This window comes from Peromyscus californicus, unplaced genomic scaffold (genome assembly GCF_007827085.1).
Source record: "Peromyscus californicus insignis strain IS unplaced genomic scaffold, ASM782708v3 Scaffold_13__1_contigs__length_99412109, whole genome shotgun sequence".
Lineage (NCBI taxonomy): Eukaryota > Metazoa > Chordata > Mammalia > Rodentia > Cricetidae > Peromyscus > Peromyscus californicus.
This window is the reverse complement of record NW_026294424.1, coordinates 92,027,108-92,603,823: the sequence shown is the minus strand read 5'-3', so window position 1 is coordinate 92,603,823 and position 576,716 is coordinate 92,027,108. Positions and strand designations below refer to the sequence as shown.

At 44.0% G+C, this 576,716-nt stretch overlaps 4 protein-coding genes and 1 pseudogene across 13 annotated transcripts; 3 read left to right on the top strand and 2 right to left on the bottom strand.

Annotated features, from left to right (window-relative positions):
• The first annotated feature begins 117,321 nt into the window (after positions 1 to 117,321).
• Wdfy3 (WD repeat and FYVE domain containing 3) lies at positions 117,322 to 367,811 on the top strand. Of its 9 annotated transcripts, none has more exons than XM_052735528.1 (68): positions 117,322 to 117,443; positions 145,959 to 146,046; positions 179,200 to 179,298; positions 207,596 to 207,805; positions 219,021 to 219,144; positions 226,440 to 226,549; positions 230,571 to 230,732; positions 235,901 to 236,093; positions 237,191 to 237,377; positions 239,554 to 239,720; positions 244,295 to 244,762; positions 245,594 to 245,695; positions 248,216 to 248,409; positions 253,253 to 253,710; positions 255,077 to 255,160; positions 259,978 to 260,155; positions 261,064 to 261,278; positions 263,976 to 264,088; positions 266,043 to 266,274; positions 267,287 to 267,387; positions 267,508 to 267,726; positions 269,250 to 269,431; positions 270,697 to 270,928; positions 272,485 to 272,645; positions 274,644 to 274,755; positions 277,398 to 277,588; positions 278,875 to 279,027; positions 282,015 to 282,088; positions 282,170 to 282,331; positions 283,553 to 283,647; positions 287,944 to 288,064; positions 288,444 to 288,661; positions 290,778 to 291,013; positions 292,405 to 292,539; positions 294,397 to 294,576; positions 295,960 to 296,193; positions 300,224 to 300,323; positions 301,863 to 302,023; positions 304,056 to 304,285; positions 305,361 to 305,470; positions 307,712 to 307,894; positions 308,959 to 309,116; positions 309,886 to 309,963; positions 310,231 to 310,458; positions 318,618 to 318,671; positions 320,899 to 321,067; positions 323,742 to 323,905; positions 327,179 to 327,327; positions 329,033 to 329,153; positions 329,642 to 329,727; positions 332,004 to 332,084; positions 334,377 to 334,431; positions 334,645 to 334,764; positions 337,061 to 337,178; positions 338,044 to 338,150; positions 339,558 to 339,711; positions 343,608 to 343,699; positions 343,905 to 344,117; positions 347,361 to 347,508; positions 347,592 to 347,746; positions 348,555 to 348,713; positions 350,800 to 350,979; positions 353,136 to 353,318; positions 354,454 to 354,550; positions 356,423 to 356,752; positions 357,008 to 357,119; positions 357,452 to 357,649; positions 364,721 to 367,811. In XM_052735528.1, the coding sequence occupies exons 4-68, from the start codon at positions 207,626 to 207,628 to the stop codon at positions 364,848 to 364,850; spliced, it is 10,596 nt and encodes a 3,531-aa protein (XP_052591488.1). In that variant the 5' UTR covers positions 117,322 to 117,443; positions 145,959 to 146,046; positions 179,200 to 179,298; positions 207,596 to 207,625; the 3' UTR covers positions 364,851 to 367,811. The 9 variants fall into 9 exon arrangements, with proteins under 9 accessions (XP_052591488.1, XP_052591492.1, XP_052591487.1 ...); XM_052735527.1 differs by lacking the exon at positions 117,322 to 117,443 and adding an exon at positions 117,998 to 118,118; XM_052735532.1 differs by lacking the exon at positions 179,200 to 179,298.
• LOC128108668 (40S ribosomal protein S27) lies at positions 169,080 to 169,428 on the bottom strand. Its single transcript, XM_052735533.1, has one exon. The coding sequence runs from the start codon at positions 169,386 to 169,388 to the stop codon at positions 169,134 to 169,136; it is 255 nt and encodes an 84-aa protein (XP_052591493.1). The 5' UTR covers positions 169,389 to 169,428; the 3' UTR covers positions 169,080 to 169,133.
• An 11,844-nt stretch (positions 367,812 to 379,655) lies between the features above and the next one.
• Positions 379,656 to 447,427, bottom strand: Cds1 (CDP-diacylglycerol synthase 1). Of its 2 annotated transcripts, XM_052735522.1 has the most exons (13): positions 447,183 to 447,423; positions 430,150 to 430,277; positions 416,262 to 416,358; positions 410,585 to 410,682; positions 408,084 to 408,223; positions 397,893 to 397,951; positions 395,910 to 395,992; positions 394,609 to 394,696; positions 392,244 to 392,312; positions 389,069 to 389,221; positions 387,349 to 387,468; positions 385,794 to 385,897; positions 379,656 to 382,218 (listed from the first exon to the last, which is right to left on the bottom strand). In XM_052735522.1, exons 1-13 carry the CDS (start codon positions 447,297 to 447,299, stop codon positions 382,089 to 382,091), a joined length of 1,386 nt encoding a protein of 461 aa, XP_052591482.1. In that variant the 5' UTR covers positions 447,300 to 447,423; the 3' UTR covers positions 379,656 to 382,088. The 2 variants fall into 2 exon arrangements, with proteins under 2 accessions (XP_052591482.1, XP_052591483.1); XM_052735523.1 differs by lacking the exons at positions 394,609 to 394,696; positions 395,910 to 395,992 and having other exon boundaries at positions 447,183 to 447,427.
• Positions 447,428 to 524,467: 77,040 nt separating this feature from the next.
• On the top strand, positions 524,468 to 525,018 carry LOC128108978 (histone H3.3C-like; annotated as a pseudogene).
• Positions 525,019 to 542,003: 16,985 nt separating this feature from the next.
• Nkx6-1 (NK6 homeobox 1) lies at positions 542,004 to 548,215 on the top strand. The gene is made up of 3 exons (XM_052736002.1): positions 542,004 to 542,807; positions 544,423 to 544,595; positions 546,676 to 548,215. The coding sequence occupies exons 1-3, from the start codon at positions 542,129 to 542,131 to the stop codon at positions 546,925 to 546,927; spliced, it is 1,104 nt and encodes a 367-aa protein (XP_052591962.1). The 5' UTR covers positions 542,004 to 542,128; the 3' UTR covers positions 546,928 to 548,215.
• Positions 548,216 to 576,716: the final 28,501 nt, after the last annotated feature.

Genomic DNA, 576,716 nt, shown 5'->3' with positions numbered 1-576,716 from the left:
TCTTTTTATAGACTTTCTGTTCTGCCTTCTCATTAGTTGTAAACCCAACCACATAACTTCCTCATCACTGCCCATCTATACAGACCTCCAGGTCTTCTATGGTTGGTATTGAGATTAAAGGCGTGTGTCTCCATGCTGGCTATATCCTTGAACACACAGAGATCTCTGCCTAGCTCTGCCTCCCATGTGCTGGGATTAAAGGTGTGCACCACCACCACCCAGCTTCTGCTATGGCTTGCTGTTAGCTCTGACCCCCAGGCAACTTTATTTATTAACATACAAATAAAATCACATTTCAGTGCAAATAAAGCATCACCATACACTGGTGGCCTACGTTTTGCATTTTAACAAGCTCTCAGTCTTGCTGAGACTGTTGGCCACCAGAATACACTTTGAGAAGTAACATTATAGTCAGACATTTATATCTCTTTTCTCTCATTAAGTAAAGAACTTGTCCACACTTGCTGCCACCACTGCTTCCTAACACTGTGTTAACAGTGGATTCTCCATCATGTTCCTGGGTGGAATTTAGAGGAGCAGTACCCATGAAGAGGGAAAGAGTCTGACTGCGTACACCTGGCTCCTGGAGTAAATGCTAAATATTTTGAAATTCCTTTTACTACCTATATGATTGAAACAACCTAATACAATCTTCGTGGAGAACATTCAGAGCTTTGAGCAATACAAAAAAAAGGACACCATAGTCCCTCTCATCTGAACGTGTATAACCAATTAAGGAGACAAGACATTAGCTGTGCAATAGAGAATCTAAATATCAAATTTTAAGTGACTATAACAAGATCAATACTCAAATGATTGTTGTAGATGGTAGAGTACACTTAGATAGGAAATTGGGGCTAGAGAAATCTGGAAAAGTTTGAAAAGATAGAGAATGAGTAAGTGGAAAGATGGGTGGGTGGGTCGATAGATGATGAGATGGAAAGAGGAAGGGAGGGAAGTAAGGAGGGAAACATGGAGAGATGGAGGACAAATGGCTGTATTGATGGATGATGGAGAGAGGAAGGGAGGGAATGAAGAAGTGAGTGATGGGTAAATGGAGAAATGGACGGATGGATAGCGAGAGAGGGAGAGGAGGAAGGTAGGGATGGGTGAATAGAGGGATGAATGGATGGAGAGAGGGGGAGAAGGAGGTAGGGATGGATGGATGGATGGATGGATGGATGGATGGATGGATGGATAGATGGGTGTGTCTCACTATGCTTTGGTACTGTGCAATGGATGGACAGATAAGCAGACTGATAGGTGGGTAGAATAAGTAGATGGATCGAGCCTTCTCTCCAAGAGGTGCACACATCCTTCTGATGCATAGAAGCATATAAAGAGAACTCACTGATGTCTTTCATTAGTTTGACCCATGGTATAATAGCCCCATTTATCCCACAGCACACATCTCAGCACAGCGTATGCCTCAGTACAAATAAGATACTCTAACATTCTACTCTGACTCTTACGCTTCCATTTTATGTTCAAAATCCTCTTGGTAACAAGAAAGCAGACAGGATTATTTATCCTATGGGGCCTGTAAATTCAGTAGATAGCATCCAGTATTGCCCTTAAAATCAATCACATCCTAGAGTGCTTCAAAATGAACTTTAGCAAATAACACGACCGTGATAAAATTTGCATATCACATTTGCAGTACATTGGAGGCTTGCTTCCCCCCAGCTCAGCACTTCTCTCCTAAATGAGATCATCACACGTACCTGGTAGGAGCAGAGGTGAAAGACCCTCCAAGGAAAGTCAGCCTGACTGAAACAGAAACAAATAAGTGACTCTTCGTCCTCTGAGACCATGGGGGCAGTATTTATGCAGATAGCAAGGCTGAAATTGGATTTTGCAGTTTGGGTTTGAGGCAGGACACACAGGGTGCCTAGTAGAATCAAATATTCTCTTACTGGTGATTTCATGGCAGGACTATGGAACCATTTAAGATTATAGAGTGGGAAACTGTGACTCATATTAATTAAAGCTACTAACACCAGGGCAATCGAGAGAAAAAAAACTCAAAGGAATTCTCACGCTAACTTCTTCGTATCTGCTCCTTGGATGGATGCTTATCTCCTACCCCATAGTACATGCACCTGGCTGCTCTTCCCATTCTCAGAACCTCCTCCTTCTGAGCCTTTGTGTCTTGCTTCTCAAGACAGAATGTAGAGACCCTGGAACAGCTTCTGGGGAGCACTGCACGAGCAGACACAGAAAGTCTAAGAGAAGTTAAACTGTATTTTCACAGAGTCAACTTGACTCACAGTAGAAGGCTCAACAAAGCAAACGCACAAGGATGAAATCTACATTTAAGTTCATTTTAAAGAAAACTCATCAATTTACTCCAGTTTGGCTTTCCAAGTCATATCAGTCACCTCCACTTCAGGTGTAAATATTCATGTGCACTGTCCTCTGCCTTGAAGGGAGCATCCACTGTTCAGTCCAAGCCTGTTCTAATGATGCAGAAAGTGGGACTGTATAGGAAGCTCTGAAAGCTAGGCGTCACCTGTGGCTGTACAAGTTCGCACTCCCACCAGCAATGGAGGAGTGTTCCCGTTACTCCCCATCCTCACCAGCATGAGCTGTCACTTATGTTATTGATCTTAGCCATTCTGACAGGTGTCAGGTAGAAACTCAACATAGTTTTGATTTGCATTTCTCTGATGGCTAAGGATGTTGAACATTTCTTTAAGTGCTCTTCAGCCATTTATGTTTCCTCTTTTGAGAATCCTCTGGTTAGATCTATACTCAATTTTTTTAGTTGGGTTATTTGTTTTCTTGATATCCATTGTTTTGAGTTATTTATATATTTTGGATGTTTGCCTTCTATCAGTTGTGGAATTTGGAAAAACCTTTTCCCATTCTGTGGATGACCCCTTTGTCCAAATGACGGTGACCTGGTAACCTTTGTCATATGGAACCTTTTCCATTTCATGAGGGTGCATTTATTGCTGATCTTAGTGTCTGTGCTGTCAGTGTTCTGTTCAGAAAGTCTTCTGTGACAATGATTCAAAGCATTTCCCCACATCCTCTTCTATCAAAGTTCAGGTCTTTGGACTTGAGTTTTATGCAGGGTAATAGTATGGATCTATTTGCATCATTCTACATGCAACCATCCAGTTTGAACAGCACCATTTGTTGAAGATACTGTACTTTTTTCAGCATATATTTCTAGCTTCTTTATCAAAAAATGTCTATAGGTGTGTGGATTTATGTCTGGGTGTTCAACTCAATTGATCAACATGTCTGTTTGCATGCCAATACCTTGCTGTTTTTATTGCTATACCTCTGTAGTACAACTTGAGATAGAATATGGTAATATTTCTAGCAGTTCTTTTCCTTTTCAGGATTGTGTTAGCTATCCTGGGTTTTTATGTTTCCATATGAAGCTGAAAATTATCCTTTCAAGATCTCTGAAGAATTGTACTGCAATTTTGATGGTGATTGTATTGAATCTGTAGATCGCTTTCGGTAGGGTGGACATTTTCACTACACTAATCCTACCAACCCATTAGCATGGGAGATCTTTCCATCTGGTCTCTTCTTCAATGATTTAACTTTTTTTAATCATACAAGTCTTTCACTGTGAATTTTTCCATTGTGAATGTTGTTGTTTCCCTGGTTTCTTTCTCAGCACGCTTGTCAATTGATTAAAGGAAGACTACTGATTTTTGTGAGTGAGTTTTGTATCCCGCTACTTTGCTTCAGGCATTTACCAGCTGGAGGAGTTTCCCAATGGAATTTCTAGAATCGTTTATGTAGGCGATCATTCCATCTGCTAATAAAGATGCTTGGACTTCTCCTTTCCTTCTTTTGTTGTTTTTTTGTTTGGTTGGTTGGTTGGGTTTTTTTGTTTGGTTGGTTTTTTTTTTGTTTGTTTGTTTTGTTTTGTTTTTCAAGACAGAGTTTCTTTGTTTGTTTATGTAGTTTTGATGCCTATCCTGGATCTCACTCTGTAAACCAGACTGGCCTCGAACTCACAGAGGTCCACATGGCTCTGCCTCCCAAGTCCTAGGATTAAAGGTGTTCGCCACCACTGCCCAGCCGACTTCTCCCTTTCTTATTTGCATCCCCCCTGATCTCCTTCACTTGTCTCACTGCTCTAGCTAAGACTTTAAATACTATATTGAATATGTATGGAGAGAGTGGACAACCTTGTTTCAAGATTTTACTAGAATTGTTTGGAGTTTCTTTACATTTAGGTTGATGCTGGCTGTAGACTTGCTGTAAATTGTCTTAATTATGCTGAGGATTACCTCACTCAGAATCCATCCCTGGTGCTTGAGCAGGCTTTTTGGAGCCCACTACCTATGATGGGACACCTCATGCAGTCTTGAGGCAGGGGGAAGGGCTTGGACTTGCCTGTACTGGATGTGCCTCCCTATGGGAGGCCTTGCCTTCATGTGGGGGGTGAGTTGGAAGGGAGGACCTTTGATTGGAGTGTAAAATGAATGAAAAAAAATTCTTAATAAAAAAAAATTATGCTGAGGTATGTCCCTTATAGCTCTAATCTCTCTGGGACTTTTATCATGAAGGGGTGCTGGATTTTATCAGAGGCCTTTTCTGTGTCTGAGGAGATGATCATGTGGTTTTTGTCTTTCAGTTTGTTTATATGGTGGGTTACATGTATCTATTTACATATGTCCAACCATCCCTATATCTCTGGGATGAAGCCTACTTGATTATAGTGGATGATCTTTTTGATGTGTTTTGAATTAGGTTTGCAAGTATTTTATTAAGAATTTTATATCTATGTTCATAGGAGACACTGGTCTATAATTCGCTTTCTTTGTTGGGTCTTTATGTGGTTTAGGCATCATGGTAACTGTGGCCTCATAAAATGAATTGGGAAATGCTTCTTCTGTTTCTATTTTGTGGAATAATTTAAGAAATGTTGATGCTAATTCCGCTTTGATGGTCTGGTAGAATTAAGTGCTGCCTCTATCTGGCCCTAAGCTTTGCTTTTTTTTTGGGAGAGGGGAGGTAGATTTTTAATGACTGCTTTTGTATCACTAGGAGTTTTAACTCTTTTTAAATTGCTTATCTGATCTTGATTTAACTTTGGTGGGTAGTATGTATTGAGAAAATTATCTGTTTCTTCTAGAGTTTCCATTTGATGAAGTTCAGATTTTTAAAGTATGTCCTTGTGATTGTCTAGATTCCCTTGGTGTCTGTTGTTACAGTCCCCTTTTCATCTCTAATTTTGTTAAATTGTATCTTGCTTTTCTACCTTCTAATTGATTTGGTTAAGGGTTTGTCATTATTGACTTTTCTCAAAGAACCAACTCTTTGTTTCATTGATTCTTTGTAATTTTTGTTTGTTTCTATTTTATTTATTTTAGCCCTGAGATTGATTAGTTACTGTCCACTCCTTTTGGGTGTGATTTCTTCTTTTTGTTCTAGAGTTTTCAGGGGTACTCTTAAGTTATTAGTATGCTATCTCTCCAATTTCTTTATGTGCACACTAAGTGCTATGAACTTGCCTCTTAGGACAGCCTTCATTGTGTCCTATAAGTTTGAGTATGTTTGTGTCTTCATTTTCATTCAATTCTAGAAAGTTTTTTAATTTCTTTCTTAATTTCTGTCTTGACTTATTTTTCATTCAGTACTGAGTTGTTCACTTTCCATGAGTTTGTAAGTTTTCTGTCGTACTTGATATCCAACTTTAATCCATGGGGGTCAGATAGGATGCATGATGTTATTTCAGTTTTCTTGTATTTTTTGAAACTTCCTTTGTGTCTGAATATGTGGCCAATTTTGCAGAAAATGAGGTGCTGAGAAGAAGGTATATTCTTTTGTGTTTGGGTGAAAAGTTTTGTAAATATGTTAGGTCCATTTGGTTTATAATGTCAGTTAGTTCTAGAATTTCACTGTTTAGTTTTTGTCTAGGTGACCTATCTGTTGGCAAGATGGGGAATTGAAGTCTCCCATGATCAGTGCGTGAGGGTCAGTATGTGATTTTAGCCATAGTAGTGGTTTCTTTAATGAACTCGGGTCCCTTGTGTTTGGTGCATACATGTTAAAAATTGCAGTATCTTCTTGATGGATTTTTTCCTTTGATGTGTATTTAGTGTCCTTTCTTAGCTCTTTTTATTAGTTTTGGCTTGAAGTCTATTTTATTGGATGCTAAAATGGTTATGGCAACTTGCTTCTTAGGTCCATTTTCTTGGAATATCCTTTTGCCCTGAGGTGATGTCTATTGTTGGTATTAAGGTGTGTGTCTTGGATGCAGCAGAAGGATGGACCCTGTTTTCATACCTATTCTGTTAGTCTGCATTTTTTATTGGGGAATTGAGTCCATTGATGATGGGAGATATCAATGAGCAGTGTTTGCTCATTTGGTGTGTGTCTCTCTGTGTGTGTGTGTGTGTGTGTGAGAGAGAGAGAGAGAGAGAGAGAGAGAGAGAGAGAGAGAGAGAGAGAGAGAGAATGTGTGTAGATGTAACCAACTGTCTTATTAAATAAGAAACACAGAACCAATGCAAAGAAGAAAGCCAAGAGATCAGAGCTAAGAGCCTTACCCGCCTGCTGCAGCTAGCCTCTTCAGCCAAGAGACCTCTCCAAAAGAGACCTACTTCCTGTCTGTTTGTCTTTATATAAACTTTCTGTTCTGCCTTCTCATTGGTTGTAAAACCAACCACATGACTGCCTCGTCACTGTCTGTTGGCTGTATCCTTGAACACACAGAGATCTACCTAGCTCTGCCTACCAAGTGCTGGGATTAAAGGCGTGCACCACCACTGCCCAGCTTTTGCTATGGCTCTAATAGCTCTGACCCCGGGCAACTTTATTTATTAACATACAATTAAAATCACATTTCAGTACAAATAAAATACCACCATAAATGTGTTTCCCCTTTTTGATTTGTTTGTCTGAGATCATTTATTTTTTGTGTTTTCCTGGGTGTAGTTAACCTCTTTAGCTTGAAATTTTCCTTCTAGACCCTTCTGTAGGGCTGGATTTGTAGATGGACAGAGCCAAAAGTGAAGATTTGCTTCCGTGCCCAGGTAACTGCATCACTCTCCTACCAGATGCCTCCTCCATCGTAGTAGACTATAGCCATAAACTGGGAGCTGAATAAGACTTACTCTTCTTTAAGTTGTTTTTTCAGATATTTTATAACTGAAACTAATGCAGAAAGCATGAAGTCAGAGATAACCAATCCTTGGGCTAACCACAATGTACTTAATGTATAGATTAAAGGATTAACTGATTTATGAGTGTCAAAATGTGCACAGTCCTACTTAAAATGTGCCAAAATAACTTTTAAGGTAAGTTTATTTTTATAACCACATCTTGCTTTGAGGCCAAGTAAGTCAATATAACATATTGAGTTTGAATAGTACATGTACAATGAAAAAGACCATGAGAAAGCATGCAAATGCTAGAGAAACAGCTCAAGAGTTATAAATGCTTGCTGCTCTTCCAGGGAATCAGATTCAGTTCTCAGTACCTACATGTGGTAGATTATGATTTCCTATAACTAGAGCTCCAGAGGGTCCGATGCCTTCTTCTGGCTTCCCTGGATGTATACACACACACACACACACACACACACACACACACACACACACACACACACACAAAAATAAATAAAAAATAATAAATATTTTTAAAAGACAACCTCTGAAAAGAAATATGTAATCTCCTGTAGCAGACTGACTGACAGAGCCAACTTTCCCTCCTGAATGGACCAATTTTATAATTCTATTAGAAGTTTGGTATGTGTTCTTTGATCTAAGACTGAATAGAAAATCACCAGCAATCAGTGACTGAAACTAGATCTTCAAAGACAAAGGAGTGAGGAAGAGGACACCAGGGACACAGGGATGATGTCAACAAGTTCAAGCACTGAGCCACATGCTTGACCTCAGGGTCGACTACAGCCATGCACATGTTCCCCGTCACATCTCAAAACCCCACAGCTGCCACGGTTAGCAGAGCAAGGGGAAAAGGGATGCGGGGAGGCAGAAAGACTCAGTCCCAACAATTACATCATGACTTCACCATTTTTTATATTGAATCTCCAAAACACAAGTTTATAAACAGAAGCTGCCCAGCTAGTCATTAAGTATAATCCATGTGCAAATCTGTCAGTAAGCCACTGGGCTGACAGAACCCCGTGTGACTCATTTATCTCCAACTTTAAAATACTTCGTCCCTTTGCTGGGTGTGCATGCAGGTGAACCATGGAGGAGGCAGTGCAGCTCTGTACAGCTGGTGCTGGGGTGTCAGTGCTTTAGGAAATGTGGGCTGGAGAGCTTCACCAAGCCCTGGGGAGCTCGCCTACCAACGGAGATGCCCCCATTGAGGTACCTGTTGAACTTTGCTTTTCAAGTTCATATTTGCAAATTTCTGTTTTAGTTGAAAAATACTCTCCAAAAGTTTCTTGAGTCGCTCTGTGGATGCTCTCTTTCTATTGTGTTACCATGAATGATCCTTGAATCCATAATCCTATTTAGTCTAAGGATTCTTCCTTTATTTTTTTGGTAGAAGTATTTGTAGAGTTATGGTTTTCAAAGGTCGGATTGTGTTCTTTGACAATAACAGCCTTGAGAGTGAGGTGCTTGCTTCTCAGTTCCTCCTGCAGAGTCCTACAAGTGTTTGCTAGCCATTGTCAGAGTCTCAGCAGGAGGGGCTAAAGTCCAGAGAGGAGTCTGGGGATTTTAAAGGGATATTAAACCACAAAAGCAGGTTTGTACTGGTTTGCCTTTGAACATTGTGTTCCTCGGGCAACTGGAATCCAGGCAACTGGAATCCAGATCACACTCTTCTCAGCATTTCTCAGGCTGACTCTCACAGTGTTAACACTTTCTAGAGAATTTTCCTAAGTTTTTCCAGCACAAAAAGGTCAACAAAGTTTTCTGGTCTTTCATTCGTCTGAAAAACATCACAAACTGTTTGGTTCTAGTGAACTTGAGTATGTAAACATTTTCCTTCAGTGAGGCTGACAGAGAATAAATACAAATTAAGAAATTGACCAACAATGTCTGAGAGAGGGTTGGTTCAGTGAGCTGTGTCCTCTTCTCCTTGCAGCAGAATCAAATCCTCAAACAGAGATCCTTTTCTCTTCTAGTACCCTATGATCTTAGATAAAAAAATTCCAGGCTTTTGGGATTGTCATTTATTCATGGGGACTTTCAAGATGTACTAATAAATATGTCAACAGTCTCATCCATCTTGTTGCCACAGACCATATTGTTCTACCGGCCTCCTACATATCTGTACCCACCGAGACCACTTCAGGTTACTCTGGCGGGAGTATAATCTTGGGAGCCACTTTTTAAAATTCTCCTTCTTTATGACCTAAATTCTGAGAACATACTGATCATCCTTGTAGATGAATTTCTAAATGGCCTTATTAAATAAAAAAAAAAAAAAAACACAGAGCCAGAAATTTGGGTTAAAACCTTAGAGAGATCAGGGAAATACGGAAAGCCACCAGCTGACCTCACCTCACCAACTCCGAAGCTTCCTAGGAGCATGACTTCCTGTCTACCCAGGCTTTTCTGCCCTCTCATTGGCTCTTAGCTTAGCTACCTCACTTTCTCTTCCTACACAGCTCTGTCACTGTCTGTCTGTCTGTACAGACCTCCAGGTCTCTATGGTTGGTACTGGGATTAAAGGTGTGTGTCACCACGCTTGGCTCTGTTCCCTAGTGTGGCCTTGAACACACAGAGATCCTGCCTGTTAAAGGATTAAGGGCATGTGCTGCCTGACTTCTTTGTTTACTTAAAATGGCTGGCCTTTTCCCCCTGATCTCCAGGCAAGCTTTATTTATTAACACACAAATAAAATATCACCAAATTTCAGCACAAATAAAATATCACCACACATCCTAGCAACAAGGGGAGGAACATTCCCTGTACTCCTGCCCCTGATCATTGGATCTTCTTCCCCTTTATGAAAATGTCCTTCATGTCACATGATTGCCTGGGTCTCCTGCAGTACTAAAATATGGGTTTTTATTGTAGCCTGGGCATCTTTGACCCCCAGCTCTGTACCCTCCTTACATAAACAAAAAACTCACCTAAGCAGGAGCGGTTCATTATCATCCCAGGAAGCCTGTCAATGTTGGCTTATCAGCATCACACTAAGTGTGCTTGGATTTCAAGGTCCAGACACCTTCTCCAGCCAGGTCTTATGTCCTACCATAGAGAACAGAAAATGGACTTGCCCAGGGGAAGGAGGAACAGACTACCCTTGCTTTACACCTTGCTCTTTTTTCCTTTCTCTGGGGAATAACAGCTTTCCTACTTTCCCTGCTGAGAAGCAATGCCCTTCATCAATTCCTGCTAGAAAGAAACAGTCTACAGGAAACATGCACACTAAAAAAGAAAAAAAAAAAAGCCCACACGTGAGTGGTCTCCCTCTCTGCACTGGGAAATAAAGGAGAAATGCCACAGCATTAGTATCTAAGAAAGTGAGACTATGAAGTGATTTTTTTTTAATTAAATATCATCCTTTAACATGTGGAAAGCTTATGTGGTAAGTTATATCCAGGTCGACTACAGACCAGGCAGACAACCCCAAATAGGATGTAGTTATGTGACTTTAGTAGAGCTCGGAATGCCAAATTGGTAGTTTAAAATGCGGAGAGAGGCACTGATGCCTCCTTGCTCCTGTGAACTACTGGTGTTGAAATTCCCCTCTTGTGTATGTAAATTTATGTACTTTCCTTTTTCTTTTTTTCTCTCTTTTTTTTTCATACTTTCCTGACAGACATAATTATATGGCTGTTTTCTCTCCCACCACAGTGGACATGACCTTCAGCCATTACCAGCCCATCATTATTGTTCGTCTTTAACTGAAACCAGCTTTGCATGCCCACCTTGCCCTTTAGCTGCCTTTTCTTCTTAAGATTTTGAGGAGTATGCCGGGCGGTGGTGGCGCACGCCTTTAATCCCAGCACTTGGGAGGCAGAGCCAGGTGGATCTCTGTGAGTTCGAGGCCAGCCTGGACTACCAAGTGAGTCCCAGGAAAGGCGCAAAGCTACACAGAGAAACCCTGTCTCGAAAAACCAAAAAAAAAAAAAAAAAAAAAAAAAAAAAAAAAAAAAAAAAGATTTTGAGGAGTCAAATAGGAATTTTTCCCTGAAATACAGTTTAGACTTGTCACGGCGACTGCCAGGTCAACTTTCCACTTGACATCACACTCCAGTCTCTCTTCTCACCCAGCTTCCCCAGCTTTGATGAAACCTTTGTAAAGCGGTGGAACTATTCTTCCATTGAGAGCCAATGCTCCACTTTCCTCTTCAAGGTCTGTACAGAGAACCCTCTACCCCCAGATCATGAGGCTTGTAACACCTGCCAATGCCCTTCGCCACATGAGGTAACTCTCACCATTCCACAGAGAACAGCACAGAACTATAAACAGCCACCTGCGATTAGTAATCCACCATGAAAGGAGAAATAATACACTATAAAATACAATGTATTATGTAATCATGCTGAATATGAAGGTTACCTTGAAAATGAAGGAAAACTGCACTTGCAATATGGAAAGAACTCCTATGATAAAACAAGTATTAAAACAATCATTTTAAAGCAACAGTTTCCTAAGGACAAGTATGGGCTTTCACACTGACATACTTTGAAAACTGTGCAAGCTCTTCGTAGATCATTCCAGAACATACAAGCATGGCAGATAGATGAGAAAAAAAATACTTTTTAAATTTTCACTATTTAACAAATCTGAGCTAACTTATGAAAAGACTGATACAGGTATTCTGTGTGTATAGGGTGTAAAACCATGGAGAAATAACAGTAGGTAAATATATGCTTTCTGGGATCCTAAAGATAATAATCTTTTTCTATTGCATTTTTATTATAATTAGTATAAAACAAGGTACATGTTATCAAAGTAAAGGTTATCAAATAAAAAGGAAAAGAAGAAACTTCTTTAAAGGTCATCCAAAGATGTCTTGGAGAAAATTCTGTGAGCTTTTACATAGTCACATTTCATCTTTACATTCCATATTTATTTAAGCCAGAAACATAAAACAGGTATATACGGTGGACAAGTCTAGACATGGAGTGTACAGCATGAGGACTGTACGTAATGAAACCGGCCTGCATTTGAGATTCACAGTAAATGAGTGAGTAAAGTTAGGGGTCTTTTTTCCTAATCTTCATTGTATATATTCATATTTAGGTGGTCTTGCCACAAAAAGTAAGTAACTACATAAGGCCATTAGATATTAATTTACTGCATTATTTGTGTCTAAAAACATCATGTTATATACATGAAGTATGCATGATAAAATTAGTTTTTGAAATACATACACATCTTTTTTATTTTTGCACTTAAGCACACGTATGTAACCAGGTGCCTGTGTATGTGTGTGTGCATGTGGAGGCTGAGAACACTGGGAATCCTCTTCTATCATGAAGAGAATCTGTCTCACTAAACTGGGAACTCACGGTTTGGGTTACAAACCCTAGGGATCCTCCTCACCCCACCTCCTCAGCGCTGGGATTATGGATGTACCCCACCACTGCCAACACTTACAAGGATTCTAGGGATCACACTCAAGTCCTCATGCCTGTGTGGGAAGCACGTTCCAGGCTGAGCCAGCTCCGCAGCTCAAAAGTGAATATTTCCAACCTGTGAAAAAGATATTTAATCTCACTTAGAACAAAAAGAAATGCAAATCATAACGATTCCATTTAATTTTTAGATTATTTTGTTATGCAAGCTTAGGCAAGTCCGTTCCTGTGCATGTATGTAACAACCTTTGAGCATCTTTCCCTATACGTCCCTCTACCCGACCTTAAGGAGTTTGACTGTTGGAACAATGTACTCTCAAATCCAATGAGCAGTGCTCCCAAGGTTTCTAAAGGGCAGAAGCACAAGCACTTGCTGCTTTATGAGTGACAGTTCTGCCCCAAGAGTCACCGTGCCATTCCTGGCCAAACAGCTGTAACGATCCTTCATTCCTCTGCTTCAGTTTCTCCATCTGATAAGACGATACCCGTTTCTTAGGGTTGTGGTGCAAACAAATAACACAGAAGAAAGGGCTCAGAATAGTCTACAATAAATAACAACTCCTAGCAAGTCTTAGTTGCGGTCATTACCTCACCTTTTAGATGCACCAGTTTAGTTTTGTTTTTGTTTTTTGTTTTTGTTTTAATGGTAGTTTTTAAAAATCAAGAAAAGTCTGGAATGACCATGAACTATTTATTACCTTAAAGATGCCATAGCAGGGCCAGAAAGATGGTTCAGAGGTTGAGAGCATGTGTTGTGCTTGCACGGGATTCAAGTTCAGTTTTCAACACCTACGTCAGATAGCTCACAACCACCTGCAATGCCAGTCAGGGCCAGTGCATCTGACGCCCTCTTCTGGCCTCGTCAGGCATTGCACTCATGTGTACATGCCCCCATACACACATATATATCATTAAAAATAAAATAAATGTTTAAAAAAAGAAAGAATAAATAAAACTATGAGTCAACAGCTAGAGAAATTACAAATATATACCAATTCATGGAGATTTAACAGGATACTACTGAATGATGGGGGGATCCTCAAAAAAAATCAAGAAGGAAATAAAATTTTCAAATGAAAATGAAAACATAACACATCAAAACTTGTGGGATACAAGTAAAGCAACTTTTAAGTCTCTACATCATTGTTTTCAAAAATATTTTTAATTCAAATAGTATTTCCCCTCCTCTCCTCCCTTCAGCCCTTCCATACTCTCTTTCAAATTCATAACCCTCTCATTCATAATTATTAAATTATGGAAGAATCTTTCACTTATTATTTCTTCCAATTTGACAATCCTTATTTCCCATGTGACTAATGAAATTGCATGTATAATTTGCACAATTTGCTGAATACATATACAGCTATATGCACACATAAAAAGAATATTAACTAGCAAAGACTCACAATGTGCTCTAAATGTATACAATGGAGTATTTCTTGAAGAAGAAGGAGCAGGAGGAGGAGGAGCAGGAGGAGGAGGAGCAGGAGGAGGAGGAGGAAAGAAAGAAAGAAAGAAAGAAAGAAAGAAAGAAAGAAAGAAAGAAAGAAAGGAAATAGGCAGATGTCATGAAGGACCAAAGGACACATGAATAGTAGACAATCCCATGAAAGAGAATCCACATGGTAAGTCATCCAGGAAACACAAATAAAACCACAGTGTGATTCACTACATATCAAACAGAATGACTAAAAGTAAAAATGGCAACACCAAACTGGCAAGGACACTTGATGGCTCACGTGTTGCTAGGGGGTCTTTAAAATCACACAGAAACTCTAGAAATACAGAGTTTTCTAAGCACAGATGGTAGACATGTGAGATAAAAATTCATATTCACAGAAGCAGCTATTGATGAATATCCTCAGCTCTATTTTCTATTCATAGTAGCCCTCAAGCTAGTTTCCATCCATGTGTCCAACAGGTAAAAGATTTTTTTTTTGGGGGGGGGAGTTGGTTGTTCAGATTTTTAAATTTTAACTTATGTGTTTGGGTGTTTTGCTTGCGTGTGTCTGTATACCGTGTGTGTGCCTGGTGCCCTCAGAGGACAGACAAGGGCGTCTGATCCCCTGGAACTGAAGTTATAGGTGGCTGTGAGTCACCATGTGGGTGCTGGGGAATGAATTCTGGTCCTCTGCAAGAGCAAGAGGTGTTCTTAACATCTGAGCCATCTCTCCAGGACAACAGGTGAGAGGTTTAATGAATTGTGGTATACCTATACATGTACCTATACCATGGTACACAACACATTATCAGTGCATTCGACAACTATCACAGTGGGGGGAAAAAGAAAGCCAACTCCAGAAGGCTATATACTGTGCCACTTCAGCTATACAACATTCTGGAGATTGTAGAACTATGGAGGCAGAACTAAATGAGAGAGTTGAGAGGAAAGACATCAGTGGCTGCATAGATTGCGGAGTAACGCGTGAATGGGAGAGTGGAGAAGATGTTTAGAACGCCACAATTACTTCATGTGGTACTAGAAATGGTGGTGCTGCCCTTCCACATCTGTCAAAGCCCAAAAGAGCTTCGACACAGGAATGAACCTTAATGTGGATGTGGGCTTTGGTAGCAATGACTGTCAATGTAGGCTCATGGATGCAGAGATCACAACCATCCTTCCATTGTAACGAGGGCTGTCGACAGTGAGGAAGGATGACAGGGCAAGGGGGACAAAGAGTGTATGAGAACCCCTGTCCTGCTCAGTGCTACTGTGAACACAGACTGTTCTATACAGCAATGCCCACTTTCAAAAGTCTTGACCCTGTATGACTCACTGTGTACAGCTTTGTTAGAAAGACAAAACTCCGTCATGAAGAGCAGATTCTGCTAAGAAGGTATTGGGTAGAAGGAGGTGAGTGTGGGTGCAAAGTCTCAATGGAGCACTCCTTGGGTTGGAACTCTTCAATTTGTTGGCTACAAGATGGCAACACTATATAAAAACAGAGACCCAGACACAGCAAAAAATGAAGCCAGACTCTAGATAGGATTGGACCTCTGCATCAGCATCTCGACTCCCCTGAGAGCACAAGAGAGCTCTTATGCAGGACAAAGATGGGCAAAACAAGCGAGTCATCACCATATCAGTCATTACTGCTACAACTACATGTCTCATTTTTAAAGGACTTCCTAAAATTCTCCAGTCAGTTTTAAAGCATGTTGAGTTATTTTGTGAAGGGGTGTGGGATAATCATCCAGTTTCATTCTTCTGATTGTGAATGTCTGATTCTCCCAGCACCATTTATTGGAGAGACTGTTTTCCATGCTGGGTGTTCCTTGTACCTTTATTGAAGAGTAGTTGACTGAAAATGCATGGACCTATGCCCAGGCTGCATTCTTTCCTATCAGTCTACCTGTCTGTTTTTATGCTTGCTTTTTGAATGACTGCTGCTTTCTAATACACAGGACATTGAAATTAGCTATTTTGATATCAACACACGTTGTTCTTTCTTTTCTTTCTTTCTTTCTTTCTTTTTTTTTTTGAGACAGGGTTTCTCTGTGTAGTTTTGGTGCCTGTCCTGGATCTCGCTCTGTAGACCAGGCTGGCCTCGAACTCACAGAGATCCGCCTGGCTCTGCCTCCCAAGTGCTGGGATTAGAGGCATGCACCACCACCGACCGGCTCCTTTGTTCCTTCTTGATATTGTCTCAGCTGTTTGGAGTCATTTATTATTCCACATTAATTTTAGGGTTGCTTTTTCCTATTGAAAATTTCCTTTAGAAATTTGGTAGGACATGCATTGAATGCGTAGATGGTTCACCAATAGATTTTAAAGGTGACAAAGAGAAGCCGTAGCCTTCTTAATTGTGGTACTTACAGTCAATGTTGACATAGCCTAGGCCACCAACATTCACAAGGGAAAGTTTCTTTCTGAGAACAGAAAGCTATTCAGACCTTGAAAATTGCCTGGTGTCCTTGGCCGCTGAGGCATGCCTCACCTTGCCGCCCTGTGAGGCTATGTAGTCCTGGTTTCCAGAGAGCAAAGTAACCAAAGTTGACACAATGGAGCCCTCTGATGTTCCGTGGCTCACAACACGGAGCCACGTTGACATCACCGAAACATCTGTGGAAACAATCTGCTTAATGAGGCTAAAATGGCAAGTTATAGTCCCCGGGGGGAATTATGCCATGAAAAATTATATATTAAAGATGCAGGCAACCACCAACATAAACATTGTGACATAAAGCTGCATGGAAAGAAAACCGGAAAGGGCCAAAATTGATTTCTTTCTCTTCCTCGGTAAAAATGTTCCATTTTCATCACTGCCCCAGAAATAAAAAGAAATTTCATTAGCCATCGAAGGTGTTAAAAAATGTAAATATTTCTGGGGAATCTAACTGATCCCATTTAACAAGAAATATCAGACTGTAAGATGAAGGGAGAAGAAATGCTGAAGAATTAACTTAGAAATGTGGACGAGACTCAGTGTTGATGAGAACGCAGGTGTGAGTGACAAGGCTACTCTGAGTCCTGGAGTCATGCTGGCTTTTCTCCAATGCCTTCCACTGCGCCTTCTCCACCTACTCCTTTCTGAATGTTTTTAATTTTCAGAGTCTTCACTCAGCCAGAAATCCTCTCACTTCTACCTGGATGGCTAAAGCTTTGTGAGCTACAGATGTTTTCACAATTCTGGCAGAATTGAAGGGAGGAAGGGAAGGGGGAAAAAATCTAGAGATGTATTTGCTTCTGTGACTGAGAAGCCAGCCTGGGGAGAGACATATGCAAGGACTGGAAATGCCTTAGTCACCCAACCACCGACCTGAGTCACGGTCAGAGAGAAGAGACAGTGTGATAAGAACCATCTACTCCAACCCATTGACTCACATCTCCATCCTCATTTATATGTAAATATATGCACATCTACCTGTAGAAAGAGATACGCACATGTGATGTTTCTCCTAAATAAAGCAGTGCTATTTTTTTCTTTAGTTTGCTATCTACACAACAAAATAACACCCAAAGTAGAAGAGAGACACTCTCCCTACCTCTCTTCTGGGGAAGTCAGGTGTGGCTGAGGGCCTTGTGTTAAGACCCCATAAAACCTGTCCTTGCCTTAAAATGTTCAATGGCAACATTAGCATCTGGTGGTGATGGCTACGGCCATGCCTAGTTGTGGACACCAAAGGCAACCAGCAAGATGTCTTTGCAGAGATGAGAAAGTTTAGTAGGATCTCTTTGTGAGATCCCAAGAGCTGTTTGGGGATGCTGGAAAGATAGAAAGAAAAATGAGTTGTAGAGATCACCAAAGATCAGACAACGAAAATATCCTCCAAATAGAAATGAAATAACAGACTTCCAAAAGTATGTAACTTTCTATAATTGACGGAAATATCTTTTACTCATAAAGCTCTATAGCTCAGGCAATGCAGGTTTCATGTACATGAACCTTGCTTTTGCTTGACAAAGTCCTGCATCGAAACAAATTGACTGATGGTCTCTTCCCAGATCTACCAGACTAATGATTATTTACGTCTTTCTGATCATTATATAGTCAGCAAAATGCAGCTTTCTCCTTTGACAGGTATCTGTCTATCTTGGTGTGACAGGAGGTACTTAGGCGTGTGTTTATGAATTAGACTTTCAAAGTATAATCGCATGTTGATTGGCTGCCAGGAATGAATGAACAACCACCTAGCATATCCTCTCACCTGCCTCGTAGCTGTGAGATTGTCTGGGAGTGTAGAAAATGGAATTTCTTTATAAAAATATGATCAGTTCATACTTCCAACACCCATTGTGTTCCGTGATTCTACCAACGTACCTAATAAATTCCTCCTTCCTAAACAGCGGCTCCCAGGGCCAGCTCTAGTCATTATTTCCACCCCTGAACTGCAGTGTTTTAATAACATTCTTTAAGGCCCTGTGTGCTCTGCTCCACGCCTCTTGTTTTTGAACTGGTCCATCCTTGAAGAGCCATTTCAAGGCCATTCACATGCCATTTCTAGGCTCTGAACTTCATCTGCGCAGTCACGTTCACCTTCCACCTCCTTTTCAAGAGTAAGTACTGGCCTCATTTTTTTGTCACAGTTCCCAAGGAGCTATGACACCACCCTTTTATCTTTGCGGCTCTCTTTATTAAGGCCCCCTAACCACTTCTGTCACAGAAAGACAGGGTCATGTGGAGTTCTAAGTGGGGTGGCCTCCGAACACTTTGACATGCTTTTATGATAATGAGCATTAGAGACACATTAGAATGTGATTCTGCTCTGTTTCATCTCACCTGTTAATTTTGTTGCTAATATTCCCTTAAGGATGGTTATGCTCATAGATATTTTATCAAGCTTCGACTTATTTCTTTTCACCATTTTGCTAAACTTCTGCATGGTTTCTAATATGACATTTAACAAAGGCAATGACAAATATCCTTTCTTTCATTTAAGAAAAAGCAGTGCAAGGGGTTATGGGAACGGCCTCGTGGCTAAAGCGCTGGCTGTGAAAGCTGGACACTGGATGCAGACCCCCAGCATCCACATCGCAAGTTAGCTGTGGCAGCGTACATCTATAAAGTCAGCCTGGTGAAGCAGGGGAGAAGAGGGTCCCTGGAGCTCAACTGTCAGTCAGCCTAGGCGAATCAATGGGCTACAGGATGAGTAAGAAATCCTACCAAAAATAAGGTAGAATACTATAGAGAAAGATATCAAAGTCAAACTCTGACCTAGACACACGTGTGCATATGCAAATGTGCACACACATGAGCATGTACACACATTCACATAAACATATATGAGCACACCCACACACAAATGACAAAAAAAAATATTTAAAATAAATTATGTTCCCAAATGATTCTGTGTGGTTGATATATTGTGCATCCCAACAAACTTATCTGCGGGTCAGAGAACAGAACAGTCCCTACTAAACATAGGTTTAGGCAGTGGTAGCACATGCCTTTAATCCTAGCATTCAGGAGGCAGAGATCCATCTGGATCTCTGTGACTTCAAGGCCACACTGGGAACAGAGCCAGGCATGGTGGCACATGCCTTTAATCCCAGCACTTGAGATCTCATGTCTTTGCTTGAGAAGGACACAGGGCCTTAATCCCAGCAAGTAATATGGCAGGACACAGAAAGGTATATAAGACATGAGGAAACAGGAACTCGAGCTCCTAAGACAAGAGGACCAGGAACTAGAGGCTTTTTAGAAAAACAGCAGTTCAGGGGAGACACTTTTGGGTGAGGACTCAGAGGCTTCCAGTCTGAGGAAATAAGATCAGCTGAGGAGTTGGCAAGGTGAGGTTAGCTGTGGCTTGTTCTGTCTCTCTAATCTTCAGCTTCACCCCAATATCTGACTCTGGGGTTGGTTTGTTTTTTTATTAATAAGACCATTTAGCAATTCATCCTCCTACAATTCTGTTCTCCTAATTAAGCAAATTTGTGTAAATATTTTATCTCACCAGTGCTGTGGAAAAATCCTTCTGTACACTGTGAAAATGCATTGCTCTCATTGCTAATAAAAAGCTAATGGGCCAATAGTTAGGCAGGATTTTCAGGGCAGAGAGAATGCTAGGGAAAAGGAGGGTGGAGTTGGAGGTGTGGTGAGCCAGATGCTAAAGAAGCAACATGGGAAGTTCATAGACGAGGTAAACGAGCCTCAGGCAGCACATACATGAACAGAAATGGTTAATTTAAGTCGTCAGAGCTGGCTGGAGACAAGCCTAAGCTATCAGCCGATAATAATAATAAGTCTCTGTGTGGTTATTTGGAGAGCAGTTGGTGGGACAGAGGTGATCTGCTGTCTAGACTGAAATCCCCACCTACACACCAGAATACCATATGTACAGCTTTCAGTTCCAGAGTGATATAGCCCATTTTGGCGGGCAAAACATGGCAGCAAGCAAGAAGGCATTTACATGTTTCCAAGAGCAGAAATCTGGTGGGTCACATCCCATCAATACTCAGGAAGCAAAGAGAATGAATAGGAAATGGGGCCAGGCAATGAAGCCTCCAGGCCCATTGCCAATGACCTACCTCCTCCAGTCAGTTCTACCTCCTCAAGGGTTGCCACCTTCCCAAGCAACTCCTCCAATGAGCCCACAGGGGACACATCACCTTCAAATCACAACACATACTAAAGTGAGGCTGTGATTCTTGATTTTACCAAGACGTGGGTTGTGGCTTCTCAAGAAAGTGTTACTTCCGTCATTTTACATAAGAGACTCCAGCATCTATGAATTTGGCTAACCACTGGAGCCCTGAAATCCATCCCTGTGGACCCTGAGATGCCACTAAACTGACTGATGAAGTGAATAGAAATGAGTGGCTGGCTCAGAAGCGGAGGCAGAAGTGTAGCACAGGCAAGCAGCTTGTGGTAAGACTCTCTGGAAGGAAGATTAGGCAAGCGGACTATGAGGCACTTGTGTTTGAATCTTAGATGATTTTAACTGAGGGTCGGCTCTGTACAGTTGGTTCCCTAAGTCACCTGTGAGCTTATATAAGTTTACCTGTTGACATTTTAAAGTTAACATTTAGAATTTTAGGGACTCATTGGTTTACCCTCAAATGATCAGCAACCTGTGCCAAGCATCGGAAAAATTGAGGGTCTCCATCAGAGGGTGACAAACGTCCACAGTGTTTATAGAATGTTCTCCTCGATAAACCAATAAGCTACCTGGGGTGGTGAAGCATTTCTTAATCTTTGTCTCCAGGTTCTTTCATGACATATTAATCTTTTCTTATAGATGAATTTGGGCCAAAGAAAATGAAGCAAGAAAAACCACCACACAGCAGTTTTTATTTAAGACGCAGTGCAGCAGAACTATCTAATGTATGTGGATATTAATATTAAATTCTATTTGGTCTCGCTTCTTGATGGAACCTCCTAAACCAACCCTGGGTGAGACCCAGGCATGTTCCTCTTGTCTCCGAGTCCCTCTCATGGCTGTGTTACTCTCTCAAGTGAAAAGTACCAGAAGAACTTTATGGAAGGAGAAAGAAAAGAAAACTGGTCGAGATATAGCCCAAACTGACCTACTCTGGTGATGGGATGGCCAAACACCCTAATTGTCATGCTAGAAACTCCATCCAACTACTGAGGGATCTGGATGCAGAGATCCATGGCTAGGCCCCGGGAGGATCTCTGGGAGTCCAATTAGTGAGAATGAGGAAGGTTTATATGAGCAAGAATTGTTGAGACCAAGGTTGGATAAAGCACAGACAAATAGCCAAACAAATGGAAACACATGAACTATGAACCAATGGCTGAGGGGTCACCAACTGGATCAGGCCCTCTGAATGGGTGAGACAGTTGATTGGCTTGATCTGTTTGGGAGGCATCCAGGCAGTGGGACTGGGTCCTGTGCTCATTGCATGAGTTGGCTGTTTGAAACCTGGGGCCTATGCAGGATCGCTTGGCTCGGCCTGGGAGGAGGGGACTGGACCTACCTGGACTGAGTCTACCAGGTTGATCTCAGTCCTCGGGGGAGGCTTTGCCCTGGAGGAGGTGGGAATGGGTGGTGGACTGGGGGGAAGGTAAGGGGAGCCAGAGGGGGGAGAACAAGGGAATCCATGGCTGATATGTAGAACTGAATTGTATTGCAAAACAAAAATTTAAAAAATTTAAAAAAAAAAAGAAAACTGGTCTGGCAGGGCACTCAACTTGTATCTTTCGCCACAGGAGCAAGCTTAGCAGGAATTGCCTGTGTGGCCACTTGGTAACATATAGTGAATTTTGTCTGAGACTTCTTTTAGCAGATAATAATAATAATAATAATAATAATAGTAATAATAAAGCCTATTTTATGAAAGCTGGGGTGGTTGACTCTGAAGGGTAAATTGCCCATGCTTGCATTTACGTTCATATTCCTGAGACTTACTAAATTTTAGATAATGCCTCATGTAGCTCAGGCTGTTCTCACACCCACTACACAGATGGGGATCCCCCTGCCTCCACCTCTTGAGAGCTGGAATTACAGAAAGGACTGTTATATCTAGTTCATGTAGTCCTGGGGATTGACCACAGGGCTCAGTGTATTCTGGGCAAGTGCTGTGTCAACTGGCGTTCATCTCCAGCTCCCCAAGACCATTTTTAGATGGAACATGGGTGCCAGGATCTCTGGTGTCCTAAAGAATCTACTAATAAAGATGGAGGAGGCTAGGGCTGGAGAGATGGCTCAGCAGTTAAGAGGACTTGCTACTTTTCCAGGGGACACAAGTTCAATTCCCAGCGTCCTATGGTAGCTCACAACCCTGTGTAACTCCAGTTCAAGAAAATCCTCTACGACTACCAGGTACACATGTGGTATACAGACATATGTGCAAGCAAAACACTTACACATAAATTAATAAAACGAAAAATTAAATATCGAGGAAAGCACAAGATCTTTGCAGCCGAATGTCCTCCTATTGGTTGATATAAAAGATGATCGTGAATAGAGACTAGTCACGTGATATTTATCAAGTATACTTGAAAAGAAAATGTGTTTGTGCAATTTTTTTATTTGACCAGCTAGCTATCAATTACCAATAATTAATACTAAGTAGGTAATGTGAAAAATAGCTTTATCCAGGGTCTTCAAAATCGCAATTCTAGAAACTCAGATTCCAGCAAAACCAAGTGTTGTCTAAAGAAAGGAAATAAAAAAAAATGGACTTAAGGAAGCAAAACCCTACAATCCCTGTTACAAGCAAACATTTGGTCTGTGAGTCCACAGCTGATTGGTTAACTAGTTTTAGACCACTCAGCTTCAGGCTAAGTGTAACCTGTGAAATGGTCTCTATGTTTAGGGAGAGTTTCCCATGATTTCTCAAGGTCACTCACCAACAAGCTGGATTAATTAAAAGTCCTCACCTGAATGGGAAAGGGGAAAGAGAAATGATGGGAGTGATTAAGTGCAGCGGAAGATGTGAAGGCAATCAGAGAGACAGGAGGGAAAGGAATAATGAATAGCAATACATTTTTATTTCTGAGAGTGTGTATGCATGTGTGTGTACACTCTGTGTGTGTATGTGTGTGTGTGTGTGTGTGTGTGTGTGTGTGTGTGTGTGTGTGTGTGTGTTTTACCAGTAGGGGCCAGAAGAAGATGTCAAATCCCCTGGAGCTGGAGTTCCGGGTGGTTGTGAGCAGCTTGACCTGAGTTCTGGAAGAGCAGCAAGTGTTTTCAACTGTAGAGACATCTCCCCAGCTCTAAAATTAAGGACATTTGAAAAGGCTATATGAAAACCTACTGTGACTCAGGTGACTCATGCTGGATCTGACCTGGAAGTCTCCTTCCTGAGGTCCAGCTTCCATGGTTCTAGAAAGTACTATACAAGCTGCCCAGGGAGGGAAGCAATTACACAGTCCTTCCCAGCTGCAACGCCTCTGAGCCACAGCAATCACAGCATGGCAAGGCATGAATAACAGGGCAGTAGGTGGTGCCGCACTCACCCGTCAATGGAAACCAACAGCTGTAGAACTAGACTGAAGGCCTGTTCGCAAGAGAGAGAAATCATGGAAAATGAACATCTTCCCAGGGCCTAGAAGAGAATCTACTACCTCCACTTTGCTAGACCAGCATAATTCCTAACTACACTTTAAATCCTTTCCTTATATCCACAGGCTAGTGTAATCACCAGTCCTCATCAGAGAAACCTGTCTCTGCTTGTGAAAACCACAACCAGACACAACACAGAGACCAACAGATCATGGGGAGTCCAACCTCAGCAGATACATCTGCATCACAGCTCCTGCATCTCCGACTCAGGAAACCTTGTAGAAGGGAAAACAGAGAGATTTTAAGAGCCAGAATACCAGGAAGTCAGCTGGGATCACATGAACAGGACCAGAACACTAGCAATCCAATGGACATGTATGTTAACGGGGAAGGTGGGGGTGAAGTTTCACAGGTTCCCACGCGTACACAAAGAACTACAGACAACTACTGACTCCTGGGAGGAGGAGAGTTAGCCTCTTCCAGGCATGAGGCCCATTAGTGGTTGTCTAATGCAGACTGGCCGGCATTGAAACCACATACACACCAGCAACAAAAACAGATTCTCCAGGTTCTGAGTATGTATGTACGGTACATACATATGTGTAACAGTGATAATCAAAGAAAAGAGGCTATCAACTTGAAAGTCAGGGGGACATGGGGAAGGTTTGAGGGAGAGTAGTTGAGAGGGGCTGGAGGGGAGGAAAAGAAGGAGGTAGAGTGGTGTAATTCTATTTCAATTAAAAACACATTAAATATTCAAAAGAAAAATATTTCAATGAAAGTCAAAATATGCCTTCTTTGCCAACCTCTTTACACACACACACACCACCATCACCCGCACCACCACCTCACCACCACAAGCCATTGCCTAGAGCCACAGTTTACACCAAGTACATTCTTCTTTTACTAGCTAGTTTCTTAGAGAAGGCCACTTGGAGACATTATTAAAATCCCACTATGAATGGCCCCGGCATGGATCCCTATCATTTAAATAGCCCCTTCACTAAGTGCTCACATTACCCTATCAATACCCTCCTGTCTCCATCTATCTATAAAGACGCACTTTGTGTATCCTAGAGAAGAGGAACAAGCAAACGCAAATGTTGAGCTAGTTCTCCCATTAAATTCTAGCCCACGGTGGATAAGTGGAAATGGGTTTGTTGAGTGACTAGCCAGTAGACCGTAAGTAAGACAGCAAGAACTCAAAGCTCTGACTGTGTGAGAATGAGCCACAGGCTCGGCATGTTGGGGTGAACGCACAGGTGGGTTTGCTGAGGACACAGGGAGAGCAGAAGGCACAAAAGACTTTCCAAAAGAGGGGGGAAGGTCGTCTTGACCCCTAGAGGAGACACAGGAACTAAAACACTACCTTTAAGCTCTGCTGGGGCTAACTTTACTCTCCCACCCCCCATGCCCTCTGATGTTTTAACTCAGTATCCGTGGCCACACAGACAAAGCAGTCTTCTCTCTGCTGTGAACTCTTCCTCTCTAGGCGGCTAATCTGTAACTTAGTGCCAATTTTCTACGCTCCTTACGACACAGCGAAAGACCCAAGCAAATTCCATCCTCTTTCAGTGAGATCTTCCAAGATTAATATAGCTACATGCAAAAAGAAGGCGGTGTACAGATCCACGGCCCTTGCTAGACGTCACAGGCACACCACACGCCTTGCCTGTCAATGGGCAGCTGGTGCCACCTAGTGACATGCTAGTGGTGTTACAGCTTTACAAAACAACCTGTGGTTTCAGCTCTGAAAGGCAACTTGCAATTACTGCTTCCTGTTGTCTGAGGAAATCCCCTATGCTACATCATGTGTAGCAAGTCTTCCATAGACTGGTTTAAATGAAACACTTATTTTAATAATTAAATCCAATCAAAATACATATCAAAACATAAACATTTTATCCTAAGACTCTAGTTCTTTTCTTTCCTCAAGGTAAGGGCAGCTCCATCCAGGAACAGAAAGCAAACTGTCTTAAACATTAGCATTAGGGGTGCCTTTAATCTACTGCAATCACAGAGCTTTACCTTTTCTTTCCTATTTTTCTTTTGTCTTTGTTTTTGAAATGAGTCTCACTCACTATTAGCCCAAATTGGCCTTAAATTCACCATAATCCTCCTGCCTCTGCCTACTGAGAGCTGAGATTACAGGCATGTGTCACCATGCTCAGCATATCCCAGCTTCTGATAACACGAGGATTCCAGTCCAACTGTTAACATTCACTTTCTGTATCATATACAGAAAAAGATATACAAACTATCCGCAAATGCACACAATAGGAGTGTAAGTGTGGACATGATGACCTGGAACATGGTATAAGAGATGTTAGCACATCTTTGAGGTTGGGGAGTGTGGTCCCAACTCTCCCATTCTCAGCCCATGTAATTTGAAGACAGAAATGACCCAATCCTAATTCAATGAGTGAACGTACTATGTGCCAAGCACTAATTTAGGTAACTGATGATACAATAGAAAACAAATGTTGCATGTCCCTGATCTCATAAGGCTTACATCTCAAGGGAGGAGGCAAATAATCACAAAAGCAAATAAGTCACAGTTGTAGCTAGAGTTTTCCTACCTGGCCCACAGTCAGGACAAATCTCTGTCACCCGCCAGTCCCACAGCCGCTCAGACCCGAACAAGTAAACACAGAGGCTTATATTGCTTACAAACTGTATGGCCGTGGCAGGCTTCTTGCTAACTGTTCTTACAGCTTAAATTAATCCATTTCTATAAATCTATACCTTGCCACATGGCTCATGGCTCACCGGCATCTTCACATGCTGCTTGTCATGGCGGTGGCTGGCAGTGTCTCCTCCCACCTTCCTGTTCTCTCAGTTCTCTCTGTTAGTCCCGCCTATACTTCCTGCCTGGCCACTGCCAATCAGTGTTTTATTTATTGACCAATCAGAGCATTTGACATACAGACCATCCCACAGCACACAGTATCATGTCAGGCAGCGAGAGCTCCAGAGGTCTCCCATGAGAACTGCATCAGAGTGAGCGGACAGAAAGCAACGGGAACTATTCCCTACAATGACAAATGAGAAAATGCCTAGGTAAGGTGTGAAAATCAAGAAAAAAAAAAGTATTCTTGTGCAGAATGAATGGGAAGTGCACACATCCTAAAGTGGGGACTGGCTAGGCATGTTTGAGAAGTGACTAGAGATGGCAGGGTTAGCTGAAGAGAGAAGACCAATAATGAGATGGAAGATTGGGAAAGAGCCTTGTAAGGGAGAAGGGCGGCACGGCTTTGAATACGTCGTGAGAACTCAGAACAGGAAGGGAACCTGAGAGTAGCTAGTGGTCAAAAGGAGTCAGCTGTGCTGCAGATCGGGAAGCGGGGCCACTGAGAATTGTCCACCCAACCGTGCTGTGACCCTAAAACTGCTCCACAAGTAAATTCTGTTCAAAATGTAGCTGAGGAGCCAGAGGGATGGCTCGGTGGGTGAAAGAACTTGCCGTGCAAGCCTTACCACCTGAGTTCAATCCTCCCTGGACCCTCAGAAGCCACATCAAAGAAAGGAAAGATCTGATCCCATGAAATTTTCCTCCCTACATGTGCCATGGCACACATGCACCCTCACACACACACACTACAACGAAGTAAAAATGATTAGTGAAATTAACATCATCCTTAAAGTGTAGAGCAAGGACGCCAGTTTGGAGGACCACTAGGAATCCAGCAGAGGTCAAAGTGTAAGAAGGGAAAGTATAAGTTGTTACCAATGTTACCATGTAGGTTATATTTAAAGTCATGAGACTGATGAGAAAGTGAAAAGCAAGAACTCTGGGGATTGGGTTTTGCTGCTTCATTATCTAAAAAGAGGCTTACAGGAAAAAAAGTACTTGTCAGGCAGTGGTGGCGCATGCCCTTAATCTCGGCACTTGGGAGGCAGAGGCAGGCAGATCTCTGCGAGTTCAAGGCCAGCCTGGTCTACAGAGCGAGTTCCAGGACAGCCAGGGCTACATAGAGAAACCCTGTCTCAAAAAGAAAGAGGAGTGGTTGGGGGGGCAGAGGGAGAGAGGGAGGAAGGAAGAAAGAAACAGAGAAAAAAAGAAGGAAAGAAAGAAACAAAGAAAGAGGAAGGAAAGGTGTTGAGAGTAACACAGGATAAAGAAGGGGAAAAATAGGAGAAAACAAAAGGAATTCAAATAACCGTTAGTCTTCCTTTCTGACTAGTAAGTCTCCTAAGAAAGCTGGCTGTTGGCTGTATAAGTCTTTTAATCATTTTATCACTGACAGCCATTGGGAACCTGTCTGTGAAATATCACAAAATCTTAAATTACACACCAAGAACTGGCGTCTAATTGAGTTATGTCGATCACGCCACCCGTCACAGTTATTTGCCGTTCCTCGTCTAGCTGTATCATTATGTTCCCTTCCATATCTACTTGACAGGCATGCCTCTAACTGACAGGTGTGTGTTATACGTCATTATCACTGACAAGGCAGCTCTAAGGAATAGCAGGCTCTCCACAACCGTCTCACAGTGCCAACAGGTGATCAGCCCTCCAAATGCCGTCGCTGCTGCTGCTTAGACGAATGCAAAATTATGCATTCCCCTGCTCTCAAGCTTGGTGGATAGGGTTTAAATCTATTTCTTGCAGATTAGTCAGGTGGGGTGCCATCACAAACCATCACAGACTGGGTGAGTTAAACAACAAAAATTATTTCTCACAGATCTGAAAGCCAGGAAGTCCGGAATCTAGATGCAGCTGACTTAGTTCCTAGTGCGAGCCCTTTCTCACCTACTGACATGGTTACCATCTGGTGGAGTTCTCTTGTATCACCTGATCAGCATCCAAGTCCCCCTCAAGATTTTGATTAGCTTAAACTCCTTCTTTATTCCAAATACAGTTTCTTCCGAAGCGAATTCTGGGGAAGCACAGTTCAGTCCACAGCAGTCTCGTTAACTGACGTATACATTATAAAGTTGAGTGTACATGTGCTGAGGGTAGGCAACACAGAAGGTATGTAATCCCCCAGAGTTCCAGTTTGAAATTTGCTAAATACCGACAAGTTATATCACGCAACTGCAAATATCCTAACCCATCATAGTAACGTGGGTGTGGCAAAGAATTAACACACTTGCTTGACTCTGCAAACTGCATATGTCGTTGCTCTCATGGAGCATACCTTGTAGCAAGGCCAGTGACACAGGAAATAAGAACACAGATAATTAACATGGTAAATGTGCCAATAAAATCCATTTTTATTGTTTTTCCCTTTATCTCTCTTTGACCAAAAATACTGGTGAGATTTCACAGTAAGATGATGGACTCAAGGCCCCGTGAACACAAGTAGGTGAAAAGAAAAACAATGAAAACCACACACTATAACCTCTACTCCTGCGTGAAATGATCTCAGTGAGTTTATCAGGGCAGGTGAGCTCGCAGCAGGGAAGCAGTGGACAGGGGCTGTGAACCGGTGCCGGGCAGCAAAGGCACCAAGCAGCTCCAGTGAGGTCGTGGGGGATCTCCTGGGAAACGCTTCCTTTCACACACTGACACTGCAAGGACAGTGGATGATCTGCGGATGACCTCCAGCTGGATGCACAAAACAGGATGAGTCCCTGGAACTGGAGAGGCCAAAGCAAAACTTCAGCTGGTCCCAGCACGGAGCTCCGGTTAAGGTCCGTGGGAATCATCAGACAACAGCTTAGACCTTCTCCTCACCCAACACCAGCACAGAGCAGCCCAAGAGAGGGCTGCTGCAGAGACAGTAACTGAGCCTCTCCGTCAAGGGACCTACACAGGACCCTGGGCTTCGAAGGCTACACCATGAACCTGAGTCAGTCTCCCTGCCAAGGCTGCTGCTGAGGTGGGGGAACCCAGAAAAAGGGCTCCCACCCCTCCTGGCCCACACAGCGCTAGCCAGTCAGAGAATATATAGAAAGAAAACCAATAACATGGAAAGGGCATTCCAAGCCAATGGAACTAGAAAGCAGGCAAGGGTCATTGTTCTGATAACTGAAAAAAAAATAGACTTGGAACCAAAATGAGAAGACAGAAAGAAGGTCTATTCATACTCAGGGGAGGAGTAATTCATCTGTAAGCTATTACAAGGCTAAGCATTTACAGGCAACACTGAGGCACCCAATCTCATAAGACAAACACTATTGGATGTCAATGCACAGATTAACCCAAACACAAGAACAGTGAGTAATTTCAATACCATGCTTTCACTAACAGACAGGTCATCCCAACAAAAGTAGAGAAACATCTTAATTAAATGACAGCATAGATCAAACATCCACCGAAAATCCACCCAAACACTCTGAAGTGCACATTCTCTTCAGGAGCTCATAGACTTTTCTCTAAAATAGAGCATACAGGAGAACAAAGCAAGCCTTAACAAATACAGGAACATTTAAATCATTTCCTCTTTCTGATCACAACAGAACAAAGCTAGAAATCAACAAGAGAAACAGAACATACATGACTCATAGAGAGAATAAGACACTATTAGACGATGAATGGATCATCAAAGAAATTAAGGAGAAAACTTTTAAATTCCTATCAGTGGATAAAAATGAAATCCAAGCATACCAACAACCACGGAATATGAAGAAAGCAACAGTAGAGGGTGGCTCACAGCTGTAAGGGCCTATATTTAAAAAAAAACCTCAGAGAGCTGTCAAATATATAATCTGATAATGTACCTTAAGACCCTGGTGAAATAACAAACCAAGAAGAATCAGTATGTCCAAAGAAATGATCAAGATCAGAGAAGAAATTAAAACAAACAAAATGCAAAGAGTCAATTGAACAAATGATTGGTTCTTTAAAAAGATTGGTCCTGTGGCTGAAAGAAAGACGGAAGGGCTGAAGACATAGCATAGCAGTTAAAGCACGGGGTGCTCATCCAGAGGACCCAGGTTTGACTTCCAGCATCCACATGGTGGCTCACAACAATCTGTAACTCCAGTCCCAGAACATCCAGTGCCCATTGCTGGCTCCCAAAGGCACCAGGAACATACACGGTACACAGAAACACACGCAGTCCAGACACCTAGACACATAAAATGAAATAGTAACAAAAAATTTTCAAAGAAAGCTAGAGAAAACCCAAATGAAATTAAAAGATGTTACAATAGATAGTAATCATATTCAGAAAATTACTAGGACATAGTTTAAAAGCTTCTATTCCAAAAAATTATAAAATATAAAATAAGTAGAATAATTTCTAAACTCATCTGACTTACCGAATTAAACCAAGGTAAGACAAAGTATTTAAACAGGTCTATAATAGGTAATAAGATTAACACAGTAATTATGAAATCTCAGTGTTTTAAACAAGGAAACAAAAGAGTCCAGGCACAGATGAATTCACTGGAGAACTCTACCAGGACTTTAAAGAGCTAACCCAAATGCTTCTCATACTACTCCACAAAATAGAAAAGAGATCAGTGTGACCAAGCTCTTTCTACCTGATATTACCTGTAGAGAGCCGCACGGCCATGCCTCAAAGATGGCGCGGCGTCTGGCTTCTGCCTTCCCGATGGCAGGTGTTCTCTGGGATAAACAACTCCTTATTTGGCTAAGGCTAGGATCTGGCTTACTTCCGCACACCTGGACCTAATCTGGCTTGCTTGCGTATGTCTGACCCTATCGGCATTGTCCACGTGGCACCATGGGGTTGATTGCCCAGTGACTATAAAGGGCGTGGGCTGGCTTTCCCCAGTAGGAAGATCGGAAGAGAGAGAGAGAGAGAGAGAGAGAGAGAGAGAGAGAGAGAGAGAGAGAGAGAGAGAGTGAGAGAGAAGAAGATGGCTTTCCCCAGGGTCAGAATATTGTTCAAGGTTCCTGAATAAACTGCTTGGAGAAGAGCCTGGTGTTGCGTCTTCCTTGCTGGTCGAGGCGGACGCAACAATTACCCTGATATCAAAACCACATAAACACAACAACAGAAAAGAAAATCCCACAACAATCTCTCTAATAAACATAAATGAAAAAGTCAATTAAATACTTATAAACTGTATTCAAGAACACATCAAAAGTATCATTTACCATGATCATACTAGTTTTATTTTAGAGTTATAGGGATAGTTCAACATACATGGAACCAATATGTCTAATAAGTGAACTCAAGAACAGGAATTACATGGTCATCTCAATAGACACCAAAAGAACTTTTGAAAAATCTACATTTCTTCAAGGTAAAAGTCTTGAAGACAGTAGGAATAGAAGGAATATGTCTCAACACAGTGTTGCTAGAGTTTTTCTGCCTGGCCCATAGTCAGGGCAAATCTCTCTCACCCGCCAGTCCCAAGCCTCTCAAACCCGATCAAGTAAACACAGAGACTTATATTGGTTTCAAACTGTATGGCCGTGGCAGGCTTTTTGTTAACTGTTCTTACAGCTTAAATTAATCCATTTCTATTAATCTATACCTTGCCACGTGGCTTGTGGCTTACCGGTACTTTACATCTTCCTTGTCCTGATGGCGGCTGGCAGTGTCTCCCCACTCAGCCTTCCACTTCCCAGCTCTATTCTCCTCCTTGTCCCGCCTATACTTCCTGCCTGGCCACGGGCCAATCAGTGATTTATTCATTGACCAATCAGCAACACATTTGACATACAGACCATCCCACAGCACCTCCCCTTTTCTTTTCTTAAAAAGGAAGGTTTTAACCTTTACACATCTCCAAAGTCAGCTTGGTATATTTGGGAATTTGGGCGTAGCTTCTCTTACTACTTCCTGCTGGAGGGGGGCGCTGTATCTTCTGGGGAAACAAAGAAAATTTTAGGATCATGGAGTAGTCCGTGAGGCTGTATCATCTGAGCCAGTTGTCTTGAAACGGTTCTGGATGTTGGATCATCTGGGCCATGGTGTCATCGGAGACCTTTCAGGGGGTCTTGGCTGGTCAAACCTGATGTATCTTACTCTGGAACAAATCCATAGCCTCTTGCTTTCTGTGGAAACAAAAGAGACTCTTTTCCAAAGCAACATATCCTTACATCCAAATTTTGAAGTCAAAGTATCTTTAAAATATACGTACTGGTTTAACTCAGCTTCCTTTACAATCAAACATCTCTCTGTAGTTAAGAATCCCAAAGACAACACAATCCAGACTCTCTGTGTAATAGTCATCTCTATGTGGCTTATTTTTTATATTAATTTTACTGTCTCTTTAAAGACTTTATTTTTTTAAACCATGTATTTGTTTCTATACTGTATATATCACCTTTTTTTGTCTCTTTCAAGCCTACGTATATTTTACACACATTTTAAACTATTACATCTGAATCTGTCTTATTGTGAATCTGTTGCTTTAAGCTATAGCAGCTGTGGCTGCTGGCTCCGCCCACCGCAGCTTCCCAACATGGCGGTGGTTTACCACCAGCTCTGGGAGCTATCCTGGGTCTATGCTTTTATCCAAGCAGCATGTAGCCCAGAAACCTCTTTTTTTGTTTTGTACTAGCAAAGGCTAAATCCACAATGTAGCTTAATGTGCCACTTGCAGAGGCCTCATTCCCGCCATACTGCAGGTCGGGCGCGCACGCCAGCAACCTGCCAGTAGCTCAAACTGGCAGCTGCCGCTCATTTGAGAGAGACAATTAGGAACTGTTTTTAGCTCCGTTTTAGAATCTTTTCTCTCAGTTTTTAGGTGGAAACTCTTGCCCCACGTTGGGCGCCATTTGTTGCTAGAGTTTTTCTGCCTGGCCCATAGTCAGGGCAAATCTCTCTCACCCGCCAGTCCCAAGCCTCTCAAACCCGATCAAGTAAACACAGAGACTTATATTGGTTTCAAACTGTATGGCCGTGGCAGGCTTTTTGTTAACTGTTCTTACAGCTTAAATTAATCCATTTCTATTAATCTATACCTTGCCACGTGGCTTGTGGCTTACCGGTACTTTACATCTTCCTTGTCCTGATGGCGGCTGGCAGTGTCTCCCCACTCAGCCTTCCACTTCCCAGCTCTATTCTCCTCCTTGTCCCGCCTATACTTCCTGCCTGGCCACGGGCCAATCAGTGATTTATTCATTGACCAATCAGCAACACATTTGACATACAGACCATCCCACAGCAACACAGTAAAGGCTACGTACAACACACCTACAGCAAACATTGCACTAAATGAGAAACTGAAAGCTTTTCTATTAAAATCAAGAATGAGACAATGATGTCCACTTCCCCTTCTTATTCAGGCTAATGCTCAAAGTCTTAGAGCAAAACAAGATAGGAAAGTCCAGTGAAGGATACAAATAGGAAAAGAAATCAGATGTTAACAGATGGCACAGTTCTACACAGGAGACCCAAAAAACTACAGAAAACTGTAAAAGCTGATAAATACTTTCAGGAAAGTATCAAGACACAAAATTAACATACAATAATCGTTAACTTTCCTCTATACCAATAACATACATGCTGAGAAAGAAACCAGGGAAACAATCCCAGTCATAACTACCTGAACATGCATACATACATACATACATACATACATACATACATGCAAATAAATAAATAAATAAATAAATAAATAGGAACTTAGTATGATCCTAACCAAGGACATGAAAGACAAAGACCTCTACCACAAAAACTAAAACCTCCAGGGAGGCTAGCTAGTAAAGAGGACCCTAAGTAAGACCAGGGATCACCCAATGACAGAGGAATGGGTGAGAGCTACATGAGCAAACTGGGGGGGGGGTGGTAATGGAGGGCAAGGGTCGAAGGAAAGAGAGCTTAGGGGAGCAGGAGGTCCTAGCTGGATCAGGAACAGAGTGGGAGAACAAGGAAAGGGATACCATGATAAATGAAGACCCCATGGGAATAGGAAGAAGCAGAGTGCTAGAGAGGTCCCCGAGGAATCCACAAAGATGACTCCACCATAGACTACTGGCTATGGTCGAGAGTGCCTGAGCTGACCTACTCTGGTGATCGAATGGCCGAACACCCTAACTGTCATGATAGACCAGGCTGCATGGAAGCAGATGCAGAGATCCACAGCCAAGCCCCAGGCGGAGCTCCAGAAGTCCAATCGATGAGAGAAAGAGGAGGGATTATATGAGCAAGAGATATCGAGACCATGATTGGAAAAAGTACAGAGACAACTAGCCAAACTAGTGGAAACACATGAACTATGAACAAATAGCTGAGGAGCCCTCATGGAACTAGACTAGGCCCTCTGGATAGGTGAGACAGTTGATTAGCTTGAACTGTTTGGGAGGCCCCCAGGCAGTGGAGCCAGGACCTGTCCTTAGTGCATGGGCTGGCTTTTTGGAACCTAGCGCCTATGCTGAGACACTTTGCTCAGCCTTAGTGCAGGGAGGAGGGGATTGGACCTGCCTCAATTGAATGTACCAGGCTCTGCTGACTCCCCAGGGGAGACCTTGCCTTGGAGGAGATGGGAATGGGAGGTGGGTTGGGGAGGAAGGCTGGGAGCTGGGAGGAGGGAGGACAGGGGAATCCGTGGTTGATATGTAAAACGAATAAAAAAAATCTCTTAATAAAAAGAAAAAAATGACATCAAACAAAAGAAAAGAAGAAAAAGAAAGACAAAGACCTCTACCATGAAAACTAAAACACTACAGAAAGAAATTGAAGAATTTGCTAGAAGGTGGAAAGACCTATTGTGTTCATGGAATTCAGGAATTAATATGGTAAAGTGTGATTTTAACCAATGTTGTTCAGCTTTCTATCACCAGGACAAAATACTGAGAATAGAAAGGGGAAAGGTTTAGTTTGGGTCTTAATTTCAGATGTTTTGGGGCATGGTCTCTTGGCTAGTTTGCTTTTTGTATCTGTGATGAAGTAATGCATGCTGCTGGTGAAAACATGGCCAAGCAAAGCTTCTCACCTTAGAGCAGCCAGGGAACAAGCACAAAAAGACAGACAAAGCTAGGTTCTCCATATCCCCTCCAGGGGCACAGTACCAATGACTGCCCTTCCTTCCTCTAGACTCCATCTCCCAATAGCTTCACAGGCTGGCAACCAAGCCTTTAGCACATGGCACATGGCTTTTAAGATCCTAACAATAGTGCAACTTCTTCAACTGGACGCTGGGCATAACTGTCTACTTATGGCCTGAAATGGTCTGACTAACCCAACATGCACCATGGCCTGACTTACATCATCACAGGCAGCAATTAAGAACAAAGCAATCCTTGCTAGAATCACATACAGAAAGGAAACAGCTGCTCATGAAACCATGAGATAAGCAACTAAGAAAGGTCCATAGAAATGTGCAACATGAGGGAAAGCTCCATCCTAGTTACTGTGTATGGTGATATTTTATTTGTACTAAAATGTGATTTATTTGTATGTTAATAAATAAAGTTGCCTGGGGGTCAGGGCTAATAGCAAGCCATGGCAGAAGCCGGGTTGTGGTGGTGCACATCTTTAATCCCAGCACTTGGGAGGCATAGCTAGGCAGATCTCTGTGTGTTCAAGAATACAGCCAGCATGGAGACACACGCCTTTAATCTCAATACCAACCATAGAAGACCTGGAGGTCTTAGATGGGCAGTGACGAGGAGGTCATGTGGTTGGGTTTACAACCAATGAGAAGGCAGAACAGAAAGTCTATATAAAGACAAACACACAGGAAGTAGTGCTCTTGCTGAAGAAGACAGCAGCAGCAGTGAAGGGTAAGGTTTTTAGCTCTGACCTCTTGGGCTTTCATCTCTGCATTGGCTCTGTGTTTCTCATTTAACAAGACGGTTGCATCTACAACTGTGGACTCTGTCAGTCCTCATTTTTGTTAAGACAACGAAGTCAGCCCTTAAGTATTGTGCTAACAGTTTACACAGTTCTCTGAGAACTTAGAACTGTTTTGACATTAACAAATGTACAATGAACTGATTACTCTGGAACTAATGAGTCATATCCAAAATACTAAGAGCTGTGAGGTTAAATAACTATAGAAAGCAATATTCTAGTTCTTCATGGCACAATTATAACAAGCAAATGAAATTGAAAAAAATCTATTTGGATTTATTCATCATGTTAAAGGAAATTCTCAAACTTTTAAACATCTGAAGTGTGTGTGTGTGTGTGTGTGTGTGTGTGTGTGTGTGTGTGTGTGTGTTGTGCATGCTTGTATGGGTATGAACATGTTTGATTGTGGGGTACTATGATGAAACACCATGACCAAAGCAACTTGGGGAGGAAAAGGTTTATTTCACTCACAGTTCCATATAACAGTTCATTATCAAAAGCAGTGAGATCAGGAATTCACACAGGGCAGGAACCTGGAGGCAGGGCCTCATTCATCAGCCATGTTGCTCCCCATGGCTTACTCAACCTGCTTTCTTGTAGAACCTGGGACCACGAGCCCAAGGATGACACCACCCACAATGGGCTGGGCTCTGCCCTACCAATAACCAATTAAGAAAATGACATACAGGCTTGCCTACAGTCCTTCTTATGGAGGCATAGTCTCAATTGAGATTCCGTCTCTCAGATGACTTTAGCTTGTGTCCAGTTGACATAAAACCACCCAGCGTCTTTGATATTTACCTTATTTTTTTAAGATGGGATCTCCAACTGAACCAGGAAACAGTCATCCAGCTAGGCTTCCAGATGGATGAGCTTCAGGATCTGCTGGTTTCTACCTTCCTTCCTGACACCTCTCAGGTTATAGATTTGGCAGTCACGACACCCAGCTTTTCTCTCTCTCTCTCTCTCTCTCTCTCTCTCTCTCTCTCTCTCTCTCTCTCATGGGTACTGACAATCTGAATTCAGGTCATTGCCCTTGTGTCTCATTTACCAACTGTCTCAATATCAATATCAATATCTCAACTATCTCAATAGTCCTTAGAAACTTGAACTTTCAGAAAGAGATTTCTAGGGCTGGAGAGATGGCTCAGTGGTTAAGAGCACTGACTGTTCTTCCAGAGGACCCGGGTTCAATTCCCCGCACCCACATGGCAGCTCACAACTATCTGTAAGTTCAGATCTCCAGGATCTGACACCTTCACACAAATGCATATAAAATAAAGTTAAAATAAATTTAAAAAAAAAAGAAAGAGATTTCTAACCTGACAAAACATCAAAATCTGTTAGGCTATTTTAAGTTACCCATATTTACTTGAATAGAGATTTTGCAAGACATTGCTGTAGGTAGAGTCAGGACTGCGGTCAACTCTGTCCCACCAGCCCACTCCCAAATAACCACACAGAGACTTAATTATAAATGTTTGGCCAATAGCTTAGGCTTGTTACTAACTAGCACTTACAACCTAAATTAACCTTTTTTTTTTTATCTAATTTCTACCACATGGCTCATGGCTTGTTACCTCATTTTTTACATGTCCTGCTTCCTCTGCATCTGGCTCACAACTCCCACAATTCTGCTCTTCTTCTTCCCAGCATTCTCCTAGTCTAGCTCTCCTACCCAGCTAAAGGCCAATCAGCTCCTTATTAACCAATGAGAGTAATACATATTTACAGTGTACGAAGATTGTTCCACAGCACATTGTCATTATCATTTTTGCACAGGTCTTTTTCAGTCACTTTTACATTCTGTATTTTTCCTTCTAAGATCTACATGTGAACAACATAGGAAAGATGCTATTTTTGCTTCTAGTAATAAGTCTGAAAGGAAGAATTTTTGAAGTTTTGAGTGAGTTTACATTGATTGTTAATTGAACTGTGTCGTATTAGCTTTAATTGTCAACTTGACACAGCCTGGATCATCTGAGAAGGGAGTCTCAATGGAGAGATTGTCTAAATCAGTTTGGCCTGTGTGCCTGTCTATGGGAATTTGCTTGGGAGATCCCAACCCACTGTGGGAGATGCCACTTCTTGGGCAGGTGGTCTGGGCTACATGAGAAAGCTAGGTAAACATAGTTCTGCAAGCAAGCCAGCAAGCAGCATCCTTCCATGATTTCTGATTCAGATTCCTGCTTGAGTTCCTGTCTTGACTGTTGCGAGATATTTGATCACACTGTGTGAAGACATGTCACTGTGATTGGTTTAATAAAAAGCTAAATGGTCAATAGCCAGGCAGTAGATATAGGTGGTAATTCCTGGACGGAGAGGGCTTAGGGAAGAAGAAAGGCAAGGTTACAGCCAGATGCAGAGGAAGCATGAGGCGAGGTAAAAGCCATGAGCTATGTGGCAACACATGGATTAATAGAAATGAGTTAATCTAAGTTATAAGAGCTAGTTAGAAACAAATGTAAGCTAAGGCTGAGCTTTCATAATTAAGAGGTCTCCATATTGTTATTTGTGAGCTGGCAGTCCAAGGAAATATCTGTCTACACCTGACTTCCCTCAGTGGTGACTATGACCTGAATATGGATCAGAAACTGGTACCAGGAGTGAGATAATACTTTTGCCAGGAAGCAAAACAAGCATTCCATTAAAATGGAACCTAAGACTTCTTCTGAGCCACTTTGGGCTCCTGATACCCTTGAGTTAACATGATAAGAAGGCCAGGCGGATCTCTGTGAGTTCGAGGCCAGCATGGTCTACAGAGCAAGATCCAGGAAAGGCGCAAAGCTACACAGAGAAACCCTGTCTCAGAAAAAAAAAAAAAAGACATGATCAGAAGGGAGTGACTGTGTTAGGAAGTGTGATTGATCCAGACTACCAAGGGAAGATTGAAGTCCACAATGGAAGAAAAGAAGAGTGTGTCTGGAATGCAGGAGATCATTTAAGGCATTTGGTTTTATGTTTTCTTTTGTTTTTCCTTTTGTGAGTATGGAAGGGGGCGCTGTGTTACTGTGTCCTGTGATTAATATCAATGAAAAGTACAACAATCCAATCCAGGCAAGATTATAAATAGTCCAGGAATGAAGGAAGGTATGGGTCACCCTTCTAGGCAAAGAACCAAGACTTGCTAAGGTGCTTGCTAATGGTGGAGGAAGTGCAGAATGGAGAGTAGAAATGGTAGTTACAGAGATCAGCTAAAGCCACATGACTGGCTACACAAATGAGGATGGCAATGGCCACGTGCACAAAGCCTTTTTGTTGTTGTTGTTCCTATATACTTTTGCTCTGAATTCTTTATTTCCTATGACATCATTAGACTTTGAGCTCGCCAAAGAAAGCTGTCCAGTTTATTGTAGATCTCTTATAATTAGTACAGTTCTTGAGACAAGTTAGATTTCTCCATGTATATTTGTTGATGAACTACAGAAAGTAGAAAACCTTATACTCACCAGGTTGTCTGAATACAAACACACTTCCAAAATATGACCAAATAAACTACAGAACTCTATTTCACAACAGTGCATTCTCATTTTTCTTTAAAACATTCTGTCTATAATCTTTGAGGTTCTTTTCAACCCATTTACTCTCTCATTGATTAAATAGCTCACTCAAAAATTTTACACAGCCTAAGCTATGACAAATTGCTTATTAATCTCATTCAAATTAATGAGGTGTGTGTGTTTCTCGGGGGAAAATGACTACTAAGAATTGAAATGTCCAAAGATGTGTAAGAACTGTTTGCATTTAGTAATCAAAAAAACAGATTTCTCTAAACTATTTAATATTTTTCTTCCAGTTACCATAGAAATACATTTGAACTACCTTAAACAAAAATCCTTATGGTATGGCAATACATTTTTATAGTTTTAAAAGTAGACTTTTTTTTAAATTCAAATCACCAGTGAACATCTTTTGCACAATATAAACACAACTTCTAAGGCAAAAAAATTTCTATTAAGAGGAATAAATGAACAGGCATCATTGAGTTGCTTTATACATCCATCACAGCTAGCTTTGGGAAGTACGGTCCTTCACATAAATTACACACATTTTCAAAAACTACAAAGCAATGACAGAAGAACAGGATGAAAAACATCCCTCTCCTTGGCTGATCAAACAGTGCTTGAGTTCCTAAGCGTGGTGACTTTGTCCCGAGCTAAGAGCACGTCTAGCCAAGGGTATGAATGTAATAATTAATCTGTAACAACAACGTCAGTTACATAATGCTCTGTTGATGTACGGGAGTTCTGCTTCCTCGTGGAGGTTCTCCCACCCCCACAATCAACATGTGGTCCCCTGACCACCTAAAGTATGTGCTGTTGAGGACATGTGCGGTAGTAGAGGGATGGGGGCGGGGCTTGGCAGCCTTCACTTCCCCTCACCACACTTTTCCGGCAGTCTGACCACACAGGAAAAAAGTGTAGCCCTGCAACAAAGCCCACAAGAAAGGCGGCAAGTCAGTCTAGGAAAACCCTGGTTCCTGAGTCTGCACCCTGGAGTGCTGTAGCTACCAACCCTGGCAGAAGGGCCTCTGTGAGGAGAGGGTGGAGTGGCAATGTGCTTAGCATTGACGAAACACACTGGAGGAGAGAGCAACAAAAAGCCGGCCCGTGGGGCTCGCGGTGGTAGAATGTCGCTGGAAGAACTGTGGAATGATGAACCCACCCGTGGGGTCTCCTTCCTTCTCCTTTCACGGGCTGGGAAGGCAGCCAATCGGAAGCAAGTGTAGGTGGCTCTTGCCTTGCTGCTGATTTGTTTGTAAGGTGGCAAGGGCAAGCCAACCCGAGGCAGGCGCCACCTCTTCTGGCCTTTGCAGGATTTATACTGATGATTATTTGGTCACTGGCTAGTCCAGCTTTTAACAGTGCTCCCTCCCGTTTGAACTGTCTGCATCCAAACCCTGAGGTGGCTCTAAACATCCAAACCCTGAGGTGGCTCTAAACTTTTTTTTTTTTTTTTTTTGACTGACTTAGTTAACTCAGGGTCAGGGTTAGGGTTAGAGTTAGGGTTAGAATTTTGGATTAGGGTTAGTTAGGGATACGGTCAGGGTCAGAGTCGGGGTTAGGGTTAGGGTTTGGGTTAAGGTTAAGTTAGGGGTTAAGGTTGGGATTAGGATTAAGTTTAGGCTTAGATTTAGGGCTGCCTGCATCAAAATCCTAAATTGGTTTGAAGTGTCTTTTGGCTGACTCTGCATAATTAAGTTTCAGGAACTCTTAACCATTCAGTCTGAACCATCTCTTGTCTTCCGTGAAGGATGGATGCCTCACTGATATTCACATCTCTCACTGAAGTCCAAAGCTATGCAGACTCTTTTTTCTTCTATAAGTATAAGTGATTATAAAACATACATGTAAACACACATGTATGCCATCTGTTTATAATTTATCTCTTCTTGAGTAATTTCAGCCTGATTGCTGATCATTTGATTTTAAGGTTTTTTTTTCTCTTTTGGAAGCAGCACATTCTAATTTTGAGGAATAATGAAAATTTTAGTTTCATCTGTAGAGGAAGTTTTAAATTGCAATATATTTGAATAAGGCATCAAATCATATGCTCCCTCACAAACATTATTTGCCAAGTATGCTCATAGTATTTGAGACACCCAATTAGGCACTTCCTACAGCCAGAAAAATGGCAATACTCTCCTTCTTGGGTTTTTAGTCTACAAATATCGCCATCTGCTATTTATTCTCCTTATTGTGAACACTGTGTCACAGAAAAATGTTTCTAGATGAGTTTGTAAGACTCCATAGCTAGTATATTCCCTCAGGTGAACTGGGGAGGTTTTATGGGAGATAAATCCTTTCTATTTAGTTCTTTCACATGCACTGGTGAGTAATGACAGAGGCTCTGAAGACAGGCTTCGTGAAAACAGTACCGGGTGGATAGTTACTGAACTTAGGCACCCTACTTAACTCTTAATTTCCCTATCCACAAAATAAAAACAGGAGCCAGCTCTAAAGTGTGTTTAAAGATGAAATGAGTGGACATGTATTAAGATCAGGATCCTTGAAACTACCACGGCCCATTAATCAATACATACGAGCTGGGATACTACCAAAAACTACATGCCAATACCCCATTGTCCAATCCTACCTAGTCATCATTTCCATCTATTCATATACTTCTCAGTAGCAGTATGAGTTGGGGATGTTGCTCAGTTGGTAGAGACATGCATTATGCGCATGAAGCCTTGGGTTGGAAATTCAGCCCTGCATAAACCAGGCATCATGGTGCATGCCTATAGACCAGGAAGTAGAAGCAGGAAGATTAGAAGTTAAGGTCATCTTCCAATACAGAGAGAGACTGAGGCTAGCCTGGGATACATGAGACTCTTGTCTCAAAAATAATAAATAAATGTCCTGAAGCTGGCAGTTCTTGTTGTGACCCTTACTCCAGAGAAGAAATGAAGTTGCTAGCTACTGACACTCCGAGAAGGTCAAAGGCCTGGGAAACAAACCCCAGAGCAAAAGGCGATGTGTGTCTCCCCACAGACAGTGAAAAGGATCCTGACCACGGAAAGGCTGTTCACACACCGGGAGCACAGACCATGGGGTCTAGGTTACTCCTTCACACACGTCCTCAGCCTTGCTGCTTCTGCACTCTACCTACTGGTCAACTTCTGCATCAAGCATGGCGCTGTTCCTGTCTGCATCAACACCCCCTCACTGCTCGGCATGCTGCTCCCTACGTCACCCCAGTTTCATGGGGTGTGTCTCTTCGGCATCAGCAAATATTGAGTGGGGTTGAAGAGAGCTCATGGACCACTGAGAGGAGGTACTGGGAGACAGAACCATAGATGTTTTCCTTCCCTCTCCACACTGTCTTCTGTAACTGGGAAGCCAAAAAACATATAACTCTTCCCAAAGTCCAAGAAGAGAAGAAATTACAAAATGGAGTCTCTGGGCCCAGTCTTTATGGGATTAAGATTCTCTGGTCCAGGAGAAACAGATGGGTTTAAGGCTTATACTTTTGCCCCATATAACAAAAGCCAGGGGACTGGGGAGATGGTTTAGTGGTTAAGAGCTTTTGGTTTTGGTTTTGGTTTCGGTTTTTTCGAGAGAAGGTTTCTCTGTGTAGCTTTGGAGCCTTTCTTGGAACTCACTCTGTCGCCCAGGCTGGCCTCGAACTCACAGAGATCCGCCTGCCTCTGCCTCCCGAGTGCCGGGATTAAAGGCGTGCACCACCACCACCCGGCTTCTGAGGAAGAGCAGAGAAAATTTGTCTCAGGATTGCACAGAGGCCTGCTTTATGTGTTTGGAATACCTCTTCCAACTATCTTCACATTAACAAGCTAGTCAAGCTCTACTCTATTTAAACTATTGTTAGGGTTTTCCATACTTTCAGTATCTCAGTGCGTAACTCATGTACGTGGGTATCATTGTCCCCAGTCAGAGGTAAACATAAGAAACACCATGGAACGACACAGTCCAGCAGGAAGTATGGTATCTAAGCAAGCGTGCTTAATTGCATAGTACTTATATCTTAAAAGAATAGCAATGGAATTTGATCTGGGGGACCGTTCTTTTTCTCCTATATTCACAGTCTTTCGCTGCTGGACCATTCCTTCCTTTGGAGCCCCCCACACTGTGCTGGACCAGTGAGAAACCACACTGGGAAGCCTAGCATGATCCTTGCCTTCAGAGAAACCACCCTTCAGGGGGACAGACACATATCCACACAGAGACCATGGCCATAGAAGAAGCCCAGTTACGTGGATGTTACAGGAGGCCACGGGGACACAAAGGAGATAGCTACCGCAGACAGTTCTCTGCTTCCCCTAAAATATTTAGCTACTAATTGCCAAAATGTGCAGGACATAAAATTCAGGAAGCTGAGCTGCTATTCTTGAATCATCTACTAGCTATCTTTCTCCTCTGGGAATGGGGGGGGGGGCAGCTAGACAATGCCCCCTGGGAACTTTACCTCTCTGATGTTCAGCATGCATCCACTCTTCCTTTGTTTACCCTTGCTCATACTCTCGATGTACAGAGGTGAGAACTACTTCCCGGGTACCATTCTTACAGTTTAGTCCTTCCTGAGTCTGCCCACAAGCCCTGCTCCTGTCAGCACTCAGGAGCATGCCTGAGTCCATCCGTTCTGTGATGAGGCCATCTCACACTGTTTGCCTTTGTTCACGTCAGGCACTTCCGGAGGAGATGGTAGCTGGAGCGAGACAGTGCGGCCTGGCCTTTCACCTTGTCTGCCTCCGACCCAAGAACGGTAAGTTCCTTCTCTAGATTCTCCCAGCCTTCTCCTCTAACTGCACCTCGGGTCTCATCTTCAACTAATGAGCCTGCATTATAAAGACTCGTTTCGTTACTGCCAACCAGAAAGACAAGTCAGAGAATAGACTAGTTTCTCTTGTCTGAGAAGGCCCTTCTCTTCCTGGGGAAGAGCACATTTCCTGAGTCTGTGGGAACAGAACGAGACTGCTGGAGTGCTGCATTTGTTCTTCTTGCAGCCGGCTAATTATGCGTTCACCTTTTGCCTCTGACTATGCCTTGTGGAACCGTCTCCCTGCTCATTAGACCCTCAAGCCTTGCTTTGGTGGCTCCTACCAGTGACAAGAGTCAATGTGGAATCGCTTGACACCTGTAAAGCACAGATGGGCTTCAGAGAAATGACACGGCACACGTAACGATGACAATAGGGGCAAAGGGGCAACTCGTTCGGTTTGTCTCCAGCGCCTTCACGTCGTCGCACAGACTATAACACGTAACAACCCCCGTCTGTCTTCAGGATTTCTGCGTCAAGGACTTCTGTTCCCATCTCACTTCTCAACACGTTATCCCTAGCTATTCCATTTGTCACCATGACTATGTGACTTGAAGGGCACTAGTCTGTTGAAGCAAAGACTCTGAATTCCCAACATGACAAAGCCAATAACTTCTGATGTGACCTTGTAGGATTTAGCCAAGCTCCGCATGCTCACCTCTAGAACAGCAGTGGCAATCACCTGCCTTGTTCCCATCTAAACAAGTATATTTTTCAAATGATGAAACACCTTTAATAAACGCAGAAGTTTGAAGCTGTGTGATTGCTCCCAGACATGTTGTATTTCCAATTACAGGGTGAGTCAGTCCCTGATTAATCACTGTGAGAGCAGCGGTCCTTCCCTAGGAAATGCAGCCAGGAGGCATGAGCACTCCAAGATGAAATATGAATTGAAATCTCACACACATAACTGGGTCCAAAGATGCTATTAGATGTTTGCTTTGTCACAAAACGTGCAGGAGCTCTTGTGTCTCCACAGAACACTGAGCATTGGGAATCTTGATGGAAAGAAGGCAAGGAAGAGGACCACATTGTTACCATCAGAATTTGATGCTCTTGTGATTTAGCAAGTAAAATCCCTGGTTACCAATAATATTTCAGCCTACCAGTGTAAATAAGAGGTACTAAATGCTACTTACAAGGCAGGAACAGGTTGTATTCTTGTTTGGTTAAGGGTAATTCCATACCTCAGACGTGCCTCACCACTGCTCTACAGTCTACCTCTCACTTCGCGCTATACCAGCAGTTGAGATGTAGAAGGGCCCAAACCTTGCTTTCTATTTTCCTATCAATTAACTTCCATTTAAAAAAGTAAACATAGTCTCTTATCTCTTGTTATTTGCTTAACCCCAACATGGCTTCTAAAATATCTCAAAGGAAAAACAAATTAGAAAGTACCAAATAAAGCAAGAATATTTAACACGGACGGATGACTATTTTTGGTCAAGATCAATAATAAGTTACTCTGCTTAATGTGTCAAGAACACGTGAAATGTGCAAAGGCATTCTCTGCCTGTTTGTCACCAATAAACATGCTGGTGAATTTAGTGCCTTGTAGCTTGAGTTTTCCTGGTCCTGCCTGGCCCACGGTCAGGACGAATCTCTCTCACCCGCTAGTCCCCCAGTCGCTCAGACCCAACCTAGTAAACACATAGAGACTTATGTTGCTTACAAACTGTATGGCCACAGCAGGCTTCTTGCTAACTGTTCTTATATCTTAAATTAACCCATGTCTATTAGTCTATAAGTTGCCACATAGCTCGTGGCCTTCCGGTAACTTACATCTTGCTTGTCAGGGCGGCGGCTGGCAGCATCTCTTCTTCCTCTCCGCCTTCCTATTCTCCCAATTCTCCTCTCTGCTAGTCCTGCCTATACTTCTTGCCTGGCTACTGGCCAATCAGTGTTTTATTTATCAATCAATCATCCACAGCACTTCCCCTTTTTTTTCAAAAAGGAAGGTTTTAACTTTAACATAGTAAAACTACATATAACAAAACAATTAGCAAGAATTACAGTTACAACATTAAAGAAGATATCCTATCTATCTTATATTTGTGAGTCTAAGGTTTTATATCTAACTTATCTTTTATCATAACTGAGGAAATTATAACTCTAGTCTTCAACTACATCAAAGACCCCAGAAGGATATACTATTACCTGAGAAAGGGGAGAAGGATACAAGCAACTTTTGGGAGTCTTGCAGGGTAGACAGAGACAGCTGGCTGCCTGGACAGTCATCCAAAGTTCTCTTGTAAAGTTGGGGCATCTGTCTTTAGCCCACAGGCCTAGAGTCTCTCAGTCATTTCTCTCTGTGTCCTGTAGAATGTCTGGCAGTTTCCTCTGTGAAGCAGGAACCTGAAGGACCATTTCACCAAGCAAAGTTCAGTGGTCACCTTCCTGTGGGTCCTGTATGTCCAGTTGATCAAGCAGTCCAGGCAAGAACAGTTTCTTGCCCAAATGGCTATTTTTGCCAGGGTGAAGATAAACTCCATATGGAGTGTCTCCAATGCCCATCCTCCTCTCTGAAGTAAATCCATGCTGCCAGGAGCAGACATTTCTCATTGTCCAGAAAGTCTAAATTTTTAAAACATTTTAAATGTCATATATTCTGTAGGTCTTTGAAGTGTTTGAAGATTATCTATCTGAAATATATCTATGTATACCTAGAAAACTTAACTAACATGGCTCCAAGTATGATTATCATAGAAGACTAATTATTAATCTGTATTTCTTAATTATCCATTACAATCTAAATGAGTTACATAAACATAATACCTCAAACAAGAATAGAAATATATATATATATATATATATATATATATATATATAGTATAACAAAATTAAGTTTAAACTTGTATCAATAAACTAAAATCTATACCAATGTAAAACATTTCAAACAAGTTGTTGCTCTTTAAATGTAGGTTCATCCTATCATATCTATATCATATCCTCTTTTCTTCTTTAGAAAGAGATCACATTTATAATCAACCTGTTTTAAATAAAAATTGGTTTTTCTCTGTCCCACACCAGAGGGCTCTTCTGATATGGGACAAAAGAATCTCTTAAGTTTTTTTTGTTTTAGCAATATGTTTGTGTTTAGAGAAGGAGTGAGCCAATTCCATCTCTAAAGCCAGCTTGGTATATTTGGGAATTTGGGCATAGCTTCTCTTACTACTTCCTGCTGGAGGGCGGCACTGTATCTTATGGGGACACAAAGAAAATTTTAGGATTATGGAGTAGTCCATGAGGGTGTATCCTCTAAGTCAGTTGCCTTGAAACCATTCTGGATGTTGGATCATCTGGGCCATGGTGTCATCAGAGACTTTTCAGGGGTTCTTGGCTGGTCAAACCTGATGTATCTTAATCTGGAACAAATCCACAGCCTCTGGCTTTCTGTGGAAACAAAAGCAGAATCTCCTTTCCAAAGCAATATATCCTTACATCCAAATTTTGAAGTCAAGGTACCTTTAAAATATACATATTGGTTTAACTGAGCAGCCTTTACAATAAAATGTCTCTCTGCAGTTAAAAATCCCCAAAACAGCACAATCCAGATTCTCTGTGTGATATCCATCTTTACGTGGCTTATATTTTATACTACCTTTACTGTCTCTTTAAAAAGTTTTATTTTTAAAATCTATCTATCTCTTTATATAAGTGTTTTATTTATCAATCAATCATCCACAGCAGTGCCTACCAAATATTGTGTCAGAGAACCAAAGATCAGAACTTTAAAAGTGGGTCTTAACCACAACAGCAATAAAACCCCCTCTTTAAAAGGATGGATACTATTGTAAAATCCAGCTTGTGGTTGCATATTCAATATCCCCTCCCCCCAAATCAAAGCTGTTTACTGATAGTTTGTTCAGAAAAATATGGAAAATGCCACAGATATAATATGCCCTACAAAGGGCAGGGGAGGATGCTTTTTAAATCCTTTTGTTTCACCAGGCTAGACAAAGTAAAGAAGCTGAAAAATAAATCCAATCAATGTGGAGAGAGGAGCTGCTAATTTTAGACGCTGTGCTGCACCTTGGTGATGGATGCCAGCACAGATGCCCCAAGTACGGCCCCGTTGACATTTATATTAGATGTACTAGTGATACATCTAATGTCACTGAAGACACAGCCTCTTTCGTCCCATGAAAATACAGAACTAAATCAAAGATTGATAGGAAGCAGTACGAAATGTGTGGCAGTGGTTTTTTTCTCTGTCCATTGTCAGTGTGCCTGGTGTAGCTGCAGATGGTGTCCCAAAGATGGCAAATAAAAGAGACTTGCAAAATTAACAGAAGATAGCACAACTGCCACCCCAAACCTGCACTTAATGAAGTATTGCAGTCCATTGAGAAAATGCATACACAAGAGCAATGAAAAGAGACGTCATTGTGAATATTGTCGTCGGGGCTGAATTTCCTGAGGACTGTGGGATTAAACGGCTGGCAGCCCTGGGAATTCCTTGAAGTGTTGATGCTTAGTAGGACCACATTATTGACACATGAAGATGGCTAAGTCAAGCCCGAATGATGGAAATATGTCTTGGTTTGTGACCTGTCAAATCATTAATGGTCCCAAAACCAAAATTAGCTTGATGATGAAAATCAGCTTGCATGTCTAATATGTATAGCAAACGTAACTGCTCATTTCAATGAGCTAAATGGAGTCTTCAACACCGTGTCTCAAATCATAACAGCATTCCAGCCAAAACCAAGATTATGGCAAGATCAAAATAAGGCACAAATATGCATTATGACACAATGACTAAGATTAGTCCCATCCCATCAAAAAAAAAAAAAAAGGAAAGAGGAAAAATTAGCTTATTTTCAACTTAACATAAGAATTTACAAATGAACTTGAAGATTTCTGTGAAAATAATATTTTGAATTATTTGAGACCCCACTTTCAGTTGACATAAACAGACTACCTGCTCATTTTCAAATAGAACAGATAGAATTGCACTCTGACATTTATCCTGAAGAAAAAAGTTGGGTCATGTCGCTTTACTAGACCTGTGCCCCTAGGTTCCCAGTGACAAATGTCCCTCGCCATCTTCCAGCCTTGCTTTCTGGCGGCTCACACACTGGCGAGCAGTTGTTCTCAGGAAGAAGTCCAGTGAGAGCAAAACTACAAGCAAAACATCTGACGAGCAGATGCGAACTCTGGAGCACCGCAGCTCCTTCCGTTCACCAAATACAGACACACTGGTTGCTCAAATGCAACGCCTGCAGCCCGCTGACTTCATGTGGCTCTCTTTTCCTTTGCTTTTATAATTTTGTTTTTTAATCAATGAAGTTTTGTTCCTCAGACAGGTTCATTCTCTTCATCAGTGATCACACACTCGGGACGGGCTGCGTGGTTTTAGAAGACTGTCCGGATGGGGTGCCACATAAGGAGCATGATTATCTGCGCGGCTCTTGCATCTTCGCAGTGGCGGGTATGGTGGAAATTGTACACAGACCCTTATTCCTCCTCCGCTTTCATTAGTGTGTTTAATGTGAAGCCCAAGACAGTCCCTCTTTGTCCGATATGGCCAGAGAAGCCAAAACATTAAAGACCCTCCCAGTCTAGATCTTCTGTGCTTCATGTGCTGTGCCCCCAATCCCAAAATCTCAAGGGAACGTTCCACTTATGATATCCTTATTGCGAAATTCATATTTCCTTGAGGTTTTAAATTTTACTCCGCAGCACCCTCTCCTGAAGTTTCTGCACTAATTTTCCTGCTTTTCTTGGCCCTTCCCACTCTGGTTCACCCCCATTCTCTTCTTTCTTTCCCCAGAATCCCTTCGTGTTCTCCAGTGGAAGTTATGGGTGCAATTAAATGAATGAATGAATGGATGGATGGATGGATGGATGGATAGATAGATAGATAGATAGATAGATAGATAGATAGATAGATAGATAAGTAAGTAAGTAAATAAATAAATAAATAAATAAATAAATAAATAAATAAATAAATAAATAAGGAGCTTGCACACTCCCATGGTCCCTGCCCTCCTCACTGGATGTCCTTCTCCATGAGACCATCAGGGGGCCTTTGGAAAATGTGAGTCAGATAATTGCACTTCTTTGTGGCTCCTGGAACAAAAACTGTACGTGTTCAGACAACTAGTTACCCTCCAACCTCCTTCCAAAGCCTTCTCTCTACCCTGCCATGCTAGCAGCAACTCTACCCTTCTTCCTTCCCAAGCACGTTCACCACACCAGGTCTTTGCACTTGCTATAACCTCAGGTTGCGTGCACCAGACAGTGGCATGACTATTTTGCTGTCTTCATTGGTCTCTGCACTCAGATCTCCCCTTAACGTGGAGACCCAGCCTGCCCACTCTATCATTCGCAGCCCTTCTAAATTTCCCATACGCCACTCTGATTTATCTCCACTGCGGCTGTCGCCTGTCTTGCCACTTACTTGTTTACTTGTTTGTAAACTTACTCAAATGATCCCATGACTGATGGGAGAGTAGGTCTTGTTTTGTTCATCATGGCATGCATATTTCCAGCAACTGATCAGCGCATCACCCGAAGTAGGCATTCAATAAATACATGCGGATTAAATGGTGAAGAAAGAGAAGGTAATATAGGGGAACAAAGGTAGAGAAGCAGGAAAAGGAAGAAGGAAGGAAGGAAGGAAGGAAGGAAGGAAGGAAGGAAGGAAGGAAGGAGGAAGGCAGTGGAGGAGGAAGGAAGGGAGGGAACTGTTAGAAACAACTAGAATGCAATAATATGACATTTACAGAACCTTTCATAAGAAAATGGAGCAGATTCTGCCCACCATCCCCATTTCCTGTGCCCCTAGATGTTTGGATTCATGAAATCCTACAGTCTTTCAACCGGCAGAGATTTTCCAGGAAATGGAGTGCAGTCTTCTACTAAACTTAGTAGTTCTTTGCCACATCATTAACAGAGGAAGTGAAAGGCAACCTTGAGAGTGCCTTCTTCTTTTGTGATAATTTCTGCTTCTGTGTTAGGAGATTGTTAAAACGCACTGTTCTCAGAAGCCTCCTCTCGCCCACATCAGAAAAGATGGCGTCCTTGGTCCCCATCTCAGAAGCAAGGAACAGCCCCTCCGCAGCCCCTGCTGTGGTGACGGCACCTTACCCCAGGTACTGCAGGCACTGTTACTCTTAATACTCACAACCTTACCTGGATGTTACCCCTTGATTTTACAAGCAAAGGAACAAACATAAAACAATATATTCACTTCAGAGTAGGAGAGCTAGTGAGTCGCAGGCTTGGGGTCATGTGCTGGGCTTTCTCACTCAAAAATAGCTCAGAACAGTATGATAATTGAGCCTTCAAATTTTTCAAAGAAAATGACTCACATATTAACTGCTTAGGTTGGTGCTGTATTTCCTGCAGACTTCAGGAACCCAAAACAGGCGTTTGAACCTAAAGTTTAAGAATATTAATACTGGAGTTCAAACTTCTTGTCCAAGCTTCAGCCCCATCACCTGCCAGCCATGTGACCATTTATAAATGATTTCTCTGATTGTAAGATAACTGGACAATATAGTTAAAACACTTAAGGCATTATTCTTCTGGTTATATGTCATAAATAACATTTTACATTAATTGTGATGCAAATTAACAATTAAAAGAAATTTGAGAGGAGAGGGTAGTGGATAAAGCGAAAGATGTCAGATCGCCTGAATTAAATCCAACTTTACTATTTATTAGCTATTTTCTCAGGCAAGTTAATTAATCTCTGCCTCATGTCCATCCTGTATAAAAGAAGGTGCTTGCTGGGCGGTGGTGGTGCACGCCTTTAATCCCAGCACTTGGGAGGCAGAGGCAGGCGGATCTCTGTGAGTTCAAGGCCAGCCTGGGCTACAGAGTGAGTTCCAGGAAAGGCGCAAAGCTACACAGAGAAACCCTGTCTCAAAAAAACAAAACAAAACAAAAGGAAAGAAGGTGCTACTTCATGGCAAGTGAACACGGAGGAAAGAAGAGAATTAAGAAATAAAGAGTTCAGTCACAAAGCACTGCAGCATGACCAATTGCTCGATAGAAGGCAGGGGAGACTGAGGAGCTACCAGACAGGTGTGAGGAAACCCAGAATGTATGCAACGGCAGACCATGAAGAAACTGGATCACGGGAGTCCCTGGGACCAGCTTCGTCAAACTCCCTGACAGACACACAAGGTGAGGACTAGGGACGGACCACTGCATTTAGTGTCATGGAAATAACTACACCGCGACAGGAATCAGTTCTTTGGTGTGCTATGAGAAACGGCCTGGTGGGAACACTGATGACAGACAGAGGAAGCCAAGAATACTGGGCATCCAGCACTGTCCACAGTCCCTCTACTTCTGAGTCTACACTGTGCTTCTCATCATCTCAATTCCAGGACAAGCGTTGCTAGTCTCATCTTTTCTTGACTACCTTCCTCCACCTCTCCTTTTCCCACAGCCCTGCAGGGAAGCTAGGCTAAGCACTTTCCTCTCTGCATCTACAACTGCCCACCTGGACAGCGCTGGGGGAGGGAAAGTTTGCAAGAACATGGTGACAGCTCTTTTGACGAGTTTCACAGCAAAGAAAATTCATGACAGGGAGTTCTAACCAGTGAGAGGATGGAGCAAAGAGTTGACTTTGCATGGGAGAAATAGCCTTGTGTCTGCAGGCTGGCAGGAGTAACCCAGGAAAGTGCAAAGTGAAACACGGAAAAGACAAGTAGAACACAGCCCGTCTGTAGTTGTAAGCTGTGAAGTAGAGAGTGAGGGCTCAGAGATGGGGAGATGTAGGGGGGGATGTTCCCCAAGTTCTTTCTGTTGCTTCTGCTCTCATGCTGAAGAGGTTGAAAGGGAGAGGGTGCAAACTATGAAGTAGATGCCTGGAAGGAGGGGAGACAGGCAGGGCCCCCAAAACTGCTCTTGTGTATTTTTGCTCACAGTTACGTGAGACCAGTCAGCGTGTGCTGTCGGGTTTTCCTCCAGCAGTACTGAAATGGACAGTTGAGGGCTGAGAGAAGAAAACACTTAAGTGTAATGAAGATGTCAAAAGGAAGGTTCATGCTTAGAGGTTCTGATTCCACAGCAATAGGATGGAGGTGTCCAAAGCTGGATGTGAGTGGGAACGGGTTTTAGTTGGAGAACTCAAGAACAAAAAGTTGAGATTATGGAAGATTTACACATTCAGTGGTCATGAAAGTCTAGGATACAAAACCTTGTAAGAGGCTAGAAACAATCATTGAAAACTTCAGAGAATTAATGGGGTCCAGTTTTCTTGGACAGCTTTATGTTTGTATTAAAATTAGCAAGAATCATGAGGCTATTGATTGTTGTAACAGGAAGGAAATAAATGTAAAACTGGAAGAAAGTAAGAGGAAATGACTGGAAGGTCATGTGACCACACATAAGAGATGGTGAGAAATAAAAGATGATGTAAGATTCAGTGTTGAAAATCGGAGATGGGAGGGTTGTATGGAGACAGACAGCAGTGAGGTCCTCCAGCTGAAGGCTTGGTGGTGATGGGGAGGGGGAGAGTGACCCAGCATTTGAGACAGCTGCAAACAGGGAGGTTGAAGGACCAAGGTTCCCCTCAGACTGAGAAAGATGGTAAGAAGGAGATGCAGGAGACTTTGCATCTAATAGATGGAGCTGGAGGACCAGAGGGAAATGTAGAATTGCAGGGATTAGAGACGGAGGGGAGAGGAGAACAGAATGCGAGCAGATGGTGCTCTGTGGGGATCAGAGGGTGGAAGAGGAAGACTGACCTGGATATCTGGGGGCTTCTCTGAGAGCTGACAGAAATAGATACAAATGGAATAACAGAGTAGCCACGGTAGACTGGAGGCAGATGCTGCAGGGCTGTGGGTGTTAGCAGGGAGGGAAGGATGGATTTCTAGGGCCTCCTGACAAGGAGGCTAGAACACTCTTGGTTGGATGCATGTGGCTTAATGCAACAGTTTTCTTAGTCAGTGAAGGGACAGTTTTCTTTTAAGCATATATGAGCTGTACTGACTCCCACTGGTGGACTTAAGAGTCCTGAAGTTAGTAGATACCATACAAGCTCTCCCTTCTGCCCAATGTTATTGTTCAACCAGGGTAATGGCTATGGTAAAGAGAATTTTGAGAGTTAGAACACACAGTAACAACATGGAAGGCCAGCAAAAATAAGTTTTTTCCCCCCCAGAAGATTCTGCCTTGTCTATTTCTCTCCAATGTGGTTATCCAACTAACTCTCTTTTCTCCCAATGAATAAATACATCAATGCACAAGGAAGAAAATGGCATGGGAAACTGTATCAGCCAAGTTACTCATAGCCACCCAAAACACGTGAAGGAGAGATTAACATATAGACAGTTACAAAAGGAAACTTGAACAAGGAACCATGGTAGACCCTGAGGCTAGCAGCAGTATGAAATGAATGCATTCCTCAAGCAAGTCTAAGAACCAATAGTACTTGTTAGGCTTAGAAGCAGCTAAAATCCTCTACACAGAAAATGCAACCATTGCTCATCCATGTCTTAACAAGAAGCTTTCAAAATGAACCACACAGCACTTTATCTTCCTTCCACCTCCTAATATCCTGTTGATGTCATTTATTGTCCAAACCCAACTGAGGACCAGAGAGCAAAGAAACTCGTTATAGTCATCATTAAAATCATCTTCCTGTGCTGACAACAGGATGAAAAGGAGAGAAGAGGGGAGAATGATCTAGAGATGAATAGGGAATGTCTACCATAGGAGTCAATGCACATGAGAGACTTCAACAAAACCAAAAGAGACAGAAAATGGAGAATAACTAACTACTGATGCAGCAGCAGGAAACTAGAGGGTACTATTGGTTGACTATTAGATGTCCCCCATAGGCTCATGTCTTTGAACACTTGGTCCCCAGATTGTGACATTGTCTTGGGAGGTTGTTGAAACATTAGCTAGCTAACATAGGCCACATGAGATGGGCCTTTGAGGGCTATAACTCAGACCTACTTCTGAATTAGTCTGTCTTCTTCATATTGGCATAATGTGACCAACTACCTCACACTTCCACCATGCAGACAGAAGCAAGCCCCAATGTCATGCCTTCCCTGTCATGATGGACTGTTCCTTCTAAACTGTGAGCCATAACAAGCCGATCTCCTCTTGAGTTGCTTCCATTGGGTATTTATTCTGACACAATGACAGGAAAAGCAACCAGCACAAGGGACGTCTGAGTCCCAAGAAGAAAACCTGAACTGCGCTGATGGAGAGGCCATGCCTCTGCTCTGCTTCCTAGTACCCCTAATATTGGGAATCCTCATGAGACCAAAACCAAGGAGACCCCAAGTGGTTAGAACATTTAGTTTCATGTGAAGAATGCTGAGTATCAGAAGGTAATGATTCAATGCCTTCTAAGTTCTAAAGAAAATGTTCAACTTAGTACATTCTACTTAGTCAAATAATGAAAATGTGGATAAGGGACTGACGGTATAGCTCAGTAGAGTAATTGTGTAGCATGTATGAGCCCCTAGGCTCAATTCCCAGAATCACATAAACCAGGTGTGCTGGTACATACCTGTAATCCTAGTGCTGTGGACATGGAGGCCAGAGAATCAGAAGTTCAAAGTAACCTTCAGCTACATGGAAAGTCTGAGGCCAGTTTGGGACATGAAACCCTGTCCAAAAGGGGATGGTTATGTGAACCAGTTTGTTCCCACTGTTCTCCTTCAAAAATGTGTGTCTGCTTCCTGTCCTCCCCATCTTAACTCAACTGGTCATAATTCAAAAAGATAGAACTTAATTTAGACACGCTGAATGCATGTATACACACCACTACACACACGCACACACACACACACACACACACACACGCATGAACGCACATGCACATGCACACAGACACTTTTTGTCACTGAGTTGACTCATTCTTTGTTCTAAGCTCTGTTAACCATCCCCTCCTTTACTTTCCCAGAGCCTTCCTTTCAGCTTTCATTATCATAATGGCCTCTCTCTCCATTTCCCAACATACCAATCAATATTCACACTCTGCCAAGGGACTTTTCTAAATGTATATTGTATAGTCCCTTAATCTTATCTGAAACTCATCAATTGATCTCCCTTTCATAATAAAACTCAAATTCCTTAGCATGACACATAAAAACCTAAACATGCCCCCAGAGATAGCTTACATTCCAGTCACACCAATCTTTATGCATTTCCCCAATAGAGCAAGATTTTATATTTTATATTGGGAATTCGACATAATACAATCAATTAATTATGACCCCTGTTTGCATTGTGTAAACCATCATTGATTACGAGTCAGTCTGCACTAGGCATTAAGAGCTGACCAACAAAGAAGGAAGCAAAGTGAGCCTCCCACAGACAAAGCTTGAGAGCACATGTCTGCCTTGAGCAGATGGCCGGGGGCTCTGCCAGCCTCTTTCTTTGGAATTCTATTCTTGGGTTCTGTTTTCCCTTTGGCACCCATGATCAATTCAGGGAGCACTCGTGTGAGGTCAGGGCCCTGGGACAGAAGGGCCAGAGGCTGTGTACGCCAAAGAGTAAACACACACACACACAAATGTAGTTTGGATTTCTCCTATTTCGATTGTTTTTTTACTCGTGATACAAAAATACCCTCAGAACAATGGCTCATGTACTATTTAAATGTCTGCAGGAAGGAAAATGAATTTTATATTAAGATTTTGAAGCTCTCTGTCACATAAGCTGTTTCCATTGAAAAATTACCATCTGACTTTGATGCTGGGGGATTATTAGAAGCACTACCCAGCAGAATACTTCCTCTGCCTAGTTAACCAGCTGGTCCTCCATTAGTAAAAATATCATTACTTTTGGAAAGCTATTTCTCTGATCTTTCCAGCAGAAATTCAGCATGTTTTAAATCTGCTGCCATGACACTCTGGGTAGAGTTCTCTCTTTAAACTTAGTAGTTAGCACTCTGCATCCCAGTCTTAATTTCATATTTCATCCCCCTGTCCCAGTGCTGACCATTCAGAGAAAGAACTGAGAGAAGCCTTCCTTCATCCCCATATCACCTTAGGATCAGGTGATACTCCATACAGGACACAAAACATTTGTTAAAAAGAACTGATAGAGATGCTAGGCAGGGTGGCCCGTGCCTATAATACCAGAACATTGAAGGCTGAGGCAGGAGGATTGCCATGAGTTTGAGGCCAGCCTGTGCTAAAAGAAGAAGATAGAGGGAGAGGTGGAGGAAGAAGAGAAAGAGAGCAGAAGAAGGAAGAAGGATGAGGGAGAGGAGGAGGAGGGGAGGAGAAGGAGGAGGAGAAGAAAAGGGAGGAGAAGGAGGAGGAGGAGGAGGAGGAGGAGGAGGAGGAGGAGGAGGAGGAGGAGGAGAAGAAGAAGAAGAAGAAGAAGAAGAAGAAGAAGAAGAAGAAGAAGAAGAAGAAGAAGAAGAAGAAGAAGAAGAAGAAGACGAAGAAGAAGAAGAAGAAGAAGAAGAAGAAGAAATTGTTACAGATTACTGTAGGTAGAGTTTTCCTGCCTGGCCCACAGTCAGAACAAATCTCTATCACCCGCCAGTCCCACAGCCATCAGACCCAACCAAGTAAACACAGAGACTTATATTGGTTACAAACTGTATGGCCGTGGCAGGCTTCTTGCTAACTGTTCTTACAGCTTAAATTAATCCATTTCCATTAATCTATACCTTGCCACATGGCTCGTGGCTTACCGGCATCTTCACATGCTGTTTCTCATCATGGTGGCTGGCAGTGTCTCTCTGACTCAGCCTTCCACTTCCCAGCTTTATTCTCCTCCTTGTCCCGCCTACACTTCCTGCCTAGCCAATGGCCAATCAGTGTTTTATTTATTGACAAATCAGCAACACATTTGCCATGCAGAACATCCCACAGCAGATTACTATATGAAACATACAAACTGTACAATTGTAATTCTTACTGATTTTTTTCTAAATTGTAAATGAACCATCTTCCTAAAAACCTGCTCTAGGGGTCTACATTTCTAAGTTATAATAATTGTTTCCAGCATTCACATGGTAATCCACATGCAAACACCACAGAAGACCACCCTGTTAACTTTATATTTGGGGAGATTCTTCTGTGCCATTTCCTGGGGAGACATAAAAAATACATCTACTCACCCCAGATGAAGCATCTAGAACAGACCAAAGATACAATTCCACACCAGTCTAGCTTGGTGAACTAGTGAATTTCTTGGGGTCACTTATAGGAGTTTAAGTGAGGGGTTTCTTGTGGGAACATGAATGACTCAAAGGCAGCTGCAGTACAAAAAAAACATACCCCAGCACAGGTGATAGTTTAGGAACTCCACATCCCAGCACTTCCCTGTGTGACTTGCAGGCACCTCCACCAGTCTCCTCTCCTTAGCAACTGTTTATGGGGTATACAACTTGGGGAGTTGCCTTGACAATCTTGCAACTTCCTCAACCTTGTGAGTCTTGTAAGTTTTATGAGCTTCCTAAGCCTTGTAATCCTGTTAATTTCTTGATTCCCCAGAGCCTCACTCCCCACACCAGGAGAGAATGCTTCCATTTGGAAAGAATCACTGCACAATGGTGCTGTTCTGCAGGTCAACCGTGATCCATCTTGCCTGATTAAAAGGATTATTGGCATTGTCCTCTAAAAATCTGATTTTCCTGCCAAACTGGGAAGACATTTAGAAATCAATAGCTCACAAATTATGCTGATAGTTCCAAACGAGTTTTGTCAGGGGAGTGCCATTAGTGGGAGTTCCTGGTTGACACACAGCATCTATGCTCTCCCCATACACCACACACTAAGTCAACCATGTATGCCTATTTGTGCATTTGTTTATTGATATCTATATTCATCTTCTTTTAAAATAATCATATACATGTGACCAGCTAAGAACGTTATTAGTGCCAGTGTTTCAGGGTCCTCATGATGGGTGGTATACAGTATCAGTTAATGGTACCATTGACCTAACTCAGCAACATAGATCTTTGTTGGTTTCCCATAAGATCACAAATATTATATCTCATAGTTTGTGGTCAGAAAGCATGGAACCACTCTATCTGTGAGTCTATATGTAGAAAACAAAGAGAAGTTTCTAAAAATGCTTGTTTATATAACCAAACAATTTATAAGTTTTCTAAAGTTGAATTACTATAGCTGACGAGTCAAAAGCAGAACATTACAGAGAGCATATTGCACTATGGGGAATGTCAATGGCTATAGTAGAGCAAACTAAAAATGGACGCCTCATCCTGTATGTAAAGTATGCCTCGATAACATGAAAAATCAGGTTATTTTGTAGGACTGTAGAACAGGGGATGACACAAAGGGGCATGAAGACATTTTGGAGGTCATGAAAATGCCACATATTTTTATTATGGTTGATGATTATTTGGGTAGATATCTTTGCCAAAAATATTCAGACGTGAAAAACAATTTATTTCATTTTCTCTAACTTACACCTCAGTAGAGGAGTTTTTAAAAAGCAGTAGTGAAGCAAAGCGAAGCTCTTACTTGTTTTTTTCAAGCTCTATCAAGTTGCTCTTGTAAGTATTTATAGTCATAAAGGCTGAGAACTATATTGTTGTAGTAACTGCTCTTTGCCAGATTTCCTCACGGTTTAAAAATAATGTATGTAAATCTCATTAAGTGAGTAACATCATGAAATTTCTCTCTGTATGGAGATAAATTGTGAATGCTTAGCTTTGTAAAATGACTAGGCTTCTCGTGTATATTAATATGTATATCACATTTCATATCTGTAACAGTTTACCATCCAGTGACAAGGCCTATTCAAAAGAAATGCAAATGGCTGGTAAACTTGTATCGTCACAAATCCAGCTAAGCCCTGTGTTACAATTAGGTGGAGAAGCTGTCACGTCGAAATGGATGGACTTAGAAATACGGATGAACTTTGATAGTGACACTTATCATCCAGATGCCTGAAGACAAAATCCCTACAGGTAACAGTTGTTGCTTGACACTACAGTTGGTGAATGATCATGATACAGTACATGAAGACCCTCTAATGCATGACCACACGTCATCTTTTAAATGCCTTCTTCTTTTTACCATTTTTCTTCTTGAGCTTTGCCCTCCCAAGACAAAAATTACTTTAAATAAAAAGGGAACTATTTCCCACCATTCTCTCGACTGGATGCATCCACACAAGGCTTTGATGCACTATGTCTGGAAACAGGCTAAGCAGTGAGCATCTGTTTTTCTGGTGCAAGAGATGGTTGAGAGACAGCAGAGAGCATTGAAGAGGAACAGAATAGTCAGCATCCAGAGCAGTTGTAGAGATGGGGTCCTGCCATCAAAAGTCTGGACAGTAGCCACTATGCCGGTAGGAGCAGTTTCTACAACAGGAGAATTCCACAAGGTACTTCCAGGGCCGGGACAGCACCAGTGGTCTGTTCAGTGGGCCGCTGGACAAAGTTCACCATTTCTGTTTGATTTTGCTGTTATCTGTTCCTCTGCTCCTGTACATGCTTTCTTATAATGCAAGCGTTGCCTAACTTGTTCATCATCAATGACTGTCCCTCTACATAACTGCCCATGACTGTACACCAGTGACAATAACTGCACATAACCACATATGGCTGTACCCAGAACAGTAGACCGCAGTTACGTAGAGGTGTAAACACTGGCAAGGGCTCAGGAACATTACAGCAGAGGGGACGGAAAGGTTTTAAAAGCCAGAGGATCTGGGCGGTGGTGGAGTATGTCTTTAACGCCAGCACTTGGGAGGCAGAGTCAGGCAGACCTCTGAGTTTGAGGCCAGCCTGGTCTACATATGAAGTTCCAGGACACCCAGGGCTACACAGAGAAACACTGTCTCAAACAACAACAACAACAAAGAGCCGGAGGATCAGTAAATTTGCTGTGAGACTGTGTCTCCTAGGAATGTCAGGTGCTACACCCATCAAACCTCACTAACATGACCATCTAACCAGGAGCTGAAGAAGAACATCAACAAGAGACATATAAAGTAGACAGTGAAAATCCCAGGAGGCCTCAGTCCCACACAAAGAATTATAAGCAACTAAGGAATGCTCAGAGTGGGAGAAAGTCTTCCCTAAGGAAGAGCATACCAATTGGTTATCCAAAACCAAAAGGTCAGCCCCAAAAGACACACATACAAATAACGTTATATAGACTGACCAAATTTTATATATATATATATGTATGTATATATATGTATATATATGTATGTATATATGTATGTATGTATACATGTACATATATGCATGTAATAGTTAATGAAAAACAGTTCATGAATTTGAAAGAGAAAAAGGAGGGGTATACGGGAGGGTGCAGATGGAGGAAAGTGAAGGGGAGTGATGTGACGATATTATAATCTTAAAAATGAAAGAAATAATTAAAGACAAAGAAAAAACACTGAAACAATGAAGCTGACACTCGCGGACAATTGGCCAGTAAAGGTCGTTCATGTTTCCCACGTGCAGACAGCACAAGTGCCACAGAGACACTGAAGTGGACAACGTCTGCTTGTGGCCCAGAGTCATATGACTGAATAACAATGGAAACTGTTGTCACACTATTTGGTGTAGTTAGAAAAAGCTATACTCTTGTACAATTTCTACATTTTACCATAAAGGTCGAAAGAGATCAGTGAGAACATGCCAATGGAAAATGTCCTTAGTAAATATCATTGGCGAAGCATCAATTCTGTGCCACACATACCTGCATACAGTAATTCACGGGAAACTTACAACAACCCTGTGGATGAAGCCCAATGTCCCAAAGAGTGTTTTAGACAAGCAGTTAATGAGTGAGGATAAGTCAGGCAGTGATAACACGAGTGGAGGTATTAAGTTCTACAGCTTTAAGCCTTTGAGTTTTTAAAAGAGGGTCAAGAACAATGAAAGGACAAGCAGGAAAATGTGTGTGGAAGTTCACTATCAAGGTGCTGCAAACCAGAGACCTGAAAGTGACCGGGAGCTGACTGGGAGAGTGCAAAGTTAGTGATGGAAGTCTGAACGGTTTTAATAGAACACATCAACCACAAGGCTTAACTCTTTACAAAGTGCTACCAAGTAGGCACAAATGATTAACCTGACAATAGAGAATGTGAGGTCACACACACACACACACACACACATACACACACACACACACACACACACGGATTTGTAACTAAATCAAACTTGGAACTTATTGGAATTTAAGTGTTACCTTCTTTTTGTTGTTTTAAAACTATTCTCATAATGAATCTACAAAAAATTCTCCTCATGTCAGTCTCCTTAGGGTAAACCTCCAAAGCCAGCTGGCTTCAGAGACCCACAGAGGAAGGAGGGCACAGAGAGTGAGACCACACAGATATGGAGGGACAAGAAGAAACACGCAGAAGCTGAAATTATTATCTCATAAACCTACTCATGCTTTAGACCCGAGATGGCTTTTAAACGGCCCCAAGCCAAACAACGCGGGAGCTCTCCCACGTCCCTGAACAAGTCCCTCGGTGAGCACACGGCTCCGTGGTGCTTTGTAGACCTGCAGCCTGAAATCCGAATGTTCTGCCCCACTACTTCTCTCCTCTTCAGTGAGGTGTCCCCGCTGACTTCCACCCCGGGGACTTTGTTTCATGCTTGTGTTCACATTCAGTTAAATGCTAATTGTTCTTTAATATCACCGTTCCGATCTTCTTCCCCGAATTATGACAACATTGCACTAGGGAATAAGATTTGAGTAAGGAGGCAGAGGCTTAACGCAGAGAATGAAGACAGAGTCAGCGGTGCTGAATTCTGTATCCCATCAGGCCTCTGAAAGCAGAACTGGGGAGCTTGACGTGAATACATTAAAGTTTCATTTGGCTCTTTTTTTTTTTAACCTTTTTATCATTAGCTAGTATAACAAGTATGAGTGTGCACATATACCTGTGCACACACACACACACAACATGCTTTCTTTTATTCATTCTTGCGTTCATTCATTCACCAGCTCAACATTTATGGAAGCACTCCCTCTACATAACTGCAGTAATTCCTCAGAAACTTTATTTTTCCCTTTATGAATAGCTAAATGTAAAGTTAATCATTGTCCAATATTCCTCTATATTATCTTCCCCAAACTAGTTTCACTACTAAAAAAAAATGAGAATATTGAGACATTAATTTTGCTGTGATTCTCAGCACTGACTATTAAAATTATATTGCCTTGCCAGAGTTTGTGGCTCTTCAAGGTTTAATAAGCATCAGCTATGTGCTAGATACTGTCTCTGGGGCAGGTCAGTGTCTAAGTGTGAGATAGTCGACATGTACAGTATCACTACCCTAACAAGGCTTGTGGGGGGTCCTATTGTAAATAGTTCAACCTACCTTCCAGTCACATTTTTATGTTGTTATGCACTCGTGGGTTATATTCCAGCTATATTAAACAATTTCCCCAGTTAGGTGGGACTTAAGCTTTAGATCTTATATTCTACTGTTTCCATATCTGACTCCAATTTAATGAGGTATTGATGTCTAAGAACTCTGTGTAACCCAGGAAAAACGCAAAACAATCATCGATATGGTGATTGTGTTGTGCGTGCGTGCATGCGTGCGTGCGTGCGTGTGTGTGTGTGTGTGTGTGTGTGTGTGTGTGTGTGTGTGTGTGTGTGTTGGAGTGCCAATGAGGGTCTGTAGGGCTTCTTACAGGAGCAATGACAGAATCATGAACAACCTACCTGTGTCTACACCACTTTTCTCTCCCTCCGCCAACAATCATTAATTAATAAAAACTCACAGTGTCAGGGTCTGTTGGGCTTCTCTTTCCTCCCTGAGAGGATGTGAATGAGCCTGGTTTTGTGCAGGTAACCTCAGCTACTGAATGTTCTAGGGTGTGATGACCATGCACGCCTAGAAGACAGCATCCCACCACATTTCACCCTTTCCTCTGTTGCATACATTCTTCGTACCTCCTCTTCCATGATGCTCCCCCGGCCTTGGAGGGGTGATACGACTGTCCCATTTAAGACTGAGCATTCGACAGTCATTTATTCTCATTTATGAGTCTCTGTAGTAACCACTGCCCACTGCAAAAGGAAGTTTCTCTGACCGAAGCTGACAGCAGCCCTAATCTACAACAATAAACACAAACATGTAGGAAGAAATTTAACGCGCACAGAATTTCCATCTAGTAAAACAGCAGCAGCAACTTCTGGCCAGGTTTACAGGACCTGGTGTGAATCCCCTCCTGTGGAATGAGCCTTCCATCCAATTAGAGAGTAGTAGACTACCCCCATAACAGCCATGGCATTTTTGGACCAACAGGCACAGAACAGTGATTTTGTGTAGACTTTTAAGCAGAGAAATTGAATAGTTTTTTTTTCCTTAATGGAGAGAAAAGGAACATATTTAATGATTTTTTTCACAATTTCAGAACCTAGATATTACCACAGTTAGAGTGAGTACTAAAAAATAGAATGCGACTATAATGCAAATATTTGAAGAAAGAACTATGTCCAGCATATCCATGCTAATCTATGTATGTCTTAGAGACAGAAATGCACAGAGAACAGAATGACTAGATCTGAAGGCTACAAGGCCTGAGATAGAGTCCTGGGGCTCTCCAGTACCAAATGCCGCACCCCTCAAGTTCCCCGGTCTGTAAGGTGTGGTTAGCCTTAGTGCTGTTGTGAAAATTGAACAAGAGGTTAATCACAAACAGCACACAGATAGTACCCAATACATCCTTTCTAATGCATTTTATTTTTCTATCTTCTAAAGTGGCAACTAAGTTTAATTAAGCTAACCTGACATCTTGCATTTTCAGATTGTTCCTTATAATTGGGCAATGCCAAGAGCTTGGCTTTGGAGAAGGAAAGGAACAACAATGTCTTAATGGGAAATAGAGGCTAATTGAGTGTTTTCTTTTCTAAAATACGGCAAATTAGAAACTTGCATCTTGGGACTCCAACCTCTTCCTTGGCTGTATCTGACCGAGGGATGGAGTGCCTGTCTCCTGATGTGGTGTTCCTGTCACTGTACTGAACACACTAGGTGCTGTGACTTCCCATGCAAACCTCCCCTTTACCTTTTGGCTTCCACTCTTATCTGTTCTCCAAAAGAGCAGACTCTGTGTTGCTGACTTCTCCATCATCAGGACAAAGGCTCCACTCAGTTCAGAGAAGCTTCTTCTCACGGTAGATGAAAACTAATGCAGAGATCCACCGCTGGACAGTAACAGACATTGGAGCACCTAGTCATAAATGGGATGTCTTCATCAAACCCTCCCCTCAGGGCTCAGGGATCTATGAGGGAAAGGAATAGGAAAGAGTGTAAGAGCCAAGAAAACAGTGTCCTCCAGACACAACAGGACTGATGAACACATGACCTCACACCAACTGGGGCAGCACACACAAGAACTACACAGGTTCAGGCTAGACAGGGTCTCAGCACCAAGAAGGAGAAGTCAGCATGGGGACCCACCCCTAACCAAGAAGCTGGCTGCAAATGATGACTTCCAGCACCTGGAAAATCCGTTTTCTCCAATGGACTGTCACTGGGCATATCAACCACACTCCAGGGCAGGCCCCATGCCCAGGAGGAGTTGGCTAACATGAAATAAACTCGATGGTATTTTGTGAACTTCTTTTTCATTTTGCTTTGTTTTGGCAATTTTTTTTTGTCTTATTGGGTAGGAGTTGTGGATTTTTTTTAAGAGAGAAAGAAAACCATAAAGCTGGGTAAGTATAGAGATGAGGGAGATCTGGGAGGAATTGGGGGAGGCAATAATGTGGCCAAAATATATTGTATGAAAAAATTTTCACTAAAGAAAAATGCTCAGTAAAAGATTTGAATAAATGATCACTAGTGAACTGACTTGGGGAGGGGGGTATTATATGGATGTGTGTTTGGATGTATGGGCATACATGTGAACAGCTGTACATGTGCACACATGCGTGAAGACCAGGTTGACATTGGTATCCTCCACCTTATTTTTGGAGACAGTCTCTCAAGGAACCTGGAGCTTGGCACTTCAGCCAAAGCCAGAGAGTTCGAGAGACCCACCTATCTCCCTGACTCCCAGTGCTGGGGCTACAGGTACTATGTGTATGAGAGTGCTGAGGCTCTAGACTCAGTGTCTCATGCCTGTGCAGCACAGCCAACTCTCCAGGCCTAAATAATTAATTAGACTAGATGCTAAGTGAGTCAGGGCCATGCAGGATAAACACTGGTATTTTGAAGAACAGTTTGTGAATGCTTTCCCCAGTTCACATGAAAGGTCAGATCACGATTCCCATTCTAACTGACTATAGACCTGACTCTGCCAGCAATGTCACTTTGGTTCTCATAATATGACCCATGCAATTAAATTAAAGGAGCTAAGAAGTCATATTAGCATTTTACATTGTCCAAGGGATTCAAGTTAATTGACTCGATTATTTAAGCCAGCTTAACAATACTTCCACTCAGAGACTTTTCTCCCTCTTGAGTGTCTCAAGGCAGTTTATAAATCTTCAGTTTATAAACCTTTTCCACTTTAAATAGTAAAACACAGAGACACATTCAGTTTTAATGACATTTTCCAGTGGAAAAAGATAGATTTTCTCTCTGAGTTTAATATGTTAGAATGCAATTCCCGGAGCATTTCAAGTCAGTATGAAATGAAACATTGCAAATAGTGGGAAATCATCCTTTCTTGGGCACAGCATGGTGTCGTATACACCCTTCCCCCTCTGGGAACCTTAAAGGACAATGAAAAGAAGACTTGCAAAAAAAAAAAAAAAAAAAAAAACAAGTAATAAACCAACTATGACTGGGAAGCTTTGGAATTTAGGTCCAAAGACTATGAGTCAGAAAGAACTGGGTGCAACCTATTAGCCGTGTGACTCAGCAGGCTGCCTAACATTTATAGTTCTTACGTTCCTTGTGTGGACAATGAATAGAATGGCAGCAGTGCCCACGATCTTCCCTAGGTAAGACCAAAGACTCCATGAACCGTGTGTCCTCAGCACAGTGAGCCCTCAGTATATACTCTACCTCATCATGTATGCACCACCTATGGTGATTAGGTTTTGGGGTCAACGTGGAGAGTGTTTTCTAAGTCAGTGATCTTTGAATAAGTGGATCACCGTCTATAATGTAAAGGATCTCATCTAATCAGCAGAAGAAGTAATAGTTGCCCAATAGTCTAATAATAAACTTATAGTCTTCCTAAGAAAGGGGCAATTCTCCAGGAATCTCTCTGGTCTCTGGGCTACAACCCTCAGATTGGAACTGGGAAAGTGGGTCACCTGGAACTCACATCAACCAGCCACAATGCAGATATGGACTTCTATAAACACATGAGCTATAGATATATAGATGATAGATAGATAGATAGATAGATAGATGATTGATTGATAGATAGATAGATAGATAGATAGATAGATACATAGATGATAGATAGATAGATAGATAGATAGATAGATGATAGACAAACATAGATAAGTAGGCAGATAGATGATAGAAGACAGATATTAGGTAGGTACACAGATAATAGATAGATCATATTCTGAAATTCTTGAAAATTCTAAAACAGAACCATATACAAACATAAAAACCTAAATTATTAAAAAATAAAACAATATAAACTAGGGTATCAACATGCTTGGAATAGAAGACCCTTGGAGGCAAGCATTAACCTTGAGGTATTAGTCATCCAATAAATATCCAATAAATACTTTAAGAGTCCATCCATCAGTATATTTTAGTACGGCCAGGCAAATATTGTGACATTTTTAAAGGCACATGTGAACTGAAACGCACAAGATGCAGCCTTACAAACATAATGCTAAAAAGGTGCTAAATGAAGAAGTGTTCAAATCACCAGCTACGCCAGATGGCTGAGAGCGTATATGAGTTTACCCAAATGTCAACCTAGGGAACAGAGTGTCCCAAAGGAACCGAAAGCTAGGGAGTAGATGAATCACATCTGTGGTTGTCATGGATACTGTTCATCTTATCTGTGTGAACCTGGAAACTGAAAGCACTCTAGAATAAAGTGGCTAGCTACTTAATTGAGGCCTCGTCTGTTACCAAAGACTTAGGCCGATAGAGCATCCTTAATGTTTGATAAGCACTCAGAGTGGACTTGGCTTTATACAAAATGTGTCAAATGGACATATACAGTTTCCATTCTCCTGTTCAGTTGTATGTGCTAGATACCAATGGAGAATTTAAAACATCTTTGACAGCATCCCAGCCCCAGATATTCTGACTTAGAAGTTTGAGGTGGATATTCAAAAGATCCCCTATGTAAAGCTAATATTACAAGTAGGATTAGGAACTGTGGCTGAAGGTTCCCATTAAAAAAAAAAAAGTCTGTTGGGTGCTCAGAAACACACTTCAGTGTCCAACTCCTTCACACTTTTCACAGTCCTTCATCTATTCAACTTAAATATTCAGAGCATGTTCTGCTATAGCTGATTCTGTCTTAGTGCCTAGGTTCTTTACTGTTCCGTAATTACTCCAGGGCTCCTAAGAGTACTCACTGAGTCTATAAAGGTAGGAATATAGGCAAGCAGGGGGTTGCAAACCACACGGGTAAAAAGCTGGGCAGAGAAGGAGCTGGAGACTCACTGTTAAAAACATTTCTATTAAGTCCCAAATCTAGGACAAGTGCAGAAAAAAGGACTAATACAAGCAGAGACAAAGTTAAATTTTGTGTATTTTTAAGTGGCAAAGTGCCTAAAAATAAATGAGTTTGTGAGCATATATTGTTAAAGTCTCTGAAACATCTGTCTGTGTAGAATTAACGAATTTTCAATTCTGCTAGATGTTTTTCTCAACTACGTTTTTTTTTTTTATTTTATTTTGTTTTCGGAAAGAGAAATAAATCCTCAGGGGTTCCATTCTGCTTTTTACCAGAGCAGTGAAATGCAAGCAATGGTTTTAGCAGACAAAGGAAATGAATGATTAGAAGGAGAAATGAAAGTTTTCTAGACCAAAACTTGGGAAAAGTTGGGCAAAATAAATATTTTTTACTGGATATTACTTATTCTACTGACCAAATCTGGAATGCATGTGCTGATACGGTTGAAATCTCAAATTTTCTCCAGGGTCACGTGATAAAGACTTTGCTTCCAGCGGCTGCTATCAGAAATTAAAGATACTGAAAAGTGGGGCCTTAGGGTGAAGTGTTCCAGTCTCTGGAGTGTGTGGAGGGATGATGGAGTCCTGGTGCTTTCCTTTTCTTCCTCTCCACATCCAACCCTGAGGTGACGGAGCCTCCATGGCCATGACCTCCCTTCACCAAGCCCTAAACCCAGCAGGACTGTCTGATCCTAGACTGGACACCTCCAGAACTGTGAGCCAAAATAAGCCTTGGCTGTCTCTGGTATTTTATGGTAGTGATAGGACACTGACTAACACATGCAGTCAAGGAAGAGACAACTCTGCCCACAGTTGCTGTGATTCATAAACAAACATGTAGGAGGACCAACACACCATTGACAAATCACAAGCTAACTCAGTTCAAAGCATCCCTGATCCCAGATCCCTAAGGGGCCTTGGGTATGGCCTTATAGTTTCCCCCTCACTTGGCAAAGCTCTGAGGAAGATGGCAGACTGAACTGGCCACTTCTGGCAACAAAGGGATGAGACTCACTCTGGTTTATCTTAAAGGTACATATGGATTTTGTTTTGGTTTTTGGTGTTTCGAGACAGGGTTTCTCTGTGCAGCTTTGGAGCCTGTCCTGGAACTCACTCTGTAGCCCAGGCTGGCCTTGAATTCACAGAGATCCACCTGCCTCTGCCTCCCGAATACTGGGATTAAAGGCATGTGCCACCACCACCCGGCTACATATGGATATTTTTAAAGGCAGAAACATTCCAGATATCCATTCATTGAAACCATGGGATGAACCAACAATACTCATAAGCCTCACCTCTCTCTTCTGTCCCTTTACATGCATATTCTTAGGTGGCACCGATTGCTTTCTTGTGTTCATTCTATTCCTCCCACATTATTCATAATCTATTTCTATTTGACAAACCAAGCAAAAATTCAGATGCTTAAAGAATGCCAACAGGGGGCTGGAGAGATGGGTCAGTACTTAAAACCACTGACTGTTCTTGCAAGAGGACCCAGGTTCAGTTCCCAGCACCCACATCAGACAGCTTTTACAACCAGCTCAACAGCTCACAACTCTAGTTTCAGGGGGTGCAATACCCTCTTCTGGCTTCCATAGACCCCTGCATATATGTGATTCACATATATACAGTTAGGTATTCATACATACACATAACATAAAACAATACATCCAAAAGAAGTTTTTTAAATTTCTGACAGGATTTTGGAATCATTCTTGAATAGACACTAAAATACAAGGCAATAACAGCACGTTTTAAAAGGTGGTTTGAATGGCAACAAAGTTTAAAGTTCTATGCATCAAAGGGCTAACTCAATGTAAAAGAGTCAGCTAACGAAATGGAAGAAATATTTGTAGTTGCATCTACAAGCTTAAGAGTGGTGTAAAGAAATGGCCAGTAAGTACAGGAGAGCATCCTCAGGGTCCATTATCTAGGAAGATGACCAACAAGACCAGAATGACACACTCTTTTGCATTTGTTTGGGTGGTTACTATAAAACTGACAAGCATTGGTAGGGATGAGGAAGAACTGGAACTTGTCTATTCTGCTGGATGGAATACAAGATGATGTAGGTAATATGGAAAAGTGTGTGTGTGTGTGTGTGTGTGTGTGTGTGTGTGTGTGTGTGTGTGTGTATCTACAACGCAACCTTTAAAAGGAAGGAGATTCTGACACATACCACTGCATGAAGATGTTTTATTTAAATGAAATAAGCTAATTATTTTTTTAAAAAAGTACTATATTACTTACATACATGGGGTACATAGACTAGTCAAAGTCATATAGATAGAAAACAAGAATGGGGGCTGCTGTGGAGAAGGGATATGTTTAATGGCTACAGAACTTCAGTTTTGTGTGACGAAAAGAGTTGTAGAAATAAATTGTAGCCATGACTGCATGGTGATGTGAATGTACTTAAATGCCACTGAACTATATGTAGAAAAGTGTTTAGAGCAAGGTGTGATAGTGAACACCTGTAACTCCAGGGCTTGCCAAAAGCCCAAGAGAGGACAAACGCAGTTTGAAGCCAGTCTGTGCTGTGTATGTGAGTTCCTGACTAATCTGGGCTACATAGTGAGCTAGGCCAGTGGGGAAGGAGGAGGTATAAACCAAAATGGTGTCTTATGTATATTTGCCACAATAAAAGAATAAGAAATAGGAACAAAATTAAATCAACAACTCTTATTTATTTTCCTCATGAACCCACAGTTTGGGCAAGGTTATTAGCTTCATCTGATTCTGTGTGATGTCAATGGTGGCTGAAGATCCACCTCCAGGATGTCTCAGACATGGCTATCAAGCTGGTGCTGCTGTTGGCCAGGCACTCAGCCCAGGCTGTCTGTCAAGGGCTTTAGTTCTCCCTATGGGTGACGCCAGGAGCTTTCTGCATGGCCTAGTATATTGCCTTGTTTCTTAGAACAATATTCAAAGAACCAGGAGTTGAAAACTAATGGTCTCTTTAGATCCTGAAATATTAAGGGTCACATTCATAGTATTCTATTGGTAAAATAGTCAAAATAATATAAACGAACAAAAAAATAAAAAATCCACCCAACTTAAAGGGAAGAGCATAAAGGGAATAGACCGAAACTTTGGGTTAAGAAAAATTGTCACTGGGTGATGGTAGCGCATGCCTTTAATCCCAGCACTTGGGAGGCAGAGGCAGGCTGGTCTCTGTGAGTTTGGGGCCAGTCTGGTCCACCTACATATGAGTTCCAAGACAGTCAGAGCTATGCAGTGAGACCCTGTATCAAAAACAAAACAAAAAAAAAAGAAAGAAAAATTGTCAAAGAATTTGTAGCTATCTTTAGTCAGCCACACCAGTTAGCTTATTCTAGAACTTTCTTCCAGCTGATCACTTGTCCTCCTGGCTCATTATGGTGACATTTCCAAGAACTCAGTTCCTCATGCATGGCTGCCATTGGGTCTCTAGCACTCCTCTGAATATATTGAACTGCCTGATTCTCTCTTTTTTCAGTTCATATAAATAAGAATGAGATTGTAATTGGCTCAGATCTCTATTTCATGTGAAGCCAAGCAGGACATAGGCAACCAAAAATATATGTATTGACTGCCATTACATCCAATGCTCATCTCTAGCCCCAGAAGCCAATGGGGCTGTATCATATGATACAAACAAGGACCATTTTTCACTCCTCTTTTTCACATATACCGTGAGAGCCATGAGTAGAATGTGGAATATTTGTGAATACAGCAAGCACCATCTGTTTCCTAAATAAAGTAGAGCCCTTAGGAGTACAGGAAATATTTAGATACGAACTGCTACGTAAGTTATCACTATATTCAACATAACCCTGGTTGATTCTTGTCAAGTTGACATACCTGTTGAGAGGGAATCTCATTTGAAAAATGTCCTCCAACAGATTGGCCTGTAGGCATGGCTGTGAGGCATTTTCTTGATTGCTAACCGATGTTGGAGTACCCAGCCTACTGTAGATGGTCTGTCCCTAAGCAGGTGGACCTGGGCTATATAAGAAAGGCAGCTGAATAAGGCAGGGAACAAGCCAATAAGAAGTGTTCCTCTGAAGTGGCAGTGTCATCCTCACTTGCTTCCCTACCTTCTTTTTGAGCAGGGTCTCTCACGGAACCTGGAGCTCACCAAATTTGCTAGACCAGCTGGTCGGCAAGACCATAGGACCTTCCCATCTCTGCCCTCCCGGGACTGGTGTTACAGGTGCATGCCCCCATGCTGCTCTTTACAGGTCTTTATGCCTGTGCAGTGGACGCCTTACTCACTAAGCCAGCTTCCCAGCTCTTTATTTTATTGGTTTTTCTTTTACATGGTTTGTTAATTGACTTTCGTGTGTTTGTTTTTGTTTTTTGATACAAAGTTTCTCTGCGTAGTCCTGGCTGTCCTGAAACTCAGTCAAAAGTGTGTGCCGCCACCACCCAGCCTTGTTATTTAACTTTAAGTGCTCCATTTCATGCCTCACCTTTATCTTATTCAGAATGAGATTTAATCTGCACAACAGAACTTTGACAGCAGATTTTTAAAAAGAGAAACGAGGGGAATGTTTTTGTGTACAGATGAAACACAGGAGAGTTTGAAACTTCAAAGACAGGCAGACAAGAGATGAGAATAATGAGTGACAGCACCAAAGAGGCCTCTGCTCATAAGAACTTCAGATACAGTATGTGTACATGTGTACAGGCTTAGCACAAATCTAATACACACTCAAGAGGCAAGACATACAAGCAAACTCAACATCCCATATTTTCCCAGGAATAGTGAGGTATGCTGACCCTCATGTTTCACACACTACTGTTTTCACCTGGGTAATGCAGAAAAATGGGTTTCCTGGGCACCCATGTTGCCCCTTCGCTTTTCTCAATGAAGCCAGAAGTATCTTAGAATTCTTAGATCCTCTATCTATATTCCTACTTGAAACTCTCTAGTGGGTGCCAATAAGATTAGAGTGAAAGACAAATGTTGTTGTTTTTTTTTACTATTTAACTCTTTGGGGGGCCACCACCCAGCTCCCAAATAAATCACACAGAAGCTTATTCTTTCTTATGAATGCCTGGCCTTAGCTTGGCTTGTTTCTTGCCAGCTTTTTTAAATTTAAATTATCCCATCTACCTTTTGCTGTTGGGATTTTCCCTTTCTCTATTTTGATATATCTTTTCTTTCCTTCTTACTCCATTTCTGGCTGGGTAGCTGGGTGGCTGTGTGGCTGGGTTGCTGGGTGGCTATGTGATTACATGACTGTGTGGCTGGGTGACTGGCCCCTTTTTTTCTACTCCTTCCTTTTATACTCTTTCTATTTATTCTCTCTGCCTGCCAGCCCTTGCCTATCCTTTCTCCTACCTTGCTATTGGCCATTCAGTTCTTTATTAGTCCATCAGATGTTTTAGACAGGCAAAGTAACACAGCTTCACAGAGTTAAACAAATGCAACATAAAAGAATGCAACACATCTTTGCATCATTAAAAAAATATTCCACAGCATAAACACATGTAACACATCTTAAAATAACACTCCACAACAGACAAATGCCTTGCTATTGGCCAGCTGGCCCTCATGAGTTGGCCGTTACCCATCTTTCCAGACTGGTTGTACAGCATTGCTGCCCATAATCCAGCACAACAGTGTGCTTCCTTGGATTTCTGCAGCCTTTATTTCACCTATGAAATCTCCACTTTGATGGCATTAGCTCAAGAAACTTGCACAGTCCTTGTCACTCTCCGTGTTATTCCTGTTAGTATTTAATACCACGTGTCGCCACCAGATTTGCCGTAGATTTGTCTTCACCTACGAGCTTCACTGCAGCCAAGACTTGACTTCTTCCAAAATTGAAACCAACAAAACACATAGCAGAAATTGTGAAGTTCAGATACAGTTCCTCAACATTTTTACATTTGTAACTTATGGATTAGATCATCAAAGGTATCATAAGTCAAGGAAATGTCCCAAATATTAGCTACATGCTTTACAGGCAGAGGTTTAAAATACTAACAGGTAGGGTAGGCTGTTAATATGCTCTAAGAGAAAATGTCACAGATACAGCATCACATTCTTCCAGCTCGATCTTGCCCAAGTGTTCATCACATTGACACTGTGCTGTGCCCACAAAGATGAACTTCATGTTCCGGATTACAACCTAATCTGCAGCCCAGATGATAAGAAGAGTAAAATTAGCATACGGCATCTGCTGCCAACATTTGGAAGTCATGGCTTCTGGCCAGAGCTCAGCTTGTTACAGCTGAGATATTATACTGTACGGATGTCTATCTTTCTGTCATGACAAATTGTAGCACCTACATTTTATGGTTAGCATGAAAAATTATAAAAGTGCCATGTATGGGTATAAAGATAAATACAGTATACAACCTCAATGCTAATTCTACCTCCAAGAAGAAGCTAACAACTACAGTGATGATTGTATAGTTCAAAAGAGTATTTCTGTCCTTCTGCCCTGATGAATTTTAAAATCAAAACTTCATAGCTAAGGAAACTGGCAAGATCAACATGTGGAAGAACAGATTGAACTCCCATGTTGTCATCTTAATTAGAAAGAAAATAGCTATTGAAACAATCTTGTTTCTATGGCTATGAGGTCAAGGGAAATTATCTTTTTCAATCTTGAAATATAAATGCTTGGATCACTTAGAAAATCACAGTAAGTTGGACCCAGAAGACATGATGGTCAAAGCTGCCCAAGTTCATACTTGTTGCATGGCAACAAGAATTTCTCCAAACTACAGGAAGTGGTCAAACACAGGCATCCAGTGGAGCATCTAAGAGGGTTTTCTCTAGGAGTCAAATCTCGGGTCTCCCAAAGATTGGTCCCATCTACATTGTTACTGTTCTCTACTTTGACCCAGGCTTACACATCATCTCATTCCTCATCTTGTCAACAAATATTTGAGTGTCTACTAAATTCTGAACACACACAAGCAATGTTCCCATGGAGCTTACATTCTAGGCTGGAGATACTGGTAATAAGAAAGTAAGTGTATTTTGTGGTATATTATGAATCTCTCTGTATCTCCAGTTGAGGAGAGAAAATCAAGTAACAGAAGTGGATGTGAAAGAGTACATTTGAATAAGATGGCTCAAATCAGGCTCATTGAGAAAAGGACACTTGAAAATGTTTAAGATGATAAGGGATGCAGCTATGTATCTGGCTATCTGTAATAATTGAGTTCCAGGGCAGAGGTGGAAACATGCCTGCCTGGAGAATTCTAGGAATAGAGATCAATGAGGTCAGAGAGATGGAAGAGAGAGAGGTTCTAAGAAACGAAATCTCAGGCCTAGAGAGATAGTGGAATAACTGAGTTCTTTCTGCTCTCCCAGAGTTCCAGAGCTTGGTTCCCAGAAACCACGTCGTGCAGCTCACAGCTGCCTGTAACTCCAACTCCAAAGAATTTGACAGTCTCCTCTGCCTTCCACAGGTACCTGCACATATGTAACATACATGCACATAGACATACACCAACAAATAAAAGTAAATCCTTAAAAAAAAAAACAGAATCAGATTGTGTGGGCTCTTGGAGTCTAGTATTAAGTGTTAAGCAGTTGGAGGGGTAGCAGAAGGCTAAAGTTAACTGTTAAAGGAGCCTGTACCTCCTCAGGATGGGCCTGCATCACAAACTCTAGTGTATTCGTGGGCTGAAAGAAGCCTGTGGAGATCAGGGCATCAGTGTGAACATCAGCGCATGTCCAGAGGGCCAACATCTGCCACCATTGGTCAGCTGTATCCCCTAGGATAGCCTGAGGACTCCGTTTTCATGAGCACAAATGAAGCCCAAAAGAAGGCAAGTGTCAGAGGACAACGTGTATGACGTGCAACGCTGCAGAGCTTTGCATGTATCCCACTGGTCTTAGAGCATGGGCTTGAGAGGGAAAGAAAGAAGGTAGGGGTATGAGATAGCTGTGAGGTAGGATTAACTGAACATGCTGGAAAATTAGATTTGACAAGAAAGCAGAGCTTTGACTCCCAGATTCCTGTCTTGGGAAATATATTGTATGTGCTGCATGAAGTTAATATTTGGGGGTGGGGGGGGCAGTGGAGAGGATGAACTGACATTCGCTTCTTACTACCAGGGGAAATAATGCACTCCCTGTCAGTCACCAGGCTTAAAACATTGCCTTGTTCCTAACTCAACCCAGCATTATTAAATACTTACATAAATAATGCATCGCCTCTGCCTTCCAGGAGCTTGTTCCCTTAGCACTTCGATAATAGCACTCAAGCTTGGTACTGGAATTATGTTAATAGAAAATCTAAATTCCTCATGCAGAGAATAGATCAATTTTTAGAAGAAAGCTAGGAGAGGTAAAATATTCCTGTGCTGAGGCAACTTCAGGAAGAAAACAGCCGTTGTGGGTAGAACTCCTTCGGGAAAGGAACCCGGCAACTGAAGTGCAGCTGAGGAGAACAGATCCTCTGTGCCCTCTTCAAACAGAAAGCCCTCAGGAAGCAGCAGCAGGAGAACTGAGGTGGCATGAAAGTGAGCCCTCAGTGAAGAGAGCAGAGCAGGCCCTCAGGGAAGAAAGAGGAGAGTCGGGGCTCTGGACTCCAGCTCCACATCTTTGGATTCTACCAACCAAGGACTGAAAACATTTGCAGAAAAAAATGACATCTATACTAAGCCTATATAGACTTTTTCCTGTCATTTTTCCCCTAAATAAAAAAGTACAACAAATATTCTCATGGCCTTTATTATATTAGCTGTTTTAGGTAATCTAGAGGTGGCTTAAATTACATGGAAAGATGTGCCTAGTTCTATGCACTATTAAATCATTTTATATAAGGGACCTGAGCATTCTCAGGTTTTGACATCCTTGGTGTCCTGGAATAAGTGTCCCATGGACACCAGTAGTCAACTACACTTGCCTTCACTCACTATTTGCTCTCTCTCTAGTCATAGTGAGAACTGTCTCCAAAAATAAAAATAAATAAAAATAAAAAAATCTGAACTTAGGAACTAAGGTTCTCCTGTTTGCAAAGCAAACACTGCCCACTAAGGCCTACATCCAACCCTGATGTCAAGACTGTAAACCTGAACGGTAGAAACAAAACAAATGATGGTTTGCTTGTTTTAATAAAAGGAAGATGACTTAAGCTGGACCATTACTAAAGGTCTACAAGTAATTGTCCCCAATAGTCTATGTTCTTATTAATAGTCTATATTCAAAGAATTGAGCAACATTTTTTTATTGGTTTGAGTGATTCTCCAAATTTGTTTAGAGCAAACCAGTCATCAGAGCTGCTGAGGCGAGAGAGTGGACCGTCCTTCATTTAGATAACAATGTAATTCAATTCCATCATCTTCTCACTTCAATTTCCTGATACTTATCACACTTTGTGACTAAAATTCTATTAAAATTACTTAATTCCCATCTCTATACCAGATCAATAAACTTATACCAAGTTCAGGTTGTATCTCAGAACATCTGGAACATTGGATCAGCAAACTTAGGCATAAAGGAATGTACACTAATAATTATAAAAGGGATATATTAGAATTCTAAGTAATACAGAAATAACCAGTGCAAAACACAACAAAATACGATAAACAACAACTACTTTTTCTGTTATAAAAGAAGAGAGAATAAAGGAAGGAACTGACTCACAGAAGAAACCTAGCCTCGATCCCAGCCGTTGGCGGATTAACGCCTTTGGGGAGAGAGCGAGCACCGGCTCAGCATCACCTCACCTGTCAATTGCCAAGGATGGAAGAATCATGCAAACTGAACAGGCAGGTCCGTTGGCAGCCTTGCTGAAGTTGACAGCAAACCTGACCTTCCAGAGGACCCCAGTCCCCTCTGTGACTGTGAAACGGCCCTCAGTGCCTTTCATTGACAATGCTGAATGTCACCCCAGCTGGCAGTGGAGAAGCGCCTACAAGGTCCAGATCCAGTTTCACAAGAAGGACAACAAACAGTTGCAGCTGATGGGTATTGCCTTGACAAACGGCTCCATTCAACAAAGTCTGTTGTAAAACAGAAAGCATGGAATTTGCTTAGAGATTTGAAAAGAGAGCCTTGAAGACAGGTTTTCGTGTACAATAACTGAATCTGACATACCACCAGAGAACTCTGTTCAGGAACTGGGAAAGGCAAGCTGTGTTCACTTTAAAAGTGCCGGCTAGAAATAGTGACATGGCGGTGGGGGGGGTGGGGGGAGTTGAATGGGAGCTCTAATTAAAAGTCTAGTTAAAAGGCAGAGGTTCTAAAATGAAGATATTGGCAGACAGAACGAGCAGTACAAGGCACAGGTGCCGCCTTCAATCCTCAGGAGGACGTTAGTGATGATCAGTGACCACCACAGACCACACTGAGTGCTAGAACCCAAGGAAGCTCCACAGAAAGACAATGGCTGCTGTGGTGCCATTTTGCACTAGAGACTAGACAGAATGACAGAGAAACAGTGAAAGAATTCAGTCGTTGATAAATTCTGCTTGGTATATTAACCAGAGACTTGCAATGGTAACTTCTAAATGGTATTTTAGAAGTGAGTATACACAGCTGGGGGCATAACTCAGTGGTAGAATATTCACTAGCATGTCCAAAACCTTAAGTTCAATTCCCAGCACTGCAAGAATTAGAGTAAAAAGAATGAAGTACAACAGTATGTGACAGCATTCTGTGAACTATACACTAACACCAGGCACCCCATTATCTTACCACTGATCCTACGATAGTAGAGTCACACCTCTTCCCTCCCCTACACAGATTCTGATAAGGATGAGAAGCAAAGAGTTCGATTCATAACACAATCTCCAACCACTTGAAAGGCAGAATTAAACTTACTTCAGTAGCATCTATACACTGTTTAAAGTTATAGAATCCACAATCACCCTAAATGCATGCTGTGAAAATCCAGGGCAGCTCTGCTGACGTCATCTGCTCTAAGTGACACATTTTCTACTTAGCAAAGGACTACTCCACTCTTGTTATTACGGATCCATAACAACAACCAGGAAGGCATAGGAAGGTGCAGTATACAAGTTTATATAAGTTTATGTAACAGGAAAGATATATATATTTGTATACATATATATTTTGATAAACCACAGCAGATAACAGAAAAGTCTTTAGAGAATTATTATACCAAAAGTTATTAATCAGAGATAACACATGTATTAATTTCACAATATATAAAGCCATCTGAATAAGTTGTTAAAAATTTGTCAAGATAATAAAATATTGAGTCATCCAAAATCAAGTAAAAAGATGTTTGGGGCTGAAGAATCATAGTTTGTGAACATTTTTATGTATTCTGAATCTGTGGTGCTGATCCAAGTTCACCGAATCGGCTGAAGGTCTACCACATAGTCTGCTTGGCCCTGCTGCTGTCGCCGTAAGTGCCAAACACCATGGCTATCTTAAAAGTTTTCTTCTGTAGCTTAATTGTATCATCTAGTTAATATCTGATTCAAAGCCCACTGCACCACCACCACCACCACCACCACCACCACCACCACCACCCCCGCCTGCCTCCTCATCCCTAAGCCTCGCAGTTAAGATCGTGAACTCAAATTAGATTTAGAGATATTCAGTATATCATTGCTTTCAATAAGCCCATGAAATACGGGCCCTCTGGCTCCCGTGTGGTAATTTATCAGTTACTGTGTCCTAGGTTCTGTCTGACCTTCTCATGAGAGTGACTCCCAGGACTGGGGACAAGCTGATATGCCAGTGAATGTTCAATTGCTGGTTTTCACCAAAAAAAATCATTGTAGCCAGTTTAGAAAGAAGAGATGAATAGGATGGGAGATGAATAGGATGAAGAAAGTGAAAACCAACTATTTACCCGCCAGCCCAAGATCCCCACAGTTATCAGTTGAATAAACTTTTCTACACTTTCCTGATTTTTAAAGTTTGTTTTGTAGTGCCGTTTTATACATAGCTTTAGTTCTCAGATAACACATAACTTTTAGTTAGAATCATTGAGTCTGAAGACACAGGAAATAGTCAAAGCATCTCAGACCAACAATAGGATTTATGTGGGAACACTGGAGGATGGACGTTAAGCAGGCCTTGCATCATCTTGCCTACCCAGTGTCAATGCGATATAGCTAGACTTTCTGTGTCTTAGTTCAAACTAATGGGAGACTCTTAATTAAAATTATCCTTGACTGAAAAGCTACAATGACTCCAGCAGTATCAACTGGTGGGAGAATGGTTACCTCGGTCAACCCTTATGTAAACCCAATAATTTAAATCTAAAATAGTTATGAGAAACCAAACATTTCTACTATAGTTTTGAATCATTTTTTTTTCTTCTGAGACAGGGTCTCAAACAGCCTATGGTGGCGACCTCATGACCTTGAACTTCTGAGGGCCCTGCCTGCAAAAGTCTGTGCCATCATACGCTCAGTTTACAGTGAACCATTCACAGTATCATTTCTTTCATCTTCTGGGATTAAGTTTGGGGTCTTGTACTTGACAAGCACGTCCATCTCTGAGCTGTTCCCTCTGCCTCTGTTACATCAAGAAAAAGCTTGGGAGCCAGGCAATGGTTACGTACGCCTTTAATCCCAGCACTTGGGAGGCAGAGCCAGGTGACTCTCTGTGAGTTGGAGGCCAGCCTGGTCTACAGAGTGAGATCCAGGACAGGCACCAAAACTATACAGAGAAACCCTGTCTCGAAAAAACAAACAAACAAACAAAAATAAATAAATAAATAAATAAATCTTGGAGATATGTAATGGTTTAAGTGATATATAACTTGGGACACTTGTATAGACTCCTTTTTTTTCAGATATACAAAAAGCTGTGGTGCTTGTCAGCTTATCTCTGGAGACATCTAAAATTCATAAATGAAATTCTTAGAAGAAATATTGGACGTATGTGGATTGTAGAGACTACTAGTTATCCAATAAAATCTTTCCTTCTTCCTAAATATAGGCTGCCCAATCTGCCCTTGTAACTAAACTTTCACCTACAGCAGCGTAGGAGTGGAAGTGAGTTCCAGGCCTTATCTTTACAACATTGGCATGCCTCCTCCTGATATTGGTGGCTTATAGTGTAGATTAGCCTCCCTGATAACCTCTCCAAAGAGAGAGAACAGTAAATGTCTGTTACTCCCATCACTGGGCTGTAGAGCCAACGTGTTCCATCAGAGAAGAATATTATTTAGCGTGTGTGATGCCCAGAAAGCTTTCATCAAGTTACGCTCCCTTTAGTAGTATAGGAAAGTTCCATTTTTCTATAACTCAACAGAGAGACTCACTTTAAGATTTTAATTTTAAAAACAAACCTGCTACGTAGTTTGAGTGTCTCTCGGGTTTTTGATCATTTATGGTTCTTAGTTTATGGATTTCCAGTTTCTATTCTTTGATGTCTGTTCTGTCATGAATTTGTAAGAACTTTTCATAGAAATTGTGAGAAAAAGATAAAATAAGATGAGCAAAAACATTTCTATCTGTGAAACTGGGAGATAGCACATGAGGGATTCGTTATGTGGCTCTCTATTTTTGCGCACTGAAAATTGTCTATAATAAGAAGTGAAGCTTTATGCCAAATGTGGTGGCACATGCTTGTAACCCCCGCACTTGGGAAATCAAGAGTTCAAGACCAGTTTGGGTTATACAACAAGTATGACAGTCCTGGGGATGTAGCAAGGCCCGGGATTAGAAAAAAAAAAAAAAAAAATATATATATATATATATATATATATATATATATATATATATATATATATATATACTTTTTGCAAAGAAACTAAAATTGTAAACACATTCCTTTTCACAGTTTACTGAAAAGACCTAAAAGCAACAACCAAAAATAGTGTCATATTATAATTTGGGTTTCTTTGTTTAATATGGAGTCTTATTCTGTAGGTCTGAGCTGGCTTTGAAGCTGCTATGTGGCCCAGGGTGGCCCTTGTTACTCAACTGGCTCCTATAGGTCTCATCTCTTACCACTATTGCATTGAGGATATTTCAACATGAATTTGGGGGATGGGAGACATGAACATTCAAGCCATAGCTTAATACCAGTCATTTTAAGAAAGTTGTTAGAGGAAAACTGTATCTGATGGATGGTAAAGCCATGACAGAACAAACGTGGACTATTAAGAAAAAACTAAGTGAGAAACTTTAGTAGGAGGAGAGCCAATGTGCCACCACCAGAACAAGGTGACAAAACCTGACCAAATAGTCCTAGCATTCAGGAGGCAGAGGCTGGTGGATCTCTGTGAGTTCAAAGCCAGCCTGACCTACATAGCAAGTTCCGGGACAGCCAGGGCTACATAGAAACGAAATAAAACAAAACAAAAACATGACCGAAGATGAAAATTGTCAATCCATGCTGTGAGCCATTAGGAACATGCAGTATGGAAAACATCACACTGATATTTCATCAAGTAAAAAAGTAAAAATGGTATCTAAATAAAGCTTTCAATGTGTTCTAGCTAAGAAACAGAGAGGGGGACGGGTCAGAGGAAGATGGGTCAGTGGGGGACAGGTCAGGCAGAACAAGTTAAACAAAACTCCATGAAAACAACTGGACAACAGTACTGTTAGATATTTCTGAAGATGCATGACCCAGTTTTTCTAATAACTCAATGCTAAATTTAAAAAAGAAGAGAAATGAGACTATTTAGGCGAAATGAGAGCACATAATGTAAGTGTGAATTTCTCATGCACCCTATCAGCATGTCATGTGTGAATTTTGTTTGCCTCCTGATTCAAATAAACAGCCATGAAAAGACATTTTTTTGTACAGTTGGGGGAAATTTAAATGTAGGTTATATATTAAATGATATGAAGGAAATCATTATATTTTATATAATAATGACTATGCTTATATTAAAAGAAACACTTGCTTATTAGTGGTATAAAACTATTTGTGGAGAAAATGACCTAATGAGAAGAATGAGAAGAACCTTTAGTATTATATGGAGAAGGCAGGAGACAGCTCAGCCGGTAGGTGCAGCACTTGCTTTAGGACCTGAGTTTGAATCCTGAGTGACAGGCACCCCTGTAAAAGCCAAGCAGGATTGCACATGTGTGCTGTTGGAGGTCAGAGCAAAGCAGATCTTGGGACCTCATTGGTCAGCCAGCCAACTAAAAGATGACCTTCTGGATCAGCAAAAGACCTTGTCTCTAGAGAATAAGGCAGAGACAGACAGACAGACAGACAGACAGAGGCAGACAGATAGAGACAAAAAGAGAGAGAAAGAGACAGACAGACAGAAGGAGATGGAGGGAGAGGAAGGAAAGGTGGGGGACAGACAGAAAGAGGGAGAGAAAGAGACTGCACTTCCTCTGACCTCCACACGTGCTGGCGTGAGCATCCATACACCACATACACACATGCCCCAATTTAAAAATAAATAGAGAAAGAAGGAAGAAGTAAGAATAAAGGGTGTGAACAAGGATGGCAAACATTGATCAATCTTGTTGAACGGACAATGGAGCTTCCCTCCACAATCCCTGCCACCTCAGGGCTTTACCACTTAGCAATAAAATGTCCTGTGCAGAGGATAAGGAAGGGAGAGAGAAAGACCTGGAAATGTTACCTTTGGTGCTTACACTATGTTCTAGTCTGCCTTCCTTACTCAGATGTGGCTTGGAACAGGGGTTGGAAAACTGATAAAGTGCCAGATGCAGCCAACTGTCTGCTTCTGCCATGATGTTTTGCTGGACACAGCAAATGTGTGGCTGTTTTTATGGTGCGATGGCAGAAGTGAGTACTGTTGTCATACCTGTGGACGTTCTTTGAATAAGTACAGCACCCTAAAGTATTTGCATTTCAATTATATGCATGACAACAAAATATACTTCAAGATAAATGGTATATTTGAAAACATATGCTGAATGTCGGTTATTAAGCATACTTTTTTTTTTAACTCATAGTATGTCAGTCCACTGAGGTTGCTATAACAACAAGCAAACGAAACACTTCTGTAAATGGAGGCTTTTTTGTCCTGCCCGGTCCCGCAGCCACTTTTAAAATGATCACTCATGCCGGGCAGTGGTGGCGTACGCCTTTAATCCCAGCACTCGGGAGGCAGAGGCAGGTGGATCTCTGTGAGTTCTAGGCCAGCCTGGTCTACAGAGTGAGTTCCAGAAAATGTGCAAAGCTACACAGAGAAACCCTGTCTCAAAAAACCAACCAAACAAACAAACAAAAATAAACCCAAAAAATAAAATAGAATAATCACTCAGAGGCTTAATATTAATTACAAACCATTCGGCCTGTTGTTCAGGCTTATTACTAACTAACTCTTACAACTTAAATTAACCCATTTCTGTTCATCTATATTGTGTCACGTGGCTTTGTGGAGTTTCCTGTCCTGTAGTACATCTTGTTGCTCCAGCTGCTCCCTAGCATCTCTCTGACTCTGCCCTTCTCCTATATCTCTGACTCTGCCCTTCACCTGGTTCTATCTTGCCTTGCATTGGTCAAAGCAGTTTCTTTATTAACCAATGGTAATAAAGCATATTCACAGCATGCAGAGGGGTTATCCCACAACATTCAGATTAGGTGTTATTGGTTGTTTTTTTCTCTTTACTCTTTTGGGGGGCCTGCCACTCACCTCCCAAATAAATACACAGAGGCTTATTATTACTTATAAATGCCTGGTCTTAGCTTGGCTTGTTTCTTGCCAGCTTTTCCTAACTTAAATTATCCCATCTACCTTTTGCCTCTGAGCTTTTTCCTTTTCTTACTTCTGTATATCTTACTTTCACTCTTACTCCATGGCTGGCTGTGTAGCTGGGTTGCTGGCCCCTGGAGTCCTCCTCTTTCTCTGGCTACTTCTTTTCTTTCCTTCCAGATTTCTCCTTCTATATATTCACTTTGCTGGCCAGCCCTGCCTATCCTTTCTCCTGCCTTGCTATTGGCTGTTCAGATCTTTATTAGACCATCAGGTGTTTTAAACAGGCACAGTAACACAGCTTCACAGAGTCAAACAAATGCAACAGAAACAAAAGTAACACACCTTAAAATAATATTTCACAACGATTAGAATTTCAAACAAGAGAGATTTATATTGCACAGGCCCAGAAGCCCAGATCCAGGTACTGTCAGTGACTGTATCCTGGTTCACCAGTCTTTGGTGCTGTGTCCTCAGATGAAGGCAGGGAGTAAAGCGCTCTGGGCCCTCTTTCAGAAGCTCACCAATCCCGGTCATGGGTGTTCCATCCTCATGTCATGATCACCTCCCAAGGGCTTGCCTCAAATTCCCACACTTTGAGAATCATGTTTCCTAATCTGAAGGATACAAACCCTGGCACACGGCAGCAGTGGTTACATTTTTTTGGTGAGAGCAACATTTCTGGAAAGACCTTCATGACTATTTTATTCTAATTTTTTAATATAGTAATCTGACAATTTTTATCTAATTTCATTTTATCCAGCTACTTAGATACACTTTCTATCTGAAGAATGTACAGCACCCTCCAATGCATCTTAATGCAAAAACTACATCATTAACTACTTGCTAGAATAATTTCAGTTTAATCTACTTTTTAGGAAAGGAATTGTTGAAATTAGGAGTTCATTTTGAGCTTTGTGGTTTTAATTTTAAAATACCTTAGTAATCTCTTATTAATTTTTATAGGTTTTTTTTTTTTGAAATTAGTTCAAAGTCACTGGAACTTTTTAGATGGAACACTTTTAAGCAAGTTAAAAAATCCATTTCCAAAGGTTTAAGTGCACAGAATTGTATAACGTGATATGTTTTGCAACTTAAATTTTCAGAAGGTAGATATTGATGGGCTTATTGGAAAGATGTGTTTCGGGGACCAAAGTCTGTAAAGAAGGTGGAAATGAGTGGAAAAGGGAAAAAGAAGCAGAAGGGTGTTGGGCCAGTGATGGCAGACTACCTGCCTCCCGTCTGGAGCCAGTGTGTCTCTGGCCAAGAAGGGCTGAGGCTTATACAGCCTTGCATCACAGGAACACCTGCTTCAGTGGAGGGGTGCAAAAGCTGCGGCTCAGGTGACCCAGAAGGAGCCGACAGCAGGATGCTGACCTTGGTCCCCACAGATGAGCAGCAAATGCTCCCTGGCCTGGGTATCTTCACATGCATCACACACAGATGGGATGTTCCCACATACTTTGTTTTGTGGTATTAGTGGTTAAAACCAGGACTTTGCACATGAGGCAAACAGTTTACCTCTGAGCTACATCCTCAGCACCCAGGCATCTATGTATTTCCATGTTCTCTTCAAATTTCACTTCCTTAATATCTGGGATTGATGGAGCATACCTAGAACTCCAGCACTTGGGAGATAGAAGCAGAAGAATCGGGAGTATAAGGTCATCCTTGGCTACATATAATGAATTTGGGGCCAGCTTGGGCTACATGAGACCCTGCTTCAAAATAACAACAACACAATCATTTCCTTGAAAATGTTCATTCTTCCTTTCTGTAGTAGATTTTTTTAAAGTGTGTTCTTTTGTTTATGTTGCATTTGTTTAATTCTGTGAATCTGTGTTACTGTGCCTATCTAAAACACCTGATGGTCTCATAAAGAACTGAACGGGCCAATGGCAAGGCAGGAGAAAGGATAGGCAGGGCTGGCAGGCAAAGAGAATATATAAAAGGAGAAATCTGGGAGAAAAGGATAAAAAAGGAGCCAGAAAAGAGGACTCCAGGGGCCAGCCACCCAGCTCCACAGCCAACAAGCCACAGAGTAAGAGTAAGATTTACAGAAGAGAATGGGAAAAGCCAAGAGGCAAAAGGTAGATGGCATAATTTAAGATAAGGAGAGTTAGCTAGAAACCAAGCCAAGCTAAGGCCGGGCATTCGTAAATAATAAGACTCTGTGTGTATATTTGGGAGCTGGGTGGGGAGCCCTCCAGAAAAGAGTAAAAAACCCCAACAACACCTTTCTTATTGTTGAAAAACACATTGAATGAGTAGATTAAACACACATTTAAATTTGTATTATCTGACAGGCTGTGGGTGTGTCTGAGACCACCACACTCAGCAGAGTGTTGATCCACTTGAGACAAGATAGAAGTCCAGTTCAATACAACTCAGTAGCTAATAGTCAAACTTTGATAGTCAGATGCCAAGTAGTTTATTTTAGTCATATTTAAGCAAAAAGTTTCTTGGTGATATTAATTCAATCTCATATGCAAAATAAAGCTTAAGTCATGACTACATTGAAACTCTTTGTAAAGTACATGTGGCATCTTCCATAAAGATGGGTCCTATACATTGGTAAGCTCATGATAAGGGTCTGGGGGAGGATCCAGTGTGGTCTCATCATCAGGCAGTTATCCACATCTGCCTCCAGGCTTCTAGGCAAAAGACAGGTTACACATTCCTCCTCTTGAAGAGACAATTCTGTGTGTTTAACATTCCTGGTACCCCTAGTGCTTAGCTATGCACACAAGAATCTCCCTGCTTCCCACAACCACAACAGGTAACAATTAATGAGACATATTAATAGTCAGTTACATTGGTTATATTGTTAATTTGACAGGAAAAGTTATTTTGTGTTTCTTTTGAAGAAAAATGGGTATCAATTGCTGAGGCTGGGATCTTGAATGTCCTCTGAGGATCTTGTGTCACTGCTGTTACTGTCAGATACCCTGGAGCTTTAAGGGTTAGAGCCTAGTGGGGGGGGCATGGGTCACTGAGGAAGGATCTGTGGGACCCCAGCCCTCTTCTGTCTCCTCCTGGCCCTGAGGTGAGCAGTCTTCCTCTGCCTGATGCTCCCCAGCTGATATGCTGCCTCACCATAGGCCCCAAAGCAACGAGCCAACCTGTCATGGACTGGAACCTCCGAAGTTGTAATCCCAAATCAGCTTGAATCATTATAAGCTGATTTTCTCCGACTTTTTATGATAGTGATCAACATTACCATTCTAGTCTACAAGTTCAGTTCTCCTGAAGTCTAGTACCACCAGTCTCACTTACATTCTGAGAGATTTCACATGTATTTTAATACTTACAGCTTTACTAGAAATTTCAATTTTTGTTACGTTAACCATGCTGGTGGCATCTCTTAGCACTTTGTTTTGTAGGGCTTGCTGCTCGCTTGATTGGTTGGTTAGTGTTTTCCTGGAGTCAAAACTCAAGACCTCATGTATTTGAGGCAAGCATGCTGTCACCGAGCTACATATACTCCTGGCCCTAATCATTACGCATTTTGTACACACATGACTTCAATCTTGCTTTTGTATTGATCAAGGATAAAATAGATGAATTGGAGTTATGTTGTTGCTGAAATCCATCTTTGACCTTTTTTTTTTAACTCTAGGCAATTCAACTTGGATAATACACAAAATTTTTCTATGAAATATTGTTTTAATTAAGAAGTTATATGTTTTTGAAAGACACGTTATCTGGGCTCACATTCTTTAATTCTTTATTATCATTATCATTACTACTGTTGTTGTTATTGGTATTTTGAAATAGGTTTTCATATAGTACAAGCTGACCTCAGACTTACTGTATACCAAAGACTGGCCTCGAACTCCTGATCCTGCTGTCTCTGCCTCCTGACCACTGGGATTATAGGCATGAGCCATGCCCAGCCCTTACTTAAATTCTTTTTTTCCTGTGTGATTTATTTATTCTTATTATGAGCGTGTATATAGTCCTGGTGCCTGAAGAGGGCACCAGATCCCCTGGAACTGGAGTTACAGACAGTTATGAATCCCTGGGGGAAGGGATACAGGGAACTCCACCCAGGCCTTCTGGAAGGAGGTCCAATGCTGCTAACCACTGAGCCATCTCTACAGCCTATGTTCCATTTTTTTTAAATAGCAACTACTGTTTTTGCTTTAATCTTAAAGGCATTCTCATATGTATATATAATATACACATAAATATATATAATGATTAGTTTATATTTTCTTTTGAATTCTGTTCCTATTCTATATTCCACTTATCACAACGGAGTAACCAATTTTAGACTGTAGACTCCCTAAACTGTCTTTCTAAACCAAATACTCCACTTGCGTTTGCCACATGGAGCTTTAAATTCATGTGTATGTGATCTATTTTTAACAATGCTAACCCCTCCAAAGGTGCATGCAGGGATTCCTGTTCAGAAAAGGCCATGAACCAGAAAGACCTTGGCCAGCAAATAAGGACGTGACACATGATCCATTTCTCCTGCTGGAGTGTAAGAATCTAACCGATGATGTTATAAAAGGCATGGAAAAGTACGAGGGGCGGAGTCAGGCAAATGCGGCAAGATTCGCCCTGGGTGAAACACTGATGCTTCCCGCAGGCCCCATACAGGAGGGCCTCAGGAACATCCACATCATTTAACGCCCCTGCCGGTGGGTTCACAGCTATAGTAGGTGTTATTACAGCCGGTTGCCACAAATGAGAACCACCTGAGCACAGAGTCTCGCCTGCAGAACTGTCCTGATTACCTTGATCAGTGGGGGATGGCGCCTCCTCATGTGGGTGGCAGCCCAGATGGAAGGGCTATGGCAGAAGGAAGATCACCTCAACTTCTGATTGCTTGCGTCCCTCCTGCTGCCCTGTTCATATGCCCTGCAGCTGCTGCCGGCTCCTTGGCTAGTATCAGAACCAGCATTTCTGAGCTTTCATGGAATAGGGACCAGTGACTCCAGGAGTTTTCTGGGCTTCCAGTGCCAGATTGGGACCACCGAGGCCCCTGCCATATGGACTGGTTGTTGCGCAGCTACTGTGGAGGACCCACCTCCAGAACCCAGTCGGGGACTGTCCGCATCTTAAGTGCGACTAGGATCTCAGTATTTTGAAGATAATATATATTTCCTTAATTCTGTTCCTCTAGAAAGCCTGACTAAAACATTTCAGCCATTTTGTTGGCAAGATAAATAGTTGTTGCTTTCTATGATTAAACCAGAAATGCTAAATAAGATGCTCATTAGTTTTATTCACTTTTAGGGAAACCTTGTGAAATCCGGAGGTGAACGTGTCTTCAAACATTGCAGGAGTAATAGTAACGTGTGTCTTCATTTGTGTTCCAGACACTTAGTGTCAAAATGGCATTCTGTCTTTAGCCAGTGTCTTAAGGCAGAATGTTCAATTCCCACTCTGTTATAATGCGAATCAGTATCCTAGTTTCTCTATAGACTAAATTAGGCCACCCCACCTCCTATTTTCATGGATTTTGTAACATTATGAATTAAATTCTTACACTCCGGCGGGAGAAATGGATCATGTATCACGTCCTTATTTGCTGGCCAAGGTCTTTCTGTTCCATGGCCTTTTCTGAACATGAATCCCTGCATGCACATTTTGAGGGGGTTAGCTTTGTTAAAAATAGATCTCGTGTACAAGAGTTTAAAGCTCCATGCAGCAAACACAAAAGTGGAATATCTTTGCACATTTGGTTTAGAAAGACAATTTAGGGAGTCTGCAATCTAAAATTGGTTACTCTGTTGTGATTTTTAGGCTAGATTGCTATATGGATATGTGGAATATAAAATAGGAACAGAATTCAAAAGAAACTATAAATTCAGCATTTACACATATGAAGATTCATAATTGAAAATATCAAGCAAAAACAGTACTTGAGGTTTTACAAAACATGGAACAGAGGCTGGAGAGACAGACTGTCAGACCCAAGCATGGGAGACACACAGCTCTAATCTAAGCACTGCACAAGTAGGGGCCAGAGGATCAGGAGTTCAAGGTCATCCTTGGCTACATCATGAGCTTGAGGACAGCCTGGGTTACCTGAGGCCCTGTCTCAAAAACAATTGACAAACAAGCAGAACTTCTACACTAACTAGACCATCTAATGTATGAGTTCTGATCACTGGGCATGTGCACTGAGGGTAAGAAAGCCAGAGATGCCCCTGGGAAGTTGTCTGCCTTGTGACGCTCTCATAGGACCTTTGAACTAAACAGGGCAAGGCACTTGACACCTGACCTAGAGACTGTTCAGCGTTTGTTGACTTTCCACCTAGCAGGATCTAGGGTCATCTAGGAGACAAACCTTCAGGCAGGTTTATAAAGAAGTTTCTAGACCGGGTTAGTTGAGGTGGAAAAGTCCTCTGTGATCGTGGGTGGCACCGTTCCGTGGACTGGGGTCTCAGACCAAATCAAGAGGAGAACGGCAGCTGAGAACCAGTATTCTCACTCCCTGCCTCCCAGCTGTGGCTACAGGATGCAGCTGTGGCTACAGGATGCAGCCGCTGCACAGCTGTGGCTTGCCATGCCTTCCCCACATGATGGACTGTGTCCCTTCAAACCATGAGACACCACAAATGCTTCCACCACAGCAAGGAAAGTAATTAACATAGAGGGTTCATCTGCCGGTCCAATATCAGTGAACTTAGCATCCGTCTTACTTTTAAATTTCAAATATAAAAGTGGGAGCTGAGTAGGTAACTCGGTTGGTAGAGTGCTCACCCGGCATGCGGAGAGTCCTGGGTTCCATCCTCAGCACCACATAAAGTCAGGCTTGGCAGTGCATGCCTGTAATCCCAGCACTCAGGGGATGGCGCCTATGCAATAGAAATCATAGTCTTCTTCACCTACTCGACAAGTCCAAGGCCAGCTTGGGGTGCACACAACCTGTTCTCAAAAACAGTAACAATTTCATGAACTAGTTTCTCACAATACGTAAGTTTCTTTGTGAATTCCTGTATTCCACTAGCAAGTCCTGTAGTTCTTTAAAGATCTACTTTTATGTGTGTGTGTGTGTGTGTGTGTGTGTGTGTGTGTGTGTGTGTGGGGTGTATGTAATAGGTGTAATGTGTGTGCATACATGTGATGGATGTATGTGTAATGTATGTGGGTGTTATATGTATGTGGTATGTGTGTCATGTGTGGGGGTGATGTGCATGTGTGTGATGTGTGTATGTGTATGATGTGTGTGTGTGTTGGGGTGATGTGTATGAGTGATGTATGTGTGTGTGATATGCATGTGCATGCATGTGATGTGTGTGTGGGAGTATGTGTGATGTGTGGGAGTGTGCATGTGTCTGTATGTGCATATGATGGGTGTGTATGAGTGTATGTGTGTGTGTGTGTGTGTGTGTGTGTGTGTGTGTGTGTGTGTGTGTACTGCATGTGTGAGGGTGCCTATGGGTGCTAGAAGAGAGTATTGGATCTCCTGGACCTGGAATTATGGGCAGTTATGAGCAGCCCAACATAGGTTCTGGGAACCACACCAGGGTCCTCTGGAAGAGTACTAAGTGCTCTTCATTCCTGAGCCATTTCTCCAGCCAACCTGTCAGCTTTTTAATGTTTTAAAATTTTCTTATATGTAGCTGAATTGCTCAACCTCTCTGAGCTTCATTTTACTCACCTTTAAGATGGTAATCATAATAATGTGTGTCACACCAACAGATTTGCTATGATCATCAACTGGGTGCTATGTAAAAGAACATCATTAAACATTCTTTAACTGTTAATCAGAATAAACACTTGAGCAGGGTTTATAAACCTCAGGGTACTGAGATAGAAGGTGAGTGAAGAACTGTGTGAGATGATCTATATGATGCCATTTGTGTAGAAATCTTACTTTTTAAGACTTTAAAAAAATTGACAGTGGCCAGATGTGGTGGGGCATGCCTTTAATCCTAGTACTCAGGAGGCAGAGACAGGAGGATCTCTGTGAGTTCAAGGCCAGCCTGGTCTACAGAGGGAGTTCCAGGACAGCCAGGGCTACTAAACAGACAAAACTTGTCTCTTGATGGCAGATGCAATGCTGAGGGATGTCTTTCTGCATGCTGTGAATGTGTTGCTCTGATTGGTTAAAAAATAAAGTGCTGATTGGCCAGTAGCCAGGCAGAAAGTATAGTATAGGCAGGATAAGCAGAGAAGAGAATTCTGGGAAGTGGAGGGCTGAGTCAGGAGATGCTGCCAGCCGCCGCCACCATGAGAAATAAGATGTAAAGTATCGGTAAGCCACAAGCCATGTGGCAACTTATAGATTAATAGAAATGGGTTAATTTAAGATATAAGAACTAGATAGCAAGAAGCCTGCCATGGCCATACAGTTTATAAGTAATATAAGTCTCTTTGTGTTTACTTAGGTCTGAGTGGCTGTGGACCCTGGCAGGACTGGAGAAATCTCCAGCAACAATGCAAGGTGACCAGCCACCTCAAGCTTCTGCAGCCAACTTTTCTCCACCATGTGGGACTGTGGACTGAAATAGGCCCTTTCTCTCTGAAGTTACATTTGTCAGTAATTTGAATCACAGCAACAGGAAAAGTCACTAACATACACTACGAGAAAGGCATAAAATAGGACTAATGTTGGGGAATATTATTTTAAGGTGTGTTACTTTTGTTTATGTTGCATTTGTTTAACTCCGTGAAGCTGTATTACTCTGACTGCCTAAAATAACTGATAATAAAGAGGTGCACAGCCAATAGCAAGGCAAGAGAAAGGATATGAGGGGCTGCCAGGCAGAGAGAATATATAGAAGGAGAAATCTGGAAAGAGGAAGAAGTAGTCAGAGAAGGAGGAGGACTCAGGGACCAGCCACTCAGCTACACAGCAAGCCATGGAGTAAGAGTAAGATTTACAGAAGTAAGAGTATGTGAAAAGCCCAGGGGCAAAAGATAGATGATAGGGTTAATTTAAAGTTAAGGGAAGCTGGCAAGAAACAAGCCAATCTAAAGCCAGACATTCATAATTAAGAATAAGCCTCTTCATGTGATTTATTTGGGTGCTGAGTGGTGGGCCCCCCCAAAGAGCCAAACAGTAAAACACAAACAACAGACTAATGCACACACGAAATCAGCTAAGGATTCTTGTAGTTTGAATTCGCTCCACCCATGACCTTGGGTATCTGGCCTGACAGAAGTGGTGCTTCTTATCTGCCTACGTGACCGCTTAAAAGGAAGCGGTCCTGCCTTCTCATTGGTTGTAAACCCAACCACATGACCGCCTCCTCACAGCCTGTCTGTATAGGCCTCCAGGTTTTTCATGATTGGTATTAAGATTAAAGGCATGTGTATCCAATAATGGCTGTATCCCTGAACACACAGAGACTTACCCAGCTCTGTCTACCAAGTGCTAGAATTACAAGTGTACGCTACCACTGCCCTGCTTTCCTATGGCTTGCTAATAGCTCTGACCCCCGGGCAACTTTATTTATTAACATACAAATAACATTTTAATACAAATAAAATATCACCATATTTCCCCTTTTCTATTTTAATAAAAAGGAAAAAAAAGAAAAAGCTTATAACTAATATAAGAAAAACTATATACAAAAGGACAATAACTATATACAATATATACAAGTAATAAATACCTAAACAATGTCTAGTCCATTTGTATTTGACAAATTCAGAGAAAATAATTTCATTATCTATCCTATTTTGGTAAGTCCAAAATGTATCCTAATTAATCTTCAACTATAACTAACTAACCTTCAACTATAACTAACTAATCTTCAACTCCCTCAGAGACCCAAGAAGGAAATAATATTAGCTAACAAAAATAAAAACAGGAAGTGCACATAAGCAACTTCCAAAAAAGTTGTGAGTTGACAGAAACAGACAGCTGTCTGGACAGTCACCTGAGGTTTCTCCGAAATGCTGGGGCATCATCTTCAGCCTATAGGCTTAGCATATCTGACAGACTCATTTGTGAAGTAGGATGTACACAAGGTCAACAGTTCAACCTCACATTGAGTGAGAGTAGTCCATGTACCAGAAACACCTGAATTCCACTAGTGTCATGTCATGATTCAGAATTTTAAATTCTGGAAATTGTTGATGGTTTTTTAATTCAGCTGTCCATTCTTCTTGGCTGTGTATATATGGCTTCATCTCAGCATCCCATTCTTCTCCATATCCCTCTATCAAATGCCAGTCTACTATTGAGAGGCGTGAGCTTAGTTACTCTTCAAGAATAACTGTTTCAGCTGCTGTTCCATTGCACATCAGAGGCCATCGGCCCACTGCCTGTTCAGCTGCCTTCAAAGAAAAGGGCACTGTACCTTTTTCGAATTGCGAAGGCCACTTCAGGGATGGTGCCATACTGTCCTGGCCTCTGAAGATGCCTTTTGATAAAGCCATAACCACACTTGTTTTGGCAAGAATCAGTAATCCTTTGTTTTATGTCCTGTCTGTCCATTTTGTCCTGTTGATTCGAGGATACTTTGTTGTCCAGTGGCTAACTTTTGCCACAATGAAAGTTAACTCCATATGCAGTTTCTTCAATGCCCATATTTTCTCTGAAGTAGATTGGTATTGCCAGGAGCCGACATGTCTCATAGTCATAACAAAAAAGAAAAATTTTCTAAGTTATTAAAATATTTTAAATGCCATATTCTGTAGATCTCTGAAGGGTTTGAAGATAACCTGTCTATCTAAAATATATCTACTCAATCTTGAAAACATACCTAATATAACTACAAGTTCTATTATAATATCTAACTACTAACTTTCATTTCTTTATATCCTAATAGTTGGTAATAACATTCAAGGATCAGAAAATTGCATTACATTGTTAGATGAATGGTACAATTAGAAAAATATATATAACATTTTCTAACAATATCAATTTCAATATATATAATTTGTATACAATATAAAACAATCCAATCCAATGTAAAGTATTTACATTTTTCTTTTCTTTCTTTCTTTTTTTTTTAATAAGAACCTTAAATCTAATCTCCTTTGCTTAGCCTTTTTCCTAACCCTTGACAACAACTTGTAACCAACCCCCCTAATCAATGAAAATTATCCCAGACCCAAAACCCATTAAAAGACCAAAAAAACCAACCACCCCACACCACCTCTTTGGGAATGTGGGCGTCGTATTCTTGAAATTGCTTCCTGCTGGGTATGGGCGAAGGTATCTTTATCCTGAAAGAAAAATTTTAGGTTAATTGTCAAATTCTAGGAAAGGTAACTATATCCTTCATTATCCAGTCTGTGTATAATGCCAAAATTCAGGGTTTATCTCAAATCCTTATTCAAGTAGTCTTTGAGACTGGATCATCTCAGCTAGCTCTTCTCAAAATTGCTCTGAGCACTTTGTAGTTCAAAGCTGATCTGTAGATGATGTTTGTCAGCTTAGTGATGTTATTATTGTCCACGTGGAATTGTTGTTGTGGGGCCCCATCTTCTTCCTGGAGACTTCAGTTGATGTTAGGCCTAACCGTGATTTCCTGCAAAAAACTGATAAGAGACTCGAACACAAAGACTATATATGCGACTTTTTAGAATTAGTTAGTACTCTATATGACCATTTATATCTTAACAAAGTTTAAAATGTATATATATCTATATATATTGATCTTGTAAATTTTGATATAAAATTCATACTTTAAGAAAAGTTTAAAGAATCAGAATAGAATCAAAGAGTTGAGATTCGTAATAGAATAGTCCCTTAATTAATTTGGCTTTTCTCCTGTCCCATAGCAGAAGATGGCTCTTTTATTCTGGCATGATACAGGGAGTTTGCATTTTCCTTTTAATAACATGCTTGAGTTTAAAGAAGGAGAGAGCCATTCTCCAACTCCAAAGTCAGCTTTAAATTTTAATTGAACTGGGACTATTAGAAGTTAAATAGTGTTAAATCTTTAAAGAAAAGCAGAAACAAACATTTAGGAAGACATAAAATTTTTTTTAGATAACATACCCATACGCCATTTCACTCTGTTTCTTAGGATAGATGATTTGTTCCTTTTCTTCAGTTGTCTCATTTGTCCAGTGTTCTTCAAATTCCTTAACCTTCATTCTCCTAAAAGACAAAAACAAAAACCTTTCCCCAAGGTTTTTTGGGGATGTTCCTTTTTGACAAGTTATCTGATTAAATGAAAAGGCATGTGTTACTGGTGTAAGTTAGTTTAAATTGGATGTTTACGATAGTTGATGAACTATCACCTCCTCTAATTAAGAGGTCTCTCTTGTTCAAATCGAACCTTTATCAATTTTGATGGTACCCACAGCTTATCTTCTCCTGTAGAAATAAAAGCAAAACCTCGTCCCCAACGTAACACATACCCTGGTTTCCATTCTGAGGTCAGCACATCCTTAAAGTATATAGGTTGATTTAATTCTGTAGTTTTTTCTATTATCCAATGTCTCTCTGCAGCTGTTGTTCCTTTCTCATTGGCATTGAGAAAATTCAAAGTTAATAGAGCATTATGTAGTCTATTTCTGGGGGTTTTTGTTAGTCCTTTTTGTTTATTTAGCATATCCTTTAGAGTTCTGTTTGATCTTTCTATAACTGCTTGACCTGTAGGATTATGTGGTATACCTGTAACATGGTTTATATTATAATAAGCAAAAAACTGTTTCATTTTAACAGAGACATATGATGGAGCATTATCAGTTTTGATTTGTGCAGGTATACCCATAATAGCCATAACTTCTAGCAAATGAGTGATTACAGAATCAGCTTTTTCAGAACTCAAAGCAGTTGCCCATTGAAATCCTGAATAAGTATCGATAGTGTGGTGTACATATTTCAGTTTTCCAAATTCTGCAAAGTGAAACACGTCCATCTGCCAGATTTCATTCCTCTGAGTACCCTTTGGGTTACATCCTGCTGGTAATGGTGTTTGATTGTAGAAGGAACAAGTAGGACATTTCTTTACTATTTCTTTGGCTTGTTGCCAGGTTATGGAAAAATCCTTTTTTAAACATTTACTATTGACATGATGTTTTTTATGAAATTCTGAGGCCTCCAGCACATTTCCTATCAATAATTTATCAATCTCATCATTGCCTTGTGCTAGAGGGCCTGGCAGACCAGTATGGGATAGGATGTGAGTTATATATAAAGGATGACTCCTTTTTCTGATTGTATCTTGTAATTGAATAAATAATGAAGTTAATTCTGAAGCATCGTGGATAAATTCTGCAGTCTCAATATGTAATACTACTCTTTCAGCATACTGAGAGTCAGTTACTATATTGAGAGGTTCTGAAAAATCCATTAATACCAACAGAATAGCATACAATTCTGATTTTTGAACTGAATTATAAGGACTTTGAACCACTTTACTTAAATTTTCTGATTTGTAACCTGCCTTTCCTTGTTTGTTGGCATCTGTATAAAATGTACGAACTCCAGATATGGGTTTTTTCCTCACAATTCGAGGCAAGATCCAATCAGCTCTCTTTATAAGATCAATTCTATTGCTTTTGGGATATTTGCTGTTAATTTCTCCCAAAAAATTACTACAAGCTTTTTGCCAAGCTTCATTTTCTATCCATAATTTTTCAATGTCCTCCTTAGTTAAAGGTACGACAATTTCTGCTGAGTCTATTCCTGCTAATTGACAAAGTCTCAATTTTCCTTTCCAAATCAAGTCAGAGATTTTTTCCACATAAGTTTTTAATTTTTTATTTGGTTTATTTGGTAAAAATATCCATTCCAATATAATATCTTCCCTTTGCATTAATATTCCTGTTGGGGAATGCCTAGAAGGTAAAATAACCAAAATGCAATCCAGCTTTGGATCAATACGATCTACGTGCCCTTCATGTACTTTCTTTTCTACCAAGGCCAATTCTTTCTCAGCTTCAGGTGATAATTCTCTTGGACTATTTAAGTCCTTATCACCTTCTAAGGTTTTAAACAAATTATTCAGTTCATCATTTTTTACCCCAACAATAGTTCTTAGATGAGAAATGTCTCCAAATAATCTTTGAAAGTCATTAAGAGTCTGTAGTCAATCTCTCCTAATTTGCACTTTTTGAGGTCTAATTTTTTGAAGTTCTATTTTATATCCTAAATAATTAATAGAATCTCCTCTTTGTACCTTTTCTAAAGCAATTTGTAATCCCCAGCAAGGCAAAATTTTCTTTACTTTTTCAAACATTCTTTCTAAAGTATCTGCATTTGAATCAGCTAATAAAATGTCATCCATATAATGATAAATTATAGATTTAGGAAATTTTTTACGTACCACTTCTAATGGCTGTTTTACAAAATATTGGCACAAAGTTGGGCTATTCAACATTCCCTGTGGGAGAACCCTCCATTGAAATCTTTTAACCGGTTGAGAATTGTTGTAAGTAGGCACTGTGAAAGCAAATCTTTCTCTGTCTTTTTCTTGTAAGGGTATTGAAAAGAAACAGTCTTTTAAATCAATAACTATGAGAGGCCAGCCTTTTGGTAACAGAGTAGGTAAAGGAATTCCAGATTGTAAAGAGCCCATTGGCTGAATTACTTTGTTAATTGCTCTAAGGTCTGTTACCATTCTCCATTTACCAGATTTTTTTTTTATAACAAATACAGGAGAATTCCAAGGGCTGTTTGATTCTTCAATATGATGAGCATTTAACTGTTTTTCCACCAGCTCTTGTAAAGCCTGGAGTTTCTCTGTTGTTAAAAGCCATTGCTGAACCCATACAGGCTTGTCTGTTGACCATTTTAAAGGTAGAGCTGTTAATGTTTTTGGAAGATTATCAGTTGTTGTGCCCTGTTCTTGTATGACATGGATGGCTGGTGAGCACTCATTAGAATAATATCTTTTAATATTTCTCTCAGAAACATGTACTAATTTATGATTTGTTTCTGCGATTGGAGGGATATTAATCTGAGTATTCCATTGTTGTAACAAGTCTCGACCCCACAGGTTCATAGCTATGTTAGCCATATATGGTTTTAATTTTCCTTTCTGTCCTTCTGGACCTATACATTCAAGCCATCTTACACTTTGTTTCACTCTAGATAATGTCCCAATTCCTAAGAGTTGAATGTTTACCTCCTGAAGAGGCCAAGTTGGATGCCAAAATTCTGGTGCAATTATAGTAATGTCAGCACCTGTGTCTACCAGACCAGACAACAAAACACCATTTATTTTTATTGTTAGTTTTGGTCTTTGTTCATTAATAGAAGTTTGCCAAAAAATTTTCTTTATGTTTTTTCCTGTATTTCCTATTTTCTCTGTTTCATCATCTCGACTAACATGATTTATTCCAATAGACATTTGGTTATTTAGTTGCTTTGAGTAGGGGTTTCCTCTACAACTGCAGGAAAGGTTTGAACTGGATTTACTGTGGGGGCCTGCCTGAGGCCCCTCTGGGAGTTTCCCGAAGCTCGAGGCAGAGGGTTACCCTGTCTGTCCCTTGTTGATCTACATTCGTTGGTCCAGTGTTTTCCCTTACCACACCTTCTGCATACTCCAGAAGGAAGGGGCATTCTGTTGCCAGTGTTCCTTGAATAAACATTATTTCTAGGAATGACCTGTTTACAATCCCTTTTCAAATGTCCTTGCTTTCCACATCCAAAACATCTAACATTGCTCAAACCTTTTGAAATTGCTTTTCCTACCCACATATCATCATGGTCATAAGCCTCTACATTAACTGTATCTCTAATCCAATCTTCCAAAGGTGCAGATCTTGCCTTTAACGGCCTGATTATTCTTTTGCACGCTGCATTTGCATTCTCAAAGGCTAAAGATTCAATTATTATCTGACTAGCCTCTGAATTCGGGACCATTTTTTGTACTGCTGAAGTCAATCTTTGTAAGATATCTGTGAAAGATTCTTTGGGGCCCTGTATAACCTTTGTAAATGACTCAGTTTTTTTTCCTGGTTCTTCAACTCTGTCCCATGCATTCAAAGCTGCCGTTTTACATAGAACTAGGGTTTGGACATCATATGAACATTGTGTTTGTACTGAAGCATATTGGCCTTCGCCAATAAGCTGATCCTGGCAGACTTGTATTCCGCTATCCCTCCATTGTCTTTCTATATTTTTAGCCTCATTACTGAACCACATTTTCCACTGGAGATTTTGTCCGGGTTCAAGAACAGCCTGTGCCAATTCCCGCCAGTCCTTCGGTAGAATCCTATTACAAGTTGACCAGGTGTTTAACATTTGCTTTACATATGGGGAGTGCATGCCATAAGATGCTATTGCCTCCTTAAATCTTCGTAAGTCTAACATTTCAACTGGAACCCAAGTATTTTGTTCATTCTCTTCATCAGGTAGCTGCTGTACGGCTACTGGATAAATTAAGGGTGATTGTGTGAAAACTGGCTTTCTTTCTGTAACCTTATGATCCAATTTTGAAACAACTTCACTATTTATTTCTTCTGTCTGAATTTGAATTTCTCTATAATTCATTTTTACCGGTTTAACAAGTTTTTCTAAGACTGTTATCCTGGCACTTAAGTTGACAATCTTTTTAAATAGTAAAATGAGGATAAGAAAAGTAATAAACTGAATAATTCGATCAATATTAATCTTTTCATATAGTTGTTCCATTGTCAGAGTGCCTAAAATTTCAAACAAAGCCCAATTTTCTTCCAATGTACACATAAAGCCCATTTTTTTTTTAATGTAGAAAAAAATTCTCTTTTAAATAGATATGCTAATTGACTTACCAAGTCTGGGTAGAACAGTAGAATCCCAGGGAATTTCACAGCCACCTGGTGTTCGAGGTGTGAATCCAGCGAGAGAGAGAGAGAGAGAGAGAGAGAGAGAGAGAGAGAGAGAGAGAGAGAGAAAGTGTAGCCGCTTGAGCTGAGTCAAGCCTTGGCTTTACAGGCAGGGGCCCTGTTCAGCAGGGCAGGTCTGAGTTGTTTGTAGCAGTTGCAAGTAGCTCCAGCTGCGGGTCAGTCAGGCCTGGGCCCAAGCTAGGCAGCCGGGCCGCCCAGGCTGGAAACCGGACCTGCCACCAAGCCAAGCCAAGCGGTTTTTAATGAATTCTTGTCACGTTGGGCGCCAAATGTAGATGTATCCAACCTTCTTATTAAATAAGAAACACAGAACCAATGCAAAGAAGAAAGTCAAGAGGTCAGAGCTAAGAGCTAAAACCTTACCCTTCCTCCTGCGGTGGTCCTACCTCTCCGAACCAGAGCTACCCCTGTGTTAAAGTCTTTATATAGAGTTCCTGTCCTGCCTTCTCATTGGTTGTAAACCCAACCACATGACCGCCTCCTCACAGCCTGTCTGTATAGGCCTCCAGGTTTTCCATGATTGGTATTAAGATTAAAGGCATGTGTATCCAATAATGGCTGTATCCCTGAACACACAGAGACTTACCCAGCTCTGCCTACCAAGTGCTGGAATTACAAGCGTACGCTACCACTGCCCTGCTTTCCTATGGCTTGCTAATAGCTCTGACCCCCGGGCAACTTTATTTATTAACATACAAATAACATTTTAATACAAATAAAATATCACCATAAAAGGGAGTCAGGCTGTTGGGTTGTGAAGACAGGATCAGGTGGTGTGAAGCAGTGTGTGACCAGACCCCAGCTTTCCAAGGACTCTGCAACTGGATGTACCTTATCCTGTATCAGTGAGTCTGTTTCCCCCATAGAACCCCTTCATAAAATGATATATATAAATAGACCATTGAGGCTCTCATTACAGACTGATTTATTTTTTTCCTAAAATTTGAGAGGATTATCCCATATTTTTTTTTTGGTTTTTCGAGACAGGGTTTCTCTGTGTAGCTTTGCGCCTTTCCTGGAACTCACTTGGTAGCCCAGGCTGGCCTCGAACTCACAGCGATCCGCCTGGCTCTGCCTCCCGAGTGCTGGGATTAAAGGCGTGCGCCACCACCGCCCGGCGGATTATCCCATATTTTGAGTATGAAAATCTACTTTGTCAACCATCAAGCCAAGATGAAGGATGGGAGCTAACTGACTACAGCTAAGAAAGATAAAATACATTAAAGTGGACAGAGATTCCACATCATAATTTAAACATTGTTACAATTCATCTATCAATTCATGGACCAGCAACTGGCTCTCCCATAGATGCTACCGTTTCTTCTGGGTTTGACCCTTTATGCCCTGATGAGCCCAGCAGTATCTAGTCTTTAATGTATTTGTAACCACTATGAGGAGTTGGGATCAGGCTACAAGGTATATCATTGATCCAATGGGCACTTGTCCTGCTCTCTTTGACAAAGATATTAATTTCAAAAACAATGACAAAAAATTATCTGAAGCAGAATAATGGATGTTGCAAACCTGAGTAGTATTTATGATTTAGTTGGTGGAGATCTATCATTTGTTACATTTGTTAGCCCGTGGAAACAATCTAACAAGATAAAACTGTTTTCTCAGTTTGCCATACACACATTTATCTGCTCCTTGCTTGTGCTTGCGGGAAGACACAATTCTCATGATTTTTTAAGTAGAGTCAGTAACCCTTTTGTATTATGTAGAAGAAAACAACGATCGATATTCAGAGAGTAAGTGCAATATGTCTGTACCACTAACGAAGGAGGAAACCAGAGACTGAGAAAGGATAAGAGGAGAAGCAGATGCAGAATAAGAACAGGTGTTTCACAGTGGCCAAAAGGAAACAGGAATGGAAGCAGACACAGAGATATGTAAGCATCGTTTAGATGCGGGAGCCAGGCACAGGGATCCACACACGAAGGGAATGTTGCAGAAGGATGGTGGATTGATGAGGCACCAGAGCACAGGGAAAGGCACAGGACCACATGCAGCGGCTGGGGAAACGGGTGGTGAGGAGAATGGCCTGCAAATGCTGCTAACAGGTAAAGAGTCTTCTCCCAGTACTCCCTAAGGAGAAAGACACAGTTGCTATGCTTACTCACCTGAAGCAGCTACATAATTCTATCCCTGGAGTCTTATGAGGAGTTTCCGCCAACCATACGTTGTACACAATGAGCTATAAATATTTAGCTCTGTGCCTCAGGGAGTCCATAGCTCAGTAAGATGAACTATTCATGTTCAGGTGGAAAAAAAAATGTTCAGTGCCTCATAGTGTTCAAGTTCATTGTATAGAAGTTCCTATGTACTCCATTTACTGCTGCTTAATATTTGGCAACAATTTTATCTCTATTTTAAATTTTGTTTCTTGAGACAAAGAAACTTTGTCTTTGGTGGTGGTGGTGGTGGTGGTGGTGGTTCTGCAGAATGAACCAAGGACCTTGTACATTCTCGGCAAGCACTCCTCCACTGAGCTATAGCCCCAGCCTAGACTGATCATTTCTCCATGAGGATAACTAGAAAGGAAAAAGGAGGAGGAGAATAATCCAGGGGCTGGGTATAGACAATAGTCATTGGACTTGGTGGCTCACACTGTAATCTCTTGTCTTAGTCTGCTGTCCTCTTACTGTGCTCAAACATTGAACAAAAGCAGCTTGGGGAAGGAAAGGTGTTGCATGAATTTCTAAAGGTCTTTTAATAAAAAACCCCAGAACCAGATACTGGGGTAAATGCTGAAAAATCAGAGAGACAAAGGAACAAGCCACTGCCATGTCTCACCTCTCCAACTCCACAAATCCCCTGACTGAATATGTCTGAGTCCTCAGTTGAAAAAACTCTCTAGCCTAACCAAAAGGGCTAGCTCTCTAGCTCAACCAAAAAGCCTCTAGTTCCTGTCTCCTCACGCCTTTTATACCTTTCTCTTCCCAGCCATCACTTCCTTCCTAGTGCTGGGATTAATGGCATGTGAGCTTCCCAAATACTGGGATTAAAGATGTGTGCCACAACTGCCTGGCTCTGTTTCTCTCCTAGACTGAGTTAATCTCAAATAGTCCAGGGTGGCTTTGAACTCACAGAGATCCATACAGATTTCTGCCTCCCAAGTGCTATGATTAAAGATGTGTGCCACCACTGCCTGGCATCTATGTTTAATCTAGTGGGTTGTTCTGTTCCCTGATCTTCAGGCAAATTTTATTAGGGTACACAATCTATCACCACATTTCCCCCTTTTTGTCTAAAATAATAAAGGAAGGTTATAACTAATATAAGAAAAACTATATACAATAAGTATATACAATATATACAGTCAAGAATTGCATGAACAATGTCCAGTCCATTAACACTTGACAGCTTCAGAGAAAATACTCCATTATTTACCCAATTTTGGTGAATCCAAAGTGTTGTACCTAATTTACTTTCTATCCTAACTTGTATTACCAACTGAAAACTACCTTTTGATGTCTTTCAAACTTATACACTTTAAGCCTCTTTAATGAGTTTCTTTTCTGAATTTGTTAACAAGGAAAACTATAACTATCTAGTCTTTGACTCCCTCAGAGACCGAGAAGGAAATAGTATTAACTAAGTAAGCAGAAAGTGCAAACAAGCAAATTCCAAAAAAATTGAGAAATGACAGAAACAGCTGGCTGCCTGGACAGTCACCCAAGGTTCCTCTGCAACATTGGGGCATCCGTCTTCGGCCTACAGGCCTAGCATATCTGAGAGACTTATCTGTGAAGCAGGATTTTCTAAAGGGCCTTCCTACTTTATGTTGGCAAGGTTCGGCAGTCCTTTCTATTGTTTCCTGCTTGTCCATTTTGGACAGCATACTGTCAACAGTTGAGGCAAAGGCATTTTCTTGCCCTATAGCTAACTTTACATAAGGAAAGTAAACTCCATATGGAGTTTCTTCAATGCTCATGATTTTCTCTGAAGTAGATTGGGGTTGCCAAGAGCAGACATGTCTCATTTATATAAAAATAATCTATGTTATTAAAACATCTTAAATGCCATATTCTGTAGATCTCTGAAGTGTTTAAAGATGACCTGTTTTTCTAAAATATATCTGTTTGACCTTGAAAACATACCTAACTGGACTACATGTTTGATTGTAATGACTAACTACTTACTTGCATTTCTTTATATACTAATTAGTTGGTAATAACATTCAATGACTAGCAATTTGCATTACATTGTTAAATGAACTGTATAGGTACAATATCTTGAACAATATTAGAAATATATGTACAGTATATTCTAACAAAATTAATCTCAAATTTGTATCAATATACAACATTTGTATATAATATACAAAAATCCAATCCAATGTAAAATATTTAAAACTAGGAGTTTCTTTTTAAAAGTAGATTCAGTAATCTACCTTTTATCTTACCATATCCATATTCTCCCTTTTTTCTTTTCAGAGTAGATTCAATAATCTACCCTTTTATCCTGTCATTTCTATATAATACATTTCTATACATATCCCCCTTTCTTCTTTTAAAAAGATTGACTATGACCAGTAACAATTTTTAACCAACCCCTAAACAAAGACAAACATCAATAATCCATTTTGGGGGGGGAATGTGGGCATAGTTTTCTAGGCTACTTCCTGCTGACTGGGGGCACTGGTAATCTTATGGGGACACAAAGAAAATTTAGGATTACGGTCAAGTCCTGATTGGAGTAGTCTATGAGGCTGTATCATCTCAGCTAGCCATCTCGATGTTGTCCTGAGCAGTTTGTAATCCAAAGCCAATCTTTGGGTGGTGTTTGTCAGCTTAATGGTGTTATCATTGTCCTGATGGAACTGTCATGGTGGGGTCTCATCATCTTTTTGGAGACTTCAGAGATTTAATTAGGTCAGATTATTCCTTTTCTTGGTAATTTTTTCTCCCTTGTTCTTTTGATGCTTAACTGTCCAAAGGTCTTTAAATTCCTAAAGATGTTTTTTCTTTTCCTGGAATGGCAAAAACAAAACCCTTCCCCAACCCTAACTTTGGAGAGTTTCCAAATCTAATCTTTATCAATTTTGATTTATGGTTTCTCCTTAAATTTTTATTTTATTTTCTAAAGGTGTTTTATCTTCCAGAACAGTATGGTTTTTTATTTTGTTTTGTTTTTTGTTTTTTTTTACAATAGGCATTTGTTTATTTAATTGCTATGGGAAGGGGTTTCTTCTATGATGTCAGGAAAGGACTGAACTGAATTTGCCATGGGGGCCTACAAGAGGCCCCTCTGGGAGTTCCCCCACTGGCAAAGGCAAAGGATTACCTTGTCTGTCCCTTGTTGATCTACATTCATTAGTCCAATTTCTGCTTATCCCACACCTTCTTCATATTCCAGAAGTGAGGATTGTTCTGTTAAGATTATTCCTTGAAAAACTATTGTTTCTAGGAATGCCCTGTTTACAATCCCTTTTTAAGTGACCTTGTTTACTACAATTGAAACATTTGACATTACTACTTTTCTTCAAAACTCTGAAAATCACCTCTCCTATTCAAGCATCATCATGGTAATGAGATTCAATATTTATTGTATCTCAGATCTATTTCTCCAAGGATGCTGATCGTGCCTTTAATGGCCTAATTACCTTTTTGCATTGTGCATTAGCATTTTCAAAAGCCAGAGATTCAATTATTATATGCCTAACTTCTGAATTTAGTATCATTCTATTTACTGCTGAAGTCAATCTTTGTAAGGAATCAGTGAAGGTTTCTTTTGGGCCCTGTATAACTTTAGTAAATGACTCAGTTTTCTTTTCTGCTTCTTCAATTCTGTCCCAAGCATTCAAGGCTGCTGCATGGCATAAAGCCAGGGTGTGGTCATCATATAAAGATTGTCTTTGTATACCAGCACAATCACCTTCTCCAAGAAGTTGATCCTGGGAAATTTCCATACCTCTAGTCCTACTTCCTTGTTCAATGATCTTAGACTCATCCTTCCACCAGGTCCTCCATTGTAACTGGGAACCAGCCTCTAAGACCACTGTAACCAAGTCTCTCCAGTCTTGAGATAATAATTCTATTACAAGTTGACCATGGTTTAACATCTGCTTCACAAAAGGTGATTGCATGCCATATGAGACTATTGCTGCTTTGAATCTCCTCAAATCTAACATTTGCACAAGAGTCCATTCAACTCTTACACAGTCTTGGGGATATCTATCATTTGGCAATTCCTGTAAGATTACTGGATAGAGTAAGGTTGGCTGTTTGAAAGCCTTAGGCTGTTTCTCTGTAACCTTGTAATGCAATATTGAGATTGGTTCTCTCTTAAATTCTTCTGTCTTCATCTGAATAGCTCTATGATCTGTTTTAACAGGTTTTTCTAAAACTTTTATCTTGGCACTCATATTAACTAACTTTTTAAATGATAAAACAGAAATGATCAAACAAATAATATTTATAATTGACATTACACAAATCCCATCAACATTAATTATCCTCTCATATAATAGTTCCATTTTCAGACTGTCTATCATCATCGTATTATCAAAGGGAGACCAAGCTCTCTCCATTGTAAAAATGTTTCCCGTTTTTAATGTGGGAAAAAATTTTCTTTTAACTGGTTCCTCCCTTTAAGAAATCTTAACTGACCCACCAAATCTGCTGACAATATCAGGAAGGGATTGTTTGGCTCACAGGTTATAGCCCATCCCTGAGGGATCCATGGTGGGAACTCCAAGCAGGAACTGAAGCAGAAACCCTGGAAGAACACTATTCACCGACATGCTCTCCGGGGTTCATTGTTTTCTTTTTTATACAACCCAGACCATCTGTCAGATGGAGACACTGCCCACAGTGGGCAGGGCCCCCCCACATCAATCATTAATTTAAGAAGATGCCCCATAGACAAGCCCACCAGCTGACCTGACAGAGGCAATTCTGCAGCTGAAGTTTATTTCCCCAGATGACACTAGTTTGTGTAAAGTTAACAAAACTAACCCATGCATCCTAGTACCTGAGGAGTGAAGGCAGAGGATTGCCATTAGTTTGAGGCCCGTCTGCACTACACAGTAAGTTCCAGAGTCACCTGGGCTACAGAGTGAGGCATTGTTAAGAGTCAGGAGGGGAGGAGGAGGAGGAGGTGTGAGGAGCATCTAAGGCAGACATGGGGGCTCTTCTACAGCCACACCTAGAAAGAGGATCACAAATGGGGGCTTTTGCAACACTGTGAACACTGTGGCATAGCTGTAAGAAGGAAATGTGCACAGAACGTACAGTCAATAAATCCTGTTCACGTCAGACAAGACTGCTCCTTATGCAGGCCAAGATGCTCCATGTCGTTTTACCTCCTGATACGTGGAAGGATCTACAACATGACTGTGACCTTGACATTATTGCCTAGGGAGTACAGTTTTTATTCACAGTGTCCCTAAGCTAGAACATTCCACTCTTTCATTGCTCAGTTTGCTCACTGAAGACAGACATGCACACATATGTCCATGTTTGGGCTTTCCTTTCTTCCTAATTTCATGTGTTGTATTGTGCCTCAACCATCCTCACTTCTTATGTACCCAACTCATCTTTCAGGACTGAACTCAACTGGACATAGTGGTGCACACCTGTAATCCCACCACTCAGTGGACTCAGGCACCATGATTGTGAGTTTGAGGTTAGCCTGGGCTACATAGTAGAAACTGACTCAAAAAAAGAAAAAAAAAAAAAAAAGAAAAAGAATCTAGAAAATCTGTGAACCAAAGTGATTTGATATTTCATAAACACAGTACATATTTATATACTTCACTTGAAAAACACCTACTACCTTTAAATATTTCCTTTGTACATGTTTGTACATCATTATCCATGTGTCTGTGTGCCTATATACACATGAGTATAGATTCCTGTGGAGGCCAGAGGAAGACACTGGCTCCTTTAGAGTTGGAGTTTCAAGCAACTGTGAGCCTCCTGATGTGGGTGCCGGGAACTGAACTTGGGTCCTTTGCAAGAACAGCAAGCCATCTGAACTGCTGAGCCATCTCTCCACCCACCCCCCTCTAGTATTTTATATTGTCATCGTGAATCATTTACATTTTGAAATGTAATTATTCAATTTGTCTGTCTCCCCAAGCAGATCTGAAGATCTCAAAGTCTGTATATACAAGCTGGTGGTGAGCTGTGGTCTCTGTACTCTCCTGGCAGCTGTATTAATATTTCATTTCTACCTCTGCACACGTCTGTACTAATGGTTGTGGTTTCATGCTACGGTAGGCAAGCAAAAGTGGAAGTTTTCAATGTCTCCTTTTTATTTCTAGAGTCGTTTAAACTGTGCTGTTAACTCATCACCTGAGCAATCTGCGCATCACCACCACCCCCCCCCCCCGCCCCACTTCTCCTTCAATTTCCCATCAGAGTGGAAGGGACAAACAAAGGCACTAAGTCTTTATTTTTATTCTTTTTTTTTTTTTTTTTTGGTTTTTCGAGACAGGGTTTCTCTGTGTAGCTTTGCGCCTTTCCTGGAACTCACTTGGTAGTCCAGGCTGGCCTCGAACTCACAGAGATCCGCCTGGCTCTGCCTCCCGAGTGCTGGGATTAAAGGCGTGCGCCACCACCGCCCGGCAAGTCTTTATTTTTAGAAGACAAAGGTCTGAGTCTAGAAATCCAAACAAGAAATACGTCGACAGTGTGGCGTCTCCCTCCAACTGCATCCCTGGCACCTCACTTCTGTGTAGACAGCTTCTGTGTGTGTCCTTAGAGGTGAATGTGGTGGTATTTTACTTGTACTGAAATGTGATTTTAATTGTATGTTAATAAATAAAGTTGTCTGGGGGTCAGAGCTATTAGAGCCATAGCAAGTGCATGGCGATGGTGGCGCACGCCTTTAAGGACCTGGAGGGCAGTACATTCAGGCAGTGACGAGGCAGTCACATGTTTGGGTTTACAACCAATAAAAAGGCAGAACAGCTAGACTATATAAAGACACACACAGGAAGTAGGTCCCCTTTTTGGAGAGCTCTCTTGGCTGAAGAGGATCCCTGAATCAGGAAGGGTGAGGCTCTTAGCTCTGACCTCTTGGCTTTCTTCTCTGAATCGGCTCTGTGTTTCTTATTTAATAAGACCGTTGGTTACATCTACAGGTGAAGATTAGGAGGAGGTGGCAGCATATCTGAGGTGACAAGCCATCACCTTTCTATGGTGACCTTGTTTACTGCAGCAGCGCAGTATTGAGAATACAGGAGATGTGGGTTCAGGTTTGGCCTGAACACCCTGGCCGAAACACCATGAGGATTTTCATTCTTCTTTTGTTGTTGTTTGGTTTTGTTTGTTTGTTTTTCGAGACAGGGTTTCTCTGTGTAGCTTTGGAGCCTTTCCTGGAACTCACTCTGTAGCCCAGGCTGGCCTCGAACTCACAGAGATCCACCTGCCTCTGCCTCCCGAGTGCTGGGGTTAAAGGCGTGTGCCACCACCGACCGCCCGGTGGATTTTCATTCTTTTTTTTTTTTTTTTTTTTTTTTTTTGGTTTTTTGAGACAGGGTTTCTCTGTGTAGCTTTGCGCCTTTCCTGGGACTCACTTGGTAGCCCAGGCTGGCCTCGAACTCACAGAGATCCGCCTGGCTCTGCCTCCCAAGTGCTGGGATTAAAGGCGTGCGCCACCACCGCCCGGCCGGATTTTCATTCTTAAAGCAAACTTTATGCAGAGTGCCAGCGCAGAGACAGGCACCATGGGTGAGAACAGGTTAAGAAGAAGATGATACCAGCTTTTAAGAGCTGAGGAGGAAGTATCCAGAAGACAATTGGCTCTAAGATGAAGGTCTGGATTATCGGTCCTGGTTTGTACCATCTGTGTAGCCTGGAATTCACAGGACTTCTGAAAAGAGCAGTAGGGTGGCAGCATCACCTTAGCAAGCAGGGGCTTGGGGTCAGGGGCAGGAAACAGCCTTGGTGAAGGAGGCATGATCAGAGAGCATGCATGAGAGGAACCAGGAAGGGGCAGTGTCACCTATATGAGGGAAGAGCTTGGCAAAGGGACAGAGGACCCCTGGTGTGGTGGTGGGAGATGTTATCTTATGTTGCATTTATTAGCTCATTGATGATGTTGTTGTTGTGGAATATTAGTTAAAGATGTGCTGCATTTGTTTATGCTGTGGAACCTTTGTTTAATGATGCGAAGGTGTGTTGCATTCTTTCATGTTGCATTTGTTTAACTCTGTAAAGCTGTGTTACTTTGCCTCCCTAAAAACCTGATTGGTCTAATAAAGAGTTGAATGGCCAATAGCAAGGCAGGAGAGAGGACTATGTGGGGCTGGCAGGCAGAAAGAATATATAGGAGGAGAAATCTGGGGCAAAAAGACCGAGGGGCAAGAGGAGGAGAGAGGACACCAGGGGCCAGCCACATACAAGAGGATACCAGGGGCCAGATACACATCAAGCCACAGAGTAAGAAGTAAAGAAAGGTATATAGAAATAGAGAAAGATAAAAGACAAGAGGCAAAAGGTAGACAGGATAAGTTAAAAGCTGGCAATAAACAAACCAAGCTAAGGCCAGGCATTCGTAAGAAAGAATAAGCCTCCGTGCATTTATTTGGGAGCTGGGTGGCAGGCCCCCCCAAAGAACAAAGAGAAAAAAAAGGACACTTTGGTGAGAGTTCCAACAGGAGGGGAAAAGCCAGAAGTCAGTGACAGAATTGTAGAAGATATTGGAAAGGGGGGTGGTGTACATCTAGACTCTCAGAACTCTGCTGAGGCCGGAAGTCCCAAGTGCCAAACCACGATGGCTCACATAGCAAGTCTGTGTTAAAAAATACATTCACCCCGGAGTTATACGTAGTTATAGTCAGAGTTGAGTGTCATAGGTTTATTAGCTGGGGGACTGTGAAAATTTCAAGCCAACTAGGGCTACCTATGGAGACCCTTGTTTAAAAACAACAGACAGAATGAATTCCTCGGTTTTTGTTGTTTTCCCTTGCTTAGAGATGTCTGACTGGCCTTTTCATTCTGGCCAGCAGGTGGCAGTATTTTATCTTGTTTAAGTATGTGTAATCACAGCTTTTGTTTTGAGTCCTCCAGGAAAAAACAAGGGCTTTAAGAGTTCATCTCGCATTCTTTGATCCCCAAACTCCCTCAGTTTACCGTTTACTTGTTTGTTGCAGATATTTGTTACGAGTTTTGTAAATAGGAAACCCTACTTCATTCTTTTTTTTTTTTTTTTCCCACAAAGTGACACTGTGAGGCTCTGGTTGGCCTCCAATTCTTACTATCACATTTATCCATCCTCTTTATTCCTTAACATTTTTTTTTCTAAAAAAATCAATGATTATCAGAAATTCTGAAAAATGCAGTTTCATGTATTTCATTGCAGAGGGCAGAGTTAAAGATTTGACTGGTTTCCCCTTCCCACCAGAAAGATGAACCCCCTCAACTCTGAAGTCTCTGGATACTTACTGTCTCGCTCCCATGGTACATTGTATATCGATGGCCTTTGATACTTTCTTCCCTGTAGTTGTTTGATGAGTGAACTAAACCCAGTGCACACACTGCTATCTTGCACCTGTGAAAACATCCCAAAGATGGTGGTTCTGAAGTTCTAAGCTCTTCGGAACTTCATACAGAAATATGAAGAAATGGAAAATCAACATACAGACGGCAGAGCCAGTCTCAGCCCATCCTGGCCCACATAGTAATCATCTCAGAACCATAAACAAGGACAAAATATGGAGAGACTTCAACTGTATGCAGAACTGGGATTCCTTTCCACGACATCACGATATCCCATTTCCATTATCATCATGATCATAATGGTAAGCAAGAGCAAAAACGTGGCCGTTCAGTTCCCTCCTGTGGTCTTGTTACTCGAAAGCTTACAGAAGCTTCATTTGTATTATTTACTAAGTATAAACAACATACCAACCTACAAGTGCCCCAAACAAAAGGAATGCTCCAGTACCTCCTTTGAATGTATGCACAGGAACACCAGAAAATGCCTCTAATTGGAACTTTCCAGAAGCATTTCTCCCCAATTAGAGTCAGTAATGACTCTAAATGGCACTGTCTTGGGGACAGCTCATCAGTTAATTATAAGGAGTCCTCTAAATTGAGGAGGGAAGAATGATACTCGGTTTTGATCAGTGCAGATAAATAAGGCTTGTCATTATTATTCACTTGATACTTTAGACAGTTCGTCAGAGGAAAACAAGGAACAGAAATAATTGTCTCTTACAAAGAACAGAGATTATGAGAATAAACCTGAGCATTTCTTAACTCTGTCCTCTTGTCTGGGGTATGCTTTTCACAGACAGACCGGTCACAAGATCCCCAGAGACTCCCATTTGCTTGCCCAGTTTCTCTTCCATCTGGTTCTTCTAAACAAGGGGAAACAATATGGTAATCCCATTGTTGTCGCTAATAGTCTGGGAAAATGGAAATACACTTTAAATATAACAGTGACACAATTTATCATATAAGTAAAATTTGAATGTGTCAAAGGTTAAAATCTGTATAATTTTTGTCTTGTGGCATCTGTAGCACTCTATGTTCCAGTAACTTCTTAAAATTCTAGAATTTACTAGATTTTATATATATGTATGTGTATATATATATGTATGTATGTATATATATATATACATATATATATATATAATTACCCCATTGGCCAAAGTTTAAATTAATCCTAACATGAAAGAAGCAACCATTAAACTAGCAGTTTTTTAGTGTACTCTTTATCTGAACAGTTTTCAAAATTCTCATTTAAAACGTTCTTCCGCTCAGGTATTTTTCGTGGTTATTCTTTCTCCTTCTTCTTCCACCCCTCGGTTGCTTGTTTGTGCCCCGACAGGGCCTCTCTGTCGCTATTATCTACCATCACCTCCTTCATGAATGGAAGTTAGGAAGCAGGCTCCTGATGCAGAACTGTTTGGAAATAGCCCTTCAGCTTCCCCTATCCCCAGAGGAGTTTGCTGCACATGCCTAGAACTCCTTCCATCTGGCCTCCGCACAAAGGGCTGATCCCACTTTAACACGTCTTTGTTTTATGAGGGGTGTGAGTTCATCTGAGTGAACACATAGGACACAAGAGTCATGTTGCTGGAGAACCTGCTCTGACCAGTTTTTTTGTTTGTTTGTTTGTTTGTTTGTTTTTTAATACTTAAACTCAAGACGACAGAAACCTCATTTGGCCGGCAACAAAGACCAAGGAAGGTAAGCGCTCTGATGATGACAGCTTGAAGCAGAGCTGGGATAAAGCAACTGTAAAGTCTCTTTTCCTGGCCATTCTTACAATACCTGTATTTGTGTGGCTTCAGTCATGCAAGGGGAGGTGGCTCCATGTATGTTTGTGCACTAGAGTAAAATCCTCTGTGAGATGTTGTCTATAGGTCACCAACAAGGAAGCTGCCACATTTGCAGACTGATGCACCCCTGAACTTTTATCGCAATGTTATTTTTTTCAACAGAAAAACGTTTATAATTAATGGACTAATGACTTAAATTTCATACATTTTCTTCTTTCAGTGTAAACCCAATTTCAATGACAAGGATTCAGAAACCTCATATGTAAGTTGAAAATCAATACATGGTGGTCTCTGTCTTGACTCAACTGAATTTTCTCATCCTATGTATTCACACCGTCTAATAGTTCTTTCCACCACATTCCCGGTCTTAAGAATGGAGGATTTTGTGGTACTTTTGTCTAATAATAGACTGGAGAAACAAAAATCTAAAGAGTAACCATCGAAGGGTCACAAAGGAAAGAGCAGCAACAAGGAAATATAAGCAGGCACACCCCTCCCCCACACGGCGACTTGACTTTTAATGATTCATTTAAAACTGTGTTGTAGAACGCTACAGCAAAGACTATTTGGGTTTGAGAGTGCTAGAGATGGGTGCCCCTCAGAAGACACCAATCTTGTTATTAAAGTGGGCTAAAAAAAGGGGAGGGTTGTTCTGGCATATTCTTCTCAGAACTTAGTAACATCTAAATTTTTATTCTGTTGCCTGCTCCCTCTCTCCCCCATCTCCCCCAGCCTCATCCTGCAGCAGTGGCCCTAGCCTGGGCCATCAGGCATGGCTCTCCACCCCTGGCTAAGGAGCTGTCCCCTGCCCGCGGGTGCCCACAAGCCCCAGGAACTCTGGCCCCCACAGATAAAGCCTGGGTTTGCCAGTAGTGCTGAGTCTTGTAGCAAACAGCGAGTAAATCATTACAACTGGATCCAATTCCAAAAACAAACCGGCTTTAAAAAAAAAGGAAGCAGCAAGTCCAAATTGCTTCGTTTTTCTTAGAGGAAATCCTGAAACTGCTGTAGATTGCAGCGTTGGAAAAAAACAAGCTCATGTTTCCAGCTTCTGGAAAGTACCACTTCCCCACTCCGAGCTGCTTAAAGGACTCAGTTTGTCCCCGTTGCCAGAACAGAAGTATGACCCAAACGGTCTGCTGGGTTGACGAGGAACACAGGCAAGCTGATGCCCGCTTAGCTGTTTAGGTTTACCAATACATACTTACTAGGTCCAAACACTGTGTTGCTCACATCTATGGAGGTATAAATAATGTATCTTTCCAGAAAGGGCAAACCTAAAACCTCAGTTGATGGTCTCAAGGTCACTGACCCAGGACAACCCCGGAGACTAACTCCTGGGTCCCGAGGCCCCCCCCCCCCCCCATTTCCCCGCCCCGAGAAGGTGGGGGGTTCGAGGCTGCGTCGTGGAAGAGCTAGCGTGGGCAGTTCTTTTGTACTCCAGCTGGAGTAACATGAACGCCGGCTTGCGTGTTTGTCATCGCTGGTGACAGCATCCAGCGATGGGTGACGGGTTCAGGGGCGCGCGGCCGTCCTTTCTCAGCCGGGTCTCCCGAGAACCCCGCGGAGACGGTGAGCACGGCGGGCGCCGGGGGACCCGGGAGCCCCGCAGCGGGGGACGAGGGGGACGCGGACCCCCGCGCGTGCGGAGGCTCCGGCCGAGGGTGCGGGGAAGCGGGAGCCGCGCGGGGAGGGAAGGAAGTAGGAAAGAGGAAGGAAAGGCGAGCGGGCGGGCGGGCGAGCGGGCGGGAGGGGCCGGCCCGGGCGGCTGCAATTTCTGCGGCCGGCCTGGTGGGAGGAGCGGGAGGAGCGGGAGGAGCGGGAGGAGGATCCCGAGCAGTCCGTCAGCAGGCGCGGGAGGTGGAGAGAGAGCGGGAGGAGGAGGATTAAAGATGGCCACCAGCAGCTGCGGGAGACGGCCACCAGCCCTCACTTTCCGGGATGTTCCCCGCGGCCCGGCCCGGCTTTGATGGAGAGGAGCAGCAGCCCGTGCAGCGCCGAGGCTGAGGCGGCGGCGGCGGGGACCCGGCGAAGGGGAAGACGCGGCGGAGCAGGGACCCGGGCCGGAGGAGGAGGAGGAGGAGGAGGAGGGAGCAGCAGCGGCGGCGGCGTCGCTGCCCCGGCCGCCTAGCGCGCCCGTCGCCCGGCGGCCCCGCAGCTCGCGGACTGCAGCCGGCGCCCGGCCCCGGCCCCGGCCCCGGCCCGGGGGTGCTCCCGGGCCCCTGCCCCCAGGCTCGCCCGCCCGCGGTGAGTGCTGCTCGCCCGCTCGCCTTGCCCGCCCGCCCGCCCGCCCGCGGGGCGCTTTGTTCCTGCGGGGCGGAGGCGCTGTCCGCGCGGCCCCGCGCTCGCCGCCGCCGCCGCCGCCGCCGGGGACAGGCCGCGGCCCAGCCGCTCCCCCACCCGCGTCCTCCGCCGGGCCTGGAGAGGGCGCCGTCGGCGTCGGGTCCCGGGGAGGCTGGCGGAGGGGCGTGCGGGGGCCTCGGGGACCGGGAGGGGGAGGCGGCGGCCGCCGTGCGGTGCGGGGCAGGCGGGGGTGTAACCTGGCGGCGTCCGGGGATGCGGGGGGGGGGGGTGTCAGGCGGGTCCTCTCGGGCGGACCCTCCGGGTGACCATTCCCCGGATCCACTCCCATCCCCTCCCCTCGCCAGGGCGCCGCGGAGCACGGCCTCCATCCCTCGGGCGCCGTCTCCAGGGCCGCAGGTCTCTCCTGGCTCATCCCTCTGCGCCCTGAGCTGGAAACCCTTCCCTGTGGAAAGGACCTGGGATGCTTCTGTCCTGCATCGGGGATGTGATGGCATCACCAACACTCCCGGTTATGGCGGGGTTGGAAAGGCAGCGGTGACCTTTCCGGCCGGTTGCATCGGAGGTGCTGCGTTCCATTGATTTTTTTTTTTTTTTGGACGATTTGAGTCCGAGAGACAGACTATGAGGTCTTCCTTCGTAGACATAATAGGATAAAATCAGATCTAACATGTTTACCATATGCATGGATTTTCAGTACCTCAACCGTGGCTAAGTGTTTTCTGTGGGAAAATGGTGCTTATGCATATGAAAACCTATTTTTGTTCACTAATAGGCATGGCCGGTCAATACCAAGTGGTTATTATGTTGTCTGAAAACCAACAAAAAAGAAAAACAAAACCTTGTGCGTCGAGACAGCATATTTCCAGGCTGGTGTCTATTAGGCAGGTTTAGCTCAATTAGTTTTCACTATCAAGATGTTTAACAAGTAAAAATAACAAAATAACCAAGAAATGCTGATATACAGAAAAACTGGATGTGGTATATTAGTGTATAGGTCTAGTAAAAATAAATCTTTCAAAAAGAAAAATAAAAACTTAGCTCATGGGACCCTGCAGTGTAAGAATTAGCTCGATATGCTTTTATGTTTAAAAAATCCATTTTGCGTTAGGTTTGAGAACTCACGGTATTTGAAATCAGTATTGTGTGTAATAATACTTGGAGCAGTTCTGCCTCAAGCAACTAGAAATACGGGTTTTTAAATAGTTTCTTTTCCTTAGTTGAAATCCATTCATGTAAAAATAGGCTTCTAACAAAATTTCTGCACAAATGTAATATGAGTTAGAAAACACGAGGCTCTGAAGTTACTTGAAAAATAGGAAAGGAAGTTAAATGACAGTGTAATGTTCCAGTGTCAGGTTCTCCACTCTGAGGATCCTGAATTTGGCAGGCCTTAACTGTTTACATTCGGCATTCTTAATGTTGCTAATGTACTTCGTTCAGTGGGGTCTTGGAATTTCCAGAAATTATCCTCAGAATGTAGCATTTGTTAGTGCCCCCTCCCTATTTAAATGGGACCACAAAGATGATGAACAACTGGACATAATAGTTAAGGACTATCCTGCCTGGGTGTGGTGGTTCACACCTGTTGTCCTAGTTCTTGGGATACTGAGGCAAGAGAAGTAGCTAAGCTTAGTAGTTTCAAGCCGGTCTGAGCAACACATGTGACACCATCGCAAAAAAATAAAAATTAATTTATGTACTTCCCAGCTGATTGTGTCTAGTGTCTGTGATCGAGAGTGTGGCAGTCCAGCGCAGTTTTTCATGCATTCTCACTCAGACGTTGGGAAAATGTTGATCCCATTGTACAGATGGGGAATTAGGCAATTTTGAAGTTTGGGGACCCAAATGGTCTAACTTTAGAGCCAGTGATGACAGTTGGTAGATGTTAAGATGAGTAATTGATGTTTTAGGGCATCAATTAGAAGTGAAGATGTATTGGAAAATCGTTGTAACATGGTATTTTGAGCCATAGGCTTGCCGTAGAGAGGGCTCAGTGGTAGGGACTTGCCGGGTTGACCCAGGTATGTGCACTGCCCTGTGACTACTCCCTAAGCCTTTCCTGGAGCATCCTCCCCAGAATCACACACCCCTCTGGCTTTAGTGTTGTCTGTGATTACTAATTCACCTTTCCCCTACATTTCACGTCCATTTCTGTCGTGTATAGATCTGCTAATCTGGTGTTTGCACTGAGTCCCAACCCTCTTCTGTAGCTCTGATACATTTCTTGTCTAGAACATAATTCACAAATTAGTGACATCTTTAGTTTTTTCAGGTAGGGTTCATTTAGGCATCATCTCCGTGCAGTGAGGTTTTACCTCTACGTAGAGCTGGACGTTCTCTATTACAGATAAGCAGGGCATTCATACCACCCCAGAAAGGCCTCCCATGCCTCTTTGCTGTTAGTCCTCAGCCCTTGGCAACCATTGATGTCCCCTGTAGAGCACCATCAAGATGCAGCGTACAGAATGATGCCTTTCTTGTCTTCGGGCATTCGGCATAGCTGTGTCGCAGTGGTACATGGAGGAAACGCTACCAACCTACTCTCCCAAACAAAACAAAACAAAAAACAGACCAACCCCTGGCTTGTAACATTTGGGAATTACTGTAGTGTAATAGTCACTGTGGCCTATATTAAGCCTCATAAACCAACATGGAAAAGTCCTGAAAACTCAACCCAGGCTCTGTTTAGCTGGTACCAACCAGCTCCAGCATACACTGAGTTTCCTTTTTCCTCTGAGTGCCATGACTTTTTAGCATGGTCCCACATTTTGTCCATGATTGATAGACATTTGAGTTCTCATTTTGGTTAGTTATGAATAAAGGTATTTTGAACTTTGGTGTACAAGTCTAGTTTTCTTGACTTAATATGCAGACAGGACTCGTAGGACATATCGTAAGCACCAGTGTACTTTTATCAAACTGCCCAATTGTTTTCGACAATGGACAGACCTTTTGCATGCCTCCCAGCGATGTAGTACACTTTTGTCAACACTTCTTTTTGCTTAATAATACTTTATCCGTTTATTGTATGTATATTATATGCTTATATGTGCTTTATATTTTTGACTTCTTAGTTCTTATTTTCAGTTGTATTTGAGACAACAGGAAGTTTAGGACAGACATTTGACAAAATACATTTTTGTCTTAGTTGTCAGCCATGATCTCACTTTGATAACCATAACATAATTATAAAGGATGTTTCTTGGGTGACTTAGTCTATACTTATCTTTAATGTTGTGAAATTAGCTTTTAGTAAAGAGGTCACTAATTTTAATTTTCAACTTTTACTCAGACTTGAAAAAAATTCCAAATTGCTGTACTGCTTGGGTTCAGTTCAGCCTTGCCCTGAAGAGATTTCACTGAGGTTCTTATAAAGCTCATTGGACCAATTTCTTACAGTTCTAAAGCTGAAGCTAGGCGTGATCTCCACACTTGGGAGCTAGAGGCAGGAGGACCAGGAGTTTCAGGCTAGCCTCGGCTAAGTGGCAAGTTCAAGGGCCGTGCTGTAGTTCTAGTGGAGGTAAAGGGTTGAGTTGAATTATATGTGTTCATTATAAACATTTAAATTTTGTAAATACTTATTTAAATTTAATTTGTGTGTGTGTGTGTGTGTGTGTGTGTGTGTGTGTGTGTGTGTGTGTGTGTGCGTGTGTGTGTGTGTACACACGTGTGCAGGTACCCCTAGAGGTCAGAGGCATGGGACCCCCTTGAGTTGGCATTCTAGGCGGTTGTGAGACTCATGATGTGGGTGCTAAGAATTGAACTCAGGTCCTCTGAAAAGCAATATGAACCCTTAACTGCTGAGCCACCTCTCCAGCCCCCAAGCATTTAATTTTTAATAGTAAAATACATTTTTTTATTTTTAGAAAACTATTATCAATTAGGAATGGATTATAAGATACAGTAGTTAGAACTTTACATATAAGTAGTTTTACTAGATTACAAGGAGAATAATCATACTCATAGTTTGAGTGCCTGCCATGAAAGACATGCTGTGCAACCTCATCTGTGTGGTCATTGATTCATACCTTTGTTACACTCATAACATCTTGTGCATGTTGCTTGTGAAATACTTGTCAAGGCAGAGGTTAGAGTCGAATGAAAGAGACCATTGGACAGGACTTGGCGCCCAACATGGGGCAGGGCCTTGCCTAAATGTTGTCCTGGTGCATGTAAGGTGGGGAGTCCCAAGAACTCAGACTTCAGCTGGCTCAGGACTTCCTACAAGAGCCAGTGTCTGCCTGGAGATACCCAGGGTATAAGCAGGTGACTTTGGGATGTCAGCAGACGTGCAGACACCCACAATGGAGGACGTCTGAATAGCGATGCTATTTTCGAGTGACTTGTCCTGCACACATTGCTCAATCTCACCTATACTTAGGATGGCCAATAGAAGTACTTGAGAAGGGAGGTAAGGAGGGAGGGAGGGAAGGAAGGAGGGAGAGAGAGAGAAAAGTACTTGAGAAAACACCAAAGAGCAATTGTGTACTCTTTTATTGAGTTGTTGTTTCGATAGTTTGCTGTCATAGGGGGCATCTATAGACCAGATACATTTAATTGTGTAGAGTTTGATCTTATCCTCAGATTTTATAGAAAATATTAGTGTAGAAATAATTGTGGCATTACTTTTTACATATTCTTGGTTAAGTATACTTGGTATTTATTGTTATCATCTTTTATCATTTATCATGTTATACACTATTTATCAACATGTAAAGTTATGATTTTGTGCTGATATAAGATGGTATTTAGTTCTTCTTATGGAGCAACATATCTGATGCCGAGGCATTCACTTACGATTTTGAAAATAGTATATGTGTGTGATTTTTTTCCCCTCCTTTTGAAACATGGTCTCTCCCTGGAATTCCTGGGCTCAAGCGGTTCCTCCTGCATCACCCTCCTGTGGCTAGGATTATAGTCGGGCAGCACTGTTTTTCCTGAATGTTCCATCTCTAACTGCCATTTAAAGAAAACAAAGCAAAACCAGCCCACAGCATGCCGCTGAGTTCCAGATCTGTGTATTGATATCCAACTGCTGGTCCACGCATAGCCAGTGAGAGGGTGCTCAGGCCTGTCCTCCTCGGCGTGTCTGAAACTTCCCTGAAGCGTATCCACCGTGCCCGCCCTTCTAGCTTTAAATACTTCAGCTCCTGTGCTGTCACCAGATGGAGACCCCCAAATCCTCACCCATTCCTCAGTGTCCCTCAGGCCCACATTCACAGACGCCTCAAATCTGACCACTTTCATCATCTAAATAGTTCTCCTCATCAGCCTCTTCCTTATCCCCCGAAGCTGATTTTCAGCCCCCTGTTTGTTTGCTGAGGTGTTACAGAGATCTTGTCATGGTCTGATCTCCATCCCACCCCTTCCCATAGAGACCTTTATATCTTACACCTTTCCTTAGACCCTCTCCATGATGAATTCTGTCTCTGTAAACTTTGAAAACTGTGAAATTGCAGACTCTCAGTTTGACTCTCCAGAGTTGCTGTCATATTGCTGTGAAAGCAGTTGGGCCTGGTGAAGGCAAAGGTCCCTGTGACCCCTGGGACCTGGCCCCAGCTTCTCCAGTCCTGTCTCTGTAGGACTGTGTGGCTGCTGTCTGCTATGTGCACGGCAAGGTGGTAGAGCGCTCTGACTCAGCTCACACGGTCTACGGAGGCGCTGGTAACAAGTGCCTCCTGGTGTCAGGTACATGGATAGTGACTTAATCCTAGATTCTGTTACCGTGTTCAGTAGAGCTGTCCCCCATATCCCCGGAGTGCTGTAAGTGCCATGGAGTGTTGAACAGGCTGGGTTCAAAGGGTAAAGGCAGGACTGGGGTTCTCTGTGGGTGGAATTGCCCTTTATGGAGGGCTGTGTGGGAAAGTCTCTCTGGAAGAGAAGAAATCTGGAGTGGTCCGGGAGAGGAAAGCTGTACATCTGAGAGGAAATCTCATGCTGAGGCTTGACACAGGAGGATGTGTGCAGGGAAGGAAAGGGCTGGCTGCAGACTGCACAGGGGATCGGCAGTCCCTGTCCTTCTGTAGGGACTTTGAGTTCTAAGCTCAGGAAGGTTTGGCCTGTGTTGCATTCTCTGCACAGACAGAGATGCAGTCCTGGCCGCCACCTGGAGGTTCAAAGGCCAGTCCACCCCCACTGGCCCCTTGGGCCCCCTGAGCACCCATGTTGTACTACTATCATTCGTAGGCCAGTGACTTTGGTGCAGAGGAGGAGGGCTAGATTTCTTTTTTCGGTGTCTGAGTGCCTGTTTCAGTGGTTTAGTGTTTGTGAAATTGTGGAGTTGCTGAAGATGGGATTTGTTGTTGATCACTGGGTAGTAGATACCCAGGCACGTTGCAGTGACTCATAGCTCCTATGGATCCGGCATGTGCCGCACACTGAGGATTTGATGCTCTGGGTGGTGGGTGAGCTGTGTGCATAGGTGCTCAGTAAATACATGGTGAGCAGTCAAGTGCACGTTCACGTGCCAACTCTGTTTTCCTCTGCTCCCCTCAAACGACATTCTGCAAATCCTGTACTGCATTTTACCACTGCCTTATTCCTGCACTGATGCCACTCTCAAGAAATACCACACACTAGGGTAGGTGACCCTTATTAGTAAAGGAACACAGTGGCAAAGAAATGGAGAATTAACTACAAGCCAAATCCAGGGGTTCATTACAGAGGGCTTGGCTCATTCATTCTCTTCTTAGCCTTTCTTTAGCAGGGATTTTTTGAAGTTAATTTTTTATAGCCTCATTTGTCTTTATTTGCAAACATTGATAGGTCTAGAATATAAATTCTGTATACAACTACAAACACTGGTCTTGCAGAATTTTAAATATCTGGCAACATGTTTATGCACCCAGTGGTATTTCTTACTGCTTCATTTGGCTCAACACAGGGTTGTCTGTAGTTTATTCACTCATCCCTGCTGGGTTAGGATTTTTGAGTCTAGATGTCTCAGATTCCAGCAGAGACCTTTCAACTCTGGAGCATTTTCGTGACACCCTGGACATTGAACTGTTTGCTACCTGTAATTCTAAGCCGTCTGATCCTTAATCCTCAGATATCCAAAACCCTGAAGTGCCTGCTTGTGTTTGAACCTCCTGGGGAAGGACACTGGGAGGGAGACCTAAGGACTGGCTCTGCAGAGGCTGTAAGCCTGGAAAAACACCGAAAGTAAGGTCTGTTAGTAATCTGAGTCTTTCTTCCCATTATCGTCTAACCAAAGACATCATGGCCAGTGGGTTGAACGCAATAGCTCATAAATATTGGATTATTGATCTTCTGTAATGTGTTATATTTTGACCATCTAAGCTATAGATTTTGCTATCGGCTCCAGTACTGTTGTTGTGAGTGTGGATGGGGTCTTGACTTTATTTCCCTATCAGAGTGATCATATGTGAACGTGAGGGTTTTCAATAAAGATGTGATTTATTTGTTCTTTTTTTAGTTTAAGCTTTAGCCCCCTAGAATTTTTTCTAGCCTTGCTCCTGTTTGTGTACTAGTGTGTTGGTGGATGCTGTGCAGATTTACACAATGCTACGGCTCTAGTCATTTCTAGATCATTCTTCTGGGATGTCCCACAAAGGAGCATTGTGTCTGTCAGAAGCTGCCGTCCCCCAGCAAGCTCAGGACTTACACTGATTTCCAGCCTGGGGGGGAGCTGGCCTCGTCAGGACCGCAGTTCCACATCTGGTGAGATCGCAGGCTGAGATTAGAAACTTTAAATCAGCTAGATATTCGGGAAGCCACGTCGGTTTAAAGAGTGGTTTCTATCATTTGGATGTAAGAGGACCTCCGAAATGACTGAGCGTTTTCCAAAGGCGTTGCAGCTGCCTGACCCTCCTCTGTGGCCTGGTCCCTCAAGCATTCTTCTGTTACTGCTGTGACGCGTCAGTGCTGAAGCCCAGGAGTGAGGCCCCAGCTCTGCCCTGTCTGTCCACAGAGCTGCGTTCCCATGTCCAGGTCACCTCGCCTGTCCAGCCTCTGCCGATCCTTCCCATCCAGGCTCTCCACTTAATACTGATGGTTGAGCTCTTCCACATCGTCCCTCAGTGCACTCTCCTCGGTTTCGTAAGCCTTTGGTACGTAGACGTAAGTGGAGATCACATGACCAGGTAGTTTCTGACACATCAGTAGGTATGTGGTCAACACGTAATGATCTGTACGCGCTTGGTACCAGCCCGGCCCAGCTTCCTCTTCCTGCATGATGTTTCCTCTTGGTCTTTCCCCTCGGTTCCTTAGCCAGTTTGGACTCTGAGGAAGCCTACCATTTAAATAGGAAAGAAGAAGCCTATATGTGGCTTTTATTTGATCCCTTAGAAAGGTAGGGTCAACGGCTCTGTTGACTGTTGTTTTCCTCTGCTCTCACTAAAGTGTCCGTGTATGGAAATCCTATTTCATGAGCTGTGAATCGGGGAGTGTTACAAGAATTCCTACAACTGTATTTTCTCCAACTATGAAAATGACTTAGTATAGTTTAAACACAAGTTTGGACAAACACTTTACCTGTATTAAAACTGTTTTTACTGCCTCATTGATTGTTTTGTATTTACAATTCGGGGGGGGGGGGGAGAGAGAGAGAGAGAGAGAGAGAGAGAGAGAGAGAGAGAGAGAGAGAGAGCGAGCGAGCAGTCTGTTGGTCCTGTCACCCGCCACCAGCCACATGCAGTTGGAGTAAGCAACTTGTATTTTATTATTAAAAGCATCTGATCTCTTCTCTTGGAAAAGGCTGACAAGTGCAGGAATGCTGATGTTTCGTCCTCTGGGTCTCCCTTCTGCAGACAGCCCCCCAAAGGGGTTTCTTTCCTATGTTTTCTACAGAAAGGATGACAGTTACCCGGGCAAGCAGCTGGTTATTTTCAGCTTGGTAAATCTGTTGCAGCCATAGACACTAGTCATGTAAAACTTTAATTCCATGGCATTTTTTCATAATTCTACTTTGTTAAGACTTCCTCTTTTAATAAGTACTAAATTGGCTTACTGGGTACTTTCATTTCTAACTTGTAAAAGAGTACAGAGGAAGAAATAGCCATCAGTCAGGGATACTTAGGGTCTGCATGCGCATGCTCGGTATAGAGCTTTTGGGGGAAAGAAGAACATTAATAGTGCATTTAGATGAATCGATAAAGAACACTGTCACATAGGACGGGTCAGCACAATATTGGCTTTTAAATGCCACATAGGCACAAAGTTGGTTTTCATTAAATAGTTGAGTAAAATGTACATAATATCACCATAAAGTTATATAAGTCTTAGGAAAATACATGTTAAAGGCTTGAGATTGAGCTCACTTGGTAGAATCCTTGTGTAGCATGCACAAGGCCCAGGGGTACAGCCTCCTGCACACAGGGGCATGGTGTTACTTGCCTCTAATTCCAGCCTGCGGGAGGTTGAGATGGGAGGCTCAGAAGTTCAAGATCTTCCTTTGCTCCATTAGCTAGTTCAAGGCCAGCCTGGGCTTCCTGAGACCCTGTCTCAAAATGATGAAATGCAATCAAATAAAAATAGTTTACTGTTGCTCCCAGGGACTCTGCAGCTTCACTTTGGGACGTGTTTTACATGTTCCTTTCTTCTGTTCCTCTTAGAAATCTCTAGGCAGATTTATAATCAGACTTCTTTGACTAAAGTCTCTCTGACTCTTAATTCTAAATTTGTTCTTTATGATAATTGCTTTCAGAACACAGGATTAGATGATTTAGATGCCAGATGTCGTATTTGTTTCATGAGACGGGGTCTTGCTCTGTAGCACAAACTGTCCTTGAACTAAAAATCATCCTGCCTCAGCCCTAGGAGGGCTGGTATATGTACGCTTCACCACTATGCCTGGCTGAGATGGCAAATGTCATATTTAAGTAAACAAGTGTGAAAATAAAAATAAACTTTATTTTTTTAATAATTGTTGTGCATAGATTGCCTGATAATTTTGCATAGCTTGATTTATTTTTGTAACATGTAGTGACTAAATTAAAAGCAAAAGGGATTATCCTTGCTGCCTAGGACTCAAGTGATACCACAATCCTTAACAGTAAATTCTATGATTCTTCCTAAATGTTCCTCAGTAGTGATGTAAGGACACAGCTATGCCACCCATACTTTTAGAGCACAGTGGAGATAAGAGAGTAAATATTTGCCAGGTGTGTGCAGAAGTTCTGTGGACACTTCCTGAGCTGAGAGGGAATCAATGATGTGATTAGGAGAACCCTAGCATGATATTTGGTCTGAATGACAGAGGCATGAAAGAATTTCCTTGGTAAAAACTGTAAAGTTTACTTATACCAGGATTATAGAAATCAGAAGTTGGTTGGTTTTAGTCTCTGATTCAGGAGAGGCTTAGGGCGGGTACCCTAAAAATTAAGGAACAGAAATGAAGTAATATGCTTAGGAAAAAAGATGGTTTTTACCATGCAAACCTTACTTTTGCTTTTGAAACATTTTATAACTAGGTCATCATAAGATTATACTAAATATTACTTCCCTAGCATGGGTTCCTTTTTAAAAATAATTTTATTATGTGTAAGGCATATACATGTTGTTACAAGAAGCACACATATTAAAATAGTTACTGTATGAAACAGTGTTACCATCTCGCATAGTTAGCCATTTTGTTTTTGTTTTTAACATTTTGGTTTTATTTATTTATCTATCTATCTATCTATCTATCTATTTATTTATTTATTATGTGTATAGTGTTCTGTCTTCACATATCCCTGCAGGCCAGAAGAGGGCACCAGATCTCATTACAGATGGTTGTGAACCACCATGTGGCTGCTGGGAATTGAACTCAGGACCTCTGGAAGAGCAGCCAGTGCTCTTAACCTCTGAGCCATCTCTCCAACCCACATTTCATTTTTTAATTTAAAAATTGTATGTATCTGGTACTGTTTGTGGGTGTGTATGTGTGTGCAGGTCCATGTCCACAGAGATGGAAGCTCATGTACAGGCCTGAGGTTAACACTGTGTATCTTCCTCAATTGCTCTCCACCTTATGCTTTGAGGCAGGATCTCTCACAGAACCTGGAGCTCTCCAGTTCAGCTAGACTGCTGACTAGCAAGCCCAGACTCTCCATCTCTACCTCCCCAGCACTGAGTACAGGACCCAGTTTAACATGGGTCCTGGGGATTGAGCAGGGTCCCATGCTTGAATGGCCAGTACCTTACTGATGCAGCCATGTCCCCAGATCCCTTGTTTTTATTTTTATGACAGTGAAGAGTAACTAAAATCTATTAATTTATCAAGACTCTCGTATGCAGCATAATTTTATTCCTTGGGTTCTTTATGTACATTGGGACCCTAGCCTTCCTCATTATGGTCTGTTTCTTGAATCTTTTGACCTGCATCTTTCTGTCCACCCCTCCATCTTATAGTTGCCATTTAAATTCCACCTGTGTGTTTAATCTTTATTTTTTGAGATTCCACATGCAAATAAAATCCTGCACTATTCTCCCTCTTTCTGTGTCTGGTTGGTTTACATAGAATAATGCCCATCAGCTTTATCCAAGCTGTGACAAATGGCACGATTCCTCTTTTAGGGCTGAATAATGTATGTGTAGCTAGATAGGTAGTTGGCTTCTGTAGATAGGTGTCGTATCAGTTTTTTAATTTTCTCAGGCATCCACAGGCATCTAGAGCCTTTCTGATCTGTGGTAATGTTGCAGTGAACATACACACACCTTTGTGATGTCGTTCATGGCTTTGGTAACATTGCGGTGAATACACAGACAACCTTTGTGACGTCATTCATGTCTGTGGTAACAGTGTGAGGTCATCTCAGTTCTTTGTATTTCAGAAGAATTGTTGGCTCATAAATAATCCCGATTTTAATTTCTTTTAGAAATATTTTTTTTTTTTTTTTTTTTTTTTTTTTTTTTTTTTTTTTTTTGGTTTTTCGAGACAGGGATTCTCTGTGTAGCTTTGCACCTTTCCTGGAACTCACTTGGCTGGAGAGATGGCTCAGCCGTTAAAGGCTAGGCTCACAAGCAAAAATATAAGAAATATTTTTTATTATTTTATTTATGCATATATGTATGTGCTTCTGTGCATGTCTTTGTGAATGTATGTCATGTACATGCATGCCTATGGAAAGCCAAAAGAGGCATCTGGTTCCCTGGAGCTGGAGTTACAGGCACTCGTGAGCTGCCCAATGTTGGTGATGGGAACTGAACCTGGATACTCTGCAGGAGCGGGAAGTGCTCTTACCTGCTGAGCATCTCCCCAGCACAGCATCACATACTAGTCCAGGATGACCACCTTAGTCTCTGCATTTCCTCAGGATCTGCTGAGGGTTAGCTCCAGGACTTCATGGATATAAAAATCTAAGGGTGCTCTAATTCTTTATAAAATGATATAGTATTTGCATTTAACTTACACCAGCTATAGATAAAATACCTAAAATAAAATACCCAATACCATAGAAACACTAAGTGAATGCTCCTTGTACTATAGTGTTTAGGAGAGTATTACAAGAAAACAAAGTTTCTACATGTTCAGTGTAGACACATTGTATATTTTGTGGCACCAGATATTGAATCCACGGTCTTGTACATCTAGGGAGGCACTCTGCCATAAAAGCATGTGCTGAGCAGTCTTATTCCCACCCTTTCATGCTTTCCATCCAAGCTTGGTTGAATCCATGGATGCGGAACCTACAGAGATATGTGTTCTCAGGCTATTCCTTTTAAGATAACATAGTCTATTTGATAAATGATAGATATGTTTTGAGTATTTCATTTAATTTGTCAACCTACAGAGTGAATGAGATGACTTGTGTTTTTGGCCAAAATGAAAATTGATATATTGCTGGATTTTTTTTTTCTTTTTAATTTCTGAAGTTCCAGTGTGTAGAGTATTTTTATTTCTTTTAAGTAGAGTAGTACTGAAAGAATTTGAGGACTTTATGGAATGTAGAGTTGCTGAGGTGGCTATCAGTGGCCCGCTTGAATGTCCCAGGGGAAAAAGCAAGGACGGTGGGGGTGTGGCAGGTGACAGGAGGCGGGAGAGGGCAAATGCATTCTTTCTGTGTAATGGGTGGTCTGCCTTGGGTCACTCCAGTAGATGCCAGAGGGTACCTAGTCTAGCCTGAAGCATATCCTTCAAACCTATGAAGACTAGAAATCTTTGGAGTTATATTAGTTGTGCAACAGATGTTAATGGGAATTGTATCATAATACCCACTGTTCCCCACCTCCTTCTCCACAGAGACCTAGATTAACATCTGACTCACCAGAGTAAATAAGTCGGGTGTCGCCCAGCTTGTCTGAGGTTACATAAGCATACATGGGCTGGCATAGGTGTCCATACTCTCTTAGAAGGAGATGGGGAAGCCAGGAAGGCATGGCAGCTGCTGAAACTATGCTTCAAGGCCGTGGCAGTCCCTAGCATGCACCTGTGTGCTTGGGGCAGGATAGGGGTGAAGCTACCCATTGCAGTCCCATGAAGGTGATGCATTGCTCTGTATTCATCAGCTTGGATTGGAGATGACTGGCGTATCTTTTTAAGAAAGACGCTGACTTTATGTACGTTTTTGTATATTTTGAGTTTTTTTCATCTTGACTAATTCTCTCTTCTCTTCCCTCTGCGGGGATCAGCCCTAAGGCTTGACACATGGGAGGGAAGCCCCAAAATGAATGAATGAATGTTCTTTTACAACATTTCGATGGTTGTTTCCTGGTATTGGGAAATTGTTAGAAAGGAGCTCTGTCCTTTAGCCTCTGCTCTTAGCGGTTTTGTTGATACCCAGGTTAGCTAGAGTTGACCCCAGAGTGTAATTGTGGCTTTGTGTAGTGAGTCACCTGACTGAGAATGAAGAGTTCCTTTAAGAAGCACAATTTTAACAGAAAACACTGTTTGCACCCCACCGTCTAATTGTTACTTAGGTGTTCTTAGTGCTGATCGTGGCTTACAGTTAATAATAATCTTGAGTTTTGTTAAAGCTTAGGAATCTTCTTACATAGTCTGGTGTGTAAGTGGATGGCCCTGTTTATGCCCCCCTCCTTTTTGACTTCCTTCTTGTACTGGTTGGCTTTTTTTAAACCAATTTGACGTGCACGGGAATCTCCTGGGAGGAGGACCCTCAACGGAGGAACTGCTTCTATCCGGTCGGCCTGTGGACAAGTCTGCGGGACATTTTGATTAATGATTGATGTGAAAGGCCCAGCCCACTGAGTGTGTTGGCACCTTTGAGCAGGTGGTCCTAAGTTGCATGGGAAACTGGGCTGAGCAAGCCATGGAGAGCAAGCCAGTGAACAGCACTCCTGATCGAATGGTCTCTGCTTCAGTCCCTGTCCTGGCTTCCCTCGGTGAGGCCCTACCCAAACAACTAAGTGGTAAAGTAGACTACAGGGGAATTTTCAACAGTGTTAGATTGTGGAAAATGCAGAGGACAGTGTAACTTGGTCCTGGAAACCTGACTGGGGTGATGACGGAATAAAGAAATGAGAGACACTATAGAAAGGAGAGACGTGTGTATGGAAAAGCTGGGACTGGGTGGGTTGTGCCTGCACTCATGGAGGGCACACACTGTGCAGCTGGATACTCAGAGTATTTATCTGCACTTATCACGAGGAGGAGGGTTAGCGAGTCTCTGTTGGGGACCAGGCGCAAGCTGTGAACACCAGGGAAGAGGAAGCTGAGGTGGAGGCTTCCCGCCTACACTGCCAACATGGTCAGCATTTTATTTGCACTTGGGCCAGAGGAAGGTCCTGCCATTTCCCTGGAACCTGACCCAGGAAGGCCCTGGGGTCCTGGACATGGCTGTGCTCATGTCAGAGCTACACATTCACTCAGGACTTGATCTGCTCTCCATAGGAAAGCATTATAGGAATATAAAATTAAATGATAGATAATGGTTTGATGAGAGTGTGAACTGGGCAAGTCTGTGCTGCGAGGTGCATTTTGCAGGGAACTGCTTTGGTGGGATCCTGTCTTGGAGCTCACTCCACACAGCGCTTCTGAGCACAGGTTCCTCTCCAGTGGTTAATTGTGTTGCAGGATGAGTGACACACCATTACACTACTGCCTGAATCCTTTTTCCCCCTGAGCACGTGTTTATTAAGTGCCTACTTCGTATGCTGAAAAATATGAGGTTGGTGAGATGCTGTTTCTTTACTAGCAAGCTCGTGTCTGCTCGTTTCCGTTATGAAGAATTAGCTGTGCGGCAGTGTCCTTGGCTTCCTGCCTTGCTGGTGTGTGGCATTCCCGATTCAGCCTGCTACACTTGTTGTCCTGCGTGCTTCTTTCCTCCCTGAATCTTGGCTCTGGGGTGTTTCTTGCTTATACAGAAGAGGACCTCATTTGCTGTTTGTTCTTTGGATGGGTATCAAACTTGTAAAGAAAGCCAGAAGCTATAAACAACATCATCGGCACGATACTCATAAGAAAACAGAATTTTGATTGTAGGAATCCCATTTGAAGACTCTAATGGACTTAGAAGTCTCAGGAATTTTACTTACTTTTTTTTTTTTTTTTTTTTTTTTTTTTTTTTTTTTTTTGAGACACGGTCTCACTATGTCGCCTGACTGTCCTGGATGGAATTCTGTATGAGGACCAGGTTGGCCTCAGACTCACAGAAACCCACCTGCCTCTGCCTCCAGAGTGCTTCGATTAAAGGCGTGCTCCACTGTGCTGGATTTTCAGCACTGGTTGCAAGAGACATTGATTTATGTGGTCAAATATATACATTATTCTATTGTTCCATTTTACACTGTCTGTTCTGTATTAAGATTTCCACTAAAACTTGAGAACTAGATGGTCATCTTAATATTCTGTAGTAGAATCGTTTTACAAAATGTAATTTAGTCATTCAAATTCTCTGTCTCTCTGTCTCTCTGTCTCTCTCTCACACTCTCACACACACACACACACACACACACACACACACACATACACACACACACACACACACACACACACACACCGTTTTTCTCTATATTTACAAATTGTGGTCTGGCGATTTAAAACTAAAACTGGGCACAGAAATATCAGCAACCCTTCCTGTGTTATGTTATTGTTTTCATCACACAGTATTTCAGTTTCGTACCATTTAGGTTTTTTTCTTTTTCTTATGTTTGCATGTTTACTATTTGTCAGATTTCATTAAAGCTTCATTGTATTTGTTATTGGCCAGAGCACAGGAAGTTTCAGAGCTGGGGAGATGGCTAGTGTTAGACTGGATGGGCTATACTGAGGCAGGGAGCTGCAGCCCGTCTAATGAGTACAGGGCTGAGGGGCTCTGGAGGCCAGGCCAGGGGCAGAACAGCTGGAGCCCTGCGCCCAGCTTCTTGGTCTTGAGCATTCAGGTGAAGACACACGTGGAATCTGCAGCAGGGATGTGTGGATCCCTGAACACGAACAGAAGCATAGCTGTGTCCATGGACCTGTGTGGGTGGCCACTAGCTAGCGCTCTCTGCCGGTCCTGGGTGGTCGTCCTGGGGTCCTGGGCTCTGGATAATGGCTTGCCACCACTCTTTGGGATTGGGAGTGGTGATTAGGAAGGGTCTAGACAGGGACCAGACTAGGGACCTCCAAAAACATTAAGAACAGAAGTTTACTTATCATAACTTAGCTATGAACAGGGCTGGGGTAGTGAAAGAGGAAAGGACAGCAGCAGTATAACAGAAAGATCTAGAAAACCCTGGTCATCCACCCTGGGGAGCATGGGGGAGAAACAGGCTTAGTTTGACAGTCTGTCCTGCAAAATGCCTTTTCAGGGTAAAAATCCGTTCCAGGGTTAATGAGTAACCGTCGGCCTGCCCCGTTGGCACGGGTGCAGCATCACGAGAGCGCTGAGAACTGCTGATGCTTCCCACTACGCTCTTCAGTGGGGAACTGGTGCTCAGACCCAGGGAGCCCTGCAGGGAATGTGCTTCCTTGCAGAATCAGAGGATGTGAGAAAGCACTTTAGGCCTGAGGTCCTCATGTCACCTTTCTGGAGGTGAACCTGCAGTTTGGAGTGACAGGAAGCAAGGGGAAGGCATGGTGGTTAGGGCACTCCATGTTAAGTGTGGGCTTTCCAGCGTAAGGTTTGGAGGGACCTCGTGGGAAGGTCAGTAGCAAACTCGGGGGGCTTAAGCAGCAGGACCCAGAGCTGCTCTTGGGTCTTATTAGCAGGAGTTATTTATTTATTGTTGAGACTGTCCCACTCTGTGGTCCAGGCTGGTGTGGGAGTTACTACCCTCCTGCCTCAGCTTCCCAGGGCTGTGGTTACAGGCCTGTGCCTCTAGGCTGGGCTGGGCAGCAGGTTTTAGACATAGCTTTTGAGTCCCCTGCTGTTAAGGTTGCTTAAGACTGGATTAGATCAGCCCTGCTCAGATCAGATATTGGTCCCTCCCAGCATAGGGATACAGAGATGTGTGATATAAGTCACTAGCCTTGAGGTTCTTTCTTTGTGCATCGAGGGCCATTCCCAACGAAGCAGAAATCAAAAGCTACACACCCTTCCTAGAAATGGTTAGAACATCTCTTTGGTAAGTCTTTTTTTTTTTTTTTTTTTTTTTTTCTGGTTCTGATCCTGCTTACACTTAAAAAGAGAGAGATAACCCTGCCAGTGCATCTTTTCTGTTTGTTTGGTTCATGGTTATTTGAAACAAGGCTTTGCTGTCTAGCCCAGCCTGGCCTAGGACTCCGGGCGGTGCTCCTGCCTCAGCAGTGTGCACCGGAGCACCTGGCGGTGCTAAGTCAGGTGCAGCTTTTCCTGTGGAAGACAACCCGGATGCTAGTTGAGGTACCAAAGCCAGAGGCCGAGCTGCAGTGTAAACAGACTCTGGGCACTGAGCATTCCAGTTCTCTTATGATTGCTTGTTGGTATTTTAGAGCTTAAACTGCGCCAACTTGTTTCTGCTCGGTAGAGGAGAGGGACGTGTGTTTAGAGAGAAAGGTGAGAGGTCCTTGATCTACTCCCGCGACCAGGAAGGAAACGGTGGCTGAGGCCCTGCTGTAGCTCTCTGCACAGATCCCAGGCCAGGTCACTGCACCCTCTAGAGATTGCTTTCTGCTACTGTTTGGCTCACGAGGGCCATGTTCCTCGCAGGTCAGCTGGGTACTTCAGTTTCCTCCACCCCAGGCCTCTTTCTGGTCTTCCGGGACTCGAGGTGCAGTGGCGGCTCTCCCTGAATATCGGGAAGGCAGCCCAGCCACCTCACTCCTTTCCTAGCTTTGTTTGTGTTGGCATTTCCTTTCTCTTAAAATTGGAGATGGTGCCGGGCAGCGGGGGCGCATGCCTTTAATCCCAGCACTCGGGAGGCAGAGCCAGGTAGAGCCAGGTAGATCTCTATGAGTTCGAGGCCAGCCTGGTCTACAGAGCGAGTTCCAGGACAGGCACCAAAACTACACAGAGAAACCCTGTTTTGAAAAGAACCAAAACAAACAAACAAATAAATAAATAAAAATAAAATAAAATAAAAATTGGTGATGGCTCCCTTGGTAAAGTGCCCACTGTGTGGGGATGAGGGTCTTGTGCTGTGGGATGGTCTGTATGTCAAGTGTGTTGCTGATTGGTCAATAAATAAATCACTGCTTGGTCAATAAATAAATCACTGATTGGCCAGGCAGGAAGTATAGGCTGGACAAGGAGGAGAATAAAGCTGGGAAGTGGAAGGCTGAGAGAGACATTGCCAGCTGCCATGATGACAAACATCATGTGGAGATGCCGGTAAGCCACGAGCCATGTGGCAAGGTATAGATTTATAGAGATGGATTAATTTGAGCTGTTGGAACAGCTAGCAAGAAGCCTGCCACGGCCATACAGTTTGTAACCAATATAAGTCTCTGTGTTTACTTGGTCGGGTCTGAGCGGCTGTGGGACTGGCAGGTGAGAGAGATTTGTCCTGACTGTGGGCCAGACAGGAAAACTCTAGCTACAGTCTCTAGCACCTGTGTAAAAGACTAGGCACAGCAACATGGGCAATAATCCCAGTACTGGGTAGGCAAAGGCAGGAGGATCCCCGGGGCAGACTGGGCAGCTAGTCCACCTCCATCAGTGAGCTTCAGTGGGAGATCTGTTTCAAATGAATGAATGAATGAAGAATGAATGAATGAGTGAATTAGGTGGAGAAACAACTGGGAAGGCACTCACCTGTAGCTGACCTCTGGTCTCTGCAGGCACCCATGTGCATACCACAACAGTTCTATGCACTTACACACCAAACACAGGCTTGTCTGCTTTCTTCCTTTTAAATTGAGTTGGTATTTTGTTATAGATGTTGAATACAGCTTGTTGCATGGTTTACAAATGCTTCCTCCCAGTTTATAGCTTCTTCTCAGTTATGTAAGTGCCTTTTAAAGAGTAGAAGTTCACTTTGGTGAAGTCAGAGGCACAGTGACAGGAGTGTGCGGGAGCCGGCCACATCGCAGGTACAGTCCGGCCCAGAGAGATTCATTAGGGGGCCAGATTCTCCTTCCCCCCCTTTTTATTTGGTCTGGGACCCGGCCCCTGGCATGGTGCCACCAACGTTCAGGGTGATTTTCCCCGACTCCATCAAACCATTCTGGAAACAGTCTCAGGGGCACACCTAGAGGTGTCTTTTCATGGTGATTCCAACATGATGATTCACTGCTGTAGTGAACATTAACCTTCACAACCCGGCCACCTGTCAACCTGACACCTGAATGTGACACTTTATATCCTGTCATTACAACCTGGCCACTAAAGTTTCCTTTCTGTCTCAGGATGTAAAATGCGTTCAGCCCACCCCTAAAGTCCCCCAGTCTTTGCCAGTCCTAGTACTGTTCAAAACTCTTTTCTGAAGCTCTTAATCCTGATCTCTTAATTATGATTCCCTATTAAAAACGAACAAACAGGCAACACACTTTTAATACACACCAGCACAGAGTAAACATTCCCATTTCAAAAGCTGTGTAATGGGAGGATAGTGAGGGAACATTGGGCCAAAGCAAAGCCTAAGTACACCAGGGCAGACGCCAAACTGTCCTGCTCCATAGCGGGCTGCCGTAGCGGGCTGCCGGGGCAGGTGAGGCAGTGGTCTGAGTGCCAGTGGCTGCAGGCCGCCCTGCCTTCCAGCCAGGCCACCTGCTGCTGTCAGGAGCATCTCTGTCAAGCTTGCAGCTTTCCTGGGAGGATGTGCTATGGCCATGGAGTCTCCTTAGATCCACCCAGATTAACAATCAGATCTCTGATCCACTGGGTGTTGGTTTGGCTGGTTTTTTGGAGACAGGATCTCATTCTGTTGTCCAAGCTGCATAGCTGTGTTGTGTGTTGGACTTTTGCTATCATTGTTGAGATTGGTGATTTCATTTTCTCTTATGGTTTATACTTTCAAGTGTATATTGTGAGTTTTGGGTTGCTAACATTTTGTTGAATGTTCAGGCGGTGGTGGTGCACATCTTTAATCCCAGTACTCAGGAGGCAGAGGCAGGCAGATCTGTGAGTTTGAGGCCAGCCTGGTCTACAGATTGAGTTCCAGGACAGCGAGGACGATTGCACAGAGAAACTCTGTCTCGAAAAATGAAGCACAACACTATTTTGTTAAAAGTTCTTGGTGTGTGAGTCTGCGGGGCACTGAGTTCCCAGTCACCTCTTGCTGCTGGGCTTTGCAGTCATGCCATTGCTGCTGTGTAAGATGATTTGCAAAGACCTCCAGACTGGACGGCAACATAAACGAGCGTCTTTAGATAGAGATTGGGGCATGTTTCCTTGTAGAAGGAAAAGGGAAACAAAAGTGTGCACACATCAGCTTGAGTTTATCAAAAGACGGTACAGGGAGGTATTGGTCAGAGGCTTATGGAAGGGACTTGAAGGTTACACCTTTTTCTGTAGTTTAAACTTTTCCAAGCCTGTTACTTTTCATATTTAGATGAGAACGGGAGTTGGAAAAATCCTAAATTGCTAAGACAGGTGAACTTGATTGTGTTTTAAATTAGTACCGTGTCCGCATTAAAAAAGTAAGTTACTTTTTTAATGTTAACACAGTGCTTGAGCATTTACCCTCAGCTTGAGTGGAGGTCGGGGGACTCTTTCTATTATGTTTACTTTTTTCATTTATGTGGACAAAATATTTTAGGGACATTTTTAGGGACATTAAAGATTGAGTTTTGAAGCTGTTGGAATAAGGGTTTCCTTGAGAAAGGAGAGATATACACATATGGGATAGGAGAAGGCAAAAATAAAATCTTTTGGGGGATGGATTGGAGTTGAAAGCAACAGATTAATCCATTATTTTTTTTTTTTTTTTTTTTTTTTTTTTTTGGTTTTTCGAGACAGGGTTTCTTTGTGTAGCTTTGTGCCTCTCCTGGAACTCACTTGGTAGCCCAGGCTGGCCTCGAACTCACAGAGATCCACCTGGCTCTGCCTCCCGAGTGCTGGGATTAAAGGCGTGCGCCACCACCGCCCGGCTAATCCATTATTTTTAAAACCAGTATATATTCATGTGTGAATATATTGTAAAACATTAAAAATGGAATCTGTGGGACTGGAGAGATGATCAGTTCACAAATGCCTGTAACCCCAGCTCCAGGGGTCTGGCACCCTCTTCTGACCTCTACAGGCATCTTCACACACATACACATAAATAAAAATTAAAATAAGCATTTAAATTAACAAAATAAGAATCCACACCATAATAAACTGTTTGATAAGCAAATAAATGGGGTGGGGCTCTTGCTTACAGTAGAATTCAGATTCAAGAGTTGGAAGTCATCGCTGTGTAGCCAGTTTGCATGGCTAGTCATGATTAGGAATGTCAAGAATCAAAACAAAACTGGGGGAACACTGACCAGGGAAAGGTAATCCCATGGACTTACAGCATTTCCTCACAGACTGTATTAGCCGCAAGGAATAAAATAGCCGTTATACATTGGTAGGATCCAGGAACGATATGGAACAGATGGTCACCATGTGACTGCAGTTATGACACCCTGAAGGGACACATCCTCATCTCTTACCAAAGTGGCATGACCTCAAATTAGGAGGAACCACCAGGCAAATCCTAAATCAAGAATGTTATACTTTAAAAAAAAAAAAGGAACAGCATGGAGAGAGGACGTGCTTTATGAATAAGTTAGTTCTGTAAATGATTAAGACTGTAGAAGGAGGTTTATTCACATTAAAGGCTATGAGATAAGCATGGACTGGCAGTGCGGTGCTTCTTACATTGGGTGCCCGATTGAGAGAAAATGCCGGAAAGGACACCATTGGATCAGCTGAGCAATTTGACTGCACAGACTGAGGGACAGATAGAGAAAGGTATTACAACAACTTAGATTAGCTGGAGTTCATGGCCGTGCTTTGAAGCAAAGGGCAGTGATGCAGGTGGCACCTGAGATTTATCCTGGGGAAGGTGGGGTGGGCAAGGACAGATGAGCACAGATTAAAATAAAATGGGTAACTAGTAATAGGTGAACCTGGCTATTATTGTGGGTTTTGTGTTATTAAACAGCTCTTGTAACTTTTCTGTAAGTTTAAAATTATTTCCAAGCAAATCATTTAAAACTTTTAAAAAAGTAAGTCTGCCTTTTAATTTAGACCGTTCTTCTCTTTTTACAAAGACCTTGTTTCTTTGTCTGGAGTCAGGGTTTGGAATGAGCATTTTTACAATATTTCCCCTTCGGTCTTGTGCCCCTGCAAGCCGCCCATTGTCAGATGTGGCAGCAGTTAGTAGAAAATAAGCCATTCTGTGGCTTACAGCCTCAGTGTGGGGGAGTGTTTTTCTAGTGTGACTAAGGGCATGCCTGCTGTGTCAACTGCTGGCCTCAAGATCGTCATTATCTTATATTTTAAAGGGATTTTAGAGTGATTAGTTTACATCTTAAAAGTCCACGATCATTTAGGTGATCTTGTTTTTATAAAGTTTGGCCTTTGTATTGCCCTAATAGTTATGCATTTGCTTATTAGCTGCCTGCCCTGGCTATCCTCTCTCCTGTCCTAGGCGTTGAAGATGTAATACCAAACAAAACAAATTTCTGCTGTCACGGATTTCACTTTTTATGTCTGTGTGGGAAGCGGGAGTTAGGAAAAGCAGTAGTAGAAGTTAGCTGGTCATGTTGGAGAAAAATCAGAAGGAGGGAGGGAACCCAGGGCAGACTTGAACAGACTGCCCGGGAGACATATGAGCAATGACCAGAAGATGGGAAGGCCTGCGCAGAAATAATGTTTCATGAGGACGCCCATAGACAGCAGCCAGTGAAGGCCTTGAGGCAGGATGTGCCAGGTCCACGAAGTGTCAGAAAGTGGTGGAAAGTGATGGCAGAAGCAGGGGATGTCATATTGACTCTCTTATGACAGCGTAGGTTCCTACTGAGGGCAACGAGAACTCACCGTGAGATAGGGATGTTCTACACCGTATGATGTAGGCCAGGTGGTCTGATCATCCTCATTACTTTCATGAGAAAGGACTGGAATACAGTTGGTGCAGAGATCGGTAGGTCAGATCCCAAACTTCAGCAGCCATGGACTTTGACCAGCATAGGTACTGTGTGCGTGAAGAGATTCTGAGTGTACTTTGGGAACTGTCAGTAGTGTCTGCTGACGGAGTGTAGGGAGGGGGAGAACTAGATGTTCAGAGGTGGAGAAGTAGGGATCAGTCAAGGAGGTGGGAAGGGGGTTGCCAACAAATGGGATCAAACTAAGAGTGAGCACAGGGAAGGGAGTGGATCAGCGTGCAGGAGTCATGCAGGCGCTGCCGTAGCTCAGGGAAGGTCGGTAGATGATGCGCTACCTTTAAGTTTCAGTGGTGTGGTGCTGGGGAGAATCTAATAGGAGTGTGCTCCCTTTGAATGGGAGGGTGCTCGCAGCAGAAACCGACGGGGATGTTAGGGGAAAGGTTGCTTCTCTTCTAGTGATTGGAGCTCTGTCCGCCAGTAGTTGTTGTTTTATTGGGAGGAGACAGCAATGGGACTTACCAGCACTGCCCTTGCTTAGCAGCAGGCTGACATCTGTAGTGACGGAGGCTTAGACCCCATATGTGACTCTGACACCAACACAGTGGGAGGGGGGTACCATTTGCTTCTGCAGTCTCTTCTGATGGCTCATGGGCTCAGGTCAGCATGTAGAGGGCCACAGATTTCGTGCGGTCTTTTGTTTGTTTCCTTGGTGCTTTTCATTACATGATCTGGCAGGTGTCCCAGAAGAGCCACAGTAGGCTATAAAATTGCTTATTAAAAGTTCCTTTCAGAAAATGAGCATTCTGTTATTATTTAATGGTCCACTTTGTTTAAACTCAGAGACCCCTGAAAATTGCTAAAGACTGAGAAACAGTATTTTTTTTCATTGATCTACAAACTACAAAGAGTTAATTGATTCTAAGCCCCTTAGACTTTACTAAGATCAAGGCATAGCTAACATTTAGCTAAATCTGGAGTCCAGGCGACGGCTTCTAATTTATATAACATAGTTTTGAAATTCAGATTTTTATGTATGAACATTTGTGCATTTAAAAATACTCAACCCTTTGACACTGTACCAGACGTATTCTAAATCAGAGGTGAGCAAAGCATGAAATAAAAATATGTAAACTACAAGAGCTGCAGTGGAAATACTGTCTAAATTGTGGCCTGTTGAAAACTTGACACCTTGAAATTATGTTGTAGGCTACAAGTGGAATGCACTGACATCATTTCCTAAGCATTTCTTTTTTTCTGACTGAACTTCCATTGCAATGAAAGCTTAGAAAGCTCCATCAGCTGGATAGTATTTTATGTCTGTGCTTCACAGTATCTGTAGATTGCATGCTGCTCGGAAGCAAGGAGTCAGGAAAACACTGGCACAGAGCTTCTCTCTCCAGTTGTCTGGCTTCCTGCTTCTACTTTATCTGATACCTGTTTGGGCCTGGCCACTCAGAACTGGCAAAACCAGATAATCAGCATATGTAAAGTGGAGAGAAAATAACCCAGGAAGAAAGAGAGCAAAAGACAGAGACAAGCCTTTAACCAAAGAGAAGGCATGGGGTAGCCAATGAGAAGGGTAGACTATGCAGCACCATTAACGAACAAGAAGATGCAAATTAAGATTGCAGTTGAATGCCATTTTATATCCTAAAATTAAGGGAGTGAGAGGCTATAGCTAAACATGAACCATGATTGCTCCTGAGAGTGTCATTGCTAAGCACATTGTAGGGAAGAAATTTGGTGTCATCATGAAAATTGAACGGATGAGTCTTGGAAATGTAATATTGGATAGAAACATGAAGTCCTACAAGACCAGAGCTGTTTGATGTCATTTTTATGGATTTACAAAGAAACTAGAATATCATCTTGTTGAAAGATACATCAATATATGATGTACTTAGAGTAGTAATGATGAAGGCAAAATCGACATGTGCAGTTACAGAGGGCAGGAGTTGACAGTGTGGAATAGGAATAACTTACATTTGGTTCTGGAGTTGGGTGACAGTTACCTAGATGTTTTGTTTGTCTTTGTTTGTGTCAGAGGGTCTCATGGAGCCCATGCTAAGCCTGCAACGTCCTATGTAGCTGAGGATGGCCTTGAAGTCTTGTTCTGGCCTCCACCTCCCGAAGTGCTGTTGCCTGTGGATATGGTTCGTTGGCTTTTTCAGTTCAGAATGATACCGACCCCAAAGTACTTACTAATTCTTTTGTTAAAAACACCATGTTTTTGTTTTGTTTTGTTTTGCTGTTATACACATATATGCTAGGAAAGTTCTGGTACTTATCTCCTGTTCCATATGTTAAAATTTCTCTGAAATATATACCTATAAATTAAGGAGAATGTGTATATTCAATTTTCGTTTGATGAGATTTAGAGGCATGAGCCTGGTGAATTTCATGTTATTAATTTGCTTTGAATTTAACTGAGCACTTGCAAATAATTGTTGTAGGTATCAAATAATATATTTAAAACATAATTAAGATTAGGTATAGTTCTGTTAGTAGAACATTTGTCTAGCATTTCTGAATGTTGGAAATGTAATATGGAATGAGAGCATTAAGCTGTATAAGACAGGAGCTGTTTGGTATCATTTTTATGGATTTGTTTATAGGATCCCCAGCATTCTATAACGAGCCATGGTGACTCCCTTCTATAATCCTAGCACTTGGAAGGTGGATGCTGGAGGATCGGCTACATAGCAAGTTCAAGGCCAGCCTATGCTACATAAGATGCAGTTAAGCCATACTCTGAAGTCACATTTAGGACATGTCTTCACTGTCTTTTTTTTTTTTCTCTACTGCCATTTGAATTCCTCATAGTGCTGTTAAGTTGCTAGTTTAAAGGTTTCTTCCCCAGGGAGCTTGTGTGTGTATCTACCATCTGATACATCACACAACTAAGACTTTTTGAAGATGAAATATGAGGATTTTTAAAAGTGACATTTATTTATTATTTGTGTCTGTCTGTGGGGAGAGGGGGACCTGTGTGCATGGCATGCTCGTGGAAGTCAGAGAACTTGCAGGAATCGGCTCTCTCCTTCCACCATGTGGGTCCCAGGGGTCCAATTCAGATCATCAGGTTTAGGTGCAAGGTACCTTACCTGATGAGCTGTCGTATGGGCTCATTAAGAAATAGCTTCCAATTTTTGAAGAGTATTTTTTTGTTCCAACTTTACCTTCTAATTAATTAAGCACTAGCCAACCAAGCTTGGTTGGCATGGTGGTATGTGCCTATAATCCCAGCACTTAGGAGTTCAAGGCTAGCCTGGGCTATAAGAGACCCAGTCTCAACGAATAAATAAATAAACACAAATAAAAACAATTAACAACAATAAAAAGAAACAGCCAAGAAGTGAGATACTCATCATAACTAGATTATCTTTGAGTAACCGATTTTGTTTGAATTATTGTACTATGATTAGAGAGATTAAACCAGTAGTGAACAGGAAAGCCGAATGTTACAACATGAAAACTTTCGTACGCACAGAATGCTGGCCAAGAACGGGTGTGGCTTCAGAAGGCCTGTCGGTATTAGTGCAGGGGACTCATTTTTTAATTTCTTGAGACCAGGGAAGTAAGTGGCTAAGACCATGGGAAGTTTTTAGAGCAGAGAGGATAGAGTCCAGAGCCTGGACTCCATATCCGTATGCGAGGGTTCTCCTACTGAAATAGGGGCTCACAGATAGGAGAGACATTTAAGTCATGTGTATGTGGCGTGGCAAGTAACTTGAGGCCGGAGTGCGACCTGCAGGGGAGGATGGGGGTTTTCTTAATTTAAATTTGCACAAATCCATTTAGCGCTCCCCTCCATGTCTCTTCTGATGCTGGACAAGCACACCTTGGTAATATTGGGTTGTTTGTTTGTTTCTCTCTGAAGGGAAGACAGTATGTTCTATGTTATGCAAGTGAGTACCAGCCCCAAAGGGGTAGAGCTGGCTTTACGGTCTGGCCTGCCTCTCACCATGGTGTTGGCACTTTGTCTTTATGTAAGTTCGTTAGGTCAGTTTCCTCACCAGCTAAAGAAGCCAAAATGGGTGATCTGTAGCAAATACTTCAAGTAACCTAGCTTCCATGGATTTTAAGAAAAACTGCCAGCTCTATTTCCTTTTGGAAGGCTTGTTTTTACATTTTATTTACTCCTTTTGTGGGTGTGTCTGTGCACACACGTGCACCATGCCAACCCTGTGGAGGTCAGAGAGCAGCTTGCAGGAATCAGTTCTCTCCATCCACCACGTGGCTTGCAGGGATCACTCAGGCTGTGGTTGTCAGGTTTGGTGACAAGCACCTGTACCCACTGAGCCGTCTTGCCGGCCCCTTTCGGGGTTGTGTTAAAAGCAGGGTGTACCTGCCTTGAGTGGCGTGCTCTCAGGTGTTAAAGGAAGGTAACAGGTAGAAGTAGCCGAAGATGCTGGGGCAGCTGCTCTCCCGAACGCGAGCTCAGCCTCTTCCTTCCTTCCTCACAGGTGTGATACTCTCGACATCCGCTTCCGGAAGAAAGTGCCTGTCATTCCTGACTCTCCAGGTTCATGCCAGCCCCGCACACAGAATCAGGTCGGTTTGGGGACTTCACTGGGCTGTTGATAAGGGAGCCAGGGACGGAATCCTTGAGTCTCCTGAGCTGGGATTCCCAAGACCAAGGTTTCGATCCTGCTTCATCCCTGATAGCTGGGTCAACTAGGGAAAGCCATTTTCTCTTCATTCTCACCCAAACCGGGTAGGTTGGAATTCACTATCTTCAGCTCCAATTCTGGCTTTGAACATCAGTATTTCTGTTGTTGGTACCTGTAAGTTTGACAAAATCATGTGTTAGAAACATTTCCTTTATCTCCTTCCTGGAAAGTATCATTAAGTTTTGATGAACTAACACATCATAAAATGAAATTATATTAGATTGTTAGTGCGCTCCCCACGCACGTGGAACTTCGTGGCCTAGCAGTCCAACACACTGCAGAGCATCAGTCACCCCTTCCCTGCACTGACTGCTACTCTGCCCCTGAGTGTGTTAGACATTCAGAGACTGTTATACCATCACTGGCCCCAGGAAAGATCAAAATTCAAAACTGCCGAGATGTCAACTGTTCATGACACCGTAAAGTCCACAGCAGTGAGCTGGGACAGTCTGATGTGACTTCAGAGCGCAGGTCTCTTTAATCAGTCCTGTTGTCCCCACAGTGAGTGACCAGTTCAAGTGGGAAAACAGCATGGCAAGGAGCTTGTGAATCCGGGGACTCTGTAGTGTTCCATTTTAACTGTGGGATTATGAATTGCTGACCTTTTCATGGGCTGTCAGTCCTCCAGCGGTGTTCTTCACTTTAGAGATGGCGCCTTTGGGTCATGTTCTCACTGCTTGAAAAGCCCTCAACTGAACTTACCTTGACTCTTATGGGAACTCTGCCACGATATGACCCAGACTTCCGTCCCACTATACTTAACCAAAAAGGGAAAGGTGTCAGGCTTTGGGGAGTTTTCCAGGAGACACAGATCCAAGGGCAGAAACACAGCCAGGCTGCACAATGGCAGCCTGGGGGCCTAAGCACACCAGTTCCTAGCCAGTGCTCAGCAAAGTGCCTGTCTTTTGGACACATGCAAGGTTCTCTGTCCTCTGCACATGTGCATTTCCCTGTCCTCTACACACACACACACACACACACTTTCCCCTGTCCTCTGCACACACACACACTTTTCCCTGTCCTCTGCACACACACACACTTTTCCCTGTCCTCTGCGCACACACACACACACACACACTTTCCCCTGTCCTCTGCACACACACACACACACACACACACACACACACACACACACACACACACACACACTTTTCCCTGTCCTCTGCACACACACACACACACACACACACACACACACACACACACACACACACACTTTTCCCTGTCCTCTGCACACACACACACTTATCCCTGTCTTCTGGACACATGCACATTTTCTTGTCTTCAGCCCATCCTTTGTGATGGAAGCATGCCTAGCCGCTCCTTCCAAGCTGTTAATGGTTAGTCTGTTAGTCTAGACTCCCCTGGCAGGCTCTTCTACACCAGACTACATTTCCCAGAGTGCATTGTTCCTCACGCAGCTCCAGATAAGCTTAGAAGAGGGGCATTTAAAACCTCACATTGGCCTTCTGTTCAAAGCCTATTCTCTAAAAAACATCTGACTTCTTCCTACTGAGATGCCAGTTACGATCGCCTGCCAGTGCCCCTCCAGAGAACAGCGTGCTCAGAAAGTCGGTGGTGCGGCACAGGTTTAGATTCAACCCCAGTTCCAAATGAGGGAACCAAAACCTCCAGGGAAGGAACTCAAGAAAATACAGGGGAATTTGTGAGTACAGATTTTGACTGAAGCTGAAAATGCCCAGTGTAAAAAGTTCTCATCAGAAAAAAATAAATAAATAAAATAGCATTGCTAATGCTTTTAGGCTTTTAAATTATGATTTATTTTTCTTTAATTTTAAGAAATGGTGGTTAAAATTTCGGACCCAGGAGGACTGGATGTGTCTCACACAGTGGTGGAGCACTCGCCTGGCACGATGAAGTCTCTGAGTCTGGGCTGCATCACTGTAGATGAACTAAGAAGTCACTAAGTAGGCAAATAATTTAGGGCCCAGGAACATTGAAAATTTTCATCACAACTTTATCTCTTGCTGTGAAACTTTGTCATTTTCCCTTTTCGGTAGACTTCTGGCTTATTGAACAAAACCTGAGATTTGCATGTCCGCCTCACGGAACTGATTTTTAAATCCTTAAGTATCCTTAGTGGTGCTTATTTGATATCTTCATCAAAGGGCAATTCAAAACAAAACAACCCCTGTAGACTTTCCCAAGTGGTTTAAGAGTGAAAACCTGCCAGGCCCCAGATATACCGCTCCTGTCAACTGTCTGTCTGTGTGGATTTCCCGAGCTGGTCTCATTTTCTCAATAGAAGTGTCAACTGTGATGACCGCTCGCTCCTAGAGGCAGTGTGGTGCAGTGAGAGGCGTGTCTCTGCCTGATGCAGGGAAAGCAGCAGGAGGGATGTGCATGTCCCCATGGTCCCAAGGGGCCTCCTGAGGAGCTCATCTTTGAGAAAATGGATCTGTGTAAGTGAATAGCAGGGAGGAGCTTAGGAGGAGGTCTTCCCACACCCAAACACTTTGGCCTAATTCGATCAGGCATCAGACATGTGCCCAAGCGCATTGTTTTGTTTTTTTCTCCAGAAATGGCTGGCACACTTGTAATCTCAGCATCTGGAGGCCACAGTGAAGGGACAGAGTGTGGGTCAGCCTGGGCTACAGAGGGAGCCCTGTCAGGAAGGAAAGAAAGAACACAAATGAGTGTAATGGAAGTGCTTGGCGATGTAGGTGATAGAGAAGACAGACAGGAAGTGGAAGTCTCCGGAACACAAGCTCTCAGGCTGTTTGTTCGTTCTACCTCAAAGAAACTGGCCTAGACTCATCTTCAAAAGCCAAGGTTCAGGACTGAGACTGCATGGATGCTACCACAGGAGCAATCTGATTTCAAGAGAATTTCATACAGAGAAAGGCACAAAGTACTTTTTAAAACATTTCTTAGCTAATATTTTTGTTTTTTCATATAAAAATTAGGATATCTCATTATGTAGTTCAGTAGATGCTGCTAAGAGCCTCACAGGTATGAATACTCCCTTCTGCCCCAGTTTTGATTTAGAAGTTAAAATTTTAAAGAGCAGAGTTAAGCTTTGGTTTAGTTACAAAGCATCAGTAGATAAGCCTTGTGTTTTTCTGTATTTGAGGAACGAGGGTGGTGGTGGTGGTGGTGTTGTGTGTGTTTAGATATCTTTGAAGGAAAACTGCTCAATGTTTTTCAGAAAGCAAGCTATCCCACTTGAAAGAATGCCTCATGCCAGGCTGGGGGAGGGCTCAGGGGTGAAGTGCTTTGGCACAAGCCTGATGACCTGTGTCTCAGCGAGACAGGATAGTGAGCGACTGTAATCACAGAGCTGCCACGGCAGATTGGGAGGTGGAGATATGGAGACAGAGACTGTCTCAGAGAAGATAGAAAGCAAGGTACTATACCCAGGGCTGTCTTCTGACCTTCATATGCATGCTGTGACACACACACACACACACACACACACACACACACACACACACACACACACACACACGGGGTGGGGGGAGGTTTAAAAAATAGAACGCATCACGCCTGGTTGTGAAGGTCTTCCCACACACTCAGGTTGTCTAGAAATCTATGATTATGTTTTTATGTGGGCTTATCTTGATCTCCTGTGCTTCTTGGATTATGCTTTTCAATGTTTTTCATTTCTTGCACCTGCTGAAGAATGGCCTGTTCAAAGAATTTCGTTTGATAATGTCACATTTATATTTGAAATCCACCCACTTCATCTGAATAATAGCTAATGGTAATAAAAACAGTATTATTGGTAGGTAGCATTTACTGTTTCCTGGGTTTTCTTTTCTCTTTCATATATTCCTTCATTTATTCTTCCTAACAAATAGATTCCATTATTGTCACTCTAATTTTCTGCCGGGGTGATGACAGGCCCAGAGTTGCTGGCTGGCTCCAGTGCTCCTTCTGTAGCTGCTTGGGTATTATAGGAAAAATGTCTCACTTCTTCCTTTTTTGACCCTAAGAGGGCATGAAACATTTTGACTATGTGTGTTTGGATTTAGTATATGAACATGATACCCTATGGATGGCCATTTGTACCTGACTTTTCTTTTAGGCCACTAACCAGCTCCCATATCATGACACGGAGACTTATTATTAGTTTTGAATGCTTGACCTAGCTTGGGCACATTTCTGGCTAGCTCTTTTAACTTAACCTGTTTCTCTTTATTTACCTTTTGCCTTGGGGCTCATTACCTTTCTTACTTCTGTGTATCTTACTTTCACTGCTTCTCTGTGTCTGTCTGTCTGTCTGTCGTCTGCCTGGCTTCTTGCCCCAGGCTTATCCCTAGTTCTCTCCTCCTTCTTCTCTCATTCTTCTCTCCCCTCTAGAGCCTAGATTTCTCCTCCTATTTTTTCCTCTCTGCCCGCCAGCCCCACCTATCCTTTCTCCTGCCTAACTATTGGCCATTCGGCTCTTGATTAGACCAATCAGGTGCCTTAGGTAGGCAAAGTGAGACAAACTAGTATAAACAAAAGTAACACATCTTTGCCTAGTTAAAATAATATTTCACAACAGTCATTGTATTAAACACAAATTTCAACATCTTATTCTGTTGGTGAGAAAAATACAAATCTCCCTGGTAGGGAGGTGTTTGGGGCAGAGAATTTCTTCCTGCTCAGAGCCTGGGTGGAAGTAAAATTCTATTTGGGGAAAAACCTACTGACTTGAAACTGAATCTCAAGCACTGCTAGATCTAACCATATTGTTGGTATTTAATGTGTTCATTAGTTTACTTGGGAACTCTATATCTGTTTAGGTAGATGCCCATATTTCTCTTTCTCTGTAGACGGTGTGTGTATGAGACAGGATCTCACTTTGTAGTCCTTGCAGGTTTCAAACTTGCGATCCTCCTGAGTGCTGGGATTACAGGCACGTGCCTCCACACCTGGCTTTGAAGACTTATTTTGAAACCATCATCTTGGTGCCATAGACTGTAGAACTCAAGTACAGGAAGAGCAGCTGGGCTGCCAAAGACATGAATGTCTTTAGGCTCCTGGGCCTCTCTTTCTTTCCTAGAGTTGCCTGTGCTCTGGTTTTTCTTTCTTTGTGCTGATTGCTCAGCTTTCTTGGCATGTTCATGGTCCATCCAAGGATGAAGGCTAACTACATAAGTATCTTGATGTCTGTCCATTCAGTAGGGGGAAGAGGCCATGGGCCCTTTCTGAGGGGTATCTAGTGCCATTCTCAGAGGAGTATACTTGGTAGGAGAGAGGAACTATGGCCCCATTCTGAAGGATGTCCCACAGGCATTCTGAGAAGGGTCCAGTCTAATGTTCCTATAAGAGTTTCCCACCCAGACCCAGGGAGAGGGAGGGTTCTCCGTGATGCTGTGGCAAGAAGAATGTGACTATGTTTACTGTGGTAACTGAAAGGGAAAGTGAGAAACTTGTCCTTGAAAAACACATAAGAGATGTAAGCTTGAGTCTGTTTCAAGGTTCTTAATTTGGAGTACCTCTTACGGTTTCCTGCATCTGTGGCTACTGGGTTTTGTGCTCGACTTTATTCCTATAGCTTTTTATGAGTCTGAATGAGAGTACATTCTACATCTCCTGGTGGAAACAGGTATCCACCCGAGTGCTCCAGCCATGCCTTAGAACTCTGTGAAAAAAGCAGTGGTCCTCACACCGCTCAAACCTGTCCTGTCTGAAGTGAATGGCAAAGCTGTGTGGTAACCTTTGGCGTCTTTTTTACTTTGGCTCCAAGTTGGATATACCATTCTTTTTTTATAAGCTTTATTTATTTTATTTTATTTTCTCAGACAAAGTCTTACTCTGTAGCCTTGGCTATCCCGGAGCTCACTATGTAGGCCAGGCTAATCTTGAACTCACAGAGGCACACCTGCCCCTGCCTCATGAGTGGTAGGATTAAAGTTGACTTTTTATAACGTTTGCTCATTTGGTGTGCAGATGTCCGTCCGTGCGCTTACACAACATTGCAAGTGTGGAAGTCACAGGGTGACTTTCGGGTGTTGGTTCTCTCCTGGCACCGTGTGGAGCCTGAAGGTCGAGCTCCGGTCATCAGGTTTCATCAGGTTTCTAGCAAGTGCGTTTGCTCTCTGAGCCATCCTGCCAGGCCTGTACTCCTCCCTGCATGCTTTACCCGGGTCCTGGGTCTCAGCATGTTTGGACTTTTTTTTTTTTTTGGTTTCTCAAGACAGGGTTTCTCTGCATAGTTTTGGTGCCTGTCCTGGAACTTACCCTGTAGCCCAGGCTGGCCTCGAACTCACAGAGATCCGCCTGCCTCTGCCTCCCAAGTGCTGGGATTAAAGGTGTGCACCACCACCGCCTGGCACATGTTTGGACTTTTTAAGAACTGGAAAACTACTCAACAGGCATTATCCATAGACAGTGCATGAGGCATTATAAGTAATTCACAAGTTTATAAAGACACAATTGAGTCCTCTAATTTTTGGTTTCCCTTGATGTTACACTCCAGTGGACATTGCTTTAAGGGGAGATGTGTGCAGTTCAGCCACGGTCCTCACCACTGTGACGGACAGTTCCGTGGCCCTGTGGTTCTAGACTTGGTGCTGGCCGAGTCTTGTGCATTTGTTTACACGAGGAAAAGAGGAAGCAGTCACACTCTTGGACTTGGCACGCTCACCCTGCCTGCAGTGACCATCCATTCTCAGAGTCAGCGGTGAGCACTCTGCAGGAAACTTACTTCTGCTCTGCCATGAGCACTAGAAATTCAGTCCAGGGATGCGGCTCAGTAACAGCGTTTGCTTGGCATAGGTGAGTTTTGTTTTCAGGGCTGCCAGAATCCCTCCAGTAAACAAAAAGCCAAAACCAAACTAAAGTTACCTCATTGTGTAACTCACCTCTCACTTTTTTTTTTTTTTTTTAACTTTTTAGGACAGTCTTGCTGTGTGGCCGAAGTCTGCATTAAACTCACGATCCTTCTGTCTCAGGTCCCCTGCCCCACCCCGCCACACACATATCCAGTCCCAGGATTGTAGGCATGCCATGCAATCATGACCAGCTTGCTTTCTTCCATTTATGACTACTCAAATAGTTCCAACTGATATTCTTAAAGAAATCCATATTCTTTTTTTTTTTGGTTTTTCAAGACAGGTTTTCTCTGTGTAGCTTTGCGCCTTTCCTGGAACTCGCTTTGTAGACCAGGCTGGCCTCGAACTCACAGAGATCCGCCTGCCTCTGCCTCCCGAGTGCTGGGATTAAAGGCGTGTGCCACCACCGCCCGGCAGAAATCCATATTCTTTATCTATTTCTTCCTAGAGTCTTCCCAGTGACATAGAAAAATATCCCTGTCATAGGAGCAGGAAGCCACATGATATATATATATAATTCCCAGGAAATTGGATAGCGACAAAGTAGTTACTACTTGGCTGAGGCTAACGGATGAGAACCAGGTTTCTTCCAGGTTAAGGAAGCATATTGGGGCTGTAGTGAGCCCGGATCAGCATCGTTTTCCCTGGGAAGGCAGAAGAAGTTGTGTGCATTAGACATTTTGTCAGTTTGTCAAAAGGTTTTCTAAGCATGTGTATAGGTAAAATGAATATTTTGCACTGCTTCTTGAGATTTTTCAAATACACCTTTGGCACCGTGCTCTCACGTGAGGCTGCGTCTCTGTGCTTTGCTGCGACTCCACAGCAGTGGGATGCGACTCAGAACAAATCCTGGTTGTAATCCGGTTTCTGTCTGCGCTGGGTCAGCAGCTCTGCTTGGGGCTTGAGCCTTTTGCCACTTCCTCTTTGTGGTGAGGAAGCAGCTAGCGCGGGGAAAGGAGCGGGGAAAGGAGCAGAGACGGCAGCCAGCAGACTGTCCTAAAATCCGGTTCCTCCGGGCGCTGGGGCAGGCACCTGCCCATCGTCTCTGTCAACTTAGTAAATTAGTAAAGTGCTTCCGGTTCCTAAGACTGAAGGGGTCTTCACGGCTGGGGCTACACGTCAAAATCAGTAGAACCAGGACTGATAACATCTACATCTCTTGATAATGGTTGGGATTAAGGAGGCCGTTTGTGAAAGATGCTGAACGTGGGCCTGAAATACGGCAGCTGCGTGGGTCAAGCTAAATGGTGAAATAAATGTGGAATCCCTTTGCCGACAATACAGTCCTGTACAGAGAGACCTTGGCCTGGGAAATAAAATGTGGGTATGAGCCGGCACTCACGTCCACCGGCATTGCAGAAATCTCTGAGTAATGGCGTCCTGAGAAGGACGCGGTAAATGCTACAAAGTAACATTTCTTTCCAGAAATCCACGGAAGAAAGCAGAGTGTATACTTAAATACACAACACGGAGAGTGTGTTCGTGTGTGTAGAGTAATGATTCCTTTGATCTCTCAGGGTGGAATGCTAAAGTTGGAGAGCCTGTGTGACTGTATTTATATCTCAGTTCATTCCTTTTGATGTTGCTGAGAGGAAATTTGTTTTATTTTTAAACATTTTTGTACAAACAAAATAAGCCTGTCACAGAGCTTGCAGTTTGGTGGTACAGATGGATATAATGCCTGGCTCCCAGGGTTAAGGACCATTGTCTTATCCAATTGGAATTTTAATTTTTGATGCTTAGGCCCAGCTGTGAAGAATATCCATTCATTTCATGAATTGGGAAGAACTTTACTAAAATCTGTCTTTTCCCTTGTAAGGAGACAAAATTCCAGCTCCGTCTTCCTCTGGCAGTGGCTGCTCCCGCGGAGAACAGTTTCCGTTGCTGTGGACACAGGGAAGGGAGCAACCTGAGGGGCCGACTGACTTTGCCACTGAGGTTTTCTTCCGGGAACGGCTGCTCTGCTGCTCTGGGCTGGGCTGAGGGGACATCATGGCCGAAGGGATGGCGCAGCAGGTCTTGCTTTCTGGCAACCAGCAAGCAGAGAGCACTGGGAGGGCAGGAAGGGAGCAGGAGTCCCTCAAAGGCATGCCCACAGTGACCCGCTTCTCCCAGCCAGGCTTCACCTCCTCTCCTCTTTCACCCCTTTTCAGGAGTGTCACTAGCGGGAGACTTAGCCTGTCACACACGTGCCTGTGGGGGATGGGGGGGCGGGGCGCATTTGATATTAAAGTCATAACTTGTTGCATGGTGCAGGAAATAAGGAGAAATTTCAGAGGGAAATAAAAAAAAAACCAGCAGGAGCAGAACATTTACATGATGAATTGAACGGAGTATTAAGGTGAGAGAATTGGAGGAGACAGGGTGGCTTGCTTCTCTGGGGTAGGTAACTGGGGACAAGGGCAGGGTAGCGTCTCTTGTCTAGGCTGGTTTCCCTTGTTTGTGATCATGCCTGGTTCTTCCAGCACAGACAGAACATTGTCCACACATGGGCTTTGTTCTCTGTGTTTAGCCAGGCATGATGGCTCACACCTGTAATCATAGTATTCAAGAAGTTGAGGCAGGAGGATTGCTATAAGTTCAGGTCCAGCCTGGTCTACTGTGGTGGTTTGAATAGTCTCATATATTTGAATGGTTAGTCATCAGGGAGTGGCATTATATGAGAAGGATTAGGGGATGTGGCCTTGTTGCAGTCGGAGTGGCCTTGTTGGAGGAAGTGTGTCTGTAGGGGAGGACTTTCAGGTTTCAAAAAGCCCACATCATGCCCAGTGTTTTCTTCCTCTCAGCCTGTGGATCAGGATGTAGCTCTCAGCTACTGCTCCAGCACCAGTGTGTACCACCGTGCTGCCCCATCCCCGCCATGGTGATGATGGACTAAACCTCTGAAACTGTAAGCGAGCCCCCAGTTAAACGCTCTCTTTTATAAGAGTTGTCTTGGTCACGCTGCTTCTTCACAGCAATAGAACAGTGACTAAGACACCTACATAGTGAGTTCCAGGCCAGCCTGGGCTAGAGAAAGGAGCCTATCTCAACCCGTCAATAAACGAGTCAATAGAAAGAGAAACAGCATGAAAAAGTAATGTGCTTACTCTTTTTCAAATCCCTTTAAACTTAATTACCATGTCGGAGTGGTGCATTTTGAGCGACTTGTTTTTAACTTCCTTACCCCAAAAGACCAATGTGATTTCTCTCTCCCCCAAGAGGAGAGGCCTAACGAGGCAGGTGTTCTCAACAGCTTCCTAGCTGATTGGAAGCTGATCAAATGCGTCCACTTTGCGCTGCCTTTTAGTTCTTTAAGCGGTCTGAATGAAGAGCAAATTCAATGACTTGGCTGCATATAAAATTCTGGGTTTTTGTCGTTGTTTTAAATCAGACACATTTACATGCTCAGACCTATATTAATCCAAGCAAGAGCTGAACTAGAACTGAACAGATCTTGGATCCTTCTTTCTCTCCTTTCTTCTCCCTCCTTCCCTCCCTCCCTCCCTCCCTCCCTCCCTCCCTCCCTCCCTCCCTCCCTCCCTCCTTCCCTCCCTCCCTCCCTCCTTCCCTCCTTCCCTCCCTCCCTCCCTCCTTCCCTCCCTCCCTCCCTCCCTCCTTCCCTCCCTCGCTCGCTCGCTCTCCCTCTCCCTCCCTCCCTCTCTGTCATCATATACTATTTAAGTTAAAGGTTGAAAATCATCTGTTATCCTATGAAAATACTCACCAAAGGCAGGAGTTACTCTGGAGTGAGGTCCTGCTGCTGGTTGTGGGATCTTCGTCCTTCCACGCAGCTCTCCATCTTCTCCTTGTGTGAACGGGAGAAGATCTACCCCTGTCCCGAGGAGCTGAGACTCTGTGGATCTCAGCGTTGGTCATGTTTCACATTCTTAGTATGGAACATCAAGGAAATATCCATGCTTATGAAATATTCCAAAAGCTCCTCATAGAAGTTATTTGAACCTGTTACTGTTATCCAAAATCAGGGTCCTAGAAGTGAGATGTAGGCATATTGTCCAACTTCAGGATATAATAGGCATAGGTTTACGTGTTTGTAGTTTTACTCATGTGTAGTTGTGGTTGATTCCTTGAACTGGAAATCTACAAAACTATAAAATGAAACCAGTAGAAACAGCTCTGTGCTCATGTCCCAGCAATTTCATTTCTCACAGAACATGTCGATAGGACTGTCCTGTGTCACTTCTGAGGTTTCAGAGAGTGATAAGTAAGTGGCTGTTCGGAGTCAGCTGTAATGGTGCATGTCTCTGATTCCAGCGTTACCATGAGACTGACACAAGGAGTCTGTAAGTCTAGGCTAGCCTGTACTACATGGTGAATTCTAAGCCAGGTGTACTACCTAGTGAGACCAACAAAACAAGTATTAGTTTCCCCTGATTGTGTCCAGTTGACTCATATGTGGGATAACTGAGAGGGGTGGTCAGTTCTCAGGATGCGCCTTGGTAAGTAGACCGGCATCTGCTGCTGTGGAACCCGACAGAACAGACCTGCCTCTTGGCCTTTGTCTCCGTTACCTTTTCCTTCCCTGCGTTGGTTGTCTCTACACCCTCCACTTCCCTTCCTTTCCTTTCCCAGAGTTCTCCCCCATGTACTTTGTGAAGGAAGCCCTGACTGGATTGCTTCACAGTAGTTGCCTTTAGAGTGGTTCCCAGAGGGCCAGCAAGATGGCTCAGCAGGGAAAGCCATTGCCACCAAGCCTGACAAACTGAGTTCAATCCCTGGAGCCCACATGGTGGAGGGAGAGGACCAACTCCTGCAAGCTGTCCTTGACCTGCATGTACACAAACACACACTCGCACACACTCAGTTCTAACTGTAAAGGCTTCTGCGGTTGTCTCCTGACTGAGTTTACATACTCACTGGACAGGACTTTTGGGAAATTACAAAAGTCCCTGGGTGATAATTTTTACATATTTCTCAAGATCCAGAAGGAGGAAGAAAGACCCAAAAATATCTCTGTAATGTGTTTTGTCAGTGTTGTGACTTTTAAATTCATGAAGTAAGTTCTTTCCTGCCTAGTTCACGACCTGTTAAGCAATCTAGAGAGGACCATGGTCAGCTCTGACCATGGGATGAAATGGAACTCTGTAGCAGGCCCTGTGCAGGGACTCTGTAGCAGTGTGCCGGTAACTCAGGGCCACAACGAGGAGGTGACAGTAGTCCGTCAGATACACAGTATTCAGATCCTGGGCCACCTATCATGGAGAAAAGTGACAGCGGGCAGCATTCCCTGAGGGTGCTGTTTTGCATGTGGGACTTGAAGGACAGGGAGGGAAAGTGAAAGCATTGTGCAATTTAGGTCAAGTGGCAGCTTTCTAGCTCGATGATTGGTAGCTGCTGGCCCTGACACTGTGGCAATTAGAGGGACAGGTCTCAGTTTCTGAGGCTGTCCTTCAGAAATAATTTCAAACTTTTTATAGAAAAGTTGCAAAAAATTCTATAGAGAACACCATAAATCTTTTTATCTAGATTTGCCTATTGCTGCCCTTTTCTTGCAGGGGATTTATTGCTCATTTGCGTATATGACTGCTTCTGTGTATATGTACACACACACACGCACACATACACGGCATGTAAGAGTTCTGTCAATATATGATAGCTCTTTTGCCATGAGTCCCTCAGTATAGATTCCAAGAGTGTAGATAATCTCATGTCAAGAGCTGATACGTCTGTGTACTCAACTTTGTTACTTTAATCTACCGTTCTCCTTCCTTTGTGTAGCAGTTCGGATGCACTGCACAGCACTTTGCCGGTCTTCCAGTGCATGAGCGCATCTATGATGCTGTGTTGATCCAGATGTTAAATTACCTTTGCTTAGCTGTGATCAACACTCTAAGAAAGAACTTAAGGAGGAAGGACATATTGGCTCAGGGTTTCAGCGGTCTCATCCCATGGTTGGTTGGTCCCATTGCTTGGGCAGAGCATCATGGAGGAAGAAGTGTGGCAGAGGTTCACAGGAAGCAGAAGAGGTAAGGGAGACCAGCCATCAAAGGCACACTTTGGTGACCGCCTTCTTCAAGCTAGGGACTAAACATTTAACGCATGAACCTGTTGGGGACATTTCACACTCAGACCATAACAAGTCCCAAGCATCCCTTCCTTAGGAATAGTTGTTCACAATTTCTTTGTCTTTTGTTACATGAACGTCTTAAGGGTGTGCACGTATCCTACCTTTTCCTCTTGTTTAATTGTGGCTGTGCTGTCTACCTGCTGAGATTTCGAGTGAGCGTCCTGGGGTAGAAGATTACGTAAGGAACATATCTTTACGGTGTGTCTTGCCCGTTATTTGAGGTACAGATTTTGACCACTTGTTTCGCTGTCTGATTTCCTTACTGTTTGGTCACTGTAATTCCCTGGCAGCTAGTGCAAAATCTGTGGGGAAGGAGGCACTCTAAGATAATTAAAATGCAGTTAGTTCCTCATGTTTCATCTCCGGTGTGTACATGTGTTGGTGATGCTTGTTGGAATTATTCTATTTATAATTGGTTTGAATTCACAGTTTCCTCCCCCGCGATTAATGGTTCACTATCTCTCCACATTTTGGTTCTCAGACTGCTCCGTGTCTCACTGTACTCTTCTGTCCTTTTATGTCCGAACAATTTTTTCTAATGAGCATGTCATTACTTTTACCCTTTATAAGAAGGCTTACCATGAACCTCTAATGCTCAGTGCTTGGAGTTAGTCCTTGCCCTGAGTGGCTCTGGTTCCTCCTTACAAGAAGAAATCAAGATGCAGACCCTTGGCATGTATGTCAGTGATGGATGCTGAGTTTCTAGGCTCCATCAGGGAACACAGCTACTAAGTATATGTATCTTTATACATAAAAACACATATGCATATGTATGTGCATAGGTATCATTTGTGTGTATATATGCTCCTGTTACATAGATAAATGCATAAACAGTTATGTGTGGTGGTGGTTTGTTCTTTTGAGACAAGGTTTTCTGTAGCCTCAAACTCATTATGTAGCCAAGGATGACCTGGACCTCCTGATTACAGGGGATTGGGCTCAGCTGTGTTTTGAAATACATGTTCACGTTGATACTTCACTTGGCCCTTCCCATAGTGAGAACATGATACCCACTGATACCAACATTTTTACTTATTTATGCAAACTGAATATAAAAAGGAAGGTACATTTTCACATTTTTAATGTTACTCTATTGTCTCAAGATTTCCTTATTTCAGTTGTTCAACCCATTGTATATTAGTAGAGCCAGTCTGTAATATACGTTGTCTGTGTTTTCTTATTTGGTTTTTGACATTGCTTATAGTAGATTTTTGCCACTCAGGGATTTAAAATTTCTTTGTAATCCTATTTGTTAATGACAGTTATTGCTCTAACTTTTTACATAATAGAAAACATAATAAATTTAAATGAAAGTGACTGTATAAAACAGGAAAGGAATTAAGTAGTTATTTTCTAGAGAAATAGGAATAATTTCCAAAGCTGTCCGTATGCCATAGTCTTACATGTTAATGCTGGATCCTAAACAAAAGTTATTTCAGTTACAGAATGAACTTACTTGACTTTAAACTTCTCTACAGACATTTTCAAATAGACATCTATCCTGTAGCTTCAGTAACCATCCCTTCTTTGAAAACCACCAGTCCACGTGACCTAGACCCCAGCTCTCAGTTACTCTGAAAAGAGGAGTTTGAGCTCCCCCGATAGGCCTTGATCTGCTGGTCTCACTGAGTCCCAGCCTCTCTTCAGTATTTTCAGTACAGCCCTCCTCACCTCCTTCCCTCACCTCCTTCCTCGATGTCCATAACACTGTCATCTGAACAAGTCTGAAGTTTCTAGAAAAGAGATGACAGATATCAGTGCAGCAATTCCAATGGCTTGTTAGATTAGAGCATTAAAATGATGTGACTTTGGCTGGGCATGGTGGTGCACTCCTTTAGTCCTGGCAGTTGGGAGGTAGGGACGAGGTGATCTTTGTGAGTTTGAGGACTGCCTGGTGTACATAGTGAGTTCAGGACAGTCAAGACTACATAGAGAGATCTTGTGTCAAAAAAGCCCCAAATAAGTAAACTAAAATTGTATGTCTAATTTCCGGTCAAGGTAAGTGGGATTTACCGGGGTGTCAGGAGGGAGGGAAGTTCTGAGTGAACGTGTGCTGTTGATGTGGGCACAGCTGAGGCAAGGACTCTAATGCCTCAGCCCTGTGGCAGTGGCAAAACCTTCCCCTGGTGAAGCTCAGGGGTGGCAGGGCCTTCCTCGGGTCCAGGTGCGAATGACAGTGTGTGTCGAGGATGCCCCCCATAGCTTTCTCTCCCCAGATGTTAACGGCTAGAGAGAGACTGTGTCTGCCTAGACCAGCTAACCTGCCTCCTTGTCTGTCTGCAGGGAATAGCCCCTCCTCCTTGTCAGTTCTGTATAATAAGCACCGCTTCCAGGGTGCCGAGTTCCTCCATCAGAGAGCCTAGCCCACTGGATCCTGGCATTTCTGTCCGTGTGTCTGTCTGTTAGTTGTTCTCGATGCTCTTGCCACCACAGTTAGGCCAGGCCCTGGAGCCATGTGAGGACATCGCACTGCGCTTTGTTTTTGGTTTCGGTCAATAAATGGATCGATATTGTTAAAGTAGAACTATCAGTATCACTTATCAAGTGAGTCTTAAGAAGACAGTTTATAGACATTTGACAGCCAGAATCCAAATCCACAAGGTAGAATTCTCAAAAATTCTAATTTGCTCAAAGGAGTTTCCTTTGCCTATCATTTTTAGATTGTAGTCAAATCATTTGCTAACTTTCATAGGAATTATTTTAACTCTGTATATTAGTTTTAGTTTATTAAGAATCTGATTAATTTGTAAGATGAGAGATCACAAGAGCTCTGTTTTTTTCCCTTTTTTGTTACTGATTTTGTTTTTTGATAATCTCAAATATGTGTACAATGTACTCTGATTTCTCTTTCCTCACACCCTCTTACCTCCCTCCCATCCCTGTTCACGCCCCACGTATCCTTGCCAGTTCCTTCCCCAGGCTCATGACTAATTTGTTTTGTTTTTGTGACTGGTGTGATTTAACTGGGGCCATCTGTGGGACCATTGAGTTGAGACTATCAATTGGAGCCTGGAGGTGTCATCAGCGGGTATAGAACTGAGGGCAGTGGTTCTCCATCCCCTTGAATCTGTCAGTAGCAAATGGTCCAGCAGTGAGAGGTAAGGGGCCCCTGAGCCCTCCTCCATCCATGCCAGCCTGTCGGGGGCCCGTTTGGGGGCAGATCCAGTGCAGGCATCCACAGCAGCTGTGCGTGTGTGATGACAGTGGCTGTGTCATGCTGGGAAGTGACATTTCGGAGCCCTTCTCCCTGCCCTCTGGCTCCTAGATTCTTTGTGTGCCCTCTTAGGCAGTGTTCCCTGAGCCTTAGTGGGATGTCTTGTTGAGGGCTGAGCACACACTCATCAGTGATTCTCACCCATGAGTCTCTGTGTTTGCACTCTTTGCTGGAAAGAGGCTTCTCTGATGAAGGCCGAGAGTAGCCTACGTCAGTGGGTATAAACATAAATTTTAGAAGGCAGCTTGACATCGTGTCAATTTACTAAGATACAGTATTCAGTATCGCTGTTCCCAAGGTATACGATTCCCCCTCCCGTGGGTTTTGACCAGACTTACGTTACATGGATCCCTTCTGTGGAGTAGGTGTCAAATCGATTGATTCAGATAGCAGCTGGTTACCCACATAGCAGTAGTGCCATTATTGTATAAGTGGGCTTTTCTTGACTTACGTTGGTCTCACAGATGTAGGAGTCACATCTGGGTTAATTGATGTTTCTCTGATCCATTTACTACCCCAGTTTCTGGGACAATGGAAGCCATGTGGCAGGGAGGGGGCGTCCAGCTCAGCCCTAGCTCCATCTCTCTATATCATGTACCCACGGTGTGTGGTCTTTTCAGCCATCGGGCCTTACCTAATTCCGACGGGCAACCAGGAAGCGTGTCTGGAGCCTGTATTGTTTGGAACCTTTGGGGACCTACCTGGACAATAATTCATAAGGAGGTTTCCCACACCTGCCACTGGAGCGTTTGTTAAACAGCCACGGCTTCTGGGAGCCTTTTTTAGCCATGTAAGGTATCTTTCCTCAAACTCTTCTTTTAATTATCATCCTAAGCTATGTTTTTTTGTTTGTTGGGGTCTTGTTGCTGTTGTTGTTGAAGACAGGGTCTCACTGTGTAGCCCAGGCTGGCCTCGAACTCAGATCCATCTGCCTCTGCCTCCCGAGTGCTGGGTTTTGAGGCAGGGATCACATCCAGGTTGTATTTTTAAAGTCTGAGTGTAAGACAGTAGTTCGCATAGTTTTACTTTTTCCTTGTTTTAGTTAACTCTCCCCCCGCTCTCAGCTTCCCACTCTCTCCTGTTCTCATCAGCACCCCCGCTTTACTTCTATATTAGCTCTGTTCTCCGGGCCCCTCCCTCAATGCATCCCTCTTACAGTGAGCTTTTTCTGGTTTCTGGCTTCCATAGGTGCTCAGAATCAAACACACAGAATTTGAGATTTGAAACTGGGAGTCGCAGAAAAGAGAGAGCATGTGGGGTTTGATTTCCATGACGGAGCAACATTCAGTATAATTTTTCTAGTTCCATACGTTTACTGTTGTATTTATATACCACATTTTCAGTGTCCATTCCTCAGTGATGGACATCTAGGCTGATAACGTGTCTTAGCGCTTGTGAATAGAAGAACAACAAGGCACATGAATGGTCCCTTGGCAGCACATTCTGGATACACTGAAATGCAGGGCGAGTTCTGCATTAGAGTTGTAGCAGCTTCCCTCTCCTGCTTAAGAAGCAGATTGCTTGCTGATAATCCTTGCCGTGACGCTGGGATTCTTCAGGGTTGGGAAAGAAGCTATTAGTGATTCACCTCATGCCGATAGATAAATCATTTGTACAAGTGAGGCGCACAGCTGGTTCCTTCTCTCTGAGAAGACCATGCCGGCCATCATGACAGCACAGATGCTGGACAGGATGGACAGGATGGAGTCGTCATGAGGTGCAGCTGCAGGGGCTTGGATCTGTTTTCCTGCGGCCATCCCTTGTGACTGCCCACTGGGACTAGTGTTACCTTTCCCTTCCAGTTCTTGACTTGTTGTCTGGGTTTTCTCATTTTAGTTTATGATGTTATTTATTCCTTCTCTGAAATTTCAGACTGCCCACAAAACAGATGGTTTTCTTAGAGCTAGCCAGACTGATAATAAAACATGAACTTTTTATAATGAGCAGTTACCCTTAGATGCATGGCAGGGCTCTAGTTTTTATGGTTAAGAACATCAGCTGTAATTCAGGATTAGTGGATTATGAAACAAGCTCTTGATTAGTTTGTGAAGAACACCAGCATTCGTGAGTACAAAATAGCACAGAGGGTAGTTGACTTGGCACCAAGTGCCAGACTTGTGGGACTCAGATGTGTGTTTTTGTATAACCAAGCCTTTTTTTATTCTACCGCCCTTTAACTGAGGTTGGCACACTTACCGTTTCTACTGTAACCCACGGGTTGTACAGGTTTGGGCGGTTTTCTTCTATTGTACCCCCCCCCCCCCGCCCCATTGTTAAATATTTGAGTGTGCAGACTTTCTCTTGGGGATCCTAGTTTTAGGCTAGTATAAGGAGAGAATTTGAGATGTGGAAATAGTAACGAAGTAAAAATAGATGACTAGAGACCTCCAGCCTTCACTGACCTTTGCTCCGTTGGTGTGCAGTGTCTGAGTTTCCCTTGTGGTTTGAAGACCAAGTTCGTGCTATCAAAGCAGGCTTTTCTGGGCCCATGTGGGGGTTTCTTTTAACATGGCCTAAGAATTGGGTGCTCTATTTTATTTGTTTTTTTTTTTTTTTTTTTTGGTTTTTCGAGACAGGGTTTCTCTGTGTAGCTTTGCGCCTTTCCTGGGACTCACTTGGTAGCCCAGGCTGGCCTCGAACTCACAGAGATCCGCCTGGCTCTGCCTCCCGAGTGCTGGGATTAAAGGCGTGCGCCACCACCGCCCGGCTGGTGCTCTATTTTAATGTCAATATTTACTTTCAACTTTATCAGTTTATGTTGGTTTAGAATTTTGTTGTGACAGGTTTTAGATTTGTTCAAATTCTGTGAATAATATTGTAATAAATGTATTTTTTATTGTGATAGACTATACATAATGTAGATGTAATTCTAAACGGTCTCATTAAATAAGAAACACAGAGCCAAATACAGAGTTAAAAGCCCAGAGATCCGAGCAGTAGCCAAGAGCTAAGACCACCTTATCTTACCACTGCTGCCGTCCTTCCCCTGAGAGAGAGACCTTCTTCCTGTGTCCTGTCTTTTTATTGCCTTTCTGTTCTGCCTTCTCATTGGTTCTAAACCCAACCACATGACTTCCTCGTCACTGCCTGTCTATACAGACCTCCAGGTCTCTATGGTTGGTACTGAGATTAAAGGCATGTGTCTCCATGCTGGCTGTGTCCTTGAACATACAGAGATTCTGCCTGTCATGTGATCAGATTAAGGGCGTGTGCCACCACTACCAGACTTCTGCTTAATGGCTTGCTCTTAGCTCTGATCCCCAGGCAACTTTATTAACATACAAATAAAATCACGTTTCAGCACAAATAAAATATCACCATAGCATAATCTAAAAAGTGCCATTTAATTATACTTAGCTGTGATTTGTGATACATTATGCATTCAGAATGTTTTGAAATCATCACTTCTACTTCCAGAACTTTCCATTATTTCAGATAGACTCTGCTGATTGGGCAGTGATTCTCTACTCCTCCATCATGGTCCCTGGTAACCTCTGTTCTGCTTCTCGTCTCTCCACGTCTACCTGTCTCAGAGATTTCATGTGTGATCTGAAACTGTTTCCCCTGTGTATATGGCTTTTTCACTTAGAATGTTTTCAAGGTTCATCCATGTTGCTTCATGTATTGGACTTCGGTTTTTTAGGACAGAACAATACTTTATCATGAGTATATGCCACATTTCGTTGTACATTTCCTCCTTGATAGATAATTGAGTTACATCTACTTTTTACTATTCCGAAAGCCGCTATTGAGGACCTCAGACTCTGTCTGTGTTCAGTGCTTTTGAGAAGAACTTGCTGGATTATACAGTGACCAGCCTTTTGAGGAACCACTGAGATTACTTTCCACATGACTACATGAGTGTTCCATTCCACAGTGTGCTGGGCAGCAATAAACAAACAAACAAACAAGCAAATAATTCATGTATTCATTCCTTTGGCTATTTCAAGATTGTGTTACGTTCTTGTCAGTGGGTTGTAAGACATCTCTGTGTGCGCTGAATATTAAACCCTCATGAAATGTATCAGTTCTAAAGGTTTTCTTGTGTTCTACCTTTTTGCTTTGTTGGTGGGGTTCTTTGATACACTGAAATATTGAATTTTGCTGAAGATCTGTGCTTCCAGTATATCTTTTGTTTTCTTGTTGTTTAAAACAAAACATTCCCAAATTCAAGATCATGAAGATCTATCCCTGTTTGCTTGTTTGAGTTTCACGGTTTCATCTAAAAAATTTACCTCTGTAGTGTGTTAGAAGTTAACTTTTATGCTGTTGTTCCCATTTTTCAGAGTATGTTTTTATTTTTTAATTTCAATAGATTGTCCTTTTCCTGTTAAATTGTCATAGTTTCCCTGTTGAAAATCATTGGCTATATATTGAAGTGTTTTTTCCTGGGCTTCATGTACTGTTATACTGGTGTGTGTGCCCATCATTATGCCAATATTAACATTATTTTGTTGTAGTTCACTTGCTTTACTTCGCGTGTGTTCATTCATGTGAATGAATGTAGGCACCTCAGTTGTCCAATCCCACGTTCATTGTTTTCTGCCGTATGCACTGGGGCAGTGGCTCATGACTTCTGTGGATTCACCTGCCCATAACTCTCATCTCCCCATAGAAGAGTAGGTGGGACTAAAGACACTCCTGATATTCATCTGATCCTAATACGGGTTCTAATATTGTCCCACTGAGCCAATTCTCCAGCTACTGGAGAACTGTACTTTAAAAAGGATTTTTAGCCGGGCGGTGGTGGCGCACGCCTTTAATCCCAGCACTCGGGAGGCAGAGGCAGGCCGATCTCTGTGAGTTCGAGGCTAGCCTGGTCTCCAAAACGAGTTCCAGGAAAGGCGTAAAGCTACACAGAGAAACCCTGTCTCAAAACAAAACAAAAAAATATTTTTATTTCTAAGGTTTAGGATGTACTTCAGTGGGAGAGAGCTTGCCTAGCATGTGTGAGGACTAGATTAGATTCCCTGGGACCACACACACTGAGACACAGACACAGACACACAGATACACACACACACACACACACACACAGAGACAGAGACAGACAGACACACACACACACCCACACACACACACACACACAGAAATAGACACACACACAGAGACACACACACATACACCCTTTGTAGATTTCTTAAATCACTCTCCTTGGGATCACTGAGCTCCAGTCCTGACTACTGGGGTTGCAGGCATGTGCCACAAGTCCAGCTTAAGGTTTGCCTTCAGTACCATTTATTTTGTGGAACTTCAGAAAGAACTCCAAGTGTCACCATTATTACAAATTCTGATGGGTGTCCTTTGAGGAAAACTAGTGCCTGGCCCAGCAAATGCTTGGTTATTCAGTTGGTGCTGTGCTTCCTATGGAAGCTGATATTTAGAGCAGCATGGGGACAGTAAGCGATTGCTCTGTCCTCGGTACTGGGTTACATAAAGAGCACAGGAATGAGAGACACTAACCATTTACATGACTAGTAACTGATACTTTGAAGTTAGTGCTTTGGTTTTGCTTTATTTGAGACAGATCTGTTTGCTTTATTTTTCATGCCCTTGAACCTTTTTATTTTTTCCTGCATATGTCTGTGGTGTTTACATGTGTCTCCATATGTGTATCTGTGTGCAGGTGCATCTGTGTGCAGGTGCACATTGCATGTCGAGGCCTGAGATCGATGTTGTCTTCCTTGGTTGTCTCCCACCTTCTGTATTGAGTCAGGGTCTCTGCATGAACACAGACCTCTTACCACTTCTGATTCTCTGTCTCCGCCTCCCCGGAACCGGGGTAATTGACAGGCAGCCGTGCCCATCTGGCATTTATGTGGGGTCTGGGGATCCAAACTCTGGTTGTCATGTGCTTTAACCATGGTGGCATCTCCCCAGCCCCCAACTTGTTGTTTTTTTTTTAAAGATTTATTTATTTATTATGTATACAGTATTCTGCCTGCATGTACCCCTGCAGGCCAGAAGAGGGCACCAGATCTCATTACAGATGGTTGTGAGCCACCATGTGGTTGCTAGGAATTGAACTCAGGACCTCTGGAAGAGCAGTCAGTGCTCTTAACCACTGAGCCATCTCTCCAGCCCCCCAACTTGAACTTCTGATCTTCCTGCCTCAACCTTTTGAGTGCTGGAATCAGGCATGGGCTACCACCCCAGGTTTCTGCTGCCCTGGAGATGAGCCCACGGCCTCCTGTTTGGAAGAGAAACACAGTACCAACAGCCTGAGTTTTGTGCTTAGTGTCAGATACAGTCTGCTGGGTCCAGATACAGTCTGCCTCCTGCAACCCTGAAGGGTGTAATTGGTATTCAGTGGAGCTGTCTAGTCAGGAACTGGCAGAGGCCGACTCCTAAGATGAATCTGAGCGGTTGTGTTTAATTCTTTATCTGATCAATAATTAATTGTTTTTGTGTATTTCAGACTACAGCAAGGCTTAGGAAATTAGGAGAAGATCAGATTCCACTCTCTTATTGTACTGGTGCACACTTTTATTTTTATCACGTATTCCAGAGTAAGTTTGCACCATTTGTTATAAGGGAATATTTGGGTACTGGGACCATAAGCCCAGTGACAGAGTGCTTGTCTAGCTGTGTGAGGCCCTGAGTTCAGTACAAAGGAAGAAACGGAGGAAGGACCAATAATTTCCCCAATACTTTTACCATAGTTTAGGGCAGTGGTTCTCACCCCTCCTAATGCTGTGACCCTTTAATGTTGTGGTGACCCCCAACCATAACATTATCTTGTTGCTACTTCATTACTGTAATTTTGCTACTTCCGTACATGGTAATATGAATATGAGATATGCAACCCACAGATCTAGGGAGTTTAACATTTTTTTTTTTTTTATATATATCCAAAATGTGTTTATTGGGATGGTTCCCACTCATCTTGAATCAGGTGCTTTTCAGTGCTGCTTCCTCCTGAAGGAGCATCCTTCTGTTAGCCTTGCTTTTCCGCCTGTGGGCTGACAAAGGACAGTGGAGCAGCCAACACACAAGACTACCGTTTGTGCATGGCTAAAGACCGTGGTGATCTTATAGCATCCTGGGCATTTCACGTCCATAAAGTAGGAATTGGGGCTCTGAACCAGGCGCTTTTTCTTGTGTTTCCTCTTTTCCTCTTCTGGAGAGGGATGAAGGAGATCCTTTGCGAGAGGCATGTTCTCGTAGGGAGGTCATCACCGCCGGAAAGGCGAGTTTAACATTTTTTATTCTATATGTTCATCTCATTTTATGTATATGAGCGTTTTGTCTGCATGTATGTGTATGCACCATGTGCAGCTGTACCTGTGCAAGCCAGAGGAGGGCATCTAATCCGTGGACCTGGACTTCCAGATGCTTGCGATCCATCAGGCGGGTGCTGGGAATCCAACGCTGGGCCTCTCTCTGCAGAAGCAACAAGTACTACTGAGCTTCCTCTCCAGCCCCCAGCCAAGAGAATTTTTGGCGTTTTTAAAATTAAATATTTTGTAGCAAAAACAATGGGATAATTTACAAGTCTCTCAGAAACTATAATTACTTTTTAAGTTTTGAATTCATTTATTCCAGCCTGTGAATAAAATAGATGGCTCCCTTAATTCTCGTTTAAATTACTTTTCCCTGATACAGTTTAGAAGTCTTACAACATTGCTTCGTGCCCATTCTCGGTTTGCTTGTCTTCTTTGTGTCTGTGTTTGTGTTCATTTTCTCTGCTGCGTTGTCTGAAATGAATAATAACAGTTCGGTATTTCAGAAGGTGTGCGTGTGTGTGCGCGCGTGCGTGCACACTACTGACGTGCTACAGTGTAGCGTGAACTTGTAACTGCACTTGAATTGTTGCAGTGGAGCAGTTGTATCGAACTCAGTGATGGGATGGAAAAACTGGGCATGTGACCTCTGACCTGCAGGGCTCAGGGAAGCCCCGCAGAGCGGAGGGTGGCCGTAAGGGGACTCTCAGCTGGGATCTCACTCAGGTAGTCAAGGGGTCCTCTCACGTGTAAAGAAAGACAAACCGTACTTGATAACCAGCAGTGAGATCACTCGGTGTTAGGATGTATAAATACTGGGTCTGTGGGCAGTGAGGACGACTGAGGTTTGCAGCAGAGGGATTAAGGTGACGGGGAGCACTCTAGGACCCGGGTCGTACTGAATTCAGAGAATTTACCTTCCATATTTTGGATAATGTGATTTAAAATTTGTATATTTAGGATATGTTGTTTATTTTTTGAAATTCAAAGTTATACTGTGAATGAATACTAATTTCTTTCATTCTGAATATTTTCCTGTCAGGACGTTTCAGCGTTCTTGAGACACTGGCACGTGGAACTTAGCATTAGCGCTGTCTAGGCCTTCCACCCGGGGTTGCTTCCCCACGCTGGCGCAGGCGGCGTCCTACGTGCCCGCTACAGCGGCTCTGCTGCCCGCTCTAGCGGTGCCCCTGTGGGCCTCTCCTGGGCGTCACTGGGAGCCTTCCTGTGGACTGCAGAGCACACCCTGTGTTTGACATTCTGTGTGTTCCTGTCACCTTTGGCTGAAGCCCCGAGTATGGTGAGCAGCAGCTTTCCTTACCCACAGAGCTGCTGTCCCCCCTCGGTGAGCAGCGGCTTTCCTTACCCACAGAACTGCATCCCCCCTCGGTGAGCAGCGGCTTTCCTTACCCACAGAGCTGCATCCCCCCTCGGTGAGCAGCGGCTTTCCTTACCCGCAGAGCTGCTGTCCCCCCTCGGTGAGTAGCGACTTTCCTTACCCACAGAGCTGCGTCCCCCCTCGGTGAGCAGCGGCTTTCCTTACCCACAGAACTGCGTCCCCCTCAGTGAGCAGCGGCTTTCCTTACCCACAGAGCTGCTGTCCCCCCTCGGTCACCCGCCGCCCTGTCTCTTCCCTCTACTCTCCTTCCGGAGCAGCCTCTCTCCTCCCCCGTCCTCCGGAACTTTATATTGTGTCCTCATTATTTTAGGACAGATTTTATATTTGCTTATTTTGTTTTATTTATGTATTCATTATTATTATGGTTTATTTGGGAAAAGATCATGTTAGGTAGTCTTGGTTGGCCTGGTACTTACCATGTAGTCTAGAATGGCCTCAAACTTATGGCACGCCTCAACTAGGCCTTCCAAGTACTGAGAGTTTAGGTGTGAGCCACCATACCTGGCATTTATCTATATATTTTTAGAGCACTTACACAATAATGGTTCTTTCCCTCTTGGATAGTGTCTTATGTTCCTACTGTTTCTATAGGATATAACAGTCTAGAGCAGGACAAAGGAGGCGCAGGCCAGTAGTTATTAAATGAATACATGTGTGTTAGTCATCTAATGATGTTACTCAAACTTGCCAGCTTAGAAAGATACACATCTATTATCCCAAGTCCTTGTGGGCCGGGCTTTCAGGATGGGGCTAACTGCGTGGGTCTGGTTCAGAGGTCTCAAGAGGTTATCTAAAGCTGTGACCCAGGTGGGGACTTTTCCTGGATGGCTTACACCCATGGTATTGGCAGAGCCCTCAGTTTCTTGCCCTGTCTTCAGGAAGCCTGTTGTCTGCTTACATGGTCCCTCCAGAGTGTTGCTTATGTGTCTGCACAGCATGGAAGCTGGCTTCCTTCAGAACAAATGGTGTATGGTGGAGAGCCAGAGGAAGCCGCTCTTCATGAGCTAGCCACACATTGTCACTTCTACTGCGTTCTGTTCCCTAGACACATGGCCCTGGGTGTGAGCCACAAGTAATGAGAGGGTCATTAGACTCCGAAAGAAGTATAAAGGAGTCAGTGTGTATATTTTATAACCAACACAGAATAGACAGCCATTTATACTTTTGTTTTTGGACCTGGCCACAACAAATCATTTTGTTTGTTTGTTTGTTTGTTTGTTTGTTTGTTTGTTTTTCGAGACAGGGTTTCTCTGTGTAGCTTTATGCCTTTCCTGGAACTTACTCTGTAGACCAGGCTGGACTTGAACTCACAGAGATTCACCTGGCTCTGCCTCCCAAGTGCTGGGATTAAAGGCGTGTGCCACCACCACCCAGTTATTTTCTTGATATTAAAAACAATGGTCCAGATAGAAATCATTTAGAAATTTTAAATAATGATTTTATGAAAATATTTTGCTTGTTTTTCATGATGCACAGTAGCCAGGCTATATATAAATATAATTAATTGAGTTGTTACCTAAATTTTATAATTTTGTTTCAGTTTTTTCACTGAGATTCTGGAAATTTGAATGTCAGCTGTGTGGCCTGTAAAAGGAGAACTGTGCAAAATCTACTGTATGTTTAAGATGAACGCCTCTATCTGTGAAATGCATTTATGCATTTTAAGGAAAAAAAGTATAGTCTTTGGACTTTGTAGTGTAGAATGGTTTAAAATAAACAAAAATTAAAACCCTTTAAGCCTCAGTTTCTTGCACATTCAGAAAATTCTGCTCCCTTACTGTATGTCGGGCATTTTACTAGACAGGCATGCTCTGTCTACTTGGAGTTCCTGATCTGGTAGGTAGTTGACTAATGCACAGGTATTTACCTATATTGATGTATGTTCTGAGGAAAGACACAGGAAGATGAGGTGACCGCAGACTGGGGAGAGGTGTGGTGGTATTGTGTCCCCCAAAATATTGTATACCCTAATAAACTTATCTGGGGTCAGAGACAGAACAGCCACTAGATACAAAGGCTAGAAAATGGTGGCACTCACACCTTTAATCCTAGCACTCCAGAGGTAGAAATCCCTCTGGATCTGTGTGAGTTCAAGGCCACATTGAGAACGGCCAGGCATGGTGACACACGCCTTTAATCCCAGAAAGCGAGCCTTTAATCCCAGGAAGTGGTGGTAGAAAGCAGAAAGGTATATAAGGCATGAGGACCAGAAACTAGAAGCATTTGGCTGGTTAAGCTTTCAGGCTTTGAGCAGCACAGTTCAGCTGAGAACCATTCGGATATGAGGACACAGAGGCTTCCAGTCTGAGGAAACAAGACCAGCTGAGGAACTGGCGAGGTGAGGTAGCTGTGGCTTGTTCTGTCTCTCTGATCTTCCAGTTCACCCCAATACCTGGCTCAGGTTTGATTTTATTAATAAGAACTTTTAAGATTCCTGCTACAGAAAGGTGCACCTGCATTGTCAGAAGCCCCAGCAGTAGAGGGGACCTTAAAGCTGAGAGCTGAAAGAGTTCTGTGTGCCAGGAAGGCCCTGTGGTGTGAACAGTTGGTGTGTGAGGACTTGGAAGGATGCTGGGAGATGTCCAGCCAGAGAGTGGAATGCAGTTGGAGAGGTTGGAAGGGATCAGATTGAGTCATGATAAGGAGTGAGGAATTTATTCAGTGCTCTGCAAGCCATTGGCAGATTTAAATGTACCAGTTAGAGTTTCTGTTTAACCAGAGGAGCCTTGCTGCAAAAGCGAGAAATGATGGGCAGGAGAGGGGTTGGGAACAGGAAGGAGGCCTTCGTGGTCCAGAGAAAAGATGATGTAGCTGTAATGAGAAAAGGAAGAAGGATGGAGCTGACGTCAGCTCGTCGGTAGAGCTCATGAGACTTACCAACATGACGTGAAGGAGACAAGAAGGGTGATTCCTAGGTTTATGGCTAGAGCAGATGGATGAATGGTGCTATCTCTAAGTGAGACTGGAGGTTGGGAGAGGGAAATCGTGAGTTTATTTTTGAGCATGTTGATTCAGTGCAGTCCGCCTATCTGGAGAGAAGTCACTCAGCCCTAGAATTCAGGGGCTTGGGAAGAGATTCGGATGTTTGAAGTTCTGGGATGGGTCACACTGGCCCTAGGTATTGCAGCTTTGAGTGTGCGTGAACAAGCCATGTTCTTTCTCACTTACTTTATGAACAATGAGAAAGGGCAGCAAGGAAAGCTTGCTTGGTGTATGCATATATACAGAAGTGTGTAAGTTTATTTTCCTATTGCTCTGATACAATAACCCCACAGAAGCAACTTCAGGGAGAGGGTTTACGTGACCTAGAAGTTGAGGTGTATAGTGCATCACCACAGAGTCATTTCACATTGGTGCAATGACCAGTCGAAGCACCAGTACACATGCGTTAAAGTGCGTGTGTTGCGTGCTAGTGCATGGCTTGTTTTCTGTGCATGTGCACATTAGAATCTCCTTCCTAGGGAATGGTGCCACCCGAAGTGGGCAAGTTTCCCCACTCAATGAACACAAACCCCTACCCCCCAATACTGCTCACACGTCAACCTAGTCTAGACCCTCACTGAAACTCCCCAGGGCATTCTAGCCAGTGCCAAGTTGACAATTAAAACTATGTCACAATATGATGTGTATTTTTTTCTTTTTAAAAATGTTGTTAATTGTGTAGTACATGAGTACATGGCCTTCTGCTGAGTGATCAGGTAGCAAAACCACTTCCTAGTTGTATGACTTCAGAGTGTCATCGCTGAGCCTCACCGTGTGTCCTAAAGACAGCGAGCAGTTGTTTGTCAGGGTCAAGTGTGTGGGTCAGTCTGTTCACAGTGAACATAAGGTAGTCTTGTCTTTCCCCACTCCTTGCTCTCACTTTGTTGATGTGCCTGGATCGAATGTCATATCATTCAATACTCATTGTCTCCCTAGTCTCATGGGACTTACATTTGTTGTCTGTTTATCTCTGAAACCTTGGCTGGCCTGGAACACACTGTGTAGCCCAGGCTGCCCTCAAATTCATAAAGATCTGTCTCTCTCTGCCTTCTGAGTGCTGGGATTAAAGGTGTGTCCCACCATAGCCAGCCCTCATGTGTGTTTTTAGGTAGCAGGTATGGAGATAGGTTTCGTATATGAAATGTATGAAACTGTTCCTGAAATGTTCATTTGTAATTTTTCTCATGATTTTATCTGCCTGTAATAACTCTGATGCAGTGACTTTCAAGGTTATTACTTAAATAACAAAAGTCTTAAAGGCTTGTTTTGAAATATTTTTGAAATCTGATGAGTGGGACAAATTGAAACATTATCATCAAGTTCGTTTTACATCTCTGTGTTAAGTTTTTAATGATTATTAATGTAAGACTCAATTTCGTATTACGTGTCCTGTGACAGATAAGAAGTTGGACAGCTGTGTGTAGATGAGATGCTTGATGTGCTTCTAATTGTCTTTGCTTTTCTTCCCTCCATCCTTCACATCTTTCTTTCATCTTAAATAGAAGGAGTCAGTTCGAACTGCCCTTATTGAAGAAAGAGCCCCTAGTCTCTAGTAACTGTCCACAACCCTGAACCCTTCACTCTCGTTAACAGCTCTTGGTTCTAATAGCTGTGAACACAGTGTTAGAGGAAAACCCTCATCCCTGTCTACCCACTGTAGAATGAAGTAGGAAATCGTGCTCAGTGACTGTAGCACAGCCCTGCTTACATCACTTCAGAGTGACGTGGACTATCGTTACTTCTAGGACATACATCTTTTGACCACAACTTTAGAATTTTGGAAATAGAACACATTTTACCTTATTTATTTATTTAGTCATTTAGAGACTGTTTTTTCCTCCTGCTTCTTCTTCTTGAGTGCTGTGATTATAGGTGTGCACCACCACACCCTCTTATCATACATCTTCTAGCAAATATGATTGTTGTGTCATTTTTGAATTGACATTGCCTTTCATAGTGCATAAATAACAAAGTCTAACAATTGGTGAGGTCTTTGATGAAATATGGTAACTCTCAAACTATGCTTCTCTCTACATGAGATCTGAGTCAATTTATGTTAAAGTAAGGGTATAGTTTTAACGGCCATGCCATGCTTTTCTGCTTGTTTTCTCCTTGTCCTTGGTAAGTGTGACTGAGTTTTCTTATAAAAGACTGTGCCTAGTCTGTTTGGATCGCACTAATAAAACCACCACAGATTGGGAGGGTTATAAACATCAGAAACATCTCATGGTTCTCCAGGCTGGGCCTGTCAATCATCTGGCTAAGAGTCCACCCTCCAGGAAAGCTGACCCACCTGAAGACTTGCTAAGGAGATGGGAGGAATAATTATCCCCCTAATAAAACACTATACCTATTGTTTCTAGAAGCCCCTCCCCCATGCAGAGGCATACAGAGCCTCCATCGTGTGACCTGCTGACTTTTAGTGCAACTTTTCCTCCTTCCAGGCACTGGCTTGGGCATGTTTTCTGTGATGCTCTGTGATTTCTCACTAATTTTCTGAAGCCCCCCCCCCCCCCCCCCCCCCCCACACACACACACTTCCCCCGTGTCCATTGTCACCCATGCGGCTCCATTGCTGAACCTTCTGCTTTTGTGGACCCTTGCCCAAAAGGCACACCTTTCTCTTCTTCTTTGGCATCTTCTGTTGGCACCTACTGAGGTTTATTTCAAACTCAATAAAATTGTCTTCTAGCTTCCTTCTGAGTCTGGCTCTAAATTATTTTATTAATAAGATTAGTAACCTAAAAGAACAACCCCCAAATTCCTAGACCACAGTAGTTTATTCTATTCAGTCCTGTGCCTTAATTGTCAGGGTTGCAATCAAATTACTGTACTTGAACCTAAGAAGTGACATAATGAAGTTAGATGTGGTGATATATTGTGTACCCTAATAAAATTTGTTGAAGATCAGAGAGACAAAGGAACAAGCCACTGCCATGGCTCACCTTGCCAATTCCACAAATCCTCTGACTGAACGCCTCTGAGTCCTCAGCTGAAAGTTCTCCAGCCGAAAAGCCTCAGTTCCTGTCTCCTCACACCTTATATACCTTTCTCCACCCAGCCATCACTTCCTTCCTAGTGCTGGGATTAATGGCATGTGTGCTTCCCAAATACTGGGATTAAAGGTGTGAGATCTCAAGTGCTGGGATTAAAGGCATGTGGCTCCCAAGTACTGGGATTAAAGGTGTGTGCCACCACTGCCTGGCTCTGTTTCTCTCCTAGCCTGAGTCAATCTTGTGTAGTCCAGGGTGGCTTTGAACTCACAGAGATCCAGATGGATCTCTGCCTCCTGAGTGCTAAGATTAAAGGTGTGTGCCACCACTGCCTGGCCTCCATGTTTAATCTAGTGGCTTGCCCTGTCCTCTGATCTTCAGGCAGATTTTATTAGGGCACACAGTATATCACCACAATTAGATGTAAAGAGCACTGTTGTGGGGGCCAAGGAGCCTGACTTATGTTCTACACTTGCTGGTCACCTGACTTGGGGCTAATTGCTTTACTACTTACTGTCTCAGCAGTTTTTCCTCTGCTATACCAAGTACCTGGAACAGCATAACTTACAAACGATCTATGTTCATCTAGCTGAAAAGTCCAAGATCTTAGCATTGCCCTGGCAAGGGCTTCCATGTTGTGCCATCATGTGGCAAAGGGCATCCCGGGCGGAACAACAAAAGCCTGCCCTGTGGCTACTTTAACCTATTCACAAGGACAGAGCCCTCATGGCCACCTCCTCTCTTCATTCTGTTAGAGTGGAAACTAGATTCAATACGATGCATACAGATGTATTTGCTAGTGAAAGTGTAAAATCCAGCGTGAAGCCCTGCAGCTTCAGAATGGTGGTCTCAGTTGTGTCAAGGTTTGCTGAGGTGTATAGCCTTTGGGTCCAGTTAATTTCGATGCATGATGTTTTTTATTTTAAAATCCTCTAGAACATTCACGCTACGAACGGAGGAAAGAGGTGGATGGGGTCACAAAATCATGTTTACTTTATGATATGATAAATAATTCACATATAATGTAGATTAAATTATAAAAACAGCTTGTACTGGCATCTGTTCATGTTTTGCTGATTTAGCAAATTTTGATTCTGCCATATATGGGTAAGAAGTAGAATGTTAACCAATACTTGTTTTTTGAGTTTCCTCCCTCACCTTTTCATTCTTTCTTTCTTCCATCAATCCGTATCCAGGACTGTGAAGGCATCAGAGCAGGGGAGGAGTAGTTCTAGGAGGCCTGGTCCTGCTTGTCTTGGGGTCAGAGGCTATAGCTTGGGTATGAAGCCACTATTGATAGAATTTCATTTGCTTGTAACTTTGAAAAGCAAGCTCTTTCCTGTTTCCTGTTGGCTTGCTATAGAGGATTGGAACGTTGTCCTGACAGTTTAATATAATTAATCTTCTTTGAACACTGATTAAAAGTCATAGACCGTTTTCCTAGAATATATTGACAAATCAGAATGAAGTTATTCCCAAGCTAACACTACCCAGTGTAACTTGCTTAATCACTGAAATGCCCTGCATGGTTTTATCTAATGGGATTGTCTCTAGCTGCATTTCACTCATGGAACTGAGGAAGTGGACTTCTTACTTAAGATATTGAAATTAATGTGAGCTTAAGCCACATATGGCTGGTGGCGGCCATATTGGACAGTACAGACTTAACCCCTCCCAAGTCCTGTGAGTGACAATCTCTATGAAAGAGGTCTGTGTGTGGAACTGATTTAGAATTTCATTGTTCACCTCACTTCTGAATATTGCAGCCAATCATAGTCATACTACCTCACTGTTTAAGGAAATTGTGATATGGCGCTGTGTATGGGACCTCTTTGTCATTCAAGATTTAAAGGTGTTTTAGTGTTTGGTTCCGTCTCTTCCACACTTCTGTGTCTGGGGTGGGTCTGTCTCAGGCTGTTATGTTTGTTAAAGTAATTTAAGGAGAACAGCTATCGAATTCTGTAGTGGAATCTCATCTGTCATTGTGTCCCCTGCTAGGAACACTGATGATTTAAAGCCACAACCGTGTTTGCCCAAGTATTTTTAAAGTGCGGTTCCTAAACTTGAACATTACTTAGTAATAAGATTACAACTTCAGGAGTGATCTTCATCAAATCTGATGTTTTATCTCTGGCAATGGTTCTTAACCCTGGTGCACGTGAGAGGCAAGGAAGGAAACTCTTACGCCCACCCACTGCTTTAGCCCCAGGCTTCCTGGCTTGGGCAGAAAAGGGTATGTACAGCACAGAGTTTAGCTGCTGTTGTGACTGGAGTAATTAGTAGGCCTGAGGCAATTAGCGGATGTGGCTTTCTATATAGAGGGAAATATTCTGAATTAGAAACTAATTCATAATCTCCTTCCCCTTTCTAGTTGGAGCCCAGATTTCAAGTCCCGAGTAAAGTGCCACCTGGGGATGGGCCCCATTGTGCTCACACACTCAGAAGGAGCTGCCCAAGGAATGCGCTAAAGGTCGGTGCCTGGAAGACAAATTAGTGGGCTTATGTTTAATCTTTACTAACGTTGAATTTATAAGTAAATTGTGGTGATGAAATTATTTGTGAGTAGAAATGGCTTTTTAAATTGACTTGATTAATGGTGCTATCTTTATACATTTGATTATTGAAATATCTTAGGAACTATAAAATGTCTTAGGAATTACACTTGAGTGGGCTATTTAAAGAAAGATATAGAGTGCATGTTCACCCATATGCTTATAGATGTGTAACATGTGTGCAAAGATATTCAAGAAATTGGTGGTGGCAGCTCTGGGGAGGAGAAACGAGGCTTGCGGGGCTTCTTTTCGCTCTGTATTTTTGTATTAGTATGGTCTTTTAAAAACCTATGGTTATGGTAAATTCCAGAACAAAAACAAACAAAACCGGTGCCTGAAAACTTTCTCATTTTTAGCAGTAGTTTTACAGTTTTTCCTACTAGGAAAATATAAAACAACCCTGTTTTAATTGGAGTTGATGCCTCTGCTGATGTGGTTTAGATCTGCACTTTAGGGGCTCTTCCACTTCCTTCTCCTGAACTCGGGACCTGGGGTTTCGTTTTTCTGTGCATCTTCTTATGCTGCATTTAAGTCACCATGGCCAGATCTGTCCCTTTTGATCTTTAACACTAATTCTTAGAGTGGGCTCTTGGTCTGGTTCAGTTCCTGGTTCTAGTGCTCTTCCAGCCACACAGCTGGGTGGCTGAGTCTTCTGCATCTGTCCTCTGATCCGGAAGGGCTGCCCGTCCCCAGGTTGTTGATCCCGTGTTGACCACGTCTCTTGTCTTGTCCGTACCCCACCTTTGTCAATGAAGCAGCATCAAAGCCTTTCACTGAACACCAGGCACTATGTTCAGAAGTTATTGTTACCGCACACGTAAGCCGTTAATGATCTGTCTGTGTCTGCCTTTCCTATGCAGGTCTCATCCCATCCTCCCTTCAGGTTCACCCGTGTTCTAACTGTGCCCAGAAGTCAATACGTGGTCTCTATTTTGAGTCTGACTCCTAGGAGACAACTGTAGAAATAATGACATTTAGGAGATGATTTGGACACTGGATATTAAGGTTGTCTGAGTCAGGGTTACCATTTCTGCGACGAAACACCATGACCAAAAAGCTAGTTGGGAAGGAAAGGGTTAATTTGGCTTACACTTCAGCATTGCTGTTCATCACTGAAGGAAGTCAGGACAGGAACTCAAACAGGGCAGGATCCAGGAAGCAGGAGCTGATGCAGAGGCCATGGAGGGGAGCTGCTTACTGGCTTGCTTCTCATGGATTGCTCAGCCCTTCTTATAGAACCCAGGACCAGCAGCCCAAGGATGGCACCACCCACCATGGGCTGGGCCCTCCCCCATTGATCATTAAATGAGAAAATGCCTTACAGCTGGATTTCAAGGAAGCATTTCTTCAGCTGAGGCTCCTTCCTCTGATGACTCTAGTTTGTGTCAAGTTCACACACAAAACCACCCAATACTTTAGGGATCAAAGCTTTTCCTATTTTTATCACGATGCTCAGCCTGGGAGATCCTTGGTGCTCTGATGGCTCCTGTGCAAACCCGAGAGGATGCTGCCTAGCAGATCAGTGATCTGCAAGGGCTTCAGACTTCTATAGTTCCCCTTCCCCCTTCTCTGTATGTCTCTATTTCTCTGTCACATCTTACAATGTAGCCCAGGCTACCCTCAAACCATAATCCTCAGCCTCAGCTTTCTGAGTGCTGGAGTCATAGGAGTGTCTGTTGGCAGAATTTCTCTGTGTCCTGGCAGTCTCTCCCAAATAACCACACAGAGGCTTATCATTTATTATAAATGCTCAGCCAATAGCTCAGGCTTGTTACTAGCTAACTCTTACAACATAGATTAATCCATTTATATTAATCTACATTCTGCCATATGGTATTACCTGTCTTTCATTTTGAACCTCCTGTTTCCTCTCTGAGTCTCACTTGTGACTCCTCTGACTCTGTCCTGCTTCTTCCCAGTGTCCTCTGTCTGGCTGTCCTGCCTATACCTCCTACCTAACTGCTGACCAATCAGCTCTTTTATTAAACCAATCAGAAGGTGCCTTGGCAAAGATACATCTTCACATGGTACAAAAAGATTATTCCATAACAAATGTCTACTACTACTAACTGCCATATTTCAGTTTTAAAGGTTATAGCCATTCCCAATGAATTTATAATAGACTATTTACAGTGTATTCCTTAAGTATAATGCCAAAATAAGATTTTGTTTGAGAAGAAGTGCACATATATGTGTTGAACTTTGAACTGCAGAAATAGCACCCATTCCTGTCAGTTTAAACAGGAATTATCTTACTAGAGTGTTAGTGGAGTATAAACTCATGGAGCAGAGGGAACAGCTGTCCTATGCTATGGAAAGACCTTTAAGGACAATTTTTAAAGATTTATTTTCATTAGTGAATATGTGTATTTTGCCTGCGCATGTGTGCCCAGTGCCCAAAGATCCAGAAGAGGGTGTTGGATCCCCTTGAACTGGAGGTACAGACAGTTATGAGCTGTCATGTGGGTGCTGGGAACCAAACCTGAGTCCTCTGCAAGAGCAGCAAGTTCTCCTAACAGCTGAGTCATCTCTCCACCTCCCATTAAGGATGCTTTATGTATGGGGCAGGAAATCTGTAGGTGTGGCCAACTCAAAGTTATAGTCCAGATTTGGCCTATGACTTGCTTATGTGTTACTTGAACTGTGATTAGATTGTCATTTTTTGTTTGTTTGTTTGTTTGTTTTTCGAGGCAGGGTTTCTCTGTGTAGCTTTGCGCCTGTCCTGAAACTCACTTGGTAGCCCAGGCTGGCCTCGAACTCACAGAGATCCGCCTGGCTCTGCCTCCCGAGTGCTGGGATTAAAGGCGTGCGCCACCACCGCCCGGCTAGATTGTCATTTTTAAATATTCAAAAAATATCAAAAAAGAACAATGATTTGTGGTCCCAGTATCCATATATAAACTATACTGGACCATAGCCACACTTATTGCGTGTGACTACTCTCACCCCACAATGGCAGGGTTAAGCAGTTATAACAAAAACTGCCTGGCAAAGTAGTTATTGTCTGGCCCTAGGGGAAAAGGTTTGCCAGTCCTTGTTCTAGGATACACTCTAGGCCAACTCAGGAAACTGCAGTTGTTGCCAGCCAAAGAGATGTGACAGGCCCTGGAATTTTAGTCCCACAGCTGAAAACATTCACAATGTGGTCTCCGCTCTCTTCTGCCCCTGAAAGCTAATGCAAGTAAGTTTGATCGGCTCATTCTAAATTGCAACCAGAACCTGTGTGTAGTCGGGGACCCCTCCCTTAGCCTGTGTGGTATATGAAGGCACACTATAGAAGCAGGGTAGAAGGGATATTGGGCTTCAGTATCACCCTACCACGTGTATCATACTGTGGATATGACTTGGAAATACAGCATCCCTGTGGTCATTAAAAAGATAACTTCCGCTGGCTGTTGGCTGTAAGCCCTCCTCCTCGGTGGCTTCCCAGCAGCTGCTGCCTGGACTCTGATCTTTGAGCCATTCCCGTTACAGCTTGTATGGTTGATTTGATCGGGACCAGCAGGTCAAGGTGAAGAACCTGATGGACCAAGGAGCTGTCTGGGTTTCTACTTATGTTGGATATTTAGGGAAAATATTTCGTGAAACCTGAGTTTCATTTTTAAATCAAAGTGATTATTTAAAATAATAAGGTAAATAGTTATTGTTGCTGGGTTCACTTTTTCCCCTTGAAGTTTTAAATCTCATTTTCTTATTCATGAAGAAATTAGTAAGAACTTTTAAAATGATATCATATATCCTATTATATTATATAATATACATAAATTATGTATAAACATAATAATTATGTTTAACTGCCAATAGGGTCTTTTTATTTGTAGTTCCCCTCAATGGATTCTGCCAGGGAATTGTTTCCTTAATATTCTGAGCGTTATTCATATTTGGGTTCAGGATATGGTGTTCACAATCAGGGAAAACTGAGAGAACGGAAACTCTCCCGAGAGAAGAAAACGTAGCCAGGTGTGTAAAACACTTCCTGAATGTCAGCTGTGTCTGGAGATTAGAATTCTCTGGCAAGATTGTCCTCAGGACACTGTTCTTGTTTGTTCCCAGTCTGGTTATAGCCTTGGTGGAACTCACAGAGGGTCAGTTGGTCTCCCCTCCCTGTTCCCTCCCTCCCTCACCCTCTCCCCCGTTTGTAAAATCTTCTTTTTTATATAAAAATACTTGATGTGATGACTTTATCTTACTGTTAAAGGAGGAACAAATCATACTGTCTTTGCTAGGAATAGCTAGAAAATAAAGATCACTATCTTTGAATAAATAATTATTTCCTGGGCTGAAGAGATGACTTGGAGGGTGAAATTTGCTGTGCCAGCATGAAGGCCTGAGTTCAGACCCCCAACACCCATGTAAAAGCCAGCTGGAGCCATGTGACCTGCAACCTCAATACTTGGGGACAAGCAGATCCAAGGGCTCTCTTGTCAGCCAGCCTAGACAATCTGTGAACCCAGGGTTCAGTCAAAGACTGTCAAAAACTAAGGTGAAGAGTGTCTGAGGAAGATAACCTGTGTTAACCCCTGATGTGCACACTTACACACACACACACACACACACACACACACAACCTGTTCCTGAGTTAGCTTCCAATTAATGGTCCAAGACTGGATCTGGAGTTCTCTATCTTTAAATTGTAGCTATGGCCGGGTTTTCAGTCCTTTTGACAAGTTGCTGTAACCGTGTGTTTTTCCATCTGTCGTTTGTGGCGACACATGAGTCCTTTTCTGTGAAAGTACCTTGGACTGTTCGGTGGAGTCACTGGGTGACCGAGGATCTTAGGCTGCACTTCCGAAGTGAAAACTGACTCGGAGGCAGGAAGCAAGAGCTCCCTGGGGACCAACACCCGCCCTGGCGACTGAGTCCCTTTAGACTCCTAAAATGGTTCAAGGGCAGAATAGCTGGTGTTTTCCACTTGGGAAGACTAGTTACCAGCTGGTGAGTGGAAAAGACTGGTTTGAGTAGTTAACATAGGCAGTAGAGCTGCAGAAACCTGACAGGCTGGACTGGTCTGAGGGCAGGCCAGGGAAGACCACTGGTTTCTTCCCGAAGGCCTGGTAAACATGTACATAACCCTGTCTGATGCTCTTTCACCCCCAGCCCTGCAGCCGGGCGAGGTCCCCTGGCTCCACTTTCCCTTAGTTCTTGCCTCTCCGCTGTACAGTACTCACCACCATATCCCAGGGACCTACCTACCCAGGGGACGGTTTACATCTTGTAAATAGGATTCCAAGTCTAGTAGTATAAGCCATCACTTAGAGCCACAATTCTTACAACATGGCCACAGAACAAACAGGAGACTATGCTGAAGTGGGTGGTGACTCCCAAACACAAACTGGAAGTTGTTAAAGCCAAATTGGGGTCACTGAGTACTGCAGAGGCTGCTTGGTCTGTTGCTGGAGACCATGGGTAGGCCTGTGCTGGGAGGCCAGGATCAGATGGATTGTGTCACTAAGGTTTGCACAGTTTGTCCGGGTGCTACTTTAAAATAGAGTCCTATTCCCCTTTCATCATCGGGTAAGAATCTTCCTGGAGTGGAGGGAGCCTGCGGTCCTGCCCCTCCCCCCTCTGAGGTCCTGAGCCAAACCTGTTTCCCTGGAGACAGACACTGCCAAGTTGTCATTGCTGGCTGAATCCATCCCCCTTCCCTGGAGAGAGAGAAGCCTATCCGGAATTTATTTTTGTTTACATGATTCTAATGGCTACAAACATTTTACAAAACAAAACAAAAAACCTACTTCCAGCTAAGTATTTCTGCAGATGTAATATTTTTCTTGTTACTTTCTGAGCAGATAAATTATATTTTACTTAAGTATGTTTTGTTGTATTTTTTTCTTTTTAATTTTAGAACACTAAAAGGAATAAAATGGCTCACTGAAACCATACCTGAGAATCAGTTTAGACAAAAGTATATGAATATACCTCATTTTAGTATGGTTTAGTTGAGACTAACCTAAGAAATAAGTTGGTGTTTAAGTATTTAATTTTAGGTGTTAATCTGTTCTTTTAAAACATTATTTTATGTGGGTGTGTCTCTTCGCTGCATGTATGTCTGTGTTCCATGTGCATACCTTGGAGGCCAGAAGAGGGTATTGGATCCCCTCAAACTGGAGTGAGCTACCATGTGATTCCTGGGACTAGAACCCAGGTCCTCTGGAAAGGCAGCTAGTGTTCTTGACCAGTGAACTCTCTCTCCAGCCTCCATAATAAATTCTTCATAAAACTGTCATGTGTTGGGGGCCATGCCTAACTAAAATCAAAAGCATTACAAAGTAATTATTTCCTTTAAGAAAGCTGTACTTTTAAAAAGGATTTCAATTATGTGTGCATGTTTATGTCTGGGGCGGTGGGGTGTGTGCGTGTGCATGTCTGTGTTGAGTACTCACGGAGGCCAGAAGACGGTGTTGGGTCCCCTGAAGCTGGAGGCTTCAGGAGGTGGTTGAGAGCCATGCGTATGGCTGGGCACTGAACCTGGTTCCTCTGCAGGAGCAGCCAGGGCTTTGGACTACTGTTGCTCAGTGTCTTCCGTCTCTACTTTTAGTTCTTTTAACAGTGGACCAGCACAGCTATTCCAAAGCAAGTGGTGTCAGCTGCTATTATTACTATGTGTATTTTTGAAAATGTATTATGGGTGTGTTTTCTGTCTCTAAAAACTAAGATTATAATGTGTATTCACCATCTTCCTTAGTTCTTTTCACCTACCATGTGTTCTTTCAGGATTCACATTACAAATGATGTGAATTCTATCATTTTAAATGGCTCTGTATGGCCGTGTGTTATCTTGTTTTGTCTTTATTTGCTATTGAAAAATTTTGTTTTACCTTTTATTGTGTGTATGTATGAGTGTGTGTACATGCGTGTGTTCATGTGTGTGTGTGCAGGTGAGAAGATGAGTGGACGTGGGTTCTTTCCTTTGACTGTGGGTCCCAGATATCAAACTCGGGTCAGCTTGGCGGCAGACTCCCTTCCCCGCTGAGCAGTCCCACCGCCCTCCCTCTTCATTTTCTCAATGTGATGGCCTTTAGTAGCCTCCAAGGCCCCGCACCAGGAAGAGAGCACAGAGACCTTCTTGTGTAAGTGCCACATGTGAGCGTCTCTGGATACAGAGCTGGGTGAGAGGTCTTGAGGATGCAGGCGTGCCCTTGGAGCCCTCTGCCAGCGTGTTCTCGGTCTGTGGTGCCTGTCCACATAGACACTGATCACCTAGGCACTGTGTGCACTTCCTGTTTAATCTTCTCCTCCTGGTGGCTGCTTCATCGAGGCATCCTGGTGTGTCCCAGTTTGCCTTTCTTCATTAGGATTGCTGTATCTCGCTGATTGGGGAATTTGTAAATTCTGGTAACTAACTGTCCAGTTTAGATCATTCAGATATCTCGTTCTGTCAAGTTCCCTCTCTTTTCAGTGGGTTCACAATATTCTTTCTAACTTACTTCATTTCAAATCCCGATTTTTCTAGAAAATAAAGTTTAATGTTTAAAAATGAAAAAAACAGGGACTGGAAAGCAGGTAAATTTCATTACAGTTGTTCTTTGATTTATTATCGGGCCATGTACACAAACAAACGATCAACAACAAAACAGTAAATTGGAAACTCTGTGAATACCGAAAGCAAAACATTGGTAACCTGCCGAGAGTCACACCTTGGCATCGTGCTGTGCTGCCGCGCATCAGCATCTCCTTTGTTTGGTGGTTGACGGGGAACTGTGGCATGCTGCCTCTGCCTGGAACAGACAGCACCGCATATGGCTAGTCCTAGAAAAGATCAGAATTGACAGTCTGTCGTACAGTGTCTCCCGAATGCATCTCACTGTTGTGTCATGATACAGTTGTAGACTTGTAACTCAAACCACCCCGAGTTGCAGATCATCTGTGCAGTGATTTAAGATTCATTATGTTGTATTTACTTGTGTGCGTGTGTAGGTCAGAGGGCCGCCTCTGGGAGCCGGTGCCTTCCTTCTCCCGTGTTGGTCCCAGGGGTTGAACTCGCGTCATGAGATATGTTCACCTGCTTAGGCGTCTGTGTATTTCAAGAAACCGGTTAGAATACTAGATCACACCGTTCTTATATTTAAACCAATTAAGAAATCTAATGCAATTACATTCAAATATTACATCATTGTACTTACTGACGTGAATCAAGTATTTCCAGTATATATGTTCAGAGAGTCAGATGGCTGCTAGAGGGTTAAACCCTTGTCCGTGCACCCGAGGTAGCTCAGAAGGAACAGTGTTCAGAGGACCGGGCAGTTGATTTAGTCTCAGACTGAAAACAGCCCCTGCCAAGCCATGGTAATCAAACCAGACTGACACAGGAAGATGCCAGCCAAGGAGCAGGAGAGAGTTCACAGGACACAGGCACCAGGGTCGGTCCTTGAGGAACTAACACTGCCGAGGAGACGGCGGCATGGAGCTGCATCCTGGTGGCGGTCCGTGAGCTAGAGACCCAGATACGAGGGGAAAGGCTCAGCCCAGTGTGTCATTTCTGAAATGTAATTTTAATATGTATTTAACATGAGACTCTACAAACATACATACATTAATATTGTGACCATCGAAATAGTATGTCCCATGTGTTCCTGAGAGAAGTTACATGACGAAATGAGCAGTCCTTTCCTCCACAGCCTGTGTTTTCCGTTTCAGCCCAGACATTGAATACGCAGTAGATTATTATTTTATTTTACTTGTCAAATGTGGACTGCCAGCCATGTTCAGCCGGTGTTTCAGTTGCGCTTGTCTTTGCCCTTTTCCTCAACTCCGTGTGAGCTGTCCTGAGTGGGAGAAGAGACCAGCAAGGCTCGCCTCACCCTTTATGCCGAGAACCATTTATGTATTTTATTGCATGGCACTCACTATCCCTTCTGAGAGGAAGATGGGCCACTGGAAGAAAATACAGTGAACCGATGCATGTGCTGCTGCCCAGACTGACTTCCCCTACAAGTTAGAAGGGCGACGCATTTCAAGTGGCGTCAGTGTGTCACATGGGTTTTGAAAACACACTGTAGTGGATGGATGGAGTCAACTTAGTAAGCAGGGCATGCTTGTGCTCTTCTTTAATCCCAGCACTTGGGAGGCAGAGGCAGGAGGATCTCTGTGAGTGCCAGGCCAGCCTGGTCTACATAATTAGTTCCGGGACAACTAGGGCTGTATAGTGAGGCCCTGTCTCAAAATTTAAAAGAGGAGGAGGAAGAAGAGAACAGGGGAAGAGGGGTGTTCCCTCTCAGTCTTCCCCAAAGGTGTTTTTTAAAATAAGCCCCATGTGATCAACAGTGAAGTGACGTGGCTAGGACATGTCTGTTTATGGTGGCCAGTCTTACGTTTCCATAGTGCTGCAAGGATCAGAGACACAGCGTCTCACTCTTTCCCCCTTGGCCCTGCTCTGCTCTCCAGTCCCCATCCCTCAGTCGTGTGAATGACACTGGTCCTCCTTCCCCAAACTCGAGACTGAAAATGTATTTTCCATTCGTGGAATATTGTATAGATCCTTTTGCCGAAACAGAAGAGAATTAATAGCTCTCTGATGTGGTGATGTTCGTATTCTAAGAAATAAAGCTTGCCTGAAGATCAGAGGTCAGAGCCAGCCACAGAGTTAAACCTAGAGGCCAGGCAATGGTGGCATACATACCTTTAATCTTAGCACTTGGGAGGCAGAGATCCATCTAGATCTCTGTGAGTTCAAGGCCACACTGGGCTATGTGAGATTGATCCAGTCTAGAGAGAAACAGAGCCAGGCAGTGGTGGCACACACCATCAACTCCAGTATTTGGGAAGCACACACGCCATCAATCCCAGCACTAGGAAGGATGAGACAGGAAGTGAAATGGCTGGGCGGAGAAGGACATAGAAGACGTGAGGAGACAGGAACTAGAGAGCCTTTCGGCGGAGGACTCAGGACATTAGTCTGAGGATTTGTGGAGTTGGTGCGGTGAGACATGGTAGAGGCTTGTTCCTTTGTCTCTCTGATCTTTCAGCATTTGCCCCAATATCTGGCTCCGGGTTTTTATTATAAGACCATTTAGGATTCGTGCAACACTCTGATGCACAGTCTGATCCAGTAACGAGGGCTTTTTGTGTCTGATGTATCATTAGTAATGCCGCTTACATTTTGAAGAGTGTTTCTTTGAGGCTTTCATAGTACCCAGCCTTTCCCATTCACGTGTCCTTGCTGAATGACTAAATAGTAGATAGTATATGTCTTCAAAATAATTGTGGTGGAATATTTACAGAAAAAGTTTACTGTTAGCAAGAGTGTCCTTTGCCTCATTCTTTCATGCAGCCCTGGTCTGTCACATGCTTGTTAAGATGATGTGTTCAGTGCTAGGGAGCTGGCTTCATCAGTGGGGTGCTTATTGCTCAGCCATGAGAACCTGAGTTCAGTCCCCAGGACCTTGTACATGCTGGGCACTGCAGCATACATCCCCAGAAACCCAGTGCTGGAGAGGCAGGTCCCAGGGGCCAGAGAGCCAGCCAGCCTAGCTGAAATGGAGCTTGAGGTTCATTTAAGGACCCTGTCTCAAGTCAGATGGCTCATGGCTGAGAAAGACAACCAGTGTTAGCCTCCAGCCTCTGCCCCTGTGCTCACCTGCACACACACAAACAGCATCCTTGGCGTGTAAGATATTGTGATGTCAACAACAGCAACAACAACAGAGCCCACAGGTCACTGATCTGACATGAAGTGTATTTTAAAGCAATTGTTGTAGTCATGTGTGCGCTGGGAATCCCCTTCATAAATCCTGATGCTTTACTGTCCTGGTAGGTTGAGAAACGGCCTCATGGGTCAGACTAGGTCATTGACTGTTGGCCGCCAGCACCTCCTGATGGAAGGGCTTGGTGTGGGCCGCCCCATGCTCTTTAGCAGGTAAGGAGCAGTGTCTGTGGATTCCAGCTAAGTGGGTGTGAGGTGATGGACGGCAGGCCCGCAGGTAGGATGCAGAAATGGGTGTCTTTCGAGCAGAGCTGTCGGAAGGCTGAATTCAGCTCTCATCCATGCTACCTAGTAAGGATTCGCACTCCTGAAGCAGCGTTTCCCAGGTAGAGCTTTGCAGATTGCATGAAGCATTGTGTTCTGTGCTTGGTTCTGTAATTACAAAGTTGCTGTACACATGCACATACACACACACACACACACACACACACAGAGAGAAAGAGAGAGAGAGAGAGAGAGAGAGAGAGAGGCTGATAAACTGGTCTTAAGAGTCTTTTATGATTTCAATTTAGTAAGAGTTCAAAAAAAGTGCTTCATGGAAGCAGATGACACTTGAATTTACCCACTCAGTAAACGAGGTATGATGTGACAGGCTGAGAAAGAGGCTCGCTGTGTAGACAGATATTTGCCTTAGATGTCCTTTCTTCCTTGCAAGGTACTTCAGGAATAACTGTGTTCTTTATCTTTATGTCTGAGATAAACCAAGGATATCCTTTTTCTAATAGTTTTAAGAAAAGATAATTTGCCATCAAATAAACACCAATGAATTCTTTGATCCCCTGTGACCCGCGAGTGAGGGGAGTGTCCACACACTGAGAAAGGAGGGGGACAGTAAAGTGGCTCACACAACATGTAGCGACTGATATGTGTGATGCAAAAGTTTTCAAGATTTATAAGCAGCAAAGTCTGTTTCATGAGATGAAAACACGGACGTGAGACTAAATTGGAAAAACAGAAAACACCCCCACCGAACAGTACTAGTGCCTGTCCCTGGCGATTCAGAAGCTGTGCTGCCTGTCTCCTGGGAGCTACCCAGACTCTGCCTCTTGCTCCCCAGCTTTGTGTGTGAGAATATGAACAAGGTACGTTGTAGCGTCACACGTTCCCACAAAACAGTGTATGAATATGGATGTGTATGTAGGGGTGTCTGGTTTTGTTCTGAAGTTTTATTTCAAAAAGTGGTATGATGTAGCGTGTTATGTTTTTCAACTTACTGTTTTTATACATTTTAACTCCTGAAATGATCCCAGACTGCTCCGTGAAGTTTGTTGGTTTCCGTTAGTAAGTAAATCGCAGATTCTCTTCTCCGGATGGACACTTCTGTCAGATTACCAGTTCAGACTATGTTCGATCTCCACACATCCTGCACACATGCAGGAGTGTATCTGGGCGAGTGCCTGGGAGTGGAGCTGCTGGATGAGATGGCATGCACATGTTCAGTGCCACTAGCTAAGGCTAGACCACCTTACTGTCACGCTGAACCTGTAGTGTTGTGTTCTTTTCCCACTGTTGTGTAGTTACCACGGTCTTATTGGCAAATGGCAACACAAGTTTTTATCTTTTGGTCCTGGAGGTCAGAAGTCTGAAACTGATCTAACAGTGCAAAAATGCTGTGTTCCTCCTGAAGGCGTCAGGGGTGGGGTGATGTGAGCCTCGTGCTCCTCTGTCAGCTTCTGGACCACCACGTTCCTGGCTCACGGCTGCACCTCCTGACCTCCCACAGCCACATCTAGTCTGTCTCTCATACTCTTCCCTCTGCCTTTGTGATCGTACACAACACCCTTCTATACCAAGGGTCCTTGACTTCGTCATATTTACCAGGCCCTTTTTATTGATTTATGTTTTGAGGCAGATCTCGCTATGCAGGCCTTGCTGGGTGGGTTTAGTTGCGTATGCTGGCCTGAAACTCACAGAGATGTGCCTGCTGAGATCAAATGCATGTGCTGGAAAGATGGCTCAGCAGTTAAGAAAGAGCAGTTGATCACAGCTGTCTGTAACTTCAGTTCCAGGGATCTCCAGCACCCTCTTCTGGCCCCCAAGGGTACTGCACACACATGGTGCACTTACATGCAGGAAAACCACTCATACACATAAAGTAAAAATAATACAAAATCTTAAAAAACAAACACTTGTTGCCACATCTGTCCTTGCAAAGTCCCTTTCACCTGGGAAGCTACCAGGCATCCTAGGGATGACAATACAGGTATCTTGGCTGAGGCCTTACCTGCTTTATGTCAGTGTGAAGCTCTTTTAGTTTCGTGGGGAAAGGTTTATTTTGGCTCACTGTAAACTTGTAGGTGTCACAGGTTGTTACCCCCTCTCCAGTTTGGGATTATGTGTGTTATTAGTTTGCTTTTCTTTTGTTGATTTGGATGTATAGTGGCTTTAATTGTGACAAAGCTGATTGTTTATGTGCGTGTGTGTCTAGTTTTGTTGAACATTCGTTTTTACACTGAGCATAGGGAATATTTTTCATCTTTGTTGTTGCCCACCCCGCAACACTCAGGAGATTGTGTGAGGCAGGAGGATCATGAGTTCGAGTCCAGTCTGGCCTACATAGCGATGCTCTTTAAAAACAAGCCTGTTTCCCATTAGTGTGTAATGCTGTGGTGGCAGAAGCAGAGAGAAGTGAGTGTCTGCAGCTGCCCTTGCGGAGGGTCAGAGACAGAGAAAGGGTTGACATGGATCTTGGAATGAGTAACTGGGGTTTTTCTGTGGCCATGTGTTCAGATTGCCTTAGGATTAAGAAGAATCAGGTATCCACGATAAATTGTCAGGCAGTTAAAAATGTTGAGTTTTCATTTCAAGCAAAAGAAAGCCCCAGGTTGCAACATGCATACATGTTCAGAGAGCTGCGTGTGTTCATCCAGATGTTGAGGACTTCTCTCTTTGCTTATAGTGGTCTGGCCCATCCAGATGTTGAGGACCATTTTCCTGGTTTATGGTGGTTTGGTCCATCCAGATGTTGAGGACTTCTCTCTTTGCTTATAGTGGTCTGGCCCATCCAGATGTTGAGGACCACTCTCCTGGTTTATGGTGGTTTGGTCCATCCAGATGTTGAGGACTGCTCTCTTAGCTTATGGTGGTCTGATTCCTCACCTTTAGGACCAGTATGCACTGATAGTTTGGAACTTTGGAAAAAGGCATGTTGTCACACCGTGGATGAAAACTAGAGCTGGTGTTTCTGTGATGTTTTATACATGGCAGACACTCTAGGAATTCAATTTCAGCAAAGCCGTTATGGCTGGAATTCAACAGTACTGACTGTAGTACATTGTGTCAACATCAATGGAACTCGGTGCTTAATGGGCAGACACATTTTGAGGAAGTCTGGAAACAAAGTCCCGTGAGCAACCTGGGTAATTCCAGTTTTGCTAAAACAGACATAATGACATTGATATTTGCATGGAGTTTACATACACTGTGACAGCAATTTAGGTGAGAAGCAGGGACTCAGACAAGCAAGCTCTGTACCCAGGTGCGGCTTTAACTTCACTATGTAGTACAGGCTGGCCTTGAACTCACATTTCTTCTGTCTCCACCCACAGAGGGGTGGAGCACCATTGTTTTAGCAAGGGTCTTAGACATACTAGGCAAATGCTCAGCTACTGCCCTATATCCCCGAGCCTCCAAATTTATTCTTCTTTGTTTTGATTTTTGAAATGGGGTCTTACCTTATCTCAGTCTGGTTGGATCTTACAATCCTCCTGTCTCAGACTCTTGAGTGCTAACATTACAGATCAACCAGGGTCTTTAATGTAGCCCAAGCTGGTCTCCAGTTTGAGATCTTCCTGCCTCTGCTTCCCGAGCTCTGAGATCACAGGTGTGTATTACTGACTCATTCTAAATCACCTTCACTTGTCTTTGTCTCGAGATACCTCTAGTTTATTCATCTCAACTATACTGATCATCTTTTACTTACGCATTAAACAGTCCGTCTGTCTGTCTGACTGTCTCACCTCTCTGACAGGGTCTCACTATGTAGTCCTGTAACTAGCTCTGTAGACCAGGCTGGCCTCAAAACTCACAGAGATCCGCCTGATGCTGCCCACCCCCCTCCCTGAGTGCTAGGATTAAAGGTGTGCGTCTTTGTTTCTTATTTACCAGGAACTCATCAGGTGTTGGGCAAGAAAAGTTGAGTGGGGATATCACCTTTGCCCTCTGTACCACACACTTTTTTAGGAGGGGAGGGATCTGGTGTTGGAAACATAGCGATTGCACAGTGCACTGTGGGAACAAAAAAGAGTGACTGCCTGTGAGATGGGGGGTTGGGGATGCTTTCTCCAAAGAGGGGCAGCTGAGCTAAGATTTTGTCAGTTCCCGCCTGACCTGTTGAACAGTCCTGTGAGATTGGGGGGTTGGGAATGCTTTCTCCAAAGAGGGGCAGCTGAGCTAAGATTTTGTCAGTTCCCGCCTGACCTGTTGAACAGTCCTGAATAGGGGAGTGAGGATTGAGAAAAAACAGTTAGAAAAACAGAGTCAGGAGAGCTCTCAGTGAATACTGTAGCAGCCCGGAGTTTATTTCTCACAGCCTTTTTTTTTGTTTTGTTTTTTGAGACAGGATTTCTCTGTGTAGCTTTGCGCCTTTCCTGGAACTCGCTTTGTAGACCAGGCTGGCCTCAAACTCACAGAGATCCGCCTGCCTCTGCCTCCCGAGTGCTGGGATTAAAGGCGTGCGCCACCACCGCCCGGCTTCTCACAGCCTTTTTATACCCAAAGCAAGGGGGGCAAAAGACCTCCCCCTCTCAAGGACACCATGGTTCAAAGAACAAACAAGCTTAAACACCTCCTTAATTCTCCAGACATCTGGTAAGCACACGTTTGGCCGAACATCCTAACTCTCTTACCTTGAGTCAGGATGGAATCAAGCCACAAGCTAGAGTCACTGTGGGCTCCCACAAGATTTAAAGCTCCTTAGTGAGCGTTGAGGTGCTGGCTATGGATGGATGAGGTTGGAGTCCTGGGGTGTGACGAGTCTGGCAGTGCAGGGGCCACACACTGAGGACCCGTGAAGTGGCTACTCATCGGCGGCAGAGCAATCATTTATCCACAGGCCTCTTCCTTTTCGCCGAGCCCTGGACCCTCTGCAGGGTTAAGGATTGGAGAGAGACCTCAGTTAGATGTGCGGGGTTCATAGAGCAGTAAGGGAGACAACGGCCAGACAGCAAGAAGTTGTCTCTAAGCAAATTGGTACCTTTTCAACTTAGATGCTTAACACAGCTTTTGTTCGGCGATAATTCAGGGGGGTTGTGAAAGATTTTCATTTGGTAAGAAGTAGGGTACAAAAATTACAAGTTAAAAAAAATTACAGACTATAATATTTAGCTTTTTGTGGAATAATGAATGAATCTGGCCTGCCCAGAGAGTAGAATAACTTGAGAAATAAATCTCGTTTTTCCACTTAGTAAGCAAGTGACGTTTGTTTATTTTTTAACGTATTTGCCCATCACAGACTGAACCTGAGTAAGATTTGGTTCCCACTGCTGAAGAAATTATTAGATTGGTGAGAGTAAACCCATTCATTAGCAAATATATCTTAAATAATGATGATGATGATGATGATGATGATGATGATGATGATAATAATTGTTGCTTGCTCTCCACTCCTGCCTATGACAGTTTATCCTGGAGCCACATATGAGTGACCATAGCCTGGGAATACAGATTCCGGTTTCTCCAAATTCCATATTCCAAAGTGGTAGCATAGTAACAGACATAACAGCACAAAGAGCCCTGTATGCTGGGCACTTAGAGAGCATTGCTGTGCACTCAGGCGGGAGCTCCAGGGAGAGGAGGGATCCCAGCAGCAGCCTCAGGGGCTGTCTGAAGGCATTCTGAGCCTTTTGATTGGTGCAGTTAGTGGCCTGTACATTCCAGAGATTTACCTGATATGGCTAGTAAGGGCAGAGCTAGCCCTAGATAGTTTGTAATTAAACCTTGAAACATACCGACCTCTCCACAATCACTGAAGGTACAGTCATCCTCTGGTCAAGCGGGTGTGTCTTTTTTCCAGGAATTTTGGTCTACACTTAAGACAGAGTATTCTAAGTCCTACTATAAGCAGAATGTCCCTGTGGATAAAGCTGCTTGGACACTTGGGGACCACTTAGCCCCAAGCAGGTGACCTCATGGCCGAGTACTTTGCTGGTAGGCAAAGCTGAGGAGGGTGCATTCTTGGGAGAGATGACAGCAGAGCACTGAAAGGATCGCCAAGGCTAGGGTGGGGGCTTCCTTCCTGGAGAATTTGGACATCTCCTGAGAGGTGAGGCGGTGGGGTACATGAGGCCAGGGAGTCTGCGAACTCAGATATTAGAGTTGTTTTAATGTATTCTCAGGAGTAGAGACTCAAATGTTGTGATGTCTGCTTTGCTATTCACAAGGTAATTCCAGAGTGGTGGAGGACACTGTTAAGACAGGGTACCAGTCCTGTAGTGTGAGATACAATTTAATTTTATCAGTCAGTTCAAAGAGCTAGGTTTTGGTTTTGTTGATTTCCGTTTTTGCTTGCCCGCCTGCCCGCCCGCCCTTCTTCCCTCCCTTCTTCCCTCCCTTCCTCTCTCCCTCCCTCCTCCCCCTCTCTATCTCTTTCTTTCTTTCTTTCTTTCTTTCTTTCTTTCTTTCTTTCTTTCTTTCTTTCTTTCTTTTTCTTTCTTTCTTCCTTCCTTCCTTCCTTCCTTCCTTCCTTCCTTCCTTCCTTCCTTTCTTTCTTTCTTTCTTTCTTTCTTTCTTTCTTTCTCTCTTTCTCTCTTTCTCTCTTTCTCTCTTTCTCTCTCTCTCTCTCTCTCTCTCTCTCTCTCTCTCTCTCTCTCTTTCTCTCTCTCCCTTTCTCTCTTTATCTTTCTGTTTTTGCTGTTTAGTTGTTTTTGGGTTTTTTTGAGACAGGATCTTATCACATAGCCCAGGCTGACCTAGGACCTGTGTTCAACCTCAGGAGTGCTAGACTTTCAGGTACAAACCACTATGCCCAAACTTTCTGTTTGGTTTTGGCTTTGGAGACAGGGTCTAGCCTCAAACTATGCAGTAGAGGGTGACTTGAGCTGAATCTTCTTGCCACTCGCTTCTAAGGGCTGGGATTACAGGTGTGTGACTACAAGTGTAGTCTTTGGGTTTACTACATCTGGTCTCTGATTTTAACCTTGCATGATGGCCTGTGCTTATTGCCCAGTGTGAGGTCTGCCCTGGTGGATGTTTTGTGTGAACTGAGAAGAAGGCATGTTGTTGAAGAGACTGTTCCATAAATATCAACAATGGTTCCATTTGCTTGCTAGTACTGTTCAGGTGACCTGTGTCTTTACTGACTTCTGGTGCATGTCGTTTGAGATGTGGAGCAAATTCAGGGCCTTGTGCATGCTGGGCAAGTGCTCCACTACCCTGCAAGCCAGCTTGAAATTTCTCTCCTTAATTCTTGACTGGGCCGCCACCACTGGAATGCTGGGATTAAAGGCTTGCACCAAGAGAAAATAAAGGTAGCTCCTCGAGGGTTTGATCTACCCAGTACCGTCCAAGGATTAGAGGTTCCCAACCGTCTCTTTCATCTCATTCTCTTAGTCCCGTGGAGCCTGCCTCATGCATTGTTAACTTTCACTCCTTAATGAGTGGTGAGCTACTGCCAACATCGACGGTCCCCTTTCCTCCTGACACTTTCCCCTGGTTCTAATGAAGACAATGTAAGAAATTTACCTAGTTTTCCAGTTTTCCTTTTGATTGGAGTTAACATGGTATGCCTTTTCCATCTCTCATCTTCTTGTTGTTTGTTGGTTGGTTTTTGTTTTTTAAAGTCAGAGTCTCACTGTGTACCTCTTGCTACCTGTATCCAATGTATAGATCAGGGTGGCCTCTAGCTCTCTGGGGTTCCCCCTGCCTCTGCCCCTCAGTTCTGGGATTCTAGGCAAGTGTCTTTACAACTGTGGGACTTTTACACCATGGCTTGTTATTGATCAGGACACAGTGACTCAAGCTATTACAGCTGTGCCATTGTGGTGACATCAGTGTCTTCTGTGTTTGTAACTTTTCTCTGTTGCCTTTATCTCTGTCCTACACACACACACACACACACACACACACACACACACACACACACACACACCCTTCACTTCTCCTGTTTTAACTCAGTACTCTGAATTTACCTTTCTTCTGAAGCCCAGGGGCACGGTGACAAGTTTGGGAACGGCCCTTCCCTCAGGTCACAGAAGGCTCCGAGGAAGGCTTTCTCCTGGAGAGCTGGCCTTCCTGTGGGCAGTATTCTGGGTGGGACCTTTTCTTACTGAAAGTCTTCCCACCCTTTGCCAAAGGCAAACCCCAGGATCTCCCGTCTCCAGAGTGAGACTCCTGGTTTAAAGCCTGGCCAGTTTTTGTTCGCTGGTCCTGAGACCACACACCTGGACCTTTCCCTTCTTGCTGGCTGTTCCTCCCTGCAGCCCACTCCGTCACGGCAGCTCATCACAGTGAGGTTTTCACCAGTTCATGGCTCCACAGGCTTCTGATGTGAAGCCGATTTCACCCACCATCCGAGTCCCAGAGTCTTTCCTGTTTACTCAATGGTTTCTGCTGTAAAGGCAAGGATCTTGCTTAAGATTTTTTATTATGTTATGATATGTTATGTTTTTTTTTAATATTATGATAAACTTTAGTTTTGCTTTTTCTGTAAATTTTTTCTGTCACTAGTTCTGCACACTAATAACAACTGTAAATTACAGTATTGGGCACACCACACCTTACTGTTACAAACCACTCACTTCATGTGGTGGTGTGTGCCTATAAGCTGAGTCCTCACTAGCCTGGGCTGTAATGGTGGCCTTACTAAAAGTCATGATAACCCAAAGGCCATAAAAACATGCTACACCTTGGATGGTACCTTTGTCACTTAGTATTCCTAGGATAGCATCCTCGAAGATGTAGTACCAGCTGAGAAACTAACCATGGGACTCTCATGTGGTGGTATTGTGTTCCCCAAAATGTTGTGCACCCTAATAAACTTGTCTGGGGTCAAAGACAGAACAGCCACAATGTTAAACATGAGGATAGGCAGTGGTAGCACACGCCTTTAATCCTAGCATTCCAGAGGCAGAAATCCATCTGTTCAAGGATACAGCCAAGCATGGTGACTCACGCCTTTAATCCCAGAAAGCAAGCCTTTAATCCCAGGGAGTGACGGCAGAAAGAGAAAGATATATAAGGTGTGAAGACTAGAAACTAGAAGCATTTGGCTGGTTAAGCTTTCAGGCTTTCGAGCAGCAGTTCAGCTGAGACCCATTTTGGATGAGGACTCAGAGGCTTCCAGTGTGAGGAAACAGGATCAGCTGAGGAACTGGCGAGGTGAGGTGGCTGTGGCTTGTTCTGTCTCTCTGATCTTCCAGCATTCACCCCAATAACTGGCCTCAGGTTTGATTTTATTAATAAGACGCTCTAAGATTCCAACTACACTCTCAGATTGCTCTAACCAAGACAATTGGCTTAAATTTTAATCAGCAATGTTTGCATGTCTCCATTTTTGCTGTTCTAAGTATATAATTTATTAATTAGTTTTGTCAAATTGATGAGCAATATTTATTCTTTGTTTTTATTTGCATTTCTGATGTTCTTAATACCTGTGTAATGATGTATTCTTTTTACCTGCAGTGGTTTACTATTTTAATTAGTTGATTTGTAGTTTTCATTGAGATAGGCTCTCACTCTGAAGCCCAGGCTTGTCTTAATAATCCTCATGCCTTCTGGGTGCTGGGATTATGGATGTAAGCCACAAGGCTTGGCTGGTTTTTATTTCAGGTACATGTTGGTCTAGGGTGTTCATTTTGTTTTGTTTTTTGGTGAGTTTTTTTGTTGTTGTTATTTGTCTGAGACAGGGTTACTCTGTAACAGCCCTGGCTATCCTGGAACTCACTCTGTAGACTAGGCTGGCCTCAAATTCACAGAGATCCGCCTGTCTCTGCCTCCCTAGTGCTGGGATTAAAGGCGTGCACCACTACCTCCCTGTTTAGGTCTAGGGATTTTAATTAAAATTCCATAGATATTCTAGTTACTAAGACTTGATTAGACAATCTAAAGTATTTAAAAATACTTTAAATCTAAACTATTTATTTTTTATTGGCTCATTTCTTTCTTCTTCATTTTTTATTTACATTTCTCTTAGAACTGTTCCTGCTTGTTTTGTATGTCATAAGTCTATGGTATTTTTACTCATAAATTTGTCTTTTTTTAAAAACATAATTTACTATAGGCTATAATCATTTCTTTCAGTACTTGCTACTGATATTTTGTTTACATTTATACCTTTGTTTAGAAGTATTATTTTTATTTATAAATAGAAAGAAGAAGAAATCACAGCAGTCCCTTTTTGGTTTTTGAGACAGGTTCTCTCTATGTAACCCTGGCAAGCTTGAAACTCTCCATGTAGACCAGGCTGACTTCACAGAAATCTGCCTGCCTCTGCCTCCTGGAGTGTGGTGGCCTACCGCACCATCATAATTTGTACAGTATGAAGAACTGTAGAATTTTCTCTACCTTAGCCCACAGCAGAAATTAGAAATGGGGGAATAGTGTGGTTGATCTCATCCAGGTATGAATTCCAAAGAATTGTCTAAGATGAGAATGCAGAAGGGTTACAGCTGGACACACTGACCTGAACTTCAGCAGAAACATTTAGAATGCAAAATTTGTCAGGCAGCCAGGGTTACAGAAGCACTGAGCTGTGAAAATTCTTTGCAAGTCTTTTATACAATATAAAAACACTTGCTTTCAGAGAATGCTAGTAATTGTAGATCTGACAAGAATTTATTTAATAGTATAATCAAATTATACTAAGTAATACCAGCTAACCTTCATTAAGGTAATGTTCCTCTGTGGTGTCCATCAGTCATGGTTACCCTGATAGCAGAACATCAGTTGGAGCCCTAGCTGGAGGTGGCCGAGGATGCTAGCTTGGAGATGCCTGCGTATCTGCTCAGAGCTGTCTGTCATTGCTGAGTGTTCTCGGGTGGTTCTGAGTTTCTCTGATATGTTTTCTCCTCTGAAAAGATGTTTAAAGAATTGAACGTATGATGAGTTTAGCTTGGGGAATGTTAGGGAATAGGTCTTAAATATTTTCCTATAAAGGAGATGGATGGTTTTAGAACATCTCACATTGAGCTAAACTCTGATGACTGTCATTGAAAGACAAAAAGTTGTCTTCAGAAGGTAGGAATTTGATTTATTATTGTTGTTGTTATTACTACTACTGCTACTATTGAGCGGGTCTCACTATGTAGCCCTTGATGTCCTGGGTAGCCTTGAACTCACAGCGATCCACCTGCTTCTGCCTCCAGAATGCTAGGACTCAAGGTGTGGCCACCACACCCTCAAGCATTTAAGCTGCTCTGAACAGTGACGGTGGCCTCCGGATCTCTTCCGTGCTAGGGACCGATACAGAGCTATTTTAACTGTGCTTCTGCCATGTCTGTAGTTGTTCTCCGATTCACATGCCGAATCGCAAGCTTGCAGGACGCCTGTGGCACCCTTCTTGTAGTGTAAGAAAAACCTGCATTTTTTTTTTTTCTTTCTTAGAAAACTCAGGAGGAAATGCCCGAGGAACCGCAGTTTCTTGATGAAGCTGTTTCTTTTTCTCCTAAGATGGTCGCTTAGCAAAGCTGTTGGAAGTTTTCAGACTGGCCCCTGGGGAGCAGCTGGTGACTGCACACGTATATTAAAGGGCAGATTATTCACTTGGTCCTTGTGCTTCTGTGATGAATGATGAAAATCCTTTTAAAGGATTTTGGAAGGGAAGTGTAAAGTGGTTTTCAGGCATTAACATAAAAGGTTAGATTAAGGAGTGCTGTCTGGATTAAGGAACATTATCCCACTGATATTTAAATACCCTCCTGTTGGCAATACAAACACTTTTTCTTGTGGGGAAAAAAAATTATGATTTCTGTTGGAAAGCCTATTAAACACAATCTTCATAACAAAAAACCCTGTTAATATTCCTCCCCAAATATAATTCCATAGTTTATCCTCCCACTGTGCATCTTGCATATTTCTCTAATCTTTTGCTTTATAATTCTGTTCTTTAGTTGGGCTTGGTTGCACAAGCCTATGGCCTCAGCTCTTAGGCGGCTCAGGCCGGAGGCTTGTCATGAATTTAGTGTGAGGTAAGCCTGAGCACAGTAGGTCACACAGTAGCAAGACCCTGTATCCAAAAGCTAAACCAAGTAAACTCTTCGTGAACATCCATTGGAGAATTGGTTATATGTCTGTCTGTGTCTCCCTAATCAATAGTAGTAGTAATAAGGATAAATATGTATATATGTTTGTGTAGGTATATATGTATATGTGTTTCATCATTTTGCAAGTCTCTGTAACATTCTTAAGGGTTTATATTACTTTTTTACTTTATTAAAGAACTTTTACTTGGGGCTGGAGAGATGGCTCAAAGGTTAAGAGCGCTGCCTGTTCTTCCAGAGGTTCTTGAGTTCAATTCCCAGCCACCACATGATGGCTCACAACCATCCATAATGAGACCTGGTGCCCCCTTCTGGCATGTAGGCATTCCTGCATGGAGAATACTGTATATATGATAAATAAAATCTTAAAAAAAAAAAAGAATTTTTACTTGATAAAACAATTTTTACAGTTGCAAAAAGGAATGAAGTTTCATGCCCAAGGTAAAGGAAGAAAATGAATATTTCCTGAGTGTCAGCAATGCACTCAGCTCATCATATAAATGGTGTCGTTTGTGTTTTACCAAAAGGCCATGAGGAAAGCTGTCACGGTGAAAGAGACTGAGGCCCAGGGTCTAAGAACTTTGCCCTTTCCTGGAGCCATGCAGGTTCCCGCTCTTTACTCTATTGGTTTTCAGCATGAAGTATTGTGTTTGGTTTTTGTCAGGACCCTCTTGCCCCGGCTTCTGGGTGCTGGGGTAAGAGTTACGCCACAAATCTATAGTAACTTTAACATTTAAATCAGCGGAGCAGAAGAGCAAAATGGAGAGCAAGAAGTAAGTCCCTGGATTTACAGTAAACGCCCCTCAGCAAATGTACCAAGAACACACAATGGGCAAAGACAGTCCCTATATAATAAATGGGGGAAAACGGGGTACATGTCTTAGTTAGGGTTTCTATTGCTGTGTTGAAACACCGTGACCAAAGAGCAAGTTGGGAGGAAAGGGTTTATTTGGCTTACACTTACACATCACTGTTTGTCATTGAAGGAAGTCAGGACAGGAACTCAAACTGTCAGGATCCTGGAGGCAGGAGCTGATGCGGAGGCCATGGAGGGTGCTGATAACTGGCTTGGGTAACTGACTTGTTTCTCATGGCTTGCTCAGCCTGCTTTCTTATAGACCCCAGGACCACCAGCCCAGGGATGGCACCACTCACTAAGGGCTGGGCCCTCCCCAACTGATGACTAAATGAGAAAATGCCTTATAGCTAGATCTCACAAAGGCCTTTCCTCGGCTGAGGCTCAGTCTTCTGATGATTCTAGTCATCAGTCAAGTGACACATGGTCAGCCCGTACAGTACCCAAATGCAGAAAGCTGAAATGAAGTACTGTACAGGATCTGTAAGAACCAGGGCAAAATAGTGCAGAAAAACTGAGAGCTGCTAGAGAAAAGCAGGGGGAAGCTTCTTGCTGTTGGTTTAGGAAATAGTATGGTTGGGTATGACACCAAGTTTAGTCACCAAGAGCAGTCGGATGAGATTGCAGTAGACGCAAACCTTTCCGCACAGCAAAGGAAGTGAGTGGGCAAGAAGAGGCAGCCTAGGAGGGGACAGCTGCAGCGCATGTGTCTGTCAGAGGTTAAGATCCCAACTCTACAGAAGATCCCGACAACTTAGCAGTAAATTCCCAGATAACCCACTTAAAAACTGAGTCAATGAGCTGGACAAAATACTTCTCAAAAGAAGACATTCCAGTGAATGAGGATTATATGAAAATGTGTTCAGGCGTCGGGGATATGCAAACCCAAACCATGAGCTGCACCTGTACCTGTTAGATAACCTGGCTGTTTCCTTGAAAGACAGTAATAGATGTTGGCCAGGTGGAAAGAGGCATGCATTTATTTATTTATTTATTTATTTATTTATTTATTTATTTATTTATTTATTTATTTTCGAGACAGGGCTTCTCTGTGAAACAGTCCTGGCTATGCTGGAACTCACTCTGTAGACCAGGCTGGCCTTGAACTCACAGACATCTGCCTGCCTCTGCCTCCCGAGTGCTGGGATTAAAGGTGTGTGCTACCACCACCTGGCAAAAAATCTTTTGTAATACTATCTATAAGCATGTACACTGATACAGCCATTACAGAAAACAGTGTAGAGGCTCCTTAAAACCACCAGAATTAGAACTATGTAATGATCCAGCAATTCTCTTCTAGATATTGACATGAAATTGATCTCAGGGGGCTGGAGTGATGGCTCAGAGGTTAAGAGCACTGGCTGATCTTCCAGGGATCCTGAGTTCAATTCCCAGCAACCACATGGTGGCTCACAACTGTCTGTAATGAGAACTGGTGCCCTCTTCTGGCATGCAGGCATACATGCAGGCAGAACACTATACATAATAAATTTAAAAAATCTTAAAAAGGAAAGAAAAGAAATTGATCTCAGATACCTCCATTCCCATACTTGCCTTAGAGTTATTTACAATGGCCAAGATGTAGAAACAACCTACATGCTTCTTGATATGGTTTGAATGAGAATGGCCCCCATAGACTCATATATATGAATATTTGATTCTCAGTTGGTGGATGCTTAGGAAGTATAAAGACGTGTGACCTTGTTGGAGGCAGTATATCATTGGGAGTGGGCCTTGAAGTTTCAAAAGCCTATCCCAGGCCCAGTCATTCTCTGTCTCTCTGTCTCTGTCTCTCTCTCTCTCTCTCTCTCTCTCTCTCCCTCTCTCCCCCTTCCCTCCCCATCTTGTGGATAAGATATAAGCTCTTAGCTGCTGGTCCGGTGCTATCCCTGCCTGTTGTTGTGCTCCTCGTCATGGTGATCACGGACTAACACTTGCTTTTGTGAAACTACTAAAGCCCCCAGTTAAATGCTTTCTTTGATAAGTTGCTTCAGTCATGTTGTCCCTTCAAAGCCATAGAACAGTAACTAAGACAATATATAAATGGATTAAAAAATGATAAGAGTATATATACCCAGTGGAATAGTATTCTGCCTTAGAGAACACAAAAACCCTTTTATTTGCAAACAGTATGGATGAGCCTCGAGCACATTATGTTACGTGTGAATCAAGGTGTCTTTACAAGTACAGACACTGCATGTTGCCACTTACATGACAGATCAGCACAGTAGGGTGTGCTGATCACGCCAGAGCTGGTGGGAAATGGAAGAGCTGTTGGTCAAGAGTGCAAAGTTCTGGACATCTAATATGCAGCCGTGTGACGACGCATATTGTGTGTGTATATATATATATATATATACACACACACACACACACACACACACACACACACACACACACACACACATACACACATACATAGTGGCGACGCAGAATTGTATAATCAATGTTTGCTGAAAGGGTAGATGTACAAAAGCCTCACTTTTTGGTTTGTTTGTTTGTTTGTTTGTTTACAAGATTTTTATCTTGCTGTGTATGTGTGTGTACTCATACGTGATTTTATGTGCACCACATGTGTGCAGGTGTCTACAGAGGCCAGAAGAGGGCATCCGAACCGGAGTTACAAGCAGTTATGAGCCGCCCCGTGTGCATGCTTACTGATCACTTCCAATCTTACGTTTCATTTAGAGATTTTTCAGGACTGTAAAATACTAGCACAGTAGTAGGCCACTTAAATATATTTGCTGAAATCCTTTTATTAACATTTGGCAGACTTAAGTTGTATTTTCCAAAAATGAATATATTGGACAGCCTTGAACCGGGCTCATTTTTGTTTGTTACTGTGTGATTAAATGTTTTCGGCCCTTTGCCTATATGTCCAAGCACTCTTTGCTGCAGTGGGCTCTTCAGGATATATGATCACAGTAGCCACCCCACACACCCAGCACCGCCAGACGCAGAGTTTGAGGCAGCCTGGCTGCCCCTCATCTGGGAGGAACCCTTCATCTGGGAGGTGTACCTCATCTGGGAGATGTACCTCATCTGGGAGGCACCCCTCATCTGGGAGGTGCACCTCATCTGGGGGCACCCCTCATCTGGGAGGCACCCCTCATCTGGGAGGTGCCCCTCAGGCCTTCTTGCCTTAAGGGAAATAGAATGTGCAGGTGTAAGCTTGCACAGAATCCTCCAGGGCGACATGCTTCAGATCCTTGTTCTCAAAGTTTCAAAATGTCAGTGAGATGTAGCTTTCACGCAGCCTTTCATTTCTTGAGGTAGTACACTAGTTCATGTAACCACATAGCAAAAATAAAAGCAGGCCATGGCTACTTTTTTACAGACTGAAAACAAACTGCTTTTCATCCAGATTGTCCTTATCCATAATGTTCTCCCAGCCTTCCTGGTTCCTTTGTTAGATTTCCTGTTTTTGTGTCTGAGATTGGCTAATTCCCGGCACAGTCTGAGTAACCCAAAGGCTGTTGGTGCTGTCTGAACCTGTGATTGATTCCACGTGTACTTGAGACCCATTGCTTAGTTCACTGACTGCGCGTCCAGCAAGGGATGCTCTTTATGTAACTACACAGTATGCACTCAGACTTCCTCACCTAAAATAGGCGGCATCGGTCAGTAGCCGTCCTTAGCACACCCAGCCCACTGGTTCCTTTGCGGCTTCTTTTAAAAAGTGTCCGTCATTGCCGGGCGGTGGTGGCGCACGCCTTTAATCCCAGCACTCGGGAGGCAGAGCCAGGCGGATCTCTGTGAGTTCGAGGCCAGCCTGGACTACCAAGTGAGTTCCAGGAAAGGCGCAAAGCTACACAGAGAAACCCTGTCTCGAAAAACCAAAAAAAAAAAAAAAAAAAAAGTGTCCGTCACTGTGATGAATTAACAAGACTTGACAGATGTTTCCAACCACAGTTTAAGAAAGTGGTCTTTAGTTCTATGATCAATCTTTCTATATTTATAACACATAAGGGATATCATTCCATTTAATTTATGTATTTTCAGACTAACAAATTGTTCATTACATACTCAATCCTTCATATCAAAGCATTTTAAAATTAAAACTAGTAAAGTTTTGGACTATGCTTCTTTTTGGCTTTTTTTTAAATTTTTTTTAGATGTTTTGAGGTTAGGGCTCACTTTCTGACTTTATTCCTCTTACATATGCTTGACTGTTAAGCCTCAAGGTAGTGAGGTTTGTGACCCCTTCCTCTGATTTGAGCTTGATGTTAAGTGAATGGCAAGCCTTTCTTACTTGCCCCATTACATCCTATATAAATTGGGAACCAGTAGGAGGTGGAGGTTGAATGGTCCATAGGCTGTCCTGGGAAGTTTATCAGCTGTAGCTCTGCATTTACAGACTCAGATGTTGGACAGTCTTAGGACTGTTCAAGTTCTCCGAGGCTTGCTTGACCGAGGCAAGGCGGGGACGTGCTGACTGTTCCTGTCTTGACATTTTCCCACAGAATCTGCAGTGTGCTTCACCACCAGCCAAGATGAACATGGTGAAGAGGATCATGGGGCGGCCTCGGCAGGAGGAGTGCAGTCCGCAGGACAACGCCTTGGGCCTCATGCACCTCCGCCGGCTCTTCACTGAGCTCTGCCATCCTCCGAGGCACATGACCCAGAAAGAGCAGGAAGAGAAGCTGTACATGATGCTGCCGGTATTTAACAGGGTGAGTCCACCTGGCTGAACAGCCCTTCCGGGACTGTTGGCCACCACGGAAATCTAAGTCAGGGTGGTGGGAAGTCACAGGGAGATGACAGCATGGGTCTGGCTCTGTTTTTCAATTTGCTGTACGCCAGATGAGCACACAGCTGTAGTTACAGCCCCTGGGAGACTGAGAAGATTGCAGGTTGGAGGCTAGCCTGGGCTAGCGCGATACCCACATCTCCATTTCTACAGTGAGAGGGCTGAAAGCTGGTGGAGTACACTGTGCCGGCTTGGCCTCTTCAGCCTGATGTAGGAATGGAAAGTGCTCACCCCCTTGGTTTTAGAAGAGGGGAGACTGTCACTTGTCACTGTGTTATTCTGCTGTGCGATTGCCACGCCCTTTGTATGCTCAAGTCATCACACAAGGGCACGGTAGTGCTGCCTTTAACCCCAGCATTCAGGAGGCAGAGACAGGCGGATCTCTGTGAGTCCCAGACCATCTCAGAGAAAAAGGCATCATCACAGTTAGTGCTGGCCAGCTAGCTGGCTTTCTGACCTGTAAGCAGATATTACTGGCTACAGTGACTGTAAGGAGACTCGGTGCCCTGGTGTGTTTCTATTCTTGCGTGTAACAATGTTGTTGCAGCTTTTGAAAATGACTTTTTGGTATTGATCAGAGGTTTGCAGTGTGTAGCCCTGCGATGTTTAGAAGCCGCACAGGCTTGGAGATCCTGCTGCCGTCCACCAAACGTGACTGACTGCCACTGAAGAAGCTCTTAACTCAGCTTTCGCTACTCCTTCCCCATTGTTTCTTTCTAATCCACTTCCCACTAAGCAATGTGGGAATTTGCTTCCAGCCACCACATAGGCAATCCCCCTGCCTCACACACTCCACTCTCCCCATCTCCATGTAGTTGTTCTGTTCTCAGTGCCTGGCTGCTGACTAAGGGTCCATGTAACGCAAAGGTGCATCTTGGGGTCTGCCACCTTTGGCTCCTTCAGTCCTGTAGACCTGCTCCCTGATATCATAATCTGCTTAGCTTCTGACTTCTCCTCCGTCCTCACCCCCATCCCCCTTCTCACTCCTTTCTCCCCCTTGTCTCTCTCTCCCTGTTTCTGGATTTTTCCCTTTTCTCTCCTGCTGCTCTCCCCATTCCTTCTTCCTCCTGACTCCATCTCTCTGTGCCCCCATCCCTCTAACACATGTCCCCCATCCCTCTAACACATGTCCCCCATCCCTCTAACACATGTCCCCCATCCCTCGAACACATGTCCCCCATCCCTCGAACACATGTCCCCCATCTCTCCTCCACCCTCCCTAACTCCGGCTCTTCTTGATCTCTTTCTCTCGCATCTCCCCTCCCTCCCGGGGTTCTGACTCACTAATCTTTCCTCGTCTCTGTATCATTCTGTCTGTGGCCTATCTTCTGGAAATTGTGCAGGCTGTTCTTTTCTCCTAATTGTCTGTGCTGATATTTAAGGGTGAGATATTGAAAATAACCCTGGAAATTACGGGTGTAGAAAAGTGGGGCTTTCTGTGGTAAGATGATGTGGCTGGGTTACCTAGCTTGCGTGGTTGAGATCCTGCCCACGTGTAGTATCCACAGGGCTTATTTCTTGAACCTCCTGCTCTCTCAGGAGGATGGGGTCTTGATAAGCTTGACAGCTAGCGTTTTCTTAAAGCCACGTTGTGGAATGAGGCTGACAGTTCATATTCAGTCCGTAGACTTCCTCCTGACCTGTCAGTTTTCCCACACCACCGTCTGGTCCTCGGTCTGCGCTGGTGTCAGAACTTTAGTTGTTTACATCATCTGCATTTTCTGGGCTGTACAATAAAAATAAGATTTTTCACCTGTAGTTACTTTTCTTATTACTGTGATAACATTCCAGATCAAGGTAACTCAGGGAAAACTTAAGGTTCATTTGGGGTCACAGTTTGAAGTCACAGGCTGTCATGGCGAGGAAGGCATGATGTCAGGAAATCCATCTGCAGTCAGGAGGCAGAGGGTGATGAATACTCAGTGCTCAGGTCGCTTTCCCATGTGCCACTCAGTTAAAGTGAGTCTTCTTACCTCAGTTAATATAAACTAGATGCCCAGAGGCCAAACTAGCCAGACAGCCCTCACAGGTATGCCCAGAGGTCAACCTAAGCAGACTGCTTTCACAGATGTGCCCAGGGGCTAAACTAACCAGACAGCCCTCACAGGTGTGCCCAGAGGTCAGCCTAAACAGACTGTTTTCACAGGTGGGCCCAGGGGCTAAACTAACCAGACAACCCTCACAGGTGTGCCCGGAGGCTAAACTAACCAGACAGCCCTCACAGGTGTGCCCGGAGGTCAGCCTAAGCAGACTGCTTTCACAGGTGTGCCCAGAGGCTAAACCAACCAGACAACCCTCACAGGTATGCCCAGAGGTCAACCTAAACAGACTGCTTTCACAGGTGTGCCCAGGGGCTAAACTAACCAGACAACCCTTACAGGTGTGCCCAGGGGCTAAACTAACCAGACAACCCTTACAGGTGTGCCCAGGGGCTAAACTAACCAGACAACCCTTACAGGTGTGCCCAGGGGCTAAACTAACCAGACAACCCTTACAGGTGTGCCCAGGGGCTAAACTAACCAGACGGCCCTCACAGGTGTGCCCGGAGGTCAGCCTAAATGGACTGCTCTCTGTTACTTTTTTAGAATAATAATGTGGAGAGGGAGAAGTAATAACGATTGATCAGCGTTGAGAGCGTGGGGAAGACACAGAACTGGGTCTTGTCCAGATCGCTGTGGTGATATATTTTGTACCCTAGTAAAATTTACCTGAAGATCAGAGAGATAAGAAACAAGCCACCTCTTAACTCTAGGACTCCTCAGCCTGAAAAAGCCTCTAGCTGAAAGGGATGCTTCTGCCGAAAAGCCTTTAGTTCCTGCCTCCTCATGCCTTATATTCCTTTCTCCACCCAGCCATCACTTCCTGGGATTAAATGTGTGTGTGCTTTCCAGTGCTGGGATTAAAGGTGTGTGCCACCACTGCCTGGCATCTATGTTTAATCTAGTGGTTTGTTCTGTTCTCTGATCTTTAGATAAATTTTATTAGGGTACACAGTATATCACCACAGACCGCCCTGCTGTGGGAAGTAGGAGCTGCCTTGTGTCTGAGGATTGAGGATTTGCTGGATGGTCAAGAATAGCTGGAGTGGAAGGTGCATGGGAAGGGTTAGCTCACACGCCATCCATTGGGTTGTGCTCGATAGAATACAGAGAATGAAAATGTCAATGCATTCAGAAAATATACATTTACTTTTTTTGCTTTCTGCCAAGATAATGTGAGAGGAGATGATAGAATAAGCGCATGACGGAAGGGGAAAATGTTTAAAACGGAAGCTGAAGTTGGCTGTGAGCAGGGCACCGGGTCAAGCCCTGTTCCCACAGGTCATTGATTTTATTGGAACTGGTTGTAGAATGTTCTTGCTGTTTTTCTGCTTTTAAAAACAATTCATGATAAGCTATTGGCTACTGATTAGTTTAAGATAATTCCTCTCTCTCAGACTATGAACATTTCTAAGGAACGGTAATTGTAAACCAGTTGTAAGAACTGCTTTCAGCTTTCCCATTGCAGTTCCTTGGGTTGGAACTCAGAGCCTTCTGTGTGCTAGGCAATCGGTCTACCCTGAGCTACCTGCCCAGCTGGCTTCTCAGCTCTCAATGTGAACTCTTCAGTGACATCTGACATATGTCTGTGTTGCCTCCCCACACCCCCAAAACACATTCTCTCTCTCCCTCTCCCTGTCCCTCTCCCTGTCCCTCTCCCTGTCCCTCTCCCTGTTCCTCTCCCTCTCCCTCAACCGTTAGGCTTCTGTACTCACTGGAGTCTGGGACAATGAATCTTAGAAGTATTTGCATTTGTGTGTGTGTGTGTGTTTGTGTGTGTGTGTGTGTGTGTGTGTGTGTGTGTGTGTGTGTGCGCGCGCTTCCTTGCTTGCTTGTTTTCAAAATGGATCCAAGATAGATTATTCTCTGTTCATACTGGTTGGTTTAATTTTCTTATGCCTGTGTAATTGTAAAGAAGTATCATCAACTAGCTATTAAATTTTCTTCACATTGAAAGTTTTTAATTAGCTGATTAGAAGTGCTGGTATATGCAGTCCCCTAGCCTCTTTATAATGAATTATTTGACCATCAGAAGTTTAGTGTTCTCTCTCTCTGTCTCTGCCTGCCTCCCTCCCTCTCTCTCTCTCCCTCCCTCTCTCTCTCTCCCTCCCCTCTCTCTCTCCCTCTCTCTCTCTCTCTCTCTCTCTCTCTCTCTCTCTCTCCCTCCCTCCCTCCCTCCCTCCCTCTCCCTCCCTCCCTCCCTCCCTCCCTCCCTCCCTCCCTCCCTCCCTCTCTCTCTCTCTCTCTCTCTCTCTCTCTCTCTCTCTCTCTCTCACGTGCGCGTGCGCTCTTGTGTGTGCTGTGTGTTGGTAGAACTTAAATCCGGTGTGGGCTCTACCACTGAGCTATATCTCCACTCTTGGTTCAGTACCCAGCACCCACCCCTTGTTTCGAGTCTTTCTCTATCCCACCTACTAGCTCCCAAATAACCATGCAGAGACTTCTTATTAATTATTAATTATTAATTGTGAAAGCTCTGCCAATAGCTTAAGCTTCTTTCTAACCAGCTCTAATAACTTAAACCATTGCTATTACTTTACTTGCCACCATGTGACTCATGGCGTTTCACCTCATCTCCTACATGCCATGCTTCTTCCATGTCTGGGTGGAGACTCTTCTTCCCAGCATTCTCTCTGCCTGGAAATCTTGCCTAGCTGTCGGCCTTTCAGATCTTTATCACACCAGTCAGAGTGACATATCTTTACACAGTGTAAAGGAATATTCCACAACAACCTCGTGTATGTGTGACTGTAGTTGTAGGAGTCCTCCAGTATGGGCTCTACTGAGCTCCATACCCACCCCTGTTTAGTGAACTGATTGTGTTTGCTGTTGGCTTGTTTTTTGTGTGTGTTGTGGGCAGGCTTCTTACATGCTTCTTACCTTCCTGGGAAATTCCCAAGTAACAGAAAGAGTGGATGTTATTTCTATACTGTTGTGCCCAATTAAAATATATACAAATTATACTCACTGTGTGAACACTAACAAACAAAAATTATCATTTCCATTAAAACTACAAATTGATAATTGTTTAATAACATTTGGCCATATGCGTGAACATTCTCCACTAACAGGAAATATTTTTGGTGAATATTGGGAATTTCCCAGGAAGGTAATTTTGGCTTAATATGGCATTATGGCCAACCAGTTCCAACAATGTTTGCTGAAAATGAGTTGATTTTTGTGACTTTGCTTAATTTGTACTGCATGCTGAGTAAAGCATTATATGGTTAGACAGAGGCTTCTCTGTAGAGATAGCTGCTAAAGTTTGCTTGTAAGTGTTATTTCAGTGTGTGAGTTTTGACTTCTGGAGACATGGTTGGTATTGACCTGTGCCGAGTACATTTTTCTGGGCCTGGCTTCATGCACAGTCTTGAGATGCCGCCCATGGGCTTTATCATAGTCCTGCAGGGCAGCTGCTGTTACCCATCTCAGACCACAAGATCATGGGGAGTCTGAGAAGAGAGGAATAAACTTACTCAGCATTCTAAAAAAATCATCTTTATGTCCAAGAACAAAATCTCACAGAGGAAACACTTGGAATTAAACTTTGCAAAATGAATAGGTTTTCATTGTCTGAAATTTCATAAAATGCCATTATTAATTATCATACTATATCTTACTTTTATTTTGAAATTAATATTTATGAACTTGATCCTTAAGAAATTCTCTTACTTTTGAAATTATTTCCAATTTATATTTGAGAAATGTCCAAGTTGAAGACAGTGTCCAAATCCCTCAAGTGACCTTTGTTTTTAAAATTGTTGGCTTTAGACAGGGGCACACATGTTAAGAACCAGGTTCAAGAAAGATCGAATCAAACAGAGTCTGTTTTGTTGCATTTTATATCCATAGCAACTCATTTAAGGACTAATAGTGGACAGTATTATAACAATTTTAGATGGTGACATATTTAAGAATCAAAAGATCTTGTGTGGAAGATTTTGTAAACATCCTAACTTCTTTTATTAGTCATATCTATTTTTATTTAATATAATATTTAATAACAAATACAGACTGGGCTCCTACTTTATGCATATCATTAAATAGCACCATTAATTTATTTTCTCTGAATATGCCAAAATATTTAGTTCAAGAGCTAGGTAATTTTTCAACACTTATTAGGTAGATATTAAAAATTAGCCTTAAAGGGGCTAAGGGAGTAGCATCTCCCTCACATGTGTGAGACCCTGGGTTTGATTCACAACACTGCTAAAATTAGACAATGATTAACCCATAAAAATAACCCTTTTAATAACAAGTCAAGTTCTGTTTCTCCCCTCTAAGGTATACAGTATGCAGAGTTGCAGGAGTAGGCTCTGACAAAGTTCAATTGAGAAAATTAAACTGAGTCCCTCTCGGAATCAGACTGCCCTCATTTCAGTCTTCTGCTCTGATCTAGTGGCAAAGGTTAACTTCACTGACCCTAGTTCCCTTAACTGTAAGAAGAGGATGTAAGAGTCTAATGAGACATTAGTAATGCTAGAAACACTGCAAGTCCTTGCTGTTTCTAAGTATTGTTATTATTGACTGTGTTACAAGCACTTTTGTTCCTCAGATCTATCGTACAACCATCCTTTTCTGAGTTGAATGGGCTAAGTGTTTCCCTTGATGGGTGGGGAATTGTAGGCAGACTTTTCTATCCCACCAGCTGTTCCCCAAATAACCACACAGAGACTTATTAATTATAAATGCTTGGCCGATAGCTTAGGCTTGTCTCCAGCCAGCTCTTACAACCTAAATTAACCCATTTCTATTAATCTATGTGCTGCCCTGAGGCTCGTTTACCCCATCTATGAACTTCCCATGTTGCTTCTTCATCTGGCTTGCAACTCTTGTGACTCCCCAACTCTGCCTTTCTCCCCAGCATATCTCTCTGACCAGAAGATCTTGCCTAGTCATCAGCCAATTAGCTTTTTATTAACAATGAGAACCCAACATCCTCATAGTGTACAGAAGGATTATTCCAGAGGAGGGAGTCACATGGAGGGAGAGAGGGAGGGAGGGGGGAGGGAATAAGGGGGAGAGAGAGAAGCAGAGAGAGAGAGAGAGAAACAGACAGACAGAGACAGGGAGAGAGAGAACCCAAATCTCCTGCCTTGAAGCTCTGTGCTCTCTCCCAAAGACATTGACATGGTGGAGCTTTGGTTGAAGATGGTGAAGCATACCTCGTGTTTATGGATAAAGTTATTGCTATGAGTTACAAAGAACACACTTCCTTCTGTGGTCCCTTATCTTTTTTTTCAGGCTGAGGTTTTACTTGCGTGGTCCGGGCTGCCTGGCCTCTTCACCCTCTACCACCGTGATCACATTTGTACTTTTGAGGTTTTTGTGAAGCTCCGCCCTCTCTGCAGCATCATACAGTGCCATCGTTGGGGTCTGTGACATCCTCAGACAGGCTTGTAGAGATCCTTCCTCCACACTAGACATTCTTTTTCACTCCTCATAGCATGTAGTTATCTTCATTCTAAAGATTGTATTTGTTCATTTAAAACAGGATCTCACTAAGTAGCTCTGATTGTGTAGACCAGATAACTCACTGTGTAGACCAGATTGACCTCGAACTCAGAGAGATCCACTTACCTCTGTCTCCGAGGCATTGAGGTTAAAGGTGTATGCTACCATGCCTGGCTATATTTTTAATTATGTGTATATATGCATGAACAGAGGAGGGCACCAGATCCCCTGGTACTGGAGTTATGGTGATGGTGAGCTTCCTAACTTGGGTGCTAAGATTGGAACCTGGGTCCTCTGTAAGCGCAGCAAGTGCTCTTAATTGATAGACCCATCTCTCTAGCCCCTTAAATTAATTTTCACTTCAATATTTTTATTTTTATTTATTTTGGTGCTCGAGATAGAACTCAGGGACTCATACATTCTAAGTGCATGCCCTGTCACTGAGCTGAACCCTTAATTTTAGTAGTTAATATTTTGGATTTTGAAACAGGATCTCTCTGGAGTTCTGAGCCTCTGAGGCCATAGGATTATAGGCATAAATTATAAATTGTAAAATTATAGTCTGTGCTGTGTGTGTGTGTGTGTGTGTGTGTGTGTGTGTGTGTGTGTGTGTGGTATTAGGGAGTGAACTGGGTCATTAGAATTTTTAAGTTAATTTGCTTAACATTTGTCATCTAGATTTAAATATGAGCTTGGTCAACGCTAGAATTTAGTCTTCATTTACCCGTGAGTTCACAACTCTTCAGGAAGTCTTTGTGAATGAATAAATGGGGGAAGAATCAGCAGTGCGGTTTCATTCGGCTAAGTATCACTTATGAGAAGAAGCCATGCTTGTTCATTTCAGAGAAGCACCCAGAGCACAATTCTCTTTATCTTGAGAGGATCTCGTGATAGAAATAAAGCAGTCAAATTCAAGTTTGTATAAGTTGGATGTGTTTTATTTGCCTGGTCTGAGGACCGCCTGAGTCACCCATTCTCACACTATCAAAGAAACAGATGTTTATTTTATAAACTTTCTTCAGCTCTTACATATAAAACAATTCTTACAAGCAGAGTATAGTATACATCAATGTAATCTGTGTCTCAGGAAAATTTATAAACACCTTCATTTTAAAATTACATATTTATCCCTGAGTAGAGGTAAACAAGTGCTACTGCATCATTAGTCAGTGTCTGAATTTTTATCTTTTTTTTTTTTAATTTGTTGAAGAATATTGGGTCTTGCTGGTGATACAGCCCAGCTGCTAAGAGTTACTGCCAGGCCTCCTTGAAGCCCAGGATTCAGACCCAAATGTCACAAAAAAAAAAAAAACCCAAAACCAAAACCAAAAATACCAGAACTATGGATCTTATTTAACAGGTGAAAGATTTAACTGAAAGTTCACTTTATCAAAGAGTCATGGGGAGGGGGGACTGGAGACATGGCTCAGTGGTTAAGAGCACAGGCCGCTCTTGCAGAGGACCCGGGTTCAGTTCCCAGCACCACAGGTGGCAAACAGCAGACCATAACTCCAGCTCCAGGGCATCTGGTGCAGTCTGCTGGCCTCACAGGCCTCAGGCAAACATCCGTGGACTCAATTCATGTATAGAAATACAGGCAAAACACTCCTGAATCAATTAATGTTTTAAGGTTAAAAAACTGTGCAGGAAAGAATGGAGGGATTCTTTAAAAACAGTTTGTTCTTTGAAACGTAAAGATTCCTCCTGTGAAGTTGATGGAGCAGATTATTCCTTGACCAGAACAACCTTTGCAAAATGGTTTTTACTAGTTTTAACTTAATTTGAAACAGTATATTGTAGAGTTTTCTACATATTTTACTAGGCTCTGTGGAATAAAGTCTTTTATTATTGTGCTGAGAAGTTCAAATGCGTACAGCATACATGTATGACAGATGCTTAAAAAGTCTACATACATACAACATACATGTATGACAGATACTGAGAAGTCCACATGCGTACAGCATACATGTATGACAGATACTGAGACGTCCATATGCATACAGCATACATGTATGACATACTGAGAAGTCCACATGCGTACAGCATACATGTATGACAGATACTGAGAAGTCCACATGCGTACAGCATACATGTATGACAGATACTGAGAAGTCCACATGCGTACAGCATACGTGTATGACAGATACTGAGAAGTCCACATGCATACAACATACATGTATGACATACTGAGAAGTCCACATGCGTACAGCATACATGTATGACAGATACTGAGAAGTCCATATGCGTACAGCATACATGTATGACAGATACTGAGAAGTCCACATGCATACAACATACATGTATGACATACTGAGAAGTCCACATGCATACAGCATACATGTATGACAGATACTGAGAAGTCCACATGCGTACAGCATACATGTATGACAGATACTGAGAAGTCCACATGCATACAACATACATGTATGACATACTGAGAAGTCCACATGCGTACAGCATACATGTATGACAGATACTGAGAAGTCCACATGCGTACAGCATACATGTATGACAGATACTGAGAAGTCCACATGCGTACAGCATACGTGTATGACAGATACTGAGAAGTCCACATGCGTACAGCATACATGTATGACAGATACTGAGAAGTCCACATGCGTACAGCATACGTGTATGACAGATACTGAGAAGTCCACATGCACACAGCATATGTGTATGACGAACATGTCTTAGGAAGACTGGGTGGCCGACTGGGAGTGCGATTGACTAGGTTTTTCTCTTTCAAATAATTGGTCCAAACTTTGTGGTCAAAATACGGGAAAGCACGGAGTTCTTTGGGGGTCTGAGTTTACAGTTCTGTTGTGTTGCTCTGGTTTGTATTTGGTGGTTGATTTTTGTTTTGCTTTTGTTTTTGAGACAGTGTCTTACTGTATGGCTCCTGAGCTGTTGTACAGTTGTGTGTACCCGTTCTTCTGTTAGCCTTCCTGTTCCTTCACTAGTCTCCAGGTAGTGTGTGCTTACAGGAGCAGTGTGCACATACTGTTACTAGGGAGCGTCCCTGCAAATGCCTACTGTGATGTTAGCTTGGGAAGGAATGTAAAAGTGGGTAAACTATGTTTGCTCTATTTATAGCAGACATCTGAATAGTTATAATATGAATATTGTATTATGACAGCTCAAAAGACAGAATTCCCTTTCAGCTGTAGAGAACATTCTAAAAAAATTAAATCTGTCTATGTAGCTACTAAAATACTCTCTCTTCTCTTACGATGGTCCGTCCCGATTCATCCCTCCTCTGCTGAGCCCACACCAGTTTGCAATAATTATTTTTTACAAAGTTCATTTGTCCTAAATTTTTATGAAAGCCAGTTTATCTATGAGCCTTCTATTCACTCCTTTATCTCCATCATTTTCATGGCAGCCTTATTTTAGAAATGATTGTGGTTAGAATTTAGAAACTTCTGAAATATCACATAAAGGGAATGAATTCTCCGCTCAGCGTAGGTCAGTGTCTAAGTTTTCAGGTTAGATTCCCTCATAGAATGGTTACGTTTTCTGCTGGCTCTTTTTTTTGCTAGGGACACTTTTCAGCTTTTCCTAGTTAATTGTCTCCTCAGCGCATGCGTATGTATAAGGACACGTGGCCAGATGTGCTCTTTCAGTAAACGCTTCTCTCCTTTACAGGTTTTTGGAAACGCTCCACCAAATACAATGACAGAAAAGTTTTCTGACCTTCTGCAGTTTACAACGCAAGTCTCGCGACTAATGGTGACCGAGATCCGGAGGAGAGCGTCAAACAAATCCACAGGTATTGACAGAAGCCAGCCGGGAGCAGACCTAGGCTGGAGCCCGCAGCCCTCTGAACGTGCTGCCGGATTTCAGTAGGAGGCAGCCCCGCCGCTGGCATGTGGATCTCAGCTGCAGCCCCCTCCCCACCGCAGTCACGGCCCCACACACAGGGATCTCAGCTGCAGCCCCCTCCCACCATAGTCCTCTGCTGCCTGGAGCATGGACTGTCTGGAGCAGTTCCACCGAAGCTGCCCCTGCACGGCTGCTGACCCCTCCACCCTGGCATCACTGTCAGCCTCTACTCAAGTCCTTGAACCACAGGGCGATGCACAGGGCCGGTCTGTAATCTGGCCACGTGTGTGCTCCTCTCCATTCTTGGTTCCCGTCCTCTGTTTTGATCAGAAAGAGCTATTGCAGGCTGCAGAGCTGACTCTGCTTCTGTTTCTGCCCTTAGTATGTTCCTCCCGGAGGACAGTCCTCACCTCAGTTTGTCTAAGTCTCAGCCTGGATTAAGTCACACTACCTTGATGAAAAAATGTTCATAATTTCTGTAATCAAAACATTTTTTTATTCTTCCAAACTACTTTTTTGTTTCTCATCCTCACGAGTGGTGCGTGCGTGCCTGCGTGCATGTGCGTTTGTGCCTGCGTGCGTACGTGCCTGCGTGCGTGCGTGTACGTGCGTATGTTATATAAGCAACTAAAGGGCTGTGCTGGTTAGTTGTTTTAATTTGACAAAAGCTACTGTCATTTGAGAAGAAGAACCTCAGTTGAGAAATGCCCTCACCAAATTGACCTGTGGGGCATTTTCTTGATTAATGATTGATGTGGGAAGGCTCAACCTGTGGGTCACATTACCACCCCTGGACCCATGGTCTTGGATAGTATAAGAAAGCAGGCTGAGCAGACCAGTAAAGAGCATTCCTCCATGGCTGCTGCTTCAGTTCCCTGCCTTGAGTTCCTGCCCTGACTTCCCGCAGTGGCGGACTGTTACCTGGAGTGTAGGATAAAATAAACCCTTTCCTCTACAAGTTGCTTTTGGTCATGGTGTTTCATCCTGCAATAGAAACCCTAAGTCAGGGGTCTTTGTAATTTTGGGTAGTTGTTAGGCCAACGAGGTTGTTCTGCAGGAGCCCAGGGTGAGGAGGCAGGGTCATCTGGGACAATCTTGTAGCATGTCCCAGATTGCATCAACCCTCCTAGTTTTGGGTGGAACTTGGTACCGTGAGTTCAGAGGAAGGTTGTCTTGTTGAGTCATTTTCTTGGTGCTTTGTCTTTTAATCAAAGGAGGATTTCCCAGAGAATTATTCAGACTTTGCTTAGAAGACATGATCTCAGACTTGGCATTTTGGAAGCCAGCACCAGGGAAAGGAGGAAGGTTGGGAACCTTCATTACATACGCTTCTTCTTCATTCCTGTGTGCTGATGGGTTTTCTCATGGCTTTCTCACCGTGAACTCAAATGGGAGAGAGAAAGCTAGCCAGCCCTCAGGACTCCTCTAATGTGTGTCTTCACCCCATGGTGAGGGACTATCCTCAGGACCCGATTCAACCCTGGTTTCTTCCCAGATGCCCCATCTGTGTGTAGCATCACAGTGGGCCTGCAGCTCAGACCACAACAGTGGCATTTCAGCAAAGAGAGTTAAGAACATGATCTGAGATGTCTATCTTAACCCTAGTCCATTGTGCGGTCCTCAGAATAATTAGAATGTCTTTAATTGAGGTTTAAATCCAGGCATGTGAAGTGGTACAATAAGTAAATTGATGCGTGCATTTAAAACAGAGGTGACTTTGATTGTATTTGTACCTGGAAAATGTCTAATGAAAGGTCAGTTAACGTTTTAGCCTCATTCCCTCTCCTGTGCCCAGGGCGGGATCGCCCCCTCTTTTAGTGCACACTCCTGAGCCAGTTAATTTTGTGGAAGTGAAGATTTGTTGTGTGAGGTTTGTGTGGCTTTAGACAGATGGAAGGGACATTTCTGTCACACGTTTGCCCCGTCATTGCCTTTTCTTTCTTGAATGACACCTGAGATTAGAAAACAATCTCAAGACTGGATCTCACTGGCTTCCCTTTCATCCCTGTTGCTGTCCTTTCAATACCTGAAGTGTCTGTGGAAGGACATTCTGCTATACTTCAGATTGGTTTCCCAAACTCCCTTTAAGCTTTTATACCCATAAGACAAATCTTTTTGGTGAGATGACAGATGTCTTAAAAAGAGTACGTCTCACTCTTAATTGCAGTAGTAGTTATGCAAATATTTTACAGTTTAATTTTGAAGTATTTATAGCGTCATGGGACATTGCAAGAATAATACCGAGAATCTCAAGATCCCCTTCATGTACCTTCCCCATTGCTGGCATCTTCTTATTAAGGGATTTTAAGGTATTTAGTGATCATATTTTATAAGTCCATATAATTTTGAGATTTAACATTCTTAAGCTTATTTGGAGTTTCTAAGATTTCACATTCGTGTGTTGCTTTGCTTGTGCACAGTAATATCTTCAGTTTATTGCAGATGACTTTGCTGTATATAAGAGGCCACAGCTAGACCCCACAGTGTAGTTGTTAGTGCACCATGCCAGCGATAAAGAGGCTGGTGATGGCCACAGTCCTCCAGTGGCAGGTTAGTGACTGCAGTGAAACCCTAATTAGACAACCCAGCCTTTCTTTCCAAACAGAAAAACAGTGTGCTGTGCTGTTCCCCAAGGATTTCAGAGCCACAACACCTTCAGGTAATTCCGTCCCCAAGGTGTGCACATGTGGTAGATATGAAAAAAAAAAAAAGCAAGCACAGAGGCTGTGAGTTCTAATACTGTTTCCCAGCTAACTTTACAGATTGCTTGTTTTTGAGGGCCAGGGCTATGCAGGGCTTTGTTTCTTGTTTAATAGAATGAATGTAATACTGTGACTAACACAGTTCCTGCTGCCATCCTGAAGCAGAGTTGGGCATGGCACATGCTTTCAGTGGGCTTCACGCTTGTCATTAACACACTGCATGTTCCAGTTGCTCTAAATGTTGTCTTCTGGAACCCACTTGTAGTTTTTCCGTGTGACAGGAACTTACATCTGTCTTAAGGCTGTGTCCATCCTCTGCCTGTTTGATCTGAATCAAGCTCTACTACCTCCATGCTTCTTTTTCCTTCAAGTGTTTATCTTGATATGCAGTGGAAAAGTTGAGACTTCCATCACAACTAACATGTGTCTTCATTAACTCTAGAACCCTTAAGTCACTATTCAAACTTACATTTGTTAAATGTTCCTGAAATTAAGGGGTTTGGTTTTTCACTGAGCAACATCCTCAGCCCAGACAAAAAGTCTTAAAGATGCCGCAAATGAAGTATATTTTTCCATGAGAAACTTCCTCACTTAAATAAAAAGTGGAGGGTCTCTTTGCTTGATTGTCGATGACTGTTATTGAAATCGGAAGATGGAAGTCAATGATTCTTCTGCATTTATTTGTGGCATGAGGATGTAATTCATTGTTGTTGCTTAAGATTTATTATTTTTAATTACATGTGTGGGTGTGGGGGAGTATGTACATGTGAGTGCAGATGCCTTTGGAGACCAGAAGAAGCATCTAAATAAACCCCTGCAACTGGAGTCGAAGGTAGTTGTGAGCCATTTGAACTGGGTGTTGTGAACAGTGTACACAATTAACTGCCAAGCTCTCTCTCCAGCCCTGATAATCCATTTATCAGCAAAATTGGGGACTTCCCCCATATTAGCCAGCCACAAATGTGTCTAGACCTTTTAATCTGTTTAAGTATATAATTCAAAGCCAGGCACCAGTTGGCCCATAGTGTCCATCCTTAGGTCTTTTCTGTCTCAGAAAGTGAGCATTAAACAAAGGTGCTCAAAGGACCCAGTGAAGGGTTCTACTGACTTCTCTCTTTATGGTTTATTTTCACTTTTTATTTAATTTGGCATACTGACCCACAGAGCATGGAATCGTGTTTGCTAGGACAATGCCTGTCCCTTTGACCCTTACCCTTTTCCCTGATGAAGACTATCTTCATGTCCACTGTCAGACAGAATATATAAAAAACACACCATTGCCAGGCATGGCAGAGTTGTCGAAGCAGAAGGATGAGGTGAAGCAGGCTAGTCTGGGCTGCATGAGAACCTGTCTCAAAGACAAAAACAAGACGGCCTACAAGATAGCTTGATTGGTAAGAGCCTGATGACGTAAGTTCAGTGCTTGGAACCTGTGGTGGAGGAGAAAACCAGCTCCGCAATGTTACCCTCCAGCTTCATGTTCATGCTGCGTAAACCTGTGTACACTTACACATCCACACTTCGTAATCATAATGATGGCAATAATAATAAAGACAAAACAAAGGAAACTGCACACCCCTTTCAAGTACGAATGCTTGTCATTGTACAGATAAATAGAAACCAAAAGTATCCATAGTTTAAAATCAAAAGTACATTTTTGATGTTTTGGTTTAGCACCCTGTATTAATATCTGACAGTCTTGAATAGTAGCAAAAAAACATATTTTACCATTTTCTTTTAAAGCTAATAGTGTTCATCCCAAATATATTCAAAGTCTGTGCTTATCTATTGATTTTGGTCCTCTCTGCCAGGAAAATGATGATGCCTTGAGTTTTAAAGTTGATTGAGTTCTTTAAAAATCTTTTTCTTTCTCCTCTGTTGAGTAGTATAGGAGACATTAAGCAAATCTTTTCATAAGCAGTGTTGTTACTAGGTAGCATGTCAATATATTAGGTAACTAGACGTGATCAGTATGAAAAGTAAAAGTCGTGTCCTAAAAATGTTGCATTATGAAACTGGAGATGCACAGTTTAAAATAAAGGCTGCCCAGTTTGAGTAAGACATTTGGTCTGCCTTGGTCAAGAGTTTCAGCTACCCAGAGAAGGCCTGTCTGCCTTGTGTCTGTTTAATTCCTCTCGGGAAGAGGTATATAGTTCTCATCCCTGTGAGCTGGCTTCCTTGCAGCCTTGCAGGAAACCTTCAGTTCAAGTTATGCCTGTGCTCTGGGACTGCAGTTGCTACAGTAGATTGATGAGTGGTGTTTTTTCTTGTTTGTTTGTTCCTCTTCTGTGTGATAAGTGTCACACGCTTGCAAGTACACACATCCTGCTCGTGTCACTCCCCTTTCCTGGATGTTACAGAATCCCTGCTGCCCACAGTGAGCTGCATCTCAGTGACACCGGTGCCGTCTTGCTGTGCCCTGGTCTGGCTGCCCCTTTGGCAGGTCCTTACTGAGTGCACACTTGCTGTCACACCCTGCCTAGTCAGGGACCAGGATGACAAGGGCACAGGCCTCGCAGGGAATCTGCCCCTGTGATGCTTGTTCTCTGGAGAGGGCCGGACTCTGTCAGTTAGTAAGTCAGGCACACAGTCCCGGGCCTCCTGTGGCATCTCAGCAGGTTTCTCTCGGCTGCTCGGGTTTGTTGGTTGTGCACACGCGTGTGGAGACAAGAGGCCAACCTGGGCCTTGTTCTCAGGTGTTGCTCACTTTTGTTTTTTTCTTGGACAAGGACTCTCAGTCTCTCACTGTGCTGGATCTCACCCACAGGCTGGACTGGCTAGTGAGCCCCGAGAACCTGCCTGTCTGCACTTCCCCAGTGCTGAGATCGCAAGCCCAGCTTTTATTCTTTTTAATTCTTTGACAATCTTACTTGTACGTAATGAATTTCAGTCTTCTCACTCCCCATCCTCCTCTCTTCCCTCTCTCCTCTCACTGAACCCCTCCTTCCCTCTCTTCCCTCTCTCCTCTCACTGAACCCTCCTTTCCAGCCATCCCTCTCCTGCTTTCTTGCCTCTTGTTTAACTAGGATTGCTTGCTTGAGCACAGGGAGGAGGTTGTTTCCTAGCCAATAGGCAGGTTGGCAGTGTGTTCTCTAGAGAAGAAAGTGACACCCTCAGCCCAGCCACCATCATGGTCTCCTAGGTAATGGTCGGGTCTCTTCCCATAAATGTTGAAGGCCCACAGGTACCTGCCGCTGTGTTGTTAAGTTCATGAGCCCAGCTTTGTGTCCAGAGGACAGCTTCACACACTCTGATTGTTTTTTCACATGGATTCTGGAAGTCACGCTCAGGCCCTTATGCTTGCGTAAGTGACTGACCAGCTGAACTAACTCACTCTCTCTCTCTCTCTCTCTCTCTCTCTCTCTCTCTCTCTCTCTCTCTCTCTCTTGCTCTCTCTCTCTCTCTCTCTCTCTCGCTCTCTCGCTCTCTCGCTCTCTCGCTCTCTCGCTCTCTTTAATATTTCTCCTTATTTCTCACAGATGAGACAGCTTGGATTTAAATATGAGTTCACTGTTGACAGATTACTTATCTTCTCCATATTTTAAATTTTTACCAGAGGGGCTTATTAATAGGAAATAACTCATCCAGTTCTATGAAAACTGAATAAGCTAAAACATGGGAACTGAAAACACTGCTGATACAGTTCAGACTCAGTAAAAAACAAATGATTTAATGTTTCCTATTAAAATATTTCTTCAAGTGCAAGTGCATTAAGGTGAAATGTGTCCAGCACAGCATCATCTATAAAATTGGAACTGAGTTATCTAAGCAAACACATTGGGCCGTGTTACACTGAAGAATAACAGCACACCTCAGAGTGGCCAAGATCTCGTCTGCTTCCTGCTTCCTCATGAAGTGCTGGGTGCGCTCGCTCTGTTGTCTTGCCCAGCTCAGCAGGAGCCACTGGGAACTTCTGACCGTTTTTATTCATACCAGATCTTAAAATTGGCAAACTGCTGATAAAATTAAGTGGATGTCTAGAGATTTCTCCACTTTCATCTCTCTCTTAAAATTCTTTAAAATTTATTCATTTATTGTGATGTGTTATGCATGTGCCCCGTAGTGCACGGGTGGACATTGGGGGACACCTCGTGGGGTCATGTATCTCCTTCCACCATGTGGGTCCTGCTGATTGAGTTTGGGTCATCATGTTTATCGACAGACACGTTTGCGTGCTGAGCCTCTTGGTAGTGCCATTTTCACTTGGCTAAAGTCATAATCAACTAAATTGACTTTCCGATAGTTTTCTAACTCTGCCCTTCTGTGAATGATGCTCCTGCACCTTACTTTTTTCTCTGTCCCCAGACTAGTCTCTCAAGTAGTCTCTGTGGGTGTCAGGGTCCCAGGCAGTGTCTTTTATCTTCTTCCCGCCATTCTCTCTGGACTTGTAGTATGTCACACAGTGCCACTAGGTTGATAGTCTGAAAGTAGTATTTTCTAAGTGTGTGCTTAGGAAATGACCCTTTCCCTGGTAGGTTTTGTGGATTTTTAAGTTTATAAGTGATTCTCCCCATTTATTGGCGTACCTTTGGTTTTATAGAGGCTGCAAGTCGGGCCATCGTCCAGTTCCTGGAGATCAATCAGAGTGAAGAAGCCAGTAGAGGCTGGATGCTCCTGACAACGATTAACCTGTTGGCCTCCTCTGGTCAGGTGAGCAAGCGCACAGTGTTCTTGTTTGGTAACTGAACCCCTCAGTGTCCCGAGATTTCGATGCTGCAGTAATCGTTTCTGCCCTGCAGATTCTGCTTCCGTGCCTCTCAGCTCTGTGAGCTGCTGCTTCTTGTTCCCAGATTTCTCATGAGGAAATACACGGCTCAAGCAGCGTTTCCATCTTCATCAGTCATAATACACATAAATATACCATTATGGAGCATAGTAGGCAACAAGATGGACCACCGGTGGCCAGGGAGAACTAGCCTGCAGTGGGCATACTCAACATGTGTGTGACTCACACTAGAAAAGTTCTGGCTTGGAAAATGTACCCATGTAATATCTTGAGCTAATGAATAAATGACACAGAATATTTACATTATTTCTGATTTTTTACAAAACACATGGAATAGTAACATCTTGAGTTTCAGAACGATGTATGTTTTCACCTGATTTATTCTTGAGACTGCTCTTTATTTCTCCTGACTCAGCTTTAAGTATCTGCCCTGAGACATGTCGCATGGACTCATGAATGAGCCATTTGGACACCTTATTTTGTCCTTTGACATTGTTGGGATGTGAAAGTTTTCTCAGTTTTCTCTATCTGGAGTATATTACCTATTAGAAGGAAAACCAGTGTTGGGTATCTGTTGTCTAAACTCGGCGGACTTAGAGAATCCCAGCATCGTTAGCAATGGCACTTACAGAGTCACTGCAGAAACAGTGAGTGCCTTTAGCCACTGCAGTCTTAAGGCACTCAGCAGCCTGAGCGCTATAAAGAGCCAGCTTAGTTAGCGCTTGGACCTTTTCCTCGGAACAGCCCGTGTTCTCTGTAGCTGGCTGGTTTGTCTGCACTCACTCGTGAAGCTTAGAGAACCTGCCAAACCAACTTATCCTGATTTTCAGAACTTGAGCTCTTTACATTTCAGCATAGCAAGTGTTGCATCCCAACATACCCCGAGTCCCAGGCCAGTGGAGGTGACCAGTCACCCTAAATAATCTTCAGAGAGTCCTAACATAGACCACTGTTTCAGTGTCTGTGGCTGTACTAGAGGACTAGCAAAATTCCCAGTTCTGTCTGCCATTGGTGATCCTTGTAAATGCCCCTATACCACAGTACCAAAATTTGATTCAAAGTACCATATCATTATATGCTATCCAAATGTTACCATTTAAATGAAATAATTGCTATCAATACTTCCTATGTGTTAAGTTTGAATTGAAGTGTTCTGAATGTTACTAATACTTTTTATAAATGCTTACGATCTCCTTATCGTGAGTGGACTGCACTACGGTAACACCTAACACAATAGAAGCTCAATAAATGTAGATGAACTTGAACTCCATGAATGGGTAGGCAGCTTTTCAACTAAAAAAAGAGCCTGGCATGGTGGTCCGCACCTATAATCAGGAGGCTGAGGCAGGAAGATGGAAAGGGTGAGGCCAGCCTAGGCTGGACAGTGAGTTAGAGGCCATTCTGGGCTATGAAATGAAACCAAGTCTCAAAGAAAGAAAAAGAATCCAGTGGCGCCTTAATCACTTAAAACGATGACAAATGTGAGATACGGTTTGGATGCCAAGTCATACTTTAAATCTACCAGTAATAAGATGAAAATGAAAAACCATATTGCTTTGCATAATGGGAAGGGAAAGCTAGTGATAATTTGACTGGAAAATGGTGCATTTAAAAAGCGAATTCAGTCTTCTGCCTTGAGCTGCTGTTTGGGTTTGAGTGCCGTTTTCTGCTGGCACCAGCATGATACCAAGATAACTGTCGTCCTGACTCAACATACAGGAGACGAAGATACAATATAGTATTGCGAAACACAGTGATGAGCCATGTGTAGCCCCTCAACTACAAAAGTGCCAGAATTAACATTCTGGGGTTGAGGGTTGGGGAAAGAATGGGGTTTGGGAAAATTGGGGGAATGACAAAGACTTTCACTACGGACTGTACATGGTGGCACCGGGTGTTGGGAAGCCGTAAGCCAAGGCTGAGTAGAGCAGAGGGTTTGCAGGGAATGATGATGTCTGTGTAGAAGTGGGCCAGACCTCGAAGGCGTTGTTCTTGAAGCTTTCCCTCTCCTCCATGCCCCCACAACTGTATCTGATCTTTTCATCTCTCCTGGGGCGTTCTGGATTAGTTTCCTTATTCCCTCGCCTCGGGCTGTCTCTGCTAGTTTATGAAGAACTGTGCTGCTTCAGCCTAATGATCTGAATTCAGCTTCTCTTCTGTTTTGTTGGTAATACTTCATTGGGTGTCAGCCACCAGTTTAAAAAAAAAAAAAAAAGTCAAGCTAGAGTTGAGGCCATTTTCATGGATCATTGAGCATACATACTCAACTAGCTCTCCCACCTAAAGCAGGGTATGTCAATGATGAGTCTCGACGGTTCTCTTTGTGAGGACCATACAGTGTTGAGTATGGTAAATGACATGCTCTGTGTACCTTTTGTTCATGGAACACTAATTAGAAAGTGGTCATTATTGTGGCTTTCAGGCATCTGCCATTTTGAACTCTGTAGTTCTTCATGTATACTGCCACGTGGTCTACCATCCCAAGTGTCTTCAGGTGGTGTTCCCCCTACTTACTTTAATTATTCATAATTATCTGTTTCATTTCAGATATTGTTGATCATTCCCATTCATATTAGGTTGCACGTACTGCCATTGTCAGTGAGAGTTTAAATTAGAGCTGCTCATAAGTCTGTTAATGGTTATACCTTATGGTCCTTCGAAAGGGAGGGATTTCTAGTCTTGGCATGCAGCTTTCCATGTACTGTTTCACATACCCCCCCAGCTCAGTGGTTCTCAGCCTTCCCAATTCTGTGACCCTTTAATTCAGTTCCTCATGTTGTACTGACCCCAACCACAAAATTATTTTCTTTGCTACTTCATTACAGTAACTTTGCTACTGTTATGAATCGTAATGTGACTCTCTGTGTTCAGATGGTCTCAGGTAACCCCTGTGAAAGGGTCATTCAACCTCCAAAGGGGTTACGACCCATAGGTTGAGAACCTCTGCCCTAGGTGCTCAATAAATATGTTTGATAAGAAAGTAAATAAGTGAATTGAAAGATATTGCCAATTCCTATTATAGTATAACTTTATACCACACTGCACCATGGGCTTTTTGATAATTATATCATAGTTCTTAGCAATACTAAAATGATTCCTAAAAGATTGTCTATAATTTCTTCTTGTAAATATTTGAAAAATGATATAGAGCATCATTTGTGTCTCTCGGATGTCCTTTCCATCCAAGAACATCCAAAAGAAATACAAATAACGGTGATAATAAAACAGATGTTAATACACAGTGTAGTGGCTAGTGAGTCTATCTGATGATTGATTCATTCATCTATTTCTTTGGTATTGGATGGGACTCTTGTCCTCCAGGAGAGAATTCTACCCCAGGGTTATCTCCAGCCCTTGTTCTAGTTGGTCTTTTGAGACAGACTCTCAGTAAGTTGACCAGCCTGGCCTCAAGGTTACCTCGTCGTCGTCCAGATAAGCTTTGACCTTGGGATCCTCTGTCTCGGCCTCCTAGGTAGGAAGGATTGCAGCCTGTGCCACCAGACTTAACTTTTTTGTATTGATTGTTATTTTAGCTATCGTGTTTATCCTGAGATGTATGCATAGTTCTTTCTATTCATTGAGAGAGAGAGAATGCACCCAGGAGACATCACGTTTGTGATAATTAAGTGTGCTTTTCTTAAATTCCTAAAGTTCATGTTCTGTGAAACAAGCTGCTTAATAAATAAATAAATAAATATCATATTTAATAAGTAACTTACTGCATGGCCAGCAAACCAGTCTCAACATTTGATTAGAGCAAATTTGCCCAAATGGCAGATTGGCCGTTTCTCAGCCTGAAGTCGGTTTGTAAGTCTTTCCTGCATTCAGGGTGAGCTTGGCGTGTCTGTGGCCCTCCAGCCGACGTCGTCATCGTCGCCGCGATACTTTAGCTGTCCCGACCAGTCATTCCACCTGTCCGCTCACTTCGGTTGGTTTGTTTTCCAGAAAACCGTGGACTGCATGACAACGATGTCAGTGCCTTCCACCCTGGTTAAGTGTCTGTATCTGTTCTTTGACCTTCCACATGTGCCTGAGGCAGGGGGAGGCGCACAGAATGAGCTACCTCTAGCAGAGCGTCGAGGACTGCTCCAGAAAGTTTTCGTGCAGGTAAGGGGGCGGCCGCTGTTGCACAGCTGCTTCTGTCGCTGTCCTTACAGTGAGCTGGAGCAGTTCTTACGCCCACGGCCTGTCTGCTCTATTCTCTCTTGTTCTACTTGCTTTAACGCGGTTTTCACTGTAGGCTAGGCTGACCTCAACCCACAGCCTCCTGTCTCGACCCCCCAAGTGCTGGACTGTAGGAACACACCCCCACACTCGCTTCCTTGGTTTCCCTCTTCATCGCATTTTCTTCTGTCTGTCACGGTGTGGCAGAAGGAAGATGGACATACTTTTCCGGGGTGTTTGAATGGGTGTTAGTGCATTTGTTTCTACCAACAGGTCTCCTGTAAAAATTACATTTGAGATATCAATAACGTCTCTAAAATTAAATTGCTAAGGAAATGATTTTTTTTCTGAGTTTATTGAGATTTGGGAACTATGTCTTAGAATGACAAGAAAGTCTGTAATTTTAATTGATATATAGGATTTGCCAAGCTTGTAAATATTGAACTTAGAAAACATAGTCAATTATGCTGTCTACTGTCACCTCTACTGTCTACTGTCCCCTCTGCTGTCACCTCTACTGTCTACTGTCACCTCTACTGTCTACTGTCCCCTCTGCTGTCTACTGTCACCTCTACTGTCTACTGTCACCTCTTCTGTCTGCTGTCACCTCTTCTGTCTGCTGTCACCTCTACTGTCTACTGTCCCCTCTGCTGTCTACTGTCCCCTCTACTGTCTACTGTCCCCTCTGCTGTCTACTGTCACCTCTGCTGTCTACTGTCCCCTCTACTGTCCACTGTCCCCTCTACTGTCCACTGTCCCCTCTACTGTCCACTGTTCCCTCTACTGTCCACTGACCCCTCTACTGTCTACTGTCCCCTCTACTGTCTGTCTACTGTCCCCTCTACTGTCTACTGTCCCCTCTACTGTCTACTGTCACCTCTTCTGTCTACTGTCACCTCTTCTGTCTGCTGTCACCTCTACTGTCTACTGTCCCCTCTGCTGTCTACTGTCACCTCTATTGTCTACTGTCCCCTCTACTGTCTACTGTCACCTCTGCTGTCTACTGTCACCTCTACTGTCACTTCTACTGTCTGTCTACTGTCCCCTCTACTGTCCCTTCTACTGTCTACTGTCACCTCTACTGTCTACTGTCCCCTCTGCTGTCTACTGTCACCTCTACTGTCACCTCTACTGTCACTTCTACTGTCTGTCTACTGTCCCCTCTACTGTCCCCTCTACTGTCTACTGTCCCCTCTACTGTCCACTGTCCCCTCTACTGTCCACTGTCCCCTCTACTGTCCACTGTCCCTTCTACTGTCTACTGTCACCTCTACTGTCTACTGTCACCTCTACTGTCCACTGTCACCTCTGCTGTCTACTGTCACCTCTACTGTCTACTGTCCTCTCTACTGTCCACTGTCCCCTCTACTGTCCACTGTCCCCTCTACTGTCCACTGACCCCTCTACTGTCTACTGTCCCCTCTACTGTCCACTGTCCCCTCTACTGTCCACTGTCCCCTCTACTGTCCACTGTCCCCTCTCCTGTCTACTGTCACCTCTCCTGTCTACTGTCCCCTCTACTGTCCACTGACCCCTCTACTGTCTACTGTCCCCTCTACTGTCTGTCTACTGTCCCCTCTACTGTCCACTGACCCCTCTACTGTCTACTGTCCCCTCTACTGTCTACTGTCACCTCTACTGTCTGCTGTCCCCTCTACTGTCCCCTCTACTGTCCACTGTCACCTCTACTGTCCACTGTCACCTCTGCTGTCTGTCTGCTGTCACCTCTTCTGTCTGCTGTCACCTCTACTGTCCACTGTCCCCTCTACTGTCCACTGTCACCTCTACTGTCTACTGTCCCCTCTGCTGTCTGTCTACTGTCCCCTCTGCTGTCTGTCTGCTGTCACCTCTTCTGTCTGCTGTCACCTCCTGCACTGTGGAAATCCCTTCCCATCATTGCCACTGTTCTTTTACAGCACTGTGAGTAAACAGAGGTAAAAGGCCTTTTTAAAGCATCCTCACACAGCAGCCTGTATGGTGGTCTTCTGTGGGAGAAAATTCTTTAAACAAGCTGCCTACAAACATGTAGAAAGAATATAGTCTGTCCACGGACCTAATACAATTAAAAAATAGAGCAAACACATACTTTGAACTCAGAGACAAACACTGAGTGATTGCACCTTCATGAGGCATCGACAGCCTTCAGATAATTAGAACAAGTGGAGTGTGAGGGGGAAAGACTTCAACAGCTAGTAAACTAATAGTAATACCTTTGAATCCAAGTTTCTGAAGTTGTGTAGGTGATGCAGATTTCTCACCTCCAAAGTGCAAAGAGTGTGTGTCTAAAGGTTTGAGTTTTAAGCTATAGTTCTCTGCTTAGCACAGACTCGACCTTACATAGCAACTTACTGCTGCGGCCACAAGAGCAGGGAGAGACCAGAGAGGACAGTGAGTCTGTGCTGGATGAGGTGGCAGGGGTGTAGATGACAGTGGCCTGTGTGCCTCAGGCGCAGGTCTTCACTGCAGGAATGGCTGCCTTGAAAAGTTGCTGATGCACCAGGAACGGAGATTGGGACACCAAGACCGTTAGAATAGACGTGGATCACAAAACCAAACACTGTCTCTATGAATCTTTGGGGGCCTGGAGATGTAGCTCAGTTGACCAAGTGCTTGTCTAGCAGGTCGGACGTCCTGGGTCAGTCCCCAGCACTGCATTAGCTAGGTGTGGTGGCGCACACCCGTGATCCTAGAATGAAGGAGGGGTAGGATGAGGTCCTCAAGATCACGCCCGCTACCGGTGAGTTCAAAGCCATCTTAGGCTACATGGAACCCTACATGACAAAAAAAAAAAAAGTGATTTTTTGAGCACTCGAGCTGTCACATAGTTTTGTACTAAACTTTAACATTCCATCCCATGTCGCTTGAAGAACAATGTTTAACCTCAGGGTCTTTGTTTTTCCCCAAAGTGAATATATTGGCAGTTGGCCGGTTGTAGGATTAAGTGAAGGAACGCATCACGCAGGAATTAAAGATTCTGTGAGACCTTGCTGATGAGTGTAGTGGGTTAATCTTGACAGCTAGAGTAGTGATACCATTCCAGTGACACCTTTCATTATTAAGCAGTAAGAGGAAGCTGGTTTCCTAAGTCTAGCCTCTTAGCAACCACAGTGCTGTTTCTTTAAGAAATTGACACCCAGTGTTTGAAAGGGATGGATGCTGACTTTAAAATAGTGGGGGGCTCTTTCTTGTTAATGTACTGCAGTGGTTGAATGTTAAGGCACAAAGGAAAGTATAGCTTCAAACTCCCCCTTTGCATTGTGGGAACTGACGTCATGTGTGTGACCCACCGCAAGCACCGTGGCAAGGACCTCGTCCTCCCCCGGCCCGGTGCTCCTTCAGTACTTCAGTTCCTTTGTTTTCCTGCCTCATCCCAGGCTACACACCCTATTTAGCATTTCGTTCAGGAAACAAATCGAGACAAGCTTATTGACTGTTTCAGGCTATGTGAGATCTCCGTGTTTGTATCCACGACAGATGGTTTCCTGGGACCGCAGCAGTTGGTGCTGCTTCGCACAGGCATTCGCTGTCTGGTGGATCTGAACAGCTCTTCCTCGGCCACACTGGGTTGGCCTTAGTAAAGCCTCCCTATGAGAAGAAGCACTGTAGGGGAGAAGAGAAAGGAGCAGTAGACTGCACTTCCGGCACTGGGGAAAGGATCAGGCTAAGTGATTTGCAAGAGTCATTTTGGCAGTAAAGTTGCAAGCCAGTTATCTTAGGGTTCAGCAATGAAGGAATCATTAGATTGAGTCGACTCCATGAGCGGGGATTTGGTTCGGATTTTATTTTCTAGTTTTTACTATTTTGGTTTGTTTTCTGTTATGAATTAGAGAAATGACATCTGTTTTAATCTCATAAGGCAGCATCACAAGCAGAATCAAATAGAGCCAACAACATCCTCCTTATCAGCTTAGCCTGGTCGTGTTTGCTTGGGCAAAAGACACACACACATCAGTGGGTGCCCTGCACCCAGAAGTTCCTCTAGGCCTTTTGTAGAGAAGGTGCCTGTGATGACTAACCAAATGAGCCTTTCACCCTCTCAGTCCTCAGGGTTGGCAGGTATGAACTAAGAAGCCTTGTTATTTAAGAAAGTTTTGGCTTTGAGGAGGACAAGGAGGACCTAGCTTTGCAGGCAGGGCATGCTGTTTCATGTTCTTTGTTTCTTTAGTTCATCTAGCAGTGTCCTTACTGGCGTTAAGACACTCACAGTTCATGAAGAAGGTTTTTAAGTAAAGGAATGATTCTGTGGTGTCTTATAGCTCATAAAATATTTAGGTGAGGGAGTTCAGCACAGAAAAGTTAACTGTTCCTGACACTGAACCTGATCAGAAGGGAGAGGCCATTGAGGGCAAAGTCTACTTGGACTTCCCTTGTGGGGCAGGCCCCGGAGCAGCAAAGTGGGCCTGCAACTGGAGCTGACACAGTCTAGAGTCTCCGTGGAAAGCCAGACTTGAGGAAGTGTCTGTCAATTAGATGTAATTAAGAGATATTTTCAAATTATGATGATTTATACTATTCAGACATTTCCTCCTACCTGTATATAAAATGGAAACAATTTAAAACTCACTTTACTTTTAACTGTCTCATTTGTCAGTTAAGCTGTGCTTTCTAAAGAAGAAAACGATATTTCACCAGTGCAAAGAAAGAGCCGAAGAACTCAATTCGAAAGTTAAAATGGCCAGTTGTGGTGGCGTACACCTTTAATTCCAGCACTGGGGAGGCAGAGGCAGGAGGATCTCCGTGAGTTCCAGGCCAGCCAGGGCTACATAGAGAACCCTTGTCCTAACACCCCCCCACAAAGGAAGTGAAAACTGGAGAATTAAAGTACTAACCCTGAAAGGCAGTACAGCAAAGCTGCTTTATCCTGTTCCAAGCTGAATTCTTCACAGATAGAAGGAAGAATGGACAGTGAGTAGGTTTTTAAGTAAGCTGTCTTTAACACATACCTAGCCCCTAGATGTCTTTTTAACGTTCCTAAGAGCAGTGGTCTCGTGATTTACTGACTCCTCGGTACCCGCTTGGAAGCTTGAGCGAAGGTGGTCTCATTGTTGGCTAGTCCCGCTTCCCGCCACCGTCTGAGTATTACACACTCTCTCGTTTCCTTTCACGTCCAGATCTTAGTAAAGCTCTGCAGTTTCGTTTCTCCGGCGGAGGAGCTGGCCCAGAAGGATGACCTGCAGCTCCTGTTCAGTGCAATAACCTCTTGGTGCCCCCCCTATAACCTGCCCTGGAGGAAGAGCGCGGGGGAGGTCCTCATGACCATCTCCCGCCATGGGCTGAGTGTCAACGTGGTGAAGTATATTCACGGTGAGGAGCCGGTTGTCTTCCCCCTCTCCTGCCGTCTCCAAGTTGTCCAAAGACTGGCCGTTAAATTAATGCGTGCATTTTGACAGGGAGATGGAATTCAAGGCCCGTCCCAGCTCTAAAGTGAATTTCTGTTGTGTGAATGTTTATTCTTCATTCAGTGTGGGTTATGTCATCTCATTGTTTTTCTAATGAAAAAAGCAAGTATTTTCAAGTGCTATAGTTGCCAGTGTTTCTGAAGATAGTTCATAAATACCCTGGTAGTCTTTCTCATACAGAATAGGTGGATTTTTTAAGTCAGTGTTAAAGAGAATTCTCTGCCTAGTATATAAACTATGCCGTCTGTCCTTTGAGGTGCTGGTGTGAGTGGTAATTCCTGCAGCCTCTCAAGGGGTTCACTGATTTTGTGTGGATACACATATATGCTAAAGTGTCCTGAAATTCTTGAATTAATTCGTGCAACTATTTTTTCATGTGCGTGCGTGCGTGCGTGCGTGTGTGTGTGTGTGTGTGTGTGTGTGTGTGTGTGTGTGTGTGCATGTGTCCTAACACCCCGTCCTGAATTAGCTGCCGATGTCTTCCTAGTGCTCCTGTGTTAATCTTAGCTTCTGTTGTAGGATGTTGGGTCCTCAGAGTTGCTGATGGCGTGTGACTGTGTTTTAAACTGGCAGTTTGTACTGTAAACATAATTTTTAACATTTTGTCTCTTTAGTTATGGAAGTATTCAGTTGGTCTCTATTTGCACTTTGAATACTTGATGATTACTCTTCCTTCTTAATTTTTTAATCTTGTTACAATTATGTATCAGTATAAATGATCAAAAACCATTTGGCAGTGGGTAGTGATTTAGATTTTGTTTAATACTGACATCAAAGTGTGAGAACTATGGTAAACATCAACTCGTTCTCAGCATGCTCCTGTGTCTCCCTTTGTTACTGCTTAGGGCCCCTTCCCATGAGTCTGAAGTCTTGTTTCCCCTTAGAGAAACCACTATTAATGTGCATCGTGATACCCGTATATTAAAATGTGATGCTTCATTAAACACCTTTTTCTTAAGCAATGGACAGAAACAATTCATACTTAATTATTCTTTCTCATAGAAAAAGAATGTTTGTCTACGTGTGTTCAGAATATGCAGCAGTCCGATGACCTGTCTCCCCTCGAAATTGTTGAAATGTTTGCGGGGCTTTCTTGTTTCCTCAAAGACTCCAGTGACGTTTCTCAAACTCTCCTGGATGATTTTCGGATATGGCAAGGATATAATTTTCTTTGCGACCTCTTGCTCAGGTAAACCCTACAACTTAAGAAGACATTTTAAATGTCAATGGAAACAGTGGGATTGTCAGAAGCAATCAGGGAAATGTTTGCTTACTTAATGCATTTGTGGGTGTCTTCCTGGCTTCACTCCCCTTTTACTCCTGGTTTCCATCTGAGGACAGACAGGGAATTTTGAGTGAGCTAGTCAAAGGCAGAGCAGGGCATTGAATCGGGGCTTAGACAGGAAGATGGAGCTGTCCCTTTCCTGTAACCACAGAAGAGGTTGGAGAGCCAGTTAGCGTGGCTCACAAGCATAAACTCTTCCTGCTCAATTATGGTTTTGCTTTTCCTGCTGGTGTGTGTGTGTGTGTGTGTGTGTGTGTGTGTGTGTATGAGTGAGAGAGAGAGAGAGAGAGAGAGAGAGAGAGAGAGAGATTAAAAGTTTAAATTTTTTTAGTTTTATTCTTGAGATTTCATTCATGAATACTGCATTTGCATCTTCTCCCTCTCCCTCTCCCTCTCTTCCCTCCATTCTTTCCATATCCCCCTTACTCCTTCCAAGTTCATGGCTTTTTATTTTTAAATTATAGTTACTTACATAGCTTCTGGTTATTTTTATTAAGTTAATGGTAAGAACAACTACATAGACTGAGACTATGCAAGTGTGTATATAGGACAGATTAGCCATTGTGAAGTGTTGTGCTCCCTCGCCATCCCCAATGCCACACACAGAAAGTGGCTGGGTACGTATTTTCCGGGAACTGTGGCGCCCTCCCCATTAGCTGCCCTTGGATGCTCATTGTCTTCAAAATATTCGCTGGATCACAAGACAGCACGGTTTTGTAAATTTATTGTCTGCGATGGCAGTTTATCAAGCACTTTATTCTACTTACTACTGGCTAATATTGGGTGACCCCAAGAAAGTGTTTCTGCACGTATGTCCCCGTCTGTAGGAGAGGGCATGTGACCGTCACCACTGGATAGTCATCGGTGCATTCGTTCACATCTTGAGACTCGGGCACAATCAATCTGTTATCTGTGTGAGAGGATAGGATTCTAAAGATGGAGGAAGAACATTAGCATGTTAGCTGCCAAAGCCATGTCTGGCTTGAGTGACATCAGAAGCATGTTTCTGGACGACAGCTTATACTGACATGGAAGACATGTGTAACAGTTGATGAGAAAGAAAAGGGGGGCTGTACAGTTGTGAACATGGTGTGAAAAGGAGCAACAGAGACTGACTTTAGATGGAAAACACTGAAAATCCGCCGAGGCAGGCGCCAGTGGATGGCCTGTACCGTGCATGTACACAGGCATTACTAAGTAGACGCTGGGTTAAGAAAGAGAACACAGGAGGCTGGAATGGAAACGTGATTGGTGGTGTGGAAGGACTTGATCACACACATAGATCTATGAAAATCTCAAACAATACTTGAAAAGCACAGTGGAGCGTGAAGCTGGTCATCTGTGTCACGACATTGATCATATCTTTCCTCCTTCCCCAGTTTATATCGATGACAGTAATTTCTATAATAAGGAAAGTCCCAGCGAGTCTTTGTCTTTATGAGAATGAGATTCTTTTAAGCATCTTGTGTTGTCAGTAAGGCCATAGTGAAAGTCGCATCCTTATGACCTCGGACGGGCGCTCATGACCTCAGGCAGCGGCTCTTAGGGAGTCAGGTCAGCTCCAGAGTTTGCTTTGGGCTCTGAGAGCTTTGCCTGACAGTGTCACAGACCCATGCATCACACACACACACACACACACACACAACTCTTAGAGCTCTTCCCAGAAATTTCATTTTTAAACATTGTTTATAGAGAAAATTTATTAGGAAGAGTGATCTGAGGCAGGAGAGTCTCTGTGAGTTCAAGACCAATCTGCACTATACACACAGCAGACCCTGTGTGAAAAAAAAACAAGCCATAGTTGTCACATGCAGAGCTTCAGGCCAGCCAGGGCTGCAGAGGGAAGCTGTCTTTTAAAAACAGTAAATTAAAAAAAAAAAAAAAAAAACTTTGAAGTGCATCATAATGTAGCATAATAAAATCTTTTAGCTTTTTAAAAAATATATATATGAGAAAAATGTAAAATACTTTGTAAGTACTTTATACATTTACTTCCTGAATCTGAAATTGACAAGTAATGCTATTTTAAATATAAGAATATTAACAAAAGAGAAAAAAATCCAAATCTAACCTTTTCTAGATTGGAACAAGCTAAAGAGGCGGAATGCAGAGACGCCTTGAAGGATCTGGTGAATCTGGTAACTTCCCTGACCACCTACGGGGTCAGTGAGCTGAAGCCGGCTGGTGTCACCACAGGGGCCCCCTTTTTGTTGCCTGGATTTGCAGTACCTCAGCCTGCAGGCAAAGGTGAGTTCTGACTGAGTGCTCTGAGTGGAGGAGGGGTGGATTTGTCTCCTAAGGGGAGGTGGCTCCTGGTGGGGGTTACCAGTGTGAATGTGGTTGCCCTTTTTCCTTAGAGTTCTCTGCCCAGGGCTGAGCTGCAGGAAGGTTCCCCAGTCTTTAGTCTGATAGACAGAGTTGGCCACAGTGTTGTAGCACTAAACCAGAGGAGTTCATTTGAAGATGCATTCATCTGAGCCACTTTGTCATCCGGATGGACTTTTGAAGGTTGGCTCCTGTGCATGCCTTCCATGCACAGGCCATTCTCCACACCTGCTGCTGGGTAGGGCTTCTAGGTACACATGGAAAGCACAAGGTGTGAGTGTTTTTACTTCTTTTAAAGCCGTACAAACCTAAGACAAAGAAGTTACATTATTTCATTTAGGCCAGAGAGTAAGTGTTCATTGGCTATGTTTTTCTAACATTTTGATCCTTGTGTGGTACTTTTTTTTTTTTTTTTTTTTTTGGTTTTTCAAGACAGGGTTTCCCTGTGTAGCTTTGCGCCTTTCCTGGAACTCACTCTAGCCCAGGCTGGCCTCGAACTCACAGAGATCCGCCTGGCTCTGCCTCCCGAGTACTGAGATTAAAGGTGTGCTCCACCACCGCCCAGCGTGTAGTACTTTTTTTTTTAACTCAGTAAAATTTACTCCATAATTAAGAACATCTAATTATGAGTCGAGTGTATCCATATCTACAATCCCAGCACTGGGAGATGGAGGCAGGGGGATGAAGAACTCAGGGACAGTCTCAACTGCACAGCATATTTGAGGCCAGCTTGGATTACATGAGACCCTGTCTCAAAATAAGTGAACAATTATATAAGAATGTCAGCTATATTGGTTGTTTGTTTTTTTTAAATACATAATAGCCAATCTCAAAAACTTAAGCTTAGAGGTTTCTAATAGTTTCTTTTCGTATTTGGCTCTTTCTAAATATTCAACAGGATCATGATATATCCATGTAAAATTTAACTGATCAGAAATATCGACATGCTAGGTTGTTTAAATTTCACAGTAAAATGTACTCATTCTTATGAAATCAAAGCTCTTTTCACAAATGTGAGTGGATGGGAGAATGGTACTCACTGATGTGCTGTGGCCTCAGAGCATAGGTTAAGCTTCGAAAAGAACCTCTGAAATCAATGTAGGTTCTCATACCTTCAAAGCTCCATATTATGGAGCACATAGTAGTCTCTCGAAAATCCAATTTAAAAACCTATGTATTCCAGTGAACTATTTCTATGAGTTGATACAAAAATAGCTCAGCAGAAGCCAGCAAAATGGTTTACTGGGTGAAGGATACCTGGCATGCAAGTCTGGCAACCTGAGTTTGATCCCTAGGACCCATTCAAGGGTGAAAAGAGAGAATCCACTCCCCAAAGTGGTCCTCTGACCTCCGTACTCCTACTGTGGCACGCACAGTCAAGTGTATGCTCATGTATACACACACACACACACACACACACACACACACACGCACGCACGCACACGCACACACACACACACGCACGCATGCACGCACTAGAAAGGATGTTGTTGCATGTGTTTCTATGTTGTATAGCAAGAAATCATAGAAGTCTCGGTTCTCAGCAGCAGAGGAGGCTGGGGTAGGCTGTGTACCATGTGGAAGTCAGAAGACAGATTGTGAGAATTGGGATTCCTGAACCCAGGAATCAAACTGAGGTCATCAGGTTTGGCATCAAGCACATGACCCATCTTGCCAGCCCCTAAATTCTTCTTTTTAATGTCTTCTTAAAAAACAACAACAGGGCTAGAGAGATGGCTCAGGGGTTAAGAGCACTGGTTGTTCTTCCAGAGGTCCTGAGTTCAACAACAACTCTTTTCCTTACGTTAGAATATAAATGTTTTCACATACTGTGTACCATTGATCTTCATTCTTAGTTGCCCCCCATCACCCTGTCCCACTCACTCCAGTCTCCTTGCTGGTCCCCCTTTCTCCAAACAGAGCACCTGCTTTCATGTCACATTTCATTTCCCTCTCGCATCCCTCCTCTTCCTCTCATCAATGAGTATATATACATGTGCGATACATATGCACCCCTCCATATATGTATATTATATATATATATATATATATGTATAAATTTAAAGCTGCAGGCTCCACATGAGAGCAGTAGCATGCCATATTCATCATTCTGAATCTGGCTTAGTTCATTTAACACGGTGAGCCCAGGGCCGTCCACTTTCCTACTGATGTCATCATTTCATTCTTATGAATGACATTCTGCTCTGTGCACCACACTTTCTTTGCCCATCTGTTGAGGGACATCTATGTTTCTTCCATATCTTGGCTATTGAAAATAATGTAGCAGTAAGCATGAGTGTGCAAGAATCTCTGTGGAATGCAGACTTAGACTCCTTCGGATGTTAATTCACGAGTAGTGGCTGAGTCATATGATAGTTGTAGTCTAGTTTTTTGATTCCCATGGTTGTGTGCACCAGTTTCTATTCTTACCAACAGTGTTCAGCATTCCTCTTTCCCCACAAACTCGTCAGCGTTTGTTGCTGTTCATTGTCTTTTTCTTTTTTCTTTCCTTTTGTGTATTTGAGACAGTTTCACTGTGTATCCCCGGCCGTTCTGGAGCTTGCTTATGTAGGGCCTCGAACTCACAGAGTTCTGCCTGCCTCTGCCTCCCAAGTTCTGGGCTGCTACACCTGTCCCATTTGTTGTCTTAGGATAGTAATAAATAGTTCTCAAAGAAAGAAGTATAAATGACCAATAAATGTTTGAAGTGGTATTCAACGTCCTTAGCTATCGGAGAAATGCCAGCAGAAGCTGCTTAGAGACCCCAGCTCGCTCCAGCTCACCGCTGTCTTTCTAGTAGGAGACCTACGCTGTCACTTGCCGGTCCTATAATTTTCCTGTCATTTAGATGTACAGGGTTGGATCGAGTTGGTTTTTAACCTAATGTGATGCCTTTCTCTCACATGCCGTCAGGCCCTTACATTTGTATAGCCATTGGTCTGTCTAAGCTTGAGTTTTGGCTGACTATAGATAATAAAGTATGTTCTCAAGAGAAAAACCACACTGGTAGTAAGAAATTGAATATGAATGTGTGTAGCAGGAATCTTAGAAGGTCTTAGTAATAAAATCAAACCTGAGGCCAGTTATTGGGGTGAACTGGAAGATCAAAGAGACAGAACAAGCCACAGCCACCTCACCTCGCCAGTTCCTCAGCTGATCCTGTTTCCTCAGACTGGAAGCTTCTGAGTCCTCATCCAGAATGAATCTCAGCTGAACTGCTGCTAGAAGCCTAAAAGCTTAACCAGCCAAATGCTTCTGGTTTCTGGTCCTCACGCCTTATATATCTTTCTGCTTTCTACCACCACTCCCTGGGATTAAAGGCTTGCTTTCTGGGATTAAAGGCGTGATGAGTCACCATGCCTGTCTGTATCCTTGAACACATGGATTTCTGCCTCTGGAATGCTAGGATTAAAGGCATGTGCTACCACTGCCTATCCTTTATGTTTAATATTGTGGCTGTTCTGTCTCTGACCCCAGGTAAGTTTATTAGGGTGCACAATATTTTGGTGAACACAATACCACCGCAAACATATTTGGTTATTTTTCATCCACAGGATAAGTTTGTGTTTTGTAGATGAAAACTGAAGTAGTATGTGCACTGAAGGTTGGGGAACCTTTAGAAGTTGTTCAGAAGTGTTCATGCTGACTAGTATTTCCAAGCGACTTTCTGGCCATTGTATACTTTTCTAGTTTGTGTTTCACTTTTCCTAAAATCTTGTTTGTTATGTAAAGATTGATGTTAATTTTGTCACTCTTGCGAGTACTATGTATTACTAATTATTACTAATAATTGTGAGCGCAGGGATAAGTTTTTTAGGAAAACACTTGTTCTAATGTACTTCAAATACAACTTTCTGTATGATTTCTGTATAACTGTCATCATTAACTTCTCTCACAGGAGATATGTGAAAAGGTGCTTGACTTTTCCATTTGAAAATCAAGTTTAAAATATCACTACTGGCCATAGGTTGTTTTAGCAAATATCTTTACATAAAGAAATTCCAATTTCAGCTTGAAAACAGAGCAAATTTCCAAATTAAAACTTATGAAAACCCCTGTGTTGCTAGAGGAGAATGTGGAAGAGCATCCCTCCTGTCCCCTGCTGCCCCCCTTTCACACTCCCCTGTTGGACTTACAGCTGTGTCTACCTGACTGGGCCTCAGCCACACTCAGCCCACATTTCTGTCTAGTGGACTCTTTCCACGTCAGAAGGCTGAGTGTGTGCGACAGGGCTTTCCTTCTCTCTCAAGCAGTAAGTTTTCAAAACTAGCTGTTCCTGAAATGTTTGTAAGGATGCATTAAACGTTTGGTAGGTTCTGTTTCTTTTTAATTAAGTATTTGAATTTGATGAAGAAAAATAAGGCCTTTCATGAAAACAGGACATTGTCTTGGAAAATACTTGATAATGGTGAATTTCATGATGTGTTGACACAGAATCTTTTACCATAATTAAAACATCACATAGCACCCACTTGTGTTTTTCTTTTCTATTTTAGGTCACAGTGTGAGAAACGTCCAGGCCTTTGCAGTTCTTCAGAATGCATTTTTAAAAGCAAAAACCAACTTCCTTGCCCAAATCATCCTGGATGCCATCACAAATATTTACATGGCTGACAACGCCAATTACTTCATCCTAGAGTCACAGCACACCCTGTCACAGTTCGCAGAGAAGATCTCTAAACTCCCGGAAGTACAAAACAAATACTTTGAAATGCTGGAGTTTGTTGTTTTTAGCTTAAATTACATCCCTTGTAAAGAACTCATTAGTGTTAGTATCCTGTTGAAATCTAGCTCTTCTTACCACTGTAGCATCGCTGCCATGAAAACCCTGCTTAAGTTTACAAGACACGACTACATATTTAAAGATGTCTTCAGAGAGGTGGGCCTTCTCGAGGTGATGGTGAACCTTTTGCATAAGTATGCTGCCCTCTTGAAGGATCCAGCTCAGGCGCTCAGTGAGCATGGTAAACACCTCCCTGGTTGCCGCCTTTGGGAGAGGGGTCAGGGAGACGTCACTGTCTTTCGTTGGATGGTTGATGTGAACAATTTCCTGTTGTCTGTGATGGTGGTGTTCTGGGGAGGGTTTCCCAGAATTAACTTTTTCTTCACCTTTTGTTAGGAAATTGGGTAAGGGGAGCCTAGAATTATGTTGCAGTAGTGGGAGAGAGTTCAAAGTAAACATGTATGGTCTTCATGATTTGTGTTTATTACTTTCTCTGAGAGATTTTTTTTTAATTTCTAGAAATAAAATTGAAATTTTTATTAATTACAATTAATTAAATACAATTAAATGGGTATCTCAAAATACTTGCGTTCTATGGAACAAATATGTCTATTTAGTGATGTTTCATAAACATCATTGTATGCATTTTTAATAAATACGATAAAGTACTGCTGTATCTAGCAATTGGCAAGTTTTAATTGTGATTTAATACATGTTGAATAGATGGGTGAATCATAAGCATCTTTCTTTTTGTATGTGATAATTCTCCTGTTGGCCTCGCCGATGAGAATCTCCATGAGAAGGCCATAGTTACTTGGTTTGGCTTTTTCGTTTTTAGTATTTGTCATATAACTAACTCATCCCATGCTAAAATAAAAATCTGTTAGCAGTGATTTAGTTGGGCGTATTCTGGACAGGTGCCGGACACGTGTTATTTTAGGGGTGTATTACTAGCAATTGTGTTAGTGGGGAAAGTGGATGTTAAAGACATAATAAAAGGAATTAAGTATTCAAGGAAAACGGGCTCAAAATACCCATTTTTGTGATTTGGACCTTTGAACCTATTTTCTAGGGGACTCAAGAAATAATAGTTCAGCCGAAGACCAAGAACACTTGGCTTTGTTGGTGATGGAGGCCCTGACGGTGCTGCTTCAAGGCTCAAACACAAACGCAGGTAACAGAGAACACAGCTGTGTCGGGAGTGGGTAATGGTACAGTCAAGCCCCGCCAAATGAGACCACTTTGGCCGGTTCAAACACTGCCCCGGCAAAATCTGTGCTGCTGTGACTGTCTTGAAATATTTTCTGCTTTTTATGGTATCCTTTCTGTTTGGCTCTTCTTTCTTTTCTTTTCCTTTTTTTTTTTTTCTTAAAGTTTTATTGTGTGCTCTTGTTCAAGTGATTGCCTTATTAAATTATTTCTGAAGTAATTCTTCCTAACTGTGGTTCATAGGTGTAGTAGAGCAAGATTTTAATCCTAGCACCCAGGAGGTAGAGGCAGGCATATCTCTGTGAGTTTGAGGCCAGCCTGGTCTACACAGAAAGTAAAGGCCAGCCACAGTTACATAATGAGACCCTGCCTAAAAAAACCCAAAATTCTAAGACCATATGTTCAGTACAACTCGAGAGGACTATGTGAGCAGAAGTGGACTCAGGTTTGTGGGCAGGGTCACATCATGGAGAACCTTCTTAGGAATGTGCAAGAGCTTAGGTTGGATTGTGGGTGTATGGGGAAGCCATGGATGAGTGAACAGATGAATGAATGAATGAATGAATGAATGAATGAATATTATATAAAATGCATGACTGTTAGTGGGAGCACAGAGAAACTCTACATTCGACACATTTAAATGTGTTGTGTCCCAGCTAACATACTAACTCAGAGTGATGAAAAGATAATTCTTTCCCCAGGAGAACAGTCGAACAGAGAGTTGTAATACATAATTATATAAGCAATTGTTTAAATACATTTTGGTAAGTGCTGAGGCAAGACTGAATAAATAAATTTAGTAGGTAACTGAAACTATAAGTCTGATGGCATTTCCTGGGCTCTGTAGGATCACTTGTCTATTGTATAATGCATAATATGCTTATTGCCACTAACTAGATTTAGTTGACTGAGATGCAGACACAATAAAGAATGAAAAACAAGAGTTTGTCAAATTAACTTTCTGTAGTGTCGAGTGAAGTTGCACAGGCTGGGACCAGGCCATTCTCCTCTTACAGACTAGACACTTCCCCAGTCATTGACTCGGCACCCCAGGCATAGGCATTTCCATGTGTTCTTTTGGTGTCTTTTCCTTGTTAGGTAAGATATTACAACCTTTGTAATCTGAGGCTCTGCTGTGTCCACAGAAGGTATTCTTCAGCCGCTAGCCATTGTGAACTCTGATAGGCTCGGGGATTGTAACCCTCCATGTGCAAAGGATGTCACAAGTTCATGCCCTAAGTCTGACTTCTTGTTGTTGTTTTAAAGACAAAGTCTTGTTATGTAGCTCTAGCTGACCTTGTATTCCCCTTGCCTCCAACTTCCAAGCGTAGGGCTTCAGGTCCAGGACCTCTCCACATCAGCCATCTCTTTTTTTTCTTTTTCTTTTTTTTTTTTTTTTTTGGTTTTTCGAGACAGGGTTTCTCTGTGTATCTTTGGAGCCTGTCCTGGAACTCGCTCTGTAGACCAGGCTGGCCTCGAACTCACAGAGATCCGCCTGCCTCTGCCTCCCAGGTGCTGGGATTAAAGGTGTGTGCCACCACTGCCTGACTCAGTGTACTTACATGACTTAACAATCACTTCAAGGTTTTATAATTCCTATAAAGTTGGAAATGGAAAGCCACTTAAATTGAGGTGACGGTGGTCACCAAGGTAAGATACAGTGTTATTCCATTGACATGTTTTCATTGAAACAAAATGAGAAGAAAATCCAAGCTTTGTAGGTGATTGAATATGTAAATAATAAGACTGATTAAAATTATAATGGAACTAAAAGATATTTTATAAAGAATGATTATAAAAATTACTTGCAAGAAATACAAATTGGTGAATTCCATGACTTGATCTGGTATTTTTAAAGGTTAGGGGCAGCATTTGATCTGAGAACAGGATCTTCAGTGAGTGGGAACTGGGTTGTGGTGCTGCGGGTAAACATGAACCCTGCTGTCACTGACCAGCTGTGACTTTGGATTAAATAATACAGAGGGCAGGCTTGGGAGCTGTTCCCACGACTGATGTTTTCTGTCATAGGTTTTGCCTTTTTGGTTGTTGTGGTTCGCCTTATTTCCTTATAATTTTCCCATGGTTATTTTATGCTGTTCTTCTCCTGCACTGCTTTGAAAGCCCCTTCAGGGCAAATCTCCATGATGGGGTATCATCGTTCATCTGAAAACCTGTCGGGATATTCCTTTCAGTGCAGGATCTCCTGGTGCCTACCTGTACAGTTTTCAAATGTTCTAGAAACAGACATGTTGACTCTATCAGGGCAGTGATCTTACATTAAGAAGTCTAGGGAAAGGATATGTGTATGTTTCTGACATCCCACAGTACAATTTTTATATTGTAATATAAAAAGTAAAATAGGTATGTCAGCTTTACACACATTTGTTTAAATTATGTTCCTACAGAAGCAGTTGAATGTTAATTCATCTGACTTGCCCTGAATGTCCTAAGTTCCTCCACGCTGTCCTTTTTCTCCTTCTTTTAGGAATATTCCGAGAGTTTGGAGGGGCGAGATGCGCGCACAATATAGTGAAGTACCCGCAGTGCCGGCAGCATGCCCTGATGACCATACAGCAGCTGGTGCTCTCTCCAAATGGGGACGATGACATGGGCACACTCCTGGGGCTGATGCACTCAGCTCCACCCACGGAACTGCAGTTGAAGACTGACATCTTAAGGGTACATTCGATAAAACTATGTCTGCTTTCTTACTGTTAAAATCTAGGTTCCTACTGAAATTAAATGTCCTTAGTTTCATCAGGGAACTTCTTTAAAGAGATTTATTATGTATTCCTTTTTAAAATTATGTGTTCAGGTGTATATCTATGTGTAAGTGTGTGCCCTTGACTGTGGGTGCCAGTGAAGACCAGAGGCATAAGAGCTCATGGAGCTGGATTTGGGGGGGAGGGGGCCGGGGTGATGCCAGGAATTGAACTCAGGTCATTTGCAAGAGCAGTATACATGCTTCTAACCACTGAACCTATAGCCTAAAAGAGAAATTTTAGAAATCCAAAATAACAAAACCTCCACAAATTATATATACTAGGGATTTGGGAAAACTCAGCCGTGCCTTTCAGTGTATGTGGTCCTTCTGCTGATTGACATTTGGAACAGTTATCCTGGCTCATTAGAATCATCTGAAATTAGTAAAAGCTAAATACATATACTATCTATTCAGTTCCAGTCATCCAACGCTATGCATCTGTGAAACATCTAATACCATATATACATATTCGTGTGCTTCCCTGTCTGTAATAGTCTAGTAAATATCCAACAGTCCCCTTGGAGTTTTATGTATACATTGATCATTTCATGTCTCAGCAAGCCTGCAAAGCAGCTAGTGCACTGATCTGCAGAGGAGATGGTACAGCTTGGCGTGTTTCCCTGTGCAGGGCCTTGGCACACGTACTTTCTGCCAGACAGTATGCCTCACCAGGATTTATGCACATAGATTTTCTCACTAACGTTGCCGTGTAAGAAAACCTTAGAACTAACTAAAATTAAACATTTCCCTTTTAATTTGTTTACATGGAAGTTCAGAGACTCCAAGCAAGGTATAGCAGATAAGCAAAGAATATAAAATGGCATATGAAACCATTTTTCTAAGTACCAGAAAAACATCATAATTATAGCAGCAACTAGCACTGTTTGCTGTGTGTAAATACTGTTCTGTACGTTCATATGCATCCACTTACATAAGCCTCTTCATAAAGGTAGATGCTATTAGTGTCCCTGTGTCATTTTACTTAATTTGACTTATTTTCTTGCAGTTCCTTGGGCATGCTGGACAAGCCTCTGCCCCTGAGACCCTCCCTCTTTTATATACTGTAAACTGAAACACAGCTTCATTCAACAGTCTGAAGTGTGAGCCCAGTGGGTAGAGGAGCCAAAGTCACAGGTAGCCAGTCTCCACAGAACTGAGGAACAGTTTTAATGAGGAGACTTAATGATTTTTTACTAGAAACCTCTTTTTGCATTTAAGTAACATTTGCATTAGTTAGAAGAGACATTAAAATTCTTATGTTTTCATTAATTTATTGATCCATGATTTCTGAATACCATTTCCATTGTAAGCCAGCAAGGTTCCTTGGAGAAATGGGGATTATATAGCTGAGGCAGATAAAGAAACAAACTGAGCCTAAGCCACTTTATTTAGCCAGAGAGTGGGGAAGGAAAGTAATAAATGAGGACGTGAACATGAGCAAGCGAAGCGAACAGCTCATACTTGCTGTCCAAAAGTATAGAGAACACGGTTTGCATCCTTTCCTCGCTAACAGACGGTGATCGAAAAGCCAGCACTGGTGGCTGAAGCCCCTGCACCAGTGGGAACGTGCCACGGCCTCTGATTTCACGGCTTGCTCCTCAGTGCTGGGAAGCAGTCGGGCAGGATGTGGGCTCTCAACTTCAATTTCCATTTCTCTGCATTCAAAACTGCCTCCCTCCCAGAGTCTCCAACTGCATGGAGCACATGTCTGCTCATTTACTTTGCAGTTATTTATGCACAAACCTGAAATCCTGTGTTTTCATAATCCTGCTGACACACACATTGAATTATATGTATTATATTTATGCCAAATAAGTGATACATGGTGATTTTCTCTAATTAGCTCCTAGGATCCAGATCTCATCATAACTGTATTTTTCACGCTCATTATCATATATTGGTTTGAGCAAGAAGTTGCTGCCCTGGCACTCAGATACATGGAATCTGAAATAATCTATCATACCTAACCTTAGAGTATGATAGACTGTGCCCAGGGCTGTGACAGTCCACTCCACAGTGTACTCACTTCAGTGTGTAGTAGGCTGTGCCCAGGACTGTGACAGTCCACTCCACAGTGTACACTCACTTCAGTGTGTTCTAGGCTGTGTCCCCAGGCTGTGACAGTCCAGTGTTCACAGTGTACACTCACTTCAGTGTGTTCTAGGCTGTGTCCCCAGGCTGTGACTGTCCAGTGTTCACAGTGTACACTCACTTCAGTGTGTTCTAGGCTGTGTCCCCAGGCTGTGACAGTCCACTCCACAGTGTACACTCACTTCAGTGTGTTCTAGGCTGTGTCCCCAGGCTGTGACAGTCCACTCCACAGTGTACACTCACTTCAGTGTGTTCTAGGCTGTGTCCCCAGGCTGTGACAATACAGTGTTCACAGTGTACACTCACTTCAGTGTGTTCTAGGCTGTGTCCCCAGGCTATGACAGTCCAGTGTTCACAGTGTACACTCACTTCAGTGTGTTCTAGGCTGTGTCCCCAGGCTGTGACAGTCCAGTGTTCACAGTGTACACTCACTTCAGTGTGTTCTAGGCTGTGTCCAGGCTGTGACTGTCCAGTGTTCACAGTGTACACTCACTTCAGTGTGTTCTAGGCTGTGTCCCCAGGCTGTGACAGTCCAGTGTTCTCAGTAGGATCATTTTCATCTTGCGTCCTTGTTAAAGTTACACATGACGTGCACTTGCTGTGGTTTTGCCCTAGTGTTTTCAGAGTGATAGGTTTGTGTGCCAGCCACTTTACAGACCAGTAAATTTTGGTTGGATTCTTGTGAGGTATCACTGTCTCCACTTGACTTTATTGAACACCGCGGCACAGAAAGCTGAAGTAATCAGTGTGATAGAGCGGTTCGCTGTCAGAGCCAGAACTGGAATCCAGGCATTCTGATTCTGTGGTCTGCACTACTCTCCAGGATAACTTTAAGATTTTTAAAACATTGAAATTTCTTAACATGAGTTATAATTGTTAAGAATAAATATAATTTATTAAACTTGACGTTGTAGAAGTGATATTGATACAAAAAATTTTTAAGTGGAAATTAATTCTTAGCAAAAGAATGGAAGGGATATACTGTGTTTTTATGTTTTAGTAACATACACAGATTATTTTCTTTTAAAATAACAAGTCACGGTATACACGATGAAACCCTCATCATCCCTGAAGCAGTGTGTTTCAGAAGGGTGGTCACATAGTGTATGTAGCTATATCCTATAGTAGTAGTCCATAGACTTCCATTCTCTGGACGCCCTTAGAAACGTGAAGTAGTTTAAGAAGATGGCCTTCTGAAATGTGATGACTGCTAAGATTCAAATGTGTCTGAAGTGAGGGCAGACACTGGCCTGCTGTGTTACAAGAACTGAAACAGGAGGAAGCGCCCATTGCATATGTCAACAGATGTCTGACCACAGTTCAGGATAGTATAATAGCATGGTAGATGCATTTGGGGAACTGGAATTTCCTGGGTGTGAATCCTACCTTTGCTGTTCACTTAATATAGTGTAGAATCTTTGATCATTGTTTTTACCATGCCATATTTTATTCATCATCCAATAAAAATAATAATATAGGTTGAACAGCCCTGTTTTCAAAATCCAAAATAAAATTAAAAAACAAAAAACTCCAAATTCTAAAACTTAAAAAAAAAAATTAGGGTTTGCCTTCATGTATGCTTGTGCGCCCCGCGCGTATCTGGTACTCATGGAGGCCCAAAGAGTCAGATGCCCCGGAACTGCGGTTACAGCTGCCATGTGAGCCCCCACTCCCCCACAGTGCTGGGAGCTGAAGTGCCCCTGCAAGAGCATCCAGTGCTTGTGATTGTTGAATCACTGTGCCATTCTCAAATTCTAGAACTTCCTGCTACGCTGCCCATGTTGAAAATTCCCTACAGTAGAGCTTTGTTTCATACATACAACTGTTTAAAATACTACATTGTTCAGGCCATCTCCATAAACCACATGTGAAACACAAGCGGATTTTCTATTCAAACTTGACTCCCATACCCATGGTATGCCATCCTGTGTGTGTGTGTGTGTGTGTGTGTGTGTGTGTGTGTGTGTGTGTTCTGAAAACAGTCCACAAAGTCCTGGACCTAAGCCTTTTGGATAAAAGGTACTCACTCACATTACATACTTAGCACACAGCACTGTTGAACAGTTGAAGAAGGCAGTTATGAAGGCCCTTACTACCTTGTATAGTTAAATGGCGGATTACTCTTAGGTGATATGAGTCAGGATGACGGATGATTCATGCTTCCTTTGGTTGTTAGATCATATGGCTGGCCTTGGGCAGCACCTTTTTTTTCATCTTCAGGTCTAAATCATTTTCTAAGTCTTCTACACCTGAGAAACTCTGTGTGTGAATCAAGGACCTCAGTTCTTGGCTGCCCTCCTCCTAGAATAATTTATCTTTTATCCACTTACACAGTCCCAAGTTTTCAGGCTCAGGTGATGTTAGACTGCCTATTTTACTTATTTAATTCAGTCATTCTGTTAAGTAATTGACTTCATCAATAGCTTTATAAGTTAAACAAGGTAAGGCTTTTAGCCGTTGTTTGGATCCAGTCTTATCAGGAAACATGTGGCAGTATTACCTGAAATCATATTCTGCTGCTCTGTGACGTGCTTTATAGAACTATTTATTGGTTAAATGACAAAAGCACTGATATCAGATATTCTCAGAATGATGCTCCCCTTTGATGCTCGTGCATGGTGGGTTTTAGTTTTGAAGTTGAATTAATTTCTTTCTTTTCTCCTGCAGGCCCTCCTGTCAGTCCTTCGAGAAAGCCATCGTTCAAGAACAGTCTTCAGGAAAGTTGGAGGCTTCGTGTACATCACATCCTTGCTTGTAGCTATGGAGAGGTCTTTGAGCTCTCCTCCCAAGAACGGCTGGGAGAAAGTGAACCAGAACCAAGTGTTTGAGCTCCTCCACACCGTGTTCTGCACACTGACGGCAGCCCTGCGCTACGAGCCAGCCAACTCCCATTTCTTCAAGACAGAGATTCAGTATGAAAAGCTGGCGGATGCTGTGCGGTTTCTCGGCTGCTTCTCAGACCTTAGGAAAATAAGTGCCATGAATGTCTTCCCCTCAAACACACAGCCTTTCCAGAGACTGCTTGAGGAAGATGCGGTCTCCGTGGACTCGGTGTCTCCCACCTTGCGGCACTGCAGCAAACTCTTCATCTATCTCTACAAAGTAGCCACCGATTCTTTCGACAGGTACGGGCCTGCTTCACCTCCTGATGGGCAGGGTGTGCGCCACGCAAGGTCAGCATTAAGGCTTGAGTTAACTGGAAAGAAAGTGAAAACCAATAAATCTTCTGTTTACTTGAGGTCTGTCACTCTACTCAGGACCGTTACTATTGCCCGGATGTTGAGTTTGTTATAGTGCAGGAGCCCGTGTTTGTCAGTAAATGAAGGTTCAGTTAGTTTCTGTTGCACTTCATGAAACAGCTTCTATGACGTTTCCTTTCCTGGAATGTTTATTGTTCTTTCCTCTGAAAAATCACTAGGTGCATTGCATGTGAACGTGTTCATACTGGTTATCAGCTGGAGAAACGGTTATTATGATTCCTGTTTCCAGGCTGATAGCAGATAGCCTGTCATGCTTCACATTTCATAGTCTAGGAAAATAGCATGGCTCCCTAAAGAGACATACGGGTGTCTGGAACCATTCCTGTCAAGAGCCCGTCAGAATCATTTCCTCGCTCCTTCAGTAAACAAGTGTTTGATGGAGACCTACTGCATGCCAGGTCACTGTCCGTCCAGGCACTGAGACTTTTGTGTAGTGCTACCTGTGTCCTGGCCCCCTGCTCGCTGATAACGTACACACATAAATGTTTGCAGTGTTCAGTGACGCATAATGCGCTGGAAAAACCCAGGGTCCTGCACAGAAACACAGGAGAGCAACTTTACTCAGCATCATTCGTTTTCATTGCTTTGACTGTGTTTTCAGTTAACTTCCCACTTTAAAAGTAATATAGTCATGCTCTGATTTCTCTAGTTTAAGCATTATCTTTTTAATAGTTTCTAATTTTCTTTCATATAATAAAAGAGAATTTTCCATTTCAGCCATAAATAGACCAAGTAACCAGGGATTCTCATACGATTTATATTTTTTTGTTCTTGGAGTATCTACCTTTAAACATATACTGAGATGTTTCCTGCTTCTTAACAATATTTCTTAGTTATTAGTAGGTTTAAAACTCCAGGTACAATAGATGCTTTCTCATCTTGCGGTTAATTATTAACTGAGAAAGCAGGACGTTGTGTGTCCCTGGAGGCAGGAGCTGTGTAAAAGTGTGTAGACTCTGCTCTTTTCTCCTCTTTGCTACTGAGCCCAGTTCATACCCCTGAGTTGGTGGCCTCTGTTTAACAAGGTCCACATTAACACTGGGAGGAGCAGCCTCTGCCTCCAGCGGCTTTCCTGTTCTAGTCGGTCGTGTGTTGTGCTCCTCGTGGTCCTGGCTCCTGCAGAATTTGAAGCTGTCTCATGACTCTGACCCTGCATCTGTTGTGAAACTAACCAGCTGCCGCCGGCGGCGCTCTCTCCTCACCTCTAACCCGTCTGTTTTGTCATCTGTAGTCGCGCAGAGCAGATCCCTCCTTGCCTGACAAGCGAGTCTTCTCTCCCCTCTCCTTGGGGAACACCAGCTTTGTCCAGGAAAAGGTACTGGTCTTACCCGAGAAGTCAATCTGGAATGCTGGGGGTTTCCTGTGCTTACTTATGCGTTGATGTTTGTGCTTTGTAACGTAAGGTTCTTGTTTTGTTTAGGCTTGCTTTGGGGGACTTACAAAAGTACTTTTCAGGTTTTCAGATTGTTAGATTCCCTTGAGTATGTTGATGAAAATAGAAGGTGTCTATTCTATAAAAGTACGGGGGACATGTAGTATAGTTTTCACTGTTACTGTGATCTGTAGGGCAGGCATACCGCCTATTGAGAATATCGTCCTTGGGCTGGGGAGATGGCTCAGTGGGCGACGGGCTTGCTGCACAAGCCTGATGGCCGGAGTTCAGATCCCAGAACTCTTGGAAAAGCAGGTGTCTGTAATCCCAGTGTTTAGAAGGGGAGATGCGAGGCAGTAATAAGAGACTCTCAGAAAGTTCATGGGTCACCTAGCTTGGCATGCACAGTGTAAACAAGAGAGACTGTCTCAAACAAGGGGGACGCAAGGACTGGTACCTGAGGCTGGACTTGACCCCCCCACACACATGCATCATGCAGGTGCGTGCTGTGTTCCTTTATACCGCCCTCTTCCACTGTCCTCACACAGCATACATGACCCCAGGAAGCTGTGCATAGAGATGCTTACCCTAACCATGACCATCTCGCCATGCTGCAGGGGCACTTGTGTTGACCCCTGCTCTCCTGCAGTGTTCTCTCTTAAAGATAAAAGATCATGTGGGCTAACGCTCCCTCAAATAGACTGCTCCCCTTTCTCATGAGGGATTGTTGCAGGCATCCTGGTTTTACTGTTATTACAAAGTGAACCTCATAGCCCTTGAAGGAAATGTGTATTTTCTCAGTCAGGTTCAACTGGTTGAAATATGAAGCTGTAACAGAGACAAATCTAAGTTTTGAAAAAGGGGAGGAAAAAAAAAACTTAAGTTTTTACTTTCATATTTCCCATGAAAATGTGTAAGCTGGTCCATGTCATTGCACATTTAAATTTTATGAATTAAAGAAAAAAGAGCAAAAGAGCAGGTGATGAGCCGAGAAGAGTTGAGATCCATGTGAGAGTCTGTGAGCAGCTGCACCTAGTCTGCTCAGCCTGTGCGGTTGGCGGCACGCATGCTTGCTTCCTCCTCTGCTGACCTCGCAGGCTGCTGCCACTCCTCAGCTCCTGGAGGAACAGCTCCAATTGGGGTGTATGAAAATGAATCTGAGAGTCTGTCTTATTAATGACAGTTGTTCAGATTACAAAACAAATATAATTGTGGATGAGGGATCAAAAATGTCACACATTCTGTATTTTTTTTCTGTGCCAGGAAGTTCAGTCAACAGATTGAAATTTTCGTTTTTATTGAATGCACATGAGCTTTTTTGTTCTTATTCCATGAGCAATATAGTCTAAGAACCAGTGTATTGAATATGATAAATAATCTAGGTAAGAGAATGTGCCCAAACTACAAGCACATATTACCCCATTTATATGTAAACTTGAACATGCTTGGAATTGGCTCACCAGAGGGTCTAGTTCTAATCCCCTGGGAAATGCAGGGCCAACTAAATCCCCATTGAAATACCCATTAGGGAGGTGAGCATACATTTTATTTTTTGTCTTAAATTTATACTGGGGCTTGTATCCCATTACAATTAATCATGAATAGTTTTAAATAAATTTAGCATGTTTAATGTATTTGTACCCTCAAATGTCTTTTTCTTTTTTGTGTGGTACTATGAGTAAATAGGGCTTTATGCATGCCAAATTATTTTCTCTTTAAGAATTGATCTGGGAGGAGGGGACTAGACCTACCTGGACTGAGTCTACCAGGTTGACCTCAGTCTGTGGGGAAGGCTTTGCCCTGGAGGAGATGGGAATGGGGGGGGGGGGGGCGTTGGGGGGAAGGTGAGGGGGACGGGAGGGGGGAGAACAAGGGAATCCGTGACCGATATGTAGAACTGAATTGTATTGCAAAATAAATTAAAATAAATTTAAAAAAAAAAAAAAAGAATTGATCTTAAGTCAAGAAGACATACATTAGGTAAATTTGAGTTAATTCAGTATAGCTTTCTGTTGCAAAATTAAAAAACATTTAAGTTTGGACATTAATGTGTTCATGATCTCAAAAATTAGTAAATATTAGAGAAAGAATTATATGTATGAGGTAGCATGAAATTTTTAGTTTTAGTTTTCATATGAAATTACTATAACTCCTGATTTTAAAATGACTATATTATAAATGATAAAGACCTATAATTTGCTATGTTCTAAAATATTTAGTCCTTATATGTATTCGCTGAAACTCACAGAGTAGAAATTGACAGTCTAAAGAATATATTTCTTTTAAAAAAAATCTGGAAGCGTGTGTTATTTAAATGATGGTTGACAAAGAGAAATGCTTCTGTCTAGAGTTCTGTGTGGCTTTAAATCAGAATACGTTTTCATTGTTTGCAGTGAGCTCTGTAGAGATACGGGGACCTAAGGGAGAGCTGTCATTCAGGCAGCAGAGTGTGTGTGAAGAGCCCTAGTCATGTGCATTCTCCATCAGTCTTACAAACCGCTGCCACCTGACACTCTTCATGCCAAAATCAATATAGCCCAACCCCCACTGCTGGGGATTAATCATGACCACTTACACATGCCAGGAAAGCTTTCTCCCACTAAGCCGCATCCCAGCCCCCATGCCAGCAGTTTCAGGGTGCCATTTAGGTCAGGTTGTCCCCTCTTGAGTTATAATCAAGCAAATACTGCAATATATTTATTCACACATCCAAATATAGTACATCTTGAAATTAGAATAGTCATTTGTTCACGTTATTTCTAGAACTCCTCAACAAATTACATCAGCCAATGGGCATCTCTTCCTTTTGGCCTCACATGTTGAGTTTGTTGGCAAAGGACAGACCAGCCTTGTACTGTGTTTTCCAGATCGGCAGAACATCCCAACACTAAAGAAGTTTGAACTTCTGATCCTTGTCTTACATGAAAAGCCTGGGGGTTGTCTCTACTTTTAAAATAGGAAGAACTAGTCAGCCTCATGTTTGGGGAACTAAAACATGTGACTTTTCTATTACTTACAATTTAAGAGAAATAGGACAAGGTTATAGTTGAGCAGTGTTGAGAGGTGGGGAAGCAAAACACAAAATAGTCAAAACTATTCAAAACAGATCTGTGGGGAAGGTTGCAGCCATTAGTTACTGTACAGATACGTGTGCCTTGAAATACCTGGTAAAAACCAGATAGACTTTGAATATTTGACTACCAAAACAGGCTCACAAAACTTAATTGTATGGGAATTTAAGTTGGAGTATTAAGTAGCAATTTCTAGTAATTAAAAGTTATTACAGTATTCATATTAGCTGATGTTTGAAATATCATTTTATTCCCTTTGCAAACAGTTAGGTCTTGCTTGTGAATTAACTATTTAATAAACTTACCATAATCCATAATTAGAGATTGGTCATACCTATTAGATAAAAGTATTTTTAGGAATAAAAGGAACAAATATGAGGCAGCTACCTGTTAGTAAGATACACTTAGAAATCTTAGCTCTTCCTCTTTTAGAAGTATTTTTATTTTATGTATATGAGTGTTTTGTTTGTATGTGTGTGAGGGCACTGTCTGCTGTGCCTGGTGCCCGGAGAGGCCAGAAGAGGGTGACAGATCCCCGGAACTGGAGTTACACATAGTTGTGAGCTGCCAGGTGACTGCTGGGGACTGAACTGGAGGCCTCCGAAGAGCAGCAAGCACTCCTGACCTCTCGGCCGTCTCTCCAGCCCAGAAATCTTTCTTGATAAGTTTAGAAGTTAGTTCTTTCTGAATGTACCCAGCCTAATCCGGGGAGTAAAACCATGAATGGGTCCAGGATTGCTGACTTAAACAAAGGGAACACATGCACAGCTGATGCTTTCCTAGAATTTCTGTAAAAAGAGAATAGTACGTTTTTTGAAAACATGGCAGTGCCAGTTCTTTTACGAAGTCACTGAAGTGAGGCATCTGTTTCCCAAGCTGCTCCTGGGAGCTGGTGAACTGGGACAGCATGGCTCTTAGTGACAGAGCTCTGCCTTAGATTAGGCTGAGACCTACCCATTGGAACAAGCGTGCCCACAGGCCGTGGCTGCAGGTACCTGTTCCCGAGTGCTGGACAGCAGAAACGTGCGCTTCTGTGAATTGTAGATGTGTAGATTAAGAGGTGTAAGGAGGAGTCAGGAAATGGCTTGACTGTCCATCTGAACGAAGCGTGTTGTATAAAAGACACCTGCTCAGTTCATAAAGACTGAGTGTTCTCAGTAATAGTGGAGAGACACACAACTGTGAGGGAAGTTCCAGGTAAGCCCAAGACTTCTCAGCTGAGCCAGCACTCAGCTGCCTCTGCCCGAGTAGGCCACTTACACTGGGGGCTCACGATTCTGTTGCCCTTGGGTCAAGAGAAGATTCACACCACACAGGTAGTTTCAAAAGAATCTCATTGGGTGATGCAGTTTAGCTAGAGATCATCGAAACGGTCGTCTTCTTAGACTTGTGGCTCTTTCACCGGTCTTTTAGAACTATCTCTGGTGCAGGTGCCACTGTTGAGTGGAGTAACCAAAGAGTAGATGGTGCAGACAGTATGAGCCAAGAATCGAGACGTTGTCTGCATAACTCAGTGAGGTGGTGATACGCTGGCTTTGTTTTTTTAAATGCCCACTCATCAGGTCTTTTCTAGCTCCCTGAATGGCAAGGCTTTCTGCTTATCAATGGTTGAAAATGACAGGACAAGAGGAACGTGAACCAGGCATGTGACTTTAAGCGGAGTCTCAACCAGCCTTCCTTTTCTTGTAGGCATGCATTTCATTGCGTTTCGACTCCTCCTGTGTATCCTGCGAAAGGTGTCACTGACCTGAAACTTGATGTGACAAGTTCACCGCTACAGAGTTCCGACGCCGTCATCATCCACCCTGGAGCCATGTTGGCCATGCTGGACCTCCTGGCCTCTGTGGGCTCAGTGACACAGCCAGAAGTAAGCTGGGTTATGGTAGTTCTCTCCATGTTTAGTGAATGGAAGGAAAGTGTGTTTTCACCTGAGAAATAAGGACCAGGAAGAGCATGGAATATAGCTGACCCATCGCATCCTCAACAGGAAACACCTGTTTGAGCCGTGCTTTCCAGATATCGGCTATGTTTTTGAGAAGTTCATTTGGTACCGGTAGAACCCAGATGGTTGCTTCTGGTATGAGAGTCTCTCTGTTTCCCCTTGTAAATCCTGATCAGTGGTGGCCATGGCTAAGGGGTAACACAGAAGAAAAACTGCCTGCCTACAGGTACCACAGGAGCCTGTTTATCTGTTTCGTCTCGTAGCACCCAAAAGTTTGGGTGGTTTACAGTTGGGGTGATTATTTTTGCTAAAATGTTATATGGATTCTAAGCCCCAAAGTGTCACAAATGTGAATGACAAACTTCCTTTAAGCTAGTTACCTACTACCACGAAAAAGACTTATACCCCAGACATGGTGGCACACAGCTTTAGTCCCTCGAAAGTCAAAGGCCAGCCAGTCTCCGAGTGCGCAGCCAGCGTGTTCTACATATTAAGTTCCTGTCTACACAGTGATACCCTGCCTTAAAGAAAAGACAAGGAGACTTTACACCTGTTTCTATGGAAACAGAGCTACTATTATTGCATAATTGTGTTCAAAAAATGTCAAGGAGAACAGAGTTCAGTCAAGTATGCATGGAGCGAAATCAAAATGAGATTTCTGCTTGACCCTTAGTCTTCCATTGCTGTATTTATTGCTTTGAGCTAGTTTCTTAATTTATGTATGTTTTCCAGTAAATAAAACTTCAGATTACAAGTGGTGCTTCATGTAGAAAGAGCTGCCACCCATGTCACTAAGGATGCCCTGGTGGCATGCATCTCTTTGTATACTTTAGCATGCTTTGGACCTTCAACTGGCTGTGGCCAATCTTTTACAATCGCTGGTGCACACAGAGAGAAACCAGCAGGTCATGTGTGAAGCTGGTCTTCATGCACGGCTGCTGCAGAGGTGCAGCGCTGCCCTGGCTGACGAGGACCACTCGCTGCACCCACCCCTCCAGCGCATGTTTGAACGCTTAGCTTCCCAGGCCTTGGAGCCCATGGTGCTGAGGTGAGTGAATCCTTTTTCGTGTTTACCTGTTTGTAAAGGCAGTTCCTGGAGTCTTTGCATTTGAAGTGAGGGTCCTGTGCTCTATTCTGACCCTGTGGTGAAGGCCTGCAATCTCAGACACTCAGGAGGCTGGAACAGGATGGGGAGGTGGGTCACAAACGAAAGCCCTGACTGTTGGTGATAGCCTGGGGACCTTAGTGCCATGTTGTCTCACAGGGAAACATGGGTGAAGTCAGAGGATGTAGCTCAGTGGTAGAGTGCTCACTTAGCATGCAGAAGTCTTACGTCCAATGCCCAGTACCACAAAAAATAAAATGTTTTCTTTCATGGACGTAATTAAGCAAAGTATGGGCAAACTACAAAATGAACTAACTCTTTAGAAGTGGCAGGACTCCATTCCTGGCACTAAAGAGTCTGGGACAGGAGGATTGTGAGTTATGGCCAGACTGGCTACCACGGTGACACTTTGTCTCCAAAATTAAAGAAATAAATGGGCTGTGTGTGCTTTATGTCATACATATGTCACGCTCTTGTCCCCCCCATCCCTAATCTGTGGACACCGCTACTCTGTACTCCAGCACCATAATTGTGTCAGCTTGCACACACACTATAGAATATGTGACATTTATAGATCGATCATTTTTATTTATAGTGCTCCTGAGATACATGCATGTTTTTAATTATATTATTAATTAGTTCCTTTCTATTTATTGTTAAATAACATTCTGTGGTGTGAACATGCTACAGTTTTTGAATCACTCAAAATTGTATGTATGTATTTGTATGTGAATGTGTGTATATGCGCATGTACGCATGTGTGTGAGTGGCGGGAGAGGGGTTGTGCTGACAACCCAGGGCCTCATGCATGCTGGACAAGCACTTTACTTCTGAGCTGTATCTCTAGCTCAAGAAGAATGTATGTTTTAATTCGAGAGGGGTCAGTTTTCAACTTTTTTCTGGGGCTAGTGAGATGGCTCAGCAGTTGAGAGCATTGGTTGCTGTTGCAACAGACTCCAGTTTGATTCCCAGAACACACATGGGGACTTAGAACCCCTCTGTAACTCCAGGTCCAGGGGATCCAAAACCCTCTTCTGGCCTCTGTGCACAGCAATACACAGAGGCAAAATTCCCATACTCATGAAATTAATATAAGTAAGTCTTTTTAAAAAACATGTTTTTCCTGTTTTCTTTGAAATATAGCCAAATAGATCTGGTAATACATTACCTTGTTCCTTTATTTTTACAAACATAACTATAGTTTATCATTCTGAGATAGTACACTACTCTGTGATTATTCTTGTCTTGTGTCAAAGTACTGTTATCATGAAACTTGCAAAGCTTTTCAAAAGCATGGCTGAGATGTTATTTGTGATTTTTAAAGCACATTGCAAAATTACTGTGAAGAAAACCACTTGACATAAACGTGTCGAACAGCATTGTGTCGGGTGCATGACCCCTCCGTGACAAGGTTCTAAAGGACTCCTACTGTGTGTGATGCCTGGACGCTATGCTGGATGTGTGCACACATCCAAGAGGACATGCTCGACAGATGCATCTCCTAGCCCTTTGCAATACTCTATAGATTCTTTCTGGTACTAAAATAAGAACAAGAAGAACAAGAAGTTAGCTTATTTTGTAACTGTTACAGGGATGAGGTCTTGTTTACCTATTATTACATGCTATTATTTAAACCCTTACTCTATTTGAGATATAAGGAAAACATTGGTAATCAGATAATGGAAGGAGCTTTATCTGAAAAAAAAATGTACAGCCTAGGAAAGGAATATAGTCACATAAGCAGGAAATTAAAATACTGTATAGAAAATTCTGTAATAGCAGTGTTACAGAATATTTAAGGGCAACTTACCCAAAAATTTTAGGGAGGGTGGCACAGAGCCAGCTGGCTTTTTAAAGGATGGCAATTTAAAAATAGAATACGGAAGGCAACCAGGATGAAATCCAGGGGCAATGCCCTTCGCAGTGAGAGAGACAGACGTGACAGTCCAGTGCACTCCTGTGACAAGAAGACCAAGCTGGATTTGTGGGTGGGGAGAAAGAGGGTGCCACAAAGCCCAAGTGGAAGACAGACATCATGTCACCTGTGGTGTCCCATGCCAGCCTTTTGGGGAGTTGGGGCTTTCACCTGCTCAGAAGGAACAGCCACTGAAGTGTTAGCAAGGCAGTGACAGTCTGCAGGTTTGAATTTTGAAGGACAGTAATGAGTAGGTTGTGTTAGGACGAGGTGGGAGTCACAGGAGGTAATGAAGACTGCTTCTAGAGTACAAAAACAGGGTGGTTGGTCTGGGTAATAGTAGAGGACTGGAAAGGAAGGAGCAGATTAGGGACAGTTTGAGAAAGTAGGATTAGCATGATTTGGGGATTTTATGAACGTGGAAAGCAAAGTAAATGAGAAGAATCCGAACACACTTCAGTGATGTTTGGGTAGAAGGTGATGTATGGAAGTGGGACACTCGGAACCTTTTTTAGGTTGTGAAAAATGTACGTTAGGAAATGCATAGTAGAGGTACAGGCATATAGTGATTATAATATGAAGTTAGCATCACGTGCTGCATCATAATAACTTTCTCTTGTATTGTAACTACTCTAACTCCTTATGCCCCGCCTCCACCCCCTCGACGTGATGTGTTGCTTTGTAATAGTCTCAGCCAAGGAGTACCTTTGCGTTCTCTTCTTTAGGGAGTTTTTACGCCTGGCAAGTCCTTTGAATTGTGGCGCCTGGGACAAAAAGCTGCTGAAGCAATACAGGGTTCACAAACCGAGTTCACTGAGCTGCGAGCCGGAGCTGAGAAGTAAGCTGAGTTTTGGAATTCTTTGTCTTGGTTTATTTTGTTAATGAAATCCTTAATGGATATTTATGATAATTTTTAGAAACAGAAGAGTTTGTTGCTGTTTAAGCAGTGACACAAGAGAGCAGTTCAGGTTCTCTTGATGTGATGGATAAGGAGTGATGGGTCGTGCAAGGATACAGGCAGATTAGCCCCTGGTGTGGAAGAGGGAGTACCCCATCTCAGAGGAGATACCCTCTCTTTCCCAAGTAGCCCATGCTGTCCAGACTGGAGAGTGGCTGATTAGATTGTTTAAATGGAGCAGTGTATTTGCAGGACAGCTGAAGGACGGGAAATTAGAACTCAACAAATACAACAGCAGGCCTGCGAGGGAAAGAGGGGATCAGATGGCTTCTGGAGGAAGGTGGTCCTGTGTCCAGAGGGAGGTGTCCTGCGGGTCATTCATGGGAACCAGTCAACTCATCCGCAAAATAGCTTGAATGAGCGCAGGCAAGCTAGAATGGAGTCAACAGAGGAGGGAGGGGGTCCGGAGGAGATGTGGTCTCCTAGACAACTGTAGTGGGTTTGCTGATAGCCTCCAGGGAGATGTCATGCTGAGCGGAGGAAAGAGAAGTGACCTCGGAGTGAGCAGAATGGAGGCACTGACCACTAGTCTGTCAGTGTCATGGGACACCAACAGGCACCATCCACCCCAAACTGGTGAGAAATAGCTCAGTGGAGCCCAGCTGCACCCGATTCCATCCTGTGGTTTTTGGATTTCCTTCCATGGTTAATTCTGTGGTTTTGTGCATTTTTTCCTTTACGATTCCTTCTGGATCATGCTGGCCATGGTGGTCCATGATAAGGTGGACTTAGAATGACCATTAAATAGACAATGCCAGTGCCTAGACGGTCCTTAGGAAGCTAGAGTGACTACTTTTCCTTGGCTTTGATGGCTGGCCATTAATCCTGTGCTAGGAAGCTGCTCTGTCCCTGAGGTGCATCCTCCCTATCCACTGCGGCTGCTTTGAGAGGCAGTAATATACATCAGGATCATTCCCTTCAGTTCTGAGGTGAGACTTCTGAAGTTAGATTACCAACCTGCCGCCATTGTTTCCTGCTACCGGTCATCACCACTGTTACTGCTGTGTTATGGAGACTTAAGATCTTTTGAGTTCCAGCAGGGTTTCATGGGAAGGCAGGATATATTACAGTTTTTCATGCTCATTAATATACATCCCCTTTGTGTATTTTTGTTTCCTTTTGTGTTTTACACAGTTCTTTAGAACTGAGTTGTAATTTCCTTTGTTACAATAGAGACAAAAGTAGTTAGTCCCTAAAAAAGTATTAAAACACTATCATGGTTGACCTAGCACCAGACACACTGAAGATACCATGGAGAAGTTCTTCAGAGGGAACGCTTTCTGTGTTGCATTTAAGGTGTTCCCTGGAAGGACAGGACTGTTTATCACCACTTGTGTACACACAGGGAGCCTTAAACTCAGTGTTTTCACGATCATGTTTGATCCCGATAGATCTGAGGATACAAAAGGTGGGGAAGACAGGGGAAATGAGTGTTGCTCTTCATCTCCGAGATCCTCAGTTTCTTTCTGTGATGGTGCTCTTGAACAAAACTGTTTTCCTTTCAAAGAGAGATGATGAGAAGTGCTGTTGTGAATAGAGCGGCGCACACCCCTTACCTGAGACGTCGTTCCATTGTGGGGGGGGGAGGCCTTGAGTGGTGACCGTGGGCACTCAGATCCTCTTTAATTCTCGGTGTCTGGTGTGTCTGCGGTGTGCATGCTGCTTTGATAGTAAGGTAAAAAAGGAAAGCAAGCTCTTCGAGTTGGAAAGGGAATATACACCATTGCAACTGCACAAGTGTCCTTGGTATCAACCAAGAAAATTCTAGGGTGTGACATTAACTCATCTGGTAAAGTTGCTTTGAAATTCAGCGTGTTTTCCTGCTGCCTTGCAGGCAGTATGGTCACCTCCCTGGAAGGTCTGGGCTCTGACAACGTGTTCAGTTTCCATGAAGATAACCATTACAGGATAAGCAAAAGTCTAGTAAAGTCTGCAGAAGGAAGCACTGTGCCCTTGACCAGGGTAAAGTGTCTCGTCTCCATGACAACCCCTCATGACATCAGACTTCATGGCTCATCTGTTACGCCAGCATTCGTTGAATTTGACACATCCCTTGAAGGCTATGGGTAAGGAAACTGCAAAGTAGCCGGGCCTTGCTCTGTTAGGGCCTTGCTCTACCATCATGAGCCTCGTTGAGATCTTTGCAAACAGACTTGATTTAAACTGCTGGGTTAAACTATGCTGTGATACATTCTGAACTGTGTGTTTTCAAGTAATTTGGGTTCTTTGAGTATACTGTTTGTAGGTTTACCTTTCTGAATTACTTATCATATTAACCATATTGGTATAATAATGGAGTTCATAATTGAGGACCATGGTTGAATAAGGTTTTCTAAGTGTGATTGTGGATGAAATCTCTTTACTGGGTCACATTCAGCTCATTCATGTATTTTCTCTGAGTGGCAGAATTGTGTCATCCTCGACAGAAGCTGCTGGAATGGAGGAAGTATCTTATCTGGCCCCTTCTAGAGAGTTAGCCAACTCTTGGTTTAATCAGTGTGAGCTGTAGATAATAGATAAACTTAGGTGGAAAGCTCTGATTGAGTTCTATCATCCTATCTCAAACTTATGTAGGATAATGTATGAGTGTATGATGGATAATGTCAGCTGTATGTCTACTCAGTGACATCAGTGATGTCAGATGAGTAACTAAATATCCTGAGACTGCTACAGTTACAAAAGCAAAGACTCTATAGTGAACCTCCAAATTTGTGAAGTCCACTAGCCTCAGAGTATCCACAAATATGTCCAATTGCTGAATTATGATGAAGCACTGCAGGAAGATTTTTTTTTTTCTGTGATAATGAAATTACTGAGTGTTTTGATTGAGATTGTATGTTTGTTTTGCATATGCAAATTTAACCATAATTTTAAGTAATTTAAATTTTACACGCTCCTGCTAGGGGTGTGAAAGTATATCATTTGATGGTCTCACATTACTAAAAGGCAGGAAGGGCTCTGGTGGCCTCAGATGTACCTCATACTCTCTAATCCCCAGCTACAGTTACATACTTGTTTTGCATGTCCACTGTGTAAAAACAGAGTGGCTCTCTAACTCGGGTGTGTTTTCTTCACCAGCTGCCTGTTTCTGCCCAGCTTGGCTCCCCATAACGCCCCTACCAATAACGCTGTCACAACGGGTCTTACTGATGGGGCCGTGGTCAGTGGCATTGGTTCCGGTAAGTGGTGTTCCTTTCTCGGTAGATACTTTCACTAACAGCTCATGGGCTGTTCCTGCCTCCTAAGAACGTAAAGGGGAGCCACAAAGCCCTTTCATCCTTTCTCTCCTCTGGCTCTAGGTGAGAGGTTCTTCCCTCCTCCTTCTGGCCTAAGCTATTCCTGCTGGTTCTGCATTGAACGCTTCAGTTCTCCTCCAAATAACCACCCTGTCAGGCTCCTCACGGTTGTGCGGCGAGCGAATTCCTCTGAGCAGCATTATGTGTGCCTGGCCATAGTTCTGTCTGCCAAAGACCGGTCCTTGATCGTTTCCACGAAGGAGGAGCTACTCCAAAATTACGGTTGGTGTCAGCTTCTTTCTGTTCATGATTCTACAAGAGAAAAATCCACCTTAATTAATATTGGTTTGTAAGTTCAAAGTGATAATCCTCATCTAGCTTTCATTAGGCTAGTATAGAACAGGTTATGTGGATTCTTGCATGTATATTCTTGGAGAATTTCGTACATGTATGCTGCGTCCTGGGGGTCAAACTCGGGTCATCAGGCCCAGTAGCAAGTGCCTTTACCCAAGCGCCTTTTCACAGAGCTGGTTGTGTGTGTGTGTGTGTGTGTGTGTGTGTGTGGTCTGTTACTGTGACCTGAGACCATCTCCACTTTCCATGTGGTCCCTCGGCCCTCCTCCTGTTGTCCATCACCCAGTGGATTTGCAGCTGTGGTATCTTAACTCCTCAAGGAATTCTCATTCTCAAAGATAATCTGATGTTTTACTGTAATAGCTATGTTCATAGGCCAGAGTAAAACTTGGTGTTTTGTTTGTATTTATTTCATATAATTGCAACTTGACTCTTAAACGTATTTATTTGTGTGTTCTTTCTTGTCTGCTTTAAGTTGTGTGGTTATGGGTTATGTTAGCTCCTTCCTCCCCCTTTTAAATGTGGTTTTAACCTTCTCCCTGATGTCTGCCTCACTACAAATAGTAAGAAAGGGTAGGATTGGCTTATAGTTCAGGGGAGGACTACGTGTTGACATGTGTCCGGCTCTGGATTTGACTCCTCACATCATAAAGAAGAACAAACAAAACAAAAGACAGTACGTTAATTTTCAACTAGATGAGCATTAAAATTAAATTCATATAAACCCATTGTTTCTTTTTTTTTTGGTTTTTCGAGACAGGGTTTCTCTGTGTAGCTTTGCGCCTGTCCTGGAACTCACTTGGTAGCCCAGGCTAGCCTCGAACTCACGGAGATCCGCCTGGCTCTGCCTCCCGAGTGCTGGGATTAAAGGCGTGCGCCACCACCGCCCGGCTTATTCCATTGTTTCTTTTTACTCTTATAGTTGATCAAATTTATTCTGAACAGATTATTGGGAATGGAGATGGCAAGGACCCGGGAGGGGTTGGGGTGGGAGAAGTTTGGAGGGAGAAAGGGAAGGGAGTACTGTTGTAATTAAATCACAACCTCGAAAAGAAAGTTCTCAGTGTTCTGTGATCTTACTGTTTTCATATGAGTAAACCTGCTGTTTCTTAGCATGGTGTGGCTAGTGCTACTTATCAGGCAGAAGGGGGTAGAGTTAGCTAGGGAAGTCGGCAAGAGGGGATAGCTGCAGGACCGAGTTCTCCCGGGAGGCAAGAGCATGGAACAGTGGATGCTCTCCACACTGTGCCACGCAGCGCCTCTTCCTGCAGCTGCTGTCCTGAGGTTCTGAACAGGCAGGACGAACACAGACCAGCAACAGGTCTGTGGGATAGGCAGCGTGCCTTCCTCTGAGTCCAGGACAAACTGTCAAAATACGCTGCTGTAGAGATGCAGATTACAGAACAGGGGCGCTGTGGACAAGTGCTCTGACTCTCTCCCCCCTGTGTTAGTTGATGATTTCAGTGAAGAATCCTCCTTCTATGAGATCCTCCCATGCTGTGCCCGCTTCCGATGTGGAGAGCTGATCGTGGAGGGACAGTGGCATCACCTGGTCCTGCTGATGAGCAAAGGCATGCTGAAGAACAGCACTGCAGCCCTCTATATCGATGGGCAGCTTGTCAGCACTGTCAAGGTAAGCATTCTGCACCAGGAAACAGCTGTCCTCAAAACAGCTCCAGAGAGAAGATGATGGGGTATGGGCGTGCGCATGCAGCTGTGTGTGACGTTTGAAGTGAGTCTCTGGACTCTCCAGTAGATTGCTTCTTATTAATATTATTGAAAATTAAAAACATCAGATTTTAGGATTGAGGGGTACACAGCATTATGTGTGCACAAACAAACACACAGAGAGACACACACACACATACACAGATATGCACATACACTATGTATAATCAGGGGCTAGTGTAACTGGGGTTTTTTCTGTGTCCCGCCTGGCCCGAGGTCAGGACAAATTTCTCACCCACAGTCCTGAAGCCTTTTATAAAATAGTCACACAGAGGCTTAATATTATTTATAACTGCTCGGCCATTAGCTCAGGCCTACCACTGACTAGCTCTTACACTTAAACTCAGCCCATTTCTGTTAATCTGTATGTCGCCACATGTCCAGTGGCTTTACCTGTGTGCCATTACATGCTGCTTCCTGGACGGCGGACTAGCATCTCCTGACTCAGCCTTCTTCTTCCGAGAATTCTCCTCCCTGCTTATCCCGCCTATACTTCCTGCCTGGCCACTGGCCAATCAGCATTTTATTAAACTAGTATACAAAATTATTATCCTACAATGGTCTAGTATGAACATGCGGGTCTTCATCCACATGCTTGTGAACATGCCAGGACCATTTTTTAATATACATAGAATGATAGATGTGATTTGAAGTTGGCTGATGTTATGAAAAAAAAATCATCAGAAATGTCCCTCACGTGTGACAGAAGCCGCTTTTACAGGCAGCACCTCAGTTCCTCATCTCTTACACTCTACCTAAATACATATTTATTTAAAATGAGTTGATTGATAATTAAGATGTCTCATCGGTAAACAAAAGCATTTTCAACTCTAAGAATGTCAGTCAACCATGCCCATCTTGTATTGTGATAATATATGTGCATATAAATTATAGATTCTGTTTTTTTAAAATAGTAAGATACTTTTAGTCAGTAATTTTAATTAGGCTCAAAAGCGATTTCATTGTAGAACTATGAACACTACATTTTCAGAGAAGTACCATTAATTTGATAATCAGACCACAGGCAGCGAATTTGATGACAGACTTCATAGTACTGCATTGAATGCCCCCTTACAGACCTAGCGTCTTGCCCTTGTGTTTCTCAACGCTGGAAAGCCGTGTGGCCTTGAGATAAGAACGCAGTTACTCACGCTTGTGTCTTCCTTGCAGCTGCACTACGTCCACAGCACCCCTGGGGGCTCAGGCTCTGCAAATCCCCCGGTGCTGAGCACAGTCTACGCCTACATTGGTACTCCACCTGCGCAACGGCAGACCGCGTCCCTGGTCTGGCGCCTGGGACCCACTCATTTCCTCGAGGAGGTTTTACCCCCTTCTGGTGTCACCACTGTCTATGAACTTGGACCAAATTACGTTGGGAGTTTCCAGGCTGTCTGCATGCCGTGTGAGTAACTTATCCTCAGGTCCTGAAGCTGTACGGCACATGACTTCTGCACCGTAGATTCATGTATGTGTAGGGCTGGTATATGTTTGCCTGGGAAAGTAAGTGCTGTTCCCACTTCTTTTCTTCAGGATAATTTTATTGATGACTCCTGTTAAAAATGTTCTCCTCAAGGTGAGGCTATAGCTCAGGGTTAGGGTGCTTTGCTAACATGCCTGGGCCTTGAGTTCAATCCCCCACACTGCAAATAAGGAGACAGATTAAAAAATATATAGTGCTCCTCCCAATTACACTGTACTTTACTTTTCTGACAGGGTTTCTCTCTGTAGTTTTGGTGCCTGTCCTGGATCTCGCTCTGTAGACCAGGCTGGCCTCGAACTCACAGAGATCCACCTGGCTCTGCCTCCTGTGTGCTGGAATTAAAGGCGTGTGCCACCACTGCCTGGCAACACTGTACTTTTCTGATTCATTATCTACTCACTAATTAATTTTCCAGGTTTTCTTCTTGGAACAAAGATGAAGGTTTTCACCCTATTAGAGGCCAACTTCAACCCTGTGTATTTTTTCTGTTACTTCTATTACGTGAAGCAGTTTAAATGTTAAAACAGGAACAAGTGGGTCCAGTAAACAAAAACATATTCTCAAGATTAAAGCTGTCATTCCTAATAGTCCACTTTTTGAAATCCCTTTTTCCAAAAGAAATACAGAATAAAAGAAAGTGATGTTTGACTACAGTTTATTTTTGGCACCCAGATGTGTTACATCTGCCTTTTTGTAGTTCTGATTCCACTCATGGTCTCAGAAGTTACAGCAAATGAATTCTAAATGTTCACCAGCTTGTTGATGATTGAGTACTTCATGTGCTTACTCGGCATTGATTTACAGTGTCTAATAAGAGCTGACCCTGGGAACTTTCCATGCGCCACGTCCTTTAATGTGCCCCAAAGGCATTTGTGTTCACTGCTCTTCTCGTGTGTATTTATTTATCTCAAAACAGTGTGTTAGCTCCTGCCATTATCACTTTCATTTCATCAGTGAAGAAACTGAGGCAGAGACAGACGACAAATAGATTTACCATGTAGATACTAAGTAGTAAAGCAAGATTCCAAAATGTGTGGTTTTTTTCCCCACCCTGCCGTGCAGTCTTGTCCTGAGGGGTGTGGGAGGTGTGGGTGAGTGTGCTTGACAAGCAGAGACCCGAGTCCCACTAAGCTGGAGGCACTCATGCGTTCTCACGCCTTTCCGTGTAGACTGAAGTGTTGGGTGGTTGTTAGGTAACGGTTAACACTCTTTGGCCTCCTCTGCAGTAGGCCTTATGGAAGGAGCTGTGGGGGTAAAACAGTGTAGAAGTGTGTGGCTGCCAAGTCCTCTCCTATACTGTACTCGGAGAAGTGGACTGGAGCTAACAAAGTAAAATGGCTTTGCAGTCTGGCTGTCTTTACTACCGCTTTAAAAATATTGAAATCCGCCCAGGCAGGCGTGGGGGTCAGCATGAACTCTGTTCTGAGGGTGTAGAAGACCTGCTGGCCGTTGTGAAAAGCATCGTTCTTCTTTTGAAGGTAAAGATGCGAAGTCTGAGGGTGCCGTCCCTTCGCCGGTGTCGCTGGTTGCAGAGGAGAAGGTGTCCTTTGGCCTCTATGCCCTCTCCGTGTCCTCCCTAACGGTGGCAAGAATTCGGAAAGTCTATAACAAGTTAGACAGCAAAGCCATTGCTAAGCAGGTAAGTTGAGTGCTTTCCCAGTGAGCCATGGCGGCTCTCACTGGGAGGGTAGTCCCGATGGGCACAACTGAGTCACAAAGGTCCCTCGGAGGTGAGGACCAATGTCGTAGAGTGGGATGCTGGTGGCTTTAAAGATGAAAACTGGGGCCATGGCCCATCAAATGCGGGCAGGAAGGAAATGGGTTGTTCTCCACAAGCAGTACAGCCCTGCCAACGCCTTCGTTTTAGGCAGTCAGGACCATGTTTTACATCAGATCTTCAGAACTAAGATAAGAAAGTTAATGCTGTCATTGACTTGATGGTAATTTGGTAAAGCAGTCATGAGGTTGCTGTGGTCTTCTTCCCTTCAGGGCAGGAAGACCACAGCTGGATGTAATACTCTGCAGTGATGGGGATTCTCATTCAGTCCTTTGCTGTTCATTTCCTGTTGTGGCATCTTTCTGTCGCTGACACAACACTTTGACCAAAAGCAGCTTATGGCAGGAAAAGGTTTATCTCTTCTTTCAGGCTTCAGTCCATCATTGAATCGGGGCAGGAAGTGGAGGAACACTGCATGTTGGCTCCCTCACAGATTCATGCTTAGCTAACTTATTTATATAGCTCAAGATGATCTGCCTAGAGATGGTGCCACCCACAGTGGGCTAGCCCCAGCTGCATCAGTTAGTATGACCTGCCTAGGGATGGTGCCACCCACAGTGGGCCAGCCCCACCTGCATTGGTTGGTACAGACAGTTCCCCACAGACATGGCCACAGGCCAGTCTGATCTAGACAACTCTCTATTGGAGGCTTTCCTTTTAGATGGTTCTAGGCTGTGTCAAGTTGACAATTCAATCACACCAAAATACTTCCTTTGCTGTATTGTTGTCTAGTTTCTGATTCAGACCTGAGCATCTGAAGTGACTGTTCTCTGTGTGAGAAATTCAAATGTGATATACCTAGACTTTGAAAAACTTGTTCCCTGATTGGGTTCATTGACTCTCTTGAACTATAAATTCACATCTTTCACTAAGTTTCAGTAATTATATTTGCAAATACCTTTCTGCTGCATTTTCTTAGTTTTATTCTGGGACTCTAATTAGCATATTTGTTATTTTTTTTTTCATATTGCCACCCTTGTGCCATTTATATTTGGTACATTTTGCTCCTAATTTAGGCCAAACATATTTAAATATTTAGCTTAATTGGGAAACTGGGAATGTCTTGCTGAGCATCAAAGCTTCTCTTGACAATTTAGATTTCAGCCGTGCATGTAGCTCAGCCTTAGAACACTTACCTGGCACACAGTAAGGCCCCGGGTGTGACCCAAGCTCCACAAAGTTAAGAAGTTGAACCATATGACAGTAAAGAACACAATTTCTGGTTTGGTAAGTGATTTGGTTGGCTGGTTAGTTTGTGGCTTTCTGAGGCAGATTCTCACTATGTAGCCCACCCACCTCCATCTTGACCTGGCCGTCCTCCAGCCTTAGCCTCCCAGATACTGAAAATTTAAGCTGGGATCACCACATAGACTTCTTTTTTTTTTTAAAACTGATGTTAAAATTTAAACAAAAACAAAAACAAAAAAGCGTATCTCTATGATTCTGGCTCTGTGGCGGAAGAGCCTAGTCTGTGTGTTTGATTTTTTTTTTATGTAGTCATGTTTCATCTGTAATCTTGGAAATTTTATCTGAAGCTGATTGGATCTAGAATAAAACTGAATCATCAACAGTATTTGTCTGCGAGACCCTGAATGATGGCCAGCCTCCATGCCTCAGGGAGATTCGATCAGGAAAACTCAAATATGTCTGCCACCTTTATCTCTGTAGACTGCATTTAAAATTACTTTTATGAAATTTCATACTTCGGAAGTACTTGCCCAATTAAAAGAAAAATTGTAGAGAATGCTCACACTTTACAGTAGGCAGGAGACAGCAGGTTTGTTACCTGTCCTGAAAGAGGAGGCATCCCACTGCCAGGCCATCTTCTCTGATCACATTCTTCTCCTTTCCTGTTTCCAGTTAGGCATTTCCTCCCACGAGAACGCCACCCCTGTCAAGCTGGTTCACAATGCCGCAGGCCATCTCAATGGACCAGCGCGCACCATTGGGGCCACTCTCATTGGTTACTTGGGTGAGTACCTTGTCTTTCTTGTTCCATATTCTTTACTTGCTTTCAAATTTGCATTTCTTTCCTTCATATAAAGGGTGGGGGGAGATGTTTTAAGTTTATATCTTGAAGCACTTGACCTGTAATGCTCCTGCCATGTTACGAATTAGTCCCACATCCTAATCAAATTTAAAAATTATGAGCTGCCATGAAATCTCACGCGCTTCTGTACAAACTGCAGATGGAGTGTTGAAACAGGTGTGAAAATCAAAGCATTGATTATGTCATGGTTTCATTCAGTGCTGGTTTTGCTTGTGCGTCTTTCTGTTACTTAGAAATGAGCTAAAAGAACATTGTAGCCCCATAGCAGAGCCCATCCCTGTCCGTCAAGAAGCCGTAGGTCCGATCCCCAGTGCCTCCAAACAGCAGCAGAAAGAACAAGCAGGAGGAGCTTCGGGGTGTAGACACTGTCCAGCTGTAGCGAACATCAGAGTTGCATCTGCTAGAGCTCCACATGGTCTGTCTTAGAGTTGGAGTCTGTGGTTAGGCAGGATCAAAGGCAATCCAGTCAGGCCACCCAGCCATTAGAAGTGTGTAAGTGCAGATTTGTGCGTGATGCTGGTTCCTTTTGAGAGTAACGGACGGTTTTGCTGGGCCAACTCCTATGTGTAATCAGTCTTTGCGTTCATTAGTGCTCCATGCTTACCATATCCTGACTCTGCTTTTCTTTTGTGGTAATATCGCATTATTAAAATAGTTTCCTGCTTGGTAAAGCACATTATCCGACTCAACGGATACTTAAGGAGCACTGCTTTCGGGACTACTGCTTAACGTTCTTTCCAGCACCCCAGCACAGTGTGCTGTGGTGGCAAGTGATGAGCGAAGCCTCCACAGACCAGGGTCCAGTTCCTGCCCTCCCGCTCAGTGACTCAGGCCAGCATTTAAACTCTTTACACTTCAGTTTTCTTCCCTATAAATAACACTTGCCCTGATAGCCTTAGATAGTAGTGTTCAAAATCCAGGGTTTTCATGTATTAAAGTGCTATAAACGCTGCAAAGCTTGTAAACATTAAATTCATATTCATATGTGGGTATATTTATATTGGCCTTTCCTTTTTTATTTAATTAAAATATGATTACGTCATTTCTCTCCTCCTACCCCTCTCATGTCTAAGGGCCCTGCCTCCCCGCTTCCTCCATTCATAGCCTATTCTCTACTAACCATTGTCGTTACATATTCATAGAAATGAATCAACTCACAAACACAGCCTACTGAGTCTGTTCAGTTGACTTGCATGCATATGTCTTTAAGGCAGACCACTTGGTATTGGGTAACCAATCAGAGAGCTCCTCTCTGGTGAAGCCTAGTTCTTCCTGCCTCAGCAGCTGTTAATTGCCTGTCACTCTTCATCAAGGGGTGGGGCCCAGTGAGATTTTCTTCTGTGTACATTAGGATCTCAACCTTTGTTGGGATTGTTCAGGTCTTTAGGGAGTCATGGTGAGATTTCATGAACATAGCTTCTCTGTCACTTCTAAGGGACACAGTTTCATAGCAGACTTCCTGATCTGCTGGCTCTTCGGTCTTCCCATCCTTCCTTCCACTATGTCCCCTGAGACATGCAGCAGTTGGAGCTGGGTACCACATGGCCAGTTGATCTGCGTTTTGACCAGTGGTGGCTTTCCACATGGTCTCTTGCTGCTGCAAAAAGAAACTGGTGAGGAGTGAGATCTACGCTTATCTGTGTGTATAAAGAGAAGTACGTGGACTGCAGTTAGGATTACACTGGTTCAGGAAAGTGCCACTACAAGATCCTCCGCTGATCCCTGGCCTCACCAGCCATGTGTAATCGGCTGGGCAGCACTTCCAGGGATAGCTCGCCCTGTTGGTCACTGTAATGGATCACAGGGGCCACACCTGGCTAGGACCCTTTCCTCCTTAGCAGCTTACATGTCCCCTCTAGTACTGTGAGAAATAGTCCTCAAGAAGATTGTGTTTGGGTTGGTTCCAGCTCAAACCCTCCAAGTGTGTGTGGTGTCTTTAGCAATAGGGAGGCAGGAGCTATAGCAATAGGCAATATTGTTTTGGGAATCTCTTTTATACTGTGACTGATCTCAGAACCCTGGGCTCAAATGATCTTCATCCATTCTTCTTAGTAACAGGGACTACAGCTCGAAAATACTTTCATTTTTAAAGATTTTTTTATTTTTAATTATGTGTATGTACAGGTGGTGAGGTGCACATATGTTCAGGTGCAAACATATTGGATCCTCTGGAACTGGTGTATGAGGGCTAAGAATTGAGCTCAGGTCCTCTAGAAGCATAGACTGCACTCTTAACCACTGAACCATCCCTCCAGCCTCTAATTCTGTATTTTAAAATCTCAGTCCTAAAGAGCAGGCAAATAACATTCACTCAGAACATTAATAAATGCTACAAATACAATAGTGTCACCCCTGCACTCCATCCAGCGTTTCCCCAAGTATGTTCCCAGAGAAACTACTCTTTCTTCCTGTGACCTCTGTGTTTCTAGGCAGGCTCTCGCCCAGCCCCATGGACTAGAACTAATATCTGCTCTAAACCCATTCTGTCTTCTCTTCTCACACCTTTCTGGGAGTTCATAAGTTAACATTTATTTTTAATTACTTTTCACTCTCTTTTTAATCAGGAGTAAGAACATTTGTCCCCAAGCCTGTGGCCACTACTTTGCAGTACATTGGAGGAGCTGCCGCCATCCTCGGCCTGGTGGCCATGGCCTCTGACGTGGAAGGGTTATATGCCGCAGTCAAGGCCCTGGTTTGTGTGGTCAAGAGCAACCCACTAGCCAGTAAGGAAATGGAGAGAATCAAGGGCTATCAGGTTGGTAACCATAGGCTTTCCTTCGCTTCACTTCACACCAAATAATCTAATTTTCATTAGTCATATTTGTTAAAATGGAAGAATTATATTGTCCAAGTAAACTTAAAAGCCACTGGCGTGTATAAAAAGTAATTCATCAAGTGAGAAGAGGTATACGTGGCTGGCTCTACTTAATTTTGGTTTCTCAGGTTCATTTCTTTCACTTTGTCTCACGTGTTCTGTGGCTGCATTATCTCAGCCAACTCTGATGCGGACAAGGCACTGGACCTTCACTGTCCTGTGGAACTGTTCCAGGTCTCCACTCGTCTCATACACATCTCCTCAAATCATACTGCTTTTTCGTGTAACCTAGGTGTGTGTACCTACTCGTGTGCTGAAATCATCTGAGATGTTTCTCTCTCCTAATACAATGTGGATGCTATGCTACAGTTATTATATAGTGCAGTGGTTAGGGGAGAAGTAGGGGAAATGTCTGTACAAAGTTTTTAAAGAGGATGTTTTTGACCTCTGTTTGACTTAATCTGTGTGTTTAAAAGCCGTGGACAGAGAAAGCCAACCATAGTCAGATCACATTTGCTTTCTTGGATGGTCTTTCTCTTCATACAAAGGGGAATGAAGTGAAATTGGACATATTAGCTCCTGCCTGGAGAGACTCAGGGTTGGTGATCCATCAAAGCTCTTCCCATTTTCTTTGTGGCTTCCCCCCTTCACACGCCTTCATCTTTAGCTCTCTTATTTTCTCCAAGTGTGGAAAACCACTATGCAGGGAACATACACTGCTGTCCCTGATGGTTTGGACGGAGTTGAAGATAGGCATCGTGCTCAGCTGTGTAGTCTGTGGGGCAGAAAAGGGACTCAAGTGAAACAATTCGAAATAAATATTTGAGGCAAAATCGAGTCTCTGCTAGTCAGGGTGTTGAGGTTTTGTCTCTTTCCCTGAGAAAAACGACATAAAGGCAGGAATGCTTTCTTTGGCTTGTGGTGTTGTAGTTTGGTCCACAATTTGTTTGCTCTGTAACTATTGGCCTGCTGTAAAATAGGACAGCAGGGTGGAGAGCATGTCCCTGAGGAGAATTGCTCGTCTCGTACAGCCAGGAAACAGGAAGGGACTGTGGACTGTCTTTCTGGGTACATCCCCAGTTGCTCATTTCACCCAGCGAGGCCTCGCCTGCCATGATGCCATGAGGTCATAAAGTCATCGAGAATTAACCCGTTGACTAGATCCAGTGCATGTGCTGTGGTCGGCGGCACGGTCTACAGCAGGCCTGACCTGTTGCTTCTTCCAGTTGTTGGCAATGCTGCTGAAGAGGAAACGCTCCCTTCTCAATAGCCACATCCTCCATCTGACATTTTCCTTGGTGGGGACCGTTGACAGCGGCCATGAGACGTCCATCATTCCCAATTCCACAGCTTTCCAGGACCTGCTTTGCGATTTCGAAGTAAGTATACACAATAACTGGTAATAGAAAGTTGGTGGATATATTTATTTTTTTTTACCATGAGAGAGTTAAACTATTTTATCTCAAAGGTATGTGTCTGAAATTGTGTAATTTTATGATGATATCAATATCAGTTAGTAAAACGTAAGAAAATAATTGTTTCCTTTTCTCCAAATAAATCCTGCTCTACAAATGTTACAGACATTAAATGCTTAATATATATATACCCCGAAACTGCCCATTTCTGCTGCAACAGGCAATACAAGAGGGAAGCGTTCCCATTAAGCTCTTCTGCAAGAAACTTTTCCACAGTCAGGAGAATCTAGACGTGTAATCTGGATTATTAGCAGCTACACATTAAAGAGTGTTTTCCCTAAACTTGGAGGTTTTCACTTCTTCTGTCTTACTTTCTCGGTCCCTCCAGCATGCTCACACCCTGTGCTGGCTGATCCTCCTCATCATGTCACCGTTAGTGACCACACACTGAATGTTACATCCCTTGGAAATGGGATCTCTGGGCATCGTGAATGAGGGGCCTGTCTGTCTACGTCTTTGTGTCTGTCCCACACAGGGTGGTACCAGGACCTAATGATGGCAAGCAATGCTGATCGATACTAGATCCAATCTCTCCTTTGTCATGATTGCTGTGACAAAGGAGATTGTTGGACAATGTTTGGTCCAACAGATACTGTACCCTCACTGCTTTAGTGAAGCTGTATTTTTAGAATTTGTTCACGGATTTCCTTGTCAGTAAAAATCCACGCCTTGAGCTAAGTCCTTAGCGTCGCCAACATTCAGCACGTGTAGTTGCTCTGCTTCTACGGCTCCTCCGTCCTTTGCCAGCTCTCAGGCATCACCACCCTGGTCCCTTTATCCCTCTCACTACTCTTAATGTGCTTCTGTCTCGGTGACATTTTCATGACAAGACTGTCATTTCTCAGCTTTCTTTGTTCCTTTATCTTCCTTGGGCTCTCACTTGACCCCACAGCTTCGTCTCTGGAGTTCACGTCCACTGTCAAGTCTGTCACTAACCTTGGTGTCTCACTTCAAGACTTCCTTCTGACTTCTTGCTCAGTGTTCGCATTGTTGTAGCCTTGCAATGCCTCGGCTGAACTTGACATCCTTGCCCCGAATTAGCACATCCGTCTAACTTCCATTTCTGTTAACAAGGCCCCGTTCCTTAGGATTGGAATAATGAAGTCAGCTTCTTCCTTCCCCCTGTGTATAAACAGTCTGCCATGAAATCCTGAAGATTCCACTCTCCCTTTGTGCAGTGTCTGCCCTCTCAGCCTCCACCGCATCCTAACAGGACCTCACCAGCTCTCCTCACATGCACAGGATAACAGTCACGTCTGTCCTTCCCTAGGCTGTGCTGTCCACCTTTGGAGGTCTCATTCTTTTATAGAGACATAATTATTTCACATCTTCAGCAATCTGTAGAGTCTCCCTTTTTCTGCACAATAAAATAGACATTTCTCAGTTTTCAAAGTTCTAGTTCTCAGATGTCTTTGAAGATGGTGATGGTCACCATCATTATTATTTAAGACAGTGTCTCACTGGCTGGCCTGGAGATTACTATGTAGACCAGGCTGGCCTTGAAGTCACGAAGATCCTCCTGCCTCTGCCTCCCGATTGCTGGGATTAAAGGTGTGTGCTACCACACCTGACTCCCTTTTGATTTACCCAAGCACTACGTTAGTTACTAAAGACCTAAAAACAAAAATTAAAGCACACAGCCCATGTCTCTAGGCCACTAGTCCATCAGAAGAGAAAAACAAAGAAATAAATAAGTAAATAGTTGTGAAATATCCAAGTTAAAAGTTAAAAGTTAAAAGGCTGCAGAGGGTGGCAGACCTAAGAAGACCATGGAAGCCTGCTGGACCGTGTTTCCTCCGGGAATTTCCTCTGGTTTCAAATTTGTGATTAACATTTAATATACAAACATAAATTTAGTTGAATACCAAATTCTGGCTCCATCTGACAATACCTTTATACTCCCTGGCTTCCTAGAGCATCTCTTATTACTAAGCCACAAATAGTCTATAAATAATTCCTCCCTTTTTTAAAAACAACCATTTTACAAATTCAGTAAAATAATCATAACAGCATACAAACATTTTCTTGGATATTTTTCTATAATCTAAAATAATGTGGTTTATCTTTGAAGAATATTATACTATGTGCATTTCCTCTTTCCTGTCTTTCCTTGTTTTTGTGCATGTTTTCTGTTTTATAATCTCCAAAATAGTTTATATTATTTTCACTTTAAATGATCAGGTTTTTTTAAATGCATTTAAAAAAAAAAAACCTTTCATTTTCCTGGATGTATCATATTTACAACTCTTTACCTTCTTTTAAGATTTTATTTTTATTTTTTATGTAATTGTATACATGCCTGTGTGCAGTACCCAAGAAGACCAGAATAGGGTTCCAGGGCCCTGGTGCTGCAGTTATGGGTAGTTGTGCACCATCTGGTTTGGGTGCTGGATCTGAAGTTGTGTCCTCTGAAGAGCAGCAGGGCCTCTTAATGGCTAGCCTTCTCTCCAGCCAGACAACATAATCTCTATTTGTAAATCTGGAGTCCGTCCTGTACGTGGATTACTTCTTTTTAACGTGCATGTCACTGAGGTCTGCTGGCAGAGTTCTCCCATCTGAAGAGGGGTTTCTCCTTTTTTCTTTTTCTTTAAAGATGCTTTTGTAGGAAATACACTTCTAGTTGGCCATCTTCATTTTTCTACACTTTAAAAATGATCATGTTCGCCTTTCTGTGACATATAGAATATATATAATAGATTTTACAAGCATGCTGCTTCCATTTTTTCTCCTTGGGTCCGTTTATAGTGATTGAGTTTCCTCCTCCATTTTCTGCTGTATCTAGTTAATTGTGTAACTAAAGTATGTTCCATGTGCTGCTGTACTTGATTCTTTTGTACTGACAGTGGGGCATGTTCAAGCTTAAATATCCTGTTGTTCATATTTTGTTACAGGTCTGGCTCCATGCACCGTATGAACTTCATCTTTCTTTATTTGAGCACTTTATTGAGCTACTGACAGAGTCCAGGTATACTTAACCCTCACGTAGCTGGCTGTTCAGTCACGAAAGAGATGCTCTTACGATGAATTAATCGTCTTTCTCTTACAGTGAGGCCTCCAAGAATGCCAAGTTGATGAGGGAATTTCAGCTCATCCCCAAGCTGCTCCTGACTCTCCGAGACATGTCCCTGTCCCAGCCGACCATTGCTGCTATTAGTAACGTGCTGAGCTTCCTGCTGCAGGGCTTCCCCAACAGCAACGATCTGCTCAGGTGGGTTTGACTGAAATCGCCAGTGAGGTTGGGATGAGATGAGTGGAATGGAATGGGTCCCTGTGGTCCCTGTGTTCCGGTGACAACTGTAATGTCAGTAATGTGCAAGTAAAGCGTGGGAAGGGGTGTGGGAAGCCACCAGAAACATTGGCTGCCTTAGATATACAAGTCTTCGAGATAGGAATTGTCAGTCCCCGGCCTTCCGCCTTTCTCTTTGGTCTCTGTCACTCATGAACAGATGATACTTTATTGTTGAGTACTTAAGTATTTTCTGTGATGTGAGCATTATCTGAGTAACTGAAGAAGTGGCTCAGTGGGCCAGAGCACTTGCTTTGCATCTGTGATGAGCTGAGTTAGCCCCACATAGCCAGCCAGCTGGCCTGGGCCCCATCTAGGTGGGAACAGAGACAGAGGGGTCCCTGGTGCTGGCTGGCTGCTCGACCAGCTGCCACCCAGGAGCACCAGGCTCAGGAAGAGACCCTGCCTCAAATGAGTAAGGCAGAGGATGACAAGGTAGGACGGCCAGTGTCATTCTCTAGCCTACTCACACGCACAGGCACTCACATACACGCACACGCACACGCACACGCACACACACACACTCTTGCACATGCGTGCCATGGGTAATAATTTCTTTTAGCATAAGGGAAATTCAGAGCTTCTCCTTCATGGAGTCCGCAGAAAGTTGTTTTAAGTTTTTAACTTTTAAATTTTTAACTTTTCCACTCTCTTTGTAAATGAACAAGGACCCAGGGAACTTAAGCTACTTGTCTCCGGTCACATTGTTAAAAAGTCAGTGTGTGTGTGTGTGTGTGTGTGTGTGTGTGTGTGTGTGTGTGTGTGTGTACATATACATATGCACATGCACTCACACACACATCATATATATGTATAACCTACCCTGCATTTCTAAAACCCCCATTCTCCATCCCTCGGCTCTAAAGGATTCATACAGATCAGCAGAGCATTTTAACTTGGTCAGTCACGCTGTTGAGCTTGTTTAGGCCACGTGACTTAGTGCATTAAAGAGCTCACACTTCTGAAAACCTAGATTCTTAGATTTCAGAGACCTTGTTGTGTCGATGTTGTGTCAATGTCATTATCTGTGGTCAAGAGGAAGCAAACTGAACACCGTCACCTACTGAGCCAAAGAAGTCAAAACGGAATGCATACATGGGTTTGTTTTCTCATGAAACTTTTTATTTTCTGCTTTATTTTCAGGTTTGGCCAGTTCATTTCTTCTACGTTGCCAACCTTTGCAGTTTGTGAGAAATTTGTGGTTATGGAAATTAATAATGAAGAGAAACCCGATGTGGGTGAGTTGAGCAAAGAAAACGATCAGCTAAGTCCTCTGCCCTAGTATGACTCAAATTGGACTGAATTATATGTGAAAATATTATGTAACATTCCCCTTCATGTTACTTTCTGGGGTCTTTTACTGGTATGTCTATCTTATGTTAAATCTGTGCAGTGTGCAAAAGTGTAGCGTGGCCTACAAAATTTAAAAGGTATGAAGCTTTCCCCTTTTAGATTCATGGCCGTCCTCTTCTAGTGTGATTGAAATCACTTCATCTTAAACATTACGTCCATATTACTAGTGTCCTCATTCTCTGTAGCTTTTTTCTATAGTCTTCAGTGGTCATGGAGAGAAATATCTCTCCCCCTCCCCCCGCTGATACTGAGAGAATAGTCCTTGTTCAGCATTGTTGTGGCCTTACTATATAATTGGGAAATCTATCACACGTCTGAGTCGTATTACTTACAAACGTACAGAAGAAGGATTGTAAGAGAAAGTGGTGTAACCTCAGTGTTCAGAGGACAGACAGATTGACAGACTGAAATGCTGCAGACCACAGCCTTCTACCGACAGACTCGGGACTAGAGCATACCGCTCCTGCTGGTTCCTGCCGCCGGTTCATTTGGAACCACCTTGATCTGTCTGTGGTGGAAAAAGAATTGTAAGGAACAAACAACAAATGCCCAGACGAAGCCTTGTGAGACGAAAACCTCCAAATATGCATTACCATTGGCTTCGTTTTGTGTTGGCCTCCTGCTGCCTGACATAGGACCCGCCCTTAAGTGTGGTTTGTTTCCCCAGGGAGATGGTGGGAGAGAACTCTTTTTCCTTTGCGTCACTTGCCGGTTGGGATGCTTCTGGGTTGACATGGGGGTTGTATCGACGTCTCCTCTCAGCACTTGAACCCCATCAGGCTCAGACCCATGCCAGCCCTGTGCACGCGGCCACAATCTGAGTTCATATGCATACCAGTCCTGTTGTGTCCAGAAGGTCCTGTTTTCTTGGTGTCCTCCATCCCCTCTGGCTCGTACACTCTTTCTACCTTCTCTCTCCCAGAGTTCCCTGAATCCTGAGGGGAGGGATTTGACGGAGACATTCTATTTAGAACTGAGTATTCCAAGGCCCCCTGGTCTCTGCACATTGTTCAGTTGTGAATCTCTGTATTTGTTCCACCTACTGGAGAAGGAAGCTTCTCTAATGGTGGCTGATCTATATTGTGAGTTCATATATCAGTATATAATACTGATCTATGAGTTTAAAGAATGTTAGCAATCCTTTTACTGCTGTGCGCCTTTAGCAGAACAGTAGTAGTATTTGGTTTTCCCCTTAGTCCCTGGCCTGTCGAGTTTCAGGTTCTTGCTTGGGTGCAAGGAGTGTCGGGCAGGGCTGCCATCTCATAGAGCGATCCTTCAGTCCAGGCAGTAGTGGTTGGTTACTTCCACAACATTTCTGCCACTATTGCATCAGCGTATCATGCCATCAGGTCACCATTTTAGATCACAGGGCTGATAGCTAGAAGGGGGATACCTTTCTCCTGCTTTGTGTGCAGAGGACCTTCCTGTACCATGAAGGTTCAAGGTAGGCACCAGCTTGACTTTTCCATGCTCGGTGAGTTGTGTAGGTGTTGTCTTCAGCAATAGAACCTTACCACTAGTTTGCAACTTCCCGGATTGTTTGAGGCTTTGCATGCTTTGGCAAACGGCTTGTTAACTATAACCCATTCCCAATGCTGTGGGGTTCGCGTGCCGTGGAGAGATGGCTAGTTGGGCCTTTGTTTCCCGGCTTTTGGTGATTCCAATTTAGTTTTCTTCTATGTATGTATTTTAAGAAGCTTCTGCCATATTAGGTTTCCAGATGGCCCATTTGTTCCAGCTGTCCCTCTCTGTATTCTCTCTCCTAGTCCTTTCCACCCTCCCCCCATTTGATCCTCCCACATTGGGTCCTGTCCCCCCCCACACACACACACCTATCCCTGGTACATCAGAACAGATCTCCACAGGAAGGGGAAATACAAACTTTTAACTTAATATACCATGTTCAAGCTTTATTTTTAAGCTCTGCATTAATATCTGCTGAAGAAAAAATATTGATTAGAAAATGAAAATGCTTCAAAAATTGTTAAAAATATATAACAGTTTATTCCAATTATAAAAAATGATGGAGGAAAAAAATTCTCTATTTCCCACATATTTTATAGCCATTTGATTCAATAATCACAGAAGTGTTGTTAGTCCTTGATGGTGAGTGCTGCCCTAAGGCTATATAAACGGCTAATTTTCTCTTGAGAAGCCAAGTTGACTAGCCTGGTCTTCTCATCACTTTGTTCCATTTGAAGTAATAAAGTCTGTGGATGATAGTCATTATTTGTTCACCATGAAATTGTACTAAATATGATATTCAAAAAAAAACCCACATTTTTTTCAAGTAGTATTCAGGATACAACCTACCAAAAAATAACTTGGGTGAAATGATACCAAACATTGATAAATTAGTGTAAACTAACAAACAGTATGGGGTTATGAGCTGTGGAAAACCAACAGTCTGGGAGCTTCTTTCAGATGGAGCTCAGTGTTTTAAACTATATTTGAAAATCAGGGGAGGCATAATTAATACAAAGTCAAATTAAAGATAGTAAGGATTTTGAGAGCATTTTAATTTTCTGCATAATATTGTCCACTTATAAGAAGTGATTCTTACGGCAGCTTAAGGTCTCAGGTTTGATTTTGCTAGCACTCTAAGCTGCTGGTGTTTGCCACTTGGAATAGGGGTTCCTAAGTCCCCCTTTGTGAACTTAAAGCATCATAATGAATACAGCAGTAAATTCCCTTTGTGTCTGGGGGACGTGGGGATCAAGGTCTCTCGCTTTGCATCTTTGGGTAACCTAACCTGGTACATAGACCAGGGAGCCTCTGAAGTCCTGCACCACTGTACCCAGCTAAATTCACTTTTTTTTTCCACTGTGTAGCCCTGAGTGGCCTGGAACTCACTATGTAGATGAGACTGGTCTTGAACTCACAGACATCTGGCTGCCTCTGCCTCTAGAGTGCTGGTTTAAAGGCATGTGTGACTACACCCAGCTAAATCCACATTTTAAAAGACAGTCTAAAGTTTAGAATAGTTCATGGTCCAAGCAAGTAGAACCATAAAACCACAGTGAGTTCAGGTGGGCCCAAGTGCTAGCAGAAATGGAAGCGTGGTGGTGACCAGCCACACAGCTTTTCTGAGGTGCAGTATGCCTGGCACTGTAGACTACTGACGCCCAAGCCCTGGCCTTCTGGGACACTCCCCTGGGGCTCTGGGCCTGTCTTACTCTGCTTTTGTCCAGTTTCTTTTGTGATTTTTGGGTAGACTTTGCCTCTGTTCTGAACTATCCAATTCTAACTTTGCTTCGTGTATTGTTACTGTTGAATAAACTAATGATTCCCATTTTCAGACTTTAAAATCTAGTCTTAACACTAAACATGGCTCTCATCTCAAAGAGACTCAGAGTTTATTTTTGAGCCAATAATGAGTGACCATGGCCTAGGTTCAGGTTGGCCCACATAGCATGTTTTGACATAGAATGACTTCCTGGAGTTTTATAGTTACAGAACAAAAGTAAGCCGAGTTTCTCCAATGTGCTGGTGGAAACATTGGGTAGCAGGATCCAACAGAGCAGGAAATCATCTTCGATCGGATCCAATGTCATCTTGATGTTCTCTTAACTGTAGCTGGTGAGAGCTAGCAGTCTGCTGAGTTAATTCATTTCAGAAGGCTTTACTGGATGGCACAGAGAGGTTAGGTCAGACACAGAAGTGGAGAGCAAGCTTAGGGTGACCTGAGGCCGCTGGGGTCTGGATCTGCAACATTCCAAGTCTTCATAATTAGGAAGTTCATCAAGTATATTGAAGCTTTAACCTGGGCGTCACCTGTTCTGGGAACTTCAGGTCACACTGCTGCACTTACCTCCATCTTTAAAGAAAGAGGAAGTGAAGGGCCTGCCTGGCAAACTGAGGTTCTGTGGGAATAATTGTTCCGATTCCTATAGTTTCAAGTGATGGCTTCCTCCTATTGAGGAAGAGAGGGGAATATTAGTTAAACTATAAAGAGGAGTAAAGTCTGAAGTCACTACTTTTGATAATGTTGGAGGTAAAATAAACAGTTGTCATGGTTCTGAAGAGAACTTATCTAGCTCATTTTCTTGTGTCTGCGATAGTGGAAATCACTTGTAAAGAAAATGTTTCCTAAAAGGTTTTGTTTTCTTGATTTCAAGGAACTCGATTGGGTATTTTATCCTCTATCCCTGGGGTAGTTGATGTGTTTATCTCTCTTTTAGGAGCAGAAGAGGAGTTTGGAGGTCTTGTGTCTGCTAACCTTATACTTTTGAGGAACAGACTTCTAGACATCTTGCTAAAACTCATTCATACATCGAAAGAAAAGACAAGCATTAACTTGCAGTAAGTGAAACCTTTTTAGAATTGATAGTCCTAGCCAGGTGTGGTGGTGCACACCTTTGATCCCAGCACTTGGAAGGCAGAGGCAGGCGGATCTCTGTGTTTGAGGCCAGCCTGGTCTAAAGAGACAGCCGGGACTATATAGTGATAAGCTTTCTCAAAAAAATCAAAAAAGAAAGAAAGAAAAAGAACTGATAGTCCTGTATGCTGTTATACTTGTCACTTCCTGTCAACCAGGAAGAGACTTCCTTAGACTTCAGAGGATCGACTTTAACCCTGAAAGTGATAGCATCTCAAAAATGAGGCTCAATCAGTTTTCTAATTTGAAATCTGAGTTCCTGAAGCTGATTTCCTTCCTTTGGCTCCATCTGTCTTTGAACAGGGCTTGTGAAGAGCTGGTCAGGACACTGGGTTTTGACTGGATCATGATATTCATGGAAGAACACTTGCATCCCACCACAGTAACAGCCGCCATGAGGATTCTTGTTGTCCTGCTGAGTAACCAGTCCATCCTCATCAAGTTCAAAGAAGGCCTCAGTGGTGGAGGATGGCTGGAGCAGACAGATTCTGTGCTGACTAATAAGATAGGAACTGTGCTAGGTACGAGACTTCAGTCCTCTGTCTTTAAATGTCGTGTAAGCGTGTGCACTCCGGTTTATATCACAGCCATTAGGAGTTGTGAATTTTAGTAACAAAAAAAAGAAAAACTTACACTCTTCCAAATTCAAACTAAAGCCAGAGATAGGATTTTAATATGCGAAAGCTCAGAGAACTGGTTGTGTTTTATTGTTATACACAACCTTCTTTGACCTTGAACTCAATAGTTAGCAAGTTACAGTAGAAGTGACTACTAAGAGCGACAGTGTGCATGCCACACTTACTGTATCGGTCACTACACTCGCCAAGTTGCTTGTGTGGTTTGCAGTGACTGGATGATACGTAAATGTATCGTCCATATCTCACAGACTAAAAGGCGAAAACACGGGGCTGACATCAGTCACACAGTTGAGACGCCCCATTGACTCAGATATGTATGGCAGGGTCTAAGTCACATGATCATTGTGATTCAGAAATGAAATGATGTATGCAAGAGAGTGGTAAATTGCTATATAAGTTTTTCTTCATGAGAGAATATTTCAGACAATTAATTCAGTCACACTGAGCAACTGGTTAAGATACATATGCTTAAAAGCCACCTAGACGTTAGACGTAAATTGTTCTTATTGTGTTAAATAATAATTATTCTTCATCTTTGAACAAAACTGGAAAAATGTGAATCTCCATTTGAAATTTTAATAGCTTCGGAGTGAAAGTCAGTCACTCATCTACGGGCTTTGTTCACAGAAGATGACTCTTGAACTCTTGGCTGGCATTCACTCTGCACTGAGCTCTCCATTAGGAATGGGGAGGTAAAGGGACTGCCTTTGAGTTGTGTCCTGAACCCCAAGTGTAATCAAGGCCTCCTGCAGAGACAAAATTCCCAGATACACGCATGGTCTTAGACACATCAGCAGCTCTCTCCTAGCTGTCTCCTGGCAAAGTTTTGGAGGCTGGTGGACGGCCCACTCAGCTTGTGGAGAACACAGCCACAGTGGGCATGGATCTGCTGTCTTGACACAGTACAGACTGTGTTGTGTAAGGAAGGCATTTTTTTCTTCATTTAGCCTTAAGTCTGAATCTGCATATAACTTAAGGTTAAGAAGTGTATGGGTTTTTTTGTTTTGTTTTGTTTTTTTAGGACATGTATTAATGAAATGTATTAATTACTTTTTACCAAGTGTATCTGGCTCTCTACTCAATTTCACTTAATTCTTTTGGAAGCATGAGAAGGGACATCAGAGCTCTTTTGAAGTCACTCTTTTTTTTTTTTTTTAAATACTTTATGTCCACAATTTCTTTCTTTCTTTCTTTCTTTTTTTTTTTTTTTTTTTTTTTTTACAGAAGCTGTAGCTAGAGTTTTCCTGCCTGGCCCACAGTCAGGACAAATCTCTCTCACCTGCCAGTCCCACAGCCACTCAGACCCGACCAAGTAAACACAGAGACTTATATTGGTTACAAACTGTATGGCCATGGCAGGCTTCTTGCTAACTGTTCTTACAGCTTAAATTAATCCATTTCTATACATCTATACCTTGCCACGTGGCTCGTGGCTTACCGGTACTTTACATTTTCCTTGTCCTGATGGCGGCTGGCAGTGTCTCCCCCACCCAGCTTCCTGTTCTCTCCATTCTCCTCTCTGTTAGTCCCGCCTTACTTCCTGCCTGGCCACTGACCAATCAGTGATTTATTCATTGACCAATCAGCAACACATTTGACATACAGACCATCCCACAGCAAGAAGCTTCTTTTTTTATTTTCTATTTTATTTTATTTCATTTTACAATACAATTCAGTTCTACATATCAGCCATGGATTTCCTTGTTCTCCCCCCTCCCGCCCTTTAAAGTCACTCTTGTAATGAGCAGCGCTTGTTTCACTGTGAGAAGCACTTGTAGACTTGTCTCTGGTTGTCCCAGCCCTCTCTCAGAACCTGTATCCCCCTGGGAAGATGCGCTGCAGGGAAACGGGACTGACTAAAGATGGGGTCAGCCGCTGGCCGCTGGCGGGCTTTCCTTGTGTGAGCACAGGACAAGTGTGTCACCCCCTCAGCATCGCTGCTTTCTTTGTTAAATGTGGCACCGTGACATTTCCTAACTCTCTTCCTCACTCCTTTTAGGATTCAATGTGGGCAGGAGCGCCGGAGGGAGATCCACGGTCAGGGAGATTAACCGGGAGGCCTGCCACTTTCCTGGTTTCCTGGTCCTTCAGTCTTTCCTTCCTAAGCACACGAATGTCCCTGCCCTCTATTTCCTCCTCATGGCCCTGTTTCTGCAGCAGCCTGTGAGTGAGCTGCCTGAGAACCTGCAGGTCAGTGTGCCTGTCACCAGCAGCCGGTGTAAGCAGGGTTGCCAGGTAGGAACTACCTAGTAAGGTGTCACTGTGAAACCTATCGATTCTTTTACTTCCGACATTTAAAGTTTAATTTGGGAATTCCAAAACCCTGAAAATTGGCTAGGTGATTTTCCTAAAACAACATCCTTTGTCACTGTTAATACCTTCTTCTCTTTCTGGTTGCTCTGAACGATTATCTATGCATGAGGACTTTGGGTGACATTAATGATGATCTCAAGAACTGTTTTGAGTAGTCCAACTTTACCTAGAAATACGATTTCATTCCAGATAATTACAGGTGAAGGGGGACCTGGGGAGATAGCCTGAGTCTGTGTGGCACTTGATGTGTAAGCTTGAGGACCTGGGTTCAGATTCCCAGGACCCCAGTAAGAAGCCACAATGGCTGTACATCCTCAGGACCCCAGCCCTGAGTGGGGGAATGGGCAACCCCCAGAGCTCATTGACCCTCTCTAGCCAAATTGGTAAACCTCAGGTTCAATGAGGAGACTTTGTCTCAAAACATAAAAGTGAAAGATAGAAAGTGATCAAGGAGAGATACCAGACATCAACCTTGGGTCTCTACACACATCTGCTTATTTTGTGCACACACACACACACACACACACACACACACACACACACACACACGAGTAGGTACAAGTATTGATTTGAAAAATATTCTTAATTCTGTAGTGGTATATAGCATCTACATTTTCAGGAAACCAGCAATGATTTATTTGAGTTGTCATTGAAGACTATTAAAATTGTCTATATATAGCTTATATCTGTGGCTTCATAAAGACTTACTTTAACTTTTAAATTCAACTTTGCTTCCATCCAACGCCAAATGATATTCAAAACAGTTTTAATATTTGACGAAACCTTTTCCATGAAATCTCCTAAGCAGTACTCTTAGATTTATATTATGTGGAATTTGGTTTCCCAGGTCCTTTTGAATCACATGGCACCATAGTCATAAGTGTTATGTAAAACTGATCTCAGTCAATCTCATCATCTACTTATTTTGTCAAATCTTACTCATAAGTAACATAACTTTGAGTCATTGCTGAGTCTGGGGAGTGAGGTCATTGTGCTCCTACAAACATCTTGCTTAAGACTTATCACATTTATAATTTCATCTTGTTGCTAATTACCATGTGGGGCTTGGGGCCATATTTTGTCAGGAAAAAAAGGAATAGACTAATATTGAAAGTGTAGGTTCTGACTGAGATGGATAATGGTACATACAATATTTACCAAGTTTCGATGTATAGAATGGAGGTTACTAGTGACCTATTGGTCATTACTCAGTTAAAATAAAAGTTTCAATGAAATTTTAGAATATTAGAATGTCTAAGAATCTCTAGGGGAAAAAATGACTAGTGACTGATTGTTGCCCATTTGGTCTACAGTTTGACTTGGATTCCATCTGGACATTTATCTTTGGAGTCCCTGCCTCCAGCGGAACAGTGGTCTCTTCCATCCACAATGTGTGCACAGAATCTGCTTTCTTACTGCTGGGGATGCTGCGCAGCATGCTGAATTCAGTGAGTTACAGAGGGCTGGCATCCCACAGCCCTGTGTGATGTTGGCTGCCTTACAGAGAAAGCTTGTTCTAATTTACCATATCTGTCTGTTTCCCTGTGGCTCTAGACCCCACCCTATTTTCTTACCTCTAAGGTATGGACAGACAGTGTAGTTAAGACCACAGGTTAGAGGCTGGGAGTGTGATCAGCCTGCTGTGTGAGGTGGGGTTTGATCCCCAGCACTTCCAGAGACCAGGAACCACAGACTCTGGAAATGAGGGTCCCACTCCTGGTATTCCAGATGTGCTAGCTTCTGTCTGCCGCTGTTTCTTAAGTTTAAACATCTGGTGATAATATTTACCTCATAGGGTTGTTGTGAGGGTTTCATGAAGTAACATATACACAAAATACTTAAGAGTATCATAAGTATCAACTAATATCACCAACATAAGATATATAGTAATAGTATGTTGTATATATGATATATGATATGGCTGGCTACTCATTGAGATTCTGAAGTTATTCTCATTTAGATGTTCTGCAGCTTGAGTTTTCCTGCCTGGCCCACAGTCAGGACAAATCTCTCTCACCTGCTAGTCCCACAGCCACTCAGACCCGACCAAGTAAACACAGAGACTTATATTGGTTACAAACTGTATGGCCATGGCAGGCTTCTTGCTAACTGTTCTTACAGCTTAAATTAATCCATTTCTATAAATCTATACCTTGCCACATGGCTCGTGGCTTACCAGCATCTTCACATGCTGTTTGTCATCGTGGCGGCTGGCAGTGTCTCTCTGACTCAGCCTTCCACTTCCCAGCTTTATTCTCCTCCTTGTCCCGCCTACACTTCCTGCCTGGTCATGGGCCAATCAGTGATTTATTTACCAACCAATCAGAGCAACACATGTGCCATACAGAACATCCCACAGCAATGTTCAAACATTAACAGAACAAATTTTATTTTCCTTTACACTTTTCTGCTCTAATTATTTTGAACTTAGGGAAGAATAGTAATTGGAAGAATAATGACAAACTCCACTCCTATCTGTCTTACTGGCACACTGAGAATGGTGGCATAGCTCATTACACAGCTTAGAGCTGTGCGTTAAGAGAAAATGCTAACCTAGATAGATCCCTTAGATCATATGTATCTGATGGTTCTCATCTAAGAACAAAGCATTGGGGGTTTACTTTGCTGCTGGTCCATAAACAAATATAAAACTCCATGTTAAGGAAGAAGCCTCTCAGAACAGGTCTCAGGAAATACGTAGTTCTCAAACACTTATATATGCATATGTTCTTTACTGATCCCCATGTGTTTACCGTCTGGTGCTTCCAGGTATGGTACTGTGCCTTTGTGTCAGGTTCACAGGGAGAAAAATGACTTCTGCATCTTCAGCTTTTACTCCCGATTTCCCGACAGGATGCTCAGGACCAGTGAAGGCAAAGAGCTACTGTGATGCAGACCGTGTTCATGTTGATATCAACAGCTGTTCTTAGTTGAGCTGTGGAGAGGGCTGGGGGACAGTTTCTAAGGGTGTGGTTGTCCTTCTGGCTATTAGATTGGTTTACATGTTTGCACATACATCTTTGTTCATGCATGATTTATAAGGCTTTGGATCATTGATAAGTGCAGGGTAAGAAAAATAATAAATAGTAAATAATAAATAGTAAATCCCCCTCTTTAATATGAGACAAGGTCTCATGTAGCCCAGGCTAGCCTTAAATTTTCTACGTAGCTGAGGATGACCTTAGCTCCTGCTCTTTCTCCCTCCACTTCCCAAGAGCCGGCTTGCAGGTGTTTGCACGAAGCCCAGCATGAGCTCCTGGAGAAGGGCCGGTCCCTAACGCTGTTGTCCTTCTCTGCCCTGTCAGCCGTGGCAGTCAGAAGAGGAGGGGTCGTGGCTCCGAGAGTACCCGGTGACGCTGATGCAGTTTTTCAGATACTTGTATCACAACGTCCCAGACCTCGCCTCCATGTGGATGAGCCCTGACTTCCTGTGTGCCTTGGCGGCCACCGTCTTCCCCTTCAACATCCGCCCTTACTCAGAGATGGTAAGGAAGGAGGAGGAACGCTCGGCTGGAGGAGAGCTCCTGCCGGGCTCCCCTGTCTGCCCCGTGCTGTACCAGGTCTCTGTCCCTGCTGTCACAGCTCCCCACACAGTCCTTGGGCTTTCCCTGAGAGAGCCGTGGGCTGTGTTCCTGCTTCCCGTCTCCAGCTCTTGTAAGTCCCTTGCGATGCCCCTGGCCAGGCAGCTACTGTTGCATGCCTTTCCATGAGATGGTGGCTAGCTGTGTGCCTACAAACTGCTCTGCAGAGGTAACAGGACTCTAGCCAAACCGAACTGTTTTCTTTTTTATTTTAGACAGTAGGTATTTGCTGGATTTAATTCCTAAAGTGATTTAGAGAGTTGATTTTCTTCATAACTGATAAAATGAATGTGATTCTTCTGCTCAACTTTTCTAACATTGCTCAACCTTTTATTCTGCACTGACTTAACAGGAAAATATCAGTCTATAATCAGACATAGTACTAATATTTCTGTCCTTTCAAACAGGCCCAAAGAGAGAGTTCATAATTCTTGTTCCTATCATGTATTGCAGGGTCTGAAGTAAACTTCCTTCTTCATACCAATTTTATATTATAGAAATGTAAAGTGCTCATTCCAGACTTGTAAGGAGAGACAGACGGATGATCCATAACTTTAACACTCTGGCTGGCTTATAGTTTTAGAATCCTTGGTTTGGTTTTAAAACTGTGTGTGTGTGTGTGTGTGTGTGTGTGTGTGTGTGTGTGTGTGTGTGTGTGTTGTGTGTGTGTGTGTGTATGTGTGTGTATGGATGTGTGCATGTATGTGTGTACATGTGTGAGTATGTGTGTGTGTATGGATATGTGCATGCATATATATAACTTAAAACACTGCCTTACTATCTCTTTGTCAACATCTAGAATTTGTCTATATCTCTTTCTTTCTGGCTTGACTGAAACTTGTTGCTATTTTGCTTATTTGGATTTTGTTCACCTGTAAAATAAAAAAAAAAAATAGTTCAACCCTTAGGGGTCACCGTTATATAGATTCTTCTCTGACCTGTGACATTTGGCTTTTCAGTAGCTAGCTTCTGGTATGCAGGTGCAGCCGTCCTCATGGTATCGCTTCATTTATCTGAAGTGTTTATAATCCCCATAAAGCAGATCTATTACTAATGGTCTGTCAGAAGTGTCGGGTAGCATGGCATAGTGCCAGATTGCTTGCTGCCTTGGAAGCAAAGACCGAAGAGCACAGCCATGAACTGAGTAGCTGGATGGGAAGCAAAGGCTTGGGGAGGTGGCTCTGCTTTGGATGTCACCGCTGCCCAGTGGTGTCTTGTTGTCTTAGCAAACATGAAAGTGAGGTGTCAATATCCGCTCTAATGAGAGTGCACCTGTTCCTCCGTTAGGTGACAGATCTCGATGATGAGGTCGGATCTCCAGCAGAAGAGTTCAAAGCTTTCGCCGCAGACACAGGAATGAACAGGAGCCAGTCAGAGTACTGCAATGTGGGCACCAAGACATATTTGACCAACCACCCAGCTAAAAAGTTCGTTTTTGACTTCATGCGAGTCTTAATGATCGACAACCTCTGCCTCACCCCTGCTAGCAAGCAAACTCCACTAATTGATCTTTTGTTGGAGGTAAAGACAAAGAAATGTACATACCATTTGCTTGCATTGTTTTTATAATGAGAACGTTAATAACCAGTTAAGTTCTATGCAGAATACTTTTAGACTTCTAATTCTTCTGGATAATATATAGGCAAAAATGAGAACGTAGATGGTTTTTAATGCTGCATGTATATTGGATTCTGTCACTTGGTTCCATTTTTTTTTCCTTCTCTCAAGCATGTTTCTCCTTTAGTCCTTTATCACTTTTTTTCCTATGGCAAACTTTTCCAATAAGGGCCAATTAACACCTTTTTTTTTGTTGTTTTTGTTTTGTTTTTCAAGACAGGGTTTCCCTGTTAGCTTTGCACCTTTCCTGGATCTCGCTCTGTAGACCAGGCTGGCCTTGAACTCACAAAGATCCGCCTGCCTCTGCCTCCCGAGTGCTGGGATTAAAGGCATGCGCCACCACTGCCCGGCAATTAACACTTCCTTTAAGTTTGTGTCACAGCTCTTCATCTGTGCCATTTTACTGTGGACAGAACTCTCCAGAGAAAAGACAGGATGCAATGATTAGGGCTATGCTCCCGTAGAATTTTATCTGCGAAGTAGACACAGGCTGGATTCAGCTCACAGGCAGCAGTGTGTGTGTGCGAGCCCCTCTAGACATTCAAAACACTGGCGGATTTCCTCACCTCCTAACTTCAGTCAGTCACACTGCCACCTATTCCTGCCGCTGTCCAGTGCATCTTGCAGCATGCTGTCGCACATAGAAGGTACTCAGCACACACTCAGCGACCTCCCCAACGGCCGCAGCTTCTGGTTGCCCTCCTCGTGGTGAGTGAGAGGAGTCGGTGGCCCGGGAGAAAATGAGACTCTGCAGCTGGAGTGGTTTCGCGGCTGGCTGTAGATGTGGATCATCCCTCAAAGCCACTTTCAGATGTTCATCTAGAGTTGGGCGTGTTCCTCTGTGTAGACTGTGCAAGGCTGTGGTCTCGATTCTAAACAACAGCGTCAAATGACCAAAACCAAATAGTCATCTACTGACGTCACTAAAGAAAATAGATCGGAGAGGAGAAGCTCCCTGACTCATCCCTTGCCTGGTTCTTGTAAAGGGTGCCAAAGAGTCCTTGCTGCGCAAGGTGTGAGGTTAAGATGTGTGGGGACTGCTCTCCTCAAAGGGAGTGATGGGAAGATGTCATGTGCTTGCTCTCAGCTTGACAAACAAAGCCGATTTCTCTGCTCCCTCTAGTGGCTACTGCAGTTAACTTTTATATATATATATATATATATTTTATTTTGCAATACAATTCAGTTCTACATATCAGCCACGGATTCCCTTGTTCTGCAACTTCAAAACCATGGAAGGTGTTTATCGCACTCCTGTGAAAACATCTCCGTTTGGCCAATTAAAAGGTCACTTAAGGAATTTAGAAGCATCTTAACCAAGACCACAAGTGTTTAAAATTGGCAGAGAGAATAATGTGTCAGCAGTAAACCACATGGTTAAAATCTTGCCTGATAGAACTTGTCCCTCTGGAAACCTTGAGTTCATAGAGCTGGGTCTGGAGCCCTGTGATAGAGCTCTGTGATGGAGATCAGTGATAGAGTTTGGTGAGCGCTCCTTGATAAAACCTGGTGATGAAGCTCAGTGGTGATCAGTGATAGGACTCCATGGGGATGCTCCATAATGGAGCCTGGTGATAGAGTTCAGTGTTGAACAAACAAACAGCTCAAGAAGAGAGATGTTAAGTACTTTAGCATCTAGGGTGAAAAACCTAGAAGTGGAAAACAGAAATGACAAGATGGTATTCAACAGAAATGTGCAAAAAAGGATAAATGGCTCAAAGATTTACAGTAAAAGGAATGGGCGAGTGTGCCTGGCCAGTGAGAGCATTTCTTAAGCTTCTAAGCACACTGGTCGTGAATAACTTAAGGACTTCTGGTTTGTTTGCTATGTAAGCAGGAAGTGCTTCATCTCCCTGTCTCAACCTCAAGTATGGTTCTCATCGTGGGTGTGTGCAGTTGTACCTTTTGGGCTAGAGAGCTGAGTGTTAGAACTGGTAGTCTGGGAACCACAGCAGTGTCAGATTGAAGCCCCGGGTAGATGCTAAACTCTTTTTTTTTTTTTGGTTTTTCGAGACAGGGTTTCTCTGTGTAGTTTTGCGCCTTTCCTGGAACTCGCTTTGGAGACCAGGCTGGCCTCGAACTCACAGAGATCCGCCTGCCTCTGCCTCCCGAGTGCTGGGATTAAAGGCGTGCGCCACCACCGCCCGGCAATGCTAAACTCTTTACAGCTACAAGCAGGTTTTCCTGTCTTCATCTCCAGTAACAGGTACCCGAGGCCCTCGGTGTGCTGAGTGCTTCTTACTCACTTAACTCTTAATTACACCCCTGCCCAACAGGGCAATACAACTAGAAAGGCATCTTAACTAGAAAGGTTGACGCTTGTTTTTAAAAGCCAGAGATGGAGAGCGAGCTCAGGCACCATACATGGCCTACATAAACATACATGTAAATGAAAGTAACTTGCTACGTTAAAGAACTTTACACACTTATATAATATACATGTATATATAAAAACAGGTTAGTTAATATTACTGTTATCCATGCCTTCCTTAAAAAGGTGATTTTTAATCTTCTGATTATGAAGTCTATCTCTGGAGGGATTCAAAAGCAGAGCTATATATTTACTGCTTCCCTGCCTGCAGGGAGGGCCTTGAACCCACTAATATTTAATCTGGTCACTGTGACCCACACTCTCTAGAGTCGTATGAGTGTTAGTTTTGTCACAGGAGAATGTGCTTTCTTGATTATATCTGCCAAAGGACCTTGTGGGTTTATTTTCTATAGCAGTCTCTAAAACTAAGAGATTTCCATTCATATAGAATGGTTTGGGTGTGACTTGGTGCCCAGGTTCCCTGTTCATATGGAGTGGTTGAGTGTGACACTCAGACTCCCTGTTCATATGGAGTGGTTGAGTGTGACACTCAGACTCCCTGTTCATATGGAAGGGTTGAGTGTGACAGACTCCCATTAATATGAAAGGGTTGAGTGTGACACTCAGACTCCCTGTTCATATGGAAGGGTTGAGTGTGACACTCAGACTAGACTCCCTGTTCATATGGAAGGGTTGAGTGTGACAGACTCCCATTAATATGGAAGGGTTGAGTGTGACACTGAGGCAGAAGCTTAGCTGAACTCCACTCTGATAGCTCTTCCTGTTGGCTCTCAGGGAGGCAGTCGAGGTACCTAACTTCCAGGTGGCCAGGCACTAGGGATCCTTTTGTGGTCCTGGAACGCCAGGCCTTTGACACACGATGAACAGTTCCAGCTGTCGTAATGTTCCTGATTTGTGTCTGTAGGCAGAGGCATACTACTGGTGGTTTGCAGACAGATGGGAAAACACAGACCCAGCCTTGCTCTGCCTGCTTTCTTATACAACCAGGGCCACCTGTCCAGTGATGGCGCAGTCCACAGAAGCTAGGCCTGCCCACATCAATCATTAATCAAGAAAATGACCTATAGGCTACAGGCTTGCTCACAGGTCGGCCTGGTCGGGGCATTTCCTCCATTGAGAGTATCTCTTCCAAAATGACTCAAGATTTGTGTCAAGTTGACAGAAACCAACAGTCACACTTTGTCTCTATTTCAAAGTGGCATTTGCCAGTTAAATGACATAAAATGTATATACCAGAGCACATAAGAACACTCTAGTGAATTATTTGGAAAGACTGTGATGCCTGAATTCATAAAATCTCAAGTTCCTTCCAAGTTTGGCTGCTCTGAGTCCTAACAAGACCATTTGAACAAGGCAGCTAGGGCCAGTAACAAATGTAAGTTTCATCATCACTGGAAGAGTCAGAAGGCTAAATTCCTATAATGATGAGTCACCATAAATCCTTCTGGAACTGGAAATGTTTTTGTGTTTTTAATAAAATGAAGTACTGAGAAGTGGTGAGACACTTCAGTTTACCAGCCTTGGCTGCTTTCATCAGGTGGGACCCATCTTTGTGTAGTTAGGTTTTCTTCTGATTCTGCTGTGTATTGTTTTAATACGTAGGCTTCCCCTGAAAGATCTACAAGAACTCAGCAGAAGGAATTCCAGACGCACATTTTGGATAGCGTGATGGACCATTTGCTTGCAGCTGATGTGTTATTGGGTAATTCTGTGTTTATTTTTAGATTTTAAAAGTGCATATATTACCACTTTCCTGTCTCTAAACTCCAAGCTCATCTCCTTTCTTCTTTCTTTCTAGTCTGACCTCTTACTGCTCACGTTTTTTTTAACGTTTGAGATGAGATGTTCATGTTCTGCCTACAGCAGCTTGTTGTCATCACTAGACAGTGTTATGTCAAATGAACATTTGCTTATTTATATTATTGTTGGTAGATACATGGAAGTTTCCAGCTAGAGGCAGCTCCAAATAAAACTGCTGTAAACATTCTTACTCAGGTGCCACAAACATGTTAATTACATGTGTCTGTTGGGGAGTGGAATCTCAGGTATGTGCACACTATTCTTCAGGATGTGCTTCAGGTCGGAAAGTCAAAGCGCACTGGACTAATTGTCTTTCAAAGCATCTGTATTGAGTTGCAATACGAATGTAACACTTGAGAGAGGCATTTACAATAGAGACATCACGTACATATCAAACATGAAGATGTTTGCGTTCAAAGCCAGGATTAGTGTTGCCTGCCCGTCATCCGGGCATGACTCCAGAGCTCCAGCAGGATTGCAGGTTCAAGGACAGCCGAGGCTCCCTAGTGAGACCCTTCTCAGAAAGCAAAAATATAGAAGTTTTAGCAATTTACCTTCTATGCTATTCTGAGCGATCATATGAATCATAGAACCTCTCTGTTCTGGTAAATATTTTTTACAAAATAATTTGCCGGGACATCTTAAATATTGTCTTAATATGTAACTGAATTTTCAAAACTAAGCATCAAGTCGCATTTTTGTGCCAGTTCTTATCCACTGAGATCATCTGTACTACGTAAAGACACAGGATGAGAGCCTCCTTAGAAGTGGGAGTAACTGGTGGTCTGTACCACGTAGAGACACAGGATGAGAGCCTCCTAAGAGGTGGGAGTAACCGGTGACCTGTGCAGAGTCTCCACAGTGCAGTGGGTGAGGAAGATGGATAGTCCCAGGCACTGAGTTCATTTCAGCCCCTGGGGACACTGGGGTCGCCTGGTTCGGGAGTCTGCACTGCTGACCACGGCTGTCTGTCGTCTGCCTGCAGCTCCTCCTCGGTGTCACCTGTTTACAGAATCTCATGCCCACGTCACTTCGTGGCTGGGGGAAGTGCGCCACAAATAGGGTTTTGTTTGGAAGGCTTTTCCCCCCTCATTCTTCACACATAATCCGCCTTTAACTGAACTTTTTTATGGGGTGAAGATGTTCTGTTGCTGACGGTTCTAGCTGAAGAACCATTTGCTTCTCACAGATTGTATTTAGGTTTAAGAGTCTTCACAGGGACTTTCAGCCCTCAAAGCGTGTAGCCTGGTGAAAATATTCTTTGCAGTGTTTGTCCTGACTTCTGGCCGTGCACATCATTTTCTGAGAACACTCCCTGAGAGCATGTGGTCGTGTTTCGTAAGGACTGTGGGTACACTTGTCTTGCCTTACCCTGGTGTCTTTGAGGTCTTGTGCTGGTAGATGCCAATTTTCTTAGATATTTTTTTCTATTGGGATTTAGGGGAAGATGCATCTCTGCCCATTACCAGTGGAGGAAGCTACCAGGTGCTGGTGAACAACGTGTTTTATTTCACACAGCGAGTGGTGGACAAGCTTTGGCAAGGCATGTTCAACAAAGAATCTAAGCTTCTTATAGATTTTATAATTCAACTCATTGCACAGGTAATCCATCGTTTCTATTAACTGTGGAGCACGTTTTTCTCTGATAAACATTTTCCTATGCTGTCAAATTGGAAGTAAGTGTAACTAATAGGATAATGAATATTAACATTTGACATACCCAAGCTTTGAAAAAAGGAATTGAGAAGTACGTGTCTGGACTCCTCCTCCTCCCTTAACTGCTGCCAGTGCTCTGCTTACGAAGGTGCCTGCGTTTCAAACTGATCCTTCTCCTGCCAAGCCTGCCCAGCCCAGGCACTTCACATACCTTAAGTTGATACAACTCAATAAGCTTTTATAGTGTCAGTGTATGAAGACTATGGGCATGAGCGTCCACTGAGGAAATGTTCCCTCATCAGCTGGCCTCCACAGTTTATTGACGTCTATATTTCTTTGAGAATATCATTTACCCCATGTATGCTTGACTGAAGAGCATTGGTCACTTGGCACACATCTTACTTACTTTACAATGTAAAAAAGTGGGAATACTTTTCCATGTATATTATGGTTTCTGAGTTTGCGTTTTTTTTTTGTTTTGTTTTGTTTTTTTTTTTGGTTTTTCGAGACAGGGTTTCTCTGTGTAGCTTTGCGCCTTTCCTGGGACTCACTTGGTAGCCCAGGCTGGCCTCGAACTCACAGAGATCCACCTGGCTCTGCCTCCCGAGTGCTGGGATTAAAGGCGTGCACCACCACCGCCCGGCCGAGTTTGCGTTTTTTATGGGTTTTGTTTGTGTGTTCATGGTGTGTGTGTGTGTGTGTGTGTTACTTGTGTTTTGTGGTGATATATTATGTACCTAATAAAATTTGCCTGAGGATCAGAGGACAGAACAAGCCACTAGATTAAACATAGATGCCAGGCAGTGGTGGCACACACTTTTAATCCCAGCACTCAGGAAGCAGAGATCCATCTTGATCTCTTAAGTTCAAAGCTACCCTGGACTACATGAGATTGATTCAGTCTAGGAGAGAAACAGAGCCAGGCAGTGGTGGCACACACCTTTAATCCCAGTACTTGGGAGTCACACACCTTTAATCCCAGCACGTGAGATCTCATGCCTCTGCTACCAGTATTTGGGAAGCACACACGCCATTAATCTCCTCACTAGGAAGGAAGTGATGGCTGGACAGAGAAAGGTATATAAGGCGTGAGGAGACAGGAACTAGAGCCCTTTTTCAGCTGAACTCCTTTCGGCTGAGGACTCAGATAGTCAGTCAGGGATTCGTGGAGTTGGCAAAGTGAGAAGTAGCTGTGGCTTGTTCCTTTGTCTCTCTGATCTTTCAGGCAAGCTTTATTTGATACACAATATATCACCACAGTGTTTTGCTTTGTTTTTATTCTAGTTTGGGTTTTGTTTGTTTGTTTGTTTGCTTGTTTGTTTCTAAAGAGAAAGACAGAAAGGGTGTGTAGTTGAGTGGGTGGGGAGAATCTGGGAGTAGTTGGGAGGGGAAACCAAGGTCAGAATCTATAGTATGATGGAAAAAATTTTCAGTTAAAAAAAAAAAACATAAATTTCTTTTTACAATTGCATGAATGACATGTGATGATTATTAACAAATTCAAAGATGTAAAAAAGGGACACGATTCTCATCTCTAAGCCAGACTGCAACACTTGCCCTGTACCCTGTTCAGCTGGTATATGGTAGAGTGTAGCATTCCCCCTGAAGATGTGCCTTTGTAGTTAAGCGTAAGAGACAGCTCTCAGGTGAGGGTTGAAGCCAGCACACCAGCTCTCACTAACATCCGCGGAATTTCTTCAGTTCCTGTAGAGCTCGTGCATCCTAACAAAGGTAGCTTCCTCCACGGTGACATCTGTGTGACATCAGGGAGGCTACTCGGCAGCACAGGCATGCACTCCTCTCACTGGGGCTGTTTGTACAAGACTCTTCATTCTTAAATTGCATTGATGTGTCTCATCGGTTTCCGAATCCATATAGCAAGAGCTGAGTATTTTTCAGCTAAGCACTCTCAGGACTGAGCATGACAATGGGCTTTACAGTTTTGTCCTCTTACTGAAAACATCTTTCGTTTCTTTAGTCAAAGCGAAGATCTCAGGGATTGTCGCTGGATGCTGTTTACCACTGCCTCAATAGGACCATCTTGTACCAGTTCTCACGTGCACACAAAACTGTCCCTCAGCAAGTAGCTCTCCTTGATTCACTCAGGGTCCTTACTGTAAACCGGAACTTGATCCTTGGACCCGGCAACCATGACCAAGAGTTCATTAGCTGTCTTGCTCACTGCCTGATTAATCTACATGTTGGAAGGTAAGTTTCTCTGATACCGTTTGCCCTGTTGTCTTTAATAGCATCCCATCAGAACTCCTTTATGCTCCTTTTCCTTTTAATTAGTTTTATTTACTGCTTTAATGAAAAAGGTTCAGGGCGAGTGTTGCATTTCAGCAGCGATAATGAGGATTTTTTTTTTCTTTTCATTTACTTTTACATCTTTAAATTTGCTAATAATAACCATATGTAATTCATATAATTGTAAAAAGATAATTTGCTTTTTTTTTAATTGAAAAAAATGTGTTTTCATACAATAGATTCTGGTCATGATTTTCCTTCCCAACTCCTCCCAGGTTCTCCCCACCAACCCAACTACCCACCTTCTCTCTCTCTCTCTCTCTCTCTCTCTCTCTCTCTCTCTCTCTCTCTCTCTTTCGCTCTCTCTCTCAAAAACAAACAAGCTAGTAAAAAAAAAATTAAAAGAAAACAGAGAAAAACACAAGAAACACACAGGCACGTGCATACACAAATAAAACCCATAGAAGCACAAAACCAGAAACCATAGTGTACAAACGACTGGTAAGATTAAAAGAAAAAATTCCCAAAGCAGTATGAGACAAACGGCTGCAAAATCACCACCGGGTCCTTGTGTGCTGGCCATCTACTGCTGTGTAGGAAGAACCGTGTGTGTAGTTACCTCCAGGAGGCAAGAGCTTGGCTCTTAGAGCAGCTGCAAATGAAACAGGGAGAGCTACAGCCTGGAGAGGACCCTGACATGCAACAGCCTTTTTAGAGAAGTGACCTCTTTGTAAGTTTAAGATAAAACCGTTAATACTAACCTAAAATCCTTAAATGTTACATGATAGTCTTGATCCCCTAAAAAACGCTTGAACTATGTATAGCCAAGTGCATCTGTGAGCTCACCCCTTAAAAATGGCACCTTTGTGTTAAACGAGGAGCCCTCTTTTTGTATCTGCTGGATGTCCGTCTGCCAGTAGTAGAGTGAAGTGCTGGGCCAGTGCTTACATGTGTCTGCAGGGTAGTAATTCGTAGTCGTGACAGCTTTGAGTCTAATTGCTTCTTCAGCTACTTGAACCTGGTTTGAATGTTTCAGCAACGTGGAAGGATTTGGTCTGGAAGCAGAAGCACGCATGACCACGTGGCACATCATGATTCCCTCAGACATTGAACCAGACGGTGGCTACAGCCAGGATATCAGTGAAGGTAACCGTCCCTCACTGGCTGTGGATGTGTTGTTGTTCATCTCCAGCTTTTAGACATAATGTTAGTTTCAACACCTCCTAACATATCCAACCTGTCCCCTCACCAACCTGCCACAGACCATCTTCAATGCCAAGATAAGTAAAACAGTAAGCCCGAAATGCTGACCATCAACCTTCTTATGAAAGTTGGTGGCATTTGTGCTGCAGATACTAACTTGGCATTTCCTAGAAAGAAAAGTGCCTGTTGCTTAGGTTGGCATGTCCCCATTAGAGGCAGATGTCTTCTGAGACAGGTTGTCATTGGTACCGTTTGATCTTTTTGCTTATTTGTTTATTTTTGAGACAAGGTTTCATTGCATACCTAGGCTGACCTTGAAAACTCTATGTGCCTCAACCTAGCCCTGAGATGGCAGTGATCCTCCTGCCTCAGGTTCCCACATCTTATTCTCTTTTAGAATCTCAGTTTTCCCAGTCCTATAAGCATCATGTATTGAAGCCTTCATGTAGATTGATTTCTTACTTCATGTGTTCTAGGTCCAAGCTGATATCACTCCATAGTGTATATCTCCCAGCAATTCCATGGGGTGGTATTATGTGTGGTCTTATCCTGGGGAAGGCTAGAACTCAATTCTTCCCTATTCATTTATCTAAGCAATTGGTACTTCTGTCTTCTACCAAAACGTCTTGATCCCCCAAACTGAGGTTCACCCCCCGGAACTGGAAGTCTAGAGACTTTGTTCCTCAGTGTGCTCTATAGACCAGCATCTTCAGTCTGTCGGAACTCCTAAGACTGGAGATTCTTGACCCCCGTCATCTCCAAGGGCTGACGCTGGCCATCTATCACGAGCACACAGAGGGATTCTGAGGCTTACTAAGGATGGATGGGCGAGCTGCTATTGGTGGGAGTGTAAACTGATGCAGCCACCATGAGAGTGAGTGTGGAGATTCCTCAAAAAACCTAAAAAAGGAAGCCAGTTATGGTAGTGCACACCTTTCATACCAGCACTCAGAAGGCAGAAGCGGGCAGGTATCTGAAAGTTCAAGGCCAATAGCCAAGGCTGCATAGTGAAGCCCTGTCTCAAAGGAAAAAAAAAAAAACAGAGCTACCTTACCTCTACCTCTCCTGGGTGTATACCCAGAGAGCTAAGTCAGCTAACTTAGAGATATTTGCACATCCATTTTTATGTCTGTGCTATTCTGCTACACAAAATAGCCAGGAAACAGAACCAGCCTAGGAAATAAAATGTGTCCATATGCATGATAGAATTTTGTTGACCATAAAGAAAAATAAAATCTTGCCAAAAGATGATACTGGAAAATCGTTGTTAAGTGAAATAAGCCGAACTCAGAAAGAAATGCTACCTGTTTATTCTCATGTGGAATCTAGATTTACATGTGTGTGTATATGTGTGAGAGGCAGACAAATGGAGAAGCCGAGGTCGTGAGATTTAAAGGGGTCACCGTGAGAGAACAGGGGGAGATCGTAAGAGAATAAGGTGGGAAGAGTGAGGTGGGGTGCATGTGACGTGAAAACAGACGGGGGGGGGGGGGTCCCAAGGGGGAGGAAGAGTGCCAGCAAGAGGGGGGAAATGGGAGGCTTGAATAAAGATTACGTGTATGTTTGAAGGTGCCATGATGGCCCCTCTGGTTTTGTGCTCTAAGTTTAATTTATAGAAAGAAAATAAAGTAAAAATTGCTTTTAAGAGCCTGAGGCTACAGGCCTGGCAGAGTGCTTGAGTAGCACAGATGGGCCGTGGATTCAGTTGGGGGTAAAGGACAGTCTGAGATACCGATTCTTCTCTGGAAGTTGGTCGATAAATACTTACAATTTTCAATTTCATAAATGAACCATATATCATTTTCACATGGATGTAAAGATTTGGGAGGGGCATGGTTGAGCCAGGGTTTCTCTGTGTAACAGTCCTGGAACTCACTCTGTAGACCAGGCTGGCCTGGAACTCACAGAGATCCGCCTGCCTCTGCCTCCTGAGTGCTGGGATTAAAGGCGTGGGCCACCACCGCCTGGCTAAAGATTATTTTAAATGTTTTCCACATATACAATACTTAACTTTGACTTGTCTAAGTTAAGTAATTCTCTTTGTTGAACTGAAAATAATCTAATTGTAAAATTTCATTTTACAATTGAATATAATAGTTCAAATTCCAAGATGGAAAGCTTGGGGAGAAGCGCTGCCTTTGTGTTCTCTCTGGAACCTTTTCTTTCTTTCTTTCCCTTCTCAAGGGCGTCAGCTTCTCATCAAAGCTGTCAACAGAGTTTGGACGGAGCTGATCCACAGTAAGAAGCAAGTCCTGGAGGAGCTCTTCCGAGTCAGCCTGCCTGTGAACGACAGGGGCCACGTGGACATAGCCACCGCACGGCCACTCATTGAAGAGGCTGGTTTGAAATGCTGGCAGAATCATTTGGGTAAGGAGGCCCAGAGACCCTGCGGCTTCTGCCCCGGGTGCAGGCACACTGTACAGCAGAGGCTGTCACTGTCCACACTGCGGACGGACATCACTATGTCAGCTTCATGTCTGTGTCCGCAGCCTTTGATCCTTAACTCTAAGATTTTAGAGGTCCTTAAAGCATGGTTTCTTATTCAGAGTAGCTGTTTTTATCATATTAGGTACAAACATTCATCTGTTTTGCTGTGATGATGTTAATGTATATATGTGGGATACTGCCATGGACCTTAGTGGTAAACAGTGTATAGTGTTTAGACTTCGCAGCTTTCTTAAAATCCAAAATATTTTGTGTTCCAAAATATTCTCAACAACAAATACTTTGAGATAATAGATTGTGAATCATTAGCATAGAGACACATTCTAATTTAAATAAGTTTTCATATTAGTAGAAGAAAGTGACATTACAACCAAATATAAATTCAGCTACCACACTAATTCTCAAGCACCTGACCTGAAACATAAATAAGTCTGTGATACCTGTAAGAGACTCTGAGCTGAGCGACTTTTAGTCTGTAGCAGTTCTTCGTCTGTTGGTGAATCATCTCTAGATCTGCTCACAGGCACAGGAAAGGGGCAGGGATCACTGCTGCTACGCTGCTGTGTTTTCTGTACCTACACGCCTACAGTCGCATGTACATGGGCTCAATAACAGATTGAAAATTTCACAACTAGTGAAATTGACCAGCGATAGCCTTGTACTGTGGTAGACACATTCACATTACGTGATAGAACAGCGATAGCCTTGTACTGTGATAGACACATTCACATTACGTGATAGAACAGCAATAGACTTGTACTGTGGTAGACACATTCACATTACATGAATGTGGTCTGACTTTCACAACTGAATTTCTTGCTGCCCTGCAGTCATATTTTCAGACTGTGATTGACCACTGAGCGCTGCAGATCCAGGAAGGGAATCATGGATAATGGGGAGATAATTGTGATCTGTAACCACATGAAATAGTCAAAGACTAATAAATACATGATGAATTGTATAGTTGCCTAATTTTAAATTTACAGCCCATGAAAAGAAATGCATAAGTCGAGGAGAGGCCTTGGTGCCTACCACACAGTCCAAACTGTCCCGGGTCAGCAGCGGCTTCGGTCTTTCCAAACTGACAGGGTCAAGAAGAAATCGAAAGGAAAGTGGCCTTCATAAACACAATCCTTCCACCCAGGTACGAGGTTTGGCGCCATCATTCCTACCTTTAGGATTTATATCTCCAGGTCCAGTTTCGATGTTTTCTATAATACTGCTAACATATGCAAGCAAGTTTGATGTAGAACTTTTCCATATTCTGCTTTAGAAGAGAGAAGTGACAGATTCCAGAGTGTCTCCGTTTTGTAAAATGCACACAGCACTGAGTATGTATATCCATTTCATAACTGGACCCAAGTGACAGTCAGAGACCGATAGCCTGTTAAGTTTTTTTCACAGTTTTCTGACTTTGAATAATACTCGCATTGATAATATAGAAATTCTAAGGGGTAACAGAGGAGTGTTTATCATCTAGTTGTCAATGCTTGTGATTGGTTTATTTTAATCTTATGTACCTCCTCCATTAACCCTTCATCCTCATACAACCCTTAAGCCAGTGGCAGTGTGAAGAAGGTTTGAAAGAGTTGGCATGTGCCCATCCTCCGTGTGCCACACTGGGCTTCTGAGAAGTGGACTTTGAGGTGGAGTCCAGTATGCAGAAGGGGATTAGGGAATGCCCTGGGAATCCATCCCTACGGAAAAGGGAAGGGGACTGGTGCTGGGAAGCATCAGACTATAGTGTACTTCGCCCTACTTGGCTGAAGAAGAATATAGGCCACACGGATCTCTTCGAGTTAGTTGGCCAGATTTTAACTCTTCTGTTCAGAACTAATTTCACGCACTGTTAGCTCATTTTTTTCCCCAAGAAATCAAGAAAATTTTAAGTCTCTTTTCTTATGGTTTGTTAGGAGATTTCCCAGTGGATGTTTACACACATCGCTGTTGTGCGTGACCTGGTGGACACACAGTACAAGGAATATCAGGAGGTGAGCATCGATAACACTAGCAGTGGTGTGTATGGCACCTTTGGGTGTGATGTTTGCTCTCTGTTTTAAATGTCACATTCTTGGGTCACAGCAAACCCCACTTCTCATGAAACTCTTAGCTTTGTTCCCTTAAACTATAAATAAAATATGACTTCTATTTACTGAAATGAATTGGATTGAATTTGTTTCCCAATTATAACTTCATTTCAAGTTATTTGTGCTTTTGTTTTTCTCATTGGGAAACCAACCTGGCCTCTTTCCCTGCAGCGTCAGCAGAATGCTCTGAAGTACGTGACTGAGGAATGGTGCCAGATTGAGTGTGAGCTGCTGCGGGAGCGAGGATTATGGGGTCCCCCCATTGGCTCCCATCTAGACAAATGGATGTTAGAGATGACAGAGGGGCCCTGCCGAATGAGGAAGAAAATGGTGCGCAATGACATGTTCTATAACCACTATCCTTACGTGCCGGAAACAGAGCAGGAGACAAATGTGACGGTGAGTACACATCCGCCTTTATGATGGCTCTCTCCAGCTCTCACCCTCATGTTTCCTTGTTAGCTGGTTACCTGTTGGTTAACTGTGGCTGGAGGACGGTGTCTGCAAAACCAGTGACATCCCATGAGGGGTGCAGGACACACATTACATGTTATAGAACCTCTTTAGTTTTCCATGTTTGTGTTTAAAATTGGGAAACGAGTTCTACATCATGGGACTGTTAGGAGGATTACGTCAGTGGGGAATGTTAAGGGAGTAGTGTCTGCCACGGAGCTTTTGTCTCCCTTGTGGGAGCCCTGGCTCCATTCATCTTGAACTCTGTGGTTTCAACCCCTGTTCTAATGCTGCCTAGAATGCAGGCCTTAGCGTCAGCATCAGAGTCCATCCGCAGATAAACATCCCATTCGGATGAACACTGAGATTGTAACAGGGAGGGAATGCTGTCATCTGTTAACACCTGGGTGTATGTGGAGACGTGCTGAGGGAAATAAGGGAGATGCAGAGAGTTCCCCTCAGTGCGGCGTCTAAGGTAACCAGGCTCACAGCAGAGGGAGCATGGTAGTCAGGCAGTCCGGCGTGACCCGGCTGTAGCGGGGCACTGACTACGCTTTGCAGACCTGGTACGCTCAGAGGAACTAGAGGTAATGGTAATGTATTATATGTTTCAGGACTGGTGAGGGTTTCACGTGCTCATTACAAAAGTGGTCAAATGTGGAGTAACCATATTTTTTAACAGAATAAGGATCTTGGACTCTACTGATCATCAAGATTATTGAAAATAGTTCTTTAAACCCTGCTTTTCTCAAAGCTGTTAGTTCCATCAAGAACACCATACTGTGTCTTAAAGCACTGTACCTTCAATGTGGACACATTGCAAATGCAGCGACACCCTCCCCATATTTTGCAGACTCTTGTAGCACCTGTTTTTGTGAGAGCAGAGCAGTAATCTTTAAATTTTGGTTATTTCCTCCAATTATTCCTTAAGGGTTAAAGCCTATGGCAACCTGATACAATGCTTAAGTGAGTGTTCATTTATTTTAACTGCTTTCAGAAATGCCGAGCTTCCCAGTTAAAATACATCCGAAAGCCATCAACCTGGGGAAAGGACAGGCAGGATCAAGGAAGCGGGGGAAGGAGGGTGCAGGGAGGGCAGTCAGAATACGTGCCACGCAGAAACCGCCTAACAACAAAATTAATCAAGAGTCTAAGCTATGACATAGATACACTCTCCTAACATGAAATCAGCTCAGGATTTTGCTTTAAGTGAGGCATACACTTGTGGGTTATTTTTTTCTTGTAACTATAATACACATTACTGTATTTATACTTTCTTCTTGAACAGTCTTATTAATTTATACAATTATATGAAAACTTCAGTATTGGGAAAACAAAGATATTCAAGGTTCATATGTGTCTGTAGTTAGGGTTTCTATTGCTGTAATGAAACACCATGACCTAAAAGCTAGCTGGGGAGGAAAGGGTTGATTTGGCTTACATTTCCACATCATAGTCCTTTTCATTGAAGTAAGTCAGGAGGGGAACTCACACAGGGCAGGAACTTGGAGGCAGGAGCTGATGCAGAGGCCGTGGAGGGTGCTGCTTACTGTCTTACTTTCCATAGCTTGCTGAACCCAGGACCACCTGCCCAGGAGTGGCCCCACCCACGATGGGCTGAGCCCTTCCCCATCAATCACTAATTAAGGAAAAGCCTTACAGCCGGGTGGTGGTGGCGCACACCTTTAATCCCAGCACTTGGGAGGCAGAGCCAGGCGGATCTCTGTGAGTTCGAGGCCAGCCTGGGCTACCAAGTGAGTTCCAGGACAGGCGCAAAGCTACACAGAGAAACCCTGTCTCGAAAAACCAAAAAAAAAAAAAGAAAAGAAAAAGCCTTACAACCACATCTTATAGAGGCATTTTCTCAATTGAAATTTCCTCCTTTCAGACAACACTAGTTGTGTGTCAGGCTGATATAAGACTAGCCAGAACAGTACCTAAACCTTTACCCAAGCAGGGGAGCCCACCAGCCTGTGAGAGCTGAAGAAGCATTCCCAGCAAGAATGTACCATATGGAGCCAGGCTTTTGACAGACAGATTGTGTGTTAGAAACCACAAGGCAGGTGAGAAATGTTGGCGTGTTTACCTCAAGTGAAGGAGTGGGTGGGAGGAGAGACAATTATAGAATACAGAGTTTGTGTCACATGTTACACATACCGTGTTCAAGGCCAAAGTTAACCTGGGATATGGTGAACTTTTCTAAATGAATCATTTTACTTTAGTTTTAATAATTTAAGATCTGGTAATTTTAAAAGGCATTGCACATTCACTTTTATTATATGGAGCATGCAACCTGTTGGTGAGCTGCACCAGAGTGTGTCTGCAAAGCAGTCAGTTAGATGCTCCACAGAGCAAGTTACATGCAGCTTCATTCATCTAAGTCTCACGGGAGCCCTCCGAGGTCCAGTTAGCATTACCCTTGTGTTCCGCACATGGAACCAATTAACTTATGAAAGGTTAGAGCTGTTAAAGAGTAGGGTGCAGCATGAGCCTAGACCAGCCAGCCCCCTAGTACTCAGATCACATGACAACTTCATTTCCGTATGGTGGTGCAGGACTGTAATCACGTCACCGGGCAGCCACAGGTTGGAGGGTCAGGAGTTCGAGGCCATGCTAGACTACATCATCACCCTTGAGTTATTCTACACAGAAATTGTTGACTAGATTTCATCTCTGTTGCTGAATGCCTCGTAGTTAAATGCTGAGCTGGGACCACCACCATTCTGCCACCTTTAAGTTATAGGTTTGTTTTTTCATTGCTTCCTAGTCAGCCAACATTGAGGAGAATTTTCTTAAGTCTGAAGTTTTTCTACTATCAGGGAACCAGAAATTTTGGAGGGTATGAGAAAGTGAGAGAGTCAGTTTAATGTATGTGAAGATGAGCAAAGTATAAATTTGTGTGTGTGTGTGTGTGTGTGTGTGTGTGTGTGTGTGTGTGTGTGTGTGTATGGATGGGTGGGTAGGTAGGTAGGTGGATGGATGGATGGATAGATAGATTGTATGTTAACTTAAATAATAAAAACTAAAATTTAAAGATATCCACTAAGGGTAAGAGCCAGTTTTCTGGGTCCTGTAGTTAACACGGTATGGGAGAGCCTCTCCTCTAAGAGGAGGACTGTGGAATGCAAATAGGACACCATGGGGTGGGGTTTGGAAAGAGCCATCGAAGTGTGCTCTGCTGAAGTTTGAGCTCCATATCCTTAGAGTAAGTACACCTCTGCCTTCAGCCATAGTAAGTCTTTAGACATAGAGTTCGCTTGACCCTTCTTTCAACTTTCTAAATTCATTGCCTCCCAACTTATAAAACACAGCCAAACCACTTGCAGTTAACAGGTTGTATCAACCAGAAAACTGCTCCCGGAGACTGTTGACAGGCAGAACAGACTTCGCTGGAGCTAGGGCAGACCTTGTTTATCAGAAGTGATTGTCGTCTTGTTTCTAAGTAACGTTTACATTGTTCTGTTGTATAAGCTGAAGAATACAATGATGATTAAAAAGCTAATTCTATTTTAGATCTTTCTGTTATAAATTAGTAATTATTTCTGTAGTTTATTATGTCTTGTTCATTAAACCTTTGAGGAAGCGGCAATGAGGTTGTTTGGGGGGAGGCAGGTTGAGACGGAGTCTCGTAGAGCCCAAGCTGACTCCAAATGCCCACTCTTCTGCCTCCACTTCCCAAGTGCTGAGATCACAGGTGTGAATTCTGTTTGAATGAGTGTTTAGCTTGCATGTATTTGTGTGTGTGTGTGTGTGTGTGTGTGTGTGTGTGTGTGTGTGTGTGTGCCTGGTATCTTAGGAGGCTGAAAGAGAGGGTCAGGTTCCCTGCAACTATAGTAATGGATGGTTGTAGCCACCATGTAGCTGTGAGGGACAGAAGCCGAGTCCTCTCTGCAGCCCCCACCCAGATGGCTCTTCAGCCCTGATAATACAGCATACGATATCTTAAAATAGTTTAGCTGCTTGTCTGACTTTGAAGTTTGTTTCCAAGAACGTACGATATGTTTTGGTGGGTCGTGTGCCACAGGCTTGAAAGCTTTTAAATCTTGTCAACTAAAATTATTCTAACAAGCAAACCTAAATAACTACTGTTTTGGAAGAACTCAGTCAAAACCAACCCTCTCTGCACAGTGACTGTTTGAGGAGGGGGGTGGGGGGAGCACTTCCCGTAATACAAGGAGCTGCATTGTGTGGTGGTGCTGTGTGGATTATGTATCCTCAGCCGATGTTAGGAAGTCAGCATAAGTTATGAGGAGATGAAAAACCCCGACTCATAACTTTGAGTCCTCAGTCTAGAAAACAAGATCCTGGCCTGGCAAGGTGGCTCAGCACGTAAAGGTGCTTACCAAAAAACTGATGACCTGGGTTCAATCCCTGAACCTTCACGGAAGGAGAGAACTAACTCTGGCAAGGTGTCCTGTGTCCTGCACACATGCACTGGGATGCATGTGATGGTACACATGCACACATGCGCATGCACACACTTACACACGAAATAACTAAGTATCTTAAAAATTAAGGTAGGTTGTATTTTGCCATTTAAAATGCATCATTAAATACCACACTAGTTTTAATTGTATAGGCTTCTTGTTTTTCAAATTAAGAACTTCAAATAAATCTGCTGTTCTTTGCAGACATCAGTGTGGTAAGTACTAGCTGCACACCTGTTAACATGGGGTAGCTCCAGGCAGGAAGCTGACTTATTTTACATTTCCCTTTCTGACTAAGGGAGTCTCCGGTAGCTGCCTCATAGATATTTTCGTGTAGATCTCCTAGGACTCGAAAGTAAATGGCTCATTTGGGAAAATCCATCACCAGCATGTTTTAGAGATAGTAAAGTTAAGAGGTATAAAATTATCTAGAAATTTTGAGTGAAAAATTTCTGTATGACCATAATTATAATAATAATTTAGTATACTTTTTCTGTGTAAAGGGAATTGTGGTAATGCCAGCTTGTTGGCGTGGTATTCATGTTTGCCGTTCACTTCTGGACTCACTATTAAAAGTCAGCTCAGTCAAGAGTGGATGAGCAAGTGTGGAACGCAGCACTGACTTGTACATATGTTGGGTGTATACTGCCCACTTCCGGCTGGGGCTCTGTACTAGAACAGACAGCAGATACAGAGTTTCGAGACTAGTACCTGGTCCATGTTGTTGTACTTATCATGTTTCTATCCTGCAGGGTTTTTTCTCTTTATTAATTTCAATATTGATCACATGTTAAAACAGTTCTGTTATTATTAATTTGGGTTCAGTGTTTTTATAACTTTTTGTTGGGGTAAATCTTACACCCATTGAAGTTCACAAGCGTTAGGATCAAGCCCAGGTCTGCTCTGTTGCCGTACCGCTGAGTTACACACTTGACCCCCTTCTTTCTTTCTCAGGGTTGAATTTTAGAACCAGACTTTTGCCTTTAGAGTGGTTTTACTTACTGCTGGGTATGGCGGCTCCGCCCTCCAGGATTTGGGAAAGCAGAGGCTGGAGGATTGTCCTGAGCCAGTGTAGTCCACATAGTGAATGTCCTGCCCACCAGAGCTGTGGAATGAGACCTTGTCTCAAAAAACAGAACTGACAACGGAGACAGTCGTTCTTTCTGTTGTCAGTTCAGTGAGTTTGACAGTGTTTACCGTACATTGCACCCAGACCGGTCCTGATGTAGGAATACTGCCATGTAGTTTACGGTGATTCTCTGGTGTGAGGCACTTTTCATTGTCTTCTAAAGTGCAAGATTCACTGAAACCATGTGAAATACTTGAAAGTCTGCCCCTACCCAGGGTCTGCTCTGCCTAGGGAAGGGACCCTGGTAGGACGGGATTACCACAAGGAAGTAAAGATAGGAGCCTCAGACGGGAGTCCTGGAGGACAGGAGGGCTCGGAAGGCCTGCTGGCTGTTTCCTCCCTGTAGCTGACTGTTTCCTCCCTGTAGCTGACTGTTTCCTCCCTGTAGCTGGCTGTTTCCTCCCTGTAGCTGACTGTTTCCTCTCTGTAGGTGACTGTTTCCTCCCTGTAGCTGACTGTTTCCTCCCTGTAGCTGACTGTTTCCTCCCTGTAGGTGACTGTTTCCTCCCTGTAGGTGACTGTTTCCTCCCTGTAGCTGACTGTTTCCTCCCTGTAGGTGACTGTTTCCTCCCTGTAGGTGGCTGTTTCCTCCCTGTAGGTGACTGTTTCCTCCCTGTAGCTGACTGTTTCCTCCCTGTAGGTGACTGTTTCCTCCCTGTAGCTGACTGTTTCCTCCCTGTAGGTGGACTGTTTCCTCCCTGTAGCTGACTGTTTCCTCCCTGTAGGTGACTGTTTCCTCCCTGTAGCTGACTGTTTCCTCCCTGTAGCTGACTGTTTCCTCCCTGTAGGTGGACTGTTTCCTCCCTGTAGGTGGACTGTTTCCTCCCTGTAGCTGACTGTTTCCTCCCTGTAGGTGGCTGTTTCCTCCCTGTAGGTGGCTGTTTCCTCCCTGTAGGTGGACTGTTTCCTCCCTGTAGGTGGACTGTTTCCTCCCTGTAGGTGGACTGTTTCCTCTCTGTAGGTGACTGTTTCCTCCCTGTAGGTGACTGTTTCCTCCCTGTAGGTGACTGTTTCCTCCCTGTAGGTGGACTGTTTCCTCCCTGTAGGTGGACTGTTTCCTCTCTGTAGGTGACTGTTTCCTCCCTGTAGGTGACTGTTTCCTCCCTGTAGCTGACTGTTTCCTCCCTGTAGGTGACTGTTTCCTCCCTGTAGGTGGACTGTTTCCTCCCTGTAGGTGGACTGTTTCCTCTCTGTAGGTGGCTGTTTCCTCCCTGTAGGTGACTGTTTCCTCCCTGTAGCTGACTGTTTCCTCCCTGTAGGTGGACTGTTTCCTCCCTGTAGCTGACTGTTTCCTCCCTGTAGGTGACTGTTTCCTCCCTGTAGCTGACTGTTTCCTCCCTGTAGCTGACTGTTTCCTCCCTGTAGGTGGACTGTTTCCTCCCTGTAGGTGGACTGTTTCCTCCCTGTAGCTGACTGTTTCCTCCCTGTAGGTGGCTGTTTCCTCCCTGTAGGTGGCTGTTTCCTCCCTGTAGGTGGACTGTTTCCTCCCTGTAGGTGGACTGTTTCCTCCCTGTAGGTGGACTGTTTCCTCTCTGTAGGTGACTGTTTCCTCCCTGTAGGTGACTGTTTCCTCCCTGTAGGTGGACTGTTTCCTCTCTGTAGGTGGCTGTTTCCTCCCTGTAGGTGACTGTTTCCTCCCTGTAGCTGACTGTTTCCTCCCTGTAGGTGGCTGTTTCCTCCCTGTAGCTGACTGTTTCCTCCCTGTAGCTGACTGTTTCCTCCCTGTAGGTGACTGTTTCCTCCCTGTAGGTGGACTGTTTCCTCTCTGTAGGTGACTGTTTCCTCCCTGTAGGTGACTGTTTCCTCCCTGTAGGTGGACTGTTTCCTCCCTGTAGGTGACTGTTTCCTCCCTGTAGGTGGACTGTTTCCTCCCTTAGCTGGCTGTTTCTGCATAGAAACTACACCATGTGCCCAGCAGAATTGCCTCTTGTCAATCAGGCAACTGCTAATTCTTCTAAAGTACTTTTCAGAAAAGCTTTTATTTGGGCTGGTGATACCATCCACCTGCTCCTGCTTTTCCCAGCTTCTGTCTATAAGACAGTGAAGGGACTGTGTTTGGGCTTCTGAGGCAGGGTGGATGTCAGTCAGTCAGCCCTGGTTTTATGTGTACAGGTATTGTAGATGATAGCTTAAGTCGCATGAGTTGTTACGACACGGGTCTGGGAGAATGTGGGGGGAAGAAATATGGAAGACACAAGCTAGCACATGGTTCTGTTTCTTGGCCTTTGTGTTTTGTTTTTTTATTTTGAAGTCTTGTAAAGTCATCCATGATAACAGCCCTGCTGAAGTTTTGTTTGTGACTTTTGTCTGTCAATCGAGGGTACTGAAACTTGTGGTATGTTTCAATTTTACTTAAAACCCTGATCATGGTCATGAAGGAAATAACCACAGAGGCTCAGTGGTTGTGTAAATAGCTGAGTAGATCACGTTAATTCCCTTTGAGCTGAGTACATCATCTGTATGTCTGTGGTCCTCAAGAAGATTTTGGTTTTGATATGTTTATATGCTTTTTTCCCCTCATGTGTCTATACTTAATACCCTGTTTTCAGTCTGAGGTCCCAAGTAAACAACCCGAGACACCCGATGATGTCATTGCTCAGAAGGTAAAACACAATTACCTCAAAAGAATGCAGACTACCTGCAGCTTTGTTCTTAGTGCACGGTAGATGGTAGCAGACTAACTAACGTTGAAGACTGACGAGTCTTGTGTGAGTTCTCTCGGGTGGAAGGCGGGCTGTCCGTTGTGCGGAGACATCCTCCTGTCCTCGGCTGTCCTGGGCACTCTTGGCAGGGGTTTCTGCTGCTCACTAACAGGCGGGGCTCTCACCACCCGACATATGCTGCTTCGCTCGTGACTAACCAGTTGTGAGGCATGTTAGTAATGGGCAGCCAGGCACCCTCAGCGTTCTAAAATATACTGTAATTACTTTAAATGCTGAGGGGGCAAGACTATTAAATCGCTTTACAGTCAGAAGAAATTAATCTAAAAACCAAGTGTATGATCACGTTTTTAATTGGTATACATTTTTCATTTTGTTTGTTTGTTTTCCAAAAAGATTCAGTACTTTTTTTTTTTTTTTTTTTTTTTTTTTTTTTTTTTTTTTTTTTTGGTTTTTCGAGACAGGGTTTCTCTGTGTAGCTTTGCGCCTTTCCTGGAACTCGCTTTGGAGACCAGGCTGGCCTTGAACTCACAGAGATCCGCCTGGCTCTGCCTCCCGAGTGCTGGGATTAAAGGCGTGCGCCACCACCGCCCGGCTTCAGTACTTTTAATATAGATAGGAAAATGGACCCCAACACCTTTTGGGAAAAGACAGTAACCCAATCTGCATCCATTAATCCATTCTCTTGCCCATCACTAACGAGGCCATCATCTGTTACAATGTTAGCAGTTTGGGCGGGGTTGCTACGGTGACCCCCTCCTGCTCCTTGCCGTCTACTAACTTTTTCTCCGCGTTAATAAAGTATAAGCAGTTTTGAGTTTAATGTGATCGTTTTGCTTCATACAGAAGAACCATAAAGGTACTGTTTGTTGTCTTCTTTGATTGAAAAAGAACACTGTTTTCCTTGTTAGTGTGCCCAGCAGCTGGACTTCCCACTCCTGTGAGGTCATTCAGCATCTTCTGAGTCTTTCCAGGGTGGTGTGATGTTTTCCGTCTCCACGTACTGTGTGGCCCTCCCCAGTGTGCTTACAGATCTCACTTCCCCGGCCCCACACCTCAAATTAAAAAAAGAAGCCCATTGAGGCTTCAGTTAGGTATCGCCTGTCTGGAAATCTGTTCAGTATTTCAGCCTAAATATCTCCCCCACCCAGACGCTTGTTTTCCATTCTAAGTGGAAATCAGTTACAAGAATGTGAAAAAAAATAGGATTAAAAAAAAAAGATTGAATATTCTTACTTATAACAAAGGAGAAATGAAATGCTCTCTGAAGAGGAAGCATGTTTCAGATTCCTCATTTTTTGGAATCTTTAGTCTGAAGCCTGAGTCTAGTCGTGATTTTAGCACTCTACATTCATACACATTTTTAGAAATTCTGAGCCATTACTTTGTCCTTGTTTATGATATCAAGAAGGAAAACAAGTTTAGGTCAATTGGAAAACTCTTTAGGATAAAGATTATTCTGTGAACGAAATATTCTGTTGTATCCAGAATATTGAATCTCTAGGTATCCGTTTCTTCATCAGAATGAAGTTATGTCTGTTCTTTAGTTAGATGTTACCAGTTAGTACTGGACAATAATACAGATAGGAGGTACCAGCTCATCTCGCAGGCCAGCCAGAGAGTGCCCCCTAGTGTTGACTGTGTCTTCTGTGCCTAGTCAGGCTGCAGAAGTGGGTAGGTGTGGGCTGTGTCCAGAGTCCTGTAACCCAGGTCCACGGAAAGGCACCACACAGTTCTTGCTCTCCCTGCTAGCTCCTGAAGGAAATACTTGAGACTGTCCCAAGGGGACAAGCGCCCTTCCGTCCCCTCAGACTGGACAGCCCTGTTGCAACCCACCGCTCTTCATGATGGGCATGCTTTCCTCTACTGCCCCGGAAGGTCAGCATGCACAGAACTGACAAGGAGCTTCACCAGCCCAGAAATGCTATTTGGTTAAACATGGCCTCTTTCTCTTGGAAGAACAAAACTGCCAATATTGTTCAATATATTGTCATTTCACAGACTGTGGAGTTTTTAATGGAGCAACTTAACCCAGAAGTCTGTGTATTTAGTGTTTCGTCATCTAGTCTAAGCAAATCCTGTGTACAATAGGAACGCAGAGAAGTCTTGACAAGCTTGCATTGTACTTGTTGAAAATAACTCTGAGTCATTTTCTCTGGTTCTTTCTTAGAAACCTGCTCGGTACAGGAGAGCTGTAAGTTATGACAGTAAAGAATACTACTTACGCCTGGCCTCTGGGAACCCAGCTATTGTTCAGGATGCTATTGTAGAGAGTTCAGAAGGGGAAGCCACCCAGCAAGAACCAGAGCATGGAGAAGACACCATTGCCAAGGTCAAAGGTAGGCTTCCTCTTTGATTTTTCATTTAAATCATTTTGGAGCATTCCTTCCATGTGACTTCATATGAAAATATGAGCATTTGCAAACAGGGGTCCAACTATAAACATGTCTATATCCACTTGACTCACAGGATTGGTGTATGAATGAGAACTAGAGACTGGATCTATTCCCTGTAGATGTATAGGTCAGTCATATAGCCATTGGCTCAATAACTTTTCATTGTATTTGGCAAAGCACTCAGAGAAACCTGACTTCAAGCAGCTAAATAAATAATTACAAAATTAAAACCATTATTAGATATATCATCAATGTAGCTGCAGGGAGTCATCTCAAATTTAGCCTCTGGAAGGCCACCTGTTTCCCCGAATCTGTGGTTAAGTCCCTCCCTACAGCACACCTAACAGGTCCCGTCCTCACATCCTACTCTGGCCCTTGTCCTGATCCTGCCCAGGGATGGAGCTTTGCTTCTCTCACACACAAGGCACAGTGGTTTCGTCCTCACTGCTGCTTATCTCGTTTAAATGTGTGAGTTTTCTCAAAGGCAGGGATCGTTTCATTCTGTGTGGTGTGTGAATGTGCACGGATACACAGTTATGTGTGGTGCAAGTACACGTGTGTGTTCATGCACGTGAAAGCCTGAGGTCATCCACAGTTGGAGCTCTTCAGAAGCTATCCACCATGTTCTCTGAGATCTCTGTCATTGTTCACTGATTCTGCTAGGCTGACTGCCAGCAAGTCCTGGGAATGCTCCTGTCTCAGCCACACCAGTGCTGGGACTACAAGTGTGCAACATTATACAGTTTGATATGCGTGGGCTACCGGTCATTCAGGTCCTTGCTTAGCACTTTACCAACTGAACGCTCTCTCTAGCCACAGATTCTTTTTTCCCCCTTATTCCATTGACCCGTTCCTAGAATAAAAGGAAGACCTAATATGTATAGAATCCATAAATTAATCCTTTGTTTTCACTTTTTAAGTGTCTGAATGACTACAAACTCAAAACTTTTTTCCTAAAACTAAGCCTTGAAGTATAAATTAAGAATTTTAATTAAAAATTTTAAAATTGAAAGCAAGTAGATTAAAATTGTCAATAAATTAAGACTAAACTTCAGAGCTGGAGAGATGGCTGAGTGGTTAAAAGCTCTGGCTGCTCTTCCAGAGGACCCGTGTTTGATTCCTAGCATGCATATAGTGGCTAGCAGCCATCTGTAACTCCACTTCTAGGGGATCCGACGCTCCCTTCCGGCCTCTGTGGACATCAGGCACTCATATGATGTACGGACATGCATGCAGTCAAAACACTTAAAATTAATTTGAGAAAAGAAAACTAAGCCTTACATCCAATGGATTAAAAACTAATTGTATCCAACAAGTTACACTAGACTTGGAGTTGGAGGTTGTGACTCGTTAACCTGAAAGTAACGCGGCCAGAAGCCCCGCCCCTCAATGGGTGTTCTCAGAGGCTTTGTCTCCTGACTGTTCATACTCTGCTGGAGCCTCTGCTCACCAGTGTTCAGTGGACAAGACTTTCAGCAGGGTCACTTACGCGTCCCCAAATGCTAGTTACTGTGTTGGTAGCAAGTATACTGTCACTTTTGATGGTACAAATAAGGAATATGAAGACACTGAATATATGATTTATAGTACATTTTTAAGAACATCTAATATTTTAGGATCTCACTTATTTTTATTTCTTCAAATGTGATTTTTTATGAAATTATGCAAGTACAAGCAATAAAGCATTTTCTTAATTAATCTACAAATTAATGATCTCTTCCTATGTTGTTAAAGAGTTCTATTCCCGTTCCTCATGGCCCATTGCTTGGCTAATTTCATTCATGTATGAAGAATCACATTCCTACTTTCAATGAGGTGGCACGGCCACCATGAGCCCTCTAAGTGAGTTATAATGCGTTGTGTTATGCCATCCTTATGTGTGTGACAGTGACTTGTCATTTACCATTCACTCACAGTGCCTCCCCAGTGCTACTTGTCTGTAAACAACGCGATCTTGCCACTAGTTACACTCAGCATCTGACTTCCCTGAGAATTGACTATGTGAGATCGTGGTCCCAAGGTCTTCACATTCATTACCAGATTTACCCCTCCAGCAAACCTCTGAGCTAGACAGAATCCTCCCAGTTTTATAATGGAGAAAACCATGGTTCACAGAAGGCAATAACTTCCCAGAGTTGTGCAGGATTTAATTCCCAAGCCTGTGCTGCTGACCCTGGAACGCTGCTGCTGGTCTGTTCTCTCCAGAGTTCTCTTATAGACTGTACAACAGGGACTGTGTGTGAGGGAGCTGCTGTGGTACTGCAGGACAGGTAGACTCAGAGAGAGTAGAGGTCTTAGAGGCTTCTGTTGTGGCCACTGTCGTTCTGAGGTCTGTGGCAAGACAGCAGGTACCACATGGGAGAGCAAAGCTGCTCACCTCATGGCAGCCACAAAACAGATAGGAAGGGGCGGGGTCTAAATACCCCTTTCCAGGGTGTGTCTCCTAATGACCTAGTTTTTCCTACTAGGCCCCACTCTGAAAATTCCACCCCCACCCCCAGCACCATACCGAGGATCGAAGCTTTAGCCCGTGGGCCTGTGGAGGCCACCCAAACACCCATAGCTAACTCGGAAACTCAACTGTTCCCCTTGTGGCCCTGTTGGTTTCTGTATGTAGGCCTGGTGAAGCCTCCCCTGAAACGCTCTCGGTCTGCACCTGATGGGGGAGACGAGGAGACCCAGGAGCAGCTACAAGACCAGATTGCTGAGAGCAGCTCCATAGAGGAGGAGGAGAAAACAGACAATGCCACCTTGCTGCGCCTGCTGGAGGAAGGGGAGAAGGTACTGTGCTCCTGAGGAGGGGGTGTGCTGACGCAGCATCGCAGACAAGGCAGGAGAGCCCAGGGTGAATGCGGGTTCTGCCCTCCCTGCCCTCGACAGTGCAGACTCTGATCAGGACCCGAGTTCACGGCTGACCCCGCTTCACTCTTCCCCAGTGGCCTTCTTAGACCACAGCTCTCCACAGCCCTAAGCAGTCCATCTGCAGGCAAGCCGTCCGGGCTTGATGCACCTTTCCCTCTGCATCTCCAGAACTCTAGTCAGCACGTACAAACTACACACCAGCTCATCAGTGCCCTCACAGGAAGCTGGCGGCCATGCCTCCCTGTTCTGTCTGCCTACAGCGTGCACGCCTTGCACGCACCGTGGTTTTAGCTCTGAACTTGGCTCGTACTGTTTCTTCTGACGATTCCCCCCACCTTCCCTTCACTGCTGTAATATCTAGGCTAGTAACTCCTGTGTGTCCATCAGTCCAGAAGTCTGGAGCCCACATAGCAAACTTGCCTGCTCAGCCTCCCTTAGACGCTTGTAGACTGCCCATCTGTTGGGTACCATAGCGTATCCGCTCACTGTAATCATTTGCTCCTGTATCTTCTCTTCCTGATGGTGTGTTTACACTCAGGCACTGTTTCTTATCCACATCCCATTACCTTATACAATTCCAATCATAATAGACCAACAACCCTTCCTCTAGTAATTAGCTACAGGAAGGAAGGTAGATAAATTGGTTACTGTGTCATGAATTTGAATATCACCCTTATCAAAGGCTATTTTTATTTTTGCCTGTTGTATTAAGTCTTGATATAGCCCCTGAGATCTAACCTACTTCAAGAAGTAGTAATGAGAAGCTGATGTATAATTAAAACAACACTGTTCAGATATGTGCTCTGAATAATTTTGAATGAAATTATAAAAAGAAAAAAAACATGTAACTATGAAAATACATCCTTTCAGAAGATAGCTTGAGAGGGAGGCTCCTGTGGCCTGGAGTGTTCAGCATCTTCACCTGGATGCTGTTATCTTGCTGTGTTCTTAACGTTTGGAAACTCAGAAAGCTCATGTGCCTATGATGTCCATCTCTTCCCGTCGCCCCATTTTCCTCCTCCCCCCCATTTACATTGCAGTAGTTATTTTAAGTAAGTCGAGAAGCTGAGGGCAGAGATCAGTGGTGGAATAGGTGTCTAACATGCATGGAGCCTTGGGTTTCATCACCAGCACCACAGGGAAAACAAATTTATACATGTTTATGCCTTGGGATATGGCTCATTTGGTTGAGTGCCTAACCTAGCATATAGGAATTCCTAGGTTCAATCCCCAGTCCTGAATAAATGGGATAAAGTGGTATAGGCTGGAATCATAGCATTGAGGAGGTATAGGTGGGAGGCTTTGGAGTTCAGGGTCATCCTTGGCTGCCAAAGGATTTCGAGGCCAACCTGGCTGTTTTTGGGTTCTATTGCTATGAAGAGACACCATGACCACAGCAACTTTCATAAAGGAAACCATCGAATTGGGGACCTACGATTTCAGAAGTTTAGTCCATTATCTTCATAGTGTGACATGGCAGGATACAGACCTGTATGGTGCTGGAGAAGGAGCTAAGAGTCCTACATCTTGACCCACAGACTACAGGAAGTGGTCTGGGACACTGAGTGTGGCTTGAGCACATATGAGACATCAAAGCCCACCTCCACTGTGACACACTTCCTCCCACAAGGCCATACCTATTTCAACAAAGCACACCTCTGAATAGCCCCACTCCCTTTGGGGGCCATTTTCTTTCAAACTACCACACTGGCATACATGAGACTTACGTTTCAAAAAATTAAAATAATTTTTAATGTCTGGGTTTCCCTACAAACAGCCCACTCCTTTGTTTATTTATTGGCTTTTTCGAGGCAGGCTTTCTCAGCATAGCTGGGGCTGTCCTGGAACTCTCCATGTAGACAAGGCTGGCCTCTAACTCAGAGATCCACCTGCCTCTGCCTTCCTAGTGCTAGAATTAAAGGTGTGCACCACCACCACAAACTTCTTTTATTATTGAAATGATTCAGATGTGCAATAAAATTGACTTATACTTAGATATTTAAGAAAATATATTAATGCTTTCATCTTTAAATTTTGTTTCTAATTGACAAATAGTTGTGTACATCTTTAGGATACAATGCGGTGTTCCTGTCTATAAACATAGAAATATTTAGTCAAGCTAAGAAGTACATCACCTCACCATAACAAGGTCGTCACTAAAACTCACCCTCCACTCCACATAGAACTTTGTGTCCTTGGGAATCATTTTTTCCTTTCTAGTGCTGACTCCCTACCCGCCGGGAACCAACTTGGACTTTTCTGTTTATTTCTCAAACTTTCACTCTCATGAGTACATTTTCTCCTGCAATCATTTCACATCTGAATGCTGCAGGAACTACATTCAAGCTCACATTTGCTTGGCCTTTGTTCCACTTTGATTTAGTTGCTGACTTCTCCCTCTGACTTGAAATCAGTTGCAGCAAGAAGGAATGTTTGCTAGCCTTTGGAAAGGAACTGTGCCCACACAGAGAGCCGCAGTAACCTACCCTGTGAGGGACGAACACCTGCCAAGCTGGGCTTTCCCCAGTGGCCTTACAGCCTGGCAGAGTCTGGGACCAGGTGGGGACACATTCAGCCATTGTAGCTCCTGGGAGGATCTGGAGAAAGAGTGAGTTCTGGAAGAGAAGAGAGCCGGCAGTTCTTACGTGGTGCTAGGCTTTATCTCACTTCAGCCTCACAGCAAGCCCATGCTTATGTTAGAAATAAAGCAGCAAGCAGAGGCTCCAAGAAATTCAGACCCCCTGAGCAAATCTACAGACGTGTGAGCAGCAGAGCTTGGAGCTTTCCTGCCACTCACAGGCCTAGCGAACGTGTGCCGAGTGTCGTCTTGCCTGTCCTGATCTTTCCATGTGCATATTCCAACCCTCGGCTCTGCCAGACTTTACTCTGTGCCCTCCACGAGAGCAAGAGCCTCAGCTACCTGATTTCTCACTTACAGACTCTAACACAGGTGCTCCTAGCATAGGAGACGGGTCCTAAGTTGGGTGTGGTCTTAAGTGGATGATGTGGGTGAATGTCTGTCTCCTATCGCTAAAGGCATCTGCAAGTGGAAGTGAGTGTAAGCTGTGTCTTTGCTTGCTTGAACTGGGGTTTAACATGCTTAGCTTGGGGCTTACTGTAACAGTAACAAGAGAGAAATTAGCCAAAAAAAAATTAAAGTTAAAGAAAGAATATTTGTGACTTTCTTTATAGATTCAGCACATGTACCGCTGTGCTCGAGTCCAGGGCCTGGATACCAGTGAGGGGCTGCTGCTTTTTGGTAAAGAGCATTTTTATGTGATTGATGGATTTACCATGACAGCAACCAGAGAAATAAGAGACATTGAGACTTTACCTCCAAAGTAAGTAAATGAATGAAGAGACACGAAGTAAAGCTGCCTTTAGATGACAGAAAATACATTTGCAGTATTTCTTTTTAATCCCAAGCCTGTGTCCTAAGTAACGTTATCTCCCAGTTCATTTGTGCCTCAGGCCAATACTGCTGTTTCCACTAAAGAAAAGGGTGCTTGTTCATCAGGTGGTATTCCATTTTATGTCTTTTCATTATTAGCATTAGATTCCAAGTGGCAGTCGTCGTTGTTAACCTAGTGTTTTAGTTAGTTGCTCTCTTGCTGTGATAAACAGCATAACCAGAAGCGGTTTGGGGAGGAAAGGGTTAATTTGCCTTTCATTTCCCTGTCAGAATCCCTCATTGAGGGAAGACAGGGCAGGCACCATGGAGGAGAGCTGTTACTGGCTTACTCCCCAAGCCTCACTCAACTTGTTTTCTTAGACAACCTAGGACCACCTACCTGCCCAGGGGATGGCACCGCCCACACTGAGCTGGCCCTTCCCACAGAAATCATTAATCAAGAAAATTCCACACAGACCACTCTTCCGGACATGTTTTCACAGTTGAGATTCCATCTTTCCAGATGGCTCCAGCTGTGGCAGCTGACTAACTAGCGCACCTATATGTTCATAAGATCATTCTGAATTTGTAAGATCACCTGTGAAATTACCGACACAGAGTGGGGAGATGGCTAAGGGGGTAAAGGCGCTTGCTACCCAAGCATGAGCTCTGATCCCCAGCACCCACATAAAAACACAAGCATGGCTACACAGGCACCTGTTTTCCCAGTGCTGTGGGGACCAAGTAGGGAAATTGCTAGGGCTCGGTGAAAGACCCTGTCTCAAAGGAATGAGGCAGGGAGTGAAGTAGCGCCTAATGTCCTCCTGAAGTCCTCCGCTGTGCCTGCAGCATGCCCGTGTGCATATACACTACACACATGTACACACCTAAACACGTGCACTCACGGTAGGAACACATTCAAGAACAACACTAAACCAAAAACCAACTCTTGTACTCGGAGGACCTGGAAGTGGGGGGACGGAAGCCCACACGGAATGCCTCGCTAGCCGAGCTCTTCTCCATCTTCCTTCCCTTCTCCCGGTCGCGGGGTAACCGCGGCTAACAATCACTTTGTGGTCAGAACACACATTTTGTCTCGTGCGTCAGCATTCTGAGCACCTAACACTCCTGTTAATGAGGCAGGGTCTCTCTGTGTTCCTAGAGGATACTGCAGACGCTTTCTTCACCAGTCACGGGCACATCATGACTTTCATGAGCCCTTCTTTTGTATAAAAAAACTTGGTAATTATGTTTCGTGGCTCTTGAAAAAATCAAGTAAAGCCATGTTCTGTGACTCCTGGTATAAAGTTAGGTCTATATTAAAATATTTTAAGTCCTTTCTTTTTATTCTGATCTGGAAAGAAATAAAATGTTTTGGGGACTCCCCGAGTATGTTGTTGGCCTAGATCCCTTGCTGTTTGATAGAAAGGCTAGTCCTAACAAAAATAAATGTTTGAGTTGTGATCTTCAAAGGGATTTCCTTGTTCACCGGGAGATGGTAGATTATTCTCTTAATCATATTTCTAACGGAAAGTTCTGATATATTGTCTCCCCTCCTGGTCTTATGTTGGAAATGGCGTATGCTTCGTTGATCCCTGAGTTTATCTACCCACTTTTGTGTTTTATTTGCTTCCTTTTCTCGTGGCTTCTTGTAGTATGCACGAACCAATCATCCCTCGGGGAGCCAGGCAGGGCCCCAGCCAGCTCAAGCGGACGTGCAGCATCTTTGCCTACGAAGACATCAAGGAGGTGCATAAGAGGAGGTATCTCCTGCAGGTGAGGTGGCGGCACACTTAATGTTTCCCCCCTTTTTCAGTTCCAAAAATGTATCACTTTAAATGACTCGGTGTTGTGATAACTGTAGCGTCCATGTTGCTTCCCTAGAGACGAGCATCCCAAGGGTCTCGGCACTTTAGGATGCATCTGTGTTTTCTTAAACACAGTCTGGATTCTGGTGCTGCCTTCGTTATGCATCTCTCTCTCTAGTCTTCAAGTGAACATTTTGTTTTTTCATATAAAAAGTACATCCTCATTTTAAGAACATAATTTTTAAGTTACTATTTATCATTCTGTTTTTAAAGATTTCTTTAATTTTAAGCAGAATAAGAAAATTCTTTGATTGCATGGCTTAATATTACAGAGAATTCATGAGTCTAAACTATTTTCCAGTCAAGAAATTCCTCAGCATTGTAGAACTTGACAGTGGGAAAGTTAGTGTGTTTCTTGTGATCTGTTTCATCGTTTACTTTCTCTCTCCATTTCAGCCTATTGCTGTTGAAGTTTTCTCTGGGGATGGACGGAATTACCTCCTGGCTTTTCAAAAGGGAATTCGGAATAAAGTCTACCAAAGGTCTCCTTCATGAGGAATTCCTTATATGCGGTTGTGGGAAGGAATGGGAGGGGCCGTTGCCAGCCTGTTCAGCTAGGTGCTTAAAATCCAGATTCCAGACCAGTGAGTCAGCACCTTCGCAGTGTTATTTTCATTTCCCAGCCTCTGGAAATGTGATTCCTCCAACTAGCTTTTAGAATGATGCCAGCTCCCTGATGAAATAGCTTTTCTCCCTTCTGGTAAGTTATAGTGAGAACTATCAAAGGCTATTTTATCACAAAGTCTGAGAGAAAAAAAAAAATGTCACTTAAAAAATAATGCTTTAGTGGGCTGGAGAGATGGCTCAGTGATAAAGGAACTTGGTCCCAAAGCCCGGTGACAGGAGTTCAATCCCCAGAACCCACAAAATGTAGAAGAGAAGCAACTTCACAGCCTTCCCTCTAACCTCCACACATAGGCCGTTGCACCTGCCTGTCTACATACACAATGATGATGTGTCAAATAAAAGTTGTAAAGGAATGCTTCAGGTTCAAAATGTTCCGCCTTTCTCTTACCTTCCGGTGAGGCTCCAGAACTGAGTTCCCTTAGAAACAGGATCCCCATGAGAGTCTTTGCTGCCCTGGAAGGAAAGTTGAATGCCTTCGTTGTTGAAAAAGTAGCATGGTCAGTTAAACTACTGATCAGTTCTAAGCATGTTTTATCATTGGTGAAAAGATCTAAAAAAGTACATGCTCGTGATTGGTGTTTCTGTTAGATATGAGGATAGGAAGGGACCAGAGGCTTCCTTATACGAAGGATGGTGTAGCTCCTGGCACTCCCCTGGGTTATCGGCTTCCTGTACATGCTCATGGTTGGTGTTTCTGTTAGACATGAGGATAGGAAGGGACCGGAGGCCTCCTTATACGAAGGATGGTGTAGCTCCTGGCACTCCCTGGGTTATCGGCTTCCTGATTATGTTACTTCCATGAGGACTAGCTAATATCACGCTCATGCCACTGCAGTGCAATACCATCTGTCCCTTTATAGATGGTGGCACCTGCAGAGAGTACTAGATCCTAGATCGACTTCTTTGTAGCCTGTGTATCCATCTGTGACAAAGCTTACCTTGTGAACTGGGCAGAGTAATGGAGTAACAGCAGTAAAAATAAGTTGAAACAACCACAGCCATATGTTGTAATGGAAGTTGTTGAAAACACAAGAATTTTTTATTTCTGGAGTTTCCCATTGAATATGTTTTGGACTGTTTTTTTTATGTTCTTTAGTTGGCCATAGGTAACTAAATGGCAGAAACCAAAACTGTAGGTAGCAGAGGACCATTGGAGTGTGTGAGCGCAGAAATGACATGTCCTTTAAATACAGCCCCTAGACCGACCGGTGATCCAAAACTCTCTCCGGTGTGAGAGGGCTGATGAGGTGACCGGTCCCCTTCCTCGTCTAACTGAGCAGTTACAGAGGCAATACCTTTCAGCATTCACAGCTGTGGGGTGCTGGGGAGAGGAGAGTTTGTCTTTCAGAAATCTCTTTGCACATCCTTTCCAGGATTTCCCCCACGATTCTCCTTTGAGATTTAAGACATATACTGATGTCATGAGCAACTCTGCATATAAAAGTTGTCTCTTGTGTGTCCCCATTCATTTCGTGAAGTCTAACGGGTGTCAGCTGTGTCTTGCCTACTGTCAGGTGATTGTTTAGTTGAGGTCACTCATTAGCACCTCATCTGTTGACTCAGTTCCCCTTCCCCACTTATGTGACAGCGCAGAAACAAGGAAGATGGAGCTGTGGGCCTTTCTAGCATCATCCTGGTTACATAGTTGTCTCCTGGCAGCATCCTGGTTACATAGTTGTCTCCTGGCAGCATCCTGGTTACATAGTTGTCTCCTGGCAGCATCCTGGTTACATAGTTGTCTCCTGACAGCATCCTGGTTACATAGTTGTCTCCTGACAGCATCCTGGTTACATAGTGGTCTCCAGGCAGCATCCTGGTTACATAGTTGTCTCCTGACAGCATCCTGGTTACATAGTGGTCTCCAGGCAGCATCCTGGTTACATAGTTGTCTCCTGGCAGCATCCTGGTTACATAGTTGTCTCCTGACAGCATCCTGGTTACATAGTTGCCTCCTGGCAGCATCCTGGTTACATAGTGGTCTCCTGACAGCATCCTGGTTACATAGCCTCCTAGATGCCATTTACAGCTATGGGAGGGTCAGGCGGCAGGAAAGATGTAAGGAAAGGTCCTTGTTTCTTAGGGCTCCATTAGGTCCCTGCTGAGACTTCATTTGCACTTTTAAATTCTTTAGGTTCCTGGCAGTTGTGCCCTCTCTCACTGACAGCTCAGAGTCTGTCTCCGGTCAGAGACCAAACACCAGTGTGGAACAAGGGTAAGTAGTGTGTTGCTTGCTCAATATCATTTCACGGTGAAATTAAGATGACTTATATCTAGATAGAATTATTTGGTATTTTTCATCAGTTGTTATAGAAAAAAATTGAATTCTCGAAATAGAAGCTTTTATTCTTTCATTTAGTGCTACATTTTAATATTTCTTATCTTCAAAAATCTCTTTGGAAGCATAACCTTCAGTCACTCACCTGTTCATTGTATATATAAAGTATTCTCTGATCTTCTGATGTTACCTTTCCCAGGTTTTCTTATAGTACTGAAATGCGATTCCTCGTTTTGAGTAGACTGTCTGTAATAAAATGAAGTGTGTAAGGCTCTTGATACACCGAACCAAATTGATACACAAGAAATTCTCCATCTGTATTGTACCCTGATTAGATTGATTTGCTTGACTCTGCATTCATCATTTAAATTTCGGATTTTATGAAAGGCTTTCTTGTGCAATTGTGTATTTCACTGAGAGTACACTTGCATTGTTTGTCAGCTGATGGGCTCCTCCTATCTTGTGCCCGCTCTTCCCGAGTTCTTGTCCTCAGCCGACAGGGGTGGCTCTAGAATGAAGTCTTGGTTATGCCTCTACTTGTTACAAATTTCCCAGCCTTCCTTGCTCTGTTCTCTGGTTGTTACATTTAAAATCTCTGGCTCTGTGCTCAATCAAGCCCATCACCCTTCCCTCCCAGCTCCCTCATAGCTCCTTTTACTGAGAGGTCCCTCTGGGTGCTGCAGCCCTTCCAAGAATCCAGATACTCAGCTTCGTTTGCAGTCAGTTGGTGGCAGGCCACCTGGAGAGAAGCAGTGTTGAGGGACTGACTAAGAAATCACCCACACTTGCAAAAGATGTAAAAACTTAATAAAGAGTCTGTCTTTTACAAATGAATTGTCCTTTCAATCTGTGCACACCAAAACATATTAAGTTAATAAAAAGTTGCTTTTATTTTTATTTAATCAGTAGCAAATAAAAAATCCTAAATATGTGCTTTTGTTAACCTCAGGAACAGATCCTAGAAGTTCCAAACATGTTTGTTGTTAACATAAATACAGGAAGGGAAAGGTTTTCCTCCTCTGCTTTCTAGTACTGAGGAATGTTCTCACTCCTCTCGAGAGACCGCTCTGTATGTTCACTTTGCCTGGTTGAAGGACTCTATAGATGTAGAAAATGGCGCCTGTGGCACTGAGTCTGGTGTGTGCCGTCTACTGCCCCTTCAGATAATCAAGGGTACAGCCAATGACTCTCGAGCCAGTGATTAATTTTCAATACTGTAGTTCTGATAACCTTAAGTAGCATTTTATAATGCTCTGACGGGTGTACTGAGCAGCAATGCTGTCTTGTCATAAGTTCTCATACTGTCAATCACTTATTTAAGATGTTTCGGGAGTTATATACCTTCTCTGTGGAAATCGTTGCACACTCCCATTCTTTTGGTAAACATCTGTGGATCTGTTTGCATGGGTTTGCACTCTAGTGAGAATTAGAAAGTTGGAGCAGATCAGAGGTTTCCAGATCTTTACCTATGATGGATAATGACGTGTATACATTATACTACATCCCCCGGGCACTTAGGACCTAGGTCTTTTGTAACACAAATTCTAATAGGTCTTATAATAAACCCAGAGCCAGATACTGGGGTAAATGCTGAAAGATGAGAGAGACAAAGGAACAAGCCACTGCCACGTCTCACTCGCCAACTCCATGAACCTTCTCACTGAATGTCTCTGAGTCCTCAGCTGAAAGGGGTCCAGTGGAAAAGAGGCTTCCTGTCTCCTCACGCCTTACATACCCTTCTCTGCCCAGCCATATCACTTCCTTCCTAGTGCTGGAATTAAAGGCGTGTGATTCCCAGGTACTGGAATTAAAGGTGTGTGCCACCACTGCCTGGCATCTATGTTTAATCTAGTGGCCTGTTCTGTCCTCTGATCTTCAGGCAGATTTTATTAGGGTACACAATATACCAACACAGTCTTTACCCATGATGGATAATGGCATGTATACATTGTGCTATGTCCCCGGGCACTTAGGCTGACTCATGAAGAGTGAAACACAGTTCAGAGAAAAATGCCTCCCTTGGTATATATGGTGCCTTCTGAATCATTTGGTTCAGATATTTCATGTTTCAAAGTGCTCATCACAGCCCTCTAAAGTGATTTCATGGACCACATTAACAGATCCACTGTGGGCTAGAAAGGACTTACAGACAAGTGACTGAAACGTGTTGGTTGTAAAGCTGTCCAGATTTAAAACTCTGACCTATAACTGAGTTCCTTCTGTGTTTAGATCTGGATTACTTAGTACATTGGTTGGAGAGAAGTCTGTGACTCAAAGATGGGAGGTAAGTACTAGCACGTGGAGTGTTCCTCCATGCCTTGTGGGTCGTGGTCCTTAAAGGTAGACCGCAGAGAAGAGATTTCTCTTTGGGGGCGGGGGGTCGGTATTGTGCTGAAATCTTCTTTTTCTAAATGTCTATTTTTGCATATAAAATTTTTTAAGCAGCAAAAAAACAATTTATCGCTCTAAGATGTGTCTCTTTATTGTCTTTCCTAAGAGAGGTGAAATCAGCAACTTCCAGTACCTGATGCACTTGAACACCCTGGCTGGCAGATCTTACAATGACCTTATGCAGTACCCCGTCTTCCCCTGGATCCTCGCAGACTACGACTCCGAGGTGAGCCGCGAGTCATTGGCCAACTCTGATACATTTTCATAAAGGAGAAAGATTTCAGTTCCCCTGTGCCTGCTCTGCGGTCTCGTGTTCCCTGATCAGCATAGGTACTTCCTGTGAAGAAGGCAAGAGGAGATTTAGCTTACACACACTGGAATATAACGTGTAAGGGAAGGTTAGGTAACGGAGTCCCTCCTGGCATATTGGGCACTGACTCACAATGTCTGTCCAGTTTCCTTAAGTGCTAATCAATTTGCATCCACTGGAAGCACCAGAAATTGCCTTTGCAGTTTGAATTGATGGCCAGGAAAAACCGGGAAGTGACCCTTTCTACAGAACATCACTGCTGCATAAAAGGACTATTTTCTGCTTTCCTGAGAAGCAAGGGGGATTTCTCATAACTTGGGACTCCAGATCATTGGCATCCGATGTTCATGTCCTCACTCCTCTCTGCCCATGCTTCTTGTCTGGTAGAGATGAGGCTGGTCCTGCTAAAGCAGGAACCAGTGGAGTAGGACAAGATTGGCATTTGTGAGAAAGATGAGAAAGATTAGTCACTCTCAGAATTCAAAAACCCATCTGACTTTGTCTCTCGCTAGAATCAGAGCTGCTTGAATGATCAGAAATTTTATGTATCATATTTGGAGAAAATTGAAGCTTTTGTCCTCAGAAAAAATGCTGGTTTTCTAAAAGAATACCAATCTCCCCTATCTGCGTAGACGCAGCTTAGGTGCTCTTGACGTGTGAGTCTGATTCACGGTTGAGTGAATGAATACATCTTACAGGGTGGTCGAGAGGAAAGACTCACGAGATGAAAATATTCAGAGTTCATCTGAAGAAGAAAATCTTACATTACAGATTTTAAAGTGTTGGGAAAGCAAAACGGGTGCATTTGTGTGGGGAGGTAATAAGGCCCCCCACTTCTCGATCCAGGCACAACCACAGCTCTGTGGCATCGTCTTAAGACGGCCCCTCCATCCATGCATCTGTAGGGTGTGCCTCCCTCCCTTCCGTCCGCCTCCCTCGGCTTTCCCAGCACCACTCGCGTCTGTACCTCTCCCTGGATCGTTGCCCCAGGCTCTCCCTCCGTCTGCTCTGTACACCATGGTCCTCACAGAGTTAATTGGCTTACACCCGTCTAAAGTTATTCCGTGGGACGCCCAAGCCCCTCCTCTCCCGCAGAAGCGTTTTTCGTGTGGTCCAGCCTGCCTGGAACGTTTCTCAGCACCTGGCTAGTCTGTAGTATCCTTCAGTTCACACACAAGCGCGTCTCTCGAGGGGAGCACCCTGGCCTTCCTCTCCGTCCCTGCATCAGCTGGGTGTCATGGTTCTGGTCCTGGTTTTCACTCGTTGCTTTCATTTACAGCCAGGTATGGTCATATTTGTGGGACCCTACTTGTCTGTGAGGTCCGGAGCACAGAGGCCTCTCACAGCACCTCTGGAGCCCACCCCTGGAGCCCACCTCTGGATCGATGGCTGTCACTCGGCAAGCATTGTGTCATTGCTGAGTTTAGTGTAGATGAGGAACTTCTCATGGAGGCTTCATGAAGACAGAAGTAGACTTGTCTTCGTTAGTGTGGATCAGTTTCTTGTCCCTAAGACTGCTTGGATGTTGGGCAAATTTTTTTTTTTTTTTGGTTTTCCGAGACAGGGTTTCTCTGTGTAGCAAAATTTTTAATACTCATGATGTCCTATAAGAAGGACATATATTAAACATTTCACAAACATGTATTTCAAATTTCTACCTTTAAAAACCATAATTTGGTTTAGGGTAAATTTTGGTTTTCTTTTGAATGTGTGAATTATGTCAACTAGTGATATACTTTGAAAATAGTCAGAGTGAAAAAATAGATTGTATTTGGGAGTCACTTCCTGGGGTGTGTGCACTGATTGCTGAGTGTTTTCATTTATCTCACTTCTAAACCATCTACACAAAGCAAGTGCTGAGGAATGACGTTAGGAACTAGGAGGGGGCAGGAGGAGGCACAGAAAGACTCCATCCTCCGGTTACAGGAGCCACGGAGATACTACTGAATGGGAGCTTTTGTGTCTGCAGTGTCTGCTGGGTCCTTGTTAAAAACTAGAGGCATCTCCCTGTGAAATGCATAATTCCAAAACACTTGTCAAGCACTGCCACTTACCAAGCCTTGCTTCAGAATGTAAGGTGTGTAAACAGTACACAAGCTGGTATTTCTAAGTTCTTTCCACAGATAGGGTCGCTGCCCACTACAGCCACTGCATCTCCCCTGGGGAGAAGGGTGCCTGGTAACCTTGCACTGGGTTTGGTTTTGTGTTTCAGGAGGTTGATCTTACGAATCCCAAGACATTCAGAAACCTGGCTAAGCCCATGGGCGCACAGACAGACGAGCGGCTGGCCCAGTACAAGAAGCGGTATAAGGACTGGGAAGATCCCAATGGTGAGGCACTCCTTCTGCCTTTGGCTTCGTGTTTCGGTTTCGAAAGTAAACACTGGTTAGTGCTCTGACACCTGTGGATGCACCTGCAAGCTGCGGCTGTTACACATGCACACTTGCACATATGTTATTACAGTAGAAACTCAGTTTTCATGCCAGTCTGTGGCCATCTCTGTAAGATTCTTGTAGCTGTCTGCAGAGCCCTGCAGGAAACTATCTCATCTGTCTTGGTCTCTAATAATATTTAGTCTGGGAACTACACATTCATTCACTGCATCTCTTTTAATTTCATTTGGGTACTTTTTAAAAGCCCTTCATTTAAAATTATGAATTGACGTTTGTAAAATATACACTTTGTTATATTTAGTGGCTTGTTTTTCTCCTTCAAATACATAAAGCAAAGGGGGAAAACCTTGAATTTAAGCTTATTAGTATGCCTGTGCCCATTGTCTTTCTCTCCCTCCTCATCCTGTCTGCCAAGGAAGATACGCAATAACGATACATACTATTACATTGCATTTGTAGACAACAATTTAGAGAACAAGTCATAACTTAATGAAGACAAGTAGCTAATAAGTTGGTATTCTCCTTCCGTGGAAGATGGCTTGCTGTTAGAGGGAACAAGAGCCCCAAACTGCAGTGGGAGATGCACTTCTCTTTGGAGAGAACCCAGCAGGCGTGTTCTAGGTGCCTGCCGGCTATGTCCCTGAGGGGTAGTGGAGTGAGGGGTCCCTGCTGTCTGGACCTGGAACTAGCGGCGTTTGGTGTCACAGTTGCCAACATTTCCAGACCTACTGGTTTGATTAACACCAAGTTTACGTTTCATTTCTTCTTTTGTTTTTAATGATGCCCCAACTGTCTGGAGCAGGGGAGACTCCAGCGTACCACTATGGCACCCACTATTCATCCGCAATGATTGTGGCTTCATATCTTGTAAGGATGGAGCCTTTCACACAGATATTCTTACGGCTTCAGGTAAAGCTCAAACTTCGAATTTTTGCTATTCTCATTAAGTCTGCTTTCATTTCAAATTGTCATTAAAAAAAAAATCCTCACCTCATGAGGAACACTGTGGAGCTTGAGTCCTGACAAATTGGTCATTCAGAGCTGAGCTGAATCCTGCTAGGCTTAAGCTGATAAACTAGAATTCGTCTAGAGTGAACAAGTGCCAGGATCCTGCAGTTAAACAGCACACATACTGCAGCCGGGGAGAGGGCGTTTAGTCTTAACTAGTTGGACTCAGCGAGTGTTTTATTTTAAAGGCTGTGTCCATATTCTCTCTGTGCTTCAGCACATGCCTGCCGACTGCCCCCTTTGCACTCGTCAGTGTTTGCCTGTTCGGAAGGACGTCAGAGGACAAGGACAAATCTCTATCTTACAGTTGCAGGCTTTTAGTGAAGGAGACAGTAGCTACACATTGTTTTTTAGTGAATCAATTCTGAAGTGTTTTTAGAGTGTGATCAACTCTATCAGAAAAAAATGCGAATGACGTGTGGACAGTGGGGGAGGGGGAGGCAGCTTAACCCAGGGTGGCTGAGGGAGGTGAGGGGCCCTGCAAACACCTGAGCACACAGTGGAATCTACAGGAGGCCCGAGGCAAGCATGGGGTGGGGAACAGCAGGGGGTCAGGGTACCCAGAACAGAATGAGGACGTAAGCGAGGAGGAATGGAGGAAGAAGCAGTGCAGAGCAGGGCAGGCCGTGGCCGCCGCCGTCCGTGGCCTTGGCGTTTCCTATAGCACCTGCCAATGGCCGCTGTGGAAGCGGATGTGACTCGGAGGGTTCGTGGCTAAAAATGCTTCCTGCCCTAACTTGGTTATCAACCATTAACCTCCGATAACTTTGTACTCAGCCTCCTAGCTGTGAAAACTTAGATGTCGTGTTAACTGACGTTAACGTGCACAAGGAAGTCAGGGCACCAACCAGAGGCTAATATGAATGAGACTCCTGTACAGAACCTGTTACCTGTGAACTAATGTAAAAAGCAGAATTGGCCAAACATCCATTCCTACATAGTAACTTCACTTTCCAATTACATGTGGTTTACGTGAGAATCTTTCCTTGGGGCTTCATAGTTTGTGGAAGAATTCTTACTCCCTTATAGTCTTGATGTCTCTCTAAAGACTAATATTTTAAATGAGTTTTACAATGTTTCATAGTTGAGTTGTACTTTGATTACAAAACAATTACACTGGGCATCTTTTGTAAAGAATACACCAAGAAGAAACAGATTTTACGATTATTTAAAGTTCTGCATGTTGAACGTAGGATGGCAAGAGACAGGGATATAGACGAGTGTTGGAGGTGTTTTAGCCCTTGAACTGGACAGACTTTGTGCCTCAATGTTCCTTAATGGAGAGGTGCCTCCTCCTCCTGCCCACAGGGCGGACACTTCGATCTGGCAGACCGGATGTTCCACAGCGTGCGGGAAGCCTGGTACTCGGCGTCCAAGCACAACATGGCGGATGTGAAAGAGCTTATCCCAGAGTTCTTTTACTTACCGGAATTCCTGTTCAACTCTAACAACTTTGACCTGGGTATGTAGAAGTGGCGTTTTGTAGGAGTGTTAGCAGTCTTTCTTATAAGCACTGTCCACAGTGCTTGGACAAGGAGCTCCCTCTAATCCACCCTGCCGCACTGACTGCTGTACTTGGAGTTGTGTCTAAAGGAAACACAGGAAAGCAGTTTCATGCCTCAAAAGAGCCAGTTCCAGTGGGTGTCGGGGAGAATTTAACCCTGACACAGATGGCACCCGATAGTTGGGGTCATGTTGTTCCAGTGAAAGCAAAGTGGAGTAAAAATGTATTTGAGAAACACTGCTGTTGAAAACCTATTGATGGCCAGGAGTGGTATACAGAATCTTCTGAGTCATCTTAATCTTGCATGTTACCTGAGGCATTATCAATTTATATGTTCATTTGTTTTAAAATGACAGTATAAAAATAATTTAAATCATGTTTCTTTATCCCGTGACTGTCCTGTTTTCCAGCGAGGGAAAAAGACCAAATCAGCATGTCTTCAAAAGAGAAAATTTCCATGTGTTTCTCCTGTTACCTGGCAGTTAGGGGAAGCGCTTGACTTGAGTTACAGTTTCGTGGATCACAATGTGCTGATCTCTGCTTCTGAGGGTTTCTTTGAAAACAGCAAAAATCCATTGTTCCCACTTCAGAATATTCCAGCCAGCTGCTCTTTTGTTTGCCTTTTTTAATAACCTGTTTTCCGTCAGTTTTCATGGTTACACAGCATGATGTGCACACTTGCAGTCCAAGCACTTATGGGACAGGGGGATGATCGGTCAGTTTCACACTGGCCTCGTCTACAAACAAAGAAAACGAATATTAAACATGAAAGCACTACATAACCTAGTGGCTCACTCCTAAGTGTACAGAATGGAAGCCAGAGGCTCAGGCGAGCACATGTGTGTGAGTGCACTCAGAATACGAACTGTTACTCATCCCACCCAACAAATACCTAATCATCAGCGTTGGAAAAGGCTTTGGAGATTTTGGTCCACAGTCTGGTTGGCCTTGGGGTTCAGCCTGTGAGAGGGGGGGCATCACAGCAGAGGCTCATGGCGTAGAAAGGCCGTTCTCCTGCAGCGAGGAAGCAGAATGAAATGGAAAGAAGGGACTGGTGTCTCGCTGTTTCCTCCGGAGCATGCTCCAGTGACCACAGACCTACCCCTGAGCCTAACCTCTTAAAGTCAGTGTCACCTCCTTGTAGCACCAGTCTAGGGACTGTGCATTTGACCAAACAAGGGCCTCGGGGATATATTCCAGCTCTAGTGCAGCAGTAGGTGAACCTCAGAAACATAATGCTTAGTGGGAAAATCCAGCACCGAAGTCCGTCGTCACACAATGCGTGATGCTTCGGCAAGCCTCAGAACAGGCAAATGCACTGACACAACACACAGGAGAGGATAATGAACCGCTTCATGGTTTCTTGGGGCTGATAAAAGTGCTCTGGAACCACATAGAAATGCTGGCTGCATACTCTGCTGAACTACTAAATGCCATTGAATTAGTCTCTTTAAAATTGATTAATTTTGTTGTATGGCTGTTAACCTCAAGAACACAGACAAAAACAAACCACCACCAGTTCCCGCCCTCTGAGCAAAGATTAGCAATGTGAAGGAGTGCATCTGGGCTTGCTTTCCCATTGTTCTAGTGCTCCTGTTCCTAGGCTTTTTCCTTGGGAGGAGCAGCTGCAGAATACATAGACCAAGGATTTCTCTGTGACCACACTGCTGTCAGATGTCTTTAAAATGACTGGGAGTTCTGAAGAAATATGTCTGACATAAGGATCCTCTAAAGGCAGATTACATCTCAAAGAGGCTCTAGGGATTATTACTTGTTTTTTATCATCAAAAAATTAGGTCTGTGGGGCTGGAAAGATGGCTCGATGGTTAAGAGTGAAGACCATCTTGCCAGAGAATCCTAGGTCAGTTCCCAGCAGCCGTGTAGATTGGCTCACAACTGTCTGTAATTCCACCTCCTGGAGATCTGACTCCTCTGGCTTCTGCGCGCACGCACACACACACACACACACACACACACACACACAGAGTGGGGGATTGTAGCAGGAATCTTAAAAGTTCTAATTAATAAAATCAAACCCAGGGCCAGTTACTGGGGTGAAATGCTGGAAGGTCAGAGAGTCAGAACAAGCCACAGCCACCTCCCCTCGCCAATTCCTCAGCTGGTCCTATTTCCTCAGACTGGAAGCCTCTGAGTCTTCATCCAGAATGAATCTCAGCTGAACTGCTACTTGAAAGCCTAAAAGCTTAACCAGCCAAATGCTTCCTTCTAGTTTCTGGTCCTCACGCCTTGTATACCTTTCTGCTTTCTACCACCACTCTCTGGGATTAAAGGCTCGCTTTCTGGAATTAAAGGCGTGTGTCACCATGCCTGGCTGTTTCCAATGTGGCCTTGAACTCACAGAGATCCAGAGGGATTTCTACCTCTGGAGTGCTAAGATTAAAGGTGTGAGTGCCACCATTGGGGATCATTTCAGGGGCTTAGGGAATGTGTGAAGTATGTGGTCACTATAATGATTTGACTTAAGTCATATGTTAATTTCTAACCCAATCAACAGATTGGTCAGTAAACTGGTTTTTATATCCACCACATTATAAATAAATAAGTCCCAGTGATGAGCACATGATGGTTTCTGCGGGAAGTATTTTTCCTGGCTTTCTCTTGGAGGCAGCCCAGGGCTCTGAAATCTGAAAACTGCGCTACTTGAGGAAACTTAACACGGCATTTTTCTAACCAGCTGCTGTGAAGTTCCCCAATTGTTTATTGTTTACACTTCTCACAGTGCTAATCTCATTTGTACCTATGGGAGCTGTAAGCTGAAATGACCTTTTAGAGTTATTTCATTAAACATAAAAAGAACCTGTTTTTCTAGATGAGAATTCCAATTAATTTTTTAAACCTCATAGCAGATGGTTTCTTTTTTTTTCTTAAAGTTGGAAATCTTATTTTCTAGCCCAGGCTGGCTTATAACTTGCTATGTAGCCCAGGCTGGCCTATAACTTGCTATGTAACCCAGGCTGGCCTATAACTTGCTATGTAGCCTAGGCTGGCCTCCAATTTGCAGTCCCCATCTCCCCTTCTTAAGTGTTGGGGTTATAGATGTGTACCACTGTGCTGGCCTCAAATTATTTCTTTAATACTTTCAGATTATCTCATATCATTTAAATAAGTTTAAACAGAATAAGTACCAATATTCATTGCAAAATGATGTTTTTGTTTCTGCCAAGAAGCTCTAGTTTTTCCAAGAGTTTTCTTTTAATGTTGCAAAAATTTATTGTTTCGGATTTTATTTTTTAATGAGACTCATCACTGCAAAATATCTGTTTTCTATGAGTGCCTTAAGTGTCAGCTAGGCATGGTGGTCCGTGCCTTTCATCCAAGCACTTGGGAGGCAAAGGCAGGTGAATTTCAAGGCCAGCCAGAGCTACACGATAGGAAGACCCTGTGTTAAAAATCTACATATACATTTTTTTAAGTATCAAAAGATGAGCAAACTCGTGTACTGAAGTTATCATAACATGTGCCATTGAAAGGGAATTTGCAGCTGTCAGCATTCTAGAAAGTGCTGTGTTGCTCTTAGAGGACAGTAAGCTTAGCATCAGAGCCCGGGAATCTTACCAGGGAGAAACTGTTTACCTTTGTAAATGGACCCTCCTGAAAGACACTTGGGAGAGTTTTGCTTTTTTTTTTTTAACAGTTGGCAGTCTTTCTGAGGCTTGCTCTAGGGAGCAGCCTTGGAGAAAGGCCACAACACAGTCTCAGGAAAAGGGGGGTGGGTGTTCTGTGGTGAAACTGAATCTTGTGATGGCTCTACCACGATTTCTGTCTCTTTAGTGGGAGCTAACCGCTAAACTCACTCTCACACTTCCTTTCTAATTGTGTCCTAATTGGCACAGGCTGTAAACAAAATGGCACCAAGCTCGGAGACGTTATCCTTCCACCCTGGGCAAAGGGAGACCCAAGAGAGTTCATCCGAGTCCACCGGGAGGTAAGGGAAGTTGGGGTTCACCTGCCCAGTGACCGCAGTGTGGAGAGAGGACCCCGAGGAGTGTGCCACGCATTCTTTAAGTTACTTGTATTGTCCTCGTGATTCTTAATTATTTTAATTCCTGTTGACTTCGAGCCAAGTTTCTTTTACTTTGGAAAAAAGTAATAACAGCCAGGCAGTGACTCAGCCTGTTTTGGACCCCCAGGCTCTGGAGTGTGATTATGTGAGTGCCCACCTCCACGAGTGGATTGACCTGATCTTTGGCTATAAGCAGCAAGGCCCTGCTGCCGTAGAGGCTGTCAACGTCTTCCATCACCTTTTTTATGAGGGTCAAGTGGATATCTACAACATCAACGACCCACTGAAGGAGACGGCCACCATCGGGTTCATTAATAACTTCGGTCAGATCCCTAAGCAGGTATGGCTGCTCTTATCATTGGTGCATTTGTTTCCTTCTGTAGGTGTGGGAGATGACTGTGCAGTAGTAACTGACAGCCAACCACTTGCCCATGAAATTCAGTAGATGGCCCATTATTACTTTCCTTCCTGTTACACAGTCCACGTACGTAGGATTTTTGTTGCTTAATAGTTTTCATTCACAAACTAGGTACATGTTCATGTATAGTGCTCAAGACCTACCAGGAGGTGCCTTGTGGGCCACAGAATATGGAGATGGGATTTCAACTTGATGCCAGTCCAAACCCAATGGTGACCATAGGCAAGGAAACGGCACAGCTGTATTTAACTTCAGTGTTCATTATAGGCCCCTCCCCCCCCCCCCCCCCGCCACACACACACACACACACACACACTCTCACATGCGCACACACACATGTGCACACACATACACACGCACACTCACACACACACACACCTTAGAGGAACTATGATGGGAACTGAAGAGCATTTAGTGCCTGTCCTAGTGCATGGCTGCTGCTGTGATAAAGTCCCCAGACAAAAAGCAGCTTAGAGAAGAGAGCTGATTTTAGCTCACAGTCCCAGGTCACAGTCCCTCAGGAAGTCAAGGCAGGAGCTTGAAGCAGCTGCTTCACAGATCGCATCCACAGTGGAGAGCAGAGAGAAATAAAGGCTTAGTGCTTAGAGCACTTTTTCTGCTCTTATGCAGGCCAAGGCCAAAAACCTGAGGATGCTGCCACTCGGTTTCAGGCTGGGTATCCCAGCCTCATTTAAGGCAATCAGAACGATCCCCTACAAACGTGCTCAGAGGCCAGTTTGATTTTGATAATTCCTCATTGCGACTTCCAGGTGACTCTAGGTCTGAAGTCAGTCATTATAAGTAGTCATCATGGAGATGTGTTGTGACTGTTTGGGCCACAATCTCAATGGAGATATGCAAAGGGCTGTGCTGAGCTAGGACTGTCTGGACAGACAGTGGCTGCTTCCCCCCATCTGAATGCTGGGAAGAAAGACCCACAGCCAGGGCCCACAGCCCTCAGTCTGGAGACTACTGCATTGAGCCCAGTGAGGAGCAAACCTCTCTCCTCCATCCCCACCATGCAGGGTACACAGGAAAGTGGGAAGCACCAGTAGTGGCCACAACACCGTGGCGGACACACCCAGGGCCAGGCTGCTCCTGCCACCCGCCTGTGCAAGGCCTGCGGCTCTGCACTGAGGGCCCTGGCCTCCTCGGTCGTGGGACAGCTGTTCTGTCTTCCCTAGGTTTGCCATCTCCAAGGTTTCTAGTGTTGACACTGGGAACACACGGAAGAATGGCAAGCTTTGCACGTGGAAAAGCAACGAAGGACTGTAGGACAGACAGTACTGCGTCCTTCTCCATGCAGCCTGATCCGCCAAGAAAACGAGTCTACCTTCAGAGCAGAGTGATGCTGAGACCTCCCTGCTCCCTCCTTGACCCATTGCTCTTTCCTGAGGGTTACAGGGGTGGGATCTGTAGGAAGTGCATGTGTTGAACAAACCTCAGGACCTTGCACCAGAACTGGGGAGATTTAGTGCCAGCTGCTCTCACAGTTCAGTTTCCAGCTTCCCGTTGGATGGTTCCCAGCCATGCTAACTCTAGCTCCAGGGGACTCTGACTCCCTCTTCTGGTGTCTGAGGGCACTGCATGTCTCACACACACAATTTTAAAGACCCTCTACTATTGTAAGATTGCTGTGTTGCTTTGGTATAAGAAGCCAGCAGAGTTATTTCTAAAACACTCCATTAAATAAAAGAGAATACTTTCATACCTAGGTTGTATGGTCACTGGATGTACATAACTTCGTATGCCTGTGACTCTGCACAGTACCAAAGCCTTCGTCAGAACTCCTATTGCTGTGATAAACCCCATGGGTCAAGAGCAAGTAGGGTGGGGGTAGTTTATCTTACAACTTGTAGCCCATCATCCAGGGAAGTCAGGACAGGAACCTGGAGGCAGGAGCTGATGCAGAGACCATGAAGGGGTGCTGCTTACTGGCTTCCTCCCCACCGCTTGCATAGACTGCTTTCTTATACACACCAGGACCACCTGTCCAGTGCGCTTCTTCATCAATCATTAATCATGAAAATGCCCCACAGGCTTTCTCACAGGCCAATCTGGTCAGGGCATTTTCTCAATTGAGGTTCTTTCTTCCCAAACGACTGCAGCCTGTCTGGTTAACATAAAACGAACCAGAACAGTCTTTGTGTAAAGTTCTTCCATTTCTAGGCATGCTTTGTAATGTGTGTTTCTGTTTTACAATGTCCAAATCTATAGATACTAACAGAACCCTGGTCCATGTCCCTACATATATCTGAACTAGAAACAAGGGCCTCAAAGGCTCAGGAGTCTGCACCTGGATTCCTGTATGTCAGGTGTTTTTCCCATTTTTTTCTCTAGTGATCCCAGTAAGGTCTCCTAGAATATGGTTGAGGATCATCATAGAGCGCAGATACTTTTCCTCAAATACTAGTTTCCCAGCATAAATGACAATATAAGTGCTTCAAAGAGTTTGAAAAAAATTATTAAGTGGACTTTTAATATTTTTGATCTTGTAGAAATAGTAAACAAAAAAAATGCCAAAGCTGTTTTATTCTTTTAAAGATTTGGTTTATTGAGAAAAAGTAAGAGTGAGCCTGACAGCTATCGCTGTGATGCAAGTCCTGCCCCTGATTACTGTGTTGTGGACACTCACGGTCTTCTTAACCTCTTCGAATTTCTTTCCTCGAATGCAAGATGGATTCATAAATTTGCAGCAAGAGCACCTCAAAGACACCAAAGTGGCATCGTTCAGTCACATTAGGGACAGCTGTGCAGGGCATCGCATTGCTAAGTCACATTAAGGATGGCTGTGCAGAGCAGGAAAAAATCCCGTTACAGTGTCTGCCTTCAGGGACAGTAGATGAGGTCATGGAGAACTGCTTAACTTCCAAACACCGCCGGACAATAACTGTCAGTCAGTGTGTAGTTTGAGTAATGACATTTTCTCAGGAAGTTAATTCAGCTTTGTATTGGGTATGGTGACCCCAGCTCCGGCGCCATAATCCTGTCACTGCTTACTGTGGTAAAGTCTCACAGTCTCAGCCTCTGACCCTCTTTCCTCAGATGAAAACTGGGGATAATATAATATATAATGCGTGTAAAGCTTATGTAAAGAAAGCCATGATGCTTGGCACACAAAGGGCTGAGTACATGTCATCCTCTAGCGCGTGTTATCCTCTTCAGTTGTTTAAAAAACCTCATCCACCAAAGCGAGTGAGGAGTCGGCTCAACGGAGACAACATGGGGATCTCCATCCCACCGGGAGTCACGGGAGACAAGATCTTCTTCCATCACCTAGACAACCTGAGGCCTTCCCTGACCCCAGTGAAAGGTAAGATGGTGGGCACCAGATCTCGGTGTGTGGGCCTGAGAGCCTGAGTCCCCATCTGACTTAATGCAATGATTTCTTGGTAGAACTCAAAGAGCCTGTGGGGCAAATCGTCTGCACAGACAAAGGCATCCTCGCAGTAGAGCAGAACAAGGTCCTGATCCCACCAGCCTGGAACAAGACCTTCGCCTGGGGCTACGCAGACCTCAGCTGCAGGCTGGGGACCTACGAGTCAGACAAGGTGCGCTTTGCTGGCCTTCTTCAGCCTCGCCCCTTCGTGGTCTGGACAGCCTGGCTGAACAGCTGGGGAGAAGCTAGGCCAGGCTCTGTCAGCAGCTCCTCCAAAGGCAACTTCCTGCTCCAGATCAAGGAGAGAGCTGCTGAAGAACAAGTGTTTCTTGGAAATCTGTGAAGTGGGTGCAAACAGCTCTCCTCCCACTCCCAGAATTCTTCTAACAGACCCTAGCCAGCAAAGGGCTCACCATTTCTGCAACCTGGCTACCCTCTTTTGTCTTTGTCAAGTAGCAATCTGGCCACTTACCATGTTAGTCCCCTAAAGCAGCCCCATCCCCCAGCACAAAAGCTGCCGCTGTGGCCTAGAAAAGCAAATGGGTGATCCTTTAGTGGATGTTGCCCTCTGCTGGCTCCCACTCTCTGGTCACACTGGGCACTGTTCTCTGTGGGCAGTGTTTCTTAAACAAGCGTGCTTTCCCTATGCATGCTTTCAGTGGCCACAGCATACAGGCCCTTTTAATCATGCTACATTCACACAGGTTGAACATTATCTTCCCAAACTGGATAAAGATCAGACTGTTACGAACACGGTCTCTTAATTTTGATGCTTAGCAGCTTCTGTAGTTTAGACGTTCTTGGGCAGTTGGGGTAGAACGTCAGTGGAACTGTCACTAACTGAACCCGGCTCAGGGTGGGAGACAGTGCATGCCTGGGCTGCCTCCAGCGACCTTCTCTGGGAACTCAGCTCTGCCCCTTGTGTGGCTGAAGTCTGCAGCACTTGGTGGCATGTGTCTCACGTCCACTTTGTCTCACAGGCGGTGACTGTTTATGAATGTTTGTCCGAGTGGGGCCAGATCCTCTGTGCCATCTGCCCCAACCCCAAGCTCGTGATTACGGGTGGAACAAGTACAGTGGTGTGCGTGTGGGAGATGGGCACCTCCAAAGAAAAGGCCAAGCCCCTCACGCTCAAGCAGGTAACCATGCAGCAGGGGAGAGGGTGGGCACATTCTCTCCTGCTCAGCTGCCAGGCTCCAGAACATGGTTGGGGAAGGTGTCGTTCGGTCCTGAGGGGTGAGGCTGGGTACTCTGTCTTCAGACTCATGATCCCCAACCCCCTGAGTATGGAATTGCACCTGACCCAAAACAGGTTAATTTACTAGAAATGCTTTTCAATATTCAGAAAATGCTGTTTCTCAAAAAGCGTCTCTTAAGATCTAAACAGTCTTTGACGACTGTTTCAGCATACCTAAGAAATACAAATGTTTCTTAGAAATTATATGTACGCTGAAGTGTTGTGCCAGCCAGGTATATTTTCTGTAGATTCATATAGATGCTCTCCCACGGTGGCGCCGCTTAGCTGAAGCACCACATCTGGTCACCTCTTTTGTCCTTTGTTCTTCCTGAGGCCATGCAGGATTCATGCCTGTGTCCAGCAGAGCACTGATGGTGTTGCTGTCAAGTATTTCAATTACTTCATCTTTATTTGATTCCATTTTTACTTCATGCAAAAGCTTTTTATTTTTTTTATTTTGCAGAGTCCATTTTCTACTTCCAACATTCTGTGGCTTCTAAGGATTGAATTTGGGGCATAAGGCTTGTGCTTAGACTCCTTTGCCCACTGGGTCATATCCCTGGTACTACTACCATGTTATAGTACTTGATGGTACTGTGGCGGTTTAGCGCAGATATTTTTTTTTTTTTTTTTTTTTTTGGTTTTTCGAGACAGGGTTTCCCTGTGTAGCTTTGCGCCTTTCCTGGAACTCACTTGGTAGCCCAGGCTGGCCTCGAACTCACAGAGATCCGCCTGGCTCTGCCTCCCAAGTGCTGGGATTAAAGGCGTGCGCCACCACCGCCCGGCGCGCAGATATTTTTAAAATAAGGAAGATACATCTATGTTTTTAGGATGTAATTTGAAGAGCAGTTTATTAATAAAAATGTTTTATTTGTTCATACAGAACTCTGAGCCTCAAGTTATCCAAGGTAGTTACTGTGTCTGGGAGTGAAGGGAGCACATCTTAGAATAAAAAGCATGCCAACATTTCCTTTGCGATAGAGCCAGAACATAAGTTCAGATCTGACTCCAAGTCTATTTTAAAGCCAAAATGTATTAGCTATGTATGGAAAGAAATAAGTTCCCTGTCCAACAACCTTCCACAGACCAAGGGCTCCTTAGACTCACTGAGATGAGCCATGTGAGGGCATTCTCCACAGCATCACAGATAAGACTGCGGTGGTTTTGCTAACCACACTCTCTACAGAAACTACTTCCCATCAGCCAATGGGTTTTGAGCTTATGTGCCATCGGTGTGGATTTAGGACTTAAAACAGCTTTCCATGTTTACTCAGCCTACCTCCAGATGTCTATATGACCAAAAAATTAAGGCAACCCCTTATTTAAATGAGCATGTCCCACAGGGGACAGGAGAGGAGGCGTGTTTCCAGTAAATGGAACTCCTAACAGTGATCAGAAACTTTCCTTCAAAATCTTCCCTAACCTCACACTGCTGTTCCTGGGTCCTATTAGCTCTCTTGCTGCAGTCAGTTTGAAGGAGCCCCCCTCCACCCCAACACAGACACCCCCCCTAGAGCACAGCGGGACTACAGCATGGTGGCATGTCAGGACCGTACTCTCCCTTTATCTTTTAGGACCACAGACCACAACCATGCCATTTTAATTTTTTTTTTGAATAATGTAATAATTGGTTCATACACTTTTTAAAATCGTAGGTGCTCACAACCATCTAAATAAGAGTTTATGGCAAAAGAATAGAAACTCTCTACTTTGGGCCCATAGTCAGTATATGATCACATGGGAAGAGTGGAAAGAAATCCAAGTCGGTTGCAGCGGACATTCCTTCTTCCTTCAAAAGTCTAGGCCACCATTTCCTTCCTACTGAGAAAAATGTAAAGATGGAGAGAAGAGTCCAGCCTGTCACCCGCCCCTGCCCTGGGCATCCGTCTCCCTGGTGATGAGCCTGTCCTTCAGTCTTCACAGCTAGGAGACACACACACACACACCCGTTGTGACTGGCCTGATTGCTCGCTTTTCTCTTCTTGTAGGCTTTACTTGGTCACACTGACACTGTCACCTGTGCCACGGCGTCTCTAGCCTATCACATAATTGTCAGTGGGTCCCGAGACCGGACCTGCATCATCTGGGATTTGAACAAACTGTCGTTTGTAACCCAGCTCCGCGGCCACCGAGCTCCCGTTTCTGCTCTTTGTATTAATGAGTTAACAGTAAGTACTATATTTGGGAAATACTGGCCGGACTAAACAAGACTGAGTCTGTGTTGATGGATATTCACGTTGTGGAAGCCACTGCATTCTGCTCGGTTTATAAGTTGCTTGAAAAGCAAATGGATATTAAATTTTATAACCCGACAATAGTTTTATCCTAAAACAATCCAAACACTGTTGCACACTTTAAAGAGAGCAAGAGTTGGTGAAAATAAACATTCTAGAGTGTACTCCAACAACGAGGAAATTGTGGGACTCGTTAAAAGTTTAAGAGTTTTGTTGAAATTTTTAATTACAATGTACAGTAAAAAGTATTAACCCCTGGGTCCATGAACAAGAGATAAAATAATTATCAGGCTACTTTAAAAACCAGATTTCAAAGTTACCAGAGGGTACTAGCTTTTTAAAAAGTTAGTGTTTCATATATAAATAAATGAGTCAGAATAAAATGAATACTTTGGTCCAGAGTCTCCTGGCAGCCAAGGCCTCCTGAGGTAGATCCATTGCTGAGTGGGGATGGTAAGCCGGGGGAGCTCAGTTGTGGGTTTACTGCAGCTGAGGCCTGTCTGTGAACACCCTGTGCAGATGGTTCTCCGTCTGCAGATCGGTCCTGGGAATTAACACCCGTTGGCATTGCCGCTACACCTGCTCATTCACATCTTACTCCTCCCCTGGCCTTCCCGGTTCTCTCACTCATCCACACAGCCTTTCATCTGGGAGGCCCCTTCCCGCTTTGCTTTCCACCAGATGATACTATTTGTATTAATGGTCTCAACCTGGTAACCAAATACCTGACGAAAGCAGGAGAGAAAGGGTTTGTCTTGGCTCGTGGCACATAAGTGGACATAGTCCGTCGTGGTAAGGAAGGTACAGTGGCTAAACCAGTCTGGTCTACGGGCTGAGAGTGGGTAGAAGGCAGTTGTTCTACTGAAGTCTCTAAGAAGCAGAGAACTCAGGCCAGAGCAGGCCTGAAGTCGGGCCAGGCTGTAACCCTCAAACCCTACCCCACAGTGATCTACCTCCACACATATGCCTCCTGCCTCACCCAGTGTATGAGTCTGTGGGGTACATTTTACACCCAAACTATAACACTAAGTATTGTGCGTTAGTCAAATAGTCTGTAGTCACTTGAAGAAATTCTGTTCTCGTGAATAACCAACCCAGAGCGCCTGGTTGCTAGGAACAGGCACGCTCGGGGCTGGGACCGCATGGGGGTACGCACCAGTGGAAGTAGTTTGACTTTGGGGGGCTTGTAGGAATACTGCACCTACAAAGCGTATTGGTGTTGCTTGTTGAGGTCCTTGATGCCGTGATTCATAGCACTGTGGTCTGGGCTTGTTCCTAAGGAGGCAGCATTGTGTTTCCCGTCTGTTGTCGAAGCCAGTGTACACACACTGGCTTGCAGCCAGGGCTCCGGGCTGTACAGAGCCGTTGGGTTGGTTTTGTTTGTTTGTTTTAGTGCAGCTGGCTCCGAGGTCAAAAGCGCTGGCTGTCCTTCTGTAGGACCAGGGTTCAATTCTCAGCACCCACATGGTGCCTCTTAACTGTAACTCCAGTCCTAGGAGATCTGAAGCCTCTCTTCTGGTTCATGTGGGCAGCAGGCAGGCATACATGACCCACAGACATGTGTGCAGACAAAGCACTCGTACACATAATCTTTAAAAGATGGCTCGGTCATGTCTGAGTAACTTGGGGCTTCCCTTCCGTCCACGACTCTCCGTCCAGCTCCTTAATGAACTGCATGTACTTCCTGCCTCTCGCTCGTTCGAAACCTGCAGGTCGGTTGGTTGGCCTCGCTTGCTGTGGATGCAGGTTTTACAGTAGCCATTACAGTACTCTGTAGGGTCCGTCTGTCCTCTCAGTTATTGAGGAGAGATGCAGCACACCCGAGCTCATGGTTTCTCCTCTGCTCTCTGGTCTTGGTTTTGAGTTCATTACTTCTCGCCTCCATGTGTGATGCCTAGCTCCAGCAAGGACTCGGCTTTGAATTCTTGAGGAAGCTTCTGTTGAAGGTATTTATATAGCAAGCACCGACTTCTAGGTTACCTCAGAAATGGTCCAGCCACAAGTCCTCAGGACTGAAAGGTTTTGAGAGCTAGCCGTGAGATATGAAGCTCGGCATGAAGAGACTGACAAATTCCCCTTCTTCTCCTCAGGGGGACATTGTGTCCTGTGCCGGCACGTACATCCATGTGTGGAGCATCAACGGTGACCCTATCGTGAGTGTGAACACATTCACAGGCAGGAGTCAGCAGATCATCTGCTGCTGCGTGTCCGAGATGAATGAATGGGACACACAGAATGTCATCGTGACAGGACACTCAGATGGGGTGGTTCGAGTAAGTGACCTCAGAAAAGCCTCCCACTGTTCTCAAATATATGCACACGTGCACACACATCTTGAGGCCTTACATCCATGCTCAGGCTGGAGCCTACATGATCTCTGCTGAAACCTAAATGCAGTACACGTGTTTTGCTGCTTTCTATGTGGGTTGGCATCACACAAAAGACAGAGTGTGTGCTAACCTCTGTAGTCACTCAGATGCATGGCTTTCTCTCAGAGTTTCCTTTTCTTTGTAACTCTGTTTCCCTTAATTGTACCCTTTGTCAAAGCAGGGTGACTGGTCATCACCTTACTTAATCACAGGCTCAGGCTTAGAGACCACGAAGCTGATAGCCATTCCCAAACTACATGCCTCAGACAGCAAGCTTGGGGTGGGGGTACACACCTCTGTCTGCATTCCTGAGGCTACAGCTTCCACTGCCAGATGTTTAAGGCACTATTAAAACTGCCACAGACAAATGTGCTTGGAGGTGGGATTTGTATTCCTGTATGCAGGACTTAAGAGGGGTTTTTGTAGGAAACAAGTTTACTTACGCAGTTACTGCCTTAGTTACTGTTACCATTCTGTTACTTGGAAGACACCATGACCAAGGCATCTTGTAAAAGCAAGCATTTATGGGGGCTTACAGTCTAGAGGGTGAGTCCATGACCATCGTGGCAGGGAGCATGGTGGCAGGCAGGCAGGCAGGGCACAAGAGCACAGCTGAGAATTTACATCCTAGCCTCAGATTGAAGACAGAGAGAGAGAGAGAGCAGAAACAAAATGGAAAGGAGGCAGGAAAGTGCCTGGGCCTAGTGTGAGCTTTTGAAATCTCCAATCAAAGCTCAGTGGCACACCTCCTAAACAGTCCACCAACTGAAACCAAACAGTCACATATACGAGCCTCTGAGGCCCATCCTCAAACCACCACACTGACCATGATTCTAAGCTTTCTTGACCACTGTTCTATCCCTCCATTGAGGAATAGCTACCGTGTGAGGCAAGCGGTCTCACAGGTTCAGAAAAACCTGTTTAGAGGCAACCAGTGGAACCGTCCACCTGGCCCTCAGAGCGCACCTTCATGAAGAAACATGTTCGCGGTCTCCAGTGTGACTCTGAGTGGTGTTGTTTCCACATCATTTTATTACAGTTCTGGAGGATGGAATTTCTACAAGTTCCTGAAACCCCCGCTCCTGAGCCTGTGGAAGACCTGGAAATGCAAGAAGGCTGTCCTGAAGCGCAGATAGGTACTTACCACTCTGATTGTTTAGGTCACGGGGGAAACTCACACCGAGTAGCTTCAGTAGTCAAGGCTGGGTGCTGTGCACAGCACTGCATCTCTGCTGTCGTTTCTGTTGTCCTGTGGCCAGGTGTGCTGTAGTTCACTGGTGCCCTCTGAGTGACGCAGGCTAGATATGGGAGTGCTGAGTCTCGGTTCTGGGGACATGGTGCTCGGTGAATCAGCTCCTCACCTCAGTTCTACAGCTGCTGTGCCCAGCTTGTGGGGTGCAGTGTGGACAGAAACAGGTGGGCGCCAGGCTCTTAAATTGTTAATAAGCCAAACATCAGTCCTCAGGCTGCCCACTCCTGCTCATGTGGGCATTAATTCCAACTAAAGACTGCTACCTGTTATTTCTGAAGTTTCCCAGTGAAACAGCCAGGTGATGTCTCTACAGAGTGGCTGGGGACAGTGCCATGAAGTCAGAGGCATCCTGCCCCATGCCGCTGTCTCCAGAGGCTTCCCTTCCTGGTCTGGCACTGAAGACTTACTGGAAGGAATCAGTTTCTGTCTGATGACCTCAGGTCACCTCAGTAGTTAGTCTCTGCACACTGAGAGTTGAATGACTTTGGTGATAGAAGAGGCTTCTCCAGGAAAAGGCACACTGTCAGAAGAGCACAGTGTCTGCTTTCTGTGCCAGAAAAAAATCCCATCAGCAGGACATCCTGGTGCCTGCATTGTATTATTGATAGTGGGAATTCCTACAGGCTAATGTGTAGCCTCAGAAGAGGTTATTTGAAGTATTGATGGGGGAAACATAAAATTCGGGAAATTTTGATTCAGTAACTGTTTAGGGTTGCTGTTTTATCTAAGGCATTGGATTGCAGGGTCCAGGGAGAAGTGAGTCACTTTTCTTTAATGAATAATAGTGAACGATGAGATGGAAGAAGGGTCGTCCACAGGGTGAAGAGACATCCGTGTGTCATTGTCCATGTCTGTTGTACTATGGCAGTTTTGCAGAAAGAAAAACAGTCCACAGTGAAGGACTGACTGTGCAGTGTCCCAGGGATGAGACTCAAGGAAGGCAACCTAGGGGCTCCCGGGAGGTCAGAGCCATCCCTCGGCAGCTTGGGATATGACCTAAGTCTGAGCTGTGTCGTTAACATTTGTGTTGCTGTGTGTAGCCAGCTGCCGCGTACGTGTTTGTTATCAGTTTCTCTGTGTGTTTGTGCACACGTTTTCCTATGCATCTCTCTTTGGGAGGTGTTACCGAAGGAAATAGATAATTAGTGTTAGGACATGTAAAATGACAATGGGAAGATTCAAAATTTAAACTTTCACAAGGAACTTACTCGTCTTACAAGTCACGTGGTTACCGATGGCCGCAGCCAAGGCCCTGTGCTCTGTCCTTCCTCCACTGTTTGTAAACAGAGTACAGGGCTAATGGTTTAGAGAACATCAAATACCAAGAGGCGTGGCAGGGACGAGTTTGGGAGAGGGAGGAGATGCTTTGAGGAGGAGGAGTTGGGCAGGACCTTAGACACAGGAGCTGTGAAGTTGTGTCCCCAAGTCAGGTAGCACCAGTCCACACAGACGCTGGGAGGACAAGTAGAGAAATGGCATATGCAAGTCCAAGTGAGGAGGAGCAGGTTGTGGGGAGAGCCAGAGGAGCCACACTGTGTCAGGGGGTGTGTGCTCTGGGTTCTACTATGAAGGATAAAATGCCAAGCTACAGACGTTCTCACTTCCTTATTATGTGTAACCTGACTCGAAATACTTGGCTCAAAGTGCTCTGTCAGCTGTGATTGTGCCTTCCACCTAACAGAAGGAAAAAGGGCAGGGACCAAAGTAAATCTAACTGATGCGTCTGCCGCCTCTCGTTCCCCTCATGCTTTCCCAGGGCAGCAAGCCCAGGATGAAGACAGCACGGATTCCGAAACAGAGGAGCCGAGCATCAGCCAGGACCCGAAGGAAACGCCCAGCCAGCCCAGCAGCACCAGCCACAGGCCCCGGGCCGCCTCCTGCAGAGCCACGGCCACGTGGTGTACGGACAGCAGCTCTGAGGACTCCAGGCGCTGGTCCGACCAGCTCAGTCTTGATGAGAAAGACGGCTTCATATTTGTGAACTATTCTGAGGGCCAGACCAGAGCACATCTGCAGGGCCCCCTCACCCACCCCCACCCCAACCCCAACCCCATCGAAGCACGGAATTACAGCAGATTGAAACCTGGTAACTTAAGATCTAGTGTCTTTCTCCCTGCCTGTGAGTGGTGTGATAGGTTGTGTGTTTGAGCTCTGGGGTCCAGCTCCCTTGGGGCCCTATCCTTGATCAACTCTGTGGCCTGGCTACAGACAAAGGCCTCAGACAGTTCCCCTATAGATCAAGCCAGGCATGTTTTAAACAAGAAACCACAGTCCAAAAACTGCTTTGATTGATGTAACTCCCTGTGTTTAGTTGGTCTCTGTCTTCGCTCCTCTGTTCCAGGGTACCGGTGGGAGCGGCAGCTGGTGTTCAGAAGTAAACTGACTATGCACACGGCCTTCGATCGAAAGGACAATGCACACCCAGCTGAGGTCACCGCATTGGGTGTCTCCAAGTAAGGGCCAGGCTTTTCGGATCATTTGCGTAGCTAGGGACTGGTATTTCAACCCGATCCTTGAGGCCTGTATTATCCTGTGTGTCTGCTCTGATTCTTCTGGTCTGAAACCTGCCACTGTGTGGATTTTAATTCTCAACAAATAAACCAAATGCCATCTATGTGCTTTAACGACACAGCAAGGTTTGAGCCAAGGAAAATAGAAATGGAAAAATAAATCCAGGCTGGGTTTGATTTTTTTGTCTGTCTTCACTAACTCCCTCTGAGGGAATCGGGGCTTCCTCTGACACCCTGAGCCCTGGAGCATGTTTCCCTTCTCATGTTTTCCACAGGGACCACAGCAGAATCCTCGTCGGCGACAGTCGGGGCCGAGTGTTCAGCTGGTCTGTGAGTGACCAGCCCGGGCGCTCTGCTGCTGACCACTGGGTGAAGGACGAGGGCGGCGACACCTGCTCGGGCTGCTCCGTGCGCTTCTCCCTCACAGAGAGACGGCACCATTGCAGGAACTGTGGGCAGCTCTTCTGCCAGAAGTGAGTGTCCCGGGTTGTGCGGATTCCAGGTGAAGGCTCTCTGCTGGGCCTGGCGCGAGCTGTGCTTGGCTTCGGTGTACCCACTCTAGGATGCTGGTTTAGCGTAACCAGTTTAGCTCTGTCCTCCTCTTTCTCTGTGATTAAGAGCTGTTATAGTAAGTACAGAAATCATCAAAATACCTGTCATCCTGACTTGAAATGCACATATTCATCTCGTCACGATGGTTGGGGAGGTACACGGGGCGTGCGGACATCCACACTGCACATGGGCCTTCAGTCCAGCCCACCTCCGCTGATGGCGTGCTGCTCTCCAGGAACTTTACTCCCCTTGGCATTTGTCTGCACAGTATTGTTCTTTCAGCTTTACACACTGCACTGTTTGCACTTTCCTGCAAAGTTGTACTCAGTCTTCTAACCCATTCACAGATGACCATTATTCTAGTATGTTCGCTTTAAATGGGGATTTTACTTGAGGACTTTGTAGGAATGTGTTCCTTATCTTTGCCCCCTAAGGAGTCTTGGTGTTACCTTTCCATTTTGCAAACACTATAAACAATGCTACAGAATGTTCCGTTCTAAGTGCCGACCTCCCCCCAGGAGACAGAATAGATCAACTCTGGACTTCATGTGTCATGCACATATTTCCTGCAGGTCTCTGGCTTCTGTTTTAACTTTGCATTTGGACTGTCTGGTGCGGAGGCTTCAGTTTTGGTTGCATTTACTATAGGTGCAGTTTGTGCATGTGTGTTAGGATGTGGGTGTCCTAAGTTTGATCAGACAGGAAACTAGTGTCTTTTAAAGTTTCCAAGTTGTACTTTTTACATTTAATCTTTGATGTCTTTGGAGTATAATTTGGCTATGATAAGGCAGGATGAAGGTGCTCACACGAGCAGGCCTCCCTTGCCCTGCACACACAGGAGATCCCCTGGACGTGCCACTCTGACGCCCACATTGCCTCACTGTAAACACGTCCACAGAAAACACCTCCATAATCATTTTCTAAGGCAAGTTCTGAGGTTCCATAGGCAACATGTGGTTCCAGGTGAGGAGGTGGCGGCCATTGAAACGCTCACGAGTTACTGAAGCCCCCTGAGCTTGTCTGTGGATGAAAGATGGATAAAGACAGCCTGCTTTTAGAGCTGTTGAGAGTACCCAGTGATAGCAAGTGCAGAGACAAAGGATAGCTGGGATTCGAAGGTGTTCTAACTACTGTTTTTTCTTAAACCCCTGTTCTTAGTAGTAGATTGAAGGTGAATTAGCAGGAATGTCACTGCCAGCATTTCTGACTGGAACTTATATGAGGTGGGGCAGAGGATCCTGCCACGTAGCACTGTGCTTTGATTTTTTTAATTACAGGTGGAGCAGCACCCCAGTGTGGTGCTCAATACTGCCGCATACCTGTTCTTTGTAGTGTTTTCAAAATCTTGAGTATAGGTAATTCGTTAAATTATCCATGGCTTTCATATGTGCGGTGAAGGCTGTTGAGAGCATTGGCTAAGTGGTAACTGCTGGCGCTAAGTGAGGCCCAGGAGGAAGCTGGGTGGGAAGGAGCAGCCTGGCCCGCAGCCTTCCTGCCCTCTGCTCCTGATGGTGTCAGTCCAGTGACCCTCTTAAGTACTTGGTTTATTTTCTGACAACCAGGTAAACAATATGAATCTGTTTTGTGAGAGTCCAAGCTCAAAGTGACTTTTAATGCCATGCCCAGCATCATTTCCTACTTTACTGTATGAAAAGAAACTCTCAGTACTTTTGAAAGACAATGGACCTATGCCACGTAGCCTAGAGAGGCACTCCACAAGAAAAGCCGAAGAAGTTGCTTTTAAGAAATGATTGCAGAACCGGGGTGCAGTCTACTCGCAACACTTGCAAGCATGTTTGGTACACCCTGTATTCCTGTTTGTGAGGAACCCACAGTCTCACTTTCCAGAGTTCAATCTCCAGTACAGAAGAATAAAAATGATCAGCTGGGTGTGGGAACGCACGCCTTTGATCCCAGCACTTGGGAGGCAGAGGCAGGTGGGTCTCTGTGAGTTTGAAGCCAGCCTGGTCTATCTACAAAATGAGTTCCAGGAACAGCCAGGACTACACAGAGAAACCGTCTTGAAAAGCCACAAAAAAAGAAGAAGAGGAGGAGGAGGAGGAGGAGGAGGAGGAGGAGGAGGAGGAGGAGGAGGAAGAGGAGGAAAAGAAAAATGGTCAAGGAGATAAGCAGAATGTTGAAGGACAAAACTTGTGCAGAGCGCCCTTTTAGACAGGCAGTGGTTAAACAGCACATTGCTGGTTAGAACCATCCAGTATTTACCTGCTTCTCCACAGACCCAAAGCATCATGGGTATAGCTGCATCCCGAATTGAGTGGTTGTGAATGAACGCTGGAAATCAACAGGAGAGAAATGGAAACCTCATAAAACCTTGAGATTTGAGACAAAGGCAACATAGAAGAAAATATTCCAGCATACCTCTCCCCTTGCCCTGCCCTGCTGTGGTGCCAGAGAAGTGAAGTCTGCCCTCTACCTGGTAGAGATGAAGGAGAATCACAGCAAAGCAGCCAGGCAGCCATGGGAGATCCTGGGAAGCACCACAGCCCGTACAGGCTTGTAGCTTAGCTAGCCTCAAAACCTGAGTCTGCACAGGGGCCTATCACTTCATCTCCCAATGAACCGCCAGGAGCCATCTTGAAAACAGACCCGTTATCTGAATTTGGACTGCTCCAAGGTCAGAATACCATGAATCTTCTCACCTACAAGACTCCACAAATACTCCGCCACATTAGTTCCTGGGTAGCTGCCTCAGGATCCAAACATGGGTCAGCAGAGTAACCCTGACACCCAGTGTTAGGAGTTATTAATTAGAAAGCAGATGTCAGCACAGATTGGAAAAAGCATCAAGGATAGTGGAGCTTGTCCTCCAGGGTGTGGCCAGTTGTGACTAGTTTTACACAGGGACCTGGACAGAAGGAAGGCTGTTGGCACACTGACTCCCACCCTCCCACAGAGTTCCCAAGAAAAGAACTCTGTGGTTCCATTGTTCCCACGCACAAAGGAACCTCCAGAGGTCCTTAGCAGTGCAACAGCCACAGTCCCAGCCACTGGACACACAGCCTCTGGATGCCTGGACTTGGCCAGCGATTTTTGCATTCCACTCTCACCCACTCCTGCAAGCATTTCCAAATCAGGAAGAGGCAAGCTCCCAGGTCTTCCCAGATGACCCCCATGCACAGGGTGGGGAGGGAGGCTGCAGTCTCATTCTGTGCAGGCGTGACCACAGCAGCAGCAGAGCGAATAACAGCTCCTGCTGTCCACACAGCTATGGTGGTCCCTGCCATAATCATAGAAACACACACACTATCTGGTCGTGTACTGATGACAAAGGGGGCGTGAGTGCCGTAAGTGGGTGCTCTTCCTCTGAAACAGCTGGGCCCATACCTTAGTCAGAGGAGAGCCTTCAGGGCCCCCAACTGCACTGGTGCAGCTGGTAACAGGTCCTTACGGGTGGCAGTATCAGCAGCAGTGCCTGAGAAGACATCCAGCACCTTTAGCAGTCACCGCTAACCCCCACTCTGCCATCTACTCCACACCTGACCACACTGCAGAGTACACCTAGCACACAAATCCACGACGCAGGGGTTCCCGCCAGCCTCTATCCAGAAGGTCCTGGCCCAGCACCACTAATGGAAGCCAGAGAGGCCACTGGGAGATTGCAGTACAGTGCTTATCTGGACATAAACTCAACACTGCACAGTGGATACTCCAAGACATGGCCGTAGAATTCTCCCTGTCTCATGAAAGTGGCGGAGACACTCACCCCTGCCCCAGCTTGCTTTTCCTGTTGCTGTGGTGAATAGCATGACCAAAGCAATTGGGTCAGAAAGGGTTTGGCTGGCTTACACTTCAAGGTTCATTTCTGAAGGAAGTCTGGGCAGGAACTCACAGTAACTGAGGAGAACCGTGGAGGGAAGCTACACACAGCTGGCTTCCTCTGGCTCACGCTCAACCAGCTTTCTTATGCAGTCCAGAGCCGCTTGCACAGAGATGCCCCTGACCACAGTGGGCTTGGCCTTCCTGTCTCAATTAGCAATCAAAAAAAATGCCCCATAGACACGCCCACAAGCCAACTGGATGAAGGTCCCTCCATTGAGACTCGCTTTTCCAAGTGACTTATGTGTCAGGTTAATGATTAAAACTTACCAGTACACCTCTCTGAGATGTACAGATCTCAGTATAAGAACAGGAAAAGTATGAAAAACCGGTGTAATGTGATGCTTCCTCAGTGGCATAGCTCTGTATAGCCAGCTTCAAACATACCAAAGCAGATGAAGGCGTCAGAATGGAACGCTTACGTAGCTGGGAATCAACTTGGGAAGTGAAGACTGGCTAAGGAGACCCTTCGGATGATGAGTGGTTGCCATGGAAGCTGGAGGACCTGACTTGGACCCCAGGACCCATATGAGAAGCTGAGCCTGGTGCTGCAGGCGCTGAGGGACCAGCCAGCCTAGCCTGGTCAGTGGTCTCCAGAAGCCTAGTGGATGGCTCCTAAGGAACAGTACCTGAGGTTGACCTCTGCCCTGCACACGTACGTGTACACACACACACACACACAGTGAAAATTATGAAACACTGAAGGATGAAATGCAAGAAGACAGTAAAAGGCTGGAAGGCCTCCTGAGCTCACGAACTAGAAAGAAGAATGAATATTGTCAAGATGTCCATGCTACCCAAAGTAAGCTCAGATTCATTGTGGTCCCCTTCAGAATACCAATGGCATTCTTCACAGAACTAGGGAAAACAACCCTAAAATTAATATGGAAACAAAAAGAAATCAGTCATAATAGCTGCAGCAGCGTGGTGCTGAAATGAAAGCAGACTGGTGGGCCGGTGGGCCAGTTGCAGACACATAGGTAAGCCTGTGCACTGTGGCTGACTGATAGGTTGCCAGACACACACTGAAGATAACAGCCTTTTCAACCCTGGGTTTGGAAAACCAGGTAACCACGTACAGGAGATTAATGCTTGACCCTCTCTATTACTTTGTATGGAAGTCAGCTCAAATGACTCTCAATGTACCGAAGGAGAACACAGGAGAGATACTTTAAGATACTGATTTAGGCTGGGCGGTGGTGGCACATGCCTTTAATCCCAGCAGAGGCAGGCAGATCTCTGAGTTCAAGGACAGCCAGGGCTACATAGAAAGGAAAAAAAAAAAAGATACTGGTTTAGGCAGTTTTCTAGATCAGACTCCAAAGCACCAAAAGCACAACATGACAAATGGCATCTCATCACACTAAAGATTCTGCACAGAAAAGCGTGCGATGAGCAATTGAAGAAGCCGCCTATGGAATGGGAGAAAACCTGCTAGCTGTTCATACTGGATCCACATCTAGGACACGTTCACGATTAAAAACTGACCCCAATAGATACTGCACAGATAACCAACAAATATATAAAATAATACTCAGGGTCATTAGGCATTAGGGAAATACAAATCAGAGTGACGGTGAGATCCCATCTGACCCTAGTCTGAATAGCTGCCACCAATACAACAGTAACAAATGTCCCTGAGGACAGGAGGACACAAGGCTCTTATGTACTGTTGTGAGATGTAAATCAGTGCGGTGGATGGAAAACTAAGAACGGCCTGTGACCCAGCTATCCTTGAGTATACATACATCCAAAGAAATGGAAGTCAGTCAGCATATGAGACCTGCATAGCCGTGTTCATCGTAGCTTGAGTCACAGACGCCACAGGGAAGGTCGGCCTAGGTATCCAGCAATGAATCAGTGGATTCATAGTTACAAAATGGCTGTAGATGAGCCGCGTGAGCTGAGTTCAAATCTAGGGACCCACATGATGGAAGATGAGAACAAACTCCCAGAGGTTCTCTGGCTTCCACATGTGCTGCATGCACACACACATGCTAAATAAAATGTAAGAATGGTATAAATTTCCGATGCATATGTACACACACCGTATTAGTTGTCCTTAAAGGATGACGGAATGAAGCTGAAGGACATTTGTGCTAAATGAGATAGGCCGTACAGAGAAAGACAAATATATCACACAGTCAAGGCCATATACTGAAACTTAAAAAGTGAATAACTAGCCGGGCGGTGGTGGCGCACGCCTTTAATCCCAGCACTCGGGAGGCAGAGCCAGGCGGATCTCTGTGAGTTCGAGGCCAGCCTGGGCTACCAAGTGAGTTCCAGGAAAGGCGCAAAGCTACACAGAGAAACCCTGTCTCGAAAAACCAAAAAAAAAAAAAAAAAAAAAAAAAAAAAAGTGAATAACTAAAAGTTGGCCTGACCTGAAGGTAGTGATGAGTAGATATTAGTTAAGGTGCTGGGGGTGGAGACAGGCAGAAGGGATGAGTGGTTGGATAGTGCGTGCCTGCACACGTGTAGAAATATCCCTGAATGCCACTGAGAAATATGTAACTAATATAAATGGACAGAAATAAAATGAGCAGTTCCTAGGAGGCAAGAAATTCAAAACAAGGAAACACATCTAAGTGGGCAGTGGAGCAAGATGGGCCTTGAGTCTTCCAATCAGAGGGGGAAGGTTAGGCTCAGTGACGACGTTGCCACACCTGCCACACCCATAGCCAGAAACTGGGAAACAGCCCGGCACGTGTGTGAGGTCCCGGGAAACTCGCGGTGGTCAGATTTTTACTTCCACCATGTGGAGCTCGGGGATGAGACTCCGATCTCCTGGCTGGTCATCAGGCTCCCCTCCACCACCCCCACCAGCCATCTCCCTGACCCAGAGCAGTGGTTCCCAAGCAGTGAAAAGCTACTGGCCTCAGGGTAGATGCAGTTTTGCAGCCTCGCAGCTGTGTGAACCCTCACTCTGTTGTTTTTCTCATTTTCTCCTGGCGTCTCCGCAGGCCACTCACTGCAGTGTTCTCTGGTCCTGGGCCAGCAACACGAGCACCAACCAGCGTGGCGTTGGGCATGTTCTGGTGTCCGGCTCTCTGACACCAGGCAGCTGCTTTCCAGTCCAGTCTCACATTCCCCTGTCCTCACCACTGGTGGCCTGTGGAGAGGATCTGTGACTAACTTCTCTTCCCTTCCTTCAGGTGCAGTCGATTTCAGTCAGAAATCAAGCGCTTGAAGATCTCCTCTCCAGTGCGTGTCTGTCAGAACTGTTACTATAGCCTACAGCACGAGAGAGGGGTGGAAGACGGGCCTCGAAACTGCCGGGACTGAGGGGGCTGACGCGACCATGGCCTGGGGAGCTCTTGGGGTCCTGCCATGGCTCTGAGGACATCGAAGCAGTCTCCATTTACCCACCTCTTCAGGCTGAGTGTTTGAAGTGTCGAGTTCAAAGGGATCACGGATCACGGGTTCGAGGCCGGTGACTGGCAGGCACTATGCCGTGGACAGCACACGCAGAAAGCAAGGTGGTTCCCAGGAGTGTTTCAGAACCCGGGTCACCCATAGTGTAGCTGTCTCCCAGAGCGAACCCCGTGCTCCCAGCTGTCTTTCTGGTATCTCGTTTTTATGGAGCTGTTCATCCTTATTTGGAAAAAATCAACAAAAACTTTTAAAAATAAGGCTTCTAGAAAACGGTTGTAAATCTGACTTCTTTGCAAGCAGCTGTGTATATTGTAAATAGGTATAAAGGCCTTTTTTTTTCTAAATAAGGACCTAATTGCCTGTAACATGAGACTTCAAACTAAGCCACTAACTCAATGAACTATTTAAGGTTTGTCTAACATCTCTCAATTATAAATATGGGGTTTTTTTTATCCTCAAAGACATTATCTGTAATATTTTTTTCCTGTTCAAACCAAGCCTGTGTGCCTGATACCATTTCTTTCAAGTTGCCCACAGTATCTCCACGTAAAAATAGGCTAGTAACCAAAATATTGTAGCCCTGCTTTAGGAGCTAGTGTGGGAGAAAAGAAGTGTGGTCATGGGGTAACCTGCGAATACCTGAGCATCGTGTTCTGGCTGCATACCGCCACAGTGTTGTTCTGATGTGACGACGGGCCCCGTAAACTGACCTGTGGGCTGCGTGGTCCCAGCACACCTCAGCATCGCCTAAAGGGGATCAGGTGACCAATGTCAGGCAGAGCACAGCCCTGCCCCAACTAATGGAAATATATTTGCATGTAACCCCAAATTAGCTTCTCTGCATAGAACCTAACAAGTGTGTGTCTTTGGAGACACTGTGTTCTACTACATCTTATTTTCAAAAAAGAGTTTAAAAAAAGTGTACAGAATTAACATTTAAACCTTGTAAAACTGGATCATGTCAGAACTGCTTAAAATGAACCTTTACCATTTAAGGCCATCTACCTGAAAACAGTGAGATTTATACTGTATCGATGTCTATTTTTTTGGTTTTGCTATGAATATAATTACAGTATTTTAATATTTAGTTATTTAATTTGTTCTACTAGTTGGATACAGAACACACAAATCCAGGAGGATTAGCTGGTGGGAGCTAAGAGATAAGTTTATAGAGAAACGGCTTTGGTGGTGGGATTTTTTTAAAATGTGTGTTATGTACATAAATATAAATATATATATATGAAATCAAATAAAACAATTAATCTAGATTTTAACATTTTCAGATACTTAGTGCTAATAATATGAACAACTCTAAAAGCCCTGTGATTTGAACAACGCAGAACCACTAATGGCCCAAGAAGGACAGGCCTTGGCACCCTCACAGAGGGAGGCATCATTCAAAGGACAGTGGCTTTGGCTTCCCTAACTCTCCATCTTTAGCCCTGGTGACAGGCACACTTATGCACTAAAATGCACATATATGCACATGTGTCCAGAAATAGGCATTTGGTACAACAGTGACCTTGTACCCGATGGGCTGAAAGCAGCTTCAGAACAAGTTTGTTCTTCCTGATCAGCAGGTCTCCAGGAGAAACCGTGACAGCTGCTTTAGTGCCTTATGTTTCCCAAATTTAAGCCTTCCTTTCGAGGTTTCAGCCTGCAGTCTATGATACATAGCGAAACTGACTCCAGCACTTCCATTTCTAAGCGCTCAACTAGACACGTGGAGGAGGGTTGTTGGCATTAACTCTTCACTTGAAGAAAAGTTGCTTTTGCTTTGTTTTTCTGTGTCTCACGTACCGCCATCCCCCATCGAGTCCTTAGGAGGACACTGGTGTTCCCCAGTTGCAGAAGCTGCTGCTGCTGCTGCATGGTGGTGGGCTGGCCCTGTCTGCCTCTGGACGCTTTGTAGCAGTGTTACTCTACACTTTTTAAAAGAAGCGCCCTCCTTTGGCCCATGACCACATTTCCCCATACCCAATGGCAGAGGTGTTTCCAGGACTTGACTCTAGGAATGTGTGTGTAGCCACCTGAAGCTTGTTTCTCTGTCTAGCCCACAGTTCTATGGGATGAACGCTCTTACACTTTCAAACACAACTTCCATAACTAGTAGGTGGAAACCAAACCCCTCACAATAGTATTTCCTCTGGCAGCTGGTGCTGTGGGCAACTTTTTTGTTCCATCAGTTTTGGTTTTTGTTTTCTTTTCACTTCTGCAGAAATCACAGTCACTCACACAGGGCAGCGCACTCACTCACTCACGTCCGCCGGCTCATTGCTTCTCTGGTAATTCCTCTGTGTTCTGTGCCAATCTGCTTAGCAACATCGTGTTTGTCCACTTTCCTGTGGTCTGTATTCTTTTTCTGAGTACCTCACGGGGCTCCAGCCTGATCTGTTGATCCTTCTACCCATCCATCCATCCATCCATCCATCCATCCATCCATCCATCCATCCCTGCGCATCCATGTACTCTGGCACATGCGTGTGTAGTGTGCAAGTGTAACGTCATGCTTTTGAAGACGAGAAGTAGCTGCCCGTAGCAGCCAGCCCTCTGGAGAATAGCAAACACTCTAGATAAGTTATTTTGCACTTTCTTATGTATAAAGGTGGTAGAAACTTATTTTTGTTTTGTATCATTTAAATACATTTTGTTTTGGTAAAGGAACTGTGTATAAACTATTTATGCTGTTAAAATGTTTTTAGAAAGTATTTTTAATTTCAGCAAGTTTGGTTACTTGTTGCATGACCATTATTAACAGAGCTGACTTTCTGTGTCAGTGCGATGTATATTTTTGTCCCGTTGTTAACTTGTGAGCCCTAGTACTGGCCAATTATTTGTACAGCAACAGAAGTAAATTGAAGATACTGGCTACGACTGGATTGATTGTGGACTTTTGTACTATATTGCAGAATCCAATATCTGTTACTCTGGTGGTTATGTAAAAGGCCTGAAGAACTACGATCTAGTGTGCAGTCTGTGATTCTGAGTGTTCACTGTATCTCTGTCTGATGCAAAAAGGTAGACAATTACAATCCGTGATTAAATGCAATAGTCCAGGTACTTAAGTATTTTTTTCATTTCAAATAAATACCTACTATTTACCACAAAAAAAAATTTAAGTTGTTTTAAATTAAGTTCTTCAGAGAAGTAAAACAAAAGTGATTTTAACTCTCCTCCATACTTATGTAATGTTTTCCTGGTTGCTCATGTTTCTTTCCTCTCTGCTTAAATTGCAGAGATGAGCCATTAGGGTTACATTGAAGTTCCTGTTTGATCCATCCTTATGAACCAGGCTTTCTACATCCTGAATTCCCAGCCATGCTGGGCTCCCCAGGCTGGTGACTGGGGGGTGGCAGAAAAGGGAGGCCAGTGGCTTCTGGGGGACATGCTTTCAAATTTGAATTGGCCTATCAAAAAAAGACCTTTTTGCATGATTTTGGTTCATTTTTTTCTAAGCATTGTTTTCTATTCGTCATTGTAAAAAGCAACTACGTGCGCGTGTGTGTGTGCATCCGTGTCCCACCACACCCATCGTCTGAAGTCCTGCAGCCATTGTGTGTGCGTGTGCGCGAGCGTGTGTCTCCATCCGTGTCCCACCCCACCCATCTTCTGAAGTCCTGCAGCCACTCGGAGCAGCTGTGCCTTCCAGTTTACCTCCCAGACTTGAGATTCACTGGTGTTATCATTATCCTCATCATTAGCCATTTGGCTTTAAGGTAGAAGCAGCATTCCCAGGAAAGAAAAAAATAGAGACCACTGTTGAGGTTTATTTAGACTGTCTCAATTTTTTTTTCATTTGTCTCCTGCCCTCCACATGCAGAGCATGGGAGAATAACACACAGCTTTTCAGTCTTAGACTTACCCCTCAAATAGCTTTTTCTCATATGGTTAATATACATCAATATTTAAAGTCTTGTAAAAGCCAAGATGTAAAATTATATTTAGTAACATTTTTTTTAAAAAAAGAAAATACAGGGCCTTGCTATGTAGCCCTGGCTGATCTGGAACTCACAGAGATCCAACTGCTTGCCTCCAAAGTGCTAGGAATAAAGGCCTATGCCACCTGCCCTGGCATAGTAACTCCTTTTAAAGTAACAATGATGAAACCATGTTAACAAATTACATGTGTCTATAAATAACTTTCCTTAAAAAAAGGGGGAGGAAAAAACCCTCAAGTGCAGCGATTGAGCCATCTTGGTTCTAGAAAAACAGAGACAAGAGGCTCCCCGGGGTCTGTCCAACTCTAGCCAAATCAGCTTCAAGCTCAAGAGATCCAGCTCAGAAAAATAAGCTGAAGAGCAGCTGAGGAAAACCCTGATGTCTATCTACCTCTGGCCTCCACTCATAACCCCACACAAACAGAAACAGAATGGAGTTGTCATTATTGTGTGCTGTGTGTATGTGAAGGTGGGTCCCAGGCATCGGGTTCAGGTTGTTTGGCTTGGTGGCATGTCCCTTCTACCCACTGAGGTGTTTTGCTGGCCAAGAACTGTTTGATAGTGGTACAAAGCTCTTTTGTGTCTAGCTTCCTAGGGGGCAGGTGGACTCTCAGGTCTGCCTCCCAATTCCAGCTCTTCTTCTTTTACTCTTTACGGAACAAGTGAAAACCGGGCTGACAAATGTTCTAATAATTTCCCCAGATAAGTGCTTCTTTGTAGTTTTAAGCTTCTTTCTTTGGAGGTTTTTGTTTGTGGGGGTTTTGTTTAGGGTGTGTGTATGTTGTGTGTACATATGGGTGTGCACATGCAGAGGCCACAGATCAACATCAGAACAGAGCCCATAATGGAAGACCCCTATCTTTGCACTTCATTAAAACCATTATCTTAGATTTATTGCATGTGCGCGCGCGCACACACACACACACACGCATGCATGCATGCACTCAAGCACCCTCGAGTGCATGTATGTCATGACTCAGATGTGGAAGTAGAGGACAACCTGAGGAGCCTGTTCTGTTCAGGTTTCCAGGCTTGGCATCAACCACCATTAGCTTCTGAACCGTTCCCCCACACTCCACTTTATCCTTTGAGACAGGCTCTCACTGTACCTAGCCAACAAGCCATGCTGTCACTACCTCTTAAGTGCCGCGGTCATGGGCACCCATGCCTGACATTTACCTGGGTGCTTCTGAAGATCCCAATTCAGGGCTCGTGGTTCATGGCAGACTTTGCCACTGAGCCATCTCCCAGCCCCTGATTTGTTGTTTTATAGAGGGTCTTGCTATGTGGTACAATCTGACCTCAAACTCACAGCAATCTTTCTGCCTCAGCCTCCCAAGTACTATGATCACACGTGTGTGCCACCACACTGGGCTCTAAGTTTCTTGAAGACTGAGTTTTATCAAGAATCCATATCTGTAACAACAAACTTGTCATAACATCTGTCTGTCTTGTGTCCCTTTCCATAACCATAAAGCCTCATGATGTGCTACAAAAATGCTAGTGACCAATGTCACAGGGAGCTATGTGCTGCTGCTGCAGAATCTGAAGATCCACCAGGTGCTCAAATATTCCATTATGTAATGTCCCCAAAGGTACATTATCATATATAGAACCAAAGTATTACCAGCACCATAGGAAATTCTGAGTTCTGTGGCAGTAGATACTTCTTTCCCAAAGATTCTAATTTTTCCTTCCTACCTAAACTTTAGTCATTAGCAATCAACACCATCTACTGTTCTCTTTGAAGTGCAGGTTCATCTCTGATCATGTCTGCCACAGAGCCACAGTCTATTGCTTGTTCTGTGAGTAAAAACAGTGTTCTGCAAGAAAAGGGGCCAGTCACTCTACAGCTCAACCCCAAGAGCTTCTCCATAGCATCTGGGGTATCACTGTGACTCTTGAAAGGTCAAGACTGAACCAAAGTCCTCATTTTTACTGTTTCACCAAGGCCATTCTTGTTTGCTTTGTTTTTTGCAACAGGGTTTGTTTCCATGGCTGTCCTGGAACTCACTGTGTAGACCAGGCTGGCCTCGAACTCAAAGAGATCTTCCTGTCTCTGCCTCCTGAGTAGTGGATTAAAGATGTGTGCCGCCACCACTGCCCAGCTCCAAGGCCTTTTTTTGTTTTGTTTTGTTTTGTTTTGTTTTTCGAGACAGGGTTTCTCTGTATTGTTTTGGTGCCTGTCCTGGGTCTCGCTCTGTAGACCAGGCTGGTCTCGAACTCACAGAGATCTGCCTGACTCTGCCTCCTGAGTGCTGGGATTAAAGATGTGCGCCACCACCGCCCAGCTCCAAGGCCGTTGTTAATCAAAGCTGGCACTTGTGTTTTGTTGCCAGAGCTTGGTGGTGAAGACGTGCTCACTAATGGTCCATGCCACCACCACTCCAGTTTTCTCCAGTACTCCTGCACCACAGGGCAAATATCAGTGCAATAAGAGTGAATCCGATTTCAGTATTAGAAGAGCAGACCATGCTAACCCACCAAAAAGGTTTCGGGACTCGAGCTGTGAAGACCTGAGAACCGCTAATCCAAGGCAAAGACGGAGGAAGTGCTGCACTGTGGCATGCATGCAGGCATGCAATCTTGTTTGCTTGCTAATTAGATGCCAGCACATTCTCAGGGCTCCCACCTGCCAAATGTAAGACCAGACCCCATCATACTGGACTGGGCATTGGCAGTTCTACAACCAGTTATTAGAATTCCCTTCTATAACTTGAAGCAATATGAACAGCACACTTTGGAAGTATTGGGTTATCTAATAAGGACTTTTAAAAATCACATTATTATCCTGGACAAGACCAAAATTTCGATCATATAGAACTGTTAGTGCTGCCATTTTAATACTGCATACAGCTCTCATGTGTTTAATATACTGATCAGGCCAAGAGCTGTTTCTGTTCTATCACTTGAGTGAATGATTTCTCTGTATCTGAGTTTCTTATATGAAAATTTATTAAGACATTGCTGTGGGATGTCTTTCTGTATAGTGTGAATATGTGTTGCTCTAACTGGTTAATAAATAAAATGCTGATTGGCCAGTAGCCAGGCAGGAAGTATAGGCAGGGTGAGCAGAGTAGGAGAATGCTGGGAAGAGGAAGGGCAGAGTCAGGAGATGCCATCACCACCAGGAGGAGCAAGATGTGAAAATACCAGTAAGCTACAGCCACATGGCAACTTATAGATTAATAGAAATGGGTTAAGTTATAAGAGCTAGCTAGCAAGAAGCCTGAGCCATTAGGCCATCCAGTTCATAATTGATATAAGCCTCTGTGTGTTTACTTGGGTCTGAACAACTGAAGAACAGAACAGGACACAGGAAAACTTCCAACTACAAGACATCTGCTCCTCAAAGAAGTGCCCTAAAGTTTGGGTGTTTGGTAGCTAAAGAGCGAAAGTGTGTATGTCCTCAACACATTAGCATTAATTTGGAAATTGTCTTACTAGAGTTTCTATTGCTGTGAAGAGACACCATGACCACAGCAACTCTTATAAAGGAAAACATTTAATTGAGGTGGTAGCTTACAGTTTCAGAGGTTCAGTCCATTATCATCATGGTGGGACATGGCTGCATGCAGGTAGATGGTGCTGGAGAAGTAACTGAGAGTCCTACATCTTTCAGGCAACAGGAAGTGGTCTGAGACAATGGGTGGTATCTTGATCATATATGAGACCTCAAAGCCTGTGTCCACAGTGACACACTTCCTTAACAAGACCACACCTACTCCAACAAGGCTACACCTCCTAATAGTGCCACTCCCTTTGGGGGCCATTTTCTTTCAAACCACCAGAGACATTACCAAGAAATGGTGTACTGAAACATGAAACCCAAAGGCAAGTCAATGGAGAACTGATCGCCCATCTGATCTATTGGGTGGAGTGGAAAGAGCTCCTGGCAGTCAAAGCCCACAGCCTTCCTTGCTTGGGAGGAATCTGTGTTCCCGAAGTGTGATTCCTCCCTCTTCCATCCAGTGTCTACTTCTAGCTCTCACCTTTCCCAGTGTCCTTTTTGATGCCTGCGGTGAAAGTCTACTTACAACGATGGCCATATCATCTGTGCAGAATCACATCTGGCCCTATCGGGAAGATAAAACATTCGAACTTCAACCCTGACCTTATCTCTCAGGCTTCCTGTTCAGAGGCAAACTGCAACTGCAAGCTTCATCCCAGGGAAGAAAGAGGACAGAGTTGTTCCAATAAGAACAATTTGTTTGGTGGCCTTACCTTGAATACTACTACCAACTTCCAACAGACAATGGCGCTTGAGAAAGCTGCTTCTAGCTAGGAACACAGTGCAGTGACGGAGCATGTGCTTAGGTGCAATCCCCAAGCTCCACCCCCAGTATCAAAATGTAATAGTCACCACCCATTTCTACTCATAACAGGAAACCACTCCTTTGCAAACTGATTTGGGAAAGTACTCCTGGAGCAAAGCTCAACCCAAGCAGGCTGTGACTATGCAGCTGCATATCAGTTTATCATGTCTGGCTTTGCTGCCTGAGTCAGCCACATTATCGAAGATGCTTCTAGTTCAAATTCAAATCCACACATTGAAAATGCTGCTTTTTCACAGGGACAAATAGCCAAACTAGTGAAAACACATGAACTGTGAACCAATAGCTGAGGAGTCCCCATGGAACTGGGCCAGGCCCTCTGGATAATTGAGACAGTTGATTAGCTTGAACTGTTTGGAAGGCCCCCAGGCAGTAGAGCCAGGACCTGTCCTTGGTGCATGGGCTGGCTTTTTGGAGCCTGGGGGGACGAGGAGGGGAGGACAGGGGAATCCGGGGCTGATATGTAAAATTAAATTCATTATAAAATAAAAATATTAAAAAAAAAAAAAGAAAATGCTGCTTTTCCTTTTGATGTGGCAATCCCTGTGTTCATGCTGATACATATTTAGCTGGGCCATCAGCAAGTAAGACAAAAACCCTCTTCTAGAACATTCCTATGAGACCCTGGCCTTTACATAGCAACTCTGATTAGACTTCCAATGTCTGTCTTTTCCATGCCTCACTGTTAAAATTCAGTGAAATATTCTCTGCCAGTGTGGGGTTTTGTTGTTGTTGTTTTGGTTTGGTTCTGGCTCTGCAATCTTCATTTTCCTAACATCCTGTTACTCTAATTTTGACCCTCTGTTGAATTGGTCCTGTTTTAAACAGTCATGATACAAAGCCTTCTCGTGTGTTCCCTGGTCACCTTCCCTCTCAGACGACATGCTTTCTTACCTGCTTGCCTTTATTCATACAGTGATTTTCATCTTCCTCTGTCCAGGTATGGCTCTTCCACTCACTTTCCACTTGCGGGGACACGCTGTTCGGGAACAGCGTGAGTCTCAGAACTGGGTGCTGTGGGGCGGGGGGTGGGGGGCATGTCTGCTTGTTTCCCAGTAGCTCCTCCACAGAGCAGCAGCAATGCCATATTGTCACTATGCCGATTAAAATCCTGCCTGGCTTCTGTACCCCCAGCTCTCCATCCCACAGCTGTACTGTGTTCCTGCCATGCCTTCCGCCTGCCCCAAGACAGTGCTCCTTCCTCATCTGCTTCAGGACTTGGATGGCCCATTAGTGGGACATTAGTGAAGCGCTCAGTATGGTTCCAGCACTCCTGATGGCAGTGGGTGTCCTGTGGCCCCAGCAGTTGCCGAATCCCCACGCACCTCCCCACATGCCCCGCTCTGCAGCAGTGCACCGTGATCTCCCCCTGGTCCGCTGTGGAAAGGTCTAGAACCTCATCCTGCCCACCACTGTGCAGAACCTCTACAACCATGCCTGGCAGGGTAGCTGCTAGAGCAGCTCTGCTTTCAACTTGAATGCAGTTTTCATAGAAATCTTAGAGCATGGGGTGTTGGATTTGAGCCTTCCCATATCTAGATCCCATGCCTGAAAACCCGTGTTTGAAACGCTCACAGGCAAATCTTCAAAGTCCTTTCATCCTGGAGAGGCCCGTGAGCAGCACGCCCATTCTCTCAGGGACAAGCGTCTTTGCCCAAAGCCAGGAAAGAAAGCCTCCCCACCTTTACTAACCCTGCTCAAATGGGAGAGTGGACTAATCCGGGGCAGCCCTGCCGCCACCCTGCCCAGCAGTCAGCCCACACTGTCTGCACCTGTTGCAGGGCAGTAATGGGGTCGGCTATCAGTCCTCCAACCCTCAGTCCTGGGTGCCCCCACCCGTTCGGCCTGTTTACATACCCCATAATACAGGTACCACGATAAGTGATATGAATAACTTTGAGATAGCCTCCCCATAAGCAGGCCTGGTGGCCCACACCTGTAATCCCAGGAAGCTGAAGCTGGATGGTGACAAGTTGGAGGCTAGCCTGGACTACATACTGGCTAACTAACCGGACAACCAGGGCTATAGACTGAGAGTCTCGAGTACACAAAATTTAGCATCTGTGTCTGTGTGTTCCTAGACATATATATATATATTTGTGATTGGTCATCCACATTGCAGCATGTATCAGTGCATCCCTCACTACCAAGTAGAGGTCCATTGTGTAACCGATACACCACATCTGATTTACCCATCTACCAGCAATGTACCACTGTTTCTACTGTTGGCTCCTGTGAATAACAGTCATGAAGATCAGTGTACAACTTTCAGTGTACGTTTTCAATTGTCTTCAGTGACTCACGGAGTGAAACTCCTGGCTCATATATTAGCTATGTGGCCCCTCTTCCCACCCCCTCAGCGGGTATCCAGTGGGCTTTCTTCCCAGGGACCAGCACCACCCATCCACACTCCTCTGTGCTGCTACTAAGTTCCTATTACAACACATCTCTGACCCGGGGACGGTCCACTTTCCAGTATTATCTGCTAAGAAAGTAGATGACAGTAGCAGGCTGTCCCAGCAGAAGGTCCCAGAGCTTCCCCTGGTACCCTGCTCTTCACTCCCGTCACCCCTAACTCTAGCCAAGGTTAGGAGCCCTTCCGGAGTAGACTGCAAACACAGCATCTGCTCCGTGTCTACCCAGCTGACCTGGAATTTTCGGAGGGCAGAGTGTGGATTTAGCTATGTGAGTACTAAAGTGATATACCCGTCAAATATTGTTTCATGCACACTTACTGAAAAAATGATATCCACCCTTCAGAAATTATGAGTTTGGGAATTGTCTTAGTTAGGTTGAAATCACAGTCCACTGAAAGAAGTCAGGACAGGAACTCAAACCGGGCAGGAACCTGGAGGCAGGGGTTGACGCAGAAGCCATGGAGGGGTGCTGCTTACTGACATGCTCCACGTGGCTTGCTCAGCCTGCTTTCTTATAGAACCCAGGACTGCCAGCCTAGGGGTGACACTACCCACAATGGGCTGAGCCCTCCCCCATCAATCACTAATTAAGAAAATGCCCCACAGGTTGCCTACAGCCTGATCTTATGGAGGCGTTTTCTTAATTGAGGTTCCCTCCTCTCAGATGACTCTAGCCTGTGTCAAGTTAACATAAAACTACCCAGCACAGAAATGGTGGGAATAAATATTCTTAACAGTGCTATCTGCACCCCTACCCCCCACGCAACATATGTTTTTTCTTTCCTTTCCCTTTACAGGTCTCTCTGTGGAGCCCTGGCTGGCTTCAACTGCACAATCCTGGTTCTGCCTCCAGAGTGTTGTGTTTTCAGGCATGGGCTAACCATATCAGGCTGGAATTTGAGATCTTTTCTTTCTGGTGCCTACAAGTGTTCTCTACTGTGGAAAATGGGGAACTCAGTGGTCAGTGTGAAGCTCCTGTTGTTCCCTCTGCTGTCTGGAAGCTGGAAGAACGATGTCTACATCAGTGTGCACTCGCCTAGAGCTTCCGTCAAGTCCTTCTGGCCTAGGCTTCCTGACATTTTTTAATGTGACTAGATTCTACTCCTTAACCAGGGTCAATATATTTGAGTTAGGATTCGTTCCCGTTCCCCAGAAAACAAACACACACAGAACAACCAAACCAGAACTGTCAAAGTGGGACTTCTCATTGTGTCTGACTTAAATCTAAGCAAATGCTCTCCGTAGAAAAGTATAATAAAATGGAAAACGGAACAAAGGTCTAGGACAGGAAAAGGCCATGGAGTGCTTGTCCTTGGCTTTTCCCTTACCGCAGGCTGTTGGTCTGTCTCTTAGTTTGCTTTCTACTGGTGTGGTAAAACACCAGGGCTTATCGACTTACACGTCTATCACAGTCCACCGCTGAGGCATCAGGGAAGGAGCTTGGAGGCAGGAAATGACGCAGAAGCCACGAAGGAATGTGGCTTACTGGTTGGTTCAGCCTGTGTCTTTCTGGGTCGTGAGCCTCGCCCTTCTGGGCTCAGCCATCTCTCCAGCCCTCAGCCTGCTTTCTTATACAATGCAGGTGCCCTAGGATGGCACCACCCTCACGGAGCTAGGCCCCGCCCAGCTCAATCGTTAATCAAGAAAATGCCCTACAGACTTGCCTACAGGTTCCCTCTTCCCAGGTGACTCTAGCTTGTGTTGGGATGACCAGAAACCAACCCTGACAATAACATACATCAAGGACACAGTGATAACTTTTGAAATAGCTAATTTTTCAGTGTTCTACTTCAAGCAGTTAAGAGGCAGAATCCTCCCTTATTGTCTTAAGTTTCTAGCACCAAGTCATTGAGAAGACCCCATGTATGTGCTGAATCATGAATTTCCCTTTCCTGTGTAGTGAAGGACCTAAGGGAGAGATAACCTGGCATCACTTCTCCCTCTGCTCCCTGGTTCTTCTGTAAATTCCAAGTGTTTGGATCCCAGAAGGGACTACTTAAGACAGATCTAATTTTCACTTTACCCCACCCCCACACACCAAGTCATGAGAAACAGCAATCCAACACTTATCTCCCTACCCCAGCTTTCTTGCCTATTCAGAAGCTCCTGGAGAACAGCATCTTCGTGGTTTCTTCCTTTAGTTCCCCATGTTGGAAATAATACAAGTGCCTATCAAGTGGTAAATGGGTTGTCCAATTCAATATTCATGAAGAGGAAAGCAGTAATACATGTGAAAACATTACGCTGGATACAGAACACCGCATACCCATGATTTCCATTAATACATAATGCCCACAAAAGTCAAATGATACAGGTTAAGGAGCTCAGGGTCAACACGGCTGGGCAGCAGAATAGGGGTCAACTGCAAATGGACAGCAGGAACTTTCGGGAAGAACACAGGAATGATTTCCAACTGCATTTAGTGATGGTTGAATGAGTTTTGGTACATAAGCTACTGCTTTTCTTGTTAGTCTGAGGCAAGTTCTCATGGAGACCCACGATACCCTGGAAATCACTACATAGCTGAGGCTGACCTTGAATTCTTGATTATCCTGCCTCTCTCTCCCTAATGCTGGGACAACAAGCATGCAGTATCATATCCAGCCTGGCATGTAAATTATATTTCAACAAAGTTTCTGGGGAAAAAAGGCTTACCAATGAAATATGTCCATCTTACCTGTACTGGCTGACACTTCTGGTTCTCTCATTCCATCACAACTTTGGAGGGATTTATCAAACTAATAAGAAATGTATTTACAGGACTTTTCAAGACTATTCCACTAACTTAGCACTCTTCTAGGCCCCCATCTGAAGGTGAAAATCCATTGGGATCTACTAAACTCCAGTTTGACCCACAGTAGAAAGGAGACTGGACGTTTATAAACAGCCCAAAGCCCATACCTTGTGAGTTTGGGCGGAGAGAGATTTGGAATCCTGTTCTTCCACTGAAGAGGACAAAGTGGCTTTCCATGCTCCCAGTTCCTCGGACAGCAGGTCTGTCTCGAGGATTTTGGCTGTGGACAAGGCCCTTTATCAGCCATACCCCCTTACACACTTCAGGCCCTGGACCGATTCTCCCTGCTCCTTTTGGAGAACACTGTGCCACTGTCACAGAATGTGCCTGTCACTGATCTTCACTAAGTGACCCCGGATGTGCTACTGATGATCCCACAAAGCACACCGCATCTGTTCATGAAGACATCAGGTTGTCAGGATGGCTACTGGTTTAGGGCAAATGGTCTAGACCTGATTTTCTTTGCGGCAACTTCATAGGCTCCCAAATCCATAGGCCCTTTCTCCACGAAGGTTCAAAAAGGGAAGGAGATCCTCAAAGGAGCTCATGTGGAACCCCGTCTCCCATGATCCTGGGGTTTCCACCTGTCTCCACTGTGTTCACCACCACCACCACCCCCATCCACCTGAGCAGGGCAGAGACCTCTCAGTCCCAGCGTGCTGTTTCCAGGACGCACTGTACTACGTGGATTGCTGGAGGCATCCCAGGTTTGCTCCAGTGAAGACGGAGTCAGCTGTCTACCCCTCAAGAGGCACTTAATCCCACCCAAGCACCCACAGCCAAAGCAGCAGCCGGTCTTCAGCTCAGCCCTGCCAGCTCGACCTTGCCCACTGGATACGGGCAGCAGGGAGGCACAGGCATGATTACTAACCGGCCACTCCTCGATGGACACAAATCAGGGCCCCTTCGAGCTGTCTCACCAGCCAGGGACATGGAAGCTCACCTTGGAAGTATATAAAATCAAGCCTGGCGGTGGTGGCACATGCCTTTAATCCCAGCACTCAGGAGGCAGAGGCGAGGCCAGCCTGGTCTACAGAGCGAGAGCCATGACAGGTTCCAAAGCTACACAGAGAAACTCTGTCTCGAAAAAACAAAAGCAAAAACAAAAACAAACAAACAAACAAAAAGTATATAAAATCACACTCTGAGTCGAGGGATGGGGCAGGCAGTTCATCCTTTAGAAACCCAATACTTACAAAATACTTCTCCAGTGAGAAAAAGGCACAGCAAAGTCAAAATACCATCGATTTTTTATTATTTTTTTTCTATCCCAGTTTCAGTAAAAAGATTCAGAGAACTGATTGACACACATCATAAACTTTCACCCATGTACAGTGTATATACAGTGTTGCTACCGTTGAACGAGGTCGTACCTTTGTTCAAAGCAAAGTGCGAACGAGGAGAGAAGAATCACCGAAAGGAGATGCTCTTCCATCTCAGACCGTGACCGGATGTGGGCCACCACGAGGACAGGAGACATCAACAGCCCGCAGGTTAAGAAGCCAGACAGTGGGTACCAAACAGCAGATTTCCAATGCGGGCATCACTGTGCATGCCCAGTTCTCATTTGTCCACCTCATCACTACATTAGCTGAAGCCTCTTCTGGTGCAGACAGAATGCCGATCAGAGTCTGGCTCTTCTGGTGATTGTCGGCTAAGATAGAGTCCATTTTAATATACATGCTATAAAAGTATGCTAGAAACGTTCATCTTCAGAGCTTTGTTAAAAATCAAAAACTTGTTTTTTATATGGCATGATGTACACCCAAACCTAAAAGTCTATTTGAGAAAAGCTTTTACAGAAACCCCAATAGTCCTAGTTTCCTCCTTTGTTTAGGAGAATATTGGTTTTTAATAGGTGTGAATATGTAATGCTCTCATAATTCTGGCCTGCCACACCTCACCAATCCCGTGGAAACATGGTGGGTTAGGAGACTCCACATCCCCCTTAAGCAGCTCTGAGTTGTGCGCACGGCCATGTTTTCGGTGCGTGTTCCTATCACACGGTTTTCGCCGGTTCTTGGGTGCCTGCGACTCTTTGTGGTCAACCTCTGGAGAAGGGAGTGGGACTAACAAAAGCAGGGGATGCTGGACTTAACTCATATGTGGCCCGACTCAACAGTGGCATCCTCTGTGGTAGTGCTTTCATGAGGCAGGGCAGCCCCGGGTCACAAGTCACCTGGTAGAGACCAGACCCAACAATGACCACATTCTCGGATTGGGGGTCACTGTCTGCTGTGCTCACCGCACACCGGGTGTGAGTGTAGTACTCATGATGGCTGGAGGCTTATCCTCAGAACCCAGGCATGTCTACAGTAGGAAGGAAATGCTGATAACTGAAATTCATTTCAAATTTCAACAAAATATTTACTCTTTTCATTACCAAAATAGCCTTTACAGTGTCTCTATTTCCCCCTCTGAACACTGAAGACAGAACTGGATGGTTTCTGAGTGTGACCAACCACGTTTGATGTGCTGAGTATGGCTGTGGAGTACAGGCAGCAACAGGAGCCTATGTCCAGGGCCAAGAGGAGGCTTCCTCGAGTCGGCCACAAGGTCCGGCCACCTCGGGAAGGCACGGCATTTGTGTGCTCTTCTTCTCACCGGCTATTATTTCTGCCTGATTTTTACTCTTGGATTTGATGACAGGATGGGAAGAGCAATCACCACCAGGGAGTCGGCAGGGCTGGGTCTTCCTTCCAGGTGAGGTGTACAGAGAGCTGGAGGCAGGCTCTGGACTGCCAGGAGGTGCCTCACCACAGGCAGCCTGCCAGTGCTCCGCCCCCGCCCCCCTTCGTGGGACTCAGTGAAATCAGTTTCCAGGGAACTAAGAAAAGCAGAAGCGACCACCAAGCCATGGGGTGACTCTTTCTGCACTGAGGACCCACTTCTGTGTCTCTTGGGAAGTTGGTTATGTTTTTAAAAAAGTTTCATCAGAAGTAGATTCAGACACCTGCTTTTAAACGAATCAGTAATGGCACAGGTTTCAGCCTCTAGCCTCGGAATCTTGAAACTACTTAAAATCAAGATGTTTTCACTCAGCAGACTATTACTTCTCAGACAGGCAGTCCAGCCGGTACGGAGCCCAGGATTGGAGTCCTGCCTGCTGTGTATGAGACGCTGGGTTCCATCCCCAGTACCATGAACAAACAAACAAAAAGGAAAAAAGAAAACAGGAAAAAGTGGACAATCATTCTTTTTCTCTCTTTTTTAATCTAACTCAGGCCTTCAGAAATACTTGAGTCTATAAGGGGAGGAAGCCCTGGAGACCTGGCTCCCCTTGTGCCTGCAGCAAGCATCTGGCTACAGAGAGGCAGTTCCCAGTGCAAAGGTCAATGTTTGTGCAAAAGATCACACTGCCAGGCACAACCCTAAGAGGGCCTCAATTTATAGTGTTTGACTCTTTAAAACACAAGTGTCCTAAATTATGGAACCCGGCAAGTGAGGGCAGAGAAGTTAACATTGGAAAATACATCTGAGAAAAGTATAGTAGCTTTCAAGGGCGGACGACTGCTATGCACTCATCACTTAGATCGCGTGTTTGTTAAATATTCACAGTAATTTCAGAGAAAGAAACTATCGAGATTTAGCCCCACGCCGGCTCAGTGCAAGACTTCAGAACTGTTCGGCCAGCTCCTCCTTGGCAGTCCATCCTCTCAGGGCAGCTACACCTTCAAGGTGGGCTGCAGGATTCCTTTCTCAGTGAGATGAGTCTTCAGGGTTCTGTAGATGTTTAACTGCTGCTCTGGTTGAAGCACCAGCAGCTGCTGGAGGACCTTGCTGGGATTCGGACCCCTGAGGATGAAGCAGAGAAGACACGGTCACACTGTTTGCATGGGGGGCTGAGTGAGCATGTGCTCCCGAGAAGCCGTTCTTAAGTGCTAAGCAACCATGTTTACAGAACTGACAAGACCCCAGGTGAGTGCCCAGCGCTCCTGTGGAGGGGAGAGCAAAGGGCCAGAATGACTGTGCCTTGAGGTGTGAGGTGCAACGTAGAGTAGGCATGGAGGGAACAGCAGGCACAGGACAGAGACCTAAGTTCTACAGACATTCTCTCAAGGACAACTTGATAAGAACAAACCCGCAGGCCAGGAGACACAGGACAAACAGAAAGGAGCGCACACAAAGAAATTTAAAATTCTTAGCCTCAAAGAGACTTCTAGACCATGGAAGGTGCTTCATTGAGGAAATACCCTCAGGGAACTATGACCACTCAGGTGAGAGACAAAACACTAAAGTCCTGCTCCAAAGCCCCTACCCAGAATGTACCATGGTGTCAGTGTCTTCTTCCAAGTCCCAGGGAAATGCCAAGAAGCAAAGAGCAGGAAGACCCCCCTCTGCTCTTTGAACGGAGGCCCAAGGACAGCCCTGGCCTCTTGCTCTTCTGCCACAGCAGTCCATGCAGGAAGAAGGGACCTGGGGAACAGCTACGTGACCTCTGGGCCATGACCCAGCCCACCACCCCTCTCTTCTTGGGCTCACTCTTCCAGGACCCCTGCCCCAGCCTTTCAGTGTGCAACTCAGCTGGGGTACAAAGAGCTCAGAGGAACTCCAGGCAGGGGTCCCTCCTTCACACCCTGGCTTCTGGTAACACTGCTGCAGTCATGGGAATGCAACTGCCCACAGCCTGGCCTAGAGAGCTCACATTGATACATTCTATATGCACTTTTGTAAAACAACGGTCTGTGAAGTGAGACAGACATAGTAGCTTACACCTGTAAGCTCAGTACTGCACATGCTGAGGCAGAAGAATTGCCATGAGTTGGAAGCCAGGCTGTACTATATAGTGAGTTCCAGGTCAGTCTGGTCTACAGAGTAAGACACTGTCTCAAAAAAACAAAAACAAAGCAAACCTCCCCAAACCTATCACCTTAAAATATCTGTGTATAATTATTGTCATTAAAGCTTCCTCAATGCATTTGCAGAGTGGTGCATGTGTGAACAATAGTGAGATTTAATTGGAAAATCCCATGAGCAAAATAGGTAGGGTGGCACAGAAGTCTGAGACACATGTTAAAAAAAGGTAAGTAAATGATTTATAATAGAGATTTTAAAACAGAATTGTAAGGAATGGAAATTCCAGCGACAAAGAAATGTCTTCTATAGAATTATCACAATGGGGATGGACAGAGGCACAATTTACTCTGAAAAATCTTTGACTTCAACAACAGCTACACAAGAGCAAGCACAGAGCAGCCACCCCATGGGTCACCTTCATATCTCAAGGCAAACTGGCAGAACCTGTGGCCATGTGCCCCTCACAGGCAAAGTCCACTCAAATTACAGCCCGGCTTGTCTTGTTATATTCCATGGCATAAGCTGGAGCAGCCGCCCACAGAGAAAGGAGTCACCCCAGCAAGTTCGGCTAAATGGAAAGTGATGTCAGCAGGCGTTTCCCGGGAGCTGGATCCAGGACACCGCTGCCTTCCAAATAGGCCAAGGATCTGCTTTCAGAAGGCAGAGACACAGCTCAGCATGACTTGGCCGCTGAGAGAACACAAGATAAATTCCTTTCTAAACAAAGAGTGTGAATTAATGCCTTAAAAACCTGCCATCTTCGGAAAAATGAAGCTTTTGCTGTTGTTTTTGTTTTTGTTTTTTTAGGGACTTAGTCATAAATTACTAATGCCAAACTCCATCTACAAGGAAATGCCATATAAAAAGACAGAGACCACTGACGGAGTCACAAAGAAAGAAAACAAGCAGAAAAGAAAGCCACTGTTGAAAATGACCACAAGGGGATGAAAAAGCTAGAGAACCAGCGTGCTAGCACTACCCCAACAGAAGCTGCTGGAGCATCCTAACATGCATGGGCGCAGGCAGCGAGGCAAGCGGGAAAAGATGGCAGTACAGCGACCAAATGAGGAATTCCACAGAGAAACAATGCTGTGTCACTGCATTTCAATACGACCTCGAAAGAGATGATTTCCAACTTACACATTTCTACCAAAGCAGAGAAAGGAATGAGCTGCGACCATGGCAGGAGAGCCAGCCCACAGCGCTCTGTTAAGGTGGAGCAAGCGCTCCCAACGCAAGCGACCACACTCAGCACACAGCAGAACTACACCTGACACAGCATCACATCTAAAAACTGCAAGGTGGGCCTCTGTTTCTGTGCGGACGCAACATGTACCAGAAAAGATGATGTGCTGAGCCACGAAGCAAGGTTCAAAAATTAGGTTCTTTTAACCACATTGAGACTAGGGCAGATATCAATAAAGAAAGAAGAACAAAGTCTTGCTTTGTTTGGAAATCAATCAATATACTTCTAAATAACCTGAGTGTCAAAGGAGAAGGTGACACAGGAAACTGAAGAATACTTGCCACTGACTGACAAAAATGAACACACTAGACCACACAGGACAAGAATCAAGTGTGTCAAAGAGATAAGAAGGTGAGAAATCAACCACCTAGGCTTCATCTTAAAAAGCTAGGAAAAGAACAAATTAAACTTTAAAAATACAAAGAAATGAAAAAATGAGTATAAATCAATGAAGGAGAAAATAAATATACCACACAGAAAACTAATAACCCCTTGGTTCTTTGAAAAGGTGAAGGAAGTTGGTAAATTTTAAGACTGTAACCTCCCTCCCCAAAAAGACTAATACAAAAATTCATACACTGGTATGGATACATAGTTTTAAGTGTACATTTATCAATTTCTAAATGCAAGTTTCCCTCTCAATAACTCTGATGAAAACTTATTTTCCGTGGCCTTCTGGGCCCCCGTGGAGGCCATAGAGATCATCAAATCACTATGTTACTTCTGTTGGCTTTCCTGTGCTGAACTGCCACTGGAGGGCAGATCTGAAAGTCTTATCTACTAACAAGACCAACCGTTTACTAAACAGCCACCTCCTCCGCCCCCACACAGCCAGCGCTAACCTCCCTGCCAGCTCAGACCATCACTACTTCTCCGATCTCGTAGCGAGCAGCTCTGAGGACAGGGGTCCGCTTTGCTATGTTCTATGCTGTGGTCATACCTAGAGCACTCTGTGACATGTCACAGACACTCATGCAAGAACTGGGCTGAATGAACTGTCCTTCCTCTTCCTTACCAGCATTCAGTGAAATACCCACAGTAAAGAAATGCAGTCTGCTTGTACTTTGAACCTAGCATGAGTCACATTAACTGGGTCTTTTTTATTGAGTCTTTTAATTGAGTCTGCTAACAATCATGGTGTATACTACCTTTAAGTTGCTCAAATGTATTAAAAACAAGGAAGATTGGACCCTACTACTTAGAGCTACAATTCCATTTAACTTGACATTATAAACTACCATTGACAGAAGCAGTGAGTTTCAACTGATGGGAATTTAAAAGAGTCACACAATGGACAGTTCTGGTTTTGTTTTTAAGCGGACGGTACCTTATGAAGCTTGTGATGTACACATGCACGAACGTGGCCATCAGATACTGACAATCAAACCTGTCCATTATCCCGCCATGTCCAGGAATGGTGTTTGCAAAATCCTGCAGAAACAGACAATGTGCAAAGGTATCACTTGTACCAAATTCTGACCTGTGAATGTCTTTTCAGTTTTACAGACTTTACAAGGAAAACAACTTCACTATTAATTTTTTTCTAACAAATACAAATAAATTAGAAAATACCAACAGATTAAAATGGTATTTTTCAACTCTCTGCTCACTGTTTAATGATTTCTGAGTCGGCCCACAGCACTGAAATAACACTAAATATTAATTAAGTCTAGCACTTTTTCTCATTAATGTAATTTTTCTAAATTAAAAAGTCTACCAACTACCCTCATCTAATTTTGTAACTGCCTATGTCCCACATGGCCAGAAGCCGTGTGGGCGCTGCCTCGGTGGCTCACAGATGCACAAGCATTTCTATCTCATGTTTACCCAAACAGCTCTTGTTCTGGAACACACACTCCAGTGATAAAGAGACATCAGTAAGCACTGGGGTAACCAGAAGAACAGAGCAGCTGCTCACTGAGAACATGTCTGTCCATCAGCAGCCTGAGGTGAGGCTAGGTGGTGAGGTTTCCGCAGCTGCACTCCCTGCCTGGACCCTGGAGAGCACAAGTCACTCACACAAGTAACTCGTGGCTCTTCTAGCATACCAGGGCACCTAACACACAACAGCAACTGCACCTTCAGCTGTGAAAGAGGAAAAAGCCTCTCTCTTCAATGAGGAACCTTAGAGACCATTGAAAACAAAAACAAAACAAAATGCATTCTAAATACCTATGACGGATTTTTGCCAACCCGTTTCCTCCCTTTCTGCTCACTGAGGCATGAGGGAGCCCCAGAGGCCTGATCTCACTGCAAGGCAGTTACCCCCCATGAAGCCTCAGGTGTCACTGGGACTAGACTGTTTCCCACCCTCCCCCCATGGGGAGGGAGCATCTTGAGGCCAGGGGCCTTGTAGGCTTTGTGTATTATCTCTCCTCCCCGCCCCCCCCAGCACCCTTTGCAGGGCAGAGGCTCCCTGAGTTCATTCACTTCCCTGACCATCCTAAGGTCTAAAGTGGTCGGGTTTCCAAACACTGTGCTCTCTGCCCTTCTCTAACACAGCCGCTCTGTCCTTGCTCCCCTTCGACAAACAACTCCCTCCTTGTCCTCACTTCAATCTCCTCCTCAGACTTCCCAGTAAGACTTACTCTCTTTTTAGATCTCAGCTCCAATTCCACCTCCTCAGAGCACCGTTCCTGACCAACCCATCTTCAATAGCCATGCTAGCCCTTAATGAGCCAGTTCTACCTTAACCTGGCAAGGGAGGAAGGCTGTGATGATACCGCTTTAGGATGTCTGATGATGCTCTACTAAAGTGTAGGGACAGCTTTCAGCGAACCATCTCCCACGGGCTTCGTGTGGCCAGTTGTGGACCACATCCCAGTGACAAAATGGGTCCTAGGGAGGTGCACTATCAGTGTAGCAGAGAACGTAAAACACACCTTGATTTTGAAAGCTCTTTTGAATCCACTGGCGAAGAAGCCTCCAAATGGGCCAATCAGTGAGGCAAACGTTGAGAGAGCAATGCTATGTATCTGGAAGGGATACAAGCTCACTGTGTCCTACGGAGGAAGAAATGGAGAGGACCAGCTGCGTTAATATGGCACCCATTCATGCCATGTGACCCAGGAACCACGGCAGACACAGGAGGTCAAAACAGGCCACATTTCTGTCAATGTCTCACGCCTTAAAGACCAGGAGAGAAAAATGCCATCATCAGCAGTCTCCATGCCCTGTCCATTACCCACAGCCTCACTGTCACACCTGATAGAATTCTAGCTCATCCAGGGCTTAGGAAACAGCTGTGTGGGAGATTCACACTTTAGTTTGGGTTTGCTCTTTTGGCCATAATACTTTGTTCTTATAAGTATAGAATTTATTTTAATTTTATATTTTATAATGCTAGCTAATTTTAAATGATGAAATAGCAAAAAGTTGTCTTTGTCACCAAAACTAAGCTGAAAGCTATAGAAACATACAGAAATAAAATTCTTTTCCTTTTCTTTCTTTCTTCTTTTGTTTTTTTAAATTAATTTTCAAGACAGGGTTTCTCTGTGTAACCTTGGCTGTCCTAGAACTTGCTCTGTAGACCAAGCTGACCTCAAGTGCTGGGACTAAAGGGGTGAACCACTACTGCCCAGCTCAGAAATGAGTTTCTTAAAAACTGTCAAGGGGTAGTGGAATGCACTCTATAAGCTGACACAGAATTATCCTTGAGTTGAAGGCCAGTCTGGGCTACATGGTAAGACGCTGACTCAAACAAAACAAGACCTGTCAAAATGAACATGAACAAAATGATTGCAAAGGATTTAGTGAAATCATCTGAACAGAATTTTATATTCAAATTAGTTGAGTGTATAGCTCTTTTCCTCCTTAAGTAACTATGAACTAAAAGCAGCACATGATGAATATGGTCCAAAAAGATGTTCAGCCCACAAAGTTTTGGATCTGTTCTCAAAGAACAACATTGCTCCAAACTTTAGACTGGTACCAGCTGAAGGTTTATAGCATAGATAGTGAAAAAATGTTTGGAAACCAAACATTGAGCACTCAAAGAGATAAATTATTTGTAGGCTAATTTGTTTCTAGCAACTAGCGGCTGTGAGTCTGAAGCACACACACGCATGTGCACACAGTTCCTAATCAGCCCACTGTCTCCCACTTTGATGATGTAACAACAGACAGGAGGAGTCTACTGGAGAGCACGCCAAACGTTCTGGGGATGGCATCTCAGGTGCTTTAAATGGTGGCAACAGGGAGACTCATTTTAAGAAGATTTCTATATTAAAATGACCCCTAAAAATTAAGGGCTCTTTCAACTGATGAGTCTTAATTAAGTTTCATACTTAAATCATATCAGTAACCTGTATTTATTTATTTGTAAAAATCTTTATATTTATTTTTAAATTTTATTTATATTTTAAAATACTTTTTAAAAAACATAAAATAAATTACTATCAGTATTTAAGTCATTATACAAATAAATTCCTAGTGTACAAACATATGCTTGGAAATGTTAATACCCATTTGATGTTTAAGATGATGACAGACATACAATCCACTTCTACATCTTTTTTAAAAAAAGAGCCAGAACAGCCCTTTTGAACGAAGCTCAGTCGCACGGTAGCTCTCCAAGCACATTAGCTAGCCATCTGCTCTTACCCGTCTCAACACCGCCTTTAGGAACGGAGGGAGGGAGTAACTCTGAAGCTGGAAGAGTTCTGAGGGCTCACACTCTGTCACGAAAGAGTTGACATCGCTTCGGTATTCCACTGGACACACAAAGTACTGGTATTTGGACAACACATAGGCAGCCTGAAGAACAAAGCAGAATGCATGAGATGCTGCCCAAGTAAAAGGAAGCTGAGTGCCACAAAGGACAGAGCCAGATCCGAGTGTCTTTGCACTGGCATTCGGCTATGTAGTCACAAAGCTAGGTCAGGATGGTCCCAGGAGAAACCCTGATTGAAAGCAGTGAGCGCTCCATCCAACCTCAGAAGAGGCAGGGCTAACAGTCTTAAAGGAGCTGTACTTTTACACTTTATCTTATTACTAATCTAAGTACGTGTGTATGGTGTGTGTGCACCTGCCAGGGGACTGCTCTGTGGAGTCAGTTTTCTCTTTCTCCTTTTATGTGAACTCTGGGGATCAAACTCGGATCCCCAGGCTTTGCACAGACAGTGCCTTTACCCACAGAGCCATCTCTCCAGCCCAAGACCTTACTTTTAAAGTCACTCTTAGCAGGGCCTAAGAAGGCACGGTAAAGGGGTGAATTATAAAGATGTGGGCTGTGCAGGGGGACTTACTACATATAACGAGTTAATTTCATCAGCTGGTACACAATCTCTAAACAAACAGTGCACAACAGTGCATGTGAAAGTTACCACTGTCCCTTACCAGCCCAGGATGCCTGACTCAACTGTTCATCATTGAAGGCTTTAAAATTAGCCATCTTCAGCCATGGAAAAGGAGATCAGATAAAACATCTTCATGTACATTTGATTCTACTTCTCTTGCGGCTACTCACTCCACTGTTTTGCTCAAGGACAGCAGAAATTCAAACATGCTGCAAGGAACAGATTCCAACTGCTTCTGCATCCACAGGAGCCAGTTTCCTATCTGGTTGTACGTTACATTTTAAGGGCTCTTTACTTCTTCCAATGACAAGGCTTTCCATACAGAATCTCTAAATAATAAACTCTTACAGTATTATTTAACTTGGTATTTTATTTTGATACATAAACCTTAAGTAGAACTGGATTCTCTGTATGTATCAATGATTACTAACATTCTACCTCAAAACTTGTTTTTCCCCTCAAATTCTACTAGAATTTTCTTTGAGAATGAATTATGTTTTTGAATTGAAGAGAGGGGTACTTTCCCCATACAGGACAATGCCACACTTATTTACATATTTACTCTCCCAAAGCTTTGTGTTGTTATTATTACACTATGCCTGGGTGTGATATTGTATTATCAACTATAGTTCTCAGGGACTAGACTTAAATTTTTGAACTCCCTAACAGTAATCTTTTTATATATTTTTCTTTTATTTAGTCATGTATAGTCCCTTTATTGATACCTTTTACTGGTGGGGAATGTCTTTCTGTACGCTGTGAATATGTGTTGCTCTGATTGGTTGATAACTAAAGTTTTGGCCTATGGCAAGGCAGCTTAGAGGCAGGCAGGAAATTCAAAGAGAGAGACAAGAAGAAGGCTAGGAGAGATGCCAGTGAGCTGCCCAAGGAGCAACATGTAATGGGACGCAGGCAAAGCCACGGACCATGTGGTGACACGTAGATTAATAGTTATGAGCTAATTTAAGATATAAGAGCTAGTTAGCAAAAGGCGTGAGCCATGGCCATGCAGTTATAATTAATATAAGCCTCTGTGTGTTTACCTGGGGAGAGATTTGTTAAGTGGCAGGCCGGACACAGGAAATCGTCCCACTACATTTTACTATAGTAATTTTACTGTTATTTGTGGAGGGAGGTTGAGACAGGGTCCCGCTGTATGGCTCTGGCTGTCCTGGAACTCACTCTGTAGACCAGGCTGGCTTTGAACTCACAGAGGTCTGCCTGCCTCTGCCTCCCCAGATACCTTTAACTAGATACCTTTAGTTAAACCCCAGCTCTAGGGCTAGGGATGTGCTCAGTGGCAGAGTGTTTGCTCAGCATGCTCATGGTCCTGGGTTTAATTCCAAGCACCAAAACCAAATAAAACAACACTGCCCCAAACCCTCAACCGTGAGCTGATATTTTAACCAGGCTGGGCTCATGGCAGGACCTACTCATTGAGCCAGTGGTCACCATGTGTCAGGAGGCAGACCTGAACACCATCTGCACCCTGCTAGTACTCAGAGGACATCTGTCCCAGCATCTGTACCCTCCTAACAAGCAGAGCAGCTTTCAGAAAGGACCAAAACAAAGGGCACCATGTGGGCCTACAACTTGGAGGCACTCTGGAACCACCTGACAAAGTCCAGCAGTCTGGATCCCTCTGGGACACAGAGTTTAAGCTTCCACGTGACCTGCTCTGTAGCCAGAGTGACAGGTACTGGTGTTCAAAGTTGGCTATGCTTAGTAGGTTGGGGTTTTTTGTTTGTTGGTTTGAAGCATTTCATACACAAGTACATCACTTCCAGGCCTCCTGCTCCCTTCTCCAACTCCTCCTGTGTCCCCCTGATCACTTCTCAAATTCATAGCCTCATCTTCTTCAATTATACTGTTTTACACACTCACCTACACACACACACGTAAATGCAACCTGCTCATATGTATACATGTTTAGGGCTGATCATTTGGGATTGGATGACCTGTAAGGGTCTCTCTCTCAGGAAGACTGACGCTCCCTCTTTTGGCAGCCATCAGTGGCCTACCCCTCCTCATCTAGGTGAGGCCTTGCGAGATTTCTCCTGTGTGTGTTGTCACTGTGCAGGGCTTGTTTAGATGATCATTGCTAAGATTTCACGGGTGCAGCTCCTGGCAAATATGGAAGACACTATCCTGCAGCAGACATCCTGGTTCTCTCCTTCTTCGGCGATGTTCCAAGAGTCTTAGGTGTAGAAGTGAAACTGTAGATGTATTGGTGGGGACGAGCAGCCTGTCTTATATCTATAGGTAAGTGTGGCTCTCACTTCTCATCAAACAAAGTTCATTTTGCAGCAGACGGAGACCACCACAGAGTCAACACTAATCAAAACGCAGAGAATGACTGACTATGTATGGGTGCCTATGTAGTAAGTTTCAAGAAAAATATGACTAGCATTTTAGAAAAGGCTAAAACCTAACATGCATTTTCAGATTATAAATAAAAGTAAAATCCCAGTAAAACTCACAATGAATCCAAATATGACTGTGGAGAAGAAACCACCAATGAATCCTTCCCAGGTCTTCTTAGGAGATAGCTAAAGAGGATAAGATGGAGGGTTGGTAAATGTACAAAACCAGGGAGCAGAAGATCCCCATTGAGTTCCCCCAATACCCTGTACATCTCTTTCCTTTCCTCTTACTAGAATGGGCTGAAACTCCAGTTGTTCATGGCATGGTCATGACTGACCTGAGCAAATGTCTTGAGCAGCACCTAATGCAGGGCAGCCCCTCAAACATGTGTGATAGACTGTCAATATCTATTCATCTCTGCTCAGCAGCCTCAAGTTCTTTCCCTTTTTTCCTTTCAAAGGGCTATAAATTCAATGTTGAAACAATTTTCTCATGACTCGCACGCTTCTCTTGTCACCCTACACAGACATCGCCAGTGCTGACCGGCTACTGACCAGAGAAAAGAAGGAACACAACAAGGCACGGACGGACAGACACTCAACACTCCAGGCTGTCTCTTCTTTGTCAGGGAGACTAGGGAGATAGGGCCCCACTACGGAGCCCATTCTGGTCTAGAATTCGCAACCCTCCTGCCTCAGCCTCGTCTTGTAATCAAGTCTGAGATTACAAATTTGTACTAGCCTGTTCAGCTCAGTCCTAATTTACAAGACATATGAGATTTCCTTCTGAAATGAAATATTCAACAGCCTTAAATTACGCACCCACCCCCATAATCTATGTCTACCTTTAGACAGAAAGGAACATATTGTGCTTCTGAGAATAGACACTGGGTATGTTTCACAGTCTGGCTATTATTTCCCAGTCAATGAGACATTCAGGGGGAAAAATATGGAAGTAAGTCTGGAACTTGGTAGTATAAGGGAAAGGAGAGAAAACTCCGGAGCTGTGGTCCTAACTGCACCAAAGCTGTCATGGAAGGTAAGCATTAGAATGTATATGATGAGTGGGCTGGTAGGGACAGCACTAACTCTCAGGGGGAAAAAATGGGTCACAGCCCCAGCTACCTGAGCTCCTTGTAGACTTCTTATCTTGAAGTTGAGAAACCTCAAAGTTAAACTAGTTGGCAGCAATGGTTTCTTAAGAAATCCGGTGACATTTTTACCACAAAGAAGGAACCACTGCACCTTTTCCTGGGATAATCCCGTGTCTGTATTAGTGCCATTAAGTGGACTCAAATTCAAAGTGTCTGCTGATTACTTAAGAGAGCTTCAAGCTGACTCATACCAGATCACAAGTTAATTGCCCAACCTCCTGGGCGTATCATACAAATAATCTTTGGTGAAATCACTTGAAAGGTATTGAAAACCAGTCCCTAGGATTCCTGCACAGGTCTTAGTCTCTCAAGGCACGTTGGTTTAGAGCTCAGCCCATGCAAGCATCATGAATACACTGTCTTGCTCTCTGCTGCAGCAGCTTCAGAGACGTTTCAGAGATCCACATTTGCACACCAGTAGCCCTGCAGTTGGGCCTGGTGCTGTGTGACCAACCACTAGAGGAGAGTTGATGGCAGTACCCTGTGGGGCAGGCTACCCGCACACTCCCCAGGAGCACTTCACTTCCTCACACCGCTCTCAACAGCACGAGGCTAATCCATACTCCACCAGTTCCTCCATATAATTGCTTTCATCCCAGCCAAAGAACATATTTATGAGACTCCTTCCTATTAAACGTTCTGCTCAGTGTGGAAACTGACTCCAACATCAAGTCCCAACATAAAAAGCTCTTAAAAAAAACGAAACCAGTCCTAAGAAAAGGGAAAAAGGAAAAGGTTGGATTTTTTCATGAAGAAATGGATTCTTTCTTACCCAAAATGAAATCTGAATAATTTAATCCATGTCCTTGCCTCCACCAGCCATACACAGAAGCAAATCAAAGGCAAACAAGGGGGCTGTTCAAATGCGCTTTCCTCCCTTGTCTCAACTTCCTACCGCTGGCTGCAGACCCCCAGTCTCTTATTTATAATGAACTTGGGAGTCTTTGGATGACGGTACACAGAGACCGTGCACCTTGCTCTTTTAGGAACTTTGGGGAAGGACGGGATAGCGAGCCGTGGGAATGTTGGGAACAGGTTAAAGAACTGAGCAACTGTCGGGGAGGAGAAACCAGCAGAAAGACGAGTTCTCACAATCGAAAGAAAATGGAGTCCGACCCCATGGAGGACCCAACTGAACACCTGACAGGAAACTGAGAGTGAACTCCTCAGACAGTAGCTCACTGCCCTGCACTGTGGCAAGCTGCTGCATGTGGGAACATCAAGGTGCCCTAGAAATCAAAAGTGTGCAAGAGCAGCAAACGCTTGAAATGTTCTGTGGCCTGGCTTGAAGCCTATGGGAAGGGCTTCCTTCTAACATTTCCCATTACCTTAATTAAAGGAGTTCTTCCAAAAAAAAATCCGAAGAGGTAAGCAGTGATGTCATTGCAGATGACACTTGATATTGGAACAAGGAACCTTTAAAACATTAGCAGAGAAAAGTCTGTGTGATGAAACAATTTACAGCTCAGAATGAACCCACATGACAACCCTTTAGGTCCCACAGTGGACAGCGCAGAGCACAGCCCAGGAGAAGCAGAAAGTATTACACAAGCTCGCTCAGTTAGCCAGGAGATGTAACAAAACCCACCACTAAACTAAGACACTTAGAGAACCCTGCTAAGGAAACTATGAAATAACCAAGTGCTCCAATTACAAACATTTAAAATGTAATTTTATAAGGAACAACTTTCAAGAAATCATCATTTCTTTTAAGAAGAGCAGCCTTGGGAAATGCAAAACAAGTCACTTGTGCAGCCAGAGACTAAAGTGACAAGCTTATACACGAAGCTCTTAATGCAAATTCTCTTTCAGGAAAATTATTAATTTCAGTTCTATCTTAGCCCATGACTGTGTCAAACTCTGATAACTTTGCAGAACCTATTTATATAAGCAGCATTCCTCCCTCAATGTAAAGGTTTTATATGGCATCCATTCCTAAACTAGATTGTTCACACAAACACATGCACAGTTTGGTAAGCTGTCAGGAGGGCAAAACTTATGCTGGCAAAACTCCAGTTAGCTGTAGAAGATTCCACTTGCTGACTTCACAATAGATGTGAAGGGAGAAGCCTCATTTTCATCATCTATACACCTGGATAGAGAACTTCATTAAGTCTTTCTCCATTCCAGATCATCTCTAGTTATTAATCTGGATAACTTTTAATCAATAAAAATGCTGTCTGCAGTGCTGTGGAGCACACAGCTCTGCACATACACAGTCTAGAAGCTTGCTTGTTCCCAGACGCGAAGCAGGACCCACCCAACTGTCACCCAGAGAAAAGGCATTTATCCAACCCACTTATTGAAAGCCACATACTTTCAAACTCCATGTAAATAACATCTAACCTTTGTTTCTTAAAAAGTAATGCTGGGGCTTATTAGCATCTAAAAATGGAAGTGGGTCTTGAGGAAGACTTTCTGCATTTTATTTGGAACTAAAAGAAAGGTTTCCAGTCATTAATAAAGGATTTTGTGCTCAGTTGTCAAACAGTAAGTAAAACTCGGTAATTTTAATGGGATACAGCAAGTGGTTCCCGTGTTGTAGCGGAACTGCAAAGCTCCTGCCGTGCTGGGGGTTTAAAGGGCAAGACAGAACAACAGAACGCAGCGTAACAACATAATCCCTTACCATATCATGCCTTCAAACAGATTTTGGATGACAAGATGTGACTGAGTAACGGTTATCAGTAAAGTGACATGGGTCCATGCGAACTGTTAATAGCCCAACAACACAAAAATTAGCAAACACAGCTAATTAGACAGCCAATTAGCAAGAGCAATTTTGAAACACAAATTTTCTGTCATGACTTCTGATCAAAATTTGTAAGATAAGGTCATACAAACAAAACAAGTGCAGTTAGTAAATTACACTGTCTACTAAAAGCCTGAAATAACGAAAACGTTTAGCAAAGTGATTGTCATTTGTACATAAAGGGAATGCTAATACCAGTGAGACGCGCTATTACGTTTTTAGAAACACGGAGAAATAAAGCACGACCCTGGATGACTCCATTTAAATTGGTGAGGAGCTGACAGTGTTGCTGTGGTGTGTGGAGAACAGGGGTAGTCTCTGAAGGCTTCACAGCTCGCACGCGGAAGCTCCTTTCTTTCCTCAGTTTCCTGACAATCTTCTCCTGGAAACAGTTATTCTAACTCTGAGTGCTTAAAACTCTCAGGATTCACCTGCCTTTTCATGCTGAAAGTTGATCTTTCTGGGTCTGTTCAATGACATTATGCAATTTCAGAATTTCCAAGTCCTGTGCCGTCTGCCTCACCATCATCCCCACACCATCCCTCCCCTCCCCTCAGCCTGAGAGATGGCTGTTTTAGTGACTTTCAGCACAATTACTGTGGGCAGAATGTGAGCCAAAAGCAGCCATTCTATGTACTCATCTGATAGACTTGATTGGCAATTATGAAGTGACTTTTCAAATAATTTAGATTTTTATTTACTCTTAAACACTATTTCTCATTTCAGCACGGCATTTTATGTCGGTTGTTTTCATCTACTCTACTGGTACACATTTAAAGGAACCAAGTACTTTGTACTAGTTGCTTTAAAATACATTTTTTTCAATAGGCAACTGGCCCTATTATATTACAGAGCTGGTGCTCTACATGCAGTAAGTCCTACACCCACATTCAGGAGCCATACATACATGGATCAAAATGCACAAACTTATTTTTTCTTGCCATTGTTCCCTAAGCAATAACTATTTACATAGGATTTGATTATGTTACGTCTTGGAATTAACTAGAATGATTTGAAGAGCAGAGGAGGACACAAGTGGGCCACAGGGAAACAGAAGGTCCTCAAGCGCACATAGAGTTTGTTATTCACAAAGATTCTAGAACCAAGTTCCTGATGGGAGATCAGACTATTTCCAATCTGTCTTGATGATTTTAGATTTCATTAAGATTTTACTCTAGGATCACCTGAAATTAGAAATGTAGGAAATACTACAAATTTCTTAGCAATAATAATTGGTAGAATGTTTTCTTAAAGAAAAGCCCAAGTGGGAAGTATGATCTGATCTGAACTAAGTCTTGCTGACCCAGAGTTTGTAACCTCTCAGTACTGCACTGTCCGTTAAGACTCATCACTCGCTCTGCTTTAGGAAGATGAGAAGTTCACTGTGTAAAGTAATGGATCTCAGGAAACACAGACTACTACTCTCCACTCAACAAGATATCTTAGTGCAATGGTGACCTGTGACTGACCATAACGACCACGAAAGCACACGCTCTGCACTAGGCTGATGCCAACAGACGGTGTCCAAGGTCAACTCCAACAAAACCACACGGCACATACCTGCCAGGCTTCAACAACTATCGCAGAGATGAATTCCCACAATTAAGGGGTTCAAACAGATCACATTTTTTTTTCTTTGAAAATACTTAAAAATGTTTCAGGATCGCTTTAGGGACTGCTGTATGTCTTAAATCTCAAAACCTTTTCAATTTCAATATTTTGTAATCTAATGAACCAAAAAAAAAAAAAAATTGAAAAATTCTCCGGGCTCAGGCAAGACATTGACTAGCTAATCCGACTGCTATCTCTTCGGGTACAGGAAAAAGGGCGAGTGCAGCTCTGCAAAGCTGTGATACACACCATGTAAAACTGCAGACGGTAGTGTTTCTTCACCAAGCTCAGCACAAACATGCAGAAACCTGTGGAAAACAAAAGACATGCTGTGTGATTCCACATGGAGTGTAAGGTTCCCTGGGCACCACTCCTCCAAAAACCAGCTTCCTGCATCACGTCCAAGCACATTTTAGCCATCACTCAACACTACCTCTCCTACTTTACAGTAATCATTTTAAGTAGTTTTCTGAAGGAACGATTTTGAAATCTCTGAAGTGCCAGGTATATTCCATGGGAAAAAAATTCAATCACTATCTCCTACATGAATTAAATGAACTAGTCCCTTGCTAATATGGAAGCTGGAAAATGTCTTAAATTATCAATTTATCAAGAGCAAGCTGGTAGGTCAGTGGTACACTGTTTGCCTAGTGTGTTTGGGGGCCCTACATTGGATCTTCAGCACAGCAAATCCCACCACATAAAATGTCAATTGACTTGGGAGTACGTACAGATTGTGTTCAATGCCTATACAGCAAAACATGAATGATTATTATGGCGGCGCACACCTATTAAACACGTTATGTTCCTAACTCCCATCTAAGCTTCTCCATGTGTTCATTCGATCCTTCCAATATCTTGAGTAGCTAGCTTTCATTATCTCCACTTCACAAATGAAGAAAAAGGGTTTGTTTCTTCACTGAGGATCACAGAATTAAAAGAAATGTTTAGATGCCCCTGGCCCTCAAGGCCCACAGTTCCACGGAAACTCAAGGGGCAGGAATAACTTGAAGTACAAAGAGTAACTTGAATTTCTCAGACCAGTCGTATGAATGTGGCAAAATATAATGCTCTTAAGTAATTTCTTATTCCCAGTGTTTGAGCTGCATCATACATTAATTATGAAGAAGATGTGCTGCAGCTGCCCGTTCAGTAAACCTCCCTAATTATGTGCTAACACAACGAGACGCTTTCTCAGAACACCAGTAAACTTATAAAGACATGTTTCTAGCAGAGGTGGATACTGAAAATGCAGAAACCGAGTCTAATTTAGATAAGCCGCCACACTCTGCAGTGAGTTTAGAGAGAATCTAACGCAGACACTGAATCTGTGTGTCAACTGACCTACACCACCTGAGATAAACACTGGATTTTGCATCTCTGGACTCAGTTTACCAGGCAGTACAACCAAGGATGCATCTCTTCTCAAGGCAGAGACCCAAAGAGCAGCTGCCTCTGTGTATTTGACAACTGACTTTTAAATATCCAATGTGAAGGATTATGGCAAAGTAAAGGCAGTGGGAAACTGACCACAGTTCCTACCTCCCATTTGTCAGTACAGAGTAATCGGGCTTCCTGGACTGCAGGACCGTGGGAAACACTCAAGAGCTCTAACAACATTGGGAGGGAGGCAGATAGGGAGTGAGCGCTAGAAGAAAAGAACTAAGAACACGGAGTCCGTCTGCGCTGCGGCAGCTGCCAAGCGTGGAAAAGTCTCGCTTTACAGTTACTGCCTTTAAGCTTTCCTTCTGGGATGACCAGATTCTGCTTTATTTCTTTATTGAGAATCTCATATGTGAACGCTGTAGTTATCACTTTCCCTCTCTCTAACTTCTCTTACGACCCCCAACTCCTCAAATTCGTGGATGTCCACATGGAGACGACTGAAATGGGAGCCTTTCTATCACACTGTACAAAATCAACTCCAAATGCATCAAAGACCTAAATGTGGAACCTGAAATGCTGAAACCACCTAAGGAAACACAGCCAGTACCCCACAGGGTATCGGTGAAGCAGAGCACTCTCTGAAAGGGGTTCCGTTTGCCTAGGTGCTAAGGCCAAGAATGGACAAATGGGATCTCACAAAACTAAAAATTCCATATAGCAAAGAAAAGAATCAGTCAAGTCCAGAGAATGCCACAGAGCAGACAATCTGTGACAACTACTCACCCAATAAAGGATTAAAACCCAGAATATACAAAAACTCACAAAACAGTCAAGAAAATAAATGACCCAATTAAAAATCGAGCCAGGGATCTAAACAGAGAGTTCTCAAAAGAAATAAAAATGACTAAGAAATATCTCGAAATGTGTTCAAGATCCTTAGCAATGAGGAAAAAGGAAATCAAAACATTTTGAGATTTCATCTTACCCCAGTAGAATGACTAAGATCAAGAAAACAGAGCCATGTGGTGGTGGCGCACACCTTTAATCCCAGCACTTGGGATGCAGAGGCAGGTGGATCTCTGTGAGTTCAAGGCCAGCCTAGTCTACAGAGAGAGTTCCAGGATAGGCAGGGCTGTTACATGGAAAAACCTTGTCTTGAAAAACAAAGGAAACAAAAAAAAAAAAAAAGAAAGAGAGAGAGAAGGAAGGAAGGAAGGAAGGAAGGAAGGAAGGAAGGAAGGAAGAAAGAAAGGAAGGAAGAAAAAAAAGAAAAGGGCTGGCAAGAGATGCTAGTGAGGATACAGGAAAGGAGAGCTGCTCTTCCTTGTTGATAGAACTACAAGCTGGTGCAGCCACTGTGGAAATCAATGTGGACAATTCTCAAAAAGCTAAAATCAGATCTACCACATGACCCGGCTAGCCACTCCTTGGCATTTACCCGCCCAGGAAGACAGAGGCTCCACAGTCTCTTATCTACAGATCCTAGCTCCAGTCTTCAGATGTGAGTATATTATCTGTAGTAACCATGGAAACCAGGGAGTAAAGGGGAGGGAGCTCTATTGAGGACTAGCAGGACACAGGTGCCATGGACGGGAAATGGGCTGGGGGGAGGGACTTGCCTGGGGAGGGAGAAGGGAAGGAAACAGAGGGAGGGGGTAAACAACACTAAGGACCTGTGACAAAGCCAAAGGAAATGGAGAGTGTGTGTGGTGTGTGTATGTGGAGTATGTGGTGAGTGTGTGTGGAGTGTGTATGTGTGTGTGGAGTTGTGTGTGTGTGTGTGGCGTGTGTGTGTATGTGTGTGTGGGGTGTGTGTGTGTGTGTGTGTGTGTGTGTGTGTGTGTGTGTGTAGTGTGTGGTGTGTGTGTATGTGTGTGGGGTGTGTATATGTGGGCGTGGGCGGTGTGTATGTGTGTAGGGTGTGTGTGTGGCATGTGTATGTGTACGTGTGAGGGGTGTGTGTGTGGGAGGGTGCAGTTTAAATGAATTCATGACTCTTTGGTAACAATGCTCCACCCAAACGCCATAAACTATGGTGGCTATTTTTAATTGGTGATTTGACACAATCTACAATCACTTGAGAAGAGGATCTAGAAACTCTAGCTCAGGTGGCCTGTGGGCGATTCTTTTATATTAATTTGCTCCTGGACTGTGTATGTGTAGAGAGGACGTTGAGCACAGACAGGCAGGCATTTTCTCTCTGCCCCTGCTGTGGGGGTGACTAGCTGCTTCAAGTTCCTATCTGGACTTTCCAAAATAGTGGACTGACCAAGAACTGAGAGCTAAAACAAACTCTTCCCCTCCAAGTTGCTTTTTGTCAGGGAATTTCATCACACAACAGAAACAAAGCTGAAACGCCTCCCAGAGCAGGTGGATCTAGCTTGCAGTGCGGTCGGAATGGGACCTCTGTGCACTGCGCACTGCTGACTGTGGTTGAAGCTGCATGTCCACCGGCCTGGATTCAACGGCTAATGGGGACCAGGCAGAGCTGGGAACTGCCAGAACTCCCCTCTCTGCACATCCCTCGGTCCCCGGCACAGCATCAGGAACTTCTTGATATCATTAGCTGAGATGCATCAAACAAAATGATCAGCAGAATCATTCAGCATTCTCCTAATGGACATTTCACCCAAATAATCCTGATCATCCATTTTGACTGGTCCAGTCTCACCCACAGGATGCAGAAACTCAAGAACTAAACACATCAAGACCACACACTTCTCTGACTTCAGGGGAGGAGGTGTAAAGTGTGATGGTTTGATAAGTATGGCCTCCATAGGTTTGAATGTTTAGTCACCAGGGAGTGGAACTGTTTGAAAGGATTAGAAGAATTAGGAGGTATAGCCTTGTTGGAGGAAGTGTGTCACAGAGGATGGGCTCTGAGGATTCAAAAGCCCCCTCTCCTTCCACCTCACTCCTCAGCCTGTGGACCAGGATGTAGTTCTCAGTGACTGCTCCAGCACCTGCATGCCACCATGTTCCTGCCATGATGACAACGCACTAAGCCTCTGAAACGGTAAGCAAGCCCCCAATTAAATGTTGTCTTCTGAAAGTGTTGCCTGGGTGGTGGTGTCTCTTCACAGCAACCGAACAACGACTAAGACATCAAGTTTATCTAAAGCCAAGTATTTTTAAAGAAAAGCACTCTTTTTAAAAATAAATGTAAGAATCATTATCATTTGCAACTACATGGCTATGTGAATATTTTATGATTAAAACATAAAAGTGTGTTATATCTTAATAACTCTAAGGATAATTTATACATTTGGATCCAGTCATACCTTTTTCTTAACTAAAAAAATATTTATACAGCTATGTTATCAATAAAAATCATAGGCTTTATTACATCACCACCAATAACAGCACTCACTAGAAAGGCTGCTATGCTGGGCAGTTTTTGTCCACTTGACACAAACTGGAGTCACCTAGACGGAGGGGCACTCAGCTGAGGAATTGCCTCCATCAGACTGGCCTGTGGACATGTCTGTGGGACGTTTTCTTGATTAATGATTGACAAGGGAGGGCCCAACCCACCGGAGGCAGTGACACCCCTGGGCAAGTGGCCCTGAAGTGTATAAGAAAGTAGCTGAGCAAGCAATGAAGCAAGCCAGCAAGCCACGCCCCTCCGTGGCCTGCTTCACCCCTTGCCTCCAGGCTCCAGCTCTGGTTTCCCTCAAAGATGGACCCCGCTCATGAAATACAAACCAAAGAAACGTTTGCTTCCCCAGGTTGCTTTTGCTCAGTGTTTTAACACAGCAACAGAAGACAGACTGGAGCAGGTCCCTAACACACTCAGCCGTGATGGAACAGCTCTCAGTGCAGTTGTGGGGAGCTGGGCTGGCTGAGCTGAGGTGCTGATGCAGATATGAGCATCCTGCTTCCCATCCCAAGCACTCCCCAGGTGGCAGCAAGAGCCGGTTTCCAACAGACAAAGAGAAGTGTCTACAGCAAAGAACAAAAGCAAATGAGATGGTCAGCGGGTTGTGAAAAGTGAAGGAAAAACTGAGATACTGGAAAAGCCCAAAAGACACAACACAGCAGATTTCAGGAAATGAGTTAACAATTTAACAACTTATCAAGCATTTATGAAATCCAGATGCAAGATACAAAAAGAAATGAGAAAGGATGTAAGCATTACAGAGATCACTGTCCAGTTAAAGAGATGGAAAACAAAAAACTAAAACTTTAATATTAGTGAGTAAGGAACTCAGTAAACATGTGGCGTTGTCAATTCTGCAACAGCCACGAGAGGAGGCCAGGTGTGACCAAGGTGCTAACGGAGTCACTTCTCACTCCTCACTCTTTACTTGGCTGCACTAATTGCCAAAATGCAAACTTCTAGCATCATCTTAAATAAGTTCATAGGCATACTGCATTGTGTGGTTTAGTCACACCCAGACCACAGCTGGGCTGTTCATACACACTGCATTGTGTGATTTAGTCACACCCAGACTACAGCTGGGCTGTTAATACACACTGCATTGTGTGGTTTAGTCACACCCAGACCACAGCTGGGCTGTTCACACACACTGCATTGTGTGATTTAGTCACACCCAGACTACAGCTGGGCTGTTAGTACACACTGCATTGTGTGATTTAGTCACACCCAGACCACAGCTGGGCTGTTCACACACACTGCATCGTGTGGTTTAGTCACACCCAGACTACAGCTGGGCTGTTCACACACACTGCATTGTGTGGCTTAGTCACACCCAGACCACAGCTGGGCTGTTCACACAGGTTAAATGAATTGGAAATTCAAAACCTGATTCACAAAGAGTCACATTAACTGAATTTTAAAGGCAGAGCTGCCACAGGACACTGATCAGACAGTTTAAGGATTTAAAGGAAGCAAAACAAGGACATACGAATGTAAGCAGAAAGGTCATTTGCTAAAACAACACCCATGTGACTGCACTTGCTATGTTTTGGGTCAACCACCCCGAACGCATCAACCCACCATTACACAACTTGTAACCACACGTTGTTCTGGATCCCACACAGCCCAAACCCGAGTCACCAAGCCGGCCGGGGAGACGCTCTTTTTATGCAAATCTAGTCTCTGGAGAAACCTGTATGATTTTCAGTCTTGCTGACTTTTTTCTTATTAGTCAAATTCATTTTGTGACAAGATTTTCTAAGTCAGATACTACTCAGTGAGTCACTTTATATGACAGGAAGGAAGTCATTGAACTTCATGGCCTCTGATGAGGGGGACAGACCCAGAGATATCTACATCTTATTTCAATAAACTTAAATGTCCATGTAACAGGTTAGGTTGTCTTTACTTTTAACATCAGCTAAGACATTTACTTTCCAAAGCCCTTTGGTCACTGCAATAAAACTACCATTTCACAGCGCCCTTTCACACTATCATGTGAGCAATACAGATAAGTGAACACAGCATGCCTCCTATTTCCTTATACTATTTCAAAGTCCAGCTCCATCAGTTAGACCCATAATACTGCCTAACAGTTTAAAGACTCACATCAAGACGGCAAGCAAGTCAGAGAGGCCAAGGCAACAGCACTCAAAAGCACAGTGTGTGAATCCACACATCCTCAGCCTTCTAACAGTTCAGCAAACACAAAGGTATTGGGAAACTTACTGCCAGCCTCACCAGAGAGCTCTGGGAATTGAATAAATGAGAGTCACATAGTTGGACCTAATAGCTCCCAGCTCACTCGAAGCTGCTGTGTGTGTGGGTTTTGTAGAACTGTAACAATGTCTATCTCCTAGGATGATGTGAGAGCTTTCCAGAAAGCTACATTGGTGGAAATTGGGCAAAATGCAAAAGGGAAATGTTAATTCTTTTTTGTTGTTGTTGTTTTTTGTTTTGTTTGTTGAGACAGGGTTTCTCTGTGTACTTTTGGTGCCTGTCCTGGATCTCGCTCTGTAGACCAGCGCTGGCCTCGAACTCAGAGATCTGTGTGCCTCTGCCTCCCAAGGACTGGGATTAAAGGCGTGTGCCACCACTGCCCAACGAATTCTTACAACTTCATGTGGAGACATAAATATCTCAATTAAAAAAGTACATTTTAAGCCAATAACCAGGGACGCAGAGCAATTTTTCATAGATTGTCATAAAATAGTGGCTGAGTTCCAAGGACCAGCTAACTGTCCACTGTGGAAGTTTATATCCCTTGGTGCTGAGTATAAATCTGCAGGGCTCAGGTTCTGCCTCCTCGCTGCTCTCCCTGTTCACTGCTCCCAACCCATTTCTCACTTGGTCACAGATTTGCTTTTATCTTCTCTTGGTGTGGAAACCCCATGTGGCTTCCTTCCCTGGGACAAGTCCAAAGCCCTCCCGTGACACAAACAGCTTCTCAGGACTCAAGTATCCAGGTTTGGACACGCCATCATCTCAGCTCTGTTCCTGGCTCAGCTAGCTGGTCTCTAGCTGCTCCCAGAATGAATGCCAGAGACCCACCTATCCTCACTTTTCATGGCACCAGACACCTCTTTTCCAAGGTTTCCGTGGTGGTCCAGCCCTTCTCAGAGCAAGGCCTCTTCTTCCTACTCCTGTTAATCCTGTTCAGTCATGTTTCCACAGTGAACTGGTGGACTGAGAGTCACAGGCTTTACACACAGGATGAGGTCATCCGCTATGTCCCCTCATGCCGTCAGTACCACCACACTTAGGCCCTAGCATTGGGAAGCACGGGAATGTTTGTTTAGAAAATAAATGGTGACTTTCAAATGAGCTTCTGTGATCACTGAGCCTATTACCTTGTGGTAAAATATGTCTATGGCAGAAATCAGTACAGCACTGGGAAAAAGAAGAGTTACTTTATGAGATTCTAAATCTTTAATGTATATAACAGTCACTGAAAGGGAGTTAGTTGGGAGATGATATGCAGAATGTATAACAGAAACAACAAGAAAATCAACCCACTGTCTGTCTCTGCTCAACAGAGGCTATTCTCAAGCATGAGCTACAGCCACCAACAATGAGAGGAGGGGAAGAAATGGCTGCCTCATATACTGGACATTACAGCCGTCCAGACTGCAAGCTGCAATCCGATACAACTATGGATCAGGAGACGCTGGGGTTGATTTAGATATCTTACTATACAACCACCCAAAGCTACATTAACTGGAAATGATGGGTCATAGAATAATCGGCTCTCATCTGTCTAAGACAATAGGTGAGGGAAGACAGGAGAGTACAAGCTTGAATGCTCTGGAAATATCTAGAATTTCTAGAATAACTTCAGCAAGCCCCCGGAGACTGGAAGTAGGGCTCTAATGCATCAAGATGATCTCATGGAATACTCCTTTGTTTTCTGAATGTTTACTATGGCATATAAAGTGTATATATTTTAAAATATCCTATCTTTAACAAGACTGTGTTAGAATCTCGGCATGCTTCTCATTCCTTTGCAGCCCCTGGAGAGGTGCAGAGCACGCCTCGGTCAGCAGCGGCACAGGTACAGCTCTCCCACACTCCTCAGACTCCGTTGACTTTAGGGGCTATGTTAGAAAAGCTGCCTATCCCGGGCAGCCCCCAGGACTGAGAACCTGATGGACACATGAAAACATGGAAGAGTGAAAAGCAGGTAAAGCATGTCCACTCATTTCTACTCAGCCCTGGCAGCTCACTGAAATGCCACTGAAAGAAACGAAGATGAAGACCAGCCAGAACAAAGAGAATGACTCAAAAGCTGGCGTCGGGTGACTTCTGCAGGAAGAGACAGCAGGCTGACCAAAGGTGTCTTCCAAAACCCACACAGAAGGTCAGTGGGGGCAAGAGAAGCATCAAGTAAGAAGACTAGTGGCAGGCACAGAGCACCGGTCATGGCAGTCAGTCCCAGGACAGACGAAAGAGACTCCAGGACCTCATGAACACAAAGCATTCTCCTCTGCACCACCTCACAGGACACGATTAGAGGCCCTGCTTCTGCACGGTGGAACCTGGGAAAGTCATGGAGGCAGGTACCCCGAACAACTAGTTGTAAGCCAGCCATCATGGGCACACTGAGACTGGAACCTGGGTCCCTGGCAAGAGCAGCCAAGTGCTCTTAACCACTGAACCATCTATCCAACCTCCATTAATAACTTTGCTTGTTTGGTTTTTGGAGACAGGCTTTCTCTATGTAGCACTGGCTGTCCTGTAACTCACTCTGTAGACTAGGCTGGCCTTGAACTCAGAGATCTACCTCCCAGAGTGCTGGGATTAAAGGTGTGTGCTACTACACTTGGCTAGAACTTTTTAAATTAAGGGAAGAAATCAGAAAACAGATTGGATGAAGATATAAAATGAGGGAAATCCTTTAGAAAAAGCCTTTCATTCTCTAAAAGTCCCCAGCATCATTCCACACTGTGTTCCATGTCCTGACATCCCAGGGTCAGAGGTTAAGGACAGAGGGAACTTACTCAAAACTAGAACTCTTCCTTAGGCAGCTGACTTTTAATCTACAGCAATAAAAACGGCACTGGCGTTCTGGAAGCAAACTTGCACACATAATATGCATTGTCCAGCAGACCACCTGATTCATCTAGAACGGTGGTTCTCAATCTGTGGGCTACAACCCCTTTGTGAACCCTCTATCTCCAAAAATGTTTACACTAGGATTCAGAACAATAACAAAATGGCAGTTATGAATTAGCAATGATGTAATTTTATGGTTGGGGGTCACCACAACATGAGGAACTGTATTAAAGGGTCGCAGCATTAGGAAGGCTGAGAACCACTGCTCTAGAAGAAACCTTATTCCCTAGGGACAATTATAAATATATATTCACAAAATTTTCTCTGTAAATTACATTTGATTAATAAATACTCTATGTTTCAAAGGCTTTTAAATTATAAATTGAAAAGAAAAATTTCAGGAACATGGAATGGTATAATTATGATTTTTTTTTAAATTACCACTAGGGAATAAATACTACTTAAGACCACAATGGAAGAAATAGTTTTATACATGAGAAGTAATTTAAAGAGAGCCTGGAATAAAATGTAACAGAAAAAACACAAATGCATTTAAAAAGCCTCAATAAAAGCAAACATGGAAAACATTAAGCGCAGGTCCCTACAGAGCGACCTCAAGTTACCTGCCAGGTAGAGGGCGAAGGATATAAACCTGTGGTAGCGAATGAGGAACTGCAGCTGCTCCTCCCTCTGAACAAACGTAGCAAAGTAATCCGCCACCGTCTCTCCATAGAAGAAGTAGTTCACACACAGGAGAAAGTACCTGCAATGTAAACCCATTAGCTTGCTGTGTCGGAATGCTTTCCCCCTCAAATGTGACAGAATCATTCCCTGCATTTTGACGGCAATACTAAGATCAAAATCAAATTCAGGTGATTAATCCAAAATACGCTCCACCAAAATGCTGTTTTCTCATTTTAAATTTAATTTCAAACCCATCAGCCAACAGCAACCAGCAATCCACCAAAGACAATCCCTGTGTTTAACTCAAAATACAGTATCAGAGATGACAACGTCAAAATAGAACAGAAGCACACACACACACACACACACACACACAGTGTTAAGTTTATAATGGACAGACAGATGCACACACACACGCACACACACACACACAGTGTTAAGTTTATAATGAACAGACAGATGCACACACACACACACACACACACAGTTAAGTTTATAATGAACAGACAGATGCACACACACACACACACACACACACACACACACCCTGTTAAGTTTATAATGGACAGACAGATGCACACACACACGCACATACACACACAGTGTTAAGTTTATAATGGACAGACAGATGCACACACACACGCACACACACACACAGTGTTAAGTTTATAATGAACAGACAGATGCACACACGCACACACACACACACACACAGTGTTAAGTTTATAATGGACAGACAGATGCACACACGCACACACACAGTGTTAAGTTTATAATGGACAGACAGATGCACACATGCCTTGTACACACATACACAGTGTTAAGTTTATAATGGACAGACAGATGCACACACACACGCACATACACACACAGTGTTAAGTTTATAATGAACAGACAGATGCACACACACACGCACATACACACACAGTGTTAAGTTTATAATGAACAGACAGATGCACACACACACGCACATACACACACAGTGTTAAGTTTATAATGGACAGACAGATGCACACACACACGCACATACACACACAGTGTTAAGTTTATAATGAACAGACAGATGCGCGCGCGCACACACACACACACACAGTGTTAAGTTTATAATGAACAGACAGATGCATACACGCACACACACAGTGTTAAGTTTATAATGGACAGACAGATGCACACACGCACACACACACACACAGTGTTAAGTTTATAATGAACAGACAGATGCACACACGCACACACACACACACACACAGTGTTAAGTTTATAATGGACAGACAGATGCACACACGCACACACACAGTGTTAAGTTTATAATGGACAGACAGATGCACACATGCCTTGTACACACATACACAGTGTTAAGTTTATAATGGACAGACAGATGCACACATGCCTTGTACACACACACACAGTGTTAAGTTTATAATGGACAGACAGATGCGCGCGCACGCACACACACAGTGTTAAGTTTATAATGAAAACTAACTCCTGGCTGCTCTGTGGTCTCATGATTGATAACTAACACTGAGGACACAGCCCCACCTCATGAAGCAAGTTAGGAGGGGAAGGAGGGAGAGGTGGCTGAGCATCTCCTCCCTGCCGCCACTGCCCTGCACATAGTTCTGATGTCTTTCTCTGTTCTTCTCAATGCCCAGAAAGACCCCGATTGAGCAGTGATTCTTCTTATTTTGATTTAATGTTTGTGTGCTTCCCATATATTTTATGAGAAATGGAGAAAAGTGCTAGGATAAAAATACCCCTTATCAATATCAGCCCTAACCCTCCACTTTCCCATCTCTAGGATCTTACCACCTATCTCAGGCTGGCCTTGACTTCACAGGCTGGCCTTGACCTCCCAGGCTGGCCTTAACCTCCCAGGCGGGCCTTGACTTCTCGGTCCTCCTGCCTCAGACAATCAGCAATTGAGCCAGTTGCTGTGGTTTGGATCCCAGAACCAGGGTCACAGTCACGAGCCACCACACTCAGGTTAGGAACTACTTAGACTATTCTAGGCCCCAAAGGTAAGATACATCTGTCTTAGGAAGACAGTGACTACTTGTAGCGCCATGTTTCCTACTCAAGGTCTTGACAGCAATGAGTGCCTGAAATGTTTAAAAAAATACATAAGGCAAACTTTATACATATATGTACATATCAAATATATTGCATTCTCTCGTCAATTGGGGGAAAAAAAGATAAGAAAGCTTTTCATAAAATTATGGCCAGGAAGAAAATAAAATGGCAAATATATGAATCATTAATTAGATGTCATTACAAAGACTGAAATGCAAGCTTGCAGAAGGTTGTGCTGGTGGAGGAGCGAAGGTTGTTTTCTTTACAAATACAGTTCCAGCGTGCTTCTCTTTCTCCAAAATCATTCTGCAATTTAAACATTTAGAAATGAATCAGATTTGCATAACCAGAGCAGTTCACAGTCACTCACCAACTCAGTGTTCTAAACCATGGAAGGTCATAGGAATGGTAGACTCTGTACCCAATGGTGATGATCTCGTGGAAGCATTTCACTTGGATGCCCAGAACCTGCAAATAAGACGAGGTAGCGTGAGTTCCAGTGTTTAGTAAGTTCCAGTGTTTACGTTTGTGCTGTGTTACTTTAAAGCAACAATTCTAATCTACCAACTCCTACTGACTCTAAATGGCAACAGCAAAGAGGCAACATTCACTCTTCCAAGGGAAACCATGCCTAATGGGGCAGCAAAGGGATATTTAGATGAAGGCCTGAGATCTTCCCAGGAGAGCCAGGAGCAGCATCTCCTTGGGCAGTTGGGTGGGCCTTATCCATTTATTTTTATTATTTATTTCCATGTATTCACAATTTCTCAAGATGGATACTCTTTTTTGAGATGGTGTCTCACACTGCAGCTCACTTTCTCAGCCTCCTGTGTTACAATGACAGGTATGACATGTCATTTCTGTCACTTGGATTACTATAGGAAAAAGCTGGCTTAGAGAAGTCTGCTTGTATATATGTATCTTTAATCACATGTTCCAGCACACTTAGAAAGATGGTGGTATGGACCTTTAATCTTGGCACACAAGAGGCAGGGCAGCAGATCTCTGAGTTCAAGGTTCTCCTGGTCTCTACATAAGTGAGGTCCAGGCCAGCCACAGCCAAATAGTGAGACTCTGAATAATGACATCATCTCCCACCTTCCTTCTCAGAGCTGAGCAGACTATCCTACAGCCGGCAACAGCTCTGGTCAGTGTGAGCAGTCACCATCCGTCTGGCACACGTGCACACTTTGCCCAGACAACAACCTTGGTGGAGTTTCGTTTGCAAGGTGTCCTTGTGTTCATGAGGTGATGCTCTGCTCATGGCCCTTCCCAGTGACAAACCCACGGATCTAGGTGCAGCTTCAACATCTTACTCAAGCTTGGCCAATCCCAAGACTCAAACAGCACGATGAAAACCTCTGAACCAAAAGGGAGAGTCTTGGTGAATACTGCAAATTATTTTCCTTCCTCTCGACAGCACAGCCAAGGGCTTGTGACTGTGCAATCTTGTACAAGAATAAGACTTTTATAAGCTTAAAGAGTTTAAAAATCAAAGATTATAACAGACCAATTTGCAGCTTAGAATCTAAAATACTACTATTTGGCCTTTCACTGAAAAAGGTTTCTGACTTCGTGTTTGAAGGTTTGTATTTCTGAACATTTCTTGCGGTCTGGGGAAATGAGTCAGTGGACAGAGTGACACACTGCTCAAGCATGAGGACCTAAGTTGACTTGCAAGAAGTTCAAACCCCAGCACGGGGGGGGGGGGGGGGGTGGGGGGGGGTGCAGACAATAGGCACATGCCAGGGCTCACGGCCAGAAGGCTAACGGAGCATCAAGCTCCACCTCAGTGAAAGGGCTCTGTCTCAAAAGAGACGGCGCAGAGACAGACCGACACTCGACAGCAATCCTCTGCCTCCAGGATGCACACACAGGAAAGTGCACACACAAACATGCACACATGAGAGAGGAGAGAGACAGAGACAGAGAGATTTCTATAAACTAGCCTTTTCAAATCTGTCTTTCAGGACATTTTTAAGCTATTCTACCATCACATATTTATTACATGTCCAATCATATACTTTAAAAAAGTAAATGTTCTCTTTTGCCACATAATAAAGAAGTATTTATTATACCAAAGTACAAGAAGTACTGGTAGCACAAGTCATTAGTGTATTACAAAAACAAAGAAGATTTAAAGGTCATTCTTCAAATAACCTTTGTGTAAATATGAAATAAAAGGTTATTTTCACATCAATAATCACAGCATGGGGACAAAGTTCAGTGTTAAGACAAAATGGCAAACCACACCGTTTACAGAACACAGAGTTTTTAAAATATCAAGTGTAGTTAGTGATGCAATCTCTAAGAACACACCCACTCAGCACTGCACCATTTACTGAGAGGAGGAAAGGAGGGGCTTTATTCAACAGCTACGTTATCTGTGTGCTTATCATTACAGCTTGCAAGGAGAATACAGAATGTCTGGGAAAACCAAAAATAAGGAATTCAAAACACTAGAGTCAAAACTCTTTAAAATATATTTATAGTATTAAGGACTAGGAGATTACACAGAAATTGATACATCATGCCACTGATACTGGTAGACATAAACAATGAAAGAACTTCACTGGTCCAATTAATGTGTTTAAGAGCCTTAAAAACAAGAGCCAATTCTTTAGCATCCCACTTCACTAGCCATGAGGACTCCTGGAAATGCTTCTGGGCATTTGCTCTCAGACAGTCTGTGAAGAAGCATGTGACTCTAATGGCATGTGGAAATAACCACACACACCTGTAGTGGGGGACAGATGGGCAGCGGCAGCACCAAGGCACAAAAATAGGCAGTCGGTATGTCTCACATGACTGAGGCACTTTAGGGTATGTCTCGGATGACTGCGGCACGTTGGGGTATGTCTTGGATGACTGAGGCATGTTAGGGTATGTCTCGGATGACTGAGGAACGTTGGGGTATGTTTCGGATGACTGAGGCACGTGAGGGTATGGATAAGTAGTTCAGAGCTGTGAGGATACACAGTGGTGGACGGTAGCAGAGGAATGACATGAGAAGATGAATATTTGGGACAATGGGGCGGGGGTGGGGGCACTAATGAATAGCAAGGTGGCAAAAGCAGGCGGTAGTTCAGGCTAGGTGACAGGACTGAACCAGCAGAGTGTCACAGGGGACATGGAGAAACTAGTCAGTGATGACGGAAACTGGGAATGCGTCGCCTGACAAAAACAGCATACAAGAATTTATTTCAAAGGTTTTAGTTCAGACTTTTGGGGATATGTGGTGAGGTAGAACATCGAGATGGGGGGTGGAACAGAGCCGTTCACTCCAGCAGGCCAGGCCCAGAATGAGACACAAGAGACAAGATACAGCGCCAACAGCTGCTCTGCCTACCTCCTCCAGCCAGCCCACCTTTCAAAGTTTCCACAGCTCCGGACAAGGCCATCAGCCGGGATCCCTGATTAGGTCAGACCCCTGGTGATCACTCACTCTCAATGATTAGATCACCAGGTGGGAACCAAACCTTCAAGTAGGAGCCTTTTAGGGGACATTAAACCATAACAGAAGGGCTAAGGATGAGGAGGGAACACAGAGTAGAAAGGAAAGCCTGGAACGACGGATTTATGCAGGACAGCTGGGGGTCACACAGGACTATGGGTTATACAAACAAAAATGCCTATTTTTATTTTAGGAACCTATTTTAAGAAGATAATCTGATTTATTAAATCAGAACTTATTTGTGCTCAAATATGTTCAAAATTAAAGATGTTCTCATTAAAGAAATAGAGCATAACCCGATTGTTTAAAAATAGCACAGCGACTTAAGAAAGACAATGCTTCACGTTCCATTATATAGCAGAAAAGGTTAAAAAAAAAAACCCTAAATACTTTAGGCAGGTTATGATTCTCTTTTAAAAATCAGGATCCAACTGAGCATGGTGCACACACCTGGGACCCCAGCACTGTGGCGGCTGCAGGATTGCAAGTTCAAGGCCAGCGGGGGCCATAAAGTGAGATGACCATCTCTAAGAGTTCTGAACTTCATCATGGAAAAGCAGTCTGGCCCTTCTTGGGAGGATCACCATCCCCTGACTTCCTGACTGAAGAAATTTTTTTATTGTGACTAATTTTACTTTCAAATGTACTTTTAATAAAAGGAAACCACACCAGGTTGCTGATAATCACACCATTCTCAGCAGGACACGGGAGTAAAAGACAGGAAGGTGGGTAGATAGATGCGTCGTGCTCTCCTGTAGGCAGGAGACCAGGAGGGTGAATACATGGAAGAGGCTGAATGAGCTGAGCTGAGCTGAAGAAAGCAACGGAGTAGAAAAGGTAGAGTCCGCCACAGCCGCCTGGTACACAAGTGTGTCCCCAGAGGGCAGGTGCCACGGTGGGAGCAGTGGTCACAGCCGCCTGGTACACAAGGGTGTCCCCGGAGGGCAGGTGCCACGGTGGGAGCAGTGGTCACAGCCACCTGGTACACAAGGGTGTCCCCGGAGGGCAGGTGCCACGGTGGGAGCAGTGGTCACAGCCACCTGGTACACAAGGGTGTCCCCGGAGGGCAGGTGCCACGGTGGGAGCAGTGGTCACAGCCACCTGGTACACAAGTGTGTCCCCGGAGGGCAGGAGCCACGGTGGACACAGTAGTGACTGGCTGGGGCAGGGGGTGGGGGTGGGGTGGGTGAGCAGTTTTATCCAGAGAGCTTGTAACCTTCTCAGCTCATCCTCACATACTAATAATGAAGGACACTGTGCGCACCCCCAAGAATGGCGGTCACTATTCATTGTTAAGCCGTGCTTGGATCCCTGGAAACACTTAGGTAAGTCTATTGAACGGATGGATTTCTCCTTGCTCCCACAGCTGAAGTACACACTCTGTGAGGAACACCTCCACTCCCAAGTCCTCTCACCACCTCCTTGACTCCTATTCAACCTTCAGATGGAAGCTCACGTGTTGGGCAAGGCTTCCAGAGAGTCTGCCAACGCCTTTCCTGCTCTTACAGAACTAGTCTTTATTTAAAACACTGCAGTTGGTCATTAGAAGCAGCTAATCAGTTCTTTACAGTGTAAACAGCCAGCACCATCAAAACAAAGCTTGGTATGTTTTTCTCAGCACCCCCATTAACATACCCCGGTGCTACGGTAATTCCTGGTGCACACCAGTCACCTTGAAGGCATTTAGGAAATGAATGAAGTAAGAGCTTAATTTGGTGGCGCACGCCTTTAATCCCAGCACTCGGGAGGCAGAGCCAGGCGGATCTCTGTGAGTTCGAGGCCAGCCTGGACTACCAAGTGAGTCCCAGGAAAGGCGCAAAGCTACACAGAGAAACCCTGTCTCGAAAAAAAAAAAAAAAACCAAAAAAAAAAAAAAAAAAAAAAAAAAAAAAAAAAAGAGCTTAATTTGTCTGCTTGCCCTCACGCCTTGTTCGGCTTCCCGTACACAACACCTAAATTTCTCAGAAGGGCGTCTACTCAGCTCTCCAGTCTCATCCCTAGCGGCCATTCACAAGTCAACCCGGATCCTGTGAAGGCGGTGACACCTTCTCTCAGTAGCCCCTGCTTTGACCATGGCATATCCACCTTGAACTCCACCTTGCTTTTCTGTGTGATCTTCAAGCTTGGGCATCATCTCTCTGCAAGCCCTTTGCTATCCCTCTTTTAGACCGGATGACATGCTTCTCTACCCTTGTGCTCAGAACATGGCCTGTCACAAGACTTACCACTATTTAGTCCTCTGACTGACTGAGTGCTTCTGCTGTTACACTAAGTTCCTTCAAGTCAGGGAGCTAGTCAGATATAAATACGTGGAAGTGGTATGTGCATTTCTGCCACACCTAATCCTCTGCATGGTACTGGACACACAGATGTCTGTGTATTAAGGCATACTTGCTCTCTGCTGAACGAGCACACTGAGGGACTATTTTGCAGATGATTAGTCTGAATCATCTCATGAACTAGAAGTTGCTTAAAGGAAATGAATTTGCTGTTCCAAGTCTCGGGTTACCTTTCTATTATTATATGCTCAAATTACTTCAATGGTATGTAAATACTGAGAAACCAAGCCCTTAGGCAGGTGTCAATCACTTACCAGAAGCATCAGCATGAAGGACCCCATATAGATGATCAGGAAAAAGAGGGAGATCATGGTGAGGGTGAGGATCCCTCGGATCCACCAGTTCTTCCATCTACAAAGAGGTTTATAGAGTCAGTATTCAATAATGTGATTTAGAGCTTTGGGATGTGTGGTTTCAGTACTGAACTCCCAGAGTTGAGCATTTCTCCTGTTCTTTAAGGATATCTTATTTCATTTTATATAATAACAGCAACAGTTAAAATTTTACAATGTGTTAACTGAAGAAAGAAAGTGATTGTTGTCAACTATGAGTGGGGATAAGTCACAAGGATGGGGAGTTACGTGGTCAGCCTAGATGTGGGGACGGGACATCCCAATAGCGATTTTGTGAGGAGGAGGAGGAAGAGGAGGAGCCTAAAGTGAGTCTTGGAAAGGAAGATCCTTGGGAGGCACTGACAGCAGAGCTCCCACCCGGAAACTCAGGGTTTGTTTCTTAGAGCAGAGCATCCCGGCAGCTACAAAGGGCTAGCTCCTGCTACAATGAGGACTGATTTCCCTGATACCTCTGCTTTAAGGACGAGCACCCCCCTCCTCGAATGCTATTCCCTACAATAATATGCTTTGGAGGGAGGGGTCCTTGTACTATTTGATCATGCCATGAGGTACGCTGGTAGATGCTATACAAAAAGCTAAGAATAATTCTAATCCATGGACTGTCATTTGTAGGTCATGTTAGAATCCCTGAGACTGGGTTCAGTGTCACACACCTGTAGTCCCAGCTACTTGGGATGTAATGATGAGAAGACCACTTGAACCCAGGAGTCTGAGGCCAGCCTGTGCAGCACAAGACCCTGCCTACAAACAGATTCTGAAAGCACCTGTATATGGATCATTCCGGGTCCAAACTCTCCGCTGTTTTTCTTTAAGATTGTAGTGATTTTTACCGAATAGGCTTTAGGCCCCACAAAGTGGGAGGATCCCATGAATTCCAACCTCTTCTCCTATGTCCCCTGAGTCAATACATCCTCCATGAGTTTCACTAGCAATCTTCGTAAAACCCAAGGTCCTCAGCTCCATGTGCTGGATGTGTATTGTAAGAATTCAAAGAACATTTGAATACTGAACTGAAGGAATGATTTGTGTAAGGTGTACATTATTCTCTGCACACTGACTCCTCCTTTGTTACACTGTCTGTTGAGGGTATGGCAACAGAATATAAATGCATCTTGTATAGAGCATTTGCTCAGCAAATATTGGATGAGATGCTGAGCCACCCAACAGGTTAATAAAAATATAAGACATAAAGTTAAAAAAGATTCTCAGGCAGGACCAGCAAGATGGTTCCGCAGGTAAAGGAGCTTGCTGTGCAGGCCTGGTGAAGGTGAAAAGCAGGAACTGACTCTAGAAAGTTGTACTCTGACCTCTGACCTCCACACAACAGTGCTTGGCTCATGTGTACATGTGCACATACATAATACGTTTTAAAATAATTTAAAAAAGATTTTCATTAGTTGTCATGGCAAACAAAATCCCTGACAAAAAGCAAATGGGGGTGGAGGGAGACCCAGCATGACGAGAAGGCATGGGGACCTGAACAGCCGTGTCACAGGCGATAAGCAGAAAGCAGAAGGCCAGTGCTTTGCAGGTGTCTTTCTTTCCCCTTTCCACTCAGTCCAAAAGTCCAGCCCAAGGACCATGCTGCCCATGCTCAGGGTGGGGCTCCCTGCTCCGTCAAGCCTCCCGTAACCACATGAGAGTCACACTCCAAGTGTCTAATTAATGCTCTGGGGGTTTGTAAATCTAACCAAACTGACAATTAAAGTTAACCATCACATATGACTTTTATTAGTTCCAATAATGACATTTAATTTATATTGCAAAAGATTTTGATTCAATTTAGTCTAGTTCATGCATTTAATTCTAGGCACAGGTCCTTTCCCTTTTTACAACAGAATTGTTAGCTGATTTCAGCTACTTATAAAATGCTGGCTATATTGCTTGCATTCAACCATTCTCCTACATTATGTGACTGATTTTATTTTTTTATACACATAAAAAACCATGAATCCTAAGTGTAACATTTGTGTGCATGGTGTGTGTGTGTGTGGCACCAGGCTCACACGCAGAAGACCCATGCACTGCACACTAGACAAGCCATACCCTCATCCCCCATCCTGCACAGTTTAAGACACTTCTTCAAATAATCCTTTAGTGTCACTTCTGTACTCAAGGATCCAAAACGTCAACAGCATGAAAACAACAGCTTTTGCTAGCTTCCCAGGTTTCCCTGAGGTACTCAAACTGAGTTTACCTACCATAGTTCCCTCTACTGTTTAGTAAAATATGTAGAATCACAATTTCTCTCCTCGGACTTTGAACTTCAGGCCTGAACTAAGTCAGTGTACAGTCAGAAAATGCAACTGAAAGGTTCTGTTTAGTTTTAAAGACGTTACTCTCTGCAGATTAATGAGTGGATTAGGGAACTGGGCTAAGTCATAAAGCCAGGCAGATGTAAACAAAGGGCCTTAACCCAGCCAATAGAGATAATCCTGTCCTGTCTGCATGAAACCCGGAATCATATGTAGCCTTCCCCTAGAGAAGTATCAGAAGCCAGTCCTGGATGGGAGCTGCCACCATTCAGACGTCATCCGTGTCTGGTCTGAGCTGCTGAGAACCAGAAATATTAGGAAAACATTCACTCTCTTCTCATCATCTTATAATTACAGTCACCACAGCCTGGGCCCTGAAGGAACACACTCTATTTAGCCACTTTTAAAAAAGAGAAAAGTTTTGTTGGCATCTAAATTAATGAGTATCACTGTGATACACTGCTGTTTATGCATATTTTTATACTTAATTTTTAATCCGTCCCCCGTGCCCTCCCCTTCCTCCCCACCCACACATGTGCCCTCCTCCTCCTCTTGTTCCTCCACCCACTCCCTCACACCTGCCCCTCCTCTTTCACGGTCTGTGTGTGTACACACACAGACACACACACACAGACACACAGACACAGACACACACACACACACACACACACACACACACACACACACACACACGACTACTCCCCCTTTCATGGTCCATGCGTACACACACATCCAGAGACACACACGCACACAGGCCCACTCTCGCACACACACCTTCCCCTCCTCTTTCATGGTCTCTGTGTGTACACACATATCCAGAGACACATGTGCACACAGGTCCACTCTCGCACACACAAATTTAAAGCTAGCTTCCACATTTTCTGAGTCTGGCTAATTTTACATAATGCAACAATCTCTGGTTTCATCCATTTTCCCACAAATATTACAATTGTATTCTTTGCAGCTAAACAGAATTTTCAGTGTATGTGCACCACATTTTCCGATCTGTTTATCTGTTGATGACATCGCAGCTACTGTGGACAGAGAGCAAGAGCATCATATGGACACATCTCTGCGTTGTGCTGACTTAAGAGTCCACAAGCACACACCCAGAGTGGTAAAGCTAGGTCACATGGTAGTTCTCTTTATAAAGATTTTTATTATATTTTTATTATGTGTGTCTGTGTGAGGGTACGTGCAGGTATGAGTGCAGGTGTCCATGGAGTACAGGAGGGGGGACTGGATCCCCTAGAGCTGGATCACAGGTGGTTGTGAGCTGTCTGACGTGGGTGCTGAGAAAGAAACCCAAGGCCTCTGAAAGAGCAGTATGTGTTCTCAACCACTGGTCATCACTCTAGCCTCTTGAAAAAAATTGTTACGTTGTATTTATTTTGTGGATTTATTTTTGTGCATGGTGAGAGATAATGGTCTTGCTTAAGAGAAAGAACACCTCACTTCAGGGACAAGGTTGGAAGGATGCATACTCAGGAAGAGGGCATTCAGGTCAGTTCTAGCTCAGGGCCCTCTCAGTCCCTGTTTCTGCACAGTGTCTTCAGGAACAGAGACTTACCTTCACCTCTGGGGCAGCCAAGTCCAGCAGCAATAGGCTGTATGCTCTGGGAGTGTCTTGGACAGCCCTGGCCAACCTTTCAAAGGAGGAATGCTCATGCCTGGTATTGGGGTGTTTGTTAGCTGGCCTTTGTCTCTCGGAGGAAAGCGTCATCAGTCCAGATGAGGAAAATAACTATATATGTAGATTTATACGTGGATTTACATGTATAACAGGGTTTTCTAGTAAACAGTTAATGGTATGACTCCTTGTGGCTTTTCCAGACATCTAGTCGTTATTTTACCCACCTCCCTCCGCATCCTAACCTCTCTTTCCCATCTCCCTGTCCGATCACTTGTATCCTGCTATTCTTCCCTCTTGCATGGAAAGTGCTTAACCACTGAGCCATCTTTCTTGCCCCACTGTGGAAAGTTCTATTGAGGATCTCTGTGTCTACAGTCCTCAAGAAAACGTGGCCCCCAATTTTCTTTGTTCTTATCTCATTTGGATATCAATATAATATTTTGTTCGAGTTCCTTTCATGGAGCAGTTAGAGGGATATTAGAAGTTAGTTCTTTAAAAGTTTGGTAGAATTCGGTGGTGAATGCACTCACTTCTGGGCTCTTCTATGTTAGCAGACTTCTTTTTTTTTTTTTTTGGATTTTTTCGAGACGGGGTTTTTCTGTGTAGTTTTGGTGCCTGTCCTGGATCTCACTCTGTAGACCAGGCTGGCCTCGAACTCACAGAGATCCATCTGGCTCTGCCTCCCCAGTGCTGGGATTAAAGGTGTGTGCCACCGCTGCCCAGCTGTTAGGAGACTTTTAATGACTATTTTCATCTAATAGCTTGTTGGTCTGTTGTGTCTAAGAATGTATCCACTTCTTTGAATTTTCTGGTTTTTCTGAAGCACAAGTTTTGAAAGTGTTCCCTGGTCACCCTCTTGATTCCACTGGAATCTGATGAATCTCCCATTTTTACCTCTGGTTTTATTATTCTCTCTCTCTCTCTCTCTCTCTCTCTCTCTCTCTCTCTCTCTCTCTCTCCCTCCCTCCCTCCCTCCCTTCCTCCCTCCCTCTCTCATGGTTAATTTGGCTAGGGGTCTATCGACATTTACCAGTTCTTATAAAGATCCAATTCCAGCTCTGACTCTACATCTCTCTTTAATCTCCGCTGTGTTAACTTCTGCCTTGGTCGTCTTCTTCCTGTGTGTTGCTTTGGGTTTGGCTCGCTCCTGTGTTTCTAAGCCCGTGATGTGTATAGAATAAGGTTTTGTGTTTGAGCTCTATCTCAAAGAGACAGAGCTTTATTTTTAAATGTAAGCACTTATATTATAAGCTTTCCTCTTATAAGTTCCTCAGCTATATCCCAAAAGTTCCAGGAAGTTCTACTTTCATTTGATTGTAGGAATTTTTAAATTTCCTCTCTGTTTTTTTTTTTTTTTTCAGTGAGTCACTGGTCATTTACAGGTGTACAGTCATATGTGCAGTTTATATAAAATTCTTTTGCTATTGATTCCTAGTTTTTTTTTTCCACTATGATTTGTTCAAACACATAACAAAATTATCTTTGGCTGACTTTGTGTACAATGCACAGTATTAATGCACATTTCTATGTTACTTCTAAAAGTTTATGTATTTTCAGAGCAAGGGGGACCAGACAAGAATGAAAACAGATGGCCCAGGTGATCCAGAATCTCAAAATGCCTCTGTTACAGTCTCCTCAAAATTCTGCATCCAGAACAGCTTCAAGGATGCTGACTGAGATGATCCAGCCTCGCAGAAATACTCCAGTCAGGACTTAACTATAATCCTAAATTTTCTCAGGGTCCCCCAAAGATAACAGCGCCCACAAACAACAGGAAGTAGTCTAGAGAACTATGCCCACATTCCCAAAAGATGGGTTATGGTCATTTATTATCATTTAAGGGGGATTGGTTACAAATTGTTATGACTGTCAGGGAAAAAGCTAAACAAAGGAGATTAGATTCGGGGATCTTGTTCTAAAAAGAAAAGGGGGGATATAGAAATGATAGGATAAAAGGGTAGATTATTGAATCTACTTTAATTAAAAAATGACTATTAATCTTAAATATTTCACATTGGTATGGATTTTGGCTTATTGATACAAATTTAAAGTTATTTTGTTATACTAGATGTATATTTCTATGCTTGTTTAAGGCACTGTGTTTTTGCAGCTCATTTAAAAATATAATGTACATAAAAAATACAGATTAATAGTCATCTATAACAGTCAAACTTATCGTCATGCTAGGTATGTTTTCAAGGTTATACACAGATATATAGATGGTCTCAAACACTTCAAAGACCTATAGAATATGGCATTTAATATTCTTAATAACCTAAGGTTTTTCATAACAGTGAGACATGTGTGCTCCTGGCAGCACCAATCTACTTCAGAGAAGATAATGGGCCCTGAAGAAACTCTGCATGGAGTTTGTTTCCTTTATAACAAAAGCTAGCCATGTGGGCAAAGAAACTGCCCTTGCCTCAATTGCTGACAATATATCGTCCAAACTGGACCAGCAGGATGCAGGAAAGGCAACTGCCAAACTTTGCCAAGACAAGGCAGGACAGTCCTTCAAAATTCCCTGCTTCTCAAAAATGTCTGTCAGATACTCTAGGCCTGCAGGCCAAAGTGGATGCCCCAATGTTACAGAAGAACCTAGGGTGACTGTCCAGGTGGCCTGATGTTCCTGTAATTAGGTAACATTTGATCCTCTGGAGTCTTTCATGGAATTAGGATAAATTTGATATAAAAGATAAGATAGATAATAAAGTATTTTCTCTAATTTTGTCAAATACAAATACAAATGGACTGGATATTATAACTGTAATTTTGTACTGCTTTTTTTGTACATAATCTTACTATGTTAAAGTTAAAACCTTCCATTTTAATTAGACAAAGGGGGGAAATGCTGTGGAATAATCCTTTTGTACACTGTGAAGATTTGTCACTCGGATTGGTTTAATAAAAAGCTGACTGGCCAGTAGCCAGGCTGGAATTATAGGCGAGACAACCAGACTAGGAGAATGATGGGAAGAAGGGTGGAGTCTGAGAGACGCCAGCCAGCCGCTGAGAAAGCAGGATGTGTAGAAAATGAGGTAACAAGCCATGAGCCACGTGGCAAAGCATAGGTAAGAAATATGGATTAACTTAAATGTAAGGGTTAGCTAGTAACAAGCCTGAGCTATTAGCTGAGCATTTACAATTTACATTGTCTCCAAGTCAATTATTTGGGAAGCAGCTAACAGTTATTTGGGAGTAGGTGGTCGGGACAGGAAAACTCTACCTACTCTATTTATTTAGTGAGTCTTAACAATTTTGCTGCCTATTTTTCTGGCTAGCTGGGTTGTTTGCTCTTTTCTTTTCTTTATAGAAGGGGGTCTTCTGGTGTACTGTGTTGGACATAATGGATTTCCTTTGTTCAGTTCTTCTTTTCACATCTGCACAGTGTTTCTTCGAGTCTCTTCTATAGTGCTGGCTCAGGGCTCATGAACTGCCTTTGTCTTGAACTGTTCTTGTCTCTCCATCAGGTAAAGATGCCTCTGCTGGAAACAGCAATCTTGGCTGGCAGTTATTTACTTTTGGGTTTTGAAATATATTCTTTCATGCTTTCCTGGCTTTTAGGTGGCTGGTGAGATGTAATATTTTTATATGTTTAACTTTACTGAGTTGTTTTTCCTTTACAATTTTTAATATTTAAAAAATATTTTTGATATTTGGACTATAAAATGTCATGAAGAGGTCCTTTCTCTTCATGTCTATTTAGGGGTATCCATTCCTCCAGATTTGGGGTTTTCTGTTGAATATTTTTTCTCTCCTGTGGTTGATCTAGGTTCCTTCTTCCATCACATGTATTCTTAGGTCTGATCTCTGTGTGTAACCCAGAGGTCTTGGACATTGTGGTATTTATTTTCTTTTTTTACTGGTGTTTGAGTGTGGCATTTCCTTGACCTTGCCCTCTATCCCTGACATTGTTTCTTCTGTTTGGCTGAGTCCATTGGTAATGCTTTCCACTGTTTTTATTGGCTTCACTGAGGTTTTCATTCCAAAACTCCTTCTTTTCCCACCCTAAAGACCTCATTTCCCTGCTGACTCTCCCCTCCGTTGCTTTCTTTTCCATGTCCCAGACGGACTCGTCTGTTTGTAGCTCCCAAGTCCACTGATCATTTCTACAAGTCAGCTTTGGGAATCCCCGGCCCCGGCACTTTAACTACATTAGAATCATCAGGTTCCCGGAGCTGAGAAGAAGTCACAGTGCCATTTCTTTTGTTCCCATGTCACAACACGCACATCTGTTGGTTTGGACATACTCTTACTGCACAGCCTATTCACGTGGGCTCACTCACCAGCATCACGCAGTGAGTCTCCCGCTTCCCCCCCACCAGCCATGTGCACGGCTGTGTGCAGTCTGCCCTCCTCTTCTGCCTCATCCATCTTTTTCTTTATACATCCCAGGTATCCTACCTCCCAGTCTCCATGAACTTCCAAAGCCCTTCCTCTGTAAAACTCAGTGTTTTTCTCCTCCTCCTCTCTCCTTCCCCAGAAACAGCGGGAGCACCCAGTCTCACCCAGAAGTCTCTACTCAGCCATGTTTCATTGCATAGCTAATTCTTCTCCCAATAAGATAAAAAATTAACTTCATCTCCAGATTTTCCAAAACTACCAAGTTAGAAGATAAACCCCTATTAATCCGTACTGTATATATCGAGTGGCACTGTGTCTTTGGTCCTCTTTCTGCTGCTGTAACAGAACACCTGAAGTTGGGTAATTTATGAGGAACAGAGATTCTTACGTCCTAGAGACTGGGAGTCCAGGATCAGGGTGTGGCATTTGGGGATGCTGCTGCTTCAGTCTACAGTAGAGACCAATGGCAAGCCACCAAGAAAAGTCCTTTATAACAAGACTTCTTTTATGATAACTACCCCCACCCCATGCCAATGGCACTCATCTACTCATGGGGGCTCTTATTAGGCTACACCTCTCAGCCCTGGTGCACTAGGAGTTGAGTTTCCACATGTGAACTGTGGGAAACACTTGAAACCACATCCTCCTGCAAACAAAAACTGCCTTTCAGAGTTGAAATACTCAGTTAAAACACATAGCACGATATGGAGGGCAGGAAATCACTGCTGCTAAAATGGAGTGGATGGTCTATATTGGCTTTCTTAGTAATCATCTACGTCAGTGGCAGAGCACCACACTTGGCACACCTGAGGTCCTGCTTCAATCCCTAATACAGCCAGGGAAAAAGAAGCAATCCTTTTAAGTGGTTACATGCTGATCAAATCAGTCAGGCTGTTAATATAACCAGTAAGTCGGTTTCGTTTCAAAAGTTAATGACATGTTTTAATTATTTTCCTAGAGGCACAAGCATCATGAGTCATCAAGAACTTGCGTGGTCACGCAGTTTACTTAAACCAAGGATACAGACCTAGAGGCGGGCCTGAAGAGCAGGCAGGATCTGATGGAGAGCAGGAGTTTGGAGAAAGTCCATCTACCAGCCTGGAGCAGAGGTGGACAGGAAGTGTGTGGGTTCTCAGAGAAAGGCGATGGCAATACAAAGTTCAAGAGTGCCAGTAGGCTTCCCCGGATCTTTCCAGGGTTTCTGCTGCATTAGCAACACCTTGGACCAGATCATTCTGTTATGAGAGCCTCCCTACTGTACTGTCCAGGTCTGTTCTCACCACAGCTGTCAGCAGCAGCTACTGTGCTGACACAGAACACTGCCACATGTCCCCAAGAGAGACTCAATGAGAGCTAAAACTACCTGGCTGATGAGCAGACCCTTCAGAGCACACTCACCCACCTGGCTAATGGACACACCCCTCGGAGCACACTCACCCACCTGGCTAATGATCACACCCCTCAGAGCACACTCACCCACCTGGCTAATGATCACACTCCTCGGAGCACACTCACCTACCTGGCTAATGGACACACCCCTCAGAGCACACTCACCCACCTAGCTAATGGACACACCCCTGGGGCACATCTGGATGTCGAAATGGCTGAGCCAAGTGCAGTGAAGGAAACTTTTCAGGCCTCTCCCAGTTTCAAAAGCATATATCTTTTGAGGCATCACAGAGTAAGGGGTCAGAAACGAACCTGAACCTAGGCCAACCAGTTCCACTCTTTAAGAAAATTATGGATTCACTTTAACAAAATTATGTATTTCTAGGAAAAAGCTAGCTACAAAAAAAAGTTTACTATATAGATATTTTTCATTGTGAAAATTCAGAAACGAATTAATTGCCCCCCAATGGGTAGGAGATATTTAAGGATAGGAGACATTGTTTCTAACTATCACAGCATGGAAAGAGAATAGCAAGGTACAGAGTATGATCCCGTTTCTGCAGCACACACAATGCACAGAGGAGAGGGTCTAAGAATACACAGCTCTACAGCAGACAGATGTGCTGGGAAGTCACGGCTTCCTCCCATGACTCAGAAACTTCCACACAGCGAGGATTTTTAACCCTCCATATCTACAAACTCTGGTCTCTACAACATGCTCTCATTTTGGTTTATTACACCAGAAGAAGACCTCAAAGTGTATGTTATACAGGAGCATCCATGTACTTTTTACAGCGCAATCCCCCGAGATTAAACCTGTAGACCACCTACCGTTCTGGTTTTCAGAACAAGGTCTCTCCTAAATGGTGCTACACAATCTATCTTTCGGATTTTGAGAACCATCCCCTCATTACACAGCACAGGTAAGAACGAGGGATGGGTTCACCATGCTATCTATCACTGTGCCTGGGATCATATTATTCCTCTACCCCTCAGGTTCCTCACTTACAAAACAGTTACAAGCATAACCATGTTGCAGGGCTGCTGTGAGAACGTATGTATGTGTTGAAGGCAGTGCTTAGCACACAGTGCATGCTCAATAAACCGCTGCTATTATCTCTGTTGTTGTTTTAGATTAAAAAGTCATTACTGAGAAAGACACATGGGAATTCAGCATCATTATTACAAACCACTGAACTAACGCACACACACATGTATGCATTTATATAAAACACATACGTATGCACACACACACACACACAAACACACACACACACACACACACACACACACACACACACACACACACACGGTGTGACACAGATCTGATGAGATTTTTAAAGCAAAGATATATCTGTGAACTAGGTCACAGAAACGATTGGGAACAAGGACTATTAAACTCACAATCATGCTCTCAATAAGATAGCATATCTTTGTTCCTTCAGATTAAAACTAAACCAAACAGGAAAACATTGCTTTGAAATAATTGATCCTAATATGGTTATGGCACTGTGACAGATTTTTCCATTTTCAACCACAATTCCAGGCTTACCTCCCAAGGTCTTTATTTTCTCAAAGACTAGATGAATGCTGGCCGGGGAGGCCTCCAATGCACACTTCAAAGAGCAAAGCTCCCCTGCTGCTTTCGCCTGCCTCCTTTCACCAGTCCTTTTTGTCTCTCAAAGGCAGGCCAGAGAAACCAGACCTTTTCTTCTCTTAGGTAGGTCACAGAAACTAAAAGTATACTCTAATTTTCCTTCAGCTTCCTGTCTTAGAGCTGGCTGTAAGGAAATACTCTACTCCATCTTGCCTGGAAGGGAACCAGTAGACCCCCATTTGAGGAAAGCCCTATCATATCCCAGGAGGGAGGAGCACTGTCCGCATGCCAGGAGGGAGGAGCACTGTCCGCATGCCAGGAGGGAGGAGCACTGTCCGCATCCCAGGAGGGAGGAGCACTGTCCGCATCCCAGGAGGGAGGAGCACTGTCCAAATCCCAGGAGGGAGGAGCACTGTCCAAATCCCAGGAGGGAGGAGCACTGTCCAAATCCCAGGAGGGAGGAGCACTGTCCGCATCCCAGGAGGGAGGAGCACTGTCCACATCCCAGGAGGGAGGAGCACTGTCCACATCCCAGGAGGGAGGAGCACTGTCCACATCCCAGGAGGGAGGAGCACTGTCCGCATGCCAGGAGGGAGGAGCACTGTCCGCATGCCAGGAGGGAGGAGCACTGTCCGCATGCCAGGAGGGAGGAGCACTGTCCGCATCCCAGGAGGGAGGAGCACTGTCCAAATCCCAGGAGGGAGGAGCACTGTCCAAATCCCAGGAGGGAGGAGCACTGTCCGCATCCCAGGAGGGAGGAGCACTGTCCAAATCCCAGGAGGGAGGAGCACTGTCCAAATCCCAGGAGGGAGGAGCACTGTCCAAATCCCAGGAGGGAGGAGCACTGTCCGCATCCCAGGAGGGAGGAGCACTGTCTGCATCCCAGGAGGGAGGTGACGACAACTCACAGGGACAGACTCTAACAGTGGGACACGCAGACCTCACCCTCTGTACCTCTTCAACTATTCTGTCAGAAGTCCATTAAGACACTTTACAATAAACCAGCAATGTGAGCATTTCCTCAGGGCCTGTGGGCTACTCTGAACTGAGCCTAATGAGAGGGTTGACGGGAACCCAATCCGTGTCTGGTTAGTCTAGAGTTCTGAAGGCCTCGATTTGTGATCGTGTCTGAAGTGGGAACAGCTCTGTGCCTCAGCCCATTGGCACCTTTGCTGTCTCCAGGCAGACAGTGTCAAAGCAGACACCCAGTGGGTGATTGCTATATAACTGCCTACTTGATGGTGAGGAGAGCACACACGTGAGCATGCGCACTCATTACGCAGACAGACAGACAGACAGACAGACAGACACACACACACACACACACACACACACACACACACACACACACACACACACACGGTTCACAGGACTGATCCATGTCGTGAGGGTAAGGTAGGAGAGATTGAGTTGAATATGAGTCTCCCTTCATAGCCTCAGAATGGTTATCTCCTAACGCAAACAAGCAAAGTCGGACAGCCTTGACTCCATGACTAGACCAGGGCTGTTAGAATGGTGGGCTGTGACTTGTCAGGAGAAACGCCCATCATTTCTTGTTGAGTTCCAAAGAACAGCATCAAGCAGAAAGAAATCAGAGGATGTCATATAAGATAACAGCATACTTGTGTCATGCTTCAGAGCATGTTTGTGTCTGTGCCTCTCAGGTGTGGGTAGTAAAAAGATGTTGGTAAAGTGCTGTCAGTATGCAACACGTCACACAGAAACCTGGATGAAACTTAACATTTCCTTCACGTCCATAAATTTTATCATTTAAATTACCGAGGCATATAGAGCAGGGGAAGATAGAATTCGCTGAAATCCCACGGTCATAAACACTTTAAAATAGCACAAATACAAAATGGTAAAGTGTTGTTGAGTTTTAGGCAGTAATTTTAGACTCGGTTAAAGAAAGAAATTCTGGAGGCTGGGAGATGGCTCAGGCAACAAGCCCCTGCTGAGCGAGCACAAGGGTCTCATTTGGATCCCAGCACCCACGTTAAAGCCAAGCCCAGTGGCACACTGCAGAGTGGGGGCGGCACGGGGAAGGGGGGTGGGAGTAGAAGTGGGAGGGAGCCATCAATGAGCCTCAGGCTCTGTGAGAGATCCTATCTCAAAAAATAACTGGAGAGCAGATCAATTAAGACACCTGATGCTGATCTCTGGCCTGTGCATGCATGCACACACACACACACACTCTCACAAGAACATATACACGTACCATATGCACACACATATATACACCCCCCCCACACACACACACAACAACAACAGCCATCAAAGAAAACGATAACAATTACTTCTTTTTTTCTGGCATTTGAAGAACACACAATATGTGATTTTCATTATGAGGGACTCAACACCACAAAGTCTAGGAGCCTGGGTAGTTTCCGTAACCTTCACCAGCCAGCCTGTCAGACTTGGTTCTCTCACTGCACACGGTCGAAGAGTGAAATAAAGATTGCCTGCAGATTGGCCTTCTTCTCCCGGGGGCCCCAAACTCACAAACCAGGATAACCTTGAAGCATGTGCCTGTGCTGGGCAGCAAGAGGGACTTGTCCTCACCCATCATACCTTGAAGATAGTCCAGACAGGGCTTTCTTGAGGATCTCGGGGGTCCTGTCTGAGGCCGGTGGGATCTCAGGAACATCAGAATCTCCTCTGGCATCGAGATCTCCATACCTGTCATCAATATCTGTTTCCTAAAATTAAAAAGAAGAACTGTTTACAAAGTATTCGTATATATGTTTTATTTTGAGATGGGGCCTTGGAGCGGGCCCGGGGCTGGCCTGGAGTTCACTATGTTGCCCCTGTGGTCCTCAAACTCTGACTTTCCTGCCTTGGCTTCCCAATGTTGGGATTTAGGTGTGTATTAGCACTCCTGGGGCAAAGCATGCTTTTAGACAGCACGTGCCTGTTGCTGTGTTCTCTCATCGCTTGGTGTGCCAAGGCTTAGTTACCTAATCCAAGACAAAGACACTACTATCAACCTACACTGAATGCCCAAGCACTGCCATAGATTCTTGCTAAGGAAGCTTTATAATCTTTGGTAAAATTCCAAAATAAAGGATTACCTTAAACAAAAGTCATAAGAACAGCTCAGATGACTTCTTCTTAAGTCAGATGCTTACTGACAGAACCAAATATTTACTGTTTGCTTCTCAACTGGGAGAACAGGGCTATTTCTGTATAGATTCTAATCAGCAGTTCAGTCTGCTTTCATTTAACTAACATCCCAGAATCAACAGGAAGAAGGCTCTCTTGCTTGGGTGTAGCAATACGGATTGTAACATCCATCATTTTTATGAGCTCCCAGTAAAGCAGGTCAAATGGACGCTGTATTTTTCCTGCAGATGAACGTGATCGAGAGTGTTATTTTAGTTACCAGATTTAAGTCATTTGATAGCTAAAAGGGCACATATGCAAGCACTGTGTTTGTGCGGTAGGCCCTGGGGGCTCTGGGTCTCTATGACAAAGGCCACCCTAGAACTTTCAGGATAGGACAGCCAAGGCATTTGTAAGAACAGACATGGCATCTGCTGTACCATTTTGACATATCCTTCCCTCCTTTACACCCCTTCCTCCTAGCCCTGCATGCTCCTGCAACCAACAACCTTCAGGAAAGAAAGTGATTTGCAGATGTGAGACGTAGAGGGAGCTGAGTTCAGGGGAAAGGCACAATCCCAACAGACAAGGACGGGCACTGGGCAGAGGGCTTGGAAACAACCCAAACTCAGCCTTGGCCAGCTCCAAAGCTTCGGCAAATTTTATCGCCATTTTAACTGCAACTACATCCAAGGAGGAAGCATTGAGCATGACGCCGAGGACACGGCAGAGTCCAACAAGCAGCAGGCTATCAGGGTTAAATCAAGTCTTCTGGTCCCTCAGGCGGCTTTCCATAGGAAACGTTAGCATTTAGGCAGAATGTTCAGACTTCATACAGTGAGAATCAAACTTCGGTCTACCACACACAGCTCTGTTATAAAATTACATGTGTCACTATCCAAAAATGACAAGTGAGACAGATGTGATCCCCAAACAGCTTCAACAGAGAAGTGTCGACTGGGAACAAGTAGACTGACATCAGCTCAAGAGGCTCTGGCCACAGGTGGCCAGCGGGCCAGGTCACCCGACTCCTCGGAAGGCGGGCGGTGAGGCAAAGCACTGGTTGCTCTTGACACTTTTTCTGACTCCAGTGATCTGGAGAGGTGGGAGGGTTGAAATGTGGACAGGGACAAAGGAAGTGACTCTCCAAGGAACCACAAAGGCACAGAAAGAGCACAAGAGCAGGGGTCAGGGGCTTCCAGGATCCATCCGACCTCGACCCAAATGGTCAGTGTAACACAGGCCAAGCCCTGACCCCAAGGGAATGAAGGCTTCAGTTTCTACTTGGAAATAAAACCACTGGGCTGGAATTCAGGTCATTTTCTTCAAATCAGTGACATTTTTGCAAACCGCATCCAAGTACAGTTGACAGTGACAGAATTGTGCTCAGACTTCACCTCCTGTGCTAGCTAGTTTTAACTGTCACTTGAGCCAACCTGGAATAACCTGGGAAGACAATGCAAATAAGGAATTATCTAGATCAGACTGGCCCGTGGTATGTCAGTGGGGGCCTATCTCGATTGCTGGTTGGTATGGGAGACCCCAGACCACTGCTAGAGGAGGAGGTGTGTCACTGGAAGTGGGCTTTGAGGTTGCACAAGCCCATGCCAGGCTCAGCCTCTCTCTCTTCTCTTCCTGCTGCCTGATGATCAGGATGTAAAGTTTTCAGCTACTGCTCCAGCCTGCCACCATGCTCCCCACCATTATGTTCATGAACTAACCCTCTGAAACCGGAAGCCAACCCCAATTAAGTGTTTCCTTTTATAAGTTGCTTTGGTCATGGTTTTTCATCACAGCAATAGAACAGTAACTAAGGCAGGCCTGAATGGTCTGAGAGTAGAGAAAGCTAGCCAGCAAGCAGGCAGGCAGCATGGCTGCACTTATTTCTCTCTGCTCTTGACTATGGACATGGTGTAACTAGCAGTCCAGGACTCCTACCTCTGTGACTTCCCTGCCAGTGACAGACTGGAGAATTCCAAACTAAAATAAACTCTTTCTCTTAGCAACATCGCTTATTGTCAGAATATTTCTTTACCGCAACAGAAATGAAACTGGAGCACTGTCCTGGCCCCTCCATGCTGCCATGCTCTGGAACACTGCCCTGCCCTCTCTCCATGCTGCCATGCTCTGGAACACTGTCCTGCCCCCTCCATGCTGCCATGCTCTGGAACACTGCCCTGCCCCCTCCACGCTGCCATGCTCTGGACCACTGTCCTGTCCCCTCCATGCTCCCATGCTCTGGAACACTGCCTCCCTCCATGCTGCCATGCTCTGGAACACTGCCCTGCCCTCTCTCCATGCTGTCATGCTCTGGAACACTGTCCTGCCCCCTCCATGCTGCCATGCTCTGGAACACTGCCCTGCTCCTCTCCATGCTGCCATGCTCTGGAACACTGTCCTGTCCCCTCCATGCGGCCATGCTCTGGAACACTACCCTGCCCTCTCTCCATGCTGCCATACTCTGGAACACTGCCCTGCCCCCCTCCATGCTGCCATGCTCTGGAACACTGCCCTACCTCCCTCCATGTTGCCATGCTCTGGAACACTGTCTTGCCCTCTCTCCATGTTGCCACGCTCTGGAACACTGCCCTGCCCCCCCCCTCCATGCTGCATGCTCTGGAACACTGCCCCGCCCTCTCTCCATGCTGCCATGCTCTGGACCACTGTCCTGTCCCCTCCATGCTGCCATGCTCTGGAACACTGCCCTGCCCTCTCTCCATGCTGCCATGCTCTGGAACACTGCCCTGCCCCTCTCCATGCTGCCATGCTCTGGAACACTGTCCTGCCCCCCTCCATGCTGCCATGCTCTGGAACACTGCCCTCCCCCCTCCATGCTGCCATGCTCTGGAACACTGCCCTGCCCTCCCTCCATGCTGCCATGCTCTAGAACATTTCCCTGCCCCCCTCCATGCGGCCATGCTCTGGAACATTTCCCTGCCCTCCCTCCATTCGGCCATGCTCTCAAGTTACATTTCTAAAGTTCCAGGTTATATCTTTCTTCCTTTAGAGAAACAATTTAAAATGTAAGATTTAATTCAGTTTATTTAATTTTACCCTAAATAAGGAATAAAAAGTAATTCCCAAACACGGCATATTAGACCAACATTACTCAAACATCAGAATGGAATCCTGGTGTGAATCCTCTGCTACAACGACAGTGACCTTGAAAGGACACCAGGAGAATGAACAAAGGATCACTTCAGACGACCAAGCGGCCACCCAGCACTAACACGGGCTGTGCAGAGTCACACAGTTTTGAAAAGCAAAGTGACAGCTGCTTCTTGCCAAGCCCGTAGTCAGAGATGGTTCTCAAAGGTCTTTCCATCTTGGGCCCCTAATTCCAAAGCCTACACGGCTTTCCTTTCATCTCTCTGTGCTCCAGGACCTGAACCCAGTCTGCATGTCCACGTATGTCTCCATGAAAATCACCAGGTACGCAACAGAAGCGACTGACCTGCCTCCTCCACCAAGCCTGCTGCCTCCTTCCCTGTCTGCTGCTTGGAGAAGAAGCCACAGCCAAACCAGTGAACTGATGGGTCCAGTCGGGAGCTCAGCATCTGGACGGCAAGATGGCTCGGTGATGGTCAGTGCTTGCCAAGCAAGCCTGATGACCTAAGTTCAGACCCCAGAACCAACAGAGTCCTGAAAAGTTTGTCTTCTGATCTCAACACATATGATATGGCATGTGCACACATATGTGCACGCACACACAAATAGTAAAAGTAAACTACATAAAAAAACAAAACAAAACTGGGCAGCCAGGCAGTGGTGGCGCACGCCTTTAATCCCAGCACTCAGGAGGCAGAAGCAGGCAGATCTCTGTTAGTTCAAGGCCAGCCTGGTCTACAGAATGAGTTCCAGGACAGCCAAGGCTACACAGAGAAACCCAGTCTGGAAAAACAAAACAAAACTGGGCATCAGTTTGGGGGGCATTTTCTTTTGTCCACATATTCAGCACCAAGCCTGTCTTTCGGCTTCCCTCCATCACCGTCAGCCTCCCTGGGCATCCCCCCCTTCCCTGTGCCTCAGCCTCCTCTCCCGCCCCCTTGAGTCTGCTGCACACACCGCAGTCACAATTTACAAAGCCACATATCCAATCCTACTGCTCCCCACCCAAACCACCAGGATGAAGCCAGATCACTTAGTGTGGCTTTGGCTGTTTCTACGAAGGGACCCTTATCTTCCAGACCTCCTTCTCGGGCCCCACTTGTTACAGTGTCCTCCCTCTCTCCTGCATGTGGATGCTTATTCTCTGTACGAAGTGTAAAGTTACACCCTCTCTTGCCCGTTGTTTCTACCCTCCCTGACCATTCCTCAAGCCCGGCTCCTGCAGGGCCATGGTCCAACCTCACCATCAAGACCACACCTTTAGACTCTCATCTTCTCTGACTCCCAGCTCTAGATTAGCTACTCTTGAACTGTGCTTCCAGAACTCTCTTTGCTGCAGTGACCTGTCTGTTGTCTGCATTTGTTTCTAGTGCACCCGTTGTGGAGAGAAGATGTCAATTGACTACAGGCTACCACAGCTCCCGGTTCCAAGGAGCTGGCACTGAGCAAGGGCAGGCTGAAGGAACCGAGTCTGCTGGCTCTGCTGCAATTTCACACTAAGATAAATTCTCACCTGCTCTCGATACAGGTAATCTTCGGTAAATCGCCCGGCTTGGGACCTATGTCAGGGGGAAGGAGGACTTCTGAGTAGGGGGCACTACTCTCATCCAACTACAAAGCCCACATAAAAATTGTCTGCTCATGACGTCTGAGAGCTGAGTGAATCTCCCTGATCACCTGCAAGTCTGGCTCCTACAGTGAAACTAATTCTAGAACTAGGAGCAAGATGCTTCCGAGATACTGATTCATTTATTTGTATGATCACCAAAGGAAATAATCATTTCCATTTCATAAGTGAGAAAATTTAGGCTGAGATGTTAAGCAAAGCTGCCATTTACCCAGCTCTAGGTATGCTCCCAAATCAATCTGTGCACAAACACTAAGCCTGGAGGCAGCCTAACAGGCATACCTTAAAAATAGAAGAGCCATGCCGGGCGGTGGTGGCACATGCCTTTAATCCCAGCACTCGGAGGCAGAGCCAGGCGGATCTTTGTGAGTTTGAGGCCAGCCTGGTCTACAGAGAGAGATCCATGACAGGCACCAAAACTACACAGAGAAACCCTGTCTCGAAAAACAAAAACAAAAAGAAGAAGAGCCAAGGCAACTTTGAAAGAACAGAGCTAAAGGTCGTCGGGTGCTGGTTGGCGAAGTTCTTAGGAAGCCACTGTCATCGAGAGCATGTGGCACTGGAACAAAAGAGAATCACGGGCACAGAAGTCACCTTGCACACACATACTCAACTGTCTCAACAGCACTGTAAAGACAATGCAGGAGGACGGGCTGCAATAACCACAAAAAGGACCTCACCAGATTTCACAACACAGACAGAACCTAAGTAATGACGGTCAAAGAATTCCTAAATTCCATAAAATCTCTACTCTTGGATTAGGTCCCAAAGACTTTTCTTACATATGGTAACAAAAGCATGATCCATAAAAGAAAAAAGAAAACAAAATTTACTAAATGATTTTTGAAAGATGCTGCTAAGAGAATCAGAAGACAAGCCAAAGACTAGGAGAGGGCACCTGTCAATCACACAGCTGGTGATGGCCTGACAGCTAGGAGAAGGCACCTGTCAATCACACAGCTGGTGATGGCCTGACAGCTAGAATAGGAGAGGGCTCCTGTCAATCACACAGCTGGCGATGGCCTGACAGCTAGAATAGGAGAGGGCTCCTGTCAATCACACAGCTGGCGATGGCCTGACAGCTAGAATAGGAGAGGGCTCCTGTCAATCACACAGCTGGTGATGGCCTGACAGCTAGGACACACAAAAGACTCTCAGAGTTCGGTAAGAACAGTCAACAAGCACAAACCAGGAACGAATATTTCAGCAGACACGCTCTGCCAACAATAACACACAGATGGCAAATAAGTGCAAGGAGAGACACTCAGCACCATCACTCATTAGGAGATGACAGTCACAGCCCACAGTGACAGGCATGAGGCACCAACCAAGTCCCAGAGGGTGGAGGTGGGAGCACTGAGAGGCTAACGCCAATCTGGGTGACACAGAGACCCAAACACACACACACACACACACACACACACACACACACACGCACGCACGCACGCACGCACGCATGCACACAAGTATATACACACACTCATACACACACACATGCACACACACAAGTATACATACACACACACACACACACACACACGCACACGCACACGCACACGCACACGCACACGCACACACGTATAACACATACACCACACTAGGTGTTGGAAACTGTGAAGTTCTGTCCCTGCATGCTACTGGTGGGAGTGTAAAACAGGGTAACTGCTTCCAAAAACAACTTGCTAGTTTCTTGGAAAATAAAATGTATATTCTCCAGATGACCCTGCCATTTTACTCCCAGGCCCTTCCCCAAGACAGATGCAAGGATATATCCTACTGTATGTGGCTGTATACACAGATTCATAGCAGCTGTATTTGTAGTAGCACCAAACAAGAGACAACCCAAAAGCCCCAGGTGAAACGGGCAGACGGTGTTTTCCAGGCAGTGAAGTGCTCACTCTCGATGTGAACTAGCGCTACACAGGATGTATGGGTGTAGCTTTAAAATAATTACACTAAATCAAAAGGCCTGATATCCAGGTGTGGTGGCATGCCTATAATCCTGGCTGTGGGGAGGTGGAGGCAGGAGGACCAGGGGTTCAAAGTCACAAAGCCAACTGGAGGCCAGCCTGAGTGACATTAGTTCCTCTCTAAAAAATTAAAAAATAAAGGGCCAGTTGAAATATGTATGTATATATACATATATATATCATATATATCTGTATAGCACTCCATTTGTGTAAAACCCCAGGGACTATAAACCTAACTTAGAGTGTTATAAAGCAGTGGGCACTGGGGATAGTGCAAGAACCACGAACAGGAGCGGAAGACAATGCTCACTATTTTAATTGTGGCGATGGCTACACGGAAAAAGTATGTCAGAACTCACCAGACTGTAGCTGCTCTGGATTATTTGTCTCCCCTCCCTCCAGGTCATACTCTGCTGCTGACCTCCAATGTGATAATACTGAGGTCACAGGGTGGAGACTGGAACCAGTTCATGACAGAACTAGTGCCCTCTCTCTACCACGTAAAGACAGCCAGTGCCTCCTGAAAATCTGAGACAGCATCCTCACCCAGGACCAAAGCAGCCACAACGTCCATGTTGACTTCCAGCCTCCAGAACTGTGAGAAATAAATTCCTGTTATTTAAGCTGACAGGTCTGTGGCATTCTGTTATAGCAACTTGAACTAACAACACGGCACTCGAAATGTGTTCAATTTACTGAGTACCACTGGAGAGTCTGAAAGGAACGATCCAGACAGGGCTAAGGTTCTCCCCAACAGTGAACACTGAGAAGATCGGAACGAGGGCAGGACCGGGTAGTGAAGGATATGGTCCATTCCACATGGAGGCCCCAAGAGATGTCCCTGAGCCCACAGAGCTAAGCATGGTTTAGAGTTACACACAGATCAATCTCTCAGCCATCTGCGTCCTAAAGCCTGTGAACACATTATGTTACAGCGCAAGGGAGAAACACAGTGAAGAAATTTGCCAAGGAACCAACCTTGAGATGGAGAGGTTATCCTGGACTATCAGGTGGGTGACATATAATCCCAAGGGGAGAGAATAAAAAGGAGATATGAGAGCAGAAGTTAGTACAACGGGTTTTGAAAATGGAGGAAGGGGCCACAAGTCACTGTGTGCAGGAAGACCGAGGAGAAGAAGGGCAAGGAAACAGGACTTCCCTTCAGAAGTGGCCTGGCGGACACCCTGAGTTCCGTCCATGAGGCTCACTTCAGGGAGCTGATTACAAAACCGTGAGACAGTAAGCTGCTGTTGTTTTAAGGCACTGTTGGTGGCGATACGACACAGAAGTTATCAGAAATGAGACACCAAAAAGCGCCCACAGTCCTATCTGCCACACAGAGAACCCCTCCAGCAACCGCCTCTCTGCCGAGTTTACCTGACTCAGTTCTCTGGCCTCTCCACCTGCCAGAGTTCCACCCACCAGGGCTTTGCTTGCACCTGAGGACTGGACATGCTGAGGGGCTGGTGATGGCCATCTCTGTGACAGCCGTGAGGAAGTCCAGCCTCCTGGACGGCCACACCACTAATGCCATGGGCCGTATTCACATCCCACCCAAACTCAGGCCCTGTTCTAAGACGTCCCTGCAGTTCCGGCTCGCTGTAACCTTTCCCTGGAGACACGTCATTCTTAAAATTACACTATGTCTAATGGTGTCATTTATGTAAGTCTCAAGTCCCAAATTAGAACTAAGATCCCTTAAGGGGACGACACAGAGAAACTCAGACAGCTGATGGGCTTCATTCAAATGCTAATTACCATTACGCTAGCAAATGTGTGCTTTACCTGAGTTTTTATTAATGCTTCGCCAGAGACATCACCATTTTCTCATCACTACACTGTCAACAAACAAACAAAAAACCCAGTAAATCAACTAAGAATAACTATACCTGCTCCCGGTACTCTCCCGCTAGGATCCTGATTTGGGGGAGGGGGAGCTCCGAAAGAAGCACTGGGGACAATTAGAAAACTAGAATAGGGATTTTTTTTTTTTTTAATGACTCTGTGTTGCCCAGACTTGTCCTGGGCTTAGTGATCCTCTCATTTCAATCTCTCAACTAGTCTGAAGCATGAGTGTATGCCACTGTAACCAGCGACATGAGACTTGCGAATTTTTAAACTTGTAACAGTATTGTGGCTATGTAGGAAAATGTCTTTAAGAGATTTAAGGCTTAGATAGGCCGTTCATCCCAGCACTGGGGAGGCAGAGGCAAGAGGATCAGAGTTCAGGGTCATCCTTGTCACACAGCAAGTTCAAGGCCAGCCTGGGCTACTCAGGTCATTGTCAGAAAGAAAGCAAAAGAGAAAGAAAAGACAGAGGTGTGGTTCTGCTCACAGTGAGTGTCCAGCGTATCTGTAACTCACTTCCAAGCCATTCACCAATAAATATTTGCAAGCTCACATCACAGGGCAAAACAAACTTAGCAGACTATTTATAATTACTTAAAACTAAGGGCTAGATATTGATGATGGTAATTATGTGTAGATCTGGAGGAAGGGTTAAAACTAAACAACACACTGTTTCAGGATGAAAACATATGTGGTAAATCCATCAGGAGAAAGAATAAGAAAAGTCACCCAGGCAACAGCTGGAAGGTGCCAGGCATCAATCCTGCATTTATTAAATGTAGTGCTAACAGTAGTATGTGCAGAATTCCAGTGAGTGCCACACGTGCTGGACTCCACATGCACTGGGCTCCACATGCACTGGACTCTACATGCCTGGACTCTACATGCACTGGACTCTATGTGCACTGCATCCACATGCACTGGATCCACATGAACTGGATTCTACATGCACTGGATCTACAAGAGCTGGATCCACATGCATTGGATCCACATGCACTGAACTCCACATGCACTGGATCTACATGAGCTGGATCCATATGCACTGGACTCCACATGCACTTGATCCACATGCACTGGACCCCACATGAGCTGGATCCACATTCACTGGACCCCACATGCACTGGATCCACATGTGCTGGATCCACAAGCACTGAACTCCACAAGCACACCATCCCATACAGTTGCTGAAAGGCTCTACCTGCCAGTAAGTAGGTCAAAGAAAATACCTTGTTTCCTCATCTGGATTTCTACATATTGAGATGAAATGCTAAGTCCAAGATGAGCTTAATAAATATTTACTGCCCACAACACCAGCATGTATTTGAGACAACCTACTTGGACCAGGAAAACGGCATGGCAGTGAGCTCTTACCTTAATGCCAATGGGTTCGTTGCCCTGTGTGCCAGGTAGATGATGGAGTGACATGAGCTTCAGCACCCCACACCGCCCTGAGTCAGCTAACCAAGAGTCCTAACACACAAAAGGACAGCCACCACAGCCAGGAAGCAGCCTTCAGGTTCACAAAACATTTAAGATAAATAAGATCCCCACAGAACATTGGACTCTTCATTCAGTGCATTTCAATGTTGTATTTAAAACAAAATTTAAAATCTTGGTAGTTCTGACAAACTCTTAAGCAGATATAACAATTACTAGAAGAATAAGTCTGATTCCCCTGTGGGAGAAATATATATAATATATATATATATTATATATATATATTTTATATATATCGAGACAACTAATGCCAGCACCCTTCAGGAATGATCCCATTGAACTGGTCCTCTGGGAGTTCAGGACACAGCATGGTGAGATCTGACCGTAGGAGAACAGAGCACGCCAGTGCTGCAGCACAAGTCCATGTGCTGGCTGCTCTGAGAAATGCAGGGCTGCCCTGTCACCAGCCCACTCCTCTCCACTAAGGGACGTGCCATTTAAAATCACCTGTCTCATAAAGGACTCCCAGCGATTTTCCTACCTGGAACTTTCCACAGACAACAAGCAACCTTTGGTCACGTCCATGTCAGCCATGAAGGGTGCCATCTCATATGAGCCTTGCTTAGAGAGGCAAGTCCATGTCAGCCATGAAGGGTGCCATCTCATATGAGCCTTGCTTAGAGAGGCACGTAACCATCATTTTCCCACAGCACAAAACCAAATTAAGTCTCAGAAAGCTGGTAAAGATCCTGAATGGCCTGTTTCAACGCACTGAATTAAAATATTTTTTAAGCAGAATTTTCAAATACAGAATAGTTGAGGGAAGACAGACACTGACGACCCATGTATTTAGCTGAGTCATCTATGAATATGTAAATGTCTGTCTTACAAGAATGCAGATCTGTCAATACATAAACACAGAGGAATGATACTCTGTTAGTGTCTGTCAGTGTTTACAAGATGGTTTTCTAGGACCACTCTAAACTGTCCCACCTCCTTCTGGCCAGGACGATCATCTTCCAGTAAACTGCCAAAGTGATCAACACAAAGGGAAAGGGAAGTGTGGGACATGTGTCCTCCAGAAACACAGGGTGACACGGTGCTAATGAGGACCCAGGACACTTAACAAGGATGCCCCATAAATGTCACCACGATGGAACGGGAAGAGGCGGTGCTACTTGCACTGTTACTGTAAACCAAGATTCTTGTCAAGAGAACCAATGGTTGTTGACCACAGTTAGCACTTCAAGAGCCAAGAGCAACATCAATTAGTGAGGGGAGACGGGTCATGGAAAAGAAGGAAGCAAGGAGGTACAAGGTTTGGCCGACATGCCAGCCGGCTTCACCTAGAGAAGCACACTTGGCAAGAACCAATGGGAAAGTCTGAGCCGCTGGAGACCAGCCCCTATGAATTCACAGCATAACAGGTAGACAAAAATAAAAGACCTCTAGAGAGTTAAAAAAAAATTAAATAAACAAAATGTCCCACCTTTCCCTGGTACAGTTATGACATGCACAAACATTGGCTGCTTGCATCAGAAAGTCCACTCTAGTGGAACAGATAATTTGTTAGAGACAGCTGATAATATTTTGTGGGAAACTTCTCAAAATAGTAAGATGAATTGCTAAAAGTCAAGACCCAAAATGTAAAACTTCATGCAGTAACACCAGGCTGCTCTTTAGAAATCCCAAATATAAAGAAAACTTTTAAATGGCCAAGGACCAATCCTCACCTCCTCACAGCTTTCTGTCTACACATCTACAACTTTAGAACTGACTGTAGTGGCCTAGCTTATTCCTGAACACACTTGCTCAGGAAGGCCCTGATCCTCTGAGGACCTAGAGGAAGCGTTTCAACGACACAGCAGCCGTCAACAGGAAGTACTGGCAGGCAGAACATTCAAGTGAAAGATGCTGATCTTCCTCAAAACTCTTCTGGCTGTTCCACAATTCCACACATTTGGTTTTTTTTGTTTTTTTGTTTTTTTTTTTTGGTTTTTCGAGACAGGGTTTCTCTGTGTAGCTTTGCGCCTTTCCTGGAACTCACTTGGTAGCCCAGGCTGGCCTCGAACTCACAGAGATCCGCCTGGCTCTGCCTCCCGAGTGCTGGGATTAAAGGCGTGCGCCACCACCGCCCGGCTCCACACATTTGTATTACAGTTACCCATCATAAGCAAGTCTTCACAATCCCAGTTCTCAGTTCTGTCACACCTGCTCTCCCACTGTGGGCACCAGCTGCTTTTCCCCTCAGCTATTACTCTGAACACACCGTAAGGAGCAAGTGAAAAAGCCCAGGACAGCCTCTGAACTGAGCCCCCTTACAAACATCAAATGCTGTGACTTACTAGAACTTAACAACCATGCAGATTTGGTGCTAACAATCTGCACTGGCTTTCACAGATCTATTAGCTGCTTCCTGGTCATTTAATGTCCCGAGCCTTAAAAAGGAAACCACCAGTGTGTTTGGTTAAGCTCATTTGTTTCTTAGATTCATTAGTGCTCACTGGTTCTAAGTCCCTGTTGGACTGAGAAAGTGGAGGGCCCAAGGCAAACACCTGGATTCTTGCTCTTCTGCTTTTCAAAATGGTTCTGGACTCTATTTCTGCTTTTTTTCCTCAATGAAGAAGTGTACGTCCATCTTTGCTTTCCTGGTATATATGTACACTACCCTGTGCTCTCCACTCATTCCTGCCCAGTGCTTAAGCCTACTCACCCATGTCAGCATCTCATCTCTCACTGACCTCTTTCTAAGAACACACCTCTCTCCACCGAAAACAACATCTTCGCTTATCCTTCTGTAATGAAAAAATTTTTTCATACAATATATTTTAATCATATTTCCCCTCCCTCCTACCCCTCCCAGTTCTTCCCCACCTCCCTAGCCACCCAACTTTATGTTCTTTCCCTCTCTCTCAAAACAAAAAGCCAAAGCGAAACAAGAAGTCCACAAAACTACCACTGAGTTCATTCCGTGTTGGCCAACAACTCCTGGACCTGGGGCCTGCCCGGGGATACGGTTGATACACCCAGTGACACTCTCCTGGAGAGAGCTGATCTTCTCTTTGCAAGTAGGTATCGGTTGCAGATAGTTTCTTGGTTAGGGGTAGGAGCCTGTGTCCACTTCCCCTCTCTCCGTGCTGGGACCCCATGCAGCCCGGACCTATGCAGGTTCTGTGCATGCTGCCTCAGTCTCCAATGACTTCATACGTGCATGAGTCCTGTGGTGAGTCATCCATCCCCTCTGGCTCTTACAGTCTCTCCACCCCTTCTTCTGCACAGCTCCCTGAGTCTGGAGGGACTGCTCCTCCTATCTTAAAACCTCCCAATAACAGCTACCAAGTGTGCTCCTCTCGCTTCCCTAGTATAGAGCCTGGTTTCCACTAAGATCTTTGGCTAAATCCTGTGTGCGTCTCAGCCTGTGTTCTAGAGTGCTACTGAGGACACCTTCCAAGCAGGCCCTCCTCTTTTAGCCTTCAGGATCTTCACCTTTGCTACTCTTTACATCCCTAACTCTTTTCTAACATGGGCACTCTTTCCTTAGACTTGCCATGACTGATGTCATGGTCCCACCACCATCTTTTGACAGAACGTGCTTTCTCTCCACTGTAGGACACCATCTCCCCTAGACTGACAACTGGCCCATCAATTCCCCTAGATAGCTCTGCAACGCCCTCCTTTTCAGAGTCCCCCCTTCCAGCACTTTCTAGACCACTGCTCTTGAGCTATGCATGTCTCTACACAAGTTTCCAGTGGCAAGAGAGGTGTGGTGGTACACACACACAACCCCAGCACCAGAGAGGCAAAGACAAGAGGATGGTGGGTTCCAGCTCAGCCTGGACTACACAGGAAGAGCTACTTCAGAGGAAACCAGTAACCAAAGCAACAACCAAGCCCAGTCCAGCAGCTTCCCAGAGTCCATGAATAAAGAGGAACACCATAGGCTACCAGGCTGGTCAGCGCCAACCCCACCTTCCAAACAGGCCGAGTTTATGCTCTGGGATTTCCAAACTAACTTCTGTGTTGAGTCAAGAAGCAGTTCTGCATGCCTTTTGCCTAGAACACCCTGCCCTAACCCCTGCCCTAACCCCTGTTCTAACCCCTGTCCTAACCCTAGTCCACCTGACTGAATTCCCAGGCATCTTCACTTCCTACTTCAACCCTCTTTAAAGCTTCTCCTACATTCTCCAACTAGAGTTCATTCAGGCCCCCCAATGCTTACAAGGCCTTCACAGCTGTCTACTGAATCTAACCCACACAAGGCTCCAGGGTAGGGCTGGGCTAGGGAGTCCTTGTTCTCTGTTGAGGAGTACTACTCGGCCATTTCAAGTCCTGGAACATTCTCCTCGAGGTTAAGGAGCACTTTTTTCACACGTTAATTCTCTGGAACACGGAACTTTCTCTGGGCAGAAGTCTCGGGGTCCTGAACAATGGTAATGTCACATTAACAATACCATTATAAAGGCTACAAAATGGCAAAGCCTGGGAGTGCAGTTTAACAGCAGGATATAAAGCACCTCCTCCACTTCTTGCATTAATTTCAAAAGGTTTCCCCCCCCCCCCCTTCTTCTTCTTTACTGGCTCTTGAACAGAACAGCACTTAAAGAGTTTCTATGGACCAAATATTAACCAGCCTCCAACAGGCAACTGATTTAAAAATAGCCCTTGACCTGGAAATATAGGTGTGTTCAAATACACACCCTGATAAGAAAGGACAGACAGAGGATACAGCTCAAGGCCTTAGAGCCTAGCAAGTCAAGGGCTCCTTGAGACGGGGCTCTGGAAGTACGGGAACATTTCAGCACAGTTTGAACAAGCTCACCCTCATCTAAGAACTCATGACAAAACGAGTTACGGATGGACACATTTCATCTCGGAAAAACCACATCCACCAAAATATCTATCAATGGCAGCTAACAACACAGCACTTATAAAGAAACACACAAGCCAGCGGGGTAAACAAGTCACCAAGGGAGATGCCGACTATAATGAGTCCAAGGACTCCACAGACATCGTTCCTATTTTAAATACATTATGGTGTTTGAAATGTAAGCAAATAAATTCAAAAGCTATTTTATGCACCGTTTCCCGTTTTCAGGACATGTTTTGTCTTAATAAGAGCTCGTTAGCTTTCTCCAGTTAAGGAAGTCAACATGAGGAGGCTGGTATTTCCTTGATTCCAAAGGATACCAGTGCTAAATAAAACAAAATCCCAACCTAATTAATTCTATTTTTGGTCTAGTTTCCAAGGCAGTTTTCACAAAGGCTGTTCTTGGCCCACTGCTTCCAGGTTTCAACTTTCCAGAGCTGGAAACTGTATTTTGTCTATTTCCTTGGCACATGTACTTCCCAGAATCTCTCTTCATCCTCATTCCCCTCAAGAATAGGAAAGCAGTAGTCAACTCATTGAGTCTAAAGTTTGGGTCCTAAAATCACCGTCATATTTATTGCTTCCGTGTTATCTTAGCACAGATTAGTAACTCAAGCTCCATCAAGTTCATTAACATAAGTTTTGAGAGGAACAATCAGGCTGCCAGGGGTGTCAGAACAGCAGAGAGATGGGTAAGTTAGGTTCCAGTACCAAAACGCAGTGAGCTTGACCTTGGGCCATCCCAAGACAACCTGAGTAGTTTGTTTCTTTTTTGATACCGGGGCCAGCGTTGAGCTTACTACAGAGCTGAGAATGATTTCCTTGCCTCCACCTCTCCCTGTCCCCTAGTGCTGGGACTCCGGGCAAATGCCACCACACCTGATCTTCCACAAAAGAATTCTAAGAATGATTTCAACAGTTTTGAGTTTCTCAAGCAAAGTGGAATTCTGTAAACATAAGCGTTTATAGTAAATGCATTCTCTGGCCCAATTTCCCAATCTACCTATTTCATACGGGGATAAAACTGCGGGGTTTTTTTTTTCCTCCAAAAGTTCTTAGTGGCACCAGTTTAGGAAACACACCTAAACTCTTGACTCTTTGTAGCCTTAACCTCTGCATGCAAGGTTAATCTATTTTAAAGGTGAGGGGTACGTCAAGTCTGGAATTAGCCTGTTCGCTTCAATGAAAACCAGCGGTGGCACGACTACTGCCCTGTGTGCCCGGCACTCACGTGCTCCCCGCGCACGGCAGCCTCAACCCTCCGGAATCTATCAGCCCGGAAAAAGAACAGAGAAACGAAAGCGCAGCTTGGAGCAGCTCCAGAGCCGGTCTGCGTCAGGCTCCAATGACAGCCCGGAGCCCAAGGTGCCCGTCTTAAGTTTACTCCCAACTTTGTCGCCCTACCAAGGAAAGGCGAGAGAGGTGGCGGCCACAAGGCAGCCGGAGCGCCCGCGGTGACGGGTTCCATCCCGACCCCAGAGCGGGGAGGAGTGCAGGGGGCGGGGGATCCGGGGAAGAAGTCAGGTTCAAGTGCGGAGCTCGCACTCCCCGGAGCGGGGGGGGACGACGCGCAGGACCCCCGCGGCACGCCCGCTCCGGGGGGGCGCGGCCCCGGCCCCGCCCCACTCACTCACTCCTCACTCACTTTGTCGCTGGTGCTCTCGGTTTCGTGGTCGCCGCCGGCCGCCTCCCCCTCGCGGGGTGGCGGCGTCCCCGCTCCCCCGGGGCCGGGGCAGCCCCCGCGGTGCCGCAGCTCCAGCATGTCCCGCTCCCGCGTCGCTGGGCTGGCGTCGTCTAGCGCCCGGCCACCGCGGAGCCGCGCCGGGTCACCCCGAGAACGGCATCAACGAGCGAGCGCTCGAGGCCGCCGCCGCCGCCGCCGGCAGGGGGTGCGGGGCGGCGCGGGCGGGCGGGGACGCGGCGCCGTTGCCAGGTGCGCGGCTCCACGCACTGGCCCCAGAGGGCGGAGGAGCAGCCCGGCCCTCCCTCGCGCCTCGCGACCGCGCCACCCTGGCCCGCCCGCTCGCCGGCTCGCCCGCCCGCCCTCCGGCCCGCCCGCCCCACCTTCCCGCCGCCGAGCTCCCGCAGCACGGTCACGCGCCGCAGGCCCCGCCCCTGGGCGCTGCACTGCGGTGCCCGAGGCCCCGCCCCGGGCGGTGACGTCAGTGCCCCGGCCCCGCCCCGGCCCGGCCCCGCCCCGCCCCGCGCGCAGGTGGGGGGCCCGGAAAGGTGCGCCCTGGGCTAGGGACCCGGGACGAGCCAGGGGCTGGAGGACGGGGAGGATAGCCCCAGGGACGGGAAGCCCTCGACCGCGCAGGGACGGCGCTCAGCCGACTCCTTCAAGGCACTCGACCCAGCTTGACACGCCGCGGCGTGGCGGAGCTTCGCCGGCGTCCCCAAGCAGAAACTTGCTCGGCAGGACAGACCCGTTGGCTCCGCGTTCCAGCCCGTGCTTTGCCACCCCCGGTGCCTGGGGATGAGTTGGCTAATAGTTTCAGTGTCCGTACCGAGGTTCTGTACCAGGGAAACTCGGGTGTTTGAATCTCACAAAATGTTCGACCGTAGGTTCCACCGAGAACCTTGGATGCCTTAGGGCGCCACCGCCAACCTTGTCTCCGAAAGACAAGGAAGGACCTTGGGACTTTAAGCTGGAACAGGATGGACACATGATCTGCGTTAATTCCAGCCTAAATCCTGTTAGCAGGTGCTTAGTCTTCTTTACATGCGTTTGCTAGCTGGTTATTAAAGGCAGCACACGCATTCCGCAAAGGGTCAAAGGAGCACCGTCATTGTAACTAGTCAACAATTTCCCAGGTCATTACTGACAAGGTGAAAATGGGGAATATGTTGTTCTTAAAGTCTAATAACTAGCCAGCAAAATTCAAACGTCAGAGAAAGACACAATGAGAAACAGATTTCTGTTGGCATTTCTTTGTCTGGCCGAACAGATCTTTAAAACCGTCAAGTTCAGCTAGGGTTACCAGCTTCATTTTCCAAAAGTGTAGAGAAATTATAATTTGTTCTTTGTAAGCAGAGTAGCAAAAATAATTGAGAAGGGCCGGAAAGGGTTCAGCGGGTAGACATCAGCCAAGCCTGATGACTCAAGTTCGATTCCCAAGCCCTGCCTACATGGGGGAAGTAGAGAACTGCCTCCAGAAAGCGGTCCTCTGATCTCTCCAGTTACACTCATACACGTAAATAAATATCCCTTAAAACTAATGGAAGGTATGAGAATAAATCTTACAAGTGATGTACATGTTGTGTGTGTGTGTGTGTGTGTGTGTGTGTGTGTGTGTGTGTATTTGGTTTTGGTTTTGGGGTTTGTTTTGTTTGTTTTTGTTTTGGTAAAAACAGAAGACCTCGAGTAATTAGGTTAATTGTTCTACATTTTTTGAGATAAAATACTTTCATTTAAATCTTTTTGTTTGTTTGTTTGTTTGTTTTGAGACAGGGTTTCTCCTTGTAGTTCCCGAGTGCTGGGATTAAAGGCGTGTGCCACCACCGCCCGGTTGATAAAGTGCTTTCATATAGGAAGATAAAATAACAGCAGAAGAGGCCACAGAAGGCTGTGATGGGTTGACTCTATGGATTCCACCCAGCAGAAAGGAGGATTGTAAACTTTTCCACGAAGTTGGGGAGCGAGTGTTCTAGCCCCAGTAGTGCCCATTATCTCTGTGGCCTTGAGTAAGTGATAAGCCCTGTGTCCCCATCTGTAAAATGAATAGTAAGAAGGCTGGCCTCCTGGGCCCTTCTAGCTGTTACAGACTCTAGCCCTTCATCACCCTGGCCCAGGGAGGGAGCTCAACACTTCTCTTTCCCTCCCCCAGTCAGCTCCTCAGTGTTCTTTTTCTGTCTTCCCTCTTTGCAGTAGGATGAGGGTAAAGCCTACTGAGAGGGACGAGAGGGACGAGAGAAGACAGTGAGCATAACAGAATCGTGTTTCTCCACCCAGGGAAGAGGGACAGTGAGTGCAGAGCCACCAGAGCTCCCGCCCTTCGGTGAGTTCTGCCACTCTCCGTATTTTGGCTGAGATGGTAATTTATTTCTGTCTTCATTATAGTTATTGACTCTAGTTGAATGATCGATGGAACCACAGACTAAGGTCTTGCCGCAGAGCCAGCCCTTACCCTCAGACAGTCAGCAGTGTCTGTTGAAGAAGTGAATGAGAAACAAATGGATAGCAGTGTATGGCCTGATGGGAAATTATTTGGTGTTCATGTTTTGAGTTTTATGTTTTGACATATATGGTGTGATGGCTAATTGTGATTGTCAACTTGACTACATCTGGAACTAAAACCCTGTGAGGGATTTTTTTTTTTTTTGATTGGATCACTTGAGGTAAGAAGAACCACCCTAAATCTGGGCCACACCTGGGGGCAGCCTCTGTGAAGAACAGGGAGGAGGAAGCTCTCACTTGAGCTTGCCATTGCTGGCAAGTTCACTCCTTCACTGTTGTCAGAGCCTTCTTTGGAATTCCTGAGTATACTGAAGACCAGCTGAACAACTTTTGTATTCTTGGACTTCACATCAGAAGACAGCCATTGTTGGAATATTCAGAACATATCCTGCAAGGCACTCTAATAAATCTCATAGGTAGGTAGATAGATAAATAGATGATAGATGGTAGATAGATTATAGATAGATGGTAGATAGATAATAGATATGATAGATGGTAGGTAGATGATAGATAGATAGATAGGTAGATAGATAGATAGATAGATAGATAGATAGATAGATAGATAGATAGACAGATAAAGACAGATTAATTCTATCAGTACTATTTCTCTAGAGAACTTTGACTAATACACATGGGTATTTACTTTTCTCAATTTTTCACTTTACTTTTAAAAGGACATTAAGTTTAACATGTATTAAAAGAAGCTCTGGTAATGATTTCGTATTTTAATTAAAATATATTGCAATGTATTCAACCGCAACTGGCTTTAATGCACTTTCTGTTTGCAGACTTTCTTCAAGGTCTTTTTCTTTCCTTTTTTTTAAATCTTTCATCTTCTTCACTTATTACGTTTGTGTTCTATGACACAAAATCTGACATGCAATGGTTCCCAAGCCTCACCTGTCACTCCTGCTATGGTTTGACCTGCTGAAGGGCTTCCAGGAGTCCCAGAGCGCATGGCAGACGCTGGGCCAGGAGACACTTTTGGCTAGTTTGGAGAGTTTCCCCGTCAGTGGTCTTAGAATTACTTAGCTCTTAGGAAGGGATTTGATTTGCTGGGCAGTGTGAGAAGCAAGTGGTGATGGTGTTATTTATTTATTTATTTATTTATTTATTTATTTATTTATTTATTCTCAGTTTTTCGAGACAGGGTTTCTCTGTGTAGTTTTGGTGCCTGTCCTGGATCTCGATCGGTAGACCAGGCTGGCCTCGAACTCACAGGGATCCGCCTGGCTCTGCCTCCGAGTGCTGGGATTAAAGGCGTGCGCCACTGCCGCCCCGGCAATGGTATTATTTTTATGGTGTCTATTTTGGCTTTGGTGTTAACTTCTGTTTCCCACAACCATGGAAACAAGGTGTACAGAGACCTGCTACTGCTCCCCCAGAACTGCTTCCCAAGGATTCAAGACTGAGGAAAGTTGCCCCCTCAGGTGGGAACCTGAGCTGCTTCCCACATCAGACCCTGTGCTATCCCCAGCTTGCCTAGGGAAGGAAAGCTCCACCTCACCAAGTGTTTCTGGTTGCCTGGACACCCTTCCTCTAGCTTTTGGGACCTGACCTATCTTCTCTGCTACCTCTTCCAGCTCTCTACATAAGCTGGAGGTAAGCATTTCTGATTTAAAGGGGGAAAGTTCAATATAGGAGGAGGGAGGGAGAGAGGTAAAATAACAAAATAGATGGCTAAAAAGGCCACAAGGAGTCATATGATTAACTATTTCCCTAGAAATAATACATGTAATTTGATTTGAGTGCTCAGTCACCAGGGAGTGGTTCTATGAAAGAACTAGGAGGTGTGGCCTTGTTGGAGGAAGTGTGTCGCTGGGGGTGGGCTTTGAGATTTGAAGGGCCCAAGCCAGACCTAGTGGCCCTCTCTTCTTCCTGCTGCCTGTGGATTTGATGTAGAACTCTTAGCTACTTGCTCTAGTACCATGTCTGCCTGTGTACCACCATGCTTCCCACCATGATGATAATGGATTAAACCTCTGAAACCGTAAGAAAGCCCCAATTAAATTCTTTCTCTTATAAGAGTTGCCGTGGTCATGACATCTCTTCACAGCAATAGAATACTAAGAGAAACCACTAAACAAAATCCCAACACCTCATGGGAGAAGCCCTCTTTTGAGGTGTTGGCTAGGGCTAAGAGACTTCCAAATATAAAGTCAGTCACTGTTACCCTAGGTTACCCCCTAGAAGTAGAAAGTGATTCCCTATTGCTAAAGACACCATGCACCTCAGAAATAGGACCCAAAGGCCCCTGAGCTACTTACCTGAATGCCCCCTCCCTGAAGAGTTCCTTTTATGGCATCAGAAGGCACCATGCAACTTCCAAAGAAGAGAAGCAGCCAACAGTCCCACCCAACTATGACACCTGCGAACTACATCAATAACCACCCAACTGGTGCGGCGGTAGTACACATTACTTGGCAATAACCACCTACCCTCTAATTGGACTTAAGACCCATACAACAAGAGAGATTCCATGCCTGGTACTGAAAACCTACCTAGGAAAATGGAGACATCACTTCCTTCACCATCTTTATGAAGAATAAACTGGTTAGTTTATGTTCACTCCTGAGAGCATGCCTGGCCATAGCGGAGGAGCACATGAGTGTGACCTATTATTATTTTCATATTCTTAAAATCCACATTCTGAAAGAGAACACTATTTGATCTCTAAAGTCACTGCCATACCCCAGAAGACCTTGAAGGGAGGATATGCTAATATTGCTGTGGTGGAGAAGGTGGAAAGTAAAAGAGGCTTTGTAAACAAAGAAATCATCAGCTTGCCAGAAGAATTTGCGTTCTCTCCTTGAGAGGAAGCAAAAACAACCCAGAACTCCCACTGTCCACTGGAACCAGTCATGTCCATGTACACAGTGTGACGACTGTGGAATGCCTTACACTTTGGCTCCCTCAATGAATCCTATATTCCCTGGGAAAATCATGGGTTGGTGATTTCATGTCTTTGTGAAGTAGATGGCAGACACTTTCTATAAATTTGCAGTTTGTAATTTTAAAGGATGGGGTGCTTAATCATGACTTTCGTTTGACAACTAGCAAAAGCACATTTTAGGCAAAAATAAAAGTATTATGTTTTTAAATACACACAAAAGAGAGTGAGTATACACATGCCTCTGATACTGTGTGGTTGAGTATTTTGTTCTTCAAATATAGGTGGATTTGTGTCTTTTGGGAAATGGATCAAGTAAAGAACCACTGTTGGAAGGGTTGGGTCGCAGCCAGGCATGGAACATACCTGGAACCCCAGCACTTGGGAGTCTGAGACAGGAGGATCACTGTGAGTTGGAGGCTAAGCTGGGCTTCTTAATTAATTTCAGGCCAGCCTGAAATAAGAATGATTGAGATGCTGTTGCTAAAAACAAAGCAAAACAAACAACAAAGGCAAAAATCAAACCAAAACCAAACAAAATCAGGACTGAGTCAGCAAATTGCTGCAGACTAAATCAATCATCTCTGTTCAGCACGTTGCTGGAATCCACAGGTAATGAGGTTCCCAGGTTCAGGGACAGAAACGGACCCTGGTTGATTGTGTTAAGGAAACACTCTGCCACAATCCCGCTAGTCACTGTTGTAGTTTATATCTGGACTCTCAAAGATCCATGTGTTGAAGGCTTGATTGGCAGTCCGTGGTGTTATTGGTAGATGGTGGAACCTTTAGGAGAGGGGGCCTTTTAGGAGAGGAGTCAAGTCATTGGGACCATGACTCTGCTCCCTTCCTTCTCCTCCTCTTTTCCTTCCTTCCTTCCTTCTTTCCTCCTCTCTCTCTCCTTTCTATTTTCCTGTTTCTCCTCTTTTCTTCCTCCTTCTTCCCTCTCCTCTCTCCCCCCTCCCTCCTTCCCGACCACCAGACAGTAAGTAGCAGGTCCCTCACGCTCTCCCTCACCATCGGCCTACAGGAAGAGGCCGAGCGACCGTGAGCAGAAACCTCTGAAACTACGAGGGAAAATCACTCGTTCCTACTTTCAACTTGATTTTCTCACAGCATCGGAAACTTAACTAATACAGGACATAAAACCGTGGTACAATTTTTAAATGAGGATTTCCTTGAGCCGTTGAAACAGAGCGTTTTCAAGATTAATTACTCTGGGTTAGGAAGATCACATATCTTGGATTTTTCCAGATGGTTCCAATCATTTGTATTTTAAAAAATACAATGTATTTATTAAATATGTAAGTACATATTAAGTTTTTTTTAATATTGACAAACTTTCACATCTACATATTATTATGCCCACCCCCCTGCAAAATCTTCAGTTAGACTATATAAAGCCTCAGCTTTGCTTTGGAAAATATAGTCACCTGAATCATGTTAAAGAAATTACTACAGCTATGGCTGGAAAGCTGGCCCAGTGGTTAGGAGGGCTTACCAAGGACCTGAGTTTGTTCCCAGCACTCACGCCAGGCAGGTCACAATGGCCTGTGTCTCCAGCTTCAAGGGATCCACGAGTCCTTTTGGATTCGCAAGCACCTGTGCACGTGCAAATACCCACACAGAGACACACAGACACACAGACGTGCATAATTAAAAATAAAATAAATCTGTAAAAAATGCTGCACTAGTGAATATGTTTTATTCTTGCACATTACAAAACACTTCTACATTATTTCTTATACCACCGATTGTCTGGTCCCCCTTTTTTCCCACAGTGTGATCCACTAAAAATATTTGATCCTATTTTAGAGACTTTACTGATTTCTTCATCAAATTAACATTAATAACCCAAATAATTATGGAGAGTAAGTTGATCTCATCTGGCCCCATAACAATAATTTACAGTTTAGTTATTTACCATCTGATGCATTTTTCTGCACTTACTTGGGAAAGCTTGATATATGAAGTTGCTATAAGGACCAAGACTCTCCACTGTGGCTTCCAAACACTTGGGAGGAGCCCAAAGCAGGAAAACCATCAGAGAAATTGGGTGGGCCGGGAATGTTGCTAACCTAAAATGCTTAAGAGTTTTGATTTGTTTCTTATTTTTGCAACAGTGGGTTTTGTGTTGTTTCTCGTTTTTGTTAACTCCCCTTCAACATCCGGTACAGATTGTAAACACTTGGCCACTGAATTTAGGGAACAAATGTACTCTTACTAGGTTTCATCAAGTTACTTTCAGTATGTTTGAGGAAGAGATTAGCGATGTGGCGAAAACATCTTCTACAAGTGGATTTGCAGAGGTTTCCAGAGGTGAAAGTTTGGAGTTGCCCTCACCAGGGAAGTAATCAAATCTGCCTTGTTACTTGGCAGTCTTGTCAAGATAAATGACTAGTATCCGTCTGCTATGAGTACGCTGAAGAAATTACTAAGATCTATGGGCTCATTGACAAATATTCCAAAGGTGCTTCACGCATGTTTCAAAATGAAAAGAGTGATTGTCTTAGGGTTTTTATTGCTATGAAGAGACACCAGGACCATGACAACTCTTATAAAGAAAACATTTCACTGGGGTGACTCACTTACAGTTTCAGAGGTTCAGTCTACTACCATCATGATGGAGCATGGCAGCATGCGGGCAGACATAGTGCTGGAGCTGAGAGTCCTACATCTTGCAGGCAACAGGAAGTGGAATGACGCTGGGGGGGTGTCCTGAACATAGGAAACCTCAGCACCCACCCCCACAGTGACATACTTCTCTCCAACACCCACTTCAACAAAGCCATACCTCCTAATAGTGCCACTCCCTATGAGATTATGGGGGCCAATTACATCCAAACTACCACATCGATCATAAACATAGCAAGGGGAGGGAAAATTGGTCAAGTTTTGAAATGAGCAGAAGAGGTTCTTAGCTGTCCTTCCAATAGGCTCTGGGCATGCCCAGTAGGCTTGCTTGGTAATACCTGATTCTGCAGAAGTGTACCCTTTAAAATTACTTTTCTGTGTTTATTAACATAGCCTACATTTAAAAATTCACGAAACTATAAATGAAACCAGAAAAGGGTAAAGATTTTGTAAAAATTTGAAAGTTATATAAAAACATTAAATATAATGTTAATAACACTAAAAACAGAATGAGAGCACCCAAAATGGTAAAAATTTATAAATTCATGAGTTATGCACAACCTACAGTGAAATATGCAGTTTTTGAAAAATGTCAGTTTCATAATCACTAACATTAAGAGAAAAAAACATAAATCCTATGTCTGAAAGTATTAATCCACCCACTCACAGGAAAAATGCCAGATGATATCATAATACTAATAGTCACATGTACTATCTCACTGAAGATTGAAAACGATCGCTTGTGACATGTCATCACTCCTGGTTTTCTTTGCTTTGGTTCCTTCTTCGCTGTTCCACAACTTTCTTTTTGCTTTTAATTGACACATCTTGGCACATATTTGTGATACTGATGGGTGATGCAGGATGATGTGTCAGAGTCTATGTTCAATACGTAATGGTCACGTCTGTATTTTCCTCTCCTCATCCAGTCATCACTTTCATGCATTGGGAATTGTTCTCTTCTCGTTGTGAATTATCTTGTAGGTTGTTAACCCATGTGTAAAGACGCATCAGAACTCTTTCCCGTGTTTGTGTCCCTTGTTATCTTGTCTTCACAATCCCTCTCCCCCGCCTCTGGTGTCCACTCTTCTGATCCTCTCTTCGATGAGACTGACATATGTGTTTCCTCATGTGGGCGAGAGTATGCAGTGTTTGTCTTTCTGTGTCTGGCTTATTTAACACCGCATAATGGCTTTCATTTCCATCATGTATATATGAACCAGGGTTTCTTTTTTTCCTTTTTCTTCTCTTCTTTTTCTCTGTGCTGACCAGTACTCCATCGGATAAACAGACCACATTTTCTTTAGCCATTGTTCCACTGAAGGGCAACTGGGGAATACAACTTTGCCTGTCTTTGTTCAACCGGGTTATTTTGCAGTTCTGTGGGAGTAAAAGTTAATCTTGAGAAGAGAGACAGTCATTTGTGTGGTTCATATTTATGGACTATAAATACATTTGTCTGATAAATGATTTGACGTTAAAATCCTTTTTGATAAGTTCTCTAACTGCAGTATCTCTCTGGTTACGTCATTGAGGTGAAATTAGTGCTGGTTATTATGCTTCCTTTATATTCACATGAAATCTATGGCCCTTACTCTATTTGTGAATTGTTCATTTGTAACAATGTACACCTGTTTTCGGTCAATAGATATTATATTCTTCTCTTTATGTAACATATACTTAAGCACTTTCAAAGTCAGATCTCAGTTTTAGGTACATATATATACATATAAAATACATATATACATATATACAGACTATATGTAAATATATATGTATCTATAAACACACTTGAAGTTAAAAACTTAAAGAATGCTGTATTAGCTAGAGCGTATTGTAATTTTAAAATCTGTTTTCCAGCTTCCTGAAAACGTATTTCTTTACTTAGAAATAACCCGCTGTTAACTGTTTGCTAGGTATTTCCCCAGGTCCTTATCACTTATGTAAGCGCGTAGCATGAGCTGGGGATGCAGCTCACTCAGTTGGTAAAGTGCTTGCCTAGCCTGTGTGCAGCCTGTGTTCAGTTCTGTATAAATGGCATGGCAGTGCACACCTGAAGTCCCACCAGTGAGGAGGTGTTAGGAGCTCAGGTTATCCACAGCTCCATAATGAGTTTGAAGCCATCCTGCAGTAGGTGAGACCCTGTCTCAAAAAAGTTTAAGAAAAATCAGGTATATAGCATGTGAGTATACCCTACATGATGCTCTGTAATATGCTTTTTCATTGACTGTTATGCTTCAGCACAGTTTTCTGTTAGGTTACGAACACTCATTCTTCCAATCAATGTATATACAAGAGTATCAAAATTCATTTAGCCATTCCTCTATTGATGAACACATAGGCATTTCTCTACCATCTCATTATTATTAAAGTTTTACTGTTCATAATTATAATGTACATTTACTGTGCATGCTTAAACATAAAGCCATGAGAGAAGTGCAACTTTATAAATACTTAGATGGGGAGTGATAGAGTCAAGAACACATGCTTCTGTACAAGGCTATCCTCCAAGCCAAGCTGCTGCCATCTTCAGGAGGCTGGCTGGCTGCTCACCAAAGGCCCTCACAGCTGGGCTTGTTGATTGCTGACGTCACCCATTTTTTGGAAAGAGGGGCTAAGGAGGGTTTTGGGTCCCTCACCTGAGTATGCAGCCACCCCTTCTAAGTTGTTGTAAAAAATTCTGTCATAATTGAATGTGGCCCCGGACTCTGAGAAAGGCTAGAGGATACAGATAGGGAAAGCTAGGGGAAGGAACAGCCACCAGAGAGTCATCATGCATACATGCATGCTGGGTACAGATCTTCTCATGCGGCAGCTTTTAGAGTCATCCATGTTCCAGTGTAGCCCCACACACACTGCCCTGTAAGCAAGCCTAATAAACTCATTGGTTCCCCAGAGTGAACGTCAGTGGAATCACACCTTGGTTTGTCTTTGGGATGTAGGAGAAGGGAGTTGATGTTGGTTATGTCTCCTCCCAAGAGAAGGAATTTTAGCAACATGTGCTTTTAATATGTTGACAGGGTCTGTAAGATTTCCCTACCAAATGGTTGTACCAGTTTTCTGCTGTTTCGGGACTTCTGAGGATGGTGTGGGGAGGGAGGTGAGAGTGGGCATGGGCAGGGTGAGCTATTAACTTATCCAATGGGTGTGTGGGGTTTTCCTTTCTCCAAATGCAGTGCCCATTGAGAACTGTGAGTTCTAGAGCTTCCGTTTGAGAAAACTGGATCCAAATGCATAAAATTACAGCCCTCACTCCCCCCAACTCTTCCTCTCTTGCTATCAGAGACTTGGGGTACAGAGCCTGCCCCCATGACCAGTACTGACTTACCCACAATGGCAGGCTTGTTCAATTTGAGCCATTATACACCTAACAGAATACCATAGACTCAGGCAAATTCTTTTCAACTTTCTGGCTTTGTGAGCTTTGTGGCTCACTTTTCCTCTAGTTTCCAAAGTCCTCTTTTCCCTGTTTCCATCAGACACATCATCAGAATGGCCTGTGACACCTATTTCTGTTCATGTGTGAGATTGTTCATATAATCTTAAAGATGAAACTTTCTCTCCAGGTCCCCATTTTTTCTTCCTTCTTACTGATACGATGACCGTCAATGTCCTTATTTCTATCAGAATTCCCTTCATGATTGAAGCTCTTTCTAAAACATACTTCAAAATTCTTCTGACATCTTCCTCCAATGCCTCATGCATGTATGTAGTTAATTACTTCCAACTGCAGAGTTTTATGGACTGGGTAGCTTAAACAATAAAAAAAAAATTTCTTGTGGTTCAGAAGGCATGATCAAAGTGTCAGCATGGTAGGTTTCTGGGGAGGCTCCTCCTCCTCAATTACAGACAGAGACCTTCTTGCATGGTCTTACATGGTGAAGAGGGTAATACTGCTCTCTGGAGTCTTTTCTCAAGAATGCCTATCATCTCACCCTGATGGACCCAAGTAATCTCAGTTACTTCCCATTTCACAAGAAAATATTTAGAACATGAAGTAGAGTCAACATGAACTGCTAACCAGTTATGTGCAGAACAGTTGAGGGTTTAAGAACAGTGGTATGCCGGGCGATGGTGGCACACGCCTTTAATCCCAGCACTCGGGAGGCAGAGCCAGGAGGATCTCTTTGAGTTCGAGGCCACCCTGGTCTACAGAGCGAGATCCAGGACAGGCACAAAAAACTACACAGAGAAACCCTGTCTTGAAAAACCAAAAAAAAAAAAAAAAAAAAGAACAGTGGCATGTCTTTTAGGCAGGCGTTCTACTGTCTGGTGGCACTATTGCTGGAGAAGGGGACTATAGGAGGGGGTATGGGACTAAAGGAAGATGGAGAAGAGCATCTAGACATCTAGAGGTACCCACAAAGCACCAAGCACTGCAATCACTTTATATATAATGTCTTTATTCCACAGGCTTATGGGTTATCCTGCTGACTTTCTGGATAAGGACATGGAGAGACACTTGAACAAGCTCAGACAAGAATCACCAAGGGAGTCGTGTCTGCAGCCCACACCTTGGCCTGTCGGCTCTGCCCCATGTGTCAATACTTGCATATGGTAAGTTGTAGGAAATTTTGTTGCATATGGGGCAAGTGGCAACAGGAATGTGGACTTTCTGGTTTTAAGAACTGGAATATTTATTTGGAAACCATTGTAAACAATTGTGGTAAGAGAAATGTGGAGAACAAGTCAGAGGAGTTCCTTATAGTGAGTCAAGATGTGCGCACGTCAGCCATACTTTATCTTCCATCAGAGGCACCGGGTGTTTTGAGGAGTTAGAAATAGCAATTAGATGTAGTAGAGTGGAAGAGCTCTTGCCTAGCATGGGCAAGGCCTTAGACGCAACCCAGGTGCTGCCCAAACAGCTGTGCGAACTACGAGTCAGCTGAAGTAATGTCCTTCCAGATGCAGTAGGAAATCCACTGGATTTTTAATAAAATGTAGCTAGAACTTTGAGATGGCCTATTGGCTCCTGGCCTGTTTCTAAGCATAGTAGTTTACTCAAAGGAACAATTCAATACTTATTTTTATAGCTCCAATTGTTGCTGTTTTATTCACTACTGGGTGTTTTTGGGTTCTGAGACTGAAACCCAAGGCTTTGTACACAGTAGGCAATCACTCTGCCGCTGAGCTGCACAGCCTGCCCCTTCCACTGTAATGGTGTCATCTCCTATCTTATGAACTATCTTATGAATATAACTTAAATGTATTGTGTTTGAATAACCAGGCATCCTAAAATGGTCCTAGGTATTCGTTCACAACTATTAATTTAGTTTCGTGTGTGTGTGTGTGTGTGTGTGTGTGTGTGTGTGTGTATGTGTGTGTGTGACATGTTACTCGAGGTACTGGACTCTGACAGTTATATCAGGAGACAAAAATCCCTTCCCTCTTGGGGCTTATATTCTTGGGGGTACCTAGAGAGTGTCCAACATGTCTGTCATTTCATCGATTAGTCTATCAATTTTCTGGTGGAGGACATGAAGTGAGTCACTTGAGCAAGTCTAAGACAAGAATCAGCAGGGGAGAGAGGACAGTAATGAGCAAATAGACATATGGCGAATTGGGTTGTGAGGAAGTCCATGGAGAAACAAACAACTGGAAGAGAGAGTAAGGGATTCTGCAGGAGTGGGGTGATGGGGGCAGTGCAAGGGTATTCTGGTCTACTTAGAGTTCTCAAAGGAGACAAGGAGATGAAGGTGTGGGTCATGCAGATGACTCCAGTGAAGAACAATGCAGACAGAGAAAACGAACCTCAAGAACAAAGCTCCTCCCCGATGCGAGTCTGCTAAACACACCCCAGAGCCAGCACAGAAAGTTGAGGGGGCTGTAGAGATGGCTTAGCGGTTAAGAGCACTTGCTGCTCTTCCAGAGGATCCGGGTTCATTTCCAGTCGCCCACATGGCAGCTCACAATGGTCTGTAACTCCAGTTCCAGGAGATGCAGCATGCTCTTCTGGCCTCTGTGGAAACCACATGCAAATGTACAAGATATACATGCAGGCGAAGCACCCATACACATAAAATAAAAAAAAAAAAAAAAAAGATAGCCGGGCGGTGGTGGCGCACGCCTTTAATCCCAGCACTCGGGAGGCAGAGCCAGGCGGATCTCTGTGAGTTCGAGGCCAGCCTGGACTACCAAGTGAGTTCCTGGAACGGCGCAAAGCTACACAGAGAAACCCTGTCTCGAAAAACCAAAAAAAAAAAAAAAAAAAAAAAAAAAGATAAATAAATGTGGTGATACCTGAATAAAGCTTATCTGAAGATCAGAGGAAAAAGCCAGCCATTATATTAAACATAGAAGTCAGGCAATGGTAGCACATACCTTTAATCCTAGCATGGGGCGGGGGGCCAGCGGCGGCAGAGATTCATCCAGATCTCTGTGAGTTCAAGGCCACATTGGGAACAGAGCCAAGCATGGTGGCACACACCTTAAATTCCAACATTAGTTAACCATAAGGGTCTGGGGGTCTGTACAGACAGAAAGGAAGTGACAGAGCTGGGCAGAAAGAGGAAGTAATGTAGCTGGGTGGAGAGAGGAAGTGAGATGGCAGAACAGAAAGGCAGATAGACGTGGGTATACAGAAAGTAGGTCTTTTTGGAAGCTGAGGAGTTGGTGAGGTGAGGTTGGCGGTGGCTTGTCCTATTCCCTGATCTCTCAGTTTTTACCCCAATATCTGGCTCTGGGTTTTTATTAATAAGACTGTTTAGCAATTCATCTTACAAATAAAGGATTTTTAAAAGAAGGTGGGTAGAGTATGGCATGTGTCACCAGAGCAAGTAAGTCCTTGGAGGCTGTATTATTATGAACTTGGGTTCTGAGTAAGCTAGACACCCAGAGTTCAGAAGCCTCTGGAACTTTTAAAGGGGGTGGCACATGGTTAAGTTGTAAATGGATGCTCTTGGTTCCATGTTTAGGGTCTACTCTGAGAGTTAAGGCTGAGTTGGAGAGCCAGCCAGGAGGATTCTGGGATGCTGGCTGTTTGTATCAGGGTCTCAAGGGGAAGGTAATGAAGATGTGTCAGATTCCTTATGATTTGGAGGGAGCACCAACATATTTTTTTGGTTGTTGTTGCAGAACGTGACAGAATGAAGCAGGTAGGGCACAACACCCAGGATTTTGGCCTGTGTGTTGAAACAATGGGTTTTCCCTTGGACTTACAGACACGGGGCAGACCAGGCCGGGGGAGCAAGGGCCCTGCTGCAGAGCTGTACATCTTACAAGTCTGTCCTCACTCATGTGGTAGTTAGGAATGTGAACAGGAATCCCTGGGTGTATCTCCAAAGCTGATCGATCACAACTTCAGTGATGTGGGGAGGTTAGAATGTTGCAGCTCAGAGCCTCGTCTTGTGGTGGTTAGGAAGGTGAACAGGAATTCCTGGGGAAAGCCGTGTCCACAAAGCTGATGGACTGATCACAACTTCAGTGATGTGGGGAGGTTAGAATGTTGCAGCTCAGAACCTAGTTACAATTTACTTTGGGCTATCTTTAGCCTACTGAATAATTTATCCCTTGCCTGGCTCTGTATCAGATCGAACATCATAACAGAAAAAAATAATAATAAGTTCTTCTGGAATGTAGTCACTTAACAGAATCTTGGTTTTCCACCAATCAAAGGACTAAGAGTGCAGTCAGACAACGTCGAAGGCCCGTAGCAGAGCTCTCCCCTTCTCGCTTCAACTCATCCACCGGATGTACCTGTCAATGTACCGGGAAAGTGTCTTGATTTATGACTTTTCTTTGCAGTGATAGTACAAGAAGATCACAAATTGTGACCTTGTAGAGGTATGGAACTTGGGGTAATGATCTGTGTTCCTAGGTTGGGGCCACTCTCATTTGGCTCTAGAATAAAGTATCATACTCTTTTTTAGTGAAGAGCTGTGTTTTGTGTCAACGGGAAGTGCGGGAACATGAAATTCAGCCTCTGGATGAACCACACTAACAATCACAACTCTGGGTCATAGCGGCTGGCCCTGAAATCTCAGAGAGGCAGAGAAGAGCTGGTTTTCCACAGCAGCTCCAGTGAACTCAACCAAAGGTCACGGCCCAGGGCTTTGAGCTCAGGGTCTTCTTAGCTTCTTGTGTTTGCCAAGAGCAAGGGAATTGAAGATAACTGTGCTTTCCCCCTCCCCAGAGAAATCAGCCAGACGGAGCTGAGAGATATATTTCAGGTAGGCAAGTTTGGGGGTCAATAAAACATCAAAGTAAAACGAGGTCACGGGAGGAATGTGAGGCTATGGTGCAAGCAGGGGAACAGCCTGAGTATAAACATCAGGAACTGCCAGCAAGGAGGTAGGAACAGGAGAAGAGACAGAAGACATCCTTCCCTGGGACAGGGAGGAGGGAAAGAAGCCAGGATTGACAGCAGGGCTTCGAGAGGGCGCAGAGTAAGAAGACAGAAGGCAAGGAGGAAAACTGCTTAGCAGTTCTCTAGGGTTTCCAGTCTTGAACAATGGCTTCATTGTTTCAGTTAAATTAAATAAAACTTTTCCTCCCCGGAATTGCTTTTGGTCATGGTGTTATCACAGCAACAGAAAGCAAACTAGAGCATTCCCTGCAGACCCATTCTCCTCCAGCCCCTGCTGCCCACCGCCCTGCTGTGAATCCACACATAAGTGAGCCCGTGCTACGGCTGCCTCAGTGTGGCTTATTTCACTTAATGTAATGTCCTCCAGACCCATCCATGGTCACAGAGGCAAGCATTTTTATTCGTTTCAAAAATTAGCTTACAAGAAATAAGGTTCCTCAGCGGTTTTCATACGCACTTCATTTTGATGGGCCCTCCCCCTCCCTCTCCTCCTCCCTCCTTCCCTGTCGCCCCACCCCTCCTTTCATCCCCACATTTACCCTTCCACCTCCACACCACTTTACACATTCTATTGTCTTCCCTGCCTCCCCCCACCACCACCACCACCATGGGCCCCTTTCTAGTTTCCTGGTCTTTACCCATACTTACTCCCACCCACACACACACCATGGGCCCCTTTCTAGTTTCTGGTCTTTACCCATACTTACTCCCACCCCCACACATATAATTTACAATTATAAACTGGGATCTGCATGTGAGAGAGGACATATGGTGTTTGTCTTCCTGAGCCTGGGTTACCTTGCTTTATATAATGTTTTTCCATTTCATTTTCTCGCAGATTTCACATTTCTCTGTAGCTGAATAAAAGCTCGTTGTATACATGTATCCCACTTTCATTCTTCATTCTTATGTTGATGGACATCTCCACTGAGTCCATTTCCTTGCTGCTGTGAAAAGGGCAGCAATAAACATGGATGTGCAACTGTCTCTGTGGTGGGATACAGAATCCTTGGGGTATATGCCCAGGAGTGGTATAGCTGGGTCATGTGACAGTTCTATTTTGGGTTTGTGAGAAGCCTCCACACTGGTTTGCACATAAGCTTCTCCCACCAAGAGTAACTAGGTTCCTCTTTCCCAATACCCTGACCACATGTTGTCATCTGCTTTCCTACTGGGAGCCATTCTGACTCGGGTGAAATGGCATCTTAAAGTAGTTTTAAGTTGCAACAAATGGCAGGGCGGTGGTGGCACGCGCCTTTAATCCCAGCACTCAGGAGGCAGAGCCAGGCAGATCTCTGTGAGTTCGAGGCCAGCCTGGTCTACAGAGAGAGTTCCAGGAAAGACGCAAAACTACACAGAGAAACCCTGTCTCGAAAAACCAAAAAAAAAAAAAAAAAAAAGTTGCCACAAATGGCAGAATTTTCTTCTTCATCAAGACAGACTAGTATTGCATATATAAACCACATTTTCTTTACCCATTAACCCATTAATAGTCACTTAGGGTAGTTCCATATGCTACTTACTATCAGTAAGTGTATTATCAATGTACTGGTATACCCAGTGGCCAACATCTGTAAAACATTCTCACGTGAATGGTTCATGTGCTTGCTCTTTGCAGTTTACTCACCATCTAAGAAAATGATCATACCCCTTTGAGGATCTCCTGGCACTCCTTAACCACAGCAGGGAACTTGAAGTCTCTAGAGGACTCAGTCACCTCCGTCAGTAGATTGCAGTTGAAAAGGGAAGGTAGCTGACCTAATTAAAAAATATTAATCGTGTGGTTTAATTTCCCTATTGTCTTCATTTCTTCTCTCTGGCCAAAGTCAGGACAAATATGAAACATTCTCTGCTGCCTCCTGTATTAGTGTTCCATCCTTTCCCCACTCATGAATGAATAGGGAAGCCACAGATAAAATGAAAAACAGTGTGCCTATTAAGACCAGAATGTAGACTAGCCAGCAAATAAACCAACTTAAATTTAGAATAAGCCATAAATAAATCTTGTAGTAAAAACATGTCCTGTGCAGTATTTGCAACATAACTAAAATAAAAATAGATTTTCACTGTTTATCTAAATTGAACTTTAAATGGGTCTCCTGTATTTTACTTGACAATTCAACCAAAGTATGAATTTTGATCAACTGTTTTCTGACTTAGCAGTTCAAGTTAGTGCAAACTAACAAGCCCATGTTGTCCCTGAGTTTGAACTCACCTGGAACTTGTCTAAGCCATGCTTTGAGTACTCTGATATTTTGGGTAATAGGAGGCAGGATTTCCCACACCCCAGAGAACTTAGTATGGAAATGTAGCTTGTAGTTTTGTTTTTGTGCTTCTTTTTTTTTATAGCTCCCAGATTCCAAATAAATACATTGAGACTTATTCTTACTTATGAATACCCAACCTTAGCTTGGCTTGTTTTTAGCCAGCTTTCCTAACTTAATGAACCAGTTTTTCTTTAACTATGTTGTGCTTTTGGGCTTTTTACCTTTCTTTATTCTATATATCCCTCTTCTTACTCCATGACTGGCTGTGTGGCTGGGTGGCTGGGTGGCTGGCCTCTGGCATCCTCCTCTCCTCCTTTCCTCGATTCTTGCTCCTCTCCTTTCTTAAGCCTAGATTTCTCCTATTTATTCTCTCTGTCTGCCAGCCCCACCTATCCCTTTTCCTGCCTAGCTATTGGCCATTCACCTCTTTATTAGACCAATCAAGTGTTTTAGACAGGCAAAGTAACACAGCTTTACAGAGTTAAACAAATGCAACATAAAAGAATGCAACACATCTTTGCATCATTAAACAAGTATTTCACAGCATAAATGAACTTAACACATCTTAAACTATATCCCACAACAGTAACTAACACCGAACAGAATGATATTTGTGGTGTGAAGATTGTGCCCCTTTCCCCTGAAATTCACATATTGAAATCCCCACCCCCGCAGGGATGTTATTGGGAGGTGGGGGGTGATTAGTCATGGAGGCAGCACTCTCACAAACAGGATTATCTGTTTTCATAAGAGTCTCAAGAGACATCCCTCATCCTTCCATCATACACAGCAGACAAGCCCTGACTATTTGCCATGACTGATCTTTCACACGATACTGGATCTGCCTTCATCCTGACGTTCCCAGTCTCCAGCACTGTGAGAAATGAGTTGCTGTTGTGTATGAGTGTTCTTAGTTTGTGGGATTTTGTTAAAGGCACTCAAAAGGACCAAGCATTGTCATTGAGTCTGGCTGGCTTGTGGCTATCTGGTTTCACAGTGAACTGGAGTATTACCTAGCTAAATCTATTTAAATGAAAATTAGTATTAAATCTAATTTTTTTTTAAATCAGAAGAATAGTTATTAAAAGCCCCCACCTGAAGGGTCCTCCTCTTAGTTTGAAATGTCTGATTAAGTCTTGATGTAGTCTGATTGTCTATTGAACTACTCTTTCTCATAGAGATCCACCTGCCTCTGTGGCTGCCCCCCAAATATTCACTTTTTAATGATCCTTTTCTTATATGTAAAACTATTAAAGGTATCTGATCAGAAACAAGTGTGCTTGCAATTGAAATGGGTAGAATATGTAGGCTGTTGTATCATTTTCCTAATTTTAGTCTTCTTTTACTTTGATAGGTTGAATATTTTTATATACTTCGACAATAAAAAATACCCATTGTAGAGACTGGAGAGGTGGTTCAGTGGGCAACTGAGTTGGATTCCAGCTTGTCTATAAGCAGCTGGGCATGGCTTGCATACCTGTAGCCCCAAACACTGTGGGCTCAGGGGTGAGACAGAGACTAAAGGATTGCTGGAGCTTTGCGTCAAGTTCAATGAAATATCTTGTCTCAAAGAAGTAAAGCAGAGACTGACAGAACAGGACAACTGATGTTCTCCAGCCTCCACATGCATGTCACCAAACAACAAGACACTGTCTATTGGATATCAGAGCCACAGACTTTCCTACATAATGTATATACCCAATGAATAAATCCAAAGGGGAAATAAACAGAACTAATTGTTATTCATTTATTCAGACAATAAATATTTCCTGAGTCCATTCTGGATACTTCTGTGCATATGAAAAGCTGATGGTTATTTGTGCCTTTACCTCTTACCAGTGCATTTCCATGGCATTCATTTAGTCCTCAAAGCGCTCTCGATGACCAGGCACTTTAATAATCATCACCCTTTGGAGAGAAGAAGCGAGCCAGGATGCGGCTGGATAACTTTCCCAAGGTCACAGGAAGGAGCAGAACAAAACCCTCTTACACAGAAGACACCCACACATTATCTGAGGGTTTACTTTCCACAGTGTCAGTTACCTGTGGCCAAAAGCAGTTTGAAAATATTAAATGGGGAGTTCCAGAACAAAAAAGTGTGTAAGTTTCACACAGCGCCTCCTTCTGAGTGAATCTTGCACTGTTCAACCTAAAGTACAAATTGGTCCTTTATTTAGCGCGTCTGAGCTGTCTATGCTACCCACCTGTTAGGCACTCTGCCTTGTTTTTCAGGTTGATTGCTGTGAGATGATAATGCTTTTGTTTAAGTCACTTCTGTTTATTGTAACTTAATATCCCTAAACAGGAGCTTGATAGTACTAAGGAGGCACCCAGTCACAGGACATGGAGGATTACTCTGGAACTCCTTGGTGATGCTACAGGGTCTTTAGGGCACAACATGGGATATGTAGGCCTTGGTTCTAGTCAGTTTCAGCCATCCACAGAGAGTCTCAGAATGCATCCTCCAAAGATCTGGGGGTGGGGGTGGGGCCTATGATTTAGAGTAAGTACAACAGCTTTCTCATGAACAAATCAGGCCTTGCCTATCCTTAGGAAGTACACAACACTCGGAACTGCCCTTATTCTCAACATACTTTCTGTGTGTAAAACTCGACACTGATCAATAAAAAGGGAGTATTGTCTACTTGCTTTGGCTGTCCTGGAACTTGCTATGTAGACCAGGCTGACCCGAACTCACCAAGATCGACCTGCCTCTGCCTCTGAAGTGCTGGGATTAAAGGCATGTGCCACCACACCTGGCGAGAAGTAGTATTTTCAAAATCACAGATATTGGTAAAATATTCAATAGCTCTATGTCCTAGAGTGCTCGTGTTTGATTGTGTGTATTTTAAAAATCAGGAAAAATTTAGAAAGACTCTGTACTAGCTCTTTTTTTTGTTGCCTGACAATAGCAAGTTAAAAAAGGAAGAGTTCGCTGGGGCTCACACTTTGAGGGTACAGCTCATCATGGAGGGGAAGGCACGGCCACAGGAGCGTGAGGAAGCTGGGCACACTGCGTTCATAATCAGGAAGCAGAGAGAGATGAATGCTGGTCTCAGCTCCCTCCCTCCTTTTAGTTCAGTTCAGGATCTCAGCCCTTAGAATGGGCCCCCATTACTAGGATCTGTCTCCCCTACTCAAGAGAATCTGTGAAGCTATATAAACAACACTCACAGGCTTGCCCAGAGCTTTGTCTCCCAGTGATTCCAGATCCTGTCAAGTTGACAATTAATACTACAGTGTAATTAACTTCAGCTTTTCGTGACAGTGTTCTTATTAATGTGCCATCTTTACATAAAACACTTCACAATTACTTGCAATAAAGGATAATGTAGTAAACTGACTTATCACTTATTCATTGCATCTCCCTACTAAGAATTCTTACATCTTTTTTCAGTAAACAATTTTATCTGATTTAGCTCAAAGCCATCAAACTTTTAGAATCGATAACAGGTGGTAAATAAATCTACCTATTTTTTTTTTTTCCTGGAGACAGGGTTTTTCTGTGTAACAGCTTTGGCTGTCTTGGAACTAGTTTTGTAGACCAGACTGGCCTTGAACTCAGAGATCTGCCTGCCTCTGTCTCCTGAGTGCTGGGATTAAAGGTGTGTGTCACCACCACCCAGCAAAAATTCACCCTTTTATTCAGAATAGAAGAGTTCATCGAGTACTCTGCAAGAGAGTAGAGGGCTAGGCAGTACGTAGAGAGCATCACTTATAGGAAAGGGCAATGGGTCTGAGGAGGGTACCTCCAATTTAGGAGACGTTCTTAAAGAGGATGCGTTTTATGCAAGAGGCTTCCTGGATGTAGTTAGTACTGTGTGAATGAGTATCATCCAGATTGGTTGGTACAGTTCTGGGAGGTTAATGTGAGCCACTGAGCACACAATTTCCAGTTGTGCAGTCTCTACTGTGCTAATCAAAGCCCTGCCCTGCAAACAAGGGCAGTCCTGGTCAAAGGGTTCCGAGGTGCCTGGACACAGCTCCATGGTGTGTTGTCATAGGATTCTGTGGCTAGCAGTTTGGTGTCCCTGAGTCATCCTTGTGAAGATTCTCTATTGGGGTGCCAGGTCCATTATCTAGCCTATTAGTGGCATTCCATTTACAGGTATGTCTGGCTATCTCATAAAACTTACTGGTTTACTTGTTTACCTAGAATAACTTACTTCACTCCTTTCAGAATTACCGTCCTCATCAGATTTATTTGTGCTCTTTGCATAATGCTTGCTGTGGGATGTTCTGTATGGAAAATGTGTTGCTAATTAGTCAATAAATAAAACACTGATTGGCCACTGGCTAGGCAGGAAGTGTAGGCGGGGCAAAGAGGAGAATAAAGCTGGGAAGTAGAAGGCTGAGTCAGAGAGACACTGCCAGCCGCCATGATGAGAAACAGCATGTGAAGGTGCCGGTAAGCCACGAGCCATGTGGCAAGGCATAGATTTATAGAAATGGATTAATTTAAGCTGTAAGAACAGTTAGCAAGAAGCCTGCCACGGCCATACAGTTTGTAACCAATACAAGTCTCTGTGTTTACTTGGTTGGGTCTGAGTGGCTGTGGGACTGGCAGGTGACAGAGATTTGTCCTGACTGTGGGCCAGGCAGGAAAACTCCAACTACAAATGCTTTTAAAAGTAGCTTTTCTAGCCAGGTGGTGGTGGCACATGCTTTAAATCCCAGCACTCTGGAGGCAGAGGCAGGCAGATCTCTGTGAGTTTGAGGCCAGCCTGATCTACAGAGCAAGTTCCTGAACAGCCATGACTGATACACAGAGAAACCCTGTCTTGAAAAACAAAAACAAAAAACTGCTTTTCTATTTTTTATTTATAGATATCTGAGTTTTATCTTAATTTTTAAATAAAGCAATTCCTATTTCATAATTAATTCATCTTGTCCTTTACTTTTTAATGCTCTAATTTCTGGCTTCTCAATTCTGGAATGTTCCTTACAGGAGTGTATTTTATATACTTAATCCAAACTGAATATTAAGAAGTTCAAATTAAACCACCACTATCACACACACAAATGCATACATGTGCGCATGAACACACACACACACACACACACACACACACACACACACACACACACACGAACATACACATGCATGCATACAGTCACAGCCTCCTGGGTAATGTTTATTTTCACTGACTTTACAGAATAAGCCCCTCTTGGCTTATCTTCAATGCTGCCCTAAACTCATACTTTAAGGATTCTTTCCCCCAGCCTCAGCCCACCAGACATCAGGAGAGGCTCCAGTGGTTCTATATTTGCCTGTCATCATTACCAGTGTGGAATAGGGCAGTGGTGGAGGAGGCAGGGAAGGCATTGGGAAAGCCAAAGGTGGGAAGATGTGGCCCGACAAGCCATGCTTTGTGAGTGGCTGGCTGCTAGCAGATGACTGTGGTAAGGCCTTGTAATCCAGTGGCCTGGGGCTTCCCCTGCAGGCAGCCCTGGCTTCTGATTACCGCTCTGTTACCTGCGAGACATCTGGCTCTGAGCAAACTACTTAATCTCTACAAACCCATTTCCTCATCTATAAAGTTATACAAACAGCACTGTAGACACACATGGTTGCTGTGAAATTCATAATCTACCTAATAGTTCTGTTTGCAACATTTGAGGCTTGTTATTATATCCTCATGAAATTGCTAATTAGATGAAATTAGCAATTCCAGATACAGGTGTCATTATGGAATTATGCTGACTCGATTGAGAAGGAGGAAAGGGTGATTTTAAGCTTATCTGGTAAAATGTTATCTCTGTAATACATTTTTTCTGTCCCCTCTCCCCAGCTGCTCCCACTGCTGGGAGAAATCCTGCAGCTGGGAGAAATCCTGCAGCACAAACGGCCACTCCAGGGAAGGTAGTAGACCCTGACAGTCTATCCTCTCAGTTCCAGAGAAAAGACTGAATCCAGAAGGATTGCTTCTTGTGTACAGGAAAAACAAAACAATGCTAGGAGTCTGCCTTTCTTTCTGGCTGTTGGAATCTTTGTACTCCCCAAAAAAACCGATCTCCAGGATCAAGAAGCCCATAGATAGAGACAAAAGGAGCAGTAGCCTAAGGCTGGTTCATCTCACAGATGTTACGATTATTTTGATTTTCTTCCAAATATAGACTGTCCTTTATGGGGCTTTGGTTGGTAACTTATTAAGAGCTGGATTTCAGATGCCTATTTTCTTTGTCAGGTTCTGGATTTCTGTGAGATAGTAGAAAAGTCTTACTTTTAAAAAGTGGAAGGTACTGAATGTTGACTACAAATATAGCATACACCCCAAACCCCACGAAGTTAATCCTACATCCATGGAGTTATAGCCCTAGCCTCTGCTAATTTCACCTTTAAAAAGTGTGTGTGTGTGTGTGTGTGTGTGTGTGTGTGTGTTCATATACTTTAATCCCTTTACCCCTTTTTACTATCTCATAATCCTTTTCTCAAGCAGAACTTTTGGGGACTGTACTGCATACAGGATTTCCCTGCCCTTCTGAAAACCAGAGTGAGGCAGCACCACATCTGGGCTGCTGTGAGGGTCTCAAGGTATCAGTGTGCTCCATTGCTTGTCCCTGGTTCCCACTCACCTACCTACCCTGAGAGGACATTCAGGTTCACACAGCCTCAGTCTGCTTGGTTCAGTGGCACAAGTGTGGGAGCCCGTTTTCAGGTTCCTTGTGGCTTTACCCAGCAGGTCCGCATAGAAGATGATTAGGACCAATGGCCTAATGAGATGGTCTGCACTTGGCTGTGCTGGGGGAAGATCTTTTGCTCCACCCCTTGGCGGCTCTATAAAAACCCTGGAGCAGAGACAGTCAGGGCCCAAAGGAATAGGTTCCAGGCCCTCTCGAAGCTATCTTTTATTTTCTGTTTATCTCCACAATCTAAATCCTTCTATCTAGTATTTCCTGCTGCTCACACTCAAGAAAACTCTGGGGAGCTGTGGGGTTGGTGGTAAACGCCCCGCACACAAGCCTCCTTCCCCAAACAGCTAGCACCCATGCTTGGGGTTGTCTGTTTTATGGTGCATTTACCAGACTTTGGGGGAGCTAAGAGCAAATGGAAGAAACGTGTGCCAGCCAAGTTCACTTTTCCGTAATGCTCAGGTCCAGCAACCTGGAGTATGAGTGCCATCATTATCTACAGTTGTGTTGATTCAGAGTGCTTGCCCAGAGAGCACAAAGCCCTGGGTTCATTCCCCAGGACCACATGAAGCAGGCATGATGGTGCCTTCCTGCAGTCTCAGAACTGGATAGAGGCAGAGGCAGGACCAGGAGCTCAAAACCATTCTCAGCTGCATAGTGAGTTCTAGGCCAGCCTGGGCTACGTGAGACCCCTTCTCAACAGCAGCAGCAACAAAAACAAAACAAAGCACTAAAATCCTGGAACAAAGCCAGATATGGTGGTGTAGAGCTGTAATACCTGCACTTGGGCGCCTAAGGCAGGAGGGTTGCTAGGAGACCAGCCTGGGCTACAAATGAGTTCAAGACTAGCCTGGGAAACAGCAAAAATCCATGCCCTTCCAAGACAAGACAGAAGAAAACGATGACGGATGGAGGAAGAAAAGAGAAGGAGAGAAGGAGGAGAGAAAGAGAGTGTGTAAGCAGTTCTCAGCCTTCCTAATGCTGCCATCCTTTAATACAGTTTCTATGTTTGGTCACCTTCAATCACAAAATTACTTTTGTTGCTACTTTATAACTAATTTTGCTACTGTTATGAATCACAACGTGCATATCTGTTTTTCAATGGTCTTGGCAACCCCTGTGAAAGGGTCACATCCCACAGTTTGAGGATGCTGCCTTAGACAGTTACAGCTAGTCCTAGTCCCTGGAGCTGGGCAAGCAAGAGAGCTGCCACTGACAAACTGGGGTAGCCTCGTAACTGGTCAGCTTCCCTCACTGCTGGACTTTGTCACTATCTGGTCATGTGGAGAGCTTTTCCCCAAGAGGAGTTTTCTGGTGTTCTGCTGCTGTGGGATGTTCTGTATGTCAAATGTGTTGCTCTGATTGGTTAATAAATAAAACACTGATTGGCCAGTAGCCAGGCAGGAAGTATAGGCAGGACAAGGAGAGAGGAGAATTCTGGGAAGTGGAAGGCTGAGTCAGAGAGATGCTGTCAGCCACCACCATGGAAAGCAAGATGTAAGGTACTGGTAAGCCATGAGCCACGTGGCAGCTCATAGACTAATAGATATGGGTTAATTTAAGATATAAGAACTAAGCTGGGCGGTGGTGGCGCACACCTTTAATCCCAGCACTCAGGAGGCAGAGGCAGGTGGATCTCTGTGAGTTCGAGGCCAGCCTGGGCTACAGAGTAAAGTTCCAGGACAGGCGCAAAGCTACACAGAGAAACCCTGTCTCGAAAAAACCAAAAAAAAAAAAAAAAAAAAAGAACTAGATAATAAGAAGCCTGCCACGGCCATACAGTTTGTAAGCAATATAAGTCTCTGTGTATTTACTCGGTTGGGTCTGAGTGGCTGTGGGACTGGCAGGTGAGAGAGCTTTGTCCTGACCATGGGCCAGGCAGGACTGGAAAAAACTCCAGCTACATTCTGCCTGTGCTAAATCTGCCTCCTCTGCACTGGAAGCTGATGGACGTGGACACGAAGACCATGGATTTGGAGACCAGAGATTCCCATAGCCACTTTCATTTTTGTTCTTTACCATTGTTTGAGCCCCCAACAGGTCTATGCTTTGAATACCTATTTCCCAGCAGACGACGGTATTTTTCAAGACTGCAAAGCCTTTCAAAGAAGTACCTGATGAGTGGACATAGCTTTTAAGGAGTGAGCCTTGGAAGGTTACAGCCTGGCCCTTGACTCCAGTCCCTCTCTCTGCTTTGAGCCTTAGGATAAGAAAAGGAGAGGGCACATAAAAGCCCCAGTTTGAGGGGTTTCTAATGGCTTTTTGCTCTAATTAATAGGCAGTACTTTCTGTTTCTTTGTGGCTCTATCCCCAGCAGTAGGTTTCTATTTTCTAACACACAGCCCATTTCCCCTCACATATAGTGTCTTTCTCAATACTTCTCGTACCATGAAGAGCAGAGGAAGTTGGCATGCCCACTCTTACCCCAGATGATCAATAATTACAGAGAGCCAGCCCCTGCTATAGTCAGGGGCTCATAGATTTTTCTAGACTAATAGAAAAAAAAAGGAGGAGGGAGAATCACCTGGACTCAAATAAAACCAAACCCCACTTAGAGTTGCTGGTCTCACCAGCTCTGAGAGGGGGGCCCTTTCTTCCTGAGAAATCTGTAATGCCCGACAATAAAGCTGACTTTCACTCTGCTCTGAGCTGTTTTCCCGTCCTAGTTCTCTAATAGGTGAAAAGGAGCCCTCTTGCTAGCCAGCAGAAGCTTGCTGGGCTGCGGTGATGTGAGAATTCTCCGCCACTCGCTCCCACCACTGTGAATACGACTCTGCGTGCCTTCCCTTCCACGGTGGACTTAAAGCTCCTGAGACTGGAGGACAGAGTAAACCCTTCAGCCCGCAGGTCCTTTCCTGCCCGATCCCGGCAGTGCAGAAGCAGCTCATACAGCTGCCTCCTCGTGCTGTGCCCAAAGCCACTCCACAGTTCCAAGTGTCAGCCTGTTAATGCCGGAAACGAATGGTTCCAACTTGTCTCCTAAAAGGTGCAAGGGTACCTGGATTCCCTTACAATTCTGTTTGCTGCTTCCCCGAGCTGTCAATCCATCCTCCAGTGTTTCGCCGCGCGTATTCCTGATCCCACCGGCAGACGTGCCAGGAGCTCCCAAACCATCCATCCCTCGGACGGCAGAGAAGGGGCAGTGTCGGTACTTGGTGGTGGTGGACATTTCTAAATTGGCTTTTCCTCCGTAACAGTGGGGTTTCAACGTTTCCTGCTCTGCTGTCGTTATCTGCCTCCCAGGCTCCGGCTTGTGCGCCGGCCCTTCTCTATGCTTTCCTCCCATCTCCATTTCCTCTAGTGTTTTTTCGTCTCCTACTTTACTTACTTTTTTTTTGTCACCGTGTCTTTTGAATTTTTTTTTAAAAAAATAGTTTTAATAGAGTCTTACTAATGGTGGTGATAAACATGGTATTAAATATGCCTATTGCAATATGACTTCCATTAATATTTATCAAGAAGAGTCTAGCCCAGCCTTGGTTTATTAAGGGACACAGTCAGCATGCTTAAGTGTATTGTATGGAGTTGCTGAGCCAGGCTCCAGCAAGATCAGGTCACTGACTTCAGCATTCCTGGATGGTTGCTCAAGCTGTGCCTCATTTAATACCTTGCTTGACCAGTGCATGAGAGCCCTGCCCAGAAGAAGATGTCCTGGCACTTAAGAAAATATGATGCTGGAAGTGTGGGCCTTACTTCTTAAAGCTTCCAAGGGACATAGATACTTCAATGTGTTTTCACTTCTTATCCTAATTTTGAAAGTTATTTATTGTGTCAATACAGAGCTATGATGTTTCTCGAGGTTTACAAAATATTTTGTTAGGAGGATGTGGATAAAATCCAACTTGGAGGTTTGGAAAGACTGGAAATACTGTGGATTTGTGGGAAAATGATCTCAAAATGTTCAGAATATAAAGGCAAAAAACAACAAAGTAATTCATGTTAAATTAATTGACATGTTTAGCTTGGATAATGGACTATGAAAAGTACCTTTTTCTGTGTGTGAGAGATAGTATCATTGTGTGGCTCAGGCTACCTTCCAGCTTTCCCTCTTCCTGTGTCAGACTCCCAAGTGAGGGACGATAAGAGCACACTGCCACTCCCGTCCTGAAATCCCATTTCTGGCTGTTTCTAAAGATGAAGGAGATGGAGAAGCCATCCAGGACCTGCTCCAGCGAGTCCCTGACTGATGCTGAGGTCTAATCGTTCTCAGATCCTTGATGAACATGACCCCAATGACTGGTCAGATAAGAAACCAGATTTGCTTTCAAATCTCCCAGTGGAGGAGGCGGAGGGAAGAGAGTGGGTGTGAGATTAAGCAAAATTGGCCACATGTTGGTAATTGTTAAAATTGACTTGATGGTGTCCTTCTATTCTTTCTGCTTTTATAATTTTCCATAAAAGATTTCTTAAAAGGGGAATCACTCTGTGAAAGTTTATTTTTTATATGTTTTAGGTTCACAAAAAACAGCAGAAAGTACAGAGTCCTCACACCCTCCTCCCCACACACATGCAGCCTCACCAACTGGGAGTCCTCCCCCCACATGTGCAGCCTCAACTGGGAGTCCTCCCCCCACATGTGCAGCCTCAACTGGGAGTCCTCCCCTGACATGCAGTCTCATCTGTGATGAGTCATCCGTGCATTCCTCACAGCTGACCAACCTGTGGTGGCACGTGGTTACCACCCAAAGCCCTTGACTTGCATTGGATTTCATGACTTCCATTGTGCATTCTGTAGGTTGTGGTAAATGTATGACATGAGTCCATTTTAATACCAAATAGACTGGTTAACTGCCACATCACTAATCTTTTCATTGATTCCTTAGCTTTGTTTTGTCTTTTTCAGATTACTATCATTGAAAATATACCACATTATTATAATTGGGAATTCCCTCCCCCCAACTTTTTTTTTGTTCCCTATAGTGCTTGGGATTCAACCCCAGGCTTGATGCATGATGGGTAAGTAGTTCTACCACTGAGCCACACCCTCAGCCCTAGAAATCACTTTTAAAATCATTCAGGGCCAGCAAAATGGCTCAGTGGGTAAAGGCACTTCCTGGACAAGCCTGGTGACCTGAGTTTGATTGCCACATAGAAGTGACATGTGAGAATCGACTCCACAAAGTTGTCCTCTGACCTCTGTGTGCACACTGTGACAGGCATGCACACACATGCACACACACACACATACACAAACATATACACACTAAAATTTAAATCATTATTAAAAGTTAAAAATTAGTACCTAGTCATATCACATGCACTTATACTAAAATGGAAATACAATAAAATTTAAAATCTTTTAAACCTCATTTTCCCACATAAGCTTGGGTAAGAAATATGCAAAGAATGATCCCAGAGAGCAATGCTCCATTCTGGAATGAACACAAATCCACCTGATTGCTCATGTGGAACATCTTCTCTCATCTCCCAAGAGATTTCCTGATGTCTTTTTAGGCTCTTTGGTTGGAGGCTTGCACTGGGCTTGCTTTGCTTGCCAAATATTAACCCTCTTCTTTAAGACTTCACTCCGGGTGAGGGACCTTGGTAAGGTATCTGCTCAGCTCTTTATGGCTGAGTAGATACTAGATTAAAAAAAAAAAAGTTCATGCCTCTCTCAAAAAGTTCCATAATGGTGCTCGATGCCTAGCCTAAGGACCTGAGTTCAGTCCCTGGAATCCACATCGCAAAGTCAACTTCATAAGTTGTCCCATGACCACGTCCACATGCATACATTGTATACTCAAAGAAAAGAAAAAGAAAGAAAGAGAGAGAGAGAGAGGGAGGGAGGGAGGGAGGGAGGGAAGGAAGGAAGGAAGGAAGGAAGGAAGGAAGGAAGGAAGGAAGGAAGGAAGGAAGGAAGAGTTGAATGGGGTAGAAGAGCTAGAGAGATGGCTCAGCAGTTAAGAACATGTATTAGTCTTGCAGAGGACCTGAGTTCAGTTCCCATCACCCATGTTAGGAACTTCACAACTGCCTGTGACTCCAGCTTCAGGGGTATCTAGCACCTCTGGCCTCCACAGGCACTTGCACTCATGTGCAGATACCCTCACACAGCACACAGACACATAATTAAAAATAAAACAAATCTTAAAAAGGGGGGGACAGGCTGTACACTAAGGAAGGACCTTGTTTGCCCTTTGAATATCTATGATATTCAATATCATAGGTGTATAATGTTATAAGAAGCAGCATTTGAAAAAACAATGTTGATTTGCCCTGGCTCCTGATTCAGCTTCCATGTAAGGGTTTTGCCACATGCTCCCACTGTGGACCCTTCCATGCCAGACTGAAAGTGTGAGCCGAAAGAAACCTCTTCTCTTTTTAAAAAGGTTTAGAGCTTGAGAGATGGTCCATCAGTTAGGAGCACTGGCTGCTCTTCCAGGTTCAATTCCCAGTATCCACATGGTGGCTCACAACCACCTATAACTCCAGTTCCAGGGGATCCAATGCTCTCTTCTGGCTTCCATGAGCACCAGACACACAAGTGGTGCTCTGACATAAATGTAGGAAAAACACTCGTATACATATACTACATGAATAGTGTACATTATGATAATATATAAATATAATATATATTTTAAGTTCAACTCTGTCTCTTAATTTAAGGCAATGTTCTAAATAAGGCAGTTTTTGCATTGTTTCCATTTCATATTGTTTCATTTTCATATGAGACACCAGGGCACAGAGGTCAAGTAAGTTTACTCTTCATGTGTATGAGGCACATGAACCTCGGATGAATGAACCTCAGATGAGGAATCTGGACACTGTGCTCTCCTCTCACCTGGCTAACCGGGTGCTGCAAACCTGATGCTCATGGCTTGGACTAGCACAGGATTATCTCTGGGCTCCTATTCAGGAACACTTCTTTTCCTTCATGTCTGAATCCCCAAATGTCATTTTCTATGTTCTTTGAGTATGATTTATGACTGTCAAGGACAATTTGTTCCCATGCAATAAGGAAATCCTTTCTGAAATCTGAATTTTGAAAGTATAACACATTGTAAAATTCATCAGTCTGCTATACAAGACCATGTCTGGAATCCAATATCAATTATTTGTTAATTCTTTTTTTTCCATTTATCTTACTTTTATTTTATGTGCATTGGCATTGGATCCCATGGAATTAGAGTTACAGATGTAACACGAATCTTAAAAGGTCTTCTAATAAAAAACCCAGAGCTAGATATTGGGGTGAAAGCTGAAAGATCAGAGAAGCAGAACAGCCAGCCACTGGCTTAACTCTACGAAATCCTTAGACTCAAGAGAGTGAGTATCTGTTTCCTCATGCCTTATATACCTTTCTGTGTCCTGTCACATTACTTCCTGGGTTTAAAGGTGTGTGTCACCACTGCCTGGTTCTGTTTCTCTCATGTAGCCCAATGTGGACTTGAACTCACAGAGATCCAGACGGATCTCTGCGTCCCAAGTAATAGGATTAAAGGTGTGTGCCACCACTGCCTGACCTCTAGGTCTAATTTAGTGGCTGGCTCTGTCCTCTGATCCCCAAGCAAGCTTTATTGGGGTACACAATATGTCACTACAATTGTCATGACAGTTGTGAGCTGCCATGTGGATGCTGGGAATTGAACCCAGGCTCTCTGGAAGAGCAGCCAGTGCTCTTAACCGCTGGGCCTCTCTCCATACCTATTTGCTAGTTCTTTACTATGCTTTTAGCTTGGTGCTTTTGTGGGGCTCCTAATAGTGGGAGCAGATGTATCTTTGACTCTTTTGCTTGCTCTCAGGGCTCTTTTCCTCCTATTGGGTTGCCTTGTCCAGCCTCCAAATGAGGGCTTTTGTCTTGTCTTATTGTATCTTGTTTTTTCCTGTTTGGCTATTGGCTCTTGGAGGCCTGCTCTTTTCTGAAGAGGAAATAAAGTGGGAGTCGATCTGGGGGAGAGGCGAGGTGGGGGAGGGAAGCTGGGAGGAGTAGAGGGAGGAGAAACCATGGTCGGGATGTATAGTATCAGAGAATCTGTTTTCAATAAAAACAGATTTTTCAAAAAAAAAAAAAAGAAAGAAAGAAAGAAAGAAAAGAAATCTTTTCCATAGAAAAACAAGCAAAATTGTTCCTGCATTAGCCAACCTTCAGGATATCCTCATGACACACATTTTCTGGGGTGGGTACAGCTATCAATAGTATTCCTTTTCAGCTTCAAATTTGCATTGACAGCCATATGCTCACTATGGGTAGACTAAACCAACAAATTAGTAGTCATCTATTTCCTAACGACGCCAGCTCCTATTTCAGCCAGAGAAACCTGCCTAGTGTCTGTGGAACCAACTCCTCATTCTCTCATTGGTCCTGGCTGGGTCATGCATCCTCCACGAATCCTTGTCTAGGAAATCTTCAAGTGCATTCCTGCCGGGGAAAGGGCAAGCTCTGCTGACAGGCAAGTCTGCCCTCGAGGCCCAGTTCCACAATTAGCGCTGGTAAAGAAATGCATCCATGAGAGGTCATTAATAAAATACAACGTATTATACCTCTGACTAAAGTGAAAACATGTTGGAAGCTCACCGCACGCACAGCTCAAATGAGGACAGTTTACGCCCCACTTTCAGAGTTTTCTGAAGCCCTATTTTGACGCTGACCTTCCCCAGGTCCTTTTCTCTTCCTCCCTTTCTCAGTTGACTTTGCCTGTCCCCTCTTGTCCGACCTGCTGCTGTCCAACTTGCATATGTATTTATTGACCTTTTAGGGGATGGATCCAGAAACCGACTTCAATAAATTTCAAGAAACAAAGCCAAATAAGTCGGGAGATGTCTGGATTTCTTGAGTTGTACACCCAGAGCCCTGACTTACTGCATTCAGAGTGTCACGGATGAGGGATTAGGCCTGGGTTTAGAGACTTTGTGTCATGGCCAGAGGGTCCTAGAGCTGGCCTGATGTCTGGGTGCTGCCCATCTCATGAAGACACATTAGCTGCTTATCCAGCTCTATCTCCTTTCTAGGACCCACTCTACCTCCTGATACATGGCTACCACCTCCAAGTGGTACACCCCCCCTCTTCCTACTGCTGTTAGAGATGTTCAGAGAAAGAGAAATAGAGGCCGAGGGTGTGGCTCTGTACATTACTGTGTATGGGAGAGGGGGAGGAGAAAGGGAGAGATGGTAAGGCACTACCTACCCATGCAGTTGCGACAGAGACCCAGAAGTCTAAAATCTGCCAGGGTAGAGTTGATGACTCAGTACTAGTTCCAAAGCAGTTTATGGGCAGAAGTCTTCTTTGGAAGCCAGTCTTTTCCTGTTAAGTCCTTCAACTGATTACATGAGGCCCACCCGCATTATGGAGAGTAATCTGCTTGCTCTGGGTAAATCGTTTTTAAAAAGTACCTTCACCTAGACTCTAGGTGGATATCCTGCACAACACACATTTACATTACGATTCATAACAGTAGCAAAATTGCAGTTATGAAGTAGCAACGAAGATAATTTTATGGTTGGGGTCCCCACAACATGAGCTGTAGTAAAGGGTCACAGCATTAGGAAGGTTGAAAACCACTGCCCTAGAGGCTCTGGGATGGAGGTGGGAGTTGTCTAGTCTGGGGCAGTAGACGAACTCAGCCTCAAGCAGCCGGACCTTCTGGGCCCACACTCACTACGTGGAGCAGGACACAGGGGTGCTGACAGCGTTTTTTCTACACTATCACATGGTCCACTGCAGCCTCCTCACCCTGTGGCCACGAGAGCTTTCTGCCTTTTCCTGCCTCAGGCAGCTGGCTCCTCTGCCCCAGCTCCTATAATATATAGATACATACTATATATCTATATATTATATATATTAATATATAATATATATATATATATATTATATCCAGTACAACCACCACAGTGACCAGATGGACCGCCGGAGCTACTGTGATTATCAAGAGGTGAGTCTTCTGGTCCCCTACCCCCAACCCTCAAGGAGCAGTGCCCAGTCCCAGTCCCAGCACCAAGGCCCACAGGAAGTCATCTCAGCCTCCACTCCAGAAAAGCAACTGCTGACCCCAGGGAACCTGGGCCTCTTGACTGCTGCCAGGAGCAATGCTAGTGCACCCGCATCTACTGCATCCACAAGTCTTGTAAACAGTGTCTTAAAGAGGTCTGGGCCCACAAGGAGGTCCTGCAAGCTGACCTGTGCCGGGACATGTTCTTTAAATGTGGCGCGACGGCCTGCAGCAGCCTGTGCCACTCCACAGCCATCTCCTGCCTCAGGAGCTGCTAGCGCCCTGTCGGATCCGGTTGGATCGTGGGGTGCGGTGGACCTTGGTGCTTTCTTCCCTTTCATCCCACACAGCAGTGGGCTAAAGCCTTAGGGGCGCGGTCAGAGATACTCCGGGCTCCATCCCTGGGCAGTGTGGGCTCCTGACTGCCCAATCTCCGCCCCCTGTGTGGGGGACACGGGAGGATTTTTGTCTGAAGCTAGACTTTCTTTTTCAGTCCCCTAAGGGACTATGTCCCTTGTCCAGGAAACCTGTGTGGATTTCCTACAGCCCCAAGGCACCGATCACTTTTTTTTTTTTTTTACAAAATTAAAAAGGTTTTACAAAAGCAAAACAAACAAAAACTGCCACCTCCATAGCGGTTGGGGCGACGCTCAATAAGTAAAGTGCCTGCCCCACGATGACGAGATCTCGAATTCAGATCGCCACCCCTGTAAAAACGGGGTGGGGCCCGCGTGTGACAGAGAGAGCAGAGAAGCAGGTTCAAAGGAGGAAGAGAGGGGCACTTACGGGCCCACCAATCTAGTCAAAACGCCAAGCTCCAGGATCAGTGAGGGACCCCGTCTCAAAAAAGGAGGTGACAGGCTGGTGAGATGGCCCAGTGAGTGAACACTTGCCAGTAAACCCATGGCCCCGGGCTGGATCCGCAGGACCCTAAAGAGAACTGACTGTTCCAGTCGTCGGCCGACCTCCACATGTGCATTGTAACATGTGTGTGCACGCGCAAACATAAACACACATAAATAGTAATGACCAAGACCTTCCCACACTAAAATTGAAATGACTTTTCTGTTATACCTCAAGGGAAAAAAAAGGTTAAAAAATACATTAAAAAATAAAAGCATATATGATGTTTGACAATATATCTGAGTGCTATGCCCGGGCTAAGTTATCACACTATTCTTCTTTTTTTCTTTCACCAGAAGCCTCCTGGCACACTCTCAGCACAGTAAAGAGAGAATTGGTCCATTCTTGGACACTTGAGACCCCTGGCAGTGGTGCATATTGATTTTTATGCTCTGGTTATTGGGCCCCTGCATTAACCTGGGCAGATTTCTGCTACCAGGATAGGGGTGTAAAGGACTAAAGAGAAACGATACACTTAGCGTTTAGGTGATTATTGTGAGTGTCTCTGTCTCATTGGACGAGAGCCCACGGGGCGGGGGGCGGGGGCACGGGGGGGGGGGGGCGCACGAGTCTGGATGAAAGGGACCTTCCTGCTTTTCCCTGCATTAGAGCGAAGAAAGGGAGAGAACATGTGTATGTCAGGAAAGATCCATTATTGTACATGCAGTTATGTTTCATACACGGGGTAAAAGGCTTGTGGAGGGTAAGGCAATCCATCCACGGAAGCCGGGGAATTCTACCATACTGAGGTCACTGTCTACTTGTGGGTAAATGGCACGTTTCTCTTCATAAAGCTTACCGACTAAGTGCTAATTTGGGGGGCAATGTAATAAGAACAGTGGAAAATATGATTAAAAGTTCAAATCTTCTATAAATATATTGCTTACCAAGCACATAATATTTTAAAATCTGGAATATATATATATATATTTGAGACAGGGTTTCTCAATGTAGCCCTGGCTGTCCTGGAACTTTCTCTGTAGACAAGGCTGGCCTCAGACTCAGAGATCCACCTACCTCTACCTCCTGAGTGCTGGAATTAAAGGTGTGTGCCACCATTGCTTGGCTTAAATGTGAAAATTTTAAATCAAATTAATGTTTAAATACCACCCACAGGTTAAATTTTTACAGTATGTTGAAAAGCTGTATTTGGTTTACAAAATATAATGATATGAAATTTTTGAGACGTTATTATGACATTTTTCTTTGTTGATATGTGAGGGAAAAAAAAGATATGTACCAGGCTTTTTCTTTGGGTCCACCAACCAGCTCCCAAATCATGACACAGAGATGTCTTATAAATGCTTGGCTTACCTTAGGCTCGTTTCTGGCTAGCTCTTTTAACTTAACCTGTTTCTCTTTATTGACCTTTTGCCTCAGGATTTTTTACTTTTCTTTCGTTCTATATATATCTTACTTTCACTTGCTTCTTGTGTCTGTCTGTCTGGCGGCTGCCTGGCTTCCTGCCCCATGTCCCTGCTTGTCCCTCCTTCTCTCCTCCTTCTCTCTTCTCCCAAGCCTAGATTTCTCCTCCTATTTGTTCTTTCTGCCCACCAGTCCCACCCATCCCTCTCCTGCCTAGCTACTGGCTGTTCAGCTTTTTATTAGACCAGTCAGGTGCCTTAGGCAGGCAAGGTAAAACAGATACAACACATCATTACATAATTAAACAAATGCAGCCTAAACAAAAGCAACACACCTTTACACAGTTAAAGTAATAGTCTGCAGTATAAACAAATGTAATACATCTTTGCCTAGTTAAAATAATAATATTCGGGGACTGGAGAGATGGTTCGGCAGTTAAGAGCACTGACTGCTTGCTCTTCCAGAGGACTCTGGTTCAATTCCCAGCACCCACATGGCAGCTCACAACTCTGTAACTCCCAGGATCCAACACCCTCACACAGATATACATGCAGGCATAACACCAATATATACAAAATAAAAATAAATAAAAATTTAAAACATAATAAAATAATAACAAAGATAACTTTTTTTTTTTTTTTTGTTTTTCGAGACAAGGTTTTCTCTGTGTAGTTTTGCACCTTTCCTGGGACTCACTTGGTAGCCCAGGCTGGCCTCGAACTCACAGAGATCTGCCTGGCTCTGCCTCCCGAGTGCTGGGATTAAAGGCGTGCGCCACCACCGCCCGGCCAAAGATAACATTTTAAAATCAATCTGTTAGTCTCCATCCAAGATAAAAAGAATGGCAGATAATAATGACCCATTGAGAGTGGGAACAAAGCCTCCTGTTTCTCCAGCAGGGGACTGACCAGGACTGGTTTGCCAGCTACTTCCTGTCATGAGGATGGGCCAGGAAACAGACTCCTCACGTGGAAGGAAGGCTGTGAGGTCTGTTGGTTCCTTTTGCACTCACAAGGGCATGGGGCCATGGAGTTGGGTGTGTTCTGTTTTCTGGCCATAACACCCCCATGACTTGTGAGGGCAGCGCAGCTTACATTGGAGACACAGGTAACAGTCCAAAGCTGGAGAGGTCACAGAAAATAAATACAAATGGCCCTACACATAGAAGAAAAGATCCCAAATAAGGTCATGCCAATGAAAATGAAAATTATAGTTCCATTCTGTGGGTGACCCCTGAGGGAAACCATCATTACCAAGTGTTGGGGTAGAGACTGCAAAAATGATGTCACATGTTTGTCAAGGACCCTGGAAATCCCCACCAGGTGGAGAATTCACATTGTGAATTTTTCCCCCCTTTCTCCCTTCATCTACTTCTCTTCCCTTCTCTGTGATGCTCTGGACCATGAGAAGTTAATGACCATTTGGAAGACTTCATTCACACCCCTTGCAAGCTGTGTTAAACCACAACAATAAATATTAGAAGACTAGTTTAGCTCATGAGGTCATGGGCAAGTCTGCAACATCTGTCGGGATTCTAATAGCATGTCTTCTTGCAGAAAAGGTCAGGGTGGGGGAAATCCCTGGCGAGTACTTTCCCTAAAGTTTGAATTTCAATCTCTAAATATGAAATCCAAGTAAGACCCATCGAGAGTGAGTGGTCATCAGAAACACCCTGGTCTCAGGCCCATGGTCCCAGAACTCCAGGCAGCAGGGCAAGCTTAAAAGATGCATGGCCCGGTGTGCCCTTTGTCCTAGAGCTGCTCCTCATGTGATTGCCAAGATGTGAGTGTGCCCTCCTAAAGGTCACAATGGCAACAGCGCAAGGGTTTTGTGGTGTTTGCTATAATCGGGTACTGCTCTAAGCACTTTGGCTAGCTCATCACGTTTCCCTCATAACCAAAGACAGCATGGATCTCTATCACCCCAACCCTACAGATGGGGAAACTGAGGCATGAAATAATGAGTGGCTTCTCTGGGATGACACTCACTAGAAACAGCCTCTCAACAAAGGCTGTGGGGTGTCTGTTTGCTAAAATAAGAGTTCTGTGGTCAATTTTGCTGTTATTGTTGCTTTGAGAAAGGGTCTCACTCACTTGGTAATTCTGGCTGGTTTGTAGACCAAGCCGGCCTTGAACTCATGGCGATCTTCCTGCCTCTGTCTCTCTAGTTGCTAAGATGCTAGGTGTGAACCACCATGCCCACCTATGGTCAATTTTCTTCTTTTTAGGAAATTGGCTCTCTCTCAGACTCACCAATAATAGGATATTGGTGCAAAGCTTTGAAAGCCTTTCTGTAAATAATCTACTTAACATCAAATTACCTAACATTTTTAAACTTACCTGTAGAAGCCTTTTATGTGTAATGGTTATTAACACTTTGAGATAATTGTATTTCAAGGCATATAATTTGATATACATCAATGTAGACAGAGTCTATTTTTCTGCTTTCCCCCATTTTCTGAGACAGGGTCTCACTCTACAGCTTAGGCTGGCCTGAAATTTTTATGTAGCTTTGGGTGGCATCAAATTCACTAATCTCCTGCCTTAGCCTCCTGAGTGCTGGGATTACAGGTCTGCACCACCATATCTGGCCTAGGTGTCTTGATTATAATATTTTGCCATTTTTATACAGTGTGGAGGTGAAGGCAAATATCTCCACCTTCCTCTGAGGGCTGGCTGAAATGAAAAGACAATAGACAAAGAGGCTAGAATACAAGTTTGTTAATGTGCAAAGTGAGAAATACCACAGCATGGGGCTATGGTGGGAGTGTGATAATTCTCTAAACCATTGTGACCCAGCAACACACATACTCCTTTTCCTACAGGGGAACTGAAGAATGGGCATGTAAACAGTTTTTAGGGAAATAGTAAATGATTTTAACTCAGTGGGCTTAGAGAAGACATAACTGGGACAGAATCATCCTGCGTGGGTGAAAAAGAGAACACTCTTGTCCAGGTGTGGGGACAAGCTTGAGTCTTGCTACACTTGAATCCAGCTTCTCTGGCGAAGGGATTTCAGCAAGAAGGCTGAAGGTGACTACGGTCCTCTGTGCACTGATCTAGTTGGGGAGACCTGCAAACTTTGAAGAAGAATCCTTCCTTGCCATGGCAGGGTGGAAAAATGAATGAATATCAGAGAGACTTGGATTTGGAAGTTGGTTCTAAGACCTTTTAGCATGGTCCACGGGTTATCATTTTTGATCCTCAACCTACAGTGAGCTGTTTTGGCCTTTACCTGGAATCCTGAGATTAAACCCAAGCTCAGGTTCTCACTCCTACACATTCTATCATCACATGTTTCAACATCCTGGATCTCGGCTGCCTTGTACCCTTTCTCAGTACCCACATGTTAACATTTATGACTGTTAATAAGACGCTCTATCGGTGATGCTGAATGGACCCACTTATTTTCACTAAGAGACTGGCCTTTAACTTTATAGTAGGAGCAATACAGGTGAGTTTGGAGAAAAATGATCTGAACATAAGGAATTGAATACTTAGAAACAATTCACCAAGAAAACATTCTATTTGTAATGGCAACATACACTAAAGAGTCCATGGCAGGTTATTGATCTCTTTGCCTCCTCATGAGACAGTCCACCCTCCCCCACCCCACCCCACTGACAGCCCCCATCCCACTAATACCACCCCACCACCCCAGTTACTACCCTGGTGGTGACCCTTATTGTTCCCCTTTTAAAAAGAGGCTCAGGCACAGGTTAGGTGACTTGCCAAAGAAGAACCAGTAAATACTGAGCTGAGAATCCAGTCCCTTGCTTGTAACTCTAGTTTCCAGGTAGAGGACCATCTGCTCAGACTAGACAAGGGCCCATCCACTGGACACAAGATGACTTTTCTGATGGAGAGGAGTCCCGACACTCTTTAAGAATGTTCTTTTGCTTTCTTTTTTTTTTTTAAACCCTTTTATGTTTTCCAGTACAGACATATGTACAGTGTGGATCATACGGCAATTGGAGAATCTAGCATAGAGCTAGGATTCAGTCCACGGTTAACATGATGGTGATGTTAACTATATTTTTCATTACATACCCGTGATCATCAAAGTATTGACAGGTCTTGCTCTTCTCTTATTAGCTCCAGCTGGGATACATTTCATATTATTTTTCTCAATTATTAATCACCAGACTTGTACAACCTACGTGAATGGATGTAGGATGTTTCTACTCACAGTGATACTATTTTGCCTATAAACCTGTACTTGGGCTTGTGAGATGGCTCATTGCATAAAGGGGCTTGCTGCTAAGCCCAACTGCCTGAGTTCAATCCCCAGGACTGACATGATAGAAGAAGAGAACCTACTCCCTGAAAGCTGCCCTCTGACCTCTAATGTATGCTGTGGCATGTACACTCCCACATAACAGCCCCCCATATAATTGAATGAATGTTATAAACATGGACTTGGCATAACACTGGAAAGCTGCAAGTCAGTCCTTTCAGTCAGGCATTTGCCTTCTGAGAACATTAGGGAATTTTAGGGCTGGGAGTGTAACTCAGTGGGAGATCTTCAGGGAATTTTTAACATTTTAGTTGTGGAAAATTGTAGGATGTACAAAGGCAGAGAAAAATAATATGAACATCACCACAGTCATTATACTGCTTTTTAAAAATACTTATTTGTGTTTGTGTATGTGTGTGCTTGCGTGTGTGTGTGTGTGTGTGTGTGTGTGTGTGTGTGTGTGTGTGTGCCACAGCCTGTATGTGGAGGTCAGAGGTTGCTTCTCTTCTTCCACCACATAGATAGAGATTGAGCTGAAGTCTTCAGCCTTGGCAATGCCTTTGCCCGGTGAGCCGTCTCTCCAGCTCTGTTATCTTGCTTTAGTAGTGTCTTAGTTACTATTCTATTACTTAAAGGGACGTCACCACCAAAGCAACTCTTATAAAAGGAAACATTTAACTGGGGGCTTACTTACAGTTTTAGAGAGTTAGTCCATTATTGTCATGGTAGGAAGCAGATAGGTGCTGGAGCAGTACCTGAGAGCTTACATAGGATCAGCACACACAGAGACAAAGAGACTGAGCCTGACATGGGCTGTTGAAACCTCAAAGCCCACCCCCAGTGACACACCTCCTCCAACAAGGCCACACCTCCTTCCCAATAGGCTAACATCTTGGAACCAAACATTCAAACATGAACCTGTGGAGGCCATTCTCATTCAAACCACACAAGTAGTGACCAATCCTGACTGGTTTCCTGGATCTATATCCCCATCCACTACCCTGCTAGTCCCTATCTTGTGCATCTCATGAATTACATGATTGATTTCATTCTAAGTGGGAAAAATTTTAAACATACTGAAATTTTTAGCTAAAAAAGGTAAAACAAATGATTTTGGGAAACATTCATTTAATATCAGCGCAAACATAATTCAAAACTAATTTTTTTCCAGAATGTTTGATAATTGACAAAATGTTTTCAAGTAGTCAATGTGCAGAATACATGCAATTTTGTCTCATTTTAAGGATAAGTGGGTGAGGCTCAGAATCTACATACTCAGAGTCAACCATGGAGTAAAATTTAAATTTGTGTTAAGTTCAGATCACTTTCTTCTGCAACACTCTTGGAAACAAATGTCAGTGACAGATAAATTTGTACAAAATTGTTGTTATTGGTGATCCTTGTGGAGGGGCCCCAAAACAGCTTGACCACACAGCTGCCATGACAGGCTTAGGGGTCTAGACACAGCTTCTGTGACAGGCTTACTGGCAGGCAACACCCAGATCCAGGAAAGGCCTTAAGCTGACACTACCCAGGGATAGGGAAATACCTAACATCCTAAACATTCCAACCATTAGATAAGGTGGCCAGTTGTCCTTGAGCCTAGTTCCCACCTATTTCCCCTTCTTATCAAGATACCCCTAGACAATGTCAGCCAATCAGGGTCCTGAAGCCTGGAAATCCCCTCACCCCAACCTCTGCTATGATAAAAACCCCATCCTACCTGAGCTTGGGGCTCTCTGCTCACAGCTGCGTCGTGGACAGAGGGACCAAGCCCCGGCACTTGAAATAAAGGCTCTTTGCTTTTATATGTAGGATTCGGTCTCCGTGGTGGTCTTTTGGGGGTCCCCGAGATCTGGGTATAACAATCCTTTGTCATGAATGATAGAATACCAACATGAGAAGCTGAGGTAGAGGCTGCAGCTCAGGGAGCAGAGGTCATTCTTGGCCCCCGGGTGCTTGGGTGGACCACACAGTTAGAAGCCCACCCCTTGCTGTATCTTGATTCTGTTCTCACTTATTTCGATCCCATTCTCGGACACATCATTTCCTCAGGCAGCAAAGATGATCAGTAACTCCAGGCTCACATTCCTCCAGGTCATAAACCTTAGCAGGAAGGAATTCACTAATAGGCCCCAACTGGGTTCACTGACCATCCCTGGATTGTGAACCAATTTAGACCTATAGAGGCTGTGCCATTTAAAAGGAGGTAAAGGTGTGTCAGGAAAGGATAACAACAAAACCCAACCACAAGCCCAAACCAAGAGAAAATAGTCGAAAGCATACCAATGGAATTGGTGACTGTCACAAGCCACGGGTGTGTAAAGGGAGGATGAGGTCATCTCTCAGTGTCTTTCACGTTGCTCAGATTTGTTCTGCAATAGGTATGTGAAACATTTATAGTGACTGGAGAGATGGTCAGCAGTTAAGAGCACTGCTGCTGCTCCTCAGGAGATTCCCAGGCTCAATTCCAACATCCGCAGGGCAGCTCACAACCAGCTGTAACTTCACTTCCATGGCATCTGAGGCCATCTACTGGCTTCCACAGGTACCAGGCATGCAAGTGGTGAACAGACAGACAGGCAGGCAAAGCACCCACACAGCAGCAACAACAACAATAATAAACATGTATAATAAAAATGTGCAGAGCCAGGAAGACCAAGAATGTTTAGTGTTACTCTAATTCATTAAATCTGGTCTAGAAGTTTTACCTACTAAATAAACCAAGCATGCTTCTAAAAGCTGAAGGCACATTGGTAAATAAAACAGACAATAAAACATAAAAACAAAGACATTGGGAAGAAGTAAAACAGTTATTATTTGCAATAATGAGCACTCCAGAGAATTGCCTGAGAAACTGCCAGCACTAAGACTTACTCATAGTAATGTGGTCCATGCAAAATAAATTTCCATAACAACATCGGGTTTCTTGGTAGCAGGGGCAATATCATTAAAATATCATAAAATATATGTTGGGATAAATGTAATGATTTGGTAGAAGAACGTTTTCAGCTTACAAATCCAGAGCACGTGGCCATGATTCCTCTTACTTGCCCAGCACTATCTCCAGCTGTGTTCAGCAGCGTACTTCGGCGTTTCTTTCGTCTTCTTCCAGTAGCATCAGCTGGATTTAGGGAAGCACGTGATACGGACTGGCTCAGATGAATGGGTCCCTCTGGAATCTGGGGTAAATAAGGTGACACAAAGCTGGGAAGCTGAAACCCTTTCATCTGTAGGTAGCCTGTCCCTACTGGTCAAAGTTCTGGGGCCACCAGAGTTCACACATTCTCCTTGTCTGGTTGTCAGTTCTATCCCAGGTCCACTTTTTCCTGTATCTGAGAGAGCCAGTTTCTGGTCTAAAGAACCATTATTGCTTGCTACTTAGGGTGATCTTTTACTCAACCAATTTTAAATTTCATTACAACTCAAATTCCAACTGAATAAATAGGCCATCGACTGGGCAAAATAAAGGGGTTTGGTATGCAATAAAGCAAAAATGTTCCATGAATAAATGGGAAAAGGACAGGATGTAGTAGAAAAATTTTGTAGCTTTGGAAAAAAATAGTTCCCATAATTAATATCAGACACTAAATCAAATAAACCCCATGCTAGGTATGGAGCCTCATGGCTGTAATCCCAGCACTCAGGATGCTGAAATAGAAGGATCGCCATAAGTTCAAGGCCAGCCTGAACCACATACACAGTTCCAGAGTAACCTAGGTTACAGAGGCTCCATCCCTAAAACCAAAAGGGGGGCAGGGGCATGGGGAGATGGTTCAGTGGTTAAAGTGCTTGCCACACAAAAAGGAGGACTGGAGTTCAGATCTGTAGCACCCACATAAAAGCTGGGCATAGTGGTGCATATCCCCAACTCAGGTAGGGTGGAGGGTAAGTATAGGATGGGCAAGGAACAGAGACAGGTGGATCCTGGGAGCTCAGTGTTCTGCCCAGATATCGGGGACCCCCAAAAGACCACCACAGAGACTGAATCCCATGTGTAAAAGCAAAGAGCCTTTATTTCAATGTAATTTCTGTCGGTCTGATGCAGCAGTGAGAGCAGAGAGCACCAAGCCTGGGCAGGGTTAGGGTTTTTATCATAGTAGAGGTTGGGGGTGAGGGGATTTCCAGAGTTCAGGACCCTGATTGACTGACATTTGTCTAGGGGTATTTTGGCAAAAGGGGATAGATGTGTGCCAGTCTCAGGGACATCTGGCTGTCTTATCTAATCTTATCTAACAGTTGGAATGTTTGGAATGTCAGGAACTTCTCCTTTGATGCTGGCCCATCCCTGGTGGTGTCAGCTTATAGCTTTTCCTGGAACTCTCAGGCCTACTTTTTAGCTGGTTTTTATCAAGCCTGTCATGGCAGCAGTGTGGCCAAGCTGTTCTGCGCCCGCCACCCCCCCCCCCCCCCCCCAACTCAGCAGAAAAGGCAAGCTCCAGGTTCAGTGAGAGATCCTGTCTCAAAAAATAAAGTGGAGGCTAATCTCTGAAGATACTAACATCAACCTCTTGTAGCTGGAGTTTTCTCCAGTCCTGCCTGGCCCACGGTCAGGACAAATCTCTCTCACCTGCCAGTCCCGCAGCTACTTAGACCCAACCAAGTAAACACACAGAGACTTATATTGCTTACAAACTGTATGGCCGTGGCAGGCTTCTTGTTATCTAGTTCTTATATCTTAAATTAATCCATATCTATTAGTCTATGAGTTGCCATGTGGCTCGTGGCTTACTGGTAACTTACATCTCGATTTTCCAGGCGGTGGCTGGCAGCGTCTTCTGCCTCACCTCCCACTTCCCAGAATTCTCCTCTCTCCTTGTCCTGCCTATACTTCCTGCCTGGCTACTAGCCAATCAGTGTTTTATTTATTAACCAATCAGAGCAACACATTTAACATACAGAACATCCCACAGCACTTCCCCTTTTCTTTTTTTTCAAAAAGGAAGGTTTTAACTTTCACATAGCAAAATTACATATAGCAAAATAATTATCAAGCAAGAATTACAGTTATAATACCTAGTCTATTTATAATATCTAGTCTATTTTACTTAGCAAAATTAAAGAAGATATCCTATCTATCTTATATTTGTGAGTCTAAGGTTTCATATCTAACTTATCTCTTATATAACTAAGGAAATTATAACTATCTAGTCTTCAACTACATCAAAGACCTCAGAAGAATATAATATTACCTGAGAAATGGGAGAAGGATGCAAGCAACTTTCGGGAGTCTTGCAAGAGTAGACAGAGACAGCTGGCAGCCTGGACAGTCACCTAATGCTCCTTTGTAAAGTTGGGGCATCTGTCTTCAGCCCACAGGCCTAGAGTCTCTCAGTCACTTCTCTCTATGTCCTGTAGAATGTCTGGCAGTTTCCTCTATGAAGCAGGAACCTGAAGGACCATTTTGCCGAGCAAAGTTCAGTGGTCACCTTCCTATGGGTCCTCTATGTCCAGTTGATACATTTCTTTAAGCAGTCCAGGCAAGAATAGTTTCTTGCCCAAATGGCTATTTTTGCCAAGAAGAAGATAAGAGTGTCTTTGATGCCCATCCTCCTCTCTGAAGTAAATCCAGAGCTGCCAGGAGCACACAAGTCTCATTGTTCAGAAAGTCTACATTTTTAAAACATTTTAAATGCCATATTCTGTAGGTCTTTGAAGTATTTGAAGATTGCCTACCTAATTGAATTATATCTATGTATACCTAGAAAACTTAACATGACTATAAGTTTGACTATCATAGAAGACTAATTATTAATCTATATTTCTTAACTATCCATTACAATCTAAATGAGATACATAAACATACCACCTCAAACGAGAGTAGAAATATATATATGGTACAACAAAATTAACTTTAAATTTGTATCAATAAACTAAAATCTATACCAATGTAAAACATTTCAAACAAGTTGTTGCTCTTTAAAAGTAGGTTCAACCATCTACCCTTTTATCCTATCATTATCTATAACCTCTAGCCTCCACATGTACATACATAGGTGAACACATGCACACATGTGTGCATACACACACACACACACATACACACACACACACACACACACACACACACACACACACACACACACACCATGTACAACAATGATAAAAGAAAAATCCCAAGTGGGTTAAACTATCCATCATCATCATCATCTTAGTTCCCATTACACTGCCATAATGAGAGACCCATGTCCAAGACAGCTCATAAAAGAAAGTATTAAATGGGGGTGGAAGTGGGAGGCTTGCTTACCGTTTCAGAGGGGTATCCATGACCATCACAGTGGGAAGCATGGCAGCAGGCAGGCAGGCATGGCACTGGAGCAGTAGCTGAGGGCTTGCATTTGATCCTCAAGTTGAAGGCAGAAAGAGAGTTACAGGTGTGTCCCACTAAACAACAACTTTAAAAGGTTTTGACCCTTGGACTGAATTGCTGCTCATTGGTAGACACTAGCTAGGATACATAAGGCTCCTGGTTCAATCTCTGACACTGTAAATACAATAATAATGATGATGGTAATAATCACTGGGGTGGTTTGAGTGAGAATGGCCCCCATAGGCTCATAGATTTGGACGCTTCGTCCCTAGTGGGTGGAACTGTTTTGGGAAGAATTAGCAGGTGTGATCTTGTTGGAGGAGGTATGTCACTGGGGGTGGGCTTTGAAGTTTCAAAAGGTCAGTGCCTTGCCAGGTCTAGGCTTTCGCTCTCTCTCTCTCTCTCTCTCTCCCCCCTCTCTCCTCTCTCCTCTCTTCTCTTTTCTCTCTCTCTCTCCCTGCCTTCAACTTGAGGATAAAATGTAAGCTCTCAGCTACTGCTCACCTACAGAGACTACTGTACCTACCAAGATTATAAACCCGCTTCCCTGTTCAGCTGTATATACTAACCCCGCCTCCCTGTTCAGCTGTATATACTAACCCTGCCTCCCTGTTCAGCTGTATATACTAACCCTGCCTCCCTGTTCAGCTGTATATACTAATCCTGCCTCCCTGTTCAGCTGTATATACTAATCCTGCCTCCCTGTTCAGCTGTATATACTAACCCCGCCTCCCTGTTCAGCTGTATATACTAACCCTGCCTCCCTGTTCAGCTGTATATACTAACCCTGCCTCCCTGTTCAGCTGTATATACTAACCCTGCCTCCCTGTTCAGCTGTACATACTAATCCTGCCTCCCTGTTCAGCTGTATATACTAATCCTGCCTCCCTGTTCAGCTGTATATACTAACCCTGCCTCCCTGTTCAGCTGTATATACTAACCCTGCCTCCCTGTTCAGCTGTATATACTAACCCTGCCTCCCTGTTCAGCTGTATATAAAAATCCCTCCTCCTTGTTCAGCTGTATATACTAACCCTGCCTCCCTGTTCAGCTGTATATACTAACCCTGCCTCCCTGTTCAGCTGTATATACTAACCCTGCCTCCCTGTTCAGCTGTATATATTAACCCTGCCTCCCTGTTCAGCTGTATATAAAAATCCCTCCTCCTTGTTCAGCTATATATAGTAACCCTGCCTCCTTGTTCAATCATATATGATAAGTAGCCCCTCCTCCTTGTCTGTCTGTGTGCAGTCTCCGCCTTCCTGATCAACTGTACACAATACACACGCTGAGTTTCTTGTGTGCTTTGGCTTCTCCGTCAGAGAGCTCAGTCCATGCAGTTCCAGCTTTTCTGTCCGCTCGTCTACGTCTTTTCTTCATTATCTCATTTCCTCTAATGAGTCTTGCAAGGACTTCAAGCAACTCCCCAACTCATCACCTTTCTCAGTTATGAGAGCTAAGGCTGATGTACTGTGGTGAGGAATACATAAAGTAGCCACAGCACAGGTTATGGACAACAGCGTGGGGACGATGATGGTGGTACAGCAATAATAAGAAAATAATCAAAGGCTGGGGTATGGCTGAGTGGCAGAGTGCTTGCCTAACATGTATGAGACACTGGGGTTCAAGACCCAGCGGTGTAAAACAAACAAGCAACTAAGCAATAGGACATTTGATACAGGGTTTTTTTGTTTGTTTGTTTTTGTTTTTGTTTGTTTTTCGAGACAGGGTTTCTCTGTGTAGTTTTGGTGTCTGTCCTGGATCTCACTCTGTAGACCAGGCCAGCTTTGAACTCACAGAGAACTGCCTGGCTCTGCCTCCCGAGTGCTGGGATTAAAGGCATGCACCACTGCTGCCCCCCCCCTTTTAATCACAGATGTTTTCTTACTTATACTCTTCCACTCTTGCCTCAGAAAAGTTACAAGAATGTGTGGTGTTGATGGTGTGCCACGTTATGGTGATATTTTATTTGTATTAAAATGTTATTTGTATGTTAATAAATAAAGTTGCCCGGGGGTCAGAGCTATTAGCAAGCCATAGGAAAGCAGGGCAGTGGTGGCGTACGCTTGTAATCCCAGCACTTGGTAGGCAGAGCTGGGTAAGTCTCTGTGTGTTCAGGGATACAGCCATTATTGGATACACATGCCTTTAATCTCAATACCAATCATGGAAAACCTGGAGGCCTATACAGACAGGCCGTGAGGAGGCGGTCATGTGGTTGGGTTTACAACCAATGAGAAGGCAGGACAGGAACTCTATATAAAGACTTTAACACAGGGGTAGCTCTGTTTCGGAGAGGTAGGACCACCACAGGAGGAAGGGTAAGGTTTTAGCTCTTAGCTCTGACCTCTTGGCTTTCTTCTTTGCATTGGTTCTGTGTTTCTTATTTAATAAGAAGGTTGTTTACATCTACACCACGTCCTGCGCTCTCAGAACCTGTCACTGCAATATGATACCCTGTGCATATGTGTCCTTCTTCTCCATTCTTTCTGAACCACCAAAGAGTGGATGGACGGCCACGACCATGACCTTCCAGTCTGCACACTCCACTGTGAAGAAGGATAGTCTCTTCGCTCCTCTAACCTTGGTGCCATGATCACACTCAGGATATTTATCATGGTGCTAGCTCGTGAACCTGTTCCAAATGGATTTTTTTCCCCAGTTGTCCCCGTTCTGCCCTTTACACAGGCCACTCTTCTCCAGGGCAGGACCATCTGGAAGCACATGCTCAGGTTGGCTGCTGCTTCTCTTCCCTTCACTATGACAGCTACTCAGGTTTTCTTTGCTTTTCATGTCAGTGAATCACTCAGCCCCATGGGTTCTCAAATGATCTTGAAAATAAACAAAGCATCTCTCTCCCAACCCCGGGCTCTGTGTGCATGTGCACGATGACCCATGTTTGTGAGTGTGAGTGCAGACTTGTGCATGCCACAGCACAGCAGTGGAGGTTGGAGAACAAGCCGCAGTCTCAGTCCTCATCTTGTTTGAGACAGGGAATCATCCTCCTATCCACTCTCCCTATACAAGCTGGCCTGTGAGATTCTCTTGTCTGCCATCTTACTGTAGAGTGTGGGGAGCCACACCAGGCTTTACAAGGGGCCTGGGTTTCTGATTCCAGGTCTTCGTGCTGTGTAGCAAGTGTTTCATCCAGTGAATTGTCTCCCCAGCCCATGGGATGGACTTTTCAACTGGAAAGAGCACATGCATTCAGAATCCTGAGACTCCAGCCGACGCGCCACCACAGGTTGGCGGGGCCATTTGCTTTCTCTAAGGTGCTTTTTCCTTTGTTAAAATGGGCATGGTATAATGTTGTCTGTCCTGTCTCATGGGGTTCTTTGGGAGAGTCGATGAGGAAGGAGATATGAAATTACTTCAAAATTGCAAGACAAGACATTTACTGTTAGTCATGAAACAATAATACTACAAAATTCAAGGTGTCATTATTTGTATGCATTGGTCTTCCTAATAGAATGCTCTCTGATAGGCACGGTGCCTGCCACCCATCCCAGCACCCAGGAGGCTGAGGCAGGAGGGTCATAAGTCTGCAGCTAGTCTGGGCTACATGGCCAGCATATTGCATGAAAACCACCGAAAACACACAAAATCTACCATCTGTCTTCCCTTCGTTCTCCTGTCTCTCCTTTTGGGAGCAAGGACCTAGAGTCTGCTGTGACCAAAGGCACCTACACTTCACTTGGGCCTGGAGATGTCTAGTGGGTTACTAAAGGCAGGAGAGAAACCAGCCACATGCTGCAACCCTCTCTTCTTGTGAGCCACCTGGGATTCTAGGAGGGGATGGACAGACAAACATCTGTACAAGAGTCGACGTTGTACCCTGGCAACTGCAGCCTTCTGATTGTGCTTCACTAAGCCCTAGACAATGGTCAACCCAGCCAGGTTAACCAAGGCTGATCGGTGCTTTGTGCTTCCTCTGACTCCGTTCCCTTCCCTGGCTAATGTGGGGGCTCTTGCCAGTGCCTCTGAAGAACACTGATAGCAGCGGTCCCCCTTCCTTCCTGCTTTTCACAGTTACTTTCTCTGTTGGGGGTTTTTGGTGAGCAGCTGGACCCAATATGCTGGGATACCCCTGGCCTAGGATTGCAGTGGCATTTACACACACACACACACACACACACACACACACACACACACACACACACCCTACACAAACACATACTTACCTCTCATATCCTTAGAATGCTCCATAATAACACCAGTGGTCAAGTAGCAAGATAAACAGTATCATGGAGGAACCTGATGCTCAGTGGCTCAGATCATCACAGACATGCTCCAGTGGCTTCATCTTTGGCTCTGTTCTGAGGGGTGGTCGGTGTAGGATATAAAATCATTATGATAGGGATAGGAGGGACCTCACTGACAACTGAAGCTTCTGGGTAGCAGCAGGGACTCAAAGATCTCACATCCTTGGGTGTGAGGAGACAGCACATACTTCCTCACCACAGGCACAAAAGCAAAGCTGAGAGACCTTGGCCTGGTGCCTCTAAACTATGACACTGCACAAGTTTTTCATCTTCCCAGTAGTTTTCTTGAGTATTTTGTTTGTCCCAGTGACGACAGACTGACTAATACCCCCACTTTACCCTGTAGCATTATTATTTGTGCACTCTGTATTTCTGTGATCTATTTACAATTTTATTGTCCCTCAAGATTTAACAAGCACTGTCTTAACCGCTGTCAGGTGCACCATTTGGTGGCACGAAGGGCCCTCGTTCTGCATTGCTGCCACCCCGGTTGGCCATCTTCACCCCTTTAATCTGCATTTTTCACAGCCTTTATCTTTTATGATTTGGACTGGCTTTTTGACTTCCTTATGTTTTTGTGTGGCTGGAGATTGAATCCCAAGCCTTGTGTGTTTTAAGCAAGTGCTCTACCCTGGTTTTGATGGTGTCAAGGATTACTCTCCCCTCTTTTAATGAGGCAGAACATTCGTCATCCTGGCTTTTCTCAGCATCCTTGTGGTCCATCTGCATTGTCGGCAGGAGCACCTCACACGTGCATCTAGAGTCACACCACAGCCATCTGGTCCCCCTTAGCCAAATGACCTGAGCTCAGCAGACCAAGAGGTGACCTTAATAATCCATTGTGGGTTATTATTACCTTTTCTTCCCTTGTAGCTACAAGGCAGGAGATGGGAAGACACTAGTCCTCATCAAAAGTTCTCTCTAGATTTGAAGTCATCGATGACCTCATTAGGATGGCTGTGAAATGTTCCCTTTGAACTCCAGCATTCTTGCTTTTCCTGGTGTGCCCTCAACAGTCTCTATCAGTGAGAGCCTGGATTGGTTACTTCTCTGTGGCTGTGATAAAATACACAGATCAAATTTAAGAAGAGACCGTTACTTTCTCTCAGGGTTCCAGAGGGAGAGTCTATCAGGGTGAGGATGAAGGAGGAAAATGGCTGATCATATGAAAAGTTATGAGAGAGAGAGGGAGGGAGGGAGGGAGAGAGAGAGAGAGAGAGAGAGAGAGAGAGAGAGAGAGAGAGGGAGGGAGGGAGAAGAGGGGGTTCAGGGATAAGAGAGTGGAGTGAAGTTTTAAATCCTCACAGCACACTCCCATTGATACTTCCTCCAGCAAGGATCCATCTCCCAAAGGCTCCACAACCTCCCTAAACAGTTCCACCAAAGAAGGAGCAAGTGTGAAATATATGAGCATATGGAGGACATTTCTCATTCCAACCACCAAAGAGAAGATATATAAAATCAGTCCATCATCTATGCATCTTCTCTCTAAATCTATCATCCATCTTTCTAATGTATGAATGTAGCTGGAGTTATCTTCAGTCCTGCCCAGGCCCGCAGCCACTCAGACCCAAATAAACACACAGACGCTTATATTAATTAAAACTGTTTGGCCTAATGACTCAGGCTTCTTGCTATCTAGTTCTTATATCTTAAATTAACCCATTTCTATTAATCTATAGGTTGCCATGTGGCTCGTGGCTTACTGGTACTTTACATCTTGCTTCTCGTGGTGGCTGGCAGCATCTCCTGACTCAGCCTTCCACTTCCCAGAATTCTCTCCTCTGCTTGTCCCACCTTTACTATACTTCCTGCCTGGCTACTGGCCAATCAGTGTTTTATTTATCAATCAATCAGAGCAACACATTCACAGCATACAGAAAGACATCCCCAGCATATGAACTCATGAATTCTTCACTTTTCTGTGCTTTATAGTTATTGGCTTGGTGTTCTCATGGTCTCAGATTTGCCAGGAGAAGTTGACATGTGTGGTTTGGGGATTAGTGACTACTACTTCTTAACTGCGTGGCAGCCGCAGAACAGAGCAATTGGAACTGAGATCCTGGACAATGCTGGGCCTGTCCATGACGTAAGCAAAGGAGAATGGATGAGTGAAGCAATCATCTAGCAAAGAGGTTTGCTATTATGAGAAAACTGGGTTGGAGACATTCAGGGGCCATGTCAACTCAATCCCATGGCCTGAGGCCTGGGCCAGGCACCCTGGGTTCACATTTTAGCTCCCACCTGCTCTTCTTCTTTCCATCTGCAGAAGGCATCTAGTAGTGGCACACTGTGAAGTAACACAAAGATTATGTAAGTAACTGTGTGAGTGCTGAGGAAGGATCCCTGCAAAATAACATTTCCATGCATCTCAGTCCACATTGCCAGTTCTACTTGCTGGAGTCTTTGTTGCTGTTTTCGTTTTTCTTGTTTCAAGTGAATGAAAGAGTGGGCCCTGTTCTTCTCAAGATGAAAGGAATTGTGCTTATATTGTTTAGTTTTGTGAACACATGTGAAACTTAAAAGATCATTTGGAGACGTGACTTTTGTTTACAGGTAGGAAAAGAATTTTCTTTTAGTGCTTTTGAAATAAGTCTTGAGATTATATATATATATCTCAGGATAGACCAGAGCTTGAGGCAATCCCCCTGTCTCAGCCTCCCAAGTGCTTGGATTATGAGTATGTGCCACCCTGCCTAGCTCTAGAAAAAAAAAATTCCAAGTAACAAACCAACTATTAAAATGAACACGTCTAAAGGGTGTGCAAAGCAGTAATGAAAATACTCACTAGGGGGCGCCATTATAACAAAGTATGTGAGGCTCCTTTTAAAAATATTTATACAAGCTTCATAGTTTATTGATAGTGTCTTGCCTGTGAAGTGGAAACCAATATGTATGATGGTGTCCTTTCATCCTACCATAAATAAAACAGCTGTTTTAAAGATAAACATTACTATAATTTGAAATGAACCAATATTTACTGAGCTCTGGACAGCCCTAATGTCTCTTGTTCTGTGTCAGCCAAGAGCTAAATAATCAGTAGATGTATGTAGTTGAATAAAGTATATTAAACACATTAAATAATGAAATAAGAATGAGCCGTTTATAACAGTGGTTAACCTTCTCTGAAATGGTAGTACACATTCGTGGTAAAATAAAAACAAATGAAATTTAAAGGCAGCTCCTCTAAGTGCTTTTCACATTTCAGTGAAAAAGCAGTGTTTTTGAATTAAATGTGAGCTGGGAGTTTGGAACTTGATGTGATTTTTCAGTAGAGAAAGAAGGCTGTGTGATAGCAGAGCAGTCTGGGATTGGGGTCCTCTTCCCTCTTCCTTGGCCCCCTGACAATCCTTTCTGCCTCTGTCGCTACTTCTCTAGGACGCGGGACCAAGTTCAACGCTTGCTCGGGTCCTGGGACCTTCTCATATCTTTGGCGTCCCGGTCAGATGCCCCATGGTTGGCTCCAGCTAGAACTCCCCCTGCACCAGCAGCAGAGTGTCATTAATTTATGCAGAAGTTTCTAACATGTAAATCATTGCTTTTGTATGAGTTCTTTCTTGCAGGGCAATAGAATAATTTCCCGACTAAGCTGAGCTGAGGATGTTGAGGCCAGCTATGTTGGCACCACTGGAAGAACAGAGGGACTGCGCTCATCCTGCAGAGCCAAGGCAGCAACAGACAGGCACAGGTAGACAAGATTAAGATTTTGACTTGCAGTTGGGAGGTGGTGGCACATGCCTTTAATCCCACAGAGACAGGCAGATCTCTGTGAGTTCAAGGCCAGCCTGGTCTACAGAGGGAATTCCAGGACAACCCAGGCTACACAGAGAAATCCTGTCTTGAAAAACCAAAAGGAAAAAAAAAAGATTTTGTGTTGTAGAATATTAAGATGTGTTACATTTGTTTATGCTGTGGAACATTTTTTTTAAAGATTTATTTATTGATTACATATACAGAAGAGGGTGCCAGATCTCGTTACTGATGGTTGTGAGCCACCTGTGGGTGCTGGGAATTGAACTCAGGACCTCTGGAAGAGCAGTCAGTGCCCTTAACCTCTAAGCTATCTCTCCAGCCCAAACATTTGTTTAATAAAGCAAAGATGTGTTGCATTCTTTTATGTAGCATTTGTTTAACTCTGAAGCTGTGCTACTTTGCATTTCTAAAACACCTGATTGGCCTAATAAACAGCTGGATGGCCAGTAGCTAGGCAGGAGAAAGGATAGGCTGGGCTGGCAGGCAGAGAGGATAAATAGAAGGAAAAAAAGAGGATCAAGGAGCAAGAAAAAGAGAAGAGGAGGATGCTAGGGGCCAGTCACCCATCCACACAGTCACACAGCCAGCCACGGAGTAAGAGTTAAAGTAAGATACACAGAAGTAAGAAAAGGAAAAATCCCAGAGGCAAAGGTAGATGGGATAATTTAAAGAAAAGCTGGCAAGAAACAAGCAAGCTAAGGCCAGGCATTTCTAAGTAATAATAAGTCTCCATGTGTATTTATTTGGGAGCTGGGTGGCAGGTCCCCTAAAAAAATAAACAGTAAAAACAACCAATAACAATTTTGTACTTATAGCTGAAAACATTTGTGTGAGTTGTGTTGTGGATGCATTTGTGAGTGGCTGTCCTAAAACACATGCCTAGCAAAGCTTTTGTTTGAGAAGGTCCTCTTTATATTCATTGAATCAAGTTTAAAATACACAGCTCCATAAATTTGATGAGAAAGAGTGGGGGGGGGCAAAATCCCATTCTCAATAGCTTTAAAACCAATAAAACACCTGGGGAGATACCCAAACAAGGAGCTGAAAGACCTCTACCTCTCCAACCAACTTTTAGTTGCTAAAGAAAGAAATGGAAGAGGACACTAGAGGATGGAGTGACTTCCCATGCTCATTTAGCAGATTTAATCTATAGAGTCAGAATAATCTCCATCAAAATCTCAATGACACCCTTCATAGAACTAGAAAGAACAATCCTGAAATTCACATGGAACCACAGAAGACCCCAGATGGCTAAAGCAATCCTTAGCAGAAGGGGCAATGTGAGCAGTCTCACAATACCCAAGCTTAAATTCTATTACAGAGCCATAGTAATGAAAACAGGCACAAAAGACATATAGACCGGTGGAATAAAATATAGGACCAGAAAATAAAGCCACTCAGTTGCAGTCACCCATTTTTTGACAAAGTTATAAAAATCATATGCTGGAGAAAAGGCTTCCTCTTCAACAAATGACGCTGGGGAAACTGGATTTCCACATGTAGAAGAATGAAATTAGATCCATACCTCTCATCTTGAACAAATTGGAACAATTGAAAATGAATCAAAGATTTTAATATAACACCTGAAACTGTAAAACTGCTAGAAGAAGACCTAGGGAAAAAACAGTTCAAAGTGTAGACATTGTTCTAGTTGGGGTTTCTGTTGCTGTGATGAAACCCCAGAACCAAAACCAACTCAGGGAGGACAGGGTTTGTTGCATCTCACACTTCTAGGTAGCAGACCTTCCCTAAGGAAAGTCAGGGCAGGAACCTGGAGGTAGGAGCTGATGCAGAGGTCATGGAGAGGTGCTACTTACTGGCTTGCTCCCCATGGTTTGCTCAGCCTGCTTTCTTATAGCACCCAGGACCACCAGCCCAGGGATGGCCCCATCTACAGTGAGCTGGCCCTCCCCCATCAACCACTAATCGTGAAAATGCTCACAGGCCAACCTGGTGGGACATTTTCCTTATTGAGGTTTCCTCTTCCAGAATGAGTCTAGCTTATGTCCAGTCAACATAAAACTAGCCTGTGTGGATACAGACAAAGGTTTCCTGAAAAGCTTCAGTGTCACAGGAAGTAATGCCAAAAATAGACAAATGGATTTGTATAAAATTTAAAAGCTATGTCACAGAAAAGAAAACTACCTGAGTGAAGAAACAGATAGAATGAAATCTTTTCTGGTCATGTACCAGATGGGGTTAATATTTAGACTACACAGAAAAATGCAAACTTAAACACCAGAAAACCAAATAAGCGAATCAACAAATGGGCTAATGATCTCTTCCTTCCTTCCTTCCTTCCTTCCTTCCTTCCTTCCTTCCTTCCTTCCTTCCTTCCTTCTCCCCCACCCCCTTGTTTCATTTTGGTTTTGTTTTTTTGAGACAGGATCTCTCTACATACCTCTGGCTGTCCTGGAACTCACTCTGTAGACCAGGCTGGGCTCAAACTCACAGAGATCCACCTGCCTCTGCCTCTCGAGTTCTGGGATTGAAGGTATGAGCTTCCCAAGACCAGAGACAATTCTTAAAAGAAGAAAAAATACAAATGATCAACAAATACTTGACAAGGCACTCAACATCCTTACCAGGAGAACACAAATTAAAATTCCATGTCACCCTAGCCAAAGTGATTATCAATAAGAAAACAAAGGACCATCATGGTGTTGAGATTTCCTGAGTGTAGCCTCCCTACCATGCTTAGAAGACATTATCTCTCAGGAGTTATTCTTGTCTTCTTCATCAAGAAGAGAGATGCAAATTTATGGAGATTCTCTCCCTCTGCCCCATAATGTGTTTTCCTTTCTTTCTCTTCTCTTTTTCTGTGGCACAGCCTTAGCCATGCAGATGGAGCTGTACAGTTACAGCAGGTACAAGATCTACCCCAGACATGGGTGGCACAGCACCAAGGACCGACGGGAAAGAATCCTTGACAGATAAACTGGACTGTCTTCCACAGAAGAAAACACAAAAAAAGGACAGTCAGATGAAACTTAGAAGAAAAGACCCCGCCGCACAGCTAAATTCCAGCAGGCCATCACGGATGCCTCTCTTGTGGATATAATGGCCAAGAGGAATCAGAAACCGGAAGTTAGGAAAGCTCGGTGAGAGCAGGTGATCAGGGCTGCCAAGGGAGCAGAAAATTGAAGCAGCGTCAAGGAGATCAATGGCTGCTGCCAAGGCCCTCACAAAGGCAGCACCAAGGAGAAGATCGTGAAGGCTGTGAAGGTCCTGATCCCCGACTTAGTGAAAAAAGATAACCTGGTAGATCGGAGTTTTAAGTAAAGATCCATCTCTAACTCTTGAAAGGAGGAGGAGAGGAGAGGAAGAAGAGGGGCAGAGGGAGAGGGAGGAGAAGAGAAGAGGAAGAAGAAGAGGAGGAGGAAGGAGGAAGAGGAAGAAGAAGAAGAAGAAGAAGAAGAAGAAGAAGAAGAAGAAGAAGAAGAAGAAGAAGAAGAAGAAGAAGAAGAAGAAGAGTTTTTGTGCTTACTAGGTGGTACCCTGGCTCTGATTTCTCCAACATGTGTGAAGTGCCTGCGTGGTGATGGCTTCCTGGAGTCCCTTCTTCCAGCCTCTGTCCCATCTCTTTCATCCATTAAGCCCCCAAGGTTTGTATCTCTTACTCTGGACTGTAGTGTGGCACTGGTGGGCTGGGATACTGTGGAAAATTAATGAACTATGGCATAGAGCCCATTGCCCTGTAGTGTAGCCCCTATTAAAGCCAGGGATGCAGGAAGAATACAGGACTGGAGGCCATCCAAGTTTATCATATGAGAGCAGCAACATATTTTTGGTTTGTTTGTTTGTTTTTACAGAAAGTGTGGCCCAGAGAAGTACCAGCCCAGGCCTGGAGTTAGGAGACAACCAGCAAGAGGAGCTTAGAGGCTAGAGAGATGGTTCAGCGGTTAAGAGCACTGGCTGCTCTTCCAGAGGACCTGGTTCAATTCTCAGCACTCACAAAGCAGCTCACAACCATTTGTAACTTCAGGCCCTGGACATCTAATGCCCTCTTTTGTCCTCCATGGGCACTATATGTATGTGATACACAGACATTTATGCAAGCAGAACACACCTATACACTTTTAAAAAAGAAAAGAAAGAGGGATATATATATATAGAGAGAGAGAGACAGACAGACAGACACACACAGAGGGAGGGAGAGAGAGAGAGAGAGAGAGAGAGAGAGAGAGAGAGAGAGAGAGAGAGAGAGAGAGAGAGAGAAAGGACTTGGTACCAAGGTTGTTGAGTTGATGGTCTTTGGCTCTGGGCTATACTCGCTTCCCCCAACAGCACGCCCCCCCCCCCACTCTTGCTGGTGCATGGTGCTCTTCTGTTCCAATACTCTATGCGGCGGTCGGTGGTCGCAGCAAGCTGCACCTCCCACCTCCCCCCTCCCCTACTACTGCGGCCATCTTCAGCCTTGCTGCCATAGAGCCTGCCCCTGTGTCAGTAAGCAACAGTGAAGAAAAAGAAAGACAGACAAATGTGGTACCTAAACTCACAATTGTAGGGGTGTGTGTGTGTGTGTGTGTGTGTGTGTGTGTGTGTGTGTGTGTGTGTGTGTGTTTACACGTGTTTTTATGCAGAGGCATGTGGAGGCCAGCGAGGGGAAAGGCAAATGAGGAGTCTAACAGGGCATACCTATGGTGACATCATGGGGAAAACGGAAGAATTAAAAACACACTACTCCTATTTCAGCCAGACTTTCTTTTATGCCGTGCATCACAACAATAAGGAGTTTTGGATAAGGCGCTTGTAAAAACAAAACTTGTAACTGTATCCCTCCCTCTTCTCCTTTCAAAGATGGTGTATCTACAGGATCCCGATTTAAACTGATATATGTGAAGGCATTTATGGAAATGGGAAGAATATTTGCTAGAATTAATGACCTGCTCTGATTTTAAGTGTGAAAATGACAATATGATGTTTTAATGTTTAAAAATAGTCTCTTTCCAATGCGTGCAGTGAAATAATTACAGATGTAATGATGCTATGTCTGGAATTCACTTCAAAATAATTGCTTCCAATAGTCCAATACTTAGGAGACGGAAGTGATGGGGGGACATGGATGCAATAAGCTTGGCTCTGAGTCGGTAATTATGGAAGCTGGGTCCAGAGGATGGTAAGAGTAAGGTCATTATGTATCCTTTCTGTACTTTTGCACCAGTTTGAAATTTTTCATAATAAAAAGTTAAAAACAAATCACATGCCCCAAAACTCCCAAATGTAACTGTCATTATTTAATAACTTTGAACTTAATGTGGACCTAAGAAGCCATCTTTCACAAGAAAAAAATTTGCAGTTTCAAGTCTTTTTCTTGATGATCGGGTCTGAACGTGTTAATCAATGCTGCCCTGTCACAGCCCCTGACATAAGAAAATGCTGAAATGTGATTTTTAAGTCATAAAAATGTGTTCATCGTAATAGCTCCATCTTTTGCATAATATTTAAATCAATGCATTGATTCCCAGTTGCCTGAGACTCTTATTTCAGTAACAAAATAAACGATACATCGTTGAGGAAAGTTGAATCCATTTGGGTTCATTTGTGCTCAAAATCTGAAGCTAATTAAGGCCTGCCTATCAGCTGTCTAGAGGAAGTTATCAGGTGGCCAGTGAGGCTGGGTTCCTCCCTTCTTCCCTTCTTTCCTTTATCCCCTCCCTCCCTCCCTCTCTTCCTCCCTTCTTCCCTTCCTCCCTTCCACACTCTCCCTCCCTCCTTCTCTTTTCTCCTTCCCCTCTAGTTGCTAACTGTGTTCGTGAAGAGAGAAATCACCAGTCACATTGAGACCCAGCCTTGACAGGGTATCTGCGGATCAAGAATTACTATTACATTCCATGTCCACAGCCATCTGTTTTTAAAATTCCCCCCAAGCAAGAGTTCTTGGCTCGCTAGTCCCATTTCCCTCTCTACTCTTGTTTCCCTTACAGCAAAGCTATCAAGTCCCCTTCACCTCCTTCTCCAGCTCCCTTTCTCCTGTGCTTCTTCCTGAGCTGACCTCAGCTTCGGCAGCACAGTCACCCAGCTCTTACCACAATCAACAACTCTCCCGTGGTAAACCTGTCAGCACTTACTCATCCACAGCCCTCTCTTCATTAAGGGTAGCAATGTCGAAGGCAAGAGAGTGCGGTGGTTAATATTGACTGTTGATTCAACAGGAGCTAGAGAAATCTAGGAATGAAACTTCCAGACTTATCAATGGGGGAGTTTCTCGATTAGGTTAATGAAGGTGAGAGGATCCAGCCAGCCACCCTAACTGTGGGTGGCCACAAGCTGAGGTTCCGAACCAAATAAAAAGGAGAGAGTCAGCCGAGCACTAACCTTCGTCTCTCTCTGCTTCCTGATTGCGGGTGCAATGTGACACTCGACATATCTGCGGCCATGGCCTCCCCACCACGGTGGCTGATTGTACCGTGGAACTGTGAGCCCAAAGAAGTCCTTATTTCTTTCAGCTGCTTCTGTCAAGTAGTCTGCTGCTGTGATGAGAAAAGTCATCTCATCAAGCCCCTTTCCCATTCTACCATCTGTGTAAGACAATTCAGAGTTTGATATAAAGTCCTTTATACATTGTGATTTTCCCCCCAGCCTCATAACAGCCGTCTGCACAGGCAGTACGGCCCCCGGGTGCAGAGGAGGACTCTGAGACTGGGGGAGGGGAAGGAATCATCCCAGGCTGCCTAGCTGCTTAGTAAAGGAGACAGTGAGAGAGCAGCCAGCATTCCTGTGGAAGACACGACTGCTCCTGCATGTGAGACTGCATTCCTAGGGCTGGCCCCACAGCCTAGCCGCAGAGTGCTTGCCTAGTGAGGCCCTGGGTTCGACCCCCAGGACTGTAACAAAGTAAAATGAGAATGCTCCACAACTTTGGTCAAGTCACATAGGGTCTGCACATATGACACCAGTAAAACGGAATTGAAAACGCAAACTTCTACCAATGTGTTGTTCACACATTCTCAGCCCATCAGTCTGTTAGGTTCTATGGCACAGAGACAGCCATAGACCTCCGCTGTGTTATAGAAAGGTGCTGGAGGCATTACTCAGTTCGCCATGATTTTTTTTTTTTTTTTTCTGGCAGATTTGAAACAAGAACAGGATCTCCAGACTGATGCCCAATGTGAGCCTTCCTTGATCCTGCTGGACTTCCTGTATGGTGTGGTGAGCACTAGCTCACATCAGGGCACAGTACAAGGAGGATAAGCGTTCCCGGCATGCAAACCTCGTCATGACAGAGTGCAGAGTGGTTACAATGAACTACAAAGCTGAGTTTTAAAGCAATCTGGGACTACGAAGAGGACTGCCCTGGAGGTTTGCCTGTGTTGAGAACGACTGCAGTGCGATGAAGGCCAACCCTCAAAAGACGCATGCTGAACTCGGAGGAGACAGAGGGGGCAGTGACTCCATCCTTGCTTCCTCTTCTGTTTGCTTATGAAGACAGTGAGATCTTAAGAGAGAATAGCAATAGCGAACACTGCCAATCCCTCACCACACTGAGTAGACCTGGCTAACAGAGGATGGGAAAGTGTTTGAAGGCCTCCAGAATGAAGTGACTCCACAGACGTCGCTGGCAATCTGCCAGGATATTCAATGCTGTAGCTGGTTTTCTATCAATGGAGGAGAGAGGCATGATAACACCTGAGCAATTTCCTGCACACAAGGGAATTTGGCAAAAAGTAGATCTGAGTGAAGTGGTTTAAACCACTTTCCCCTGGTCTTTTACAGGCATGGCTCCTCGGAGACCGTGAGCAGCCCTTCTGGGCCATTCCTCCTCAGTAGAAGTCCAGCTGAGCAAGCATCTTTAATGACCTACTTTGTGTCCAGAACGCCGAGAAGGAGGTAGGGTAATGGGCTTGACTTTGAACTGGATTCCAGGGATGCTGCTTTGTGGAGACACAGGAGCTAAGCCAGCTCCTCCCTGCTCCTTTTTGGGCCCTAAGGTGCTTTTTATGGATAGGCTGCTCCAGTTCACACCTCTGCTTTACTCCACAAGGGGGCTTTCTCTTTCTTCATCAGGTCATGTCACTTCTTGGCAACTTTGTGATTGGTTGGGGAAAAAATCATGACGTGGGTTCAGTAACCAGAGGCCAGGATCATGGTGGGAAGTGAGGGGTTTGAGGCTTCCTCTAGCTATGAGAGAGCTAGTTTTAGCATGCATAAAGGTGGAAAGAACAGCACATTCAGAAAAATCACCAGTAGACCCTCACCTGGAAGCATTGAAGACTGGGGTGACTGTGAAATTCCAGAGCCTAGGAGGGACGTTTTCACTCCAACCACCACAAAAAAGAAGAGTCATCCTGAATGTGGGTAGCACTCATCCGTGTGCTGCAGTCCTGGATGGAATAAAAAAGAAACAGACAGCCGGGCGGTGGTGGCGCACGCCTTTAATCCCAGCACTCGGGAGGCAGAGCCAGGCGGATCTCTGTGAGTTCGAGGCCAGCCTGGGCTACCAAGTGAGTTCCAGGAAAGGCGCAAAGCTACACAGAGAAACCCTGTCTCGAAAAACCAAAAAAAAAAAAAAAAAAAAAAAAAAAGAAACAGACAAGCTGAGAAGCAATACTCATCTCTCTTTGCTCCTTGACTGAGGACATAGTGTGACCAGCCACTGCATGTTCCAGCTGCCTGGACTTTCTGGCATGATGGCATCCTGGAACTGAGAAACAAAAGTCCTTCCTGGAGCTGCTTCTGTCAGCTATTGGATCACAGTGATGAGACCACAGAACTGGGGCGGCTGGTTTGATTTTATTATTTTATTTTATTTTTTAACTCATTTGAGACATTGTCTTTCTATGTGTCCCTGGCTCCTCCTCCCTCAACCTCTCAACTCTAAGATTATAGTTCTGCATCTCTGTAGCCCAGCAAACAGTTTGTTGTGTGTGACATTAAGTCAGAGTCTGTAAGCTGGGTAAAAGTTAGCCAGAGAGAAAGAGAGAGAAAGAGAGAGAGAGAGAGAGAGAGAGAGAGAGAGAGAGAGAGAGAGAGAGAGAGAGAGAGAGGCAAGCGGGTGGCAGAACAAGATGCATCATCTCGTTTTCTAGAACGAGGAGCTGGACTCTGTGCGGAAGGCTCTTGGGAACACAGCAGGATTCCTAGAAGCGGATCTCTGGGTTCTGGGCCTGCTTGCCCACACACATTTCTAGTCTTTCGCCTGTAGTGTCTACTGCTGCAGGCATGGTCACGCTCTAAGGCCTGCTGGTTTCGGATGTGTTTGGTCAAAGGGAGATGACTGGGGAAGGCAGAAATCAAGTGTTCTCGCCATGATTTTCCACTTCGGGCCAATGATACTAGCTGCCATATCTCCCCCATGACCTCATCTTTGGACAGGTTAGATGTAGCTCCCAGTTCTGTGAAGTGACACCACACTCTGAGCTGTAAAAACCATCATATTTTCCCTTTGGTCCTTTATCCCTGGGCTGTCAGTGACCCCTCTGCTATTGGGTGGCTTCGAAGTCTTCTCTCCAGCTTCCAAACTTTTCTGCCATCCATGTTATCAGTGTAAATTGCATATATTTTTAGAGTGGTTTATTTCCTGGATGGATCATGACTGATATAAAAATCTGCTATAAAATATGACTGATATAAAAATATGACTGTTGAAACTTTGGGAAGATCGCCACAACTTCAGGGAAATGTAAACTGCATGGAGAAGGATAGCAGCATTGAGAGCAACGGGTTATAAAACTCAAACAGAAGAGACGTGATGGGCGCTTGGATTCGGGCAGAGAGCTGGGTATGGAGCTAAAGATGCTAGAGATGCAGCAGAGTGTCATCCAAGTTGGGTGGTGCAAGTCAGTGCCTCCCGGGGTCAGGGGCCATGAAAACAGGATGAGGAGCAGAGCACAGGACCGTAGCTGTAATTCCAACGCTTCAGTAGAAGGTCAAAGATGAAGAAGGGGAAAGAATGTAGGTGGGAAGACGCGTCAGGAGGACTACAGAAGGCTTTCTGTCTGTTTGTTTTCAAGACGTGGTTTCTCTGTGTCGCCCTGGCTGGCCTGGAACTCACTCTGTAGACCGGGCTGGCTTCAAACTCAGAGATCCACCTGCCTCTGCCTCCCCAGGATTTCAGAGCCATGTTTCCATCCACTCAGAAAAGAGAACACAACACCATAGTGGTGCCCCCAGCTCCTCAGCTCCGTGGTCACAGACTGTGTCTACAAGTTGTCTTGGCAACTCACAGCATTGAATCTGCATTGGCTGCAGTCATGCCTCCCTGGTCCATGCCACTCCGGGTACTGCCTAACTCCCTTTTCCTTTGCGTGTGTACACTTGCTTGTATTAAATTGTATTCCGTTGGTTAAAAACCCTTTCATGCTCCCCCTACAATGCTTTTACTCTTACTTAAAATTCCATTTGCAGAACCCAATTTATTCTGAGCTTAACTTCATGACATTAAACCCAGTCACTTGAATGAGCTAGATCTTGTCTTCATTAAGGAGCAATATTAGTCACAGAAGTAGAGCAGCATAGAGGCATTTCATATTTCAAGTGACTGTCACATTGGTCCAGCTAACACTGTAACTCCCAGCACCCATTGCTTGGTGACGATTGTGAGTGGTTCAGGTGAACCAACAACAGTCCTTCACTTATTCCTGGACACTGTCTAGGCTATGTATACTTCATGTCTAAATAACGCCTCACTTCACTCAGAATGTAATTGCATTTGTGAGTTGGTGTGGCCATTTGCATTAACAGACAGGGAGATGTGTTTCTTTATGTAATTGGCAGCGTCTTCTAAATGTAGAAAGAGTGCCACTGGCAAGTGCTGCAGAGACCTCTGAGCCGGGGACAAGAAGCAGTGATGCCAGGCTCAGTTCAGATTGGGATGCCTGTGTCCCCAGATCTTTTCATTTTTGGTGATTTAAAAATTAAATGGCAGATTTGGTTGCACATCCTTGTGAGGTAGAAGCAGGAGGATCCCTGTACATTTGAGGCCATCCTAGTCTCCGCAGTGGGTATCAGGCTAGCCAAGGGTACACAGTGAGACCCTGTCTCAAAACAAACTCTAAAGTCAACTAGAACCTGGTATCAGGTCCCTTGCAATGAGTGTAGTGTGTAAGCACAGGTCCCGAGGTCCCTGTTCTGCAAAAACTTTGGGGTCTTAAAGATGTAAACAGTGAGGTATGGAGTATAGAGAGACCGGCAGCTCCAGTCCACCACAGAGTCATTTTTCATTGTGTTTTATCTTCTTTTCTGTTAACTGCATCTTAACTAGGACTCAGAATTGGTACTCAAGGGGACGTTGGGAACTTCTGTCTTGACTCTGTATGAAGTCAGGGGTAATAGGTTTCAATTTAACTCTGTTATTGGCAGTCCTGAATGTAATGTGTAGCTTTACATTTCAGACCATAGTCATCAAATGAAAGCATGACAGAGGAAGAATATTTAATTGGTGATAGCTTTAAGCTACTTAAAAAACAGTCCCTATAAGGATGGATAAAAACAATCACATTTTTGCAAAACCTGCATGTTATCTGGGTGGGGTGTCTTTCACGAGGCTAAAATATTAGAGACAGGCTAGCTTTATAAAGAGATGAGGGTTAGAGATTCAAAGTCCAAGTTTGGATGACCCCTTTGGTCTGGCTCCCAAGGTGACCCACAGAACTGTGTGACAGGATACCACATAGTGCATGAGTCTGTGTCTATCTCTCTCTGCTTAGAAAGTCACCAGGATTTAATCATGGCATCTCCACCCCAATTATCTAATAATCCTAATCACTTTCCCAAACCCCATCTCTAAACACCACAGCCTGTTAAATTCCCACCTTTTTATACAACTGACCTATGCCTCCATGGATGGGGTAGGGGACAGTTACATTTGAGCCATAGCAGTCTGAGGTGGGAAGTCTGATGCAGCAAGCATGTAGGCTAAGCCTAGACCTCACATGATAGAAAGTAGGCAATCGGTGGACAAGGGAGGGGGGGCCACCTCCCTGGGTCTGTAGCATCCGCCCTGTACTCACCAGACCTGCATCCCAGAGCGGTCCAGGTTCCCAACCTGCAGAGAGTGTTTGGATCACGGTCATCCCATCCTGGGAAAGTTCAGGAATCCATTGGGATACTGCAAACTGTGACTGAGTAAGCCTTAATTCCCCTCTTAACTTCTCCACAAATCCATCTCCACAGCCAAATTTCCTTCCTTCTCCCGTTACCAACTCTTCCCTCAGTGTCATAGGGACATTTCTTGCTTACCGGGCAGAGAGTCCATTTCTCTTCCGCTCTGTCTTGAGCTTTTGTGTTTCTCTGTACTGAACCATTTCTCCAATCCTTCAACCTCAAGAAAAGGCTTATCTTCTCACCTAGTTTCTCCTTCCTGGGTATTTCTTAATCACCTTCTTTAGTATCTTCAGTTTCTTCCTCTTCATTTTCTTCCTTTTAACTTTCTACAAAAATGCACAAGGATAGCTAAATGAGGGGAAACTTAATGCATGCTCAGAAGCAAGACGGCCTGCTTTAACTCTTCTTTGCAACTGTCTTCTCTGACCAGAATTCTCTTCCAGAAGCCTCCCACACACAGTTCTGGTTGACTGGGCCAGTTCTGGGCCACCGGCATGGTACAGCTCTAAGTATGACTGTCTTGAATTGCTAGCTTTCTTTTCATGTGTAAGAGCCAAATCACTAGTAGGTTCCTTTAAAAAGGGACCTACTTGAAGCTAGGTGCTGTGACACATAGTAATCCCAGGACTCAGAAAACCGGAGCAGGAGATCGTGAGTTCAAGGCCATCCTAGGTCATTCTAGGTTCCTTAACAAGCCAGAGCTCACAGTGAAACCATGTCACAGCTCTTCCCCTCTCCTGAGAGAAGGGACCTACTGTGTTTGTTAACTCTCTTGGTGTGTGGCTGATCTGAGATAAAACTGGAAGAACATCATTAAAATGAGAGATGAGTGATGGTCTGGAGTGTGCACAGAGAGCAAGAAAACAAAACCCTAGTATTGATACTGCTGAGATAGGCCTAGCAGAGGTAGACTTGCCACATGGTGTGCAAACATTCCTACTGGAAAGGTCCAGGGCCCCTCCTTGGCCCAGGGAAGTTCTTCCTTCCTTTATCCATCACTTCAGGCCTCAGGAATTAGGCCTCCAAGCTTCTCTTCTTGGTGGCTGGTGTCACTCATTCAATTACTTAGATTCAGGGCCTCTCCATACTTCTTTCACAGTCTTTAAAGGTATCGGCATATTAAAGACTAAGTGAATTCCAAAATAAGATAATAAAAATGTCTAACAAGTCTCTGGGGCATGCTGGACAGCCAGCCCGGTCTTCTCAGTGAGTTCCAGGCCAATGAGAGGCCCTATCTCAAAGAAAAGGTGGATGGCACCTGAGGAGCTACAATCAGGTTAACTTCTGCCCCCCCATGCATACATGTATACCTGCACACACTTGTATATACACACGCATATATGCATGAATACACACACACAACACCTAACACTTTAAGACTTTTAACATATGCATTAGTATCCACAGGATAATTATAAGATTCATTAAATAAATTAGTGTAGAGTCTATGTGGCTGGACAAGTGGTATGGTGACTGCTGTATTCTTTCCACTGTCCAGTGTATGTGATCATCTCAGTTGTGTAGCTATCATGGTGTCTCTGTATCTTCAGAGGATACATGCCTAGACTCCCACTGGATGCTCAAAGCACAGAGAAACTGAAACCCATGGATGCTTCATTTTCCTCATTATATGCATACCTACGGTAAAATCTAACTTTTTAAGTTAGGTATAATAAGAGGTCAATAAAAACCAATAATAAACAGAACAGTTATAGACATGTAAAATAATAAAAGTTCGTGTGGATTTGTTCTCTCTCAAAATATATGATTGTCTGAATTCATCTTCCTTGGAGGAAGTGAGTAGCATGAATGACATGGGTGTTGTAACTTAGCTTTAACTACTACAGTGGGGTTGCTTGAGCATGGCCACAGGGATACTGCTATAGAAGGTGTGATAACCAGGGCAGAGCCAGTGACAGAGGCACACAGGAGAAGGGAGTCATCTGCAGTCTGGACAGGATGCAGCAGAATGGCATGACACTTCATCATGCTACTCAGGGCAGCCTGCAACTTAAAATGAGTGAACCGTTTATTTTGGACTATGTTACTTAACATTTTTCGACCATGGCGCATGCATACTGAAACCACCGAGAGTAAAAGCATTGAGGAGGCTATTGTACTCCATCTGGAGGCAACGTCTGAAGTCTACATTTGAAGCCTTTAGTGTGTGGGAGCTCTGGGCCAAATAGCCCCCCTCTGCTGCCTTCTCCAGGGCACACAGATGCACAGTTGGAGGCGCACGAAGCTTAGCAATTAGCTCTAGATTATCTCAAGTGACAGGAAGTCTTCCGAGAACCAACACAAGCACACACAACTGCTATGCTTTGAGAGGGAATAAAAAGCCAAGCATGATTGTGTTATTAACTGGGAACTGTACACAGGTGTCTCTCCCTGACTTGCAGGGACAGGTCAGGACTTGGAAGCCATGGGGTTGCATCTCTACCACTAATCCTCTGAAGGAAATGTTTGTCAAAGCTATTCCATTCATTTTCTTCCCCCTTGCTTGAAGAACCTTTGCTCCAGCCTGGAGCTGTTCTCTGCCTCAGATGCTCCGTTTAGCCGCAGTTCTGGAACTCAGCTGCCATTGTTACAGTCTTGATCTCAAGAACGAAGCTGCTAATTTCATTACGCCTCCAGTTATGGAATGCAGAGCATCTTCCTCAGCTCTTCTAGGGACTTTGAATTTTAACCAAAGCCAAAACCTCACTTTGATGCTCTATAGCACTATGTAGGGTGCAAACAACCTAAGCTCCTTACCTAATCATAATACTGTAAGGAACTTGAGATTCTGATCCAGCCAGAGCTGCTTTGTGGATAACCAGGGTTTTGCTTCCGTATTTCCTGTCCTTAATGTATGGAAATAATGAAGTAGGACAAACTCATCTAGAGCCAATAAGGCATATTTATCTACAAAAGAATGATGGTGGGATTCAAATATTGTTGCGCGAATCCTAATTGGTCTTATAATAAAAACCTGGAGCTGGATATTGGGGTAAACACTGAAAGATCAGAAAGACAAAGGAACAAGCCACAGCCACTTCTCACCTCGCCAACTCCTCACCCGAAAGAGGGAGCTCCTGTCTCCAGGAATCCTTAGACTGAATGCCCAAGATCCTGTCTCCACTTGCCTTATATTCCTTTCTCCGCCCAGCCTTATCACTTCCTGTCTTAACTTTCCTAGTGCTGGGATTGAATGTGTGAGACATCACCGCCTGACTCTGTTTTTCTTTTAAACTGGATTAATCTCATATAGCCCAAGGTGGCCTTGAACTCTTGAACTCTGCCTCTGTCTCCTGAGTGCTGGGATTAAAGGTGTGTGCCACCACTGCCTGATGACCTCTGTGGCTAATTAGTGGCTTAGCTCCGCACTCTGATCTTCAGGGAAGCTTTATTTGTTAAAGTACAAATAAAATATCACCACAAAATAATTCTTTTGCAAAATATCCAAACCTGGAGGAGACAGGACATAGAACCTAACATACCTGTTCAGAATTTTAATGATAAACTTTATTATGTCTTAGTGTGTTATTGGTTTACCATTTTGTAATTTTACAAGGAATTTTTCGTTTCTACATATCCATTAAATATCTGATTCATTTTCTTGGTGTCTCGCAGCTGTATCACTGGCAGATCATCGTCTACATTAGACAGGTGTAAGACTCAAATGTGACTAACCTATGAAGCATCTTTAATTACCATTTCCTGCATGTTTTTGAGGAACCAGGAGCAGAACAGGAGAACCTTGGCATTACAGAGCTCTGCAGAGCAAGCACATGGATCCAGGTCATTCATTGCCATGGGCAGATCCTCCTGTGTGGAATCTTTCAGCATCTCCATTTTCCTGCTCTCAAAGATGCGATAATGAGTACATTTACAGGATGGGTTATGAGGTCCTGTTTTCATATTCATTCTGTTAGCCTGTGTCTTTTCATAGGTGAATTAAGTCCATTGATATTAAGGGATATTAATGACCAGTGATTGTTAGTTTCTGTTGTCTTTTGGTGGTAATGTGTGTGTATTTCTCTTCTTTGGGATTTACTGCTGTGGGGTTATCTATTGCCTGTGTTTTCATGGGTGTATCTGACTTCCTTAGGTTGGAATTTTCCTTCTAGTGCTTTCTGTAGGGCTGGATTTGTGGATAGGCATTGTTTAAATCTGGTTTTGTCTTGGAATGTCTTGTTCACTCCATCTATGGTGATTGAAAGTTTTGCTGGGTATAAGCATTTTTTATCTAGAGGACATTGGAGGTAGTGTGTAACTCATGGATTTTATGGCTCTGAAAGAATAAAAAGTATCAAAAGTACTACTATTATTTTTCTGTCAGCCAATTCCATCTTGTTTACAATCGAAAGCATAAGGCAACAGAGGAGGAACAGCAGCTAAAGAAGAGCCGTGTTTTCCTGTTCCTTTCTTAGGTTTTTACTTGGTCCCAAGTCCCTCTTGGCATGTGTCCTTTGTGCCCTGCCCATCACACTTCCTGGCCCAACCAGTCCCCTCAGGTGAAGACAACAGTGTGTCCTGCTCACACAACACACCTTAGTCCTGCCTTTGTGTGCTTTGTCCTTTGACCCAATCCCGTTTCTCTTGATAGTTTTAGCGGTTTTAAGGAACTTTGTTTTCATGTACCATAGAATCCTCCGATGACTACGCACACAGTTCAAGAGTTTTCAGTAGATTCACAGTCGGGCTATTATAACTGAGTTGTCCTGTACCCCCAGTAGAGGTGTCCTGCACCCGCAGACCTCACATACCTCCAAGTAGCCGCTAGTAAGGTCAACATCAGAAGTCTTCCTCAGCCCCTTTTCACCTTCTCATTGAGCTGGGGTCTATCAGTGGAACCCAGAGCGAGCTTCCCCTGTCTCCCTTATGAGCACCAGAAATATAGATGGGTCACCACACCCACCCAATATTAAGTGAGTTCTTGGGATTTGAACTCTGGTCCTCAAATTTACCCAGCAAATGCTTTTACCAGTGAGCATCTCCTTAGCCCCACATTCTTTTTATTGCTGAGTAATATTCTGCTGTCTGACTATATCACATTGATCTATTCATGTATTAGTTGGTGAATACTTGGGTTGCTTCCACTTGTCTAGTATATGCTCTGCTTGCTAGGGTGAAACTTTCTATATAGGCGCATATTTTCGTCTACTCTTTTAAGGATGAAGGAAGTCAGATGGAAAATGCTAGAATCAATGCTTGCTGACTCTTAATATGTCATCCTGTCAATTCACTATGAGTCCAGGAACATTAAAAGTGCAAGCTGGTTTTAAAATTCCAATGTTGGGGTTGAGGGCATAAAACTCAGTGGTAAAGTGTATGTTGAGCATATGTGTGCAGCCCTGAGATGGATCCCCAGCACAAATAGGAAAATGAACAAATACACAAATAGATGGGCTCCAGCCTTGTCTACTACCTAGGTCCTTGATGTGATTTTTATCCAACACTTTGGAACACATTTTGGGTTTTATCTGACATTTGGACACCTTTATATTTGTCTAGACATCCCTTCACAGCCCAAACTGAAAACATGTAGCAGTGACATCCTTCAAGTAAATCTCAAATCTATTGGCTGCATCTGATCCCTTGACATTATTATTATTATTATTATTATTATTATTATTATTATTTTGGTTTTTCGACAGGGTTTCTCTGTGTAGCTTTGTGCCTTTCCTGGAACTCACCCTGTAGCCCAGGAGGGCCTGTTGTGGGATATTCAGGACTATATTGTGAACCTCAAGTTTGCTTTTGCATTAATTAAATAAAATCAGCCTTGGGTCAGAAGGCTGAGCTAACAACTAGTTAACAGAAAGTAATCATAGAGAGTCATTGGGTGTCTGTAAGACAATAGAGAAATGCACAGGAAGTAGTAGGGAGGGACTTAATATAACTTTTGTTTTGGTGGCACGGAAGGATGCTGTCTTTCACAGACACCAACAAAAAGAGGTTGGCTAGTTGCTATTCAACTTCTCTGAGCTAGCAGGTTTTCACCCCAGCCTTTGACTCCCATGTCTTATTGATGAATAGAATGATAGAGATTTAATTAAAAGCTGTATTTGGCAGCAGTGACATAGCTGATACCTTTGGGGACAGAATTCCCAGCAGGCTGTGGCCTGAGCAGCTAGGCTGCCCCTAGAGAAGCAGGCATGCAGACTGAAGTTTCTCGGCCCTGTCCAGTCCCACCCAGGCAGCAGCCACTTTTATAAAATAATCACTCAGAGACTTGATATTAATTACAAACTGTTTGGCCTATGGCTCAGGTTTATTGCTAGCTAGCTCTAACATCTTAAATTAACCCATTTCTATTAATCTATGTATCACCACATATCTCATGGCTTTACCTGTGTTCTATTACATCTTGCTCCCTCGTGGCAGCTCGTAGCATCTCCCCTGACTGCACCTTTCTTTTTCCTGTTGTCTCTCTTAGATTTCCCAACTGGCTGTTTGTCTTGCCATAGGTCAAAGCAGCTTCTTTATTAAACAGTGCTAGCAACACATATTCACAGCATACAGAAAGGCCATACCACAGCACAGGCCAGTAACTGGGAAGCTGCATTTCCTGGCTAAAACAGCAGCAGATTAAAGCACAGCTTCTGTGCTGATGGAAAAACAGCATTTGGTGTCCAGTGCATGGCAGGACCACAACAACAGAGAGTTCGCATCAGTAAGCCGCCACTGCTTGATGCTTTCAGGACTCTGAAAAGTGGGCTTGTGCATGGAAATTGCAAGAGGGTCCCAAACCCTCTGCTGATGATGCTGTTGCTGCAGACAAACTGAGAAGTCAGCAGATTTGGTGAGGCACTTGGGAAGTCCTTAAGGAGAGAGTTTAATAATATTAAAAAGAAAAATCTTTCCCATGTTAAGAATTGGAAATATTTCAATGCTTGGAGTTAGGACTCTGTATAGTACTACTATGGACGGCTTGCAAATGAAAAAAATAAATGAGGAGATAAACCATTTAGCTGAGATTGACATAATGCTGACTGTAATTACTATCAGTTTGGTACTTCATATTTTATCCTTTAAAAAGTGGTTTGATAACTGTGCTAAATATGAAAATTTGACTGATAAGATACAAGCCTTAGAAAGACTTACTATTGATAAGATACAAGACATAGAAAAACTTACTAATGAAAATAATAAAAATTTCACTGATAAGATACAAGTCTTTTTTTTTTTTTTTGATTCAGGGTTTCTCTGTGTAGCTTTGCGCCTTTCCTGGAACTCGCTTTATAGACCAGGCTGGCCTCAAACTCACAGAGATTCACCTGCCTCTGCCTCCCAAGTGCTGGGATTAAAGGCGTGTGCCACCACCGCCCAGCAAGATACAAGTCTTAAAAGACTTACTATTAATAAGATACAAGTTTTAGAAAGACTTACTACTGATAATATACAAGCCTTAGAAAGACTGACTAATGAAAATAAGAAAAATAATCATACACAGAGGAATTTAGAGCAGAACCTACATCATCACATTATAAAACTAAAAAAGAGCAGCCTAAGGCTATTAGAAAACTAACCTTAATTTATCCAGTTACCATACAAGAATGACCACCAGATGGCATCCTCAACACTATGCAGAAGTTAACTGGGATCCTGTAGAAATATTAGATTTGAAGAGATTTAAGGAAGCAGACATTTCATATAGAAGGAATTCACATTTTGTGAAGCAGATGTTAAATTCATGGGCAATTCACAACAGAATTATTCCACAAGACTGGAAAAATTTAGTTATGACAGTATTGGAAGCTGGTCCTCAGTTACAATGGAAAATATGGTAGAGAGAGGAAGCTAGGGTCATAGAGCAATGAAGTAGGGCTAGAGATATGGAAATTTCTCAAGATCAACTCAGTGAAGGCCAGTATGCTGATTTGCAAAGACAGTTCACATTTGATGATCACTGCTGGGCTCTATGCTGTATAGAAGCTTTGAACACTTGGGACAGGGTTGAAGAATCAGGAAAGAGGAATGAGTCATTTACTAAATTTATAAAAGGTCCAAAACAAGCCTTTACTGATTTTTTTTACAAATACTGACTTTAGCTGTAAATAGAATGATATCAGATCCAGAAGTTAGACAAATATTAATTGAATATTTGGTTCTTGAAATGCTAATTTAGAATGTAAAAGGATGATTGGGCTTTTAAAGTCAAGATCAGTACCCATAGGTGAATGGATCCATAATACAACTGATATTGGATCTCATACTTATGATGATACGTGGATAGAAGTAATTTTTTTAAATTAAAAAAAAGTCAGATTTTTTAAATTGTAGTAGCAAGATCATTTGAAAAGGGATCACTGTTTTTTCTAGAGATAATCCAAACAGAAGATCCCAGTCTTCTGGACTATGCAGAAGGTAGGGCAAAGGCTGGAATTGGACTAATGTATGCAGATCAACAAGGGGAAGGCAAGGTAACCCTTTGCCATTGGTAAATGCCTTGAGGGGCCTCCTGCAGGTCCCAATATCAAATTTGGTTCAATCATTCCCTGTCAGCATTGGAGAAACTCATACACAGAGCAATTAAAAGAGTTAATACCTGTTGTTAAAAAACATACTGCTGTGAATGTAATCAAGGATGGAGCAGCTTCAATAGATACAACAAAAAATTCAGGAGAGACTAGAAAACAAGTATTTTGGCAAACTGCTTTAAATGACCAGAGACCAAAGCTAAAAATACATGTAAATGGCATTGAATTGAGGGTTTAGTGAACATAGGTGCAGATGTAACAACAATTTAACCAAAATCTTGGCATCCAAATTGGCCTCTTCAGGAGGTAAATGTTCAGCTTCTAGGGATTGGAACTTTATCTCAGGTAAAACAAAGTGCAAAATGAGTCAAGTGTATAGGGTTAGAAGGACAGAGAGAAAAATTAAAAACATCTGTGGCTAACATTGCAATGAATTTATGGGGACATGATTTGTTGCAGCAATGGAATATCCAGATTAACATTCCTCCAATCTCAGAACAACCCATAAAATTAAGAATACTTCTGAGAGAAATATTAAAAGATATTCTCAAGAGCAGTCACAGACTTCTCAGGTTGTAAATAAACAAGGCCCAACAGCTGTTGATCTTTCAAGGGTACCAAGAGCCCTACCCTTAAAATGGTTAACTGGAATTGTGTTTGCAGCCGTCACAGCGTGGTTCCCTAACACCAGTGCCACCTCTCGCTTGCAGAGCTCCAGCTGAAGGAGAAGGGGGGGTAAGTAAGGAGGTGCCCATACCATGGCTCCTACCAAGCAGACTGCCCGCAAATCCACCAGTGGTAAAGCACCCAGGAAACAACTGGATACTAAAGCCACTAGCAAGAGTGCGCCCTCTACTGGAGGGGTGAAGAAACCTGATCATTACAGCCTGGTACTGTGGCACTCAGTAAAATCAGACGTTATCAGAAGTCCACTGAACTTCTGATTCGCAAGCCCCCCTTCCAGCGTCTGGTGCGAGAAATTGCTCAGGACTTCAAAACAGAGCTGCGCTTCCAGAGTGCAGCTATTGGTGCTTTGCAGGAGGCAAGTGAGGCCTATCTGGTTGGCCTTTTTGAAGATACCAACCTGTGTGCTATCCATGCCAAACATGTAACAATTATGCCAAAAGATATCCAGCTAGCACGCTGCATATGCAGAGAACGTGCTTAAGAGTCCACTATGAGGGGAAACATTTCATTCTCAAAATTTTTTTCCTCTTCTTCCTGTTATCAGTAGTTCTGAATGTTAGATATTTTTTCCATGGGATCAAAAGGTACCTAAGTATATGATTGCGAGTGGAAAAAAAGGGGACAGAAAGCAGGTATTGGCAGTTTTTCCATTTTCATTTTTGTGTGAATTTTTAATATAAATGCAAGATGTAAAGCATTAATACAAGCAAAATGTTTCAGTGAACACAGTTCAACAGTTCAACTTTATAACAATTATAAATAAACCTGTTAAAATTTTCTGGACAATGCTAACATTTGGATTTTTTTTTAAATAAGTAAATTTCTTATTGATGGAAAAAAATGGTTAACTGACAAACTGTGTGTGGACCAATGGCCTTTGACATCAGAAAAATAACAGGTACTAGAAGAGCTGATTTAAGAGCAGCTAGATGCTCAGCGTATTGAGGAATCAACCTATTCTTGGAATTCTCTTATATTTGTTATTCAAAATAAATCTGGAAAATGGAGAACGTTAGTAGCTTTAAGAGCCATAAATAAGGTGACTCAGCCAATGGGCTCTTTACAGGTTAGAATTCCCTTGCCTTCTTTATCACCTAAGAGATGGTATATTATAATGATTGATTTAAAGGTTGCTTTGTTACTATACTTTTACAAGAACAGGATGGAGAAAAACTTGTCTTCACAGTGCCTACTTTTAATAATTCTCAGCATGTTAAAAGATATCCCTGGAAAGTTCTTCTACAAGAAACGTTAAACAGCTCCACCTTATGTCAATATATATATAATGTCAATATATATATAATGTCTATGTATATAATGTCAATATATATTATGTCTATATATATGATGTCAATATATATAATGTCTGTATATAAAATGTCTATATGTATATATATATGTATATATATATATATATATTGGTTTTTCAAGACAAGGTTTCTCTGTGTAGCTTTAGAGCCTGTCCTGGAACTCACTCTGTAGCCCAGGCTGGCCTTGAACTCACAGAGATCTGCCTGCCTCTGCCTCCCAGAGTGCTGGAATTAAAGGCATGCACCATCACCGCCCAGCTTTATGTCAATATTTTGTACAACAGCCATTAGAACTAGTTTGTAAACAGTTTCCTTAATCTATACTTTACCATTATATGGATGATATGTTACTGGCTGATTCAGACTTGGATACTTTAGAAAAAATGTTTGATGAAGTAAAGAGAATTTTGCCTTCCTGGGGATTACAAATGGCTCCTGAAAAAATACAAAGAGTTCATGTGTTTCCATTCGTTTGGCTATTTGTCCCTGTGCTTTATCCAACCTTGGTCTCAACAATTCTCGCTCATATAAACCCTCCTCATTCTCGCTAATTGGACTCCCAGAGATCCACCTGGGGCCTAGCCATGGATCTCTGCATCCAGATCCCTCAGTAGTTGGATGAGGTTTCTAGCACGACAATTAGGGTGTTTGGCCATCCCATCACCAGAGTAGGTCAGTTCGGGCTGTATCTTGACCATTGCCAGCAGTCTGTTGTGGGGGTATCTTTGTGGATTTCTGTGGGCCTCTCTATGAACCGATGGCTGAGGGATCACCAACTGGATCAGGCCTTCTGAATGGGTGAGACAGTTGATTGGCTTGATCTGTTTGGGAGGCATCCAGGCAGTGAGCCCGGGTCCTGTGCTCATTGCATGAGTTGGCTGTTTGAAACCTGGGGCCTATGCAGGATCGCTTGGCTCGGCCTGGGAGGAGGGGACTGGACCTACCTGGACTGAGTCTACCAGGTTGATCTCAGTCCACAGGGGAGGCTTTGCCCTGGAGGAGGTGGGAATGGGGGGTGGGCTGGGGGGAAGGTGAGGGGGGGCGGGAGGGGGAGAACAAGGGAATCCATGGCTGATATGTAGAACTGAATTGTACTGCAAAATAAAAATAAAAAAATTAAAATAAATAAATAAATAAATAAATAAACCTAAAAAAAATACAAAGAGGAGATTCTATTATTTAGGATATAAGATAGGACTGCAGAAAATTCAACCACAGAAAGTACAAATCAGGAGAGATCAATTACAAACTTTTAATGATTTTCAAAAATGTCTTGGAGATATTAGTTGACTACAGCTCAAAATTGGATTAGCAACTCAAGAACTAAGCAATTTATTTGAAATGGTACAAGGTGATAAGGGCTTAAATAGTCCAAGAAAATTATCAGCTGAGGCTGATAGAGAATTGGCTTTGGTAGAGAAGAAATCACAGTATGCACATGTGGATCACGGATCCAGAGTTCACTTGTATCCTAATTACACTAACTTCTACGTATTCTCCTACAGGAATTCTTATGCAGAGAGGAGACAATATCTTAGAATGGATATTTTTACTACACAAACAGAGTAAGAAATTAAAGATCGATGTAGAAAAGGTTTCTGAATTGATTCTGAAAGGCAAATTGAGACTGCATCAATTAGCAGGAATAGACCCAGCAGAAACTGTGGTACCTTTTGCTAATGTGGAAATTGCTTCATTATGAGTAGAAAATGAACATTGGCAAAGACCTTGTGGTAATTTTGGGGGGGAGATTAGCAACAAATACCTCAAAAGTAAGAGACTTCAGTTTATAAAAAGAACTAATTGGATTCTTCCTCATATAATAAAGGAAACACTAATTTCTAGAGTCCCTACATTCTATACTGATGCAAATAAATCAGGAAAGGCAGGTTATAAGTCGGGAAACTTAAGTAAAGTGGCCCAAAGCCCTTATGATTCAGTTCAAAAAATCAGAATTATATGCTATTCTCACGGTATTATTAGATTTTCCAGAACCTTTTAATATAATTAATGATTCTCAACATGCAAAAAGAGTTGTTTTATGTGTTGAAACTGCTGAACTTATTCCAGATGATTCAGAATTAACTTTGTTATTTATTCAATTACAACAAATAATCAGAAACAGACATCCTGTGTATGTAACACATATCAGATCCCATATGGGTCTATCAGGCCCTCTAGCACACAAGGAAATAATGAAATTGATCAGCTATTGGTCAGAAATATATTAGAAGCTTCAGAATATTTTAGGAAATACCATGTTAACAGCAAAAGTTTAAGGAAAGATTTTTTTTAATCACTTGGCAAAAAGCCAAGGAAATTATAAGAAAATGTTCTACTTGTTCTTTGTATAATCAAACGCTATTACTTGCAGGAAGTAGCCCAAAAGGTACTCAAAGAAATGTAATTTAGCAAATGGATGTTTCATTTTACAGAGCATACCATTGATACATATTCAGGATTTCAATGGGCAACTGCTTTAAGTTCTAAAAAGGCTGATTCTATAATTACATATTTATTAGAAATCATGGACATTATGGGGATACCTGTACAAATTAAGACTGACAATGATCCAGCATATGTCTCTAGTAAAATGAAACAATTTTTTACACATTACAACATAAAGCATATTACAGGTATACCACACAATCGTACAGGACAAAAAATTATAGAAAGATCTAACCACACTTTAAAACATATGCTTAATAAACAGAGGGTAATAAAGACCTCTAGAGAAAGATTACAAAGCTCTATTACCATTCAATTTTTTAAATGCTAATGAAAAAGGAATAATGACTGCATAGAGATATTGGATAATAGAAAAAAATTGCTAAATTAAATCAGCCTATATATTTTAAAGATGTGTTAACCTCAGAATGGAAACCAGGTTATGTGTTACATTGGGGAGGAAGTATTACTTTTGTTTCTTCAGGAGAAGAAAAGCTATGGATACCCTCAAGATTGATATAGATTAGATTCGAACAGGAAAGACCTCTTGATTAAGAAAGGTAATAGTTCATCAAACAACTTGGCAATTCAATCTAAACTAATTTATAAGACTACCAATTAATTTTTTATCATTAAAAGATAATACTTTTGCTGTTGCAAAAAACATTTTATCTTAACAAAGATATAACCCACCAAAAAAGGAACTCTCCAAAGTTACGGTTGGGGTCATTTTTTCTTTCTTTCCAGGAGAATTAAAGTATCCAGCTAAGGAATCTGAAGACCACTGGACAAATGAGACACCTGAAGAAGAAGGATGAATCGTCCAGAGAAAATTTTCCCAAGAAAAAGAGTAAAATTGTCCTAATGGTATAGCACATTTCCAACAGGATAAAATTTTATAAATTTCCCCAGATATTTGTTTCTGCTGCTCTCTACAGACATAAAAGGCAAATAATCTTTTTGTGGTCTCAATTCAATTAAAAATCAAAGCTGGCTTTGGAGTTGGAGTGTGGCTCTCTCTTTCTGTAACCTCAAGCATGTTTGTTAAAGGAGAACCCAAAATCTCTGTCTCATGTCAGAAGAGCCACCTGGTATGGGACAGATAAAAACCAAAATTTAGGGACTATCATTCTATTGTCAATAATCTCATAATCCTTTGGTTTTATTTTGACTCTTTAAAACTTTTCTTAAGGTATAAACATTATCTCTACATTTATAGGATTATATATATATATGCATATATATATATATATTCAAACATTCTGTCATGATATTAATGGTCATATAGAGAACTAACTAATTCTAGAAATAAACTTCAATGATGGAGCCCCACAGTGACGATTCCATCTGGATTGTGGTAATGCCATTAAGCTAACAAACACCACCCAAAGATCAGTTTCAGACTACAAACTGCTCAGAACAACTTAAAAGCTGCTGGCTAAGATGGTCCAGCCTCACAGGCTACTCTCTCCAGGACTTCAGATAAGCCCTGCACTTTCCCATCACACACAGACCAAACAACAAATGTTACAGCTAGTTTTTCCAGGACTTGGCCATTATCTCAATTTTCTCAGGATCCCCTAAAGATGTTCTCATCCCCCAGACAACAGGAAGTAATTTTAAGAACATGAACGTGGAGTAGGTAGATTTTGGTCCTGTGGTGGGTTATGGATGTTGATCATCATTTAGGGCAATTAGTTGCAAATTGTTACTGGTCATGGTAAGGGAGAAAACTAAGCAAGGGAGGTTGGATTCAGGGATCTCTTTCTGAAAAGAAAAAGGAGGATATAAGAATGAAAGGATAAAAGGGTAGATTATTGAATCTACTTTAAACTAAAAAGCAACTATTTGTGGTGATATATTATTTACCCTAATAAAATTTCCCTGAAAATCAGAGAACAGAACAAGCCACTAGATTAAACATAGAGGCCAGGCAGTGGTGGCACACACCTTAAATCCTAGCACTCAGGAGGCAGAGATCCAGCTGGATCTCTGTGAGTTCAAAGGCACCCTGGACTACATGAGAGTGACTCAGTCTAGGAGAGAAACAGAGCCAGACAGTGGAGTCATACACCTTTAATCCCAGTGCTAGAGATCTCATGCCTTTGCTTGGGAAGCACACTTGCCTTTAATCCCAACACCAAGAAGGAAGTGATGGCTGGGTAGAGAAAGGTATAAAAGACGCGAGGAGACAGGAACTGAAGCTTTTTCAGGCTGAGGAGTCCTAGAGGTAAGATGTGGCAGTGGCTTGTTCCTTTGTCTCTCTGATCTTTCAGCATTTACCCCAATACCTAGCTCTGGGTTTTTTTTTTTTTATTAAAAGACCTATTCAATTTTAAGCTACACAGAAGAACACTCTCAGAGATGCCAGCAGAGTTCACCTAGTTGCTATTCAACCTCTCTGAGCTAGCAAGTTTTCACCCCAGCCTTTGACTCTTGAATCTTATTGATAAATAGAATGATAGAGATTTAATTAAAAGCTTTATTTGGCAGCAGTGACATAGTTGGTGAGTTCCGGCCAGGTCATGGCTTGAGCAGCTAGGCTGTTGCCAGAGAAACAGTCCAGTAACTGAGGAGCCACATTTGCTGTCTAAAACAGCAGCAAATTAAAGCACAGCCTCTGTGCAGATGGAAAAACAGCACAGGCCATTCTCTCTGCCCTGTCTCCCTCTTTCTCTCGCCTTGAACTTCCCATATTCTATCTCCTTTTCCAAGTGTTGTCATAGGACCAGGTTCATACATCTCTTGGGCATTTGAACCTTGCCAGTTGGCTTAAGAAAATGAATTTTAGTTTAAATTAATTTAAATTTAAATGATGCTTCTGGTTCTTCCTCAGTCCCATCCTACATGATTCAGTTCTGTTTCTTTTCTTGGCAGAAGTGTGGGCAGGTTCTTAGGGAAAGAGCTAATGAAAATGATTACTATAGCACACAGCCTATGGTTAGATAGGCAAGTCCAAGGCAGCAGAATCCAGTTATGAACAGAATCACATGGGTTATTCTACCTTCATTCCCTATGTTTGACTAGGATGGGTCTGTGAGATGACAAAGATTGCCTGTTGTCTTAGAGTTTTTATTGCTGTGAAGGGACATCATGACCATGACAACTCTTATAAATGAAGACATTTAATTGGAGTGGCTTGCTTACAGTTTCAGAGGTTCAATTCATTGTCATCATGACAGGGAGCATGGTGGTGTGCAGGCAGACATGATGCTGGAGAAGTAACTTAGAGTCTTATATCTTGCAGGCAACAGGAAGTCAACTGAAATATTGGGCGGTATCCTGAGCATAGGTAACCTCAAAGCCTGTCCCCACAGTGACACACTTCCTCCAACAAGGCCACACCTCCTAATAGTGCCACTCCCTATGAGATTTTGAGGGCCAGTTACATTTAACCTACCACACCTGTGGTGATTTTGGTTTCTCACAACAGTTTCTGAGTCAATAAAATGACAATAATAATGTTCTGTCACATGTTTGGGGGATTCAATAGAATGCTATGTGTGACAGGGCTCTGAATCTTCACATATGAGAAAAACTTAAAACTCTATGATATAAAATGATTCTTAGTGAGAGCATGTGATAATCTGAGGATGTCTTTCCCTGATCAGCTTGGTTAGGGGCAGTGTCAGCAGTTAACACCCAGGGCAACAGTCAGTAGACTAGATATCTACAGTCCATGTTCTACAAAAATAAACTTTTTGAATTTTCCAATAGAAATTTATATAGGAAGCAAACCTAGGGTGTACTGATATGTGTGTGTGTATGTATACATATATATATATATATATATATATATATATATATATATATATATATATATATATATATATATATATATATATACTCAAACTACATAGTTTCTGTAAATATTGAATTGTCCAGGAAAGTAACATCCATGTAATTTAGAACATAATTTACATCATTTATTATTTGTACATGGTATTTCCATGCTAGTGGCATTCACACTTGAATCTCCATAGCCAACCAGTATGAGTAGCTATTGCATTTACTTTGACACTACACCTGAGTGTAGCTACTGCATACTTATGTGTAGAACTGGGTGTTCTTACAACTTATCTTTCCATTAGTCTTTCTCTTACAGACTGTAAGAGAAAGGCTGTCTGTAGCTGTATCTTCATTTTGTGTAGCAGCAGTTCATATTACTATAAATGTCATTTCAGAGTACTAAAGGATCCTTGTTCATTATACAAAGGTAGTCTAGTTCTGAGGTTGAGAACAACTTTTCTAGGCTGATATGGTCCTTGTCATCGTTATCTGCAGCAGTCTCTGAACTCCATCAATACACTCTCTATTTCTGTGAAAAACACAAATTGTGACTTCTCATAGCCTAAGGTAGGCAACAGTTCTGTGGTAGAGAAGAAAAGTCACTGGACTTTACAGCCAACCTAGATGGCCTAGAAAGTTTTCCTTATAACATTCTGGCCCAGGTGTGAACTATGGGTTCTTTTCTTGCTCTCCAGAAGAATACTAGACCATGCTATAACATTGACATAAGTCTTACTAACAGCACAGGGAAGCAATGTGGAATATGAGCATCAGGGATCTAGATGAACTAGTTTCTACAAGAGACTCACAGTCATGGAGAGTCCTTGTGAGGAGTTTTTCTTAGGTTTTCTCTGCATGCTGCTGCATCTATTGGGCCTCTACTGTGCAAAGCACCCTGTGTAGCTTGAGGTCCCAACAAAAAGAAAGAATTGAGGAGAGAGATTTGTTTTTTCTTGCTCAGTCATCTAAGCTCTGCCTCTTCTTCCTTCCCAAGGATGGGCTTTTCTACAGATGACAGACATCAGGAAGTCTTGGTTCCTTTTGGGTGTAGTCAGAAAGTTTCTCTGGTCCTGCTCACCCAGTTGCAATCCAGACAAATCTCTCTTACCCGAGGTCCTGTGGCTGCTTGGACCCAAGTAAACACACAGAGGCTTATATTATCTACAAACTGTATGGCGTATGGCTTTAGCCACTTACCAGACAGATCTTTCATCTTAAATCAACCCATTTCTATAAATCTATATGTTACTTGTCTGCTGACATCTTATTGCTCCTTTAGCAGTGGGCTCGAGTCTCCCCAGACTCTGCCTTTCTCTTTCCTGCCCCTCTCCTTAGATTTCTCACCTGCCTCTAAGTTGCCTTACCATAGGCCAAAACAGCTTATTCATTAACCAATGGGAACAATACATATTCACCCCATACAGAAAGACTTCCCCCAGCACATAGGGGTCTTCCAGAGCTTCCAGCCATCTCCATGAAACAGCTTCCAGAGAAAGACACATTAAAGCCAGCACCTTTTCAGAAGAGTGACTGACTTGCTAGCCAGACAAAGTACCAGTTTCCAACAGAGTAATTAACTTCACCAAGAGCATAGCTGGGAAGATGTGCATTGGCATTAAGGAGCTGAAAGATTTCTTTCTCTGTAAATCTCAGGCAGATAAACAGTGCATCTTCCTGGGCCTGGTGAACACCTTGATCTTAGTGCTTAGGAGGCTGAGATAGGAAGATCACAAGTTTGAAACAAGGCTTGCCTGTAAGACAAGTTTGACACTGAGTTCAAGGCCAGCCTGGCTACATCAAAAGACGCTATCTCAAGACAAGCCATCAGACTTTCTAACAGATAGGTCATCCTTTCTGGCTAATTGATGCCTGTGGCAGAACCCTTCTAATTGGTTGAGGCCTGTAGTGGCGTCCCTTCTGATTGGTTGATTCCTGTGGAAAACTGATTGACAAATGGTTTCAGAATTGTGCCTCTGTAGTAACCATAACTCCATCACCTGAAGTATACCAGGTAACTGAGGATTTCCTTGGTAGCCAATAGGTTAGTGTGCAGTGAATTTTTTTTTAAAAGATGGTTAGTTAGTTTTGAAGGTACCTGGCCATTGAGCATAGATGTCTTCAGCAGCTCTATGATCAGCTTATGAATCTGGCTTATATGTAGTTAGAATGAAAAAAACGTTTAAAAGGGCCAGAGTGCTGTGGAGCAATCCTTCTGTACACTGTGAATATGCATTACTCTCATTGGTTGATAAAGAAGGTGACTGGCCTATAGCAAGGCAGGATAAAGTTAGGCAGGACAATCGAACTGAGGATGCTGGGATCAAGATGGGAGGAGTGAGAGAGTCGCTGGTAGACACAGAGAGAGCAAGATGGGCACTCTGTACTGAGAAAAGGTACTGAGACTAGATAAGAAATATGGGTTATTTTAATTGTAAGAGTTAGCTAGTAACAAGCCTGAGCTATTGGACAAGTGTTTATAATTTATATTAAGTTTCAGAGTCAGTTATTTGGGAAGCGGCTGCTGGTTATTCAGGAGCAGGCGGTTGGGACAGGAAAACTCCAACTACACAACAGATGGCAGTCATACTTATGTCCTGGAACTTAGAAGAGCCAAGTAGGAGTGTAGCTGGAGAGTTTTCTCTCCAGGTCCCACCAAGCCCTGGCAGTCCCACAGCCCACTTATAAAATGAACACACAGACTCTTATATTATTTAAACTGTTTGGCCTAATGGCTCAGGCTTCTAGCTATCTAGTTCTTCCATCTTAAATTAACCCATTTCTATACATCTATACCTTGCCACGTGGCTCATGGCTTACTGGCATCTTCACATGCTGCTTGTCATGGTGGCGGCTGGCAGTGTCTCCCTCTGCCTTCCTGTTCTCTCAATTCTCCTCTCTGTTAGTACCGCCTATACTTCCTGCCTGACTACTGGCCAGTCAGTGTTTTATTTATTGACCAATCAGAGCAACACATTTGACATACAGACCATCCCACAGCATAGGAGGATTGCTGAGAACTGCTGAGAGTTCAAGGCCAGCCTCAGTTACAGAGGGAGATGCTGTTTTTAAAATATTAAAAATTAAAAATAGGTTTCTTGAAAGCCTGAATGGGGCATGTAGCTTGCAAATAGGATGCTTGCCTGTCATGTGCAAAGCCTGGAGTAAGATCCAGAAGATCACTAAAGCAAAAATAGAAACAAAAATGTGTGCTGACATAAATAACAAAAATTAAAATGATTTTGAAACGTGGGTAGGAAAAAAATTTTGGACTGTCTCAAATAATAATAATTTAATCTCTGAAGATAAATGCCTTTGGCTTACACACAAGTCAAGTACCTAAGACATGGTGAATTATGTTTTCACTGTAATGAATATGTAGAGTCATTTGACAATTCACAGTTTTCAAGTTGCTGTCATATGCTCCCTTATTTTTTTTTCTGGAGCTGGGCATGGAACCCAGGCTTTTGAGTGGCATGCTGGGCAAGTGTTCTACTGTTAAGCTACATCCCCAGACCCACGCTTTCACATACATTTAAACTTATTATTATCATAGTCCTCAGAAGGGTAGTATAATATACTAATTAAAGGTATGAGTGACTCTAGAGCCAGATTGAGGGGTGTGTATAATATACCAATTAAAAGTATGGGTGACTCTGGAGCCAAATTGAGGGATGTGTGTGTGTGGTGTGTGTGTGCGTGTGTTTGTGTGTGTGTGTGTGTGTGTGTGTGTGTGTGTGTGTGTGTGTGTATGTAAACATTCCAGTCTTCCTACTTAGCAATCTTGAGTAGAATTCTTAAATTCTCTGTTCCACAGCTTCATTCCACAGGAGGGTGTTTATTTTGCCTAATTTGTAGAGCTGTTGAATTAGAGCCATAAAATACTTTGACCACTAAACATTTATAAGCTGCTCTTCCTGTTACTGCCACAGCATGCTGAGGAGTCATGGCTATTTGAAGGGGTTGATGGTGAATAGAAAGATCAAGGAGGGTGAACTTTGCCACTGAAACCATCTCCAGGCAAGATTACAGTTTGTTAAGGTGAGCCAGGCCTTCTCACACGTGGCCATGACCTTTCTCACGAGAGGCTAGTTCCCAAGTCAGGCTCGTCTCTGCTTCTACAAATAAATTAAGGTTATAAAAATGAACTTAGATGTACAACTCTATCTCCTTCAGTATGCTCTCCACATTAAGACCAGAGAACAGATATTCGGTCACAGTGTTAGCATGGAAGGTAGGATTGTGGGCCACTGTGTTTGGGCGTATATGCATTTGTATATCCTCTGAACTTTGCAAATGTGCCCAATCTGGAACAAAATCCCACTTGAGAAGAAAAGCAGAAGGCCAACATAATTCCGATAAAAGTGTCAATGAAGCCAAGTAGCTGTGTGAAGCACAATCATTAGGAAGATTTAAAAACTAACTGTTCATCCCAGAAAGGTTGTGGTATTCGAATTAAAGCAAGACTAATGGACCCATTCCGGGCGTCAAGAATTTGGTAGGTCATATAGAAATTAAGCAAATGCTAGTGGGTGGTACAGGCATGGCTCGGGGATTACCCGCAGGCAGCCTGTGCCCCTGACAACCCAAGGCAGTGCTCTCCAGTTCTTCTTTGGGCGCTAGAGAAACGCTAAGAATTTTTTCCCCACAAGAGGGCGATAAGTGCACAATGTTTCACAAGAGCGTGTAGGCCAAGCGGCTTCAAGAATAAAGTAACTTTCCGGTCCCCACCCGGGACCTAATAATGAGAAGTTGCACCCGGGAGACCGAAGCAAAGACCAACGCCCACCCACTCAGGCGCTCACTCCCACGGGAGGAACCGGTTTATGGAGTCTATCAAAAAGCGTGCTCGTTGTCCGTCCCGTAGCTGTGCACATCAGATCAAATCTGAGGCGTTAGACGAGCCTAGCATTTTCTTCTGTGAGTTAACTCTGGAAACCAACGGACATTCCTTCAAGCATATCACTCTCCACCTGTATATATTCCAGAATATATACTTCAAAGCAGTCCAAGATTGCAAACCGCGGGTGGCAAATAGGTCAGGGGGCGGGGAGAGGGGTGGTTTTCATTTGAAAAGAGATATATTTGCATCCCTACGTATGTCTACTTTGTTTGCAGACACTTCTGGATATTTGGGGTTCTGCGCTTTCGCGTCTTCTGGGGGCCTTTCGGAATCCTCCGTTGGAGCACTCCAGTTCTGGTTCAGCCAGGGTCGGCCGGGCTGCAGCTGTTTTTGCCTGGGTGCTGGGCTGCGAGTTGCAGGGAGGGCAGCCCCCCCCCCCGGGGGGGGGTTGAGTCAAGTCCTGGAGAGTGGTTCTGGGTTTTTTGGTAGAAGAACCCACCAAGCATCTGCTTCCTCATGGGTGAGCGCGGAGTGCAGAGCGTCCTCCCCCCCCCCCCCCCGCATCTCCCCTCTCCCCCCACACCCCGCCCTTCGCTGCCCTGGCATGGATTGACCAGGTCTAGCTCGGGAGACCTAATGGTCTCCTTTGACAGAACTTCCAGGTCTGGTTACCACCTGACAACACTTAGCCACAGCAAAGAGACCCACGCATGCACGCACCCCGCCCCCCCAACCCCAAGTACCCGCGAGAGTAGGCTTGGCCAGCTTGGGGACGTTCGTGTGTCTTCCTTGTATTTCCATGTTGACTTAAAATCAACCTTTCTCTTCTTATTCAGCCGGAACAGGCCCGGATCCTGGGAGAAGTGGAGGGGTTCAAGTCTTCCAAAGGGTTCGATAAACAGGTTCCGATAAACAGGTTCCGAAGAGACTTTTTTTCTTGTTTACTATATGGGGATTTTTGTTTTTGTTTTGTTTTGTCCGAAACACACACAATTCCCTTTTCTCCCCTCCCTCTGTCTGTAGCAATAAGCCGTTCTACAGCACCCTGGAGCATCCCGACTTTTGACACTAATGTAACTGGGGCAGAACCTTTGGCGTCTTTGATGAGCCTACATACAGTTAGCTGAGGTTTCACTCGCCTTCATCCTGTGTGTCACGGGGGATTTAAGGATGGTTCCTTTCTCTGCGTCAAAGGTCAAGGAAGAACGCCGCCGAGCCCAGCGGATCCCGCAAGCCGCGGATCCCAGGAGCAGGCTGCAACAGGAATCTAGACACCCAAGTGCCACTGTCCTCCAGGCTCAAAGTCCAGGGGCAGATCGTCTTCCTCAACGCGGCCCTGTGAACCTTTCCAGAAACCTCGGAGTTGTCAAAAGCTTTCATTTATTTTTAATTAAAATGCAAATCATTTGCTTTCAAGCACAGCCTTGCCCCCTCCCGCCAATGTATACATATAGAAACATAGTGTAGGATGAGCAGGGGCCGTCACTTAGCTTCGGCTTGTTTGGGAAAGCCCGGCTTTATTGGGAAGTGTGCACTGAGCTGGGAGACCCGGGGAGGTTACCCCAAGGAAAACCAAGTCCCGAGTCCCAAGAGCATTTGAAAGCGGTAAACACTGAGTCCGCCAGGCACTGCCTGGCAGGACCCCAGCCGGAGTGGACGAGTGGAGGGCAGGGCGATCTCTACCCGAAGGAGCCGAGGAGCAGCTCACTCACTCTCCAGGGATGCTGGAGGCAGATCCTCGACTACACCTGGCTAGAGGCACCGGCCTTCCCTCAGAGGCCGGCAGACTGAGTCCGGAAAACGAGCTGCCGCTGCCGCTGAAGGATTTAGGCACCCGGATTCACCACTCAGGAATCAAGAACACAGGTCCCATAATTTTTTATTGTTAGAATTAAGAATCATACTATTTTAAGTCTACAACGTGAATGACAGTTATAGAATCAACGGATGAGACTTCTTCATTTCAAACCCAGCCTTGCAACTACAGAACACAATTAAACTGGAGTGGACGGACTCATCTCTGTCTCGCTGTCTGTCTGTCTTTGTGTGTGTACGTCTGTTTCCATCTCTCTGTCTCTCTGTCTCCCACCCCCGTGTGTGTGTGTGTGTGTGTGTGTGTGTGTGTGTGTGTGTGTGTGTGCCTCTCTCCTTTTGTCTTTCTCGGGTCTCTTTTTTACATCTCCTCCCCAACACCAGATACTAAATTCTCAATAGAAAAATGATTTTTTTCCCTAAAACTACCAATTCTTTCCCTATTACAGTGTCTACTAGGATAGATACTTTTTGAGCAGTTAACTTGGAAAGCCAGTAGCTTCGTTTTCTCAGTTCCTACCTAGTCCCTGAGTAGCTCTTCCTGGAGGACCTGAACAGATGGCTGGAGGCCCTAGATTCGGGTTGCAGGCTGATCTTGTGCCACCGGGGAAATGCTGGATCCGAGTGGGAGTAGTTTGTGAGGAAGCCAGAGGCATCGAAATTCCAGCGCCAGAATCAGAGTCCATGGCTGCACCGCCACCGTGGCTTCTGAAGCCTCCCTACGAATTTGGCTGGCTGCTCGCCTCGGGTTTAGGCTCAGAGGCGGTCCGGGCGTGGAAGTGCAGAGAGTCCCTACTGCAGCTCTCCTCAGAAGCTGGAGGCTGGCGGCCCCTTAGCATACCTCCCATCCATGCAGAACCCTACCTTTCCTAGGTCAGATCCTAAAGTCTGTGAAACGACGGTGTTAACCAAGTCTTGAAGTTAATAAAGGTGGGACAGATAGAGGAAGACAAATATCATTCCCTCGACTCGGAGTGAATGAAAGGAGCAAAAGATGATTAACCGCTCGACTTTGCTCTCCCATTTCAAACTCGACCCCAGGCTGACACCTGTAAAAGACTAAGCTTAGGAATGAAAGGTACAGGGATGATTAGGGCCTCCTGCTTGAACTAACAAAGGCGCCTTGACATTCAAACTCCCTGGCGTAGCTCAATTTTTATTCTTGGGTGGTGTGTTGCATCTATTTCTGTTTTCTCAGCCTTAAATTTGGGCTCAATAATCTCATGCAGATCTGTGTGGTGGCACTCCCCCCCCCACCCCCACCCCCACACACTGGTGCATTAACTGCCTTGTTCTTCAAGATCGACCCAAGGGCTTTTCTCCTCGCTTAGGTCAACCCTGACCAGAACTTAAAGGTCAGCCACAAGGAGCAAAGCCCCTTTGACCATCGCTCCTAATCCCAGCCTACAAGTCCCGGCATCTCCAGCTTCCTCAACAGCCCGGGGCTGAGAGTTTGACCAGGCATTCTGGAGGTATTCCTGTATCTAAAGTGGTCGCGTGAATTTTAGTGATTCTGCCTCGTGTAAATCTAACTAATAAAAATAGAGGGAGAATTTTTATTATTATTATTCACCTCATTCTTCTTAGGTTTAGACTCCACGCCAGAGAAAATTATTCCCATTGAGCTGATTTCGTTCCCAGAGCAATGAGACCCCCCTATAAGTGATAACGATGTGGGGGGGCAGGAATGGAAATCGACATGGAGAAGGAACAGAAAAGGGAAGGAGGTGGAAAGATGGGAAGGGATGACTCTTAGGCCTGAGAGGGGATTAAGGACATCTATAGGCTTAAGGAGCAACAAATTAATTTACACAATTCTGGAAGAGCCCAGATGGCCTTTAATTAATCCCTTCAAAAGAAGGAACCCGGCCTGGGATGCGCCCGCTGCCTGCTCCATTAGCTCCGTTTCGCGAGGGTCCAGACACCGTTCGAGGTGAGGCGCCCAGAGCTGGTGGGGGAAGTGAAAGAGGATGACGCGAGCTGGTGTGGGCGGAAGGGACGAACTTAGACTGCTTTTCCATAAAAGGGCTGGCTTTTCATTATTCCTCTCTTTAAAAAGTAATACCCTCTTCGTCCCTGCTCCCTCCGCCCCTTTTCCATTTTATTTTGCACAATTAATTGAGCCCGGCCGCTGGCCCGGGGGCTGGAACCACTCTTCTCGCCAGGTCCCTCCCCTCTTGGCTCCGCCCAAGGGACGCTGGGGCGGGGACTAGGAGGGCGCGGCCTTACGGCTCCCTAGCTTTAGCCAATCAGAGAATGTGGCGCTCTCTGGTGGGCGTGCCCCGGGAGCGAGGCCGGGCCGAAGCTGAGCGCTATTGGAGGCGGTGGTTACGCCCAAGACCTGCGCCCCGCTCCTCAGCCCCGCCCCGGCGAGCCGCCCCGGAGTGACGTCCCCGAAAGTTCTCATTTTTGGCCCCCCACCGCCCCTCCCTTGCGTCCCCCCCAGCTAAAGAGCGGCAGGGAGGGGTGCAAATGTTTTATTACCTTTGAGAGCTTCATCCGAACTGTCAGGCCCGGAGGGAGCGAGGAGAGAAGGGAAGAGCCGCCGCGAGGGTCAGTTTGGCCAGAGGACAGGGTTTAGAAGAGCCAAGCCTGGAAAGCCAAGGAGAAATGCCAGAGAGGCGAGAGAAAGGCGGAGAGTGAGAGCAAGAGAGGGCGCCGGGGGGTGGGCGGGCGGGGGTCTCTGGGCCGGTTTGCAGAAGCGGACGGACGATCGGACCGGGAACCGACCCGTCAGAGTTTTCACACTTAGGTTTTTGTCTTTTTTTTTTTTTTTTTCCTTCCAAATTCCTTTTCGTTACCGCTACTCGGGCGCCGCGTGGCCCAGAGGGGAAGCAGGCGCGTGGGCGCGCCAAGTCCCCGGGCCGTCGGAGCGGTGGCACTGCCCTTTCTGGCGCAGTAGAGCCAGGCCCGCGGCGGTGGCAGGCGCGATCCCCGCGCGGGCCGGCTGCGCTCCGTCGTCCCCCCGAGCGAGCGAGCGAGCGAGCGAGCCAGCAGCGAGTGCGAATCAGCTGCGCAGCGGCCGGCGCTGAGCTTCCCAGCCGGATTAGAGGCGCGCACGGGGCGGAACGCGGCGCCCTTTGAAGCTCCCCCAAGCCGGCGAGCCAGCCCCCACCCTCCTACATCAAAGTGTACGCCGGGTGGCTCCCAACGTTGTGGCAAACTCTCGGGGACCAGCTCCGGGCGAGTTTTGGTGATTTCCCGCGTGGGGGCTGGAGAAGAGGAGACGCAGAGCGCTCTGAGCGCCCGGAACCGAAGCCGGCACTCTCCGAACCGAAGCCGCGCCGAGCCCGCCCGCACTCCCGCCGCCCTCGCCGGCCGCAGCCTCCCGCCGGGCGCTTGGACATTCCTGCTGCGCAGCCCGGACAGCAACTCCGTGCGCCCGCGGCCCCGGGCTCCCTTGGCTGGTGGTCGCCTCCGAGTGAGCCGAGCCACACTCCACTTGCGCCCCCCAATCCCCGGCGCCTCGGGCTCTCCGGAGCCCCGGCGGGGCCACCGGCCTGCGCGGCTGCGGGTTCGGGCCTGGCTGTGGGATGTTAGCTGTGGGGGCGATGGAGGGCCCCCGGCAGAGCGCGTTCCTGCTCAGCAGCCCGCCCCTGGCCGCCCTGCACAGCATGGCCGAGATGAAGACCCCGCTGTACCCCGCCGCCTACCCCCCGCTGCCCACCGGGCCCCCCTCTTCCTCCTCGTCCTCCTCGTCCTCGTCGCCCTCCCCGCCTTTGGGCGCCCACAATCCCGGCGGCTTGAAGCCCCCGGCCGCGGGGGGCCTCTCGTCCCTGAGCAGCCCCCCGCCGCAGCTCTCGGCCGCCACCCCGCACGGCATCAACGACATCCTGAGCCGGCCCTCCATGCCGGTGGCCTCGGGGGCCGCCCTCCCTTCCGCCTCGCCCTCGGGGTCCTCTTCCTCCTCCTCCTCCTCCTCCTCGTCCGCCTCCGCCACCTCGGCCTCTGCGGCCGCCGCGGCCGCCGCTGCAGCCGCCGCCGCCGCCGCCTCGTCGCCCGCGGGGCTGCTGGCCGGCCTGCCTCGCTTCAGCAGCCTGAGCCCGCCGCCGCCGCCGCCCGGGCTCTACTTCAGCCCCAGCGCCGCGGCCGTGGCCGCCGTGGGCCGGTACCCCAAGCCCCTGGCCGAGCTGCCCGGCCGGACGCCCATCTTCTGGCCCGGGGTGATGCAGAGCCCGCCGTGGAGGGACGCACGCCTGGCCTGTACGCCCCGTGAGTACTGTCGCGGGCCCGGGTCCCCGCGTTCCTATGCCTGCTCTCGGGTCCTGTCCCCTAGTGTGCCGGCGGGTGGGTCGGTCCTTCTGGCCACCCCAGGAGTTTGACAGTGCCAGACTAGCGGGATGGTGGCTGGGCCCGGGCGTCTAACAAGGGATGCAAGCTTTCCTGAGCTCGTCAAGCCTCGGGCAGGCCTGGGCTCCGCGGGAGAGCGTGTGTCTGGATGGAACGCAGCGCAGTGGGCGAGTTTTTGTCTGGGCTGTTGGTGAAACTGACCAGCTCTGGGTTAAGAGAGTTGGAAAGCAGGGGAAACGACCTCTGCACCCCTGTTTTTCTGGCTCTTTCTTGCCAACCTGAGCCGCCCCCAAGGCTTCAGAAGCCTGACCCGGGTTTTCCGCAAACCCAAGAGGGTAGGTAGGCAGGGCAACTACCTACCGCCCCAGGAAAACCAGGCATTCCCACGCACACCTCCTCCCTTGACGTCTCCAGCTCACATTTTTTGCCATCTCCCCGCACACCTCCAGTACACTTGTCCACAGCCGGTGGTTCCCAGAACTGGGGAGAGGAGCTTCGGGGCCTGGGCCTTCCTCCAGGTCCTGGGCAAGTTGGATCTGGGCACATTGAGGAGGGATTTTGACACTCAATGACCTAACACAAGAAAGGAGAGGGAGATAAATGTGACCTGTGACGGAGCAGTAAAATGGAGCTCCCAAAGACTTTGTCTGGGTCAACTCAATGGCCTTGCTAGTCTTCTGGCTAGTGGGCCACAGCTCCTAGAAGGCTCCTAGCCCCCAGATGGCGTCCAGGACCCGGCTCAGATCTTCTTCTCACTCTGTTCTTTGCTGGTGACGAAGTTAGTCCAAGTCACTGGAACTCCATACTTGAGGCTTAGTGGCGATAACTTCAGTAACTGAGGGAATCACATGAGGCTCTCTTGGGGAGGTGACTCCTCAGGATTATTGGGGTGTCAGGGACACGTATCAGGGTTGACTGTAGGGATCGCTAAAAGCTGTGTCCCCCTGCCCTCTCTCTCCCCCAGCTTGCAACTGCCTCAGACTAGGGACCTGTTAGTTCTCAAGTGTGCAAAACACAAGGAGCCTTTTGTTGCCCAACACAGGTTAGAGAAGTGACCAAGGTGTGTGTGTGGTGGGGGGAACAAAATGTAATATAAAATAAAAACTTAGTTACCTTCATACCAAACTACTTGTCTTCCATGCGAACAGGGACTGACCCCGGGAGGTGAGGGTGACCTTTCCCATGCCTTCCTGCTTAGTTTCAGGGTGTGTGTGTGTGTGTGTGTGTGTGTGTGTGTGTGTGTCCCATTTCAGTCCCGAACTCTTCAGCAGTGGTCTCCCTAGCCATTTGGCACTGTGGTTAAGCAGAGAGTATTTACTGCTGCCCCAACCGCACCTGGCTTTGACAAAAGTCGCAGGCACAAGCCGCCAAAAGGAAGCGCTGGGTGCGCTTCTGGTGCAGGCCACGGCTAAGCGTCTATGATCAAAGCATGGCTTTGCCAATTCTCTCCCTGTTCCCGCTCCCCCCGCCCCCCCCCCCGGTGGAGCACTGTAGCTGATCGTCTGGTCACTCTCTGTTATGATATCGGTTCTTGCAGATCAGGGATCCATTTTGTTGGACAAAGATGGGAAGAGAAAACACACCAGACCCACGTTCTCTGGCCAACAGATCTTCGCCCTAGAGAAGACATTCGAACAAACGAAATACTTGGCGGGGCCGGAGAGAGCTCGCTTGGCCTATTCTTTGGGGATGACGGAGAGCCAGGTCAAGGTGAGTGGACCTTTGACACCCCCAGGGATAGCATTCCCGGGACGTGCGGGTGTGTGTGTGGTGTGTGTGTGTGTGTGTGTGTTCACGCACACGCGCCTGTATTTTCCCCCTCCCCAAACTAACAAACTAGGTGGAGGTGGGGGGCGCTCTGAGGAGCCTGGGGAGAAGTGGGGAGCGGAGGAGAGGGTTCCCCCCCCAGACCCTGGGGTCTTTTGGAGGCAAACTGTTGATGAACAAAAGGGATCCAGTCCCCGCCTTAGAAATTAGGCTAATCTAGACCGCAGCCGGTACTGGGGGACCTCGCCTTTATCAGAGAATCAAAGCACTAAGGAAATATATCTGAGCACAGATTGAGCCGATTAGAAAGCTTGATTTGCTTATTTGTAAAGACACTCAAGCTTTTGTTTGCAGATCGAGGCTCCACTAGATATATAATTTCCTAACGGGTTATCAGCACCACAATACTTCTATATTAATTTGTAGATTAGGGGTAAATGAATCCAGAGGAACTTAATACTTATAACTTGCTTTTGGCTTAGATGAAGATGATCATTTTGGAATAGTAATTTTCCAAATGAGCTGACAAGATTTTTAGGGTATTACGGGGTTGAATTCTGTTTAAAGCAAGTTTATCCGCAGAATTAAGATACTGCAGTTTATGAAAATTTGCAAGTAAGATGTCACTTTGCTTATAATTGAGTTGTATACTTCATTTCTAGGGAATCAAATTTTAGAAGTCTGTCCCTGAAATAAAGGGATTGAATCCGCTGTGTAAATTCAATCTGATAGTTTACTGGGTTTCTGTGTTTGCTTGGTCCAGTTCAGTTTGTTACATTTGTTTCTTTATGGTGAGAGTGTGTGGGGGTCTGCTTCCTTTAGTTATATTGTTTCTCATTAAGGAGCAACATCATTAAGTCTGATACTTTATTTCCCTGCTAGCCAAGCATCACACAATCTATTTCAGCCGAGATTTTTCACGTGGCCATTAGAAAAGCATCACATTCGGAATTATTTTTGTAGTGGGTGGCCAGAGAGCCTACCACCTTAATCTGGAGGTCTTCATCTGTCACCATAAATATGTCCATATGGCCGGAAGTGAATTATTATAGCAATATAAAGAAAACCACTTTTCCTAATAATTCTAATTCCCTGAATAAAATGCACAACAGATGAGAAGCATAAAAAAGAGGGCAGTTTAAAATGTTCAGAAAATTGGTTGTTTGTGCCTGGTTCTAAAGATTAAAATACGTGTGTCAGACCCCTGTCAAACATCATGAACAGACTGAACATATTTGTATTTCCAATGAATGTCTTAGGCAACAGCAATATTACACTAGTGTTTGAAAGAATAGACAAGATCATAATAAAAATAATGTAACTGGCAACCTTTCAATTAAAAAACAACTAATGTTAATATTTTACCTTTGGTTTTATGAACATTGAGGGTAGGGAAAGAAACTTAGAACCATGATGATTCTGACTGAGCCGTTAAATGTTTCCACGCCTCTGTATTGGTTGCTATGAATGAACTGAAGTTGTCGTTTTATCAGAAAACTTGGGATCACGCATCTTAAGTGTTGTGGAGAGGAGAGAGGGGGATCGAGCAACGAAGTTAGTGCGGATTCAGGCCTCAAATAAGTACACAGTCAAGTGTTCAAAAGTGAGAAACACAGCAGACGCCACTGGATTTAATACTGTGCTCTTACGGAAGATAAATCACAAATCACACGGCACTGTAGTTGTTTGAAAGTTCTCAATCTACGATTACAAGTAAGGACTAAAATCTGCCACTACGGGAAAACGAAGCAAGTTTTCCGTTTCCAGTCGGAACGTAGGAAAAGCAAGTTTATTTTTAGGGAAGCTCGACCCAAGTCTTAGGGCCGGCCTCAGCGCTCTTGTGTTACTATCGCTATGGCAACGGCGGTGGGTTAGCGAGGCCAGCAGCCTGACTTTGACGCCTGGACCCGGGGGGCCCGCAAGGGAGGGTGGCGAGGTGGGAGCCTGGGTCTCCCGGCGCTCAATTCCCCCCGGCCCTGCCTCTGCCCTCCCCTCCCCTGCCCTCCCCTCTCTCGGAGCTCAGGTCTGGTTCCAGAACCGCCGGACCAAGTGGAGGAAGAAACACGCGGCTGAGATGGCCACGGCCAAGAAGAAGCAGGACTCGGAGACCGAGCGGCTCAAGGGGACTTCGGAGAACGAGGACGACGACGACGACTACAACAAGCCTCTGGACCCGAACTCTGACGACGAGAAAATCACGCAGCTGCTGAAAAAGCACAAGTCGAGCAGCGGCGGCCTCCTGCTGCACGCCTCGGAGGCCGAGGGCTCGTCCTGAGCGCCGCCCCGACCGCGCCCCTCAGCCCGTCCCCCCCCAACCCCAACCCGGGCCCCAGCACCCCGCTGCTCCCCGGGCCTTTGCTATTTTCTAAGATGTACATATCTATTTTTTTAACCTAGAAATTGTGGCGGGGGCTGGGGCGGGTAGGACGGCGCGTGGATGAGAAGGGAGCCCGCCGACTGCACTGCGCAAAAAACAAAAAAATAAAAACAAAAACTTGCAGCAGAACCCGCAACCCTGCGGCTCCCCAGGACCCTTCCCACCCGCGACGTCAGCCCTGCCCCCACCCCACCCCGCTCCCCACCCAGGCTAGGTCCCTTGCTCTGCGGTCCCTGAGCTCCGGGTCCGGTAGAATTCTGAAGAGTCGACGGGCAGCGCCTGGTGGGATTCTCCGAGCCACGGCAGGGCGTCGCCGCCTAGGGAAAAAGGGGACCGAGGCTCCCGCTGCCCACAACTGCTCTGCCCACTAAGTAACCTGTTGAAGGCTCTTTGTAAATAAATCGTGAGTCACACTGACTAGAAGTTACTTTATTGTGAATATTTAAAATGTAAAATGCTTTTTGGAATTTGGTATAAAGAGATGGCTACCTTTCCTCCCGTTGGTTTTAAGAGATATTCACACCACTTGGCCGTCTTTCATTTTAACTCGGGAATCTTAGAAAAGAATGTCATCGCCCTCCCCAGACACCTCCCGACTCACTCCTTTTCTGGCTCTGGATCTTATCCCCCTTCGCCGATTCTTGTGAGCCGGGCCAACCTCGCTGGGCCCCAGGGCAGCCCCAGGTCCCCCGCCCCACCCCAGGACTTAAAGCCTGAAATTGCAGGACCCGGGAGCTTCTCACACCAGCTTCTGGGTTCCCTTCCGAAATTGCACAGTCGTTTGTTGCTATTTATTAGTGATTTAAAGAAAATATTGGGGAGGGAGGAGTTACAATACCTTGTATTTAATTTAACCCCTTTCTGATAAAAATGCGTGTTAAAAGTAGATGGTGGGAATTGTTACAAGCGCTCTGGACCAGAACATAAGAATTCCATTTAGTTGCTGTAATTAAATTCGAAGTGTTTTGTATCATAAGAATACTATAGAATATGTAAATTGTTTTCTTTTTAAGCTAATAACGGTGATATATTAGCCTCTTTAACATTTATTAATTTATACGAGGAATTCGGTTTGTAAAGAAAAGGCAGCCCCTTTGCGAGATCCATGAAATGTAATGCACTTTCTGTTTTAAAGGATAAATCTAATTAAAAAAGCAACAAAAAATAGTTTGAATACGTCTGTTGCCTTGAATGAATGGGTACAGATCACCTGGCCTCATCAGGCATTTCAAATAGAAGTCAAGAGCACAAAAAAGTGTTATATAGACTTCCTGGGTAAAGTAGCTCCACCTCCTCCTCCTCCTCCTCCTCCTCCTCCTCCTCCTCCTCCTCATCATCATCATCATCATCATTACCATCACCATCATAATCATCATCAGTAGCACCATCTCCATCATCTGTTCTTTGGAGTGGAAGGATGGAGAGACAGCCCCCATTATCACTGCTTACTGGGACTGTCTGGTGGATGCTTCTGATGTCTCTCCTAATTTTTCTCTAATCCCCCCCTCCTTTGCCAGGAAGCCCCTGGGGAGTCTAGGAAGACCTCATCTCCTTGTATGGGGTGCAGTTCCTCAGGCAACCCCTGATTCAATTAGCTTAGGGGGAGCAGGGAGCTGGGTGCTGCCCCTCTGCCTTAGTCGTTGGTCACCTAGTCCAGCGCAGAAAGTCAGGAGGCCCGAATTTGGCAAGCACTATAGTGAACAGAGAGAAGGCCTTTTTAAAAGACCTGATCTGGGGCCGGGCGGTGGTGGCGCACGCCTTTAATCCCAGCACTCGGGAGGCAGAGCCAGGCGGATCTCTGTGAGTTCGAGGCCAGCCTGGTCTCCAAAGCGAGTTCCAGGAAAGGCGCAAAGCTACACAGAGAAACCCTGTCTCGAAAAACCAAAAAAAAAAAAAAAAAAAAAAAAAAAAAAAAAAAAAAAAAAAAAAAAAAAAGACCTGATCTGGCAGCTTCAGCGTTACAGACACAGTGCCCCAAGCTTCTCTGTGAGAAAATGTGTTAATCTGGGGTGTTGGAGGGCAGTTACTGTCTTGAGTTTTTGGGAGGGGCATGGGCATAATTGGTTATTGTTTTATTTTCAGACACTCAGTTACAGGTCCAGGGAGATATATTTTTTCCTTAATGATGTAGGCTAACGAGCTTGTGTCCAGAGAAAGACAGAACAGTGGTACCCCCATTCTTTAGTGCAGGGAAAGCAAATATGAGAACCACTTGGCTTTGTAGAGGGTGCGTATTTTAAAAACACCTTTTTCTCTCCAGAAGTTGGAATGGCTAATGGCAATTCTTGTGATGTATATTCCTGATGGCGTGATGGAAAAGAAGGAAGGAAAAAGATCGTCCCCTTTTATTGTCTCCAGTTTGCAAAGTTCTCCAGAAGTTTCAGATGCGGTTTGGTTTCTGTGTTCTTAGCAAGACTGAGATATTCATCCTAGAGAGAGGCAGCTGGATTGCCAAGGAGACTTTACTCTGCTGGAGTGATAGTCGGTTAAGCCTAACGGTGAACAAGCAAGAAACCACACTCCTCTCTTTTCAGATTTTCCTTCTTCTCTTTCTTCCTTCATCCTTTGTCCTTCGTCCTTCTTCTCTTTTTTCCAGTATTTTATTATCTCCCTCCTGCCTTTCAAATTCTTTTCCTCTTTTTGTCAATTTCCCTCTCCCTCCTTCCCCCTCCCTCCCTCCCTCTCTCCTTCCCTCCTTCCCCACTCTGTCCTTCACTGTTTTTGAGAAAGGGAACAAACAAGCTTGTGATTTTGCATCGACACTTCATTGAAGCAAATAAAAGTCCTTTTCCCACTTCACTCTTGTCAACTTTTAACCTCTCCGCTGCATGAAGAAGCTGGCAAGCAAAGGGAAGAAAAATTCACACCTCAATTAGACACATCGTTTCTGGATGACGATAGCAGTAACTGGGAGTGGGAGAGATGACATAGTAGTAATAGGAGTCATAGGAAACTCTTGAGTAGGACGGAATGTGTTCCTCAGGAAGTAAATCATCTGAAGGCTGACAGTGTTTATTTCAGGTTGGACTTGTGGAGAGGGGCCTGTCACGGTTCTCTGTGCTCTGCATCTTTAGATGTGAACACATGGGGGGGGGGCCTGTGGCCTCTACTCCACCCCACCCCTAAGACAAACTTGGTGGCATGAGGTTCTGCAGGGAGCTGACTGGTGGCCCTGGCTCTGGGGCCACACTGCCTGGTATCCAGTCGGGTTTTTTTTTTCTCCAGTTGCTCTCAGCAGGGCCTTGAGGTTTCCAGTTAATTTACTCCCATCCCAAACTCCAGCTGGCCACCGGTTACCACTGGCCCCGTACAGATGGTAGGAAGGGAGAAGTGGATGGGACGGTGCCTCTTCAACTTTCCTTTGTCTGGGTTGGTTTGGTTTCTTTCTTTCTATGTATACGCAAAAAGATAAGTTCTTCCTAAGACTTAGTTGGTGGGGAAACTAAGGAAGCACACCTCCCCCCAACAAGCAACTAAGGGGAAGAATCCTTTGGTCTTTTGTCTTTTGTTGCTGTTGTTGTTCATCTCAGCTTAAAAATGTTATGATATTAACAACTGTGAGCACCCGGTGAAGGCCGCCAGCTAGAGGTTCATGACTGAAAGTCAAAAAAAGTCTCAAGTGACTTTAATAAATGTAAAGAACAAAGTGTGTGTGTGTTTTTGTGTTTGTGTGTGTGTGTGTGTGTGTGTTTGTGTTTGTGTGTGTGTGTGTGTGTGTGTGTGCATGAAATGGAGGGTACCGTGTTTTGATTTTTGTTGTGTGTGTGTCTTTTCCTCAAAAGGAAGTCATTGAGGAGGCTAGTTGAGGGAGGGGGACATGCAGTGGAAGCCATGCTCCTGGGTTCTCTGTTCTTGCTCAGTTTTCCTGTGCAGTGATTAATTTTCCCTTTGGGTTACATTCAGGATTCTGAAGTCAAACCCATATGCTTTCCTTCCAGAAGCTGGGGTGAGGAGTGCTGGACATGTTTCCAAGCCTGTGAGCACTTTAATCCACTTTTACTTTCCCTATTGAGGACAGTGGGAAGAGAGGGGGACTCAGAGTTCTGGAGCCCTGCTCTTTTTGGACATACTGTATGTTCTATGTCACAGAGGCTAAGGGTGCCTTTGAAATCTTCTGCAATCCAGGGTCAAGAGAACTTGGAGAGATCTCCCTTCCCTTCAAGCTGATGGAGGGGACTAGGAATGCACACACACACACACACACACACACACACACACACACACACACACACACAGAGAGAGAGAGAGAGAGAGAGAGAGAGAGAGAGAGAGAGAGAGAGAGAGAGAGAGAGAGAGAGAGAGAGAAATTCCACTTGGGAACTCCTAGCACTGAATGGCTTAAAGAGACAGTGGCGCCTTTGTTAACCCTCAACAATGGGATGGTGTAACAACAACAGAGGTAAGTGTTGATTTCATCTATAAACTCCGTCGTAGGCTAATTTGAACAGCCTTCTCTGCTTTCAGCACCCCTCCCCTTTTACCCCACACACAGACAGACGTGCAGGGAATGTCCCCCCCCCCCCAGGACCAGTTTTTTTTTAAGCCAGTTCTCCAGTACATTTCCCCTCCTTTCCTCAGGAAAGTGCTATTTTGTTCTGAAGGATTCCGATGGCTACTTCAGCGAGCAATGCATCTTTCCTGGCTTTCTTTCCCCTCCCTCTTCCTTCCTCCTCTTCTCCTTTGCCTTCCCTCCTCTGTTCATCTCCTCTTCCCTTTGTTTCTGCTGCTTTTCTCCCCACTTCTCCTCCTCCTCTCCTTCTGGTCCCCCTTCCTCTTCCTCCCCATCCCCTCCCCTTCTCTTCCTTTCTGAGACCCTCTCCGACAGGCCTCAAACTGGAGGTTCTCCAGCCCTTCCTCCTGGGATGGTGGGCCCATGCCACCATGCCCGATCAGGTCCTCTTAAAACACAGCACCACAACGCCTCCCATTTATTAATGGAAAATTAATGGAGAGGAGGAGGTGTGACCGGGGTGACTGAAGGGTTAGGGGTGTTTCCCTGAGACTGGCTTGGAGTTGTTCCACAAACTGGAGTTTAAGCTCAGTCTCTGGCTTCCTTTCCCATCTAACCCCAGTGACTGGAAGATTAGCTGTCTAAATGCGTATCACTTGTTCTGAGGCCCCCAGAGCAGACATTACGATGGAGTAACACATTAGAAGCTTTGAAAAATATAATTTTCCCAAGGCAGTTGGCATCCACTCCAGCCAACCTGAAGTAGAAGCCTCTTTTCTAGCCACAGTGTCTTCTTTGGAAAATAAGGGCTAGTTCAGATAAGGATGTACTCAAAGATAGATCCCTTCTACATTGTAAGGGAGAGTTTTCTACCATGCAGTTTAGATAGGTGCATACTATTGTTATAGGGAATTTCTAGTACTTTCTAATGCTAATGCCTTTATCTTTCTTGGGGACAACCAAAAGAAATGTTGAGGGATAATTACATGATTTGGCAGATACAGGAAGTTCAAGAAGGAAGCCAGTGAGCAAGTTCCTTTCACCTCTGTGCACAGATTTTTAATTGGTCAGGGAGTATAAATTATGAAAAGGTTTTGGGAGGCAAATGTCCTTGTATTGCACAGAGAAAGGTAAGGTTCCTGGAAGTCAATTCACTTAGTTGTTATCATCATCATCGTAGGGCATAGACTGGCTACAGTCATCTTTAAGCAAAGGCTTTTGAGGAGTCCCCATGCCTCTGATTGGAGCCTCACACATTGGTGCAGTTCTCAGTCACCTCTCTAATAGTCAACTGCAGCATTGGCCTTTCTTCTTAACAGTATGGTTAAGCTCTTAAAAATAATTTTGTAAAGCCTCTCTTCCCCGGGGAAGTGTCTTCTTCCCTTCCTGCGTCATTCACTTGATCTATAAGGGCTTGTCAAGTTTTCTCCCCAAACCCTATGTTCTCAAGAGAATGAGAGGGCCTGAGAACTTTTTTATCTTTGCCACAATCACCAGATCACACAGCTGCTACCCTGCTTGGCTGTACAGTGTTGGTTAAATGACTTGCCTCTTCCCTGTGCCTCAGTGTTCTTGGCGTACAAAGGGATGCCAATGGCACTGTCCTCTCAGAGTTGTTGGGAGAATGCTGTCAGTTTGTAAGAAGCTCTGAGAACAAGGCCTGACACAGGTAAGTTTGGGAGCCAAACCTTTATCATCACCGACCTCATCATTATCATCAGAAACCTCTGGTGGAGCATCAAGAAATGTCTCGTCCAAGGTTACCTTTAGCTTTAATGCAAGATAGATACCCGGTCCAGGAAGAATCATAAAATGGAAGTGAAAACATTCTTGAGGGCAAGGTTTGTTTTTCCTCGGGTGAAATATAAAGTGCAGCTAGCTGAGGTGTCCTTAAAGGATTTCCAAAAACTCTGGGATAGTCCTTCCTTTAAAAAGTAGAGCCTGGGTGCCCTGGTCCTAAGTGAGGGCATTATGTTGATTAGAGAATATGGCTGTTCTCCCTTTTGGCTCCCTGCCTTGGGAAGTCAGTGGCCTCTTGTCTTTACTCAGACAACTCTATTGAGAGGTCCACATGGTCAGGAGTGGGGAAGCTTATGCCAGCAATTTATTTTAACAATCTAGGTTTTTGTTTTGAGGCAGGATCTCCTGTAGTTTAGCCTGATTCTTCTTCCTCTGCTTCCTGGTGCTGGGCATCAGCACTACCACACACTGTTTTAGGCAATGCTGGCCATCAGACCAGGGCTTCCTTCATGGCAGGCAAACCCTCTATCAGCCAAGTGACATTTTCAGTCCAGAGTTAAGTCCAGATGAGTCCTAGTGATCAAAGGGTGTAGGCAGGGTCTGGAGGCAGATCCTCCAGCTCGGGGGACAGCCAACCTCTTGATGGCTACCTTCTTTGAGTTCCTCAGTCAGAGTCATCCTGCTTTCCTGGATTTCTGACCCACAGACAGTGTGCCAGATAAAAAAGGTTTGTTTTAATCCACTAATTTTGGGGATAATTTGTTATATAGCACAGAAAACTAAGCATCTAAAAGATTTATTTTTGTTCTTTGGATAAAAAGTCATGTATTGAAAGGAAAGACTCGGGGCATCTGTACTGATCACTTAAAGCTGTTTGAACACACTTCAGGAGGACATTGAAGAGTGAAAAGGAAGCCCCACTTAATTTCCCTAAAGCAACATCTGAGCCCCAGGAATCCTTTGTTCCTTTTCCTCACTTTTTGAAAAAAAAAAAAAAGTATGTATTTATTTTATTTTATGTGTGTGTGTCTGAGTGTGTGAAGGCCAGAAGATGGCATCAGATCCTCTGGAACTAGAGTTGGTTGTGTGGCACTTGATTTGGGTGCTGAGAACCAAACCCTGGTCCCATGCAAGAGCAGCAAGTGTTCTTCACCTCTGCACCATCCCAACTTAATCCCAGGTAAGTCATGTAACTTCAGCAACCTTCCCTTTCTTTCCCTGTACAATTATCTTAATATAAGAACAGCTCTTCAAGGTTGAGAAACTCGACATTACTTCCTGTAATATGGTATGCAGGTGGGCTATATAAATGGATACCATGTTTCCATTATGAAACCTCAGACATGGAAAAGTGCTGACAGGCTTTGCATCCTGCTTGTTCCTATTGTTTCTCCCCATGGCAGGAGACCAAAGGCACACGTCATTGCTTTGTTAGATGCCAGAAACACACACACACACACACACACACACACACACACACACACACACACACACACACTTTTAAGTTGGGGACTCAGTGTTTGGAAGTTCCCCACTCCATTACCTTTCCCTTTGATAACCAGGGTTGTGGGTCTTTGTAGGTCATGATGATGAGGTGAGAAGGGGAGTGAGAGATCCTGCTGAAGCTGCTGTGACCTCCAGAGAAGGAATGAAGGGAGGAAAGCAGCAAAGACCCAGATGTGAGCTGAACCGAAAGTCCCCAGACACTTCCTCATTCAGTAGGAGTATTGACTACTGAAGTTGGTTGGCAGAAGGCTCTTCCTTCTTTGATTTTTTAAAGGTGTAAAAATGAATACATGAATTCATTCACGACACAGCATTCTTGCTACGTGGCCCAAGCCAGGCTGAACTCAGGATTGTCCTGCCTCAGCCTCCAAAGGATTGAGATTATAAACAAGTGCCATGATGCCTTGCTCACTCACACACTCTGTTTTCACACTCCCCTCCCAACAGAACAAGCAGAGAGGAGTCAGGGGACCAGGCATAGAGCAATGCCAGCCAGACACAGTCCAAGACTGACCTTCATCACTGGCTGGGTAAGAAGCAATCCCTGTGGCTGCCCAGACAGTCTGACAAAGATTATCATAGTCAGTAAGGGGTCTGGAGAGGTAAATATGAAATTAGCATGTCATGATCATCTGTTAGACAGACTGCAAGGCAGAAGTGGGCAGAGTTGAGTGCCCTTTGTCTTCAGCATGCTTAAGGTGACTGACAACCAAGGATTCATGCTCCACCTGAAAGGATTTGATGACTTCCAGGTGGACAGGGTTTTGTTTCTACTTTTTTAGTTTACCTGTGTGTTATCTTGCCAGGGAGACAAGTGTGCCTTAGATAGTCTAGAAAGGCCACAGGGGATAGCAGCTTGGAATGTACTGTCACATCAGTACTCCATGGAAAACAGAAACCTGGAATAGTCACTCTACCAGAACATGAGTTATATGGTGCTTGTTGACTGTTGTATGAGTCTCATGTAATTCAGGTTGGTTTCAAACTTGCTGTGAGGGTAGCCTTGAACTTCTGATCCTCCTGCCTCTACTCCCCTAGGATGTGCCCCACATCCAATTTTATGTGATGCTGGGGACTGAGTTTAGGGTCTCTTGTATGCTAGACAAGCAATTTATTAACTGAGCTACAACCTTAACCCAAGGAATACGTCTTGATCTTGTACATGTGGGCACACATGAACGCGCATGCGTACACACACACACACACACACACACACACAGAGAGAGAGAGAGAGAGAGAGAGAGAGAGAGAGAGAGAGAGAGAGAGAGAGAGAGATTTGAAAAGAAGTCCCCAAGGAATGTTGCATTCTCCTGAATGTTTTAAAGAAAAGAGAGAAACTTCAATGGGGCTCTCATTCCTGCCCCCCTGGAAGGAAGTAATTCTCGGGCTCCCAGAGTCTCTTCTACAGCTTGTTATACTTATAAATAGCAGACAAGTTGTTGTAAAAACAGGCCAAAGTAAGAGATTAATAAGTTCAATGTCAAGATGTTCCCTGGGATAAATGGAAGACCAAGAAATGGTATTTTGATTCATTCATGTAGAGTTGCTTTAAAATAAAAGTTTCAGCGGACCCATTTTGTAGTGTAGTCACATAGGTTAGGGTTACATGAAGGACAGTGAGAGAGAAGAAGGGAGCTCACTGGTCATCTCCAGTGTTCACTGCTGTGAGATTCATGCCTCATTCACTCACCCAGCAGAGCATTTGAAATGGCAAACTTGATTTCCGGTAATATTTTCTTTGGGGACAATAAATTGGAATACTAAACACTAACACAACTAACTGATCTCTACACGTTCTAACTACAGGTCCCAACTCCTGCAAGTCCTCATTGGGAGCACTTGGGCCACCCTCCATGTCTACAGCACGCTGTTCTCCGTGCCTAGAAAGTCAGGAGGCAGCTGGAGAGCATGCCAGAGATCCTTACATTGGAGGATTCCTGCAGGACTGTGAGGCTCAGGAGACCTGCAGGTAGAGGTGGACCTGGTGGTCCGCTGAAGTCAACTTCCTTCAGCCTGCTGGCTAATGTTGCAACACAGAGAACATAAAGCATCTTTCCCTGGTCCTTCAGGTACTTATGAGTCACTGTGCCCCACGGGGTGTGTGTTTTCCCACATGTAATGGATTCATCTTTCAGTTATTCTCCTTAGGTACTTCTATCATACTAGCTTACCGTAACAGCCATCCTGCTCTGGAGGGAAGCTGAGAAAAACTCTGTGATGGTGACAAAGGTCCAAAAGTCCGAGAGTCTGGTCCCGTAACAGACCAGAAAGAGGAGGAGTCGGGGAGGAGGTGCCCCCCCCCCCAATCACACAACTAGAATCCCGGCTGTTTTAGTTAACCTAGTCACCCCCCTTTTAAGAAGTTGTTTCCCGGATCCTGCTTCTCTCGCCAGATACTCTCACAAATAAAACCAAGAGCGGTTAAAGAACAGAAGAAGGGAACCCGGTTCCTTTGGTCCAACAGGGGAGGGTCACATCTGATGTGGGAAGACTTCCTTCACCAGCACCCTTGCTCGTAAGATTTGGAATATCTCCTGAGGGCCCAACGAAAGGGAATGCCAACACAGTCTCTCCTGAGGCTTGGTGCAGCAGGATGTCTTGGAGACTCTCCTTCCAGGGAGCAGAGAACTGAAAAGGCTCTGTGGCGCCCAGCGGGAGGCCGCAGCTCTAGAATATTCTTCCGGTCGTGAACTGGGAAAGAAAAGATGCCAAATATGGGGACTGCTGGCCCCTTTGAATTCCAGACAAAAGAAACACAGATAAATCAGAATTAATCCGAACTCATTGGCAAAGGAAAGTAAAAGAATCCCGCGGAGCTGTTCTTGGTACTCTAATCTCCCTGGGAAGAGGACCCGCAGGCATCTCCACCCCTCTCCACGCCCCCCAGGCTCAAGTCTCTCCTTTCTCTGCGCTTCCCCCCTGCACATCGTGGGCCATCGAGTCCTACTCTGCAAAGCCAAAGGGAGGCCAGTGCTTCCGGGTAGGGCGGGTTTGGCAGCTGGACTCCCTGTGAGGGTGATCCCGGGACTGCGGCAGTGGGGCCCACAGGATGGTTTTAAGTTTATTCGGGACCCCTTCTTCAGCGCATTCTGCTTACCTACGAAGAGGCCACACCTGCTAGCAGAGCGGGCAGGAACAGCTGCCACAGTTCCAGATCTTCTCAGAGAATAGAATGCCTTCCTCCACCCCTCAAGGGCGGGGAGAGCCAGCGATGGCCTCTGCCCTCCCCTGTCCACTGTTGTCTTAGGTTGTAGGACTTTCCTTGCGCATCTCTCCTTTGCCACGCTCGCACAGTTTGAACCAACCCTCACTGGGTCAAGGCCGTTTTTTTCGGCTATCACTATACTGTAGTACCGAGTTCCTATCTTCTAGAGGGGATTTTCAGTTTTCAAGAGGTAGACCCGTACTTCTCTGGCCCCAGTACGCTTTTTGACTTCTATTGAGTCTGGCCCAACCGAGACTGGGATTCAGGGTATGACCACTCCTGAGCCTGTTTCCCTGGTGCCGAGGGTGTCCTCTAGGGGCAGACCTTTGGTCAGCGTGGGGGCAGGCTTGTCTGAGGCCCAGCTGCATCGATTGCTGCCACCACATCACACCCAATCTGAGTTTTCTGCCCCAAGACAATGAAGAGGGCTCAAGACGTCAGTGCAAGTCCTTGGCACTATCTGTCCTGGGTCTCGCTGTGCCCAGAGCCCCATCTGAGAGTCTTTGGCTGAGTGTCTTCCGAGAGAAGAGGGGATTGGAGCATCCAGAGCAGAGCTGGGTACAGTAAATCACCTTCCCTGGTTTAGCCTCGACCCCCACACATAACACCCGTGCCCCCCCCCACCCCCAGCGCGAGCTCACTTCGGATTCGGGGCGCGCCCCCTGCAGGCCTGGAGGACAGCGCGGATCTGGAGCCTTATAGACCCTGCTGTGCACACCGAGGCCACACTGTTCCCTCTGGACCGAGGGCTCATTAACACCCTTCACCCAGCTAGTGCCCACGCCCTTGTCGCCGCCCATCTCCAGGAAGGTCGAGCGCCCTGGAGGCTCGAGCAGTCCTGGCCCGGGGACCACGGCTGCGGATCTTTGCATCCGCGGACCCCAGCCGGTATATTCTCTGAGCTGCTGCGACACAAGACATCCTGGAGTCCTCGCTCCTTTCCTCAAGAAGCTTCTAGCCTTTTCTCTCTCTTGGTTGGTCCTACACTGGGCAGTCAGGGCCAGCTCCCCTAAACTGGATCCGACCGTTTCTCACGCTGTGAGTGACACAGAAGAGTGTGTGCACACAACACACGTATTAATTTGCCCCCTGCCGGGTCCTTCCCTCTCCTCCGCAGTTCCCACCAGGTTTGTTCTAGAACAGATGCAAGTTGCTGGCGCAGTCCACCAGCTGTCGCGAACATCGGTTACAAATCTCCGCGAGGGACAACAACATCTGTTCTGACGAGGACCGGGACTCCAGGCGTTCGGTGTCCTGCAAGGACGCGCCACGCCCTGGGTGCTGAGGTCGCAGGTGCCCTGCGGCACCCTCTCCAACCTCGGTCCTCGACCTCACCCCTTCCTCCAGGTTCAGGAGGAGGACCTGCCCTTCCAATCTCCTTTTCAGCGTGCGACGTGACCATTTGCCTCTGCGGCTGTAACAGACGCAGCTGGCTGGTCGCGGGAGGAAGGGCACGGAGCGGTGGCGCGCTGTCTGCGTCCCCACCCGGGAAACCCGCACGAGCCAAGTCCCAGAAAGCCCAAAGAGCTGAGGCTGGGAGGCCTTCAATTTTTGATCAGTTCGGTGTGCCGTTTATTTCTGTTTATTTCGAGTAGGACGTGTGTGTCGTGAGAATGCAATAGGATGCACACCAAGCCGGCGTTCGCAATCGGCAGGGGTTTTAACTAGAGTATGACCCTCGGGGCTGTGTATATCCACAGCCCCTAGCGGATGGATCCCAAAGTCGTCCTCATTCACCGACGAAGTCTAAATTGGTGATTTCTTACTGCGTGTGACTGCCCGGGAGAGCGGTGGCCTTTCCCATCCACCTCCAGGCTCATGTAGCCGAGAGGTTTGTCAGTTCAGAGGAGAGGACGCCAGGTATAAAAACGCTCATTACGACTACCTTCAAATTTAATGTGGATGAGGGTATACAGTAGGGGCTCATTTTTCTTTTCAATTCCCGATTCCATTTACAGCTAATGTTACTAATGATTAATAAAATGTGGTTTGCGATCATAATATGGGTGCAGCGTGGTCCCAATAAAAGTCATAACGTGCAAGACAAAAAAGTACCTTGCAATTGTGCGCTGGACTGTATCACTCCAGGTTTTAGCCACGGATGCACTAAAATAACCTGTTAAACACACACCAAAGTGCATCCCTATAATAACCGTCTCCATCACTTATTAAAAGTCGTGTCAAGCAGGCCCGTATAATTCATCTCTATGCAAATACATCAATGTCAGGCCATTAGTGTATTGCTCAGGTTTTTATTAAAGTGCATTCTTTTTAATTCAGCCCCGTAAAATACGAGCCCCATTGCTCAAGAATTATAGCAACTATTAGAGTAACATATGGGCAACATGCACTCAGAAAATAAAAAGCAACAGATAAAGTGGCAGGGTCACACTGCAGAGCAAACACTTAACAAAATGGCAATAGGTAATAGATTTTGTTTCCTCCAGGGCCTTTGGTGAAAGGGTATCATAGGCACGGGCACCTCCAAAAAGGCAGACTTCAAGTCATTTTTTCCTGCTCCAATCCTAGAGCCTGCTGGGAATCGGAATCCTGCGAGAGCACGAGGGGAGCATTAACTTCCCGAGTCTGTCTGTGAGCATTTCCCAACCTTCCAGAGATTTCAGCACCCACCAGAGAATACCTATGTGTTTTTTAAAGCAAAAAAGTCCCAGATTTCAGTGTCCACTCTGCGGCAGACACCTTAGCTCTCTTTCAAATCTTTTCATGGGTCCTTCTCTACCGCGAACCTCAAATGGGAGCACAGCCCCATTTGGTGGAGGCTCTGGGATCCTTCTGCCACCTGCCTCAAGCACTGTGCAAAGGGAGAAGTGGGGCTATGGAGGGCCTCTGAGCTTGCCTGTGAATTTCCCTCTCCTGTGTGAAGTACCGCCCCCCCCGGGGGGGGCGGGTGTTGTTCCGCAAGAATCAACCCCTAGCTGAAAAATAAGGTTGCCTTTTAACTACCTGCTCTCTGACTTTTTCCCCTGGGTGCTCCAGGCCATCCCAGGTTTTCACTGTCAGACCGCGTTGTTTAAATTTGGTTTCAGCATAGAGGGAGCACCTGGTCCGAGGGCAATTAGGTTATTTTACGTAAGAAGGTCAAAGGAAGGAGGTGGGTAGGGTTCAGTCTCCATTTTAGCCTACTCCTAGGGTTGGAGAGGAAGGGAAGAAGAGGATGGGGAAGAAGGTGAGAGGAGGGAGAGGGGTGAGGGAGAGGAGGGAGGGAGAGGAAAAGAGCAAGCGATCCATCGCAAGTTTCAGTTTAAAAATTTTAAGCTGTGACTACAGCAGTCAATTTTTAGAGTCCCCCAAATACACCACAGATTCTAAACACCACAAAGCACACCCTGAAAAATACAGAGGAGAGTGGAAAAAACTCCGAAGAACAATCTTCCAGATTTAATGAGAGTCGCCCACACCCTCATCACCCCAGCATGGTAATTGAGCAGATCTATTAACTTGTTACACTAGATTTGTTTAAAGAGACTATTACACAGTCATTTAATCAATTTGTTACACTGGAGGTCCTGACTTATGAGACACTTGCCTTATGATTCCTTAATGACTGAATTAATTTGTTTTAATAAAACCAACATTGTGTACAAGCACATTTCTAGAAATGTAATTTTGGAGACAGAACAGTCCAATGCTTCATCCGATTAGGCCCTTTCTATGGTTTATCGGAGTCTGTACTTTCTGACATAGCTGTGTGTGTGGAGTATTTTTCTTCTTTATAGCGCCATTAATTTAATATGGATCATTAGTTCTTTATACACATGCATGTTCTGACAAATGTACCCAATGAATAATGCAGCTAATGTGCTTAGGCCCAAATGCATCACATCATAAACAGAGGCCTCTGCAAAAATAACAACGATGAAATAAAGCCCTGCTGCAGTCTCCATGGTCCTCGTCTGGGTAGCATTCCGAGTTACATAGAAGTCTTGCCTTGCAGAGCAGGACATGCTTGGCCCCAGGATTACATCAAGATCACCAACTGGGTCTAACTACATAGTGAACACCAATAGATTTATGGTGAATTAAGGCTGTCTTGAGAGCAGACACAAGACAAGAAAATCGGTTTTGCTCTTGATGGAAACTGACGTGTGTGGAATAAAATGTAAATAAACAGAAAGTCTCCAAGAAAAAAGGCCTTGATGTTATTGATTATGTAGAATAATTAGGACATTATAAATGGTGATGCTCTCCAAATAACTGGCCTTTAAAGCTTCATTTCTACAGGAAGAAATGGCCAAGGATCTGACACAGCACAGGAAGAATGGGGCATGGTCCAGGGCGATCAAAAATTAATAACAGAGTGTCTGGAATGATCAGCATGTAAGCAGTAAGTGGTACAAATGGTAGCAGAACAAGCCTACTGTGGAGACAAACATTTGAACTTGGAGAAATATAAGGTGGAGTGATGGCCCTGTGTGAACACTCGTGGCCTACACATAGGCACAGAAGCCAGGTATTGATTAAGCAAGTGGCTTTAACAATTATTACAGGGAAGAGGGAGAGCTGCAGATATTCTCAATAAAGAGATGCCTTACACATCTTTCTTAACCATACTGGACAGGCAGGCGTTTGAGCTCGATTTCATTGCAAGCGAAGACTTCAGACTGCACACATATTAACAGTGCAGCTGAACGCTTTGGTGCTCTTCTTCTGATGTGTCTTTCAACCAGAGATAATCATGTGGGGGTGATGAATGTAATTTATAAATAAAAAGATATGGTTACTTCTGTATCAGAAACAATTAGACTCTGACATACCAGTGAGATTCAGAATAGTTTTATGTACAGGAAAATTTCTTACAGTAGTAATCAGAAAACAGAAACAAAAACAAACCCACAATCTGCCAAGACTTCAGTGTGAGGCACAACAATCCAATGGGCTGTGTATTGGCCATGGTTAAAGTAACGCAATGTTATTTATGGTTGTGATTCTGTTTTGAAACTAATCTTCCAAACACGGTTCTGTTGGTAAAATAGGCTTGGTCATTCATCCTAAAGTTTGGATAACATGAAAGATGTCACTAGAGTTTTGGTTTTTGAAGCGTAAATATTTGTAAAATGAGAAGGCGTTTCAGAAATCAGACAGTCACTCAGTTCTGACATTTCCACACTCTGCATTTATCTTTTCCATTTCACCCTGGCTCAGTGATTTCTCTGCTGGGGCAGGGATGTTTATGATGATAAATCAGTGTTGTTTAATTAGATCCATCTTTACTTCATTTCAATGTGAGCTGGAAATGTATTTCTTTAGTTTATAAAAATGAATAATTTAATCTCTTCCCAGTATAACGTAAGTGGTGTGAGACCACAGATCTATAGATTTTTTTTTTTACTTTGAATTTTATTCTAAAACACTTGTGTAGTCTCTTACCTTCTTATTTTGGGAAATGAATTATATGCATTTCTTCCTATTTATAAGAAGCTAATGCCAAATGTGTTGGCTATTTATTACACAGTAAATTAATTTGACCTTTTGCCGATTTCTCTATATGCTTTTTCTGACCATCCTAAAAACCCCATTTAAAGTCAACAACATTAAGCATTTGAGGTCACAAGACCAATTCAAGGTCACCTTAATACTGGCAAAAGGTTAATTAGATCACTGTGTTGAAACAGGAGTAGACTTTTTTACTCAGTTCATCTAAATAAACAGAGACAGACTTTCTGAGCATTCCCACTCTCTGTATTTCTTCAAAAAAATGAAGTCTTGTAAATGTAAATTTCGATTTGAAATTTCCTTTACCCATTTTAGTAATATTTGCCATTTATTGGGCACTTAGTGCGTATCAGGTGCTGTATAACACACTTCACATCATCTCATGGAACTCCTCAGCAGCCCTAGGAGGTCCTCACGTTCCCGCTTTACACACCAGGCTACGGAGACCTGGAAAGGGACTAGGGTCAACAGAGGTGTTGATCCAGACGCAAATTCAGGCTCTGAACTCTAGATTGAGTCTACACAGTTGTGTGGTTTGTCTTCGCGAAGCACAGCATACACGGCATTAAAAACACATAGCTCCCTTTTCATCTGAATTTCCACAGTTACTTGTTTCTGTTTTTCTCAGTATGGGAGGGATGCCAAGCCCAGGACCTAGTGCAGGCTAGACCACCACTCTCTCACTGAACTACACTTCCAGCACTTGCACAGTTGATACGATGGAAGCAGAGGGCCTAGGAAACATGTGCAGCTACTTTGGTTCTAAGAACAATGAAGTTTTGCACTCATCTGACACTAGACTTCAAAAAGTACTGAAAACAATGACCAAGTGTTTAATCACAACTCTCCCACGGTGTATGTGGGAGCAAAAACGGTCTCCAATCTCCATGGCTAAATCAAGACATTCCCTTAAGCAACGACAGAGCCTGAGAACAGATCCCTGGCTGGCTGTTAGCACCCGGAAAAGGTAATTCATTAAATTTACATTTCTTGTGGCTCCTGAACAAAACCACTCACACTCTTCAAGGGATGGTTTCTCACCAGACACTGCCATTTCTAGAGAGAGTCTTCCTTCCTCCTAGTGGACCGATTGCAGCTGGGGACATCAGCTCTTGGGGGTGTGTTCAAGATGTGGCCCCGGCAGTGTAACTCCCCATAGGACTTGGAAACCGGAAAATTTTCAGCCAAGTACCTCGTTTTAGAGTTATTTTTCCCAGGGCTGGAAGAATCTGTCATTCAGACTCCTTGTCTCCATGGTGTATTGCTTTATATTTGGCTCAATCTGCTTATGAACAGTGCCTACTTTCCCTGTGTAAGCTGAACTAAATAATCTCTCTCTCTCTCTCTCTCTCTCTCTCTCTCTCTCTCTCTCTCTCTCTCTCTCTCTCTCTGTGTGTGTCTCTGTCTCTCTCTCTCTGTCTGTCTCTCTCTTCATGCATATGTGTGCATGCACAACACCCCCCCCCCCCCCCCCACACACACACCAGCTTACGGCCGTAGTAAGGAGCACAGCGTTAGAGAACAGTCAACAGTCAAGCTGTCTACTTCAGCCTGTGCCTTCTTGTTTTTCCTTCCTTCTTTCTTTCCTCCTTCCCTCTCCCTCAATTCCTTCCTTCCTTTCATTTGTGTGTGTGTGTGTGTGTGTGTGTGTGTGTGTGTGTGTATGACAACCCTCTTCTTCCTTCTTTCTCTTCTAATTCTCTGAGACAGAGTCTTGGTGCATAGCCCAGATGGCCTCAGATTGACTTGCTATGTAGCCCAGGCAAACCTCTAACTTAAGCCCCTCCTGCCTCAGTTTCCCGAGTGCTGGGATCATAGCACCTTTCCGGACTAAATCTTTTGAAGGAGAGACTAATGCCCTGTTCTAGTCTTTCTTTACCTATACCATATTTTCAGTTTGCTTCTGAAATGTAATTTTTTGGAACCCTTGCAGGCCGCAGATCTCAAGAATAATCTCCTGAAATGATTTCTAATTTCAGGATGCTAAATATTTGTCAGATGTTACAGGATGCTTTTTAGTGGAATGAATGTGGGGCCAGAGGCCAATGGAGGTTCTCTCTTCTGCCCTCCAAACTGCTTCAGCGCTGGACACTCTCTGGGACAGGGTTACAAGGACACTGAGGAGGAGGCAGGCAAGGTCAGTCAGTGTGCAGCAAAGTCAGGGCCTGGGGATATTAGGGGTGAAACCCAAGGCCCTGCTCACAGCAGTTGGCTCTCCACCGCTGAGTTACTTCCTTTTCTAAAATGCAAAATTAATATAATCAATGTGCCCGTTACTCGTATTCTAGAACTTTCTTGGTTTCATTAGATACAACTTAATTCTCATTCATTGGATGAGGCACATCCCTACAACTCACTCTAGGGCTGCCATCTAGAACGCACAGCTTCCTACCACCTCCCTGAACTGAAGAGTGTACTACCAACTTGCCTGACCACAGAAGTAGCGGATTCCATTTCTAAGGTCTGTGTGTTCAGACTGTCTAAGTTGGTTCTTGGCCCACTTCTGTTCAGCTCCAGCTCATGAGGCCACCTGGACAGCCTGGTGGAGGAGAGCTCCAAGGTACACTGCTCCAACTGAGCTGAGTGAGAACTGCAAGGCAGACCTGGCTGCGAGAGGGATCCCCTCTGGCTTTTCTGCTGGTTCTGTTTTGGGGTCCAGGCCTGCTCCTTTGCTGTTCCCATGGACTCTTGTAGAGCACTACCACCCCACCTTGCAATCTGTACACTGTAACCAAGTTCTATGTTGCATGAAAATGGGGTGCCTTTGGTCCTTGTGTTTTGTGGCACAACTGAATTAAATGGTGTAACACGTGCCGTGTTTACAGTAATGCCTGGCAAAGAGTACTTGCACACTGATTGGTAGTCCCATGACTTTGCCATTGTTGGTAATAATGCCACGTTTCTATGGTGGCAATGACCATGGAAATGGTGATACTAATCCGCTTCAGCTCCTAAGCAGGACTTCCGAATTCTGAAGCATCTTACCCTGAGTACAGTGGAGGGGCTGGCATTTAATTTTGGTACTCCACAGACACAAGAGTCAGTTTGAAGATGGGTTACTATGTGCCCCCCCACCCCACATTCATTTTTATAGGGTAGCAATAAACATGACTGTATCTCATTAAATTTAATGAGCCTTCATAAAATAACTATCACATTCTGAAGGTAATGAAAGAATAGCTTTGATGGTTAGTAAATAAACTGCCAAGGGCAGTCTCATCACATTCTAGGGCTACAATTAGGTGCAGAGGACACAGGAAGGGGCTGTGTAGGTAGGTGTGTGTGTGTGTGTGTGTGTGTGTGTGTGTGTGTGTGTGTGTGAAAGGCAAGAAGCCAGGGCATGGCTAGTTTCAATGTGTATGAAAGCCCATGATGCAATACTCCTCATTTTGACCAGGGCTTTCCTTATTACACCTTGGTTGTGAGATGTTATTAAATTGATTGGCTTAAAACTTCTCAAAGAATTTTACATATATCACATCACTTATATTGAATTTGAAAACTATTGTACTAGGTTAGACTAAATAATTTATCTTATAAACATAGAGGTAGAGCAGATTGAACAGAGTATGCAAATTTATGTAAATAGCTCTACAAATTCAAACTCTTCTGATCCAAGAGCTTGGTACTTTATAAACAGGGTGGGAACATTGTAAATCAGGAGTTATTAGTTTGTGGTCTACCACCTAGTAGGGTCTTGAATTTATGTGTAAAATGGCATGAATGTGTTTTTCTAGAGAGACTTCCTAGCATCCAATAGATTCTTAAAAGCAATTCACTACTAAAAGAGTCTGGGAAATGCTGCACAAAACATGTAGTCTAGAGCTGGTCAAATTAAATAAATAGCAGGTATGGCTGTTTGTCACAAAGTATTACTCTCCTAGAATAAAAAATGTTAGTTATTTTATGATCTGGTTAAAACTAAGTTTTTGGCAATTTTTGTGTTCGTGCTGTGTATGTTTCATGCATCTGAATTTTTCTTTTTTGACATAAAGGTTTTTTTAGCATGCAGAATAACGGCACCATGATATTTCATACATGCATACTGTGCCTTGTGCATTTCGCCACCCTCTACTACCTTCTCTCTTCCTCTTTCTGGCCCCAGTCTTCTGCTGTCTACCCCTAAACTCCTTTCTACTTCTTCTGCTTTTACACACACACATACAGATTGTCTGAATTCACCGTAAGAAAGAGACACACATTTCGTGTCACACACACACACATGTTCACATTTAAATCTAAACTGTGCATATGGAAGAAAAAGTTGTGTTTATCTTTCTTGGCCTAACTTACTTAATTTAACTTGATGGCCCCCCTCTCAGCTATCCATTTTTCTGCCCATATCACGGCTTCATTCTTTTTTGTGGTGGCATAAAAACCCATTGGAGACATGTGCCCCACGTGTCTTAACCCATTCATTTGTTGATGGGCATCTAGGCTGGTTCCTCATCTTGGCTGCTGTGAACATTGCAGCAATAAACATGGATGTGCAGTTACCTCTGGCTTAGATCCCTTCAGGTACAAACCCAGGACTTACACATGAACTTTTCTATGTCCTTCCTCCTCACATCAGTTTTTTTCACTCTCAGGATTTTTTTTTAAAGATTAATTTTATTTATATCCTTGTGCATGTATGTGTGTATGCACATATATGCATTAGATCCCCTGGAACTGGAGTTACAGGGGTTGTGAGCCACCACACTTGGGGGACAGGAACTGACCTCAGGTCGTCTGCTATGTCACAAGCACTCTTAACTGCTGAGCCATCTCTCTGGCCCCACTCTCCGCCGTTTTGGAAGCCACCACTTCCAGTCTGTATGTTTTGCAGGGCTGGATATTCAATCCTGGGTCTTGTATGAGCCGTCTAACGACTCTACCAACGAGCTAAATCCCCACCTTTTTTTTCCCCTTAAAGACATGATCTATGTAGCCCAGGGGGATCTATGTATTCAGACTTGTGTACGCCACAATGCCAGGAATTAGTCTCTATTTCTTAAAGACATTTTTGACACCAACCCATTGAGAACTTTGGTCAAATGTGGTGTGTCTGAAAATAGATTTGGTCAGTTTCCCCTACTGTCATTTAATACATTATGGACTTCCCAAATTAATTCAATAGCGACTCATGGAATTCAGATGGGCAAATGCAGCAGGAGGGCCTGCATCCCCAGAAACCCCCAAGATATGCGGAGCAGAGCAGCAGCTCTGTTAATGACGGGGTCTCCAGTGGCAAGCCAAGGTCACCAGAGAAGTTTCGAGCTGGATGGGACCTTTGACATTGCTGCAGCACTTTACCAAACCAAAAGAGAAGACGCTGAACTAGAACTCAAGTCTCCTAAGTCTCACCTTGTTTATGACACTGCATCCCCCAAGGCCACTAGTAAGTGATTGTGATAAAAGTAAGCATAGAGCCGGGCGGTGGTGGCGCACGCCTTTAATCCCAGCACTTGGGAGGCAGAGCCAGGCAGATCTCTGTGAGTTCGAGGCCAACCTAGTCTACAGCGCGAGATCCAGGACAGGCACCAAAACTACACAGGGAAACCCTGTCTCGAAAACCCCCCCAAAAAGTAAGCATTGAACTCATTCAGCATAACATTCAATTTGGCTGCTTGATTTCTCTATTGATCTATCTATCTGTCTATCTATCTATCTGTCTATCTATCTATCTATCCATCCATCCATCCATCCATCCATCCATCCATCCATCTATCTATCTATCTATCTATCTATCTATCTATCTATCTATCTATCATCTACTTATCTATCATTTATTATATCTATATCTCTTTTCTATCTATATCTATATCTGCCATTTATCATATCTAGCTATATGTATGTATGTATGTATGTATGTATCTATCTATCTATCATCTACCCACCTATCATCTATGTACCTTGATAATTTATAAGACAATCTATGTATGTATGTATGTATGTATGTATCATCTACCTACCTATCATCCATCCAATATCTGTCATCATCTATTCTGGCTGGTCTTATGTTAACTTGACACCCAAACTAGAGTTATCTGAAAGGAGAGAAAAGCCTCCATGAGATCAGGCTGTAAGGCACCTTCTTAATTACTTATTGATAGAGGTGGATACCATTGTGGATGGTGCCATCCCTTAGCTGGTGGTCAGGAGTTCTATAAAAATGCAGGCTGAGCAAGCCATGTGGAGCAAGTCAGTAAGCAGTACCCATCCATGCCTCTGCATTAGCTCCTACCTCCAGGTTCCTGCACTGTTTGAGTTCCTGTCCTGACTTCCTTTGATGACGAACAGTGATGTGGAAGTGTAAGCCAAATAAACCCTTTCCTCCTCAACTTGCCTATTGGTCATAGTGTTTCACTGCAGCAATAGAAACCCTAACGAATCCATCATCTACCCACCTCTCATCCACCTATCCAATTTCAGCCTTATAAATATAAACATAAAAATGAAATTATATAAAGTCCTATTTGCTATAGTTAGGATGAATTGTTTCCTTTTCTTCGATGCCAACCAATTTATTTTTGGGATTATTATTTTATGTGTATGGCTGTCTCACCTGTATGGATGTCTGTGCAGCATGTGTCTACCTGGTGCCCATAGAGGCCAGAAGAGAACACTTCTTCCCCTGGTGTTGGAATTACAGCTGCTTGTGAGCTGCCATGTGGGTGCTGGGACTTGAACCCAGGTCCTCTGGAAGAGCAGCTAGTGTTTTTTTTTTTTTTTTTAACCGCTGGGATATCTCTCCAGTCCTATAAACAACTTTTTTAATAAACAAAATCTTCTTAATTTAGTATTACCAAAGTATTCTCAAAATGAAGATATTTGTGGTCAGTCACATTATGGGAGTCAGAGTTTTACTACACTTGGTAAAAGTAGCTTTTATTGTGTTAAAAACCATAAACTTACTGGACAAGGTGAGGAATAGAGGGTCTTTCTCCTTCTCCCCCTTCTCTCTGCCCTCTTATTTGATAGTCTCATCATTTGGGGATACTTATCCTCTTAAATGAACGTGTGCCCAGCCTGGTACCAATAAGTGAATGAAATTATTTGAGATAACACATAGCAAAGTTTTTATTACTTACATATCTCTTAATAACCATTGGCTTATTACTATTTGGAAACATGCCTTTTCTTTTGATTAAGCAACTTAAAATAAGTCATAGTGTCTTTTCTTGTGCTGTGACTGTGAAACATGGTGAGGAATCCAGTTGAAGTCGCTCCGTGCATGGAGCCAGGAGCATCCTCTCCGTGCATGGAGCCAGGAGCATCCTCTCCGTGCATGGAGCCAGCAGCATCCTCTCCGTGCATGGAGCCAGCAGCATCCTCTCCGTGCATGGAGCCAGCAGCATCCTCTCCGTGCATGGAGCCAGCAGCATCCTCTCCGTGCATGGAGCCAGCAGCATCCTCTCCGTGCATGGAGCCAGCAGCATCCTCTCCGTGCATGGAGCCAGCAGCATCCTCTCCGTGCATGGAGCCAGCAGCATCCTCTCCTTAAGAAGCAGAGATTTTAAATTGTTGAGCCTATGGATTTATACTCCCCATATGCTCCCCTTCACTTCTTATAACTCTGAATGAAAGCCTCCACTTGGCAGTTGGAGGCGAAGCACGGTTGTGATTACAGGTGACAGTGGGCACAGCTGAAAAGGGCCTAATTAGGCACACTGGATCCCATTTGGAGAGCTGTCCCTGTCTCTGCGCTGTGGCTGGGTCTACTTAAACTAGTCATGGAAGGACTGAAGTCCCCTGTCTCTTGTTCTCTGAACAGCCCTCTACCTGTTGAACGGCTCCTTCCTTGAAACAACTCATGTGTGAACTTCCAACTGTTCTCAACCCACTGGACAGACCCTGAGTACCAGGACATAATCTGACCATCATATTAGTAATTGGATGATGAAAATAAAGTTTTGGTTTCTGAATCCTAATGATTCAAAAAGGGCTACATACTTGTGAAGATCACTGCTTTGCTTTAGCATTTCTAGTTCCATTAAAAAAAATCAGTTTTCTGTCTTTGTAGTAGGCACAGATTTGAACCCATTCACAAATTAACACTCACCTTAGCACCAGTAAACAGATACATAGGAAACAGAGACAGAGCATAACAGCAAAGTATGTGTGTGCTGCAAACTATTAGTTACGTATAAAATAATTATTATTTTATTGTAGCACGGTTGTAATTTTTGTTGTATTATAAATATCCCAGATCCATTTTTTTTTCTACTACCGCAGCACTTTCTGAAGACACGGAAGCCCATAGTGTTATTACTCTCTAATCTAGTTGAGGTGATGAAATAGAGCCAAAACTCTCATTGCAATTTCATTAGCATATTCATGAGTCGCACTTTTGCAGTGTTGCAGAAACAACACAAATTGGTTTGTGGATTGTGAACTCCCCTTCTTCTCCCCTCCAGAAGCGCAGGCTGCAGATTAGCAAATCAAGTCGGCCCACAAACTTCCAAGCACTAAATTGCACAAGTTTTCTGCTTTGCCCTTTATTTCCATATTTTATGATTCTTTTATTGAATTCCACATGAGTGGACATACCATCCAATGCAAGAGCAAGAACTGGGTCTTGAAAGGCTCAGAAAAAAGGAAAGTTCTGGAAAAGTCAGACTAAATTGTCCTGCCGGCAGAAGAGAACATATTCCTTCCTTCCTTCCTTCCTTCCTTCCTTCCTTCCTTCCTTCCTTCCTTCCTTCCTTCCTTCCTTCCCTTTCTTCCTCCTCTTCTCCCCTTCCTTCCTCTTTCCCTTCTTCCTTTCCTGTCTTTCTTCCCTTCATCTTTTCTGTCCCTTCCTTTCCTGCTTGAATGGGTTTTAAATGTGGCACGCATGCGTGTGAGGAGTCCTCTCCTGTATGTGGGTTCTGGGAATCACACTCAGGTGGTTTGGCTTGCTCAGCAAGTGCCTACATCCTCTGAACCACCCCGGAAGTCCAAGAGAGCTCTTGGAGACCAGGCTGTAGTGCACCCCGCCAGGTTCCTGTTCCTCTTCCATTTCCCAGCCTCCCCTGCACCGGACACCGCTATGAGCCTAAGATCAAGCCAAGGCAAAGTGGATGCTGACGACAGCACACGTTACACCTCCACCTGAGCCACAGACACTGCCAGAACACTCCCCTTCCAACTGCAGCGGCTGGCCACCCAGCAGCTGAAGATGCCAAAACCTCCATCATCCTGCCCCCTGAATGGCCCCGTGGAATTCCTGCCCCCTCCCCCTTCTCTCTGAAATTAAAGCAAAGAGTAAACTTTGTGATTATCTACTGAGATTTCAGGTTTTAGTTTTGAAAATATCTGGTGTCATGTACTTAATACAGTGGTATTTTCAAAAACGACTTATTTAAATTATGTGTAGGTAAGTGTGAGTCTCTGTGTGGGTGTGTGCGGGCGCATCCAAGTGTGTGTGTGTAGGCAGGCACAGGATTCCCTGGAACCGGAGGTCCAGGAAGTTGTGAGCCGCCTGTCATGTGTGCTAGAGATGGAGCAGGGGTCCTCTGAAAGGGTAGACTGTGCTCCTAACTGCTGAGCCATCTTTCTAGCTCCTTCAGTGGTATTTTTATTATATAGATTTCACGTTCAGAAACTCGATAGCTATGATTGAAAGTTTTATTTGACATGAGGACTGGACCCGTGCTTCCCCTCTGCTGTCTCTTCCTTGGCTGTGTTCCTGTGTTGAGCTCCGCTTCACCTAGCTTCTATGAGTCACATACCGTAGGGAGCATTATGTAACTAAATAAACCCCGTTCTTCAATCTCTCACAGCAAATTGAGCATTCGGGAAAATGTTTTGGAGCATGTTGAAGCCACTAATGCTAGTGACCATTAACGTCTACCATTTCATTAGAAAACCAGAAAAGTCACCTTTGCTTAGCACACAACACATCTTAGAAGCCAAACACTGGGAATGGGAATAATTTCTACAGCTTGTGTGGCACTTTTGGCTTTTCTAGTTACTCTTGCCTGCACGAAAGTGTGCGGCCTCATGGATGTTTTCTCAGTGCTTTGAAAGTTTTTGACAGATTTTTTTGACGATGAAGCCCACAGTTTAAAAGGAAAAAAAAAGCTGCATTGTATCACAGGAAAAAAAAAATCACTGTTAGCACATTGAAAAATTCATCTTCCCCTAACCTTAGAAGGCAGCTAAGGAAAGTCCTCCAAGGTGACCATTTCTTTAATGCTATACCGTTTTTGATTTATATATTATATTGCTATGTACTTAAAAAAAATGATGCTACCAAGCTTTGTGTTGGGGACTGATGGGGGATGATGAGGCACACTGAAAAACTGTTACTGGGAATACAAATAGACACTATGTAAAAGTTGGTGTAGAAGCACAGAGGAAAGCTCAGTCTGGGACTTTCTAGCTTATTTGGAAGACTTATCACAGGTGAGTCAGGATGAAGTTTGAATATTATAAAGTTTCCCTATCACCACCTCCCTCCGGCCAATAAAACCTCATTATATTTAGAGTTTAGAGCTATTCTAAGCAGGCCAGTCAAGAATGACGTAGCTCATGTTTTTATACATTTGAATTATAAATGCTTCATTTAATTGTTCCATGGAAAGATTGGCATAGACACGCATTGTTCACATGATATAATGCAACGTAACTGATTTGATTAGAGCTGATTTTCTTGGCTGCCAATCTCTTTATACTGGAAGAAGATGGAAGAACACCCTCAGAAGCTTTTCACAATTTCATCGACAGCTGCAGAGTACACTCCCTTTGCTTTCTTTCAGGCCTCGATTGATTGCTCAGTTTAAGTATGGAAATGCTGCTTGTCCAAGACTCCTTGACACATGAATTCTGTAACGAAATATCAGCACACCCACTGCTTGGATTCCTAGTTCATTTCTTGTCCAATATGCAGCTAATCCAAATAACACCTTCCAGGTTTGCTCAGTGCTGCTGGGCATCCACACAGTGGTTTTCTTTAAACCAGAGGGTCTGTTAAGGTTTTAATTCTCTTTTCTTGGGCAGAAAAAAGTAGACAAGTCCTATATTACTCGATAAAAATAATGCTATTGAAACCATGGCGTGGAAGAGTGGGGTTCATAGCGTCACAGCTACTGCTGTCTTTGAGATTAGCAAGGCAGTGACCTCAGAACCTTCAAGGAATAATGTGGAGGGGTGTGATGTGAGAACTCAGGGTGATTCATTAGTAAACGTTCACATCCTCTTGGAGAAAGTTGCCTTAAAGTGGAAGAAATTCTTTTAGTTGACTGTTCCATCAGTAGTGAGCTGAATTAAAATGGATTGGAAAGACATGTTTAGCTTTCATTTTTAAAATAGCATGAGAAATTATGGAAATATGATTAAAACAAAGGAATCAATTTCTTCTTTTGCTTTTATCATTTTTTTATTCTGAGATTATCTGATGTTAATGATGAGTGATTTCATGTTACAATCACTGTAAAATGTTAGTATACCACCTAATAGACCCCTTTCTTGCATATTTAACACATATTAAAAATAAATATCTTGGATGTACTATTACTGATCGTAAATAACTGCACTGTTCCAGACCTCCAAGCCATGAGTGTGTATAATGAGTAGGCATTGTAATAAGCCACCAAGTTTAGGGAACTTTTGCTATACAGCATCAGAATCCTAACATTGACTGAGATCCAATTAAAGTTCCAGTCTCTGAGAACGTAAGAGATATTTTCATGACAATGTGTCACCACAAGTACCAATTTTCCTACCTTCAGATTCCTCATCTATATTAGCTTCAGGGAGACAAAAGTCCAAACAAATGAACTTCAAAATTATAGACATATAATGTATTTCATTGTTTAAGTATACTTGCTGAGCACTATCCTCTGTCAATCACTGTTCCCACAATGGAGGATATACCTGTGAACACAGAAGACAAAAATATAGGTGGTCAACTTCTTTAAAGGGGGGACAAGAGAATTATTAAGCATAATAATAATAAACAGAAGCACATAGTCACAAGTATTACAAAGAATTTTCTGCATATACTCTAAAATTTTAATTAATACATTGATTGCACATATTAATGAAATTTAGAGTATATTTACATACATGCCCAGAGTTCTTATTCTGTTTCTCATTGAAACTGTAACTTTTGCTATGAGACATATATTTCTGTTGTTCTCTCTCTGTCTTTTAAAATGAGTATGCTGGGCAGTGGTGGTGCATGCCTTTGATTCCAGCAGCCAGGAGGTAGAGGAAGGTGGATCTCTGAGTTTGGAGCTAGCCTGGTCTACAGAGTGAGTTCCAGGACAGCCAGGGCTACACAGAGAAACCCTGTCTCTAAAAACCAAAAACAAAAAAAACAAAACAAAAAAAGTGTACAAGCTCACACTTCTGCTCTGGAGATTAAGGGTCCCACAAGCTCACAGAGATGCTAATGCAAAAGCTAGGAGTTTTTGCTTTTGTATCATGGCCTCCAGCCCTAGAGAGCCAAGATTCAAATCCTGGGTGCATAACTCCAGGACCAATATTCATAGTCACTGAGCTAGCTTGTCCCCAAGTCAAGCTGAGAGAGACATACACTAATACTACCTGTGTGGTCTTTTAGTGCTTATGTATACTTTGAATTTTTTTTCTTTTTTTTTTTTTGAATCAGAGTCTCACTGTGTATGTAGCCCTGGTTGGCCAGGAACTTGCTTTGTGGACCAGGCTGGCCTTTAACTCACAGAGATCTGCTCGCCTCTGTCTCCAGCATTCTGAGATTAAAGAAGTATGCTATGATGTCCTGCAAACATTTTTTTTTCAGTTATTTAAAAAAGTTTTTATGTACTTGCAAGTATGTATGATCTGGTACCTGCAGGTCTGAAGGGGTAAAGATCTTCTCAAATTGATTTGCTGACTGACATGTGGTGCTGGGAACTGAACCGGGATCCTCTGTAAGAGCAGCCAGTATTCTTAACTGCAAAGCCATCTCTCCACCTCAGTACTTTGAATACCCATTTATTAGCATTTTCCTTCCTTCCCTCCCTCTTCTCTTTGCTTTCTGATGACCTAAAGGGTTTCATTAGAGCTGCTGACAATGTGTAAAATGCATTTAGTCCAACTTCAAAAGTGCCTACGATCTTTCACAGTCTCTTCCGAGACTCAAGGCGATCTCTCAATTGTGGTCCCTTGTAAAATGAAAAAAGCAAATTACAGCCTTCCAACATACAATGGCACATAACATATATTACCATTCCGAATGGGAGGAATTGGTGCATAGTGAGGAAATTCTGGACCAAAGCAAACCAAACCCCAGTAGGGCAACCGAAACCCTGTAGCTCTACATCCAATGTCAAGGGGCTTAGAATTTTTTTTTTTTAGCTTTGTTGACTGTGACACACTTCTCTCTCTTGGGCTGTTCTCACT

Bases quoted from the DNA above. Each gene is read 5' to 3' on its own strand.
- LOC128108668 (XM_052735533.1), bottom strand. From the start codon at position 169,388: ATGCCTCTCGCAAAGGATCTCCTTCATCCCTCTCCAGAAGAGGAAAAG.
- Nkx6-1 (XM_052736002.1), top strand. From the start codon at position 542,129: ATGTTAGCTGTGGGGGCGATGGAGGGCCCCCGGCAGAGCGCGTTCCTG. The intron at 542,808-544,422 runs GTGAGTACTGTC...CGGTTCTTGCAG, and splicing joins ACGCCTGGCCTGTACGCCCC to ATCAGGGATCCATTTTGTTG. The intron at 544,596-546,675 runs GTGAGTGGACCT...CTCGGAGCTCAG, and splicing joins TGACGGAGAGCCAGGTCAAG to GTCTGGTTCCAGAACCGCCG.
- Wdfy3 (XM_052735532.1), top strand. From the start codon at position 207,626: ATGAACATGGTGAAGAGGATCATGGGGCGGCCTCGGCAGGAGGAGTGC. The intron at 237,378-239,553 runs GTAAACCCTACA...AACCTTTTCTAG, and splicing joins CTTTGCGACCTCTTGCTCAG to ATTGGAACAAGCTAAAGAGG. The intron at 274,756-277,397 runs GTGAGTACCTTG...CTTTTTAATCAG, and splicing joins CACTCTCATTGGTTACTTGG to GAGTAAGAACATTTGTCCCC.
- Cds1 (XM_052735522.1), bottom strand. From the start codon at position 447,299: ATGCTGGAGCTGCGGCACCGCGGGGGCTGCCCCGGCCCCGGGGGAGCG. The intron at 385,898-387,348 runs GTGTGTTTTACG...CTGTTTCTGCAG, and splicing joins AAAGAGCTTTCAAAATCAAG to GATTTTGCAAACACCATTCC. The intron at 382,219-385,793 runs GTACCGTCCGCT...CTTCATCCTCAG, and splicing joins TACATCACAAGCTTCATAAG to GGGTCCGAATCCCAGCAAGG.